Raw genomic sequence first — 517,067 nt, 5'->3', positions numbered from 1 at the left:
ACCATACTATCTAGAAAGCAGGATTGGAAAGGCTGAAAGTAAGTCACTGTCCAGTCATTTTCTCTCTCCTCTCTCATTTGTAAATAATTGCCAAAGATGAATTCCCAGTAGCTATGTAAGTATGAATTCTGTCATTTGTCAATGAGTCACACCTTATATGTTCACCCAAAACTTCGTTAGTTCTGAGACTGTTAATATTGCTTATAGGAGGTTGTTCTTTCTACAGAATGTATGACACATTCTTGTGATAAATATTTATTACTGGAATGATGTCCAGTCTGCTTAGAAGCCTAGTCTTGGCTGAAGGATAAGACAAACTATTCACCATGTAAAGATCATCTATTGTAGGCTCCTAAAGCTTGCAACTACCAAAACAAACTTACTGACAATTACACTGATAAGTAAATTTCTAAAGGTGATTTGCCACTGCGCAGGCTTAAATCCCTTATCTTTAAATCCTTGAAATATCTATATGTTCTACATTCACTTTGACATTGCCTATATTGGTGATTTAATGTAGACTTAGTTTGAATTGAAAAGGCAGTAAATCATGGTACTGCTCTGAAACTTGTTCAATAAAGCATGTCTGTTCTGCTGACATGAGGGGATTTTAAAAGAATTTGAAAAGGAACTTCTTCTCTTCCATGTTTTATTTCATTCAGCTTACCAGAATAGTAGTTAATGGTGTCTTCTTGAAATGGAGAACAGATGGAGATAGACTGCCCATGCCATGCCAGCTGGCCAAAAAAAAATAAAAATAAAAAAAAAATAGTAGGTTCAATTGTAAAAGTAAGTAGTCTCATTTGCCTCTTTTGGTTAAAGTAAGATACTGAACGGGAAGAAAAGGTGAAAGGGGAATGTGAATCTTAAATAAATAATAGGGCATTATGGCACACCCAGTCTGATGTTTGTGCTTAAAAAGAAAAGTCTGAAGTTTGCTGAGAAACCATTTCCTGCTACAGAGATCTTTTGTTCAATATTTCTTAATTTATTTCCTATTTCCTGTGAACTTGCAGCATTTGAAGTTCTCTCTCTTACATGTTTATATTTCATTCCAGTGTCTCAGTTCCATTGGTATTTGCTTGTATGGTTCCCTGCTCCCAGGGTAGTTAATTGCAAATATAAACGGATAACAAAACAATCAAAAAGCAGTTTTATTTTAATGAAGAAGAATTAAGAGTCAGTGAGGGAGAAAGAAAGTAAGAGTCTTTGGTCCATCTGTACCAAGAGCAACAAGTTTCACAAACGGTTCCTTTACTCAATGAAATTAAGTGTAAGAAAGCTAATCAATTTCATCAATACAATGGAAAATAAAACAGGATTTTGAGTGAAAAACAATTAAAAATATAATGTACACACACATACACACAGAAAGAGAAGAGGAGAAGAGAAGAGAAGAGAAGAGAAGAGAAGAGAAGAGAAGAGAAGAGAAGAGAAGAGAAGAGAAGAGAAGAGAAGAGAAGAGAAGAGAAGAGAAGAGAAGAGAAGAGAAGAGAAGAGAAGAGAAGAGAAGAGAAGAGAAGAGAAGAGAAGAGAAAAGAAAAGAAAAGAAAAGAAAAGAAAAGAAAAGAAAAGAAAAGAAAAGAAAAGAAAAGAAAAGAAAAGAAAAGAAAAGAAAAGAAAAGAAAAGAAAAGAAAAGAAAAGAAAAGAAAAGAAAAGAAAAGAAAAGAAAAGAGAAAAGAAAAGAAAAGAAAAGAAAAGAAAAGAAAAGAAAAGAAAAGAAAAGAAAAGAAAAGAAAAGAAAAGAAAAGAAAAGAAAAGAAAAGAAAAGAAAAGAAAAGAAAAGAAAAGAAAAGAAAAGAAAAGAAAAGAAAAGAAAAGAAAAGAAAAGAAAAGAAAAGAAAAGAAAAGAAAAGAAAAGAAAAGAAAAGAAAAAAGAAAAGAAGAAAATAAGCTATTATGTTAGTATTTACAAATTCTGCCCATGATACTAAGGATCTTGCTATTCAGAGTCTAGACACAGATAATTCTAAATGCTCCTCTTTTTGAAGTCTGTTTACTAACTTCCCCTATGTTACTGAAATCACCAATTTAACAGCTTACATTTCTGAAAAGTAACTCAAATAAATGTTTAAATATGGATCTAGGAATCTAGTTCTGACCATCTGTTTTTGAAAATGTTGATTTGAAAGTTTCAGAGTTGTTGATTGGTGTCTAATTGTAGTGGGTTTACATGGCAAGGTTTTGGTAGCAGGGGGCCATAGGGGTGGCTTTTGTGAGAAGGATCTAGAAGCTTCCTTGAGCCCCACGTTGGGCACCAAAAAGGACTGTGTTGGTTTTACTCGGGTGGGCAGCTGAGCTCCACCACAACTGCTCTCTCACTCCCCCCCCCCTCCTCAAAGATGAAGGGGGAGAAATACAACACAAAGAGCTCGAGGTTTGAGATGAGAATGATTTAATTAAAGGGAAAGGGAATGGGGAGAAAAAGAAACAAAAGGAACAATAAGGCTGCACGGAAGCACAGAGAGAAAGAAAAAAAAAAAAGTTATTCTCTACTTCCCATCAACGAGCGATGTTTGGCCACGTCCTGGGAAGCAGGGCCTCAAAACGCATAGCGGTTGTTCAGGAGGATAGCCCCATCCCTCATGAGAGCCCCCCTTTTTATTGCTGAGTGTGACATCAGGTGTTATGGAATATCCCTTTGGTTGGTTTAGGTCAGCTGCCCTGGCGATGTCCCTTCCCCAACACTTGCCCACCCCCAGCCTGCTGGCTCTTGGAGGCTTGGAGGGAGTCCGGATGCTGTACCAGCACTACGCAGCAATAGACACAATACTGGAGTGATACCAGTGCTGTTTCAGCTATGAGTGCAGAGCACAGCACTGTGTGGGCTGCTGCAGGGAAAGGTGACTCCATCCTCGACAGACCCAACACACTAACTCAGAGAGAGATTTATTTGTCAACACAACACACATTCTCTGAACTTCCTGTACAGTTTTCAAACAAGTTTTCAAAATTATCTTTGTAATTGGGCATGTAATTTCCATTAAAATGAATAGGACTAGCATGTCCAAGCCATGGGGCATAAAGCTGTAAGGCACTTCCTTCCTTCATCATCAAACCCAGAGCTTTTATATTCCAGACAACAATATCACACAGTTCTTTCCATCAATATATTAAAAATAGCCTCTCCTCATGCCAGCACAGTGCTATTAGAAATTATATTAAAATCTCAGTTGAAAAATGTTTATGATTTCTGACCTGATAATTTCATATTTGCCTATTTTGTGCTCTGTCCATCTATCTGTAGAGCACTTGTCTGCTGTCCTCATGTGCTTAAATAAAGCATCTACTTAGATATATTTAGACAAATTTTAGACACATTGAAAAGTTTATATCCAAAGCATTGTTTTTAGGGGCCAAATGCTATTTATATTCTGCTTGGTTAGCAATACTTTTGACTCTGGCAGCTGAGATCTTCTGATATTTCCCAGGAAAAAGTAGAGGTGAGAGAAGCCTTTCAAAAAACTATTTCCATTATTTTGATCGACAGAAAACTTGCTTTCCTCTCTAACAATACAATGTCCTCAGATAGTAAAACACAAATCTCTTCATCGGCCATCACTTATACTACTAGTGATTCTGCACATTAGGCAACCTTTGTGTCAATTTTGGGGGTCATTATGAAATCTATAAAACTTTATTATTGAAAACATTAATTTCATTCAAGTAACAATCATTCAGGTCACTAGTGGTATAGGTGATGGCCGATGAAGTGCTTTGTGTTTTACTAGCTGAGGACCATTCACAGTAAATTTGTTTATATGAGTATACAAGGGGGAAGACCGGACTCAAAAAAATCAGAATTAAATGATGTATTTTGCAAGCTTTTTAAAAAACACCTGAAGTTATGGAGTACATCACTTAGTATTCTAATTGCTGTAAGATTACTTATTAAGTATTCTAATTACTTTAAGAAATGAGAATTTTGCAACCATGCAATCTATTAAATTGTCTGTCTGGCCATTGACCTGTCTGGTAAGTATCAAATGCTCTCCGATTCCAACAATATTGCCTAATTTCAAACTTGAAAAAGAGTAGAAATTTCAAAAATAGTTACATTTCTGGAATTTTTGTGAAAATTAGGAGAACACTAGAAGAAAGAGGGAGAGATTGGCTGTGAAGGAAAGGCAGACAGAACTAGAGGTTACCCAAACCCTTTGAAAGTAGCTGTACACCCAGTCATGCATTGACTATTGAGTATTACCCTAGCTGGACTAACCATTTATCTGTAGGTCAGGACTAACCCCACTATGTATGTAAGTCTGGAACTATGTATGCAAGTCTATGTTAGGTGTGAACTAATGCCATTAAAGTCTGTTGTCTAATTGTGGGGTTCATATTCTTATATGAATGGTTCCATATAAACCCCTGCTGGGGTAGGATATATACACATTGGGGATCAGTCTTCTACCAGTTATGAAGCAACACAACAATCCTGGTATGAGGATCCATTAAACATTCCTACCATTGAGCAAGAGCCACCTCCACGAAAAGTTTTCAAATTTCTCAGAAAGCCAATTTCAAAACTGAATAAATGCATAACTGAAAGAAAAGCTGCTCTTTAATTTACAGAACTGACTGGACTAGATGATCAAATGGTACTTCCCAGCCTTAAGTAATCAGATGATAAAGTGGCTGAGTTAACCACTGATGACATCATTAACTAGCAAGAACAAAACAAATGTCTCGAAGTTTCAGGTCATTTCAAACTGTTAATTATTCAGCATCACAGATAGATGCTTATGATGTAGAGATAAGGTTATAAATGGCAGCTGATGAACCCTAATTACCTCCAGAATTTGTCACATACAGACATTTAAATAGTAAGCTTGAGTTTTCCAGTTTCAAGTTTTATCACAGTCATTATTATATAGTTAGGTGAAAGATCCTTTGTATGTGGACATTGAACTATTACAGATGAGCCCAGAAGACTTGCTTACTTAAAACCTTCTTAGAAGCTAATGCCCTGAAAATAGCTTAAAAAAAAATGCCCTAATGATTCCTTTCCATAAAAAAAAAAAAAATATCCTGGGGGAATGTTATGCAACTATGGAATCAATGGCAAGTGAATCTGCATTTTAACAACAAAGTGCCTGATTTAAATTATTCTCTCAAGATATGCTTCATACTATGATGATGATTGAAATCTGTCAATTTTAATTGTTGCCAGAAATCTTGTCAGAAACAGTTACCTGCTTAGACAAATCAAATAAATATTGCTGCCAGTTTACCTTCTGAAAAACAGAGAAACATTTCAAAACACACCTCTATAACTTTATTCCTCAGTTTTCAAGTCATCTCAGATTTCATAGTTTCATCTTCACAGTAAGGGGCAAATTTCCAACAGTGCCTATCATACCTGTCCCTGTTCCCAAAACCTCTTAATATAAGGATAAATAAGCTTATCTAGTTTGAAGTTGGCTCACACTATAACTATTAGGAATATTTGAAATTTGCCCTTTCACACCATTCTATAACATGAGGAAAAGAAAGCAAACTACACTATGTTGAGCTGAGTTATCATTCAGATAAAAACACTACGGAAATTCACCGGAAACATTTGTGTGTGTGGTTATATCACTGACGTCAATTCAGAAGTTCTGTGTATCTCAAGAACAGATGTCAGTTTTCAAATGTTTTGTATTATAAATAAATTGGCTTTTGACCTGAGCGTTGAGATAGCTGTACTTTGGCTGTAAATACAATTGCTTATGGCTAAACAACTGCAAGTTTCCAGATCTGAAACGTTGATTTACAAAAATGCATAATGAGAAATAAAAGGCAAAGAGAAAAATTTTGGCTTAGGGTGTAGAAAGTAGATTATTAAGATTTATAGCAAATATGTCTGGATAACCCATTTTAATAACCAAGAAGTACAAAGATATTCTGAGATATAATAAAATCTTAGTCATTTCTTATTTTAGCTTAATTTTTTTTTTTAGTGTAGTGATAGGACAAGGTGTAATGATTTTAAACAAAAAGAGGGTAGATTTACATTAGACATTAGGAAGAAATTATTTACTCTGTGGTTGGTGAGGCACTGGCACAGGTTGCCCAGAGAAGCTGGGGATGTCCCATTCCTGAAGGTGTTCAAGGCCAGGCTGGATAAGGCTTTGGTCAACTTGGTCTAGTGGGAAGCATCCCTGCCCATAGCGGGGAAGTTGGAACTAGATGATCTTTGATCCCTTCCAACTCAAACCATTGGTTTAAGTGACAATAACACCCCACTACAGACTTGTAGTCTTTCAGAATGGACCAGTTTAATGCTTTCTGTTATTTCTATGTTTTTCTGACATTCCTTATACCACTGAAGATTTGTATACAAGTAAATAAGGCAGAGAGGGTGAATATGCACCCTCCTTCTGAGGTATTGCTTTTCCATGTAGGTTTGGCTTCTGTAAAAAGTTTATCCTGGAAGATGATGAACCTGAAGGCTTTGGGTTGGGTGCTTTGATCTCCTTTTTTTTTTTTTTCTTTCTTTCTTTTTCTTTCTTCACTGGCTTCAAAAGGAACAATTTGAGAAATGAACTAGGCATCTCTTGAGAAAAGAAGATATTCTAAAGAAGTTAGCTATACAGAGGAAATTCCCTAAGTATAATTATATAATTAGTAGAGCTACTACAACTGTTTCGTTGAAAATGCTCTTATTTGAAAATAGTTGTTTCAAGAAGACATGTCCAAGGACCCATCATTTGCTATTCTTTTTTTTCCCAGTTTTCTATTGAAAATCCAAATCAATAAGACTGAAAAACTGAAAACAGGTAAATCACAATTTAAAAACTACTCCTTTAGAACAAAAGAACTCCTTCAGCCTGGAGAAGAGGAGGCTCAGGGGCGACCTTATCGCTCTCTACAGTTACCTTAAAGGAGGCTGTAGAGAGGTGGGGGTTGGTCTGTTCTCCCACGTGCCTGGTGACAGGATGAGGGGGAATGGGCGAAAGTTGCGACAGGGGAGTTTTAGGTTGGATGTTAGGAAGTACTTCTTTACCGAAAGGGTTATTAAGAATTGGAACGGGCTGCCCAGGGAGGTGGTGGAGTCACCATCCCTGGAGGTCTTTAAAAGACGTTTAGATGTAGAGCGTAGCGATATGGTTTAGTGGAGGACTTAGTGTTAGGTCGGAGGTTGGACTCGTTGATCTTGAGGTCTCTTCCAACCTAGAAATCTGTGATACTGTGATACTGTGAACAAACAACTCTTTGTCCCTCTTCTTAAAAAATGGAATCAAAATTTTTCAGTTAAATCTGAACAAATTTTTAGAAAAATAATGCATTTTCAGCAGTGCATTTTTGCTTAAGAATTCTTTTTAAGACCAATTCCAAACTATCTTTCCATTGTGGACTGAAGGCAAGGCTACAGTGGTGGTCATTCAGGAGAGTGAAAGCTGGCTCAGCAAGTCTGTGTTGGCACAGAATTTGAGAGATTTTCTCTCTTTTCTCAGAGACAGTTTCTGTTTGTTTAAGTTCCAATTTTGTAAGAAAGGTAGATATGTAAACAAATTCCTAAACTCAAGTATCAATAGGACTGATAGCCTGAGGATTGCAACAGGCCTGATAATGCTATGATTTGCTAAGACCATCATTTCTTTGTTACTGGACCTCTAAACCCCAATTCACCATTTCCTGATGATTAATTACTATGATTAATCACAGAATCATAGAATAGGCTGGGTTGAAGGGACCCTTAAAAATCGTAGATGTTCCATATCCCCTGACATGGGCAGTGACAACTTTCACTAAATCGGATTGCTCAAAGTCTCATCCAGCCTGACTGTGAATACTTCCAAGATAGGTCATCCACAACTAAACTTATACCAGGAGCTGGTACCATAGAATCATAGAATCACAGAATATCTCGAGTTGGAAGGGACCCACAAGGATCATGGAGTCCAACTCCTGGGTCCCCAAAGGACTACCCAAAAAATCAGACCATGTTTCTGAGAGCATTATCCAAACCCTTTGTGAACTCCAGCAGGCTCAGTGCCATGACCACTGCCATGGGGAGCTTGTTTCAGTGCCTGACAACCATCTCGGTGAAGAACCTTTTCCTGATATCCAGCTTGAACTGCCCCTGTCACAGCTTCAAGCCATTTTCTTGGGTCCTATCACCAGTCCCCAGAGAGCAGAGCTCAGCGCCTGCCCTTCCTCTCCTCTCCTGAGGAAGCTGCAGGCCACCATGAGGCCACCCCTCAGCCTGCTCTTCTCCAGGCTGAACAATCCAAGTGACTCCGGACACTCCTCTCACATCTTCCCCTCCAGACCCTTCACCATCTTTGTAGCCCTCCTTTGAACATTCTCTAACAGTTTTATATCTTTCTGCTACTGTGGCACCCCAGACTGTACACAGTACTCAAGATGAGGCCACAGCACTGCAGAGCAGAGCCAGATGATCCCTTCCTTCAACAGGCTGTGCCATGCCTGATGCACCCCAGAGTATTGTTGGCCGTCCTGGCTGCCAAGGCACACTGCTGCCTCATGTTCAGCTTGCTATCAACCAGAACCCCCAGATCCCTTTCTGTGGGGCTGCTCCCCAGCCTCTCATCCCTCAGACCATCTGTATAACCAGGGTTGCCCCTTCCCAGGTGCAGAATCCAGCACTTGCTCTTGTCAAACTTCATATTGCTGATGATTACCCAGTTCTCTAATTTGTCTAGATCTCTCTGCAAGGTCTCACCAGCCTCAGCAAAGTCAACAGCTCCACCCAATTTGGTATCATCCATGAACCTGCTCATAAAACCTTCAAGTCCAACATTCACATCATTTATGAAAACCTGGTATAGTATTCCGTTTTGATTTAGGATTAGAATATTGCTGATAATACACTGATGTTCTAGTTGTTGCCAAGGAGTGCTTACACTAAGTCAAGGACTTCAACTCCTACTGCCCTGCCAGTGAGGAGGCTGGGGGTGCACAAGATGCTGGGAGGGGACAGAACCAGGACAGGTGACCCAAACTAATCAAAGGGATGTTCCACACCATGTGACATCATGCTGAACAATAAAACTGAGCAATTGCCCAGAGTGGGAAGGGTGGCCACTGCTTACAGATGGGATGGATATTGGTCAGCAAGTGATGCGCAATTGCATTGTGCATCACTTGCTTTGTATATTCATTTATGGTTATTTTTATTATCTTCCCTTCCCTTTCTTTCCAATTAAACTGTCTTTATCTCAACCCACCAGATTTTATCTATTATTATTGTTGTTGTTGTTGTTTGTTGTTGTTGTTGTTGTTGTTATCTCCCCCATTTAACAGTGGGAGATGGGAGGGAGAGAGTGAATGGCTCTGTGGTACTTATCTGCCAGCTAGTTTAAACCACAAAACCATCTATAAACAAAAAGCAGTTTAAACTATGCTGCAGATTCTAGCTCTATACGTGAGTGGAACCACCTTAGTATAAAACTGACTGGAAAAGATACTAATGAAATAGAGTCCAGGGTTTTGTTGCCTCAATGAGTGTTGCATTCAGTTTTGACTTGCTGAGAACTGGCTGTCTCTGTATCATTCTCCTCCACACAGTATGAACTTTCCTACACCCTGTTTATTCCACAGAGGTCCACTAACTTAGAACAGAAAGATTTATAATGTATGAGGCATTTGTCAGCACCTCCATTATCAGTACCTTTTAAAACTGATTTGATAGAGAAGCATGAAGAGAATGTTCAGAGTTCATTTGATTTGTCTGGTATTTTTGGTCACTTTTGCAAATTCTACAGCCCAGTTAATCTTAAGGGTAAAAAAGCTGTAGAGAGCTAAAGGCTTGGACTGCCATCTGGGCCTTACTTCAGGAGAAATGTTATTCCATTTATATTGAGAAGAAATTAATAATGACAATACATAATACATATTAACCCTTAGAAAATCCCTCTGCTGAGTATGCTGAACTGATGTTGATTAAAGCAGGAATCCCACTTGTGTTTTTGTCCTGTTCTAAATTATTCAGGTCCTAGCAAGACAGTGTTTCATGCACATCCAAAAACAAATAAATCTTTGACTAATCAAATTGTTTTGGAATACTGCATTTTGAAGAAGAAAAAGAAAAACTCTATGTCCTTTCACAAAAATTAGTAAAATTAATTTATTGTTTGTTAGGAGAAGATTTGTTCCTTTCTGGAAAATAGGAGGATTTGCCTTGTTATCTTAATAAATTCCAAACCTTTGGAAAGGTCAGATCTATGGAAGTCAGCACTCCTCTATTTTTTTATTATTTTTTTTTTAACCCATCTTAGCTTTCCTGTCTGGACTACCTTTACAGAGTTCAATAATTCATATTTTTAAGCACCCACTCATTTCCACTGAGAAAGGACAAAGATCCTTAGAGACAGACACTAGGTAGACATAAAGCTATTTACCATAAAGCTTGATGGAAGATTAAACTTTGATAACAAAACAGTATAACTATCACTGACCCCTTGCGCACAATACACATCTTTGCTTTTGCCCATTATTTTAATTCTGAGTCATTCTCAGCACTTCACTTTTTCAAGGAGTTTTAAAAAATATTAATGAACCAATGATAGGGCTTTACAAATTACTGCAATCAGTGCAACACTTCATCCAAGTCGGATTGAGGATCCTCTTAATAGAAGACAATCATCTGTCAACCTCCTGTCTAATAGAGGGGGTCAGGCAGAGGGCAGCTGTACAACTGTATGGCAAGTGTATGGTTTAGGTGTGAGGAATGGACATGAAATGATGAGGTGTTTTGCCAAAGATGTGATGGGATATCGTGGTTGAACCAGACATATTGAATGGGATTAGTCCGATTGCATAGTGAAGACTACAGTGTGAAAATATATACCTGTCTTTTATAGTCAGTAGACAAAAATAGTTATTGGTGAGTGCCATTTCAACCTAAAAACATCTAAACACGAGGAACCTAGTTCAACAGCTGATATCTATAATGCAGACGCCCCAAGTTAAGTGAGATGAGTCCTTCTTCATATTTTTGAATTACAAGACTGATCAGCTTTTCTTTGGAACTTCTTTGAAAGAAAGAATGACAGACATGGAGAAGGCTGAGGTAGGTACTCAACAACTTTTTTTGCCTCAGTCTTCACTGACAGTCAGGCTTTCCATGTTTCTCATTTCCCTGAACCTGTAGATGAGGGCTGAGGGAGCCACGTCCCTCCCACTGTAGAGAAGAGCAGGTTCGATACCACCTGATGAAACTGAACAGATACAAGTCTATGGCGCCTGATGACATTCATCCCAGGGTCCTGAGGGAACTGGCTGATGGATTTGCCAAGCCAGTCCCTACGGTCTCCATCATATTTGAAAAGTCATGGCAGTTGGGAGAAGTCCCTGGTGACTGGAAAAAGGGAAACATCATTCCCATTTAAAAAAAAAAAAAGGTAGAAAAGAGGACCTGGGGAACTACAGACCAGTCAGCCCCACCTCTGTGCCTTGAAAGATTATAGAACACATCCTTTTGGAAGCAATGTCAAGGCACATCCAGAACAAGACGGTGATCTGAGACAGCTAGCACAGCTTCACCAAGGGCAAATCATGCCTGACCAACCTGGTGACATTCTGTGACGGAGTAACTGCATCAGTTGACAAGGGAAGACTGACTGATGTCATCTACCTGGACTTCTGTAAGGCCTTTGACACAGTCCCACGTGACATTCTGTGGTAGTTTTACCCAGTTGGGCAGCTAAGGTCCACCACAACCGTTCTCTCACTCCCCCTCCTCAAATGGAAAGGCGAAGAAAACACAATGAAAAAGCAATGAAAAGGGGTCAAGGACTGAGATATGGATAGGGAGATCACTCAACCATTATCGTCACAGGCAAAACAGACTCAGCATAGGGAGATTAATGTAATTTATTTCCTATTGCTAACAAGCTAGAGTAGTGAGAAACTCAAAACAAACTAAAAACACCTCCCCCCCCCCCCCCTTCAAGCTCTTCTACGTCCTCCCCCCAAGTGGCACATGGGAAGGGGGAAAAGGGGGCTGTTGTCAGTCCCTAACACTTCATCTGTGCTGCTCCTTCACGGTCAATCTCTGCCACTGCTCCGCGTGGGGTCCCTCCCATGGGATGCCATCCTTCCCAAACTGATCCCGTGGGGGCTTCCCACAGGCAGCAGCTATTCAAGAACTGCTCCAATAAGGGACTGTACCATGGGGTCCATCTCCCAGGAGCAAACTGCTCCAGCACGCGTCCCCCACTGGTGGCAGCTCCCCCCAGACCCCCTGCTCCTGTGGGGGCTCCTCTCCACGGGCTGCAGCTCCAGCCCGGGGCCTGCTCCTGCGGGGGCTCTCCATGGGCCGCAGCCTCCTCCAGGCCACATCCACCTGCTCCACCGGGGGCTCCTCCACGGGCTGCAGCGTGGAGATCTGCTCCATGGGGGACCCATGGGCTGCAGGGGGACAGCCTGCTCCACCAGGGGCCTCTCCACAGGCCGCAGGGGAACTGCTGCTGCATGCCTGGATCACCTTCTGCCTTCCTGCTGCACTCACCTTGGGGGCTGCAGGGCTCTTTCTCACTGCTTGCTCTCCCATCTGCTGTTGTGCAGCAGTTTTTTCCCCTTTCATAAATCTGCTCTCACAGAGGCGCAAACAACATCACTTATTGGCTTGGCTCTGGCCAGCAATTTGGAGGCGGCTGAAACTGGCCCTTGTCTGACATGGGGCAGCTTCTGGATTCTTCTCACAGAGGCCACTCCCGCAGTCCCCCTCTACGAAAATCTTGCCACATAAACTGAATACACATCCTGAACTCCAAATTGGAGAGAGATGGATTAGAAAGGTGGACCATTCAGTGGATAAGGAATTGGCTTGAAGTCCGCCCCCAAGGGAGTGGTGGTCAATGGCTTCATGTCCAGGTGGAGGCTGGTGAGGAGTGGTGTCCCTCAGGAGTATGTCTTGGGATCTGTACTTTTTAATATCTTTTTCAACGACATAGACAGTAGGATTGAGTGCACCTTCAGCAAGTTTGTAGATGACACCCAGCTGAGTGGTGCAGTTGATAAAACAGAAGGGATGCCATCTGAAGGGACCTGGACAAGCTAGAAAAGTGGGTCCATGTAAACCTAATGAGGTTCAACAAGGTCAAGTGCAATGTGCTGCACCTGGGTCAGGGTGATCCCAGACAGGAGTACAGACTCAGAGAAGAACTCATTGAGAGCAGCTCTGCAGAGAAGGACTTGGGGGTTCTGGTGGATGAAAAGATCAACATGAGCCAGCAGTGCGTGCTTACAGCCCAGAAGGCCAACTGCATACTGGGCTGTATCAAAAGAGGAGTGACCAGCAGATGGAGGGAGGTGATTGTCCCCCTCTGCTCTGCCCTTGTGAGGCCCAACTTCAAGTACTGCATCCAGGTCTCGGGTCCCCAAGACAGGAGGGATGTGGACCTGTTAGAGTGGGTCCAGAGGAGGACCATGAAGATGCTCAGAGGGCTGGAGCACCTCTCCTGTGAAGAAAGGCTGAAAGCTGTGGATGTTCAGCCTGAAGAAAGAAGGCTCCAGGGAGACCTCTTTGCAGCTTTTCAGTACTTAAAGGGGACTTATAAAAAAGATGGAGAGCAACTTTTTGCTGAGGCAGAAAACGATAGAGCAAGAGGGAATTGTTTTCAACTAAAATAGGTGAGATTTAGATTAGAAGTTAAGAGGAAATTCTTTACTCAGAGGGTGGTGAGGCACTGGCATAGGCTGTCCAGAGAAGCTGTGGATGCCCCATCCCTGGAAGTGTTCAAGGCCAGGTTGGATGGGGCTTTGAGCAACCTGGTCTGGTGGGAGGTGTCCCTGCCCATGGCAGGGGGGTTGGAACTGGGTGATCTTTGAGGACCCTTCCAACCCAAACCATTCTATGATTCTATGAAACAGAGTTATTTTAAAGATGAAAAATTGGAAGGACCAAGAAAAGGCAAAAAAAGTCAAGAAAAGAAAAAAAAACATGGGTTGTGTGTCTGTGACTTCTTCATAGGCAGCAAACTATTTGAATGAGATCCAGAACCCTTACTGAACAGTGAAAAGGCAGAAATAGATGCATCAGAAAGGAGTCAAAACAGCTATATGTCATTGGGACCTTTTCCAGAAAGTAGGCGTCTCTTCTCCTTTTTCATATAAAACCAGTGAGGACCACTCTGTTCTTGTAATATATGCAAGATTAGAAAGAGACCACTACATTCTCTGTGCCTCAGTCCCCTACACAAGGCTCAGGCTCTCTCAAATGCTATTTCCTTGTGTTTCCCATGAAAAGTAAGTGTTTTGTTTGTAGTGGCATCAGTCTTCAGCCACACTCAGAATATTTTGCAGGTGTTCAGAAACTGTTTGCATAAAAACTCTGTAGCAATATCACGTCTGCCTTCTGATGAGAAGTCCTTTCTAGGAAAAAAAGGCCCAGATCCTACAAAATACATCTCTGTTACCCTTAACCCTCCCTAGCTCCACAGTTCCTGCTAACAACACAATCTCATTCTACTTCATAAAGCTGCTATTTAGTATTTCTGTTTTCCATCCCTTGTCTGTGAATCAGAAGTTTAAACTAAAGTAGACATCTCGTGACTGCAGGCTGTTGAGGACATGATATTTAATTAAAGTATTACATGATACAAGTGGTGACATTCCAGAATACCCCTTTATAACTGATTTCACAAAACAGAAGTGTTATTACCTGTAACATCTTCATTTTTTAATTTTCATGCATCAAGGAATAGGTCATGAAAACAGCTGGCAGCAAGAAGAAAGGAGCAACATTTTCAAGCACTTCATGCACAACTGGTGCCCCTTGCTGTGTAGAATTATTCTGACATAGGTGTTGTCAGATTGCTGGCGAGAAGGCTCTGCAAAGCATCTCACAGGACTCCTGATCTGCCAGCCAGATAGGCTGTCAGATACACTGAGTAGTGCTTTACTGAATGCTCATGTTAATAGAGGATATGCATTCAGCTTGACAGCGGACAGAAACTGGCCCTACTGGAGTGTAGTCTAACATCTCGGACATGAATCATTATGCTGAAGCTGAGGGATCCTGATCTTACTCTCTGCCATGGATACCTCTCCTTTGCACGTTATTATTTCAAAGAACCTCTGCTTTATGACTCCCACAGTTTTGCTATTTCAAAGGGAGGTTTTTCAAGCACCAAGAAACTGGTCAGTGGGACTGGAGCTTATATTCTTAAAAGCTAATAGCGTCCTTGTGTATTTAGAGATGAGAATCATCAAGCAAGAAGTGATGGTGTCTTTTTGGGGTGTGTGTGTTTGGTTTTGTTTCTTTATTTAATTTCTAAAACAAACTCTCATCTTCATAAAATACACATTTATTTGAAGAGTAGAAATCTCCCAAGGGAACTAAATTCTCATTGCTTGATATTATCTTCTTCTGCAGTTATGTACAAAAACCTGCAGTCCTCTACCCAGCCCACTTTTTGACTAAGTATGTGTATATGACTAAGGAACCTGGGTCTTCGAGTAAAAAAGCAGCTGTAGGCAACCTTCAGCTATATGAACAGTGTAGCTACATGTGAAACCCTAATGACAAAAAAATCAGGATTCTCAAGGTCTTCCTTGATTTAGCTTTTAATTAAGTAATTAATTTGAAGAATAAGCATAAAAAACAACAACAACAACAATAAAAAACATTTTTCCAACAGGTATTCAATTTTGGAAGAGAAAACAGAGAATTTTTTTTCATTTTTTCTTAAATTTACATGGTTCCTGGCAGAGAAATAAGATGCAAAACTAAGCTTTACTCATGACTCAAATCAAACCAAATGCTCAGCTTTTCTAACTTTCAGAAAACTTTGATTAAGTTTCTGTTATATTCCCCAGTTTTGCCAAAGATGTAAATATCTAAATATCTTTGCCTAAAGATATTTATCCAAGGCTACAGAAACCAAGAGTTTGCCCATTTGTCATTGGTAAACATCAGTCAGCTTGCCTTGTTTTTTCAGCTTCATACTGTTTATAGAATAAATGGCTAACATTAGAAAAGGCTGTAAACCAGACTGTGTGAGTGCATCTAAGGACTGGTTTGTTGAATTTACATTTCAAAAACCCACATTGGGTTTGAATAAAACAAATATGCAATAAAGAAATCAAATTATCCTTGTAGTTGTCTTTTTTTTTTTTTTTTTTCCTAAGTCAGAAAACCAATGGCTTAGTGCTAAAACCTAAGATTTTTTTTCTTTATGTATTAATTTCCAGGAGATTATAGGAAGTTTCAGTGGCTTTATAGCCTGGTAATCTGAAATGAGAAAGCCAAACGAGTGCTGAGTTTTTACTTCAAAATCAAATTTATGAATAAGAGTCCTGATACAGCTAACCATGGACTACAATAAGGCTATGAAGCTATAAAGATTTGTACCAACAGAGGCTATCTTCCTGTTAAACTGGATCACTGCCAGATAAGCCGTCAAACCCTTTTTTTCTTTCCTTACCCACATACAATTTTTTCCTCTTATACTCGCTGGCATAAACTCCAGTCCTTGGAGTCTCCAGGGCACTGTTTTGCTACAAAAGATGGTTTGCACTTTCAATGACTCATTCTGCCTCTCTTGATGCAGGTACTGTGCTGGAGGAGTAAAACAGAAACTGTTGGGGGTGGATTTAACTTATTAACAGCCTTTTGGTTTTTACATCAACGGCAAAGTAATTAGAGCAAATGAGATGTTGTTCACAATTTTGTGACTTGCATTCACATCCAAGCTAACTTGCCAAGACACTGGCTTCCAAACCCTGCTTTGTGGCAGCCCACGTCAATAATTTGCAACAATAAAAACCCACTCATGAGACTGCACCCACTGCCTCTAATTACTTTGCTGTTGATGTAGAAGCCAAAAAGCTATTAATATGTCCCCTGCCTGCAAGCAGGATAGTTCCCCCATCTCTGGATCACAGAATGAGTGTGAACACTTCTCATCTATTTGTCTGCTCCTGTATTTTCTATGGCAAACTGCTTTGGCTAAAAGTGTGGAGAGCAGATAGCTTCTACTCAGGCTTGTTAACAGATGAAAATAACACACAGAGTCACAGTCTTCTAATAAATGTACCAATTTGTATGTCAGGTGTATGCTCTTGTTCATTTATATTAAATAAAATATTTAATATAGTCTTCTATACACAGATCTTGTAAACTCACACTAGTTTGCTTGAAGCCAACAATATATCGGTATGGATGTCACACCCCAAGTGGTTGTTCCTACCACATACATCTGAAGTGACTGAGCTGAGCTGCCTACTTAACCTCTTCCCTTCACAGTACCTGGGGGAGGTGAACGGCCTTAGCCCGTGACACAGCCTTTTAATATCATCTCCCAGCTCTTCCTGTTAAGTCTTTTAGACAGACTCTAAGTTCAGCCTCAGGCCCAAACAGTGCTGTTGGAAAGATTTCTGCGAGTGTAGTCTGCAATTGCTGTACATATTGCCAGCTCAAAGCTGGAGTAGGATGCACCATGCCTCCTGTCAGTTCGATGGATGTAGGCAAGCCCTGCGGGCAGGGAGCTCCTAGTCTCATCACTGAGCATGAAACTAGAAAGGGGCTACACTCCTATCCAAAATGTGAGAACATAGAAAAGGAATAATTAACCATTTGAAAATACCAAGAGCTTCTTGGGGAGATACATTTTATCCCAGAAGAACTGTGAATATGAACTAAGAATATGACCCATACTTTTTAAAGCCAGAGGGAATACTATAATCTTTTGGGCCAATCACCTGCATTACATAGGTTGCTCTTGTGCGGTATGGTCAGGTTTATTCACATGGTTGGGTTTTGGCCCATCATTGACAAGGCTTCTCTGTTTTCTTCCTTTAGGCTGATTGTAGTTAGAGAGGGAATCAAAACTGCGAAGTACAGAATTAAATCTAATGTATCCCACATCCAAAGGGTTTTACAATTAACACTGGATGCTGGATCTGTCTGCCAGACTCATTTTTGGATTCATTCTGTCTTTACAAAGTACATAGAGATTGTCTCATCTTAGGGATTTGTCTGGTGCTACAATTCTGGCAGAACAGCTTTATGCATGCAGTCCCACTGTAGAGGTGCTTCTCTAGCCAAGGCCTTAGCCTGTGGTGAGCCACAGCTAATGGCTGGGGGAAAATTGCTTCTAATCTAGGACAATGTTTTTTTCAGTTTCACTGTGTAAGCTTTTTGCCTGTACTAGTCTCACTATTGAATTCCTGTTTCCCATTAACCACAAGTAAGAGAGCAAAATGTTTGTGGTTGTGAGCCCCAGACTAACAGCTTCTGACCTACTGCAGCCCTGCGGTGATTTGGGTTATATTGGGAGAGTGGTGGTGACTCAGACATCCTCTGCAGTGCTACACAGATGGCAGTTCAGTTACAGATAGGATGTAACCCTCAGGTAGGAGAATACTCCCCTCTTCTAATCTGCATAACACAGCCCTCCTCAACATTTCTGGTAGACTCTACAGCAACTGCTCCAATCAAAACTGGCCTTATAATGGTTCTGTTTATGAAGCTATAGCTGTTATTGATGTTATCGACATGAGTAGCAAATAGCAACTTTTCGTTGTTGGTAGTTGCCCATGAGGGCCCAGCCATTCACAAATCTCATACCTATCATTTCTAAGACCTACACCAGTTCTTTGCCACTGCCAAGAACAATTGGCTATACTGTTATAGATTGGAAAAGATGCTAGCAAAGTCATCGACCTGTCAGCATAGGTATAAATCTGGAAGGAGATGAAGACCTTATCCAAAATTGAAGAGAAAAAGTGAGATGATGATTTTTCACAGTTTGGATTAAAAAATTAGTTTTATATTGAAAAAAATAAAATGTTCAAAACCATTGAGCTAGTGCCTGAATTATAAACATTTTTTGGTACATACATACTTGTTCTTTTTCCCCCCTACCAACAGGAGAAATTCTTGGGACAGGACTGGAAGAGAAAGTGAAAGTCGCCCTACATAACACTTCCCTAAGTAGTCTAACAAAAGTAAGGTTTTAAACAATAAAGACAGGAGTTACAAACTGGCCCAGTAAGGGAGGCAAAGGCATCACTAAATCCTATAAGAGTAAATTTGCTTCTACCAGGACCACCATCCAGTAGACTGGCTGTAACTGTTCTTCTGAAAAGATGCCAAGGGAATATATTGACTCATAACTCTGTAGGTACAGTCCTTTGTGGCTTAAATAACAAGATATTAGTGTGGGGGTGGTGTTTTGTAGGTGACCGGTGTTTTTTTCTTTTTCCCCGCTTTTTTTTTTTTTAGCAGGAAACACCTCTTCTTCTCCAATGTACATCAGAGGTAATGAGAAGCAAAGCTTTTCCTGATCTTTGGTGACCTCTGCAAGAAGGAAGAGACACACTGAAGTTCCCATGTTCGGTATGAACCTTTTTACTCAGTTACTTCACCATTAGCAAAATAATCAGCAAATTGGCATTTAAAACACTGCATTTCCAGACAGATGTGGCACTTAGTGCCACATTTTACTGAGAACTGCCATTTAAAGGAAGTGCAAATAGCTACCAAAGGAGTGATGAAGTACAAGTAAGTACCTGAACTTGGAGCAGTTATCTCAGAATTGTACAAAAGAAATGTGAGGATTTTGTTGTTGTTGATGCTTTAATTATAATTATTACCTCAGTGCACAAACTTTTAAGAAAAAGGAATGTTCTGGCCTTAAATCCATTTATTTTATGGTAGAAAACCGATTCCTTAAAGTGAAAGATGCAAATGTACTTTAATGTTATTCCTGTGTAATGCAAGAATTCCTGTTTAGATAATTCAACAGGTCACACAAGCCTTCCACTGAAGTCAGCAGGACAGCTCACACGAGATGCTCGTGTGCTCTAAATTTGCAGGACACTGATCTCATATATTCATTATTTATTTACGTAATGTAATGACATTCTTGTTTATGTCTCATATTTGTATCTTCCTTGCACTTTAAACAAAACCTCTGTCCCATTTATGTCTCTAGTCCGATATAGCAGACAAGATGGGTATTTTTCAGAGTAGACTAGAGGAAGAAAAATCTAACTTTAATCCATTTTCATAGGTCTCACGGTAAGAAAGTCACCAACAGAAAGTCACATATGTATTACATGATCCCACATTCATCTTTCTAGCACTGATTTTAAGTGTTGCTCTGTGCTTATGAAATATTATATATGCATTTATTTAATGGAAAAATGTTCTAAGAAACTTCATGAGTCACCAAACAGCTCACAGTTTCTTGTGAATGGTGAGGTATTTTTGCTACAGGCAGCACACACTACCAAACACAAGTGTTTAAAAAGCAGTGTGAAATGTGCAGGTGCACAAAGTACTACAACAACAACAACAACAAAATGTTCCTTCCCCTCCCCTCCAAAGAAGCAACTTTGCTAATTCTTTTTTATTTGTTTGTTTTTGTTTTTAAACTATGAGGTGTGTCCCTCAATATTCTTTGATTTTAAAAGCCAGAAACTAGGGGCTCAGAAGCTCAGCTTTTTTTTTTTCTTTTTTTTTTTAAAAAAAAAGAAAAGCAAACAAGACAAACAAACAAACAAAAACATTTCTTCATAGAAAAATGGGAATAAATTGGATTTTGAAAGTTCAGAAAACAAGTTACTGAACAAAATAGAATTTCAAACTTACCTTTTTTTTTTTTCCTTAACATTTTACTTTTATTGGACTAGCATACTGAAAATACCATTCAGTGTGAGAATTAATTTAGCCTAGGTAACTAGACCTAGTCATTTGCATTTGCAGATGTCCAAGTTTAATATAAGGTGTTTTTTTTTTTTTTTTTTTTCAGCTGGTTAACTGTCATAAAAGCTATTATGCCTGCTGTTAGTCTGCAGTGATTTTTAGCCAACAGAATCCAATTTATGGCTTGATGCCATAAATTACTTATTTCTGAATCTGAAAGTTTACATTTATCAAGAGCTAAAATTGTCTTCTCTGGAATGAAGGTAGGAGTCAGGCCCACATTTTAAGGCATGACATGGAAAACCTCTCTGATACTGTGATTAATTGGAAACTGATTCAAGAAGATCTCTGATGTTAAACAATAGACTTTCAAGCTCCTACATACCATAGCCTAAGAGAGATGTGACTAGAGGTTATTTTGGTTATTCTGACACATCACCTGAATACATCCTAAATTTTATGGCCTATTAGATTTCTGGGGTATTTACCTTCTTTCTGTATGTATAAAAATAAAACCCAAGCCTTTACGATGGGGTTTTCAACAAAAAGATTTAAAAAAAAAATCAGGAGTGCTGACAGATCAAAATTTTCCTTTTCACCAAGAATCATGCCTCTTTTGTGGGAAGTACAAACTCCTAATACTGAACATAACTAATTTTCTAATGGAAATAGATTTGCCCTCCCCTACAAATATGAATAAACTAGAGATCCACTCACGCAGCAGGGAAATACCCTTAAAAAACACCACTCCTGCAAAACTGGAAAAGAATTATGAGTTGTCAGTGTTGATGCAATATGCTGTAAGCCCCAGGTGCACCATACACTGCCATAATTTCTATTGTCTGAGATACAATAAAGGCTGCAAAGGTTGAGAAGTGGGACTGGCAGCTCCGTTCACTGATGTCCCCACTTACCAATAGAAAGAACAGGCACCGAGTACACACATCCAGACGTCGTCAGAGGACTTATGCAGAGCGGGACAGACCTCTACCTGTGGCTCAGCTTCACAGCTTTTACTGTTTCTCAGACAATAGAAATGTTGAGAACTGAAGTTGTTCAACAGCCCCTTTTCTAAAAACAAACAAACAAACAACAAAAAAAAACATACATACATATATATGTATTTTAAACTATAAGAGTTACTTCACAGCCTTTATCTAGCAAGTCTTAAGCAGGACTTTGGAAAGAGCCCAGCTTCAAAGAGTTGTTGGATACATCATCAGCTTTCCTTACACAACACTCTAATTTCACAAATTATTTATCAGCCTTTGCTTGTGGATTACATCTGACCTTCGTGCTCCATACATACTAAAATGCATTTATTACCTCAAAAATGTCAGAGACAAATGATTTGCTTTGGAAAAAGGCAGAACTAATGGCTGGAGTATTGTCTTTGCAAATTTTGCAATAAGGACATGGAATTATTACAAAGAATAAGGCTCACAACATTTCATCACGCTTAAAATTGTTATTTCATTTCCCTTGGAAGGTTTGATGTATCACCAAGTGTCACATAAGTCTTGAGGTATCATAGTGTTTCAATCAGGAGTTTACTGATAATTTTGCTATTTGTTGAAATAACATCAAAAGTTCTCATAAAGAACATTTATTTATTTATTTGGCATGAGGACAATTACAATAGCTTTTATTTTGAGAGTTTAAATTAACAGTTCTCAAAATAATATTTTTTATCTTCTTTTAAGCATGAATACGCGCAACCACAAAATTACAAAAGATAAAATTAATAGTGATAGCTCAAGCATAAAGTAGTTTTGAAAAGGAGCATAATAGAACACCCACTGTAGGCATCAATATATTAGCTGTTAAATGTTTTTATTCAGTGAGAGTATTTAAGCACATACTTGGCTTTATGCATGTGCAATATTCCCCCCAGCAATATAGTATAGCAAGTGCTAAATTTAAAGCAAGTACTTCAGTTCTTTGGTTTTCAGACAATTTACTACAATGATTATTTGGTGGAGCAACCAGATGGTACTACTAGAAATCTCAGAAAGCTTTTCCATAAATAACATTTCTATTTTAAGAAAAAATGCTTCTCGCATTGCCACAGGCAGAAACCAAGATGAGGCTTGTGTCCTTTAATTGTTATAACCTATAATTATTAACACAAAAGAGGTAGAGAAAGAGCCTGTACACATATGTTCCACCTCTACCCATTATAGCTGATAAGCCAGAAGAACAGTCAGTAGTTAGCTACTCAGTGTAGTATTATCATCATCCACAGTAGTATAATAAAAATACATAAATCCTTCAGCTTTTGTTTTGATTGGAAGAAAAAAAAAATAAAAAAGAAAGAAAGAAAAAAAAGAATAAAGAACATACACTTATCATTTTATTCTAATAGCCATAGTTTATAACTATATAGACTTGTGTTTTACTAATTGAAATTTATAAAAATATGACATTCCGAAAATGTTCTTTCTTCTCAAGCTCTATCATGCTTTCTTAAGGCTAGGTCAACAATAGGGGAACTCAAGATGCAAGATGAATCACCTTTAAAAATATTAATCATGAATCCTAAAAAAAGAACCATGAGACAAAACATCAGTGAAGTCACTTAAAAAATATTCAGATGATTTTATAGTCTGTTTCCCAACAGCTGCATCTGTTTCTATTTCATATAAATGCAAGTTAGACATCTATAACCTCTGGGTTCTTAACAGATGTCATGAAGTTGAGCACTTTTACATAAGCAAAAGCTAAACAAATTAATTTCAGGCCACCCAATATTTCCAAAAGGCAACAGCCTGGCACTGCCAAAGATTGTATTGCTCCTTGCAGAACTATATCCAGACACTCTAGACATTTCAAATTCTATTATTTGTGGTTTTAATTATGAATTTCATTTGTCAGGTTTTCCTCTGACCAGTGGTGAGTAATACCATCAAACACAGAGGCTGAGGCTAGTTCTGGTGTGTGTTTGTGTGCAGAAATGTTTGAAAGATGCCTGCAACTTCTACAAGCAGCACTACCATAGTTGAGCATAGGGGTTGCAGTTTGCTAGCAGCCTGCATAGACTATGAAGGAGGAGGTGTGAGTCGGAGGTGTGAGAACAATTGTCATTCTCATAATGATGAGATGTGGACAGGATGGACCAAGCTCACTGAACACCAACACAAGCCTGAAAAAGCAACTGCTTGCACATTGCATTCTACTCTGGCATCTCATAGCTTTACCTTCTAATATGGCTCAAAGGTTTCAAACCCTTAGCCTAGCAAGAGTAACTATCTCTTCTAACCTAGCTAAGATTCCTCCAGAAAGTGTGTTTTTTTTCTCCTTACTAAAATATGTCTGCTTTTCAGAAGTTGTTAATCCTTGAATCTCCTCTTCCAGCTTCTGCTCTGAGAGGCAAATACTTGGCAGTCTTGAAAATCCAGACTTAAGTACATTATTATAACAATGCCAGAATACTAAAAACAATACAGGAGAATCTGAAGCTTTTAAGTCTAGACAGATAGAGCTTAAAGTTTTAAGTAGACAGTTCATCCATCAGTAGTAATATTGTAGCAAGAAATTGAGTGTCTGCTTATAGTTTAAATATGACCTCACTGATATACTTCTGATCCAACAGCTTTGACCTTCCGACTTGCTCAGAATTAAAATCAGTGATTTTGTTCACCAACTGTGAATTTCATTTTACCAAGAATTAAAGCTGTCTGTTACCCTACAAAACTATAGCTGTTAAATTCCTTATAGTTTTGATAACAAATCCTGTATCTATTAGAAAAACACTATGTCCAGTGTTGCACTCATTCCATGTTCTGCACATATTTATGTTGGTTTTATTTGACTTGATTTTTGATATTGGTTCCTTACAAACATATAATAAATTTTGAAAGAAACACAGAACAAAAGAATACTAAAGTTATGCAACAATGAAAATATTGTGTTTTCTAATGGCAGTCAATTCAGTTGTGTGGCATTTTTTTTCCTTGTTACTTGAAAAAGGATTTATAATCTGTGGGTTTTTCACTTATTTGTTTGAAAAAAAAAATAGAAAAACTATTTCAGTGTTATCATTGTTATCATCTGTACTGTTTTGGAACTTGATTCTAGGATACATTGGACTGGGTAAATCAGCTGAATTATAAGTTGCAGACAAAAGCTTCAGGTACTGTGAAGACAGTCCAGGATCTTAGTTACAGGAGGGTGAATACAGCTGAGCTATAAAGTATAGTATTACACATTATTCTGTAATTTCAAAATGGCATTAAAAAAAAAAAAGTTGTTAAAAAAAAAAAAAAGAAGAAAAAATCCCTCTAGTAACAGAATATCCATTTACATGAGACAACCCCTTCTGGAAACAATAAAGGTGCCTATATGTGCAGTACCCTGGGTAGATTTTCACTCAGATCAAGACCAGTTTCTATTTAAGACATTTCACTCAACTATAGATTCTGGAAAAAAAAAATAAATCACACTGTAGGTTGTCCTTCATGCTCTACAAAAGAGGCCTGGCATGCAGACTGCTTTAAAGCATGGTCTTACTCCTTTCATCTGCCACAGAAAGGCACAGCAGGGGTGTTTGACCTTGGGAGAGCAAAGCACACTGGCAGGTTGTTAAAAGCCCTTAGATAGTATCTAAGTCTTAGAAACATTTATGCCTACATATATACTTCTCCCCAAAAATCTTACCACCTCAAAACTTTAGATTAACATTTCCATTCCCCAAGAAGTGTGGAAGCAATTGAAAACCATTTTTTTTCTTAGTTACCCAATTTTCATGGTTTTCTCAGTGAAATTTTAGGTAGCTGAAAACTCAGGTATGATCTAACTCATTGAATTCCTTGCTGTTAATAGAGGGAGACAGAGAGATGAAGACAGAGAGAGAGAGAGACATCAATTTGTTTCTACTAGGAGTACAGATCTTCCCCAACACTCCCGGAGAATCACCAGGCTGTGCCAATCACCTTAGCCAAGCAGATCCAGCTCATGGAGAGCAGGAGGCACAGCTGTGGTGCCAGGTATGTCCTCTCATCAGATTGCAAAGCGTTTTCCTATTTCCACTTGGCCATGTTACCCTCATGTTTCTGGTTGCAAAGCTAAGTTCAAGGGAAAAAAAAAAAAAAACAACAAACAAACAAACAAAAAAACACTTTCTTAACTGTACCACGAGCTGATAGCTAAAGCAGTATTCATGTGATCCTCCAAATCACTAATGTCAACTTTGTTCTCCCCCATGTTTCTGCCCTAGCTGTAGGATTATGCAAAGTTGGATATAATCACAGCTGGATATAGAATCTTTGGTTGACTCTATTAACAACTTTTTTTTTTTCCATGCAATATATTCATTTACTAAAACCAAAGTTGGAACTCAATCCTACCTCCTAGTACAAAGCTTTAAGCACAACTGTATCCATTATGAGTGAGAGGACTTTTCATTCACTGAAAATTAAGGATGTGTTTTAAAGCTTGACACTGTGTGATTTACAAAATTGGAATCGGACATAAATATAGCCAAACAAACATAAGTCAGGTGCTTAGTGGTATAAATGCAGAATCACAGAATGTTTGAGGTTGGCAGGGACCTCAGGAGGCCATCTGGTCCCAATGCCCTGCTCGAGCAAGGACAACCCAAGCAGCCTGCCCAGGACTATGCACAGGTCTCCAAAGAGGGAGACTCCACAGCCTCACTGGGCAAGCTGTGCCAGTGGTCAGTCACCCACAGAGCAGAGACGTGCTTCCTGATGCTCAGATGGAACCTCCTGTGCTCCAGTTTGTGCCTGTTGCCACTTGTCCTGGCTCTAGGCACCACTTAAAAGATACCAGGCTCAGAAGTGTGCTAGAATCACTGGCTAACTTCAGGATACCAAATAATAACACCTAAGAACTAAAATATGACTTAGAGAAAATGTGGAAAAAACACAGAACAGTGATGCTGAAAATCCAGCATGCAGCTGCCATCTACCTAGGTAGAAATACCTAAGCTTTACAGAACTCTCTAGATCTTAAAGTTCTTCACATAACCATCTCTTAATTTCTTTTGATGGCATAATGAATTGATAATAATTTCTTAACCAAATAATAATACAAGAAAGTTTGAAGTTACATGCTTTTCTAATTACTGTACTGTACTGTATTTATCTATTCTTCAAGAGCCCAAGAGCAAGACCTTTCAGGCTGCCTTCAGGCCAGATTTCATTGCTGCCTCTATTTGTAAGTGTACAGATTCCCTCACCCACAGATAACCCCAGACTAAAGACAGCTTAGAAACAGATTTTACACTTTTCAGACAAGTACTATAAATGGAAGTACATGATGCAAAAGCTGAGTAACACCTCCCTCACCATCACCACTCTCTCCTCCACTTTGGAAGGAATTCAGTGTTGTCCCAGGCCATGTGCTCCAACCACAGCCACCAGAACAAGCTTTTCTCAGGACTTGGAGTTTGGCATCTCTTCTACTTTGTCTGCATAGCAATGGCTGTTAGAGCAGACATAAGTCTGCTTCATTCTCCAGTAGTTAGAGCCTAAATTTCACATCTGTCTTCCTTTATGTGGAATTTACTCAGCAGAGATCTTGGTCTTAGGAATGCATTGGATCCAGAAAAATAGAAGAATCAAGCTTTGAATTCATGTATCACCACTACTTGGTCTGTCTCTGGATCTGGCATCCTCATGCCTCAATTTCAGCAGAAGGGTTGTACATGCAACCGCAACTACTATCAAACCTCTACTGGTTGGTCATCTGAATAGTTCTCCCTGCTCCGCTAACTACACTGAGTGAATCTCCAGTGATCAAACTAGGAGTGTAGACACCTAGTGAAACACCTTGTGGTCACCTAGAGAACCCCACTGCCTGTGCCTTCGTTCCAGGTTCCCAGAGTTTTCACATATGTTATTTTCTATTCTGGGGTTCCAGAAAGGTCAAAAGCAAATCCTGCCGTGATGCCACTATTTATCCTTTGTGCAGATTACAGGATAGGAGAATGCTCCTAATTTCTAGGCCATTTGAAATTAGGTATTAGCATCTTTCCAGTCAGAAATGAACCTCAGTTACCTGCATTTTTCTCATAGAAATAACTGATTGCTGAAAATACAAAAGCTCATCTGGCAAACTGACTAACCCTTACCATAGTGACTATTAACTGCTTGGACTCTCAAAACAGTTAAATAGAATAATATATGTTAACCACACATACCAAAATATAGTGCTAACTATTAGTCATTGTTCCAAGAATGTTAGTTACCCTTTCCAGACTATAGTATGTATACGTGTGTGTGTATTATAATGCACCAAAAATTTATTTTTTAAATAATCAAGCCACAAGGCTGAGATCACAAGAAGGTTCTGGGTTAAAGCAACAAAAGTTAAAATGGAAATTCTGAGAGAGTTTCCATTACAAATTCCATGCATTTTATTTTGTTTATGAAATAACTAATTCAGTGACTGAAAAAATGGAAGATTTTCTTAAAGAGAAAGAGTGAATACCACTGATGTCCTATATTTCATATTGCCTTCACAAAACAGCTGTCAGAAACTAACAGCACTAGGAACCCATTAAAAATAGCATGAAAGTAATGGAAAAACTAGCAGATGCAGCTTCTCCTCAAAGTGAAAATTTCTGTCTTGGAAAAGGCATACTACTAAAACAGTAAAGTTTCTACTAAAGCAGTAGCAACTTCTTTCTTTAAGAATTCACATTTAGATCTTTAAGGGAGATGGTCAAAACCTGGGCAGGACCAGCAGCTTCCATAGCACGCTCCTAAATTCTTTTTACCACAGAATGAACTCATGACTAGTTGTAGACAACTAAAGTTGGATGAGACAAATCACAAACATGCTTACTGTTTCCCCAAGCAGAACACACTAGCAAGATTGAACACCTATTTTACAAAACATGAGATGTAGTCAAGAAAACGCTGGTGGGATCCAAAAGAAAAAAGTTTCAGCCTCCAGGAGAAACAGAGATATGGGTGTTTCATTAAAAGGAAATATTTTATTAAAAGGCTTTTGGGTTTCTGAACAAGGTTTCAGAAGGAATGGTCAGCTTCTGGGAAAGTGATTCTGAATCAGAAAAGCAGAAATATGTATATATATGTATGTATATATATATATATAAACATTTAGAAGAAATACAGTTAGAATCTAGATAAAATCATTTTCCTGAAAATCTCATTTTCCCTCCATTCTCCCCCATACACACTTTGGGAATAAAAGCTTTGAACAGCCTATTGGAAAGGGAGACATTGTTTTCAATGTCTTTGCAACAGGCAGATAAAATGCTGTACCATTTAGGGTGTGCATTTTGTTCAGTCAAGCATTGCAAGGAGCACTGGGCTAATAGATGTGACAGTAAAGGATTTTTATAACATAACTGTTATATAATCTTTTTTTTTTTTTGTAGATGGTTAGCAGCAATAATGCTGCATTGGACAATGTGAAGTCATCTCTCAAAATAATATGATGTGACAGGCAAAGTGTATTCCGGCTTGATTTGCACTGGGGACTAGTATAGAATATTTCACTGCAGTGCAGCCATTCCCAAATTGATCTGCTTGTAAATTCCAGAAATTGGGGGGTGGGAGGAACCACGACACAAAGCCTCTGTTTTCTGAAAGCCTTGGTTCCTGGTGCTTAATGAATAGAGTACTGTAATACAGAATTGAAATTAAACATGTACTGGGAAGGGATTTGGTGGTTTCTTTATTTTTGCATCTCAATGGCACTCAGCATACAGAAAACATGATACAATTAGTTCAGCATGTGGGGGTAATCATGTCGTTACACGGCAGTGTTTAATCTAGTTGAGGCCAGTAATCTCTGGATGTTGATCTGCAGTGTCATGTGCTGCCTTGTAGCATTTCCACATGGGCGATCGAGTACTTTGCAGCATTAGAATCTGCATTTGATTTCTTGCTCTCTTATCTGACTCCCCAGGGATTCCGTAAATTCAGTGTAATTTATGACTGCCATTCTCTTTGGGCTTTGACACATACGCAGCAAAGGATTAAAATCAGGCTTCTGAAGCAGTTACCACTTGCAGCCATCTGCCCTGCCCTTCAGATGGAGATTACCATTGCCACCACACTAAATCTAAAAACCCAGTGAAGTAACTCCTAAACATCTCAAGACTGTTTATAAAGGTACATAGATCCACTTTGAATCTAATGCTTAGCTGAGAACTGCAGCAGTACAGAAGCTGGCTCATAAATCAAGCAGTGATCTTTGTCAGAGGTGGGGCAGCGACTTGGGCAGCCACCATCTGAGACATCTGATTTTGGTCTGCTTCTTCATGTGAATGAACTCTTGGACTTCATCAATGTTTACAAGTTAGTAAATGACAGTCCTTCCAAAAGCAATTGTTTCAGAACAACGGGGCTACTTCGGATGCTTTACAGACTATTATTTTACTGACTGCTTTACAGACTCTCAGTTTTCATTGGTTACATTTTTTTAAACTTTCTGAAATTTTCACAGCCGCAAATGGGGGTTTGCTGCACATTTTCCTTTAATCCCTAGTATGAACTGGTTAAGTCATTCTCTATTCTTTGGAAAATCTCTCTCTTTCAGATTTTTGTGTGCAATTATGTAGCAAATTCAGACATATTATTCAGCTATTTATGCAGCAATTATTTCCAGTTTTTATCACACAGAGTGAAAAATCCAGGTAGTTGTTGATTTTAAATGATAAACTTTTATTCTGAATATACTGTTTTTGCACAAGGATTAACACAACAGTTCTAGGATTATAAACTTTTTATAACATTATTATACAAATTTTTACAAAAATTTATTTTTTCAGGCTTGTCAAGTTCCACAAAAGTGTCAAGAGAACACAATAAAAGGGAGAAAGACCTGCTTGCCTTGTAAAAAGCAATCAAGCCTTTTTTGCAGAAACGCACACTGAGCACTTCAATAAAAGTATCCCAGAAAGCATGATCCAGATATTCCATACAACACAAGAAAAGAAGACAGCTTTGTCAGATCACAATCGCATTTTCATGGCATCTGAACAAGACAGTACCCCTTTAGCCTCAGTGAAATTATTTCTTCAAGATGACATTTTTCTTTTAAACCATAAATGGTACAGATGCAAGCAGCTGGGAAGAGGGTGAGGCTAACTTTTCAAAATGCTTGAATTGTTTTCAGACACTTTGTTTTAATCTTTTTACAGTAGTGTACAATGAGTATTAACAATATTAACATTGTGGTATGGAAGAAAAAAAAAAAAAAAAAAAGAAATCTGGCCTTTTTTAGAGGCTTGGATATCCGGTGAAGCTAGGGTAAAATTTCAGCTAAGGAAAGAGTTATTAAGATTTCACCTTCAGTTGGCATTCTAAAAATATCAGAACATCGAAGTGCCTTGTAGGCATTAATATACTTCTTAATAACCAGTGTGCTAGCATCTGAATTTTTAGGACCAGTGGGATTGAGGTTGTGTTCTGAAATTAAGAGATACTAAGCACGCTTTCTGAGTTTACATGTTAATGAGAAAAAAAAAAGTTCTTAATGTCTCTTCAGTGATACCAAAAAACTCTCAACAGCAAGTAACACTTGGGTTGCAAAGGTCACTTAAAAGGGATACTGCCTATTTGAACCCAGTAAGGCCAGTTTTTAAGTTAGTAAAAGGAATATTACAGGAAAACTTACAAATGGCAGCAACACTGTGTGTTTTTTGTTTATTTTTTTGTTTTGTTTTTGTCAAGTTAAGCAGTAAAGCCTCAAGCATTAGAAACATGAAAAAGATCATACTAAAATTTTAAAGGTACAGGACCTAAAAATCTTGTCAATCAAACCTGCTATGTCATGTTAAAAACCTGTTACAAATATGGACCACAGTCAGTGTTTTGGCAGTAATGCTGGTTGTTTAAATGAAAACTTAAAAAGAAACCTTTCATGTTAAGTCCTCAGATCACATTTTGTAGAGTGCCATGCTATAAGAACTTTAATGATGGGTATTTGTCAGACGTACATTAGGCTGCATGACTTCTGTGTAAACTAAAACAGTTCCAGCAGTTTATCTCTGTCCCTTAGTGCTATTTAAAGGATCTGAGCAAATATCAACATAGCTTATTATCTGACTTAATAAATAAATAAATAAATCTTTTTACAGCATATTGTAACTTGAAAATGCCTCAATTTAAAGCCTAGGATCAAGTTTCTTTTCTTATACAGAAGATGACTATTATACATTATGTGAGAGTAAGGATACTCTTCTGCATAAGAATACGTAGTTATCCATGGAAGTTATTCGTAACTCACTGGTCTTCACATTTTGAGATAGACAGTGTTCACATTGCATTTGCTTTCTGGTGTTTTGTATTTTGTAGATATATAGGCAGTGTATTTTAACAAATCTTTATTATCACTTGGATATCACTTAAATATATTCAGTAATATCACTTCAAAATATATATATATATATATTTCTTATACAAACAGAAGCCAATATTTCATTTTTACCTGTTTAAAGGTAAAGCCAGATCCTGAGTTTAATGGCTGGAAGGCTAGGTGTTTATATTGAGATTTGTTTCTTCAAGTCCTACAGAGGGACAGAGGAGAGGAACAGAAAATATTTTCCTCTTTGGATAGCCCAAGAAGTCTAAGGTGTCTGCATTGCATGGGCTTCTCCCTCCTTTTTTAATTTGAGCCCTCTAAGGGAAGTAGCATGAGAGCAAAAGCCCCAGCTGTTTTCTGTGGCAGCATGGCTTAGTGCCATCTTTCTTTCTGCCTACAGACTCTAATCAAATGTTTATTTGGTAACTTAGAGTATGGCTCACCAGTGTAAGCAAACTATTCTAACATACACATAACGTAACTTTTCCATGAAGGGTTTCTTTTGAGTAGCTTTTGGGTAGATAAGTGAAAAATATATAGTGCTTAATATACTGACAGTCTTTCAAAAAATTAAAAGAGCAAAATGTGAAGTAATGTGAATTTGAAGTAATCTTAAAGTAAAAGCTATAAGCGTACTAAGTATTGGCCTAATCCTACAAAACTTGTTCCTCCATAAGATTTCAATTTACCATGTTCAGGAAAAATACAGGATGCAGTCTCAGCGTTAGAAAGTCTCAAACCAATTTTTTATGAGGTGATAGCTGGTGACAGGGTGAAGAGAAGCGCAGTAATATAATTGGAAGGAAGAGCTCCAAGATTGTCTTCACCCACGGTATCAAAATTACTTTACCTTCCCTGAGGAGGACCTGAAGTCATCCAACACAGTTAATTGCAATTTTAACCCCACGACTTTGCTAAGGATGTTTTTTAAAATGCTAAATTTGATCACTGAAAAGAAGGTCAGCTTTTACTCTTTTCACTCATTGTATTCCCAAATATAAGAAAATACATAGCTGGAGCCAAGGTACGTAAGAAAAACAACAAACCAGCTATGGGTACAACTATAGTAGACGTCTGATCTTTTGAGCCATGCCATGGCTTTGAGTAGCATCTTCAGGTTTCATAGGATATTAATGCATGCCCAATTATTTCTTTAAGCTTTTGACATGATCAAAATTATATCAATCAATTGCCAGCATACACATACCAATGCTTTGCATTTTCTTATTTTTTAAAGAGCTAGTGTATTGTGCCATGGTAATATTTGCATATTGCAGTTGTTAGCAGAATTATACAATATCAGCAGAGTTGCACATTCATTGGTTTAGCTGTCTTGCAATACTGTTTAGATCTGAAAACTAGAAAAAAGCGCAAATCATATTTTGCATCAACACTATGCTACACTGTAATATTGTAATTTACTGCACCAATCTGTATCACCAATGAGGTTGTATAAAAACAACTTCTAAAATTATTATTCACAATCAAGTATCAATGTGCATACATACAGATTCAAGGCTCCCCATTTGTTTAGATTTTTCCCAATCTCAGCAACCAGGTAATTTTGCTGTTAAATTTGCTATTTTCAATAATAAACAGCAATAGCGTCAGTTTTAATATTATGGATGAATTTTATATAAAGCAAACAAAGGGGGAACCTGATATGAACCTTAGTGAACGTATACTTTCAAAAATAAATATGTCAAATCTGATTTTTATATACTTAAAATATCTGTACACAGGTTTTCATGTGAGATTCCTATTCTGTAAAAAATCCAACTCAACCTTTTTGTTATGATAGCTAAATTTACCCTATTTTCTCAGTTTTTTCATTGCACAGTATATTCAGAGAGCTCTGTTTCATAATATAATTTAATATGACTTGATTGCAACACATTGCAATGTTCAGTTTTTCACACAATAAAAGAACCACTCAATTACCTTTTCAATGGACTATACTCTACCATCAAAGAAAACTAACTGAAAAACAGTAACATAGCATCATCATCATGCAAAATACCCTTGGAAACCAACGTTCAAATGTCACAAATACATTTCTTATTCACAAGCATTTTTCTTTGAGCCTTTGAAGGACTTGACCAGCTTTATATATATATATATCTGCATTGTGAAAAGGAGGTGAATATTACATTGAAATTAACATTTTTCGGATAGAAAATGACACCAACTTTAATATGAGAATTGTTTTTTAGTTAAACTCTCAAGCACCTTTATATTTTTAGTTTCCTCCTTTCTCCCTTTTCTTTAAATTAACAAGTTACCAACTTACCAAAATATTTCCAGCTACCCATTCTGATTAACTTTGGAAGAATAAACCACTCATCATAAATCCTTTCAATCATGCTGAGCTTCTGATGAAGACTAGCTAATATCTTCATTTCACTCAAGTAGTCTGGACAAAACTGATGTTCAAAGCAGCCATTGCAGTGCTAGTAATATATACTGGGGAGCACATTTTCTTTTTTTCTTGTATTTTATATAAATAAATGTTCATGTAAAAGAATATAAATCTTCAAGAAATTCAAAGCTTAAAAGAAAATCATGTACATATGCTATTTTCAGGGGAGCCCTTTTACATTAAGTCATCAAGATTACAACAACAAACAAACGAAAAAAACAACCTTAGATTCCCCAATGAAGCACATACAGAATTCTGTTCAGATGGCATAGATGATGCAGCATTCACACACGTTTAAGGATCTGACACTCCAACATGCAGCCACTGCGGGTGCCTTTATGAGTCTCACAACGCGTGATAACCAGACATGAGCATTGCTGTTCTGCTGCTGTCTGAATAGCTGACCCTTTTTAAAATGAAATTGAGGCTATCGTTTTGGCCGGGTCTTGATTAAGTTATGCAGGTTTTGGTTTAGCAAGGTCATAACTGACAGTGTCTGCTGCCAGATAACAGCCAAAGCAGGACCAACTGAATTCCTACCATAGACCACAGTGATGGACTCAGACCAGAGACACCACCGCAGTCGGCTGAATCTTCCTGTTGGCAAGAAAAGAAAAAATAATTTAACATTAATCACATCTAAATTTCCTGAGAAGTTATCTACATTTTAGGCTTTGGCATTTTGAACTAACCTTGAAGTATCATTTTTCATCTTAAGTACATTATTTTGTCAAAAAAAAAAAAAAACAAACAAGAAAAAAAAAAAAACACCATCAACAACAACCAAGCACAATAAAAGAATTCTAGGAAGTTCTAGGAAGCTTCTCTTATTTTTGATACAAGGAATGGCATTACTACATTAACTATAGGCGTGGGAAAATTAAATACTTACAAGGCTTACTGCAGTCATTTATGAACTAGATGGGATGTTTACACAATGAAACAAGAAATGTTATGGAATATACCTGGGGGCCCTGGTAATCCACATCTATGTTACTTAAATTTACATCAGTTTGGAGATTTGGAGTATCATTTTATTGCAAGGAAAGATGGAAAAAAAGATAACTTTTCAAGGTAAGAAATCAAATACCAGACTGTTCATTCCCATTACATCAACACGATCACACATTAAAAAGAATATCCTCTGGAGATGAAGATATGATTAAAAAAAAAAAATACAAATGCTGTATATGATACATATTCTGTTGTCTGTAACATCTTTACACCTTGTTTCTCAAGAGCTACATAAACACAATCTATGTTTAGCTGTCTACAATTCCAGGGAAATGTTTCAGCCATTCCCTGCATGGCTTTGTCCACCAAATCCAAGATTCATGGGTAGTTATAAAGGTTGGAAATATTTCTTCTGCTGCTTGTTTTCACTGTATCCTATACCCATATTATAAAAAGATGCTTTCCCTTTATTCACACCAAGACATCCAAAGTCTCCAAGGACAAGACAACAGTGTAGGTGGGAAGGGACTTTGGTGCCCTCAGGAACTGGGGAAGCTTCTTGAGCAGGAGAAAAGTACAGGAAGGACAGAGTACACCTTAATTCTAACACAGCCCTGCTGCTCATACAGAAATGCCAAAGGTTTCAGAGGAACACTTGAAGCAGAAAGCAGAGAAAAGCCAATGAGCATGGAACAGCTCCTGGTTCAAACTGACATGCCTCTGAGGCAGGCATAACTAATATTTAATGTGCCTCAGAAAAGCCCAGGGGAAAAATAAGCAGTACAAACGGAATGAAAAAGGGTGGCTCATTAAAATGCCTTCAGTTTACCAGCACATCCTTAAGCAAATCTTTCAAGTTCTTCTACACCAATTCTAGGAGCAAAAAATTAAGATGGAATAATGAAGACAAGTCATCAATCAAGCACCCCAAAATAACACATATCACAGAGATGTGGTAGAAGGAGAATAATCAGTAGGACAGATCGTTGTCGGACTACCAGCTTGGTAAGAATGGTGGTGTAGGACATTGAGCAGGATGGTGATATGCAGATGATCATAGAAAGTGTGATAAGCATACTACAGGGAAAGGAAAGCGTGATGGAATCCCTGTGGATATGACATTTCAGAGTCTAATAATAAGAAATTAATACTAGGAATGCATTGCTGACCACCTGATCAAAGTGACAGTATCAATCATGGAACAATACATGAGATTAGAGAGGCCTTATATAGACTGCATCAATGCCTTAACAAAGAGATGTAGAGACCACATTTTTGGATAAATAAATGATAGCCTCTTGGAACAGTCTTTGAATCATCAGTGGTGCATAGGGCCCACTTCAAAATTACTAGTAGCAAGCTGCTCTATACCTCCGTACTATAGGTCTAGTAGCTCTGTAGACCACAATGCAGTTGGACTTAGCGTTGCCATATGAAAGATCAGGCCAAACCAATTCAACACAAAACAGTCAGGAAAGGGAGCTATGTGAAAATTATAAACAATAGTTATAAAGGAAAGACAGGAAGAAAAAAAAAAACAAACAAACAGGAAAAAGCCTAGAAGAAGCAGCCCAAAAAGCAAGACCTTCAACACAAAAGACTGTTTAGAAATATTGCATTGGATAATGATGAGGTAAAACAAATGTCACAATTAAAACAAACAAACAACATCAACAAAAGGAACAACATCAACTACAAAAACAAACAAACAAACAATTCCTAACTCCTGCATGAATCAGTGGGGAGATTAAGCAGGCTGTCATAGGGAAAAGGTCAGCAGCTAAGGAATGAAGATAAAACTTACCCAAATGGGCAAGAACAAGAAAGCACATAAAAATGGCAAATTAGATATAAACAGGAAATTAGGAAAGCTGATAAAGAATTTTAATGACCTCCCCACAACATATACTAAAAATGATGGTAGAAAGTTTTGAATAAAACAAAAGCACACTGCCAAATACAGGATTAGTGCAACTGCTTGGTAACAGAGGTGTAAAGAGGTAATTTGGGGATTACAGGGCATACCAAAGGATTTCAATGAGTTTTCAATGTGTGTCAGTTTTTAGGGGTAAACACTTTCGTGAAATTCTCAGCACAAGCAACATATTTGTTAAAGCAGAGAGGCCAGAGGAACCAGATCAGTTTGGAATAAACATACTGGAAATCAGATCAAGTAGATAAATTAAACTCAGTAAATCACAGTAATTATAACATTCACTTGGATGAAGAAATTTAGATGTTAAAAAAAAAAAGAACAAAACAAAAAAAAACAGCACTGATATTCCTCAGGAAAAAATAAATAAATAATTTAATTCTGTCCTAAAGTAAGTAGCCCACGTTAGCTGCATTTCCAGACATCTCTGCCATCTGTTAGCTTTATAATATAGTTCTGTAATATTGTCTTAATCTTTTGCTAGTTGATTGCACTTTGCAAGTTAAAAACTCCTGTTTCCAGTCAACAAACAAGTCTTAAGTGAACTTCACTATGTAAGTGCAAAAGATTTGGAGTAGGACACTAAGATTTGAAGATACACTGAACTTTCTGGTTTATTTAGTTTGGCTCTACCACTTTTTGCATCTGCATTGTGTCCACTCTGTCCATAGCTTTATTTCTATTAAAAATGCCTAAAAATAACTGTGTTTTTTATTCTTCACAGGGACTACTATCAGAAACAGTAATATCAGTAAAGGTTTCTTCACACGTATTCAGTGAACAGTACTCAGTGTTACCTCTTTGTACTTAAGACTCACCACAGAAATTACTTAGAAGAATCATCTTTGGAGAAATAGTCTAAAGGTAAACATGAAGCTTACAATTTTCCAACAGAAGAGAGATATTTAGAGAACATATAAGAAGCAAACTAAAGGCTTTAAAGCAAATCTGTGCATGATAGGAAGGGAAAAATATCATCAGAGTGAAAATGGCATCCAGATGGATAAAGAGGGATGATGGTTCCACCTATAGCATTATACAGTATTCAGCTTTCATGTCACTCCTGTATTAGACCAAATACTGGGTAATTTATATTGATGAATTAATCCCACCACTATACATACTTGGAAAACAAACAAGCAAACAAAATAAACAAACAACAACATCCTCCACTTTGTTGCCCATTTCTATTTGCTTTTTGAGATGTTTTATTTAAGCCTCACAATTTAAATTTTAAAATTCAACTGTTATACTATGTAGTATTCCTAATGGGTTGAAAAGAAGTATTCTAATATCTCTTGCTCTCACTCTAAGTCTACACAGAACAGTTTTTAAAGGATACATAACTTCACATAATGAAGAATGTCTTGGAAGCCTCACAGAGGAGAGACACTTTCTCATTATGAATGGCAGAGTTAAACTGTACTAGACAAAAGTACACAAGATTTATACACATATTTCAAGGCAGGTAAGATCTCAGCATCATATTGATCGAAGTAAAATTGAATTTCTGAGTTTTGTAGACCAATTGACAGTGGTAAACCAGCAGTTCTGCTAAGAACAATTTCTAAATGTTCTCTCTGGCATGAGTTATTATTATTTTGTGTCCCAATACAAGACAAAAATAATAGTGGCTAGGAAATTACAGTGAATCCTGTCTAAAATACTTTTTCCTCCCCAGCATTGTACACTGTAATTCTCATCTGCTTAAAAATTAAAAGAAATAGTAATAAAAATAGAAAAAAAAATGTTGAGAAAGTCCCATTATATCATATTTACACAAATTCAAAGAATCGGCAGTTTTACTGAAGTAAGTGGAATCCCACCATTAATTTGGATGAGAACAGAACCAGATTCAGCAAAACCTCAGTTCTGAGTGGTCCTCAAAATGTTGTATTTGAGAACACATTCCTCAGTTTTAAGAGAATTTCTCAAGTGTTTCCTGTAAATATTACTTCTAAGCTTTCTTATATTTTTTTATAACAAATTGCACATCAAAATTTTCACTCTTTACCTCTGCCAGTTCAATTAGACACTGAACTACCTTCTAAGTAGTTTCACTGATATTTTCCAACCCATTAGTCACTACTACGTACACTCAGGAGTGCTAAATATGGAACAGATTAGTTGGGGATGCCCTGTGTTTTTTTATCTTCTAAATAATATTCTGTATATTATTTCTCTTTGAGAATTTCTTTCATTGGAAAGAATTCTCTTTAGCCAGCTTCTTTTCATAAAAACTGTATCAGAAATTTCTTGCATTAATAAATCACATGTCAAATTTCCTTCCATGCTCGAGGTGAAGAAACATCAAATCCAAATGTCATCTCCTTCATGTCATGTCTTACTATGATAACTCCTGAGAGGGTTATTTTACAACATTATACACTGTGAAAATGATTCAGTACTTGCAAAATGGAAATGAACGCTTTAACAAAACCATACTTTCATTGCTAAGTATCAAAACCACACATTCATTGCTTTACATCAATATTTCCTGGAAGGCAGTGCCAGTCCAAAATTTTAAAGACAAACATTAAAATACATATACATACACACCTAAGTCTATATACATACTTGTTGCTGCTTTAGAGGTACACTATAACTATTTCATATACCAAAACTTTATCTTGAAACTTTTATCAGGACCCATCATGTTATACCGTGAACAGGATAAAACAAAGGTACTTGCCAAAGAGCTTCTGAGCTGACCTTTGATATCAAATGACTACTTCAAAGTTATACCTATTATAAGCATATATTTATTATAAGCTCCCCATCTTGCATGGAAAACACCTCTGCTTGTACTTACGAGTTATTTCAGGTATCACTGGATGGTCTTTCACAAATTTTCTGTTATCTTCCTTTGTCTGGACTACCACACGACACTGTCAAAGCTATACAGCCACCCACCCACAGACCAAGCATACAGTCAGTCCTATCAATATGTTTACAGTTGTCTGGTGTGCTATTCACCCTCAAAACTCCCACTGACATCCCTGGGAGCTGACAGCAGTAAGGTATTCCCAGAAGGGGTTAAAATCTTGTAGTTTTTCTCTTTATTCTAAGACATGGCAAACAAAACCAGTAAGAGCAGGGTATTCAAGGGGTGATAAAGACTATTCTGTTATGGTTGATGGAAAAAAAAAAAAAAAAGCTGAACCTGATCAGCTATTTTATATCTGTGTTGGCTTCAGTGACTTTAATAAAACTATGCGGATTAATGTCCAGTTTGAACCTGTTACCAAAATCACCAGTTTATTAAAAACAGAATGGATGAACAAAATTACTTTTATATCTTTCTGCTGCCAAAAGTTTATCAGCTAAAATTATGTTTCATGGATCTCCAACTGTAAGTATTTTTGTTTGCCTTCTTGAGCAGAAAGATTGTTATGGTCATAAAGAATTCAGCTCAAGGTGAGTCTCTGCCTTATGTACTTTAGAGAGTAGCTTTTTAATTAAAATAAGGTTACTTGCAGAGCACATTGCAAAAGTAAGCACATAAGATGTTATCTAGATGTGACTGTGAAATATCACTGGCTTGGGGGAAGGGACTTTCACCCTTCCTTACAACCTTCAGCCATCTCTGTGCAAGTTCCTAGGTTTGCTAGAAATGAGATTATTTAAATACAGAATACGAAACTTCAAAATTACTCAACTACAGCTGTTAAAAAGAACTTTAAGCTTTCTTCACTGATGTTCAAGTGATATTAATTGAACCTTCCCCCACGTATAAAAATAATATACATTAATAAAAGAATAAGTTTTTTTAGTTCGTTACAGTTTTTAACATTTTACCACACTAACTCTGAAAACTGGCCTCTAAGGTCTCATTTCTGCTGTCAGCTGGCTTTACTTTGATAGATATGTTAGTATCTCCATCTAGTGGTTTTCTGGGCAATAATATTGATCAGAAACCCTGCCAGTGTACAAGTTCAACATGAATTTTATTCTCATTAGATCAGCACTTCTCACGCATACATATCACTAGCACAGTACTAGAAATTCTCACACCATCAAACACAACACAGTCAAAAATGTCAGGACTTTTGTTATGAAACTGAGAGTCTGCACTAGAAAAGTCTGCTAATTTTTATAAGCCAAGAACAAAACAAAAAATTAGAGAAAGTAACTGACCATCCACACCACATGAAAACTTGCAGAAAAATGAAGATAGGAGCGGACATCATGGCAGAGGCACGACTCGTTGTGCATATAGGCTGATCCTATTAATAACGGGCAAAGTAGCAAGTAGAGGAAAGGAAAGAAAACACAGAAAAAAAAGACATACAAGATGAGATATCATGCAGTTTGCTGGCAGTTAGCAGAGTTAATGTGAAAGCATCCACCCAAGAGCAAGAGATTCACAGCGAATTTTGCAAATAAACTTAACCAAAATAATCCACTGTTACAAAACACATGACTTACACACTGATTAGCACACCAAGCTAGTGAGCAAGACTTGTACTTTCACACACAATAGTATCAGGAGGATTTGGAATACTTACAATGGCCAAAATTTAGCCAGCTTCATGATGGTTTTTCAACTTTGTTTAAAGTTTGTTGGTCGCTAAGATGATTTTCTAAACATTCTGAATTAAATACATTCTCTTTCATAAAGTATGTTGATTGTTTTCTAAATAAATTATGTATGTGGCACAGTTATTTTTTCTTTTAAAACTATAATAATGTATACAATACAGGGAGGACTAAAGCAGCATAGCTTTGCTGATTTCAGAAAAGAAACACAGTTTTGTACTTATTAGGAATCTGACCTAAGGTCAACACACATTTGCAGAATTTCTAAGAGGAACAACATCCTAGAACAGATGGCTTTAACCATTTAACAACACCTTAAATAATATTTGGAAATACTAATAAATAAATGCTAGTTCTAAACCAGGATTATCATCTGTTTGCCAAATCCACAGAAGAACTGAGTTTCACAACACCGCAGGCAGATCATTTTTATGTTAGATGATGTGGTTTTTTTTAGTCAGAATCCTGTGTGAAAGTACAATGGTTACAGGTAAGGCAGATAAGAAAGCAGCTGTAAATTTTATGTAAATCATGGGATACTTGAAGTAGAGTGACTATGGTCTAGAGTGAACAGTATGTTTAGTGATAGAGAGGTTATCAGGCAACAAGGTACATTTAAACATAGCTTTCCCTACTCTTCTAAAACAACTCTACAATTGTTCTTAAAGATAGTTCTAAAGTGTTACAAGTTCAATTTTACCTGTTTAGCTTCATCAAAACAGACATCAGGACCTTTTCTGTATCTAGGCTGTTTGACCATTTCACAAGGATTTGGTCCTTCATCTGTTTTGCTTGTTAAGGAACATGACTTTTTTTTTTTTTTTTTTTGCATCATATATTACCAGGATTAACATTTTGATTTTACTTTTGTGGGACAAGTTTAATGATAATCCAAGACCTATAAGAACTACCTGCTTTATGATAAGTATACAACCCTAAATATCATAGACAAAATCATTCCACTGTAGATTTTGATAGTAAATGATAGAAAACTTAGCTGGATCTTATAAGCAATTCAGTGAAGATGACTAACTACTACAAACTACAACAGCAGAACAGCAGTGTAGAAATGGGATATGCTATTAATTAGCTAACTGTAAATATGAAGTAATGCATTAGTTTATGTGAAACTCATAACTGCTGATATTTAAGCATATATGCTATACCTCACATTAGCTACAGGCTAACAAGGCACAGAAATCATTGCAGCACACTAGAAAAGCTCTAGTACAGTGAACTCTGCAAAACAGTCTTCTGTTTAACCTGTTTATATTACCATTCTGTATGTCACTTTTTTCCCTTTAATCAATTGCATTGTTGGTAGTACACATATTAAAGCTAAGCTAGAGTTTTTTAAAAAACATTGAAAGTTCAACTGCTGAAACTTTTGCCTGTCTTAGTAGCTCTAACTTATACTTGAATCAATCCTATTCATGCATTGCTTTGCTGTGAATATAAAAACCCGATGGAAGGAAAGGAAAGAAGACAGGGAGTTTAGTTCTACAGCTCTGCAATCTATTTCTGTCTTCATTCAGATGTTATCAGACTCACCTCCCCTTTCCTCTGTGGGGTCCCAGGTGAAAAGGAAATAGAAACATAGAAAAACTCTAAAAGACCATGTGTACAAGCAAAGCTGTACCAGCCCGAAGGAAGCAGAGCCTAATAATAACCATCTGAATAGCACCTAAAGGTCATTCTGCCTATCTATGTGATGTTATGCTACACCTGCATTTCACAATGTATCTTAGTTATAGAAAAGAGAGGTTAGCTTAGTACTGCATAGTTGAAATGAAAAATAAAATAGTTCACTTAGTCAATATAAGCCCACCCAGCTGCTCAGACTGCTCTCTGGAAGGTTGGAACCCCACAGGGAAATGCAAGTAATGTGACCATTTCCCATCAAACGTGCTTCATTTTCTGTAGCAAGTCCTCTCCATAAATTCAGACAGTAGCAACAGTTAATCAAACTGTCATGGACTGAAGCCAATTAGAATATTAGGCTGTGTTTACATAGCTCTGTGATGACATGAATATTACTTCCACCCCAATGTAACTTCCTTTTTCAGCCCAAGCGTAGATGGAATTCCCATTTTATTAATGTGGCAATGAACGCATTACTTGTGCTAAAGAAATACAGTCATCTCTACCATCTGCTTTTCTTTCAGGAGATTGTTTTACGTTAGAACAACCTTTCACATGATTTTTATTTTTATGCGTGCGCTGCAAGGACTGTACTTGGCAGGTATACCATCCCATGTCTCCAACCTGAAGCTCTGAACAAATTCTATGCTAGCAGCTGGAAAACTGGAAAGCTGGAAAACAATTTCCACAAGGAGTAAGTAGTTCTCATTGGCAGTAAGCACACACTTAAGTGCCTCAATCGCTTTGCCTGAGTGTTACAGGCATTAGTGTAGCACTCAACTTTTACTGACCAAACCCTTTTTTTTTTATCTTGGTGTTTCCCTCTTTTCTTATTTCTCTAGACAGACATACCTTTGCCTTTTCTTAAGGCTGAACAAACCCAGGTGTCTCAAGCTCCTCTTGTAAGTCCTGCACTTCAGCTGCCAATGACCTTGACGGTCCTTTACTGCACCTCTGGGGTCCCAGCACAAGGACATGGAACTATTTGAATGAGTCCGGAGGCGGCCACGAGGATAATCAAGGGTCTGGAGCACCTCTCCTATGAAGAGAAGCTGAGGAAGTTGGGGTTGTTCAGCCTGGAGAAGGGAAGGCTCTGGAGAGGCCCTACAGAGGCCTTCCAGTACCTAAAGGGGGCCTACAAGAAAGCTGGGGAGGGACTCTGACGGGGTATAGTGATAGGACAAAGGGGAATGGCTTTAAACCAAAAAAGGGTAGGTTTAGATTGCATATTAAGAAGAAATTCTTTACTCTGAGGATGGTGAGGTCCTGGAACAGGTTGCCCATAGAAGCTGTGGATGCCCCATCCCTGAAAGTTTTCCAGGCCAGGTTGGATGGGGCTTTGGACAGCCTGGTCTAGTGGGACGTGTTCCTGCCAATGGCAGGGGAGGTTGGAATTAGATGATCTTTAAGGTCTCTTCCAACCCAAACCATTCTGTGATTCTGTGATTTGTTCCAGTATGTCAGTATGGTACTGGGGAGTCCAAAACCGTTCAAAGCACTCCAGATGCAGTCTCACCAGTGTGGATGAGATGGGAGGGATCATTTCTCCCAGCCTGCTGGCTACACTCCTGCTAACATACCCCATGATGTGACTGGCCCTCTTTATTGCTAGGCATACTGCCAACTGATTTTCAATTTCTTCTCCTCAAGTCCTTTACCGTAAAGCTGTTTCTCATCACTCAGTCCCCAGCTTGTCCAGTTGCATGGCATTCTGTCCTGGAAGACTTTGCACCTGCCTTGTGGAAGCTTCATTAAGTTCCTCTGAGCCCATTCCTGTTTAGGTCCTCACAAAAAACAGCTTTGCTCTCTACCTCTCTGACTGCTGCCTCAGACACTTTGTGGTATCATCCACAAATATCTGCTGCCTCAAGTACTCTGATGGCAAGCATGCTACTAATATATACATGATCAGGTCATTCTTTTCCAAATATATTGCAGTATTCCATAGCTCAAAAAATCAACCTACATAACTAAATAACATGATTTTAAAGGATACCCGGCTTCTCTGCTTGCATCAGTGGTTTTGGATCACAGGAGCGGCACAGCAGTTGGCTGTCACTAATAATGAATACTAGATTGGTGTTTGAAATCTTCTCTGCATGATAAAGTCTGGAAAAAAAGCCACCAAGAAATATGCTTAAATGAAACAAAGAAAACCGTATATGAGAAGGACACACATGATTGGAATAAAAAGTAATCCAAGTTCTAAGAATCAAACTGCCTTCTACTGTTCATCTTTTCTATTAATGAACAGTAAGAAACATTTATAACAAATTTTGTAATCTTTTTGACATTTACATGGTTCCCTCTTTCAACTAGACTTATTAGAGGAAAAAAAATGGAAAAGAGCATATAAGGCCTATAATTGATTTTACAGCTCGGTGCTGCTAAAGCAGTAGCTATACTGAGAAATAAAATCAGTTCAGCACCAATTTTTCTCCTAGCAACACTGAAAAACAAACAGCCAAACAAACAAACAAAAACCAACATACATAAACCTGTCTGTAAGATGGAAAAGAAACATGTTTAGGGTACGTGTTCTGCGTGGGGGTGAAGGAATCACCTTTAGAAAATCCAACTATTTTTTTACTCAAGACAAAATATTTCCAAGCCTTCCAACAATACCTTCAGATTACCCTGATAAATACTGAAGTTAATACACTGTATGACAGCTCTTAAATCATCAGTGCTATGGACTAGAAGGTAAATTTGAAGATAAATTGTGTAATCTTCTTGACCATCATAAATTCCAACACATAACCAGATTAAAGGAAATAATCTGCTTCTGAATATTACAGAATCTCTTAAATTCATGTAATAAATAAATAAAAAAAAGAACAATAGGAACAGAAATACAAGATCTATTTTCACATAGTATATAGACTATTAAACAAAAATTTGAGTAAAATGTTTCTATGATAATTCAACTATTACAATTAAAATTCATTCTAAACAAATACAAAAAGAATGCAATTTATCAGCCTGTATACTTCTCTACTTTGCTTATGTGAGCTTAACGTAATTAATCCAAAATACATTTTTGTTCTTGTAAGGGTGTCATTATCTTTTGTATAAAAAATGAATATTCAAAAGCTATTACTAATATTGAAGAAGACTTACCTTGAACAGTTTATACAGTCTACAATACCAATAAAAGATTTATCATCATTTTCAAAGAAATACTGAGTTTGCTCAGTGATGCAACTTGTTTTAGGCAGGGCAGCAGAGAAATCATCATCTTCCATATCAGCTGCCAGAAAGAGTAAAATAAATAAATAAATAATGACATTTTAAAAGTTGTGAACAGAATGGGGAGATCCAAATATGGCTCCCAGCCTAGATTCTTACCTTCTGTTTCAGTCAAAGTTGACTCTCTAACATTCTCTTGACTTACCTGCCTCAAGGAAACGTGGGAAAGTCAAGCTCAAAAACAGCTGCTGTAAGATAGACCTGAACACAGAAAGACAATATATATTAATTAAAAGTTTTTTTGTCTTCTTTGTGTTTTACTGGGTCCTTAAAAATTACTCAAACAAGAGTAATTAATAGCAGAATTATCACAGATAATTATACTTTTACCAGTTATTAAAGCTGTGTTTTTTTAAATTTTACAGTTTTACTCCTTCCAGTTTCTCTCATGTCTTCTTTCACAATAATCTTTTATTCCACTGTTGAAATTTACTATCATTTACGCCCATAACTCACATAATGGAAACATTATCATGCCATCCATGCCTTCCTTTTATCTCTGTGCAGGAGGCGGAAGAGGCATGGTGGTGTTCCTCCAGCACTCAAACCAACAAGAACTTCTGAACTTCCCACCCCCACCCTACCCTGGGAAAATGCTCCTGAATTAGATACTTTACACTAATTAAGGCTCATTAAATTGCTGAGAAGGAGATGAACACCGGCACATAACAAGTATATTACAAAAATGACTGCAACCATTGACTTTTAAAATCATCTTCATTCATGCTCTTGAGGTATGGAATATATTTTCATCCTAGATGATGCCAAAACACTTAGGTTTAAAAAGCTCTACTTATTTCAAAATTATTTTTCTTCCCTCATGGTAACATTTTTCCAATGTTATTTACTTGAAGCAAGTACTGGCTAGCCAGTTCGCCCTGTTCTCCTCTACTCACCTACCAAAACAGGAATCGAGTTACATTCCTTGTCTCACTGCTTCTACATAAACCTTAAAATTGTAGCTTTCTGTTGTTATGTTTTAGGATTGCTTCTAACTACAAACGTGACCTGATCTTTCCTTATCACATTATTACAATGCCTGTTCTGCAGCAGGAAGGGACTGTATAATTTTATTCAACCTCTAGGATTTTTTTTCCTTTTCTCCTAAGCCACTGTGATCTACGTGTCGCAAAACTGACTCTGCCTGTCATCTTTCCAGTCAAGGTAGCGCTTGAAGGAGCTCTGGGTTCACTTCCACACCTTTCTGCCTTGAATCATCATCAGATGGACAGCGTACCAACTGTCATGGATGGTAAGAGACCTAATACCGTTCAACAGTGATAGAATTTGCTGACTGAAAACAGTAATCCTCATGCAGCCCTTCATAAGGGGGCACAGAATTTACAGGGAATGAGTGAAAAAGGCAGCCTGGAAATATGGCAAAGTCTGAGTTAAAAAACATGAAGGAGAAACAATACATATTGTCTTAACTAAATGCTGATGTATCCCACATACATTTTTGAAAATTATCACTCTTCTATCTCACATTATTGCCTGAAACATTATAGTTTTCTTCAACCTGCTTTCTCTTATTTCTCCAAGTTTCCTTTTGCCAGGTGCCTCACTGAATCCATTTTTGGTCAGCGCTTTTCACTTTGCTTGCTTAATGGCTTTCTCTGCCTGCTCCTGACCTAGATTCCATTAAAAACATGTCCACAGAAAGAACTTTCATGTGGTACTTTCAAGTTAAACATCACACGAAATAAACCTCAGGTCTAAATTGAGTCCAGACCAGCAAGTCTGATCTGAACATTGATACACTAAAGTTTCTCTGTTTGTGAAGAGCTCAAGTTTCTCTTCTGGATTACTGCCCATCTCCAGTTTTTGAGGTTTGCTGTTGTCCAAGAAAACCAAGATTTTAGCTGTTGCTGTTAACAAAATGTAACCAACAATAAAAAACAACATATAATCTTCACAATGCTAGCTGTGAGAAAATGACTATGTTTGTTCAGCTGCTATATATTTTAACTCTTAACTCCACAAAATAGGTAATTTATTCCAGCTTGGTAATTACTCTAAAAAATAAGTATCACGAAACTTTACAAAAATGAAGAGAGAGTCTCCACGAGCGCAATTAACACCAGTGTAAAAATGACATCAGCCCCAGCAGTTTACCCCAGTTTGGTGTGGGGGTAGTAGCTGATAGTGTTGTCTACATGGCTTTTGAAAATGACCAATAATTCTGAATATAATTTCATAAAATTGTTTGGGTTGGAAATGACTTTAAAGATCATCTAATTCCAACCCCCTACCATTGGCAGGGACACATCCCACTCACCAGATTGCCGAAAGCCCCATCCAGCCTGGCATTGAACAGTTCCAGGGATGGGGCATCCACAGCTTCTCTGGGCAACCTGTTCCAGCGCCTCACCAACCTCTTAAACTAATGAATGTCTTCTTAATATCTAATCTAAACCTCCCCTTTTTTAGTTTAAAGCCATTCCCCTTGTCCTATCACTAAACTTCCTGATAAAGTTTCCTTCCCCGTAGGCCCGCTTAGCCTTTCATCTGAACCTTCACAGCTACCAATCAGACTATTAATCCCAGTTTACTTGCTGAAGCTGTCTGTAGAGTCAGAGCACACAGTCACAAAACCTGGCAAGAGCAGTTTTGAATTTGACTGTTAACAGATCACTGAATGTTCAAAGGAGTTTGGAGAAATAAGAATTTTCACCTCAAGTAATGACAAAAACTAAGGATTCAGAGGTTTTGTTTTTGTTTGCGGGGGGGGGGGGGCTGGGGGGGGGGGGAAGACTAATAGTCTTAAACTACTGAAGAATTCCAGTTTTGACATACAGATTTCCTACACACTTGTACTTACCAGGCAGCTGCCGAAGCCCACCATCCTAGATGCAAAATATCTGTTATTGTAGGCTGGGGAAAAAAAATAAAAAAATAAAAAGAACAAAGATTATGTGATTTGTATATACACCTGCATGCTTTTAAAGGAATGCCAGTAACCTCATGAGAGACTACTGACCACGTATGCTGAACGAATTCCAGCTCCTTGCTTTGGTTCTTCTTCAGGATCACAGACCGATTGATAGTCATACGACTTGTTAAAGGCATAGAGGGACATATTAATTAGGTTTCGCATCAGGCCAGGGTCAATTTCACCAAAGAATCTTCCAATCTGATGAAGTAGAATGTATAGAGTTAAATGAAAGTACTTCCAAGTAGTTTTCTTATGAAAAAGTAAACAATTATGTTGTTAAAAACTGTACTTAAAAATAAACATACCTGTTGAGTATATTCATCCCGATTTGACATCAAAAGAAATCCACCATCATCAAGGATAACACAATCCACATGCTATTATAAAAAAGTAAAATAAGTTTTGTAGAATTTGCCAAGAGAAAACTGTGAGAAATTATTTTTTTTATTCAACACTTCAGAAATATCTTCCAATCTATGAGGCTAAATCACAACCCCATAGCCAAGGGCCAATACTATGCTAAAATAAGTAGCATTATCAGTACTATAAAAGTTTGTGGAGATTAAAGGCTTATTTGTGGCTTAATTTCATAAAAGTTGTTTTGTAAATTCTTATTTACTCAATCTTTTGGTAGCTGTAAGAGTGCTATATCCTTATGAAATTGGATGATAACTGAATCTTCACTCATAATAAGGGGCTACAACTTCTGATATGCTTTCAAGCCATGTTTAAAGTCCTTTACAATTTGCAGCTTCCAATGGTAAAGGTCCTAAAGGCAGTCTTGCTATTCATGGTTATTTTCACATTTCTATATGTTTCAAGCTTGCCCGGTGAGTTTCTTCCAGGTGTCAGGTGCAGGACTGGGAAGACCACTGGTTCCCTATGCTTTGTACTTTGTAAAAGATCCTTGTAATCAGAGATTGAGGAGATAGCAGTGAGGCCAAATAGACTCCCAGATTACCATTATTGTTATAACTCCTGCTTTTAACATTCTTCAAACTCCACAAAAAAACTTGCAGAAGACCTGAGCAGAGAAAGCTTTTAAGCACATGGCAGAATCTGATACTGTGATAGCTGCTGAAATTGTACTCTCCTGCGTGCCAGCAGAGCTATGTGATACCCAAATTCTGAACAGTCAGGAAACAGAGGAAGGGAGGATAACTAATGGTTGTTGAAGGGTACATCACGTACTCTGGTACTTTTCACTTTGCATTTACCTTTTTCTAAGGTACTCTTCTAGTTTTCTTTCTTTTTTTTTTTTTAAATTATTCAATTTTTTCAGGATTACCTTGTGCTTTGAAAGTTATCTTTTTCACATTTTTCTACATTTCATTCTCTCTTGGTCTTACTCTGTTGTTTTTCTTTTTCCCTCTAGTTCTCATAATCTTACTCATAATCTTACTGTAATGATTCTTGAAACAAACACTTCACCTGACTTTTATTCCCTCTTTTACTCTCTCTACTTCTAATTTTCACAAATGGCTAAGTTTTCAAAATATTAATCCTCAAATAATAACATGATAGAATAATGGTCTAGATAAATCTAGAGAAAATTAGTCATTTTTTCAATAACAGATATTCATAAACTGAATATATTCTTACCATACTGTTTCTTTCACAGCCACAGATTTCACTGTTGCACTAAAAAACAGAAGTATAGTAATCTTCACAAAAAATGTTTCTTCACAAAAAAAGTGTTTCAAAAGAAACAGTATTTTTCATTGATATTTGTCAATCAAGACATGAACAAATGATGTGATTTTCAATATCTGTATATTAACCTACCTTTGGGGGGGGGGGGAGGGGGAGACTTACCAAGATTTCAGGTATAAAGTAAAAGAGAAAAGACATGTGCATTTGCATGTATTTTGAGTGTATAAAGAAAGCCTAGAAAACATTTACCAAGTATCTTTTTGATTGCAAAGCTTCACCAATCTCAAAGTATGGTAATCATATGTGATAAGGGAAGCCCACCACCTCTATTTAGCTTTGATTATTAGCATGTTTCTCTCTTTTTCTTGCAATATGTGTGAATATACACACATAACTGTTTCCACGCATTATATCCGGAGCAAAATAATTACCATAATGCTGCAGTCATTCATTTCAAATAAATTTCTCTCTTTTTCATTTTTTTCCTTAGCTCTGACATTTTAAGCAATGCATTTACCTAGCTCTAATACCTACAATGACCATAGTTACCAATTCCCTTAATATACAAACAATCAAGCAACACTGCCTTATCCAGTTGTTCCGTAATTGTTTCCATTGTGTGTCTCCCCTTTCCCAACGTACTACATAATGATTTAGTTTTTCCTTTACCTTTACCTTTTTCTTCTTCTCATTTATACCTAAACATAATTCTATGACTATATGTTAGAAGTAAAAGGGCTAAGTGAGTATTTCATTAATTTCTGCTAAAATGCTGTGATGTTGATTGCAGTATAAATCCTTACTAGTCACTGCTTACACACCCTCCATATTAAATAAAAATAAATTCACTTTTTTCATATTTTTTTGAAGAAATTCTTTGTAGATTTTATTCACTACTACAGCATGATCTTAGTAGGCAGCCTACAGGCTACAATATGTCATTTTTTTTGGTCTTTATCCATGTTCTATAATTATGAAAGCAAGACGCGCAAAATGCAGCCTGTTTCAACATAGATTTATTTTGTGCATTTGAATGATTTAAATACCACAACTACTTGGCATCTATGCATCAGTGTGACTCTGGCACAAAAGGCTGTTAGACCTATTTGCATCTGAAGCTTTGAGAAATGAACATAAAGTTCAAAAAAAGACTTGGACAATTGCTTACCAGGCTCTTGATTGTGGTTTTTGTGAAATTTTCCATCCATCTGGTTGCATCAATTTTTATTCCAACAACTAACAAGAAATACATGAAAGTCTTTTTTAGTAAAATGCAAAAGAAAAAAAAGGTAACTGTAGAATCCTAAAAAGGAGGAAAATTATAATAACATCTAAATTATTAAACTGCAAAAGGATAAAATATGAGTTTTGCTCTGTTGTCTGACCACCAACATCCTTCATGAGACTAATAAATTAACTAGTCTTACTCAAACACAGCCAGATTGCTGCCTTGATTTCCACTACTAAGATTAAAAGTCTTAAAGGAAAAAAATATTATATAAACTGAAGCTCCTTTGAAATCTCAATTAAATTTCTCATTCACTGTTTAGCAACAACAAAGTAAGACCTGTATTTAGAGTTTTAGCTCCATTCTATCTTACCTGCAGGTTTCAGAAGTTTCCCGTTAATTGTTATTTCCACAGCCTTGCTTACCATAATACCTGTTTCATAGCTATTGGCACCACTTTCTGAGAGTATAGAAGGAGGGGGAAAAAAAAAAGAAAAAGGGTGAGATAAAAGTCTCTTCCTCTGTAACTGAAATTAATGATTGTTCAAATACCCAGAATCATTCCAAGAATGCTTATTTGAAAACCTAGTTGTACTTCTTTATTTATCACCTGTAATAGCTCAGATCTAACACCTAGATGACTAAGAGAAATAGTTTTGCTTACTTCTCTTCATTCACATTTTGTATGTGGTCTCTTCATAAAGTTACTGTAGCCTTTTTTTCTGCAAACAGGCATGAATAACTTTACACACTGTTAAAACTAGGATCAGAGCCAAAGATTTTATCCTGTTGTTGTCTGTATTTTTCAATACAGAGTATACTAACACCACTCAATAACTGACAATTACTACTTTGACAGACTTCAGCCTGTTTTCAACACTGCTTAGTATGAAAAAGCAAGTTAAAAATACATTCCCTGGAGCTCTTTAAGGAACAACAAAGGCTTCAAAGAATTTATTTAATTACCTTGTTAATATTTTATTGAGAAAAGATGTAATAAATGCATATGAAATAACAGCAATAAAAGATCCCATATGTTTAAGAGGGAACTATGTCATTTGTGGTAGCATCTGCTTTTAGATGAGCTTGGCAAGGTTAATGCTGCTCACATCAGTAACGAGCACTTACTATTGTGCACATACAGGTTTTAAATATCACAGTATTTAATATAAACTGCTTTGGTGAGTAATAGTTATTTGAAATAGAATTCAAAAGCAAAACTTTAAACTAAGCTGCAGTGCAGTGGGTAGAGCTGTGGACCCTTGTACCTGCTCTGCCAAATTAGGTTCACTGCTGAAGAAATACACAGAATTCAGCTCAAATAAGTTTTTTTAAAGTAGTCTTATTCTCTTGAGTGCAATATTCTTTGACTTCCTTTTAAATAATTCTTCCAAAGCGTCTTCAGAAAATACTCTTCCAGTATAATAAACAAGAGCAAATACTTTGCATATCTTCTCAGCTTTGTTAATTATTGACAAACATGGCCAACAAAGTAGATTAAAAATTATTATGTCCTTGGTGCATTCCCAGCTACCTTTCCCTTAACAATAGGTGATGTCCCAATACTTCTTTCCTTTTGAAGTGTCAGACTTGAAACCTTTGTTGGTGAGCTCAACTGGTATTGGAAACTTCCAGAAATATACTTACATTAGGCTAGCTAGCTCCAAAATTTCAAAACAGTGATGACTTACTGTTGTAGTACGGAGCTGTGAAAATGTAGTTGTCATTATCTAAACTCCGTTTATAGAAGCTGACTTCGTAAGTTTCAGCATTTTCCAACCAATCTTCTCCTGCCCTAATCATGAAAAAATAATAAAAAAGATGGTTATCATCTCATGAAAGATATGCTGCACAGGTTTTCTTTTTTGTTTTGGTTTGGTTTAATGTTTTATAGTTGGAAATAATGTGAGATTCACTTATATAATCCTCAGACTTTGTTAGCTTTAGCTGGTTAAGTGCCAGGTGCCATTAGTAAAACAAAACTTTTAGAAAAAAAAAAGTATTCTAGGAACAGCATGGATCTTGTCTCCTCATTTTTAGATATACCGAGATAAATATTACTGCGTTATTTACAACAAAACATAAACAAACCTTACCACATGTTATCTCTTAAGAAAACACTATCCTATTCTCTCATGACATTAATAACATGAAAACAAACAACCAAAAAACAAACAAAACACTGTTTTGGGAAGTAAAAACCACTGGCATTCTCCCATTTTGGGGAAAAAGAATAACCTAAACAATCAGATAAATTTGCCACTTAATATGTCTGTACTGGTACCCTCACTACTCCTGATCACTGAAGGTAGTTTTTAGTTGATTATATGATTCAACTTCAACATTCTCTTTTTGCTCTCTGGTAATGATACATTTTTCTCTTTTAAAGGCCCTGGATCACTTGGTCTGCTCCTACTAGTCTAAAAAAAATCACCTACTACTTTATTGATTTTCTGTCTGCCAGCCTGCCAAACAACCAAATGCTTAGGAGTAATGAGGGATTAACATGGCCCCACCACCAGCACAAAGGCACTCCTTTTACTGCTCCTCTATACTGATTAGAAACCTATATTACACCACCTGCTATGGAAATAATATGTTAAAGATCAGTTTCAAGCAGGAAGATAGATAAAATCAAAGAAAAACAAGACATCCCGTTTGTTTTATAGTTACCAGTGCAGATTTAGACAGTATGTAAAGTTGCTTTTCATTATCATATTACACTATTTTATAATATTCTTACCTTTTGGGAAACACTCTGGTAATTCCACCATCTGTAACAACAAATTGTGCAGCAACTCCATCCCTGTAAACAGGAGTTTTAAAATCAAAACTAACGTAAATCTTAAGTTCCTATGCCAAGGGTTGCCATTTAAGTGCATAATTGTGAATTAAATATCTATCCCATGTAAAGATTAACTGTATATCTGTATATATACACACATATATATTACATTATTACCAAATCATTAAGAAAGTGTTTATTTTTCAGGCTTTGAAATTCATTTAAAACAAACAAACAAACAAAAAAAAAAGCAAGTAACAAAAATACTTACAGATACAGCTTACTCCAATAATTTTGGGCTAGTTCAGTTGTAAATCCTGCATCCAGCAAAACTCTAATGACCATATCAGTATTACCTAGCAAAAGAGTCAAAACACTCATCTGAAACCATATGACATGGGGCTTAAACTGCTAAAATGAAATTCCAATTGTCCAGATTCCAATTGTCCAATTCCAATTGTCCAGATGCTACTACCAGCAAAATTAGGCTATTTTTATTATACATTCTGTCTAACTTCAAGTTACATCAAGTAATCCTTGTTAAACAGACTGTTCTGAAACTCCTGTGTTCACTTCAGTTTTTGCTTTGTTCTATCCTAAAAAACTGTCTTTGCAGCAAAAGATTAAGCAAGTTGTTTAAGGCACCAAGTCTCAACTTTGCAAGGCCCTGTGTTATATTTGGAAATTAACTTAATTTTAAAACACATTTTCATTCAAACATTTTTATGTCAGTTCTAAAGAAGTTCTAAAGAAGTTGCACACAATTAAACGACATTTAAATTTTACTGAGTACTTACTCTTACATGTTACAAAAATTGAGATAATTCAACTACAATATAAATATTTCAATCATTTAAGTCCCAAACTCTCACAAAAACAAACACACACCTATTTGTCTTCTTTTGAATTAGTGGCTTAGATGGGTATGTCATTTTTAAATATCATTGAAAAGGTGACTTGAAGTCAGTGCTTCTCAAGCATCTTTTTCAATACTAAAAATACTTTTTAAAAGTAGCTTCTAGGAATGTTCAACTGAAGCACACACTTTAATACAGACTTTATCACTTTCTTTTTAATGGAAAATTAAACTGGGCTATAGTGTAATTACAAGTGTAGAGGGAAAATCTGGTGCTTGGTTTTTAATGTCACATAGCAAAGTAGTGTTAGAGTTATGACTGGAATCTGCAGCTTTGAATTCTGCAAAACTCTGGCCACTCAGCCTTGTAGAACATACTGAACATTCATTCAGAAAATAAAATATCCATAAAATACTTTTTCTTCGGTTTTGCTCCAGAGACCCATGACAGTCTGAATTTCAGATTCAAGAAAACTTTTTTTTTTTTTTAAATGCCCTAATTCAACCTGTTTTCACAAAACAGATCATTAAGTATTAGGGTATTGAGAAACTCCATAAGCTTTAGCCAAAAGGCTTTTTCCCACTGTGGCCTGAATTTGTAGACATGCTATGCGTAGAGCCAGCAGCTCTGATCTACCAGCAGGAAGCACTCTCTCATATCTTTTTAATACATATTTAATTCTAATTAAATATGTTTACATGGCTTGGCTAGGTAAACCTGCTAAACTGCATCTAATGCCACAGATTCACTTCCTGTATTCACTTGCACACTATCATGGTATACTATGTAATGTAAACAAGGGTACTGCCGTTGGACCCCTTGCTGCATCCACATTTTACTAGAAATTAAATCAAAATGCTATCTGAATACAAATATTAGAATATGTTTCCCCAAGTGATATTAATTTCTCCTAATAGACTCATATTTTTCTGGATGCATTTTTATTTGGGATTCTCATGTACTCCACACATCTCCACAAAGTGACACTTGCTTACATAAGCAGATGTTTCCAACAAGGAGGGTGAATTACTCTTACTGTCCACTTAGTAATGACAGAGGTAGCTGTCTTACTTCCTGGCTAACTTATAACAGGCTCAAGTTGGACAAGATTAGTCAATTAAACTCAGGGTAACTATTAATATATAGAGACATTAAATTTATATATTTTTTTTTCAATTTAGGGATTGTATTAGTTATTGCTTCTGAGAAACATTTCTAGCTGAGGATATTTCCTTCAGTCAACACTGTTTGCTTACTTATACAGAACAGTATTTTTTAAGTATTTTAATTATAAGAAAAAGAAGGAAAATGTGATTTTTATTATCGATTCCAAAATGAAATATACCAATGATTTGGTAACATTTTGGCTTAATTACTTATGTGTATTGTTGTATATCCTGGTGTATACTATAATATCATTAAATATGCCCTCAATATTAGCTTATATAACTAGTGAGCATTAAACTAGAGTTCACTTCTGAGACTGAGTCAAAACACTCAAGTAAAATTTCAGTCAGTGATATAAGTGAATAAGATCACCCTATTTAAGAAGAAAAAAACAACACACACACACACAAACAGCTTTTCAAGGCAGCTTCACTTTGAGAAGATTTCGTATCTAAGGGCACATTCCTTCAGTTACATAGTTCAGCCAAAAGTTCTTATGTATGTTTTTCTAGATGAAAGCTACAAGGACCCCACCTCAAACTGACCAGCTACCCCAGAAAGCAACATGTTATAAAGTCTTGGCTAAAGCAAGAATAAAAAAGTATTTATTCCAATTATTTATAAATATTAATGTTAAGTAAGCAAATCCAAACATTAATTTTTCACAAAAACAAGACTTTAATGCATTCCTGGTGGTTTGTTCAAAATGCCTAACTCCTCATTTATTCTAAATGGAGTTTAAGGCCAAATTTAAATATGAGTACCATCCTAAAGCCCAGTGCTCGCCACTGCAGCAGTTACATCCATCTATGATCTTAAACAATTCAAGCCTAAGAGAAATCTCTTTAACCAATCTGTGAAAGACCTTTCTCATCTTTTATTCTGGTTCTATTTGTTCTCAGAATTTTTTCTTTAGTTATATAAGCTGACAAGAAAACCGACTGATGGTTTCATTACAAGAATTTTAAGTCTTCTTGAGATATACTTTGGCTGATTATCTCAAGAGAAAAAAATATCAATTCAAAATACTTGGAGTGCACAAGAACAAGCCAGTAGTTGGTTGCTGCCAAAACATAAGGTTGAAGGGAAGCATGTAAAACACTGGATGCATTATGCCCTGCAATCATTATCATTCTTAAATGAACCCAGAAAACTCCAGACTACAATCTGTCTTGCGTAGAAAAATTCAACACTAGATGTATTTCTATTTAAAAAATAATAAATAACAGTGAAGATAAAAAACAACGTGTGATTTGGGCGTGAAAGCTTTCATTTTGATTAATTCTCATTTATGAGTAAGTATTTTCCTAAAGGGGGGAAAAAATCAGAGGATTGAGAAGAGTACTTACATGACGGACTGTTTGGAGTATTTCTATCAATAAACTCATTGAAATTTAATAAAAATTCAGTGTTGTTTTCTGATTTCTTTACATCACTACAGTATTCTCTGAAAAACAACAAAACATCAGTCTTCTAAGATGTGTTTCACGTTTCTGAAGCAGACAAATATGAATCAGCAATGTGAAAGTGAAAGCAGTATTGTGCCACTACTGTGAGGTGGTTGACTATGTCACTTACACAGTCAATATGACTTTAACAATAGTCCTGATCATATTCAATATTTCAGGAATATACAGGAAATCAAGGGTTCAAGTGCCTGCCTAGATGTGAATTATGACAAAGCTGCATGCATGAGATTGGGCACAGATTCTCAGAAAAAACACTCTGGACTTGTGTAGGCCATGAAGTTAGGAGACCATAGAGTCTGTAAAATAAATAAGAAAATGCCCAGGGAAATTAGACGCCTGCTGGGTTAAACTGTACTGGAAAGTATTTGGACTGCTGTAGGAGAAATTGTCACTTCATGTTCAACTAAGGCTGGATTTATGGGATAAGATCCTAATTTCTGAGAAGTCTTAAAGGCAATTTTAATAGAGTACACACCCTATACACATATAAATGCTCTTTGTTTTGACATATGCAAAACAGATTAACAGTAAACTATAGTCGTTTATATAATGCAAAGCAGTATATCAGTGGGCAATTCACTGAATAAAAATTCGCACAATAAAAGTCACTGAGCATTTTGAAGGCAAATATTAGATGGCGAGTGGCATTAGACAGCTGTAATTAAAATGTAAAGAATATTCAGCATTAAAGCCAGGAGCTCTCTTTTTAACTGAACTTTATTAAATTAACTTTATGAACAACAGAAATCTGTTTGAATATCATATTAACCTATCTTATAACTCTTTACTTACTTTACCATAATCCTGAAAGACTATAGGCATAATTTGCTGTACTATACCAATGTTCACATTTAAGCAGAGGTCCATATCAGACAGGCCTTTTCCATATAGATCAGTTTAACAACTAGTGACATGTTGGAAACTGCTAGTGGGTACAACTGATCATAAATAACATCAGTCCTTCAGAAAAATTAATTAAACAGTTAATGACGAGAGTACATTTGAAGATAGAAGACTATGTCTTACAGATGAATCAATAGAACTGTCTGAACTTAAAAGGATACAGAAATTTATAAGATAAAAAAGGAATGGACTAATTTTTGACTCATCTTTGTGGTACAGCATTTCTGTTATTTATCATAACTAACTTAAAGGAAATTATTTTTCAGAGCTATTTATCTTACTATATTTCCCTTGCAAACACAATTTTCCAAGGACAACCAGGACCACACAATTTCACATGAAAGAACAGGGAACTAATGAACTGACTTGATCAATTTTTCAATGACTCAGTCAATATGTGTGTTCAGTGAATGAAAAAATAGTTCATTCTTAAGTGATAGAGAGCTTTGAAACTCTTCAACTTAAAAAAAAATAAGATTTCAAGGTAATTACTACATTAGCTATTTTACAGATGAGAAGCTAGGTTACAAGGCAATAAAATCTTGAAAGACAGCTGCAAGAAATGTACAGATGTGTATAGGATTTCCATGAAAGACATCAGTAAAATAGGATATGTCAGATTTTACAGCTCTCTTTGATAAACACAAAAAATGAATCAGAGCCTGATGATGCTATTAACACTCTAGCACAAAGAAAAGAGTTATTTTTGAAAACATGAATTTAGTAATTGCTCTTTTTCATTATTATTATTATTTATTTTTTCCAAAATATTTATTGGTTAAGCCCATATTTTGTAAATGTCATTAACCTGATCAAATTCCTATTTACTGCTGAAATAACACTTACTACTGGGAAATAAACCAACCTTGGTGCTAAAAAAGTATAGCCAACTTCATCAAAATGATCAAGCTTCAGTGTTTCTGAATCTACAAAGATGAAGAGAAAACATTAAATAAGTAAATGATTTATCACCATCATTTCCCTTCTCAAACACTTGACTAGCTTTTGCATGCATCTATGAAAGAAGGAAATGTTCCTTTTGCAACATTCCCCTACTAATATACTTTATATTTCTCAGTATGTTACAGCGTAGGATGAAATTATTTGAATATTATATACAATGCACACCTGACAACAATAATGTATCTAACAACCTAATTAGAGGTGACATTTAATTATCATGTAAATGTATTGGATGCTTTCATTAGAATTACAATCTGATACAAAGAAATATTTGAGACAAAGAGTTGTTAGAACATGAAGGAAAATGTTTCTAGTATTTTCAGCAATAAAGATTAAAAAAAAAAACACAACTCATCTATGTAAACATCACTTTCAATGCTACTGAAAATAATGGCTTTAAAAGCTGTTGTCACTGAACACTAGGACCGGATGAGCAAAGATTAGAGATTCACAACATACTACAATGTGTATGAAAACAGAAAAACACTTTACTTTTTTTATTTTTTCTCCTTTCTATTGGTATGGTACCCAATGAAAATGGGAAAAATCCTGAGATGAGGAATACAGAGGAGAATGTCCAGTAGGAATAGAAATACAAGTGAAAAAATATCAACTGCAGTAAACAGAAGGAAATTGAGCAACAAGAATATACTTGCCCATTTTGTTTGCCACTATCCATCAGAAAGAGAAAGCAGGGAAACAGAAAAAAACAGGGTAAAGCAAAAGGGGTCACAAACCAATATTTTATTCAAACAGCCCCTTGAATAAAAATATTGTGCATAGAAAGATCAAAGGTTCAATTTATGTACAGCTGTAGTCTGGAAAAAGACAAACATCTTTGAACACTGGAGAATATATGTCCTTGTCAATTATTTCTCAAGTACCTTCTATATACTGTGGCTATTTCAAGGGTCTGTTTTGCAGGTTATATTCATGTAAGTGCAAAAACAGATGATCCAATGCATAAAAAGAAACATATTAACTTACTAAAACTTTAACTTTAAACTACTTAAGATTTGACAAAGTTATAAAAATAAATCATGAATTATTAAAAACTTGCTATAATCTTCATACCCAGGAGGTGAAGGTAGAGGACAGCAATTTCATTAGTTTTCTCTAATCTATGCCTGCCAGAGACATTAACAGTGCTTTTCTAACCTTGTATTTAACTGCATATTTGTTCATATTTGGATAAAGAAAGTTAAAAGGAAGTGATGAGTTCTATTCTGTCTACTATCTAGATCTTCTAGTTAGATGTTATATAGATGTAGTAAACAGAAAGCTTTCAATACTCACAAATATCATTCCCAATTACCACTACAAAATCTGTAAATGGCTTGAAAATAGTCTAAGCCAAAAATGCATTACAAACATCCACTAAAACTATTTGTAGAGTGCAAAATAAAAACCTAGCCGCAATCCAAATGAAACAGTGCTGTCACATTTATCTATTTCTACAGGCATTAAAGGTAATTTGCTAAATATAATACTGCACCTACAGCAAAAATAACAAAGTAAGCTTACTACTATAGTCCATATCATAATATTTACATAATAGAATGAAAAAGAATAGTAACCAGACCCTTAAAATTACAGCAACAGAGGATACGCAAAGCAATGATTCTACAGGTACATAGCAAGGTGGAAGGGATTGTCAGTGAAACTGGGGTACCTGCACATATTCTATCTTTATAGAATATTTCTTGTACCTTGGGTGTTGGATTAGAATCATTGCTGCAGATTTTGGGTACATATGGTAACATTAGTGAATTCAACAAAATGTATGAATTTTAAACATTTTTTAAAGTGAATCTGAGACTTGGCAATACTTGACAAAACCAGGGAACCTTCATAGTACTTACATCTGGCTTGAATTAATGGTTCATCTATTTTGGCTTTAATATAATAAAAGCTGTATGATGGTAACACCAATGCCAAACTGCAAGAGAAATAAGACAAGTAAAACAATTATGCCATTTGCAGCAGTTTTCTAATTTCATCTTTTAAGTGTTTTGAAACCATTTAACAAGTTTGGAAATTGGATTATCATAAGATGAGATAGTTATGTAGCGACATACCAGCCACACACTATGTAATAGGTACGAGTAGATTCATATGGGTCTTGAAGTTCCCTGTGTTTCTTTTCATTTTTATTCAAACATTTAGGCATAAATGCACTTTATTAATGATTGAGGAATTTCCAAATAATTTCAAATAATAAAAAGCATGGTTTGTTGTATCTTCCTCTAACACATTTAACATTACAATGTAGCACATGTCAGTGTGGTGACTGACAGTAAAAAACACCATATAGTACTGTACCGATTTGATGCATGATTAACTCATTAAAAAAAAATTATTAAGGAATTTATCTTGCAGTACTTGAATTCACTTTATGTTCAAGATGCAAAATATTTTCCTGAATCATGCAGTCACCATTAATAACCTTTGATCATTGCTGTGCAATAATATCTTAAGATTTGCAATGCATGTTATTTCTGTTATGTTAAATATATATTTTCTGCAAAAAAATATAAGGCTTTTATTGCCACTAATTCAATATACATGTAGGAGAGTTCAGTTTTAAAAAGGTATGTAAAGGACAGGAGGTGCAAATCATCACTGAAGAGGTATCATCACATCCTTAATATTTGTTGTCAGTTTTCATGTCTGCAAAACTGCAGAGGTATCTAATGGATAGCTGCAGAAATTAACCTTAAAAAAAAAAAAAAAAAAGTTGCACAATTGTGCCATAAGTGAGATGACCTTTAATGATACATGTGCCATTTAAACAGAATGTGAGATTGCTGAATATTTACTGATAGCCTTCTACGTATTCTCCTCTAGGGAAATCACTAGCACTTTACCTGTCATTAGCAGCTACTGCCAACAGAAATTGCTAATTAAAATCTATAATTTTATGTTTAACAGGCTTGCTGCAATGTGACTCCATGGATTTATTGCTGCATCTCATGCCAGGGAGCTCTGTATGAATTAAGAACTCATACAAACCAAATATCTTTCTTTACTGATTGCTAGATGGCATATTATGATTAAAAAAAAATCTTTTCCCACTGAGGATAATGAGTATAATGACAAAGGAAATAGAATATAAAAGTAGGATGATGAATAAAAGATAAAGTTCTACACCTACATTCACTTGTTAAAACTGATTTGTTTGGTTTTGCTTACAAATTAATGTTTGCATTCTCATTGGCTGTACACCTGTACAGAAAATAGCAGAAAATAGAACCAATACAATAGCTGAAGGCTATTGTAATTCACCACAATACAAATATTATTTTGGTAAACAGTTGACTCGGTATTTGAACCATCTAGTTTTGAACTTGAACACTTCAACTTTTTTGAAATTTGGTAAACCTTAACTTCTTTTCTAATGTCAGTTTGCTACATTCCTTCCAAAGTTACAGAGCTGTGTGCTTAAATGATTTTGGAATGATATACACACCAATGTTGTATGCAACGGGGGCAAGATTTATACCATACTTCATTTGTTCCTGCTGTCATTGGTATATGATTTTTAGATAATTAGTCACAAATAGATTGAAGATTTCAGAGATAATCGGTAGCGTGGTTCCTGCCCTTAAGATCTGACGCGTAGGTTAGCAATGTTGTGATATAAGCTATAAAAGTGACTGAAAGAGATTTGCACAGAATAATGTGTTACATTGTTTATTGAGATAAAAAAAATATGGCATCTTTCTTTTTAATGTGCATATTAAAAACAAGAACATGGAGACAATGAAAAGAAAAGAGGAGGAATCTAAGAGAAAGTGTACAATTAAAAATCAAAGTACACAGTGATACAGAAAGTAGAAGAAAAATAAGATTCTTTACACCAATCACAAAATCCATTTTTTTCCTGCATAATGAAATGCACTAGTGGTAAATCTCAACAGTTGGATAGAAGACTGAGGTTCTCTTCCTTAGACAAAGTAACAATTCTGAGCTGTAAAGGTTTAAAGGAACCCAGCAAATCCGGTAGGCCCAGACACAAAACGACCTGATCCTGACTTAACTAGTATAGAAAATATAACACTAAAAATACTAACCAAAATAAATTAAAAGGACATTTAACTATGCAGAATTCAGAGAACAGAAATAAGTTACCTGTAATCAGTGCCATTCACAGCAGTCCATGTGTATGTTCTGTTTCCTTTATCAATGTATCTCTACAAAGAAATATTAGTCAAGAAACAAATTACTAATTCCGAAGCTTCAAGTAGTGTTCTCTTTTCTTGAGAAATGAAGTATATAACCAAGTCTGTTGGGACTCTAGTTATTACTTCACTAAGTACAACTTGAGCTGCAACTACTATTCTTAAACAATTTCCAAAGTTATATTATGCAAAAGAATCATCTAAATCTTTTTATTGAACAGTAAAGAAATGCAAATTTAAATAAAACCAGACAGATACTATCTACCATTTTCCCTTTTACTTTCATTAGCCAGGCCTATACAAACTTTTTGTATGTGCTTGGAATTTGATAAAAATGTTATCTCCTTTATGGACTATTTTGCATTAAAATGACAACAACAAAAATCAATTAAAAAAGAAGAATTTGTAAGTAACTCTGTAACAACAACAAAAACACCTGTGCCTGTCCTTTCAGTATTACAGTACCAGTGATTGTAATACAGGTATTACATTGCAGTCATAGGTGCAGCCATATAGTTCTGACTGTACCGCATGCTAAAATTACATGTGTTTCTAATCACATTAAGAAGGTCTTGCATTTGTGAAAAATTTCGAATGGGAGTAAATTCTTCCAATCTTCTATTCTTTACCCAAAATTTATTTAAAGTATTTTAATACATTAGGATAAGCTTTACCATTCACTTTCTTTTGGTATGAAAAAGAAAAAAAGAATGACATGATAGGCACAACCCCACAGTTCCGTATAATCATTAATGCACATACGTCAGCACTGGCTGACAGAGTTTCACTCCATTTTCTACACTGAAAATTAAAAGTTTATTCCAGCTGCAACATACTATTATTTTGCAGATTTGAGATTTGTAAGTATACACACTGCAACATCACATACAGTGATGAAAGGTATCACAGGTTCATTCTTTTACTGTGATAAAACAAAAGTGTGAAAATGGCCATGGTAATGAGAAAGAGACATCTTTTTTTGACATTTATGATTCAAAACCTCCTTATTACTTGGTTCCTTCTTGTCAGTACAGCATGATAATTTAAATCATTTAATAGTCATTTGGGAAAAAAAAAATAAATGCATATATCAGTGGCTAATATCCTAATATATTTTATATTTAAGGTAAAAGGATGGCTGAACACACTCCTTTCCAAGCTTATCTATATTCAATAACGTGCCTATACTGTTACTTCAGCTCAAGAATAATTAGACACTTGAACCTAGCAGTGACAACACCTCAAAATCATGCACAGCACCATGGTTTGCACACCATGTGCAAATGCAAGAGAAAAGTAGGAAGGCAGGAAGAGAACTGGGCTCATATTAAATCCTCTCATCACCAGCGCTGCGAGCATACCTGAAGGCAAACTGGCTGAAACCTCCCTTCAAAGATAACGCAGCACATCACATGTCCTCGTATGTCTGCTCCCATTTACCTTTGCCTACTTTATTCCTGAGCCATCTGAAGCAGTCTCACCCCAGCTGGTCACTGCCGAAGAACCTACATGTTATTGCAGTTCTTGTGACCCTTCAGTTTGCACTACTGCCCACCCCAGCTGCCCAAATGTGGCAATGCTTTTGTTCCTCTGGCATCTTCTCTGTTAGTTGGAAAGCCCCTGAGGCCTTGGGAGACTCCAGCACACCCCACCCACGCTTGCTCTGAGTACAGTCTCTATGCTGTAGTATGAGGTCATCTCCCAGGACACTGCTGGGGCCAGCTGCAATACAAAAAGAAAGCAATGCAAAAACCCAAAAGCAAAACAAAAAGGACATCAATTTCAAGCCTCGAGACTGCAACTGTCAGTTCTGAGCAACTGACCACATCAGCCCTTTTTATAAGAAAATATATGAAGCTATCAAATCCTAAGTGATGCATGGCTCATGCTTGGCCAGTGGTCTGAAGCAGCTTTATTCTGGCTCTAGCAGCCTGAAGCTGGGAGGATGTAATAGCCTGAAGCAGTCACCATTGCCAGCCATCTCTGGCTGCTGCCTTCTCTCTGATGGGTCTGAGCAGAGGAAGAAATCTCAGGCCACGAAGCAAGGTAAGGTGAGGGAAATTAATTTCACTGGGGACTTGAAGCATCTAGGAACAAAAGGCTTGAGATATTTTATTCTATTTGAATAAAATCTTTCAGTTTGTGGTCTGGGCTGTGTATGACTGACACATTCTCATGCACCCAAGGACGTCATATTCCCCCCAGTGCTGTAGCTGACTCCAGCATTTGCCAGCATGAACAATTTCCCTCCCTCACTCTTCTGGCAAACAACTGTAGGGCCAGCTGTTATGGCCTTTTCACAAGGACACCACGCAGCCTGAGAAAAGGAAGCACAGCCTGAGATCTCTTCAAAAACTTTGCCATGAATGCAACTTCTTGTACAACCACAATGGTGTTAAATTTATTTATTTATTTTTTTGGATCCTCTAATCCTCAATTTTCTAGCCACCTACACAGAGCCTTTTTCACCCACAGGCTTGGAAAGACTCTCCTTAAACAAAACAACGCAAGCCTAAAAATGTAATTAACTTGATTGGATTCTGTAGCATATGCCTTGTGAGAAAAAAAATAAAAATGTCACTGGAGCCTTCTGACATTTAAGTACAAACAGCAAAACCACTGGAGGTATCAAAGTTACAGGAGATTGACAGGAGAGAACAGCTAATACTATACATGAATAATTATCTGCACATATCCAAACAATAATCCTTAGTATTACTATGGTGTGCTTATCATAGAATCATAAAATGGTTTGGACCCTAATGGGGTTCAATAAAATTGAAAGGACCCTAAAGATCATCAAGTTCCACCACCGCCTGACATGGGCAGGGATACCTCCTACTAGGTCAGGTTGGCCAAGACCCCATCCAGCCTGACCTTGAACACCTTGAATACAAGGATGAAGCATCTACCGCTTCTCTGGGCAACCTGTGACAGTGTCTCACCACCCTTACAGTGAAGAATTTCCTTCTAATGTCTAATCTAAATCTATCCTCTTTTAGTTTAAGACCATTACCCTCTTGTCCTATCATCATCTATGCAAGTAAAGAGTCCCTCTCCATCCTTTTTTATAAGACTCCTTTAAGTATTGAAAGGCTGCAATAAGGTCTCCCTGAAGCCTGTACTGCCTGCCTGATGTTATATTCTCTGCATTTTCTTCTGATAATCCATTACATTAGCTATCTTCAAGCTGTTTTACATTGATTGCAACAATTTCAAAAAGCTGTTTGTGAACTGTAAGTGTGCAGCACGCTCTTGCCATATCTGCTCCTGTGGCACACCGATCAGGATTTCTTCTTATTTCAAGTCCCCAAGAAGAAACGCATGCATGTAAGGATCCATATCAAATTTCAGGATTTCCTTTTGCTAGGATATATATCTGTTTTGTTAGAGAAACCACTAGTGATCTGTCAGGAGTGAGGATTTTTGACATGAAAATGAAAAAGAACTGAACAAGCACAAGTAAATAATACAACTGAAAGATGACACTGCTTATCCCAAGTTGTCTTCATTTATGGCACGTAAACTTTTTTTTTTTTTTTTTGCTTCTTTATTCCCATTCAAAATATAAACTTTTAATCCTATCTTTGCACACCTCCACAAGCAAATTAAGTACTTTGTTTTAGGATCCATACACAGAAGTAGGCTGGGTCTACTTCCTGGTGAACAGAGTGCAAGACCTCATCAACAACTGCCTGATTAAAGATACACCAAAGAAACCAATTAAAAAAAAAATCCTTTTCATAAATATATAATTTCTTTTACTCTAAGCCAGTAAAACTAGCAAATGTAGGGCCAAAAAATGATATAAACTAACATTAAAAAATAAACATCTTTTCACCATTTCACAGTATTTTTATGCTTTTTGGTTGCTCCTGTAAATCTAATTGTCTATCTTACCTCATCTTGGGACTTGACCAGTGTTTCAAATGTTTTTTCTCCACTTTCTCCATCTATCATTTTCTTTCGAATCTATTGGCAAGAAAAAATAAATAAAAATAAGAACTTGGTATTGCATGTAACATGATTAAAGTTTCCAGTAATTTAAGGCATTTTGTAGAAACACAGAAAATAGTAAGGCATTTGAAAGTCATGGATCTTGAATTTTTTTTAAATGTTTCTATTTTCCGATTTTTCTAATTAGAAGTTGGTTTATCCAAATACATACTGGATTAACAGACTTATGTATTAACATTTCTGGTATACTTTGCACATCAAGACAATCCCATGGATGAGAATGTGTTTTGTCTAGAACTTCTAGTGCTTCCCAGCACATCTGTGATTCAGCTAGTTACAGTGATTCGAAACAAAGATTTATATCAGTCAGAGATAAATTCCTCTCTGAAGCAGCAGTTCTAAGAAACTGAAGGTGGAATTTAACAGATACCAAGAAATGCTGATTATTATCATTATGAAAGAACAATTTCAAATGAAGTGAAAAAAAACTGTTTGAAAACTTTAAAAGTTAAAATAAAATTCCATTTTATGTCACAAAACTAACAAACTATTTAAAAATGATTTATAAATGCACTCCTAAATTAGTAACTCAAAAATATACACAGGAATTCATTTTGTTGTCAACAATTTAAGTAACTTTATTTCTCATTTCCTATTTTTTATTTCTCATTTCCTTACTCACAGCAGTAAGTTTGTACTGATCAAAATCAATGCAGAGAGGGAAAAAAAAAAAAGCTTTAAAATATTTCAGATAATAGATTAATATCCTCTGAGAAGTGTTCTACTGTTCTACTTCTAAAAATTTTACAAATTTTCCCTTCCCATGAATTAGCACTTAATAAAGAAGACTGGAGAAATATTATTTAAATAGCAATTATGGTAACTTTCAAAATGAGAGAAATATAATTCATTGTCTTTGCTTAAGAATAAACTGAGCTTAATTTGTAAAAATCTTTCATTATAATTTCATTGCTCTATAAAGTCAACATCTTGAATTTTTTTAATTGAAATTTTTGAGTGAAATAGGTTCCCATTCAAAATCTAGAACATGTATTGCTTTTCAGTTATTACACAGTAAAATACAAGCACCGGGTACTATGAAAGCAGTCAATCTCACCTCAACTTTAATATCATTTTCCAATTCAGCATCTAGGAAATCCAGCGTAACTGGCTCCTGAGATTTTGGATTCTGGAGCAGAAGATATTAAGTGATCAAAAAATAAAGACAGAGTACTGTAATGTTACAGATAAATTGCTAGAAATCATTCTAATCCCTTCATTTTGAAGTAAGCTACTTACTTACCCATGTAAGTAATGGCACACTTACCCATTTATTTTAATCTCTTATAACATAAATAATTCCTGGCAGCTCTTTGTCATTTATTTTATTTCATTGGATAGAGAGGCTAATTGGGCAAGTGAAAATCAGGTTAACCCTAATGACTAGTGGCTGTTCACAATCTGTCAAGCAGGGGATTCACGTTGGGAGGTTGCTTCCCCTGCTGCTGATATGCCACAGACTGTAAGGTGAGAGAAGAAATGTCAGAGGAAGCATCAGCTATGAATCTCCTATTAGGCATCCTGACTCCAGTAATGGATAGGGAAAGTCAGGAAAGCTTTCCAGCTGGCCAGTAAGATGAAACAATTGTACTACTTTGCAGTTTTGCCAAAAACAAGAGTACAGACTTATTGTTTTGAGATGGGAATGGACTGTGGTTCAAGACTCACAGGGGCAGCGATTGCAATAAAAGATTTATTTCTTATAACAAAATAAAATCATTATTATTGTGGGCAATAAAGGACTTCCCTAAGCACCTGGCAGTTTTGAATGCATTTCCATTGAAATCAGTACTGCTATCTCCGTTTAAGAGATAGAAGCCTACATCACAGAAATGCTGTGACCTGGCACCTTCAAGACCTGTGGATGTCATGATGTCTACCATCCACTACAGATGGTTTGCATCTGCCGCAACCCACATCCCCGAGGAGAGCAGGAGGACCCAGTACTGTGCCGCTGCTGGGCCCAGCTCCGCTGAACTAGCTCCAGCCACCCAGCAGACTCTACTCCCTTCTCAGTTTGCATTTACTTGGACAGAGCTGTCTTCCAAGTGAACTGTCCGGAATCTGACATTTATTTTTTTTTTTTAAGGAATTTTGGCTAATTCCCATTGACTTGATATTGCTGCCAAATAATATCAACTGTCCTTAAATGTGGTATAAAAATCCTTGATCCTCATTGCTCAGAAGTTATTTAATACATCCACCTGATGAAGGACCTTAGGAAAAAGAACTATGGGAATCTATTATTTAACCATTTCAATCTGATACTTTAGAATAGGAAATAAATCCAGTTTTATTAATTTATTTTGAATGATATACATATATCTTTTGTAATAGGATGGTTCACATATTAAAGGATCTCAAGACCTAGTTTTATCAGTAACTGAGTACTGTTTCTCATATGATTAGCAATACAAAATGTGTCATTAGCTGATACTATTATTTCAAGACTAGTGCAATTTCTGGTAATGTCATTTTTAGATTATTTCAGTAATCCAGCTATACTAACGTAGTTGTAAGACACACTAAAGTCCCTTCTTTAAAATGATGATTATATTCCTTTTATGCTAGTAGACAATAGTTGGAATTAGGCAACATAGTATGGCAAAGGTACGTGATGAATGTACATGTGACTTCTATGAAAGAATGCAAGCATGTTTCATCACAATTTAGGTGTGTATTCCCAGTTCATATTGGAAGAAAGTTGTCCTGAATAGCGGATAAAAATGCCTTCATATAATGTAAAAGCATATAAAAGATGACTTCATATAATAATCTGGACACTAGTCCTTATTTTCAAGACTGTAATATAGAATAGTGTTAGAAGATACATTACTATTCCTTCATATTCTTAAGGTACAAATGTACCTGTTTCTAGGTATATGGAATTCATTTTCTTACCAAGTAAGACTTGCTGTCTGCTAAAGGAAAAGTGAAGAAATTTATTCATGCACTGGAAAGATTTCAGACAAAGATTCTGGATTTTTTTTTAATGCCTACTGATAATTTCAAATAAATTTTAATTTTACTATTTATAAAGGATAATAAAACTTGTAACTTAAATATAACACTAAAATATGCTCTATACTAATTCAATACATTCAGTACATTCAGTACAGCCTTTTCTAATGCATTTTCTTTTCTTCCCCAACAAATCCACACTCTTAAAATAAATAGCAAAAGGCTAAAATGTAAAAATAAATAAAAAGTACATTTTCTTACATGCAATGGATAATGAATAGCATGGTCAAACCCAAACAGCATGCATGAAGGCATTACCACGGCAGAAGTTGCATTTATGAAGTTCACATTCCATTCCAACACACAAAGGAACAGAAAAGAAAAGAAAAGGTAAAAAAAAAAAGAAAAAAAAGCCATCACATCAAATCAATAATAATCATTTCAAATGATAACCCGGGCTAGCCATAGTTAAGGAGTCCCAAAGACAAATAGATAACTTTAACAGTCTGGCAAAATTAAAGTACTCATTCACAAGCTTTCCTTGTTCTTTTTATGACATTATATCACCACACATTCTTTATCAGGTATTAATGGCATTTTATGTATGAGGAAACAAAGCATATATAGAAATACATTATGTGATGTGCTTGAGGCACAAAAAAATCTCTTTGAGATTAGAAAATTCTTAGCCCACTACTTTAAAGGGAAGACTGTTTGTTCCCCACCGTGTCTTTTTTCCCCAAGAGTGTGTATTTACCAGTATTTGGGCTCCATAATTTTCTCTTCCTAGGTTGCCATTTTGTAGGGTTTATTTCAAGCCACGAAGAAACAAACTTAATGTTCAGTTTGCTCTTCTCTTTATTCAGTCATGCACGCAACATGACTAGAATAAGCACAACACCACTACATTCACCAGCACAACTTAATAAAACAAAACAGAAGTAAATCACTAGCAATGAAGCATGCAAATGAAGGGAAATGCAATCCATTTTCAGCATGAAAAATAAAGGCTAAGATCTATTACTTCAATGACAAATCAAGAAGGAAACAAAGAAAGAAAGAACTGGTGCAGCAACATAAGAAAAGTAATTAAAATGTCATTGTGTGTATTTGGAGGTCAGTATTCTCACAAATTATGTGGAAGCCTTTCCTTGGTGTGAATTGCAGGAGCCTAGTTCCTGTTCATACCTGGGGTACTGATGAAGATGTGGGCTGTTAGGCTTTAAAACTAATGATGGTAAGGAGGCAGAAAAATCCTGGGCCCCAACGGAAGTCCAGAGAACAGCTTCCAGCATGGGTGGGAGCCCAATGCTTTTCTTGGGAAGATGGCACAGCCAGGAGAACCCAGCCACAGCTAAATTACACCTCAATTCGCTGAGGAGCCAGCTGCACTCTGAAAATTGATATTTGGTATGTGCCAGTGCTGATTTCTCCAGCACATATCAAAAAATCTAGCCCAAGGATGGTCTTCCAGATGTGTAAGAACAGCCACTTGAGACTTGGTGAAATCACTGACTTGAAATAGATCAGGATTTTAAACCATGACTTTACTGGTGTTGCTATGGAACCAACTAGTTTTGCATGATATATTCCCACATGTTTAAGACATTATCAGGATATACTACTGCATCTAATTTTGCTATTTTTCTTGTTATGTAGTTAATCTATTCCTTTAATTCCTTTTTTTTTTTTTTTTTTTTAAGTTTTCATTAGGTGTTTTCTGCTCTGGAGTTACATAAATGTAACTAAATGATTTGGATTTGCTATTCTGATAAACCTTATGTAAATAATAGATAAAACACATGCCCTACTCTGACTTCTCTGGAAAAACAAACAAACAAAAAAACCCTGACCATCTTATTCAAATTCTGTTATGTTATACAGCATATACTGTACAGTGAAACTTGGCAATGAAGTCATAAGAATGCTCTTCTCTTGACTTATGGTTTACGCAAGCAAAGCCAGCACAAGTAGTCTCTTTTTTTTTCCCAGTCTTCAAATTTATTTCAAAATCTGAAGAATAATTTTTACAACACAGCTCTAATTAGCACCTATTAGTAAAGCACCATAATTTAATGGAACGCCCTTCACTACAGCCAATAACATGTTTTTTATTATTTAAACAAGAAAGGATGCAGACTTCATGCTTTGGAAGCTGTTTGTCAAAGTAAACACTTCTTTAGTTAGATTTTTCCTAGTAAGCAGGACAGAAACTTTCTAACATATTTCCAGGTCTATGCACTCTAATGCACTAATCACCTCCATCCAAAGTTACCTGTACATTGGGTCTCCTTTTTCTCAAATTAACTTTTGGTATGCCCACACCAATATGCTGAAGTAACAGAAAAGCAGTAATTTATATTTTTACACTATTAGTAAACAGCCCACTTATAGAAGTGAAATCTTCCCTACACATCTCTATTTTCCAGTGCACACGTACTGGACCCAGGGACTAGGCGTCATTCAGCCCAGGAGTTCCAAGCTCTCTATCAGAGTTACACACAGGTTTTGTCTAGGGAAACAAAATCTAGACATATGTTAAACGATGTGAATTAAGTTAACAGAGAGCTCTCCCTCCCAATGTACTCTGCCAGAATTAAAATGTGGAATACAAAGAGTTTCACCTTTTGTTTACTGTTCTATCTGCTCTTAAATCTATCTTCCTCTACATTTCTTTCAAAATGTAAACCGTAAGGTCAATACCGAACCCTACTGAAAGCACGTGGAGTTTTATAATTACCATTAGCTGTATTTTGATCAGAACCATAATAAAAGTGAAGAACAGGATGCTAATACTTAGAATGGACATCAAAAACTGAATTACTATTTTCAAATCCTATCTAACTAAGACTGATCTTGTTAACACATGCTTAATGCAAACTAACTACTCAATCTAGTGACTATACTTATTTGGTGGGACAGGTACTTGTTTTTCCCAGAAGAATGTGAAAACACACACACATGGGAAGAAAAAATGTAAAAATAAGTATTTGATTAAAAATGTAATATAACTAATTACAGAAAATTGAAAAAAAATAGTTTAAAACCATATTAAAATGAATGTTTAAAAATGTTTCCAATGTTATGCTTTGACGTAGTTTACATGCACAAAAATAAACACAATGGGAAAGTTTTTAACCTGCTTTTGAGTCTGCCTTTTTAAGAATTTTGTCATTTGTACAAACAACTTCACAATTTCAGAGTTTCTAAGTTTTTTTTTTTCTTTTTTTTTTGTGATATGATACTGCAAGACTTTTTCAAAATATTAATTGTGTTGAACCAGTTTTGATTTCAGGTAACAGATTTTCAGAAGGAAAGACATTGAGAAGAAGGCACTACTGGAAGTTTAATACACCCTCACCTCTTCAAAGGTAAAGACGTAGTTATGTTTTAGTTTACATCTACAGAAAAACTGCTGTCAAAGAGGGTTAAGATGTTGTTAGTTAATACGTTAATGGCTACCAGGATGTTCAACTAAAATTAATATGACATGTTAAAGGAAGTCCACGAGTTCTAAATACATCCATCTTTGGAGTGTACCTTAGTTTTAAAACGTAGTTCTTGTTTCAGTCTGTATAGCATGCACTACCCCAAACAAACTGGGAGTGAAAAAGTCTAGTCTGTGTAACTGTTAATAACAATAATAACGCACAGGCTTAATATTACATTTAGATATTATTGTATGACATAAAACACATCACATATAAATCATCCTTTTTTAACATACAGTAAATCAAACATTTGAGCAGTATTTGTAAGCAGCTCCAGACTTCTATATCCTTTAAGTAAAAATATCTATGCAGAGAAATTATGACAATTAGTTTCCTAATAATCTGTCTCAATCTGCCTAGATTTTGTTGGGATGAGATGAGTTTTTCATTCTCTAACAAAGGTTCTTTAGTGTTGTGAGTTTACAATCGCACATGAGATGAACAGAATCCGTATCTACCAGTTTCTCACAAAATGGTGCCTAAATGAGAATGCTACATTGCTTCATTTTATATTCCTTCTGTTAACAAAATGCTAGTATCATTTGCATATAAGGAAAAGGTAAACCACCTGCCATCATCTGAAGTTCTAATTATCTCTACTGAAGAAAAGATTCTAAATAATGATGCAATTATTTGTGTCAGAATATTTCCCCAAGCACAATCATCAAATCAAAACTTTCAGTTTTTAACACATTATGAAAACCAAATGTATATATATAGAAATTGAAATGCTTGCAAATTATGAAAACCTATAAAAAATTACAAAATCCTTCTTTTTCTTCTTGTTTTTCTTTTTAAAAGTGTACTTTCAAAATAAATTAACAGGGATATTCCATCAATAGTTAAAATCAAGTTATTCCTTCTCTTCTCAAAAAACATACATTTCTTTTGCTACACACTTGGCAAAAGATTTCAAATATTTTTATTGCTTCAGGAAATTCATTCACATATTCACAATGCAAATTTCCTCATCTTGAGAATTAAATGAATCACTAAAATATGTAGATGAATTCATCATTTATTTCCCTGCCTTTGACAGTTAAATATGTTGGAGTACTGAAAAATCCCTCTTGTAGCTATTGCAGGACTTTCTGGTGAATAAACAAGAGAGGACAGTTGCACAGCCATGAGGTCAGAGACTTGCTGCTACTCTGCCACGGGAACATGGCTAGGAGGAATAAAGTGATGGATATGCATCCAATTTACCAAACACAGTATTTCCATGCCTAAAGGCAGCAAGTACAGGCTTTAATTACTTAAGAAGTTTCTCTTAAGTGTACTAAGTGCTAAGAAATAAATTATAAATGTGAGTAGGGTGCCACTGAAGTTTAAAAGCCATACTAGCCTCATTTGCTTGTGTATTGAGTTCTTACATTTATCGTGCCCATATATTGCTCAAATCATCTAAATAAGAAACGTTAATATTGACAGCTGAACTACATGGATGTACTCTTTGATCTGCAATACTTACAGTGATTCACAATAATTTCTGAATTGTTATCTGTACGTTATCTATCAGCCTGGAGTTTATTTATTTATTTTTATTAATTCAGTTTTAACTTTGCCTCTTATAGAATGGTGCATTTGTGCACTGTGAACAACTTGAACAAAAATTGCCAGAAGTATGTTTCTAATAGAATTAAATCATTTTGAAATATTCCATTAAACAGAAGACTTGTTGACATGGAGAAACCCTTCACTAAAACAGAGTCTGAAGTTTTGATTTCTTAAAGAAAATAATAAAAAAATCAGCCATTCACCTTGAAATGTCTTACCAAATCCAGGCAATTTCCATAAGGAGATACATTTAATGTAGGGTCAGGATTTAATTGATTGATAAGAAACCAGACTAAAATCTTGGTCTTAAACTTTACTGAACTTTGAGAAAAAATGTGTCCTAATTAGATTTAGATAAATATTCTGTGTCTGAAAGACCTTTCTCAAGTTGAAGTAAAATCTAGCATTCTGGGAAAGAGTGATTTGCTAGATCCACCCCAACTCTGCATCTGAAGTTTGTTTCAGCTCTGGTAAACAGAAAGTAAGCAAAAAAACCACCACCATCATCACCAAAAAAAAAAAAAGTAAAAAAAGTATGTACTGTCCCCTGTTTTCTGTGATTTTCCAAGTATGAAAGTTTCAAATTCTGAAATGAGAAAGCATCATAACACTTATTTCACATCTATAAATGTCTGTGTAAAATATACATCTACCTTTCTTATTTTATTTATAACCAAATTCAACAGAAGCCAATATTAGTCTGTTGACTAAGATGGATTTAGATGAAGCCATACACATTCTGTGGATTTTCCTGACATCCCACAATGGAGAATTCTTTACAGTTGTTCTCTGGGACTTTAGACAGATCTTATATATTTCTGTTATTTCTGACAATGTCCCCGTACTACAAAGAACTAAATTAGAAGGCTTTTCATACCTTTGGTTGGAGATTTGGATGAAGTAGCACATACCCATTAGGATCAATTGCAAAATAATATCCATTTGGACAAAGCTGAAAGAAAGAAGTGAAGTTTGGCATTATAAAGCTTTAAGTAATAGAATTAATCAGTGGTTTTAAAACAATGGCCACATTTAGGAAAATACATTGCCTCAGGCATCATGAAACATGTGAGATATTAATCTCAAGAAGAAAAATTTTGAATGTTTACTCTTTTAGAATAGTGAACTTGGTAGAATAGTTTGGGCTTATGGGACCTCTGGAGGTCACCTGGTCCAATCCTCCACTAAAAGCAGAGATAAATTGAAAATAAGACCCTAATTCAAGCTTAGACATGTTTGCAGAAGGTCTTTGAATACCTCCAAGCATGGAGATTCCACAACCTCTGCAGGCAACCTGCTCATGTTTAACCACCCTCACCGTAATTGTTTTTCCTTATTTCTAGCTGGAAGTTCTCCTCACACAATTACAATGATTGACTCGTCTTTTGCTATATACCTTCAAGAAATGTCTGGGTCAATCTAGGTCCATCCAGAGAGTTGCATTCAATGATTCAGTGACCAGGCAGAGATCAGTGACAAGTGTTGTCCCTATACTGGGACCACTACTGTTTAATATCTTTATTAATGACAGACAGACAGAACAGGAACACCCACAGCAAGCATGTGGATGACAGCAAGCTGAGTGGTGCAGCTGACACGATAGAAGGAAGGGATGCCATCCAGAGGGACCTTGACAGACTTAAGAAGTGGGCCCACATGAACTTCATGAAGTTCAACAAGGCCAAGTACAAGGTGCTGGATAAAGCCAATCCCAAACATCAGTAAAGAGGAATGAATAGATCATGAGAAACCCTGCAGAGAAGGACTTGGGGTTACTGGTGGATGAAAAATTAGACATCAGTGAATGTTTGCAGCCCGGAAAGACAACTGTATCCTGGGCTTCATCAAAAGAAGTGTGGCCAGCAGACCGAGGGAGGGGATTCTCCCACTCTACTCTGTTCTCGTGAGACCCCATCTGGAGCCCTGTGTTCAGCTCTGGGGCCCACACCATAAGACAGACACGGACCTATTAGAGTGGGTCCAGGGGAGGGCCACAAAAATTATAAAAGGGCTGGAGCACCTCTCCTTTGAAGAAAGGATGAGAAAGCTCGGATTGTTCAGCCTGGACAAGAGAAAGCTCTGGGGAGACTTCACTGCAGCCTTTGGATATTTAAAAGAGGCTAATAAGAAAAACAGAGACGTAGTAACAGGACAAGGGGTAATAGTTTTAAACTGAAAGAGGGTAGATTGAGATTAGACATCAAGAAGAAATTCTTCACTATGGGGGTGGTGAGGCACTGTTGGATGCCCCACCCCTGGAAGTGTTCAAGTCCAGGCTGGATGGGGCTTTGGCCAGTCTGATCTAAAGATGTCACTGCCCATGACAAAGGAGGTTGGACTAAATGATCTTTAAAGGTCCCTTCTAACCCAAACTATTCTATAATTCTATGATCTTCTCTATAACTCCTATTAGGTACACGAGAATGAAAAATTAGATCCCCACTTGTTTTTTTCTTCTTCAGTCTGAACAAACCCATCTCCTCATATGCAAAGTACTCCAGCCCCTTGACTAGCTTAGTGGCTCTGCATTGGACTCTGCCCAGCATCTGAATGTATTTCTTGTACTGGGGAAATCAAACTCAGACACTGTACTCCTGACAAGGGATTATGAAGATGTTTACTACACAGATGACCTTTTTTTTTTTTTTACTGTAAGGACATACTGCTGGTTTATGTTCAGCTTGTCCTCCATTATAACTCCATTATAAAGGATCTGTCCTTTTCTGCCTTTTCAGGCAATTGGTAACCAGCTTGTACTGTGGCATGGAATTATTCCATCCTAGACTGAGGACTCTGTATTTGCCTTTGGTGAAATTCATGATGTCCCTTTGCTTCCCAGGATGTTGTTTTCCACAGTACTGGTCATTTTCTTGGAAATTCTCTAACTAGATGTCTAAATATATAAATCAGTCATACTGGGTAGTGTACAGATATGTATATTTAAGAATTTTTCTATAAGAAACTGTCCTATATAAATGCTAAGTATAATTACTACCTTTAGTAATTGTTCATTTTGCACTGTGATAAGAACCAAACACTTGACTGGACAGCAGCCTAAGGCTACAGAATAATAAATACTTGGAATATGCCACCCAATGTAAAACTTGGCTTTTATGGATGCATACTGATGGACAATTCATACAGAAGCACAGAAACGGCTGGAGAGAAAACTGTCAGAAAATCTACAACAATGGAAAAGAATATATGAAAAGAAGCCTGGTGGTATTTTAACTCACATCCAGTCATTGCTGTATGACTTATGAAAGAGCACGCAAAGAAACTGTACATTAATTGTGCATAAAAAAAAAAACACCAACACAAGCAACTCACCGTAAAGCGAGGTGTCAGTTTTTTTATGTCCTCCAGAGAGACATCAACCCCCATTACTCCAAGAATCAGCTGATTCTGGTAAGATTCCAAAATGTTAGGATATGTTTGACATATTTGCAATGCAGAATAACTGCAAGACATTGAATTTTAATTTTGCCTTCATCTCTTGTTTGACAATACTACTTGAAAAGTTGCTTATTCACTTATGTGCCTATTTTAAATACTTCAAATAATAACAAAAGTGATTCAAAATAATACTCAGAAGTTAGTATAGAATAGGAAAATGGTTTATGAAGATGAATACAGATGCTTTTCTGGATGAACGAACAATAAATGCAAGAACAAAAGAGGTGAAATATGCTCTTTGTCCAACTGGTATAAACCATATAGAGCTACTAATACATCCTCAGGTTGGGCAACTAACAATTAACCTCTTTTGGCTATGGTACAATGATGAATAAAACCAAAAGCAAGTAAGTGACTATAACAATCATCAGCATTTGAAATCAAGGACTCTGAGCATACATTTACTTCACTTGTAACTTGTTTTTCTACTACAGAACAGTGAGCAAGTCATTTGCATAGTATCACCTCAATCATTCATGTTTTTTATATAAATTTGAAATATGTGTCGGAAGATGTATTTTGCTGTCTGTCTCTTAACATTCAAGTAGAGACATAAGACAAAGAGATTTTTTTTTCCCTCTAGGTCCCCATCTTCTGTACAAGACCAAGGCTGTTTTACTTCTCAGAAAGACATCTTTTGATAATCGTTAGTCTTTAGCTTTGCAATTAGACTTAGTGATTTCCACACATTATCCTGTAGATAAGACTGTGAAAACTCTTTGTTTGCTTGTTTTTAATTGGAAACTAAGAGTGCTATTATGAAAATAAATGAAAGAAATGGTAGTGATCAAATTTGTATTTATTCATTCAGAATGTATGTAATCTCAGAGAATCTAAACAAAAGAATATATTGGCTAAACCTCTATATATTCTGATCTGAATGAACATAAGTATCATATCAAATGTGTAGTATTTTACCATGTACCAAAAAGCATATTCTAAATCTGATATTTAAAAAGAAGCATTCTGATTTTGGAAAGAGGACATAAACTGATTCCTTATCAGACAGTAATAGGAGTAGGGAAATGTATTTAGTACTTAGATTTTAATATGTATACACAGTCCTATTTTGTATTATCATTACAACCAATTCATTTAAAGTCTCTACATCTTTGCCTTTTACCCTGAAACGTCATAGCTTCACTGATTTGTTATAAATTATCTGGGCTTCCTTTCTTGGCAAGGCCTAAATTATATCATCTTCTATTTTCCAATCTACTGAGCCCTTAGCTCATTTTCACTGCCATCAGGTCACAGAGATAGATCAAGGAATGTCATACCCTGAAACTCAGAACTACAAAAAGGGTCATCTACATTTTCTTGTTCCCAGGAGGTTATCAGGCAACTAGAGATGACACATTAGTTTCTGATGTAGAAGACAATTAAATTGTAGAAAGTTTTGTGGAAATACACATTTTTTTTTTCAATGTATTTAAGCATTAAATTGAATTCAAATAACTGAAATATGTTTGTTTTACTTTAAGAAAAAGCTTACTATTTTCCCATTTTGTTCCTTTGTTAGATTGAAGACAGGCAGAGTTCCTGTAATCACAAGGCCCAGCTCCTATGAAACAATCACATGAAGATGGGAGAAAAAAACTTTTTAATTAAATAACAAATATTGAGCTATAATACATTAGAAAAATCCACAGATTACAGTAGCTAAATTCTAGAATAGAGTCTTGACTTTAAGTTTGAAAAAAAAAAAGAATGGTAGTTACACTCCATTGATTTTATCCATAGAAAGTTGAAATTGCATTTTTTGTGAACATGTATGAATGAAAATAGTACGTTGCTCTTTAAAAATAAATGGTGTGCAACAATTTGGGATGTAATAGTTTAATAAAACCTAAGTGCTATGAAGATGAGTTAATAGCTACAGTTCTCACTATACTAAGATCTTTGGATAGCAGAAAAAAGGAAAAGGAAAAAAGCCAGACGAAACTAAAAGATAGTTAATAGGTAGTCAACAAATACAGTCAGGCAAAAACAACACAGAAAAATCCACCAGGTAATGCTACAAGTTTTCATATCATCACTACTTTCTTGCAATGACTATCATCAGTTCTACAAGATCACGTAGTCTCTTCTGGTACAGAGGCAAATAATTTGCACTTATTTGGGAAGATATAAGAAATTTGCTTTTCCTTTAACAGTCACAATCCATACCAAATACAGGATTCAGAAAATCATACATTTAGATAACCAGAAAGGATTGGTTTTCCATCCTAAATTATTCACAGATAGGTTTCTATCATTTTTGTACTGTTTATTTTTTATTTAAAATTTTATTTTCTTTCTCTGGTACTTCCTCCTTCTGTGTATTTTTAGTGAGGAGTCATGACCTCTCTTTGCTTCATTAGAATAAAATAAGCTAGAACACTTTCTTAACTCACTTTGATGAAATCAACTCTCCATTTGCTCTATCTACTAGAATCTTTTTGAATTGTAATGCATCTTTCATGAATTTAATTTTCTGTATCAAATTGAAAGGTGATGAGATTGGTGTTAGTAAGGTTACAACAAGCAAGGTGAAAAGAAGTAGACTTTTTCAGAGAGTAAGAGAAGGAGAACTAGAGATGAATCAGAGGAAAAGATATGGGGATATTCTTTAGTAGGACCATTGAAGAGATAAATAATAAAACAGGGGAGGTACGTATGGGGGAGGGGAACACCCTCCCCCTTCTCCCAGTGTACAGTAAGAGAGGACAATGACTGTGAATAAATTGTGAATAACTGGAAAATCTAAAAGGATCTGAAAATTCTGTGATTATCTTGCAGAAAGCAAGGGCAGAGCAAAAGTATAGCAGACACAGAAGGGTGAGAAAAGAGGTCCAAATTGCCACAATATGTCAAATTATTAGAGACAGTCTTGAAAGACAGCCTCAAGTTAGAGTACCTCTTTAGGACTTCATGATTTGAATTTAAACCTTACATTAGTATTTTCAAAAAGTATACCACTCCAGCAGGCTGAATTCACATGTGATCTTTGCCCCAAAAAACTGCTGCTGGAATCACCTCTTCTGACACAGTAACAGAAGAAGAATAGCACAAAGTGATGAGATACAAGAAGGACAAGCCCTACAGGAGCTTGCTTCAGGGAACTTAAGATAACGAACCGGTGTTACAAATCAGTTTCAGTTAACATCAATTACTGGGAGGGTGGAAAAAAATGGAGTGGATTAGACACACCTGTGCCCTCATCTGTGATGAGAAAGTCCACAGATTTCAACCTTTACCTCAACAATTTAGCTTGGGTTGGTCTTCACCTAATAAATATATGACTAAAATGTCCTACTTTTTATAAATACATACATATGCAAACACACAAATATACATATAATTATATATATATACAAAGACACTTAGAAAACACACACATGCAGAAAAGCTTGAAGGAAAGGCTGAATGAACACACTGAAAGCATTCAACAACGTGACAGATGTCTGCAGGTATCACTCTTCATTAAACAGATCTCTTTCTATCCCCAGTTACAAATTTAGCTGTGACTTTACAACAGGATGTGTACAGACGTATGAACTTTGGTCATAACATCCTTTATGTTTCCAGTAAGTACCTCAACAGTAACCAAGAAAACATGGTTAATGAACTTCTGGCCATTGAAATTCCAAAGAAAAATGGGTTCCTCAGTGTCACGCTTGGTTCTATGATGTGCTGATAAAAATTTTACAATAATGCTGACGGACAGGAGGAAGTGGACTTTAACATGACATTAAATGACTATGTGAACTTGGATAAATACATGATTCCAGATGACCATTTTACAGTAATTTTTGCCTAGTTAGAGTTACTCAGAAGAAGGTTATCTAGAGCAACAGATTGGATTGCTGCTAATAATACATTGCAGTTTGTAGTTTCCTGAATATGTTTGTTTTACAAGACCAAAATGATAAATTTAGCAGTAAGGAAAGTGCTTCATATATCTTTTTGTTTATTTCCCCATTATATACACTGTCCAATTAAAGAAATCATTACCTTGAGCAAGCAAGCAAGTAATTACACTAACTATAGTGCTTTAAAAATCCAAGGTCAAAATTTGTACAAATACCCAGTAAAACTGACAGGTTTCATTCTGTCTGGAATTCTTAGAAAAATAAAATAATGCTAATAATAATAATAAAAGAGCAACTCCACACCAGTAACACAACTGATGATGTCTAGTGCTGCACAGGTACAACACAGGAAAATTTTTGCTTCTTTTCTTTCGTTAATTTGAGGACAGCCACGACCTGCTCTTAAGGATCTGTGATTAGGATTAATTGTTCTTCTCTGTTAAAGTTGAGGTCAGTCATGAGAATCCAGATGCAAAGACCAGCATGTTGATATAAGCTGTTTAGAAAATTGCTCTATTGAAGTGTTCAGATGCTGGAAATGAATGAATATTATGTTTGAAACTATAGAACATTGAGTCTGAGAAAATTGGGACTGTGGAAAATGGAGCCCTATACTTACTGATTTGCCATGCCTTTCTTCTGAATAGATCAAGATCTTACTTTACTAGAGATAAATAACAGTCATACCAGAGCATCCAGATAGACATTTGTCCATTGGACCTGTTTGGCTTTCTCTCCAGCTAAAACCATTGGTCTTCCCAAAACATCCAGATATTCCTGCCGAAAAAAAGTGTAATAAACTCATCAGAGGGTAGTTATTTGATCAAAGTCCAGAATCAGCAATGAAAAACAAATAACACTATCAAAATAAAAGCTATGGAAAAAAAAAAGATAAAGATTTAAAAAATTCAAAATTCACCACTACTATGGAAATTTGATTTAAGTATTTCTTTGTGATTTACTACCCAACAATTCAGTCTTCAGTTTACAGTATCTACCGCTAATGCAATTCCTGTATTTCAGTGTCTGTTGCTCATTCACATGGACCTTACAGATCCTTATCCACTGCTGTCTTTCTATGAAGTGAAAATTAAAATTATTTCTGTTCAAAAATCAATTGCTAATGCCATAATGAAATTATAAGTAGATCACAGAGCCTTCAGCCCAGAAGAGACAGTGGGCCACAAAGAGAGAGTGGTAACAGCTGGATCCTACAGCAAGAACTTGCATAACTCCTATTGCAACAAAACTTCCGGATTTTTAAACCTGCATAGTCCCTACCTTCCCTTACTTCTGGAGTGCAGATAGAGTTGGTGATCTTATGAGATATAAGACTTCTGGTCTGGCTTGGAAGTGAATGCCATCAAACTCATTTCAGTCTTCAACCTTTCCAATTTGTCTTAACATTTAGGAATATTTCTTGCCAGACAGTATCTGGAAGTGTTTAACAGCATCAAAGGACTCTAATTCAAGCCCCAAAATTACTTTTTTTTTTTTTTTTTCCAAAAAAACGTCATGCCTGGCCTTGGAAGGATAGAGAACTGCTGTGGTAGTTCTTTGCTTTTCTGAACATATGAATACATGAACTTTCAGACAACAGAAATGAATATCTGTTCATCTACACTGACAATTTAGATCATATCATGTAATTCCAGGGTCCTGTGCCCTTAGTTATCTACACTCATGTTTCCTAAGTTGTCCCTGAATTTTGAAAAGTAAATGCTATGGCTGGTTGGACCAACCCAGGAACCTCTTGAATAAGCAGGACTGTATCAGGCCACTGTATCGGCCCAGCTGAGTTCAGACACATTAGCAGGTTTATGCCTTCACATGGTTCCATGGCTTTCTCCAAGCGATACAAACTTGTAGGCTCATGCTGTTATGCCTGGCATGAGGCGGAGTCTTATAGACAAGCTATAAGAAATTGCTATTTTTACAGAACTTTATAAAAAATGCTATCGTGTCTCAGGATCAAAGGGGGACCATGTAAGTACAGAAAGAAAACTTAGCTCAAAGTATAGCCCTTGTGCAGAAAAGGTCTGCAGGCTATAGATCACTTCAAACGCTAGGGTTGTGTGGACATGGCCAGCCAGCTTTAGAGGATGATACCATGACTAGCGTGCTTGCAAGCCACTGTAGGCTAGGTGGACAGGGTAATAGGGATCACATTAGAAATTGGCTCACTGCAAGTACACAAAAGGAAAACATAAATTAGAATACTCTAAAAGATTAATCATGTATAAATGAAAGCCTTATTTTTTTCTCTGTTCTTAATGCATTGTATCTTTATATTTTAGAACAGAAACTACTCCACTTTGTGTTACAACTGTTTCTGCATTTTGCAAACATGCTTACCTGGGTGTTTATTCTTATGGCTCCAATGGATGGAATTTCATAATAATAACCTAAAATTCAGAACAGAAATAACATTACCTTACTATGATACATTTCTAACCCCCCTCACCTTAGGGAATTTAATTTTCCTTGTAATTTGCAATTAAAATTTTATAGAAACTATCATATATGGATGAAATCCTTTTTTTGTCAATGCCACCGCAACACGTAGCCACATATGATGGGTCACCATGCCATGCAGGCCAAGCTAGTTTAACTCTTAGGTAGTGAGAGTGTATTATGTGTTTCTCTTGTCTGTCATCTCTAAAACTGAGATAATATACTGAATTTGTATTCCTGTACTCTGAGTTATTCTGATGTGCCAGCATATTTAATGGTCATTTTAATACACTGTGATAGCAACAGTGAATATGCTGAACGCACACAGGAATGCAAGTAAAACTACAGTCTGTGGCAATAGTGAAGTTCACAACATAAAAATATAAGGCACTCTGTGGAAAGAAAAAAAACCTGTAACTGGTATTTCTTCTAACTAAACATCAGGAATGTCTTTATTCATCATTGATATTATCACCTATTTGTTGGAATTAAAAATATTGCCAATATGCATCAATAAGACTGAAAAGAAAGGCACACTGAGCTCCTGATTCAGAATGTGAAATCCAGTTTCAGACCGCATGAGTTTGTAAATCAAACTGGAGAGAAGGAGCAGGACTGGAGAGGTCAGAGTACCGAGGTTAGACACTTACTTTGCCTTAAATAATGTGTGACTTGATAATAAATTAGAAGTTTTAACTAAGGACAAGTTAAATAAAAATTTACCTCTTTGGATGTGCAAAGAATTGTATCAATTTTGAAAAGATGAGTATGATCATTTTCCCTTGGTAATATGACAGAGGTGGTTATTCTGTAAGCCAGTTGGTTTGTTTTAGCACAATGGAGTTTACATAGTACTTTGAGATATAAAGACATTACTTTAAAAATCCTTGTTCAAAAATCAAATGTTGATCTTCTGCACAGTACAAAATTTTCTCTTGAAGTTGTACTATCTTTTGCATAACTTAAGTCAGCATACAGAGGGATTGGTGAGGTTATGATACACATGCTGTTCACCCTGGCTATAGATTCTTCTGTATCATTTTTTCTACATCTGTATCTTTCTCTTTCTCTTACCTTTGGTTTATCCTATTCTTATAGGATATTCTTCTTACAGGATATTCTTCTTCCGTGGCTGTCTTCATTTTCAAGACCCTCTGAAATGTCTCCTGCCTGTCTCTCACCTCTTGCTTCTCATTGAATTTTTAAACAAATACTTTCACATTTTCAATCAGGCTTGGAAGGTGGTCCATTTAAAATATAAAACAATATTATTTTATAATTTCTCTCTTTTCTATTTATCTGTATTTACCTCTTGTCTCTCATTCCCTAATTATACTGTGAGGTGCTTGAGACACCTCTTTCTCACACTCTTTCTAATTGCTTCTCTCCACTTTTTTTTTTTGTGCAGAAATTCTAGAAGAAAGCATTTTACTTTGTTATATTTACCTTTTTATTTTTGTTTCATTCTACATAAAGGAACTGGTGTAAAAATAAAAAGATGCACTAAGAAGCTAAGAAATTACAACAAAAATAATTCTGAAATTTTCAGAAAAAAAAAAAAAAGATAGGAAAATTAATGCAAGTCAGATGATCCCTTGTAAGTTTTGGAGAAAAAACAAAAAGAACACTAACCAGCCAACCAACCAAACAAAAAATCCCTTTGTCCAAACTCCTAAATATAAAACAGCTTTGCTTAATTTTCTTATCTGTCATCAATTCCATCTTTTTTCATAAACGTCTATTACAATAGGAGTGCTCAAAATTGATCCATAATATCTTATTTTTATTATAAGCAATATTGTATCATATTCTTCTTACAACATACTTTTAAATAGTCAAACATGTAAACATGTTATCTATACACATGTATATATGCATTTATTTCATCAAGTAACTTTTTGTAACTTTGATTAAAAATACAAGAAAGCTAAAAAAAAAATTTATTTTTTTCAAAAATGTTAAAGATATTGCTCTAGCAAAGAACAGTCTCAAAGACACAGTACCTTTATTTTCACAGGCCATCCACTGTATAGGTCCTTTATCATAATTATGCTGACCAACAGAAAATGTGAACACACGTACCTATCCAAATCAAAAAACAACAACAAATATAACTTAAGTATATGTAATTACTTAGCTGTTACTCTCAAGTTAATTATAGCTGGATTTTTGATATATTTGAACAGAAAAAGAAAGCTGTGAAGTTCCAATTTAATATCAATACAATAGATTCACATAGATTAATACATAGATGCATTATGATATTTTACAAATTCCTATTAAATATTTGGGCCCACCAAGTAGAACTCGTGAAGAATGTTTTCATACATCTTTCATGCTTTAAATCTCTTACACTGATTACTGTCCATAAACCATTTGAATTTCATTTATATTTTTCTAGGGCATTAATAATAACTCTTTGGGTTTTATTAAATCAGTTGACATTAGAATTTCCAATTAATTAAAATCAACATATGCATGGGTAGCAGAATTCAAAGCAACGTAGAACAGCATTTTTGTTTTGCTTAAACTTTTAGTCTTTTTCTTGTAAAACCACTAAATTAGTTCAACAGCATTTGATAGATTAAGATCCTGAAATTTCACTTTAAACTCCTGATATTCATTAAAGCTGTGTGTTTTATAATCTCAGTTCTATTCTGTTTAGCCAATGCAATTCCAATTTATCTCTGCAACTCAGGGGAGTCATAGTTCCAGAGAAATACAAAAAATGCTGTCCAAGTTTTGGACAGAAAACAGGGTTTTCAGCTGAGATTATTTTCCATGAAAATTGTGTGATCTGAATGAGAAAAAAAATAAAACAAGCAAACAAACTAACAAAAACTAACATTATTTCTGTACACAGATTAAAAATCCTACAAGACAAAAACTACAAAAACTACTGTAGAAAAACTACAAATACTGTGTCTTTGTTTCCAGCTGAATACTCTGCTCAGAAGATTAAATTTTCTGGAAAAGTAAAGAAAAATATTTTCCCAACAGTTTTAATAAGCTGATCACTATTATTATGTCCATCTGAAGGATTGTCCAAGTACCAGGTGGCCTTTTCCTTTTCAGACATCTCTTTCTTTATAGACCTTTAACTTTACCACAGAACACATCACAATATGAAATCAGAATACAAATTCCTTTCTCTGGGACTGAGTAAAACGGTAATGTTTTCTTTAAATACAGTATTCACAATATGACGTTGCAGATATTCCTTGTAAACTACTCTCTGATTGTTGCTACATTTTAAGTGGTTATTTATACATTTTTTCATCACTTTATTTAGCATGTGCTATTTACTACGTAAATCTTGATTTTCCAATAAGCAACAAAAACAGTGTGACACAATCAGAGCTTACACATTAACTGAGAGATGTAAGAATAGCTCCAAATCATCAGTCAGCAGCTAGCAACTGGCAAAACTTTATTACAGATGACCCCTATGTGGAAGAAGGGCAAACCAAGGATTGTGCTAGATGACATTTTAATTAGCAATGTTTTGATTTTATTTATCTGTACAAACCTTTTGCTTCTAGCAGAACTAAAGCAACTACTCAGACATATATATATATTTTTTTTTTTAAATGCAGACATAATTTGAAGCTCTAATGAAACCACCCTTTACAGAGGCATTTCTCAGTAACTATTCAAGCCAAGTGGAGTTTTAGTTACACAGACAGGTACGGGAACAATTGTACAGGTGATGCTAAAATATTGTTCTCATAGTTCATCCGGATAGAAACAGATGAAAAATACCTTCCATTACCTTGAAAATGACCACACTGCTAGTGAGAACATGACTTCAACTGATATATTTGCAACTACTATTTTTTTTTTATTACTGTATCACATTGTAAAATCAAGTTACATTTACCATCCCCCATTTGTTCTTCACCTCTTTTACAAACTGCCAGCTATAACCCTTCTAATAGACCTTTCTGCTTCTATTTAATTACCACCCATTTTTTTCCAAGCTAAATATCACAATGTTGTTTTCTATCAGTATCTCTCAGCTCACATGGCCCCTGTTTTCTGGTCTTCTTTTGGACTCACAACTGTTCCCAGTTTAGTGTCCACTAAACACTTAATTAAGATTGCAGTCTTAAAAATTATGGTGAAATAAAGACAAAACCCACTAAAGACCACTAGTTAGATAGGCAAGTGACCTGATGTCTCTTTTAGATTAAAAGTAACTAATTAAGTAAGAAAGAGTCATGTGGGTTTGCTTGTGTGTGTATAAAACACGACTCAATTAGACTGCACTGTCTGGCATTTGATCTCAAATATAAAAATGAAACACTGCATTGGACTGAAGTTTCAAAATGATATGTAATTTAGGGAAAAGAAGCAGCATGTCAAATCTGCAACTAATCTATAAAGAATTCAGAATTTAAATTATTGACAACAAGCAGAGGACAATATATCTGATTTACTGTTCCTTGGATAATTAACAGAGATAAAGAACTGCAATGAAAATTGGAGTTTTTAATTGTTACTTGGTTTGGCAAGAGGGTGGAACATTCAAAAGAGTTTTCTTTTTCCTATTGCCTCATCTGGAATTGAGTAGAATGACAGCCCAGCTGGAAAAATGAGTCAGCAAGTCAAATTAAACAAGACAATCTTAGCAAAAAAAAAAAATAAATAAAAAAAATGCTCTGTGCTAACATTTTCTGTGACAGAACCCAGAGTCAGCCAAAGGACTGAGATGAAATCTGCCTATACCTTTTCCTTATAGACATCTCTCCAAAAAAGACAAAAGGTTTCTAAACTAAAAAAGACAGGTTTAATTACTTTAAGTAGGAAACTTACTAATGAGAACTTGGAACAATTATATCAGAAACAATGGATATAAGCACCTCTCCCTTTGCTTGTCCTTCCATCCAAGTTTGGTTTCAACCAACTAAGTGGATTTCTGAGTTGAAGCAAACTGCCAAGTATCTTTGATCCCAATAAGTTTTTTTCCATCTGAAATAACCACTGAGGCCTGATTATTTCTTCTCTGTGCTTCTCTGCAGTCTCTCAGATTCTGTGTACACTACAGGCTCCTGGGTCCTAGGTCTCCTTCCTTCCCCCAAACCTTTCCCTAGGGAAGAGACAATCTTGCCTCCTTACAAGGGAGATCCATTTGTTCTCTTCCTATAGAAACATAACAATCAAATCAATAGAAAAACAATAGAACAATCAGGAAGAAAAAAAAAAGAAAAAAAAAAGCTGTCATACTTTCTGTTTTTCATTGGGACTAGTGAAAATAAAGTTATTCTAGAAAACTCACAGCCTTATGATGGAGAAGAACTAAAGATGGTCCCCATCCTGCTCTGCCAGACAGGTCAGATACTGTCTTGAAACTGTTCTTAAATGTAAGAGCCCTGATTTTCACTAATAAGCGAAAGTCCAGAGCTGTGTTAGTTCTGTCAGGACAATACCGTGTGCTGGTAATGGGTAGCTCAATCTCTGTATTCCGCATTCTCTGGAACTAGTCTTGGGGGAGAAAACACACACACTTTCATTCTTTTTATCATTTATTTACAGTATAAATAGAGTAGAGTAGAGCAATATCCTTATTAAAGTTAAAAAGTTTAGAATGTAAGTTGTAAGGACAGACAGACAGCAAGTGGCAAAGGCTGCCCAGAGAGGCTGTAGTCTGCACCCTTCGAGGTTTTCAAGACCAGACTAGTTAAAGTCCTGAGCAACCCAGTTTGATCTTAGTCCTGACCCTGCTTTGAGAAGGACATTGGATGAGAGACCTCATGAAGGCCTTTGCATCCTGACTTATCCCACAATCCTTTGAAGGATATCAAAGAGAAAAAAAAAACTAAATCCAACTCCTAATCAGAAAAAATAGTAGACAACAGAAAGAATGGTACAGAAAATAGAGGAAGAAGTACTTAAGGAAATATTATATAATAATATATTATAATAATATATAGTCCAGGAGTCGGACTCAATGATCCTTGTGGATCCCTTCCAACTCGGGATATTCTACAATATAGCCTAATTATATAATTACTTTGTTTTTTATTTTGCACTTCTCTCTGTCAGAAAAAGTGTATAAAGATCAAGATGAACAGAAGCATTCTGACTGCTACAGATGAGGGGATAAAGGCACTCAAGAGAGTTGTGAGGAAAACAACTGACAAACTATCCACAAATAGGCTACTCTGTTTACAGATCTCAGTTGCATTTTTTCCTATCTTATTTCTTCATTTTGCTATTGGAATAAAATAAAGCAAGATTAAATTAGACTCTTCCTTTGGATGTGTCATGTTATGAGTACTATAGAAATGTAAACAACCAGAGAGAAGTTAATTCAAAGCAGTTACTAAGCATGAAATCACACTTACTGTTTAGACTGCTACATACACGTGTAGGCAATATGTGTAGTAGGCCTGTAAGACTTTGAGAAACTACAACCCCTCTGCAAGAAGTTCTGAGTGGATGAATATGCATTTATTTTGACAGATAAATTATTTTTCTTAAATTCTGTGCTGCTGTAATGGGAAAGCTACCAATAACCATCTATGTGCATCTCTTCATTATTCTGTTTAGGAGGAAATTAACTGTCTTGGAGATATGTATTTCTCCTTATCAGATATCAAGGGAGCTACCTAGTTACTTTACTTGACTATTAATTAACAAAGTGAATCCCATCATTTTACCACAATCATGTAAAAGTGTGCAAGACTGCATCTTTTTCCACCATTAGTTAAACAAACTTGAGTCAAAAGTTGATCTCATCAGATCATGCAACTTCAGTTTTTATAACGGTATGATTTCAGAATATATTAATCTGTCCTTTATAACCGCAGATAAAAACTCAGATTTTTTTATTTTATTTTTTACTATAGACCAAAAGGAGCTATGGTACAGAGGAGTAAATAATTCAGTAATTCTAAAATCATCCTGGAAATTATTTTTCCCATTACTGTGTTTATATAGATTATCAGATATGATAAAAAACTGTTTGCAGTTAATATTTAATAGGTACACTTCTGAAATGATAACAATATACCAAGCCTATTTTTCTGAATAAAATCATAAAACTGCTTTTCTATATCTCATTATGCACTCTGTCTCCTAAATCCCTTTTAAGCTCAGCTTTTAAACCACTTAATCAATTCGGTACTCTTCTGATCAGGGAATTTTGTGGTTTTCAAGCTGCCACAGTTCAAATTCTCAAAATTCTCACAGTTAAAATTCTTTTTTTTTTTTTTTTTTTACTTTTCTTTTCTTTACATCCATGGACTTACTCCCATAATCAAACAGAAATTTGAAGATGATTTCTCATTTTGCTATGAACTAACTGAGACCAAAAGGCATTTATGAACAATTTGAACCTAGAACAGAAATTTGGAGACATGATCTGAAAATCCTACAGACTAATTTAGAAATTACCTAGGTTAGCAATAGGAAGTGCCAAATACAGAGTTTCACCTAAGTTCTGTTTCATAATCTTTTGTTCAGGACTGGTAGATTCAGAACTTCCAAAGACACAATCATGAAGCATTTGGGTTTTATCTATTAAAGTAAAGCAGATTCATTTTACTAGGAAGGACAAGGAGAAGAGAAAGAGAAGCCTTATGTTTACCGGCAGGAGTAAAGCTCACAATATGCTAGAGGGAAGTTGGTTAGTCTATGTCTATTCAGTAAATAAAATGGGACATAACCCATTTTCTTTCTCAGGCTGAGGAGACAAGCGGCACAGCATGGTTCACATCTCTATGGCTACATTATTTTGCCTTCCTCCCTCCCTGTCCCACCCCCCGCATTGGGTGATCTCATTATAACGTCTTTTGGGAACAGCCATGGTCATGCTAGCCCCTGAACTGAACGCCTTGGATCCTGTTTGAAAGAGCTGACTGCCACAGGCCAAGAACCATGCCATTGGGTCTGTTAGCAATTAGACAGTGTGGATAAATGTGAGCAGTTCTTCAGCCTACATGCTGGATTTGGTTAGTTTGTGGGTATGGACACAGCTGTGTGATTCACTCATACGAGTAAAGCTGGTTTTCTTGTGAAGGACTGAGCAGGGCTTGCTTTTATCAAAATGCCTGTGACAATGATGCTTCTAATCTTTTCAACGGGAGCTTAATACTTAGGCAAAGGAGGTTTGTGTTCATGTTTCTTAGTTTAAGCAAATTCTTAACTTCCATTGCTCTGAATACCAGGCTCAACAAAGTTCAGAAGATGGAGATTTAGGCTTTTGTACTCCTTGGACTGCCTATGCTCCTAACAGTAACTGGGCAAAACACAGAAATGACCTCAGATGCTAAGGTGGTTAAGTTTTAGAGGTCTAAAACTCAAAATGGAGAAGTCAAAATTTTATCTCAAGTTAGAAAATAGCATGATACACCAACAGAAACGTTGGTTTTTGACACCATTGTATTTTTGACACATATGTCCAAATTAGGATCTGCCTCCTGCTTTGGGTACTCTCCAGAAATAGTTGTAGACTTGGGAAAAAAACAAACCAACACGAAAAACAATAAGAATTTACCTCCCGAATACTTAGATGCAAAAGACAATTGCAGGCTTGATATCTTTGAACTTATAGACATGAAGTATGTATTAATGCATTTCATAAAACACCTACTCAAGTCTTTCCACAATTGACCCTCTAGGCTCTGATTCAGCAAAAGTTAGATTAACTTAAATGCCATGCAAATAAACCCCTTGTCATCAAAGGAAAAATGCTTTAATTGAGGCACATGTTTAAAGACTATCAGAGTAGGTTCCTGAAACTATTTTTGTAGACATTTATCCACAATGACTTATTTCTCCCAGACTTTCTATGTAGATCTACAGTCTTCCCTATCATTAATATCTTTCATTCACTTCAATGCTACCTCAAACTTAAAGGTGCTATGCTGATTTATGAACTCCTAGTCTAATTGTAGTCTATGTAATTATAACTTAGCAAAGAAGAGAAATAATGGCACTCTAAAATCAGTTCATATTACAGTCTAATGCTTCTTTGAGCTAAAAAAAAAAAAAAAAAAAGTTTGTAACACATTAGGAGATTATTGGAGAATCTCACCTGTTTTGGATATAGCTCCCTGCTAACATAGGCTCCAAAACATTTAATGGTCCTAATATTTTGGGATAATAGACCCAAGAACGCTGATGTGTGGTGTAGTTATATAAAATTGCTGTACGAAAGGAGCTAACACAAGGATTATACTTGAAGTCTTCAGAACATAAGGACACAATGAAAGCTGTTCAGTGAAGAAGTCTGTCAAGTGAATGCAATAAACATCCAAAATGTGTTTTCAGAATTGCAGTGTTTCGGAAGTGAAAAAAGTGGTTTTGTCCAGATTTTTTGTTGCTTCACAATGAAAACATATCTGCATGAAAATGGGGATATTTTATATTGTAAAACTTGAAAACACTGTTATGAGTATTACAGTGTAAAGTTAGAAAATTTCAGAATTAATACTTCCACAGAACTAAGAAAACGCGAATTCAGTTGTACTGTTCTACATCTTATTAGTGCCACCTTGTGGAACTACAGCAACTCACTCCCAGCTCACTTAGTAGCTAGCAGGGGATGCCCCTTCCGGCTCTGCAGCATGGCTAGAAGTACGAAGGTATAAATATCCTGCTGACACAAACTAATTTTCCTCTGTTAAATTGATTAGCAATGTGATCCTTTAGGTTTTTACGTAGTTAAACCTTTGATGAACCAGACATATCACAGAAGTATAAACTGAATTACTGAATTCTGTATCCTGACAATAACTTAATACAGGGATATTACATGACATTGAGGAGGCAATGTTCTCTGTACTACACTGTCTCCATATATAAGATGAAGCTTCTAATATTAAAAAAAAAAAAATCAGGTGTAGGTATAAATCAACTGTTTTATTAGCTTTTTACAGCATTAGTTTCAAGAACAGTGGTTAGAAAGAGAAAAGCTGTGCTTTCAAAAACAGTAGGATTTCACAATTATGTGCTTGAATGCAGGTTTGAGAATCAATTTGGTTGTGTCTACCCTAACTGAAATTGGGCCATCATCCACTCTCTGGCCTTGAGAGCATCTGTGGTAGCAGAGCTGCCACATCTTCAGAAGCTTGCAGATAACATGTTCATGCAGTTCATGCAGATACATGAACAAAAGCTAAATTATCGCTCCTTCCTTCTTCCCCTTTCCTTGGTGCCCCTGGGAGTGGTCCCAGCACTTTGTCTGGAAGTGCACCAGTTGGCACAGGCTGAAAACCTCCCAGGTCTAACTAAACAGTTAAACCACACAAATGACTGCAAGACAGTGTCCTGTCCCCATGTAATTCAGTAATATAAATGGTGCCTTAAGACATTTAGACTAGCAGGTGATGTTGCTGATAGTGCATTGCAGTTGTATGCGTAGCTCACCCTGCTGAAAGGCACAGATGGACTTCATCTAGAAGAAACCCAAATAGCTCTCAACTAGTTTTCTGTGATGTGGGTATATGGCTGTAGCTTTGGCTCAAAGGGTGCTAACACACTGGCTGCTTCTGTGATTTCCAGAAGTGTACTGACTTAGCCCTCCTGAAGGTACCAATCTCACCCAGCTGTCCCACTCACCTTGGAAATAAATGTAAATAATTCAGTTTGAATTGGGTGATTTTCCAGCCACTTATTTTCCAGCCACTTATTCCATCTCCTACTGATTGCTATCCCTCCCACAGATGAAGAAATTACACTATCAGCTTTTTAATGGTTCAACCTTTCAGTGGTTCAATGTTTTACTTTGGCTACCCAGATTCTATTTACTCAGTTGATTTGTTTCCCTCCTTGGTTATCTTAATAACTGAAACAGAAAACAACTGAATTCCTCCTTTCCCTAAGCTAATTCTCCCTGACACGCAGCATTTAGCATTCTCTGAAGAAAAAAAGTCATTTTTTTCCAAGAGATCCTTGTAAATTTGGTGGCCCATATCGGGAACCAGACAAAGGAGGTGACAAAGTAATTCCTTCTGTACTCTGGATTAAAAGCATTTCAGGCATTTCTTTGATAGTCAAAACAACACTTAGAGGCAGCCGAGCAGCTGGAAATGACCAGACTAATTAGGGGGATATTTACTGTTCATACCGTGACACTAAGCCTTTTTTTTTTCTTTTTTTTTTCTTTTTGGCCTTATAAACTCTGGAGAATTACAGATGTCAGCTAAGGATTTAAAGGAATATTTAATATTCCATTAAACATATTATGTCTAGAAAAGGTGAATATTTCAAACTCAAGCTTTGAACTGGTACTCTGCACTGTCTTTTTAAAATTTATTCAGTGGTATAGTTTTGGAATTAGTGTATTTTCCCCTTTGTATTGTTACGCCCTCCACTATTTACTCCCATTACTCTAATTCTTGTACAGTTTGGTAAACACTGACTAAATGGTTGCAAATGCCAAACAACCATATAAAAGAGGGAAAAGGACAGGGGACAAAGGGAAGGGCTGTCAGAAATTCTTGTTTCAAGCTCAAATCTAATCTTACAATGGTCTGAACTTCACAGGAACATGAGAACTCTAATCAAAACAACTTAGTGGACAATTTAGCATACCAACTAAAGAGGTGAAAAGACTTTTGTCTATGTGCCCTTTCCTGGACCTTGACCTGGGAAAGGAACAATATCTTAGGAAGACCTTAAGAGTGTGAGATTTAAGAGTGAAAACTCTTCAAGTCTGCTTCCCTTTTTTAGGGGAGAAAACAAAACCAAAAAAAATCCAACAAAACAGTTAACCACAATGGAAACTCACTGCTGTCATGTAGGGCTGTGCTTAGGGCAACCTGACCTTGTGTGTGCTTGCAGGTAAAACATCCCATTATTGACAAAAGCAGGCACTGATGATGCCTGCTGTCAGCAACTGGCAAGTGTCCTAGCATATCTGAAAGACCAACTCTTATGCACAACCATGTGTTAGAGAACGTCCTTCACAGCTAGCAATCAATGCAATCACTGTGCATGCTAGCTCATTGTACTTCTTGCCAAACTGCACCTGAAATCTCAGGACTGTCTGTGAGGAACGCTGCATACATACAGATTTATAGATACCATCTATCCTATTTAAAGATCATAAAATTAATCACGACACAGTTCCCTCCTATACTGAATGACACATATTTCATTTCTTTTGTAATAAACTTAACTTTAAGGAAAAAAAAAATCCTGCATGCAATCTACAGGTAAAAAAAACTGGGATGGGGGGTGGGGAGTGGGGGTGTGTCTGTAGCCCTGGTGTGTTCAACAGCTTGTATCAGAGTGGTCTTGTTAGTAAATTTAGTGGCACATTTTGCATTCACTGTGGCTGAAAGAGAAGAGCAGAGACAATGTATTGTACTTAAATGACATTTTAGGTAACAAGATATAAGCCATATTTCAATCTGTGATGCAGGGTAAATTAATTTCAATCCTCTCTCACAAAGTCTGTCTTTTTAATGAAAAAAAGAAAGGAAGCTCTTCAGCCTTATTCAAATATGCTTCTTTCAAGGAAATTTCTTATAGACTAAATACTGCCTTAGAGGTCTGGGGGCTTGTTTTTGAATAAAACAGCCTGTACAAACTAAGACTGCAACAGAAAGCACTGAGGTTACTGTTGCTTTTCCTGTCTATATGTAGGACCAAGAATATAATATAGCCAACATGCATTATTCAATTCATCACCTGCAAAGAGTTGGCTTCATAAAACCAACACAATTCTTTCTTGTTAAAAAGGTTCATTAAAACAGAGTTGGAATTGTTGGAAAAAAGTACATTTGCAGCTTGCAGCCTAGGTACAAAGCACAAATTAAATGTCTTCTGAAGGGGACTCTGAATAATAAAACTCCAACCTAAACCTGTGTAAACACTGAAAATATCACCTTGAATTTTATACAAGGCTAACTTGAATATGACTTCAACTAAATTTACTGACTTAAAATGGAGGCTCAGGATAGAAGGAGAGGAATAGAGACACAAAATAGGTTAAGAATTCTAAGACTGCATATGGGCACTGACACTGTTAGGAAAAATAACACTTTTTTGAAATTTGTTTTCTTTTTTCTCTATTTTTTAAGCAATAAGATCTACAAAAACAATTGTGAAAACCTCAAGAGAAAGTAATTAAGAGATCATTCTTGAATGTTATTTTCATGTCATTTACATGTCATAACCATGTGAATGTAAGATTGCAAAGTCACTTTCTCATTCTTCTATTAAAGACAATCTATTCTGCACACACATCAAATTCTATGCAAAAGAGTAAAGAACATGACTATGATTCTCCTAAGATATGATAAAGCAGGTTTTAGCCTTTTCCTTGGAACTAATCAGGACTTGAATGCAAGTCACTTTACAAGTAGAGTATTTTCTCTTTCTCATCAGATTATTCATCCCTTACTTGAGAGGTGATTTTTTTCTTGCTTTTTGTCATAATTGAAATATATTTGCAAAACACTACACAAATGTCCTTCTTAATAGCATATAATAATTCTTGTTTGATAAGATTTCTCAGACAATGCTCCCCCTAAACCAATGTGGTCTCCTAAAAAGTAACTCTTCCTTACAACATCAGCAGCAATATGTAACAGCTTGCATTTAAGTTGCATGGGGTTTTTACTTGCATAAGCGAAGTTCACAGTACACCTACACTTATGTTTTTTCATTTCCCATTTCATAGAATCACAGAATCATTTAGGTTAGAGAAGACCTCTAAGATCATCAAGTCCAACCATTAACCTAGCACTGCCAAGTCTACCACTAAACCATGTCCCTAAGCACCACATCTACACGACTTTTGAATACCTCCAGGGGTGGTGACTCAACCAGTTCCTAGGCAGCCTGTTCCAATGCCTCAAAACCCTTTCAGTGTAGAAATTTTTTACTTAAACCTCCCCTGGTGCACCTTGAGGCCATTTACTCTTTTTGCTTGGCTTAAGAGACCGTCCCTCACCTTGCTACAACCTCCTTTGAGATAGCTGTAGAGAGGAACAAGATCTCCCCTGAGACTACTTTTTTTTCTCTGGGCTAAATAACCCCAGTTCCCTCAGCTGCTCCTCATAAGACTTGTTCTCTAGACCCTTCACCAGCTTCATAGCCCTTCTCCATACATACTCCAGCACCTCTGGTAGTTCTGGTAGTGAGGGGCCCAAAACTGAACACAATACTTGAGGTGTGGCCTCACCAGAGCCAAGTACAGGGGGACAATCTGTGCCCTAGTCCTGCTGGCCACCATTTCTGTTACAAGCCAGGATGCCATTGGCCTTCTTGGCCACCTGAGCACACTGCTGGCTCATATACATCTGGCTGTCAACCAATACCTCTGAGGTACTTTTCTGCCAGACAACTTTCAGCCACTCTTCCTACAGCCAGTGTTGCATGTTGCTGTGCCCCAAGCACAGGACCCGGCCCTGGGAAATTTTAAGAGGGAAATTTTCATTTCCCTCTTAACCCATCATCTGTTTATGCTGCTGCAGACATGCATCTTTTGCTACCATCTGTTTGTTTCAACTGTTCCCTTATTTTCTTTCATACTACAAAGATTCCCATTCTGTATCTTCTTCCTTTCAGACCCAGTAGAGTCTCCTATATATTTCTGTTTGTTTTTCCACCAGTGCATTGACAAATCTTTTCATTCAAAAATGTCCCATCCTGTCTGAAACTATCCCATTTACTGATGGACTAATGCTCAACTAGTGCTCAATACCCACCTACCAGTTGGCCTAATCACCATTTAGAAATTAAGTTTTCTATCAAGTCACTTAGTAATAGGTGATTCATTTTTTAAAATATATTCAGTTGTACTAGCTGAGTTACGATACATGACTTATTCTACTAATTGGACAAGTTCTGCACCAAGCTTGTAAATTTAACCTTTGGAAATCTCTGGAATCAGTGAAACAGAATCACCGAATCACAGAATTGCAGGGGTTGGAAGGGAACTCAAGAGATCATTGGGTCCAATCCCCCTACCAAAGCAGGTTCCCTAGAGCAGGTTGCCCGGGTAGGTGTCCAAATGGGCCTTGAATATCTCCAGTGAATATACAAGTGTTAGAATCATGAGTATGTAACAGGTAAATTTGAAGAAAAGCATTTGCTATCTTATTAATCATACTTTGTGTGTTTGTGTGTGTGCGCACACGTGCACCTAGTTTAGCTTCTCTATCTGCAGGTCACAATTCTTAAGTTTTGTCCACTCCTACATTTTCAAATGAATGGGATTCGTGACGCTCTTACATGGCTCTTATTGCAATACGACACATATATTAACTGTCTGCAGCTATGCTCATTACAGTCGGTTCTTTGAGATTTAGTCACAGCACTTCCTTCAATAAATACTGGAAGCATAAAAAAATATTTAGACTTTTAATTATATAGGTTCATATAGCATGAACCTATAGCAATATGAGAGGAAACTATTCCTGAATAAAAGGTTAGGAATATTTCTTATTTTAGAAGATGACAAAGAGTTAGTTTTGTTGTTGTTGTTATTTTTTATTTGTTTGTTTGTTTTGCTTTGCTTTGTTTTGTTTTGTTTTCTGAATTAACTGAAAATCTGGAAGGAAGAAGATAATTGGAGTGAAAGACCAGGGAGTGATTTTTATTTTGAGAAAGGGAAGGTGTGGGAGTACTAAAACAAGGGTAACATTTCAAAGACACAGACTTGAGTAAACTCAGAGAGCTAGCTAGTTGGGTATCTTGGGAGGGTAATCTAAAGAATAAAGGATTACCAGAAAGATAGCAATTCATGAAGAGGAATACACTGAACATACAAGTAGAAACTCCCTAATGCAATGTAAGATTAAAAACAGAAAAGAAAGTAAAATGCACAACCCCAAATTGAAGGATACCTGTAAAATGCAGCAGTCTGGGAAAAAAGATTTGCAGCAAAGAAAAAAAATAGAAAATATGGTTCAATAACATAATACAATCCCAAAAGGCAAGTTATATTCTATGATGTATTTATCTAAGTGCTGCACGAAAAAAAAAAAAAATAAAAAAAACCTCTGTTCTCTTCACACCACTCAAGATTCTCTAACTGTTCAAGAGCATGTTTTATGAAAGGTAGAGATAAGAAGGGCAGAGCTAACATGACTTTATACACATCAGAGGACAGAATAAAGAATAAATAGAATTATAGATGTAATTTAAGAAGAATTGAAGGAAATTAGTTTGTTTAGTTGAAAAGACAAAATAATGGGAAGATGAATGAGGGTCACAACATAAAAATGTTTTCCTAAAATGTAAGAGGAAATTATAATAAGAATTAATTGTTCTCTGTAATAATTGTAAAATTAGAAACAAAGGAAAAAAAGAAAAATAAAATAATAATAATAATAATAAAGAACAACAAAGAACAACTCTGAACTTATTTTTCCTTAAGGAAATTTACAAAAAAAAACAAAACAAAACAAAACAAAAAAACAGGTAGTGGTGAAAGAGAATAATGTAAATACATAGAGAAGCTGTGGGATTGGATACTTTTACAGTAGAGTTATATAAACATCCACAAACATGGCCTAGGCATTTAATTGCTTATTGCAGAAAATCCCAGTCCTCCAATTCTTTAGTTACAGAAGTATACAATCAATTCACACTGCATTTCACTGCTATCACAGGTTTCTAAGAATGAACCTAGTTAGTACATGAGAAGACTGAGATGGAACCAACCTTCTGAGCTATAATCAAAACCAGCTATGCCATATGTAGCATTTTGTTTGTATAAATAAGTAAAATGCAGTCCGACTCTCTTGTTTTCATTCCAAAACAAACATAATGTATTTGCAATATTAAGTGATATCCTATCTCTGTTGCCTGGATTAATCATTTTCTGCCATCTGCAGCATTGACCTGTACGTGACACCTTGAATCAATCACTATTAATATAGTGGTTTGAAACCGAAGATCAACAAAAATAGACATATCAAATAGTCCCCTCCATGCCAAATTTGAAGGAAACAGCCTCTCATTTGGGCTTTATGTAACAGATACGTATGACTCTAATATGACTGATAAGATTACTTTTCAACAAAACTACATTAAAACTTTTATAAGCCTTCTGCAGTTCTCAGCACCGCCACGGGGATTTTATCTTGCAAAGCAAATAAAAATGCCATATGGTAACCCAGACAGACTCACACTGATAATGCAACAGCAGCCTAAAGGAAAACTCAGTATCAACGCATTAATAGCCCTGTGGACATAAGCAAAAAAAGGCTTTTCTGCATGCAGATCTTCCTAAAATAAACACTCAGCTGCACTGCTGTACTTTCTGCTGCACTTCCTAAGCCTGCAGCAATCTTGTTCAACAAACTTGTGTACATATATATAACAGTATGGGAGACTTGTCAGTTGAAGGGAAAAGTGGCGGGACAAGAAATAAAATGAATATGACTTCCTTATTGAAGCCTTTAAGAAAAGAGATATATAGTAAAGGTAAAGGCATTAGTGAAAGACAAGGTTAGAAAGGTTATCAGCATTGCCAGGGCATGGACACATGTTAGGGGTACTTCAGCCTAGGAGGATTCCTATGTACATAGGAATGTACATATTCCTCTGTACACTAGGTATGTACATATTTTTGGAAAAGAAAAAAAAAAAAATCATCATATTTCTAAAGATCATTTTACTCTGATTCCCAGTATGGGAAGAGGACTTCACACACTGTCAGGTAACTGACTCAAAATTTGGGCTTATGGGGAAAAATGTATACCTAATGTCACACTGGAGGGAAAAAAAAAAAAAAAAAGTTATTTCCTGGATTGATACACTTTTGACCTTAAATCACTTAGTATTGTGAAACTTGTTAATGTAGTATTTCTGAATAGTGTCACAGAAGGAAGACTGCTGATAGGCAACATTTAAATTCATGAATTAAATGATATTAATCTATGCTAGGAACCCAGAAGCTTGGACAGTGGATATATTGTAAATCCTTCATTAATAAATGGGTCTAAGAAATAGTTAAAAATAGATAATTTGCCCTAAGAGTAAGATATCTATGTAGCAAGCCCTCTTCCACTTTTACTTTATTAAAAAAAAAAAAAAAGAGGAATGGACTACGAAATGTATGGGTATTATGAGTATTGACCCAAATTTTACTCAGAATATTTAAGCTTTACCAGTTCTGAAAGTCACAGTACATGCAATACACTAAAATTAACATCTGGAAGATGACACACCCATTAAACAGAAGTCATTAGGGTAGGAGCCAGAGGGCCAGTTTAACCAGCTAGCTGAAGATTTTTTCTGTTATGGGATTTCCTGTACCATCACGCCATTAAAATTCACAGCACGGGGGTTCTATGACAAGAAGTAAGAAATAACATAGCTTCTGGTTGTCTAAAGATAACAGAAGGCTAATGTAGAGAGGCCCAGACAACAATCTAAAATCAGAACGCGTAAAAACTATCTTAACATTTTTGCCATTTTATCTACCAAACTATGCTACATGCCAGTCAGATATAAACCAGAACTTTGCTCACTTCAATCCTTTATTTCATTACTTTTATGTTACATCCAGTGTCACAAGTCTAGCACACACTCAGAAATGCAAGAGCTTTGGCACTTTGACAGTTGGTAATCCCTATTAGAAGTTGATACCGGTGTTGAGAAAGATGCTGTTTCTATTTTCTGCTTTATGAGTACTCCACAAAGTTACATTTATTCAGTCTGATCAGACACCTGATCAGAATCCTATGGCTACCTCAACAGAAAAGTCATCAGCTTTCTCAGTGGTCATTCGCAGTCAGAACTAACACGTTCAGGCTTCTCTGGAATGACTCATTTACCATTGCCCAGATTAACACCAAATAGTTATCTTTTCAGTTATAATGATATGCAGTTGCACAATGATGGATGCAAGCCAATGAAGGTAACGGTTGCCTCCTTTGGTGATAAGAGCTGGAAGAACTCTGAAATTCTTTTCTAGAATGAAGTTTTGCAAGCGCTTTCTCACAAAGATTTCATTCTATCATTCTATAGACACACTGAATCTGTCCCATTTGGAAAAAGTCACTGCCAGTCATAAATTTCCCACTGGAACTTTCCAAGTTAGAGCTTTTTCACACAGGGCCTCTATCACTGTAGCAGCTGTGTGCCCACTGCATGCAAACATCTTTAATATAACTGAGTTGTTGTTAAAAACTTCTCTGTATACCCTTTCCTCTCAAATGACATTGTCAAAGAAATCTACACAAAAGGAGGTTGTATTAATCATTACAGATAATTCTGCGAGAATGAGATATGAGATCAATCTTATGCTTCTCCTCCTCCTCCTCCTACCTGAAATCAGTCCATCTGACCCCCACAAACCTCTGTCATGCCAGGAGACTTCAGACAACTGAAAGTGCATGATGTATGTTTAAGGTCTTTTCCTACTCGCATAAATTGAGCAATCCTTCATAACACAGATTTCAGGGCACACAATCTGTCCCAAAGAACTGTAGTCCTATTTTTAAGTTGAATTCACAATTCTTAGGGTGGGAAACGCCTACTATGCCTATATTTCAACTGAATTTACATTGCTGTCTTCAGTGAAGCCATCTGTAGTATGAGTGCAAATAAAAAGAAAATTTACCAGCCCCATTACTGATATTCACTGTGTGAGTGGTATTTCACACATTCAGTGTGAGTGCCCCAGATGTCACCATAACGGTAAACTTGCCAATTTTTAAATATCAGTCATAGCATATAATTGCAACCTGTGACAATAAAATCTAGCTTTATAAAGGGAAAAAGGGACGCAAAAGTGAAACACAATTACGATTTTCAGTTTTCAACAGATGAACACCAGGAATGTTCATCTTCAAAGTAATTCTATAAATTTTATAATAATCCTCATATTCATACTTTAATACATTTGTAAAGACAAAAAAATACTTTAAATATACATATACATACATATACATACCACCCAAACAGATGAAACTCACTAATTTAGTTTTCCAGACTCTAGATTCCAGGTTGATCTTCTGATAGTTTTAAATTGCTTATTGTATCCTTTCATTTCTTAACTTGGATGGTTGCATTAAGGGTACTGTACACAAGTGTACTAAGTCATGTCATCTGACAGGACAAAATCTAACTGTCTTTCATACTGAGAAATGACAAAAGTAACTGACATGAATAAGAAGATATGTGGAGAGCTGAAATAATTTTACATCAGGAAGATAAAAACAAGGAGTAACAGGTTTGAGTGAAAGTTCTTTTGTTTTTACAAGAAAAAAGTATAAGTTTATGATACGGGACAGCTAAAGTGATCGACTGTGATATAAGACAACAAAGATGTATTTTTATACACTGTGCACAAAACAGAGAGAAATGTTCAAATAAATGTAGACCAGGCAAGAAAAGATATCAGCTGATATAAACTGATACTATGAAGTGTCACCACAGTAAAACATGGATAACTTTTAAACACCTTACTTAGTGAATAGTCTCTCTACAAACAATAATAATAAAATTGGTCTTCTTACATACAATGGAAGATTATGAAATAAATTATAAATAAACTGCAATAAAGACAACAGAATCTAGATCCACATATCCTTAAATACGTAATCATTTAATATATGAAAGCAGCCTGCTATGCAATCCAACAAAATAACTCTGACTATTCAGAAAATTAGAATTATAGGTGTTTATGTGTACTTTTCACATTAGAACGTGTTTGTCAATTCTTTTATTATCATGCTGTACTCAATTACTACTTGAGAGAAGGAAAAAGAGTGCTATCATTTGGGAATCAAGTGTAGTCTTACAAAAGAAACGTTGACCACAAAGCTATTTTGTATTAGCCTTATTTTCAAAAATACTAGAATGTTGCAAAAGATTGTCATGGGGATTTCATTACTATTTCTAAAAATGAATTTACTGGTTCAATACTATTAGAAGGTTTTCAACCATAAATTTCCCTTCAACAACACAAGGATTGTTCCTGATGGGAAACTATAAGGAGAAAGCAAATGGTTCTTCAAATTATACCTGCAAAGATTGTCTTTGTATTTCTTGTATTTCCAGAGTCACCTTGGAGAAATGCTGCAAGGGATGGCATCTAGCAACCCAGTAACAAAATATAAGTGCTTTCAGATATGGGCTTCTAGATACACATAAATTAATCAAATTTCTAGGAAAGTGGCCTTGCATTGCATCTGCAATGCAGTCAATTATATACAAAAATACACTTAAATAATCAGAAATACAAGTGACCATTACCACCGTTATGCATTTTCCAATAAAAAGCCTAAACACCCATTTGGTAGAGAGAAGAAAGTGAGGGTGTATTATATATAAGAGTATACATCAAAACAACCCAATTCCTGATACTACAAATTTACAATATTAAAGGTTGCAGTAAAACAGACACTTTACATTACATTTCATTTATTATACTTCACAGAATAGTTGATTGCCATGCATCCACAAATCTCCATATTACAAATCTCTTTCTTTGTTCGGGATGGATATTTTGCTGTACTTTCTTACTAAAACAGCAAATTAAAGGTAAAATAATAAGAAATAAATCATACATCTTCCCCCTCATATATGACTTTCCTTTAGCTGATAGTACTTGTAATAAAATAAAAGCTATTGAGTCCACATTTGAAGAGGAATCTCTGCATATATTTTCAGAATACAACCATGTGTGTCACACACTGAGTTGCTACAATTTCAGCTGTTCCTTCTAATTGTCAGTATAAAAACTTTCAGCTCAGACACAAAGATTAACTAAGCCACACCATATCATTCTACGTGAAACACATAAAGCAGATACAGAATGATTATTCAAGGTCACTGAGTGAATCACTGGTGGAGATGGAAATTGTCTTGCATTTCTAGTTCTCCTTTTGAAGGGATTAATTCAAATATATGAGAATTTCCAATGAAATATTTCCACTGCTTTATACATAAGCATCCATGGCAGCTGCTAAAGTGTCTTAGGGAACTGTGATCTAACTTCTAGCTACATCCCCAAGCACTAGATGTAGGTAAGTTCCCAGTTAGAACATGAACCTAGCTCATACTTTTCTTTAGAAAGAGGATTGGAACATAGAAAGGAACATGGTTTACACTGAAATATAGTAAGACAATCACAAAACTGTTTTATTTCACACACAAACACAAACACACATAGAGAGAGTCATATATTTATGCATTTGTCTATCTGTTAGTATGTAAAATCCAATCTAATCTTATCAAGACAACATCCAGTGATTCTTGTGTCAAGGCCATAATTCTGGCTAAATTACAGAACAAGTTTCATCAACATAAAACCCAAATTTGTTCAGATTCAGATTTTAATATTGAGATCCAGTTTTACCTTTGCTTGATGAATAACAAAAACACATTGAAAAAATTCACAGTGAGGAGATATGAATATATATTATATCATTTAACTACCTGTGTTTTTGCTTGATAATACAAGGAATAGAAGAATGCAAGAAAAATACCAATAAAACTTTAATTTTTACAGCTTATTGTACACTTCTGTACCACTTGACAACAATAATCCACAAAGTGTAAAATATTAAATATATTTTATACTCTTTTCATAGAAATACTACAGATTTAGAAAGCTTTAATTGCCCTGAGGTTCAATACTAAGTTTTACAGCATATTTTATGCGCATACCAAAATGTTTTTACTTCCATATTTAAAAATTCCTCTTCATGCTATTGTATATTATATAATAAAATCTTTCATATATCACTTACTTTTTTGTCTTCATTATATTTATGGAAAATCTCTTGTGCTCTTTCTTCACCACCATCCGTAAACAGCATAATAATTTTATTGCAGTTAGCTCTAGAAACACTGTGCTGTAAAAATACAAAAAGAAGCTTACTTTTTATTTCAGGCTATAAGGAATAACAACTGTTCTATTTAATGGCTTTCTCATCAACATGTTTACTTTCATGTTTAACATGGAAGGAAAAATTTTCCAGCATTCTTGGGAGCAATTCTTTACTTCCAAGAATTAATTCATTCAATACCTAAAAAAAAAAAAAAAAAAAAAAGAAAAAAAAAAAGCAAGCCTTTTTTCATTCTATGATAGTAAACTCAACACATTTCAGATCTGGCACAACACAGAGGAACAGCAATCTGGTGGTCCTTCTTACCACCACCAACACAAGGAAAGCTCTTTGCCCCCTTCATGAATTACTTAATACGCAGTTTTTTCTGTTGGACTCCTATTCACAAAGACTCTTCATTATTTCTTGAGAGCAAGCCGGGAATAAAGAGAATTGAGGAGAAGCCCCCTTGACTTCTAATTCAGCAGTCACAGTAACTATTAAAGCCACTGAGAAAAATACAGTGTGCTATGCAAAGGAATAAAAACATAGTTCCAAAGTCAGAACAATGGAGAGATGAACATGAATTTTGGCTCCTTACAAAAGGCGCCAAGGGCTCCTCCTCTGGCATTCATCTTGTCTCCTCATTGCCTGAAAACTTGCATCTAGTCTAAACAAATTTTTCATAAATTTTACAGCCAGCATTCCTTGTCCTCTGTGTTGCTGCAACTGGTTGTAGCTAGGCATGTCCTGGTACTTCTTAGCAGTTGAATGTGAGGGAGTGAAACCCTTAGAGACTGTAAAAAAAATTCAAATTCCCCTTCCACAAGTCCACATTTTTCTACATTAATTCACTATACAGTCAAGGAGAGAAATGGGAGGGTCATCTTTACACAGTACCTAATTCTCCCTTGCTTTAGCCTTTGTGAACAGATGGAATAAATGACTAACTGCCACCTTGCTAGTCAGGTGAGATGATCCCACTCCCCTTTGTGGGATTTTTTTTTGCTAGATTCTTCTCTAACAGAGAGACTACAACTCCAGACCCAAACATCAGCCAATTAATCTCAGTATTGCAGCTCCACAGTTCTACAGTGCTCTCTGCAGATTAAGATCAAAAGCTTTATTTGCTATCACTACACTCACAGATTAATAACAATGCCTCAGAAACGTTTTGTATTGGTAGTTCAATATTCAGTGAATAACTACTTATTTAATCATTTGAAAAAAAAATAAATCCAAGGATTTTCTTACATACAGCAACAAATAAAAAATCTCTTGAAATCAATACATTCTCTCCAACCTCATCAGCACACTGAGGTTCATTTGAAATTAAATAATATATGACCATTTTTTACTTGTGAAATACAATCTACAAGATACTGCTTTGGGCTGCAATTTTTTCAATATTAAAAAAGTAATAAAAGTAGAGTGGGTACTGCATAAATAAAGAAACTCACCTACATTGACAATGATTTAATATATGAGCCAAAATAAAATTAAAGTGAAACCAAAGAGATGACAGAAAAGGGGACCAATGTCTGCTTGTATTATACATTTTTCCTATTGATTTTTAAATGACAGCTATTATGTGTACTGTAAACTGAAACCAGTTGGGTTTACGTAATTAAATTATATTTTTTCTAATGGTTTACTTAGCAATATGCATATACAGTATCAGAAAAAAAAAATCAGTGTTTTCTTCTAGAACTTCCAGAAGAGCTCTTACTTATACTACGCAGTTTAGACACTAAAGTCATGTCATGGAAAAAAAAAAAAACAAAACAAAAACAAAAACATGATTTCATTAGTTAAACGATACTGGAGATCTGAAAGTGAGTAAGCTCAGAGCAAATGATACTTTCCCACCACACACATACATACCAAAAAAAACCAAAACAAAACAAAACAAAAAAAACTCCATATCCTGATGAAAGAACTTAACAGATCAGCCTCCTAAAACTGATGAAAGGGAAGGCAGAAAGGCCTTTACAATGCATCTGTTAGTTTTTGTGGGTTTTTTTTGTTTGTTTGTTTGTTTGTTTTTCCCCATTTGCTCAAAGATAGAGATACTGGCTCAGGGAGTGAATAAATGTGATTTTGTAGAGCTCACACACTAATTCCATTACTGACGAGTGGTGTCCCTCAGGGGTCTGTCCAGGGACCGGTGTTTTTCAATATTTTTATCAATGACAGAGACGAGGGGATTGAGTGCACCCTCAGCAAGTCTGCAGACAACACCAAGCTGAGTGGTGCAGTTGATACAACAGAAGTAAGGGATGCCATCCAAAGGGATATGGACAGGCTGGAGAAGTGGGCCCACGTGAACCACATGGTTCAAGAAAGCCAAGTGAAAAGTGCTGCATCTGGGTCAGGACAATGCCAGACATGAGCACAGCCTGGGAGGAGAACTCACTGAGAGCAGCAACCCTGCAGAGGGAGACTTTGGGGTTGTGGTGGATGAAAGGCTCGGCATGAGCCAGCAGTGAAAAAATATGTGCATTTCTCATTATTAATTTCATGACACTTAAGAAGGAAAGTAAAGTAAAGCAAAAAACCTGCTTGAATCAAGAAGAGATGATTAAAAGATATTTTTTGACATATCATAATTATTATGGTATGGGGGGGAAAAGTCCTGAACTGCTGAAGCTAAAGTATAATAATTTTCAAAGAAACAGCAAATTAATATAACATTAAATAATGGAAAAATACTGCATAGAAATTATGGAATGTGGATTATTTATATGCACATGAATTAACATGTTGAAAAAAATGAAGTATTTATTTTCATCTAGCAATATATTGGACAACAAGTTTTTTCATGACAGAAAGATACTACTTTGGCATAGAGAGGAAAATTGTTTGAACTAACTGCCATTCAGAAACAATATACCAAAATTATTATCAAAATTTGAGCTGCTAAAAATATTCCATTTCCACAGATTTTAAAGCAGCTGGATTGCTTGAAAGCATAAATAAAATTTGAAACTATCCCTAAGCATATTTCTATTAGTTGTTTAAGCCTGTATTATATCAACCTACTATATCATCTTGTCACCAGAGTCTAGCACTGATTCCATCAGCACTTTTACTCTTCCTGCCAAATGGATTTGCCAATATCTGGAGAGGATGACTTTATTTCTATAACCTAGTGCAACCTTTTAATTTCCCTTGATATACACATCCACAATGTTCAGTCATAATTTACAGGATTGCAGAGATTCTGTGAGACTAATTACACCTCTGTCTCCAATAAGGAGAGACAGAGTCCTCCTATGAAACTAATCTCTCGTTATTTTTTTAAGCAATTATTTAGTCCTACAAACAGGTCCATTCTGAGACTTCCCCTGTGTTCAGGTCTTCTTCTTAGTACATCCTGGACACAAAGTACATATCTGGTACTACACCAAATGTAATATATAATGTTAATTGAATATAAATGCTGTGAGGACCCAGCTGTGTTTGGCAACAATTCTTATGTCTTCCTGGTTCCCTCTGCATAAGATGGCAACAGAGAAAAAGAGGAAATGCTATTAAGCCTGGTCCGAAAAAATCTGGTTTATTTTAAAATCCTGCTGGCAGTTTTACATACACATCAGCAGATGGCACACAACCTTTTCCCCACCAAATCTCGTTTAATCAAAACAGTGATCTGCTGAGTAAATACTCTTGAAAACATTATATTTTCTTTATCTTAATTTTTTTAATCAAAATTTCACTAGGTTAGAAAACTTTCAACCAGTTTTAGCCCTAAGATGCATATGCAATGGCAGGAAAGCTCCCTTAAGTCCAAAATCTGACAGAAATGGGGGAAAAAAGAAGTAAAGAGGTCTCTGCTCAGAGACAACATTGAAATAAATTAAAACAAACAAAACAGAACATATATTATTTATTAAGATAGACCTTTAGCTTCTATAAATTGGTATAGCTTTATTTACACTAAGGTTAAGATCCAATACAAAGTTTTTTATGAAGATAAAACAGATCTTTTTCTAAACAAATACACAAATTAGAATTAGAATTCTCTCAAATGCCTAATATCTCTCTATTAATTAATAGCTGTCTGCTCTCCTCTGTCCTGCTCTTGCCACTGTCACCTATTTACGGAATACAATAAATAGAAAATTGTGTGTATGAATGATGTAAAAACAGTATGGCACAGTGAAAAAGAATTCCATTCCCAAGCCTTAGCAACCTATCAAGCTTTAGGGGCATCTGCAAGACAAATTGTTCAATAAATTTACTTGCTAAATGAAGGTATCTTATGATTACCTGTGTTACATAATGGAGGAGCAGGTAAAAGCCTTCTGAACATTCAAGTTCTCCTAATTCACTTTAGAGCACTGAGAGATGACTTTCATACTTACGTTTAGCAGCTGTTCAAAAGCATAGCTAAAGCCTTTTTTGTAATCAGTAATTCCTTTAGCAGAGATTTTATAGACAGCTTCTTTCAGCTTCTTCTTGTTCCTCACATTAGCTTGGACAAGATGATTAAAGCAACTGACGTTTTGAGCATTATTGTTAAACTGTAAAACAAACAGAAATAGCATTAAAGACAGAGATGTACAATTAATTTAATTTTCTTTTCTATGTACTTAAGTAGTAAAGGTTAATGGCCCAAGAGATAAAGTCTGTGACACATGGATATTAATTATGACTGTATCGAGACAGTCCAGCAGTGCCTGCCTGGTGATTTCAAAACTGGGCAATAAGTATAATAAAAAAGGCTGTTGTTGCAATCAAAAAAAAAAAATCTGCTTTCCAGAACAGTGGAAAAACTCCTACAAATTTTGTTTCAGGCTCATAATAAAATGGAACCAAGAAACACAAAATTAGGGAAATCAGAGCAAAAATATGGGAAAATGTTTAATTTCTTAATCACTGAAAAATGTTGGTTAAATTATCAGATTACTTCCGTGTTGCATATATTAATATGTCACTAAACCTGCTGTTTAACAATGAAACTTGCAGGTCATAATAAATTAATATATATACATTGTAGAAAACTAAACAAATTCTTGGGAGATGGGAATTACATGAGGATATAGCTGTAAAAAGGAGGATATTGTTAAGAATAATGCAAATTTGTGTATTGAGAACACACATATTTGAGCTCTCTTACCCACAGATACGTAAAAGACTACAACAAATTCTATCATTAATAGAAGACTATGATATTGCTTAAAAGCATACATAGAAAAAGAATTTATGTGCAAAATTTTGTCTGCACAAGTATAAATGGGTTTTCAATTTCTTTAAAATTTATCTATTTAAATGTACATACCACATATATATATGTAAATATATATATCCCAGTGGAGAGAGGAATGCAGAAATACATTTAACTGTTCAGCTACCTCTGTTTCAATCTGTCTAAAGTCTAAGTTGAGACTTCTCTTAAAAGAATGCTGTAGCATGTAGGATTCTATCTATAGTCTTGAATAAAAGTGCACAGTATTGCATATAATCTGTTTTGAACTCTACTTGATGAAAACCTCTTTTTAACTGCAACGTAGTAATTTTCATTTAAGATACTGTTGACAAATATTATCAAAAATATTGTGTCTAATCTTTAAAACGCTTTTTTAAAATTTCAGTAATATATACAGAGAAGACAATGTGACAAGAAGTAATGGATCTTTATGAAAACTTTATGAAATTACATGAAGAAAGCCATCCATCGTTTTGTATAGTGTCATGACCAACAGCACTGTTGTGAGACTTAAATCTGTCATTCATGGATAGGCTCATATGAAGGTACAAATCACATGCAAGTCATACATAAGGCCAAAAGAATCATCCTGCCTGTGCAGTATCAGAAATCCAGAAAGAACACCTATTAGAAAGAAATAAGCAGTGTCCCCAGAGGGGAAAACAAACAAACAAAAATCAAATCAAATCAAATCAAAACAAAACAAAACAATCTGCCTAGTCATTTGCTTTCATAGCAAAAAAGCAGATATGAAGTTAGCATGGGAGTGACAAGTGATATGGAGATTTAGGGCATTTTCCACTTATTCACATTTTCAAATAGCTACCTAATACTGATGCTAATTAAGAGCATTGTATGGTACATGCCCTCTGCTATCACCAGAAGGTCCATCAGGGATGTACTGGTTTCCCTTACTACAATAGATGTATTTTTCTGTACACTTATAGCACTGCAAAACAGCAGAATCTGTGCCTGGTTTTGACAGTTTTTAGTAGCCCAAAACCATTTACTAATTCTTCATTCTGCCCAGCTTGAATTTACTTCATTGCCGTTGTATTTCACAGAACCCCAGGTAGAAAATTCATCAGCTCAGTGATTAATTAAGCAACACTCACCGTCCCTGAAACTAGATCTAGCTACAGCAAGGATGGGAAGTTCATTGGGCCCAATTTCATTCCATTACAGTTTTATGCTCATATAGCTCATATTTCACTCAAGTTCTACTACTGCAATATATACTGCAAAATATTTTTTAATAATTAAGTAATAGAAGTAAATCAAGCAATTTTTATCAAATGCCCGCTTTAATCAATGCTAATTCCACTACTCAGTTAGTAGGAGCAGATGTGTAACAGCAAATATGGTACAGATTATAGTAGAGAGAACTGGCAGAGAATGGCATAATCCTCAGCAGAAGGTTTGGCCTAATTTTTCCATGTCCTTCTTGAAATTAGCCAGAGATGCATCTGTAGTTTTCTTGGCTGTAAGTGAACAAATCCAGGCAGCATTTGCTACACTGGATTCTTAATTACAGCTGCACATGTAATTTCTTATTCTTGCAAAATGCTAAAGTGCCACATAACTTTAAAGCATTAATTTGTCTTCTTCATCTTCTAATAAAATTATTGTACCACAGAGCATTCCTGCATGCATGTAGAAACTAATCAAGAAAGCCCACTAGTCAGTTTTTGAGCATTAAGTAGTTTAGAACTGATCTAGTATCTTACCATCTCCATATTACATTTATTTTTCCACAGAGTTTATTTTTGCTCATTCCTCATGGCTTAATATTGCCTTTTGCTGAGACACTGATAATGTTTTGTGGTATAGCTGCTGTTTTTCTGAGGAAAGGAGCTGCTAAAAAAACTGTATTGATTCTAGCTATGTAGGGATGAGACAATCCAGGGATGAGACTATGAGACAGTTCATAAGAATTTTAATATACCTTTCAAATTAATAAGGAAAGTTTTTATTCTGTTCTAATTTTATAGCTTTGCTTCCCAGGTCATTAAAATCTGGGGGAGCAAGACTTTCTCAAATGACTTAATGCAAAATTTTATGTCCCCTTTCTATCAATGTTCTGTTCCCTATGCGCCACAAGGGGAAAATTGTTTCTAAAACACACAGAAGCATGAATAAGTGCTTTAACTTTGAAAAATGCAATGCTGTATTTGACCAAGCATTCCACAAAAGAGACCATTATATCAAGTAATGTGATAAAGGTTGGTTATTTATTTTTGTAATATTTTATTTACTGGCGATTTAATTTTCATTATATAATGAATATAAAATATAGTATCATGTATCTAAATTATTTACAGTAACAAAAGTACAAAAACAGGATGAAATGATGAAGTTTTCCAGTTTTCCCAGTGTCACAATGCAAACTAAACCTTTAAAATAAATGAACACTTGGAATTAGATTTCGTAGAACCAAATTTCCAGTTTGAATATTCCTTTAATCTATCCCACATTTCCCAGAAAAGAAGGGTTTTGGTAGGCCCAACCCTCCATAGCAATTTAAATGTAATACTTGCAACTAAAATTTTCATTTGCATGGTTTTAAAGCCCTTATATTTTATAAAGCTATTTTCTCAACTTGAATAAGTTATGGTCGTTCATTTTTCTACTTCCCTTCAATATCTTGTTTTGGTGATACTTATTCACTGTGGTTAAGCAGCACATTTTGCCTACACAGCGAAACAACCAAATGATCATGCAACTGTAATCAATTCACTTTGATGCAAAACACTGACGCACTCAATTGTGTTTCTTATGGAAGTTTTTTACAGAAGTAACCAATAAATCACCCTGTGACTATTAGGTACATTGGCCATGTGGGAATGAAAACATTTTTGTGCTGTGGAAGTATTTTGGCATGCCTTGACCTGCTTTTGTAACTATGATGGGGAAAAGAAGGAAGGGAAGGGAAGGGAAGGGAAGGGAAGGGAAGGGAAGGGAAGGGAAGGGAAGGGAAGGGAAGGGAAGGGAAGGGAAGGGAAGGGAAGGGAAGGGAAGGGAAGGGAAGGGAAGGGAAGGGAAGGGAAGGGAAGGGAAGGGAAGGGAAGGGAAGGGAAGGGAAGGGAAGGGAAGGGAAGGGAAGGGAAGGGAAGGGAAGGGAAGGGAAGGGAAGGGAAGGGAAGGGAAGGGAAGGGAAGGGAAGGGAAGGGAAGGGAAGGGAAGGGAAGGGAAGGGAAAACACCAAGGTCTGAAAATAAATTCTAATTGTGAGATGGGATTACAGTACAAATCTTGTACTTGCAAGGTAGAATAAAAATGCTGTCTGGTAGGTAGCTTTGCTCTCCAAAAGCTGATTTCATCTGAAAAAGATCAGTGAAGACATTCTTCTTCATCAGTGACATTTGATGCAAATTATTTAATGAGCTAATTTCAATATAACCATATATTAAGTATCATGGTCATACCTTGTCTTGGGCTATAGAAAATAGAGGTTAAGGTGTTCCACTGAAGATTTAGTGACAAGTGAAATTTTCTTCCTGAAATGCCACTAATATTAAATTCCAAATCTGAATAGTTTCCTAGCAGTCCTGCAAGATGTATCAAGATAACTGTTTCCATGAAGGTCAGATATCTAGCATATGGATTGGTAATTATGGATACAAAACCAACATTTTAAAAACTGACAGGAATTCTGGCTCAAACTGTTTTAACAGTTAACAAGTAAACTGTACTGTACTTATGCATGATGTAAACTGAACAAAGAAAAAGGGTCAAGGTCAGCAAAGTTGTATCTACGGATAGTCAAATGTTAATGTAAAATGAAAGAAAGAAATAGATCCTTTGTAGAATGGAAAATTAGATCAACCAAAGTCTGCAAATGATTTAATTTAATTAAGAAAATATATGAGTCAGCTGCTTTGAAATAAAACACTTAACATTTATGTTATTGTCAGTCAACATAGTAGATGAGAGTTTTTGATGGAAAAATAATCCTCCAAAATGAATATTTACCTGATTACTAGGAGGTAATGGAATGTCCAAAAGGAGGGAACAAAACTTAGGGCTACATTGAATTAATTTGAAATCCAAAAAAAAAATACTGAAGTAACTGAAAGATTTCTAGTGTAAAAAGCTTTCAGACTGCCCTTAAAATTGGCTTGTCATTCCCACTAAACAGTGCTAAAATAATTTTGCTCTTTAACCAGTTGACCATGTGACAAACACCAGGAGTATTCATAACTTTCAATTAGCCAAACTGAGACAGTTTTCACTAGTTTTAGTTACAGTCATCTGCAATACAGTAGTAACAGTCGCAATAAGTGCAAGGTGCTGCACCTGTGTGGGGGCAATCCCAGACAGGAGCACAGCCTGGGAGGAGAACCCACTGAGAGCAGCCCTGTGGAGAAGGACTTGGGGGTTCTGGCAGGTGAAAAGCTCGACATGAGGGCATCAACAGAGGGCCAGCAGGTGAGGGAGGAGATTGTCCCCCTCCACACTGCCCTTGTGTGACCCTACCTAGAGCCCTACATCCAGGTCTGGGGCCCCAGCACAAGAAGGATGTAGGGCTATTAGAGCAGGTCCAGAGGGCCATGAAGATGCTCGGAGGACAAGAGCACCTCTCCTGTGAAGAAACGCTGAGAGAGCTGGGGCTGCTCAGCCTGGACAAGCGAAGACTCTGGGGAGATCTCTTTGCAGCCTTTTAGTACTTCAAGGGCGCTTATAAAAAAAAATAAAAAAGGAGAGCAACTTTTTACTCGGGCAGATGATAGAACAAGGGTTGCAAACGTAATGGTTGTAAACTAAGTTTTAGATTAGATGTTAGGAGGAAATGCTTTATTCAGAGGTTGGTGAGGCACTGGCAGAGGTTGCCCAGAGAAGCCGTGGATGCCCCATCCCTGGAGGTGTTCAAGGCCAGGTAGGATGGGGCTTTGGGCAACCTGGACTAGTGGGAGGTGTCCCTGCCCATGGCAAGGGGGGGTGGGAACTAGATGATCTTTAAAGTCCCTTCCAACCCAAGCCATTCAGTGATTCTATGATTTTAAGATTAATAATTTTTCACATGTTAAGATAGCAAAAGTTATCTTTGGTTTAATAATCCTTTGACAATTAGTTGTTGCAAACCATTCAATTGTTAAAATCTAAAGACTCCCATACAGCATGTAACCACTAGTGACAGCTTCTACTTTTTGACTACTTAAAAATCTTATTCCTGTATCTAAGCTAAAGTATGTAGGCATGCAACAAAACACTTGAAAACTATGGAAAACGGGATAACCTTATTTTTTTTATTTTCAATTATCAGTATCGTGCAATTGGTCAATAATTATATCACACAGGATAGGATCTAGCTGTATTTTTCAATAGGTTATTTCTCCCCATCCAAATTATTTATATCCTTTTGTGTGGATATCCTGTTGTGTCTGCCTTTGGGATCAGGCCTGAGGAAACAAAAGCCTCCTATTCACAGGTCTGGTGCAGGAATACCCAAGCTGTTACTAGGAATGTTAGAGAATTTTATCTACTTGACCTCAAAGAGTGGGTATAATTTTGGCCATATATCAGGCAACTCAATAACTTGAACAATAAATTAATCAATTAAATTTAACATGAATCTCTGAACAAAGTATTTTGAGTAAAACTACTTGAACCTTGTAATTCTAGAGGAGGTCAGAAAAAGAAATGCTCATCTGACAGTCCTACAACTTTGTTTTTATCCTTCTATTCAGCTAAGGATCAATTTGGAAAACCAATGGATAATTATACAGTGAAGATTATGCAGTGAAATATCTAAGAATGAGAGAGCTTTCCCATCTCTTGGGTAGTTCTGATGAGCAAGGGGCTCCTCCGGGCACAAAGACCTCCATAACCCACAGTGCTCTAAGAGTTACATTGATGAATAAGAGAAAAGGTTGGCATTCTCAAAGCCTCTTCTTCCAGAATAGTTCCTTCTACATTGCTAAAAGCTTTCTTTTTTTTTTTTTTCCTTTTTTTTCTAGAGCCTTAACCTGCTTTTACTAAAAGCACCCTCCTTCAAAATTATTAAAACCCCTATCCCAACACCAAGATATTAGACGATTCGAGGGAAGAGAAGTAGAGATAATGATTTATTTCCTATTCTTCCCACTCTAAGTGCTCTGTGGATAAAACAACAGGTCAAAAAATGAATAACAACAAGAGATTCTGCAGACAGGTGTTTTCATTAAGAGGGCAGAATAAGACTACAGAAGGAGAAAAAAAATCATGGGAAAAAGCTCCAAAAAGAAGAGAAAACAGGATTAGTATTCAGAACTGGAATATACATAGCCTGAAAAACATTTGAGATAAGTAGAAAGATCAAAGCTGTCAAGCCGTCTGGAAGAAAACAGCAAATAAAAGAGAGGAGAATAAAAATGTATATAATTCTATATATTTTTTTTTCTCCTAAAACTGGATTCAGTTGAATATATTTAATTCTGAAAAGACACAAACTATCTTGTCTATTGGGGATTTTTTTTGATAAATCTGCCTTTTGCACATACCAGCTGACCTCTCCCCAGTTTACAAGCTTTATCAAGTAACACATAGCATGTAACTCCCAGGGACATCCACACTTTAGATCACATATATTTTCAAACATTACTGAATATCCTGGACTCCTTGTGAAATAGGAGTTCTCATTTCATTGGTGAGAAAAGTGAAGCAACAGGGAAGAAAACAAACAAATCCGAAGCAAAGATAGGGCTAGAAGCTTTAATCTCAATTCCCCACTATTAGAATATACTATTGCCTTCTCCCTTTCCTTTGTGCAACCAACTCCAAGTATTGCCCTTTTACTTGATATTTCTCATTTTGCCATATGCCATTTAAACCACAAGAGCAAATAAGGCGCAAATTCTTAAAGCATGAATTCTCAACACATAAATGCCTTCAGAATGCACACATAACTAACTCAATTCATTCTGAATACTACAGCAATGCAAGAAAAAAATCTGATTTCACAACGTATAAATTGATGAACATTTCTAATTCTTTTCTACACTTCTGTATCCCTCTCCATATATCTCTCTACATATCCATTACCTGAGAGGTATAAGGCATTTAAATCTGCATTCCAATGTCAATCATTCTTTCTGCAAGTGTAGGCGGATATTCAAATACAAATAAAATATTTTAATTGATTCTCCTTCTTTTATAAGAAGGAATTCCAAAGTATTCCCTTCAGTGCACTGTGCTAGAATTAACATTATATGCAATATTAGCAGAACAAGCAGTCATTGAAAACAGCAGCATTACGAAGAAATTCTAGAGTTAAATAATAATATCTTGTGGCATTCATTTTGATAAGGAAGTGCTTATTACTGTTTCTGATGGTCAAGATTTTTTCTTTCCTAATGTATTTGATATCTTCATACATATGTGTATATAAATAAATATATTTGTGTGCAGGTATGTGCTTTATTGTTTCTATGAAGTGATCAAGAAATCAAATTTCATCTGCCAATATTTATCAGATACAATCTGGACAAAGCACTTATCCATGGAGGAACACTACAATCCTCAGCAATGACAGCAATAATTTATGTGAATGCAAACTGTCAGAAAAAAAGAAATTGGGGAAAGCAGTGCCAGCGCTGCAAATCATTTTGAAAAACACAGAATCAGATTTTGTAAATAATCTCATTCCTGGAAAACGGAGTAACACAAACAAGTCAGAACAAATAAATTAACAGAACTTTTTAAAACATTTTGTTCAGGTTTCAGTCACTAGGTGTCACTACAACAATAACAAAAAAAAAATGGTATTACAAATGTTATCTTGTGGTAGTGCCTTCTCTGCATGGCATAAATTTCTCATTAAAATTACAACAGTTACATGCCCTTGTGTGAAAAATGAGTACAAAAGGAATATTAAAAAACAAATATCAGAAAATATCAGAAAAAAACTTCTACAATCTGAACACAAGTGGTCACAGCTCTAGGAGGATGGAAGTCTTTTTTTTTTTTTTTTTTTCATACAAAGAGTCCATATTGCCAAAAACAAGCATCTCTATTTCCACTATTTCCAACATTTTTACAAACCAGGTTTGCACTACTTAAAATAAAGAGATGTAAAAGTTCACATTTCTCAACCAAGCGCCTTTCTTCATCTTCGAACACTGTAGAATTGATAACATTCTTATTGAAAAATAATATGAAATCTAAGTTAAAAATCAGATTATCCCAATCATCTGTACCTGCTAACTCCTAAAAATATTCTTCACTCATCCCACTTAGCTTACTAACATCTAATGATTTAACATAACATTTAATCAGAATGTTCTGGTGACATTTCTAAACTGAAAAAAAAAAAGGCAAATAAACAAAAAAAAAAAGAAAAACACCTCATGAGATAAAACCACATTAAACTATGTAAATTACATATTTTTGAACATCTAGAAATGCTTCTTTTATAGAAAATAAGGCAATTGGACAAAGCAGTAATTCCTATATTTACACTTGCTACAGTTACAAAACTTATACTTTTAAAACACCAAGATCACGATACCTGAATAAATCAGAAATACCACTCTGGGAATACTGAAAATTGAGAAAAATATAGTGAGCTTGCTGAAGGCCTAATCAGATACTACTGCTGCTGATTTTCAATCTGCTGAGGTTTGTTGCTATGCTACTTCTACCTCATGGCTAAATCAGCTTGGTGACCCAGTTGTATCTATACATATTAAATGAGCAATAGTGAAATAGATCTGATTTTATCAGGCTTTCCTCTTGTAACTAAATCCAGCTTTGCTGCTTTCTTTTCCTTTTATTGCCTGGTGCTGTAGGCTTGGTAATAGGATTTTAGGGTTAATCCCAAGAATAACTGAATCTTGAATAAAGCCAGTTACAAACTATATTTCAGCTACGTGATGATACAAATATTTAGCAGAATCCTTTTAGAGAATAGTAAGAAAGCAATTTGCAAACTTTTATTGCCATGTAGATCTCAGTACACAAAAAAACTTGAGGCAGCTCAAGCAATAACATTTTCTAATTTACATGGCAAAAACAAATACGTGGTGTTAAAATTCAACATTCGTATGTTGCTATAGAATAACTGTTATTTCCTATCCTATGACTTGCATATAGATAGTATTCAGATATACAGTACAACCCTACATATACATTGTAAAGAAAATGTAAAAAAATGTATTCTAGCACTCAGTAGGAGCACTCCTGCATCTCTGAAACAATATTGCGAGTATAGGATGAAATAAAATTAAGATTATATGTCAGTTTACTCTACTGGTGTTTCTTGACATTTGAAATGCATCACACTTCTTTTAACTGTGAAACGTATATATCTGTACATATATATGTGTATCTATATATAAGGTGCAAAAATGTTTAATACTAAGTTTCTGAAAGGATTCTTGAAAGATCAGAGGTAGCAGCAGCATTCAACAACAATCTGTTAGGTCATGAAATACCTGCTGACAAATTATTGTAGCATAGTATGAGACAAAAATTTGGGAAAGGATCAAATACTGGACCAGAATCTGCTCTCAGTTATCTTAGTTAACCTTTCTAATTAGTGGGATTATCTGCACATAAATCAATCCAAATCTCCCATTGAGTGCAGCAGGAATCACACTGAGACCATAAAGTGCAATTCCACGCTGAGAATCTCATGCTTCAACAAAGAATGTCAGGTTTGGCCATAGGTCTTTCAGCAAGGTGAATTCATTTATGGTCATTTCATGATGCTGTGGCTAAGTTAGCATGTACTCTTGGACATTTAACATCACGTGTGTCTGAATTCTTCTGGAAATTTAAGCACCTACTGCAGAAATCTCACTGTTCTCAACTACTGTAGTGCTGTAACATGCATTGTATGCCACATATGTATGCTCCCTACATGTACTGTACAAGAGACCTGTAGTAGGGGACTTTCTATAAAGTGATTTTGGAGGTATATTTTTGTTATTGACTGAGGAAATCTTCATTTGGTCAAATTTGTGCTGTTTAGAACATGAAACACCCTTGGCCAAAATCATGAAATAAAGGCTTGAACATTAAATCATTATCTAAAAATTCACTGGATGCATGAGGTTCGAGCTCTGGGCATCAAAAGCAAGATGAATATTTTGTCAGTGCACCAAATGAAAAGACAGACATACACATCTGTGCCAGGCCATGTAGCTGGGGGAGGGCAGGGGGCTACGATATCACCTTCCCAGGGCTTTACCTAAACTTGCCTGTCACTCTTGCAGGGAAATGCTGTGCCTGGCTGCCCCTGGTGCCTGGGCTTTGCAAGCAGTAAGGAGGCTGTGGTAGCATACTGCTGACAGGCGAGATGCTGCTACTACAGCAGAGAAGCAGAGAAGCAGCATGGAAGTGTGTGAGTCTTCAAAAGTGTGAGACCTGCCAAGTCTGTGAGTATTTCATTCATGTTCTGCCTAAGAGTTCCTTTAGATCCACACCTGGCTAGCATCTTGCTAGTACGACTTAAAGTTTTTACCTCCTAAACAGAGGACTAAGTAGGAAATACTTTAAAAAAAAAAAAGGAGACAGAGAACACATAGCTCCCACCTTGTCCCAAACCTTATGGACAGGCTGTATTTTTCTCGTTTCCTTAAACAAGAGTCATCTCTCCCCAGCAGAATGACAGAATGACTAAAGCCAGCATAGCCTGGCCTCTTCAGAACTGAAAAGGAAAGAGTTTGTTGTTCGAGGGAGCACACAAGCACCCAGCACAGATTTTTAGTTATATTGTCACAGTTCCCCCTAGTCTCTGTCTCCTGGTTGAAAAGACGACTCAGAGATGCACTTTTGGTCCAGTATCTGACATGCCACAGTCTTTAGAGAGTCCTGTACTTTACTAAGTATTAAGAAACCGAAACTAGCCAACAGATTTATTAACCAGTGTGACCATGAGCTATCACCTCATTTTATATACTACTAATGTATTCATTTTATATACTACTAAACTAATGGAGAGTTAGGATTTATTCTGGAAATTGAAGAAGCGTGTGCCATGTTCTGTTGGAAGCCTGACTTTCTAACATTTGACAACTACAAGAGGAGACACTAAAAATCTGTATTGATGCCCAAAGCAATGCCTCAAAGTGGGAATGGAGGTGACTTATCTCGTCATCTGGAATTGTAAGCTACACTGTACAGTAATAAATGTACACTTTCCAGCAACATCCCTGCTCCTGACAACCTAAATTAGAATTTCAGCTTCTAATTTCCATCTCCTTTGGCTCTTTTTCCACTCAAGTACATTATTGCTTAGAATTAACACATTGCGACAAATCTAAAATGAAATGGATCTTGTCTTAAGATTTGCCCTATTCCTTTTCAAAACCATTCACTTTTTTTTCTTGGACATTTTTCTTCCACAACAAACTAAAGTTACAGTTAATATAATAGTAAAAATTTAGCTGATGTTAAAAAAGCAAACACTGACATAAAAGGAAAAAAAGGTTATAATTAAGATCCTAATCTCCTCCTTAAATATTTGCCTGTTTTGTTTTTTGTTTTTTTTTTTACATCCACTGACTCCGTTTTGCATTCTCAGCTCAGTAGAGGTAGTCCGCTCATTTCAGTTATCTTTGCATTGCAGGCGCCATCCAATGCAGCAGCCAGGCTCCCCTACAGGGAGTGGGGACAGACAAGCACCTTCTGGCTATAATTTGTCCTCAACATGCTCAAGACAGTCAGGATGAGCTGTCTTCTGGAGCTGATTTTCATTTCCCTCCATTAACTGTAATTATAATTATAGTTATAACTAGAATTAACCCAATAACTTACAATACAGTAACCTCGATTTCACTCTGAGACAGGTTGCAGTCTAGGGGTGTGGGACCTATTACGGGATGCATTTGGGGATTGCACAGGACTTTCTACAAGATCTTTTAGGAGAAGGAACCAAGGAAAGTAAAGGGATGAATTTAGGTGACTTGGAGATAAATGAGTGTGGGAAAATAGAGGGTAAGGGGAAAGCGGGCTGGTCAGCTTGCTTGCCTAGCCATGCCCTGCATCTCATCAGCACAGTCTGTCCTGCCTTCTTAAACTGCATTTCTAGCTCTTCACCTGGGTGGGGGCTCTACTCTGTGTGCGTCTGCATGCATGGGAGTGTGAGTGCAGCAACCAGAGTCAGACCCCAGGCTGGAGGGCCTGGGCATCTGTGCTGCAGCAGTTGGAGAGACTGGAGTGGGTGGACTTCAGAATTTGCTAGATAGATGCAGCTAAACTGTTATGTAAACAAGGAAAAAACAAAAGTGCTTAGTAAATATTATTCTATTTAGAAAGATAAAGGCTAATGTATTCATATCACACAAGGATGATGAAGTACCTTCCAGTCCATTAGTAACTAAGGTGGATGATAAACAGCTATTTGGGATAAACATTTAAGTCAGCAAGACAAAATGGAAAAAAAAAATCACCACTATCAACAGCAAATGATGTATTCTTGATTTAAATCCAAAAGGGACAGTGAGATACTCTAGTCTGACCTCCTGCACACTCTCTCACCACCCATATATCACTAGCCTTTAGAATTTCCTTGTTTACTCCTGTAATAGACCATAACAATTACATTTAGTGCTAGATGTTTGCTTAAAGTGCATCTTCCAGGAAAGCATTAAATATTGATATGAGGAGGACAAGAATCTTCCCTTGCAATTTGTTGAGGCATATTAACTATTTATGTGCCATTCAAATTTATTGGGCTTCAACTAGAGATTCTTGCAGCGCCTTTATGTGACAGTTTTAAAAAGTCTATGGATGCTAGAGTTTTCCCCAGTGAGAGCACTTCTTAGGTGTTATCAAATCAGTTCTCAGCCTATTTATTTATGAACTTCAAAATTACCCCTAGAAAATTCAAATTCTGTGAGTCCAAGAATACTTTGAAAAGCTGGTCTGAAGTCCAGCTTCTCATATGACTCACTCAGGACTCTGAGAAGATGTCTTCAAGAATCACTTTATGTCCTGAGAGAAGGTACCTACAAACTTTTATTTAGTAAAGTCTGAGCCAAACTCTTTTGTGTTATTGACACTATCCACATTTATATAACATTATTCAGCCAGGACAAAAGAAACACAAATGCAAAATCTCAGTTCAAATAGTCATTGTCTACCTCGTGGGAGAGAAACTGAACCATCAGTCTATACACTGTTTAGATGAAAAGTAGTCTCAAGCCATGCCACTGAAGCTATATAAGCATTTATAGTTCATATTAGATGAAGATTGCAATATGTTTGACTCCTAGCAGTACTTCAGTTTTTTCTTTTCTTGATACAAACTGTATAACTTGCTTTCTTGAGGATCAGGGTCCCACTGAAGTCATACAATCATAGCATTATTTAGGTTGGAATGGACCTCTATGATCATTTAGTTCAACCAAATCAATTAACCTCATTTTAAATGAGCCAAACAATACCTTATCGTACCCTAATCTTCCTCATAACTCCGTCTCCAACTGAAATACTTAAACATAGCATCATCGACTCCTTTCTTGACCTTCTTTTCTTGAGGGGAATCAAAACAAAACTCTTGTGGACAGACAAAAAAATTATGATGTTGTTTATATAATTGCATTTATTGCATCTATTCCTACTCTCATTAATCCATTTATAAAGACAATTCTTTCTAACTTATTAACAATTGCTTGATTTCCATAGTTCCCAAATTTTCTCCAGGTCCCTAAATTGCCCCGATTGTTTTTTGCAAAATACTCTTCATCATGACATTTGCTAAACAGGTCCTCCAGATATATTTCCCACAAATATAATTTCACAGATACATAGGCAAGCTCCTCCTGTAATTATTAGCAATGCAGAATTTAAATACTATTTTGATCATAATTTGTTCAAGCTTTGCATCAGCCCAGCATCAACAGCGCATTGATTGATTGATGCATCAAAATCAATAATACCTTTTTGAAAATATGTAAAACAATTCATTTGCTCTCTGAATAGGGAAAGTTCAAGATAACAACTTTCCATTAAGGAATGCCAATGATTTTCCATTACGAAATGCTACTGTGAAAATGTGTTTCTCTGTAGCTATTATTGTTCTCCTTTGCCTTGAAAGTGAGCCATTAAGTTTAAGAAAAACTGCAAGGTCATGATAGAATTGGATGGCTCATGGTTAAGAGAATCACGAGTGAAGCTCAACACTCAGTTTTAAACATGGCTTTATCTTGTTTTTCACTGAAAAAAATGGAATAATATATATTTGTTTACTGTTCACACAGCTATGACTCAGAGGAGGCTGTATACTTGACTGGAGCTACAGTGATTTATTACCTGAAGTGCTTCAGGATTAAATCAGTAGGAAAGATGCTTATGCAGAGCTGCAGTGGGATCTTGATTATATTTTTAAGTTTGCCAAATAATGAAAAAGATGGCAGGCATTTTTATATTTTCTCCTTAGTATTTTCCACTGTGGAGAAGGGGAAAATAAGGACTGGAGAAATTAGCAAGCTTGCTGGCAAGCCCCTTAATACAGGAGTCCTTTTCTACTCTTCCTTCTAGATCCAACCATGCAACTACTTCAGTGCTAGTATTTCACACTAATATCATTATCATGCTTTATTTCTTCCTCCTCAAAGAGCGATGTTATTTAGAAAAAAATAGCCACTATTGAACTCGTCTGGTCAAAAATCCAAAACACGAGAAGAAAATAGGTGTTTATCTATTGAGTATGTAACTTAATTTAAGGTTCACTAGAGACACTTTAAATGGATGTAAAGTAATAAAGGAAACTGACTTAAAGTATTAACTTTGAATTTAATTTTAAAGAGCTCTCCAAAAGATTTTTATCAATTGAACAGAAGTACACACAAACAAATGAACATGGCTGAACATGAGGTTGAACATGCTGGGTCCTGCACTTTGGTCACAACAACCCCATGCAGCACTACAGGCTTGGGGCAGCGTGGCTCGAAAGCTGTGCAGAGGAAAAGGATCTGGGGGTGCCGATTGCTCACCTGAACATGAGCCAGCAGTGTGCCCAGGTGGCCAAGAAGGCCAATGGCATCCTGGCTTGTATCAGGAATAGTGTAGCCAGCAGGACCAGGGAGGCGATCGTCCCCCTGTACTGGCATGCCTTGCCCTGGTGAGGCCGCACCTCGAGTTCTGTGTTCAGTTTTGGGCCCCTCACTACAGGAAGGACATCGAGGCCCTGGATCATGTCCAGAGAAGAGCTACAAAGCTGGCGAAGGGCCTGGAGCACAAGTCCTGTGAGGAGTGTCTGAGGGCACTGGGGCTGTTTAGTCTGGAGAAGAGGAGGCTTAAGGGAGACCGTATTGCTCTCTACAGCTCCCTGAAAGGAAGCTGTGGGTTGGCCTCTTCTCGTGGATAACTAGTGATAGGACAAGAGGGAATGGCCTTGAGTTGCGCCAGGTGAGGTTCAGGTTCGAGATGAGGAGACATTTCTTCTCAGAAAGAGCAGTCAGGCACTGGAACAGGTTGCCCAGGGAGATGGTGGAGTCACCGTCCCTGGGAGTGTTCAAGGAAAGGTTGGACCTGGTGCCTGGGGACATGGTTTAGTGGGTGACATTGGTGGTAGGGGGATTGTTGGACTAGATGATCTTGGAGGTCTTTTACAACCTTAATGATTCTACGATTCTAAATTTAACAAAGAATGCATAAGCATAACACGTTACATCATTGGAAAATCTAGCATCCTCCTTCCTTCAATAAGATTTCAGGCTATGATCTCCACCCATGTCATGTTTACATAGTTTTTAAATGACCTTAAAGGAAGTATTTCCTAGAAGGAATGAATTTTACCCTGTATCTAAGAGAATACAGATGCAATTTGAAAGGCAGAGTACATGAAGGAACATGCAACAGAAAGAAAAGGGAGCCCTTTGATAAACTGAAAAGCTCTTTACTGAACTTTATTTTTTTCTTATTAGTTTTATAATATCATAATAGATATTTTAATTAATAAAGCTGCGTCAGTTTGGGAGTAAGGTGAGCAAAGTAAAAAAATGAGCAACCAGTGAGTTGACAGAATTACACAAAAAGCTGCTATTAAAAATCAGTGGGAAAAGGTGTATATTCCATAGACTGCTTTGATGATCCCCAACAATAATCTTATAAGGTTTGCGTGTTTTTTTCATTGAAATAATTTAATCCAGAATCTCCTTTCCTCTGATTTTAGTCCCAGTGCAAAACTGCACAAGAGCAGGAGATGAGCTTTCAATTTTCCTACAGCATGATTCTCTTATCCCTAGCACGCTCATAACACTTAATTTCTAGCTCCTAAACAGTACATATTAGTTTGGATTTTTACAACGGCTAAATGATTCTAAACAGTCCTATGGCTCCTGACCTTTAACATGTCTGTTGTTACAAGTTGTGTTTTCCTCTGTGTGATTTTCCCCACCTCTACAGACTTGAAGTTGTAATACATTTCTCCTGCAAACTGCAGCCTACCCACAATCATAAACAAATTACACTCTCTGTGTCAACATTTGAAACCAAGTCAGTAAATCATAGCATGCTGGGATAGAATTACTGCCCCTATCATCTACCACTTACTGCTATCAAAGCATATAACCGGATTAGTGGGAAAACAGCTGTATTACTCATACATTTAAGCTCTTCCTAACAGCAGGTTTTCTTTCTGCAACAAAGCACAGCACTTCAGATAAGAAAAATTCAAATCCCAGAGGAAATCATGACATATTAACCCCTGGCAGTCTTCACATGACTTAACAGTTCATTCAGCCCTTTTTCTCTGGAAATAAATGCAAGAACTACATTAAATCAGTAGAACTAATGTATTTTAGCACATCCACTTTTAAGCTTTTTGTTTCCCAGGATTTCTCCATATACCAGGCATGGTTGATTAAATCATCCTGTCACTTTCTAGAAGTGATTGGCATAAGCTTAAATCCATGTCTCAGTTGTGGGCATGAATCATCACACATATGGGTTTTGTGGGACAACATCTTGGCAGAGGTTAGCCGTAAAACAGCTCTTCAGCTAACTCAAAACCTCATTACATACACTCTATGGTTATTAAATCTAACAGCCCATAAAACAACTGTTGATTTCTTGGCCAAAAGATCCAAAAGGGAAAGAAAAAATGGCAGATAATTTTCAGTATTCATATATCAATTCACTAATATTGTGTTAACTATAAATTATAATCTTTTGCGGGGGCTTTTAATTAGACAATGATGCCATTCTAATACCAGGATGCTTCAAGAGAAACTGTCCTTAAGCAACAGCATGAAACATAATGAACAAATTATATTTCCTTCACCTAGATCAAAACGCTTTAGTTGATCTTTTGGGGTTATGAAGGAACCAACAGGGATAGATTTATTTTAGATATGCCTTATCTATTATGGAATACAATAATGTGTAGAATTCCAGTGTAGAATAATGATGTCTGTTTCTCTATCATAGAATGAGTACTCAGGAAAATGGTGGAGTCCCCATCTCTGGTGGTATTTAAAATACATGTGGATGTGACACTAAGTGACATGGTTTAGTCATGGGACTTGGGATGTCAGGTTGATGGTTGGACTTGTTGATCTTAAAGGTCTTTCCCAACACAGATGATTTTGTGATTCTGTTGTCATTCCTCCATATGATCCTCATATCATTAAATATATATATATATTTAAAAACAGACAAAAATTAATGAACCATCTGACTTTTAACACAGTACAAAAAACCAATAAATCATACAGCTTTTCACTAAAGGTGTACACTTCAATCAAACATGAAAAATAAGACAGCATACATGAAAACAGTATGGCAACTAATACCAACACTGCAATGGATAAATGCTTTATAAAAGTTCTGCACGTGGATATGCTCCTGTGAATAATCTTAAGAACAAATAATACTGAATGTGATAATATATCACCTTCTTAAGCAGTGTCCTCTCGGTACTTAACTTTGGTTTGAGGCTTTGCTCAGACTGTGAAAAAATAGACCAATCTAACCTAAAATCCTAAAAAAGACCAGACTTCAAGGTTTACTTCTCTCACTTGTAATAGTAAAATCTTTTGTTTCTTGTCTATAGCATATGATTCTCCTTCTGTTATAGAAAGAAAATATCAGAACACAATCTCTCCCACAGTTTCAATATGTAAGTCATCTAAATACATGAAACAGGTAATAGAAAAGTAATTATAATACTAAAAAGATTTAATATGGAATTTTAAATCATAGATGCACAACGTCAAATATCACTTTACAGAACAGTTAGAGATGGCATGTTCTATTATGTATACTTCTGTGAGTGTTGGTTTCCCCCGAGGATGAATGCAGCTCAAGAAAAAAGTCCTCTTTGGTTCTGAAGTCAAATATCAACAAGTGGTATTAATTTCATTCAAAGAAAAAAGGTCCTTACATGTTGCAAATTAAAAACCACTTGGAAAATGTACTGCAGAAAATTTTCAAAAATTTCTAGTCCTTTTTTGAAACAAATCCCAACCTTGGGACCTCATTGTAATATCACTGAAACTTACTTCATAAAATACCCTAATTCTAAGACTTACTATCTCAGCATTAAGATACACTATTTCTGGCCAGCTTAGAGTAAATGAAAGAAAGAGTTGTTAAAACTGCATGAATCAGGAGGCAGTGTGGGTCCACATCTTCAAATGACAAAAGCTGGCATAGTTGCATTGATTACAGTAACCAATTTCTATCAGTTTATGATTAGAGTCTTCTTTTAAAAACAAACAAATAAATAAAACAGTGAACAGAGTTCAGCTGTCTAATGCCATTGCAAAAAGCTTATTTTCTTTTAATAATAAAAAAGTTTTTTTTTTTCACTGCAATTTAGACTAAAGAAAACCATCTAATTCACTATTAAAAACTTGAAAAAAGGAAATGTCGTTGCAAATAAAATCTTCTCTCTACTACTTGGAGAAAGGTCTAGCTAGACTGACAGCAAAAGATGAAGCAATAAGTGGTGTTCAAAGAAATTTCTGATAGTGATATTTCAGGTCTTTCTCCCTGCAGGCTGGCTACAACACATCTGTAGAAGTTGAAAATTGCCTTCAAAATCATTGTAGAGTTACTCACCATGCAGGCTGTCTCTTGTCATTAAGAGTAAGCCAGTGCTCCTATCCTAAATCCTTAGAATCAAAGTATTACAATTCAACAACTTCATTAAAAAAAAAAAAAGAAAGCCTTGCCTGAGGCTAGACCATGGCATTCAAGGTATGAGCCTGAAAACTGAAAGTAGCCCATAACAACCTCCCTCTCCCCAAAACAATTTTATTTTGCCTTCAGCCTTTTTTAGAAAACCAGGAATTTGCACTTTAATTTCCATGCAAGTATTAAGAAGACTGAAATGCCACTCCACAATAAATAAATAAATTAATTAATTAAAGAACTATTTAAAAAATCTTTTTTAGAGAAACTGAAGTTTTAAGGCTAGTAGTCAAGTGTAGTAACCACACATAGCACTGAAGTTTCAGATTATGTTCTGAAAGATCTTAGCTGCTGAAAATCCAGCCCCGAAAATGCCGGCATCTCCTTCATTTGATAATCCTTACAATCCTACCTTCCTTGCACCAGTCCTTTGACCTTCATATCATGTATGCTGTCTCTGTGAATAAATTTTGTATATTCTTAAGTCCCTACATGTATCCCCCCCTCTATTATATTGTTGTGGTTTAGCCCTGGCAGGCAGCTGAGTACCACCCAGCCACTCGCTCACTCTTCCCATGTGGGATGTGAGGGAGAATTGGAAAGGTAAAACTGTGAAAACTCACGGGTTGAGATAAAGACAGGTCACTAGATAAGCCAAAGCCGTGCATGCAAGCAAAGCAAACCAGGAATTCATTCACTACTCCCTGTCGGCAGGCAAGTGTTCAGTCACTTTCAGGAAAGCAGGACTCATCACGCATAATGGTTTCTTGGGAAGACAAACTCCATCACTCTGAATATCCTCCTCTTCCTCCTTCTTTACCCCAGCTTTTATTGGTGATCGTGATGCCATATGGTGTGGAATATCCCTTTGGCCAGTGGGGTCAGCTGTCCTGACTGTGTCCCCTCCCAGCTCCTTGTGCTCCCCTAGCCTCCTTGCTGGCAGAACAGCACGAGAAGCAGAAAATCATTGGCTCTGTGTAAGTTCTGCTCAGCAATGACTAAAACATTGGTGTGTTATCACCACTATTTTCATCAAAAATCGAAAATGCAGCATTGCATGAGCTTCTGTGAAGAAAACTGACTCTATCCCAGCCAAAACCATGACACTGTATTATGAGAAACATTGCTTTGCTACCATCAAATTACTAACTGTAGAACTTCTCAGGAACACCTCTTTGGCAGGTTGGATGTACAAACTGTACATCTCTGCATCAGTTAAAACAGGCCTCTCAACTGCCAGCAGCCTGGAAGAAAGAACTCCCCCCTACCTCCTCTGCAGCATTGTACCTACAAAAACAGACTCCTGAAACACAACATAATACCAGGAGACCACCAACTATTTCAAGAGGATTTGCATGTACCAGTCGAGTAGATCTATTAAACGGACCAGAATTATATATCAGAAAGGACAATTCGGCCACACAGAAATTTGTTTAAATTACTTTTGCTTTAACAGCTTCCTTTTCTGCTGCAGCTTCATTAGCCCTTCATTCAAATGTATACATATTGATGAATCTATTATTTCTATGGCTCCCATTATACTTTACAAGAAAATAGTTAGCCAAATGTGATATTTTGTAATATTTTTTTCTTAAGTCTCTTAGCAGGTTCTCAAAACTGGCATTGAAGACAGGTTGCTTACAGCTTTGTTGACAGTGCAAATTTTGTTGAAGAAACAGATACTCACTGAAACTACATTCACAAAGTCATCGTCAGACAATGTCTCTAACATCTCAATGACCGAGGTGCGGATCAGCTTCAATGTCAATCCACTGACACTTCCACTCCTAACAGAAATCCACAGGATAAGAGAAAAGATCACTTTAAGAAAAAAATTTTAAATATGCAAAGAAAATACAGAGCACCGAACAGCATTCTCAGCAACTTTCACACTTGAATTTTCAATTATTCTCCTGAAGTCTCCAACACATCATTAATATTATAGCATTAATAGCATTATACAACTAAAAAAAAAAAAAAAGTCCAAAACTGGCATTCCAAGCCAGAATCCTGTGGCTATGATTAAGTCATAATGATACATCATTTGCTCATTTTCTTTTCAGCAAATCTGAGCCAGTTAACCACACTCAACCAATGCATTATCTGAACATTTCATACTCCTACACATAGATTTCCAGCTTTAAATTTTCAGATACCCAAATGGCAGCTTTTTTGATTCAAGGTAAAACCTAAATTGAAGTGCAGAAATAAAAAATGTTGATAAACCTCACTCCTGAACTGAAAGCACTTCACCACATTCAAAATCATTAAATGCAAATTCTCTCTGAACATTTCTATCCGTATAAAGCAATCTGTTTGACACATCAAGTTCAGTGCTTCCTTTAGTCCTTTGACATTAGTCTAAACAAAAGAAGCCTTGCCAAGGCAAAGAGAGAGGTTTTTTGTTATCAATTTCTTTGCTCAATTTCTACACTGCATCGAATAAATAACTCAGTATAAACACCAAACATCGGATGATTTTTTATATATGAAATCAGAAAAGGTAGCTGCAAATTTCTCATATTCTGCAATAGCATTATTCTTTTGTGTCCTTACTGAATAACCTGTCAATAAGGACAAATGAATAGGGCTATACTGGAAAAATGCAACACACACACAAAATATTTATTTTCATTTTATTTTGCATTTCTTTCAAAGGGAAATTTATCTATGAAAATAATTTAAATTGCTTGCAAATTAATGATTTATAGAAACTGAGCTTTAAATATGTACAGTAAAACTTGAAGTCTGCACAAATTCTCATCCTTCAAGCTCATGAAATTATGATTAAATCCACTTTTCTGTTTCTAGTAATTTGTTTCTGCTTTTGTGTTTTACAGGAAATCTTAGCATGCACAGGAGAAATTTTCATCTGATTATTAATTATTAAGAAACTGAAAGCAGAATAATATTAAAGGAATACAAAAACACTTCCTTCTACATAGTTCAAATAACTTGAAGGTTTGGTTTGGGCTTTTTGGAAATATATTTTCCTGTGTATTTATTTTGTTGAAAACCAATTTTTGATCCCTCCATATAAGGACTTCTTAATCATCTCTTCCCTTTTCAGCATATGGAGATATGTTCAATCTAAGAACTTTTATCTCTCTAATGTCAACATTCAAACATTAAACACTTACGCATCAACTAAAATAAGCATATCTTTGGGAGATGCAGCTCCTTGGATATACCTGAAATAAACAGAGAATATGAATGACTCATGTTTGAAAACACATTTGCTGTATGTTTTCAACACTCTGCAATCTTTAAATTTATCCATCTGAACAACAAAAAAAAATCCTCTTATTGTAACTAGTAGAAAACCATGTGACATCATTTTCTCTCTTGCTGTGTCTCCTTCTAAGTAAACCAAACTGCAATTGCAAACCCTGAAAATAGGCTATACTTATTAAAATTCACTATTTTCATATGTTGATAACTGAAATGTGTGTACACTATTTCAGAGCTAAAGGTCTTGATGACAGATTAATTATTGCATCAGTCAGGTTTAGGGAAAAATACTTTGTCCTTTGAGAGAGTATATTCAACTAGTACTGATCCAATTATCAGTATGCATTACGCCTTGAGAGGCTTAAAGAAAAATATCATGAGAAACAATCCCACTGTTCTCTGTCTTTTACTTGTCTAGTGATTCCTTAGCTAGTCTAAACCACTGAGAAATATTTGTAAGCATTTGCAGAAAGTTTGGAAAAAGTGACTCAGTCTGCTAATCTGACTTACATCTGATTTTGGCACAAAATCCACATTTTATATGAACACTTATTAGATAGTTATCTACCTATGAAATGATTCTTGTAAGGCAACAGTATGACATAGTACAGTGGATGCTGCATAACAAGTAGTATAATTTTAACATTGACTGTTCAGAAGAATTAACTGAGTTTATATGAAGAAAACAGTAGTATCTAAAAGTAAGAAATATTACATATTAATAATCTAAAAATTTTGTCTTTGAAGTCATATCTAGGAGGCAAGAGATTTATATACATCAGTCCTTTAAGGAAAGCTTACCATGGTCTTCTGCGAACATCATACAGATCTATTTTGTTTGGAGTTCGACTTTTATCTACCCATGGGGAAGCTACGAAAAAAAATATTGTTGTATAAAGTAAATTTATCTTAAGTATTTTTAAACACTTAAAATATAATGAATAAATATCACAGACTTTATAAACAAACATTCAATATTGATAAAAAAATCCGTATTTTTGCAACGTGTTTTTGAACTATATACATATACCACTATATATACAAGCATATAACATAATGTAGTAAAAATATATGTAGATAAAGGTTTTAAAGGGCCAAATTGTGTTGAAGGAATAGTTACTGACTATAACTGATCACCGACTTCAACGGAACCAGAATTTCAACTGAAGCATTTTAGAATACGAAATAATTATTTTTGGACAAGAATGTACTTTATTTCAAAACCACTTATTACTTAATTAATTTTGGATGTAATAATACTGTGCTCATCTATGCTCTCAGTTATGTATCTAAAAAATTACCCGTTGGCTCAAAAGAGCTCTACCTAAATAGGCAATTTAGAAAAGTAATATGAATGTAACATCTTTTCTGAAAATAAAGTGAGATGGAAATATCCATGTCTGTAAAGAAAATGCTAAGATTAATAATGCTTTGTAAGCATTTAATCTAAGCTTTATCATAATTTTCAGCAGGGTAGGCATCTTTTTCTTACTGAAAAAGAAAATGAGCCTTTCAAAACCATTTAACCACTTAACAAACAAACAAAAAAAAAGTGAAAAGTTACATTAAATGAAACGTTTTGCAATTTGCTTTCTCACTGTATGCCATCGACATTGGGAAAGCTGTTTCCTGATGTTAATCATCTTTCTGTCTAGGAAATAAAGGGAGCTATGGGCAGTTCTAGGATGCTTTGTTAAAATAAAATAAAAAATAATAAAAAAACCCACCTATATAAGACAAATGGGAAGAAGTATGATATCTCCATCCATGAATATAAAAAAAGACACCAGCTTAGAGTAGCTGCCTATTTTTGATTTTACTAAATGAACCCTTCATTAAGTGACCATGAATTGACCATGACTTTAGTTGGCAAATCAGTTCCCAGAACGTTTAAAAAGAGCATAACCCACAAGGCATTTATCAGTATAATAACCTCTTTTGTGCACCAGAAGAACCTTGCACCTTACACCAGTATTGTGTATGAATCAACACAAGACCACCTGTCAGGTCCTGTGCAATCTGAAGGGAGAAAGGTCTTTGACATTTCCAGAAATGAGAGAATAGAATTTTCAGGACTGGTATATATCGATTTTTTTTTAGTAATTTAGGTATCATTACTTTGGTATATACAATTTAAATTCACTGTATTCATTTTACATTGTATTAGGACTACTTTAGGTAAAATAAGAAATGTAAATCAAGATACTGACCAACACAGCTATATCTTTGGCCAAATTTTTAGGCTTTCAACAAACATGCAATAAAAGGCTATGCTCTATCAAATCTGGCCTTCTTAATCAACCCATATCTAGGAAAGTCTTTTTGAATAGAGAATTATTTGAATGCATCCATCTGGAATTATTCAAAACAACAGATAAAATACAATTTACACTGTTAGTGTGGCAATAACTCTTAACAATCTCTACTAACAAGTGAATTAAAACTTTTATATATATATGTATATAAAAATATAAAGGGTAAGTCTTACTCCTTACTGCATTCTCCAGAGCAAATAAATTCAATGAGAATTTGGATGCAGGAGCTGAAGGAGAGTGCTTCTAAAAATCAACATATTCTGCTTTAACAATGGATGTTGGCATAGATATTCAAAGGCTCGTGGAGTAAAAGATTGGCTTTGTAGATAAAAATTTACACATACTATTTTGAGCTATAATCAAACTTCTCCAAATTTTGAACTAGAATTTGACTGCATTTCATTTGTGTAACAGAAGACAATATGCGAAATAATCCGGTTACATTTTTCTGCAAAATCTGAAAGCTACAAAAGTATGCTGACATAATAACACCTGACATGTGAGCACATAATTTCCTTGAGGTTAACACCAATTGCCTTGACAGAATATGCTCCGTAATCAGGCCCTTCAGACCAATTATAATGTGACAAATCTTTCAGAAAAACGAAGTGGCAAACTTGAACTTGCAAAGAACCACCAAGCAACAAAACTTGCCATGCCTGAATTTTTTCCTTTTATTTCTAAAAGTAGTAAAATGTCTTTATAACAATATTATTCCCTTCCCTTCCCTTCCCTTCCCTTCCCTTCCCTTCCCTTCCCTTCCCTTCCCTTCCCTTCCCTTCCCTTCCCTTCCCTTCCCTTCCCTTCCCTTCCCTTCCCTTCCCTTCCCTTCCCTTCCCTTCCCTTCCCTTCCCTTCCCTTCCCTTCCCTTCCCTTCCCTTCCCTTCCCTTCCCTTCCCTTCCCTTCCCTTCCCTTCCCTTCCCTTCCCTTCCCTTCCCCTCCTCTTTGGAGAGAACACTCAAAACTTCTGCTTGAGACAGAGTAAAATGAAGTCTCAAGACTCTACTAAGTCTTACACTCAGTTCTACGTTGTTTTTCGGTAGCTTTTTGGATTGCCACAAAATTCAAACTGACCCTTTCTGGCTCTATCTATATTAGTATGTTGAATAGCACAATGGCAGGGCAGACATTCACCCAGACTCTGCCATTCCTTCTGGAGATTCCTGTGAGTGATCACATTTACAGTTTTTCATTTGGAATGACAGAATGAGTGATGAACACAATAGCTAAATTTTGCTGCTTCTTTTTAATTTGCTTGGCTCTTTCAGTCTGAACAGTCTTGGAAAGACAGTCAACAGTCACAGAGGTTTAGAGAACGTCTTTAAAAGCATTATTTCTTACTATGCCATTAAAACAGCTTTTCCTGTGCCACGTATCAATATTTTTTTTCCCCACTTAATATATTACCTTCTTTTGAGATAAATTTAACAAGTACCTACAAGCTTAAGTTTCCATTTGAGGGAAATTTACTGGATTTATTCTGTGGCTGCATAATTTTTCATCACATTATTAGTGGTTACTGCATCGTGCAAACACAAATTAGGAAATATAACGTTTACCAGGGAAAGCAGCTCTACTAATTTTATGATGTTTTCTACAAATGCAATCCAGTAGTAAGTCTCTGCATGGCTAAACATAAATAAGGACTCAGCTCTTAGTGTCTAAAATTTCATTCACACCAAGGAAGTGCTGAAATCCCACTTCAACCTCAAGAATTAACACAACTAAATTATTCACTCATCCTAACCTCTCTCTGGATTAACACTTTTAATTTTAGATGGCTTTGAATGGGCTCACATCTATTCACTGGTTTTGGTGATGTTCTGAGTATTTAAGGATCTTATTGAAATTGCTATTACTAGGAAACTGAAATCCCCTTAAGACACTTGATCTCCCACAATCTATTTTTAATTTACTCCAATTTCATTTTTTATCAATTTTAAGAGATGATAAAGTCTCTCTATGCAAAAAATAAGTAATTATGGATTTATAATTATATCAAAAATAATTAGAAGGGATGTTGACAACTCAAAAAATAAAAATAAATTAAAAAAAAAAACAAACATGCATTGCCTTGGTCCATGTACAGAACACCCTACAAAACCATTTGGGGAAACTGGCTTGGGTCTTACTGCCTAAAGCCTCATGTATAAAAGTGAAAGAAAACATGAAATACACAAAAAGTTTATTAGACATTTTCCTAAAAAAAATTAAGATCAGTGATCTTCAGATTTACATGTTGATCTATATAGCCTATTGTTTAAAACGTGCATTTTAAACAGATGCCTTGGACTCTGGCTCAGAGAACATCTTGATGAGATCACCTTTGGTGTACTTCATTGTTGCATAGTAATATTTTTGAACTACATCAACACTACCTGATTCTCTGGTGCACACATTAGTCTTTATTCATCCTTTGATGATTTTCTTGTTTGGCATATGGTTAATTTGATATTTTATAAATTATTCATTGGATTTGATATCCTTCCTATTTCTGCTGTTTGCATTATGGATGTTGTAGGTCTGGCTATATTTCAAGCATGAGTAAGGCATGTTTTTCTGTTATTTCCGCACACATAGTGGAAATCCTCAGTTTTGTTGATTATATACAAAACCAATTCATGCAGTACAGAAGTTGTCCTGGGGTGAAGCATAAATGAAAGTATTGCTCAAGGGAGATCCTGACTGCATCTGCCCATTTCTAACTCATTTGATGATTATGGCATACGTGGGGAAAACAAAGAGGCATGGGAGAGTGTTATGGACTTTCTCTAAGGCCTTAATGAATGAGACCTCAGTTACATCCGCCCTGCTCCACTGTTCAGGTATGCATGCACAAGAAGCAAAGAAGCACAGATGAATTATTAACAGCTTTGCATCCCTGAAACATATTTGGAGAAAAAGGCTAAAAATTTACAGTAATACAGGTAACAAATGCCAATTATCAAATCCCAGACAGCATTATATTATTCTGATTCAAACTTTATATTCCTTTCCACCTCAATGGGTACTAGGTAGTAAACGTTAATACTGCTTTTACTGGGTTAGGCAAACAAGTATTTGTTAAAGGTGAATTTTACAAAGCTGTCTCTCAGGAAAACATTCATATGGATATTCAAAACATCCATGAATACAGACCACTCAGTTCCCTGTGCCAGGTTCAGTGAAGATTTCCAATGATGGAACAAAGTTTGCTGTGTAACCTACAGCTCTTAGCTTCGTTTCATATTCCCTCTCATCTTTTGGTGAGTTCATGTGAACAAAAGTGCATTCAGGTAGGTGATAGCCCACACTGGCTGGGAAATGTGGTATTCCTTAGCTTACTACTCAGAAAAATGTCGTGTGAATTTTGGTGTGGCAGCAGCAGCCTTGCAGAATTACTCTGTTATTTTTCAGTAAAATGTGAAAAGTTATGCAACATGGTAGCTAAAAGTAAAATGTAGCCATAAGTTTAATAATCCCTAACATTAATCATCGCAAAGTGCTTGCACCAGTATACTTAAGACTCAAGATACTTCTACCAGAATGATTACTCGAAAGAATAACTGATTAGTACTATTCCCCCCCAAAACAGATCCTTCCTCACCAATTCCACACTAGAACAGAAGATGTTCAGACAAGACTGAACACAGTTACTTACTTCTTAACTATTTTATTCAGACAGTGACTTAAAATTGCCAAGAGCTAAAATTGTTTTCAGGTAAAACCTACCTAACAAAGAAAGCTCTGTGCAATGTCCTCTGCAACTTTTATAGTACCATCACCATACAGAAAAAAAAAGAGAATAATCATCTCACAGAGGTTTTTCAGAATGTATTGACCATATGTTTATGAACAATACTGGGCTGTGTTTCATTCCCAATCAGTCCAGCAGTGAGTTTCACATGGGAACAGGTCATATGTAACCAAATCCATGGTTTTATTCATCCCAAGATGCCAAAAACAAACAAATAAAAAAAACACTAAACTGATCTGAACCTATGAAACATGAGTACTTCAGTCTGCAACTTAAAATTAGCTCCTCAGGTGTCTGTGTTATCTCAGTTTGCAGGCAATTATTTCTGCCCTTGAATATATAGACTGAATTTCATCCCCCATAAACGTATTGCTCACCCCAAGGGAGCTGAAGCATCCTTAAAGCTTGAGAAGATTTACAGAAGCACCAAGATAGCATTTTTCTAGGGCAAATTCTGGAGATTTCAATTTGTATTATAAAAACAGAGATGGCATGAACTTCAGCATGAAGTTATGGTGGACTGCTGGCTTCAATGTTGATTAATTCCCCAGAAATAACACATTAGCCTGTAACTGGGTGGATTTGCTCACACGACCACAATATTCAGCGCTTCAGTTTTGAAAAATAACCATCTTGCAAGATTTTCCATATCAAGAGTACAGCTAGAACAAAATTATGCCAGCCCATGTCTTCTCCTCCTAGATGTCAAGAAAAAAGGAAGCGAATACTGCTCAAAGATGCTTTTTACAGTGCAAAAAGCAGAATTATCCAACCTTCACATTAAATGTGCTAATTGATTATTTATAAGCTGCATTACTGGGAAAGCTGGTTTTTTTTTTTTTGGTGGTGGTGGGTTTTTGTTTGTTTTTTAAAAACTCTGAAGGCTCCTTTAAATGTTGAATTGTTAACAGGAACTGTCAGCTATAAAATATGAAGCCTTTTGAAAAAAAAAAAAGTGAAGTTCTTAGTTTTTCGAGGGTTTTTATTCATTTTGTATGGATTTTTTAGGCTTTCTAGTCTCTTAGTATCTGCTTCAGTAATGACTTTCTTTGGAGAATTCAATATCATAGCTGCAACACTATTGCTTGCCGTTAATGGTTAACACAAGAGCAGCTGTGCACAGCAAGTCCTTCATTTGGAGAGATACCACTTTATTTTATTAGAAATTGATTTTCAAACCTGTTCCATTATTAATTTGTCTAAGAAGGGAAAGCTTCAGCAGCAGTGAGACCTGCTTCGTTAACATCTGGAGATTTTTTTTATTTTATTTTTTATTAAGAGGAAAAGACAATGCTAGCTCTCCTCTATCCATATATTTAATCCAAGAATTTTATGACTTTAGGAGCAAAAATATTTTTTTTTCTGGAAAATCAACAACACCATTCTCTTTCTTTATCTGTAAAATTTCTCCATTCGATATCTAGAAAGCCCTAATTAGATAGGAAATCAAAATATCATAGTAAACACTGGCATTAGCAATGTAAACAGACTTTTCTCTACCTAATTAAAGTTCTTAACATATCATACTAATTAGATAGATAAACAAAGTAAGACTAAAACCAAGGCTAATCTGTGATAAAAAGGGAGAGAACTGTACAGTTCTGATCACTGTACTCTCCAGCAGTGATATAAAGATCGTGACATGACTAACACACCTGCCAATGTTTAGACAATGCTATGAGTTTAAATACGAGTTGATGAATATAATAGTACACTGAGTCTAAAAAGAACTTGGCTTCTATATCTGGTTTGATTTCCTAACCTTCAGAGAATCACTGAGAAAGCCATGTTATCTCTCTATGCCTATTTCTTTTATATGCAAAATGAGAACAATGATATTTTTATTACTTTTAGACCATGCTTTGAGACCTGAGAAAGATGAAAAGAAATGCTATAGAAAAGCTAGGTTTTGCTAAACTAGTATAGCATTTAAATAAGCTGTAATGGGCTATCAACTTGAGAAGAACAAGTGAAAACAGCTTAAAAATAAAGATGTTTTGGCATGCAGTTAATAGAGAATGAAGGATTTAGTATACAGTGATAAATAAAATAGAGGTGACAACTATTTGCTTTTTCACCATACAAATTATTTTGAGGAGGGAGAAGTTTAAAATATCTGAAGCAAGTTGAAGGTTGTGTTGTTGCCCATCAGATGTTGTTTTGAGGATGAAAATTAGTATGCAGTATAGCACAGGAAAATCTAGAGGGGTTTCAGAACATAAAGCCACCCAGAATAGGATAGAAGAACTATGTACTATAGATGAAAGAAAACATGGTGCCGTCCACCCAAAGAGACTGTCAGCATGAGCTGTTCCTTCAGTCATGCTGTGGAGTTGTCTGAAAGAACACAAATAAAACTCTCACTTGTCTGTTTACCAGTACAGATATAACTTTAAAGCTGGGGGAGCAGGTGAGCTTAAGAAACATCTGTATACACGATTAAGACATGCTCAGATATCTTTAAGAATTGGCACACTCAGTGCCAAAATTGCAATCTCATTATCTATTCTTTTAGCTAGGGATTTGAACTCTACTAATGCTTCCCAACTTGAATTTAATACTTTTCAGGGAAATAGAGTGCTATCTCCACACAAGACAGGACTACCAACATCTCAAAATGCTGATGCATGTCTAGTTCACCTGGAAGTATGGAAAAGAGTTGGTCTCCTTAGGAAATACTATTTTTCTTCATGAGTATGAAGCTCCTAACATTCACTTGAGAAGTTGATGTTGTAGCTCTTTTTACTACTGGCTTTCCTGTAGTTATATGAACCTGGGCAAAGTAAAAACAAAACCCTCTTCTGTCCATTTCCTTACCTCTCCCTCCTTCCTTCTATAACATGGGCAATGTCAAACAAGGATGAAAAATATATGTCTGGGATTTGTGATAAAAGAAAGGCCACAGAGCTGCAGGCTGGAGGCTGCTTTCTCCTCTTTGAAAAACAAACAAACAAACAAACAAACAAGTCACAGAGCTATGCAGCATTTGAGGACAGTGGATGTTGCCAGATGTACTGTTTGGGGAGCAAGTTTTAAATTTAAGTTCCCATAGCCCCCCATGTTAAATTTCAAGATGGAAGAGGGAAGATCTGGAACATTTGGTAACAGAACAGTACCTCTTTTTCAGTTTTATTTTTGCTACCAATTGTCTCAACTGTTCTGATCTCATCTTGACCACCTATGGCACGCGGCCATCTTCACTGCACTGCAGACCAAATACTGCCACAATGAGTCTAGATCCAACAATTCTTCTTAAAGGATACTGAATCTATTTACAGATTGTCATGGAAGTGTTATTGGTAAATAAAACCCACTAGCTGGAATCTGAGACTACTCATTTCATTAATAACCTCTCTAGTATTACACTGTGGCAAATACTACTTACTATACTTCCCTGAGAGAGCTGAGTTGGCATTACTGACACAGCAGTTTTTCATTACTAAACATTCATCAAAATTGAGAGTGTGTTTTTATTCTAGTTACATTTTGCAGTCAAACTTTCTTAAGTATATTTATTGCTATAACTATAAAGCCTCTTATGTCATATTTAGCTGCCAATAAATGTCTGCTGTCCGCAGTCCAAAACAAAATACATCCTTTATTAAGGATCTTCGTCTTACAAAACAAAATAAATAGAGAGAGGTGAGGTAGTGATTAATAGTAGTGTTTTTTAAAATTTGCTTAATTAGTAATTACTGCAGTGAAAATAATATGCTTCCCATTGCAGTATTTTAATGAAACATTGATTAACAATTATAATCCCCATTAGCTCTATCATTAAGAAGAATTTCAAGATTAAAAGAGGAAGTGATTGGTTTGCACCTACATCTCCAAGAAGCTTGCCAAAAAATTGATAGTAAATTGTTCTTTTGGAAATCTGCTTTCTAAAACTTAGCAATAAAATTAACTGGATAGATGCCTGAGAAAATTTAAGGAACTTAATATCTGTAAAACCATATTAAACTACTTTAATTAAATTAATTTATTTTTGTGTAACAGACTTGTCCACAGCTCTGTGCTTAATTATAAATTAAATCTGCAGTCTGATCTATATTAAAGGACCTTCCTGTCTACATGAAGTCAATGAAGTTCTACATGTGCAAGCCCACAGGGAATGGTTTCAAGATAAAAAAGTTATTTTTTTTCATGAGCTATTGCCACTGAAGAAAAATCAATTATAAAAAAAAAAAAAAAAAGGCATATATTACGTCCTGCTTTGCTTGAGCAGGAGGCTTGGAACAGATGACCTCCAGAGGCCCCTTCCGACCTCACAGCCTCAACTTTTCTGTGATTCTGTGAATATTCTCACTTAGCTTTACTCTTTAAAAAGTTCTACTACATTCTGTATTAGAAGGTCCATATCTGTTGAATGAGATTTATCCTTCCAAAATATTCATCAATTTCATCTATTTTATGCAGGTGCATGCAATATCTTATCATCTGGGATTACTTTATTTCATCTGTTTTTTAAAGCATTCTAGAAATGGAGGTTTTGGATTTGGAAATACCGTATTGTGATGCCTCCAATTTTATGTCTTTGCAAGTTCCATTTGGAGTGAAATGAATTAGTAATTTCAATGATCGTGTTAAAATGCTGCCAGATTACTGCATTTCTCTTCATAAATACATTGCCACTGAAACTAATGAAAACGATGATACTAAGTACCCTCATTATTCTTTAAATATTTTTAAGGCAAGACACAGTTTGTCAAATAATTTCAAGAAGGAGAAGCTTAGTATGAGGAAACTCCATTAAACTGACTAAAGGCCTGACTGATAGAGGTGAAAAATTAAGTTTGAGGCCCATAGAGGTATCCTGAATCTGTGGCTCTTCTCTACAATTTCTGTCTTGGTTTTCAAGAATGAGAGCTGAACTAAGGATATTCTAGGGAAAATGTTAGTAAACAAAATGAAGCAAGTAATCTGTTAATCTCTAAACACACAAGTCTACCTCTATGTAGTCTCTAATATTTCTGTTGGCATATCTTGTGAGGTAAAGACAGGAAGTTGCTGCACAGTTAGTTTCCTTTTACACCCAGCACTGGCTCTGCTATCATTGCAAATGTCATCATATATTTGTTTTTATACAATCTTCGTAATACTTACACCTTTCTTCTAGTTCTTCTAATCTTTGGACTGATTACATCATAATATTAGAGGAGGTGAATACTTTGGTACCATTACTTCCTTGATCTGCTTCTGTTAGCTATTTTACATAACATGGAGATCCCTATTCTACTGTATCTAATTACCGTTGTATCTAAACCTAATACCACTGATTATAAAGAAGAAGGTCTGAAAAAAGGAATTGGTCTAAATGTTGTGTGTCTCAGCCTAGGTCACAGACAGAAGGAAAATGATTTGACACCTTGATTGAGAGAAATATTCTGAAGAGTCAGACAAAGCACAGCTGAAAATTATACAAGATCATGTATGGGATGCTAGAGGAGTCTATAATAGTACCAACAATGGAATACAGGTAGGAAACAACAGGATACATGCAACAAAAAAAATTTTTTATTGTATTTATAAAGTATTTCACACACTATCCAACCATGAATATGATCCCTTAATGCTGCTGCTTACTATGGTGACAAGGACTGCCTCAGAGCCTACTGAGGGCAGAAGTGAGGTGCCATCTAGCCCATTACTCAAGGAAATGGGATACTATCAGATAAAAACATTAGCTCAAAAAACCTGTGATTGAGGAATTGCTCTACAGCTTAGAGGTACCAAAGATTGTCTGTTTTTAGGAGAAAAAGGACTGCACAGATATACCCCAGCTAATAATAAGCAGATTTAGCTATGCATTTTAATTTTGTTTTTTGATAATTCCAAATTCTTTCACAAATATCATTGCTATGGAGAAACTCATCTCTTTGCAGAAGGCTTACCTAAGACCAACATAATGAAGCAATGTTTGACAATTTGTTATATATAATTTTCAAAAATCTAATCTGAAAGGCATCCCTTCCAATATATGAAGTGTGATTCCATTTTTCAGAACATTTATGTGTGTTAGATAGGTCTCTGCAAACTGAGTTCACAAAAAGAGAGAGATGGGCACATTTGCAACTGATTAAAAATATAAAAAACAAAGAGCTTACCAATTTGAGTTATAAATGGAAGGAAATGGGAAGAAGGTGCACAGAATAACACATGTACAATTTACAGACTGCCAGATTGCTCCAGATTACTCTGTGTGTGTGTAAAATTTAGGGATAAGGGAATTTCCAGGGATTTATGAATTTATCTTCTGACAGGACTAGACAGCTAATAAATACATAGGCATATGGCTAAGGACTAGGCAGGAGGTGCAAGGTTCTGAGTTTTATACTTAATATAAATCTGTGTTTAATGGAGTATATACAAATACCACATCCACCTGCAAAATAAGGAAAACAAGTTTGTCCCATCTTATAGAGGTGCTCTAAGAAATATTATATAAAGATTCTGAGTCTCCTGTGAAGAATCTGAAGTGGACAGGTTAGCTAGACATAAGAATATATTTTTCTATACATAATATAATTTTGCACTTGAAAATGGATTTCCCAGAGGTTGCCACAGAGATGTATTTAAGAAACATTTCTTTTTCAGCACTTGGAAAACACCATTATATGATAAGTGGTGATAAATGACGATCCCAAACACACTACTAATAGATCTGAAAAGCACTGAAACAGAACCCTTGGAAATAAAGAAATATGAAATTAGCATTTTCAATATTATCTTTTCTTCAACGTCTCACTGTATTTATTTCATCAGTATCTAGCATGACAAAACAAACAGGATTCAAGTGCTGTGATACATTCCTTCCTGCAAAATAGCCTGAGGCAGTTTCTCTGCCAATGCTAGCAGTTGTGCTAATGATACAGTAACAGCTTCACTCTCAGAAGCAGCAACAATCCTGTTTAACAGAAGAGAAAGGATCTCAAAGTTCTTCCTTAACCAGTTGTAGGCAAAAGAATTAAGACACTATACACAATTATCTTATGTGTAGTGTACACAGTATTCTGTCATTGGCAACAGCATCTACAAAGAACAGTAGTAGCACAGTAAGCCTTGCCATAAAACAAGGTTTTCCATTATCTAGTACATCAAATATCAAATTAAGGCTACAGATTATATAAATTTGGTAGAATATACACCTATTTATATTAATTTCTGTTATCCACTAATGGGATTCTTTGACAGGTGAAACAGATGCTAGTTGAAATAACCAAGTTGTATTCATTGGCCTTAGCTCCAAAAGTAAAAACATAACCGTCAGAGATCATGGACTCTGCAGGACATAAGAATGGTGCAGTTGTACTTTCACTGACTTTAACCATAGGATTATCTGTATTGTCAGTCACTTTTAAAAACAAGACAGGTACAAATCTCATTGGCAAATGTATAACAGATTCTTTACACACCACACAGAAAGCAATAAAAAAAAAAAAAAAAAACATAATTGAACTGTTCTGTTTTTCAAGGGACACCATCTTCTGTTCCTCTTCCTGTGAAAAATACAATTATTTACATATTTCATCCACAGTTTCCTCCCCCTCATACCAGCTTTATGCCAGAATAAGGTCACAGTCATTGAGTTATTTCTAATATACAGAAAACCCACCTGTGTAATAAAGTCATCTTTAGCTACCTTTTATCTCTTCTAAACAATTCAGATATTTTTTTAAGGCAGCATGTGAGATAGTACAGTTCTTTAGGAGAGTTCAGTTACCTGGGTAATACCTAGCGAGGCCAGTTGCACTACCAAAGACCTGCCATAGTAAAGTGGGGTCTTCTTCCCTGTTCCGCTTGAACACATCATCCAACGCAGCAGTCCAGTTGAGTTCATTTAACACGATTGTTGCTGTCAAAGATAAAACGTATTTGGAGTTACAAAGTTACATCTTAACACAAGTTCCAATGACTGCAAAAAGCAAACTAAACTATTATGGAAAGTAACAACATTTCATTTAACTAATCAACAATTTATATGTAAAGAAACACATTGCTCTTCCTTGGGAATTTTCTTTAAGTTCGTCACATTCTCTTCTTCCCATTGCATTATCTGTATGCAGTAACTGTTGATTTATTCATACAATCAGTATCTTCTAAAAATACTTGGTTTCTGAGATGTTACTCTAGATGCACTTCCCAGTTATAGAAATGTAAATGCAGGCATATAAAGTTGATGTTTTTATTAATCACAGCACAGTATAATATGAAAGACTAGAATGATGTCAACAAAACTAGGTGAGTATTTTAGAAAAGCTAACAAAGATTTCCCTTTCCAAATTGATGCCCTAGGGGGATTCTACAGGAAAAAGACAACAATGAGTATATGAGTTAAAATATTAAGGTGGGACCCACATGCACTCATTACTGCATGCTAACATGATCTTCATGTTTATAGATGTGATCATTTACAGAATGATCAGCAGTGTGAACATTAATATTTATAAGGTGGGTCAGTTCCACAATGAATTTAAAATACAAGGAAATTCACATTTTTAAGCATAATCAGCTAAACGCTAAGCGGTTACACAGAAATTTATATTCACAAAGTTGTCCTGTACTGATGTTTGTTTTAATGAAAAAAATATATATTTCTATTTCTATTTCTAATATATTAATGTTCTACACCTTTGTGATAAATGCTGGGAGACACTCTAAAATGGTATTATATGATATAGATAAATAATCTCTTTCACCATCATTTAATCAGCTCTAAATATCTCATTATTTTCTCCCCCAAATATTTTATTCATGTTATGCAATAGCTGACATTCATTTTTTTAGAAAGAGCATGGTGTTTTTTCAGCTGGGGCTCTATTTCCTTCCTCTGTGATGCTTAATGGCATCTAAGTAACACCTAGATTAGCAAGCCAAGAATGTAAAGAGAACTAGATGGGAAAATAAAGCAAACAAACAAACAAAAACAACCAACCAACCAACCAACATAACAAACAGAAACATTTGAAAACAACTGAAGATGTAGATATAAATCCTGAGAAAGGCAAGACTATAATTTAGATCCTACTTACACTATGGTATTGCACACAAGAAAGAAATTTTACGTTCTCTTGCAAATGGGCAAGTCAAGTTGAAAGAAAAATAGTTCACATTTAAGACAGATGAGTGGTATCACAGTACAAATTTCTATATGTGGGTTTATATTCTAACCCATTAATACCATGAAAATAGAAACAATAAAAATAAGGACAGGTTAAAAGTTAACAGTTGACAGTTTGAAACAGTTTGAAAATTAGGTTGTTACAGGTACTACAGAAATGAGATTATAACATTAAATTTTATAGGCTTGTTTTTAAAGGTTAAGGAGGAAATTGCTACACCATGTGTTTTGCAGAAAGGTTTATGTGTTTTTGAGAGGATTTTTAAAGTAATATTACTATTTCAAAGTACAGCTTCTTATAGAAATATCAAATTAAACGTCCAACCCTTGACGTTCCCTGTAAAGAATAAATTTTATAGTGTGTACCTGTCTCTTTGTAAAGTAGGTAATTATAAAAATATATGCTTATTTGAGAAAGAGGAATAATTCCTTGCAGTACCACAAGAAGTTCATTTTCATTTTAAAATGTGTACTGTTCCATCACCTGTTTTAGAACCAGTTTGATCTACTGCCTAATTAACCATTATATGCACTCTTTCTAAGTTCCTTCTAAGCTTGACTTTGTTTCAGATCTTACTTCCAGAAGCAGCTCCATGAAGTCATTAGAAGCTCTGCCATTTATTTACTCGGACAAGAATTTCCTTTCACACTTGATGTTTGTGTTCTTCATGTTACAATTTTCTCATTTGATTTACAGAGTACTTGGCCCAGTGGAAGCCTATGCCAATGGTTCCTAGCGGCATTCAGGGCATTGGAACATAGGGCACTTACTTTAGGCACATCAGAGATGATAACTCTTATTTCATCTCTGTCTGACAAAGCATTTAGATTTCAGTGTCCTCCACAGATTCCCCAGACCCACAATAACATTAACCAATGCGTGCACCCTCAGTAAGTTTGGAGATGACACCAAGTTGGGGGGAAGTGTTGATCTTCTAGAGGGTAGGAAGGCCCTGAAGAGAGACCTGGACAGAATGTGTCGATGGGCAGAGGCCAATGGATGAGGTTCAACATGGCCAAGTTCTGCGTCCTGCACTTTGGTCACAACAACCCCATGCAGCACTACAGGCTTGGGGCAGAGTGGCTCGAAAGCTGTGCAGAGGAAAAGGATCTGGGGTTGCTGATTGATGCTCACCTAACCATGAGCCAGCAGTGTGCCCAGGTGGCCAAGAAGGCCAACGGCATCCTGGCTTGTATCAGGAATAGTGTAGCCAGCAGGACCAGGGAGGTGATCGTCCCCCTGTACTCAGCTCTTGTGAGGCCGCACCTCGAGTTCTGTGTTCAGTTTTGGGCCCCTCACTACAGAAATGACATGGAGGCCCTGGATCACATCCAGAGAAGAGCTACGAAGCTGGTGAAGTGCCCGGAACACAGGTCCTGTGAGAAGCGGCTGTGAGAACTGGGGTTGCTCAGTCTGGAGAAGAGAAGGCTCAGGGGAGACCTTATCGTTCTCTACAACTACCTGAAGGAAGCTGTGGGGAGCTGGGGGTTGGCCTCTTCTCACAGATAACTAGTGATAGGATTAGAGGAAATGGCCTTGAGTTGCACCAGGGGAGGTTTAGGTTAGAAAACAGGAGACATTTCTTCTCAGAAATAGTCGTTGGGCATTGGAATGGGTTGCCCAGGGAGGTGGTGGAGTCACCGTCCCAGGGAGTGTTCAAGGAAAGGTTGGATGTGGTGCTTAGGGACATGGTTTAGTGGGTGACATTGGTGGTAGGGGGATGGTTGGACCGGATGATCTTGAAGGCCTTTTCCAGACTAAACAATTCAATGATTCTGTTCTATGATTCTAACTGTAAATTGCTGCAGCCTTTATCCTCAAATCTGTCAGCCACTTTACCACCCTGATCAGGCCACTGATACCAATATTCAGTAAAACATCTGGTCAGAAATAATATTAAATTATTCACTCTCATAATTGCTCTCCTCAGTCAGTGGCTATGCCTCCTCACGTACAAAAATGAATACAATATTTAAAAGAAAAGATTTCCTTCAGACAGCAACCTTACAAACAAATGAACTGTATTCAATATTAAGATATATTAGCCATATTACTATATATTTACAAATATAATTGCAAAGAGTATCTAGCGTCATACAAACATATGTTGCAAAGTTTTATATATATGAACATGTAAGTACATCACACCTGCGTATACACACTCATGTGTATATAAATATATTTCTAAAATACATGCATATACAAAACTGGAGAAACTAAGAAGACAATCTACAAATAGTAAAATACCTAAGTACTGAAGTACCGAATAGATATACTGGAACAAATAATTTCAGCACTTTATTAAATTTGTGGAGATTAAGCAAGAAGTATGGCTTTCTGGATCTTATCTGTAATACTGGTGGTGAAGTGATGCCCCACAATCAGAGTCACGATTTTAATAATCTTATTTACTTCCCACTTTTCCCTCCCCCCTCCTCCTTCTAGACAATTTTCTCCCAGAGAAAAACACATCCTAAAAAAATCCAAGAACTTGCATCTGTAGAAAAAAAAAATCACATCAAGTTGGAAATAAAATAATAATGTGGATTGAATGTGAGCAACAAGAGCAGAACATTCAAACAGAAGTAAAAAAAAAGAAATAAATATGGGAAAAGGCTACTAATAGTATGAAAGAAACAGTTTATTTGGTGGGACTGTTATATAAATAGATAATTGTTTGATAATTGAAAAAAATATTCGTGGAGCATTTGCTATTTGTAATTCAAACTTGCTCCCTTTATTCAGTTTTTTGTTTGTTTTTTTTCATTAGCACTTTTGTATCTAGAATGCACCCATATTTGCATTAACTAACCCAGTGAACAGCAAATAAGGAAAAGGGTGTTGAGAATTTCAGCTTTAATCATTTATTTTTCTATGTGTTTTTCCACAACATACTTTACCTTTTTGCTTCTGCTAAAGAACACACCCTGGATTGCAAAAGGTAAGATGTAAATCAGTTACCTTGCTTCTTTTAATGCAATACCTCTGGTAATAGGCAATTTCAAAACAATATCTCTAAATTCTGGTTTAAGCCTACAGCAATGGATTTGAAACTTGTCAACCAAAGAAAAGAAAGCAAAAACCTCATAAACAGCAACAAAACTATTCTTCAGATGGCTCCCACTAAAACATCATGATTCTCAATTTGCACATAAAAATCAATGCAGTGCTACTTTGACTAGCTCACAGTAGAGACCACACCACTTGTTAGAATACCCTAATTTGGAAAGACATGGGTTTATACTGGCCTCATGAATATAAGTGAGAATTTCACTTCTTTTTCTGTTATTAAAAAGCATATTTGACTAAAACAAAATGTTTACAGGTTTTATAGCCACACCTATTGAGATGATGCATGTCCTACGAACACTTATGTTTCCTTTGGAGTTAACATTCTGTAGAGGAAAGAGCTTTTGACTGATAATTGACAGAAAATCTACTTTGAGACAACTCTTCAATAAGCTTATTTCCAATTCTGCTAAAAGAAGTCTTTGAAGATTACTTCTTCAAAGTACTTCAGCTGCTACGTTTCACTTGATATAGGCAGGATGAAGAAATAAAATTCATCATCACACAATACAAAGCATCATTCTTCCTGGCTAATTCCAATGAACTCCATCCATCTTTTCCTTTCTCCTTCTTTATGACATGAGGTTTAGGGGCCTTGACAAGGAATGGATTCAATTTTCCTCTGCAAATGCAATCAATAAAAAGGAACTGGAATGCACTTCTGATGATTTATTAAACGTATAGGCCCCGGACTGCGTACAAGGCAGAGTGTAACTTTATTTGAAAAGCCGGAGAGCTATTTACTATATCAGAAAATGTGTCAGCTACTGTTCCCTGATGAGGCAGCTGCACGTACACTGGGGAGAACAGAAGGGACTGCCTCTGCAGACCATTAATTGTCTTCTAGCGTATGGCAAGTATTACAGCTCCATATCCTGTTTAATGAAGTTGACTCACTGATTTCTTTGAAGATAACACTGACTAATTATTTTTATGAATGAAATATATATTTGCAGCCCAACATTATGGTATTTAAAAGTAGGCACAAAGGAAGAATATACATGCAAGTGCTTATTTTTTATATACCTGAGTGGACACAGAGGTTTCTGTCTGTGGCCATACTAATTGGATATTACAGAAATTCTACTAAATATATAAGTTGCCTTTTTTATGACATGTTTTTATCACGGTTTTGGCTGGGATAAAGTTGATTTTCTTCACAGAGGCTCATATGATGCTGTGTTATGGATTTTTGATGAAAATAGTGGTGACAGCACATCACTAATTTTTTTTCAAAATTACATTCCTTCCAGCTTATGTTAAATTAAATAGAATGTTACACACAGATATTGTTGGAAAATTTCACTCCTATTTCATTATATGTTGGACCAAGAAGGGGTTTTTATTATTATTTTTTACTTTGAAGGTATTTTTATTAGATGTTTACACTGACTCAAATAAATATTTCCTAGATAATTCTCAAATATAGCAACTTGAAAAACTATTCTGGTAGCAAATTAAGCCTCAACCCTTCAAATCTAGGTGCATGCTATTTCTCTCATGTAAAGTTCAGCATGAACAAAAGGCCAGGAAAGATTATAGTGACTCCAGATTGAATACTGTCTCCTAGGTAACTGGTCCTCTCAGTGGAATAGGAAATCTGAGTTTAGACACTTAAGCTTTCAACAGAATACCACGGGAAAGTGTTTAACTTAGAATGGTGTTCCAAGAGAAATAACAATAATAATATTTAAAAAAAAAATCACAGCTGTTTAGAAACCAGTTCAAAGAGAATATAAATAATAATTTATATATATATATATGTATATATATAAGAACTGTGGAGTATTTTATCCCACCTCTCCATGGAGGCTGAGCAAATAAATCATAGCTCCAAAGGATGCACTGCCATCCGCTCACACTGGTAGACCATACTACTAGATATATACACGCATCATAGGAATATGTGTTTAGAAACCGTACACTTTAAATAAGGTTTTTACACATACTCCAAGTTTTTTACACATACACCAAGTTTATCAAATTAGTTGTAAACATTTTAATAACTTGTATTTAGTCTTGAAAACATCTACCAGATGATTTGAAAGTGTTCTATTGTGTGTTGGCTAACTATATTAGGAATTAATTACATATTTTGAAAGGTAAAAAATTAAAAATGGGAAAAAATTACAAACTGAATAAAATGGTGTATTTGTTATGCTATTTTTTTGTTGTTTTTTTGTTTGTTTAATAATCAAAACAAGCATTTAAGAAAATGAAAAGACATTTTTTCTTTTCCTTTGAAGTATGGGAGGAAATTTTTTTTTAAAAAGAGGAGGGGCCGTCTAAAAATTGAACATGCAATAGCTATTACACAGTGGAATTTCCAACTGGATAGGTCATTAGGTCATTATTTCAGGTGTTGCCTTGTTTGATATTTTATATACAGGTCAGTTAGAAATTCTTGCCTTGAAAGTAACATTTGTATTTCCTATCATAATTTAATTTAAAATTACTGGATAATCAGATTTTTTTCAGAGTATACATTCTATGGTGCTCAAGAAATAAAGTATTAAAATGCAATTTTTAACACGGCAAACATCAACAAAATCAAATAGTTTTAACATCTAAGATTGCTGAAAGAAAATTTTTTAGAGTAGTTATTTTACACTTTTAATTAAAAGCATAAATGATAAAATGTCATGTACTTTTTTCTTCAAATGAACAATTTCTCTACTACCCATTAGACATCTGACATTATGTCCCAGACACTTCTATAAATAATTCTTTGAAGAAGTTACTGAAGTCTAGCATACTGTTGTGTCTGTGTCAAATCAAGTAAATTAATTGGCAATGCCATATGATGTGCGCTGACTGGCTTAGCCACCACATGCTGATAGCTAGAACAGCACACTGAACACTCATTAAAAGAAATGCCCAGGAGAAGGAAATGAGAATAAAAATGTCAAGAAAATATGATAGAATTAAGCTTCCATTATAGCTCAACAAAAAAAGAGTTAATACAACATAAAGTCATAAAATCTTCAGTACAAACTCATAGTTTTTAAACAATTTCTTTATGTCACTATAAAACAGAAAAGACACCCTCATTAGTATACAGCAACATATTGCTGATAACAGCATCTTACAAATTGGGAAGGATGAACATCAGTTTTTAGCTTGCATCCTCTAATATCAAAAAATTCCAGCATGTGTTTGAGCATGGAGACATACCCAATGCCATACAGTACTTTTATTTTATTTTATTTTATTTTATTTTATTTTATTTTATTTTATTTTATTTTATTTTATTTTATTTTATTTTATTTTATGAGAAAAGGGTAAGAAGACAAACCATATGAAAGGTATCACTGATTAAAGGTGAGCTGGAGAGCTTTAAGATTTTTTAGAGCAAAGCACAATGTAAGAGACTAAGTAACATGAAAAACAGGATGAACTTACTGCAGTAATTACAGCAAGCCCTGAATTATTTACTATTTATTATTAGTTTTTACAAGTGACTTCAAATTAGGCCCTCTAACTGGAAATAACTCTTTCTTTTAAAAATCAGGTGACATTTTTAAATGAGGATGTTTTATTTTTATGGAAATATCATGGATTAAATATCAACAGAGCATCCACTTAGAAAGTAAAGATAGCTATAGTATAGGTATTAACTCCAATCTTTCTTCACTTTTCTCTAACTTTTGGTTAGCATTTCAAAGGATATCATATTGACACCCAAATTAAACTAGCTATAGAGGTATGCTTGATCTTTAATGCAGACTTCTCTCTATAAAATTGTTAATTAGGTGTTAACAAAAACAAAAAATCAAAAGACCGTCTAGAAAATGTTCTTCTGGAATAATTTAGTTCTGTCTTTGGTCTGACAAGGTACCTACCACCCCTTCAGTACCTTTACCTTTCAGTCACTAGAGTATTTTGTAAGATCAGTAAGTCCTAAGCAGGAGCTGGGGAAAGTGAGAAGGAAAAAAAATAAATAATTTTTAAAAAGCCAACTCGTACAAAAACTCTCTTACTTTACGCAACATATTTTAACTATTTTCCTCATTCCCATTATAATTTATAGTATTTGTGGTCTGAAAACTATTAATTCAGAAATGGATGTTATTGTGTGTTTGGTTTATGCAGATTACCTATTACAAAGTTCTCACAATTTTTCTTACAACATAGATACTGCCCGTCACCAGCAATTCTTCCTGTCCTGTCCCCAGTCATGGTAAATTGGAAAGACAACAAAAAGGAAGAGGATAATACAGCCGTATAAAGATTGCTTGACACATGGTCTGGTAAACTTGTGTGTTTCTTCTGTTCAATATGCCAAAGGGATGAATATAAGTGGATAAAGTGCTACAACTGGCTACCAAGATAACTGGTGAAGAACAGAAAACCTGTCTTCTGAAAGGAAACAGAGTTTGAGTAATTTAATCCAGAAAAATGAGGCAGAGTCAGAAAACAAGCCCAACCCTGAAAAGAATATAAGTGTAAGGATGGCACAGACACAGAAAAAATGTGTATAAGCAAGCTAATAACTTAAAGTAGGAAATTAGGAGGCCTCTTTTAGAGCAGAAAGTCTGAGAATGGCCAATAGAAGACACGAACAAGGAGACAAGATCATTTAATACACATTTAAATCAGTTTATGTAAAGAACAACCTGGACTAGATTAAGAATTTAGATTAAGAACTACTAGTTAAGTATATTTATTATTAAGCATTAAGAACTAGATTATTATTTAACAGCTGAAAAGCCATTTCCTGCCCTGTTCCTAGGCTTTGTTACAAATAAAGAAAAGGTTATTTTAAAAGCTGTACTTTAGTAACCACAAGGAATGCAGTTTTATACAGACTTACCAAAGTACGAGAATTGGAAGATAAACTGTTTTTCTTATTTATTTTTAATAAATGAATATTAAATGGTTTGCAAACCACATAGGGATATATATTTTACCATCTTAATACACACCTATACCTATAGTACATAGATATGCATGTTCTACATATATAATAAAACTTATATTGTTAACAATTATATAGTACATTGAAAATATATATTATATCCATTAAAATATAGTATATGTTATATATATTATATGTTATTATATATGGAAGTTTTCTATATAACAGACGATCTATTTTCTGAATTTTAGTGAATTTTTACAAATATTAAAATAATACAGTGGATTTGGCTAATGGATTCTAATCTAATCCCCATATAAATGAAATATTAATGAATAGCAGGCTGGTTTCATCTATCTAAATGTATCTCTGGCAACAGAAATCCAAGACACACTGAGTGTGAGGGGAATACAATGCACAAGTGAGAAACGTGAGAAAAATGATGATGAGTCAAAGTCTGTTTCATCACCTGAGCTGGTACAGATGTGACAGCCCCTGCTCCTTGTCAATATTCTAACCATCTCACAGACAACTTTTGCAGGTTAAATATAACAAAATTTCAACAAGGGTTGTTTTTTGCTGTTGTTTTTTATGGCAAAAGGTTGCACTACAGTTTTCACTCTGGAGAAATTTACTATGTCAGAAATGTGACAAGGATGGATATTTTCTAAAATTCAGCCACCCAAAGATGCCCCCTCTCTTCAACAGATGAACCATCTGTCCCAAAGGCAACTGCCTTATGGCCTTCTTGGATGCAGAACATGAAAAAATAAAATAAAAATTTTCATTTTGTAGTATGACATCATTATAGGTATTATATCTTGATTGTTAATTAAGCTTGTTTTTTGTGTTATTTTCTAGGTTACATAGATTAACTCTTCCCTCTTAAAGAGAAGTCTATAGCATACTGGAAAGGTCTAAGCTAAAAGCTAGCTGCTTGTACAAACAGAGGCCCTTCTCTCTCTGAAGACTGCTATTTTCCTTTGCTTGCTTCCTACAAACACTTTGCCTGCACCTCATCTTTACAAGAAAAAAAAAACAACAAACTGTTTGTATTTAATCTACATCATTATATTGATGAGGAGCAAAGCACACATTCTTAGTCCCAAACTTCCATGATGTTAGGCTGAATTCTACTCTGGGTGAATCCTGGCCTCCCTGAAGTTAATGACAAAACTCCTGCATAGCACAGGGAAGTGATTTCATCCCCTGCCTCCAGAAAACTGTAACCCAGCAGTGTTCATCTGCTCTCTGCATCCATAGTACATTGTCAGCCTAATGCAATAAGCAGATCACTGTATCAGGAGCCAAGACTTATTACTACAGGTTTTGCAAGCAAAAAAGAGAGAGAGAGAAAAAATAACCTGACAAATCATTTCATATGACTCAAAATGCCTTAGAAATAATAAAGGAATCAAAGGGATCTTTGGGAATGCAGTAAAATTAAGTTCTTTTGCAACTTTTTTGTCTAATTCCATATGCCATGAGTACTCAGGATTCATCTGAGTTTTCTGTATACACTGCTTTATTCACCCTTTATGGCAGTTCTTCAAGTGTTCTACAGTGTTTGAATAGAAACACATTTTTATATTCATGTGCTTGATGAAGGTCTTCTTGTTTTTAGTTTACTTAGTTTGTGATTATATAAAACCAAAGGAAGAGGCACTAAAGCTGCAAAAAAAAACCAACAGCTGGAATGGGATGAACAAAGAAATCTTATTGCCTCGTATATACCTACCCTATTTTTGAATGGTTTAAACTGCACTAATTTTTAGCTACTTCAGCTTCACATATTTGAATCTGAGGACCATAATCCTTCCTGAATTAGTAAGAACTGCAAAACAGATCTTTTAAAATCAGAGGAGATGCTGAGATTGTGGTTTCTAAATGCTTCTATATAGATCTTCCCAAATCATAGGGAGAGACCAACGTCTTAAGGAAATACAGACACAGATGGAACAACTGCTATGAGGAAAAAATGTATCTGCCACCAAAATGGTTAAGAATACATTATAGTGACCTCTGAAGTCATGTAGTATTTTTAAACAGCTACCTTCAGCCAAAGACAGGGAGTGAAGACATGGAGTACTACATTTCCTAGAATAAGGAGGATGATAAAAAATACACATATTAGCCTTTATCAAGGAGTCATATCACAAAGTGAAATACAATAAACTTCAGCTCCAAATTTACAGGCAATTCTACCGATTTTTCATTTTCATATTTGATAAAAGAAGGAAGCAAAACTGAATGCCAGGAGCTTTGCACCAGCTACATCCCTTGAGTCAGATTCTCAGCTCTGACTATCTGCACCAGTTCAGGAGGTAGTCCAGCAAAATAAGGGTCTGACTTGGCTAACAAGTCCTTTTAACAATTGTTTCCAAAAAGGAAAAGCAAAGACCTAGTGTTTTCAGCATTTTCTTAAAAGTGCACTTCTGATACTAATGTAGACAGATCCAGCTCCAGTATAACCCTAGTCTCATGAAACAATAACGAAGGGTCAAATAAATTAGATAGCTGAGAATGAGAAAACCTTCCAGTGATAAAGCATTTCATAATCAGCAGGCAGTACCTTGCTACATACTCAAGTATGTCATTCTATCTAGAGCACAAGGTCACCTTGCTATTTCATTTCCTCATTCATCTTTAGCAGCAAATGTGTTTGGATCCAGCTATAGCTATGCTGTAACTGAAAGGAGAAGACACAGATAACAGAAATGTGTCTGAGCATGATAAATATATACATGTATACACATATAAACAATGTAACAATATGATAACACTAAAAAGGCTAAGAAAGTTGGCTAAGAAGGCTCTGGGGAGACCTTAGAGCAGCCTTGCAGTACTTAAAGGGGGCCTACAAGAAAGACGGGGAAAGACCCTTTATCAGGGACTGTAATGATAGGACAAGGGGTAATGGTTTTAAACAAAATAAGGGTAAATTTAGATTTGATATAGGGAAGAGATTATTCATGATGAGGACAATATGGCACTGGCAGACGTTGCCCAGAGAAGCTGTGGATGCGCCATCCCTGGAAGTGTTCAAGGCCAGGCTGGATGGGGCTTTGGGCAGCCTGGGCTGGTGGGAGGTGTCCCTGCCCATGGCAGGGGGTTTGGAACTGGGTGATCTTTAAGGTCCCTTCCAACCCAAACCATTCTATGTTTCTACGAATAGAGTTTCTCATCTAAAAAGAATTGTTTTCTTGGTACAAACATTCTGTAGAGTAATGGCCAGATTCCCAGCTGTTGCAGGTGAATGTACTTTCACTAAAGCCATTGATATAGTTTTCCAGTGTATACCAGCTGAAAATCTGGCCACAATTTTATAAATACTTCCTTCACCTATAAAGCATGCGACCCAAAAGCAAAGTTAAGGAATTTTGGTGCATTAAGGATATGACAACACGCAATCTATACTGGAGATGTGTTTTACTCCAGTCAGTTCCTCTAAAAGCTTTATGCCTGTAACAATGGTTCAGAACATGAGACATCAGCCACTGGTAGCAAACCTGAGCTGTGACTCCAGATTATGTAAACGGAAAAAAAAAAAAAAGAATGTGTTGATGTTAAATTGATTTGATGTACATGCTTTTAACCTTGATTTTAGTAATGACTTTCAAGAAAATCTTTAGCATATCAAAACCTTACTAAGCATCTTTCTCAGCTATCAAACAGGAACAATTTACTTATTCTTAACATCACTTTCAGATGACAAACTTCAGGAGTCTTTAATGTCTTGAAGGTATTTTGCGTGATTTCTTGACATAATCTGGCAACTTGGCACAAAAGTAGCTTTATGATATATGTGGTTTCTGTATTGCTTAAGAGTCAACATCTGGCTAGCATTTTGCAGTTTTAAACTAACATCAGACAAGTCATAAGTAAATAGACTGCTTCGTGAATTTTTTTTTCAGAACATCAATCCAACAATTGGAACATCGATTGATGCTCTTGCAGAGCTGTCAAAAAAGAAAAACAAACAAAAAAAGACTTTCATGTCAATGTTAAGAGAAGTATTTATTTCCTATCAGCAGGTTTTTTTTTTTTGGTTTTGTTTTGTTTAACTAAAATACTAAAAATACTAAGCTTTAAAGAATTCCTCTTTTGTTTTAATAAGACCCATTTATTCTAGCAGAAACTAGAAAGTATTTGTTCCTTTAGTTATCTACAAGATAGAACCAAAAAACATGCAGAGTACAAAGTTATGGATGACAGTCTCCTACAAACTTAACTTAGGCAAAAAAGTAAGGATAACATTTAAAGAAGCATTATAGGACTAACCAAAGATACACTTTTTTTTCTCACAAAACTAGATTTGGGGCGTATGACCTAGTGGGCATTCATTGGGTACATCTCCCCTTCCCCCTACTTGACACTTTACACAACAGCAAAGCATAAAAGACTGTTAAAGGCATTCAGTTCTCACTTCATGCCTGTGTACGATGAACTGAAAAAGCAGACAAGCTATCCATCATCTGCTCTGAAGACCATAACCCCCAAGGCAGAGGAACGGAAAAAAGAAATGATGTAGTTAAGTCATTTTTCATCATTAATTAGTTATTTACTAATGTATAATGATTTCATTTTGCTAAGTACTGTCCAATCATATAAGCAGGAATCTTGCGCACCTTGAAGACCATAAAATGAGAATTAAAGCCTGATGGCCTGATTGACAAGTAGGGGATTGAGGGAAGAGCTGTACCAGCAGCAGAACAGGAACAGAGGGTGACTTGCTGAGCTGGGCCATACTCTTTGGTTACCTACTGTCCTCCTTGATTTTGCAAAATAAAAGCAACTGCTAATGTCCCTTTGCCTCTAACCTCCCATTCCCTTTTACCTGTGACAGAGAGGCTTGATCAAATTACGGAACAATTTGAAACTGGAAGGAGATTTTACTGACTAGAAATGGAAGAACTAGAAAGAAATTGAAGGAGGAAAAGTGGTCCAAGAGTACACCTGGTGTAGGAATGGACAGACAGTGTTCTGCGTTGGGTGGTTAGATGCAAAAAATGAGAAAACAAACATCTTTCAAAAATAGGCCGGGGGGGGGGGGAGATCAATAATTGGAAGTCATGAATGAGACATTTCAAGGCAGAAAGTATTTCATGAAATGAGTTTAAAAATTAGTACCGATTATTTAGAAGGGAAACAAGTAATAAAACATTAACCCCACGACCACCTACAGTGAAATTGCAGAAATGCACAAAGATCTTTGACAAATCATGTGTTTTGTGACGTCTTCTGTGATAAACCACAAAATGCATAAAAAACTATTTAAAAAGCATATATACAATAATAAGTACCATTTGCAGATACATTCATGTACACGTGGTAAAATCTAAAACTGCAACTTCTTCTGGATTAAAAAGAAGTAAAGGTATACTGAGATTAAAAAAGAAAAAAGAAAAAAAAAAGTATTCAAATTGTCGTGATGCCATGTGGATCTACCACTTAGTAAAAAAGAAAAATCAGCAGTTGTCCATTTAGAGACATATATTCAAGCTTGCAGCAGACTGTCAAAATGATAAATTGTTTGGATTACTGTATAATACCTTTAGCTCTTGTATAATAGGAAGTGCCATTCCCAAACAACTTATTAGTTTATATAAAGACAAGAAGACTTCACATAACAATAAATAATGCAAACTCATTTTTAATATTTAAACAACATTCAGAAACATTGAATATCCTCTTTCTTCTTATTTTCAACATTTTATTCTTGTTTGAGCTCATTTTGGTAATATAAAACTATTAATTATGCACCTTCTTTTATTCCACCCAGCTCAAATGATGCTAAGGATTAAAATGCAAGTAGCACCCACATCATTCACATTAACACCCCATTCCAGTGTTAAAAATTATCTGAGAAGTAAAGATGTAACCATTACATATAAACAGAGCATGTATTATTGATAATTTTTGTAAAAACAACTGATTTTTTATTTAGGATCGGACAGTTGGTATTAGTCCTGTACACCATAGAGCTTGGAAAGCTTTAACTGCTCAAGACAAAGATTAATTTTGCAAAGATCAGATTTATAGTTTAGTTCTAGGATGTGTGGATTCAAATAGAACAAGCAGATTAAAATAATCGTGATTCTTTACTCATGTGGTGAGGCACTGGCACAAGTTGTCCAGAGAAGCTGTGGATGCCCCACCCCTGGAGGTGTTCAATGCCAGGTTGGATGGGGCTTTGGGCAACCTGGACTAGTGGGAGGTGTCCCTGCCCATGGCAGGGGGGTAGGAGTTATATGATCTTTAAGGTTCCTTCCAACCCAAACCATTCTTTGATTCTATGATTCCATGATTCTATTCTATCTTATACGTGTAAAATGTATTTCAGTAATTTACAGAAATGTTTGAAGTTTAGAAACTATTCCTCCCTAAATATGTTGATCTCCACCAGAAATGTGATCTGTGTTCCAGTATTAACCTAGGAGTAACAGAGCAGGCCACAAACAAAACATATGAACAAATACATAGCATCTCCTTGACTCACAAACATTATATAGATTATATGCATAATATATATGTTAATATATATATAACATATAATACAGTTATATACATATATATATACACACATAACATGTATATACAGTTCTATATATATACATATATAAAAGCAGTGAGCTATCAGTTCAAGTTTAAGACAAAAAGGGCAGTTTTCACACTAGAGTAGGAAGAAGCTGAGATGAACAGTTATTTCATTTTCCCTCAGGTTGCATTTTACTTCAGTTCTACTCTAGGCTTCCACTAGCCATTCCAGCAATTTACATTTTGCTCATGATCTTGCTTTGTATAGCTGGAGCTGTCAAGATGCTGTCAGATTAAAAAAAAAAAAAATCTAAAAAAAAACACCATAAGAAATAAAAAATTAACTGCAATATTTGAGCTTGTTTTCTCTGTGAAAATGACAACAAATTACAGGACCTCCCATTACATTCTTTAGAAAGCTTTAACTGAATATTGGAATGTAGCACTAGCATCTCAAAAAATAACCTTGCCAAAAGCAAGTGGATAACCTGTAGAAGAACGTTGTTTGGATCTGTGTATCAATATTAAGAAGATGAACCTGTGCATAAATGGAGTGCATTTGTTAAGAAATAATTTGATAACTCAACTACAAGAGAAAATGCTGAACTAATGACAACTTTGCTATCACCATGTTAATACAAACTCCTAAAATGGAAATATGTAGCTAAATTTGTTTCATTTATGTGATGGTCTGTATCATCTTTCTATATGATTACTAAAGACGAAAATATGATGCTGGCTTCTCAATACAGAAGACCAAGCCTCATACTGTTTGAATATATGGTGCCTTTTCTTCCCTGAGGTTTGAGCTACATACACACATTAAAACATGCCTTAAGCTTCATTTTAGTCTGATCTTCCATTGACATACACATGCATATGACACAGGGAAAGAAAATGAATCAAGTCTTAAAAATGTATACTTGAGGATTAGCTATGGCTTCACTAAACCCACACAAACAAACAAACAACATCCTATGGCTACTACACTCAAACTTGTAATTCTTTCTCATTCAAACATGTTGATTTTGAGAGCTTCCCTGGGTATGAAATCAGGACATAATTCACCATTTCATACTGTAACTCTATTCACTGATTTAATTAGCATTACATTATCTTAAATATTGCAAATAATTCAGTGGAATCTCCATGTAAAAAACTGAAGCAACAGATGCATCAGTAACATAAGCATACAAATTTGCTGAGGAGAGCAGTCTCACTGATTTGAATACATATTTGTATGGCAGATTGAGAGTTTTTTTCCTCAAATATGAATATTAAAAGTGAGTACCAACACTGCCAGCAATTATGTCAACACACATTGTCAGATTTTTAGTGATTATTTTTGAGGTCTGTTACACACCAGTGTAAATCTGAAAGAAAAACAAAGTTATCATGTGGGAACTCTGACTTGCTCTTCTTTAGACCACTACATGGTCTAATGACACTGGTCATCTGTCTCATGGTTCAGTTCAGGGACTTCAAGATGACACCAAGCACTGAAATTAAAAACTCAAAGTAATATTTCTACCTTTGAAACGTTTAACTACCAGAATGCATGAAAAATGCGAATGGCTAATTCATGAAAGATCATAAATCAAGTAACTTATCTGAGGAAGTTTTAAAGGAGTCTCAGTGTTATTATAATTGTAATCTTAAGAGATATAAAATAAATTTAGTTCAGTGACAATTGGCCCTTCATTGAAAGTTCAACAGAGCTTACTATAGTACCCTTTTCATTTCTTTCCCATATCTGCATATGTTGATGGTATTTGAAGTACTTTTCATTTGTCTATACTAGTGTTAAGTCAAACTAACTTTCAAGGAAGTGAGCTTTGAGTAGTAAATAAACTATATTTCAGAGCAAAAATGCAAAACTGAAGTACATTTCCTGAATACAGCTGCAACTAAAGCAATCACTCCAAAAACTCCAAACAACCACCCTTGTGCCCCACAACACACAGTTATGTTGTATCTGTTAACAAGCAATTTTCTAGAACATCTTTACAAAAACCTTGAGGTGTGGGAAAGCAAGACAGAAACTTTCATTTTAGTGAATATGGTCTTGTGACTCTAATGGCATGGAACATTTTCATCTCTTCATCTCTACTGGAACACAAGGATTATAAAGCTTTATCCTGTATTTCTTGCTCTCCTTCCAGTACTATCAAACAGTGTATGCTTGCAACACAAGAGACTGAATTATTTATAAACATGACAACCCAGAGAACTGTCTAGAAGAGATTTTAACCATGAAGTCAAAAATAGTTATGGAGGGACAGCTTCACGTCTCTGGAGATACTCACAACCCAGCTGGACATGGCTCTGAGCAGTCTGCTCTAGCTGACCCTGATCTGACAAGGGGCTTGGACTCACAATCTCCACAGGCCCCTTCCAGCCTCATTCATTCAGTGATTCTGCGATGCTACCGTTACACAATGGATTACGTTCCATGCTGTTACCACACAAGCATTGGTTGACTAACAATCTGAAGTTCACATTTGCACCATAAGGTTGTCTGTTTCCTTTTTGTAGCCCTTAGGAACTGACTTTCAGAAGAGAGCAAAAACATTTATCTCCCTCTCAGATTCTGTTGGCCTGCTGTATTTGCCATTATTCAGGAGGAGGAAGAGTAAGAAAAGAAGCTCTTCAGAATGCCATACATATGCAAATATAACTCCAGGTGAAAAAGAATGAGAGAGGGAAAAATGATCACAGAAAAACTGCCAAAGATGCACAATGGAATCTAACATCTACAACAAGCAGAGACATTAGACTTTGAGTTTAGTGAAGAACCTCTTGGACATGGGAGCTGGGCTTTCTGCAGAAGCCACAAAAAGAAGGTACAAGCCACTGAAGAGAGATGATGTAAAGTATATGACTTTGAATCTACCCTTTCCAAACATGCAGACAATATTCTTAAAAACCCTGTACCAAAATATTTTCACTTGCCTTTACTTCCTTAGCATCTTCCTGTGATTTGCAGTAATTTTCAAAAGCTATTAAAGAAAGTAACCTGGCCACAAGGTACACTAATAACATATCTGAATGAGTAACTTAAAAAAGCAGAAGATAACTTATAGTAATATTGTTCAGATATATTATCATATGCCCTGATCTTTCTGATGAAATGATCTATGTTTTCCTATTAAAAATATTCTTATATTAATCTTATTACTGCAAGAACCTTATTATTGCTATTTTGTGTAAGTTTGCATTGCGTTTGTTCATACATCGATCTCATGTAAGTAGCAATCTTTCACTTACCCATCAGATTCTATTCCTGCCTATTTTATATTCATCTTATTCAAGAAGAGAGCTTTCACTTCTCCTGTCAGCTTCTATTGAATTTTTTGTATTGATCTTTCCAAAGGAACAGCTTTACACTTCCTTATCATATGTATCATGTTCATTTTTATATTGAAGTCATAATTTTGATTCTCCACTGCCTTTCTCCTAACATTTTTGTTAACTGCTTAGGATAATCCTAAAACTCAGTGATGACTTTGGTCAGAGTCTTTTACAGTTCTAAATGCTCAGCAAACTTCTATCCTTAAATGAAAAAATGCCACTCTTTGAATCATCTCACTGACTGTGATGAGAGTAAAAATAAACAAAAACTTCACAGTTGTGTAACCTCATCACACACACACACAAAGGCACACTTCTGTGTTTTTGTGGCCTGTCATATTAAAACAAGCCAAAGACCAAAAAAATTGTGTGTATTTACTGAAAGGTCCATCTTTAATCAAATATATATAAATATATAAATTGTCCAACAGCAAAAAAATGATAATAAATTGTTTTTTAACTCACAGAGGATCTCAAGGTCTGCTTACTGATTATTTACTTATTTATTATTTTGATACATAATTATTCAGATCTCTTAGGTAACAGTAAGAATAGCAGATCACAAATGTAAAGTTAGTAGAAGTAAATTAAAATAAACGAAAGACTGATAAAATTGGAATACTGAAGGAACAAACAGAGAACTCATTCTGGTTATGTGAAAATTCAGAACAGCAGAGCACTAAGGAGAAATTCATTTTCAAGAAAAGAACACATTTCTGTTCTGCAGACTGTTTTGCAAGGCACTCATTATCTTGCTGATGGTTCACAATGCCTTCCTTTAACCAGAAGTTGTCTATACAAATAAAATCAATCCAACAATAAAACTTGACAATTATTGCAGTCAATATTTCCTCTACCTAATGTATGTGAAGACAGTAGAAAGTAATTAATCACAGTGAAACAATGTTAATAACAACTTACTGGGCTACACTACATTTACTAGAAAATAGGGCACAGCTATACCTACAATGACTTAAGAGCCACAAAATAAATATATATTTTTTTCTCAAAACATTCTTATCCGTACTAATATGTTATACAATGAGATAAGCCAAACATTTTCAGTGTTAATTTGACAGCAAAGTTAACATTGCTGTCAAAACACTGACAAAGATTGGTCCAAATCCTCCAGAGTATCCATCTCTGTAGCTCTCAGGCTACACACGGCACCTTAAATTGCCATCATTCTGTAACTTAGGGGTCAGGTGGAGGTATACAGATTCTAAATCCTGCACATGCACAGAAATATCAGGAACAATTTCATTTTTTTTTTTCCAGTGGATCCTAAAAGTGAAACCATTTCAATCACTATTCTTTCAGAATAAACTCAGAGATTTATCAAAACAACAAAAAAGGAACAAAGACCAAAAAAAAAAAAAAGAAGCAGACTTGACAATAACATTCTTGACCAAGATGTAGTCAAATGGGATCAAGATGATGATGCTTTGCTGCCCTAAAAAAATAGAAAAGTGCTAAATAGACTACTGTAAGAACATTCAGATGCTTTTATTCTAAATGGAACACCATTATTTTGTTTGAAGGTGCACTTCACAGATGTGACATGTTAGCAAGCATTCGTTAAGGTACATCTGATCCATCTATAGTGAAACCTGAAAGCATTCATTTCTTTACTGAAGCCAGCACCAGAAGGCTATTTGGACCAAATTTCCACTTAGTCTCAGGGAACAAAGTATGTTATTTATTATAAAGTGGCATTACTGTTGCATATGCCATAAAGAATAAAAGGTAGTTTCTGTTCTTTGATAAAGTTAAATTGCTGTTGCATCTTTCCAGTTACTCTAAGTGGAATTTTCTTTCTTTATAAATGATCTGTGTACATCACTGTAGAGAAAGGAAAGCAGGGCATCACCTCTTGAAACAACTGCATACCTTCACAGCAGACATCATAAGACAGTCCAATGGAAATTACAAGTGTTTCAACCACAGAAAACTCAAAAATAAATGGTTTGTGTGGGAATTTGTAAAGATACTGGAGTTCTCTTCTGTGCTTTTTTTCTGTAATTTTTCCCCTCTTGTCCACATTGAAACAGTTTTACAGGACATGTAATATATAACAGAAACAATGAAGAGACCTGAGTAGGAACTTTGCAATATTCATCCTTCTGAAATTTGTTTCTGATAGAAATTACATCTGTGTTACCTGTATGTACATATATGCGCAGAAAATAGCCTGTGAGAACTGCTCGTTGAGAAAACCTGATGACTGGAAATTTCTGTAAGAACAACAGTTGTCAGGCTGGAATCTGAGAGTGTAATGGAAGGAAGGAAGAATGACTCTGGACATAAAACTGCTTGTACCAGAGCAGCTAAATCAAAGACCTGAGTGATGCATGGGCAATCAGTGGCAGAAGGCAACTGCAAAAACAAGACAGAGAAAGACTAGCTAGTGAAAAAGCTACAGTATGAATTGCTGTCTTCGAAGATACAAAGGAAAAATAAGCCATGGCAAATGATGGAAACAAAAGGGAAACAGGCAGCCAATTCAAAAGGTACAGTTGATACTATAATTCCTCAGAGACTGCCTAAGACAATATTTCTTTCAATATTTGAGAGAGAGATGTCAGAATGATGCACATTTAGTTGAAAGAGTGGGAGACAGAACACCAGAAAATCATAGTAGCACAACTAGAAGCCTTTAGGAAAACAGTACTAAGGAAAACAGACAGGCTTATTATATGTAAAGTTCCAGAATCAGAAATATTGTCTCCTGGGAATCAAAATATACAGTGTTGAAGAATATCCCAATAACAGCAAGGGAGAGGCTACTGACTATTTTTCATGCTGATATAAATAATTCAGCTTGAACATCCTTCGTGTAGAACAAAAGAAACTGTCAGGTAACTAAAGATGTTCAAAGAACTGGAGGTTCAAGTAATCCTCAAATGGTATCTTCTGGTCTATAGTGGGGAAAAAAAAAAAAAGGCCCAGAAACTTTACAGTTTTGTGATGTCTGACTACTATAAGCATAAAAAGTGTGTACATATGTGTGTGTGTGTGTGTGTGTGTGTGTAAGTAAAGCTTTCAGGACATTCCAAAGAATTAGTGAAGAAAGTATGGTCAAAGATGGCATAAATTTTCAGCTAAAAGCCACTTGTACTTTATGCAAAAACACAGTGGAAGAAGTGAGAGAAATGCAGCAATGTTCAAAACAAACATCTTAGAGTACCAAAAAGAACAGTAGCATCTGTCTATCAATTATGCCATATCCATAAAAGTTTTCCTTTGCCTACAAGGGATGAAAATTTCAATCCGTGTCCTAATTACAGTATTTTGGACAAATCCCAGAAGAAGCAGAGCTCCCAGTGGAAAAGATGGAATTGAACACTGTGCAGATCAAACACAACAGAACAGTTATGACTGGACCAGAAGAATGTAAAGCTGTATTGTGGTAGTGTTGTATATTTTGGGGCAAAAATATTTATATCAGGATATTTTTTTTGCAATCTGCTGGATGAAAATATTTTTAGATGGTCCATAAAAAAAGCCTCAGAATGAAACTGCTGGGGTCTGTTAAAGGCACTTAAGATTATGTTTCTATATGGAGTGTAAACTCCATATAAAAGAAACAGGAATCTGGAAATCCCACTTTCATGAGACAGACACATCCCATGTCCCTATCCCAAGAAATCCACAACTACTAAGAATATTCAGATATTTTCAATCAGAAGACAGAATTATTTGCCAAGTGGACATTAACAAAAGACGTGATTTTAGGCTTACGTGACAATCTGTTTCATTACAGTTACTAGGTACCGTATCATCTGTTAAACATGGTGTAGCTGGAAAGCAGGGAGAAAGCTGCCTCCTAAAAGCTGCAACTGAGCTCAGAAAAATTGCTTCTTATAGGAATGATACGGGGGGACAATGATCATAAAATAATTCATTTTATGTTAAAACCTCAAAAGAACCAAAAAGAAACAAAATAAGGACATTAAGGAAAATATTTGATTTGAAGTAAATTTAAGACTAGATAGGAAATAATCAATCAGCTTCCCTAAAAATCATAAATACTATTTAGAATTTCAAAAGAACAAGAAAATAACGGTGACAAGAAAATAAAGGTGACAAGAAAATAAAGGTGACAGAGAGATAAACCTGCACGTTAAAGAGGATACCAGGAATGGGCATGAGGATGAGGGAGAAACTGATCAGTGAGGAGAATTATGTCTTTAGAGATATTGGAAAAAGTTGGCATGGTATTTCTTTTGTATCCTTTGCTTTTCTACTTTTATTTGAGTCATTCCAAAGGAAATAAATAAATAAATAAATAAAAGCATGAGATGTGAGTTTTACAATTATTTTCACATAATGAAGAATTGATTCAATAAGGATTCCTACAGCCTATGGGAAAAGCATTAAACCCCCCTGGACAGTACTTCGAAGATGGCTACAGCAGAATGACTGGTGTTCTGGAAAATGTAAACACAAAACAAACACTTACTGTCACTTTCAATAGAAGAACTGTGGGAACAAAAAAAAAAAAAAAAAGAGGAGATAATTCTTAATACCTAATCTTTTGCCTCACTATTTTGTAGAGACTGAAATAATATGGCTTCCAAACCTTACCCATACAGGAAAAAAATAAAAATAAAATAATAAAAAAAAAACTGCTGAAGAATATAAAATACAAAGACATTAACATCAGGAAGCCCCTCAGCCACAAATTTCAGCAGACTAGGACTGTATTAAGGGTACACAGTTGCCCTTTGATCTCTTTCCTGGAAGTCTGCCAGCAGCTACTGGTACTAAAGAGATTTTTAAATAAACTGGCAAAATTTTCCATTTCACATTTTTACTTAGCAAATACACTGCCAGTGTAGGAATAAAATGCACTCAACCTCTCCTGCACTTTTTTATGTGATACGCTTTAGGTCTGGCATTGATATTCTATTTAGTTCTTAAATTTACTACAGGTAGAAAGCAGCTAGAAAGTTCTTTGTGACCCCTGTCTTGCAATGCCAAAGGAGTAGATGATTTGCAGGATGTGGACTTCTGAACTAGACATCTACTGCCCTTGGTCAGATCAGGGTGGGTGACATACAGCTATGACTGCAGGAAACTGAACTTGATTGTGCGTACTGTCTCCTTGGTTCTGTGCAAAGCACATCTACTATTTCTATGCACATCAATCATTTTTATAGAACGTTTAAGCATTTTTTTTTTCAAAATGGGAAATCTAGACTGAGATAGCTGAGAACAGCTATAATATCACATTTTAAATATATCAAAATCCTGTAATCTTTAAAAATTGTGTGCTTGCTTCTACTTTCCTAGAAATACTACTGAAATAAAAAAAGAACATCTCTCCGTTATCAATTTGTTCCTTCATTCATAATAGCACTCGACAATTATGCTGTTTGACTAAGTAATCAATAATTATAGACCTAACAGCAATAAAAAGATCAGACTGACTGTGACGTAGAAATAACAGGAACAAATTTATCAGTATAAATTGGTAGACATGCAAGGCTATTTAAACAGTAGCTTCAAATGAGGCTCTTCTGCTGTGTACTTAAACCAATGCAGTAAAACCGATTTTAAGTGGACAGTGAATTATGCTGCCCCCAGGAAACTTCAAGGTTCTCTTGTTTCTAAATTGCAGAAAAATGTATCTCATCCAAGTGGAATATAAAAAATACTAAATACATGCTTGCTAAATAACTCTTATTTTTAGTTATACTCTTTATACATTGTGGAATTCAGCCCCGTGATCCTATGCCTGAGCAAAATTATATCCCAGAGCAAGAACTAGGCTTTTAACAGTGGCTCCTGATAAACATACTAATCCAGTTAATGAAAGATTCTTCCTCTGCTTAATGGCAAACAGAAGTGTATTTTTCCTCCTCAGAAGAATCCCAATAAGTTGCCCATTAATGATCATCAGTCTTTTGATTCATATATTTTATTAGTATGATGTATTGTTTTGTTTCATGAAGCTTAATATCACAGCTAATCTAAAAAACACCCATCCTACATGCCACCTAAAAACCAGTTGACTTTCTGTTTCGTTTTTTAAAAACAAACAAAGGGAGGCAATAATATATATATATATATATATATGTATAGTGGAGGTTGTGTATAATGCCCTACTGGTTATGAAAGCACAGCAAGTAGAAAAAATAAAGGCATTGACAAGTTAAGTACACATGCAATTTTATATGATAGCAAATAATCTATTACAGTTTAGAAATGTACACTGATAAACCACTCCTCTGTGGGTAAACTCATGCTTTAAGACAATACGTACTTAGAGCATGAGCATGAGAAGTTATCGGAAAGAAAGCTGCAATATAAAGCTAACTCTAAATACTCCGTCTGTATTTTTTTCCATGGTCAAAGCAATGGTGCTTAATACTCTCAGCAAAGATAAATTACCTCGTATTTATAGCGGAGTGCATGTGTTCAGACAGTGTTCTGTCTGAACACATAAACACATATTCTGTGTTTTATATTCTGACCACAGTTTACCTCCTTCTAATGTGTTTGCATGGTCATACCTTTGTTTTATTCATACAGATGGCCTCTCACAAAAAGGAGAACAAACAATGTAATTACTCAGCATAGAGAAGAAAAGATTTAAACAAGACTTTTGTGTCAAAGGCTATGAAGTAAAATTAAAAATGAAAGCAGACAAACAGACTATAACTGAGCTTTTTCTTTCTCCCAATAACCATGTTTCCAATGGCAACCTTTCCCCCTGGAAATCCATGGATAAAGGTTCTCAACTACTGTAAATGAGCAAGAAGAAACAGAAATGGAAGCAAAAACTTGATGAATACAAACTGAGGGAATGGGTAATCTGTCAGCAAATTCTGAAAGAACTGGTCTTTGAAGTTATTGTATTTGTAACAGTAGTACCATATTACTATGTGAATTTAGGATTTACATTTAAGAAGAAACAGGAGGAAGAAGTTATTCAAGTAATCAGAGACCTATAATGTATGGCTTTAGCACAAATAAACAATGAGAAAAAGCATAGAAAGAAAAATAAACTGTAAATCAAAATATGGTTACCAAAGTAATAAGTTAACTGTGATAATTTATTTCTTTGATAGTTGAAGGACATGGGGGAAGAATGTACTTCAAATAATCTTTCTGGATGTCAGCAGAACATTTAATGTTATGTACACAGATCAACCATTAGTGAACATAAAGAGTGTGATGATGGATACGATAAATGTAGACCAGTTAATGACTGATCAGAAAGCTGCAGTGGTAAAGGAAGTATGGGGCTAAGATGATGTTACTACTGAAGCTTGTTAAAAAGCAGTTTTAAGTACTACCTCAGTATGTTTAGTGGTTTATACCAATGACATAACATCAAAAAGCCCTGCCAATAAAGAGCAAGGTCTGAAAGACACATGGATAGAAACAGATAACCTCAAGTACACTGGCAATAGAAACAGTAGTAAAAACAATATCTGACTTTAGGAAGTGTTTTAGTATAAGGATCAGGTCAGAAATTCTGTTAGAAGCTGAACTTTCTGAATTTGAAAATTCAAAACCAAAAATGTCTAGATGCCAATGTATAAGTGCCACTGCATGTGAGACTGGCAAGCTAATACAGCTCTTTTTTTTTTCCTTCATCTTCAAAAACAATGCTCATACCAGAATTAGAATTGGTGAGTACCTATACAAGGATTATCAAAAAAAAAAAAAACAAAAAACAAAAGGAGAGTATACCAAGACGCATTGGAGGAGGGGAGAAGACTTCTGCACTCATAAGTATACCAGGATAAGGGAAATTGCTTATTGCACTGCACTGGCTTATAGCCTGGACATTATTTCCTTTGAAATATTTGTAGTCACACTTAAATGTATTTCATTCATCTCTATATGTTAATTATAGTTTAACTAGAATATTTATTGAAGCTTTTCTGCAACAGATGCTGTCACATAATGCAATTTACCAGCTGTGTTGACACTATAGTTTCTACAGTCCAATATGCAAATCCTTAAAATCCTTCCTGTTTCCCTTCAAAGCCAATGGCAGAAAGCATTTTTCAACACAAAAAAAAACAATATATCCTGTGTGTTAGAAAAAACACCATAATATGTTTTCCTAAAAGTACTATTTTACAGTGACCACATAGTGGAGGTATGACCCGAAGGAAACATTTACATTTTAAATTACATTTTATTCTTGGCAAAAGGAGTACAAATACATCAAACTGTCACAGTTGTGACACACACTTTATTTGCAAGAGAAAATCTTGATGTTTTAAAGTCTGACATGGAAAAATAAGTTCAATATACACCACGGAAGCAATAGGCATTCATAAAGTCAGAAATTAAGTGGTTTAGGATACATGCAGAGCATCAGGCCACTGCAACTAACTGTGTCTCACCCTGAGTTACTCGTTGGAGTAAGTGAACCATTCTGCTTGAACAAAGCAGCTGCACTAAGCAATCAAACAAATATCTAGAAACCCATTCCAGTATCCTAAACTTTAGAAGATATAAAAATAAATCTTACTAAATTCCCTCCAGTTAAGGGGCTTCAGAGAAGCTGTTTGTTTTTCTGGAACTAATAGAATCCCAAATTGTAACATAGTATTTTGTTTGAAAATGTTTGCCATGACAATATATAAAAATGTATACATAATCTTTTTTTTTTTTTTTTTTAAATTTGGCACAGCTTTGCTCCTCATATTACTTGTATCATGAACAGGTTTTGGATTTTATTGTTGTTGGGCTTTTGGCATAATAACCCTAAGCATCATCTCTAGAGGCCTGAAAATGAAGTCATTGAGTCCAATCATCCTCCCAATGACATATACACTCTCATTCAGTTTCTGGCAAAAGGAAAAGAAATATGATACAAACTGTTTTTGATCAAAATTAAGCTTTTTCTAATCCAATGAAATGGCGTAATTTAAGAGCAACCTCTTCCTTCCCTTTGAGAAATTACACCTCCCTATTACTAAGGAGCACTTCATATAAATTGACTTTTTCAAAATCACAATACTAATGACCAGTAACTGATAACAGAACGAAACTGAACTAATGAGCACCCTGTAATCATCAGGCAAGAGAAAAATTACTCTATGGGACTGGAGAACTAAACTTTCTCTCAAATACATAAACCCAGAGATTTTTTAAATGTGTGTTTAACACCCACACTCCAACCCCCAGAATACAAAAACAGTATTCATTCAAGCGATTTGGGAAGAAAATATACCTGAATCTTCTCTTCATGATGAATACTCCATAACTGACATACAGGACTATGCACAGTATTATATTACTAGGGTAAGATACATGTAGACTGATAGTCTTTTTTAATTACTGCTGTATGACATCAGACTTAAAACAGTTCTGGATCAAGAACTTTCTTTTTTTTCTTTTTTCTTTTTTTTTTCCCCATTTTCCTTTTTTTTAATATGAATACAGATATTGCTGGGGGGAAATTCTAACTCTGTGCTATAAGTTTGCTGCCTTAAAAAGATTGTTCAAGTTTTGTATCAATATTTAATGAGTTCTCTATGATAATTCAAAAGAATGTCTAGAAAGAGACCATTACAGAAGCAGTCTCTCTTTTATGGATGACATGAAAGGGATATGGATAGTTAAATTAACAGTTAATCAGGGCATCTGAGAGAATTTGACTAATGCATTTAACATTAACTTTACAAACATGCTCTTGCAAATCAAGGAGGGCTTTTTTTTCCCCCTTTCTCTTTTAAAATAATATTTTAGTGGTATTTTTCATTCATCAAAGCAAAAAACTGGTGATACTCGATGAGAACCCTTATACTGTGAAAAAAGAAGCAAGTACTTGAGCCTTTTCTTTTCTGAGTGAGGAAAAATCTTATTTTTGCCTATTTGTTTTTATGCAATTTGAACAGTATATTGTGGCAGCTAAATGAAAAAAAAAAATGTTTTGCATCTTCCTAGTTATAACCTATGAGTACATTTGGAGATACTCAGCAACGATACCATAGAAATAATGAATGCAGAAGTGAAAAGAACGTTCTTTATTCATCTCACTTCCTAATGGATTTTATAAACTAGCTAAAACCAGATTTCAGCTCTTCTCCTGTCTTTCCTGGGAATCTCTATGCAACGTCTCAGATAACTATCTAGATCAAAAGGGGTTTTGTCAGGCCAGGTATCAAAAAGCCACTAGGAGAGAAATCCTTCAGAACCTGCCACATAATGAAAACAAACAGACTTCTGATACTTCAAATCCCATTACTAATTTACAAAGCAGAGACAAATCCATACTCTGAAGTCCATTTGAAGAATGCATTGCTAAGTGACTGGAAGATTGATTGTGTGCTTTCATTCTGAAAGATGCAATTTCCCCACTATTTTTGTGGGTGTACATTTTCTCCTTTTCAAACTTCTTGATAGTAGCCATAAATCCCCCCAACTTAAAAAAGATAAAAAGTGGGCTTTGGTTCAAAATTAAAAAAAAAAAAAAAAAAAAAAGAACCCCCTCAAAAAAGGACTTATATTTGTCTTATTCATTTAAGTGCTACACAAAAATATAAAATTACTTTTACCTTTACTAACATATAAAAATGCATATTACTGCATTTCCTGTAAATCTGAATAAATAGACGTAAACTAGTGCTTTAAAAAGAGCATCAACAAGTTTGATTTGTGCACTGAATAGAATATAAATGCTCAGGTTATCATTAATTTATACATTTTCACAAGATTTCATGGTGTTCCATAAAAATGCATTATGAAAATATATTCAAGAAATGGAATCAAGGAATGATTAGAACAGAAAATCCTAAAAGTGAAATGTTCTTTCTTCGCTGAGTAGACATGAATAAAATTCCAAAATCCAGCATAAAAGGTAAATGTCCCCAAAGTTGTGGGTTTTCTTAAATACTCTCTCTCTCCCTCTCTCTCTCTATATATATCAAAGAAACTGCTGTTTCATTAGACCATTTCTCATAAAACATTTTGCATTGCCCTCAGTATAAAGTCCTGTCTCTCTGCTCTCATTATAATGTTTAAATAAACCGTTAGCCTTTCAGAGCTCTGTAGTAACTTAGCCTAAAGGGCTCTACCTGTACAATGAGTGGGTAAAAAATGATGTCTCCTGTTTTTCAAGATTAGATAAATTACAAGTTAATGAAAATAGGTTGTCTTAAGTTACACTGTCTTCAGAATTAGCAGAAAAAAAATCTTTTACTTTTCTCTTAGTTTATGTAGGAACCCTGCTCTTAGAGCTACATGCGATAAATTAATCAGATATATAAAATAAATATTATAAAAGGAAGAAAAGTAATCTTATAGTATATAAACTAAAGCAAACGTGTCTTGCTATAGCACACAACAAAATTTTTACTAATAATAAAGGTATGGGATGAGGTGTACTGGAAAAGACAAATGGAAACAGATCAATTTTCTTAATTTTCTTATCATTTCCAGAGTGTGCATATTCCCTATATGTTGAAGGGGAAAAAAAAAAAAAAAAAGGAAAGACACCCCCACCAACAATATTAATTATGATTTCACGTTTCCTCTAACTGTGGTATATATTTTAGATAATAGGTCTGGTTTTTTGAACCAAACAGATTTTAGTTATGTGAAGCTGATGGAGCATATAACTCATTCTGAACACACCAGGCTGCTTCAAGGAGCAGAGAATGCTAACTTCTATGTCAGTAATTTGCAGTAATAAAAAGCTGTTACTAAATCAATGTCTCACTTGGAAAATAAATGTTTCCCTTTCACCTTGCAGTTAAGGTGGTGGCAAGAGGCCACTATCTCATGACCTCCTATTAAGATCAGCCCAATCTCAGACATTATGTACAGCAAACGCTGCTCAAAAGACTAACTACCGTTTTCTGAACTCATCCTCAAAAACAAAAAACAAACAACAACAACAAAAATGCAGAGAGACAGCCTGGTAATCTATAGATAACCCAATATTCAACTTGTTCTAGGCAATCTGGACACTAAGTATTCTCCAGATTCTTAACCAAGTAATTAGTAATTTCTGTATTAAAATTACTCAAACTATGAACAGACGTTAGCTGGTTGTCAGATAACTTTTCAGCTTCATGGCAGGCCTTCACAACATATGGCCAACCACTATTATTTTAAAGGTACACAAGAGACAGGAGCAATACCAACATCAACCCCTCAACAATATGCAGCTTGTTGATAGCAGACATGAAATTAAGATTCACATTTCTCAAGAACTTTTAGGAAGGACAAAGTTAAACAAACAAACAAAAACCACATAGAAATAACTCCAATAAACTATTTAAAAAAAAAAAAAGTTCCCCACTTCCACTCCCAAATATTTTCATTTTTCCCATTTATTTTTCCCTTTTTCAAAATCAGAATACAGAGAACAAGCTAAAGCAAATAAAGTAGTATAGAATTGGAGTCAACCTTTTAATTGCTGTATGATGCTACCAGAGAAACCATTAATTTGACAGAAAATGATGCTTATTTTTTCAAGTGATTAAGAATTCAATAAAAATTTAATGGATAATGTTCCATGACTGTTGGGAGTCTCCTGTTGGGAGACTGAGTCCTAAGATCCCTGGAAGTTGAGGTTTCAGGTTTCCATAAGGGAGATAGCTATGAGGTAGGAAGACCCATGTGGCTGAGCTCTAGGCTCTACAGGAAAACAATATTCTAGACACCAAGCTGTTCTAGTGCTCAAAGTCACAAAATCACAAAATAGCTGAGGTTGGATGGGAAGTCTTGAGATCATCTAGTCCAAATTCACTGCTCAAGCAGGGTCGGCTAGGGCAGCTTGTCCAGGATCATGTCCAGCTGGGTTTTGAATATATCCAAGCATGGCGAGTCCAAAACCTCTCTGGGTAACCTGTACTAATGGCCACTCACCCGCACAGTAAATGAGGGTTTTTTGTGTGTGTTGGGAGAGAATGTCATGTGTTTCAATTTTTTGTCCATTGGATCTTGTCTTATCACTAGACACTACCAAGAGTCTGTCTCCGCCTTCATCATTCTCTCTGATCAGGTATTTATTTATACACATGGATAAGATCTTCCCCCTGAGCCTTCTCTTCTCCAGACTGGACAGTCCCAGCTCAGTCTCTCCTCATCTGAATTATGCTCAAGACCTTTAATAATCTTTATGGTCCTGTGCTGGGCTCATTCTGCTAAGTCTGTATTTTTCTTGTACTGCGGAGCCCAGAACTGGACACAGTACTTTGTCTGTGGCCTCACCAGTGCTGAAGACCCCCAGGTCCTTCTCAGCAAGCTTCTTTCCAGTCAGGCAGCCCCTCACATTTACTGGTGCCTGGCGTTACTCCTCCCAAGATGCAGAATTTTGCATTTCCCTTTTCTGAACTTCAAGAGGTTCATTTCAGACCATTCCTCCAGCCTGTCCATGTCTCTCTGAACAGTGACACAACCATCTGGTGTATCAGCCACTCCTCAGGTATCCAGGGAAGTCCAGTACATTGTGACTTTCAGACACATGAAGAATTTCCCTGTTGATCTACATGAGCTTGCACCTTACCACATAATCACAGGTGTAATGCTCTTCAAACAAATGCTTCTTTACTGTTTTAAAGAGATAAGGAATTCACTTGGAATTAAGTGAAATTGAATTCTGTGACCTACACAGTCACTTGCACCTCTTACCTTTTCTACATTCTTGACTCTTAGTCTTATACAAGTCACAGCAGTAAGCCCTGTTGCAAAATACTACAATTTATCACAAACTTTAAATGAAACTCTGCCCACTTTCAAAATCAATGCATTCCATTTATTGCAAATAACTATTCTATGTAGATTTTTATTTTATTTTTGTAGAAGTACAGTCTGCATGCTGTAATCTTCCTACCATACAGCAAAAGGCAAGACACCATGCAAAATTCTACTACTCTCAGGCAACAGATCATCAATATAAAGACTTGTTTTACTTACATCATACACTTGGGTTTATGCAATAATTACCATATACTAAAATTTATGATCTTAACCATAGCTGTTTAAAAATAACATTTTCTTTTCTTTTTTTTTTTTTCCCCCCCCACTTCTAAAATTAGGACCCATAAAATGACTGAGTGCTGCAGTCTGACAAGGCAGATCCTTCACACACACCAGTCAGCACTAATTCTGTACGTATGTTATCTATGTATATATGGAGAGTAAGACAAAAAAAATACATTGTTTGATAAAACAATAACAACAAATAAGCATTTTTATGTGCAATTTTATCAAATGTCACAACTTCAAGTTAAAAATTAAAAGAGTCTTAAGTTACTAAATGAAATAAAAAATAAAAATAAATAAAAATCCCATCAGAAACAAGAGCACCAATTCATCAAAATTGACGTTATAAAAATCAAGTGATGTTTATCATATCTTTTTCCACTGGCAAACATATTTACCCAAGTGTGTGGGCTAGCACTATTTCATCATCTAGCATTATACCATTTCTTCTGTGGATGAACTGAAAGGTATTTATCATTTCAGAAAAAAATCAGTGTGATAAAAACCAAGTCAACAGCCATCAACCTCTGTTGACCTAACAATAAATGTTGCCACTATCTAGCCTATGTGTCAAAACATGGTTTTCATACTATGATTTTCAAAGCAAGGAATAGTTTCCTGGTTAGGAAATGTAAATTTCTTATGCTGGTGAGAACTGAAAGAAATGAAATTTTAAGTTAATAAAAGAATTTAACAGCAACATTCTCTCTCTTTGCCTATCTCTCCTAAATACAGAGCAGACATCCTTCAATGAATTTTCATTTATTCACCGTCCAGGCTATTACATTCAAGCTGGAAGTAATGGAATTTGCAGAACACAATTCCTTCTCATTTATAAGTTGTCAGCAGGAAATCATTTAATTTTTCTTTCATTTAACAATCACAAAGCATCCAACAATTTAACCATAATGTGCTACTCTTACTACTTTTTTTTAATTTTCCTTTTCTGTTACATTTCTAACTATAAATGTGACCATCCTAACGTTTTCAGTATATCAAATATTCATAGGAAAAGTAGGTTAGATGTTAGGATGAAAACAGTAGCGTGATTTTTTTTATTTTTTATTTTTAGATGCTTCAGGGGAAATCCTAGTCTGACTCAAGTCAGTATACTGACCTCAACAAGATAAAGGGAATCTGAGCTTATTAATATTTTCAATGTATCTATACCTTTAGGTTTCCTTATAAAATCAGTTTTAGTGTTATATGCAATATCAGAACATGTTAAGATAAACTATTCACTTGATCTGCAGGTACTCCTGAGCAAAATACAGCCAAAATGCAAACAGAAAAGCAGTTTTCAACAAAATCACAAGGTCAGTTGCACATAAAATCACATGAAAAACAGTTATTTGAAATATCTCACAGAATGTATGTTACTGCAACTGATCTAAATGAACAATTCACTAACCGAAAGGCAACAGTATTCAACAAAATGTGGACTACCTACCTTAAATATACAAGAGCCAAACAACACCGTGCAGTTAAGATTCATGGGAGCAATATTTAGATCAAGCCACGAATACTGTGTAGAAAGGCTAGGAAGCATGGGAAGCATGTCACTGGGTTAAGAAACTAACAAATCAATCACGATATGAAAAAGACTTGAAAAATATGCAACAATCTGAGAGATTTAGTATGACATAGTGGCAAAATAAGATTGTCAGGTGAGCTTTATGCTGCTTGTTCTATCTACTTCATCTTCCATGAATGTATTATTCTAAAATGTACAGGTAATCTGTACTTCCAAATTTTAACAAAAACTGTCATTTAAGTGTTTATTCACTAAGATTCATTACATTTATTAGATAAAAAAATAAATATCCATGAATTTGTACATAAATCTAGTGTACATAAATATAACTACCAATGATATGTATAACCTTCTAATGTGTTGATACTGCAATTTCATAACTCAGTCATCACATAGTGATGTGAGAGACTTTCACAGGTAGTACCACACAATATTTCTTTGTATATTTATTAAATGTAAAAAACTGGGTCACAAAGAAATTCTGTCAGACATATCTGGTACCAAGACTGTTGATGGTAGGATATTATATATTATTTATATCTGAAGAAGTGATTGTCTCTTTTTCTGAAAAAATAATGATGTCAAAAAATCCCTGTAGAATTGTATTTCAGTTTTATAGTATCAGAAATGGTTGTAAAGCCAGTTTAACCTACCTAAATTAGCAATAATTCCAAACCCATAATTGATATATAGATATGCATCCAACTTTAATATCAATTTTAACTTTAGCTGCTGCTCTTGAAAATATTAAAACTAGAAGTCATATATGTATCCTCCTCCAACTTCATGTCTTTAGCCTACATAATAACAAAATTCTAGAAATCATTAAAGTGGGAAAGTCAAACAATTCCAAATAGTTCTAAGGGAAATTGTGATAGGTTTGTAAAGCAGAGAGAACTATAGGGCAGAGAAGGGAAGGACACAAACTATCAGAGTCACAGGGACTAACTACTGTACTGTATTTCCTGTATTTTAACTGTTCATCCTGAAGTAATTTCTATGTTATATGTGTGCAATTCAGACCAGTAATTCTGAAGCACCTTCAAGTAGAGGAGCAGAAGGTAAAACTGAGGTCCTTTGAACTACAGAGCGTAAAACTGAGAGCCAAATGTAGACATGCTCTCATTTGGAGTCTTGGCAAATTTACAGCAAAACTGATATGTACCTGATACTTGATATTCAGCTTGTTGTCCAATGCACTGACCACTCCTATTTGGATTCAATGACATGACACTGAAGCAATGCACAAAATACATATTTGGTCTGTCCAGGTTTAGCAAAAACTTGAATCAGATACACAGTAAGATGTTCCTTCCTAAAATGTCTATGTCAGACAAAGCAAAATAACAGCCTCTACAAGTAAGCCTCTCCTCATCCTCAGAAGAAAAATGACTAGGAAAATCTAAATGAACATCTGGCATTCCAACAGCTCTGTAGCCCCAATGGTACTTCTTTCTTGTAACATTCATTTTCCCCTGTCCCAAGAAAGGGTTTGGACTGTGAATGAAGTTCATATAATCCTATTTGGTCACTTCTAACAAGGAATATCAATATTGTTCTTCCATAAAAAAATATAATCACAGGAATATATTTAATTTCCAAACATCTGTTACTGCTATAGTGTTGCTACAAATTTTCTTTTTCATCCTGCTGGGTGCAGAACAAGACACCAAGACACCAACTCATGCTACACTGTCTTTGGTCCTTCACACAGATAACTAGCATAAATTAAGAAAAGACTACTATGCATCCCTGGAAACATTTATGTAGTGAAGTAACAGTCTAAAGATTACTTGCCTTTTCACATTCCCAATCCTTATTTCTTCTTCCCTTTTGCCAAACTCTCTGTGACTTTTTCTTTCCTTTTTTTTTTTTTTTTTTTTTTTTAATATATTTTGAGCAGTTCTGTCAGCATGTTTTGGAACTTTTTCTAATCTAAGATTTCATTATCTTCTTTCCTTCATCTTTGAATGGTCTGTCACTTGCAATACCCATCACAATGAGCTACCTGAGTGCATCTTTGATTTTCAACTGCCAACTGAGACTGCCAAGGTCCAATCTTTTTTCCCCCTTCCCACTCATTTTCCAATAGTCAGCAACTACCTTTTTTTTTTTTTAATTTATTTTCACATAGCAAAGGTGCTGACCCTGAATGGACCTGAGTGCTTTTAGAGATAAAAGACACTCAAGGACACTCAGTTGTTCACATGAACAAGAAAAAAAGTTTGAAAATGTAAATAACTTATGACTCCTACAGAACGAACATTGATACAGATAACTGTTATAAAGTCATGCCCCTAAATTAATAAAACAAAACCTTTTAAATAAACAACTTGTAAACTAAAAATTAACTGGCAATGAGATTAATGTACTTGTTTATTAGAGGTAACTAACATCATAATATTGATTGATAGAAAAGCCCAGGTCTCATTCTGAAACAGATGCTTAGGTTAATTGTTTTTGTACAGGGGAAAAAAATGTGCTTTTACTTGAAGGAGGGCTGCCAGACAGGAAATGGCTCCAGAATAATGGGCAGGTGATTGTATCACTAAAATGTTCCATCTGAGCTAGGAAGTCCTCCTAAAAAACAGGTACTTCAAGCACAAATGCGTAACTGCATTCAACTAACTCAGAGGTCAGTGTAAGTCCATCTACACATATCCACTAGTTAATTCTCATTTTTTTTCCCACAATTGTTTCATTAAAAATTATCCTTAGGAGACAAAACAGATGAATATTTGTATATAAAAGGACAGAAAGGAACATTATTTAAAAATTGTTGATATATATTTTTAAGGTTTATATCCTGGAAAATAACCAATTATTAGAGAAAACCAAACGACAAGCCAAAGAGGTGCCAGGAGGAGGAGAGTTTGGGAAGTCTGTAAGCTGTCATTCTTTAAAGTAAAATGGAGAAAAAGGGGGAAAAAGGGGAGGAAGGGAAAAAAGGGGAAAAGAAAATAACTGGTTAATGAGGCAGTATGAGAGGAGACTCCAGGGCAGTAGGACACACCAAAGATGACAGGACACCAAGACTGCAAAATGTCCATCATCCTGAAGAGAAGTATAACAAAAGCCTTTTATATATGAAATATTACCCAGTGGGGATATGAAAAATGACTAGAGATGCACTTAGAGAAAACACTGAAATCTTAAAGCTGGTAAGACAGAGGACAGATAACTGAAGGTACACAGGTGTTTTCTGAACAGGAGGATAAGAAAATTAAGTTCTGAATAAGATGCCTAAGAGCTAATTTATTCATTTTTTTAATAAAATGTGAGGGAAAGACAGAAGGACATACTGATTCACAAGAGTGTGAGAAGACCATGAAGATAAATGTGTATTTTATGGATACGTTTTGAGAGATGCATTTTGGGATCTTCTATTTATGAGGGAAATACATTAGAAGTAAAAATTGCATTTTACTCTGTGGTAGACATCATTTTAAAATAGATGCTTGTACCACTGTAAAAGAGCTGAATACTTTCTAAGGATGAATTTCCTACAAAAGAAGAGGGAAATTAGGAAGAAAAAAAAAAAAACAAAACATAAAAGAATGAAAAGATCCATGAAAGGCAAGATGTAAAAAAACTAAAACCAATGCGTTGTTATTGATAGAAACAGTAATCTGAAAGGATCCAGTGTCAGGCAAAAAAAAATTAACCATATCTAATTTGTTGTAAAACAAACTGAAACCGAGAAACAACTACACATCTGCACACTATACAAAACAATAAGAAGCTATTTAACCTGAATTTCAAATTGATTGATGCAAAATATCTTCATGATGTACAGAAGAAAGTGTAATTTATTCTCCAATGAATACATATGAATAAAGTACAAATAGAAAATTACTAGTTGAGTAGTATTAACTATTTAAATATTCTTTTAATAAATAAATAGAAATGCCAACATTTAAATTACACTGTCCAAACTTCAAGAAATATCCCCCAATAGTGGGAAAAATTCTGTGATTTATACTTTGCTAGAGAAATGCCTTATGATAAAATTATGCATTATTCCTTCTTAGTAATTATGATTGAAAATGAATTTATACAGCAGAAAGAATGAAGACAAGTAAAGCTGAATAAAAGGATAGTAACCACATCCTTAAGTTATATTCTCTGTGTTGTTATAAGCTCTACAGGCTTTGAATATTGGACATACACACAAAAAGCCATTTCCTCCAAGGATATTCAAATCCACACATCTACATGAAAACTGTTCCTTGTCTTTCCCTTTGATTATCTATCTTCCTGACTTCAAAACTAAAACCAAAACATATCACTTGTGAAGGTGATGCTCCTTTCAAAATATTAATAATAAGTACAATGCTGGATAACATGCTAACATAGATGCTACAGTTACAGTATGCATTCATTCACCCACTTTTTTTTTTTTTTTTTTGGTAAACTACCCACCTGCATTTGTCAAGAGGTTTAAACCTTACCCATATTTATTAGTTATTTTCTTCCACTTATTTTTTAATATTTAATCTAATGCAATGTATATATTTTTTTTTCAGAATAAAATATCTTGTATCTTAATTTTTATTTTCTGTATATTTATCTATAATTTAACAACTTTCATTCTTTTTTTTTTTCTGAAGTCCAATAACCCCGGGATGTAATTTTTAGTCAATGGAAAAGCAAAAAAGTCATAATTCATAGCTGGACTGCCATTAACAGAGTAAAATTCGCAGCTGTGTTACAAGCAAGAAATTCAACATTTCTGAAATGTGAGGAAAAATTATTTAATAATGGGTTTTACAATTCTCAAATTCTTCTTTTAATTTCAAAGCTGAAAAACAGATTTCCTTTCCAATGGGAAATCTTTCAACACTCAGATCATAGTAAGTCTATTAAACCTATTTGCTATTAAAAACAAGATAAACCACCAAGACATTTGAGAAAAGAGAAAAAAAAAATAGAGAAAAAAAAAATTCATTACTGTATTGGTCTCACATGACAAAGTTTTCATAGCTGGGGGGCTTCAGGGAGGGTCCCGTGTTACATCAGGGCCATCCCCATCTGGCTCCAAAACGGACCTGCCACTGGCCAGAGCCAAGCCAGTGAGCGACAGTGGTTGTGCCTCTCTCTGAAAGAGAAGACTTAAGAAAGGCGGGGGGGGGGGGGGAGGAATGCTGCACCACAGCAGCTGGGAGAGAGGAATGAGAAATGGGAGAGAACCAGCCCTGCAGACCCCAAGGTGAGTGCAGAAGGAGGGCAGGAGGTGCTCCAGGCATGCAGCAGCAGTTCCCCTGCGGCCTGTGGAGAGGCCCCCGGTGGAGCAGGCTGTCCCCCTGCAGCCCATGGGTCCCACACGGAGCAGATCTCCACGCTGCAGCCCGTGGAGGAGCCCCCGGTGGAGCAGGTGGATGTGGCCTGGAGGAGGCTGCGGCCCATGGAGAGCCCCCGCAGGAGCAGGCCCCGGGCCGGAGCTGCAGCCCGTGGAGAGGAGCCCACGCAGGAGCAGGGGGTCTGGGGGGAGCTGCCACCTGTGGGGGACCCAAGTTGGAGCAGTTTGCTCCTGATGGATGGACCCTGTGGTACAAACCCATATTGGAGCAGTTCTTGAAGAGCTGCTGTCTGTGGGAAGCCCCCACAGGCTCACTTCGGGCAGGACGGCATCCTGTGGGAGGGACCCCACGTGGAGCAGGGGCAGAGAGTGACCATGAACCATGAAGGAGCAGCAGAGACAAAGCATTAGGGACTGACCACAGCCCCCATTACCCACTCCCTTGTACCGCTCAAAGAGAGGAGGTACAAGAGAGTGGATTCGGGGGGAGGGTGGTTTTAGAGGAAATTCTGTACTGGAAAGGAAAACAAAACCTTGACAGACTTTCAAGGTAACTAAAAATCAATCCTCTCATGCTTCCATTTAAATTAGGTTTTAAGGTCCTTTAGACAAACACCTTTCATTTTTTCCCGTCAAGTGCCTAGCATGAATCAGTATCTTTTTTCTAGACATTAATTATTTCAAGCAATTCAGCATGTTTTCCACACAGTAGTCATACTTCACATCTACTTATTTGGCAAAGACTGAATCTCATTTAAACATTTAGTTTTATTTTGAGCTAACAAATATTTCCTTCCACACTCCCTTACAGTTCTCTGGACACAGTTTTGAAAAAAAATGATTATACAAAGATTCTGGTGAATCCTAAAGGACTTGCATGTGCTGTGAATTTACACTCACAAAAAGCCAGAGTAACCTCCTGATGGTCATTCTTCACTGTATATAGCAGGTTCAAGAACAAAACTGCCATCCCTCACGTCCTCACAGCCATCTATCAGGTAATGTAGATGAAAAAAAAAGGTTTTCCCTTCAAGGAGGACAAATACAAAGCTGAGACAACAAATACACTCCATATCAACCTATTTTGCAAAGCTAAACCAGACTTATGACATCATGAATCCTTGCACTGGTTTCTGCATTGGGAGAATTCCACACACCAGAATCGATTGCAATCTTTTTAAAAATTGTCTTTTTTAAAAAATGTTTCCAATAATGTCCTGGTTTCAGTTAGGACAGAGGGAGGGGGGAGGGGGAGCAAACAGCTGTGTGGTGTTTAGCTGCCGGCCGGGTTAAACCACAACAAATAATAAAGGCGTACTGAAATTCAGAGTGTTCTGGTTTGCAGTCTGTATTTTAAAATGCAATTTTCTCTGTTAGCTATTACTACCAGAAGAACATGGCCAACCTTACTGCAGAGCCAAACTTCCCATCTTGGTACAAGAGGATTCAATACTAATTGTTATTCCAAGCTGTATATAAGAGGGGAAATATTGCAGAAGCAATGGAAAGAGATCGGAGGAGCAGCAGTAATCATCTGGCTCCCAAAATAGATTTTGGCAATATATAGAGCTTAAACATGTATTACTCCGTCAAGCAGCCTAACAAATACTGGAAACCCTGGACTTGCTATTATGTCCAAGATAATTCTGGATACATATCATATTTGATGGTCAAGAAATACGCAATGAAATGCAGCCACACAGAATGATGATGATACTCCACATTCTATTCACCAGAAAATTATTTTTCACACATTTATTACACACATTTTATTACAAACATCACAATTTAATCTTACACAGTTAAAAAAAAATAGGAATGCAATGATGTTGTGCACCCTTCTACCGTTCTACCTAAAATCCTGAGTTTTCAAAATTAAAGAACTTTGGAGAGAAAAGGACTGAAAAATCTCTTCATTGTAGGGATTTCTATTTTGTTGAAACGAAAACCATAATAACCAGTTTTCATGGGGCTGACTTCTGGTATGGCTCCTCACATCTAACTCATCATGATGTTAAAAATATCAACCCAGTAGTAAATTATATCCTTTGAGTATCTAAAAATACTGTCTCATGCCAAAGACCCGTGCAGATGAACTCCTAGTTAAAAGAACAGGAATGACATAATATAGAAAGGTTGGTAGCTGAGTGTTCCCAATGGGTTCACTGTGAAATAACCCACAGCAAACAGTTAGGGTCACAGCTAAGGCCCACAAATTCAGAATGTTTGGCTTTGCTTATTTTTAAAAAGAACACAAACAAACAAACAAAACAAATAAATTTACCTTTCTCTGGATTTAAGATAAGTGAGAAAGAAAAATAGACTCCTCTTTAACCTCCATTCCTTCTTCCATATATGAGTTACAGCACTCACCTAAACTTGAAAGTTAAATCAAAATTGTGATCTATAATTATAAATAAAAAAGAAACATATTTGGCTGTTCATACTGACATTTAGAAAGTAAAACTTCTCTGTCTACCATATACTGGTAGATTATGACTCTGCCAAGTCATAATAGTGTGAGGCAACACCTAGAAACATTTACAATTCAAGCTAATAACCAGCCTTACTACAGATTTCAAATAAGCAAGAGCACAGGAAAAAAAAATGAAATAATGGCTGTGGTATCACTGTCAGGGGGCATCTAGAACAGATGTTCTCCAAGAGGAACAAGAGTTGGTTACAGTTCTTATGATACGGATGATTTCTGGTTTGGCCTCCTCAGTAATCACCTGATGCATCAACATCACAATAGTTTATGAAGCCACTAAATGAGGGACACCCTCCTGCCTTTTCTGTTCTTTGGTCCCACCACTCATGCACCCCTCACAGTTCTCAGCTTCAACAGAAAAGCAAACACATACAGTACAGAAACATCAAAATGTTCTACCACCATCTATCTGTAGATTTATACAAGATGTACTGATATCAATTTTTTGTTTAAGCAAAGATGACAGTTTAGCAGCATTGTGTCTATCTGTAATAACTCAGGAACAGGCACAATCTTCCAAAATAATCTAGGATGATATAAAAATACTATATGTTTTTGTATTGTTTTTTTGTCATCTATAGCTGGTATACAAGATTGGTTTCTTTTGACAAAATTAGGTTTTTCAAGAAGTAATAAATTAAGGTTGGTTACAAAACCATCTTTCTTTATCCTACCTTGTCATCTGAAACTTTGAAAATTTAAGACAGAAATCATGGTAAACTTGATGTCATGCAAATATGCTAGATCATCCAATAAAACTAATGTAATCCAAGTACCAAAATGCCTCATGAGGGAGGGTAGCGTTCAAGTTGTTCAACCTTCTGAATTCTGAGAGAAGGAAGCACTTTCATCAAGTTAAAAAAAGCTATTTTTTGCTGCTTATGTAAAAACATTTTCATTCAGGAAGCTTTAGTAAGCTATTTGGATAAAAATAATAATTTAAATCGTAATTGTGAGAACATAAAAAGCTATACTGACCCTAGAGCTCTTTGTTTAGGCTTATGCATCAGTATTTTCCTTCCAGGTTTAATATTCAACCAGCCAGGCAGGAATACTTAGGGATTTAGCTGTAACTAACATTTGCTTAACACTTACCCCAAGCCATAGTGTTTGGTATTTAAAACAGGCTAAGACTGAAAATTCATTTAAAGGTCCACTTCACTCTGCATTTTTTCACAAATATCTCACTGATTAAAATGATTGAAAATATTATAAATAAACAAATAAAACAGAATGGACAGTAATCCCCTTATGTTCATTACAAGCTTGTGGCCTGAGGTACCCCACATTTTCAGAAATTGTTCAAAACTATAGAAATTCCTGTCAAAGATGATAATAAAAGTCAGTCATCAAAACAGAAAATGTAAGTTATTTCTAAAGGTTTTGATTGCCTCCCCACACTAAGCACTATTATGTCAAAACATTTTATCAACAACTGAATATTCACAAATATGATGCACCACTACAAAACTGATTCCCACTATCAAACCCATTATTAAAAAACAACACACATCCTAGGAGATTTTAAGGAGCAGCAAAATTTTGACTGCTCTCCCAATAAAAGAATGATATGAACAAACAGTATTTATATTTTAAGATCATTAAGCTATGGAATCCATCTTTTAATTGTAACTCTGTTTATGACAGTTTTAATAGACTCTGAGCAGGGGAAGTCTTTCTTATGCTGGTAGCTGTCCAAACATATTCAAAATGAAGTCATCGTGTTCAAGACATATTATTCTCCACATGTAAGCATCGTCAATCTGACACTTTAATCAAACTCTTCAGTGATAATCAAACAGTGACATGTGGAAGTAACATTTAAATTTCTGACTTAGGGGAAATGAAGCAGGAGTAACCACACCAAAAAAAGCAGCCCTTGTTCTTGTGCTTTGCCCAGCACCCTTTCTAAACCTGTAACAAAAGCACTGACCTCTACCTAGAGCAACCACTGTAGCACTATGCATCTGTACGTTATCCATCTCAGGCAAGGAGGACAATTTACGGTGGTATCCACCAGGCAGATTAGCCTGACTTGCCTTGTGTTTTGGATTTCCTCTGGCCTGCAGTTCCCATATTCTGCTTAGGGATAAGCAGGGTACAGTTTCACTGGGGATTTGGAAATGAAACTTCTGTTATTTTTAACAGGAGATGCATGACTAATTCTCAGTGCATGTATTAGAAAGCTGTCCTGAGGGTCTGTTTGTTTTAAGTAGCACATTGATTTTATTTCAAGACCTAAACAGAACTCTTGAAAAATACTGAACTAAAAGCCCAATTTGGGTCCATTTTACTGGAGTTGATCTCTCTTGCAGTGGGACTATAATCCTCAGATACAAGCAAATGAACAAATTCCCTAGACTTTTCCCTCTTTCCACCAAGGCTTTGGCACCAGAAACAGAGAAGAGAAAAGAAAAATAGGTTTCATGATATTTCTTTCTGCAGTCAAATAAGTGACAAAGTAATAACCTCGATGTAGTGAGTGGATGTAGTTTTATGATTTATATTTCTATGGTGAAATAAAAGGGGCATCGCTGTATTCACAGAATCATAGAATCATCTAGGTTGGAAAAGACCTCCAGGATCACCTAGTCCAACCTCTGACCTAACACTAACAAGTCCTCCACTAAACCATATCACTAAGCCCAACATCTAAACGTCTCTTAAAGACCTCTGGGGATGGTGACTCAACCACTTCCCTGGGCAGCCCATTCCAATGCCTAACAACCCTTTCAGTAAAGAAGTTCTTCCAACCTAAACCTCCCCTGTCGCAACTTTCGCCCATTCCCCCTCGTCCTGTCACCAGGCACGTGGGAGAATAGACCAACCCCCACCTCTCTACAGCCTCCTTTAAGGTACCTATAGAGAGCGATAAGGTCGCCCCTGAGCCTCCTCTTCTCCAGGCTGAACAAGCCCAGCTCCCTCAGCCGCTCCTCGCAAGACTTGTTCTCCAGACCCCTCACCAGCTTTGTTGCCCTTCTCTGGACTCCCTCAAGCACCTCCATGTCCTTCTTGTAGTGAGCGGCCCAAAACTGAACACAGTACTCGAGGTGTGGCCTCACCAGAGCTGAGTACAGGGGGACAATCACTTCCCTAGACCTGCTGGCCCTGCTGTTTCTTATACAAGCCAGGATGCTGATGGCCTTCAAAATAAGCAAATCACAGTATATGTAGCTAACCAAAGAACGTTATTTTATACCACATACTAGTTTATTAGGTTTCAATAGGTGGCACACCATTTGAGAGTTACTGGCTAAAACAGTTCCCCAGCTTTAAAGGGCCAAGCAGAGGATGGATCCACACATTCATAATTTCACAGGAGAAATTACAAACTATTTTCAAAATGTACAACTGTTCCTACTGTAGTAGCCACTGAAATCTCTATCAAAAAATGACAGTTTACTTAATGTGAACAGGAAGGAAAATTACAAAAGTGTTCAAGACAGGTTATCACTCTCTTGGGTCATAAACATTTCTTGCAGATGATATTGCTTGAGAAAATTAAACTCTAGTTTTAGAAATCTATTGTTGGATAACTACATTCCAATTGCTCCCTGTGTTTCAGATGATATATGAATTTTGACACTATAAAATAAACCTGGTGACAATTTTGTGTTTATTGATATGAAATCCACATTTTTTTGTAGGTGGTATCAACTTGTTATCTCTGAAAACACCATCTGTAGCTGTGTGAGCAGAAGTTAGCCAGTTACTACCCTATCCAAGGCTTTGGCTGACACAGAATTACTGACGATACTTTCTTAGGCTTCCCATTCTTTGAATCAAACTCACTAGTTACTTAGCATGTTAGGCATTTAACTACCACATCTTTGGTAGTTAACATGATAGCTAGACCCAAACAATCATGAATTTCTCGTGATCCATATATATTGCACATGCAAATACCTCTCTCAAGAAATTCACATTTCCATGTTTGATTATCATTTCATTAGATACTAAAGTTGCACCTCTCCTATGGAAGTCATAGTCCGTCTTCATTTTTAGGTTAAGGGGTCTGTATAGTAACACTGCTTTATATTTTTTTATTTTTTATTTTTTTATAGTAGCTTTATTTTTTATAACTTTATAACTTTATTTTTATATATTTATATATAAAAATATATATATTTATGATTGAAAATATATAATATATATTATTATTATTATATATATATTATATATATATATAGTAACTTTATTTTTTTTTATAGTAGCACTGCTTTAAGGGACATAAGTGTTCTTAAGAATACTACCTACAGTGTTAAATTGGACAGAACAACAAAATATTTTACGTAGTGTTATGATGACAATCATATTAAAGTTTACATGGTGCTAAAAAAATCCTTATGATTACAGACAAGATTTTGTAACAGTTTAACAGCAAAGTATCAATACTCTGAAAAATAAAATAAAATAAAAAAGCAAAGGAAATGGCTTGTCTCTTCCCTGTAATCCTGCAATTAAGGTGCACTTTACCATTTATTAAAGCCAGAATCCCAGAGTAATCCTCTAGGTCTGTCATTCAAGCACACCATATAAGAATACCAGCTACTATGATTCTTTACCCCATCACACTGACATTTCCATTTTCATCCCTGTGTCATTTATGTAAGCCACAAGGAATGGTGGCCATGAATTTTAAAGAGCTCAGGTCACATCAGGGTCTCTTTCTTCTTGATGAGATTTTGAAAGAGGAGAAAGGCTGCATAGTTGAAATTAGCACCCTAAACAATGAACTTAAAAAATGTGGATCCTATTCCATTTTTCCTCCCTTCTTTTTAAAATTATGCAGCCATTTTGAATGCTGAAATGTCTTCTTAATGGATAAAGATTTTTTTCTATACAATGAACCCAGAAAAAAAGAAATTACTTTCATTCTGAAAGATAACTTAAATACCAAATTATGAAATACTGTTACAATTACAGACTCCTTTGCAATATATGTGTGTAAATAGATTTTATTTTAACACTATTTAGAAAGAGTTTATTCAAATTTTATGCTAAACTGTTACTACAATTCTGGAAATGTACTGCATACAATGTAAGTACTACCATCTTGCACAGCATGTTATTTGCTTGAACCGTATATGCTTTTGGGACACTTAAAAATGATTTCAGTACTCATCTCTGCCTGAGGTCAAAACCATGTAAAGAACTGTCAAGAATTATTTATATTAAGTAAGAACACAGCACAGAGAAGGAATGGATATGAAAATCAAAATATGTAAGAATTTTCTTTCACCTCCAGTTCAATTTTGGAAATTCAGATCCTTCTCTAATAGTTCTCTTTAATTATGGCTCCACCTAACTCATAAGATGAATCATATGCCTAATAGAGCATATATCTGAAGCATCATTAAAGGAAGGAAAAAAGACAGTCTCAACATCTGTACTAAAAACAGAAATGAAAAATTGGTGTGGAAGTTATTTTCTTTGAAGAATGGGACACAAATAATAAGTTTAATATTATAGTAAAATCACTTTGTTCACATGCTACTTACAGCCTTCATAAATATCTGTTGGTATGTGGACTGCTGCATGTTGGTAAGACGTTTGCCGTCGGAAAACAGGATCTTCTTCAAATACTGGTCTGATTCTCTGGCTGCCAGATTCAGTGTCATTCTTTTCAGGCTTTTTAAAGAAAGACATATGAAGTACAAAATATTACAAGGTATGCTAAAAACAATTCCTCTTTTTACATGACAGACTCATAGACTTTCGCTTATAGCTAAAATTTTGCATTTCTGTATAAACGTATTTATTTGCTTCAGGTCCAGAAATGCTTGTGTATAATTCATTATGAATTACAAGTCATCCAATGGAACTCGGTGAAATGAAAAGCTGCAAAAGGAAAATGAGAGCCTAACACCTTACAAACCTAATTTCATAAGCGCATGGAATTTTTACACCCATAACGAAAGGCAACTACATTATCCTTTATTACTTGTAATAATTTGTACTGAATCTTAAATTTAAATAGTGAATATCTCAATTTTATTTCTTTAGATTATATATTTAAATTACAAATCTAAAACAATACCAGTAATGTATATTTCATAAATATATTTTTGAGAAACAGTGATGCACACACAAGACAGAGACAGGAAATGAAGACTTTTCATAAGTTCTGATTTTCACACGTTTTATTAATTGGTTTATGTTACTAATAAGTCCTGAGGAAATGTCATGTACTCTTCTGGCTACAGCTGCCTGGGTGGAAAGGCTCCCAAACACTCAGGTGCTCAGCACTACCTGCCTGTCTCAGGTTTCCATCCTCCCTCACCTGTCTGCACCACTGTTTCTTGATTCCTTACAATCCACTCAGTCATTTGGACTAGGTTTAAAAAAAATTGCGAAACAGACTTTTTTATTTTTTTTTTAAACTCAGCTAAAAATTTTGTATGAAGTATGGAAACCAAAGAGGTAGTGAAGATCAATGAGGAGGGGGTAATATCTTCATCTGGCTCAGCTGCAGTTTGAACAGGACTCTCCATGGCATGAGCAGACTGCCGCTTAAATCAATAATGAGTCAGTTATGATACCAAATGATTACTTAGGCCAGCAATTGCAGGCAGTTATACAGATCTTTTTAATACTACAAAGTCATCATTTTTTAAAAAATTAATATACTTGAAAAATAGTGCTGACAAAGAAGCATCTATCTGATGAGCCAGGCACACATACATGGGCTGAGGCTATTCTTTATATACTTTCACTGTGTCTATTACCCTCTATCAATATAGACAGCTGAATTTCAATTTACCCACAAAATATCCTAATTAAACAGCAGTTTCCTCATTTGCTTCATCACAGGACCATGGAAAAATGTTATTGTAAGTATAGGTTCAAATGCTGCCTGAAGTAAGCAGCAGTATCAGATGGGTTTCAGAGGTGGTTTCCTTTGGAAACACGAAGGGCAGAACTCATCCAAACAGTGGCATCCACTGATTTCAACAACACAGCAGTCTACATGTGAGTTAATCACCCCAGGCTGCCTTCGCAGTCAATGAAGAAAAATGGACACTTTTAGAGTACAATTCATCACATCTTAATTAGATACCTATTTTCCTATGACATGACTCGTGTCTTCGAAGTGCCTCCTTCTTTCCATCAACAATAAAGGTAGCCCTAGGGCAATTACCCTAGATGTAAGTGCCTGTAACATAGCTGTCTAGAATTAGGTGAGCTACATATCACAATGCAAGTCTATTAAACTTCCGGAAGAAAAGAAAGTGGGCACTAATTCTGACTACTTTTTTTTTTTTTTTTTTTAAATGCAGCATAGCTACCATATCTTATGCTAGGAAGTTAAGCTTGTTACTTATCACTTAACCCAGCTCTGATGGATGAGACAGAAGGGAAGCCACAAGTCTGAATACTCAAAGTAAGGGATGATCTTTCTAATTCATGTGTATTATGACATTAAATAATCTAAATTGATACAATGCACTAATTACTTAACAACATCATTCTCCTTGGAAAACCTAAGGCAAGATGATGCCTTTTACTTTCCTGCAGGCTATTTTCATTCATAATTCTAGTAGACACATCTACTTGGTGTTTGGAGGTTTGGAGGCTGCCAGAGGACTTCTGAATAGAACAATTCTGTGTGTAGATGGTTCTAAGAAAGTAGTGTTTTAGCTTTGGGATGTGGAAAAACAGGAAATGCTTGTACCATGCAACGTGGAATGTCTTGATCCAGTATGCCACTTGCTTAACTTTACCAGAAGGTAACACCATTACAGCTTACTTTGAAGTTTGTAAACTGGAGCCAGGATCAGTAATAGTTGGTATGTGCTATAATTTGAAATGACACAGCATTATGATAACTTTAGGCAATGCAATTTGGGTCATTTTTTACTTTATTATTATTATTATTCCTACAATATTAGACACTATTGGTTGATTGATTGATTTCCCAGAACTGGAATGCTGTGCAACATTAAGCAAATTCTGGAGTTCTTTTCACACGTTATCTTTTGGCTTCATGCTGCTCAAGGTAATGAGTTTGTCTAATTCTGCAAATGCAGTCTCAACAATCAATCATTCGTGTAAGAAAATTTCTCTCCTGCCTGCAAACCAATTGATTAAAGAAAACATAACACACTATTTTTGAAATTAGTACCAACAACTGCAATCTCCTGTTACTTTCACAAAACACTTCAGGAAAAAAAAAATGGGGGCCATCACACCATATTATTACAATGAAATACCACAATCAGTTGGTGTCATAAGATTTTTTTCCAATTAATTTTCCACAATGAATGCTTAGAGGGAGGGGGAACAGAAAGAGAAAGGGGATAAACCATAAGGTCCATACTATAAGGTCTTGGACAGAGGTTTTGATACTCCAGTACATTTAATTTTTTTATTTAAATTTCTGAAGCATCTGAACATTAAACTTTCATCAGTGCTTGGACTTTCACTCTGAGTAATAGGTACTAGCCTTCAGTCTTTTCTGTAACTCATGTGCTATGGAAGAAGCTTCAAGTCTGCTACCAACATTTGACTAACTTCGGTGAAACTGAAAGAACTTAAGTAATCCACCTGAACACCTTAAATTTTCAAATACAAAGTCTATTTCCCACATTTACAACAGCGCACATACCAAGTCCCCCCAAAACAATGCCTAGTATAAAGACTGAGATTCTATTCTTCATACCAATATACCACAACACCGAAACAAGAACATGCATCTAAAAACTCTCCAATTATTATTATTATTTCAATTTAAGTGACTCACCTGCATTTTATAACTAGCTCTGCGACCATGGTGCAGGGCAGACAATCTACCAGAACTACCTATAATAACCCAGAACCTTTTACATCCCTGTTGTTGACCTTGTGGGAGTAGTTTGTGATATACAACTATGAAACCATGTATATGTCTGCCCCACAAACCCAGAAATGTGAAATCCTCTAAAAGCTCTGTAGTTCCCTTCACACGGCATTATTTTTGCTATTAAATCTAAAGGTGTCTGAAAGAGATCTACACACAACAGGCAAGTATCAGAAACACTGAAGGCAAATCAGCATTGCACTCAGTAAACACCTCTTGGCCAGCAACACTAATGCTGTGCAAGGCCTTACACATTCCATGTTTGTAGTGGATCCTTCTATATATAGTAAAAACTATTTAGTTTTCAGCTGCCAAATATATGAATTATAAGTAAACTACTTTTGTATTAGAAAAAGAAGGATTAGGAAAGATGAAAAAGAAAAACCCCAATGTTAATAATTGTTTACATCTGGTATTTCTATCAAAAGCCTGACTAGATTGCTGCACTGGTTATTACAATTTTAATAACGATTGAAACTTTGTTTTCAGGAAAGTAGCAAAACACCTGTTCTGAAGGAAAGTAATCTGGCATGTGAACGTAATTAAAATCCAACTCCAAACAACTTCTCTCTCAAGTCAGAAACTGAAATGTAATCAATATTGGCACAGGAAAATCCCACATGAGATCGTGACTGAAGATTAATTTTCTGTCTATTCAAACCTGGTCTTCATTTATTGAATTACGTTGTTACCTACCACTGACAGTCAGCAAAATAGTTTATTCATTTCTCTGAAATGAATCTCCAGAACCATTTCTCTGTTCCTTGTAAAGCTGTTAAAAGCCATTTCTCCTTTAAGTTCACATTTGTGCAATTTAAATGCTTTCTTTTTCTTTTTTTTTTTAATCTTTTTTTTTTTTTCCATGTGTCTGCTGTTCTCTCTCAGAATAAAGGGAAAATGATATTGCAGCTAAGATTCATGTAAAGTGGATTTTTCTGTAGACATTCGTTGTGATCTTGGCTAAATCACTTATGGCATGATCTAACATAAAATGGAGGTTATCTTCCAATCAGTGATTCCAACCGTGATTTTATAAGCCAAATACATACTTGAAATAATGCAACGGCTCTCTCAAGGGCTTTGTGAACATAAACTAATTTATGTTCATATGGCAACTGGAAGCTTTATGCCAAGAAGTATCACAGAAAGATGTGCATAGCAAAGCAAACTACCATTAAATGAAAATGAAACAAAACCAGTTCTAGGAATTTAGACATAGTTTAGCTACCCATTTCGCTGCACCTAAACGTATCCCGATTCTGTTTCACAGCATTCAGTTACTTTTTTATCATCACAGAATCACAGAATGGCTTGGGTTGGAAGGGGCCTTGAAGATCAGCCAGTTCCAACGCCCCTGCCATGGGCAAAGACACCTCCCACCAGACCAGGTTGCTCCAAGCCCCATATAACCATCATAGCAATATGAAAATAAGTGGACTTTGTATCTATACTAGTACATTTTCATTTAGTAGAAAAGCACTGTTTTACTGTATAAATTAGAAGTATTTTCTCTATAAATACAAAACACTTTTTTTTCTGCTTCTTATAGGTGCTTAAAACTGAAGATCAGAAAACAGCTTTCATTCATTAATACCACCAGTGAAACAAACAAACAAACAAAAAGCTAAATGAAGCCTTCAGTTTTTTTCTGAAGGCAGACTGTTTTCAGAAATGAGGTACAAGTTGCTGAAAGCATCAAAGCGGTTTTAGCAGCAGAACAACAGAACAGGAAGTAGATTTCCTTTTGATAATTGCTGAACAGACATCCAGCAAGAAACAAAGGCATCTACTTTTCATGCTTATGTAAAATAGAAAGGAATTCTTTGCTAGTATTTTGGACTGCCCTAGCATCTAGGGAATGTGCTTTGCATAAACCTCAGTCTCTACTTTACGATGACATTTTAGAGAATGAATGCACAGATGGAATTAGAATTATTATGGGTCCAGAGAAGCCAGAATTCTTCCTTCGTCATTCCCTTTTATCTTTCCTTGCAGATTTCCAAGGTTTTTTTTTTTTTTTTTATCTCTAGGATTTTGATCCTTCTTGATTTCCGAATATCTGTTTAAATTTCTAGAAGTAAAAATTTTAAACAGTAGAGTCTCACTGTCTACGCTACTTTTTGTCCACTCATAGATCTATGCTTTAGAAATAAATGCTCTCATATTCTCTGTTCATTCAGCTATTACTCCCCTTACTCAAAATTGGTTTTGGTGGCTTGTTTTTATATTCCCCCAATAACATAATCCAATAGAACTATATATGCAGTCCCTGTAATGTTGCTTTAAAAAGACCCATTAAAAAGTTGCAGCTGGGGCTGATGGGGAGAGTAAAATATGAAGTTGCTTGAAGCACAATGCCAACTGCAGAAAGGAAAGGATGGGAAACGCCTTTCTAAGGATATGACACTGAAATTCATTTTAAAAAGGCAGCTAGAATACATTTCCAACAGCTACAAAATTCCCAATAGCATTTTAGGGAATTTAATAACTGCACTGCTTTCTGAAAACTTTTTTTTTTTCATTTATTTCCTTTCAATATATGTGATTTTCCAGAAGTGGGAAAATTGCCAAATGGAATTTAGGTGGTTGTGACAGAACTGCAAACAGTTTCCTTCATTTTTGTTTGTGTGTCAGTGGGTGACTGCAGTCTTTATGCAGCTACATTAAGATTTTAAATAAACTGTCATCCTTCTGTCTACTCTAGGCTCCTAATGACACAACTCTACCAAGAGTTATAGTAAGAAAACATTTGGCTTCAAATTTAAAGATTCTTACTCTTTCTGTTAGACAACAGAGGTGTTAAACCTAATATATAGGGCCTGGGTGGCATAAGATACAGGGAAATATTTTCATTTGGAAATGCTAGCATGTCACGATCAAGGATAATTTATTTAGAATGTATACAGTGCTTTAAATGTTTCCATATTCTTTGAAATCAGCAGTTGGTTATTGGATATCAGTAAGAAAATTAATGGAACTCTGGACTGAGTGCTTACCTCTTTAAAAAAAATGTATTTATTTTATAGCAGTCACTTTATTTTCAGCATTCTGCCAACTGAATAATTTAGCATGTACCAAACTCAGAGTCAAACTAATTAAAAAGCATTTATTTGCCTCTTTAGTTATTTCTCTGAATGCAAACTATCTTTTGTTGATAATCATTTCTATATATCTTCTCCATAGACTTGTCCCTGTATACTCTTCTAAAAAAGAACAATGTTCTTTTTTTATGGACGGTTCAAAACCTGCTTTATGCATTCCCTTATCAGACATTCATGGTTTGCAGCTTCTGATGAGAATTTTTAGGTACACAAAATATTATATATCCCAATCATTGTAGTGTTTCCCTTTTCTTTGTATCTCAACCTACTCACCAAACTCATTGCATCATGAAATATATGGTTTCTTGAATAAATGAATCCTTGATGTAATTCACTTATCAAACATAAGGACGTGGAAATTCTGGCCTGCAGTAGCAGAACTGTGAATCCCACTATAAAGGATCAAATGAAAAGGATTGTGTGTTTTGTTTTTTTTGTTTGTTTGTTTGTTTTTTTCCCTAATTTCTTCATTTGGAGAGAGTTCCAAAACAAAGTTTTTCAAATCGACTGCCTGAAAGAGCTAATATTCAATCTATGAGTGTGCCTTAAATAACCGTGACTCAGGGAATTCTAGTTTCTTAACAATAATAAAACTATTTTCTTGATTTCTGATTACATGGAACATTTTCAAGACATAATAAATCATTTGGCAATAAGCTAAAAAAATCTTAGAATGAAAAAAAAATTATAAAGGAGTTAATGAAAATTATAACAGCAGTTGCTAATGATTATACCTGCATTTTATCACCCCTGTTGTCAAGATAAACTTTAAAAGGACTGATACCACTATTTTATTTAAAATCATATCCATAGGACTTATCCTTGTGCAAATCATTAAACAAAACTTCTCTAAAATTTTGCAAGGAGGAAAATGTCAGCCTGTTTTCAACACGATGAACAACTACCCAAGCATGCCACCGTACACGTGCTTGTGATTTAAAAAGACAGACTCTATTTTGCAAGTGCCCTAACAAGTTGAGGCTAGGGAGAGTAGATCAGGCATCAGGATGGGGGACTGAAAATCTGAAGTCACCAGAGTATATTAGCAACTAACGGAATTTATTTTAAAGAGACCTATGCAGTCAGCTTTTCTTTCCTAAAACTGACACAATTTTTAATGTTGAAATCTTGATTTCTTGTTTAATAATCAAACCACAATTGAAAGTTATGTTGTTTTCTCATTGTTACAGATTATAGCTGACCTTCACCTCAAAGTAAAGACTGCTTTTGTAACATCAATATGTAAAAATTAATTTATTCCATCTCCAATATTCTCTTTAACTACAAGGGCAGGCAAAATTAAATACATATTTTAAACATTTAGGCACATAAGACATTTATCTTCCTAAAGATGTGTGACTTTTTTTTTTTTTTCCTCCAGTCATCAGGAACCTCTCCCAGTGTTTCGAGGATGATGGAGAGCTGCCTCATAATGACATCAGCACCCTTGGATCAATCCCATCTGATCCTGTGGACCATCCCAGCTGAACTTTGACCTTGCTAATTCTATCCCTGCAGGCTCAGGCAACATCTCCGTCCCTCTCCTGGGTAGCACATCCTGGTCACGAGCTCAGGGGTCATGATGTGTAAACCCATCTGAAACTCTCAAATTCACCTGGTTCTCTTCTATATTGGGTGATGCTCTAAGAAAACTCAGGGATTTAGGACCAGGGTGGTCACTAGGAGTGATTTTCCTGCCATCCCCTAAGGTATCGTGTATTGGGTAAGCTAACTGCTTCAGCCCTAGACTGGTCTGACTTTGGCTGTGGCTTGACTGGACAAGATGATGTCATTAGACACCATAAGGAATATAAATATATATGTACAGTCATGTTAGTATAAAAGCACATCTTAACTTAACTGATTTAAATGTTACAAACAGTTCAGAAAAGACCCAGCAAATTGTTGTTGCTTTTTTTTTTAATCCATAGCCTCCTTCAAATCATTGTACTCACATCCCATTAAAGTACTAACAATAATAAAAGAAGAAAATATAATAAATAAAAATAAACAACGCATATTGGTTGTAGCCAAAAGTCCTGCAGAATACCCGATCATCTACAGTTCCAAGACCAAAATGCATTCTGGATAATTTAGATTTTTTATACAACGCCCAAACTAGGCACTATTCTACTTTTATTGGAATAAATTGCACCATCTTTCACCACCCCCACATCTGATTAAAGATAATATCCCTTGAGAATAAGAACTGTTAAATCATCTTAATGCTTCATCAGGAATTAGTCATAATACCCACTGACTGTGAACATTTAATTAATCTGATTTTTTCATCTGATGCAGTTGTCTTTGCCATGCTTTGCTAAGCCATCGACTGATCCTGTTTCACAGCACATTCTTATCTTCGTCATACTGGTTGGAGTCCAGATTTTGTACATCTCACAGCATACCAACTGGCTGTTGCTCTTTCTTCTTAATTTGTCAGTCTTCTGTGTCAATAACAACATTAACAACAGTAAAGCCCTCTTTGAGAAGGAGGTTGGACTACATGACCTCCAGAAATCCTCCTTATCTAATTTTTTCTGTGATTCTCTGAGTTAAGACTAATGGGGCTCTAAACGCTATACAAACATCACTCACTAATTCATGCTCACATAAATATAATGCAGCTTTTCACTAATTAAATGCCAGCTGTATCTAGGTAGATAAAAAGCATTAGGTAACACAAAGCCACACACTGACCTCTGAGTTACACATGGACCATAGACTTTCCCTGCAGACTCAATAAAGTATCATAATTTGAGTTAACTGCCATAATACAGTTATATCTGCAAGTATATATGGTTTTAAAAAATGTTAGTATGGTGAAAACTTAAAAATGCAACAAATTAGAAGAATGACATTCACAGAGACTGAGGGGAATTTTAGAAGGGCATTCTGTCCAAGAAGAGAAGCACATCAGAAAAAGAAAATGAAAGGAGAAAAAGAAAAAAAAAAGGAAGAAGAAACAGGTCAGCTTTCAGATATTGCAAGAACTCACAGAAACTGTCAGCAAAAGAAAATACCTTTGTAAAAGGTCAGCTGAAGCCAAATTCAAAAGTTTTAATGTCTGGACAACTGTGATTCCTCACTGGATTAAAATAAAGTTACCAGCAATGCACACTGTAAAGAGAGCTGCAGGATTAGCTGTAATTCACTTTTTCACACACCAACACTCAGGAAGTCTAGAAGGCAGAAGACAACTGAAGAAGCAGAAGCAGAGGTGGCCCTTTTCAGCCAGGTGGGCAAGAAGTGTTTCTGAACCTAAACCCCAGATTATTTCCTATTCAGCCCAAGTCTCGAAAGACATGATGCAGGTGCAGAATTGCAGTGTAAATGACTTTGCATAAAACAAGAGGCTTCGAGTCTGAAATGCTCGTCTGTAGCTGCTTAGCCATATTTATGGCAAGTAAAGGAAACTAGGGGTTTTAATGTAGAGAACTGCAGAAAAGATTAACGCTGGATACAATAAGAAAACCTTACACTTCGCGGAATAGACTGATCATCAGTTTATACATATCTAAAAATGAAATGCTTTATACGAGATATAGTTACATGCTTCAATCTACTACGCTTTCATCCATTCTCCAGAGATAACGGGGACAGAGCATGTTGTGTGTGGAAACGCCAGGGAATGTGATCTGGCCTTCTGCAGACAGTATTGACTAGCTCAGAAATACTCTCTTTTGCAGACTCAGGGGCAAAGCAGAAACAGCTGAGGAACCGCACTGCAGATAACTCAAACCACAGAGAACTCTCTGAAGACCCCACAACAGTGCAATGCATGTATTATTTCCTGTATTGGGATATATTCGGGATGATAAACTACCCTGAAGGCATCTCCAAGTAAGCCAATACGGTATTATATCTCCAAGTAATGTAGCATTTCAGGACTTCTGAGGAAAGTAAGGTTACATGTTAATCTCCTGATCAACTAATAATAACTGTGTATTTCCAGAATGGAGAATTTAGTGTGTCTCCTTTGTCCCATATACAAAATGAATATTAAAGACAATTTTGCAATAATAATATCTACCTGTTATCTCAGCCATACAAATGATGAAGAGCTCATTTGGCCATTCGTTTCATTTGACATTATGAGTAAGCAGTAGACCAGCAGAAGCCACAGACGACGCAGATATCGGCACATTTTATTTTTCCTTTTTTACACTTCTCAAATTTGTAAACATGACTTAAAGTTTTTGTGATTTAGTTATCTTGATTCTTAATACTTACTAAAATACTGTAAGTGCTCTATTACAGGTTTCTTGATATGACTTGCAGCTTTCAAATCCTGTTTCCGCCTTCAGTCGACCATATGAAAATGTCAGATTAAGGCTTTTTTTTTTTGTTTTGTACCACTTAAAAAAAACAATGTGACCAGCACATTTAAAGGTGACATGTCAAAATGTTCACACAGCATTGTTATCTAGAACTAGGCAACACAGAGCTCACTAGAAATCACTACTTATAATTATAAACACTCCATAACAAATTCAGATTTTTGAGTTACTTTTATTTACCAATAAACAATTATACTGCATTCACTGTAATTGTTAGCAGTCATGCATTTGATATTAGTACGAAATATCCTCAAGGAAGCAATTTTCCATTAAACTGATGAATCACTGCCTTTAGGGCTGAATTTTGATCTGTGATGTGACAAACTTAGCCTCCATGGGGAGACTTCAAGCACTGCTCTTTTGTGCAAATCTGCCTTCAAGGCAGGATTCTCTGCATTAAGAACTTCCTCATCTTTTTAGGACATTGACAACTACAGTTATCACTCTTGCTATTATTATTTCATAACTCTGTTTCACAAGTAGGAGGTAGCTTTGGGGCAGTCATATATTTCATTATCATGTATTTTTCTTTCCAGCCTTGAAAATGTACTCATTTGGGAGAAGGGTAGACTTGTGCAAATTTGAATCAAGGAATATAAACCTGACACCTAGTTTTTTTAACCAGAATACAGAAAGAAAGAGAAAGAAAGAGAAAGAAAGAGAAAGAAAGAGAAAGAAAGAGAAAGAAAGAGAAAGAAAGAGAAAGAGAAAGAAAGAGAAAGAAAGAGAAAGAAAGAAAGAGAAAGAAAGAGAAAGAAAGAGAAAGAAAGAGAAAGAAAGAGAAAGAAAGAGAAAGAAAGAGAAAGAAAGAGAAAGAAAGAGAAAGAAAGAGAAAGAAAGAGAAAGAAAGAGAAAGAAAGAAACTCTTCCTCCCTGTGGAAACAGATCATTATAATTTCAACAGGAAGCTCAAAGGGATGCCTTCTCTCCCTGTGGGCTGGACTCAAGCTTTCCTGTAATACCTTGAAATGGAGTAACCCAACATCTCTCTCAATGACACTTGGTAAAAGGCACATATTCCTCAGTGAAAAGTCCAAAACCTTTTGGTACTAAAGCAGCTAATGTCGGTCAGGCACTCACTGTCAGTTCAAATGCTCATTTTCCAAAATATGGCATTCACATCACAACGTTAGAAATGCTAGTGCCAGATTCCAAATATGAAAGTACACAACAAAAACAGCGGTGTATGTATTTTCCTAAAAGACTCAGAAGTCAAGTTACCACGAAATTACTAGAAATAGGAATAGTAAGACCTATTACATAAACGTGAAGAACAGCAGATGTAAGGCCAAAGAACATCAACCTATGGTTTGCCTGCTTACTCCTCCTCCCCATAGGCTATACGGAAGATGCTTAGTGCTATATTATAACAGGATTTTTCCACATATTCACCATAGCAAGAGGAGTATATTTTAATCATAAACATTATCTTTGTTATAGACTGCAGTGCGAGAGATACAGCACCCCCAAAACACAATTATTTGATTGCATAAAAAAGATAAAACATGAATCCAACTTTTTATATCAGTTCTTTTTTTCAAATATATTAATTCCAGTGGAAATTATATCCCTTTTGTATCAAAGTAAGTATATTCTATGATCATAGAATCATAGAATCATTAAGGTTGGAGAAGACCTCCAAGATCACCTGGTCAACCATCCCCCTACCACCAATGTCACCCGCTAAACCATGTCCCTAAGCACCAGGTCCAACCTTTCTGTGAACAACCCCAGGGATGGTGACACCACCACCTCCCTGGGCAACCCGTTCCAGTGCCTGACTTCTCCTTCTGAGAAGAAATGTCTCCTCATTTCCAACCTGCACCTGCCCTAGCGCAACTTGAGGTCATTCCCTCTAGTATATCCAGTATATCATAGGTATCTATAATATATAGAATATAACGAAAGAATAACATCTCATAAATGAGAACAATGACTCCTGCATCTTCCTCTATATTCGCAGGGGAGTTTTTTCTATTCGGTGTCACTTTTCAGTCCAGCAACTGACAGTTGGACTTGCAGAAACCCAGCATCACCCTCCTTGTCTCAAGAAAAGTTTCTCTACAGCTGTTACCTCCGAGACTTGATCCCTGGACTGCCCAATCTGCCCTGCTCCAGCTCAAGACCCTTCTGCCAACTGAGTGTCTTCAGGAGCCTCAAGGGCTCCACCTGACCCAATCTGCAGCTCCTGGCATGCTGGCTTACAGAGGAACCCCTTCTTTTCTGCTGCCCAGCTAAAAAAACATGTTACATGCTCAATAAATCAAATTACTCTACCTTTTTTCAGTGTATGTTATAAAGCGAAATGCCTGCAAATTCCTGAGTTCTGCTGTTAGAAGCTAAAAATTCTGGCCTTTTTGGTCTGAGCTCAGTAAGAACGAATGTGTGGGGATGTTTGAGTAAGGCAACTGCTCAACTTGATGTGCTAATAGGGTTTTCAGAAGACACTGCTTTCTATTTTTCATTAAAAATGTGAAAAAAAAATATAAAGAAAATGGTTAACGTTTGGAATGAATGTTCTCTACTCTCATTTGATTGAACTGTCTACATCCCAGCTGTATTGCATCTGGCTGGAACGGAGGTAATTTTCTTCAGAGCAGCCACTATAGTGCTGTGCAGTGGATTTGTTGCTAAAATACTGCTGATAACACACCAAAGTTTTCACTGTCGCTGAACAGTGTTTGAAGAAGGTCAAAGCTCTTTCTCTTTCTTCTTCATGCTCCCCGGTGAATAGGCTGGGGCAGGCAGGTGGCTGGGAGGGGACAGAGCTGGGAGACCCAACCCAAACTGACCCAAGAGATATCCCATACTGCATGACATTGTGCTCAACAACAAAAGCTCATGAAAGGAGGAGGAACATTCATGGTTATGGCATTTCCATGATTATGGTACCTTCCTCAGTAATCTTTATAGTGCTGAGGCTCTGCTTTCTAGGAAATGACCAGATACCATGGGAAGTAGTCAATACGTTGTTTTTTTCTTGTTTTTTTCCCTTTGCTTGTGTCATCAGCCTTGTTTTCCCTATTAGATTGTCATTACCATGATCCATGACTCTTCTCACCTTCCTTCTATTTCCTCCTCAACCCATAGCAAAGGTGAGCAAAAGATGGGCTCTCCGTGGGTGTTTGGTTGTTAACCAGGGTCAACTCACTGTACCAGGTGCCTGAGCAGTGAACAACCATGCTGCACTATACCATATCTAATCTAAATCAGTCCAAATTTAAATTTACTCCTGCTCACTAATACCAGAAAACTATAAATCACCAGGTATCAAATCCAAAGTAGGTTCAGAGTTGGTTTCAAGTAAACCTGGCAGTCTCACTATCTGATTCCTTTTTAATAAATTAATCATAAGTGCAAATCAGAGTTAATTTTGCATTACTGGATGCCATAAATTAGAAGAAAATAAAAATATTTGTATAAGGATATATGGAAAGAGTCAATAAATTTCCAAAAACATTGACAGCATGCCTCTAAATGACCAGTGCCTCTTCTACTGAACAGGCAGACCAAGGTAAGTTGTGTCTCTAGATAATAATTCTATTCTCTGCTTACTTCTGCCCAATATTTTCTTTGACTATAAATACACTTAATAAAATAAATAAATAAATAAATAAATAAAGGCTTGGGGAGTTATAAGATGTATACTCTCTCAAGCAAGTAGGGTGAAGAATCCTGATAATTTTTTTTTCATGTCTCAGCTCTCCATTTTAAAATGCAGACATTTGTTGGATGGAAAGAGAACAGATTACAGCTGACCTGCATTTCCCAATGAGGATTAGGGTTTTCTAAAAAGATACTTAGAAATAAGAGGAAAAAAGATTATTAAAATAACTTTCTATGTTCTCCAAGTGATGCATTCCAATTTATATGCCCAAAATTGTGGTATGTGAAATCCACCAGAATTTTCTGGAGATTATTATTCAAACATAATCATCCTTTCCTAGTTTTACAGTAGTTCTCAACTTGATGTAGATATATATATATATTTTTTTTCCCATCTTTACTATTTGGAAGCACTTGATAGCTGTGTTTATGCTGCAGTTTTGATCTCAAGGAGAGCTAATGTTTCAAATGTTATTCAAAAATAACAAGGTGTCACTAATGTACAAATGCTGTCTAAACCATTAGGCAAAGTCAGCATACCATTTTTAAAGGATTTTTCCCTGCATTACATAAAGTAATAAAAAAAAGTTTTTCATATTTAAAATAGCCACATACATGCTCCACTTTACTCCAGAACCCACACGTTGGCCCTAATCACAGCGTTAATCCACATTTTGTGCACGTACTTATGGTCCAGAGAGAACTGTAATTCCAGAGCTTTCGTGTTAATTCCATAACATAAAAATAAAAAGTGCTACTACTACTTATTAATACATGATCAATGCACAAGGAGTACTGCTGTTAATCATGACTGCAATCTAACATGGGACTGTACTACAGAAATCTCTAATAAATCAATGGTGCTAAGTAGGCACACAACTCTTGCCAGGAGATACATCTGTCAGCTCTCAATTAAAGCCTAATGAGTAAGACCTAGGTGCAGTAAACTTCCAATGAAGCATGACTGCTTTAATGTTAAAGAAACATTTGTTTGTTTATTTGTAATACTTAGTTCTTTCAGTTAAATCACTGGGAAAAAAAAAAAAAAAAAGGAAGAAAGAAAGAAAGAAAAAAAGTCTGTTTTTCCTTAGGCTGTTTTATCTTGTACAGGAAGGAGTTTATAAAAATATGACAAGAAAATTCACTGAAAAGGTAGAAAAGGAAAAAGATGCAAAGAGAAGATCAGAGAGAAGTTCTTTCATCAAGGAAGGATGAAAATTAAGCAGCTGAGCATTTCAATGCATAGTGGATAGGTGAACAAATGAAAACAGGCAAATTCAATTTAGATAGGTTCTATAAAGAAGATACAAAATCACTCATAATAAAATAGAGACCGGTATGAAAAAGAGGAGAGGAGTAAACAGTGAAGATAAATGTAACTAGGGTGGAGCACAAAAGACAAGAAGGGAAAATAGGAGAAACAGGCAAAGCAATATTAAAATTTACAGAGAAGGGCATCCTAATGTGGATTGGACTCAGTTATCCAATACATGCACCGCATCACTTGTACAAAGAGTTAGATGACACAAGTAGTTGACACCTGCAAATTAAAGTGCATGACACAGACTGCAATATATCAAACTGAAAGGGTTCTGGGGAATAGGACAGTGAGTGAAAACCTGAGAGGCCTATATTAAATTACAAGTTTTGCCATTATCTTCCAATGTGATATGAAAAATGGGAATATAATACCTCTTACCTTGTTGTGAGGATAAAACCCATTAATTATCATGAAGTGCTCACGTATTACAGCACTGTGGGGGGAAATGAGCAAGTAGAATCTAATTGCTGTTGTAGGATAAAGAGCACAAAGGTATATTACTGATTGATGGACTAAGAGGTTACAAATTGACTGTTTTATCTGAGAGTCTGAGAAATCCAAAGGCCAAAGAATGATTGGTCTTCACATGCTTATTTTTCTTTAAAGTCCAAGCAAATGCAGTCATTAGGTTCAAAAAGGCTCATCTCGACTGCAGATGAAAAATGAGAGAGAAGGATCTTCTGAATGTGGTACATAAACAAGAAGAAAGGAAGCAAAATTCACTGAAGAATATTAACAATTCACATTAGAGGACTGTTCTGGTAAAGCTACGATTTTAAAGGATGAGTGGAGACAAATGAAGGCTAGGAGCCAGGACCTGCAAGATGAATTTCTTCTAATTCTCCAGCATCAAAGACTTAAGATTTAAAAGGCTCCATTACAGTAACCTGGTCAAAAGAGAGAAACACACATCTAGAAGCAATTCAGCTGAGCTTTAGGTGTTGGACACCTAACTCAGAATAAACCGAATAGAGGTAAACACAGTGACTAGTTTAAGCTTAGATACATAATCCTAGTAAGTAAATTACTGCTACTAGTTATTCCTACTTTTACTTATAGAAAAAGACACTATCATGTCTTGTGATTAAATAAAGGCTCACAGCATAAAAGAACAGAAAGTATGAATTTATTAGAGACTAAAAATGGATGGCAGCAGCAGTTTTACTAGCCAGTGTTTCAGAGATGACTCTAGTAAAATCTATCTCTAAAAAAATGTCCCACCTAAGTTGCCTCACCCATTTCAGAAAAACTAATTAAAAATCTTCCATAATTAAAAGATCTGGTACAATTTAAGAGAAAGTATACATAAGGTAATATATGTATAGACTGTAAGGGCTAGTAGGGCTTGTGAGTACCTTCAGAGTTCCAACACAGTGCTACTTAATCATCCTGTTGACAGTTTAACCCAGATGGAAGCTGTTAGAGACCCTGATGTGGGCTTACCATTAGCTACAGGAGGACTAATCTTCCCCTCCCCTCTCTCTTTATTTGGCTGATGGAGGTGGGCTACTCTAAAGGGCAATCTAGAGCAAAGGCATCATTTTGTGTGCTATATACCAACCCTTCTGTTGACTACAGACTAAAGAGATAGGCTTTCTAGGATGAAATCAGTCTTTACGAATATCTTCCTTACCCACAAGTGCCCAACAGCCTGTCCATTTTAAGCTATATTAGTGGGACGTTTTATTTTCTTGTTGTCGTCAGAACACCGGGGAACTGAACGTTCAGAAATGTCGATGTAGCTCTCTTTTTATATGGGGGACTAGAAGGGTTTTACAAGAATTGGCATCAATTTTCAATAAAACTTGCCAGATTCTGAAGAAACTAGAAATATAACCCCAATGTCCACAGAAAAATCTACAGGAAATGTATCAATACAACTGAGAACTTGCTTAAGGGACTGCAGGCACATAGCAAGTGCGCTGATATTAAATCTTGTTGCATATGAACCAGAAATTATTCTTAACACTATTAACCAAAAAATAGTGTGGAAATATATGTAAAGCCTTAAAAATTATGCAGAAAGAAAGTAACATGTCTGTGAAAGCAGACCATTCGGATTATACAAAATCCAACAGAATCCTTCTGTAGTAGGATTAATCAATTAAAGTAAACCAGAGTAAATGGGTTTCACCCACGAAAGACAAGTTCCTCTGCAGGAGTAAGGACCGAGAAAGTGAAGAGAGACACTAGAGGTTTCCACATAAAAGAAAAAAAGAAAAAAAAAGTGGTCCAAATCAGCTCTAATGCAGGAGTGAAACTAAAATCAAGGTTTATGTTCAATCACTCATCCCTGTGAGCATAATCCTCTCTTTCTGTGAAACTAAGTTTTAAAAGATTTCTTCTGCCTTCCAACGTACTTGCATTTTTCTCTGTAGAAGACGTTTTTGATAAACCAACAAAAGCTATGAAAGCAGTGTTGTGTAATCACACAATTTTACTTTAAAGTCATGGAAGATAAGAAGTTTGAAGAAAAGGACCTGAAAATAGAAGCCAAGTGGTTGTTCAGGCATGAACAAGGAAGAACATTAACACATAGGTTAGACTCAGATGCAGACTGTTTTCTAAGCAAAAACTCAGCAATAGATTACTGACCATCTCATTCTTATTGCTTCTCCTTTGGAATTATATTACTCATCACAGCAATAGCACAGATACAAATACACCTAATTTAACTCTCAAAGTGTTTTATCAGAAAGTACTTAGGGGATTATTACCACCATAATGAGATGCAAATCATCAGTAAGCAAACCTTCACTCTACTTGCAAGGAAGTGCCACAACTAAAATACACACACACAAAAAAATACAACTAAAATACAAACTTCTTGGATTTTCCTATTCTTCAATTACATGGTCAGCCTCAACTTTACTTTAAAGATTGTTTAGGAGGTGCATGTTACTGTTTACTGAAATATTTATTGGGACTTTTAAAGAGATCCAAATCTACATGTGTGAATTACATCTGTAAAACAATTGTTCTTTTTCTATAACATAGATGATTTACTTTTTTTTATTAAGAATTGCCACCTATATTGAAGCTTAATGAGGCTAACTTTTAGCATCATTAAAAAATGTTCACCTTTACTAAACAGCAAGAAAAAGAATTACAATATGTTTTTCTGGGATTAATAAGTCTGACGCTCAGCAGAAATGCTGAACCAACAAGTTATTAGTTATTACATATGTGCCTCATTTTCATGGTGTAACTAGAACTTGTGGGAAGCTTTTTAATGGTATTTAGCTAATTCAAAACATGTTTTCAGTGCAGCTAAAAAACATCTGATCAGAAAACCAATAAAGCTTAAATGGTACAGTACTACTTGTTTATTGACAGGTTGGCCCTGACTAACAACGAACTATTTTTAACTCAACAATAATGAGTATTATAATCTTCATTCCAAGAGTTTAAAAAAATAAAATAAAATAAAATAAAATAAAATAAAATAAAATAAAATAAAATAAAACAAAACTCACACAGAAATACAAACAAGACTTCTGATGGAATAAAATTGTGTTTCTCTGGGGAAATAAAAGGTCTGGAGCAAAGTCAAAGAAAATGAGCAAAATCTAAAGCAGTGTTTCCTTTCCTGCCTTGCCTAACAAATTTGAATTCCTATCGTAGAAGCAGTCTCAAGACTTTTCCCAATACCATTTGCATCACAACAGACATAGCAGGCTCTTTTACTTCATACCATAACCCACCATTGTTATACTATACAGTACATTTACACTCAAAAGCTAATATTTAAGCTTCGTAAAATAAATCCTGTTTCAGAAGTGATTTGCACGTGAAATCTCAGTGAATTCAATCGAACAAACATCTTTTAAATCTTTCAGATTAAGGTTAGTTGAATCGAATTTTACTTAAAGCATGCACATTAAAAAACCTGGGACAATTGATTTGTTTGTGGTATCTGAATTCCAGTACTCATAATTCTGTATAAGCATATCAAATAGTTTTGCTTGACATGATATATGCACCTTCTTTAATTGCCTTATAGCAGAAGCATCAATTACAATAGCGATGCCATCAATCTCTAAAGAATATTTGATTAAAAAGTGCAAATGAAGCATGCTGGCACTTCTGGTTAAAACATTTACAACATCTTTTCTATGGTTTTATACATTAAATCTATAATGAAGACAAGCAGTTGTATTATCTCAAGTGAAGGTGAAGATAACTTGCCTTCTCCCAGGAAGACATTAAGGTTTTTAATTGCTAAAGCCAGATAGAAAACTTCAAACCACTTAAAGTAAGAGTTTTAGTAGACCGAGGCATTGAAATAACACACATTTTCTCTAAAACTTGAGACTGGATTTTCAGTTGTTCCCAATCTTATTTCACTCATATGAGTGATCACAAAATGCATGAAATTTGTTATTCATTAGCATTTTACATCTGCTTTCATCTCACATGAAGAATAATTCTTATAGAGAATACAGAACAAGATAATATGAATTTGGAATATAGGGTCAGAAAATGGTTCCTTCAGAGTAAAGTAAATTATTTACATTTGTCATTTTGATTCTCTTATCCTATAATTAGGATTATATTACATTTCAAAAGGTGAATGATTCTGCTGTCAGAATCTTTTTTTTCTTCCAATACATACCCTGATCAGTAACTCAGAATACTGTATGATGGAAGCCAGACCTTTAGAACTGAAACATAAAATATTATCTGTCTCTCAAGGAAATTTTAAAGAAGCTTCTAAGTTTCTTGGTTTCTTACTGCTGCAAAATATCTATATGTTGATTTTCATGTTTTATTAATCTTTTAAATCCCTTAATTTTCTGAGATTATAGGCAATGAAAAAAAGAAACATACTACTTACATCATTCTGATCATCTTTTGCATTGTAATAGATTATATCATTATTCTGTAAAAGAAGAAAAGGAAAAGTAAATCTGTTAGTTTAGAAAGAAGTGCATTAAATTCACTAGAAACATTTTGTACTAAAATATATTTTAAGCTAAACTTGCAATTCTGTATGGATTCTCTTTGAAACATGACAGAATCAGACTTTGCATTTCCCATTCATATGTTTAACTTCATTCATTTGATATTTCTTCCCTTAGAAGTTACATGAGTCATACAAACAGCTAGAAGAGTACACATGGTGTTGGATAAAATCCAGAGCTTATAAAAGACTACTGTAAACTGTTTCATTTACAGACATATAAAGATTTCACTATGCAATTAGGTGGTTTACGCACAAAAAAAAAAATCTAGCAGGCAACAGATTCAACACATGGGTATTGAGTGGGTTAAGTATTTGTTGCACACCTTTTTATTGTTTTGTTCACCCCCCAAAGCACAATCAAAATTTGGGAAAACATATCACAGGAGAGTCTGTAGTGTACAATAGAACGTAGGAACTCTGTGGAAACACGGTACCATATAATTCAAACAAATTTATTTTCAAATCAGTAAGATTATTATCAAATAAAGCAGCAAATCTATTCAGCATATCTACTGAAGTTCGAAAATTCTGGTATTTCCTATGTTTTTGTTTTCTCTTGGAATATTTCTGAACCATTTAAAAACCTTAAAGATTTATATTCAATGTAATAGTTTTCCAATAAATATAAGTGCTATAGTATGCCCTGTAGTTTTTGTTATACTTTTTTGAATGAAAGTAATTGTCATGTTCATTTTTTATGAAAGATATATGTGTACTTTTTTTTTTTTTTTTTAAGACCCATTAATTGTAAATAAAGAAGCAGCACCTACTTTCCTTCATGCCAAGCAGCTTGTTTAAAATAGGCAATGGCTAGTAACCTCTAAAAATAGCCTTAATTTATATTTTCAGTTCTGTTGGTGATAAGCAATACTTTTAGACTGTTTGTATGTAAACAAAAAGTTCACCACAAATTTCTATTTTCTTGTATAAATACCAACAGGAAACATGATTTCAGTAATCATTTTTCTGGGCAAGCCAATGATAATTATTACTTGCACTAAAAAGTTTTGTGGCATGCAATTTAATGCATTTCACCTTTATAAATGATTTTTCTTCTCACTTCATAATTAATGATATCATTCATTCTCCTTTGTGACCTTTTTGAGATGCAAACATGAAATATATCATAGATGAGCTAAATGTCAATACGAGGTAAATGCTGTTAACATAAACTTATCTTCCTTCCTTTTTCCTCAAAATGCCCTTTTCCACCAAAACACTGTTCTATTCTCAGTTATAATACAATGGGTTTCATATCAGTATCTGGGTAACTAAGCCAGAACTCATAATGTGTTACAGACATAGGAGGAAATTCCTTCCATCTTTGGCATGACCTGTAACCATCACCACTTGTTACTTGATTGTTATAAAGAGAAGACCATGAAAAGCTTGTGCAAGCCTTCAAGTAAGTTGAAAGAGGCAGAAGATTAAATCTCCTTGGAATCCTCTTTACTTTATACACGGTTGTATAAAACAACAACAACTCTATAAATACTACTATCTGTTCAAAAATCTCTATGATTAATTTCCACAAAAAAAACAATTTGAACTGCTGAAGAACCAACACTGAGCGGTACTAACTGGAAATGATAGCACGTGTGTTTTGATCACACAATGATCTGTTAAATTAAAATAATAATAATAATAATAATAATAATAATTAATAAAGATCTTTCAGTGTTTCAATTCAGAAGACAAAGAAAAAGGCATATTCCTCTCACCATGCCTCCTTATGTCATTACAGCCATTCTGCAAGTATTTCCCTAGAAAATTTTGTTCACGAAAGATAATATCAGGAAAAAGTATTACAGACATATTTATCTGGCTATTAAATATATTAGTGCTTGCATTTTAAAAAATTTGTGCATTTTCCTATAAGTACAATTCTATTAGGTTCTCTCTTTTACTTACAATGAAGACAGCAATTTACTTCCCCACTCCATTCCCATTGCTCATGTTCACAGTACACATTCTCACAGAATCACTGAATGCATAGGATTTTTAACACTGTGTACAATTATGTTTACCTACTTATATAAAACAATTCTCTATTGTCGCAATTATATTCCCCCCTTTTATATTTTTATGTGCTTACTTGGATTTAAGGTGGCATGGCATTGCTATCTACTTCAACTGGACTAAACAAAAATTTTAAAATATCTATTAAAAAATTATGCTTCAGTTGCATGATACATTTACGAGTTAATTAAAATACCCCCCAATATGATTAGATACTTTGTTACACTACATGTCTTGTAGTTCATTGTCCTGCAAGAAGATATTACCTATACAATGCATAAACTAAAACTGTCATTGGTCATATCTCACTGCTTTTACTAGAAAAAAAAAACAAAACACACAGCACTACAACACCCTGAGGGCTGTACAGTTCACAAATTAGATTCATGGATCAATTATACCTTTAGTGGACAAGTTTTCATAACTTAACCACTTAAGGATGGCAAGAACAAATTGCTCTGCTGCTGGTTCTCAAGGAAGTAGTTTAGTTATTTATTAACTCCTTGACACATATAATTTGAATTTTCCTGTTATTAAACACTTCTGCACCACTCTGCCATCAGGTAATACTGCAAACTTTTTCAACAAGCCTAAAACAGAATGTAAATATCCTAGGTTGGTTTGGTTGGTTTTGTTGTTATTGTTGTTTTCCCCTTTATGTCATATTTCCTAATGCTGCGAGAAAGGTGTAAATACTCACTATTGCTTCTGTTCATGAAAGAAGAAAATTAGAAATATAGTCCTTAAGCTCAGTTTTTGGAAGAAGGACTTTTGGAATAAGGACTTAGATTATATTGTAAATATACAGTATTGCAAAATTATCAGTGCACATTTAAAAATGCAAAACTGAGGATGAATACAATCATTTTAATTGCTTTAAAACAACATTTTCCCCATAATCTCTAGGTATTTAATACAGAATGTGCTAAAGCAACCCAAACCAGACAGTGTATAAAACACCTTGGTATTGCAGTTAACCTGCTAGTATAGCGATGATACCTACAAGGATTTTTCTGTTCTGCAGGTAAGACATAAAAAGCAAGAAAAATCAAACCATGTATCAAACATATTTCTGATTTCCTTCAGATTGATGTTATCCAATGTATAGGCTTGTTTTGGATGCATAAATACAGGTACTGCTTAGAGGTGGACACTGCCTTGTAAATATGCACAATGCAAAAGTAGATGCTGGCGTCTGCATGCGGAGTTGGGTAGTTACAGCTCAGCACTAAGCCCAACTATTTCTAAAGATTGTTTATTTGGTTGCAGCTTCATTAGCTTTTCTCCTTCAAGCAGAATGACATGCAGTCTTTTTACTTTTGACTATTTATTTTTAAATTACATGTTGAAAATTACAGATACAAATTTGGAGAACATTTTAAAATTACAATTTAGTCTCAAATACTTTGAAAAGACACAGAGCACCAGGGAAAGAACTAGGAGTCTTACTGCTGAGTATGCAGCAATAAAAATACCAATAATATTGTTGTATTTTCTCTTCCACAGACACACTGATCAGCTGAACACTTGGAGGATGAAATTAGTATAAATGCCTACAACGCTAAAAAATATTTCCTTAAGTGCTGGTAAAATCCATTTGCTTTAACTTTCTTGTATCCCCTTGCATAAAGCTGTGTAAAAACAATAAAGCTCACTCTAATACCTTTAGGATAATTAAGATTTAAAACCAGCCTAATAAATCCTCAACAAATAATCCATCTAGTTTTAGTTTAATCCCTTATACAGTCTGACATGCAGTTTAAGACACAATTAGCCTCTTCAGAAAAGAAAGCTCATGTAGCCTATCACAAATAAAAAAAGTACTTTTGTTTCCAAATGGAGTAACGTTAGAGAATAAAACCCTACAAATGGGGGAAAAAAGAAAGAATGGTGACTACTACAACCTCTAATTACAGCTTCATAACTTTACATAAGATAAAAAGGCACATGAAAAATAAAGAGGTTACCAGCTAATAACTTTCTTTTTTTCCTTCTCTTTCTATGAACAGGAATATCAACTTACCTCCTGTCTTTAGACTGAGCATGAAATCCAGCAATATAGTAAATTTCAGACAACTACTATGTCTGAAAATTGGATGTAAGAAATGGATTGGAAATTGTATTTAAACCAGGACTTATAAACAAGAACTTTAAAAAAAAAAATCAAACTACTTTTTAATAAAGATTTGACAAATGTAAAACAGTTCAACAACATCCCAGTCCCCCTATACAATATTTCTCTCTACCACTCATAATTTTGGCAAATGACTCACTTGGCTTAGACATTTTTCCCAGAAATATCATTTGATTTAAGAACAAGTTTCTCACAATATTAAATTCCATACACTAATTAAAAACTTCCAGGTCTGCACTGTAATTTATGATAAGCCTTTTCCATCTGGATTTGTGTAAATGGCTTTTCTCAAGATTCTACTGGGACTAATAATTGGAATAAGGAAATGAAGGTGAAGATTACAGGAGATAACATAAAGGAGGATTAAAGGTACTGCAAGCTCTTTGTCATAGAATACTCTTTATTTTTAAAGATGAGAAGATCAATTCATTCAGCATTCATTTGCTTTTTTCCTTCACTGAGATTATCAGTCTGGGAACCTTCCAATTTATAGACAGTTTACATGAGATGGACTCATTCTGTCCATCCAAGGATACATCAGAACAATTGATCTATTTATTAATAATCTGCATGCTAGATTGAGTGTGATTAAAACATACAACCCTAACATAGAGGGATAATTTATCAGGTAAAAGTAATCTACAAACACAGATTATAAATAAAATATATAATGTAATATACAGTAAAAAAAAAAAAAAATGCACTTACAAGACCTTGACACCAATTCTGAAGGACTTTAACTCGAGCCGAGACCCAAACATTGCAGTGTGGATGGTGAACAGAGTTTAGGCACCTCATTTAAATGCTAATGATAAATTAATTAATTAATGCTATGATAAATAAATTCATTGATGTCTAAACTTGGAAGAATCCAAAATTCTGGAACTACCTGAGTTTTCACCTTTACTATTCTCTAGATTCCTTAATAGTCTGTTTCCATACAGACCTTTGAAGAACCACAGGCTTTGCACGTCTGCAAAGTTTGCAGAGGTGCCCTACCAATAACAGAACCCATAAAATGAACCCTCTCACCCCTACAACTTGAGACACTTGAGCCACAATGGTGTAGTGAAATCAAATTTTCAAGTCTACTGATTGTGCTACACAGAAAATGCAAGAGCACCAATTGCTTTCCTGGTTTTAGGTTCCTCATTTATGTTCCACTGGTCCCCTCTGGGTTCCATCTGGAAGTAGAGGCTGGATTTTTCATTTTTAATGCATCATACTGATCATATGCAAGACCTAAGTTCGATTTCCTTTTCCTCTGGAATATATTTAAATCAAACTTTCCCATCTCCTATCAAACATCAAATATATTGAATCAGTCAAGCAAAAGGAGTGGACTCCATCTCGGTTCTCACTTCCTCTTCCCTTCTCCTTCCTTTGTCCTGGCCATGTGAACAGTATAGTTATAAGGCTTGTGGACTAAAATTCTTTCTCATTTAGAAAAAAATATTACATTATTTTTTGCATAATAATGCAATAATATTGCAGTATTTTCAGCTCTGAGTTCTTAGTGAACTAGAAGATACCATATCACAAAGCCAATATTTGTTTTCTCACAATAATTACCAATACATTTTGTGAAATATATTTAATGTAAATGGTTCAACTAAACTTCAAAAACTTACACTGTGAAGATAAAACTGTACTTATACAGTGAAGATAAAACCAAATCAGAAAATTTTGTGAATACAGTAAGACAGAATATATTTAAGAAATGCAAAATATATTTGAATAGTTTTCCTGCAGATATTGGACTGTAGTTGAGAGATGTTATTTTGCCAGATCATGGTATTTTTAATACCATACGGCTGGGAAAATATTAACATACTTCTACCAGTAAATACTTGTTACAGATAGATCATATTTTATGTTATTACAATTTTTGATACTTACAGGTCACAGGAGCATCATGACCTTGCCTGGATCAAGAACTGAAAACCGAGTACAGTGAGAGCCACAGCGAACAGCACAAAGCTAATGGGCTGTGTGTGGTGAGCCATAACGCACGTGGCACCACAGACAACGGCAGTAATGCGCCTTGGTACAGGCTATGCATCAGTGGATGACACGAGAACACAGGAAATGCTGGTGAACTATGATAACAGACCGATTTGACTGGCAGCCCGTGACAACGCCTGTCTGTAGAGCAACCAGTAATACAGACCATATGGAAACATCGCCAAGCTGATGTCTGACACACCGGGAAAGCCAAGCACTGAAGTGGAACCAGCTCCTTCGGTTCTGAGCCACTGCCTAGAGCAAGCACCCTGCATCTGCATCACCCAGCCTGGCCTTGAACAGCTCCAGGCATCCACAGCTTCTCTGGGTAGCCTGTTCCAGGGCCTCACCACCCTCACAGTGAAGAATTTCCTCCTAATGTCTTTGCAGCTATTGTCCTGTGTTCCTTTTCTCACTGTTACAGTATCCGATTACATGTTGATTTTAAACATGCTTGATTTAATTTGTCTTGTACAAATTATGATCAGTAAAGCTGAGTAAGAAGTTGGTTTATATACAGCATGTTCACACACAGCCTCATATATGCATAGTCATGCATATCAAGTTGCGTGCAAAATCTCAAAAAGCAGCATAAAATGCACTAAAATGACTACTCCTGTCTTCAGATCTGAAGAATGTATTACATAAACTCTGCCAGTAAAGAATAACAACAACTTTTCCATGTCAAATAAAACTCCTCAACCTTTAGATATTTTTCACCATAACAGTTTTTATAAGAAGCTGTCATTGGACTACTAAGGCTATCAGGATAATACATCCTGAAAACATTAAGAATTCATTTAAAATACTAATTTCAATTTGGCTTTAGGATTGAAGGACAAAATTGGTTGAATGTGTCAGGTTAAATGGAATACCACCCCTATGTTAATGAGAAAATGTCAGAGAAACAAACACCCAAATCAGACTCTATACAGGAGTTGCCCATTCTTCTGAAATAACACAACATACTCCATGAATAATTTCTGCATAAGGTCATCATAGAGCTCAATGGCCTGCAATCAGAAAACAATTCTGCTGGACATGAAGGTAACTGGTAGTATAACATTAGTAAGGATAGCTTTATCTTTATGAATTGTTTCTAACATTGGGGATTTTCACCAGTTGCAGTAAAAAAAATATGGACTAAACCGACAAAGCATGGCAACCAGTGGCTTGGTTTTTATTTTGAAACATCAAAGGCCAAATACTTCATGAATATTTAATGACTGAAGATTCAATGACATAAAATCATATTGCTACTACCCTCAGACATAGTCGATTATGTCACAGAATGGCTGTTGTTTTAGTTAATCAAACTGAAAACATCTCTTCAAGAAGATTTTGATCTACACCAAAGCCATGAACATTACTATGCAAACATATTTCCAAACATTAACCACTCTACAGTTCCAATTCAGCACATCACAGGGATTGTATATGGGGGAAAAGCCGAAACCACATAATTTTACAGTTTTATCCTTTCAGAATTCTGTTGCAACACTCCTACAACAGAAGATTTTTTTTCTTTTATAGGTAAGAAGAAATTCAACTTTTTTTTTCTATTTCTTAATCACCTTCTTTTGGTACCAGATTTGGTGAGTATGTATGTATGTACCTACAAAATGGAAAAAAATAACTCTGTAGCTGACACATAGTGGCAGTGTCTTCAACACTTCCAGCACTAATTCAAACTGTAGACTTTCCTTTTTCTTAAGAACAGAATTCTTACAGAGTACTTTTCTCTTTCCAATAAACACTGGACATGTAAATATAAACTTATTTGTACCTAAAACTACCAAATTTCCTTTCCTCAGCTGTCTATGCAACCTCGTACCTGCTTTTACTGCTCATTTTCATATTGAACTGAAACCCTTATGCAGCAGATACTGACAGCAGCAGGCTACTGAAAAGAGCTGTACCTTAATTACACTTACACAGCTTAGACAATAAAGTAAATATTTCCATAAAGAATTGTTTTATTTACTTTTTCAGAGAGCAGGTAAGTTTAGTAAGCACCACAAATCAACAATAACTTGGGGAAGTATAGCATGGGCATCACTTGGCAGCAGGACTTAAAAGTTGCATAGTTATTTCTTTGTAATTGTTTATTTATGTATTTTCAGCAGATCAAAGTGAGGAAATTTACCTGTATTCTGAAAATTGAATTTCCCTCATAGACTTTAATGGGAGAGGTGAAACAGAGCAAGAGGCTTTGTATTGGGAAAGTCAGTTGTTTTTCTAGCAGCAATCTGTTTGTGTCTTGTTGGTTTTCTCTTAAGTAAAAAGCAGCAATTAATTTTAGAAACAAAATGCATTACTTGCTTACTTTCATCATGTATGTACTCAATAGCCAAACTACCAGCCAGAAGGGCCATATCTAAGGTAAGATTCTAGGAAAAAAATATTAAAAATCCTTGGGATGGATAGTTATTTCCCCCTCCAAAAGGAGGTATTCAGAAAAACAGCTATGTATGACAAAAATAAGGCTACAGACATTAATAAAGCTCCAGTTCTTCACACTAAGGATTCAAAGAACCAGTGGTAGGATTCCCTGATGCAAACCTTATTAACCAACAGGGCAGGATAAGGGACTCTTACTCTTATATCATCTACATTATTTTAAGAGTTTATTATGGTATTTTCTAATCATGCAACCATTTGAAAACAGCTTTGAAATGGCTTCAATCCCCTTCACTGAATTTTTAAAATGGTTGTTCCATATATATATATAAAAGAAAATTATGATATAGAGGCAGCATAGCAAATACCATCAAATTTTCACACTATTCTCTTCAGTCCATGTCCAAGGACTTTTTCAAACCATTTTACTTCAATCTGAACTTAAATTCACTGAACACCCTCTAGAACAGGTTCAGTACGAACATATTTTTCATTATATATTAATGGGAAGTTATGAATAATGCTACTGTACTCCCAGTGCATACAACCTCCAAAAAATCCACTCCTCTTTGGGAAGAAAGATTTATAATATCCCTCTGACCTACCCGGGTAGATGAATAACAAAAGTTCACAATTTAGAACATCATTTTCTCCCTCTCCTTCTACCAGTCAAACCTTCCTCAGTATTCTTACCATCTCCCCAAAGAATGACAAAAAGAAATAGAAGGTTATGTACATGCATGTGTACATAACGAAGAGGAGTTTAGTAGTTACTGAGTTTAAAAGAACTAGTTACGTATATATAAAGACATACAATAACTATCTTGTATTTTTCGCTCCATTCCTGTAAGTCAAAAGCAGGATGGCTAGATGTGATTGTAAGAGACAAAAATCTTTCAAATACATTCTGGTTTTCGGTAAATATATTCTTCCAAAATGTTCAGGAAACTTCTAATCTTCTCATCATAGTAACTTCCCCAAAGCATAAGCAACTGAGAATGACTTCTTTTTATAACGCAAAATGCAATTGATTACAAAGAAGATTTCCAGGTGGGAAAATGAAATGAATTTGTTAGCAGCTAATTAACCTCTGTATCACACTATCTAATCTGTTTAATTAAAACAGCAAAGTACGTTTATTTTAATTTATTCACCATTACTTTCGTTAGTTGATGAAAGAACTTAAGAATAAAAAAAGTAGAAATTGTCAAAACTGATTTTAGATTTTATCTAGATTGTAAATACTGGGACCAGTACAGTACAGGAGCCTAGTTAAGCAATTTTTTTGGACATCAGCTTTACAGGACATTGGCATTGTTATTCTGAATTCATACTTAAGTAGGTGCTACAATGGAATGAACTAGGCTACATTATTTACATCTCTTGCTCTAAAATAACTAAAATACAAAAAATACAGACAATATACCAGCTCTCCAATGCCAGCAAATCTGCAAAAGAACCTTAGAGGAAACTACATATTTTATTTATACATATATATGTGTGTGTATCTATTATATATATGTATTCTATACATACATATATGTTTTTTAAACCATGCACTGGGCAAACTTGAAGACATGAGATTTTGAAATGAGTTTAATAGCTTCTCTTTTTATCTTATCATAAAAAAAATAGTATATGGCAAGGACTGTATTACACAAAGTCATTAGGATTAAATTCCAAGCAAAACCACACATAACATTAATCTCTTTTAAGAATCTCATTGTAATAGAAAAAAAAGCTCATATTTTGGATAGTTGCATAAATAGCAGTGGCTGAGGGGTATTTGCATCCCTTTCTTTCCTCTTTTTTTACATATGTAAAAAAAACTAAACTACAATGAAATTATAATATTGCATTTCTACTTGGAAAATAAACACATAGGTTTTTTTGGCATAGTATTACAATACTGTGTAACACAGGAGTTTTCATCTAAATTATCAAAGTCTGATCCAAATTGTGGACCACATCATACATACCTGATACTGACTTGTGAAGTAAATAATATATCTTAAATAAATTGTTTAAAATAATTTGATTTCATTCTCTGCCTGCATAAATTCTTTACCTGGTTAATTCAATAACCTAAAGTCTGTCCACAAAAAGCCACAGAGATTTAAAATATACAAATAAAAGGTTATGCTGTATCTAAATCACAGCAATAACTTATCTCAGACAGCTTGTATGAGGACTAAGAAAAAAAAAAAAGCCAAATCTCTCCATTTCCTTCTAAGTGCAGAAAGTACCTTTACAAAAGGTAATAAAGTTGAAAGCATTTTGTGGCATCTTTTCAGACTGCTTTGGTTCTCAGGCATAACAAATGTGTCTGCCATATTGACTTTTAATTATATTAATGGTGCTTTTACCAAGACAAATCTTACCCTCTTCATTAAGATTTTACTTTGAATGATTTTGCTAGATCTCTAATGTCTTAGAAGGAAAACAAATGTGGACAGCAGTTACCAGGCTTAAGAAATATCCCATGCTCACCTAATTAATAAAGAACAGAAGGAATCATAATTTAATTACTCAGCTTTGACATCTATTTTGTGCATGTCTTGCACTGAGTCACTGCAATAAAGCAAAGATCCATGAGTACACCTTATTTCAGAAGCAGTTTAGTAGCATGAGACAACCCAGCAGCTGTAAAATGTCATTCATTTTGCTATTTAACATAAAATGATGAAGACTTTTCTAGTTAATCACTACAAGAAAAAGGACTACATCACAAAACATAATTACTTTTCTTCCTAATTATTGGATACATTACACTGGCATGCTAGAATTCATGCAGAAGAACTCTGTGATTTAAGAGTTGTATCAATGTCTTGCTGTTATAGTTCTTGTTCTGTGTCTTAACAACTGCATGAAATTAAAAGTTATCTCTGTTTTCGTCCATGGACCACAACAGGGTTTTTTACTTGCCATTAATTTGATGCTTATGCCAACAAACTGAAAAGAACTAAGGAGACAAACAAACTTCTGAATGAGCTAGAAGCCCTCCATGCCCCCTGATATAGCTGCTGACTGCATGCCTGTTCCCCTTACTTCCACCTCTGTATAAACTTTAGAAACTGATGTCTAATGATATCAGATATTATTTGTCAGTTATTTAAGTGCACTCATTTCTATAAAAATGCAGCCATACCCTCAGAGCCAGGCTAGGTACAGGCACAGCAGCCAGCTATATAACTCATTAGACTGCAAGGACCGCAAAATGTACTCAAAGCCCACTTTGCCTGCACCAAATCCTAGGAAAACCAGACTGATGGCTGTCAGTAGGACGGAGAGAACCCCAATCTCTCCTTGGAAACATTCCCTCCCTTAAAACCAGTTTCAGCCCAAGGCTGCACATACCCTCCAGGCAGCATGAGCAGCAGGCCTGGATCTTCATTGACAACTTCTGATTTAATGTTCCAGTTTTCTCCATTTCCTCTAGCTCTTCCCAACTCTGCCCAGAGAACAGACCTTGGTTTTAACAACTCAGAGGAGAAGGAAATGGCTAGTTCTAAATCTGCATACCTCCGGGCACTGGGACAGGCTCCCCAGGGCAGTGGGCACAGCACCAAGCCTGCTGAAGTTCAAGAAGCATTTGGATAATGCTCTCAGGCATAGGGTCTGGGTTTTGGGTGGTCAAAAGGAGGTGGACTCAGCGATCCTTGTGGGACCTTTCCAACTCAGGATATTCTATGTTTCTATGAGTCTTGAGGACTACTTCATCTCAGCTCTCAATAGCACCATTAAGGAGAATTACGGAAGTGTGAACTGAGATTTCAGAAAGCCAGAGGAAAGAAATACAATTGCTGAAATAAGAATAATTGTTGAATTAAGTTTCCTATGTCCCATGCTCCCCTATAATAAGGAAAGTATATTCTTTTCAAAGTCAGCTGCCAGTGGACAAATTGGAAACAAACCATCAGCAGTGGAACAGGTTGCCCGGAGTAGTTGTCTCCTCCCTGGAATTCTTCAAAGTCAGGATGGATGGGGCTTTGGGCAACCTGATCTGGCGAAAGACATCCCTGTCCATGGCAGGGGAGTTGGAACTAGATGATCTTTAAGGACCCTTCCAACCCAAACTATTCTGTGATTCGATGATCATTTGCAATTAACAAATGTTTAGATGATGTACTCAAAAAGTCTTAGTCCAGACTGTGTTTTCTTCACTTGGTATCCTTCAACAAAAGAAAGTAACACCCTTTGCAGACATAACACAGCCCTGCTGAAAAATGACAGCCTATACAAGTTAAATAAAACAAAAATGTTCTATCTGAGTGGTGAAGTGCTATAGCAAGACTATATTTTGGTCTTACTGCAAGACTACTAGTTCTGCAATGCATATTTTATAGTATTTGAAGTCTAGAAGTCAGGTAAATTACTACACCTAGAATAGAACAGAACAGTTCAGCTCGAAGGGACCTACAAAGATCATCTAGTCCAACTGTCTGACCACTTCAGGGCTAAACAAAAGTTAAGGCATACAATTAAGGGCATTGTCCAAACGCATCTTGAACATTGACAGTCATGTGGCATCAACCACCCCTCTAGGAAGCCTGTTCTAGTGTTTGGCGGCCCTCGCAACAAAGAAATTTTTCCTAATGTCCAGTTTGAACTTTCTCCCATACAGCTTTGTGCCATTCCATGTCTCCTGTCCTCTGTTACAAGAGAGAAGAGACCGGAACCTCCCTCTGTACTTGCCCTCCTCAAGAAGTTGTAGAGTGACTGCACTGGGTGAAGTTGTTAGCAAGAGTAAATTGGGTGAAATTAAACTTGCTTATAGAAGATCATTCAGTCTGGTAGAAAACTTTGGCTGGAAGTTTTCTTTCACTTTTTAAGTGAAAAAAAATAATATATCACTCACACAGCATAAAAAGTTTTATCAGGAAAAAATACCAGAATTATATGCAGACACTGAAAAATATCAATAGAGCCAGGCTCCTTAGTTTTACTGTTCCCATGTGTAACTCTTAAGAAATGTAAAATTGAAGTTCCTCTCTAGAGAAGCAGCAAATCTCACAGGACTAAGAAGAGAATCCTAGCTGAATAAATTATTCATCAGGGGTTATTCATCCATGTTTAAAAGCAAAGATCTGCTCTAGATTAGAATAGTCATATCTTTATACTTATGTTTCATATTTTCAAGGCAGTTAAAATACACAGTAGTTCATTGCAAGTATAGTTTGGGACTACCAAATGGGAAAATGAAAATAGTGTGATAGCATTTTCCATGAAGACATAAATTACAGGCAGTTACAGAGTTGGCCAAAAGCTGTCAAGATTTCCTAAAACCTAATGTCCCTCCACCAAGACCTACAGTTGTTTGTGTATGTATTTATGCAGTCCTGATTTGCTCATAGCTGATAGCAAAAGTGAACTGGAGAAAAGTAAACACATACTTCGCACAGACCACATTTCTGGTCAAATCAGGCAGAATTTTATTAGTGCTTCATTGAATGATGTAGAATAATGTTGCTCATTTTGAAGAGTCTCTCTGCTCCATGTTATGTGCATCTCCTGCTCTGTGGCAAGCCCTCAGAAATACCTGCCATTACTTGTACTACTACTCATTATTTTCAGGACATAGAAGAGCCAGAATTTCACCTTTTGTTTAAATTTTATGAAAAATCAGAAGTACACTATGCACAGGGGATAGAAGGATAAGAATTCCCAAATCCCTTGAGCAAAATACATCTCTTAAAAATAGGATTGACTATTACTCTCAGCGTATTTTAAATCAATTCAGAATGAAGCTCATATTAACACTTATACCAACTGCAAAAATAATATAGACATCAAAACATTTCTGTTTCCAACTACTGCACAAGCCGCTGTTCTTAAAACATCAACTCTTGGTATACTTTAGGTACATAATGTCTGGAAAATGCTTTTACAAACTTTTAAATACCCAAGCCTTCCAAGTACAACTTTAGCTCCTTTTGCTCTTTCTAAAGATGAGTTGTGACAAAGACAGCCTGAATTTTCATCTAGTATCTTAAAAGAATCCTGTGGCAAAAGAACAAAATAAGCTATCAAAGCCTGAGGTTTTGTCATTTGAAAAACAGAAGGCAATGGAATGAAGTCAAACACAAATACTTATACTCACGAAAAAAATCCAGCCCACCTATCACAGAATTTCAGAAAAGCGTTATTTCTAATATAAAATAATATGCACATTCCCAAGCCCATATCTGTATGCTTTTATCCCTTTTTGACATTAAACACTTTGAAGTATTTTGGGTGTAATTTTCTTTAAACAAATTAGGAAATCAGAAGGAATAACTGCCAAAGTTTCCTATTATGATTTGCATTCTGTCTCTGAAGTAAGAATCTAAACTTTGTAATATCTTCTGAATTTCTAAATATTTTAGAAATCTGCCTCCATTATGGAAAATCATATTTGAATGTTAGTGTCTTGCTCCATTAATTCTTTGTGCATGTTCTGTTATACCATTTTTTCTATCATAAAAAAAAAAAACTTTATCCTCCAATTAGTAATTCAAAATTAGCAGAATTAAGTTCATACTCCTTTTCCCACAAACATTAACACATTTCTTAAATCAGCATTAAAAAAAAAAAAAAAAAAAAAAGACCAGGACTACATGAATGTAGTGGGGAATGAGGGGAACTGACATACAGAAGAGCCCAGTTATACTGGCAAGGATAGATCAAGAAGAAAAACACCATTGTTTTTGAAGTGATGATATTTGGTAAAAAAGCTTAAAGACAAAGAAAACAGCATCCTTTTAAAATAAATCTTATTATTTTATTTTACCGATTCACCTAGGATAGTAAAGCAATGGTAAGAATTATTTATTACAAATTTAAATTAGCAACTGAATTTGAAGGTGAAATATAGAATCATAAAACTAATTAGCTTCATCTGTGTTACAAATTCAACGAAGACTCTTAGAAAATATGCACAACAGCAGCCTGCAGAAAGCTCTTCTTAACATATTGTACCTCTCTATTGTAAACTAAAGAACCTTCAGGGTGTTAATAAATTGAGTACAATAGCATATCCTGCTTTTAATAAGATTTTTGTTTGGAAAGTGCATTAAAGAATCATTCAAAAAGAAGGCATTAATGCACATACAGGGTGCCTTAATAATGAGAAATCACACCTTTTTTTTTTTTTTTTCCCCTTTCCTCCAGTTCCTTCCCTCCACCCCTTTTTCAGAAGCTGATTTTTTTTTTATTATTTTTTTTTTAAATGAGCTGCCTGGTAAATAAAGCGTATTAGATGTCTTTTACCATATTTGATTTTTCAGATAAAATATAGTGCTTGAAAGATTCCGCAGTGATTGAAGGTGTTTCATCTCTTTTTTCTAAGAGCCTTTTTGGCTAGTTCCCTACCAGTGAAGTACTCTGCGGCCCACATGAGATTCTTTCAAAGCTTTGTATTACAAAATTATATACACCTATACTCAACATAACCATATTAAGAGATGATAAATAACCAAAAGATATAGCAGAAAAGCTCTCTACTATAGTTACACATTTAAGAACTCTGCCTACATATAATCTTAATTCTGATTGTAAAGCTACTATTTGCCACCTTTTTTATCAAGGTCCTAATTGATTTAAGATTCCTATTGTGTGGGGAAAAAGCGAAAATAAAGACAAAAGCCGTAAGTGTTCAAATGATTAATCATGCTAACCCAAAAGACAGATCCTTTACAGGGAAACAAATGCATGGAAGAACTCTTCTGTTGCAACCCAGATTTTATAAGAAGCCTATGATTTGGTGGATGAAAAATTATATATGAGCCCACTGTGCATGCTTGCAGCCCAGAAAGCCAGCTGTATCCTGGGCTGCATCAAAAGCAGCGTGGCCAGCAGGGCAAGGGAAGGGATTGTCCCCCTCTGCTCTGCCCTCGTCACACCCCACTTGGAGCCCTGCATTCAGCTCTGGCATTCAGTTCTGGGGCCCCCAACAGAAGAGGGACATGGAGCAGGCCCAGAGGATGGCCACAAAGATCAGAGGGCTGGAGCACCCCTCCTGTAAGAAATGGCTGAGAGAGTTGAGGTTGTTCAGTAGAAGGCTCCAGGGAGACCTTTGCAGCCTTTCAGTACTTCAAAGGGGGCTTATAAGAAAGATGGGGAGAGATTTTTTAAAAGGCACATAAAAAGAAGGACAAGAGGTAACGGTTTTAAAGTGAAAGAGGGTAGATTTAGATTAGATATAAGGAAGAAAATTCTTCACTTGAAGAATTTCAAGTGTTCAGTGGAATAAGTTGCCCAGAGAAGCCGTGAATGCCGCATCCCTAGCAGTGCCCAAGGCCAGGCTGGATGGGGCTTTGGGCAACCTGGGCTGGTGGGAGGTGTCCCTGCCCATGGCAGGGGGGTTGGAACTGGGTGATCTTCAAGGCCCCTTGCAACCTCAACTATTCTATGATTCTATGATTTTTAGACTCAGAATCAGCTGAGGGAATACAGGAAGCTATAAAAGGAAAACTCCAGGCAAGCTAGCGAGAGGCTTTACCCTTAAAGGTTGTTTTTGTCCTTTTTTTTTTTTTTTTTCCTTTTGGACATGTTTCTATACCCAACTACTGTCTCCCAGAAATTTGTAAACCAGAGGGCACCAGTGAGACCTTGTGAAAATGATCCGAACATTAGTGGCATGATGCTGGGTACAGACAAGGGGACAGTGGGATCCTGTTCCCAGTATGGAATGCTGGAAAAAATCTGCACTCATCTGATGAAACCTAGAAACCTCCAGAAAGGCTTCAGGACAGGCGTGTTCACACTGAACTTGTACATTAAGATGAATGTCTCCTTACTAATTCCAGCAATCCTAGGAAAGTGAGGTCAGTTCTTCAAATACTATAACTGCTGTATTTCCTACCCAGTTTTGAGAAAGTACTGTTGAAAACTTGCTGAAATGCTTGTTCCTGCAAAATTTGCCCCGCGTTTTTACAAATCAAAAAGGTGTGAGCAGTAAGTATCAGATAAACATCAGAAAAAAACCTGAAACCACACAGTTTCAGTAAGTGATTCATTCTTATTTCCCTCTGCACCTCACCATGCACACACATAGCTCTGTCCCCTGAGTGGAAAGATGTCAGAGTCCAAACAATCACTGACAGAAGAAAGGTATTTCATTCCTTTCAGTGAGATATGGCACATTTAATTTAAATTATGCACAAATCAAAGCTATATGTCACATAAGTGAAGGTGGCACACAGCCCTTCGGAGAAGAAAATATCATCTTCCCTAAGACCTTTACCATCTGCCTGTCAATTGAAATCAATCATACAGCATATTTTTTTCCAAGTCACATATGGTTTAGACGTGTGAGGCCTCATCCAAAATTAATCAAAATCAATGGAAGATTTATTTCACAGTGTTTTGGATCAGAACATTGTGTAAAGATACAGACAGCTTTGACACTTTGCCCATCGTTAGTGTTGTTCAAACTTTCACAGAATTGTTAAGTACTGATTACTGGGAAAGGATTCCACACCTACTTTTTGCACCTGTGAGAACTGGTTCTACACCACAGTTCTGGAGCCAAATCTGAACATTTTAATTCCCCACGAATGCCCTTTGTGCTGAAGAGGACTTTGAGAGGTACAAACCATAAGAGAGCTATATCCTCTCTTTAATGCTATTAGAGAAAAAAATACTATAGTTTGTTACCTTCTCTGAATGTCTCTCTTTTAAAAGACAATCTTTAATAAACTGCCTCCCTAGAATGAAGCAGTACTAACACTTTAAAAATTGGTTATTTTGTTTGTTTCCCGGTTGAAGCTTTTAAGATGCAATGATGCTTTACTGCAAAGCATCAAAACATTCGATGCAAAAAGCATCAAAGCATTTGATGCAAAGATGCTTTGTTGTAATCTTCATGATAAGTTACAGACAGTCCTGAAATCTAAAATCTTCGATCTGCAGGAAAGGTCATGAGCTGTCTACTACTGCCCTGTTCCTGCAGGTCACCTCTTGGGTCACCTCTACATATCAACTCTTGTTATGGAAGACTTGTTTATGTATCATTTATCCTTCTTATCTTTCATTTCTTTGTTGAGCAACTTTTCACTACAGTTTTACACAACCAATGTTGATTTAAAAAAGTCATAATCCCAAAGTACTATTTCTACGACCTCCTGTCTCACTTTTAAGGCCATATACACAAGCTTACACATTAAATTCACAGCAAATGCTGTCTTGGAAATATCAGGGTTCAGGAAATCATCATTTACACAGAAGAACGTAAAACTATATTGTTTAAAAGATAAGGCATATTGAAAGGATTTTTCATGTGGCATTTTAATGTGATAATTAATTCCTAAAAGTCTGAGTTTCAGTCTTCATATAAGTAAGTGGATGCTAATAGGCCATGCATAAAGACTCCTCGCTAAAATACAAATGAGAAATCCCTTATGTTTATACATGTGTAAGTACAATTAATATTGCAACCCAACTGGAAACAAAATTGCTTTAGTTAACCAACCATTGCAATGCAATCAAATGTGGTATCAAATGTAATTGTAGAAGATCCATTTGGGGAATAACAGCAATTATTTCATAAAGAATTCTCCCCTCCTCCTTCCAATTCACATGCACACAATTTTTTTCATGCATCTCTGCACCAGCAAAGTAATTGGACCATCACAAGTGTCAAAAATACCACCATTTCATTCTGCAATACACAGGAAAATTCAAACTGACAAGGCTGTTTCTTTTAGCAATATTGGGTTGTACCTCTGATTTGTAACTGCATTAATCTAAAAACGTTTAAGTAGTTTTTATTTCTCCAGCTGTACATGCAGCTAGGGAATTGTGCAATGCTTATGGAGTAGGAAGCAAAGAATGGCATTTCTTTGTCTGCCTGAAGCTAAGTACTTTGGATTTGCCTTCACACAACTATTCTCTAAAGACTTAATACTTCTCTAATGTAAGTATTCTTCTAGGGCTGTTGAGGGAAACCTCAGTTCAGATATTTTAATTGACCTTGTGTTTAATCAGAAAACAACGCATATTGCAATCCAATATTAATAATTTTTTTCCTTTTTTTTTTACTCAGAAGACATTCAATATTCTTCATTAGTATTCTTAATTAATATTCCTTTGAATTGTTTTGTACTTTTTAGTAATTTAATTAGTAATTACTAAAATTATTTTGACATTTAATTATCAACGCAAACCACTGAAAGCCATTATGATCTTTATATCTGTCAGCCACCTAAAAATACTTATGTCAGCTGCAATGTGACTGTCAAGGACATTGATGATCGTGTACTCATTAGAACTAGAGACTGTCCCAAAGAGTTTCTTTCTATAGTGACTTATATGCAGTGCTGCTTGAAAGGCTTTCATCACCCTAAAACAAGTCCTGAAAAAGGAAATAAACCTCATACAGCATGATGCAGACCATTCATAATGCTATGAGAAGTATCAGAAGAAAGGCTATCAGTAAGAACCCTCATCTGCAGGAAGTTTTCCAGTATATCTTCCATATTCCATCACAGCCATTAGGAGAATGAATTTTCCAGTGAAAATTAAGTTTATCAGAAAGATCTGTGTGCAAACTAATTTGAACAGGCATTTTCTAAAAAGTAGGCCAGAAGAGAAGAGAAGAAAGATTACTTCTGGCAAAAATGGAGCAAATTAAATTATAAGAACCCTAATACATTTATTTGAAATTTAATTGCGTAACCTAATGTCAAGGTTATTATATAGTCCACAGTGTTTTCTGCCAATTTCAAAACAGTAAAGCACAAGCTTGGTTTGCAGTTACTTTATTATAAATCCAAATGCCTTTTTTTTTTTTTTTAACCACAGTCTTTTTCTTGAGCCACAACATTAATAAAAAAAAAAATCACATTTCAAAATTACTTTGAGCTCTCTCCTTGGCAATGAATTCTGACGAGACCAGAAGCTTCTCTGGTATAAATGACTCCTACTGAAATTAAAGGGTAAAAATAAAAACAAAGTTGAAACAGTGTTGTTGATGTGATGCCAGTGTACCCAGTAAGAAGCGATATGATTAGAAGGGGCATCTGACCTTATTCATACTCTTCTGCACAGAGTCCATGAAACCTGCAGGTTTTGTTTCCTATTGAAAGCAGGAAAGGTTCCTGTAGCATTCTCATTATTGCATCCCTATGAAACAGGCATTCTGTATTTTACCACATATTAGAAATTGTGCCTGAGCAGACAGCACACTTAAAAGCATTCATGCTGTATCCAAGACCCTCTGCATTCCTGAAAGCCAGTCACTTTTATCTGATTTTGGCCTAACCTTGGAGTTTGGGGCTGGTGGGGTTTTTTTGTTTGTTTGTTGCTTTTTTTTTTGGGGGGGGGGGGGGGGGGGGGTGCAGAACTGTATGTTTAAGTGTCTGACGAACACTGGAACAGAAAGGACACTTTAGGAAAGCATTGTGCATTTAACTGTGTGCCTGTATGATGCAAGTGGATGTGCAAACAGTCTAGGTTGGTAGCAAAATCACATAAAAGCACCATCTGCTTTTATTTCTGAAGGAACAAGTAATAATGGCATAATAAATGACTTTGACACTCAGCAGGGAACTGTAGCCTAAAATTAATAGGCTTATAATCATGCAGAACAATATTAATTTGGCTTGAATAATAATAAAGAACTAGTGTTGTGCATTTTACAATCGTCTCACTTGTTTTTCAGTAAAATCTGAAATGATTGAAGAAGATAATTTAGCATTTGACCAGGGTCTCTTTCATGAGTACCAGAATATTGAAGAGAAGAAGAAATTAAAGTATAGAGAAGGATTCTTAAAGAAGTCAATGACTCAATATATACTAGTACATAGACAACAAAATCCTCCTCTATTAAACTTCTGCCTACCAAATAAAAACAACTAAAAAAATAAAATCATTTGTATGATTCTGTGTTTCAGTGCTTGGAGTAGCACACACTTTACTGACAGGAGCTATCACTCAGAGATGTCTTCTCCATAATTATTCCTTGTCCAATGAGACAAAGAGATGTTTTGTGTATAACTCAGAACTACATTATGGGCCTGTGAAACTCCCTCTGAGTTTATGAAGGGTAAAGTCCATTTTATTCTCTAGAGATCTGTACTTAGGCACTGGCTACTGCATAAAATGTCCATTTGTAGGCAAAGATTCCTTCTGTGGTAGATGTATAAACGGCATGTTTGTAAGAATATAATTAACATTAGAACGAAGAAAATTCTGAGAAGGTTAAAAGGAGAAAAACTTACCCCAAACTCATCCCTCCACTGATGAGATGCTTGATACTTCTCTGCTTCTTTAGCGAGGCGCTGAAGAACAAAAAAAAGACATACATTTTAGTCTTCACTGATTCTTCACATAGTAAAGCCTTTCTTTTCTATTTTCTTTATATGCATGTTTTCTCTATATAATTCTCTATATATCTATGCTTTTGCACTTACTTGAAATTTATGTATACTTGAGTAAAGATGTACAGTCTTTTCAAGAATGCCATTTTCTATATTATATACTAATTTATATTACATACTAATTTAAGCACTGCAATCATGCATTAGAAAGCTTAACCCTAATTCCAATGTTATTTAAGATGTTCTAGGTAAGTCTGAAATCCATCAATACCGAAAATACTTTCTCCCTACACACCTTACCTCATACATATGAGTTTAATCTACCATCCAATTAGAAGTATTTATTAGAATCTTAAAACACGTAACAAATATTTTATTAGAATCTTATTGCCCCATCAAATTATCTAGCTTCAGTTATACAAAGTACTGACATACCCTGTCATGATTAGGGATCCATAAAAACTCAGTAATTTGTACAAGCTGTAGTCTGGTCCCATGTACTGAATGAACTTTAGCCACCAGAGAACATCAGTAATGCTCCTAGATGGCATTCTTCCAGTTTAAATTAATTTGAAAGAAATCCACTTAGCCCCACAGGAAGCAAAGGACAGTGCACAGGAACGATCAGATGAGCCTCTTTCAAATCAGTCTCTTGTATAGATATCCACTGTGTTGGTTACAAGTTCCTCCTCAAACAAAATTATAATCCTTTGAAAAATAACTGTTTGCACATGCATATGAGAAGTTTACTACAATTCTGAATATAGAAGTCGCCAAGCATAATGCTTGTTCTCCAGTTTCGCTCACACAGCTTCCCCAGTGCCTGCAGCCCTGGAGGCAGGCACCCATCCTCACAGAAGGCAAGCAGCAGAGCTACCTGATGTGAACACAGCTCACAGGGACTCAGCCACATCCTAATTTTTGAGTGAGTGACTTTGAGAACTACGTTATTTTATAATTAATAACAGTTTCTGGATAGTCATGGTCCTTTTCTAACAGAACTGCTGTATCCACAAGCTAACTAGGGATAAAAATTCTTTACTTGTGAAGGTGTGTGCACAATATGCCCAACGATCCTTTCAATATTCAGATCAGTTCCTACCTAAATGAACTGGTGGTCTTAAGTCACGTTTTCAGTTGAGTTGACTGTCAGTTCTTGCTAACAACCAAAAAGAGTATGACTGGAAAGTTCATGGAAGCTGGAATTGCAGGGATGGTGCTATCAGAATCTCGTCTCAGCCCCAGTACAGGATGGCAACCACCATGGTATCTGATCCCACAAGGACACTCCATCTCCCCCCCAACAACTATCAGGCTGATAAATTTCACCAAGCAAAACTTAAGACCTTTTCCTTTCTTTTTCATTTGAAATCATCCCGTTAAAAAATATAATTGTGTGCTCCGATGTCTGAAAATAAGCGTCCCTCTTATGTGTTTTATCATCCATTCAAATGATTTTTAGCTCACAAAGTTACTAGTATCCTGCAGGCATTTCCAACAGAGCTGCCCTCCACAGTAGCCAAGTACCACATTTACAAAAGCAAAACTGTAATATAACTTGATGCATTACACTGGCAAAATTTAGCCTAACTTCCCTTTGACCTCAATGGACAAATCCATTACCTTAGATACGTATAGTATTTCCAGTTTTCTGGTAATACACTAGCATAATTTTGTATCAGTACAAAGCAAGATATGATGCTTACTGACACCTACTACACAAGTAAATAGTTGCAGATAACATTGCCCTCATTTCTCTCTCTGTCTGCTTCATAACCTTAAGGTACCCAGTGATCTGCAATTCTTCTCTGCAAAATATGTTAGAACTGAAATTTACAAACTCATAAATGGATTATGAACAGAGATCTATAGTAAGTATTAACATTACTAGGAATTTCACATTGGAAGAACTGCAGCCACACCTGATATTCCTCAATTTCGTGAAAAACTAGCAAATTCTCAGCAAATCTGAGCTATAAATTAAAAATGCTAAACGCAAATTAAAAAAGTAAAGCTCCTTAGCAACTCCCCACCCCTGGATTTCTACAGCTCCTTGTGTCCTAAAAGAGCTTCCAAACTGAGAAGTTGCCGTTTGCTGTATGCTTACAGCGCTTTGCTCATAGGAAAGCACAAGCAACTGGTGACGGAGAAGCAATAATGACCAATGAAAAAAGGACTGTGTTCTTTGACTCAAATAAACAAACTAACACCATTTTAATGAAACTGCATGTTGCCCCCATGCCTGTTTACGATAGGTACAGCAAGAGGCTGATTCAGCCTCGTAATGTCTTGCTCATTGCGTACATGAAGAATCTCTGCATTTTTCTCTGTTTTGCAAGAATCAATTTAACTTTTGTGCCAGTTACTAGACCAATCTTCCAGAATATATCTAAAACTTTAGCTGGAGTGAGAGCAGAATGTAGGCCTAATTTTCTTCCCAGTATTGTATGTCAGAGACAGAATTACAACCTAGCCAACTTGATATCAGTCCAGTATTGGTTTCCTTGAAACAGATCATCTTTTCCATCAACAATTCCCATAAATGCTATATGAATTATTAATAGTCAGTAAAATGTCTCTTAGCCAGGACTAGAAGAAATCTGTAAAATGAGTGTTCACATGAGTAAATCATTTAATCTCTCAAAGTGTGGATGAATATTGTAGTTGCACCTTATACCCCTGCAACTGAACACTCCTGTAATTCTATAGCTGTGTAAGTTACATATGCAAAAAACACATAGGATCATTTCCCAAAGATCAGTATACTACAGTACTCTGATTTCCCAGCTTGCCTTCAGCAGACAACTATAAATGTTCATGTGCAGGATATCACAGGGACAGATCATGCAAGGATTTCATGATCAAAAAGGTGGCTTTTGTTTTGTTTCTAGTGTCTGTTTTTTTGTGTTTTTTGTTTTAAAAGATAACAGAGCTGATAAGAGAGTTGTGTATTAAAAAAAAAAAGAATTGTTCTCTCCTATGTAACATCTTCGATATTTTTAGGAAAGACAAGGAAAGAGTATTAGAAACAAAATAGTAAAAAAAGTATTTCATAAAGCTAAGATGTTCTCAGAAGTTCTTCATTTCTATGGAAGGAGAAACTGCTACAGATACATGGACTCTAATGACTGAGACATTCATTCATCTTTCCACAAGGCGAGTGCTTTGTTAAGGCAGAGTAAGAAGTCAAGACTCTATGTCAACAATAGCTAGATTGTGAAGCCAACTCAAATTACCTACGCCCCTTACTGCAACACAAGGAGAGACTAATTTTTCATCTCTCTCAAAGAAATCATGCCTGCTTGCTTTTGAGGTATGCAAATGTCAGGGCTTGCCTTCCCTGTTTTGATGGAGTCTCTGGAGAACAACAACAGAAGAGTAACACAGCAGTGTGCTGACACTCCCCATTTTCGGTCTCATTACAGCACAGGTTTAATAAGGTCACACCGTCTTTAACTCCATGGCCCACTGCAGTTCCCTATAGGTTTCTCTAGCAAATACTAAAATTTTTGAGGTGGTTATTTTTATGTGTCAGAAGACGTGTTAGAAGAGGTTCTAAAACAACATGCAAAACAGTAATTCTGCACATTAGGCTTCAATCATTTCTCACTCTGTGCCTTTGTATGAATGCTGTGAACATGACAGCTGTAAAATGTATTCAGGCCTTGAATGAACCCCTATTTAATACCATCTTTTTAGTTGGAGAGGATGAGAAACCAAACACTATTAAAAAAGGGGGGGTGGAACAAAACTAATATGCAACAAACATTCTGGATTACTTCAAGGTACAACAACAACAACAACAAAAAAAAACAACCCACTCTTTACAGTCTGCTGGAGAACAAGGATTCTAGGATTATGGCAGTGATACTCAAATTACTCTGAAATACTACACAAATTGAGAAACCTTGCCCATGAAGAACTGGCTGCAAATACGAACAAAATGTTGTAGCACCTATTCCTGTGCTTTTGGAGGATGCCTGGCTGCCTCCATCATGGTTTGAAGTGCTTCCTGGTGCTTCCATCTATGGGTTGAAGAGAGCTGATGCTAGGTTTATGAAATGTGATTGACACGGTCAATCAAAGTCAAGGTGCTTGAAAACACCATAATTAAACAAATTAATAAATGTCCCATAAGAAATGAAACAGTTATTTCTATTTAATTAATTAATTAATTCCATGAAAACTTCTCACTGCCTTGCTATTTTTTTAAATATCAGTTGTTCAGAATCTGTTATCTTCAGGAATATTCAGGATACTTAGATCATTAATAAGAGAACAATGATCCCTTGAAAGTCAGCCACTGCCCATAAATAAGCAGTTTTTTAAAACAAACATTGAAAGAAGTCAGGAGTTACCTGCTTCTAGGGTTTCCTTAGATCTTTCAAAGAGAATTGTTGCCTTTAAAGCAAAACTACTTGTGAAAGATGCAAATGTGATTTACTGCATCAGCCTATGAACTTTTCTTTAACTTCTAAATGGATTACAAGATTATCAGAAAAACTACCCCAAAAGCCAGCTGCCTGTCAAATCTCCAAACTGACCATTTTCAAAGGCCTTGTCCCTAGATTCCAAGTGTACGTTTCGAACTCTGAAAGACAGCCTTTCACATAGCGCAGATGGGAAGAAAGAGCCCTGAAGAATCTTTATCTGATCTGGAAAGATCAGCTCCCTAGAAGGCCTATTCATCTCCCAGCCTTCACTTGCATGTGTCATATCTTTATCTCCTCCTAACCAGCAACGAATTCTGCCAGCTAATGGCCCAATTACAATTATATTCAGTACAATGAAATCAATCTTTTTTTGTGCTTCCAACTCTCCACTAAGTATTTTATCTTGAAAATAGTATTTGACTACCCCTTGATATCCTAAGCTATTAGAAAAATGTGTAAGCATAGAGTTGTTAGACATCAATAGCTTGACAAAGCTTTCTAAAGCACCGAATCCATGATATTTAAAAGCTTATTTTAATAAGAGAAATATCCAGGGAGAATACAGAAATACCAGGCTTGAACAGAACAATATAGAAACATGCAACAAACTTCAAATCCTGATTTAAAATATGATCCAAGTACTCGATTCAGTTCTTGCATAAACAAGATAAAAGCCACAAGTGGTATCTGTAACAGCAGCGTTAAACATAGTTTTCACATCTGCATCTGAAACACAAATATTGTTCTTCTGCAGATGATTATAAATTGCAGGTCACTTACAGGAGAGAAAAATGGGGAAAAAAGCATCAGACTGGGATACGGTGTCTGACGTGCCAGTGGAAATTTCACCACAGCTTTAATGCAGATTGACAGAAATTTAAAGATTTGTATTTTCATCTCAGTTGGCTGTTACACTCAGTATTAGGCTAAACTAGAACTCTTTTCTGTCCCCTTGACTTGATTCTACTGTCTTTACTTGCATGGAGCAGGTTTCTTTTCTTTTTTTTTTTAATAATAAATTAGTCAAATACTCATGGATTATGTTATTCATGAGTTTTCCATTACTCTACTGTATAAAAAGATCACCCAATTTGGCCCAAAGGAGTGTGATTTCAACAAGAAACACATGCAAATTGGAAGGTCAGTAGCCCAAAAGTGAGCTTGGGAGTGCTAATGATAGCAAGGTCATTACCCCCATATAAATGACACATGAGTTTATTTTTCTTTGTCTTTGTTTCTATAGCCCCAGTGGGACTGGGAGGGGTTAATAGGGAACAATTACCTTTTTACTTGTAACTCTCATTAATGTATTTGGTATATGACCTCCCTGACAAGTGGGCATTCGTAATTATTGCCAGTACAAAAGCTGATCTAGATTTGACAGAGCTGCAACACTTTAGTTTTGCTAAGATTATCCCCAACCATAAAATGTTTTAGATTGTGCCAAACACGTATGTAATTCTGCTGATTTAAAATGTAACCACAAGGTTTAAGATCCACTCTTCCTGATTTTTCTTCTTTAAAAATATTTTGGTTGCTAATGCAGTACCACAAAAGTTTCCAGGATAATTCATATTTCCCTACTCCAAATAAAGACTGTTGACTTATGTACCGTTGTATTCCTTTATATAAATGTCATAATCCTCAGTGTAAGCTTAATCAGAATTTCAGTACTTGCACAGATCATTAAACCATACACCCCAATTCAGGCACTTCCTCTAAGAACTGCAGAAATAAAAGCACAATTTAAAAGTAAAAGTGCAACAGTGTAAGAAATCCTAACAGTGCAGATTAATACACAGTTGTGGTTTATACAGCCTTTGCCACTAAAGTAACTGTTCACAGAAGAAATTGTTTTTAATTTTCTACAGGGAGGACTTTTGGTTAACTACGCTAACATACAAACAGACTTAGAATAACAATTCATACTTTTGTCAGAGAGAGGCACTGCTAGGTCAAGAGTAAATTATTGACAAGAATCAGTTACGGATCTCCATCTGGCCCTGTCTTGTTTCAGCCATATCTAAAATAAATGATTCTAGTACAAATCAGAAACCATCACCAGTTTAGAACCGGAGGGCCTCAGTTATGAATTCTTACACTAACAAGACACAAAGGAACAGTAGCATAAAGAAATACGTTGTGGTCACTTCCTGAAATTTCCAAGAGATTTTGTATTAATGCAGTATCCCCCTTCAGCTGCCTATGTACAACTCCCATTCTTTGTAGAGTTCCGAGTCTTAGAAATAAGAAATGTAACTGGATCGCCAGTTTTCTTTCTCTTCCTTTCCTTTCTTTTTCTCCTTTCTTTTTCTCCTTTCTTCCTTCCTCTCTTCCTTAATTTATGATTGCTCGCTATTACTACTTATTACTTCATCTTTGGTATTACCTTAGAAGCCCATCTTACTCTAGGAAGTTCGGTGTGATACCAGTGAACAGTAAGGGGTGTTTCTCTTCCCAAACTGGATTCAAAGATTAAGATGCACCAAACTTTACTTACTGTTCTTGCTTACAGAATGATTGCTTTATACAAGTCCTTCTTTAACTACCATAATGAACTGTGAATGCCAATAATATTTATTTCTCCTTTGTCTTCAACTTGCTGCTATCATCCCCACAGTTTGTACAAATTATGACTATTTATTTTAGGATACAGCACAAATATCCAAGCACTGATTTTATAGGTAGGATAGTCGTAACTTGTAACATATATAAAATAAGACACAGCAAACTCGAAATGCATACAGAAGTGTAAAAAAAACCAAAAAACTGTTTACAAACTCTGAGATAATTTTCCTATAATACGGAACACACACGTACATGGTATGATGTTAGTTTGATCCTATAGCTGAATTCCCTCTGGTGTTTCAAATAGCTAACATTCCAGGAAGCAGCAAAATTGAAACACAACACAAGAAATAAAAACAAGAGTCTGTGAATGAACCTATATTACAGGTACCTGTATTTAAATCCAGGCAAGAACACCAGACAAAATCAAGAGAGGGCAAGAGCAAAGTGCTCTTTTTAACACAAATCTACTGTATATATAATTTATGTCTCCTTTAAAACATTTTTATCTCTATGACAGAGAAATAACATATTGAGAAAATGAGCACACAGTAATACAAGTGGTATTTGCATCATATTTTCTAGACTTCATCTGATTAAATGTGAGGTAAGTCATAAAGTGTTCTACGCAGCATGTCAGCAGCTGTATTATGTTTGAAAGTAGTTATGCACAAATACATTTGCTGAAGTAATCCTGCAGCAACTGTTCGAGAAATTAGTTGATAGGATTTTTTTTTATTATTATTTTTACACTACAGCATCAAAGACAATACATTTACTCAGAGCATGGCAAAATCTCCCTTTTCTGCATACCTGATTTTTAAAGGTTTTTATATGGTGACTGGCAGTAGGTGTTTGTTTTGTGCTGATCTCCAGCACGGTTTTATTTCATGTATTTACACTGCAGAGTCACGGCCTCTCTCTCACTCTGGCATCTGCTGTGCCACACGATGACAGGCTGATCTATGGTCTGTTAATGAGAACATCTGAAGCAGATAAGGTCACAGACAAAGGATGTTTATAATTGATCTCCTGTATTCAGCATAAACCTTGTATGAAATATTCCCCAGCCATTGTCTGGAGCCAGTTTTACTTCTGTCATCGGAAGCAGCAGATGAGTCATATTCATAAAGAAAAAGGGCATATGAGAGGTCTGCTGACATTGTGAGCTTTACCAAAGTACTCTTCATACAGATTACTGACAAAAATTTATACATAATCTAACACATAATCTAATCAACAGTTCACAACATTTTTGAAAAAGATGATGTTATACTCTGGACCATAATTCAAAATAATGCCGTAAATTTTGTCTTCGATTATTAACTATTACTAACAACCAAAAGTGCTAGAATTTTCTGTAGTTTAGGTTAGAAAAAAATTTATAAAAAGATCGCCTCGTATCTAACACAAGGTTGCCACGTCAGCTGAAAAGAAATCCAACGGAAAGAATTTATTATCTTCCATATATTTAGAAGATAGGGCTTTAAAGGATTTATGTATCTTTTAGCAACTATAGTGAAAAAAATGTTGTTTATAATTCAAGCCAATCTTTATTCATATTGTTTAATTAGATGAGTGAAGAGTGATTCTCCACAGAGAAGTTTTACCCTTCTAGCAGATACGCAATTCCGAAGCAAGCAGTAGACCCCAAATAAATTAAACCACTGGTCTGAATAAGGTCAGAAATCAGCAAGAAGCCAAATCTGACCTAGAATGTTTAAGATTACAATATTGCAGATGAAGTTAATACATTCTGACATGAATAATCATATTGATTTTAATAGCAAATACTGGAATAGGAAGACCTAATCAAGTATGTCTCACATAGGGGTTTGACATCTAAGGTAATGCACAATCATCTGTCCCTGAAAAAAACTTGAAGATATGAAAAGTCAAAAAGGATAAAAGCAAAAGGCCATTTGTCACAGTAACATTTCTCCACTACATAAAAGCCACCCTTCTCTAAAATATGAAATAGAGCTCTTCTCTCCTACTTCTTCTTTTCTCTTATGCAGATTTAAGAATTTAGTTAGTGGTATCAAATGATCCAACAGAGACAGCAAATGTGACATAATGCCAGTACTTCTACTGCTTAAAGGGTGCTGAAAGACACTTACATATACTATAGTAGAATTCTTAGTAAGATTTAGTAAGAATCTAAAAATCTTCAGTAGTAGTCAGAGGTACAGTTAAGGTCAAACAGTCATTGATTCTGTCCTGAAAACAAAACTCTGCTCCCAGGGCAGAAGCCAAAATAAAATAAAATAAAATTGCTAACAGGCACACGTTTAAACTCCCAGGAAAGCAGTATGGATGGGTACACACCTAGGTAAGTGGACAACTGGTGAATGTTGCAGGGGGGAATCTGTCCCATACCATTCAGTAGCTGTCTGGAAATTTACTGGTTTCCACCTCAGCTTGATCTCTGATGTTCACAAACCTAACTAGTAAGAAAAACGGTACTAGGTGAAAGGAAACCATACATGAGCCAGCAGTGTCATAGACGAATAAGGTGCAAAAACATTTCTGAAGGGCACCTTTCTGAGAACCAGAGGACAGGATAAAACAAACGCAGCCACAACAACAGACAGAGGTCTGTAAATTTGTTCACCATGACTGGGAGGAAATTTGACTTAGGAAATAGCATACCAATTTAATATGCTGCAGAATGAGTGTACAAAACATTTCTGTTCATCTATTGCTAAATAGCAACAAGGAACCTTGGAAATTCTCATCAGAGTAGTTTGTTAATTCCATACTTTCCACATTTATGGGAAGAGGAAGGGAGGAAGGAGGTTCAGTTTGCAAGTCTGAGTATATTTCTAGGATGTGTAGAATTAGGAGATTTGAGAAGCTTGCAAGATCATGACAGCTTGATACTGCCAAAATATTTCAGTAGACGGGGGAGGAAGAGAGAGAACTGTAGAAAAAAGCATGAAGAAAACTATCAGAAAAGGAGAGTAAGAAACAGTCTGTCAAATTCACCCTGACATCTAGCAGTGAAATTTTGTTAGTGGTTTATAGAATCAGTAAAAGATTGCTTCTTTTAACATACAATTTATCCTTCTCATTCACTGATGTTTCAAACCCTTAGAGGTTTTTATTACATTTTCACTCTAATAATTCATCTGCCTTAAATGCAAGCCACATTAGCGTTATATTTTTAAACAAGCTTGAAGTGAAGGACACATGCTGAAACCATTAGACTGAAATTGCCAACTGCTCTGACAAATCACAAACTGCATAACACCATCAGCTACAGTTCACTGCCTGCCTTAGGAAACTTTCAAGCTTCACAGTTGAGCTGGTAACTTCACAGCCATGATTAGAAGATGACACATACACTGAGTAGGCATGCCTTGTTACCCCGCTTTTTCAACTGTAGTATATGTATAGTTTTTAGCCACACAGGGAGAAATCAGGACTTCATATATTTATTTTAGAAACAGCTAAACTAACCGACTCCAAAACAAGTGTTCTTAAAAGTCACCTATGTAATTTTCCTCTATCTTAAAGAAAAAAAAATGAAATAAATGAACATAGATGCAGTTCAGCTTGTTTCACAGCTCCTTTAACAATTCATTGGGTTTCTAGTTAAAAAACAAAACAGCAAAAAAAAACTAACAACAACAAAAACTGAACTGCTTAAAATGTATACGTGCTTCTAGTGCCACTAAAATCTGAATATGATCCAAATGGTGAACAGACACAACTGAAATACACATCCAACTGCCTAATTTCAAAGAAAAAAGGAAGAAAACAAATAAATCAAGTAAACACAACCTTACTAAAGGCAAGGAGAAGAACACATCAATATAGTCCTGCATCACTTATGCAAGAAAAACTCTGCAAAGTCAGTTACGTTTAAACAAATAGAGGATGCAACAAGAGTTGCATTTTGGCTAATTATAATAGAATTGAAAAAAAAAATAAAAAATGTTGTATGTAAGTTATACCAATTAATTATAGAAGTTTAGTTATAATATATCACGACTTCATTCCAATAGGTGTTTATCTTTTTTGTTTGTTTTTTTTGTAGCATTCTGTTAGTTAATGCAATTCACAGAAGTAGAGTACAACCAGGTACAAAACACTGCATTTCAAGATGCATCGCGAGTTCTGGATTTACTCATGCTTTGTGTGCTGAAAAACACATATAGATATCATGTTGTTACAATCCCAAAAGAAGATCAGAAAATTGGCAACTTAGAATATGTGTTGAAGAGACAAGTCTCTTTTGGCCATATCAGAAACAGCTTTAAACTCTCTCAGAATTGGATAGGCATTTACATTAAAAGGAATAAAATCCTGAATTTCAACAAATAGCAAGAGGGAGCAGACGTTATTACCACCTCTTCCTCTGTGGAATAGGAGGAATTTATTTTATTTATGACACATACATAACCTAAAACAGCATGATAAGTTTCAAAGTAATTAATGATTTATAATAAAACTGAGAAAATAGCACTAAATCTGCATTAGCATTTCCAGAAATGGGCCTAGGAAATATGCAACCTTATTCACAATATAATCCAGAGCTTAAATAGTATAACCACAATGTGAACTTAAAAAAAAGGAAACAAAACACAACTATCCTCTTGGATTTGCAGATGTATAAACTAGCATCAGTCCGAATTTGCTGGATTAAAAGTTTGTTTAAAAGAATGAATCCAATTCTCAAAAAGAAGAAACACACACACACACAAAAAAAAGCTGAATAACAAATATGGCTTTTACAAGGCAAGACAGTATATCAACAGTTTTGCATGTCAAGGAAAAAATGGAGCAGGTGGTAGGCTAGAGCTGCTGAATAATCAACTTGATCTGATCAACAGTTGGTGGGCAAAAGCCAAAGAAAATGTGTTACTGTTGGCAACAGCAGAAACAAATTGTACATTTAAACTGCATGCTATTTTCAGGCAATATTTCTCTAATGGAAGAATTCTAGCCAAAAGAAATAAAAAGAGCTTAAACAGAGTCCTGTGTAAAACTCAGGAAATGAACTGTGGAAAGGAAAGTGATCTTCTATAAGCAAATGGCAAAACAAACAAACATTTTTTTTTTTTCCCCCATAGAGGCAATAAATACATCTGCTGTAACAACCACACTGGAAACACACCAAAACATCAACCAGTTCTACACCTAGCTTTGCACTGGTTGGAAATCATGCCATTACTGTTGGAAATGGATATCCTAAAGCTATCCTAAATAGTCTGCGGCTGTGCAGGAATTATAAGAAAGTAATACTTAACTATAAAACCTACTGATGTGCAGAATTTGTGTTGTCAACCTTCCTCCTCAAAATGAACTTGCAAGGAGCCAGAGGGTGCTGTTGATAGGTATGGGAGTGAAGCATTCTAATGGGACATAAAAATCATTAGTTTCCCCCACATCCCTTTTAAAATAACATTAAAAAAAAACATGTAGCTTTAAAACTCATTATCTGTAAACTCAGCTATAAATATATCTAGGACATCACTAAGATTCCTCGGTCTATCTTTTCCAAGTCCATATAATGCTTCATGTATTCCTTGTAGCACACTGGAATAATTAACCATGAAGCATTCAGAAGTAAATATATGAAAATTGGCTTTAGCCCCAACTTCTTGAAAAGATTTAAATTAAAAAAAAAAAAATACTCAATACCCTTCTCCTGCTCTTAAATTACTACCTAACTTATCTTGTGCTCTTTCTCTCCAAACATATACCTAGAGAAATAGGTGTGTATACTCCTTGGAGTCTCTTTCCTTTGCTTCAGCTCTTTATTATTTGTTTTACAGCTTTCACCCTCTAGTCAGCTCTTCCAATTACCTCATCACTTTTCCTGGTCAAATAATAAAATCTGATCATTCAACAGTTTCTGTCAGTAGTGACCTTCCAAACTTATTTGAAGCGTTTTTCCTTCATAAATCCCAAAATTCTGTTGCCTAACGTCTCTTCCTATTTTTTTCTTTCAGTATCTGTCACGAGCAACCAAAACTGTCCCAGTTCAGGGAATTATGCTTCATTTGTTTTATTGACAATGCAACCTTCTGATTACTGATTGTTGTATTGAGAAATCTGACAATGAAACGCTTCAGAAACACACTTCAGCTTCACTCAGGATGCCCCTCCATAAAGCCTCCCATCCACCTGCCGCCCTTAGGCCCCATGATGAAGGTGCCACAGAAGACTGTGGTCAGGTTGTAACATGTTCCTTTTCTACTGCTGCTCCTGGCCTCTCACTCAACAGCTCCTCCACAGGTAGCCCCGCGGGCCGCAGCCCCTCAGGAGACCGCACTGTACAGACCTGGGGTCTCCTCGCCCCCCTCTGCCCTTCTCTTTTGCCTCCCTTGCACACTGCAGAGCCCCTTCCCTGCCTGGGCACCTCCCAGCCTGGCCCAGCAGCCACCACCTGCTCTACAACACCTTCTGGCAGAGGCATCCTGGCCTCCTCTGACTAGTTCCAGTTGAGGCACGTGGGCAACAGCCATTTTATCTGTTGCTGAGCCAGCTGGAACCGACAGCAGGTGGCACAGGGCAGCCCTGAGCTCCTAATCTAACAACACAGGGATCCAGGTTTTTCTCTTCCCTTCTCTTTTACAGTGCTGCCTCTCTACCTCTTTCTCCTCTACCTGTACCAATCATATTGCATAACCATTTTAATGTGTAATGTCCTATAAATCCTTCACCCTTCTGACGAACTATGCTTTTTCTTCCTGTGAGAAACAAAGTTGTGTTTTTGCAACAGCTCCTTTATCATTTCACCTACAAGATAATCCAGATCTCCTTCACTTCTTTCTTATTACAATAATTCTTCTAAACTTTCCCAAACATTTTTAAAAGAGGCATTGCACTCCCAGCCTTCTCTATACCTACAGGTTCAAGTTTTTACTTTCAAGCATTGCCATGTGATACTTTTAAAAACAATTCATGTCCTTGGTCAATTTAATTCCTCTTCTAGAGAGGTCTACATGGGATTTACTATTTTCTTACCCTCCAACAGCAAACTTTCAGATTCTAAAGTAAAAAACACTTGTAAGAGGTGAACTCTTAAAATGGTGCCCTCTAGCTTTCTTCAGTCTATTTAGCCTCTGTAGTATCCTCCCATTTGCTTTGAATGCAGAAGAAACTCAGCTCTTTTATGCTCCCAACCATTTCCATTCCATCAAATAAAAATCTTCTCTTAATATAGCTGCAAGGCTGTAAAGCAAAAATTGCTGAACCTATAACATGAGAAGTTTTTAGTGGATGTTACAAATTCTCATCCAGCTCTAGGCGAACATAAGGTATATAAATATTAAGTATATGTGCATAGGGATAGCTATTAAAAGATCTATATTAGTATATTAAGCATTTCAGCAAATGTGCAAATATCTCTCGGGGTCGCCAAGTTCCATAAAAACTTTTCTTTTAGGATGAAATGCTGACCCTATTGCAGTTCATGTAAGGACTTGCACTGTCTTCTCCGAGATTTCCCTCCTACTGTCTCAAGCCCTGTGTATGTGAGATGATGAAATTTATAACCAGAGCTACTCTTCTTCTGTATTCAGTGATCACCAATAGCCATGAATTGCTTCAGCCATTATTTCTCTTTAGCATTTCTTGTCATGTCTCTGTCATATGTCAGATTAATAAATAAATAAATAAATAAATTCTTTCCTTCTAGGCAGTACAGGGCATTTCTGGGTATTCTTGTGATTATAAAGAAAATGTAAGGTGGTTCAGGGATACCATTAACATGTTAAATAAGAGAATTCATTCTGTAAGATCTTAAAAATGGTCTTGTATGTGAAAAAGTATTATTTTTCAATTCAAAACCTACAGATTAAATACTAATGTTGCATATTGTCATGGCTACAGAAGTATTCAATATCCTTTCACAGCCATTGTGAAGTAAGTTTTGTTAAGGGTATTTCCCTTATAAAGGAAAATAAAGCAGAGAGGTTAAATAATTTGACCAAAATCACACAAAACTGTGTCAGGTGCTCATATAGCCTAAATCTGTATGATTTCTCTTCTGGGTGAATCCATCCCATTTTCCTTCTAGTTATTCCCCACCCCCACCCCCCCACCCCACCCCTTTTTTATGATTCTGTACATGATCTATAGCTATGCTTAAAATCTATTTGATTGATTGGCTTAGTGACTAATGACAGGTTATAATGTTCACTCTTGAATCAACACTCAAATCACAATTTCCTTCCAATTTAAAAAAAATATAAAAAAAAATAAAAAAAAAAAATAAAAATAAAGAGACACTTTTCTAGTGTTACCCTCACAGGTGACGCATTTGAGAGCTACTACAAGCAGTTTGGGTTGATCAATGATGACTTCCACCAAAAGGTGTTTAATTAGGATGTCTCACACTTTTCTGTGTATGAAAATCTAATTGCCACCTTCTAGCTCAAAGAACACAATCAAAAAGCATTATCCCATCTCAAAATTGCCTGAGCATTTTCTTCATGTCACTTGCACATCTGGTGTTACTTCATTTTTTTTAGTCTTGTACGCTTCTTCTCTATAAAGAAAATAAACTATACCAACAAATTTAGCACCCCGTCAGTATGTTTTCTTTTATTTCATCTAGACCTACCTACTGAAAATCATCATCTGAATTAAATTGTGAACAGCAAAAAGAAACACAAGAAAGCTAAAACATAATTATATATATATTAAAAAAAAAAAAAAGCCAAAACCAGATTAACATGTCAAGAATGTCATAGTGCAAGTATACCTTAAAGCAAAAGATGGCAGTACCTCAGCAGACTGGAAGTTTGAGGCAGCCAACTCAGTCTTGTGCCTTTGACTGCAATTGACCTGAGTTGCACTTAACAAAACCTCATGGATCCTGCCCACAGGGAAGAATTTCTTCCGCAGCCCTGTTTAACTGGCATGTTACATGGCAGAGATGATATTCAGAAGTCAATCTGAATCTTAAATTAAGAGACCTGAAACATGAAGGACTCTGGTAGATTGTTAAAGGTTTAGAATTTTCTTGAAATCTATAGAATGCTCATTTTAAGGTTATTTATTTATTTATTTATATCTTGTTAGGCTTATATTCTCAAGAAATACTGGAAAACAGATTAATTGGTTTTGGTAAGTGGAAAAGCAGGTTCTTTTGTACTTTGCCCTGTTATGTAGAACCCTAAGATTGGAGAAGTCAGACACATTGTGCTCTTATTTGGGAAACTGGCAACACTGAAATGTTGGTCTTCTACTTCTGGAGTTAGGAAGTGGTTCTTAATGATAAGGATGAAAGTATCTTATTCTCTTGCATAAAATGTAGTGTAATGTGGGTTGGTTTGGTTTCATTTTGTCTCATTTGGTTTGGTGATTTGGCTGGTGGTTTGCTCATCTGACTGATTAGTTTACAGCATTTTTAATTTCTGTGATTATAGCCTCAAATAACATAGAACAAAGAGAAAAAAAAAAAGCACAATAAAATTTTCAAAGGTAAAACTACTGCTTTTTTAAAAAATAAAGGAGTAGAAAGAAAGCTTCATTTTCTGTGGAATTGTCAAGAATTCTTAACAATTTCAAACAGTATCATCCTAAATGCATTATGCTCATCCTCGTCATGCCTGATACTAGACCAAAAGTTTCCTGAAATAAAAACACACCTTAAAGAAATATTAGGTACTGCATGAAACTGTAATAGTGCCTAATATCTTTGGATGAAGGTTAAAGGAATTTCTTTGGATGAAGCAGAGGCTTGACCCAGACACCTCATTAACAAGGTCATATCTCAACCTTTTTCTACCTTTCATATCTGCACGGATCCAGTAATACCAAAGCTGTCCTTCTCCTGCTAACCTTACAAAGTATTACCCAAAATGGAAGGAAAGTATCTTTTCTTTGCCTCTTCAAAAGTGACTGAACTAGATTTGCTCAGATATGACAAAAATATTCAGATGTAGGCACAACTGTATCTGGGAAGCACTGATGCAAATCACAGAAGAAAAAAGGAGAGCCTTAAGAAGAAATTTGTATGCACCACTAAGATACAATTTTCTCAGCTTTCTCACACAATGTCTCATATGTGACATTGCCTGAAGTGTAAGGGAATTTCTAAATTCAGGTGTCTGAAGGTTTTTCCTCAACATGTAAGGAGTCAAAAAATTTGATGTAGCTATAATAAGTCATTATAAAATTTTGACAATATTAGCTATAATGGTTACAGTCAGCTTACCTGGAGAAAACTCCAACTATCCATCTAATCTGTAATAGTAGGCTATGGACTACGCATAAAATTACTTAAGCAAGAAAATCACAAAAGAGAATGCCCAATGATTCAGGAGATTAAAAGATAACTGCTCTTAGAAGCAAATCATATTTTGAAAGTAGGAAGGACTCTGAAATCAGAATGATCAATTTAAGCAGTCTACAAATTTCCTTACTTTAGGTAAAGAAAGGTGTTATGTTTGTTATTCACTTATTATTTAATTTCATTTGCTTCCTAACAGTTCTAGTCAATCTAGAATAGTGAATATTGCCAAACATACATTTTACTTCAATTTAAATATTTCACAGTGTTTAAATAAAATGAAATTCTTCTTAAACTGAATGGTTTTCCAGGCTGACAGTTTAAAAATATTTAAGCTTATTTCAGCGGATGGACATCTCTTCAGACTAATCATCTGATACATTTCATTTGCAACCAGAAAAAAAAATACTTTGGATAGGCATATATGTACTTGCTTTTATACAGAAAGCACTATTTATACTTTTCTTAGGCAATAATACTTAAATTAGCTTAGGAGCTGAATCTTAAATATGTATTTGAATCTTTATATTTTAATTTATATGTTAGTGTTATCTTCTATCTTATCATAGACCTAGTCAAAAGTCTCATAAAGAAAATATTTTCCAATATGGAATAGGAGGTTATATTTGCTAATTCTTGGTACGTTTACTTTTCAAAAATGCTCTTTCTAGGTATAGCACATTTGACACTGTCACAGAAATACTGCTCGTTCTGCTTTTTAAACAATCAAGTTGTCAGTTTTGTTTTACATAGGTTCAACACAACACTGCACCAAAATCCTCTCAGTCTTAACACAGAAATTAGCTTATTGAACAGGTTTGGGTTTCTTTATTTTTGCTGTTGTTGGTTTTTGGTTTTAATTTTTCATGGAAATAGCACTGATTGGATGATATAATGAATCCTAAGCAAATTATGTTACTGGTGCAAAACCTGAGTACACAGTCTGGGGAGGGAAGGAAGGTAAATCTAGGAAGCTGCAGTAACAAGATGGTCATGCCACACCTCCTCCTAATGATCCAGGTATATTCTAAAATCAGTGGGATTTATTAGAACTATACTGCATATATAGACAATTGATTTCTAGCCCAAACATATTATTTCTCACAGATTTGAGATCTCACAGGACAACAAATAGAGAAAGAAGTACACTTGCTGTGTATTGACCAGGGAAAGCTTTGCATGTAAACTTTTCCTACTACCTTGAAACAGAGGAGATAAACCCAGATCCAGTGTCCACTGGAACTTAGATCTTTTAAGAGACCAACCTGAGGAAGCCTGTAGCAGAAGAAAAGCCCAGAAAGTTATTTACTGCAGAGCCATTCCTCACTCTATGTAATTATGTACAAAAGACATTGTTCTGCATTATAGGCCTTCTAGGAAATGTACTCTCTTGTATGACACAAAGCATCTGAAATTATGGCCAGAAAATAAATATAAGATTCTCAAATAGCATAATTCTACTGTTCAATGCAAAATACTGAATTACTGTTTTAGGGGTAAGTCCACATCATCTAAAAACTTACTGTAAAGGTCAAGGTGTATGGAAATTTCAGTACAATCTCATCTACACTATCATTATTCAGTTTTTCTCCCTTGTCAACTGCAATTTCACATTCTGCATTTAAAACTGTATCATCTCTAGGCATATACGGATTTCAAGTTTGTCACAGATATTCAATAAACAATATATGTTCATGTGTATACAATGATGTTTCTATGCCAGACAACGTAAGTGTGCTAACATATCTAGGTCTGAGAGATTAATAGCACTCCAAACTACCTAAATTTTGTACTTAAAGTAGTTTTTTTGAAATTTAGTGTTATGGTTGTCTTACAAACAAGTACTTCTATGGATACGTAAAATAATCCTTACCAATGTATGTTAGCAAACAGCTCCATACTGTAAAGAATCCTATTATTTGTTGCTATAGCACATGTGCTCAGTCTCATTATCATCCATGGGACCCATTTCTGCATATACACCACAGAATTTACTGCAGAACTGGAATGTAGAAATACAAACCAAACTTTTTTGCAGAAGAAGCCCTCACATACCAGAACAGAACAGAACAAATCCCTAAAGAATAAGTGTTCAAACAGTATTATAGCACATCCTGAATTGTAGTTTATATAATAGCCCAAACTTAGCTGATTTGATTTTCCTCAGTTATTTAAATCTCATTACGTATGCCCTATTTAATTCCCTTTCCATTTAAATTGATATAAAACATGAAAAATCCTGTAAATAATTGTGTGAAAAAATATACAAGCTAATTAAAAGCTAAAACTGGAAACTCAAACACATTGTAAACACTTCTTTTCTTTTAAGAAAGAGAGAACTATGTTGTTTTTTATTATTATTATTATTATTATTTTATTTTTGAAGCTGTCCTTTGTTTTGTTTTGAAGAACCAATGAGATTTTGTAGTATACTTTTCCAGAGTAAAAGCCGCCTACAAAGAAACCTTTAGGTTTCAATTCCTTTGATTTCATATTACCAACAAGGGTTTGGTGGATTTTTTTTTGGTTTATTTTTAATGCTGTTTAAATTATAATTAAATTAATAAAACCTACATGTTGTATTCTCTACCGTGCAATGTAATTTTCCATAATTACAAATTAAAAATGTCATCATGATTATTAATTGCTCTCTTTCATTGTATCTTGAGCATTTAAATGCCACCTTACAAGATATTAGTGAGGTCAGACTTTGCTGGCAGATGTCAGTGGGAGGAGTGGAGGGGATAGGAGAAAGAGGGTACATTAATGCAGCAGCACTTTCCAACAGCAGATCCATGTGCCTCAGACATGTAGAAGGCAATAATTAAAAATAAAAAAATCCATTCCTTTAATTCATGAGTTGCACTGCTGTATACTTCACTTTTATGCCCAACAGATCTTAAAACAGATATTCATACATTAAGCTGTTCTTGCTCTTCAACAATTTTCAGGTAAAGATCTTCCTGAAAACATAGTAAGTGTAACATCTAATTAACATTTTACATTCATCTGTATTATCTACTTTCAAAATGATGAGAATTATCCAAATAAGATTTATGACCTTATGTTAATCTGACTGAAACTGTATCATGTTCTTTTGTTTCTTCCCACTTTTTTTTCAGGAATTTCAAAGTACCTTTTTCATCCCTGAAGAGACCTGTTTTCAAACACACATTAAGACACATACTGTTCACATTCCTGTTTCCTGCCATCTATGGAGATCTGCAAATATTCAAAACACAGTTCCAAAGGTTTTCAGTTCTATTCCTGCTCTTTGACAATTTTATTCCTATTCTTTAATTGTTCAGTCATTAAAAGTATTAATGAAAAATCTGTTTTTGAAATATGAAAAATTAGTCATAGTTTCTGGTAAAATAAAACTGTGATTATTATTTCAAAGAAATAAATAAAAGCTTAAGTAACATGATTCCAAATATCATTATTCTTACTTAGCTTCCTCATTAGTAAGATTATCCTGGAGACAAAGCTCTTCTTGAACCCATTATCATCTATTATCCAAACTGTTCTCTGACTCTTTCTCTCACACATATACACACAAATCGTCTAGCCTATAAATCCAGTTGTATAGGACCTGGCAACACCCTGACTTTACATTGTCAATTTGAGCCTTAGATCTGAAATGCGAGAAGAGACACCTGCAATTTTTTATTTAGAGAAGAGTTGCTTTGTAGCTTAATTAAAGCAGTGTCTGACAGTTCAGAAGATGAGAATTTGGTTCTCCTGCAAGGTCTGACAGCATCCTCAGCTTAAATGTGATAATGCAACTTATGCAAGAAACAGTGAAATGTAACATTAAACCTTAGCCCCCAGCTTTACAGAATTCAGACTTTAATAGCCTTATCTTTCTTTTATTTCCACTAATTTATGTTATAGAAATACATGACTCCCAACTTAGTAAGGCTCTTTTAACTAGAAGTTTAAAGATATATAAATATATCTACATAAATTTATATATAAGCATAAATTTATATTATATAAATATATCTTTAAATTTTTATATATATACAAGTATGTAAATATATTTTTTAAGAATGCCTGTAATGAGCTTAGTAAGTAGCATCAAAAATGAAGAGAATTACTTTCATATATTAATCTACTGTACTTCAGATTAAATAGGGAGTCGGTACACATTTACAATTAAATATCAACACAGTAGTAATTCAACTATAATCCAAGCAGATCATATTTTTTTCAACAGTTTTGTGTGTGCATATTTTGATTTGGTTTGTTGTAATTTAAAAACAGCAATTTTTCTGAATGAAGAACTTCTATTGAAACTGCACCAGTGTTGTCAAGAAATGGTTCCTCGGGTCCATAGAATTATTGGTTCAAATAAAAATTGTACCAAAGAAAAGGAAAAAGGAAAAAAAAGATAGGAAACAGGAGAAGGAAAAATAAAGAGAGAAGAAATAGAAAGGAAAAGAAAGAAAAAGGGAAAGTAAGTACATGTTTAAGATGAAGTGATCTGTGGATCAAACTTCAGATCAAAGACAAGAACTCAGACGCCAGTTCTCCCCAGTTCTTAAAATCTCAGTTAAAAGGCCAGCTAAAAAAAAAAAAAAAAGATTTCAGTAGATTCATAATAAAGAAAAAGTTGTAAGTATGCATATGATAATAAGACTGACCTAGATCTGAAAGTGATTTTGTGTTTTGGTCAGGCTAAGCAACACAATGTATTTTACATGCATTCTTGTATCACACCTTTCAGGGTAATGCTGCAGTGAAAAGCAGCAGTTTCTTCCCTCTGGCATGTATTGCAGAAAAAAAAAATATGAACCTCCATTCATGTTGCTTTATATGAAATGAGAAGAGACATTTTTCACTATCTGCTATTGCAAAGAATGTGTTTGCCTAAAATGTTAATCCTTCCAGGTGTGGCTAAGAATATCTTAGGGATACACTCTGGCAGAAATAGTGTCAATTACTACCAATTGACTAAAAAGGATGCTGCAAAGCAACTATCCTACATAATTAATTTTACTCCTTTTCTTTTCTCTTTTCCTCCGGCTATCTGACACACTGGAACACTAAAAAAAAATAAAAAATAAAAATAAAAAACACGCTTTTTCTGTTCTATCTGTTCTTAAAATGTTTTATTTTTATTTTTTTTTCCCCAAATTCTGTTATTTTCTAGACTACACCTGTGTTCACTTTGAACTTGGTGGCTGTTACAGGATGACTCCTGAAATTCTTGCAAGCAAAAAGCGCACCACTTTCGTTCCAGCAACAACAAATGAAAATAATGGTGCAGATAAATCCTTTTGGGTATCTGCAACCCCCGTAACTTACGGAACTACTGTGTCTTCTGTCATGTTTCAAGAGTCAATCTGAGGTCTATACCAAGTGCTAAAACACCTGGCAAACTCTACCAATGTGTGAAAGGTGAAGGTATCACTAGAACTACATTTTATCACGTCGCTAACACAGTTTGTCATGGCACTGACATAGTGAATGAGGGCTTGACTCTGCTTATTCCCTTCCCTTCTACACTTCCTTTAGAAAATAATTGGTAGCAAGTTGTCAGACTGCTATGCACTGCAATTCTGGCCAGTTCCAAGCTGTCAGCACAAGAAAGCAAAGAGTCCATCTTCTTTACTCTCTACTTCTGCACAGCTTCATGAGCAATAGAAATTACCCTTGCTCTAAATGCCAGGCAGCATACAGACACACATGGCTGTCAGTAGAAATACACATTCAAATACTACTGATTTTCTGCACAAGGTCCTCTTTTCTTAACATGCATAAATGGAGAAAGAAGACAGATTTAAAGTGAGATTAAATTATAATAAATTCACCATAATTGTTTTTTTAATGAGGTATTTTGTTTATCAGGAAAGCAACTAAAGATAAAAATCATAATGAATCTCCATCTCCTCCTGCATACAGTTTCTTGGTAGGAAAGCATCCAATGAATATGAGAGAGAGAAGCTGCTCAACAATGCTGAAGGCATGCTCTCTTGCTTCTTTTTATTCAGCCAAAGCTGTCAAAAATCCACATCCTCTGATGTACTTGCATTTAGCATAGGGGCTTGTCGATTATTTATCGCAGAGAGTTCTGTCAGACTAGGATTAAGATGTCCTAAAATTCCCAAGAGGGCAATTCATCATAACACAATATAGTGTGTGAATAATGGACACCCACAGAAGCCTCAGCTGACATGATGGCAGTGAATGATAGGTGAATTGAGGTCATAGGCTTGATGTGAACACATTGGACAATGTATACCGAGGCTGTCAGTCAAGCCATTAAAAAGGAGAAAGTGCATGAATATGAAATAGCAAATAAAAAGATCAGCTTTTGTTTCCTTGTTCCTAACAGCTTAAAGCAAATAGATACTAGAGCTAATGAACACGTGTGCTCTGTGTGCCAGCATACTTCACACAGTGGCCATTACTGCTCTCAGGCAAAGAGAAATATCCTGAAAGTGTTCAGTTATGGATTAATAAGACCAAGAGTGGGCTTTTCTTTTGCCAGTGCTAACGTTGTTTATTTCTGTCTTTTCCACTCCTGGCATACTTATGAGAACTATGTGTCAGTAAAAACCTACATTTTAAAGTATAGTAAATTCATGTTACTTGTTTGTGTTTTGTTTTTTTTTTTTTTTTTTATGCGTTTGGCTACCACAAACCCATAACTCTAGAAATGCCATTGATCGTAAACTATTTCTCCAAACAGGACTAAGTAAATAAAGTTTACTTTATTTTAATAGCACCTTGAAAAAAAAAAAAAAAGAGTGATTAAGAGGAAACCTCCTCTGAGTTCAACCAAGCCGACAAAATTCTTGGTGTTCCAGTGAGAAGGGGGTCGGTCCACTCAGAACCTCATGATACAATGGGAGAGTCTCCCCGACATGTCTTGACTTACCCTGCCCTCTGTGCGGTTAATACTCAGGTGTACCTTGCCATCTCGAATCTTATTAAGTCATTGTCTTATTTACAATTAAGCTTTGTTAGATCACTACATTGTATCAATAAATATATTGCTGCTTCTCTCTTAGGAGTGAAGTATATGATTTCACCCATGACAAGGAAATTTCATAGATGTCACTTCCTATGGAAGGACTGTTTATATCTGCTCCCAATTCTATTTCATGACTGTTTCCACTCAGTGGGTTCCTTCTCTCTTTCAGTTAATTTTTTACAGTAACAACAATGTTCTTTATCTTGCTTGCTCTTTACTACCAACAAAGACAGAAGGAAAGAAAATGTGCAAATACTACATACAAAATAGTTTACAGGATCTGTCTGATGTGCTATCCATGTCACCTCACTTCATGCATTTATGCATTTTAATGATTTAATCTTTTGCATTAATAATATATTTAAATGTATATTTCATTCATACAAAAAATAACCTTCTGCTAGCATACAGAATAAGAAGCTTTCTTGGACTGGCTTCTCAAAATGCCTTTTTTTCCCCCACTATTGCACATGTCAGTAGACCAACCAACTGGCTAGTTATGTCAGTGTGTTTCTCCCATCTTCCAAGTTACTGCAAATTCAATATAATCCAGTAGCAATCACAACAGGTCCCAGCTTTGGCTTCTGCAGCTACCTTCCCTTCAGTTAATCCTACCTATCAGACTTAAATCACAGCCTGCCTCCCCAGTCCTCTTGTCTAAAGACAGTAGTCTCCACAGCTTCCACTCCCTCCTACTTAAGCAGGCCATAAAAATATATTTTTCCAATTATAGAGCCACACTTTGCAAACTATATCTTTATGAACAAAATATCATGTGTATATAGGTAGTCAAGCAGAAAAAATAACTTAATAAATGTATTTTCACCTATAAACTCCCATTTTTCAGTACTGTATTAAATATTCTTACAATCTGTGTCATTTTCAAATTCATTCACTAGGCTGATCAAACTACTTTCAAATATCACTGACCATTTACTTCTTCTGCTCAGTAATCCAGTTCTCCTAAAACTAAAATGATATTCTAGATTTTTCAGAAATCTCAACTAGAAGTTACTTGGTTTAACATAAGCAACTACCTAAGTAAAACCAAGCTAACAATCAAAGATATGAATAGCAAAATGTGGAATGGGTTGCTTAAAAAAGGGCAGTATATTATTTCCTATACCAGTAGCAGATTTAATATATATTTCATCATCTACCATTCTGAAGGTGATGTTTCTATACGTCATCTGCTTTTAGCAAAAAAGGAGTGATAAATATTAAAAAAATGTATATGAAAATATAAAACCTAGCACAGTTCATTTTTAAGAATATTCTGTATTATTTTGCTGTCAGTTCTATACATCTGAGTTCTTAATAATTTATATTTTTGAAATGTAATTGAAGCAGTCACTTCCAACTGATGAATGGCAAGCTTACATTTCAGCATATAAGTAGTTGCAGGTTGGAACATAAGCCAGAAAATGAAAAAAAAAGAAACATATATATGCCTGACATATATGTTTCAATGTTCCTGTAAGAGAAGAAATGAAATTTTAATGCAGATGAGCCTAACTACATCCTTTATAAAAAGACACGTTTATAATAGCAGTGGCTGCACAAACATGAAGTGAAAAATCCTATAAACTCATATGAAAGAACAGTTTGTATATTTATTTTACAAAGATACTGATGCTGTGTTCACATAAAAGTATAAAGAACAAGAATAAGACAAGCACTCTGAAAAAAAAAAAAAAATCTGCATCTACTCAGATGAGATATTGAATGGCATTGAATACATCACCATAGACAAAATAAGTGATATTCAAGAACCACTCAAGTCATGTAATGTATGGATTAAGTTTACATTTCCAGGACTCTTTTTCATGTGCTGCAATGTTAGTAAGAGAGGGCAAGAGAACTTAGAAGAAACCATCCTGAATCAGAGCACCAATACCTGGTTCAATCTGAGCCCAAACCATGGGAATGAGTCGAGATTGAAAGTATTTCTGTTTTGTGGCAACCTGATATAATGACCTGATCAGGTGTAAGAGTGTGGTGGTTTCACACTGATGGATAGCTGAGCACCACTACACCACTTTCTCACTCCCCCTCATCAGGGCAAGAAAATATGATGGGGGAAAAAAAAAAAAAAAAGCGTTGGATAAGGACAGGGAGACCAATTACCAATTACCATTATGAGTGAAACAAACTCAGAACAGGGGGCTTATTGCCTACATTAATTTATTGCCTACTACTAATGGACTAGAGAACTGAGAAACTAAAAGCAAACTTAATAACACCTCCCCAACCCCCATACACCCTCTTCTACCTTCTTGCCCCAAGCAGCACAGGGGAATGGGGAACGGGGGCTGCGGTCAGTCCCAAACACTTTGTCTCCGCTGCTCCTTCACAGTCACTCTCTGCCCCTGCTCCACGTGGGGTCCCTCCCATGGGATGCCGTCCTTTCCAAGCTGATCCTGCATGGGCTTCCCACAGGCAGCAGCTCTTCTAGAACTGCTCCCACAAGGCTTCGTACCACGGGAGCAAACTGCTCCAGCACGGGTCCCCCACGGGCGGCAGCTCCCCCCAGACCCCCTGCTCCTGCGTGGGCTCCTCTCCACGGGCTGCAGCTCCAGCCCGGGGCCTGCTCCTGTGGGGCCTCTCCAGGGGCCGCAGCCTCCTCCAGGCCACATCCACCTGCTCCACCGGGGGCTCCTCCACGGGCTGCAGCGTGGAGATCTGCTCCGTGTGGGACCCATGGGCTGCAGGGGGACAGCCTGCTCCACCAGGGGCCTCTCCACAGGCCGCAGGGGAACTTCTGCACCGTGCCTGGAGCACCTCCTGCCCTCCTTCTGCATCAAAAGCAGCGTGGTCAGCAGGTCAGCAGGTGATTCTCTCCCTCTACTCCGCCCTCGTGAGACCCCACCTGGAGTACTGCGTTCATTTCTGGGGCCTCCAATAAAAGACAGACATGGCCTGTTGGAGCAAGTCCATAGGAGGGTCACAAAGATTATCAAGGGGGCTGCAGCACTTCTGTGAAGACAGGCTGAGGGAGTTTGTGTTTTTCAGCCTGGAGAAGAGAAGGCTCTGGGGAGACCTTATGGCAGCCTTCTAGTACCTAAAGGGGGCTACAGGAAAGCTGTGGAAGGACTCTTTGTCAGTGAGTGTAGTGACAGGACAAGGGGGAATGGCTTTAAACTAAAAACAGGTAGATTTAAATTAAACACTAGGAAGAAATTATTTACTCTGAGGTTGGTTGAGGCACTGAAACAGGCTGCCCAGAGAAGCTGTGGATGCCCCATCTCTGGAAGTGTTCAAGGCCAGGTTGGATGGGGCTTTGGGCAACCTGGTCTAGTGGAAGCTGTCCCAGCCCATAGTAGGGGGTTGGAATTAGATGGTCTTTAAGGTCCCTTGAACCCAAACTATTGTATGATTCTCCTTTTGCACTGACCTTGGTGTCTGCAGGGCTGTTTCTCTCACATTTTCTCACTGCTCTCTCCCAGCTGCTGTTGCACAGCAGTTTGTTTCCTTTTCTTAAATCTGCTTTCCCAGAGGCACAACGAACATCATACACTGGCACAGCTCTGGCCGGCGGCTGGTCCCTTTTGGAGCCGTCTGGAGCTGGCTCTGATCTGATATGGGGCAGCTGCTGGGCTCTGTTCACAGAGGCCACCCCTGCAGCCCCCCTGCTTCCGAAACCTTGCCATGTAAGCCTAATGCATACTCCGGCATTCGTGTGTAGAATTGCTCAAAAATAAGTAATCTTTACTGGCCCTTTTTGTAACATATATTATATGTTATATTACATAATATATTACAGATTTACACAGGGATAATAACAAGCACATTCAAATGTCAAACCTTCCCTACAGTACAAGTTTCTATTCTAAAAGCAGGGAAGAAAAAAAAATAAAAAAAAAAAAATCAAAGACAAATTCTCAACTGTTTCTAACCTGAAGTTAAAAAATAAAAATAAAAAATAAGATTTCATGTTTTCCAACTTTGTTCCTGGAAATGACTAAACAACTTTTGTTGAAATGTTTAAAAACCTGCAGCCTGACTCATCCATAAGGAAGGATTTCAGAGAAAACAGTTAAAATTTCTCAATGTTAGAAGTAACCAAAACCAGATTTAGGTCTTGAAATTATGCATGCCTTACTGTAGAATTACAACTATACACTTATTCTGAATCGCTATTTTACAATGGCCAATTATGATGAAAAAAGAAGCATATGCAACAAATATCTACAAATATGTTTTTGTCACATTTACCATCAAAATCTTTACAGTTCATTTTCTTTTCTGAATACTACTTTTGTGACATTTTAACACAAACAACTGAGTTACATCAATTAATGTCAATTTAAATTTGAAAAATTACCATTCTCAAAGAAATACATGTTAATTCTCTTTTCTTTATTCTTAATTCTTTTCTTAATTCTTCCTTGCTACCATCTGCCTCCAATAAGGAAAACTGGACTCTTTTTCTTCTTGAGTTACCAAGATAAATCCTAAGTAGATTTATTATTATTTTAAATGTTCATAGTCATCTTTGCACTTGTCTTATAAATATCCTTAAAAGACTTTTAAAGTTTTGTTGTTGTTGTCATTTCTATTTTAAACACACATTAATTGCATACATACCTTTGTTAAATCAACAAAATATTAGTTGATGGAAATTATGAAGGTTTATACCGTCTAGAGCAAAAGTTGTTGTAGCCTAGAAGCCTGTCTCTGACAGAAATGAACTTCTTCATCTATAGTATCTGCATCACAGTATATAATAGCCTTGGATAAACTGCTTTTTAATCCATTTATAATTTGACATCCACAAAAACCTACAATTTAACTGTGTTCTGTGAAGAAATACTGAAGTATCTTTAGTGCTTTTTAACAAAGCCAACTCAATAACTTCATTTGGTGCTTCCTCATTCTTGATATTAATATATATATATATCAAATCATTTCAATTTCATCTTCTCCATGTCATTCATGAATTTATATATTTCAGTTAGCCTCCCAGCACAACCTCCACAACCTCAGTCCTTTTATTTGCAAGCTGAAGAGTGCAAGACTCTGTAAATTGACTCTTGTACTTAACAATTTTATCTTCTTAATATGCTGTAAATGGCCATAAAAATCATTGGAAAGCTTTGTCACTCCCAGTCTGCCATCTTTGTATCTGATAGTTCCCTACTTCAAATCCTTCACTGTTTTGAAATTACTTTTTTGTTTTGTTTTGTTTTTCAGAATAACATACTATTCAAGTGGAAGGTCAGTATTTAACCTTCAGCTGGAAGGGCAAGAAGCTCTAGGTGGCCCTGCTTGAGCAGGGAGTTTGGACCAGATGATCTCCAGAAGTCTTTTCCAACCTCCACTATTCTATGATTCTACAATTTAGCTTCAGATTGAGACATCATGTTTTAGGTGTTTAAGTTCAAGTATTAGTAGAGATATAATCAGAGCAGTCATTGGATTCTAGACACGACTTCAACTGAATGAAGCTGTCCACTTGAAATTGAGCACAATTCCCTAAAAGTGTGAATTTAGATATCTGTAACTGAAGCTGGATCTCTCCCAGATAACAGTTCTAGATCCAAGCCTAGAAATATGAAACACCATTCTGCAAGAATGCATTGGGATTACTTAAGTCCCATTTATATTATATATGTAGATACCTAGATTTGTTCTTTAAAAGGATGAATATCAATCCATAGAGTGCTATTGTGTAGCTAGGAAGAATAAGAACATTAATTCTAGTGGATTTGTTTTAACATTACAGCTCTAGGGAAGCATTGCAGTATTTTTGTCTTCCCTTGTGATTTTTTTTTTTTTTTGTATTTTGAGAGATTTTGGTCTTCTGACATATTTCATTCTACATTTCCTGCTCTGTGAGTCTAAGAGGTAATATTGATCTGTGCCTTCAAAATTTACTTTCCAAAATAACCTTTGATATTTGTTATTAACTGACCATTTGTCACTTTCATTAAAATGAGTCATCCTCTTAATATTTCCTTTGTTGTTTTTAAGGTCTAATATAACTATTGATTTATTGTCAACACTTCATATCTTCTCTGTTAATAGAATCTATAGACTTTATCCTTCCTTATTCTTTTCTTTAATTGCCATCTGTGGATGTTACAGACACTCTATATTGTGCTCAATTCTGAAAGGCAAAGAGGACTGTTGTGATAACAATGACATTTATTTATTTCCTCACTCTTGTCTTTGTGTCTCGACATCTTTTCCCTCACAATGGATAATGGTTCCTTTCAAGAGTTAGAAGGCTTTGTTCTAAAGATGCTACTTAGTTGGAATATAACATAATTTTTGATATGCAGAGAGCAGCATTACTGTCAATCAATTCTAGACTACTTTCAGGAATAAAAAAAAATTTAGCTTGGAAGGAACCTATGCTGGTCAGCTGCTTCAGTGCCCACTCCAACCAGTTTCAACTTCAAAGTTAAATCACGTGACTGAGGATTATATCCAATTGTTTTTTGATTTATCTCCAGGATGGAGATTCCAAAGTATGTCTGGGCAACCTGTTCCAGTGTTGACCATTCTCCTTAAAATTATTATTTCTAATATACAATCACAATTTCTCATCATGCAATTTTCATTCATTACCTCTTATCCTTTCTTTATGAAAAAATTCAACTGTACACTGAGAATGAATGAATCAGCATGTCAAACATTCCCAATTTGTTCAAAATTCACATTAAGAAAAATGCATCAAGGAAAGCATGCTTGCCACTTTGTGTGTATTGGTACCTTCTATAATATTATTTTAAGAAATGGCCTCCTTCTCCTCATCATTCTCAAAATACCCTATTTTATTCAATTAAGATTCTTCAATTCTGTACCCTTTCAGAAGACACGTTCATTTCATTAGCTACCAAATAACTACCAATGTTGAAAGAGAAAATGCAGGTTTCATTAGATTTACTAATAAGTTTCAGTTAGTTATAATATGTTTCTTTTTAGAATTTCAACAAAATTAAACTAAGTTTGAAATGTCAAAAACAGAATAATCAGGAGGAAACGGAATTTTTCAAAGACAGAGGTTTTCAGAGCATCTCTGTGATTATCTCTCCATTGTAAAGAGAGACATACATCTACTGTTTATCCCTATTAAAATTTTATGGAAAGTCTTGAACTTTCTGAGGATTTGTACTCCTAATTTATTTTATTTTTTTAAATCTTACAGTTTATGTATCTGATACAACACTCACTGAAGTCCACCATGTGAATTTGTATGAGTTTGAGATCAAGCATATGTACAGAGTACTCTAAGTAAACAGAAGTTATATGTAAAGTCATAGTAACTGTGACTGCTATGGAAAATATTGCATACTCATTTTTATCGAGAGCAACATTTTCAAAGACTCATTTCATAGAAAAATTAATCTAATTTAATTCTTCTCTCCCTTATTCACTGCAGAGTCAAAGTAGAAAATCTTTAAAAAGTCACTTAATGATACAACATAGGACCTTTCCATGGGAATTGACAGTGAAGATTTAGCATCATTTAATTTCGAAATCATAATGAATAATACCTATGTACCTTGGATAAATGAGTACTTTCATTAGAACTTTGGCTCTAACAACACACCAAAGGGAATTAGGCATTGTAACACTTTAGCAATTACGCACTTTTTAACAGGCTCATCTCTTTTAAAACAAAGAATTTAAAAAGTGACTGAACAAATTTTTCTGGAAAATTATTTTCTGAGTATGTAACTCTTCTTATTTAATACTATTGCTGTTTTACGTGATACAGTAAATGGTGATGCATAAATATCTATATATTAATAAAACTCTAAGCAATAAAAATATTCTTATTACCTTTCAGATATACAATTGTATCTTTAAGAGATTACTCAGAACTTACTGGATATAATACATGACTAATCTTTTTGTCTGCTCCATCTTTTTTCCTATAAGAAAAATAATTTAATTACTGTTCTTATCTTACAAGTAGGTTACTTGTAATGCACATAGAAGTGCAGGCCAGGACTAGAGCTGGAGAGGGGGGCAGCTGCTCTCTTTATGCATCCAAACTTCTTAGTATTTCAAAAGGTTACCACTTCCTCCTGTTTTTTCCTCAAAGAATCCCCCTTCTCACATCCCGAGGCTTACATCTACCTATGATTTTGAAAACCGAGTAGCAAAATATTCTCAGGGAGATGGGATAATATCATGATATCAAGGAATAGTGATTCAATACCTCAATTCCCCAGCCTGCCTGACAGTCATGAGTATTTTACTCTCAGATCATAACATAACTGGCAACAGGGCAGAAAAAGAAGAAAATACTTCTTCTACAGGCAACGTATTCCATAACTAACCATGACAGGATTCATATTCTAAATCATTACATTAAACATCTTATTAAAAGAAAAAAAACTCTAAAAATAAATGAAGAAATTACAAATTCCAATCCATATTTCATACTGTGAAAACAGAATCTCAACAGATGCATATTTTATGAGAACAGCAATAAAAGTACAGCCAGTTTTCCATATTCATGAAAAGTGGTGCTGAAAATTATTCATAGTATTCATCTACAGGAAAATGTAAATTCTCCCTATCACATTGTGTAACATTCTATAAAGAGAGAAAAATAAAGGCTTTTCTTTACATGACAGTTTGTTCATCTAGTTTGTCTTATCTGGGCAATCCAGTCCTTCTCCTCTTCAACTTACGGTGTTAGGCTATTTTGCCTTTACAGCCTGCTCTCAGCTTTGTGTCTGCAGCTACTGACTGGCAGCAGTACCCTTTCAAGCAGACACTCAGTGGAGTTATCTGAAGCATTTAATGACAGTAACTTCTCCTAAGTTTTACCTAATAATTGACCTCAAGGGTACAGTTAAACATTTTTTTTAACTTTGCCTTGAGACTCCTAGCTGCCCAGCATGCTCAATTATTGCCTCTAATCGGTGCTTCACTATTAATATGTTAAAGTGTTCGACACTTTAAAAGGACAGTGATTGAAATTGTTTCTTGCTATGTGGCAGCTCTCCCAGGCACACGGGGCACCTCCAAGCTATGGTTCTTTCCATCTTCTGTACATGGAGAGCCAAATACATCACCCTGAGGAGCCTAACCTTCATTTCTGGGTGCTGCTTGCAGGTTGAACTGCCGAAGTGGTCTCCTGGTGCCATGCTATGGCACTTGAATGCCCAAGGAGAAACATTCCTGCATTTCTGCTCTCTCTTTTCCGACCTAAATGCAACAACAGGGCAGCTCTAGTTATATGCCTGTGGTTGCATACAGAATAAGAGAGTTTGGCTGGTCAGACAACATAGTTGTCCTCGGTGTCCTCTAGCAGTAAGGAAGGAGTCTGGATGGGAAGCACGCAGTAGGGCAGACCTGACCTTTTGGCTCCCAGCTGCACCATGTGTGTCTCTACAGCATTCAGAAAAGGAAACCATGATTCTCTTCTGAATTCTGTCATTGGTTTGCCACAAGACCTCAGACACATCACGTTACATTAGCTGAACATTCAAGATTCACTGAACTGTGGATTCAAAGCCCTGCTACTTTTGAAGTAGCAGACATGAAAAGGAATAACTTTCAAATATAGGTATTACAGTGGAGAAACTTCTGCTTTTAGGGAGACATCAGTTTTCCAGTGGATTTCAGGGACATGTGCAAGCCTTCTAATGACAGAATAATTTAGCTTTTTAAACATTCTCCGGCTCATGACATGAGCCAGCTGCAAACCGATGTTTAGCAGAAATTCCTGTGCCATCTGAGTATCCCATAACTGCCCATGAGCTTTCTTCTGAAAAAGCTGTTACCAGCCACTGTCAGAATCAGGATACTACAACAAATAATCAATGGACTCACTCAAGATTGCCAAATCCTACGTTATGTTTTAGGGATGTCTTAGCCTGGCACTCTGTCTCCTCTACAGCTGCTATGTTAGGATAAATGGCACGATTCACCGAAGCAAAGCAGTATTTGTTTCCTTGAAGAACAACAAAATGTTGTTATGCACGGTGGAACACCTTTCCCTTAAAAGTTGTACACATTGCCAACATAATCTTACTTCTACCAGACTGGTTATTCAAAAAAGCTTGGTGTTTTCTTTTGTTGTTTTGTTTTATTTTCATGTGCCTCTAATAGGCCAGCACAGCTGCTGAAGCTGCCGGTTAGAGCCCTAATTAATTGTGTTTCTGTATCCCTCACTTGACAGCACGCAAAGTGGAAATACCAGTGCATCAGCCAGAGCTCTTGTAACCCAGTCACCAGCCCGTCAGATATAGAAGTGTGCTGCTCCTATTCAGTCTTTCCATGTCTAAATTCCCTAAATGAGCCTCCGTGGCACAGTCAGCTGCCATCCACAGAACGACAGATTTTAAAGACGGAAAGGTCTTGCTTCAAGCAGACCAAGAGAACACAGTTGACATCTCTGCATACCGCTGTATTCACAAGGCTTTTCATTCATGGCACTCTCGAATGATGCAAATTATCTGATGCTGGAATGCATCTAGAATATAAAGTTCCCCTCTAGATCTTCACAAACATTTCATAGAAGAAATATCTCTGCTCTGCACTATTTCACTATAGGTTAATTGCACTACTAATTCTTCAAATAATGGAAGCTGTGGCTTCTTTGAAAGAAAAAAAAGATATCAAGGCAATCTGATTCCTGCCAAATATTCATCATACTAAAAATCTTCCCGTTAGCAATCAGATCAAAACAGATTTCATGAACCTGGATTTTGAAAGAAAATATTTCCATTCTAAATGGTAATATAGTGAGGAAAAAAAAAATAAGACCCAGGTTCTTGGAATCCAGAGCTTCCTGTAATTATTTGTATGGAAGAAAAGTATTTTTAACACAAGAATCTCTCTTAGAGAGAGGAAAAAAAAAAAAAATACCGAGTTAACTGTCATTTGCCAGTGCTTGCAACACTGTTGAAAGCCGAGTTTATCTTCATTTCAAAGATGAATAATTATTATAACTGTACATGCTTCTTTATTTATCAGTATTATAAATTATAGTTTCAAACATCATTTTTATTGTTTCTCTTCCTCAAGTTTTTCACACACAAAAATAAGAATTATTTTTCAACACTACTTAAATTAACAACAATGCCGTTATGTGCACCTACTAATTGTTGGTTTAACATAGTCTGGTTCTTTACCATGGTCTATTCTTATTCTGTCATTGTTTATTCATAGAACAGCATTTATAAGGATCTGGTTTGGATGTTAAAAATAAAATGTTTTTTTGTTTGTTTTTTAAAGAGTATATAACAAATTGACGGTTAATTTATTTCAAACAGAAAATAAACTATTATAGGACTATAGCCTGCCAAATGAGCAAGTGCTGTGTGGACACTGCATTTATCCTGTTCTTCTCAATCTTCTTTACAATGAACATGCATACTATACATACTAAAAGTATTTCGGGAAATTAATCATCATCATAGGGCCTCAGACAGCAGTTTCCACATACAAACCAGAATCAACTCACACTACCCAGTGACCCAGTTCTATTAAATACTTCCCTGTATTCAAAAGAATTGTGTTCAGTTTTTAACTGAGCCTGCATCTGAGCCTAATTGTAACCTGTTTATTCTGTTGGAACATATTGATCCCATAACTTTTGGCAATAAACTTCAAATTCCATTACAAGCAGCTATTAGGTGAATAATAAATCAGTGTCTTGACAACAGTATCATATATACATGACAATAAAAGCAGCTGCAGATGACTTTTGGAGTCTGCCAACATGTCCACGACTTATTTGAAGCAGACAACAATACCAACTCATGCAGCTGTAGTGGACTGACCTCTGCCAGGCCAGTCTCAGGGCTGCAGCCTTTACAGAAAGAATGCTAACGGAGTGTAACAGAACTTAGTCTCTTTCTAACTCAGGCAATAAGTAAATAATGCTTCTAAAATGGATGGGAGGAGGAGGGACAAGAGGGGACGTCGCCTTCCTGAGCCTTAGCAGCTGTCTGAATTCCAACCCAGACCAGTCTGCGTATGATCAGCTCCCAAGGCTGGCAGGCAACGACAGTGTGGGGATAATGACAGCCCACTAACCTCTAAATTTTATACTTCAGTCTGGAAGATCCTTTGCCAAATTCTGCAGGATATAAATTTTTTTGTTTGTTTGTTTGTTTTTGTTTTGTTTTTTCCCTTTTAACCTCTCCCAGTTCAGCAGAATATGCTTCTGACTCCCCAGTTGGAGTCAACAGTGTATAAGGACACACATAAACATAACCCCATGCTTCCTAAGAGATAGATCTTGAAATCAGGAGGAGATTCAACACAAAGCCCTAAATTGTCAGTTCTTTGGGAAAGCAGAGGTATGTTTGTTCTCCATTTACAGAGCCCATAGCACATGCTGGATTTCTGATTGCTGGGAATTCAACAGTAAAGCTTTATCATCATAAAGAACAATCCCACATGTCCAGTGACCATGTGATATAATTTATTGTCCTATCTTGCTTGATCCAGCTACCGCATACAGTGAGTGCTTACTCTAATCAGGAACAGTTTAATCCACTCTATTGTGTTGTGTTGCTCATGTCTTCTTTGATCCTGCCACATTCTGACTGGCACTATTGCTACTTTCTGTTTCTTTGGGTTAAGGAAATGTTTTTCTCCTTTAGCTGGAAATTGATGTCAGTGTAATGAATTACACTGCATGTGCTTAATACGGTAATGCTGGTAAGTCACTGCTGTATCTTGCACATCTCAGGGAAAAAAAGTTTTAAAATCACCACAGAGAGAGGGAAAAAACACATCACAATCTCCCATTATAAGATTCAAAGAAAATCAGCAAACCTTATTTGTGTCTAAAGAATGTCCCATCAGTCCTTAGTGATTTTCTATTCACAGCAGGTACTATGTATTAAGCATCCAGTTTGAAGCATCTGTCAATACCTCGGGCTGCAACAAAGCGGCTGCTATATATTGGCTAGCCCTGGTGGTAAGAGTTCTCTAGGGAAGCTCAGATATTACAGACTCATGTTAAAACTGCTACTGGAACAAATATATTTTTGCTTGGCTGCAATATTAAAAAGTGATGCCTGACCAGTAATTAAATAAGCTGCCAGATAACACAAAATGTGTTGGGCTAGTTAATGTATGCAGATGTCACTACAGAGAGTGATCTAGTAAACAAAACAGGAAACAAAGCACTAGCTCAACGAATTAACCTTTATGGGTTAAGCAGGATGTGAGCAATGAACAGGAATAGGATATTTTTTTTTTTAATTAAGTTACAAAAAGATCTCACTACTTTTGTCAAACAAGGTGAACCTGAGTGTGTCACTCAGGTTTCTGACCCCCAGTTACCCCATGGCCAATGTACACCAGCCATTATCCTCATCTTTCTACTTAAGGACTAACAGTCTGTTGTGCTTGATGCTGTGCAAACCTAGTGTAATTAGTTTGGGTCCATCAGCATTTTTATTAAATGTCATATTATGCAAAAAATGCTGACAAACATGGACAATCAGCCCTGCCTTTGCATAAAACACCTGCCAGTATGTTTCTCTGCTTAGCTAGTCAATGTGCCTGGAATGCCTCCTGGATTAAAAAATAAATGAATGAATCCATGTAAAAGGATATTATTGCTGTATCTAGACAGGCAGCCAGCCTTCAGCCTTCAACACAGGGTGGATGAATCATAGAAAAACGGAGGGATCTTTGGTACCATGAAATGGGCGGTTTGGATTAGGATGTGAAAGAACTTCTGTTTTCCTAGACATAAATCTAGGGTCTGGTGTGCCAAAAAGTGGGGATTAATACCTCTCACGATTTTAAGCTGGAAAGTTTCCATGTGTTTCTGTTTCTGCATATATACTAATATTAGGCTACTATTTGCCTTCCACGTGCTTCAGCTGAATTCCTTAGGTTAATTACACATGGTATCTATGAACAATCTGTGAACAGTTGTATGAAATAAATAAGTCTGATGTAAGTCATTCCTAGGTGCTTTTTCAAGAGACAGACTTTTTTCATTACCATCTGCCTTGTCAACTCTCTTCAACTCATGCATTATTTACCTGCTAAGCCATGGTGACAGTGGTGGAGCAATAATGCTCTGTTTTGAACCTCCAGCTGCCATCTATGCAAAATAGGTTGAATGCCAAAGAAAGATGAAATATTCATGCTTTCCCCTTTTTCTGTAGCTGACAACATCCTAATGCACAGAGGACTTTAAAGGCTCGGTATGTTGGTCATGCATTTACCTCTTTCATTCAAAATATCAAAAAGTGTGAAGGGCAGAGTAGGTAGTACTTCTTTCCTAGTATTACTTCTTGCTATGGCGATTAGTCTTTAATTTATGGATTAATTTAATTTATTCTTATTATCCTCATTATTCATTTAGTCTTTAATTTATGGATTTCCCAGAACAAGTCAGCTTTCGGCTTTTAGACAGAATGACGTAACATTTGCTTCTGACCTGACAGATACAAAATTCAAAATTTCTGAGAGGTGTGCAGATTTCATCATGATGAGCAGGAGTTTTGTTGGTTTTAGTATTTACTTTATCAGCCATGTCTTATGGCGTATTGAGCAGTCAAAACCATTCCCATTTTTCCTCAAATGCTGGTGAGATGTTTCCCTGGTGAGATGTTTCTAGGTGGAATTCATTGTGTCATGGAGAGCTTTTGAGAAATAGCAAAAGATGGCAGATGTGTATGAAGTTGCAGATGTACATACATTTGTACCATGAAGGTAGTTTTATCTTTCAGGACATCCCCCTCATCTTGAAACTTTTTCCCTCCATGAATAAAAAAAAATACATGCAGCTTTCAGTTGCAATGAAAAGGTAGATGACATTGCTTCACCTTACCACATTGCCACTGAAAGCAATGTAGTAGTCTCAAACAAAAGGCATCCTCTGTAACAGAGAAATACACAGTCTACATTTAGTCTTTGCTTCCTAGGTGTTGGACATAACAATATTATGGACTTGTAATATTCTCATGATTGTCTTATACAACACTGTAAAACCTTTGAAGAGGCATCATGCTCTATTCTGAATTTAGTGAAGTTTTTTGAGTATGTTGATATAAAAGTTTTCATCTTCTAGGAAAGCCATGCAATTCCCTGTTTGGACATAGACATAATAGGGTAAACTGTATAAGAAAAACATCATATATAGAGTGAGTTTAAATTTGTAAATGCACTCTATGATATTTTTATAGAAACACTGCAAGTTTTATTTTACTCTTTCATAAGCAGAAAAGGATCATATAATTTCCAGTTACTACCAACCTCAATGTCACAAATGTCAGACAGATTTACTGAAACACTCTGATTTCATTTAGCCCCAGACGTCCCATTTTAAACTGTCATACAAAATTTCCCAAGCTGCTCTCACGATGTTGGTACAAAATACTCTTAAAGGAGCTGTCAAGGTTTACAAATGTCAAACACAAGCCTGTAATGAAATATTCTCCTTGGAGGTACTTTGTAAATGATACCTTACTAGTCTCCATTAAGCCAAAGGCATTTTTGAAACAAATGTAATGGTTGATGATCAACTAAGAGTATATTATACTATATTTACTTAAATTGCTTAGGTTCATTATACTGTGAATAGTCCCACTAAAGTGCCTGAAGGAGTGGGTCATGACAGTCCTTTTCCCCCATATTCCTTCTATGATAAGAAAATGTCACCAGAAGTATAAGTAACTGACGAGAGGTCTTTTTACTTCCTTGGACCTCAAAATGACAACAGAATTTCTGAAAGAGAGAAGAAAAGAAAGGTGAAGTGAAGAAGATAGTGAGGAAGCTCATTATGCCAAAAGAGTATAAGAACAGAATTTCCACAGTAAAAGCTGAAGTACTGAGGTAACAAGAGAAAGCTCACGAAGGTCAGGTCAGTAGATGATAGATATAATTCAACACTGCAGACTAAAAAGCAGGAAAGCTTAAAAAAAATCAGTGATAAAGTGAAGGTGGGAAGAAGGAAGGTTTGCATCTAAAATACTCTGCTGGCAGTTTTCAGTATATAATAATTTTATATCTAGTGGAAAAGTCAATGATATATTTCCCAGTCAATACATTCAGAAATACAGAAAGTAAATAAATAAAACTTAGTTGTTCTAAGATCTGATTTCAATCAATAAAATGACTGCAGCTATCTGCAGAAATATAATATTGCAGATCCAATATTCACATACCAATTAGCATGCCGCTAAGAACTTAAACCTGTCTCTGCAATAACCACAGTGCATCTTAATTTATATCAGCAAGCATTTCAGAAAAATGCATAAGGCAGAAGTCTGATAACAAATTCACACAGAAAGTTTAAACACTCAGCAGTAAAGGGCTATTGAGTACATTTAAACTCGCCGAGTGAAATCCCCTGTGTATAACCTACTGTGGCTCCATTGATTTCACTTAGGAGTTTATAGAGTCTGGCATTCACTGAAGTCAATAGAGTTGAACCATTTGGTATCATCTGCAGATCTTGCCCTATATGCATAAAAATAAGGGTCAGACTTTGCCTGCTCAGGTTCTATACTGTTGAAACTATCAGCTTCTTTGGACTTTCTTGACTTACCCTAGTGGTCCTAAAATCACAATCAGATTTACACTGCCATGCAAAAAAGACAGTTGCTCAAAAATACTGTATTTTCAAGAAGACACTGGAAAGAAAATGTGAGGGGAAAAAAATGGAGGAAGCTTGAATCTCTTAACCTCTTGCAGTCTCCAGAGCAAGCCTCAACATCCCCAAACTAAATAAGCTTCTACACTCATCTCACAAATTCTCTTCTCCAGCTGCCTCAACATAACAAACCTCAGAAGCACTCAGAAGAACTCATTCCAGTGTTCTGAGCATTTGTTTTGTGCCTTAACATGCTTTCACAAAACACGGTGAGGCAGAGCCTCTAGAGAGGAAGGAGACTTCTCCTGCCCTTTGGATCAGCTGAGCAGGCTCAAGGGGAGAGATGCTCGGAGTGAGCAGTGTTCGATGGCAGACCACCAGCTGAGGCAGGCAAGAGAGAGCGCATTAAATAGCAGTTGCAAAAACTCCAAAAAAAGGCTGAGAAAGTTCATTGAGGAGCAAATAGCAGACTGTCAGGCCTCAGAGACAGAACAAACTTGTTGAGAACCAGAAGGGACTAACAGAGCATCTGTCTTGCAGCTCAAGGAGACACCGAGGCAATTGCAACCAAGCATGGAAGCAAGGACTTCTCTCCAGGGGCACACTAGTCAGGGTAAGAGCTGTTTGAAAACCTTTTCCTAAAAAAAAAGTTTATTATTATTATTATTATTAACTATTATTATTACTATTGACATATGAAGTTTGACTTTTTTAAGCTTAGAAGTCTTAGAGTTCTTTGGGGAACGTACTATGGCAATTAAAGATTAAAGTTGTAGGTAACTGTTCAGACTCGCACCACGCAGTTGCAAGCAACTTTAAATATAAATGGGGCAGGTTGAAAAATCTTCAGTAAACTGATACTGCTTTTATATTTTCATACCTCTCCCCTTTAGAAAAGGACCCCTGCTTGAACAGAAGTTTCTTTTGTCACTACTGAGTCAGTCTGAAAGTCCCTATCTGTGATCTGAATCCTGAATAGGCAAAGGATACGGCATTAAGGAAACATTCAACATTCATAGTGACTAATTGGTCTTAAACATTTTTTTTTTTCTTGTGTCACATTTAATGTGACTTTGGCCCTCTTGGGGCCATTCATGGACTATAATTAAATGGTTATAGTTTCAAAAGTCTCCTACCAGACCAATTAGTATGGAGTTGCCCTTATTTTTCACTGACATTTAATTACATTCTTGCAAAACAAATATACATTTATTATATATAACAGACTTTTTTTTTGTTTTACTGAATTTTCTTTCACACTCTGCACTGAGATAGGCGCAGCAAATCACGAGTGTTATGCCACACTGGTAAGTCACACACTTCTGTAGACTATTGTAGATGATCTGGGAAAGGAGAGCAAGAAATAAGGACAACCTGATAAAGTACTGCTGCAGGCTTATTTCTCTCATTGAAGCAGTGTCAGGTGTAAACTGTAACTTTGACCTGGAATGTACCAAGATCCTATCACATCTTTAAAATTCTTTTAATAAAGTGCTTTTATCCACTCAATGGATCTTATAACAACTGCTGAACTGGTCAACAGTTCAAGACGGAAACTCTCATTTCATTCAGTCATACTTTTTTTTAAAAAAAAAAAGTCTGCTGTTTGAATGGTAGCAGCTACATTGAGAACCTAAATTTATTTAACTCTGATTTTTGATTTGTTCTTATATAGAGAGATTTTGACACTGAAGAAAAAATGACCAAGTTGCTAATGAAGTAAATATAGTACTGGTACGCTAATTCATAAAATTGTTAGTAATACAGATGTTTTTCACTATGTATGTCTACTTACAGTTTGGGAGGGAATAACAAATTATAAAAGATAATAAAATAGCCTTTCCTTTATTATATGAACTTCCTAATGTGTAACTTTATAACATTGTCCTTGGACTTGATGTTCTGATGCATTATTTAGACAATGAGATTTCCCTAGTAACTCTGAAAGTTATTAATAAATGATGTCATTATTTAATCATTTCATACTTCAAAATACAATCATCCTTTTATTTCTCATTATATCACAATCAGAAGAGCAACTGATAATAAAAAAAAAAGGAAAAACAGATTTGAGTTCAAAGCTTTGTTGATTTTCTTAATTGCTAGTAATTTTAAATGTGTGTAGCAGTTCTCCAAACAATACGGATGAACTAATTTTTAAACAAAAAATCTAAACGAAGTTGAAAGAAACTTTAAAACACTTACACAATAATAACAAGGAACACTGGCATAATAAGTAAACACCCAGAAATACACAGGACGATAAAGATTTATAACTCCTACCTTTGCAACAAATCACTTCCTCATTTACATCTCATATTAAACTGTACATCTGAACACAGACCTGGCTCATTGGGAAATAAATGAATTTACCTAAGTGTTAAAAGACTAACACCATCTTCCTTAATCTGTTACCACCTGATGATGAACTACATATCCAATTAACAGAACAGTGTTCAAAAAGGGTAATCACTTGAAAAAATGTGTTATTTATCCATATCTCTATTCCACATTCATCACCTCTACTCTCTGGGAGGGGAGGACTGGACCAGATGTCTTCCTGCCTTTCCTTCCACACTAAACTATTCTATGTTTCTAAACCAAGCAAAGGTGTATATAACTAACTCAACTTTAAAAATCTAAAGCTTTAAAGTATGACCAAAGTTTAAAAATAATGAATAAGTAAAGTATTGCTTTCTCTCCATATCATCAGAGGCTGAATTTCTATCTGAATTATGCGTGTTACAAAAGCAATGAAGTATTCTCTCTGGGTTATATAAAATAGTAACATTTGTCAAATTTATGTAAACACTGAAGCCTGTGTAACACCACAGCCAAGAAACTCTTTCTTATTCCAGCTCTCAGCCCGAATAAATATTGGTGCTTCACACATTAAAAGGGAAGCAATGTAAAGCAATGGAAAACGGCACATGCAATTTTCAGTTTTTCATACTTTTTGTTTTGAACGTTTCTTTTTCTGCAGAGAAATGATGTTGAGGTTAATGTTTATAAAAGGAGGAAGAATACATGTATCAAGAAAGCTAGAATAAATTTTACAAACTCATTTCAAATCCATATATTTTTAATACAAAATCTGTAAGTGCTATTAAGCATTTACTTGGTAGAGCCAAATTTTAATTTTTTACAACAGCTGTTCACCTGATGGTTAAATGAAAATTATATAACTTTGAAAAAAAAAAAAAAAAGCTTAACTTCCAATTTTATGGCAATGGCAATTTTATTTTCTATCATTTATTTTAGATAAGGGCAATACTATTATCATCCAGTACTCCAGGTGAAACCCTACATAAAGCAGCAGTATTTTTTCTTTCTCATTCATATGATCCTTTCCCTTACCGTAGGCTCACATGGTGAATTCTACAGAGTGGTGCATCAAGTCCTGACAGGAAAGCAATAACTTCTGAATTTGCCTTTTAGTACCTACTGTCCCATTTTCAAGTGCAACAACTGACCCCAAAATCATTGTTTTTCAGTGTGTGTTCAATACTCTGTTGCTTTCCACATTTCTGTTTTCCACACAAACTAGAACAGGCTAGGGGACGCAGGAGCAGAAAACACATGCTAGGCATGCAGATGGTTTGACACACAGATATTTTCATTAGTCAGCTACTCAAATCCAGACCTTGGCAATGCACAGGAGAATAATTACAAAAGTGACAGTGTGCAAGTGCTACAGGAATGTGTGGCAAGGTTTATGATGCATGAAAGACCAAACTGAGATACTAGGGGAGGAAATTAGCCAAGGTAATTAATGACATTGTTCCAGAACTCAAGAAGCGGGGAGATGAAGTAGCTTTCAGCATAAACCTCGTTTACCACCATGTAGCCTTCCCATGCGTGTTTTATATGTAGCTGGTTCCAATGGCAGTACGCCAGTTTTGGAAACAGCAAATGGAACTGTTGCTTTAACAACACGTTTTATGACAAAATTATTTTTTAGGATAATTGCTCCCCAGTAATATTGGATAGGAGAGAAACTCGCAGTACTTTTTTTTTTTTTTTTTTTTTCTCCTACTGGTGAATTCTATGTATTCCTTTAATTTTATAAATACCTAGGTAACAAACTTGTTGGTGGAGGAATTAGCTAAGAGGTAGGGAAGCTGTCTTTTCTTCCTGTATTTTCTTCTCACACTTTAAAGAAAATTACCATGTTTTTCCTGGACATCTAGGACAGTATCAAACTATCCATCTACAAGACTGACTGACAGCAGAATAGCAGGGTCCCTTGTTTCAAACCCTGCCCTTGCTAAGATACTACGAGGGGTGACATTGCTCGGCCTTCAGGCTATGTGATCAGGTAAGGAACACGAGGGGCTGATCCTGTACCTGCACAGTCACTGTAAGATAGAGTACCTCCGCTTCCGTAATTTCACACTCTAGTTTACTTTTATGTTTTCATCAATACAAGACAAGAACCTAATAAAAGGCCCCTTTCTGATGAAGAAGCTTTTCTCAAGGTGTAAATTGGTGACTTTAGTCTGTGTTCAGATTATCACCACAACCATAAAGCAGCTGCTCTGAAGCATCTCTGCTGAAGAACCTGGTTTGGAGTTTTCTGAGAATTTTGTTTATTCAGCTTTTATGGACTTTGAGAACAAAGAGAGACTTTAATGTTGACTTCTGCCCATCCAAAAAGAACTGGAGTAAGATTAAAAACCACCTTGTACAAAATAAGTATTTTGACTGGTAGTCAGGAATGAGAGATTTCAAATATGTAGTTAACAAATTATTTTATGAATTGATAATCCTTTTCATAAAGAACAGTCATTCTGCTCAGGTCTCACAATATTCTTTTTCAATACTCTTCTATAAAGACACCAATCAAATGCTCCAGTGTTGACAGATGTTAAGAAATACTTAATATGATCTTAATAACACTGTTTTCAAAAAACTTACGTGGTTGTCATACTTCAATTGCCTACGGTATCTCTTTAACAACAACAATGGACTATCACAGGAATGTAAACTACCACCAAATTCTGCCTGCCTGTGACAATTATCACACCAGGTGAGCACCAGGGGCTTCAGTTTGCCCATTAAAAAGAAAGTTTGGGGTTCAGTTGTGTTTATGCACAACTACGAAGGTTAAAGGGACAATGAATCCGTGACTATCATAGGAAAAAATCCAAATACAGGCTCCCACAGGGGAAAAAAAAAACAAACACTAATTTTAATTATTCTTCAGTAACTGATTTGCATAATGGGAAAGAAGTGTCTTTTTACTTTCTTTTTCTTTTTCAGCTTCATGTTGGCCAGAGTTAAGTTTCATTTATCATAATGAGATGGACTAATTTGACATATTTTTATGACATAATAGGATCATTTATAACAAGTTATGCTACTTTTATGATGCTGAGCTCTATTTATGATGATGAAATATTATTTTTTGTCTTAAGGTTTGGGTTTTTTTTTTTAATTCTTTAATACCGTTGAGTTATTCTGATTAAAAATGCATATATTAGTTTGCCAACATTACTTATCAAATGAAACAAATCTCATGACAAATGAGGATAGAATAGTCTCAATTCAGAGGCAAAAATAACCCTGCAGATGTATTAAGCCTCATGAAATAGGCTTAATAAAGGTTTAATCAGACACTCATTAAATATTATGCAAACAGATCTGAGCATAAATTGATATTGTGGCTTTGGAACTAAAGTACCTATTATAAATAAAATTCCCTGTCACCACATCATTTTTATTCAGCTGTGATAAAACCAGAAAATACTACTTATCCACAATAATTAAAAATGAAAAGAAAAATGCTTAATTTTCTAAAAAAAATCTAACATTCCTTGTTCATACTGTCTCCAAGCTATTGAACTTCTATTTCTTTATTACACCATTTAAAAATTCCAGTTTCTTCCCAATTATTTCTAGGCACTTGATGCTATTCACAGCCTGTCATAAGGGGATACATTGTTCATTCACTTTATGTACCAAATACAAGATTTCTTATGTTGTTTCTTTTATGACCAAGGTACATGAACATAAGAAATTTATCCAGTGTTAGATATAATTATCACTGATTAAATAAGGAAAAACATATGTAGGCTTTTATTTAGGCTTCCTACTCTTCATTCTTTTACAACTGTTTATTAATAAACTGGACAGCAAAATCTTACCTGAAAAGCTAGAATTTAATTTTATTTTCAGTGAGATTGGGTAATGTGTGGCTGATAAAACGCTGCAAACAAAATCAGTAAATAACATATGTTCATAGAGAGAAGAAATTGCCTACTAACTCTAAATGAAAGATTGTATCAATTTAATTTTCCCATACTTCTTGACAATGATGCAAAGCTAAAACATTACATGCTCCTCAGGTGTTCTGCAGTGCTCACACAGTGAATTTCTTCTGAGTGTAACAGCTTCTTGTTTTCACAGAATACTTCTTTTGCTTCCAAGAAGATGACTGTACTGCATACAATGCATCCAACTCCTCCAAAGCCATATGGTCAGCCTTAGATTACAGTGTCATCAGCAGCACCATAGGAGGACAGAATACGAACCTCAGACAGAGCTAGGCTTATTTCCACCTCCAGAGACATGCTCCGAGCTGGGTCGGCTTGTTTGTTTTCATCTGCCTTTGGTCTACCCCATCTTAAAATGTAAAATAGCCCCAAAACATATGAACCTTAGGCTGTGGCATGTATTGTGGTGATCAGTATGGGTATTCGATCTTAATCACGGATGCTGTTAGCACAAATACCTGGCATATTTTTAGCACCGGTTCTACTGTTCAGGTTTAGTATCCCCTTTGTAAAGAGTACGTTATAGTAAGGTTTTAAATGCAGAGTAAGGAAAAGAACATGTTGCAAACACTGATAAAGCTGTAGTAAACTGTACAAAAATCAACAGAATTCGTATGCTTTTGGTCCTACATTGAGCTATGTCCTGAAGCACTAAACATAACCCTGTTGAAGCTTCACTCTTCGCATGGTTGTGATGTGATCTGAGGGTTAGGGTTAGGGTTAATATTTTAGTTGTATCCCCACTAAATTAAATATATATATATATATATTCTAGAGATTTTCTTTGGAAACCTTGTACCACTTCTTTTTAGTTTCACTTCTTATTCCTCACTTCTTTATTTGCAGAGTTGCTCATTGCTAGCAATGTCATCCACCTTATGCAGAGCATCACTTTACAACAGATGAAGAATCCTCGACTATCGACTATAATAGACATCAGGAAGAGCTTCTTCACTGAGACAGTGGTTGCACACTGGAACAGGCTCCCCAGTGAAGCAGTCACTGCACCAAGTCTGTCTGAATTTAAGAAGCGTTTGCACTGTGCACTTAGTGACGTGGTCTAAAATTTTGGGTAGACCTGTGTGGTGCCGGGAGTTGGACTTGATGATCCTTATGGGTCCCTTCCAACTCGGGATACTCTGTGATTCTATGACACTGTGATTCTGTGATAATTCAGCCTATGAATTAGTAGTCATGCTGAGTGAGATGCTATCTGGGAACCTGGCTTTTTTAGTAATTTTCTTTTGCAGATCTACCTAATTCCCCCCCAAAACACTCTATCGTTAAAGCATCTAAGCATCTAGAAAATAATCTCTCAGATCTAGTTATAATAGATATTTATTATTGAAAGATATATATATATATTTTTAATATTGATTCCATAGCTCATTCTAGGATTTAATTTTAAAGTGATTTACAATATTTTTTTCAGACAAAAAGTAATAGATGATAAAGACATACACCAGAAGTCTGGTTTCAAATTAAAAGCAGACATTGCCTGACACTTCAGTGAGCTTTAGAAACATCACTGTGTAAGCTATGCTTATGAACAGACACAAGCCAAAGTTCAAGTCAGCAACTGTAAACTATCACGTTACATAATTTTAAAGATACTGTTCAAAAATTAAATTTATTATGCATTATTATCAACTTGGAAAACACCCCAGAAGAACATAGGATAGCAGCCTACAAAAACATAACTGACACAGATGAATGGAGACTGCTTGATCTTTGTCTGTTCCAATACAAGCTAAAGGCAGGACGTTTCAAAAAAAAAAAAAAAAAGAGAAGGAGATGCTTCTTCACACAACACCCAGGCTGCAGAAGAAGATCTGCTTATCACAGATTACTGAGAGAGCTAAGCGTTTGCATATGTTTAGAACAGACTGACATATTCATGGAAAGGAAGTCTACCAAGGGTTATTAATACAATTAAAGCCATCTGCGACTGGGGAATTCCTGGATTGCAAACTCTTGGAGAGCACTTCGAGGAAGTACCACTGTGAGCGTCCTGTGTTCGTCCTGTTCTTACACCCTCTCCTGGCCATCTGCTTTTGCCTCTGTTGGAGACAGGCTACCGAGTGACAAGACTGCGGGTCCACTCCTGATGCCCTTGTGGTGTCGAGCAAAGCAAGCACCTGCACGTTCTGGATGCCAGCCCTTCATGGGGGCATCAAGCAGTAAACCAGTTCTGAGAAAACGTGGTATGTACCAAAAAGTAGTATCTTCATGGCCTCAAAAGGTTTCCCTCAAAGGTTTCCCAAACCTCCCCCACCTCATCCCCCCCCCCCCCCCCCCAAAAAAAAAAAAAAAAAAAAAACAGGTAAAACATATTCCACATCTGAAATCCTTAGCTAGGAACATGTGGGGTACTTCTGTTTTTTCTGTCTTACAGTGGAGAACAAAGGTTCTGGTCAGTTCCTTCTCAGCAGGACTTTGTTTTATCTTCTGTGCTTCCAGGCAGGAATGGGGAAAATAAATATGCTGACAGTACGTCAAAACCCGTGTCATGTCTCTTTGCCGCTTTTCTAGGGACACGCTAACCAGCAATATATAAGTATGTTAACACACAAAAAATAAATAGATTCAGACCTCAACATTCATAAATCATTGCCACAAGCTTGATGACTAATTGGGGAGGGGTGGGGGGTGGAGGATGGGGGAGATACTAGTATTGAAAAATTTTTGACACAGATTAAAAAGAAGATGAATTTAAATCAAAACCAATGGTTTGAAGTTAGGACAACCAAATTAAGTCAGACCCTCCCAGCCAAGCACTGGATAGTTGATATTCTGAATTTAATTTTTTGGTGTTTGCTCTGAGGCTTCTTCTTGCTTTTGTGAGGGATTTTATCAGAGGTTCTGAAAAGAAAATAAATGACCAATAACGTCACAGTGGGAACATGATACTCTGCTACATGGTGATGTTTACTTTGGGACCAAGGAAATTCTGCATATTATGTATCACTTTTCTAAATAATGGATACCTTAGCTTTTCACAGACTAAGGTGATTACTTTAACCAGCAACCCTATAGTCTGTTCTCAAGTGCAAATGCCTTTTAAATAAAGTGCAGATTCCTGCTGCTTTCTGGCATGAGAGCTGCTCACACCAATTCTCAGATACCTGAAAGACACAGGTCAGCAGGTATGCAGGGAGGCATTTCTCCAACAGTTACGGATTTGTGAACCTCAAAAAAGGTCAATGACTTAAGGCTAGATTGTGGCAACGGGGCTCTGCTTGTGTAGAAAATTCCATTGGGCTTTTTAACAGGCAAGGTATAAATTGCCTATCTTTACTAGCAAGATCACCACGGTGAGCCAAGTAAATGGTTATTTCAGAGCTGCACTGAAGTCCGCAGCCACCTCAGAGTCACGGCATTGCAGAGTGGCAAGGAAACGTGAATACCCATAGAGGATATTCATTTGTACTTCAGCCAGCCAGTTTGCATTTTCCATTAATTCTCAGCATGCTCAATATTCTGTATAATACTCCTGGTGGCCTCTGGACCCTGAGCGCTGAATAACAGCCTGTCTGTTAACTCCTCTCTTAGGACTCCTATTTTCTTGCGGTTTAAGGCTGTCTGCCAAGGCTTGTCTTGATTACATATATTATTTCCTATGAACAGAGGGGCTGCTGTGGCCTATCAGATTCATACACAGTGTTTTATCAATGATATTTTATATCCACCTAAATAGACGTTTGCCTCAAACCACAATGTGTCTCTGTTAATTAATAGGGATTTCATAAATTTATATTGAAGACGTAAGTGGTTGTTTGTTTTTGTAAATCATGAGATTAGCTAACAGATAGCAGATGCTGATCTTACCCTTCCTGCCATTTGTCACTTCACATATTGTTTCTTTATAAGACCAATCTTTGATTCATCTGCAGAATACTGTCTAGTTTTTAATATTAAATTTGCAAGATATCAATGGTAAAAATATCTCAAATACAAATTAAGATCTGTTCAAGTTATTTGAACAAACTCCTATCCAAAGCATGCTTCACAAGTAATTATTAATGAAATGTTTCTGACTCATCTCATTAAAATATAAAACCCTTCACTCCTAGCTCTTCAGCAGTTTCCCAGGAAAAGGCTTATTTTTCAGAGACACTGAGTCTCTGCTTTTCAACTTCCCTGAAAATTTTTAGATGGCAAGTTGAGAGAAGGTTCACAATGAAGGCCAAACACCTCTTATTACATGAGCCATAAAATAAATGAATTCCAGAATTTTACAATCATTCCATGGCCATAGCTTACATGTAATGAAACGTATGTGGATGATAAATATTACGGAAAAAATCCAGAATTCAAAGTATCTTGGTATTTTGTTAAATGGTAACAATTATTCTGGAGCACATGCCCAGCATACAGCAAATATTCCTATTTTTCAGATGCAAGAAAATAAATTGCTCAGTATTATTCTCTTTATTTTCAAGTTGCCGGCAAAGAAAACAATAAATTTATAGTTTCTGAAGAGTTTCTTCTTCACAGCTTTTTCTCCTTTTTATACCTTCAAATCAAAACGCTGTTTTCAGAAACTTCTTTCCCAGGTAGGCTCACACCTTAAAATACATACTTGTACCTAAAGAATAAGATCAAAGCGCCGAGGCAGAAATGACTCTCACTCTGGAGGACAAAGCTGGAGTCGACAAAGAGTCGTCTCACCAGCGGAGAGGCGCGACCTCACAACAGAGCGGCTCCCAGCCCGGCTGTCTCACAGCGCTATCATGTGTCAGTCTCTTCGGGGTCACTGGCTGGCGATAACGTCCTAAGGATTCTCTGGTTTCCTAACTGTCTCTGACACTTATGAATAAATATCTCCTTGTCTAACCTTGCCACATTTTAGCAAGAATGCGGGCTGCAGGAAGATGCATTAGAGGCTCTGAACTCTCAGTTTTAAACATGAAGCAAAACCTCTTGCATGAGCTAAGTACAGTTCATTAATTAGATGACTGGCCATCTGTAATCGGATTTGCCCCTTTGCAATATGCTAACAATAAAACCATTCACTTTCCTAATAACCTCTTATTAGCCAACCTCAAGAATCCATGTGCTCAGACTTCATCTTTCAAACACATCACTTCCAGCACAAAGCTTATCCTGATAACATTTTTTTCTGTTTCTCTGATACCACCCTTACCTAGTTGTCCTCCCACTGCTTTGATCTCTACTACACCAAGGTTAGCAGAACCTTGTCATTTTCCTGCAGAAGCTTTATACAGGGCTTTGACTACAGTCTTTTTAGTTTTATTGGTCCCTTTAACATCTTATCTCCAGGTTACATTTATCCATAGCTGCGAGTTCCACTACCACTCACTAACTGCTGCGTTGACGATTCCCAGCCTCATTTGTTCATTGCAGCCCTGCAATTTCTCCAAACTAAAATCTTTCTGTGGGTGACTGACGACCTGCACAATCCCAGGGGGCTAAAACAGCGCTCAAACTTTCTTCTTTAGTAAAACAAAGGGGAAAAAATGATAAAAGCCAGACAACTTCCATCCATGCCACTGACTTATCGATCCCTTCTATATCATCCACTATCATTTTTTCTTGGGCAATTGGGGCGAGCATCTTCATTTTTAACTCTCTGGGTGTGCAGCTCCTGCATCTATGTGCTTGATGGTGCCAGTGACAACAGACACAGCAATCAACAGCTGGGTTTTAGCTGGCCACCACTATTCTGGAGCTAGCAAAGGCCAGACTGGGCACTGGGCATGCACACAGTGTCCTCAGAAGGGCTACGAAGCTGGTGAAGGGCCTGGAACACAAGTCCTGTGAGGAGCGGCTGAGGGAACTGGGGGTGTTTAGTCTGGAGGAGGCTCAGGGGAGACCTTATTGCTCTCTGCAACTACCTGAAAGGAAGGCGTGGGAGCTGGGGGTCGGCCTCTTCTTGCAGGTAATTAGTGATAGGACAAGAGGGGATGGCCTCAAGTTGCTCCAGGGGAGGTTTAGGTTGGAAATTAGGAGACATTTCTTCTCAGAAAGAGCAGTCGGGCATTGGGACGGGTTGCCCAGGGAGGTGGTGGGGTCACCGTCCCTGGGGGTGTTCAAGGAAAGGTTGGACCTGGTGCTTGGGGACATGGCTTAGTGGGTGACATTGGTGGTAGGGGGATGGTTGGACTAGATTAATTTTTACAAAATTAATGACTGTATGATTCTATGATTCCACCTCGAGCATTTAGCAAGACTCCCATAGACATCTATCTCCAAGGCCTAAAAAAAAAAAAAAAAGAGATATTTTTATTTCTAAGCTTTAGTGACCCGTCGGACGTGCCGGGGCCGCACCCCGAAGCCGCCCCGGCCGCTCTCCACAGCGGTGCCCGGCGGCTCCGCGGCGGGTGCCCGGGGCTGGGCCGCGCTCCTGCAGCGCCACCTGCGGGCGCTTCGGCCTGGCCGCGCCGCTCCGCCGGGGCCCAGCCGCCCCCACGCAGGGCCCTGCGGAGCCTCAGCGCCCCGCCGCCGCCTTGTGCCGCGGCCCCACGGGTCGCAACGTGTCACAGGCCCCGAGCTGCAGGCCCTGGCCCTGGCCGCAGCCAGCAGAGGGCCCCCGACGGCACCATAGGGCCTGCGGCAGGCCCTGTAGGGCCTCGAGCACGGCAGCAACAGGGCTCGTTCGGGGGGGTGGCATCCATCAGGTGCCACTTGCAGTCAGACTATAAACTGCCCAGTGCAGCCTGACGGCTCCTCGGTTGTAAAGCCTGTATTCATTACCCTTACCTACGTGCTACAGGTGCTTGTTACAAGCCCTTCATATAAATGGTGCTCGTTTCAGCTTCCCACCCGAGCGGAATAAAGTGGCTGTAATGCCGTTATCTTGGAAAGTAAGATGTAAGTGTCAGTGTAATGTATTTAGTTGCATTTTAGAGTGTTAGGAAAGATTACTTATTTAAAAACGCAGCGCAATCCTTAAGTACCCATCCCACTGAGCAGCAACAGGAGCACCCTACAAATCCTGAGATTATTTTCAATTTTATTACTCTTATCTTTTGCAAATTTTTCTCTGCTCTAGGAGGCTTCATTACTACCAGAGTGTCAGTACAGATTTTATTGAAACCCATTTTTAGGTAAGTACGCCAGCATTTATGCCTGATTTCCCTGTATCAAAAGAGGCCCTGATTTGTGCAGTGTGAATGAGCACCAGTAGCACTTTGTGTTTATCACTCCTGTAACAAGTGTATACCAGAGACAGAGTAACACTTACCAGTCATCCCTCTCATTGCCCAGTAGTAATTGCAGCATTTATTTTAGCATGTTAAACTCACCAAACACTGCATCACCCAAAACCACAGGTCCCATTGGGATTTAAGAACATAACAGGAATTCTGAACATCATTAGTGTATTACAGCATGAATTATATTCTTACTGCTGTTAAGTGTATAGTACTTTTAATCATCACTGCAAGCACCAAAGAGCATGTGCATTTTAAGCAGCAGCACTGAGAACACCGTGAGTTTAATGTTCCACGTGGGGGCTGATTTTTACCACAGTGCATAAGCCTGCAGCAGCGCAGCACCTTGGGCAGCACCATTTCTGTGCGTGATTTCGCTTATTTCCCAGGCCTCGGCTGAAGCACTGTCCACGGCGCCTTTGGCCAAGGTGTTTTCCCTCTCACCCAGCACTGAACTGGGCACTCAATAATCAGCTGCAGCCAGTCCCTTCTGCCTGTTCCTGCAATTGGAGGGATGCGTTACTTGTCCTTCAAGACATACAACCAGTACAAATAGCCATCTCGCCATTGCCTGCACTAGTGTTAGCTCAATTAATGCTAACTGGAAGTTTGGCTGTCAGTACGTTCATGCAAGCTGGGGTAGGTAGCTGCTTTTATAATTCTCTTTTTAAATCAGGTTTTGTGTGACACTGCAGTGATGTGCATAAAGTTGCAGCACACCTGCAACAGTAGGATGACTTCCAGATACATACCTATATTATCTGTCTCTAAAGGGGTCACTGTACTATAAAAAATAATCAGTAAAAAATACAGGACCTTGTAAGCTAGTAGCATCAGGCAGAATTTAAGCAATACCTCTATTAGCTAACACCTTTCATTTCCGTTGCACAAGTGTATGCTATAAAATCTTAATATGCAAAAGCACCGTCAGGATTTTGGAAGTAACACAACACTGTCTGGTTTACAAAACAGATTACATTACTGGCAGATTACTTTGTCATTTGTATTACACCTTGGTCAGTGAATAAAACAGAGGAACTAAATATTCTACCCAAGGCCAATCAGCAACTTTGCACACCATAGGACAGTTTTAAAATATTTTCTGAGTTTTCATTTGCGGTATTCAAAATTTGTGCAAAATAATTAATCTTAATATTTAAAAAAAAATATTTAAAATTTGCTATGATCTTTGTGTGAATTGTAAGGCATAAAAGTACAGTAACTGCAGGTAAAATTTTAAGAATTGTAATCAAGTTATAAGTGTTTTATCCAAAGAAAATGTTTAGAACAAAACCATATGTTAATTGTATGCTAAAACTTCTCTTAATTAATAATTAAGCCAATGCAAATAAAAATGCACTTCACAACAACTGATAGTACATCATCTAAAATTAGCTGATTATATAGCTTCTAATAGCAGTGAGGCTGCTCCACTGATCTAAATCTGAATGCTGAACTGCTGAACCCATTTTCTGGGATAAATTTAGCTGTTCTTTCGTGTTCCACTTTCCTTTGGTACTTGGATCAGTTATGTAGTGTATAATTATACTAGTGCAGTTATATAGTGCTTTCCATCTGAATGTCTCAACACGCTTTTCAGACTTAATTAATATGGACTTGGAAATCCTTCATGACGTAGACACTATTAGTCAGATTTAACAGAGGAAGAAACAGAGTCATGGAAGAGGGGAGCACCCAGAAAAGGACTGGAGTGAAGCCCCATCTCCTGAAGTCTGCTTCTTGTTGCCACCTTGCTTTGGAGACACAGGAAATTGATGTGCTGTTCAAGCTTAACCCCTGGACAATGCAGGAAATACCTTGGCTTGTACCACAGGAAGTAGCTTGACACTTACCTTACATATACCTAAGTAAAATCCAAACACTAAATAATGCTTCACTATCCTCTCAAGTCCTTTCTACCTATATCCATTCTCACAAGCCTAGCACGTATCGTGAGGGGCAGCACTGTCCTTCATGCTCCTTCAGAGCACCGTGCACCTTTGTGCACCCAGGTCAGGAGAACAAGCCCAATTTCAGCAGGAGGGGTTTCAGACTCACATCTTGTACTCCACAGAGAGTGCCTTCTCACTTCATTTTGTGTGAAAGACACCTTTCCCCACCTAGATATTTTTTAGCAGAAAATTGACAAATTACTGATTTTTTTCTGAAATAAATCTAGGAACCTACCTTGAGCAGTGGTTTTCGGCTGGAGATGCCAAATGAGCTACTTCAGTAGTAAAGAGCATTTAGATATACCTATATTCTCAAAATATTTTACCAAGTAAATTAAGATAACCTGAGAGACTGTGAAACCTCATTTTTTGCCAAAATTTCCTTACCAGCTGATTATCTGGGGGGCTTGTACAGGAAGGCAAAGAAACCCCACGTTCTCATTTTCACAGGCAGCTTTTTTATCACGTTTTTCTTCCCAGAGGATTCCTTAAGCGCAGCAGAGGGAGGTCACACCCGGGGGAGCCCTGCCTGCTCTGTACACAGGAGTGCTGAAGCAGCTCGGAACAACGCCTCATCGGGAGGGAGGAGCTCACATTAGAGTGTCACAGGAAGCCTTGATGCTGGCTTGTCAGGGTCAGGATACTGGTTTTGTTTCCCATCTGTCTTTCTGGGCTGTGGGACACATCTCCGATGCAGAATAGCTGTCCAGTAACAGCCATGCTCAAGCCACGTGAAGAAATGAACACAGGAACAGCTATTAATGTTCCACTCTGCTTGTGTGAACAAGCCTAGCTGAAAGACGGGCCTTATTAGTTGGAATATAGAGTCATGAAAAGAAGGGATACCTGCACAGCAATGTACTGTGTTAAATGATGAAGCAGTCATGCAGAAAGAGAGCAGAGAAATAAAATCCTTATTAGAATTCCCCAGCCATATCTTGCTTATCTAGGTCATTGTAAAGTACTCTCTACTTCTTTGTCTGCCAAAGATCCTTCTATAATGTGTAGAAAAGCACAATGAAGTAAAATCATTGCTCACATGAGTGGCATCATGAGTTGTTCATGTGTACCTGTGTAGTTACGTAGTATTTACAAAGAAATACATGCCATAATGAATGCAGCATACACCCTTCTCACCCTAACCTGTATGTGCCTCGTTACACCACTGCACTTTTTGCAAGCAGTGTGGGCAACACCAATGCAGAATTCACCGGGGCCATAAGACTGGGAGGATTCAGTAGCACAGAAGAAGCAAATCGCAAGGCGAAGGTCTCCGTGGGAGCTGAAGGAGACTCCTGAAAATAATGTGTGTAGGTCAACTTGGAAAGAGCAAGCTGTCGTTTGAAGGCTGACACAATAGTGAAGTGGGGTAGGAGAGGAAACCCTGCACTGAAGGACTGCCATGGTGCAAGAAGGCCAATATCTTAATCTGGGGTGCCTTCAGCATCTGTTTCCACACAGCAGGGACTCTAAATCCTCCTCCTTAGATAGAACCATACGAGGACATAACCTGTTTATGGATCAATTATATTCCAGTGTTCTTGGGAAAGCCCACTCAGCTATTTCCTCCAAATCACAGTCCTTGTTAAGAGTTAAGGATAGCTCTGATGCCTGGATAGAAAAGGCATTGATTCCTTAAGGATGTTGTTACAGATGTGTCAAAATAAGCCATCTCAGAGCCTTGTAGCAAATATATAGACACAGTTCCATGTCTGGTCTGCTCTTTGCTATTACTGCTTATATCAAGTGGAGGTGGTTAACTACAAATCATTGAGATCCCTGGATTAGCATTTAAATGCCTGAATTTAACAGCATCACAGGAATACAAGAGGTATAAGAAAACTGGGTGTACTTATATATTCCCTTAATTTAGTGCTCCACAGCTTAGCCTTTGACTTCCACTGGGCATTTATCCATGTAATGTTCCTCCCTCATAGCGATACCAGTGATTGTTAGTGACAAAGATTAATCTGATTACTGGCCTAGTGATAGGATGGAGAAGCACTGGCAGATACACAGAATGTTTAATGACGCACATGGCATGCCAGAGAAGCTATGCAATTTACTGGGAGAGACGCTTGGGAAAAAGTGCTCTGCTTCTCTTCATTCCTAAAGGAATAGAAAGAACAAGTTTGTTTATTTCCTTGCCCATGCTTCTTTCCCCAGCTAGGAATTCTGCTATAGCAAAATTTATGTTGCTTTAAAATGTGTGCTTTAATGGTGAGGGTCATACTTAAAACATAGTAAGCTTCAGTTCTTTTGGTATTCTGGCATCGCACATTTGAGACTAATGTACAATTTGCTATAAGTATAGCTCATGGATGAAATGTTGTTAGTAGCAGTCTGAGCAAATTATGCATGTTTTAGGACCGGTGAATGTTGTCCATAAACCAGATTTGAGGTAGATATGATATATCTCAAATTGTTCACACACTTCTGAGTGCAAAGGATACTCATGAGCACAAAAAGTACATTCAATATTAAATAGCGTGGTGGTAGAAACAAAAAACAGTCCGTCTCAACCTTGTTTGAAAACTGGAATGGAAATAGCTGCAGAGACCACAGTGGAAGGCAACCAATAACACAGCCTTCCTGCAGGACTCTGCCCATAGACTCTACAAAATGAGCTACAGAACCCAAGGGAAGGTGCAGAGCATCATTCAAGCCTGTCCAATTAGACCAGTCTTCAAGGACTTTAACAAAGTGTCTCATCGTTTAAAGGAGCGAACAGAACCTTAGGTAGTATAAATTACTCTTGTCACTTCAATTCCACCACCTATTTAAACCAATTTACACCATTTGCCTTGGTGAGCAAAGCAGAAATTGACCTGAGAACAGATATTACACTGCATTTGCAGATTAAAACCTCTTATTTTCAGGGAAAAAATTGTGCCTGCAATGCGCAACCCATTTTGTCACTGATCTAGATTAGATAGCCTGCAACAGCTGTATTTTTAAAATATATAATAGCACTAATCACCATGAAAACCAAAACTGTAGAAGCAACCATCAAGGAGCTAGGAGACAGCAGATATTTTCTATTCTAAGTAACGGTTTTGTTTAAATACAATATCAAGCTGGCCAAATGAAAATCTTTTTGAATTCAACCCGAAGTGATTTTGGGTTTTGTATTTACAAACAGAGCAAATGGATAATTTCCATTGCAGAGATGTCATGCCTTCTAATGTCCAATAAAAACGTAATACTATTTTTGATAGTATCCGTTACAGATCTACTGAAGTGCTAAGTCTTGCTCGCTAATGTAGGTGTGATGAGGTATTATGGGGTCAAAAGAGCATCATCTAATTTCAGGAATATTACCTTCCCAGAGCTTAAGCTATTTGTTTTTAAAGAAAAAAAGTCAAATGAATGTTAATTGAAAAGGCAGTGAAGGTGTTTCTAAATGCTCTGTTTTGAATGAAAATTCTTGACTATTTCAGTATGAAATAAATACATTAATGCTGTAGAACAGGTTAGTATATACTGTGGACATACCATAATGTGAATTGTTTGGAATGTTTTGTTCTGCCTATTAGATGTACACACTTTCTTTTTCTGATAGTCTCGATGAGCTTTTTGTAGACATATTTTTCTCCATGTGCTGCTCTCATCATCACTATCACCTCACAACTGGCATATGGAGTAACTGGTAGACAGACTGTTTTAAAGAGTCCATTGTCATGTTAGATTTCTCTTCACAATTGACCTCAAGCATAGCTTCTGTGCTGAACTGCCTTGTGCATCTGCAGTTACAGCTAGGTGGTTAGCAATGCTGATAAAATGACTACTTGTATAAACAAAAGGCAGACCATGTGGCGCAGAGTAGTAATACTGATGACAATCCTTTCCTTCAAACTACTGAGTTGAAGCCAGAAGAGACCGCCTTAGTTGGAACAAAGGAACACAAAGGGGAACAAGTATGGAGACGAGAGAAAGAGCTTACACCTGGATGTGGAGAAGTTCTGCCAACACAATCCCAGAGCTGGCATGCTCAGAAAACTCCTGCAGGAGACTGGGAAAAGGCAGCGGCAGTGCTAAGGAAGAGCAGCACACGGATGCTGCAGTGCTCTCATTGCCCAGCCTGACACACAGGTACCATTTCAATGTCCAGGAACAGCAGCTTGCCACATACCCAGTGAGCATGGAGCACAGCCTCCCTGTGCATTAGGCTCAGGAAGGAGGGGAAAGCCTATTAGAAGCTGGAAAGCAGAAGCATGTGCAGAGTACTCCTTAACATCCCAGACAGAGAAGCTGTACATCCTACCTATTCATCACTTCCTGCACTCTAAAATATCTGCCACAACTTTTTTTTATTTTTTATTTTTTTAAAAAATTCAAACCATTCCAGTGCATATGCCACCATTTTAACATACAAGGTAAGACATTCCTATTCCACATAAACATGTTGCCTGAATTTCACTAGTATTTCTTGCAGTATATACACAAGCATAGTATACTGTACTAAACTGGAAGGTGTTATCTAACTGCCTTCACCTCTACATCCTTTGTAGACCCAATGCTTTTTTGAACACAGCTCCTCCTCTCCAATTCACTTAATAACCTTTTTCTGGAGTAACACATTGATATTGGGGCACATCACTCTGAAGAGCCACAGTCTGAAGTGAAACCTCTAAATTGCAGATACTATCAATGCAGGTCATCAGCCAGCTCTAATGCACTTCTACCTAAGGCAGACCTAACCTTCAGCAACTTGCAGGTAAGTATCATAGAAAAGCATGGGTTGGGAGTGACCTCTGGAGGTCATCTGGTCCAACATTTGTTTGAAAGCAAGGCATTAGGTTATCCAGGGCTGTGACAAGTCTCCCTCCAGGGAGGGAGAGAAATTTCACCACTTCTCTGGGTGACTTAATCCAGTGCTTTAATTGTTTAAATAATAAAGATTTTTTTTTCTTATATTCAGAAAGAATTTTCCCTGAAGCAGCTTGTGCCTACTGCCTCTTGCCTTGTCGCCATCTATCCTTGTGAAGAGGGAATCTCTACCTTCTCTATAATTGGATCTTAGGTATTGGAAGAGTGTTATTAGATCCCCCTAAGCTGCCTTTGTGTTGAACAAACCCAATTCCTTCAACCTTTTTTCATACGTAGACTTTGCACGCAAGATCATGATCTCCATTTCTGGATGACTGGTGAACTACCATCAGGTTTATCGAGTCATTTTGTTCACTTTTATGAATTGTGAAAATACCTTAGTGCTCTTCCAGACTCCTACAATCTCTCCATTATTTAAAAATGAATACCACTGGACCACACAGTATCTCAGCCTAAGGTGATTCTTATGGTTCCTTAAAATGTATGCATGTATATTGTATATATATATATATATAATATATGTATATATATATATTATATTTTTATAAATATTTTTATATTTTTATGCTTTATATTGTTGTTCATCTGTTTAGTTTATTCATTAATTAGTGTTTTATTGCTTTACTATCAGAGGTGTACATACAGCAGCTATTTTGGTTGGTTAGCATTGATAGGTTAATTTCTGTTGCCAGTATTCTGAAGACTTGGACTCAACCTACAGAGTTGCTAAAGCTTAGTCAGTGAGCAGCCAACAATTCAAGAATCATGCATCTAGGAATAAACTGGGCAGGAAGGAAACTGAATCTATAGCCTAAGGCACCTTTGGCAAGAGCAACTCGCATTTATACAGTCAGCTAAGCTGAGACAGGGAAGAGAGAACAGGCACAAAATGTGCAGTCTCTAAGCCTGTACACAGTTTGTTTTTCTTCCCGAAATTTTGGAACATGCAGTGTGAAAGGACTGTTACGAAGAGCAGGTGGGAGTCTCTTGGACCACTCTCCTGGAATCAGGCTCTAAAATTTTGCCTAGCAAAGCCTGCAGCACATACACTTTGCTGAAGGTCTGCTATGCACCTTGTTATCTTTTACATCTGTAGTCATGGATTTTCAGGTCTTCTGTATCCATATTGTACATGTTTTTCCTGGCATCTTTCACCCGTTATTTTTCTTTTGGTTTATAAACAAACAAACAAAAAAACAACCACAGCCTTTCTATGTCTTGTATTCCAAAGTTGCTGATGCAAGGTTCCTGCTAGCAGGCAACAAGCCTTTTTGCATCCATGTTGCAGTGTTATCTGGAGATGCCAAAACAGTTTCAGTCTAAAGCAGAACAAATACATGGCAAACAACACTGGCTACTGTGAGCTTACTATCTCAAAAAGGATAGGAAAATATACATATAATTACCCTATTTTTCAGTAGCGTAAAGTGATTAAGTTGGTCAGCTTAATCATGAAACACAAGGTGTCTGGCAGAAAAGCAACTTAAACCTGATCTCCAAAGGTCTTCACCAAAAGACTCTTGTTACTCCACACAGAGACTTTAGTCACTGATATTCAGATTTCTGTTATTTCCAGTGTTGTATTGAAGCTAGCTTTTTTGAGTGAGAACAGTGAATCTATTACTGTATTTCAAAAATAATCCTTCCTTCTGCTGGTACCACACATTGCTGAGGCTCAGTTGTCGAGTGCCTTTACAAATAATTGTCTCCAGAATTCTCGTTCCTGGAACAGTAATTACACTATTTTAAAGTGCAGCTTTGAGAGGTTGGAAAACAATTTCATAGATTTTAAGGATCACATTGTGGCAAAAAAATAAAAGTAATTTTATTTTTAAAACCTAGCTGATAGTGAGTAATAGCTGCAGCTGTGATCTGCCAATTTATTCCAGCTATCTGAAGTACGAATTGTATCTTTAAATCACATCACTCCTTCCTAGATATGTTCACCATAATTAAACCACATCAGGCAGACAAATTAAAAAGACTCACTAAATTCACTGCAAGAGTTGATGAGGTTATCACCAAACAGAAGACACTAATGAAGAAATATTTCCTGCAAAAATCTTCATAGTCCTAAAATTGCTCTGTGAAAAAAACAAATACTGATGGTTTTCTTCTGAAGCATTTGTTACTAATATCAATATAATTGAAAACTATATGTATATATATATTTTTTTTCCTGCTCCACTCCAATAAAAGTGGTTAGTCAAAAGGAAGAGCCAAACGGGACACTGCAAGGGCATCCTTCAGCCAAAAGAGTTTTTCAGTGCAGCTACTTTGAGGTAACTGCTTCATACAGGGTACAAGGTAGTAACATCACCAGATCCTCAACACTAGAAAAGAGGATGGAAAAAATACAGCACTTATTATTTGGGGCCGATGCAATAAATACAAATAGCCTTACTTTCACTTCAAATTGCAAGAAAAGCCTTTGATCACATCTCTTTACAGCTCAAGGCGTTTTCACTGTCCTCTCTCATAGGGAAGTGGGGTGCAGATCCATCCCCTGCCAGCAGCAATGGAGCTGAGAGCTCAGCAGCAGTGTCAAGCAACATCCTTAACACCACACCAGGTAAACGGAGACAATTGCACTAGCCTATCTCACAGTGGTTCGGGAAGACAGATATAACAGTGAGGCTAAAATACAAAGAAATAATAAAACCCAACTGTCCTTGGGGAAATTATTTCCCAGATGAAAAGGTTTTACTTCCAAGATATCTTATGCTCAGTTTGAACATTCACTGTTGTAATCCCATTCCCATTATTCTAGTCACACCCTATGGCATTACCCTCAATACATTTCTGCAGTTTCCAGATGTGCACTGCAATATTCTCCCACATCTTAATTCCTCTTTGAAAATACCATTTAGCTCAGGTACTTTTAGATTTTATAGACTTTTTCAAACTCTGCTCTGAAATTGACCTCTTCTCATTTAATTTTATTGGTGTCTTCGTATGTATTTTCTTTGATTTGTTTTCATTTTCTCAATATTGTTGTATGCCCAGAAATCTACACAATGTGTGTCCCTGTTTAAAGAAGTGTATCAGTGATGTGATCCCACTAAAGAGTATAAATTTGATTTGTTGCCTGCTTTTTTCATTATAAAAAAAGACTTTGTCAGCTTTACCTGGACTTCTCCTCCCTACACTGCAATTCATAATATTAATCATCACCTTCATCAACCTACATTTTGCTGAGCTGACTCTTTTATTATTATTATTATTATTTTTGTATTTATTGTTTTTGTTCTGTCAAGCTTCTTTCTGCCCCTCTGTGGTTTTGTGCCATCAATGGTATTTGAAACCAAGCTTTGTATCACATGCAAATTTAATGAACATGCTGACAGCATTCTTCTTCCAGATCATTAATGATGATGTTAATCCAGGCCAAACTTAAAATCTCCCCAGTGATAGTTCATTAGACACCTCTCCACAGCCTAACATACCTGGACAAATTTACTCTTGGTGTAACAACAAAGGATAATTTCAGCGAATTTTAAAAGCTTGCACCAATGTACCTAAGCAATGAATCTGACCCGTTACCTTTCATTATTAGCTTTTGTTCGTAGTCATAAACTCATTTTACAGTGTCATGAAAATGAGTAAAGCCAGTTGTAATTAATTTTTCGACTAAGGCTTCATGTGATAGTATCTGGCATATCAGTAAATCAAGTGTACTACTGTTGCTGCTTACTATCCTATCAGTCTCATTAGAAAGAAAAAAAAACAGTCATAAGAGATTTTCATTTCTGTTAGGAATTTTAAGTCTTTGTTATACTTATCTCATTCCAAGCATAGCAAACTGCAAACCTGCTGTAATCACTCGAAATCTATTGTGTTAGATGGTCACTTTGATTACGGCTGTGTAAGTCTACAGCATTTCTGTTGACTTTAGGTGACATGACATTCTCCATAGTTACAAAATCATGTTTTTAAAAAAGGAACAAAAGAAACAGCCAGCTAACCCAGTCCCCTATGTATCTGACGTGCACTACTGCAATAGGGAAGTACTATTGTGCCCATACCAATGATGGGAAAGCGAAGCCACACAGAGGACAGACAGAAGAACACAGGACATTTTGTAGTCCAAAGGAAGAACTGTAGAAAAGTATCACACAAATAAGCTCCCACATGGGAGGCACTTAAGCATTTCGTAACAGATCTGTGTACTAGAAGGAAAGGGGGTCCCTTCCAACTCGGGCTGTTCTATGATTCTACGATTCTGTGAAAGCTGTCATGGGATGACCAGGTTCATTCTTTGCTTTCCAGGCTCAGCTATTACCGGTGCCACTGCCATTTGGAGTAGCTGGCTGAGTACCTCTTCATGCAGTGTCCCAAGTCCTGGACCTCCTAAAGAGACTCAGAGTCACCTCCCTGCCTGACGAGTGCCCTAAGCAATTAGCTAAAGGTGGTTCGGTGTCAGAGAGGAGTGAAGGAGTGAGACTGAAGGCATATTGTATTCTCGTCCTTCAAGAGTTTCCAGTTTGTAGAAAACAATTTAATTTATGTTGTGGCCAAGGAAGCGATGAAGAGTGAGCGAATGCATTCCTGAAGCCTAATAAGCAGGGAGCTCAGCTGAGGGGCTGGAGACCTTCCTGCTTTGTATATATTGTTCATATGTCCACTTAATGTACAATATAGCCATGACTCATGCAAACTTGAACAGACACACGATTGTACAGAGTCTAACTGATTTAATATTTTCTCTCCTACAGCAACCAAATGAGACTATCCAGAGAATATAAAATAAGGCAAGCCAACAATGATACTTTTTCAGCCTTCAGTAATTTGTCATTCAAATATTCCCAGAGCCCCACATTGTGCTTTCCTATTTAAGAGCCTTGATTTTTTTTTTTCCTAATAAACCTGTTTGCCACCCTTGAATATAACCTTAAGGCATTCACAAAGACCTGCAGATAGGAGCTCCAACCCAGCTGCCTGGTGGGCCCCACCTCCTTCCTCCAGTTCAGCCTGATAACTTCATATGATGGCTACTACTTCTGCTTCTTAAGGCTGGTCTTGCCATATTTACACAGTTTACACAGATGATGGCTGAATGCACCCCCTCAAGGAAGCAGTTGGAAGGGTTCTGCTGCCTTGGAATTAGCATGTACTGCAAAGACCAAGTGAGGTATAAAATTTAGTGGAAGAAGATGTTAACATATTTTAAGTAGTGTAAAAAAGAAAGGACTGTGATCTTGTCCAGTTATCAGTTTAACAGGAGAACAAATGACTCTACAGACCAAATATCTGGTAAAGTTGGAAATACCTTTAAACTGTCAATCTAAAAAGTATAGTTCTGCTTTATAATCTTTTCCCTCAGCTCTGTCAAAAATCTCTGCTTTTGATTTTGCATGTTCTATTGACTCTAAAAGATCTAGCCTAGGCAAAATCCCAAAGACCAGCAGTGCCCAGAAGATAAAAGAATTTGTTTTTAAGTCCTTTTTTTTTTTTCCTTCCTTAAAGAAAAGCATTTTACCCATTATCAACAGGATAATGCACCAAATATTTTGAGGCTGTAAGTGGAGTTTTCAAAGAAACAAAGGATAATTTGTTCATGTTGTTGATAGCAAGGAAAATAGTTACTCAATATGAAGTGAAATTCAGAATGGATTTGCAGGTAAAAGAACTGGCTGCAATTCTGAGCAGTCACAGTATCTCAGTTTCAATTAAAAGAGGGTAAGTTTTGAAGCGCATAGTTTTACTAACCACCAGTTAGATAGTCTGCCAGAGGGTAAAGGAAAATGAGTAATGAAACATAAAGCATTGCCCATACCCTTTGTTATACAGAGATATTCATTTCTTGTACAATGAAAGGATATCCGTCTCAGGACAAAGCCACTTTCTAGCCATTTGTAATTATTTAGTGTTTTTTGTTTGTTTGTTTGTTTTGCTAAATATAAAAAAGGAATATAAATCTTGCCCCCCCCCCCAAAAAAAAAAAAAAAAGTATTTCTTACCCCCTTTCACAAAGTCCATAGGTTGTATACACCATGGAAACTATAATTAAGTAATTTCCTTTTGTTAACCCATTTCACAGTTTCACACATGGGTTCGCAAATCAGTTATTTGACTGCTCTGTCAGTAACACAACAATCCTTATTTCACCCCATCAGTTACACAATGGAGACAATGCAGACAGAGATATAGACTCTTCTTTATATTACCAATCTGTCTCATTTATAGTATTTTTCAGAATTTTTGTCCTCTATGTTAATGAGTGCAGTGTTGGTCCCTAAATACTCAGCCTTGTTTTTCGCATTCAGATTAACTGCCAATTAGTGATAATTGGACCTAGCAAGATTTCTGTTGATGGACACATATGTATCGTGAGACAGAATAAGAGCACTAATTAATTTTGGATAGGTCACTCCTGACTGTCAATTTTTCTTTAAACTCTAGGTGTGCACACATAACTCTTACTTCAAATGAAATTGGTTGGAAGGTATTCACTCTCAAGTGTAAAATTGGGAAGTACAATTAAAGCTGCTATATCTAAATCTGAACAAATATTGACTTTTCTACATGTAGATGGGTCCAGTTGCCAGTTGGGAACCTTATTTTTGTTCATTTACTGTGAGAGTCACTGTTAAGGATGAAACTCTCCTAGTTTGCTTGCAGTTCCTTTCATTTCTCAGTTCATCTGCAGGCTGCTGCAGCATTTGAACTGCAAAGACTTCAGGGGAATGCTGAAATCAAAAGATGTAGTGAGAAGGGAAAAGGCTTTAATTAATAGTTTGATGGGTTCTGTACAAATATTTCTAGTAGAATTTGGCTTTGAAAGGCCAAACAAACCTAAAATTTAACAGCCTGTTAACAGTTATTGCACTTATGCTTAATACAAGTGTAAGAACTAATATGCCAGACTTCTGAGACTCCATAATAATTTTAAATAAAGTATAAGATGTAGCCAGTCACCCTTCACTGAGGTGTAAATTGTAAAAGATGTTTTAAGAGGAGGCACCTCTAGTTTTCTAGAGTTCTTGCTGTTAGTTCATTTTAGATGTGTTTCTCCCATGTGAAATTATCCCTGTCTAGTTAAATTTTAAATCAGGAGGCCTTTCCTCTCTTGCTGTATTTTTTTCTTCCAGTAAAACATTGAAGTATTTTTAGGACAATTGCAATTAACCAGCCATTCAAACCTTCCCAGTAATATAAATCAAGACTGTTTCCATTTTTTTAACCAGAATGGCTATCAACAAAGGTCATAGAAGAATCCTTGCCAAAAATAAATAAATAGATAAAAATCTGTAGAACAATACTTTATGCCCAAAAAGGCATTACACACTTTAATTGTGTTAGCTTGAAGAAAGCTGAAGTTACACTATTAACTGTCACAGAAATTAAAACAGTAAGGGCAATAAAATGCAATTTTAAATGTTATCATATACATCTTATAATTTTTTGGAGGGTGTACCTTCTCCTATTCAGCCATGTCAGTAGGTAAATTGACTTCTTTCTGGAACCTAATATCCTAAATATGAGAAATCTGATGACTATTATCGTACTTAAATATGCTCTAGTGTGAAAGAAAAAAAAAATCTCATATTTGTAAGCCAAAGAGCAGGTTTTAACTCTGTGCTTATCTATTCTAATTCTGCTTTTAGATTCAATAGATGCTATATGTTCAAGCCCTTGATTTTCTCTCCAGTGAACACTACTGCACTGCTTCAGAGTTCTAAGCAAACAGTCTTGATCAATATGGTCTAGAATCAAGATGTTTTCCAGTGAAAAAAATAATTTTATGGTTGATAAAAACTCTTTTTGTGTGTGTGTGTGTGTGTTGATTTTGATCTAGTTTAAATAGAAAAATCTCAAAGTGATTCATTTCACTTGTCTTGCCTTCTTTCAGTGCTGTATTTTATTTTTTTTATTTTGGCATCAAAAATATATTGAAGGTTCTGAAACTTCTAATTTTAATTCACTTGATTTTTTTAAAGATTCAGATAACCTTGAATGAAATACACATAGAAAAATCTTGATTTCTGATCAGCTCCAACCATACAGACCATAGACAGACAAAACATATTCCATAGAGCTACTAAACCTTACAATTTTCTCCCAGTAAAAATGAAGCTGTATTTTGCTGTTCATTCAGTACAGATACCAAGCTGACAATGCAGTCTGATTTGTTTAAGATCATGTATCAACGGGGATGAGTCACACACCCTACAGAATTTATAGTGTAAACTGATGCACATGCATCACAGAATATGATATGAAGCACAGCAAACAGTAGTTGATTGATGAATATGTAATCTAAGTTTAATTTATTTAAAGGTTTTTTTGTCTAGTCCCCGACTCTTTCTGCAGCAAATGAAAGTAAAAAGACCACAAATTTTCTTTTTTTCTTTTTTTCCCCAAGAAATTTTTCCTGGTTTATGGTTCAATTTGTATGTGTTTTAATGTACACAACTAAATCAGTTAAACTTGACTCAGCAATAAAGGTAAACCAGCATGTATCTATATTATCTATATCGGTGCATAAAACTCCTGGATGGAATCCAGCCCACTCGAGTTTAGGCTCTGCTTCACTGTAACTAAATAAATCAAGACTATTAGGGTGGGACAAGAGACCCAGATCATTTCACATTTCTGCAAGAGGTCATTCCACAAAGAAAAAGAGATAGGCAACTAAATACCTTTTAAAGGAATTCCAGTTTATGATGTAATTTCATTTACTTGCTTCACTGGCTGCACCACCATCTTTAGGGAGCTGAACACTTTGCCTATATGAACTGTTCTCACTTGCAATGAGAGTTTGCCTCCCTGCTCATATGGGATCCTGCTTGCCAAGTACCCTTGTAAGAACATGGGACAGTGGGGGAGTGAGCCCACATATCCCATGACTATGCTCCACCACACTGGCTATGGTGTTCCCCCAATCTCTCTTGTGGATGAGAACAGTTGCAGCCATACATTCAAAAGACATGTAAGGTAGCCCAAGCAAAAGCAGGCAAAACAAAACAAAACAAAACAAAACATAGTTTTAACCTAAAACGTTTGTTACACATCCAGGTGGGAAGAGAAATCTTGGGATCAAAAAGCATTCTGTATTTTATTTTTATTTTTTTGGTTTATCACTTAACCTTTTAAGAGACATTGAACCTCTTCAGAAGTCTTTCAGAACTTGCTTTTGTTGGCAACAAACATCCATGACTGTTGAAAACATGCACCCATGCCCAGAGAGGTTGTGGAGTTTTCCTCCCTTGAGATCTTCAAAAGCCATCTGGGCATGGTCCTGGGCGACCTGCTCTGGGTGTCCCTGCTTGACAGAGGGTTGGACCAAATGATCTCCCAAGGTCCCTTTTAACTTTACCTATTCTGTGAAACACCCCTGGACACAGATGTCCTTGTACACTAATGGATTGATAATATTTAACTGTGAGAGAGAGACAAAGCTTTGTTCACCAAAGCCAAACTCCTTAACACGGCTATTTCATCTTAAATGCTACTTAATAAGTTTAGTCCATAGGACATAATAAAAATCATACTAAATATGCTATGCAGTGCAGTGTACAATAATAATTATTATTTCCTTCTCCATTCCATTTTGCAGGGTATTTTATATAATCACAGAATGGTTTGGGTTGGAAGGGACCTTAAAGATCACCCAGTTCTAACCACTCTGCCCTGGGCAGGGACACCTCCCACCAGACCAGGTTGCTCAAAGCCCCATCCAGCCTGGCCTTGAACACCTCCAGGGACGGGGCATCAACAGCTTCTCTGGGCAACCTGTTCCAGGGCCTCACCACCCTCAGAGTAAATAATCTCTTCCTTATACATAATGTAAACCTATCCTCTTAGTTTAAAACCATTACCTCTTGTCATGTCAGTACACTCCCTGATAAAGAGTACCTCCTAAATAGTCTCTCCGCAACCCATAGGAATTAAGGGATTGGTGATTGTAGTTTTCTGTCACCATCAACTAAATGGTAATACAATTTGAAAGCCTTCACCAATTCAGTGTTGAATTAACAGAGAATGCTGGAAATCAAGAGTCTTCTCCATCCCCCCCCACCGTGGAAGGGTGATCTTGTTAGGCATCTCACAGAATTTGGCTCTTGCAACCACATCACTACTCTCCTGTGCATCAGGTTCATATATGCTCACAGCTTGTATCAGATGGTGACCACCTGATGTTTCTGCTTGAAACATAACACTGCTTTGCTTATTTGAATGCAGATTATTTTTCAGTCTCATGTATACACATTCCCTTGCAGAAACTGCAGCATTTTGCATGTCTTCTGCTTACAGCTTGTTGACCCCTGTGTAGAAGTCTGTTTTTTTCGATGAAACCAAAGTCCCTGACAATTCACAATACCTGCAAGCCCTGACTGTTCAAACGAAATTCATTAATATCTTGCAGCAAAAGTAGTTTTCTGTATTCCATTCCTCTTGGGATATGAAGAAACACCTAATACATTACATAACCTGAATAATAAAAGATAGCTACCAGGAATAAACCAGTAAGTTAGACAAAAGGTTACTAAAATAGGTAAAACATGTTTCTATTATCTAGGTAGGTTATTTTTTTTCTCCCAAACTTAACATACACAGCAAGAACCTCTTGCTGTAAATGATTCGACTCAATAGCCTGGGTGAGTTCCCTATATATAAGCTCCAGATGCCTTCAGGTAGCGCAGGAAAACCTTGGGAAATAAAAAGTTTATCTCCTAGGCAAAAGCTCTGTAGAAATGAAATGCTTAGTGAAAGACAATAACATGTTACTTTACTAGCACTTTTCATTCTGAACAATCACAAAGGCTTTAAAAACTGTTGAAGAGAAGTGTATGAAAACAAAACACAGCAAAACATGTCACAGCAAAATCAAGGTTCCACAGGAAAATACACAGAAGTCCTAAAATGCAAAGCTAAGTTGAAATGTGTCACTTTACAACTACCCCCACTGAAATCCATATGATGCGTAATACATTTTCACTCAACACATAATTAGCTGTTGGAACTCACTGCACCAAATTAACATTGAACTTAGACCTTGGCATAATTCCAAAAGGTATCGGGCATTCCTCTGCAGGTATTTACGAGGCCCTGTTCAGAAGAAATGTCCTAAGAACCCATGCTGGGAGGCAGGGAAGTATTATTCTGCCATCTGATGAAAATCTAAGTTGCTTGCCCAAAGTCAAATAGGAAACCAGAAGGTATTCTCAAATCTTCTGAGTGGCACCAAAGAAATACAAAACTTTCCATCACCATGCATCGGCATCCTTTTTTTTAACCTTATCCTTTGAAACCACTGTCACCTATGATGCAGGGACACTCATTACGTGGCACAGAGGACACTGCCATGTGGGAGGAGCATTTAGGTGTGCAAAGGAGGTGGTTGCATCTGGGCATCATGCACTGACTGCATGGCCATTCACCCCAGGAGCCACCCACATGGTCTCTGATCTCGACCTCATATTTGTCTCTGCGATGCGCAAATCTTCATATGCACAGATTTGGGGAACACGCAGGGAAAAGGTTTTCTCTGAAGTGCGTAATACCAGTGCTCAGCACCAGCACTGCTGTGGCACAGATTTAATAGCTTGTGATGAACTCAACCTTTCCTTTTTTAAAATTAAATACTTACTGTGATCAATATAAATTAAATTGAGGATGGGTTCTGCTGCTTTGCTGAGTAGGGAACAGAGAGCTGTGGTGGGGCAGCCCACTGAAGTCTGCGTCAACAAGCAACGGCATGTCCCTACAGAGACATCTGTGTTGTCACTCCGAAGCTGTTTCAAGATTCATTCTGGAACCTAAAAGCTAGGCTTACAGGGTTATAACCAATTCTGTAATAAACATTTTTTCTACTCATCAAAAAATGTTTATTTCTAAATGGAAAATTTTCAATTTCAGGCATTTGGAAATCAAAACAGATCTCAACATTTTGATTAGCTTTATTTTGTAGCTGATTCACTGATTATTTTTATGTAAAGTGCTCCCTAGTTACAGAATGATCTATCAGCATTTTGCAGAGATAACTAATGCAAGTACTAATGCCATTAGACAGACGTTGACTCTCAGCCTTTCACATTTCAGTTGTGAGTGCTATGGATCTTATAACATCTACATCCCTTTTCTATTTTCTAGAATAAATATGCAACGTTTCCCCTCAGAAATAATAGCTTTCTTTTTATAGAAAGACAGAAAAAAAGGCATAAGGAACATAGTCTCATTTACAATGGAATATCGATCATTATTAAGATTGGTATCAGCATGAAAACTATGGTGGGATTTTGGGGTTCTCTAACAAAAACTGAATCAAAAAGCCAATGTATAAAAGATATCATAAAGCCAATGTATAAAAGATATCCCCTCTCCCGCTCCACTCACAGTGGCCAGAGCTGGATGTAGCAGCAGCATGGACAAGGACCACAGAGGAAGGCAATAAAGATTTTGCTGTCCCACCACCTGATAGGAAATGCTCCACATAAAGGGAAAATAACCCAAGGCATAATTTCCTCATTGCCCCATCTCCCTATAAACATACTTCTGCTCTGTTTGTGAAGAAAGTAATAGGCAAGCAGCTGCCACAGACATTCGCAACCAGAAGGAACCTGAGAAGGGTACCCAGGGATGATTTCACTCTTCTTTCCTCAATTAGGATGGGTGAGTTAAGGACAAATGAGGCCAAAAGGAAGACAAAAAATAAAGCAGCAACTCACCTGGCCCAAAGCGAGACTGATTTCCATGTCACGCTGGCACACAGCGTCAGCATGGTTCAGAAGTTATTTTGTGTCACTACATTTGGTGTCTCGCTTCTGCAGCTACAACTGAGAAAATATGCAGTTGAACTGCAGAACATGCTAGGTTCCCAGCAAGGTTTGGCACTGTGCACAAGACAGCATGCTGGCACAGCGCCGACAGCAGACTATGTTTAACAACTAATGATATACATTACCATAGCCTTGACACTAAAAACACATATCTAGTGCCAGTCATTCTGTTGCCATTTAAATTCATATATGTCTTGGGATGGTTTCCATCCACGCTGGCAGCCAAAATGTAATGAATAAGGAGGCTCCACTTTGTAGATAAATAAAAGCAAATGTGGGATGTACCTAAATGGATTTGACAGATTGTAGGCATCGTTTAAAAATATAAGAGTACAACACAGAAATGCTGGCATTATCCATAAAGAGGACAAGAATTCGCAAATTACATGCTATTTGCTAGAGCAGGAAAAAAAAAAGAAAAAAAAGAAATCAGAAAGAGTACCATAGATGTTCAAATCTTTCAATTTACACAGTAATAAAATAACAAACCTGTCATGCTTAGCATTAATGTAGTGCCTTATAATTTCTAAAGCCCTAAGCTTTCCACACACACACACAGAATGATTCCGTGCATGAAGAACAGGGCATTTCTTCTCACCCACAAAACCTGAACATTACTAGGAGGAGAGATGGCAAAAGATGTAGGCCACATTCCAAACTGTGGAAGAGCTGTGAAACTCATCTCCCTGTAGTTCTCCCCCAAGACTCCTAGCATTGCATGCTATTAAGCAGCACTAAAACACCTTTCCTATTATCCACTACTAATCTTCCACTTGTTAACAACATGGTTAATAAACATACCATAAAAGTCAAAGTCTAGAAAGGAGGAACTATCTCATGAAAAGATAAATTGGAAGGACTTTTATAACAGAAACAATTTTGCTTTCTTACTGGCTACCGTGCCATATCTAAAGGACTACTAGTTTGGACGACAAACTTCATTTACAGAGCTTGGTAACAAAACTAGAAAGATACTAGAATAGGAGGGATAGCAAATAATCTACGTAGATTTAAATTTTTGTTCAAAACCAGAACACCTTGAACAATAGTGCCAAAATTATCTATTCTTAGACTCTCCTACTGTTTTTCCCTCATACTTTTTCCTCCTGTAAAACTGATCCTTTGCATCTTTCTGTGCTGTGCTTATACAGTGCATTGTAAAATTATAGAAGTGCAGCTCTTATTTGAAAAAGAAATAATCAAAATCTCCACCAGTAAGGTCTACCACTTCAAAAGTCTGTCTTGAAGTTGAAATATCTGTTGCATTCTGTATATGGAGGTTGTCTCCTTTGATGACTAAGGAGAATAGAAAATCATCAGTAAAGAAAAATAATTTAGAAGAAAGCAGAATTTAAGGAAACAAAAAAATGCATAAAGAGGAAAAAACATAAATATATATATATATATATTTTAAAGTCCTTGGAACTTTATAGAAAATACTGTTTTCAAGCAGTGTCTCTTGTCATGTGCCAGACTTGTACAGAGGAATGAATGTGGTCTGTGCTCTTTTACATTAATCGTATTTATTATAACTATGTTCAGTTAGCTTTTTCTTTAAAAAGTGTTGTACAGTTTGGCACTTTGAGAACATAAATGTAAAATCTTGGAAAAGAAAACTGTTAAGAAAGGTGCAAATCAAACATCCTGTATGCTTGTATCATGACCCAATAATTTTACAGGTAGAAATATTATTTTCATACCATACAAACAAAATAATATGTTGTTTAAACTGTAAATATTAATATGCAAATTGACTGTATAAATTATAATTAGAGAGGCAAATACATGTAATAATATATGTAATTAAGCTATATCAAAGCCATGTGGTTGGAAAAAAGTCTAATTACTATGGCAGGATTGACCCCAAGGAGGTAACTTTATCATTCGTGTAGAAGAGTAGGGAAATGTAAGCATCAAGCTTATGCATGGGAACTGTGAAGATACTTAATACACTAAAATTTCATCTGATATTAGTGCACCCAAAGATGACTGCAGTATTTAGCTCGTGTTAGTACTAAATAACACGTAAATAGAAGAGGTTCCAGTTAGTATTTTTATTTTTTTAACATTGCATTTTAACTTTTTAATTAATTTATTTATTTATTTTCCACAGAATATCTTTTTGGGGGATACCCAGCGTGATACCCTTCATGGAGGTATTTGCTTGTCAGTGGGGTTGCTCAGCTTTTTTTTTGAAAATCAGACTTCTTTAATAGTATTACATGTTGGACATCCAAAAATCATAAACATTTCAAAGCATGAGCCTATGTTGAAAATGTTGATTAGCTAGAAATAGTAACAGCTTGTGAATACTCAGGGAACCTCTCCCAGATGAAAAGAGGCAACACCTGAGCAGGTAGTGACCTTTTAGGAGTTTACTGTGGCAAGTATTCATTAATATAGAATAAAGCATTAAATACCGTGGGAGCATTCACTATAGACTGTGAGCATGCAAGTGAAGACAATTGGAAATTATTTCAGTTGTGCATACTAAGCTTGAATTGAAACTATTTCTATTAATGTGATGATATACCTGTGTTCTAAATGTAGAAGATAACACTAACTCTCAACAGGCATGGGCTTGAAACATGTAAGCCCCCCAGCACACTACGGACTTGTTTTCCTTCATGCAAAGAGGGGAAAAAACAGACTACATGGAGTGTTCAGAAAATCTTTATTTTTGCATTCTGTGTGTGGTGGGGAAAAAATTAAAAAATCTTTATCTGTTCCTAGCTATTTACGCACTTATGCCAATATAACAACAAAAGTACATCTGAGATTGATAATACAGCGTTTTATGTTTGCCCTGGTTTCAGCTGGGATAGAGTTAATTTTCTTCCTAGTAGCTGGTATGGTGCTGTGCTTTGGATTTGGGATGAGAATAATGCTGGCAACACATTGATGTTTGAGTTGTTGCATAGCAATGCTCACACAGAGCCAAGGACTTTTCAGCTTCTCATGCTTCCCTGTCAGTGAGGAGGCTGGGGGTGCGCAAGGAGCTGGGAGGGGACAGAACCAGAACAGGTGACCCAGACTGGCCAAAGGGATGTTCTATACCATGTGGTGTCGTGCTGGACAATAAAACTGGGGGATTGGCTGTTGCTACTTGGGGTCTGGCTGGACATCAGTCAGCAGGTGGTGAGCAATTTTATTGCACATCACTTGTTTTGTTTATTATTTTGTCATTATTATTTTCCATTTCTTTTCTGTCCTATTAAACTGTCTTTATCATGAGTTTTTACCCATTTCTTTTTTCTGATTCTCTCCCCCATCCCACTGTGGGGTGGTAGAGTGAGCAAATGGCTGTGCGGTGCTGAGCTGCCTGCTGGGTTAAATCACAATAAGGTTGTGTTTATTGTGACTTAATGAGGAATTTAAAATCCCCTGGGGAAAAAAAAAAAAAAAACAACAGTGGGGTTTTGTGTCTTCTGGTCAGACTGCACACACAAGTAAATACACATTCATACACATTTAAAGAAAAACAAGAAAGAAAGGAAAAAATAATAATAAAGAAAAGAAACCTGGCTTACAAGCACTGAAGTGATGCATTAATCAAATACCATATCTTCAAGATGATTATGTGCAACACTCCATTTCCATCCTGGCTCTGAACACAGCTGGCAGTTGTACTGTTCACTTCCTTACTGAAGTCCATAGCAGTGGACTGCTACTACGTGACAGGATGACCAAAATGAATATCTAACATCCCAATAAAAGCACCCTGTGTAAAGGACCCTGACTCCTCCCTATGTTCTTTTAAAACCATATGTGTGATGATTATTATATTAATGATGCCTCCCTCAATAGGCTCAGAGCATGAAAACACACTTCAGAAGAATTCAGACACATGGAAAGCTATTAGGAGATAAGTTTAAGAGGAAAACAACCATCCTTGCTCCCTTTCTATCATTTCATTGTACATCCAAATCCAGTAAATCTATTATTACAGCCACAAGCACCTCTAATACTATGTAGGGACTGCTAGCTTCATTAATTCAAATGACCTGAAGTCACCAGAGATCACAAGAAAAACCATGATTTATCACACTGTAAAGACCAAGCTTTGAAAGGACCAAATATCAGCACCTGCACCTGAAAACAAGAGGCCACCGTTAAAGAAACGGTTTCAATGGCATGAATGTGTATTTCTCAAAACGTCTTCAGATAAAGACATTCATTAAGACATTATTCATTAAGACAAAATAGCAGGTAAGTTAAATGGCTTATCTTCATTTGTCTTGGATCTCATTTATTAGAGGAATAGATCTTAGCTATGTAGAATATGTCCTCGGTACCAAAGTATAAAGGCTTTGTATGTTATTTTTAGACACACTCCTTATAATATTAGTAGAATACTATGTATATTACTGCTATTAAATGAGCTCCCACTGATTTTAAATTTTATTAGGCTCATAAACTCCTCCAGTTGGCAGAGAAATTACATTTTCTGATTTCCAAAGCTGCATAATAAGTCTTGACCTATTCCTTCCTTTTGTCTCCTCAAAATACCCTTCTGTTGGCTAATCTTCACCATATTTGCAATTTTCCCACAACACCAATATGGGTATTTGTACACTCACACACATTGGTAATATCACAAAGCATTCTTTTTTATTATCTTATTCTTATTCTTATTCTTATTCTTATTCTTATTCTTATTCTTATTCTTATTCTTATTCTTTTCTTATTTGTTGTTGTTATTATTATTATTATTATTATTATTTCCAAAGCTTAAAACACTTTATCTAGGCTTCCATGCAGTCACTGTGTGTGAAACCAACAGAGGAAAAAGCAGTTTCATGTCACACATCTGTCTTTGACTAATCTGCAAGCCACCCATTTTAATGACTTCTCATAAATAATTCAATTTCTAATTATGCTATAAGCCCCCTAACCTGGAGAATAAAAAGAAAGGTAGAAAGGCAGGGGACAGGGAGGAAAAAAGTGCATATGCGAGTAATGCCTGCAGAACTGAGCTGCTCTTACTAAGCTATTCTGCTCGTGACAGTTGCACCTGCTTCCTAAACCTTGAAATGTTTCTCTAATAAATAGGACAAGATTATATGTAAAGTCAGAGCTGGCAACAATGCTTCTCAAATCCACTTATTTCTCACCCACTTTCCCTGTTACAGAAGCTGCAGCTTTGCCTGACCTGCCCATGCTAACCACCTTCATGTTGCCCTGACCACGATGATGGGGTTAAGCCAGCCCCTACAGAACCTCTACTTTTGATTCTTGCTCCTCATTTCTCCTCTTTGAACTCCCTGGTAAGGGCTGGGAAATCAAATATTTGAAACTCCTCTCTTTCCCAACAACCCATTGCCAGAAGAGGTGAGACAGGAGTTGTCCCTCTGCCCTCCTGTTCCCTGCCCCACAGAGGAGCAAGCACTTCGGTAGGAAGCACTAGCTATTGTCACATGAATGACACCTGACTTCTTCCAGAACAGAAGTACCCGTGGCACCCATGTCTCACTTTTCTACTGCACAAAACATTGCTGCCAAATCAGCCGCTATCTACAGATTATTCCCTCCACCTTTTTTGTTGTTGTTCTAATCAAAATGCATCCGACATACAAAAAGCTGGTCAAGGTACAATTCACAGCACACAGGCAGCTGAATGATCTCCACCTACCTACAACTATTTTTTAATTGCAAGGAGGTCTCTCAATACACAGTTGAGCATCTGCTCATTAGCACTACAGCACTATTTCTCCTACTGACACTTCCTACCCCTCCTCCTCTCCAATCTTTAACAACTATTCCTAAAGCACTTGCAAATTGCAAACTCTCTGTGACCTATGGGGTTAGATTTATATTGTGCATATTAATACATTTCTTTCTAAAAAATCCTTTAAAAAAATGAGCAATCCAAACTCACTATGGCTTTTGTCCAAAATCCCTGAAATATATTTTGAATGACAGCTATTTGGTTTGCCTTTATTTCTTCCTGAAATATTGTTATATATTGATACTGTGTATAGAGCTTGGGGGTTTCCACATTTCCAATTTTAGAATTCAATATATAGAACTCAGCCCACACTGTTACATAGGCCAAAGCTCACTGTGTCAAAGCTGCTGCAATGGTATTTTATGCAAAATAATGATAAATTGCCGCAATTTTATTATTTAGTTACTAATCAGAAGGGAATGGAAATTGCCTGCATCACAGAATGCGTGCTTCTGATTTAAGAAACACAGTTCATCTGAGATCGCATATTTTGACTTCTTTTGTTTATCTTACATCCAAATGCTGCAGTAGCTAAAGAAAAGCCAGAAAAAAATACAGGTTGGTTTTCTTTAATCTTTCTGAATCTTGTGATATATATGGCCTATCACCATAGTAATTGAAGCTGTATCTAAGCTGTTGACAAGGAACATTTCCAAATGCTTTGATGTAGGCACATATCCCAACCTGCACCGGGTCCAGACCTAGATGTATGTTGCTGTTCATCACCTACACGTTCTTATGTGTCTGTGGGAAGGGAACAGGAGACACAAGTTAAAAACACGTCATACCACATACATGTGCTCAGCCTGGGTGTGGCCAGCATCACCGAACCTTGAATGCACTGATTTTCACCAAAGCCTTGCAAAATAACACAAAGAGCGTTTTCTCTTCAGAGGTCAGCTAGTGCAAGATGGAAGTCATAGAATCACAGAATGGTTTGGGTTGGAAGAGACCCTTAAGGATCACCTAGTCCAATGCTCCTGCCATAAGATATCTTGTGCTAGGTTGCTCAAGGCCCTGTCCTACCTGACTTTGAAATGTCTATAACTACTTGACATGGCTTGTCCCAGGAATATCCCAAAGCTGATATTCAGCCAGAGATCGAGTCACCTTTAAATCACATCTCTGGGATTTCTAAGCAAGGAACATTACCAATGCAGCCCATAAAATTGGTAAGAAAATAGCCAGACAAGGCTCAGTGTACATGAATTACATGTGTGCCATACCAGTGGTCCCAGTACTCCACCTGTGATCACTTCCGAAAATAAGGCACAAGACCGGTAGGATGTGTTCTAAGACTTCATTTATCTTCACTTCCAGGATAGTTGTAATGAATCAGGCAGAAAATACCATGGATGAGGCATCTAACTTCAGCTGCTTAAATATTAGGTTTCCTGTCTGAACCAGTTATCTATGCTCCTTCTATGGAAAGAGAGGGCACTTTCAGATATTCCCTAGAGATCTCTCTCTATTCTATTTCTGAAGAGGAAAGGAGGTGCAACGGATTTATAGGAACATCTTAGACAACTTTAAGTCAGTTGAACATTAACCTGTAAGTAATTAGATTGAAATCACACATGAAAACTGCAGCTACAAAAAAAAAAAAAAAAGCCAATATATAAGCATGTGCTTCTTTTTTTTTCTAGAGCCCAAATGAAAGACAACAACAAAGTGGTTTTAAAATTATAAATATTTATTTTTTAATTCCATAGAATATGTTAAAGAATATCATGGTTACAAATATAATGCACATCAGATGGTTTCTACTGGTCTATATTCTTCACATATACACATACTAAATGCTCCAAAGCATTCAGAGGCTGTGTTCTTGCAGAAGAACTAAATGAATGCATTCCCACTATCATGTTTTGAGCACTGGCAATGCCCCAAACCAGTAAGTATATCTGATTCAGAGTTTATACAGCTTTCATGCAGTCTTAAAGACTGAGATATAGATCTCAATCTGCCAAAAGATGTAAAGACTTGGCAAACACCTTCCCCTTACAAAAAATGTACCTTCTTTATCCTAAATTTCAGACAGAATTGAATGATGCTGAGGGTATCTGATATTGTTCTTTCATTGTATGGTATTTTCTGTACAAATCTCATTTTATCAGAATACATACAGATCTGTTCTGGATTGGGAGAGAACTGTTATGGTAAATATAAATTTCAGATCTCCAGTCCCTCAATTTCCCTTGCTTACAAAGAATAATCTTACAGTAGAGCATGTTATTTATTTTAATGCAAATGTGTAGGTTTGATCTCACGGAATAAGTCAGAGGAAATTTTTCAAGAAAAGCCCCACCAGATGAACTTCCTGGGTCTTTGTGAGCTGGTGTAGTGTGTCAGTTCTGGAAGTTCACTACAAACATCACTCCTATATTGCTGTACAAGTAAACATGAACTTTGCACGCTGGAAGCCCATCTACAAATCTCAGAGGCTAAAGCAGAACATAAATAACATGTGGCTGGAAAATTGTGCTTTCCCATAGAAGTTCCTCTTATCTCATTATTTAAAATACTAGAATGCTAAGGACTACTGTGTAGATTAATGCTAGATAAAGAGAATATAGTGAACTCCATGTTTACCTTCTTCTATGTAAACTTTCATTGCAGGCTTCATAGCTGGTGGTTGCATTTGGCTGATTTTCCACATGGGTCTAGGTTACACAGTGCTGAAATCTCACCATCTGTTCAGGAGATACCAGCTTTAAATGGCAAAAGATTTACTTCAGCTTTTCAGATGGTGAGGGAGAGTGCAATACCCTGTAGTCATGTATCTAAATCAAATCCCCTCTGTTTCAAAAATCCCTTTCAGATCTAAGGTGAAACCAAAATATTAAAGACGGATCCAGAGCTTGTTTACACAGACACACTAAGGAAACTTGACCCCAGGTAACTTTTAAAGCAGGGAAGTTACATTATGCTTCACTTCCATCTGGAGAGAATTAAAGCAAGCATAGTTAACGTAGCTTTAATTTGATTTTATTTATTATTAGTATTATTATTAATTATTATTATTATTATTATTAGAGTCTTTTAAGGCAACAAACCCTACAGAATGTAAACCGAGAAAAAGAGTATATTCCCCCTACTAGCAAGAGCACATGGCTTCCTGGCCATCACCTCAGCAGCCCCCCTCAGTGTTTACTGAGGATGGAGCTGCACTGGAGACCAAAGCAAGCCCACAAACCACTGGCCATAAAACCACTTTGCTGCTGTGAAAGCCTCACATCAAGGCTTCCAGGTTCTGAAACAGCTAGAGGGTGAAAATATAACTAAGAGCTTATCTCATGGTCATTTCAATTTCTCCAAACAGCACAGGAAAGCATCAATATTTTCTTAGAATATTTGCCTTAAAAAAATATAGGAGCATTTTGCTAATACGCTTACTGAAAATGGATGAAAGATAAAGTGCATCAAAGAAGGAATAAAGAAACCAGAACTAAGCAACTGAATTTAAAAATGTTTTAATAACTTCCTTTATGTAATGGAAACAAAATAAACACTAAAACCATAAAACAGACTCTACAAGTGCTAGTTTGGTTTCTTGGCCCTTCTTTATAAAGTTAGCAGCCACAATAAAAAACTAACACATCAGAAAGTTCATTCATGCATTATCTGGTGAGTCCAGTGCCATCAGATTCAGAGCCTTTCTGGCGAGTTCACCAAGCATCAGCATTCGGAAGAAAACCAAGTTTCTTCTCCTTCACTCATCTAATTGGTGTATAAATGGTTCAGGCTGCAAACTGAAAGGCTTAAACAAGCTGAGCACACGGATGCCTTCCTTTGCCTGCTAGGATGGCCTTCCTATTTCCTGACATCTCAGATTTCATACAGTGACCAGATGCCTCATAAAACTGTCTCCTGCTTTATGCTCTTGCCCATTTTCACAGTGAAATGCAGTTACTTTTCTCACAACAATAACCTAGGAATATTAATTCCCCCTAGCAAACACATCCCTCTGCTGCTGCCTTCCGCATCAGGCATATTTTGACCAGTGTCTGCAGCAATATGCAGAACACAGTCCTGACATACAAAGCACTGCCCTTGCCATGTTATTCATTACATCACTGGTGAAGAATGTACTTGAAAAATCTGTAATTCAGGCACGAATCCTTTAATCAGACCCCTGAGTTCACTCCAGAATTAAGGGACTCAGTGTGTTTTAGAAAAATAATGTATTTTTTTAGATTTCTAGAAAAGTTAACATGCTTTTCCTCTCCTCAATCTATTCCTTCAGTGAGTAAACACTTCACAAGACCTTATTTTCTTGAACTTACGTAGTCCCCATTAACATTTGGAATGATAAAAATGTATATATTATACAAAAATATGCCAAATTTTAAAATGAATTCACTGGATCAATTTCTTTTAAAATATCAATATTAATGACATTTGAATTAAATGTAACAAATTCAATTTAATTATTCCTCATTCATTTTAATTGAACTCCAGAAGTTCTAGTTTTATTCTTATGCTTATTCTTTTGGCATAATCCTACAACATACCCTGCAGCTAGGAGGTGTTCTGCAAGGATGCTCTGGGCCTCTAGCTGTGAACTTTATTTGAGAAATATTAATGGAGACCCTGAAACTTCTGCTATGAGCTGGGGTGGGACCACACAGTCATAAGGGTCCCATTTAGACTCAAAATCTGTGAATTTTGTCCCTCAAAGGTGAAATCAAATATAAAATCTATTTTTACTTACCTTTTGGAAGAGCTGACAAATTCAATTCTGTACTCAAAGAAAAAGGAAATATTGGGCCGAGCTCACAAATTAGTCTGTGAGATACTGTATTCTTTGTTTTGAAAGCTGTATTTCCTCCTGCTGCAGCCTGGCTAGCTCTCATATGCCACAGACAGGAAGGCAGTTGAGTCAGGTGCAAAATAAAAGCTTTCTTGTTAACTTAATATTTAATAATCTCATTCATTAATAATTTTGGTGAAGCTGAAGTAAGAGCATTTGTATTTTGTTATTAAGTTCCAAGCTATATATCCACAGTGACACCTTGAGAATGAGCACAGAGCATTTTCATACCTTTGTGATTCAAAGCTGTTTTTGCATTCTTAGATGGAACAAAATGCTTTATCAATAATTCAAATAACAAAGTCTGCTGAGTATTAACTTACAACTGAAAGAGTAAACAAGCATTGTAACTCAGTAAAATTGATTGACACTACATTAGCAACAGGATCCCATTCTACTTCATTACTATTGCTTTATTTTGAGTGTAAGATACCATTATCATCTGTGATGAGGGGAACTGCAGGTCCCAGAAATGTAACAGCACTAAAGTATACATCTAGCAGTCTCTGTGGAAGGTTGTCAAATCACCACTCCCTGCAAGCACAGGCCAGTATTGAAACAAGAGTAACTCTGTTCCCATCCAACACTTCATGAGAGCAATGACAACAACAACAAAACACAGAATTTGTCCTAATGTGCTCTCCAGTGTGAGCAGTCTTGCACAGCAGCAAATTTCCTTAATGCTTGAGGAACGTGGCACTCTGAATGACTAAACTTTATTAACAAAACTAAAAAGCACAAAATCAAAACCAGTTATCTCAGAAACTGAGTCAAGGACCAAAAGTTTTGTAAATCACACCAAATATATATATATATATATATATATTTCTTCACTATATACATATATATAGTGAATAAGAGAAATGCATTCTTCATGGAAGTAGAGTGGAGAAATTTTGGAATCTAAAGGGTAAGTACTGAAATCAAAAGTGGAGAATCATTGGGATGCAGGGATAAAGAAGTTAACACTAACCTAGTCTGTTTTTACAAGATCAGGGAAAGAAGGCAAGTTTTTTTTCCTTGCCAGGGTTGCTCTTTGGCTGAGTGGTATCACCAAGAATTATGGAACAACGATGACCACTACGAAATTTGTAAGTAAGTGAACATGAATCAAGGAGGCCAAGCAGTACCCATTTTCTTTCTATGTATTCCCACTTATCTGTTGAAATTCAGTGTAAGTCATGCCCCTTTAAGGTATTTATTTTCTTAACCATTCTGCCAAAAAACAACTGTCACTGAACAAGATTTTTGCAGTGCTACAAGCATCTTGATCACCTGTGGAAATGAAGCAGATGTTACCTTGAAAAATGTCTCCCAAATCAATGAAAAAATAATAAATCTTGTGCTTATAAGCTCCTTGAAAAACAAAAAACAAAAAAAAAAAAACAAAAAAAAAAACAAAAAAAAACAAAAACAACAACAACAACAACAAAAACTTGACCATTCCTTACTCTTCTTACTAGCAGTTGAAAGACACAATTTAGGACTCTGCTTCCTGTCTCTCAAAACGTCTCTTAATAACTTCTATGGATTTTACTTCCCTTCTCCCTGGGGATTTTGAACTTTTTCCTTCCTAAAAATCAAAAAATCAGAGTGAAGAAAAGAAGCGGAGTTGTATTGTATTGCTGGACTGCCAAGCTGAAAGGGAGCAATCAATGGCTTGCCATCTAATTGGTGGCTGGTAACAAGCAGAGCATGCAAGGGGTCAATGATGACGTCAATATTATTCAATATCTTCATTGACAACCTGGATGATGAGATGGAGTACATCCTCAGCAAATTTAAAGGTGATACTAAATTAGGCAGAGTGCTTGACATGCTGAATGTCAGGGCTTCAACCTGAAGAGACCTTGAAAAACTCGAGAACTAAGTCAAAAAGAAGCATCTTCTGGATCAACAAGGACCAGGACAAAGTTCTACACCTACAATGGGATAATCCCATGAATCAACACCAGTTGGGAACTGACTGACTAGGAACACCCTGCAGAAAAGGACTTGGGACAGAGGCCACACCAAAAATGAGCCGATACTTGACTCTCATTGCAAAAAAGGCAGACCACCCACTATCTGCACCATGAGCAATGTGGCCAGTAGATGGAGTGAAATTCTTATTCTCTGAACAGCTGCAGTGAGGCTGCATCTGAAATATTGTTTTCACCTCCACTTCTCCCAGGGATGTTGGAATGTTAGAAATTATGTATATATAACTTAACAACATATAGGGATGTTGAGAAATTAAAGGGGGTTCAAGAAGAGGGCTACCAGGATGGTCATAGACCCAGAACATACGACCTAGAAGGAGAAAGTGAGGATATTCAGTCCAGCAAAGTAGAAGCTAAGAGCTGATTTAGTAGAAACCTACAAGTGGAAACAAATAAAACCTAAAACCCTTGTTTTATTGTCTGTCAATATTGCAAACTGTAAAAGCTGTAAAGTTGCAACAGTGACCGCAAATTGTAGTTTTAACAGTTCGTGTTGTACATTCAAGGGGAAAAGCTCACAGAGAGCACAGCGCAACTCTGAATCAGGTCACCCAAAGAAGCTCTTGAATCTCCATCCTTGAAGGTTTTCAAGACTTGGCTAGGTAATGCCACAGCTGACCTGGTTCTAGTGCTGGTGACAGTCCCACCTGAAGCAGTAGCCTGGATTAGGTGATCTCCAGAGCTTTCTTTCTACCAACATTTCCATGACTTGGTAGTCACTGTGACATAGATGCATATGGCATATGGCAGAAATATTTAGTCTATAAATTACTCAGTCTCAAGAAGAGCCCCAAAGGTTTATATTTCTAAGCAGCATTTTGAGAAACGTAGCATTCTCACTCTTTACAGTCTGGGAGTGGCACAGAGAAGAAAGGAGGACTGAAGGGGCAATGGTACTAAGGGAGGAAAGATTCAGACTCTTTGGGCTGAAAGGACAGAAATCTCTAGGACAAGAAATAAAGGATCTAACAGAAAGCTGGGAGAAAGGTAGGAGATGAGAAGAGAAGCCAGACAGAAGAGTTGGAACTGCTGACGGAAGCAGGTGGAGGGAAAACTCTGGAGGTTCTTCCTGTTCATGAAGACTCAGGCTAGGATGAGCAACATAAAAGAGAAAGGCGGGACTTTCCCTGCTGGAAAACAAGAACGCAATGAGGAGGCAGGCTAAGAGGGAGAGAGGGAAAAATAAGGGCAAGCGGAGCAGAAACAGAAGTCATAATTATATTTGGAGGTAATTAGGCAAAAGACTCTCTGCTGAAAAGATTAGATTTTTCTATATAACCTTAAGCAAAGCTCAGGATTCCTAATTTTCACTAATTTGCTCTGAGCAAGATTTGTATGAAGTTAAATAAAACTCTGAGAGTTACAACCTGTGACTGACTTCCAGATGACTGACTGGTTTAAGTGACTGGCATAAAGAGAAACTTTCTGTGCCAAGACACAGATGGAAGATGTTGCTTAAAGATGGGATTTGTCTGTTCACCTTAAATGTTACAGTGGTCACGATCAATGAAACAGTGGCTTTTAAAAAAGACAAAAACAAAAAGGCAAGAAGAAACCAACACATGATTAATGTGTCAAAAGGAGATACTGAAAATCAATTTTTACATTTTGTCCATAAAGTAAATCAAGACACTGATGCAGAATTAATTAAGAGCTAATGCTGCCTGCTAAATTACTTCTTCCTAAACAACTAATTGATTGGTTAAAATTTCTGAGTAAGTTAATCAAAGAGAGTTTATACTGGCTATTAAATTCATGTGTGTAGGAAAGACCATAGGTTCCTAGTATTTCCCAATGAATGTTTTGCATGTGAGACAGCCCGATTTAACTCAGCAATAAAGATTTTAGGGTGCATATTCTACCTAAATCTATGTAGAAGACTCATTTTTTTTTTTCAAACTTAAAAGAAAGCTGACTTCTAAATCAATATGAAAAAAAAAAAAAGTAGCTTTTTAGTGTTATTTTACTAAATAAAAATTTTGGATTGTACCCTTCAAGGGAGAGTAAGATTTGCAGAAAATCTGCATCATTTTTTTTCATTAGGGAACCTAGTCACCTAGCAAGTCAACAAACTTCAGCTTTTCAAATTGCATTTGACAAGCAAGATTTAAGTACTATTGAGAAATTTAACACAAAATGTCCCTAAAAGTGCTTCTGCTGTTTTTAGAGGCACAGTGCCATGCGCTAATTTATTATAAAGTTCTTTGACAATACAGTCCTGGAGCTCTCCTTTTCCTTTCTTCTTTCTTTTTTTTTTTTTTTCATTCCTTTGTTGTGTTGAAATAAAATCTACAAATTTGACTTCCGTTTTTCTTTCAGTTTGATTCATCTGGCTTCATAGGAATTCCAGTGGCAGAGCATCATGTCTGCAACTTTCTCTTCATTGTGCAGTGTCTTTGCTAGCTCTTGTGTCCATAAACTTATGTGGCAGACTAAAACCTATAACAGCTACAGAAGAGGCGAGCGATACAAAGGCTTGAATTAACATTAGATGATCTCCCATGTGTCCAGTGATTTTCAGTGTGTTCTAATTCTGTATTAAAGAATCTGGTTTTTTTGTTTGTTTGTTTGTTTTTCAGAATGTCTCTACATCAGAGCAGTGATTTTGCCACTGTTCCTCTTGTTCAACAAGAAGATGTAGCTAGTACCAGATTTACAATTTGAGGTTTCTTCATTAACTCAGATCTCAGATTAAGAAATGTTAGCATTTTGCTAATTTAAGAACTCATTTAATCTTAAAATTTCAACCCAAAATGACAATAACTGCACACAATCATATGTTTACATAGAAGTTTTGAAAACTGGGAGCACACATCTTGCAAAACAGCTGCTCTTGTGAGCTGCAGCACGCATCCAAATGAGACTCAGGACCACATATTCCCTGTAATCTTGGCTCCAGCCCAAAAGTACATCTACAGAAACAGATCCTGGTACTGGAGGATCAAATATGAATTCAACCAAAAAATGCTAAGATAATTAGATTCAGGGGTTGAGTTGAGCTGACATTAAGTATGGATCATAATATAAATGACATTTACTCTTTTCTGAATACAAATGTTTCATTGTCAATTCAAACCAATTAGCACTGTCTGGCTCTAAATGCTGCCCTTTCTCTCCTCTCCCTTCATCATACACACTTTCATTATTTCAGGCTGATCTAACAGCTCATCAATTGAAAAAAACTAACTAAACACTTTAACAAAAGAGTAAGGTAGATATATATACATATTATTATTGCCTAGTTTTATTATCCTGATATGCAGTCTTGTGCATTTGTCCATAATGAACGTTTCTCTAATACATCCTTCACAACAAACATAAATGAAATAGATAATATTAGAAAACAAAGAGGGAAACAAAGTCTTCTGCAGCAGAACCACAGTTACGTAGCACAAATGACTTTGCATCTGTTATTATTTTTAGATCCACTTTCTTGTGCCTTCCAATGTCTGGTACAAAGAACCAGAAACAGTGGCAGCACATTATTATCTCTTTTTGGGGTTGTTCCAATGCAGGTTGGCATATGACAGGGAACTTTTATTATCTCTCTTAGAGACTGTAAAGAGAACATCTGTCTTCCACACACAAAACCCATCAGTGTTCCCTGCCTGAATAGAGAGTCTGTGAAAATTGACAACTTGTCGAACTAATCAGATTTCTTGTGATTTTGCTGCCATCTGATGTATTCTCGCAAAGGGAACTTCTCATCTGTTTCTCCAGAAGCAAAAAGTCTTTCGCCAGCATTCGTATCAGAAATGTGCAACCAATTCATCTTGGCAACGACTCTCCTGATTCCATTTCTCAGTTTTTTTCTTGTCCCTCCTGCATTTTAACAGTCTTTGAAAAAATGCTAATCATTGGCTCCCAAATTCTCTGTTTGTGTACTTGCAATATCTTTACTGATTCCTCTTTTTTATTCGTGTACTCTCTTTTGTATTCATGTATGCTTTCTGAAAGCAAACAGAGCAAATGTGGCAAACGCAAAGTTTTCAACCCTACTCCACAGCCTCCAGTCATAAAATGTAAGAAACAATGAAAACATAAAATGAAGTTTCCTCTTAAATTCGAAAATGGAGTATCTGCAGCTTTTTTGATTTCATGATCCAGTTCCTAATGAGGTTAATAGTAGTAGTAATAATAATAATAATAATAATAAAGACCTTCATGCTACTTTGAAAATATAAGTCCTCTGTACTTGCCCTCTGATATTCCCTATAATTTATGGCCACAACAGTAAAGACTGATTACTTTCATTTGAACTTATCCTGATATTCGTCAGCTGAAGATTTGGCTCAGTAACTGTATCCCTGTAGAGTGTGATCATGGGAACAATAACCAATCAGGCTTTAATAAAGGCATATATTCAAACACAAGCACCACACACTGTTTTAGCCACCAAGCAGACATCTCTCAAAGGGAATGCCAATTAAAAGGCAATGTAAACCTTACTGCTTTAATTAAACATGAGAACTTACAAAGGACCTCCAGCAAGAGACTTGAATCTCTCAGAGCGGCTTTCTGAAAAGAGTAGTGGAGAATGCAATACATTTGGATACTTTCCAGAATGTCTCCAGGTCAACAAATCCCCTTTTCATCAGAGTTATTTGGAATGGAAAGATCCCCCCCAAAAAAAAGAGGAGTCGGCAAAGGCTGTCTGTCTGTTGTTCAATACTTCCTTCAGCTCTTTTCCTCTGCCACTTTTCTGGAAAGGATAGCACAGCCAGTCACATAAGGTAAAAGAGCACTTCCTCATCAGGTTCCTATCCAGATCCATCATTCCTGCAAGGAGCTGTATCATTATCCCAGGAAGGGGCCCTTCTGCAGAGAACCCATGGCCTGTGTGTGCTTTTTGTACTCGCTCCAGTGAGAAAAGTACCATCTAGCTGGGTTTAACACTCCTATTTTCGTTGAGAACCTGTAATTATCTTCCAAAGGCGACACTTCAGTCTGTTTAACTGATGAAAGGCCAAAGACTCTCAATGGCACAAAGTGACAAATCACAGCCAGCTAGGGGAATATCTCGTCAGAGCTGATTCACATAAAGACACAGCATTTAATGGCGTTTGCACAGTACTGCACTTTAAAGTCCTTCTGCGACTCAAGCTTCGTATAAGTATTACACTTATTTAATCAGCTCTACTCTATTCACTCCTTTAATATACAGCTAAATGTCCAAGGCAAGTCTGATTATTTCTTCATAACACTGTAGTAACCTTTGCCGCTCTGGACTCACTGGACTGCTCTAATGATCAGCAGTAGGAACTGTAGAGGAGAGTTGAAGTCTGTATAGGGCAATTAATATTTATTGGGATCATCTTTACTAACAGACAACTGCAATACTAATTCCAGGAGCATACAACAGTATATTCTTTGTCTTATGATTGGAAATAAATCACATCAGGCTTATAAAGGTCCTTCCCTTTGAAGACAGAAAACGTTTTTACAGACTACTGAAGTACAGGCACTTCCTCCAGCAGAATGTTTTGAACTGCAATGCTCTACCATGGTACGCTAAGATGCTATAGTTTAGGGTAGAGTAAGAAAAGGTGAAAGGGTGAAAGACACTTTTTTTCATCCATAACTGCAGTAATGATTTGAATAGTTAAGCATTGTCCAATTTCATAAAACACAATTTGTCTTTGTTGGCTACATAAGTTACTGAAGTGTCCTGGTCTCACAAAAGGTGCTCTGGCATCTTTAATGGTAATGAGAAGAAAAGGCTTCCTGTTTTGATTTGTAAAACAAAGCAATCAAAAAACAACAACAACAACAAAAAGTTTATCCAGCAGTCCACTTCTTCACTTCTTTGTTCCATGTCATAAGAAAGGTTTTTGTTTGTTTTTGTTTTTCTGTAAAACTACTATTGCTTCAGCAGGGACATAATATTTTACACACTGATAATTTCCTCAGGTGGCATCTAATCAGACTGCAAACAAGGAACAAAGCAACACAATAGGTTTGGAAGATACAAAATGAGAATTTGCTTAGCATAGCACCGCTTAAACAACTCAAACAGAATTTACTTTTTATCGGTGTCACTTTGCCAAGACTCCCTACTCCAACACCTGCAGCATCAGGTCCCAGATTTCACCCTTGATAAGAGTATGCATGATAATAACCAGTACTGACTGCATTACAAACTAATACCCAGCAGTCAAGGCAAGTCTCCATAAGCCTAAACAAATCAAAGAAGGTTTTCTAGTTCTGATGATCACCCATGTCTCCAAAACACTCATGAAGGGTCCTACCACTGAAAGATGGTTCTACTTGCTGGCTCATCTGCCCTGTTCCTATAACCTCCCTACTGTGTACACAAAGGGAATTAGTAGAAACTAGTCTGTTCCTAAACTTTTAGCCTACAGTAGTGCCCCTTCAATACTTTTCCCTTTTTCTTGACTTACAGTCTGTTAGTAGAGGGCAGAGGTTGATACAGAGGGGAACAAATGACAAATAAGAAAAGTGAGAGATTCATCTGACCAAGGGCCTACACCAGAGGCAGTCTAGACTTTCTCTCTCTCATCTACAGGTAGGTGTCTAAATTGGACAAATTAATTATGCTCTAGAAATATCTGTTTCTCTCTACTACTTGCAAAGTTTGCTTAGACACCTAGCTCATGTGCAGACATCTCTACCACAGAAACACGAATTTCTTTACATGGAAATGTGATCAAACTGTCCTCATCTTCTCAGGAAATTAGGCTTTAAATTGTTATACACGCTCTAGACTCTCAACCTGTGCAAGAAGGGTTATTCAGCTAACCATTTATAAGCAAAAGGCTGAAGCACAAATCCTGCTATGTAGGCATTAAACATATTAAACAGAAACTACAGAACACATTCATGTTCATAGCCACTAAATTTTAGAATCAGAGAGTCACAGAATGGTTTGGGTTGGAAGGGACGTTAAAGAGCATCTAGTTCCAACCCCCCTACCATGGTCAGGGACACCTCCCACTAGACCAGGTTGCCACAAGCCCCATCCAACCTGGCCTTGAACACCTCCAGGGATGGGGTATCCACAACTTCTCTGGACAACCTTTGCCAGCGCCTCACCACCCTCAAAGTAAAGAATTTCTTCCTAATATCTAATCTAAATCTACCCTCTTTTAGTTTAAAACCATTACTCCTTGTCCTATCACTACAGACCCTATAAAAATTCCCTGATCAGTAAAAAAAATTAGATCAAGGTAAGTAAGCCCCACTGATCTGTAAGCACAAATAGCTCAGTATGATGTGACATGACTTTCATAATATTCCAGAAAACCTGAAATCATTGTGCAAACACTAAACATAAACTGGACATAAGCCTCACTGCAGTCTTCATTGACAAATTTGGATGGCTTATGTCTCCAGAATATTGTTAATATTTTTTTGTGTTTCTAGGTTTTAAAATTTCCAACAGATTTTTAAGTTCAGCTCTGAACCAAGCAAGACCTTTTGTTTTCCTAAATACAGGAAGGAAGTGAATGCAAGAAACAAGCCTGAGTAATTATGTCTGCCTACAGTATGGTCTCCCTTGAGGGACCAATATGCCCGCTGTTATGAAATATCAAATCATAGTAACATTTATCTGTAGGAACTGAAGTCTTATAGCATCAGTCCTTGCTTCAGAAATCAATAAAAGACTATGATGTTTAATATTTTACAGCTTCTTCTAGTACTGTCTTTCTCAGCTTTTAGTGAGTTACTAGCTTTTAGTAAGTCAAAGAATCCAGATAAGCCAAGACAGGTTTTAAAACAATATTTTAGTCTCTGCACTTCAGTTACTGCAGCCTTGTTATAACCTGTAGTAGAGAGGAGTTTATCGAGGGTCCTGCCTAGTAGGTGGTAAATTAGGCTTGCAGTCCTTATCTCTTCAAAATATGATTCCTCTTCAAAATATGTTTATTGAAAGAAAGAGCTTGCTGGATGTCTGATGACTGTTGTTAAAGGGGTCAAAAACTAATTAATGTGCTAGAGGCTCTCTTACTGCTGAAGGTAATGAGATTTACTGTTTGAACAATTAAGTACTGCCATGTCACCTATTTTGTCTCTTCATGACAGATTTAGGTTTTGGTCTGTGTTCAGAATATATTCAGTTAGATTTAGTGTTTTTCCTTATCAAATTATGGTGGCCTAAACAAAAAATCCATAACTTACAGGCAATGCATAAAACTGAGTTTCTTTCCAATTCCTAACAGAGAGACACCAATATGGAGAATCTCTGCTCTATGCTGACACAAAGGAATCATTTCCTCCTCTACCATGGATCCATCAGCCAAGTAAATCAGCATGTTTGTTATGTGCCCCTTTTCCTTTGTGATGTGGAAAAAGTAGTTTGTTAGTGTGCCAGTTTGCCAATGCCATGTTTTCAGCTGTTCACTTCTGCTGTTCACCCTTTCTGTTCTGCAATCGTCATTAAGTCCCTTGGTTACTAATCCTGCAGCCTTCTCCCCCACACTACAACAGAAATTACTTTGCATTTTGTTGTCACCCTTCTTCTGACTCGAGCTAACCTCTCTAAGATTTATGGACACAGCCCTGGGTCTGTTTCCTTTTCAAACCCCAAATCCCAAGCCTAATCATAAAAGTTTTATACCTGTAATGAAAAGTTAATAAAGAATCATTTACTGATCAATTATAAAAGACAGAAGATGAGAATCAAGAGCACTGAAAATGGACACAATAATCAATTTCTACTACATTTTCTTCTTTTTCTTTCATCTTTTTGGATTGATCTTGCCTATTTTAAGTCTCATCTTGCTCCTTGCACACAAATTAACTCTTGCTTCTGCCTTAATCCACCTCTGCTGTTTATATGTTCTTAGGGTTTCTTCTTTGTTTTCAGCCTGTGTTTCTGGCCTCTCATTTGTATATCTTCTCTCCCTTTACAGCAGTTTGCAAACTCATGAGACAAATTTTAATTATACTTAAATTGGCATTGATATATAAAATCACTGTTGTGCAAGGAATGCTGGTTTTCCATTGTCTTGCCAAGCGATTCTTTGTTTACTGAGATCCAATCTTAACAAACCAAACTTATTGTGCAACTTTTATTAAAAAAAAAAAAGACTGCAGATTAAATTCCTCTATAGAACAAAAGGACACAGTATATTTTCCTGCAATTTCTTTAATTAGCATCTTACTGTTGTTTCAATTATCTGTATGTACTTCATCCTTTTAATGGTAATGCTGATCCTTGACTCCCATGAAGAGAAGGTAAACAAATTACCTGAAGGTCTCTACTATTGTTATAAAGGCTTCTTCATTCCCAGAACCAAGATTTTTGCTTCAATTATGCAACATTCAAGGTTTTCACTTTTATATAAGATTGTGAAAAGTAAATGTGATTTGTTGCAGTGATAGCAACCTTGATTTTTTATTTTTATTTTTTTCTTAATCAATTAGAAGCTTGTGGCATTAAGGGCTTTCAGAAACCACAGAAATAATTCAATGCCATTTTCACTGGAGTGAAAAGTATTGTTCTGCCTCGACAACACATCATTTGATAAGCTCATACTAGATACTAGGAAAAAAAATGTGCCCACATTTAGAGGAACATGACATTTCTCTTGATTCCTAAAATAAAAAGAAATGTCCAAATGACAATATTTTCTTCATTTTTTCCCCCATATCTGCTCTGGAAAGTTATTTTGAGCAATGTGAAAAACACAAATGGTGTAGGACGGAAATGCAGTCCTCAGGCTGGAGAATATCCATTTCTGTGTGTATTTGGTGAAACCACCACCGTGTGTTATCAGAGCCAGGAAAGAAACAAAAGAGAAAAAAAAATCAAAACAGAGAAAAGCGATAATAAAAATAATAATAATAATAATAATAATAATAAAAAGCTAGCAATATTAGCATTTATTTCTACATGGAGCTTGCAAACCCTTCTTCCAAACCAGAATGATGACATGCTGCGTGCCCCCCCCTCCCCCCCCCAGGCTAATTTGGGGCAATCTTACCAATCTATGGGTGTCACAGCACAGCACTGCAAGTCCAGCTCACAGGAAAAAAACAAAACAACAACAAAAAAAACAAACAGGGAGATAGGAGTCATAGCTTGGCTAACCAGGAGAAGGACAAAAAGATCAAAATGTCAGCTGATTTACAAGTAATCTACCACTCATTAAGCTTGTCCTTTTTTTTTTTATTTATTTTTTTATTTTTTACTTTTCACTAAAATACCACCTTCATCTGAGGACATTCACAATTAGCATGGATGCAATTTCTTTTCTGGTTTTCAGAACATGGCCTGGAGAGCAACTCCCCATGGCCTGCCGTGGAAGTCAATTAGTGTATTGTGGTTCAGCCTCCTCTTATTTCCTTCCTCCCTACCATTGCTAGATGGCCATGGCACATTTAAAGAGCTTGATTTGCTATTAGCTAAGTTCCTTTCATGCAGGCAGATCCAGAACAAATTTACTTGTGCCCCCCCCCCCTTTTTTTTTTATGTGATGCATTTGTTGCTGTTGTTTCCCTCCCTCAGTGGATGTTTCCATCCCTTCCAATTCAAATAGCGAAATCCCCACTGAACAGTACTTGCTTGTGTTTGTGTGTGTGTTTTGCTGTCTGTTTCCCTTTTCAGACCAAAACATCTGTTCAATATGTTTCACTGCACTGCCCACACAGTGAAACAAATAAATGTTAGAGAAGGACTGAAAATCAAAATCCTCAGCAGGAGCTAGACCTGCTTCTCAAATGATAACATGCCACAGGTAGTACCAGTGGTTTACAATACATCCAATTGCTCCATGCACTTACTCAATTAGCATGCAATTGCAAATTGCTACACATTGTTAATGTTTCTGATATGGGAATAAACTCCCCATACCTCTGGACAAGAATTGCTTACTAGGAGGCAGTTTAGGTCAGATTTCCAACATCTATGGCTCTGAAGATGAAGCGTCTTGTACTAAATATACAAGAATATGAAGAGCTTGGATGCCATCCTCCAATTGAAAATGAGTGCATTAGGGATCTAATTTTCTTATATGTTTTAGAACTCTGATTCTCTGACTTCTTATATATCTAACTGCCTAAGTCTTGGTAAATGGCTTTTGGCCCTTCCTTTCAATCTCTGCATGTGAGCCCTCTTATGTGAAATTTGCTGAAAATGATATGTAAGTGATGTCTGAATAACCCCCTATTTTATGGAATCAGCCTCCATATTCCTCATCATTCCTCAACACTTTGGTCACTTTCAGGGAGGATGACCAGATCTGAGTTATCTTTTTCAGTCCTAAGTTCACCTGAAGTGGTTCATTTCATATAAATAAATTAATTAATTAAATCCAAGGAAGTCCAAAGATGTCATCATAAAAGTGTCTTGAGCTAGACCTACACATAAGCAGCAAGTTCAGGATGAGCCAAAAACTGCTGAAAATCTGAGTCATAGTAATTGCCAACATATTTTTCACTCAGCAAAGAAAGATATGAGAGAATGTTTCCTTTTTTTTTTTTTTTTTGCCAGTGACAAAATTGACACTCAACAGATATTGTTTTACAGCTTTGGTTCTAAATTGATAGGGAAAAATATAATTCTGGAAAACCTGTTAAGTCTTGAGAGGTTACACAGATTTAAAAGATACCTGCTACCTATCAAGACACTAATGAAAACTAACACCATGTTTTGCAGCATGGTGACACAGAAGCCTGTTATTTCTTTTTGTTCCACTTTAAAAATCATCGTCAAGTTGGAAAATCTGTCAAGTGCATGGATGAATTTGTATTTACACTTGAACATAACAGAGATCTAGGTTTTCAAAGAGAATAAGGGTTTGAGGGCAGTGCAGTGGGCAAAAAGGTTGCAGGTCACTGATGGCATGGAAAGAATGATCCACAAACTTATAGGCAAGAAACAACTAAATCACGAAGAAATTTTAAAGGTTTATGTTCTTCTCTGCTGCAGAAGAGGGAATTGCACTGAAGGACCTGAAAGAGCTCGACATGAATCCTCCACTCCACCTTGGCAGTGTATATTTTACAGCAGACACAGAGGAAATCTACATTCCTAGCTTAGACTGAACAAAGTTTTTATAAAGCTTAATTTAACCAAAATGAATCATATGACATGCTTTTTCATTTTGTATTCACCGTTTAACAGGTAGTATAAACAAAGTGTCCTTAAGGACTGCTATAAAAATTAACCCATTAGTGGCATGTCTTGTGTCAGGGAATTACACTTTCTTGCAGGCAGCTACAATATATACTGCAGAGGCAATATATATATATGTGACCCACAGTCACTTGGACTCCATGATAAAACAATGGTTCAGCAGGAGCACAAGTACTCACAAAGTTGGCATATCGGTCTTCATTCTGAAAACCTATGAAATATTGAAGAGTATCTGTAATCTTCCTGTCTTTGTTGGCTTATCTAAGACCCCTACCTTTAATACGCCCTGGGCTTCTGTGAAACAATTCTTCACAGAACTGCTAGTGGGGCTAAAAAAACAGATCCAGACAGTTTTTAAGCAACCACCAAGCTGTTGCTTATGGAATTTATTTTCTGGTCACAGCCATTTCCCTTTGGCTTTTGCTGTAGTGCTCCATTTTTATCACAGCCATTACAACTGCAGATAAAAAAAATTGCCTAGGAAGATATCAGCTTAGACTTTTATTCCATTATTGTGAAGCTTAGATATTGCAACAATTCTCACTGTGTATTGAAAAAGTGTAACTGCAATACATTTTAGTCTTTATGTTTCTATGCCTACTCTTTTAATTTAGACAGCAGTGTTTTCCTATTTATTAAGCTACTTACAAGGTTAGCTAGATCACGATTAAAGTTTTTAAATAATGACAGTAAACTTTCACAGATGCAGAAATTGCTCTAGTCCATGTTGATAGAAACATTATTCCATTAAAATACCCTGCTTCCAGGAACCAAAAGAAAGCTTCCATGAATATTTATCACCTGCCCCACCCACTTGCCTGTTCCTCACTCAAACGCAGCAAAAAGATACCAGAATCCTTTGCTGAGTTTAGATGCAATTCGAAAAGATGCTATTTTATTTTGAAGTAGTAGGAGAGCTTTTCATTATACAGCTACTAACTGTCATTAATTTAATTCTATATAACAGAATGGAATTCTGTCATTTCTAGGCTGAGAAATGGTAGACAGTAAAGAAGCAATTAACAATATAATGTTTGTGTGAACATACTGAGTACTGAAGAGTACTGAAGGAAGTATAAACTGTTCTTCTGTAGGTATTGAAGCCAATGCATTCTGTTGAAAACACGCAGTAGTAACATGCTAACAGGAATGATGTCCAAGTCACTGCATCTGACACACAGAGATCTCAATGGAACTGCAGGAAGAAAAGCTCCCCTGCTGAACCGAACATAACTCACAGCTAAATAATAAATCAGAGCATGTAGTCAAGCAACCTGCAAAAGCACATCTCGTTCTTACAGCTCTGCCACTTCATGTCCCTCCTACACATTCTAATCCATGTCCAATAGATGACCCAGCTGTAGTTATGACTGGGACCTCACTGAAGAAGTCTTAACAGAAGCATTTTATTTAAAGAGCACAACCCAGAATTTTACTACTAATAAATGAGAATATACAGAGTAAAACTAAGTATTGAGCAAAAGGAAAGAAAAAAAATAGCACAGTTATGTGTTGTGATGTGGCTAAGACTAAGAGGAAAGCTGAGCTAATGAGCATATTCTAGCAACTCTTGCAAACCTCCAGAGCTCAGTGTTTTATATATTTATAGATAGATACATAAATATATAGATACTTCTACTGCAAAATTCAAATCTGAACCACTATTCAGATCAGGCCTAGACAGATATGGCAAGATTAAAGTAGTGCTAGTTCCATCCCATCTGAACTTTAATAGCGCTGTAGAAAGCCTGATTTCTGCTACAGCAAGGACATGTGCCATTTATGCCATCCCCCAACATCCTGAGAGTATTCCCTCACCACCTCAGCCTAATAGTGATTGAAGACTTAAACTATTCACAGAATCACAGAATCATCTAGGTTGGAAGAGACCTCCAAGATCACCTAGTCCAACCTCTGACTTTCAGTGCAATTGCAACATATCAGGCAGACTCCAATGTCCATACCCCAAACCAGGAAACTATCACCCTGAAAATCTGTACTTATGGGTTAAGTCTGTACTTAAGACTTAACTAATGAAGAAGAAGAGAAGAGAAGAGAAGAGAAGAACTAATGGAATTTTTATTTAATAGAAAATACAATTTTGAATAGCACCAATATTTGTATGGGAATTTTCCTTACCTTCTTTCAGGATTCACTGAGTTGAAAAAGTCAAATCCTTAAAACTAAGACCAATGGAGTCTCCTACATGAAGAGTCTCTGAAGTAGTTTAATTCACATTTCATAACTTTAGCTTAAAAAGTTGAATGTGCACAGAGTACTTGTAAGCAAAAATTATTCAAATTCCACAGAGACGTACACAGTTAGAAATATTGTGCTAATTTAATGTAATATTTCAGTAAGAAACTAGCAGAAGTCTAGGGCAAACCAGACAACCTATCATAATTTTGCACCACATTAATATAATTCTGTTCAATGCTTCCATGATTTTTATTAATATATTCTCTGTTACAACTTTTTTTTTTTTTAATTCCAAATCATTCTTTAGACTTTGATTTAAGTGAAAAAAAAATGTCAGCAACACTATTTACATGCTTAACACTAAATCCATGCTTAATTCTGCACAAAATCAGGAACAGCCAGAAACCTGCAGCCATAAGCTTTGCCTGCAATACAACAATGATTACCTGTGCAAATAAGTAACATATGAATCACCTGCATATACAGAAAACACTTTTATGAAATATTAGAACAGTTGGAAGCATAACATCCTTCACTACAAGTTTAAAATCATGAAACCAAAAAGTTTAAGCACCTTATAATAGTACCTATGCTTCACTCTTCCTGCTGTAGCCAGCTATTGGCTGTAGCTTGGCTTTAGAAAATAATGTAAAAATAAGATTCATAACAAAAATTAGAGTTAAAGTTGTAATACACAGTCTACAAAGAAAAATCAGAAGGCATAAAAAAGGACAGATGACAGCAAAATGACACCATTTGGATTTGTACTTTGTGGGGAAAAAAAAATCTAATATATTCTTAATGAAAACTTTTTCAGATTATAGCCTTAAATTTAAAGTTACTACTGTGTACTTCCAGTACATAAACACATCTGTACATGACATTTTCAAAGTTTTAGGACACATACCGCTGCCATCTTCTTCAAAGCCCACAAAATCTTTCATTAGATGAGAAAGTTGTAGAATTGCAAAATGTCATGGACTGGTCCTTTGGTTTCATTGCTTATCTTAAGAAACAGCCTTAAGATGCTCTTCAGTGACTATTTCTCCTGGTATACAGTTCATTACAACGTATAGAAGCTTGGAAGAGAAAAAATCAAAAAGGATACTTAGGAGCCAGGAGGGAAAGACTCTGCTCACCTGGTGGGAAGTCTGGCATGCCACTGAAGCTGTGACGAGAACACAGTTTGGAAATGCTGAGCAAGTGTGTTTTGGGACCACATGGTTAACACACATCACCATCTTCTGTATTACTAAAGACTGATTTTGTTTGAAACTTACCTGAAAATATTCACCCCTAGGATTTCAACTCAATCTGCTTTTATCACCTTAGGAGCAGGTAAACATGCTCCTCTAGCATTTTCTGTTCATTCACATTATATTTTTAAAGACCTGTTTAAACATAAATACATTGTGACGACTCCAGAATACATGCAAACCTTTCTTTTTTTTTTTTTCTTTTTCTTTTTTTAAAGGAAAAAGAAAAAAAAACAAAAACAAAGCAAACGTCAAGGGGGATTGCTCACTGCCTGCTCAGCAGCAAGAGCATTACAGCCGCCCACTCCTGCAGCATCCTCCCAAAACACATCCAGCAAAAACAAAATTATTGCTCCACAGTGTTCTGACTCAGACAGGGTACTTGGGGAATAGCTATTGAATTTATCAGCAGAGACTGTCTGTTGCGAACTTTACACTGGACTGAGCATTAATGAGTCACTGCTGCTATAGCACAAACCAACTTGGAGACAGTACAAAGAGCAAAGGAGAAGAAGCCCAGCCACAGCCAGTGTGCAAGCAAAGATTGAAACTGAAGGGTTATGTAAGGTTCTTCTATACAGCAGGGCAAGACATAAAACATCATCAATTATTTTTTTGTATTTGGTAAACTTTCTCTACTAGTTCCTTGGAGGGGAAAAAATCCCCTTCATAATGAAGCTGCAACCTGATGAGATATGTAACAGGTCACACCAATGAAATATTTGAGGAAATACTCTCAAAAACATAACTGCTGATGAATTTCAGGTTTGCTAACTATAAATTAAAAAAATACACATTTTTCCTTAGCAATGTCAGAGGCAGAGGTGATGAAGATGTTAATGGAGGCATTTAGAGGGAAAGACAACTGCTTCTCCTTCATATGACCCATCCATTGTTGTGCTGTCGACATTACTAGGAAATGGGAACCCCGCTCCTTTCACCCACCTTAATGCTGCCTACTGTAATAAGTCCACAACATCTCAAAATCCTTTTCCCCTGTACTAATTCAGTATAGCACAAATCAACAACTTTTTGTCTTTGGTCTTGAGCTATTTTCAGAATGCGTTACATCAAGAGAGTGTTTTATGGACCCAGGCTCAAGGAAGAGAATGAATTCTTCTGTTTTGTTCTACTCTTTAAATGGGAAAATAAATCTTATTACTTCATCATCTATTTGAACACCCAACTTATCACCATATGGAAACTAGCAATATATGAACAATTAGGTTTGCCATAATCATACCTGTCATATTTGCATAGAACAAAATTTATTGTCTAGGGGCAGTTTTAATCACAATCAAGTGGCGGGTGATTGAAGTTTTAATAAGAAATACCACACTGGAAGTACATTAAATCCCTAAACAATTCTATTAAAAAAAAAAAAAAAAAAAAAAAAAAAAGCAATCTCTGTCTCATGTACTGAACCTTAAGACTGGCACAACTTCTCTTATTATTAAAAAATGAAAAACTTGAACTAGGTTAATTATGTCACTGTTAACTAAACATAGGTAAGGTGTTAAAAATTCACTTAATGCATTTCTTTCAGCTTCTAAGGAATGAATTGGATACTGGCCTGGAGAAAAAAAAAAAAAAAAAAAAACAGCTAGAAATGAAATTCAAACTGTTATCTACAAACTACATTTTCCCACAGCTAAACTAGATATCCTCCCCTTTGCCTTTGTCTGACTGTTTATATTCAATACTCACCTGTAACAGTGGGTTCAAAAGGATTTCTATTTGTGAGACCACTTACAAATCAATGCTGTTATTTTTTTTAACAATTCTGAAAATTAATATTAATATTAAAGTGAATTTACAATCCTCTGACAACTGCATTAAGAGTCTAGAGCACATCTAAGGAAAAAATTTACTCACTAAACTTGCCGACATCAAACATTCAGATAATCTCCTCTTCGGAGCAGAGGTTTCCCTGGGTAACTCTAAATCTTTCTTAGGGGCATTAGCTGAACTGCAAGAGCAGCTATTTAAAGTCCAAATACCCACCTACAACACTTAATTCCGAGATACCCTGCCCAGAACATGTTCTGACCACCTGCCGTACTTTATAGAAATGTCTTGCAGAGCAAAAAAGATGATGTTGATGTTTAAATTTATACAAAGACCAATGGGAAAAATATTTACTCTCATCTATCTGAGTGCTATGGAAACTAAGATCCATGCCCTCCTGTATTATCCTTTCTCCTGGTTCCATAGTTCTCCATTTCTCACACAGTGGCTCAGCACTGATTGGATAGGGGAATAACCAAGGAAGAATAATGTATTTCCAAGTCTAGCTTGTAATTAAGTGATCAGAACACTTTTGGTTCACAGATGTAAAACATCTTAGATTGAAGATAAATTTGATCTCAGATCCTTAATTTCCTGGACTGACATTTGAAATACAGAATCTTCTTCCAATCATATTAAAAAAGAATAACTTGTAAAAAAGAAATTAAAGAAAGAAAGAAAGAAAGAAAGATTTGATAGCTACAGAGATGTTTAGATATTTTAAGCCGAAGATTTCAGTCTCTGATTCCGAGGAAATCAAGGTGTCATCTTGCAACGTTGACCCAAATAGCAATGCTCCAGACAGAGGATTTCAGATACACCAGTGTAAGTCATGACCCCTGCATGTAGATACCTGCCCTCTGGCTGTGCTTGTCTCACACCAGGTGACTCCTTGTTTCTGATTCCACCCGGTCAGATGTGTTCAACACAGGCATACGTTGGAGACTTATCAGTCTCTGCAGCAAATGCAGTCAGTGTCCCTCTCTCTGAACACTAGGAATGGACATGTAAATATGTTTGCAGAGAGACCACTGGGGAGCACTTTCACCCCCAAGTGAGCTCATAAATCAGTATATACATATATACAGTAAACCTGGGCCCTTTAGGCATCCAGCTGAAAAGTATCAATTTGTAATCTCTAAGCAGATGCACCAAACAGAGTGAAAAATGTTTCTGGACAGACTTTGGACTTTGAAGAAACCATAGCTTCATCATATTGACACATCACAAAATTATTGTTTCTTGAAGCTTCCCAATCAAAGGGAATCTTATAATTTATCAATTGGATTAACTTTAAAAAAAATGGTGAATTACCTCAGCTGCTACTGATTTTTACAGGATTTTTACAGCTTCTGCTCTTTAGAGGGGACATTTACATTTGTTTATCGGCAAACTCACAACTGGATCACTTAGAGTTAGGAAGTGCCATTTAGACCTTCAGGAAATAGCACAAAACAGTTTGTTATGCCGCTTTCCTTCAGCAAATCCTGCTTTCCAAGCTTTTCCACAAAGACTTATAGTGCGAGGAAATTGCTGGGTTCCTGGGGAATTTTGCCTTTTGTACTAACAAGTGCAGCAAAGGTCAACGTTGCAAAGAAAGTTGACAGGAGCTGCCCTTAAGGAATGTGTTAACATAGAAATTCCACTACAAAGCCCAAAAGGTGAGATGAAGGTAGCAGGTGGACACCTTAGACTGATAAAGGAGAAAAAAACTATCAAAGATGCCAGGTGAACATGCTACCTGAGTCTGTATCATACTTCCATGAAGTCAGAAATATAGTATTCTTAACTAGCTCTGCAGCAAGATGTTTCCAACAATTTGAGGCCCTTATGATCTGACTCCTTTAAAGTTTACTTGGAAAAGCCCCAAATCTACCTGCATTCTTTCCCAAGGCTCCCAATCAGCTGCACTCCTGAAATACTGGCACAAAACATGCTACCAAAATGCTGGAGAAAAAAAGCAAATATTCCCAGAAACAATCTGTTTCTCTGTGGAACCCATATTTTATCCAGTCCTACAGTGCATTTAAGGATACTGCTGGTATAGAATAAGCTGTATAGTCATAGAATCATTCAGATTGGAAAAGACCTCTAAGATCATCTGTTCCAACCTTTAACCTCATCCTGACACATCCACCACTAAACCACGCTATGAGGTTGTACACTACACATTTCTTCAATACCTCCAGGGATGGTGACTCAACCACTTCCCTGGGCAGCCAATTCAAATGCCTCACAAACCTTTCAGTGAAGAAATTTTTCTCAATATCCAGCCTAGACCTCCCCTGGCACAACTCGAGGCCATTTCCTCTTATCACTTGGTGCTTGGGAGAAGAGCCTGATCCACATCTTGCTACAACCTCTTTTAAGGTAACTGTAAAGTACAATAAGGTCTCCCCTGGGCCTCCTTTTCTCCAGGCTGAACAACACCAGCTCCCTCAGCCGATCCTCGTAAGACTTGTTCTCTAGACCCTTCACCAGCTTCATTGCCCAACAGTCATGTTGGCTCAGAAAACAAAATACTGAACTGAAAAGGAAAAATATATGACTGTTCGAAAGGAAAGATTATTCAACTGCTCATTGTTGATGTTAGATTATAAAATTACATGACCAGCAACCAACCCAAATGTCTGAAACTCTGTCTTTTACTTGTGCAAAGAACAAAGCTCTACAATGGGCTTAAAATCAGAATCTGATGCCTCTTCTGCAATTTAATAGGTCCTCACTGCAGCAAGAGTTCTGCTGAAGTTGAAAGCTACTCTGACGCATGCACATATTGCATTAGTCAAATCAGATATTTTTAAATTTAATCCTATTTGGGCTCCATAGTGACAATTTATTGCATTTAATTTTATTTGGCCAAGAAATCTAATTTGACCAAGAAAAAAATGTAAAAACATCTGGAGAAAACAGATAGTTTCACTCTAGCAAAGTATCTTAATTTCTCATTAGGAAAGGGAAAAAATAATAATAATAATAATAATAAAAAAGCTTTAACTCTTTTTCTTCCAAAATTAAATATATATATATATAAGTTTGGACTAGATGATCTTAGAAGTATTTTCCAACCTAAATGATTCTATGGCGTAATAAAAACTTTTATTTTTGATAATATTTATTTAGGTCTTAATTATTTCATTTGTCTGACTGGTAGTGATTTTATTTTATTGAATTTTCTTGTTGAGAAATGCTTGCTTGAAAACCTAAAATTATGCACACAGTTGCAGCATCTGAGCCTTTTGCAATGATCTTGCCTGCCAAAGAACTATGTCTGAAGTCAGAAGAGAAACAAGGGAAACAAAGTGCTGGAAGATGAATAGCCCCTTACTGGTCATATTCTAGAAGATGACCTGGAGCACGATGCAGCCAGCTAAGACATGGTAGAAGCTCCTCCTGCACTGTACCTAACTCTCTCCTGTTCCAAATACCTCTAAAAAAATGATTAAATGGGATGGAAGTAACTGCTATAGAACAGTTATGCATTCTCTGTAAGATAGCCTATCAAGGAGAGACTAGAAGAGCTAGGACTCCTTTTGGTAGGCACAAAGGCTGACAGCAGATATGGCTGACATTGTATACTAAATGCCAAAATTGTTATATAACAACAGATCTAGAAATACTGGACCAGGCAGCACTCACTGAGACCAGAGATCAATTTAGAGCAGAGAGGAGAAAACACTTTTTTACCCAACAAATAGTGAGGTCTGGTCTGTAGCTAGTGAGCTACAGGGTGCTGTGGAGGCAGATAATACAGGCAGATTAGGGACTAGGTAAATTAATGAATAAATTTACTAACAGATACTGAAGGGAACAGGCAGAGATGTGTTCTTTAAAACTTCTAATCCAAAGATTGTGAATACTGGGGGATTACACGCGTAATGGACCACGAACCACACCAGGCTTGTGTGCTCTCCCTACGCAATGTTTCCCCAAATCAATGGCAGGACAGAAGACAGACTACATAAGCAACCTTGACTGAGAAGGACATTTCATATGCTCTTACCCATAAGCTAACCACTGACTTCAGTTGTTACTCCCAATAGAAAACTGAAGTCTTAGTATTTTGCTAGAAGGGGAATTTTTTTTTGCGTGCCTTCAAACTGGCAATAAATGTAACTTGCAGCTTTAAACAGCAGGAGACCAGTATGGCTACACTTTAATGAATATAACGTCATTAACAACACAAGGTGTTCTGTCATACACTTAAACAGCACCACATATCACCAACCCCATTCAATGCAGAAGAAAGCCCTGATAAATCTGTGGTTTCTCCCTTCCACTACCTACTAGCAAGGAAGGAAAGAACAGGAGCAATAAGAAAGAAAAACGTGAAAACACAGAAAACAGAGGGCATGCCAGAAACTTCTGTCGTTCCCTGATAAAATCTCTGTCTTGCCCAAAAGGTCTTTTACTTCCAACATCACACACTGATTAGCAGACTTAACATTGTCATGAGAACAGAATAAGGAAACGCTGTGCCTGGAGACCCAAAGTCCTTGGTGATTTTGCATACAACCATTAGGGAGGGTTCCATTTTAAATAATCTAGCTTTTAATTTCATTTGTGTTTTAATTCTGCCTTCTGAAATGCAAATAAAACTGAGTTACACACAAATGTTTTGAGAATTTATTAAAATTCTAAAATTCCTTCCACCAAGAAAATGGTGTAATTTGTAAGAGATGTCATATATAGATTTATTTTTTTAAAGAATAAATAAATAAAAATTCCAAACTACATTCATCTTGTCATTTGATTTATTATTATTACTATTTTTAATGTTATTTCTATTACTAATGCATTCTGTCCACTACAACAAAGGTATGACATTTTGGCAAGCAGTCTGTTACACTGACCTTTAATTGGTTGGTACTATGCAAAGAAACATTTCCTAGAAGCCATCTATTGGTTAAAGAAACCTGTGGAAACACTACATGTCAGCTACACTACGACATGAAGACTTACTTTGTAGAAACCCTCCTTCTCATTTATTGTACAACCGTCACACAAAGTACTCCAGGTTGAAATGAGCTCAAACACGATGCATTCTTACACTGTTTAATGCATTATTAGAAATAGATAGAGGAATATACAGATTTCACAGCATACTCAGAAAAGAAGGACTGATTCTTTGAACACAGTTACCCTGGGAAGCATTTACAAGATAAAGTGAGTGAATAATTAAATATGAGTTAATTAAATATGATGATGTAGCAAATCAGTCTAGGTTGAACCTCTAATATGAGAAAAAATAAGGAGTGTACAAAAAGTACATTGAGATAAATATTGGAATTGTTCATACAGCCGGGTATCAATGTTCTCAAAGAAAAGATAGTGAAAGACAAGAGCAAATGCAGAGAAGAGCCCCAGAATTATTCAAGGCCTGGAAATAAAGGCCTCACAAAGGCAGAGTTGAGGCTCAGAGGCCGGTACAGCACACAACTACCGTACAGTTTATGTGTAGCTTTTGTGTGCAAATCTGGACCACTAGAGTCACACTTATATTTGGCTCTTCTCAGTTATGTTTAGTAGAGCTTCCAGAAAGTAAGTGGAGCTTTCATTTCACAGAGGATTTTAAAATAGTAAAATTCATTTTTGGTTGTGACTGAAAATGCAAACTTAATGACTGGGAGAAAAATTAGGAGCATTGAGAAGGCTGGCCAAATAGCATCAGAGTACAGCAGCCAACAAAATGCCCAAGAACACTTACATTCATGTTCAGTCTTTTTAGTCAGACAGCCTTACAAACCAGATCAATTTGAGCAAAATAAATTACTAGCATGATATATTGCGATTTTGAAAAATGTGTTTTATCATGGAAAACTATTCTTTTTTAACATTTCCAACTAGCCAGGCTGGAAAACGGTCTTACACTGGTAAATTTGTCAATATATTTCTTGCTTTTTGGAGAGATGATCTGAATAAAAGTCCTTAGGTCAAAAAATAAGCAAAGGATGTTCTCTTTGCCCATCAGGCAGAAGCACATACAACAAGGAAAACAAATATATCTGCAGGAGAAGAAACTGCCTGAGGGTAAGCCTCAGCTAAGCAGTGTAGCAAAGCCCTGGAGACAAAAGCTGGGAGAAATCCAAATAGAGAAACAACAGAGGGTTTGTGTTGCATTGTTTTGTTTTAAATCTGAGCTTCTGAATCTGAAAAAGTACCATCATAATGAAAGGACACCGAAAGAACTCTTTGGACAAAATTTCACCTTTCACAGCTGCTACATCAACCCCCCAGCTTAAGCTAACACTCACTGTGATGAGGCTATGCACCTGCAGAACATCTTTCACAAATTAAAATTGAGTATCCATAAACCGAGACTAAGAAACACGCTTGTAACACACACACAAAGAATCCCCAACAGAGAGTTTAAACAACAGCAACAACAGAATCTCTGGAAAATTAGCCATGGACAGTTATTTTGCAAGGGAATTTGCTCCAATGAATAAACAAAACCGTCTGAATAGAAAAGAAATGCTACAACAATCTTCGCTCCTGATTTCTCTACATACCAAATGGGAAAGCAACAAAGAAGCTACGGTATCAGAGACAATCTGCTGTGTAGGGAAAAGGAAAAGTTAAACTGTGAAGCTGATCATCCAATAATATGATTAGCTGCAAGCTCTTTTTAGCTTTTATCATCTCCGTCACACTTAGAAACCCTAAATGCAATACACTGCTAGCAGGACAGAGATTCAGCAGGTGTCTCTCTAAGCTAGCATACTAGATGCTATTTCAGCATTGTATACAGTTCAGGTCTACAAAAATCAAAACGATGACTCATGGCTATCTATGAGAATATAGGAAGTGGGAGGAATGACCCCCTCTTTATATGTCAAGAAGAATACAAGATCTGCAGGAGCCAGATCAACTAAGCCATGGAAAGTAAAAACACTGAAACAGGTGATATCTGTACGAACTTTCATTGCAAGCCCTCTTGATTTATTTTTCCAGACTTTTATGATGCCTTGCAAGGTACGTGAGTTAAGTGAATTTATCCTCTGAGGCATATTGCTGCATCTATAGAACCTGTATTTCAGTTAATAAAACAAGACTCCAGGCAAGACAAATAAAAACAAATTCAAATATCTGACAAGCGGACAAGTTGACAAATGTTTGACTTCATAAGTGTCACATATCACTAGCTATCATTCCAAACCACATTTTTTGTTTGTTTGCTTGTGTTTTTTTTGTTTGTTTGTTTTTTCTTCTTCAGCAGCTACAACCGACTATCAAAACAGACTATACGAACATCTGGAGATTTAAGCAAAGTTCATACAGGCTAACTAACTCAGTATTATAGTATAAAAAAGCCTTTTTCCTAGTGTGAAAACTTGCCAGTGAAGCCAGTTTTAAAAGAATTGCAGTACTGATCTTGAACTCACCTGCAAAGTTTCTGCTGCAACTGAAGTAGCTATTTCTATTATTTGGGCCAGCTCTAGTCATGGACTGAAATATAAATCTAACACTGCAAAAAGGAGATGACAATGTCTATTCTGAACACTCGCATGAAGTATCCAGAAATAAAATTTAGACATTTCCCATCTTGGTGAATTAGTCAGAATATACAGAATTGATGGAGATATAAAAAGTAAACACATAAATAGAGCTGGAGTCCTAACTGTGAAATTCTACCAAATAAATACATAATGGAAAAACTTAAAGAACCATGACATACTATCATGTAAAAACATAGCATGCGTGATCTTACAGTGCTTAAACAGACAACCCTTCATTTTTTTTTGCATTTTACCAACACATCAGTTTAACTCCTGTAGGATTTCATCAGAACTTAAATCATTCCTTTTGTAATGCTGCTAACACAGTGAATATTTTCATTAAATACCTTCCATATAGCTCAAGAGTCACTCCCAGGTTGAGATAGAAAGCTAAAATAAAGGAATAAAATATTTTGAAAGATTAAACAGAAAAAAACTGCTATAACCTAACAATTCCAATGTTAGAGTGAAAACCACCAAAAAACCTTTGTATAGGTATATGCATGCACTGCCCAAAACCAAGTATAGACAAAACTCTGTTCATCTGTTTAACCACTAATTTACTTTTGTTAGTTTGCCCTTTTCTATCCATGTACATTTTCTCTTCCTACTAAGTCAGACCTGAAATTATTTTGGTGACCAACCCAGCACACAAAACATTGACTGTTCTGCATGATGACCAGCTTCTCGTGTATCAGGAAAATACAAATAAAGTGTTGGAAAGTGTTACTTGCTATGAGACAAACCACAATACAAGCTATTTTCCTTATCTGAATCTCTCCAGATTGAGCCCTTTCCAATACAATGGTCCAGCAGTGCCTGTAACTGGCAAGTGAGTCAAAATGGTAGAAACGCTTGAAAATTAAAAAAAAAAAAAAAAAAGGAAAAAAAAAGAAAAAAAAAGGTCAAAATGTAAGTGTTGGTTTTTAACATATTTACTGAAATTAGTTTTGAAATGAGTTTTCAACAAGGTTTAAGTCCTTAAAATCAGCTAGGAAAGGAGAAGGGAAAGACTATGCTGTGATGAACACTCCGAAGCCATCACAGCACACCAGAAAAACTGGGGCCCCTCCCTTTCTCTGTTGATTCTATAGGATGTTGCATTGGTGTGTGAAAGAAGAAAAAGGAAATACCAAGTTCCTCCATCAACTCAAGACCTAATTCATCAGTGTCTCCTAATGACAAAATCACAGTGTTTACCATGTCATCTTTTGCAAAATATTGAGGGAAGTCAGGATTGCAGATACTTTAGGAGTATCCAAATTACACCTCTTGAAAATAACATAATTTTCAGGTTGTAGGGCAAATACTCTGGTCTCAGTCTGAGAGCAAGAATAAATTAACATTTTGAGGGGGATGATAATGACAGCAGAGGGCAGTTGTTAGCATTAAATTGTTTCAGAAAGTGATTTGTGCACAGCTTATGTTATGGATTGGAGGACTTGAGCCTTGCGATCAGAGTGCTTAAATGGGAAAGAAGAGAACCAAGCTGCAGATCCTCCGCCCTGGTCAGATGTCTTGTTTATTTATCCTTTAGATTAAAAGATAGTTGTGTGCGTACATATATATGTGTACAGTATCTGTACTGGAATATCATTCAGATGCAACTTCAACACACCTGTACAAGTGTGTCCAGATTCACATGTGTATCCACATGTTTACACAGATATTTTTATCTCACAAACCTGCCCCAAGCCTTCATGGAGTGGTTAATCTTTAGATGTTAGGTGTGAGAATTCAGGCTTCTTTGACATTTCTGCAGCAGCTCAGGAGTCCAGTGGTTGAGCTACAGCAGAGCACTAAGCAAGAGATGCTGCCCAGTGCAGGTTCCACTAAACATGAGCAGTCAATCAAAATTTATCTATCATGTATTTTAAAAGAATAGAAAGAGATCTTGTTAGTATAAGCAATTTATCATTCACAGACAAGAAAGTAGGTGTCTCAGAATGCTATCTAGGATGCTAGGTGTGTTTTAGGGATCCAAAACAAAACTCATGTTAGAGCTTCGGAACCCTTCTCCCCCAAAATATCATCAAGCACACCTACAAAATTTATTTCAGTCGTATATATCTTTCAGACTACAGAAAAATTCCCAATCTTATTTAAAGTGGAGGGCTTCTCTGCCCAGGAATCTTGAAATACATTATAACATCTTTATTTAAGTTTTCCAGTTGCATTATGAGATACTGAAGCCTTATTCTACATGAGCAGGAAAATATGAGGGGATCTGGACAGACTTGCACAGCTGTGTTGAAACTGTATCTAAACTAACAGATAAACACTCTGAGCTCCTCATTCCCAGCCACAATGGTGCACCTTGGACACTTCCCAACATCACATACAGGCAACCTGCCTCCTAGCACACAATCTGTGCCTCAGTTTCCATGGAAACTCACTTTCCTCAGTTTTCAGAAGAACCCAAGGCATAAAGGCTAGAATGAAGATATAATGTCTCTAGTTGAGATGTCTGAAGAAATCTGGACAATAATGTGCAAAATTGCATGTAACTCTACAGCCCCAAGAAAACAAGTAAAAGCAAATAACCCAACACAAAGCAATGCAAAGAAACATTAGGCAAGAATTTGACAGTGAAAATATGAATCTCTCACATTCTCTGGTGAAAGGTATTTTAGTGGAACTTGAGTCTTTGTTTTATACAAATAGTTATGCTGTTTCCTTTCAATATGGGCAGTAATGGAACAAAAGTTTATTAAATAATGCACTCGGTATGCATTACAGTGTTGACAACAAAGTACTGACACTGATGCAAGGCCTTCCAGAACAAGAGATTTCATTGTGGGAAAGGACGTTTACAGGGTAATATGCATACATCTGAATTTGGATAGGAGAACAAGTACAATTCATCTCAAAATATTATACAAACAAGGAACTAACATGTAAATAACTTGAGAATGTGGAAAATGACTTTACTGAAGCAGGAAATAGGATATTTTGATGTTGTTTCCAACATTTTCTGCAGGCTGTGCTTGAAAAGACTGTTAGTAGGTGTTCTTTAGTCATCATTTTCTCTCAACTTTAATTTTCTGTTACCTAAAAGATCTAAACTCTCTTCAGCTCAAAAAAAAAAAAAAAAAAAAAAGTGCAAGAAGGTAAAACTCCAGATTTTCCTGAGATGGAACATTAGAGATGCTCCCCAATACCTAATGAGTAATGGGCTGCTCAGGTGGACAGATGAAGGCTGAGGACTGCACAACTTATGACTCCACACTGCAGAAGAATGAGGCTGCACCTTGGGTTTAGTGTGCAGCACTGGATCAGAAACTACTTTAAGGTAAGTCAAACTTCATTTCCCTCACAACATGATGGATAACTGAAAAACAAAATCCCAAAAGCCTTTTGCAAACCACTGATTTTTTAAAATATGCTTTTCTAAAAAACACTATTCACAATTTTTAAAGTGTGACAACAAAAATTGGGATCTTTGCAAAGCTTAAGCTTACTACAGTGTTTTACATGAGTAATAAAGAAATATATCATCAGATCACCTCACATATTTATGAGTTTAAAAGGTTTTAAATTTACACAGTCTGTGGGAAAATATTCGTAACTCCTCTAACCACATTGTATAAATATATTACAATGTCATGTACTTTTCAGTATTTCTAGTGATACTCATAAAATAGTATTTTCCAAATGCAAGTATCTTCACTTTCTTGTATATAGAAAAGTTTTTATTTATATTATTTTTGCTTCCAGCAGAACTGAAAGCTTTTGATCTGCTAGCGTTATCTACGTATCTCCAGACAGCTATTGCACTGATGAATGGGGAGTACCTGAAAAGCATACAAGAACCTTTGTGAGTTTTGCCCTTAGTTACTGCAGGATACATTTTCAACAAAGCCTCCACCATCACAAACATGCAAATGCTACGTTGGTAGCACAGCTAGCCTATATACCACCTTTTAGCAGGATACATAGAGACAGAATATGAACTTGCACGTAATATCATATAAGTATGGAAATCCCACTATACTGAAGTGGTGTATGCTTGGTAACAGTTAGGACAGGCAAGTATGCAATAGTAATCAACAGTAAAGCAAAAAACGTGATGTTCACTGCTTAAACAGCAGGCTCTGTCACATGACATTCTTTGCCATCCTTAACCATGAGGCTGGTGCTTGTCTCCCTCCTTACAGCTGATACGACCCTCCTTCTCCATTGCAATTTCCTAGAAAAGTCTCCGTGTTCTTTTCATCTTTGCTTTTTCTGCTATGGTTCCCATTTTCTGGAAAAAACCATCTAGCAAATCCCTCTGAGTTCAGATCAGGGCTTTCCCTTTTCCCCTTGTCCAGCTATACACCTATTTCAACCACCTTTAAAGCTGCTCACAAACATTTTTTCATATTAGCATGAATTCATACACATTGAAAAACAACAGTGGAATTTCTTTCCTTAGAGTGGAACAAGTCACCTTTTTCCAAATTTTCCTTAAAATCATTTCATATATAAACCAGAAATGAAATCACAATGCTTTTCCAAATTACTCAAGCTTTTACTGTGTAATGCACAAAAATAAGTAATTTTATCTTTCCTAATTAGATAGTTTTCTGGCATAAAGGTGCATGAAAACATAAATATAATTTAGTATACAAGTGTTATTTTTCATTTAAATGTGCTCTTGCAGCTCAAGGGATGCCAACATAGTATTAGAAAAGTCATCACTAATACTTATTATAACCTTGCCCAGAGATCGTCTGTGTAGCATGCCTAGGAAAAATCATAGCCATCTCTGTAGGATGCTAGTGTTTGAACAATGAACATATTGATAACCTTCACTGGCACCTTCCTCATGGCATTACTGGAGGATGTATAATCCTCTTCCATCAAATTATTTTCATGATTCAGGTCTTAATTAACACTTTGAGTCACATAAGCCCTAACAGTAAAACCCTCTGTGCGGACATTTGTAACAGTTGGATCCAACTCCACTTCTAATTTCAGAGAAAATATGACCCCGTAGATATAAAATGACTTAAACTTCAGATAAATAATTCAGCTTCACTACATAAAGTTCACAAAACGCAAACATAAAGGTAGTCTATGAAAAAAGAAGAAGCAACCATATGGAAGGTGAAGAAATTATCTTAGTAGAAAGTATCAGCTCAGATTCAGGAGATAACAAGCAAGTGTTTCATGTGTAAAAAACCTTCCTAAAAATAGGAACATTTAAAAACAGGAGTCACTGAAAGCTCTGATATAAATCCAGGATAACTGCAAATAGAAAAGACAGTACAAATATCTGAGCCATTAGGAGCTCTTGAGGTGATGGTATCAGGGAAAACAACATGAAGTGATCTAGAATTAATAATGATGTAAAATATGAGTCAGCAAAGAGATCTGACTAGGTCTTAAATTAATAAAAGGGTATTTCTCCCCTTAGGTAATGTTTTTTAGGTCCTCCCCCCCTCTTTATTTTTGTTATTTTTAAATCAGACTAGACCTCTGTGTACATAAGAAACAAATATTTTTAAAGAACCAGTAAGAGAACTTCCCAGAACAGCTAACCTTGGTAATAGTTGAGAAAGATGTCTGAATCAGAAATCAGAAGATAAAACAAACAATGAAAATCACATTAAAAGCTTAATCACCATTGACTTGGGTTTACTAATTTGAGAGGTAATACTCATTTTTGAATGTATGGCTTTGGCTGTGTCTGGTATTTGATACAAAAGGAAAAGTACATTTTCTCAGGAACCATCTATTGACTGATCATACCCAGAAACATCTTCTGAAAAAAAAATGTTTTTGACAAATTTTTAAAATGTATGTACATACTTAAGTTAAAAACAAACAAACTAGGAGTGACTAAGAAAGCACAATAGATTACCATAGATATATAAAAATTAGGACAAGAAAAAAGTGCACAAAATTCACAGAAATTTTTCACAAGACAAACATTAAGAATCTGACAACCTCTGCAAGTCAGAACCGCAAAATCACAGATTCCCAGAATGGCCGAGGTTGGAAGGGACCTCTGAAGATCATCTAGTCCAACCCCCTTGCCGAGAATATCTCCTAGAGCACATTGCGCAGGATGGCATCCAGGTGGGTTTTGAATATCTCCAGAGAAGGAGACTGCACAACCTCTCTGTGCAACCTGTCCCAGTGCTCTGTCACCCTCACAGTAAAGAAATGCCACCTCATATTGAGCCGGAACCTCCTGTGCTTCAGTTTGTGCCCGTTGCTTCTCGTCCTGTTGCTGGGCACAACTGAAAAGAGACCAGCTCCATTCTCTTGAGACCCTTCCCTCAGATATTTATTTATGTAAGTCAGCTCAGTACTTCTTGAACAAGAGTAGAAGCAAGTTTCAAAAGGTCATTTCAATCAGTTTACCACGAAAAAAAAAAAAAAGGATCTTACATTTGTGTTACATTTGTACATGTAGTTAATGTTTGTAAATTCTTGCGATTCCCAGGCAATTAAAAAAAAAAAAAGTCACATAGAAAACTTTAGAGGTGTTCCAACACTAAAAAGAAGCAGCATTGATTAGTATTTAAAGGATGGAAAATCAAATTCAGTTGTGGGAAGAAGGGGGGAACTAAATTATTGCCATCTGTTTGAGGGTGAATTAAACTGCATGAAGTAGTGAGATTGATACAGAGGTCATGCAGAAATCTTGCTGGTATGCAGAGAACCACTGTGTACATCCTAAAATGATAGCATGCAGCTAAAAATAATAAGTATTGTACATTCACTGCAGCACTGTCAGTAATGCCAACCTCAAGCACTAAAGACATCATGAGTCACATCCTCCAAACTAATAAAACTGATTTTAAAGTCATAGGTCTTAAGCCACTAATACATTTGGGGGACTTTATTTGCCTTATTGACTTGAACATTTAAAATTATCTGAGAATTTCTGAAAAATATTTTTTTTTGAGAGAGGCTGCACTGAAAGAATATTTTTTCACTAATTTAATCTTCTTTTACTTCAGGGAACTGAATCATATTACCCTTCTGAAAGAGTGATCAAGGGCCCGCCTAAAATGAGATGGGACACCCTTCTTCCTCCATGTTCACAGAAAAACTGTTCTGGAATCTTTTCTAAAGTAAGCATGAGACACTTATTTCATTTTCTTAAGGTTTTATGATAAAAACACCATACACATGCAAAAATCTCTACAAGAATCTTGAGTCTAGGGAAAATAATAAAATTTGGCTTTGATAACTTACACATATCAGACTTACACGAGTTCATGGGAAATTGATGGAAAAAATGGTGTATTCACAAAGGTCTATAAATGACTCATAATATTTTGCGGTAATAATACAAAGTCCACAGAAAGCTACATAAACACATGCCCACTGAGTCACAAAAGGAAAGCAAACAAACTATTTTCCACCCATTTGACTGAAGCACGGAGATTTTTTTCCCGGAAAACACTGATTTACATTACATGTTAGGGAAGCTATGGAAACTGGAAGAGTGAACTCCTGCTAAGCAGAAGAAGCAGGAAAATGCATACCTCCTGTAGTACCTATGCATGGACAACTGACTAAGCAAATGACTTCCCTAGTTTCCTCTCATCTCCTACATGGAAGTTAGTCCTCAGCATAGCATGCAGATTGATTCTTCAGCTAAGTCAACCTGTGCTGATAGAAGGACTGCTGGAGTGGAACTCATTTCCCCCAGCTTTACACACCAACAGCATAGATATATACATCTAGGCACCTCTGATAAAGAAGAGAGAAGTCCATACTCTTGGCTGTAGCTCATCCCATTTTATAGTCTTAGAACATTTCAGGTCAGTCCTGACTGAGAAGTACCTGCTTTGATCCACTGAACAAAAAGGGGCTTTAGGACAACCAGCAGAGTTTTAACGTCTACACAATCTACACAGTAGGTGTGTAAAGTTTGGTGAATTAATCCTTCTTACTTGCACTTCAAATGACACATCCAAGCTCATCTGCAAGTCAAAGCGGATATGCAATTGCTCAGGGAATCCCAACCTGCTGTTCTGTCCTTTAAGTCTATTTCTAATAGCTCTACTCTATAAATGTATGTTTATGAATTCATCCAGGTGCCCCTTGTGCGTATTTGGTCACTATCATCTGAAAGGCAAACTACATTATAGGATTCATATTTTTGCAAGTAGGAGTCATAAAAAGCAATTATCCAGGTTTGGCCTTTCATAAGACGGAACAGAAAGGGACTGCTGACAAAAAAACATTTTCAAAAAATAGCTGCTGTTTATTTAAACCATAAAGAATCGTGAGATCATCATGCAGCACAATTTTCACACTAGTAGCTCAGGATTAACTTTGCTGATACAAAACATGATTGAAATACAGATTAAATTATCAAGTCAGAAATAGAATAGGTCTAGAAATAAATGTGATTCACACATGGCTACATCTGTTGAAAGAGAAGAATTAGTTGTTACCATAAAGAAAGACTGAGGAACTGAAAAGATGAAGAAAACAAATATCAACAGAATTATTTAGCAGTAATACCAAAATTAACATCATAACTTCAAAGACACCATTATTTTTAAATCACTTTTTAAGAAAAATCTTCAATTCCTGTTTCCCCAAGATCATGACTGTAGAGTACAGTGATCTTCAAGTCATAAACATTCATGTGCATCACGTAGAGGGCTATTTTCTGATCTATTTATAATTTGATGTGTTACTTGGCCATGTTTCCTAATCTATCCATCAATATTATAAGCATCTGCCCTATGCCAACTAAACTAATGAGTTCATTTTCTACCATGAAGTTGTGAGCTGCCTTTCTACATGTCATGTTCTGTACACATCAGGCTGACACTACCTGTAAGTGTATAGGCAGCAAAAATAACAATAAAATCAATAAAATCATGCTTCAATAGTAGATACACATTTTTAAAAATACTAAATAGAAAACCTAACCAATTAGTACTCACCACCAAGGCCTTGGACCTGTTACTCAGTAGTTTTTCAATGTCTCTGGCTGCAATTTCCACTAGCTGACGAGGGTTGTTGGCTTCTACAGTATACAAATCTCTGTATTTCAAATATATCTGCAAGAGGAAAAAATGGAAATAAATTAAGATGGCAACTGACATTCAAAATAAGCAGTGACTTGACAGAACAAACATCAGTAAATCCTCTGTTCTTACTGGAGATCTACAGAAAGATTGTTGTTAGGATTATCCCAATGTGCTTCATGAAAGAAATACTTCACATTTTTGTTTGATATGTAAAAGGTACCGCTAAAAATCATTTAGTAAATCTTCAAAACTGACTGATTCTAGTGACTGAACATTCAACTTCTAAATTTTCAAGGAATCAGGGTCTCATAGAGGGCTAAGAAAAAAGTAAGAGGGATCTTTTAAAATGACCGAAGCTGAAACCAAATAATTACTGCTGAATTTAATTTTTCCTTGAATACTGAACAACAAACATGCTTTTGAAGTAAATAATTTAAATTACGCTAATGCAATTGATTTAGTCCCTTATCTATTTATTCATTTTATAGTATAAGTATTCATGAGGAAAGAAAAGAGGAAGAGGAAGGAAAAATAAATAAGAGAAAAAAGGCAAAACAAAAAAAAAAAAAGGGAAATGTTAAAAAAATAAAAGGGAAGGGGTAAAAAAGAGGAAGGGGGTAAGGGATGTTTCTTCTCTGTCATGAATAAAGGTCGTTTTTGGTGAGGAACCATTGTTGTTTACAAAGCAGAGCACATATAAATGAGATAATTTGATTTGTTAAACAAAGCCGCTACAATGAGCAGCGTACAACCACGAGAAGTAAAGAAGAAAAAACAGAAAAAAATCATTTGCCTGTCTGTCCTGGATAGAACTGTACAAAGAAAGAAAAATATATTGTTTGGCAAAAGAAAACTAAAAGTGGATACCTTATGGCTAGATGGGCAAATGGGGAGAACTAATTTATGCAACCAACAGATGGCCTGAGTTTACTCAAGTACTCTGCCTCTCCGAAAGGCTGCCTGATGGGGCTGTGCTGTCTCCCGGGAAGTAATTCCAGGCACACACAGGAACAGGTCCAGCACTAATGTGCTGGCTACAAGCCAGCACAAGAACTGAGAAACTGCAGACCAGGCTGAGTCTACCAGCCCTGCCAGGTTTTTCAGGTTAAAGCCATGGAGACCTTAAAGAGACTCACCAAATCTGTCTTCCTCTGATGCTTGTAGCTGATGGGTGTTATTGCAAGTAAATTTCTGACAACTACAGTTATATCTGCAAATTTTTATCAGGCACGTCTCATAAGTTGTCAAAGGTTTCCATCACTTTTGAATTTCAGAACACTGATTTATTTACTTATTTATTTATTTTCCTACAGAAATGCTGTCCTTCCATCAGTAATTAAGTAACTGGAATATGCTCTAATTCTTGGTATAGTAGCAACAGTTTTAAAAATTCAGTGCATCAAAAGTAGAAAAGCACTACAAAGAAAGATAGTTTATAACAACCACTGATTATAGTTTGGATGTTTTTGAGGTGCTTGATTTTCAAAATTGTCACAGAGAAATTTTATCTCAGGAACACAACAAAATCTCTTTTTGCTGTTGTTGATAATGAAAGAGTTTAATAGTATAGCTGAAAATTACCCCCAAAAAAACAGTAATAAATTTTACGTTACAACCAATCACTACAGAATTTCTTAGATTTTTCCCTGAAAAACATCAAATTTGCACAGGATTCTGAGTTAAATTGAATCTGGAATTAACCTTTGAGTACAGAGCAAAGTTATAGTAAGCCATACTTGTAAGGGTTCAAGAACCTGGAAGAAAAATATACGTTTTCATCCCTATGTGTAATCCATTTTTACAGCAAACTTGACCCTGTAAACCCCCATCTGAAAACATTCCAGTTTTTCACACACCCCACTGCTATAGGGAATTTGTTCCCAAACCTCCCATCCTGGGTGACTTGAAAGCTGTGGACTATCAAAGTGTGGTCGAGTGGGAGCACACTTAATAATAAGAACAATAAAAAAGAATATTTTCTTTTTATCAGCTATAAAAATAGCGCAAAAGTCCAAGCCATTTAACAGAGATAGCAGCCACAAATGACAGCAGTCCTGTTCATGCTTCAACTTAAAACCTTCATAACCTGCATTATTGGTCCTGCCACTGAGAAAGCCCAACTACAAGGTAGGCTTCAGAAATGACTGCATGTCTTTAATTTAAAAAAATGAAAATCAACACCTCTTCCCCTCCCACTCCACTCTAAAAAACACCCACCCCCCCCCCAAAAAAAAAAAAAAAAAAGACTGAGTCTTGCACAAGATCTCCAATACAGTTGAGTTGCTGACTCTTCTCCTCCTCCTCTATGTTACCCTACTCCAGGGCTCGTAGCACCTATCTCCCCTGTTAGTATCACTGGTGGAAGATTTATCCCACAACATCTTAAACAAAAGGCATCAGAAGTAACTCAGAACTTGACACACTCCTTTATTTTCCTGAACCATGAGAACCACCAAGGAACAGCGTAAGAAATATTCACTAATTATTTAAGAGGGGTGTACATAATTTATTTGTTGCCTGCTCCCCTTTTCTCTACCTCAGTTCTAACACTGAAGCAGTTCAGTGTAGCAGCACATGGGGAAATGATAGACGCCTCAGAATTTGGCTCTCTGTAACAAACTTTTCATTCTCAAAGCCTCCCACCTCACAGTCAAACACAATTATCAAAAGCTCATCTCAAATAGCCATAAAGGGCCTTATCAGCAAAGGTGTGCTCATTTGCTTTTCAAAATGCAATTTGGCAGGCTCCATGGCTTGTTAAGAAGAGCTAATTTGAATACAATTTATGAAATTGCTTTGACCAAGTGAATGTAAGTTTCTGCTGGCTTTTACATCTAAAATCATTTTTAGTACTTTAATCACTAATGTTCCGCTAAAAGCTCTCCAAATTGTCAGTAAAACCCTAGCATTTTTCAGAGAATAAAGCCTCATTGCATGACTAAGTAAAATCCGTAAGGTCATAGCACAAAAAATGCTTTAATTTTTCTCTGAAGTCAATAGCCATGGACTTTTGAATTTAGGAAAGAATGTATTAAAATGGCTTTCTAAATGCTAAATATTTATTCTGGTATAATAAATTGCAAGGTTTTAGAGAAGAAATATGATGGGGGGGTATCATATGAATATGAAACAACACAAGATCAAGGACAACAGCTGAATGTGGTAAAGATGAAAAAAACTGCCTGTTCCTCAGCTGAACATGCCCCTCTTCATTCAGTCTTCAAGGACATATTTATAAATCCCCTACAAAGAGACATTCTTCTTGCTTTCTACCAGACTTGCCAGGGAAAGTCAAACATTTCTGTACAAATTGAGAGAATGAAAGATGCACATTCATTGCATGACTCTTTCTACATTGTGGCAGGCGTTGGCCTGGGCTTGTAAGGCTGCAGTTTTATTTCAATGGCCCTCATGCTCTATCACAGTTAGAAAATCTAGCTTCTCATACAAGTTCCTGAGAGTAATAAATTATCTGTTTTGGATAGCCAGCAGTCTTGGCATTATTTCCAAAGATTACCCAAATAACAAAGAATAATAATTCAAGTTGAGTCATTCTAAACTACAGCAGAATTCCGTTCCCCTTTTTTTTTTTATTTATTATATTAACTGTCCGTTTCCCAATTTACGAAAAAAAGGAGCCATTTCTTCAAACAGTGCTAACCTAGCTGAGGTTCCAACACAGGTCTCGGACGCGTACACACCAATCTCAGTTCCACCACCAAGTACTTATATGGACGTAAGGTGTCATATGAGATGAGGTCCTAAGAAGTTGAAACTCAGAATTTCAACTGTTAAACAATAATAATATGTCTTTTCCTACCTTAAAATGTGCTTTGGAATAGAGGAACAAAATACCTCAACCTTACTTGTCTGTACAAAGGTAAATCTATTATGCTTGTGCTACTTTGATACTACTTCCAATATCAGATAGCCCAGCTAGGCTGGTGTGACATGTTGGTGAACAATCAATATTTATAATCAGTCTAGACCAGCTGAAGATTATTATGAAGGTAAAACTACTGTTCAAAGACACTACTGTGCTTCAGACCACAAATCGACAAAAACTTTGAGATACTTTGAGTGTTCTTGAAATCTGGAGTTGGTTTTACAAGCTTATATACTAAAGCAGTTAACTTTTTGAATAAAATTTGAATTGAGCACAAATTAATTAACAGTTTTTCTATTAATCTGTTCTTGCCTTCCCCCTACTTTTGGAGAGGACATCCCTTGGCCAGTTCCTTCTAGGTCCTACCAAAAAGTCTCTAGCCTTCTGTTGTGATGGGGGCCTGCTTATGAACCTGCTTTCTGGTCTTTTTATAGGTCTCCCATCAGTTTTTATTTCTGTTACGTGCCTGTGGGTGAGCATGTATCTCTGCTGACCTGTGTCAAGGTCCTGAGTGCGCTAGTGGGAATTAATGACCATGACCTGCCTCACAGGGATCCTCTGCCTGCACCCCTGTGCATGGGCTCCATTTCAGCCTAGTCCTGGGCTGCTACTCTGTAGGTATGACTGTTTCCAGCCCTACCTCCTGAATGGACCTTGGATCTATGCCATAGGTAGTTGGTCTCCTAGATGGACATCTCAGATGTTTGTTATAGCTTTTTTCCAGTCCTATCTCTTGGATTAACTTTGGACCCACGTTGTAGCCTTGTCTCCAGCCTGTCCCTAGCCCCATCTCCTTTTGCTCCTAACTGGAGGCCCTGGATGAATCCTGGACCTGGTTCATTGCTTCTCAGGTCTGAAGCTGCTGATAGACTGTTACCAGCATCCAGCTCCCTTACAACAGCGTAGTACTAAAATCTCCCCTCCTTCCCTGACTCAGGTGGAAGCTATACAAAGGAAACATTACCTCAGCATTATCCGCCTGGAACTAGGAGAACTGGGGAACACTTGTCACAGATATTTGCACATTTCTTTATGAGGCCATCCCAGATTTACTACCTGTGGCTGAGAAAGAGCTAATCTGACACCACTTTCAGAGCCAGCACCTCTCCAATACACAACTCATGCACCAGCAACTCCAGAGCACTTTACTTATTAGCTGCTGCAGAGTATGTCACAAAAGCAAAGAAATAGCTTAGGTACAGAGCTGTCCTCAAACTAAAAGAACGTTCAGAGACTTCAGTGCTGGGGGGCTAGATGCAGAAACACCCTAGCGTCTGGAGGTCACTGCTGGGGTCCAGCCCAGCTGACAGGTTCAAGTTAAGTTCTGTACTCCCAACCAGGGAGTGCTGCTTTGGGCACCACTCAACACCAAAGCTGGTTCTGTGCATTGGATAATTCTCTGCTGAAACCAGCAAGAACTGATGAGCAATGTCTGCTCTTTGCTAACACTTAGTTTGAGATTTATGTAGCTCTGAAATTTCTAAACCTAAGGCTAAGCAAGCATCCCAAGTCACATTTATAGCTACTGAAAGAAACAGGCATGTCCAGAGGTTTTATTCTCAGAGTATTTGTCTGCCTCTTATCTAGACAATAGAGTTGACTTACTGTTCTTGAATGAAGCAAAATCCTTGCTTAATGAACCATATCAGAGTATCAAATAAAAATGTAGCTAACGGGATAACTTAAAAAGTTTTTCTAATCTGTAAATCTACTTTAACTCAGTCCAGAATTGTTGTTGAGTTCATTCATTGCCCTCCATTTCCCCTCTCCCCCTCTGTAACAAAATGATATAGATTGACCCAAAAAATTATTCCTGGAGAGAAAGGAATCATCTTGCTTGAAATTAAAAAAAAAAAAAAAAAGTACATTTCTTACTGAAATTTCAGGTAAAGTTTTGAAAACAAATATTCTGACAAAATTATACTGATTTATCAGAAAAAAATCAACAAATTATTCATTTTTGGCTTCATGAGAGCTATGAAGTTACATGTCATGATCTCACGTATGTGAGAAAAGCAAAGAAGGGGTGACTGTTTGAGAGACATCTAAATATATGAAGAGATCTTGGAAGCAGGAAAGAAGACAAAATCACTCCAATCAAAGAGTCATTATTACTGCTAACTTTTTATTGCTGTGGGTATTTTCCTTTAACTCAAATTTTGAACAGTCACAGACAACTATGTAATCTACCCAAAGGGAACAAATTCTGTCTTCTCACTATCATATCCTATTTTCAAAGTTACAATTTGTATTTCTAATACGTCAGAGATTTTTTTTTTTTCTGACAAGATGTTTCTTTTCTTTGAATCACAAGTGATCCATTGCAGAACACATTGAAAAATGTTCCTTCTCAAGTTCTGTACACAAAGAAATCAGACTGAGTACTTTAAATGTGTCTTACTCTCTGCTTTATATGATGTATAAATAAGATTACAGTTGCTCCCTAGCAACCTGCTGATGCCTTCATTCTTGAAATTCATGACAATAACACAAAGGAAAAAACAATAGTTGACTGTATCTGTTGCTTTTCAGAACCACTTGCCTGATCACTGACTGCTGTTAAGATCTGAGATGACATGTGACATGGCAGCTGCCACTTTGAAAGCCATGCCATATCATAGCAGTGATGTACACATTAGGAACAAAATTATCACAGAGAGTTCATTCCTAGGTAATATGTGCAGGCTGAATTCAATTCTGCACCATTTTGGAAACACTTATGTCTCAGTTAACATTAGAAAGAATCTAAGTAGTACCAGAGTCAATTGGCTCACTCAGGTGCCTACTCAAAGGAAAGCAGATAATCAGGGATACTTTGCAGGATGGAATCATCAGACACTTTCAACAGCTTATAATTAAGAAAGTAGTCTAGAGGACTTTAAAATTAAGAAGTAATTTTTGTAATTGTTATTTTGCATTCAAATCTTCATAAAACATGAGTACCTCTGCTTTTGTACCAACATCAAAGACGGATCTGAAAATCCCCTTTAATTAAAAAATGTAGTTAAGGCATGTGATTTTGTTTCACAGTGATGGCAGTATAGTACTAAGCAACAAGACTACATCATTTAATGCTTTCACAGCATTTTCAGATTTTAGCTCAAACTTTTAGCTGATACTGGATGAGAACCCTTGAATCCCAACCCATGCAGTGAGTAGAATGTTTACAAGTGATTTGTTTTTTTTCTTGTAACAGAAGAAAAGTAGAAAGAAAGCGTTTTATATTTCTTCTGCTTTTCTGGCATATTTTGAGGTGGGCACTTGTGTCATTTGTCAAACTCATTTACTTTTAGGAAATTTTATCCTGCCTCAGCTGCTGTTAATGCCATTTAACACCTACTGACTCTCCCCAAATGTTATTTTTATTCATAGGGTATTAGCAAATTCTATTTTGATGTTTTACTAACCAGAAAACTTGGAAATTGATTAGCTTTCTTGATTAGTTACAACCATTATCTATATATGACCATAAAGTGAGGCAAGAATAGGACAGTTTTTCTTAGTGTTAGGACAATTTTTATTAGTGTTAAAACCAGTGGAAAGCTGTAAATGAACCAAGAACATTTTTTTCACAAAGATTATCCAGATCATCAAATAGTAATTAAAACTACAGTAATATTAGGCTACCCCTTCCTTCCCTTGAGCCTGAACAAGCTTTGTTAATGCAGCCACCTATTCTTAATGACTTACAGCTGATTTTGCCTGCTGGAAGAAGGAACTCTTCAAAATGCCATTTTATTGCTAAGGGAGCAGAGGGAGAGCATCATCTGCAAATAATAAATGAGGCTCCCTGTGTTTTGACAATCTCTTAATTTCCATTTGGATTACAAAGAGAACTTGCAGATGTGTCTTGAAATTTTCCAGTCTGCATTTTTAAAAGTGATTTAATTTTACTGACCTCTTGACATTGGTTAGCAATGTGTAAACTCAACAGAATTTAGTTTGAAGGATTCTATTTTTAACGTTTCCAGCTTTAGTATTTGGTTGTAGAGCATGGTAGTGGCAGTGGTATACCACTCAAATGAGACATACCTTTGTAAATACTGTATTATAAAAATCAAGTTTCTGTATTTTGGTAATCTCTAACCAGTCTAACCCATTTCATATATTATTTTAAATCTTGTAAATGGACTCCAACTTCTCAATGATTACATGAAATGCCTAGGTTTCACTGTAACAACCCATTCATAACAATGTTCAAGAGATTCCATTCTAAAAGTAATCTTGGACTCATTTCCCATCACCACACCCCATTCCAACAGCAAACTGTTGTCCTCGCCTTAGGGATGAGGCAAAAGACACAAATGTAAATGGTGTACAATAGCTAATTTATGCTTACAATTCAGGCGTTTCAGAGCACTAGCCTCATACTCAGCCCACTTACCTATTCCAAATTTCTGATAAACGATCTATAACATTACAAATTACTGAGGGCATAAGAAAATTTAGAGTTGGTTCCATGTTTTCAGATTTTTCTCCTTCTGCTCCTGAGAAAAACGGTGTAAGAAAATGCACATTCACAGAAAACTGCAGTTATAGACCTGCTAGAATCACCCATAGAAATGGCGTGAACTCAAGAAATTTTCATCTAATATAAAACCAGTAATCCAATGAAGTTCCAAGAAATGCTTCAATAATTTCAAAACACCTGTGATTTTTGTTTTGTTAGTTTTGTTTTTAATTTTCTTTTCCAAATGACACTTTAAAATTTAGTTGCGTTTAGGTTTTATGACTTAAAATTCCTCTTTATTTTACTTGAGGTTAAAAAATATTTTAGACTTTTGTTCTCTTAAAGAAAATAAAAAGAAACAAAAGGAGAACAGAAAGGATACAATACTTTCTGACTTTTGAGACCAGCCATTATGACTCCGACTCTGTGCCACAATCTATTGCCTGCTTATGAAAGACTCCTTGATTCCCATATTCAACTTCTTTAACCACTTGCTCTCCTTTCCTACAGCACTAGACAATACACCCAGGGCATGCAGTGAACAGCTTCATGGTTATCCTGGCATTAGTTATTTTATTTTTTTCCGGTTTCAGGGGTGATGAAGGATGGAGACTTCACACATTCACATCAATATATTTCTGTTTGATCAGAAGTCATAAGTGTCTAAAAATTCAGGGTTAAAATAGTGACAAATTAATCAGAATCTATAACAATCAGAACAACCAAATGAAATTCAGACTTGCAAAATCCATAGAAAAGGCCTTCAGAGAAATGCAAACTAATTGCATTTGGGATGTTATTCTTCAAATCAAACCTACTTAAAAAAATCAAGACCTCACATTTCTCTTTTATACCTTCCTTAGTCATAAAACTCTCCATTACTTCAACCTTAACAAGGATGAATGTAGTATATTCTGGAATGTGGCCATATATCCCCTAGGTCCATCTGGTAGTTCATCAGAAAACAGCATGAGGTACAAAACTCTTTGCCTTTGGCTAAACCATATTCAAGCTGAATCCAACCTGATAAATACAGTAAAGAAGAAAAGAAAAAAAAAAAAAAGAGTACAGCTAGTAAAAATACATGGAAATTTAAATTCTCTGTATCGGCTTAATTGTTTGAATTAATAATTCCAAATTTATATAAAGTGTTCACTAATTCATTCCGTTACCTTTATGATTTTTAATGAAGAGCAACATCATGCAGATCACAGAGAAAAATAGTAAGAATTAAAACATTTACTGTCAACTTTTCTGTCAAGCCACCTTTCACACCAGGAATTTCAGACCACCTATGATGACAGTAGGGAAGACACATGCAAATAGAAATTTTACATTCATCTCAAGAAAGCTGCTAAAGCCTCCCCTTGCACAGATCTCTATACAGTTAATGAAGAGATCAAGGAAAGCTCTATATGACAGGTTCTCTAGATAAAAATTTAGTGGCATATGACAGCTTCTACAGATGAAAAGTTAGTGGCATGCCTCTATCTGTGGAGCTTCTAGAACATAACAGTGTTTTTGCTGAAATTTGTAATAATTCCAACAGAAAATTACCATTAGGTTATAATTCCTTCTGGCAGAAGGAAACCTTCCTGAACATTCATGCTCCAGGGCAGCTCAGAGACCAGTGTCTTAAAAGTCACTCGTCTCAGCTAAACTCTATGGACTGATCCAAGGATCTGAAAATCTGAAAGCACGGACTGGGAATCTGCTGCCAATCTGAGTGCCTCAGCAGACTCCCACCATCTGTGTGTTAAGCACATAGACCTCACACTGAGCAATGGCTGAAATGTGCTCACGCAGAACCGTGGCTGCGTGTTCGGCAAGAAAGAGCTAATTATTCTAAAATAGTATTCAAGAGAGAAAATAAATAAAAAATATCTAACAGTTGCTGGTAGACTGACTCTGTGAATGGAACTTGTTGCCACATAACAAACACCCGTGTGTAGCTCTGTTTCATTTTGGATTCATAGAATCATAGAATCATAGAATATCCCGAGTTGGAAGGGACCCATAAGGACCATCAAGTCCAACTCCTGGCACCGCACAGGTCTACCCAAAATTTTAGACCATGTCACTAGGTGCACAGTCCAATCACTTCTTAAATTCAGACCGGCTTGGTGCAGTGACTACTTCCCTGGGGAGCCTGTTCCAGTGTGCAACCACCCTCTTGGTGAAGAACCTCTTCCTGATGTCCAGCCTAAACTTCCCCTGCCTCAGCTTAACACCGTTCCCGTGGGTCCTGTCACTGGTGAAAATGGAGAATAGGTCACCTGCCTCTCCACCCCCCCTCGCAAGGAAGTTGTAGACTGCAATGAGGTCCCCCCTCAGCCTCCTCTTCTCCAGGCTGAACAGGCCCAGTGACCTCAGCCGCCCCTCATATCTCTTCCCCTCTAGGCTCTTCACCATCTTCGTCGCCCTCCTCTGAACACTCTAAAACAGTTTAATGTCCTTTTTGTACTGTGGTGCCCAGAACTGCACACAGTGCTCGAGGTGAGGCCGCACCAGCGCAGAGTAGAGCAGGACAATCACTTCCCTCGACCGACTAGCAATGCCGTGCTTGATGCATCCCAGGATATGGTTGGCCCTCCTGGCTGCCAGGGCACACTGCTGGCTCATATTCAACTTGCTGTGAACCACATCCCTTTCTGCAGGGCTGCTCTCCAGCGGCTCATCGCCCAGTCTGTACATATAGCCAGGGTTGCCCTGTCTCAGGTGCAGGACCTGGCACTTGCTCTTGTTAAACTTCATGCGGTTGGTGATCACCCAGCTCTCCAATCTGTCCAGATCTCTCTGCAAGGCCTTTCCACCCTCCTCCGAGTCCACAACTCCAAGTTTGGTGTCATTGGCAAATTTGCTCAGAACACCTTCTAGTCCTACATCCAAATCACTTATAAAAACATTGAAGAGGACTGGCCCTAAAATGGAGCCTTGAGGGACCCCACTAGTGTCCATCCGCCATCATACTTCATCTCAGCATGAATATCATTTAAAGGCCAAGTCAGTCTATATGGGTTCACTCTACAGCTCCTGGGACTGTAATAATAGCATGCCTTATGAACATCATGCATGGATTGTTTTTACAGCAATGTACCAAAAAGGAAACAGATTCAGAGACTAGATTTCCTTGGAACAGCATCTCTAACTGCTGTTTTGTTCGATTATGCCATTGCTTGAAAAGGTTACACTGTACAAGATGGCATTTCTTTGCCATAGTAGTTACAGTGAAGCTCCTGTGTGTTTGTCACGTCAAAGCTCTTAACAGACCCACATTTTTAATGCAGTGTTTATGTAAAATAGGATTCTCTTCAATCAGTTTGGAACAGACAGGCTTGTGCATAGCTATAAGGCATATTCTCTACTCTGAGGTCTTCCTCTCTGTGTACTGCAAGGATCCCTCCCTCTTCTCTCTTGTCCCTAGAGGTATTTTAGGAGTTGGAAATCAAACGCATACTTGTTGTAGTTTATTAGATTAAAAGAGCTGTCAATTAGCTTAGTCATGGGCCTTTGCTGTGAAATGTCTATGTGAAAATAGAAGTTGAGCATACTTCCATCAAAATGTGACTACTTATTTACTTAATCTTGTAGTTCAATAGGATCTCTACCTATTTTTTTCAGCATGCTGAGGTAACTCTTCATAGGTAAAGAACTTGACTTTGAACTTTGTGTGCAATTTTTTCTTTACTAAGATAGAACATCTACAGATAAATGAAGCTAGTGAGATAAGATACATGCTCAATATTTATTTTGCTGCATGGATTTTAAATGTTTTTAAAGTGCTGCCTATACCTTCTTTATTTTTTTCCCTGAAAGTCTATTTGCTCTGTAGAGACTGCTATCATTCTTACCAGAGCAGCTTCATAATGCCTGACAGCACAGAGAGTTCACAAATAGGACAAAGTTACATGAACCCTTTTAAGTTGAAATGACAATTACATCACTATTTTATATTTTAAAACACATCATTTATACCATTAAAGGGCATATACTAAGCTGTGCCTTTTTCGAAAGATATTTAAAGAAGCATGTTAGACATCTTTTACCTCCTTAAAGATTTTACAGTGTATCATGTAATCTTGCTTTCAAGTCTCAATTTGTTGTACATACAAAACCACCTTATGAACATTCCCTTTGCTCTTCTAGGGGAAAAAAAGTCTATTAAATCATGGAAAGTACCAAAAAATACCCTTTTCATCTCAGCAACTACAACAGCAGTAATATCAAGCTATGTCCTCTCTTTTTTACATTATGTAAAAATGGTTAAAATTTGTTTTGTTTTGTTTTCTTCTCAAAAATAGTTTTTACCTGCTTGAATTGTAAATCAAATGTTAGGCATAATTCTTAGCTAATGTAAATCGGAGTAATCCACTGAAGTCAGTGGAGCTCTGCCAGTTTTCAACCAGCTGACTATTTTGGCATCTTGAATCCTGACTTCCTTACTTGTTGAACCAATCTTCACATTACTGTGATGAAGATATTACGTACGTATTAAATCCAAGTTGGAATTCTCCCAGATCTTGCTCTAATTCCCAATTAATGTCCAAAAAAAAGCAGTATTTAAAAATGTACTTAAGAACTATTTTTGGAAGACTCTTTTGAGACCATTCCCAGACAGTATAAGTAAGACTTGAGAGATACAAGGAGCGACTGCATTTTAAACACAATCAGTCTTACTGATAAAGAACTCACATTTATGTGGCACTAGTATTTGTGTTGATATGTACTGCCAAACTAACAATCTACCACAACAAATTCATAGGAGGAATGATCTTTTATTAAAGCTCTAAATAAGGAAATGAAAATCTGAGCCCAGTATCTGGTTGGATCAGGATTCTCTGCATGGTCCTTACTCACTAATTTAGCAAAGGAGTAAATGAGCATCGATATATTAAAGAACGTTTTCTCTGTGCACTTTAAAAAAACACTCAACTCTCACCTGCCTCTCCATCTCTTACACACAATCATTTTCTCTGTTCCTTCTACTCCTGTTATACTGGTAGTTTTGTTTAAGGCTATGGATAAGAGCAGTTTAGAACTTCTCATTCACTGGAATCCAAGCTTTTTTGGCAGCTTTGCTTACCACAGGTATTGCTGTCATCACTGCTAACAAGAGTTGATGAAATATCCATTGGCATAAACATATTCATGTTTTCAGAAACAGTCACTATTGAAGTAATTCACTAAATAAAATCCCAAATAATTTCTCCTTTTTAACACTATGTGGAATATTTATGATTATATAATCATTTATGCATACCGTAAAGATGTTTTCAGAAGTTGTTATTAATGCAATGGTTTACAATGGCTCTATTATCTGTCCAAAAGCAAGAGGAATGTTGTTAGTCACCAGGACGATATTGTGATTCCAAGTAACTTTAAGAAATCTTTCAGAGAAAAAAAGAAAAGGGAACCCTCCTCTGAGGGGATTCATTTCCTAAATGTGAGTCCATTAAATTCAGTACATGATGAATATAAACACCTTAAAGATAAAAAAAGTTCTCTCACTGGATGTCTGCATCCACTGACTTTTATGGAGACACTAAACAGTCACATAACAGTTTTCTCACTTAATTTTGAAGGTGTTTTATTCTGAATTTCTTTATTCGTATGGAAGTAGATGTTACATTTTGAGTTTTACATTCTTTCTCCCCCAGTCTAAAATCACATATATCAAGAGTTCTGTCAATGCTTATGCCTCTCCTATGCCTCTCCACTGTGGCCAGAAGATAGTATTTCACAGTTCTCCAGAACAGACCATTGTGTAGTATAATTTCCAGCTGTATAAACAGACACAAACATCAAACTTACGTACAAGTATGTATAACACCAGTCAACCCCAAGACATCTCAATAAGTTTGGAAACACCATAAACCTGCATGGTACAGCAGCTAACTGAAAAATCCTTGGCTTTTGAAGAAGTAATTCACTCCAGCTGAGAAAGCAGTGAATGTGCTACCTTGAGAGCTATCTTAGTCACCTCAGGGTTCTTTGCAGAAGACCCAGCTGTATGAAGAAGGCACAAAGTTTACCTGAATCAGTGGGACTTCCTCCACTGAGTCCAAGTTCAGCAGGCTAAAATGGTTAGAAGCTGTGAAATGTCTTTTTTATGAGTTTTAACATCATCACTTGGCCAAATCAAAACTGACTTTTTCAAGAATAAGGAAAGACATTTCTCCTTCTGGATATGTGCCTGACCAAAGAATAACTTTCCACAACTACATACTCTAGTACTACAGCTGTTCACAGAAAGTCAAGTCTACTGTTCTATAGCAGAAGCACTGTGCTCCTTGTTTTTGAATTGATCACTCTGCTTTGGGGTAGGAGGGTAAAAAAGCAAAAAAAAAAAAAATTTTTTTTTTGAAGTTTTCCAAAAGTACGAAGACTACAGGCTTGGTCCAAAGAATTCTGGAAGTAGTCAAAATAATGAGCTAGAATCAAAGCTGAAAATTCAGTCGAACTGTTAAGCATTTTTAAAGCTTAAGCAACTGAGGATAAGTTCTGTGAATAGAAGTGACAGGCGTGCAAGCAAGCTGTTTTTAATGTCTTGTAATCTCCATTTTTGCGAGATTGTGGTTCATTTCAGAGGAGATCTGACTAAACATTAATAGGCAGTAAGCAGAAAAGAAATGATGTTGCTCAAAAATGTGAAAGTGAGAATTACCTGCAAACAGAAGAAAAGAGGGAGAGACTGTTTTCCCTTGAAGAGAAGAGAGCTAATTAAAAACAACTGGTGGTAGTGAAAGACATCATGCAATTTAGGTCAAACAAATGGCTTTGATACAGAGGGATATTTTACACTGAAACGTCCCCCTTTCTTGCTTCTAATCCTAAAATTACATGCAAATATTGACCATCTTGTGAATATCCTCAGGGATAACTTATGATTTGCTTCAACTGTGGTATAAATTCTAACTTTGGAAAAGAAACTTACCTACAGTATTCAAAGATAATGTTTTTTTTTTCAGCATGAATGTCACTATTGTATACTATAACTATAGCCAGTGGCATTGCATATTACTATGCTTATCCAGCAGTTCTTATTAGAAGATTATTTTAGCAGCTTGTAAGTTTTACAAATTTTAGCTATACAAACTAACATTTTCCTTAGGGGAAAAAAAAAAAAAAAAGAGTGAGAGGGTCAATCTCTTGGCTTCTCATTACTTATTTTACTATACTTTGTTTGCGTGGAAATGCCAGGCAAAATGGTTAAGACATTATCTCATTGTTTTGCTCAATTAGAAATCCTCTGTAAACCATTTCTCTTTGAAATATCCTATTGCCCCATCACTGTAGACTAAAAACATAAAATGTTCTTTCAAAGATAGATCTTTTACTCCTTCCTGTTTATTGAATTTTAGCCTGAAAAACAACTGCATGTCACTGCAGAAATTTTTCAGCTACATCCCCAAGATCCTACCTGCAGACATATTCCAACCCAGACAGTTTCACTCCCATCATGCTTCCTCCACTACTAAAACTCAGACTTACTCTGGTCCCTCCAGTGATCTCCAGATCACACCTATGGTCTAATCAGTGCAAGAAAGAATAGATGACAAGTAAATGAGGAACAAAGGATAAATGATTGGGATACAGAGGTAGGAGACAACAGACTGGAAAATGGCAGGCAAAGAATAAGGAGAGAAGAGACTGGAGAGGAAAGGAGAAATAAAACAGGAGAAAACTACATGTCTGAGACTGAGAACTAGCAATGGAGAGAAAGGTAAGAAGGGTGAAGAAAAATACCTGTCAGTAGAAACTGGGACAGAAACACAGAATGTATTGAGGAGGAATGAAAGATAGCCCAACCAGCATAGCAGTAACGTGGAATGGAAAGGCCAATTTTGGATCAGACATATGACGCTGAACAAGGGGATGGTGGGGTATACTGGGTTCACATAGCAAGGTTTTGGTTGCAGTGGGGAGGCTGCACGGGTGGCCCCTGTGAGAAGAGTCCAGCAGCTGCCCCCTGTTAAATCAGAGCCTGCTCCAGTCGGCTCCAAAAGGAATCCACTACTGGTCTGTGTGATGCTCATTGCACCTTTGTGAGAGAGCATATAAGAAACAACAACAAAAAAGAACCAACCATGCAACAGCAGCTGAAAGAGAGGAGTTAGAAAACACGAAAGAAACACCTGTGCACCAAGGTGAGTGTAGAAGGAGGGCAGGAGGTGCTCCAGGCACACAGCACCAGTTCCCCTGCGGCCTTTGGAGAGGCCCCTGGTGGAGCAGGCTGTCCCCGTGCAGCCCGTGGGTCCCACATGGAGCAGATCTCCACGCTGCAGCCCGTGGAGGAGCCCCCGGTGGAGCAGGTGGATGTGGCCTGGAGGAGGCTGCGGCCCATGGAGAGCCCCCGCAGGAGCAGGCCCCGGGCCGGAGCTGCAGCCCGTGGAGAGGAGCCCACGCAGGAGCAGGGGGTCTGGGGGGAGCTGCCGCCCGTTTGCTGCCGCAGTTTGCTCCTGACGGATGGACTCCATGGTACGGACACGTGTTGGAGCAGTTTTTAAAGAGCTGCTGCCTGTGGGCAGCCCCTGCAGGATCAGTTCGGGAAGGACGGCATCCCGTGGGAGGGTCCCCATGTGGAGCAGGGGCAGAGAGTGACTTGTGAAGGAGTGGTGGAGGCAAAGCGTTAGGGACTGACCACAGCCCCCACTTCCCCGTGCCACTCAGGGGAAGGAGGAAGAAGAGGGTGGATGCAGGGGGAAGGTGTTTTTAGTTTGCTTTTAGTTTCTCACTGTTCTAGTCTGTTAGTGATAGGCAATAAATTATATTAATCTCTCAACACTGATTCTGTTTTGCCTGGGACAGTAATTGGTGAGTGGTCTCCCTATCCTTATCTCAATCCACAAATGTGTTTTTTTCCATCATATTTTCTCCCCTTGTCCTTTGGGGGGGTGGGAAATGAGGGCAGCATGGTGAAGCTGAGCTACCTAGCATTGTGAAACCACCCCATGGGGAAAAAGAGACACCACAAGTACGGAGGAGAATGGATCACACAGAGAACAGATGAGCAAAAGGGACCTTGCATCCACTTAGCAGAAACTCCTCACCAAAACCTGCAGAGAGAGATATGATTTGCAAGCCTTCTTGTCCTCTGTCAGCAGATATGTGTGAAATCCACCTACAAAAAATCCCATCAGCTTTCCATGCTGGAATAACCTTAAGTTCTTCAGGAAGCTTAAGTGATAGACATTTCTGCGTTGTTGAGATCCTATTGTGGAAACCCACATGTGTATCAATCTAATGCTTTGTTGCTAGGATTTCAATATTTTGGTTTCGGTCAGTATTTTCTGTTTGTTTGGGGATTTCCAAGATTAAAAACTGCATTTAAAGCATCTGTTTTAATACTCATTTATTCATTTTGCAATATCAAGTACTCAAATGTTAGGAAAGGCCACAACTAAAATAATCTCTGCAAACTGTATTTATGTTCCTCATGTACATGCAGTGCCACAGTCCTTCCTTCAGCAGGATGGGCAGGGATAGGGAAAGGGAAATATATGAACATGTGGTTGCATACTGGGTGACAATATATAAACAAAGTTGTTTAGGTAGCCTAATCCTGACATTTTCTGAATTGTGACTACATTGTTCTGCCATCTCAGAATGTGTTTTTAGTCTCCGTGAATGAAATATAGCATTATAGCATAGAAAAATGTCTTCTCAATGAAACAATAATTTCTTTCCTACAACAATAAGTTCATTCCTAAAACACACTTTGTATTAAATTAAAATAGCTGAATATAACTAATTTTCATTCTCATCTGTTTCTTGTAGCCAACGGCTGCCTCACAGCTGTGAATATATGTCAAAAAATGGTCTCCCTTGTTAATATAGAGCAGAATGTTCCACTGCTGTGAATGGTTGCTTCCTGAATACTTTATCTGACAAACATATAACATAAAAGCACTTGTTTCAGGTGGGAGTGTTGCAGTAATGGTAAGCCTTATGTCCAATGCTGCATAGCTGATTAAATATTAGCAACGAGCAAGTGCTGCAACACAAAAAGAGAGAATTGAATGATGCCTATGTTATTCATTTCTCTTTCAGTAAGCACTGTAGAAGAGAAACACTACAGAGTTTAATTTCCCAGAGTCTTTTTACTATGTTACAATTAAATGATCATAATACCTAGATGATGCACACCATTCATTTCACTCTTCCTGTTATTGCACTCTAAGGCATGTCTTCCAACTCACCGCAGCAAGCTGGTCCACTCCACTTGCAGTTCGTGCCAAAGTTACGAGGTCTTCTTGCATCTTATCTACCCATGATTTTATCCTAAAGAAACCAAAAAGAAGAGAGAAAGAGAAGTCCAGTCAAATCAATGGCAAATACCTATGACAATCTCAAATACAAATAAAGGCTGGCAGATAATAAGTATTATTATCTCACATAATAGGTTGACACTGAAGTCCACCTGATACAGCTGTGAATCTGCTTTAGATATGTTCTCTGTTTTCCTTTTCTCCCTCTCTTATGCATGAACTTACTTTTTCAATAATCATGTGAGGATCTTGCATTTAATTATATATTACAGGAAAAGGACAAAAAAAGCAGAATATGTTGATATTATTGAATATAAAATATACGTGAGTTTTCTTTGCTAAAAAATAATCATCTTGTAATAGACCAAAATAATCTACATCCTAACAGTGTTCTCTTTCACTGTCTAAAATCTAAGCCATGTGTTTTTTTCTTCTACTTTTCAGCAGGTGGAGTATGCCTGGTGCTCTCCAGACACTGTCCCTACCATATCACTACAGGAGACTCTTGCTGACAGCTACTGAGGTCTATTTCCAAATGTGATAGAGCCTAATTTACCGTCTTTTTCCTTTTTTTTTTTTTTTTATTATTTATTTCCTCTAGCAGAGCTTCTACCAAACTTTGACGACCTACACAGGATGAATGTTCTCATACAGTTTTCTGGTGTGGCCCCCACACTTAGTCTGTTGTAAACCAAACATGCCATCATATCTATTACTAGCTGTAGCAAAGACCACCAGAACAGAGCCTGTGCACTGCCCACCAGGACAACCTGCCTGGCCTACAGCTCATTCACAGCAACAGCTTTCTGGATGGGCTTGAGGTCCCTCTGCCAACAGATAGAACAAGCAGAGAAAAACAGCAACTGGAAGCAGGCTGACAAAACAGAGTAAATCTGGCCTGCAGCCCCTCTCTGGACACTCCAAGGAAGAAGAAGTAGGACAGGCAGCCACAGGTATAGGTGGCATGAGTTGTTCTGGCCAGGGGCACCTGCTCCTGGCTGCTGTTGCTGCGCACACTTGGCTCCCTAAGCGCAGTAAACATGAATCTTTGGAAAAGTATTGGATCCAATACAGTTTTTATGTTTACATGCAATGTCACATTTTGTAGCAGGAAACGAGTTATGGCACAAGTGTATTCCAGTGAGATCTATGCTTATTCCAGTAACAGAAGAAAGTGGTGTAGCTTGCCTAGCCAGAAAATTTCGTCTCCAACTCCTCTATCATATCTTTCCTGTCATTATTACTGCTCTCAGCTCTGAAACCTGGAACAGATATTTATATTTATCCTAGCCATTTCCTAGTCTTAATGTGATACATTGGGAATGGCTGCTTAAAAGATTATACATGAAATCAGGAAAGAGAAAAATAAGAGAGACTATTTTTGCTGCAACTTGGAAAATTTGGAAGAATAAGAAAGATTATGGAGGATTGGTTTTAGTCCTTCTTTCCACCATTATTAATATATTTTGTGTTAAACAACAATCAATATCTTGAAAGGTCACAGACTGTATCATGGAGTTGTGACTTGGGACTTTTATTAAATGATCCTTCATCATGCTTTAGAATAAAAAGATTAGTCATCCAAATGCAAAAGAAGATTCTTGGCTGACTTCTATCATGAAGGACCTTCTGGCAGCTCAGAATAATCTGTGCGCAGGTAGGAATGGGAACCACCTAACAGAAGGGTACTGAGATTATCAAAAATGCCAGATATAAGATGCCAGATATAAGACAAATCCTTCTCCAGTCAATATTGGGTGGCTCCCCAATCAATACAGTCGTTCGTGAATCCTATTTTGAGACACCACAAGCAAAATACTCTAACAAAATAAACAAGAACTTTTTGAAGGTTTAGTTCAAAATGTCTTCAAGGTATTTACAAAAAATCTATATCAGAAAATGAACACTGGTTTCATGCAACCTAGGAGAGAGCCTTATAATTATGACTCAGCATTCCTTACAAAAAATGCTTAAGCAATTGGCAAATTGTAACCATGGTTTCTCATTAACCATGGCTTTTGCCTGTGATACGGCTGTTTTCATCTTCTGTCTCCAGCCTTTCACTTGGCTTGTTTGACGCTTATCTATTGTGTCATATCTTTTATTTTTCCCTTCCAAATCTTTGGATAAAGAACAGTGATTTTAAGCTGTCTGTACAGCACTCCCATTGTTTTCTAACTGGATGCTAGGAGTATCAGATGCATAAAAATTACATCTTAAAAAAAAAAAAAAGAGAAAAAAAGTCATAATCAAAATTATTTCACTAATGTAGTTCATCACTAAGCAATTTTAATTGATTTAGTTCCTAGATGCTAGAAACTGTTCAGAAGACTGTCTGTTCTTCAAAATCTTGTCACTGCACCAGACATTTTCAGTGTTGTAACTAAGAATACTCCAAAACTTTTTTTTTTGCCAGTTATAGCTGCTAATGATAATCTCATCCATTCGCAGCTCATAGTGTGAGAATTGAAGTCTTTTTGCTGGCAGTGTACAAAACAGAACAAAAGAGCAACATTTTGATTAATATCTCCCTGCTTAAGCTACCCACATTACTTCAACCCTTAGACTGCCACTATAACACTTTATATTAGCATGATATTTGCTATATACAATACTTTTGTACACACAGTATCTCATCCTTGTGTTTAATGCTTCATTCCATGGTCCCTGACAAGTGTCAGAGCATCACTCCACATTTACAGATGACAAAAACCACCCATCACAAAGCCAGACATTTGCCTTTCTGCTCCCTTAGCTGAAAGTGGAGTAATTGCTATGTCCTGCAAATGGTGGACTGACTTCTTGCCCAGATGGCTTAATGTCAAGTTATAATTCTGAAATTTGGGGAAAAATATTATATACATTAAACCACTACATATACCAAATCAGTAGTGCAAGAGGAGACCTCATTTAGGTTGTAATTATCTAGATTTGCATGAATGTGTTTTTTAGCTTGCAGGTATTTTTCTAATTTGGGACTACTTTTAAAAGACTTCTAAAAAAAAAGATTTTAAAATGAATGCTTCTAAGTAAAATAGTGCTAAAGTCTCACAGGAAGCTTTCCACTGTATAAAATATTTAATTATCCATGAGGAAAAAAGATATGCACAGAATTATGAGCATTGTAATGAAAATGTGTAACATGGAATTAAAAAAAATTACTAGGACAAGTCCACTGGCACTTAAAAAGGACTGATAGGTACTAGAACAACTGTTAAGAATTCATTCATCTCCTAGTTGACTAGTAACAATAAACTGCTAATAAATGAGCAAGAGAAGTAGCAATAGAGCCTTTTCAAGGGAAACTATAGAGAGTGTACTAGAAGAGCTTAAACAAGTGTCTTGCATGAAAATCTTACTGACTGTCATTACCATATCATGGCATGAAAAGAGGGTTTGCTTCAAACTGCTTCTTAGCTCTGTGCTTCCCCCAGTCTCTTTGCAGATCTTCAGAAATTCAAGGAGCACTAGCAGAATGCATAAAAAGACTGGAGACTCCCAAAAGTGAGATTGTTCTTAGGTGCGAGCTCCAGTGCCCCACCAGAACTCTGCTGCAGGGCTTCAACAAGACCAAGTATGCTAACAGAAAAACCTGCAGATGGAGAGGATATTTTAAAAGGTGCCTAAAGGCTCCCTTCATCCACAGTAATAGAACAGATTTTTAAACGGCTTTTTCTCTTATTTATTTATTTATTTATTTATTATTATTATTATTATTTGATGTTCCTTATTATTTGTGGGGCTATCAAGGTTTAAGAACATGGTAGCAAAATGTCCATGTCTGAACCCACCCTCAGAGTTGTTATGTGCTAGCGAAACATGCCACTGACAAGAATGAGAAATTTTAAAACGAGAGCTAGCCTAGACACAACTCGCAGACATAACAACCTGCTTCAGACATGGAGTACTTATTTTTTCCTACCTACCTTTTACACCAGTGATTTGACCAATCTCTAGGCTATTTTCCCTTTCTTTGGTGAACGTCTGCTGTACCATTTAGTCAGTTTGCTACCTATCTCCAACCCAGATAATGAGAATACCCCGCCAATTTAATGCTGATGCTTTTCTGTGTAGGTTCAACAAAGGCTACAGGTGCAACGAGTCAACAGTCTGTAGTTGTTTTTCCCCTTGCATCGTATCACCAAGAATACTCTTCCTGTCTTATTTCTTTACTTATTCACATCCTACCTCTCTAACATGGTAACATGAAAGTGATATATATCAGGATTTAGGGACTGATTACATTTTCATTGACTGTTATAACTGATTCCATCATTGTGCTAATATTCCTAAATCTTATTTTCCATACTTTTCTTTCCAGAGTACGATATAAAATAAATTAATTTCCTGGTTGAAATCTCATAAAGACCTTATATGATATAAACATTTAGTTTTGGATAAAATAGAAATCAGTTTTGTTATCAGTATGTTAATAGAAATCATCTTTTATGGTGCATTTTGTTTAGCACAGTTTTAAGCCCATCACATATATCTGTAGAACAGTATCAACTCATAAACACAAGATTAATAATAATAATAATAATAATAATAAAAATATATCTACCATTTTTGTATGTTTTCTGTTTTTCTGTGTGAAAGAATGAGGTATACAAAAGGTGAAAAAGTGAAACACATTACCCAAAAACATTTTCAAAAGCATAAAATAAATAATTGAACACACTGAGATTTTTTATGATCCATTTCAGTTATAAAAATTCTGGGTGTTATTTCTAAGAAGGGTCGATAGAAAAAATCAGGGAGGATTGATTTTTAAATTGACTTTTTTCATTTCCCATTGCTTTGTTTTTTACTGGATATTTTCCCCTCTGTCCCTGAAGAAAACTCAAATGGTGAGAAAATACATTAATTAGTTAGTTAACCTTGAGTTACTGGTGGAAGTTACTTTTCAAAACATGAATTACTTATTATTACTTAATATTTCTATTACTTGAAAATGAAATATGGAATGTTTTCCTCTTTCATTATATATATATATGCAGATATATATATATAAAATGCAAATATATATTTTATTTTTCAATAAAATCTTATATATCCTGTAGACTTCCTGCTTCCACAGTTAGCTCAGGATTCATCCTGTTTAGAAGTTAGCTGCCTAGACTGGTGTTACTTTTCTCCCTTTTTTATTTTTCTTTTGTTTTGAACAAGGTTTCTGCTACAGTCAATGAAGAAAGGCACCTCCAGAGCTGCCCCATTGCCCCTGTTAGAACTCCAGACAACTTAGATTCCTGGTCCAGGACCCCCAGTACAGCTAGGCTACAAGCTTGACTTTTAGGAAGGTTACATTAGATAGCATCAGTTTAGATGGAATAGGAAGAAGTCCACCTTCATTCCAATTTAATAGCAATTTCTCTCCCCATCTATAACTTGAACACAAATAAGAACACTTCTTCCAATCCTGACTGTGCATTTACCTTAAAAGACTTTTTTATTATATATTTATCTTCATCTAGTGGACTTTTTGTAGTGGAAATTGTCTTTTTCTTACTTGCCTGGACAACAGCAGGGTCCAACATAAAGATTAATAACTTAGGAAGGATTTTTCTAGACTACTGTCAGAAATACAAATAGTCAAATGGCATTCTAACTTTCTGAGAAAGCTTTATATCATTACCCTCTCCTTCCAACAAGAACTTAAGTAACATTATAAGTACTACCTTAGGGTCTAACATCTGCATCTCATTTCTCCCACCTCACCACCAGACAAAAGTGTCTTTGCAGCATACATTTTAGACAGTCCATGTTCCTGAACTGGAAACAATCCCAAACAATCCCAAAACTTTAATGGGAAAATTTAGAAGAACATTTAAAATAAAACTTTTTTTTTTTTTTTTGTTTAAGGGAATCATATTATCTCATTGCATTTTAAAACACTTCCTTTTTTTTAAAAAAAAAGAAAAAAAAAGAAAAAATGTAACAAGCGCCTCTAGGCACTGAAATGCTTGTCTGGTACTCCTTTTAACTGAAGCCTGTAGTGCAATATCTGCCTGACAGCTGCTCATGGTCAGAGTTTATTTAACAATTGGAAAGCTGTCACAGCAAACATGAGGTCTCATGACTTAAAGAAGCAGCAGTCATTTTTCTGCAAAGAGTAACAACAGAAAGCCTGTACAAAAGGTTAGTTTGTTCCTATCACTATTGGTTTGGCATGAACGTTGCAATGGATGTTCCACTGAAAGGTGATTACAATTTTCAGAACAATTGATTTTAACGCCATTCTCCTACACACAGGTTTTCCCCATATCAGGCAATGACAGGACAACAGGAGAGCCCACATGCCTTTCCACCAAAGCTTCTAAGTGATGTGAATAATTAAGGGAATAATCTGATTAAAGACAAACAGATACGGGTCATTTACTGCGGAATTAGGAGGTACCCTGCTGCTGCTGCCTGGGCTGTGATCAGATTGATGAAGAAACAGCCAGAACACTACAGAGCCATCCATCCACGTTACAGTATTATCCAACCTAGCATAACAGCTATTTTGACAACACAGAAATCCTTTCTTCCTCTTTATATATATATATATATATATATATATATTTTTTTTTTCAGTAAAGTCAAAGGATTTTTGCTGGTGCCCCTCACTCATGCTCCAAGTAAAACTTAATATGGCAGGTGCCAACTTAAGAAATCTTTCTTTTAACTTCATTAAAAATCTATTTTATGTTAAACTTGTATGCCAAACTTGCAGAACAGAGCACTGCTCAATTACAAGACTACAAGAAAACAAGAGAGGTACATGTAGAACAGCCGGGCTAACACCTCTTCCTCCTGAAGCTGATGCAATTCCTTTCTGCTGACTTCAAGGAAAGTAGATTCATTTAATTACATACCATAGCTCTGTAGACTATTCACCCTAATTTAAGGCCTATTAGCTGACTTCTGCTTGGATACTCTCTTACAATCTAAAGGGGCATGTGCAGACCTTAACTCTGCCAGTTTAAGTCATGTGATATGTTGGAGATCTGCATCCAGCTCTCCTCAGTTAAGCTTACATTTTGTTCAAGTTTCTGAAGAGCTCTTGCATGCAAAAGTAACAACAATTAGAATAATGAAAGGTTTAAGTGGCAAGAGGAAGATTATTTTTTTCCACAGTAGTTCAGTATTTCGTAGTTTATATAAAAAAGTACCACTATTGGAAAAGTAATGCTTGAAAAATGAAGATAGATGAGATTAGACTCAGAAAGAGTGAGACAGCAAGCCTTGCTATATTTTTACAAGCAACTCCACACTTTATTTTCTTGCTCAGAAAATCCTTCATTTTCAGAATCAGAAGCTTTTTAGAAGATTTCCTGACAGTGAAGGAGAGGGGAAAGTCTACAAAATTATCATAAAAGCAGTATTTTCAACCATTCTTTGCCCCTCTTAGGCAACACTAAAGGGCAAACAAACTCTTATCATAATTGATAGAAGGCATGTGAAAGAAGAAACTGTGCTATGATGGAATTACTAACCTTCTACACAGAAATTACCCATGTTGCTGCATTTATACCTCCTACTGCAAAACTACTGAGTTTTAATACCACTATATATTTTGAAGACCTATTAAGCTGACAGTACAGCATTTCAGATATGTGGGTGGAAGGATAGATTTACAGAGAACCAGACTCTGGAAAGAGTAATAATGGCAAGTTTTATGAAATACTAGAAAAAATGAAATAGTGTCCTAAAATCCCATTGATTCTAAGTCAAGGAAAGAAGAGGTTAGATATGCAGAGACTGATGCAAAGATCACTCAAATCCCATGGTTATCAGATTAAGCTCTTGATAAAGTGATGGTACTCAAATCCCCACTGAGTAGCCAGAAATAAATAAAAGAGCGTTATATAATTTAGATGTGATACAAAAGCAAATTAAGGCAAAGTAGTCAGTATAAGAATATGTGAATCTTCTAGATTTTACTACAGGATTTGTAACAATCCAATTAGATCCACAGAGTGGAGGCGATTTAAATTCATCATTCAGAGATATTCTCACCTCATTGTATAACCTCTACAGCTGTTGTGAACCCCTCCGGTTGTGTACATTCCTCCAACAATCTTCTTTCTGTTGCTTGGAAATATGCTAATAGACTATGTGATAGAATGATACCATAGAATTATGATATAAATACTATACATAATGTATAGCAACTCACAAAGAAGTTAAGAGTTCACAAATTTAAGGGGCTTGTGCTGCAAGTGTTGCAGATCCCACTTTATTTTATTATAATGATGATACAGGCATATATATCCACCGTCAGCTATGTGTTGAAAAATATATCACAAAATATTGTATAAATGTTTGGAAGAACTTTTCCATAATAAAAACAAAGTACAGATTAAGTCATGACATTTAACTACTGTGCAGAGCAGGGAAAGTGGGGAAGATATGCTCTGTCTTTACATACAAATGGATGCACAAAATGCATCATCTACTCCATAGGCAAAAATATTTCCTTCATTGGCAAGAAGAAAAAATAGTACTTTGTTCCTTTGCCCTCTTTGACTGTTTTACCAGCCCAAATGTGACGAGCGTCTGTCCATGCAGTTTGGAAAGCCTTTCCAGATAGGAAACAGCCCCTATAGCCAAGGCCTAAGAGACCCTCTTGTTCTTTCTTCATTTCAAGATGTAAAAATTTTGCTTGAAATAATTATCTTACATTTCTCAAACTGAAACATTTGGGGAATGAGACATAATATCTGTGTCATAATGTAGACAGAGTCAATGTAGACAGCAAACTCTTCACTCTATATTTGAGTTTTAGTAGCAGAAGTCTTAATATTTAGACTTGGGATTTTTAAGCTCTTATTCCATGTTTAAGCCATCCATGTCACAGAAGCTATACAAAATTTCCATTTTTTTCCAAACACTTTCTCATACATAAACATGGTTCCTCTCCATCATAGACTTCATAGAACAAGCACTCAGGTGTACTCACTAAACCGCTGTCCTTCCAAGGAACACCCCTAATAAATGGGGCACTAAGAACCTACTGAAGCAGCATCTATACAGACAGAAGCAGAAGGAGCAGCCCCCTGATTTAGCCCCAGCTCAGCAGATCTAAGTTCCACCACTCACTTCTAGGACGATGCTCATGGCAAGCAAAGGACAGATATCGCGTCTCAGTGACCGCCTATGTCCTAAGCAATGGTTTTCTTCTTTCATGTTCAAACCCAGTGGCAGGTTCAGGGATGGAAATGGTCAACTATGAGTGGCACATGGATCTGCCTGGTGTTTGCCCAAGTGCCAAGAAAAGTAGAATCCCCTCTCATTTTTATAAGTGGGTGGTAGAATGCATTTCCCATTTAATAAGTGGGTTGTAGAAACCCCAAAGCACACAGATGTTAAATGGGAATGACCAAGTAATTCCATAAATGAGGTTCTCATTTTAAAGAGCCATCATCAGGGCATGGTCATATTATTTTGTAAGCTGGTTCAGCCTAAACCAAGTGTCTGACAGGTGTTTAGCCACTCATGGTCATAATTACAGCTTCTGCTCCACAAATATTTCTCTTTACTTTGCCAAAAGTGTTCTTTTGGAGTCTAAAGCTTCCTAGCAAATAACATGAAAAATATCCTCTAACGGAAATTACTGTTGCACAAAATATCATTTAATAATTTAAACTCAATCTTTAATGTTAAGCCTGACAAGTACAATCAGCTGCAAAATTACTGTAAGCTGTAAAAATAAAAAATAAATAAAAACTCCTTAAAATGATTATGTTTTAATTATCAAAGATTATAGTGCTAAAACAGTTTAACAGAGAAGACATTCATTTATAACTTAAATAACTATCATTAGTCCTCAGATGTATTTCATTAAAGGCTTTTACAATCAGATATACCATTTATTGCTTAGCATTAAAAACATAAACACTCTAAATCTAGTTACCATTTCTGTAGCTCAGAAACATACATTCAAAATGAAGAATCCCTAATTTGTTTCTAATCTGTGCTAGATGAAACGCAAACATTTTGTTTTAAATTCCAAAGCTCTACATATGGCCTAACCATGTACATCTCCTGGAGATCAGTATCAGAGAAGCTGCCATCAGAGAGAAACAGGTGTATCTGCCCTCACTGGAGTTCCCCCAGAACAACACCAAAGATGACTCTCATCCTATCTTTGCTTCAGCTCTGGTACCTAGTATTTAAAGAGCATACAGTTCAGCCCAGACTAAGTTTATCACTCTACTACAAACACGGATACTCCCTTAAAATCAATCACCCTTTAGTAAAAAGGAGACCAAAACTGAATTTCATGTTATTCCAATATTGTATCAATGGAACCTGGATTAGAACCTGCTCCCTAAGCAAAGTAATACATAAATGTTGGTGTTTTTTCAGTGTTTTATATTATACATTAACCCTAATAATGGTATAATACCTATAAATGTGGAATAAAAAAAGCATGTCTTGAAAACCATGATTGAAAAATAAACCTCAGTGTAATGGAACTTTACAGAGTGCTAACTGCACAATTTTTCCAAAGCGTTTCAGGCAAAAAAATGATTTTATCAGTTGTGCTTAACATATCACAGTCACACTTTAACCGTATTAAAATGATTTTTTTTTCCCCAAACTAATAAGCATTACATTTTAGCCCTGGAAAAAGAAAAAAAAAAAAAGCATAAGTAAATTGCAATATGGCAGATTGGATAACAGTATAGAAGAGATTAAAGGAAAAAAGAAAGAGGTTCATACAAATCAGGAATGTGTTCAGGAACTTACTTATGCCTGTGCATCTGCAGATACATGCACCAACTCCAACTCAGTGAGAATTTCATCTGAAAATATCATCACCTGTGCACTACCATAGCAATAGCTAGCTTTCATGCATCTACAGTGCAGAAGCTACACATATGGACTGGAAGTGTGAATAAACAGCAGAGACAACCACAATAACAATAGCACACACATTTATCCCCTTAAAACATGCAATTAGTTTGAATAGCTGTTTGTGGTAACAAATTTACCTTCACATAATATACCTGAAAAAAACCATAGTATCTAGGTATAACTATGTGAAAACAGAGACTACATAATGTCTGCATAATGCAGCAGCATCATACTGCTGTACAAGGAGGTGACCCGACAAGGCTGAATTCGAAGCCTGCCCCAAACTGACAAAGAGCTGCAGGATCAGACCTGAGACTGAAACAAACTTTCTAAAACAATTTGAAATATATACAATAACTCAGATAAAAAATAAAACGGTTTAGCTTTTTTTTTTTTTTTTCTTCCAGCTTATCTATCATTGAATGCATACAGAATAACTTTTTTTTGTTTAGGTTTGAATTGAATATGTGAATAGATATACATGCAGCATTGAACAAACATATTTAACAGAAATGCTAGTTAGTATAAGTGTTCACAGAAATGACCAAATATCCATCTCATTTTGTCCACAGTGGTACGTCTGAAGTAGCGAACAACAAAACTTCTCTTGATTTCAGCAGCACATGAACAAGTTCTTAAAACTGTATCTCCCTGTCTTTCAGGGAACTTAATGTAAATCAGGACCTTTTTTTTTTTGGGGGGGGAGGGGGGGCGGTGGGGTGGAAAGGGTATTTAAATACTTCATCTCCCATACAATGCACTAGATAACTGCAGCTAAGCCAATGACATTGTATCAGCTCAGCTCTATATCTTTATCTGAGTGTCTAATGTGAGTTTTGCTTGTAGCAGCATGAAGTCTAGTACACAGGACTGACACCAGCACCAGCAAATCAGATGTTACAGATGCTGCAGCAAGGTACATGAGTAGATGAATAATTCCTCCTATGCAAGTGGCAGTAGTCACATAATTTAAGTACCCAGCTGAACTGCACTCAGATCCTGCACAGCAAGTCTGCCTTTTTTTGGTTTTGCCACTTGCCTAAATGCAAAAGTTAAACACAAAAATAGAGGGATGCTTAAAGAATATGCAAGTTTTTATGTTCTCTGGAAGATGGGGCTTGATTGTATAGGGAGAATCTTTCTAATAACTCTGTATGAAATTATGATTATTAAAATTGTATGTTTTTATAATGCTCATTTAATATGAAACTTTAAAAATATTCCATGATCACTTAAGCACTAAAAAGCAACAAACATTGGCAACAAAAATGCAGGTTTTGTACTATACAGTTATAAGCTGTTCAATACCAAGCTTCAAATTTTATAGCCTCCTTTAAAATGCAGTTTTCAGTGATGTTGATCTCTCGTTTAATAATGACAAGGATTCATAAATAAAACATCTATTATATCAGATGGCAGAATGCCACCTTTTGATGAACCCATGTAGTCTAACTTACACACACACAAAAAAAAACTGACTCCAACTGTACTACTTCAATGGAATGCTACACTTCTTGTAATGATGTTTTTTTCAAATTATTACATACTTTAAGAAATCTTTGTTGCAAAATGTACTCCAAAGAATTTTACTTGAAAGCAGCACATCCAAATTAATCAGCTGTTTCATTTGCAAATATATTCTTCCTTTCAAAGCCTGACTTCCAATGTGCAAAGCTGTCACCTCCCTAACATGCCACTACTGTAGCATGTATAGTAACAGCATTTACAGTAATAAAGAGGCATTGTTTTGGAAGGACCTAAATAGACTCCATCTTCTGAAAGATAACCACTATCTGCGTTTAGTGCTGCCATTTAAAACAAAAAGTAAAATATCATGACAAAAGATGCAAAAGAGGCAAAGCAGAGATTATTGTATAAGCAAAAGACTGTGTCATAGAATATTAAGTTTCTACAGAAATTAGCATCAAAATTAGCAATAGCCATGCATGCAGCCTTTAAATTCTTTCCATTTCACAAAGTCGCTCTGAATTACACTGAGTTTTTGCTAAAGGCGCAGCTGGCATATTGTGGTTCCTGGGATGCAAATGGCTATTCGAAAAGGATAATAGTTTATGAGAAAATAATCAATGCATTCTTTTCATCCTGTTCAGGAGGTTATCAGTCTGTTCCCAGACACACAGCAGTCTTCTGTCTTGAAAACAGTTTTGAAAACTGTCCATTACAATATGAGATCCAAATCCGTAAACTCTTTGTATGTTAATCAGCCTAGGGGAGGTGAGGTCTCCTGTTTGGATCAGGGCAGCATCTGTACAAGCTGGTGCAGATGAACCTTAGATATAATAAAACCATGACTAAGTTTTTCCAGGGTGTTGGACAGACCAATTGTATATCAGAATTGCTAGTTGTAAACTACTGGGAAAATAAATAAATAAATGCAATAGCTCCATAAAGAACCAGAAGCAACTAAAACCATATTTCAGTCTTTCGCATTACAAAATTAACCTTTTGAAATGGCTAGTGTCAGGCTTCACAGGCTAGTTCAGTCATGCACAGCTTTGCAGATCTCATATTTTTGTTGTAATCCTCCAGTAGTGATAGATAGTATTTTTCTTAAATCTGCAGAAGCTGGAGATTGAAAGATAATACTAAATGTCATTATTGGAGTGATATGAAAGTCTCAGTTTCATTCCTTAACAGAAAAAGAATTCTTACAAATAACAAATAACTCATATGAACCTTAGAAGCAAAAGAGTACGTGCTCACAATGTTTGGGCTTCACTTTTGAAAGCCTGGGTGATGTGTTTGATTCAGAAAGCTCAGGCACAGAAATGGCTTCCAACTGTGTGCACGGGGCCAAAGGGCTGTAAGGGTCAGTTCACAGCAAAGCTGAACAAGAATGACATTAAATGTAATTCAGCTTTAAAACAATGCCTTCTCAAAGAGGCTTTGCTTTCCTTTCTCAGGCTGGGGTAAATGCTCTAAGGTCAGGAGGCCACAGTACTTGTCAGTGTATTCAATGCACATTAGGAAGACAGGCTATTACGGAAGAGTGTCTGACATTTACTCAGAAGCCAACCCTCCCTCTTCCACTTGTCCCCTTCCCCAATTTCAACACATTCTCTAATTAAGCATCAATACAGCACAATATAATTGAACAGATGTAGTAGTCATTACCAGGAATTACCCATTCTCCTATCAAATCAGAGTGCACAGAAAGGACTGTGTTTGAAACGGGTGAACTTAATTGCCCGATGGTCCCCAAGAGAGATGTACAAATAGATCAAGACATCACACACGGGCAACTGATCTCAACTCTGACACAAGCTTTTTGTCATTCCCTCATCCATCTTTGCTTACTAGGGTTAATGGTGGCTGCAATCGACACTGGACAATTTAATAAATAAGAGCATTGGATGTGTTTCAAATGAAGCATACCAGAATGCAGGCTTTAGTGACATTTTGATTAAAGGTCCATACATAGCGAAGACTTTTTATGAGGCAGCTGCTTAAAAGACAATCTATTTGAGTAAAAACAGAGCAGAGTAGCTGGTATCCCTTGGCAATTTACTGTGAAACATTTGTTTGCTTCACAACGATCTGATTCACAATCATTGCACTTGCATGGTTGGTTGATTAAATCAGTATCTTTAGCAGTCATTACAGTGAGCAAAGAAAAAAAGTCAATTGCTAAAGTAATGCCTCTGCGTTACGCAAAACAGATAAATCACAAGAGTGCATTCCATTTTGTTTTCCAGCAACGTTCTCCATTTCCATTTCCCAGTATAATGTACTGAGTTTTTAAGTCACAATCATAAATAGTAATTATTTTTTAAAATTATTAATCCAGATCAGTGTTGATAACTGTTCTGAAGGGAGTGCACTGCCAACAGTTTAACATAAAATTGCAGATTCACTGAGAGTGATCTAAGAAAGGATTGATTTCCTTAAACAGAGAGAGAGAGAGAAAGGTATTCAAACAGAAGCAGCAATGGTAATTTGAATCTGACCATGCAAACAAGGTCAGCCTCTCCCCACCTCAGGCTACCTCCCTGCACCCTGGATCCAGCCTGGGCTAGCAGAGGTGACTAACGACATTTAAAAGGCACAGATATGACACATTCAGGCAACAAAAAAAGAGGGAAATAAGAAAGAGCCTGGCAAGCAGGGAAAATGTCAACTCTGGAAGATCATGCTGCATTTATTTAGGCCTGGATGAGTGTTAATAGTAGAAGAGAGCAATACTTAGCAGGGGCTGAAATTGGGAATGAAGAGACTGGTCTCACAGTGAAAGAATGTAAACTAAAATAGATGAATTGCTTAGTTTAGACAAATCTCCATTAATGAAAATATTTCATATTTTTTTTTCTTTAATTTTATTTACAAAATGCTACCCTACAGAATTTCCGGATTGCTCAGTAGAAAGGCCATCAATATCATTGAGAAAAGATGAAAGAGCCTTTTAAATTGGGTGCAGTTTCTGCATTTCTCTTCATTGTCATGACTGTAATACAATTTTGCTGTGACAACATACCAGATTCCAAGGTTACACTGCATGCCTTGACATCTCTGAATATGTAACATTCCCCAGACAGAAGGGAAGGCAAAAACATTAGCACAACTGTGTTCTCATGTTCACCATTAAGATAGCTCTGAAATAGTAGAGCCATACTCACTGTATCGTAATCTGTACAATTTTATATTTCATAAGCATAACTTTCATAATTTTCTCTTATTTTTGTCTGATTCCAACATATTAAAACACTACAGGAAAAGCTCTGTGCTCAGATTGCAAACCGCTTTGCGTATGTATGCTGTTTGTACTTCAGACCTAACACTCATCAGACAACTCTCTCTTCCCCAGTACATCTACACTAGGACTGTCTTAAACGGTCCCATTTAGTCCCATTTAATGCAATGAGTCCACTGCTGACTGGGAGCCACAACAAGGAAAGATTTTTTGGTCAATGTAATTGCTGCCAAAAAGAGAAAAAAAAAAAAAAGAAAAAAAAAAAGAAAAAAAAGAAGAATGAGTAGGAAAAGAAATAGAGAAATAGTTCTCTTTTTTCCTATTCTTCTGCATACATGCTAAAATAAACTTCACAGCACGATAAGGTGTGTTCCATTTGCTTATTGCAAAATAGTCCCTCACAGAGAGGTATTTCTATTGAAGTAGTAGTAAATGAAGCACCTTACACAACACATGAAAGTCAAATAAAATTGGCTTCAACCAGCACTAACCCACTAGACAAATTTTGTGAAAGATTCTAGTTAGATTACACTGAATAAAGGTCACAGTCTACTCCAAACACAAACTGATTTGTTATGCTGCAAATATGAAAACCTTTAAAACCAGTGCCTGTCCCATTGTCATGTCTTACATCCTAGGTGTTGATTAACACTTCAGAGGTACATTGGAAGGTCCTAGATTTTCTTTCTGTTTGGATTACAGGCATTATTTTAGATGAACATAGCAGATGGGATGCAAACAGGACTGGATGCTCAAGGGTGATTTGAAATGGATCACAACCTGATCAAGACCCTGCGAGCCATCTCCGTGTGCCAGTTCCGTTGAGTTCAGTCTTCTATGAATATAAATAGTCTTTTCCTCCCTCAATCATTTCCACAAATCTCTCTTTGATTTAAGAGGCATCTAAAGGAAATAATGGATCAGGCCTCTTATACAAGAATGTGGTTTAAAATGTATTTATGCTTAAATGTAATATTCAGAATCATTTTAATTTACCTTGGTTTTATTTGGGTTATTTGAGAGAGCTGGCAACAGACATGAAGTTCAGCTTCAGGAAACAGTGACAGCAACAAACCCCTTCATTGATTTTGTTGCCTGAAAGTTAAGCAGCAGTAACAGGCAGGTGCTTTGTCTGCAGACAGGCAGAGTATGTTTATCTGGCACTAATTATGAGTAGCTTGTTTAACTTGTACACCTTTAGTGTTCTGCTACATGATTAACTCTACAGATAGAGACTATATCCTTACCATAGCTTTACACAGTGCTTAGTGCTTGGGAGTATAAATGAAGTCCCTGAATGTTTTCCTAATACAAGGATGAGTACAAAGCCTGACTTAGGGGTTCTGAGCTGTACCAAGGACTATAACATGGGGTAAATAGTACAGGAGCTTTCACAAGTGTCTAAATGCCCATTTTTGTTTTGGGAAAAAAAATAATAATAAAAAGCATTCCTGAAACAAATTGTCAAACTAGATCTCTCAACAAAATCCCCCTCATATCTTATATTCAAGTGAGAGTTAGAGTACAGGCCAGTCTGTCACATTTACAAGCACCTGATCTGTGTGGGAACAGAAGAAGCTAAACAAAGACAGAGATGTCTGACCACCACGCATTTGCAGAATTAGCATAACCTTTTTTTTCTACAAGCTATCATGACTGTTGAATGGCTATCTGGAAAGTATTCTGAGATCAAGTGATGTTTAAAAGGCCTTTAGCACACAACAAAGTAGCACAATCAAAATTTGATCCACTTATACCCCTTTCTAAGTCTGTCTCTGAAACATAATCTCTTTTCATGTACGATACGAGAGTGCACTGCTATGTGAGATGTGCTGCATGCAGTACAACTGATGATACTTTGGATAAGAAGGATGAGATAGCTTTCAGTAGTCTTACCAAGGTAACAGAGCACTTTAATGAAAGTTTAGAATTTGTGTTTAATATTTAATCAACTTAACACTTTGATTTATGTAGACTACTGTACATCCTCCAAGGGCAAGAGGAGAGTACTTTCAAGGAAGAGCATTTGTGGAGAAAAATGTTGACATTCCTACTCCAATTAAACTCCTAATTGTGCATAAATCTTTTCTATTTCTTCTCTTTCTCTGAATACATTACCTTCACATTGCAAACATGAAATCAGACATTTCTAAACCGTAGTTTATGATAAGCACTCATCATAAAACGCTTGCTTCTCCTCATTTCCAGTACAGAAAAAAAAAAAAAAAAAAGACTAACATCAGACATCAGAAGAATGCATGCACGCACAATACAGACATTTATTTTCATGATATCCATCTCTGTAGATATCCTTTTTTTGAGTCAGCTAAAACTAGTTGTTGATGCAGTAGAACAAAATGGATGTAAAATAATGATGTACAATGGAAAAGCCAAAGAAGACGACAGTAGCAGATTTATGCACAAAAGCCAGGAAATTCTTAACGGCAATGTCAAACTTGAATATCTACATTCTAAGTTCATAGTGTTAGGTGAGATGAAAAGTCTATGCTTATAAGCTTTAATATAAAAATACAAAAATACAATATAAAAATACAATTCTTCCATACACGCTTTCTTTTTATAGTATACAATATAATGAAATACTGAGAATGTGTACCAATATGTACTGTAGAAGAAATCAATGGATATTGGCTTTCCTATACCAGCAAGGTACAGGTAGCTCAGCTACCATATCCTTGGAGCCTGTTAAATACAGTATAATCAAGTGTCATGTGCTGTGCAAGTTAGCTGTAAAACCCATTGCTATTTGCTGTCATGGTAAGATTGGAAAATTCTCTCTTCTCCACTTTTGATGGGATGCTTTTGAATCGTCTTTTGCTCCAGCTAAAATTGTATTTCTCTTAGCCAGTGCACATTTACTGCATAGACTTTTGACTTTTACCATGTCTTTTCAAATGCCAATCCAGAAAGTGTGTCAGCATAAGAAGAGTCACATCATCATTCACACAGTCCATTTGTAGTGGTTTTGGGGAGGGAGAGTGGGTAGATACCTTTTGTTCCTACAAGAAGAAAGTAAGTGACCTATGAAATCTGAAACTGACCTTTTATTTGTTATCAGTCATCTGGACAAGTAAAAGGGACCACCCTCTTTGTTATGTTTATTGAGCAATTGTCAATAATACATGCTCAAAACTGGTACTTCCTGAAAGGCTAAATGAATTACAAGGGACCTGCCAAAATCATAAAGGAAATCATGGCAGAACCATGAAAAGAATCATCATCCTTGTCATTGGTTCAACAGACGTTTGGGCAAGGAAGTGTGAGCAGAAATAGCTTAGTGCTGCAAGCCCCTAACCTCTCCACCCTGCTAATTTGCACAAAGAAGGAATGAGCAAAACCACCCAGAGCAGTTGTAGCTCTCCACTTCCACTCAGCTGACTTAGCACTCACTCATGCAGTGAAATAGGAATTTCTTTTTACGTTGCTTTGGACTCTTTTGTTTGTTTGTTTGCTTGTTTGTGTGTGTGCTGGTGTAAGTCTTGGTTTAAGCAGCTTCCAGAGTAAGAGCGACATGACTGCACAGAAACAAAGTCCTACTAATTTTCCATTGTGAAAAGCTGATAGTGATCAACCGGGCATTTAAAATTTCAAAAGAAAAGCCAACGTGTTTGTATATGCCTAGTCAAATGCTAAGCCTTTATTTCTTTCTAAAGCTGCCTGACAATGGTCTAAGAGATGCTACCTGCTCCTTTCCATGCTTTCCTCTCCCACAGGCTCTGGCAGCTCTTCACATGAGACAAGTGCTCAGGGACCTCCCCAGGTGTCACACTACCTTTAGCCATTCAGGCCAGAGGGTTTTGTGCACTGATTTCTCCTGAGTTGTGTCTACTCACACCTATCCTAGGGACATACTATTCACCTTGCACAGATGTAAATTTAATACTGGATTTCTCACAAGAGGCTTTTTTATTCCCAGCACTATGCTAGCAAGCCTAACAATTGGCAAAGTGGTGAGGTCAGCTGTCTTGTAGCTTGAATCCAAAGAATCCAAACTATGGCTCTACTTTATATACATTAACCAAGTTCCTCATGCATTAGCTCATGCATTCTTCCAGTAGTTCTCATGTCCTATCATATTTTTTCCATTCAGTTTATTGTCTTAGCCATATGCCAAAGACGCTCTCAAGCTCCAGTCACTAGCAAAGAGCATGTGTTTTATTTGTGCTATGTACTTTCAACTGCCATATTTGGATGTCTCTTGCTCTGCACATCCCTTACTACAAGAGGTCTGTGTAGACTACTGTAAGTCCTTTGATAGTCACTTCTGTGACTATACACAGCCTACTCAATAGTTTAGTGTTTAACTGCTTAATCAGCCATACACTCAAGCTTCCATTACTTAAGAGGCATGCATACAATAAACTCTGTATTTTTTTCAGAGTCGTGTAACACTGTTTTAGCCCTGAGCAACGAAAAAATGGATGCTAATGGCATGTTCCTCTCAGCCAAATTCTATTAATCCAGAAAAACTCTTACTGTAAATAATCTCACTGTTTAAGGACTTAAATAATATGACTGTTTACTGAACTCAATGAAGCCTATCTAAACACGGAAAAATTAAGGGAGTTACCAGTAGGTATTTCAATAAGTTATTTATATTCTTTTTTTACAAAAGTCAATCTGAAAAGGTTAAAGCAAGCTTACACGTGCCCCAGGCAAAAACTGACCATTTTCATTCTACATAAAAATCTGTTTTAAACAAAGTGAGAACAGGAAGAATAACAAAAATCTGGTAGTAGAGAAAGACAAAGCTGTTGTTGCTTGCTATCTGAAAGAAAGCACATAGTTTCTGTGTTGTCTTCAGTGTAATACTTTTTTTTTTCTTTTTTTTTTCCATATAGCTGTTTCCAAAAAATACTGAGCAGCTATAAAATATTTTCACTGACTCTCCACTTTTAGTGGGTACCTACCATCTTCATGATTGCAAATACTTCCATGACTCTATAAAATCAATTAGTTTACATAAAAAGCCACTCTAACTCGTGACAAAAACACATTAAAATTACATCACTTAATAGGAGATAACCAAGGAAAATCACAGTAAATACCTAAAATGTTCAACACAGTCTTTGAATGTCAGAACCAAACAAAATTTCTTGCACCTGAATGAATGCTTTACAACACAGAGTAATGGCATCTGCAAATATAAAGCATGACATGGTGAAAGCATCTAAACAACACTAGTTGCAGCTTCTATCTGAAATTCTTTCAAGGAATCTTATGAGCTCCAATTTCAGTACTATAATGAAAAAAATATATTTTAAGAATGGACAAGGGAATGGAGTAATGCAGTAATGCAAGAGAAGATTTCTGTGGACTTGCTTTTTCCCCTCTTTACTGTGGGTCTGTTTCTCTACAAAGAGCAAGTGTTTACTATAAAATGATAAATCTCTTCAAATCGTACCAACTTCAAGGAAATACAAAGTAGAGGAGTGGAGGGAGAAAAAGTTATGAAATTTTGCTGGATTTGTCATCACTTTCAAAAGGTTCGCCATTGTCAGTAAGGTCAAGATTTTCCCAAGGAAAACTTTGTGCAATCACAGACTGTCCTGAATAACATCACTGAAACAGAACCTCTGTTCATATTAGCAAGCACTGTGGCACAATAGGAGCAAATCTGGGGTGCAAAACAGTTACACTGAGGACTAAATGTCCAGACCAGGTGCAATGGGGGCATTTGACTTTGGACTAACTGTAGTCTAGTCCTGTGGACTGAATGCCTGTGAGCAGTTAGAGGATGTTGGTCATGTTCGGGAAGCACATCTTCCAATTTAAATTCGTCTGCACCAAAGTCACTCTGCAGTGGGAATCCAATGTGCACATTCCTATGTTAACCATGTCAGAATCTCCATCTAAACTTAGTAAGTTTGTGCAATGATATTTATATTTCTTTTCCCACAGTCATGACAATTTCAAACACCATTCCTTCTGTATTTATAAAGAATATATATATATATTTAAACCGAGAACACTGTAGACTAGTTTTCAACAGAAATAATTGGTTTCTGTGCTCATTTTATCCCTTTATCATTCGTTTTCATCATAATGGCCTTCACTGCAATCATTCCCTCAAATCATAAATAAATAAAAATGCATTCAACTGTTGGTAAGAAAACAAATGGTCAGGAAGATTTGTCTCAAGTGCTGGAACTGCTGTGTAGCCTTGAGGTACTGATACAATAGCCAGAGATGAGGGTGCATTGCTTAATTTGTCAGTACATCAAGCACTACATAAACAATTTTACAACTCAAATTCTTCATGCTTATCATCAATCCAAAAGGGAAAGTTAGCTTAGATATGTACCTATATAAACACCTAATTTGTTCTTTTTGTCAGCCTCTACATGTAAAAAAAAAATAAATAAATAAAAGTTATCTTTAGATTAGACAGATTTTTTGTCCTCAGAAAATATATATGCAAAATTTATTTCCATTATTACCACAGAATGGAAAGAATGTTTGTAGGAATGGATCTAGGGAAGACATCTCATTTAACCTCCTGCTGAGAGTGAGACTGTCACCAGGCTAGACCAGGTCATCTGTGGCTTCACCTGGGCAACACCTGAAAACCAAGGACAGAGATGTCAGGGCTTCTCTGGGTGTGCAGATCCAGAGCTGTGCTACTCTCTCTCTCTCTCTCTTTTTTTTTTTCCCATAGTGTTCAACCTGAACTTTCCTAGGAGTGATATGGGGCCATTTCCCCCCTCTCTGCCAATAATGGGAAGGCTTTGGTTTTGTCCTTTATATTCCCTTCAAAATATATAGGCTACTACTAGATCACCCCTTAGTCTCCCATTTGCTGGACTAAAGGAACTTGGCTTCCTCAACCTCTCCTTGTAAATCATGTACTCATGATAGTCTTGCTGGCCCTCCTGCGTACCCTTCCCAGATTCTCAATATCCTCCTTGAACTGGGAGGCCTGAAATGGGCACTGTACTCCAACTGCAGGCTCTCCACTACTGAGACCATGTGTAAGAGTGATAAAGCTCACAGTAAGGGTGGGATACATGATGACCTTCAAATCAGCTCCCTGAGTTACAGCTGCAATGTGTGTGGGCATCAGGGCTGTGCCTGTGTGCACTTGGCACGTTTATTCCCTGGGTGGGCCAGGAATTCCTGCACAGATGAGATCATTGACTGAACTGAGTCAAAGGACAGGCTTCAGCCAAGATGACTGACTTAAGCCCAAGCAAGTCACTAAATGATGCAGGAGCTTTCCAGGTAGGAATTTCTGTCAGTCTGGAAGGTCCCCTAGAACAACATCCTTGGGAGTGAATATAGCCAGCCTCTCAGGTGGTTCCTGCTAAAGAATTAACTATACTGTGTATTGATAAGGTATTTACAGACATTCAGCAGAAAATTGACTTGCAGGTGAAGACACAGTCACGGTCTTGTACATAGTTAAGACAGTCAGGGGACGTTTTGTATGCACTTCAAAATAATTTGTAATGCTGGTTCACACATACACTGCAGTAGTCACAGAGATACAAGCCAGCTGCATATAAGAATTCAGCAGGAGACCAGCTCATTAAAAACATATAAAAACATATAAAATACTATTTACAATATTACTTACAGTTTAAAATACTTACAGTATTTTAAATCATTGTAACTATATGCAATAAATAAATAAATGAATAAATGAAATACTTTGAATTCTAACTTTCAGCAGAAAAAAAAAATCCAAATGTCAATTTCACAGTAGTTTTAAACACTTAACTGTTCAAATGTGTTTATGTATATATATGTAAATATGTGTATACATACAAAAACATCTTTACACGGAAGTCTTTTGCGATGATATGTGAATATATCAAATGATTAACTTCTTCAAATACATTTTAACAGCAACAGAAATAAATGTAATTATTTACACAGCTCAAATTCCTTGTTATCTTAGAAATTCTTTGGAAATAAATACTAGTCAATGTTAATTATTTCTCACTTTCTAACTGCTTTTAATTGAACAATATTTATGGAATTAAAGTCTTTATTTCTTTTTAATGTGTGTCACACAACTGCTCTAAACAAACCCATGCGAAGATATGTGGGGAAGGATTTACACAGACATACTTTTTGAAACACAAACTCAGAGAATAAGGTTCTGATTTTTTTTTGTTTGTTTTACAATATTAAAATGGAATATTTCTCTGTTTTAAACTTAGTCCTTAATCCTACAAACTTTTCTGCACATGAAGATTCATGACCCTGCATGAAAACCACAAAATGTAACAAGAAAAATTAAGTTGCACTTTCCTACGTGGAACTGATTACAGAACTGCTGATTTAATCTACAAATAACATAGCAAAGAAGATCAAGTATGGCAGCATCAGCTTCCCTGCACAAGCTAATAAAAATGGCCAAATTTCTACTATTCCTCTCTGCAGTGTGTATCATTTATCTACTCATCAGCTTACCACTGCATATTTCTCACTCATCCCCTACAAAATTTCTACTGAAGGCATTAGGAATCCAGTGCAAAAAACAGTGTAGCAGGCATTAGAGATCTGCAGTGCAGACTGGAGAATAAATTTTTACTACTGCTTCACTCTGTGGTTTCTTATACTAATCTGAATAATCTGAATCCACAATGGTGTCGTCTTGGAGCATAGTTCAAGCTGTGATCTACAAGCTTAGTGGAGAAAAGGGAAGATCTGTTTAAAAGGACTAGCTGTACAAAGCTGTTGAAGCACACATCAAATTACTTGTGCTATATAAAATATCGTTAATGCAATCGCTAACACACTATTATAAAATTGATATCTATTTGAGAAATTAGAGTGAAGCTCCAAAAAGCCTGAATAGGTTCAATTTGTATTATAGCTAATAAAGTTTTTCCAGATAGAAAAGAACCTAAAAGCTATAATTTATTATGATTTTCTTAGTTTGCTTCCTTAAAAGAAAAAGGATATTCCATGACCAGAAGGGTTCTTTAAATCAACACAGGGACTTTAAACATTATCAGCACCTCCCACATCCAGTAGTGAGGAGAATCTTTAGCTGACTTTCATGTTTCAAATATGAAGAACTTAAGAACATGAAGAACTTAACCTCCAAGTACACCTCCTACAAAGTACTGAGAGAAACACTGAAATTGTATAATATTATCAAATTCAGATAATGAATGAAATAATGTGTGGAAAACCAGCTATTTATATGAACAGGGGCCAGAATATTAGAGCGTTTCAGGATAAACAGAAGATATAAATAGGAGACAAGCTTGGGGAAGGAAGCTTGGATGCACACACTGGTAGCAATATGCAGCTTGCTGGGTTGGAATGAGGTTGCTCAGGAGTTGTGCAACATGCTACAGCACCAAGTACTATATTTTGCTGTCAATATTTTTCTCCTTCTACAGTAACATGTGGGAAGCCATGAACCATACTCTGGCTATAAAAACAGGGAGTACAAATGATGCTCCTTGCAACAACAAATCATCAGTAGAAGTGTGTATCTTCTTGAGAAATTGTGTGTTCTATGCCTGCATCCAGCTGGCTGGAGAAGAGCCATTTCCACCCTAAAATCTGTGTTAGCACGGCATGATGCCCTGGCTGCTACAGCCTTCCTCCCCACACGCCCTATTATCCAGCGCAGCTGACACGGCTGCATAGGTCCTGGCTGCTAGATCACTTCATATTCAAACAAAGTGAGCTTGTATTTGCCAACATACGTAGTCACAGCCTAAAAACATCTCAATCATACTCAAAACTCTTAGGTTTTCACCAGCTTTTTACACTTCTGCAAAACAACATTGCCATGTGTCAAGCATGTGGCATTCAATCCATATTGACAGACTGTATCCTTATAGGTGAACACCTGAATGACTCTTTGCAACACGATTGGATCATGTTATCTCACCCTCTAAGCAGAGGTAGTGAGGTAGACATGAAGCAGTTAGGAAAAAAATCAAATACCGAGTGCAAATGCTTACTAAGAATTAGCTAAGAGCAGAGGTTGGCCTTAAGGCTTATACCTTATTTAAGTCCTATAAGCATTATCCATCTTGAGAAGTGATGTCTGGTTTAGTGATGATATTTTATCCACTCGTGATGTTAAATGGAAACGCAGCATTTTTTTTGGTTACTAGGCCAGACTACAAAGAGGAAAAAAAAAAGAAAGATAAAAGAAAGTATCCTGCCAGAAACCTGCACCTCAAATTGAGATAACCATTCTGCTAACAAATTACTCCATTGAAATCTCACCATATGTTAAAAAAAAAAAAAAAATAGTATCGCGCCAAACCTGCATCTCAAAGCAAGATAACTATTCTACTAAGAAATTACTCCACTGGAATCTCACCGTATGTCACTTGCACTGAGCCTGTTAATATTTAGGTTTCAGGCAGCAACAGAGGAGATTTAGAGAATCTCAATGCTGCAGCACAAGTGTAAAGCTTTTCTTTAAACACTGTATTTAAGAAGCTGACTTTCAGAGGGACATTCAAACTGCAATACTACTCACTCCTTGGTCTAATGGGAGTATCATACTTTTCTCCCCAGGTTTGGTGGTATCCACTCTGGTCTGGGACAGGCAGAGTTAAAGTAGATCTAATTGTCACTACATCTGGGTGAAGTCAAGCAGGGATTTACCTCAAGAGCTAAGGTGGTTGTGGTTCTCAGAGGGAATATACCTCTGTGCCATATGATACGGCCAAATTTTCCATCCTCATCACATTCAGAAGAGTAGTAGCTCTCTGCTACGTAAAGGGAACCACTCAGAACTCCTCCACTTTCAATCAGTGACGTATATAATATGTATTTTTTCTTTTAGCTAAGAAAAGAAACCTGAAAGCTGAAATGGGAAGAACAGTTGGAGGGATAGGTATAGATAAAGAGAACACCAAAATTTTTTGCACAACAAAGTATTTTTTTTTCTTTTCTATTTACTATTACACAACTGTGCCAGTTCCTATAAAAGATACCAGTTTCATTACACAACAATACATTGTAAGACACATTGCTTCTACTTAGTTACACTCTATAATTCCAAATTATGACATGGAAATTATTATTCGTCTTTATGGCTGGAAAGGTTTCAGTTATTACCATGACTTCTAGTTCCCAGAATTAACAGCTCTTTCCTTTAGGTGTCAAATGCATAGAACTTTGTGTCATACATTTTTAATGCATCCCTCCTAAAGAGCCCTATGATCAAAGTCAGGACATATTCACAAGCTAGACATTTCTGAATCCTAGGAAACTGCAAACTTATATCATCTTTTTGAAAAAGACATAGTTAAGTTAATGTAAAAAGACATAGTTAAGTTAATGTAAGACTGAGTGATAGACAAAAGAAAACATGTTAATAAAATACAGACAGGAATAAAAGAGGGGATAAATAGGGACACTGTGGTGCTCAGGCTCCAAGTCTGTAAAACAGTCAGGAAAGATTATTGGCCTCTCCCCTTCAGCCTCTTCAACACAAGGCTGGCCTGAAAAAACGTTCTTATTTAATGACAATGAATGGAAATAAAATGCATGCTACATGTAGCTAATCACTGCTCTCTTCATCCTTTGAGTCTGAGCCCTTATTGAATTCTGTCCTTAATGTCAACTGGACAGGAAATTCTATAATTATATGTAATCCTATATCCTGAGGAGAGGTCATGTGCTGACTGCAGAAATTACAGTGTGAGGTTTCGCATTAACCAGAAGGTCAATCTAGGTGATCACATTAATCTGTGGTCTAGGTCACCATACTACCTGCCACTAGTCTTAATAGCATATAGATAGTCATATTTTAAGTTCTTTATCATTTTTTCCAGGAAAGGAGAAAAGTAAGGTCGTATGGTTATCAACTCTAGGGCATACAACTCCTGCATACAGACTATAATCTTCCACATTTCACCATCCCATCATAAAACTGATCATGAATAAATTTCATCCCATCCTCCAAGAAAGTTATTATAGTCATTGTGATGATAATATAGTCTCTGTTACAAAATATATGTAACACAAACTTTCACCTACAATTGCCTTTTACCCTGTCAAGTGCACATGGAAGACATGTCACAAGTAGAATATAGTCAGCTTCACTATAGCAGGTCTCAAGCACATGGACAAACGGGGGAGAAAACATTGTCAGAAATTTTAAAATTTGGCTGATGGCCATAATCATCATGGACTAAACAGAAGTAGAAACTGTCTTTCCAGGAGAACAAACAAGCAAAGGAGGAAGTACCAGCTATAACATTTTGTTTTAACACGGATAAACTAACAGAATTCCACATTTGCAGTTTTTCCTCCCTTCTGCAAAGACTCCTTTAAATTCAGACCTTCCCCAAATGGAGTCCAAATAAAAAAAGAGTCAAAACTCTGGTATTTAGTCCTCTGCAGACTGCTGTGGCCAGAGAAGAGCTAAAAGCAATCTATTCATCTTTGAGGCTTCTGTTATTAAACTGCGATTGAACTCAAAACGCTATGAAATGCTGATGCCTCCTAACAGCACAAGAGCCTTGAATTCTCTCCTGAGAACAAGCAGTAGATGTACTGTTGTACTCCTAAATAACATACACCAGGGACCTCTGCCTTGCTCTGACAGCAAGTGTCTGCAGACTGCATCCATGTACCCAGTTCTCTTTCTCTTCCCAAAGTAGGAACGACTTCCAAAAGCAGTGACAACTTCCAGCCTGTTCACTGAGAGCTTAACATTTTGAGGTCCTCAGAAGCAGTCCTGGGCATTATCTGGGAGCTAACTTGCACCAGGGCCATGCCTGGCATCACTTAAACAGCATAAATGATCACAGGCCAGTTCAAAAGTCTGTGCTCTAGCAACTTTTCATTTAATCATTCAGTTTATGTCCATTCAATCCCTTCCATTTTTGTAACAGCCCAATACCAAGGAAAGAAAGGAAAGGTGGTTGTTTTTTTGTTTGTTTGTTTGTTACATTTTGTGAAATACTTTAGAAATTTTGTGATAATCTTTTTCTTCCCCAACACACTTTTATAGGTTGAAAAGGACAACAGCTTAGTCCCCAACACCTCCTTCTGCATAAAACAGGCTTAGTGACCTGAGAGTTCAAGGCATTACCACTCCACTCAGCAAAATGAGACATAGGGAATGTGTGATAGATACAAACACAAAGAAGGCCCTGGTTGAGCTGTACAGACAGGTAACATGCTTTCACCTGGTCATCTGCTGATACCATGTGAAGTAGGCATTGTAACAAGGCACCTGTCTAGAGTTCTTAAGATGCATTACCAAAGATGACCAGAAACTTTTGTACTTTGCAGACTTGGGATAAATAAAATACAGATGCAACAATAAAGGTGATGATGGTTGATGGAATTTATTTCTCATAAATCATGTAAGTCTTAACAAATTATTCTTGCCAGTGGTTGTCTAATCCATTCTCTGTTTGCTCTTGCAATCTAGAACCATTTTTTGTAAATATTTACTCAAGTTTCTCTTCCTTCCATGCTCCTTAGTTTAAACCATTCATTTTTACCACATTTTTTTTGGAACTCTGTAAGCTTCTTCCCCCATTTATATCATTACCTTGAAGATACATATAGACCATGACTATAAGACGAGAGTATTCTCTCTTCTGAATTTTATACAATTAGCTGTTTTAACCTCTTCCAGACTTATACTCCAAATTTTCAGATCTTTAAAGAAATCCTTTGGATTTTCTCCAGTTCTTTCACAGTTAAATCCCTCCTAAGAATTTGCAGACAGAAATCACATAGAACACATGGGAAAGATCACAGAAAGTCTACATTTAATGTCTTAAATTTGCAGGTTATATGATCAAGGCTTTTGTAAATGTCTAATTAGTCTGCACTTTATGCAACATACCATAAAGAAGACCAATTTCCCAAACTTGCTGAACGGCCCCTTTTACAAAACCCTGACCTCAAATATGGAAGCATGGGCTTTTATCAAGGATCTGGACAAAGGAATAGGACACACTCTCAGTAAATTTGCAGATGACACCAAGTTGGGCGCAAGTGTTGATCTGCTTGAGGGTAGGAGGGCTCTGCGGAGGGATCTCGATAGACTGGATTGGTGGGCTGAGGCCAACTGTGTGAGGTTCAACAAGGCCAAGGGCTGGGTCCTGCACTCGGGGCACAACAGCCCCATGCAACACTATAATCTGGGGGGAGTGGCTGGAAAGCTGCCCAGTGGAAAGGGACCTGGAGGTATTGGTCAATAGCCATCTGAATATGAGCCAGCAGTGTGCTCAGGTGGCCAAGAAGACCAAGAGCATCCTGGCTTGTATCAGAAAGAGCATGGCAAGCAGGACCAGGGAAGTGATTGTTTCACTGTACTTGGCTATGGTGAGGCTGCAACTCTAATACTGTGTTCAGTTTTGGGCCCCTCACTACAATAAGGACATCGAGGTGCTAGATCACGTCCAAAGAAGGGCAACGAAGCTGGTGAAGGGTCTACATAACAAGTCTTATGAGGAGTGGCTGAGGAATCTGGGGTTGTTTAGCCTGGAGAAAAAGAGGCTCAAAGGAGACCTTAACACCCTCTATAACTACCCCAAAGGAAGTTGTAGTGAGTTGGGGGGTCAGTCTCTTCTCCCTAGCAACAAGCAATAGGACAAAACAAAATGGCCTCAAGCTGCTCCAGGGGAGGTTTAGGTTGAATATTAGGAAAAATTTCTCCACTGAAAGGGTTGTGAAGCATTGGAACAGGCTGCCCAGGGATGTGGTTGAGTCACCATCCCTGGAGGTCTTCAAAACATGTAGATTTCATGCTTAGGGATAGAGCTTAGTGGTAGACTTGGCAGTGCTAGATTAATGGTTGGACTAGACGATCTTAGAGGTCTTTTCCAACCTAAATGTTTCTATGATTCTATATGTATATATATTTTTTTCATTTAAGAGAGAAAAATTCTCTTCTTTCAGAGAGTGAGGGTCATTTCCTATAATGTGGCTACTCTTCTGCTTCATATCTGATGCCCTTTATTTGCCTCAATAGTTTCCAAATAGCTCTTCTCCCAAAGCATTTTTATACATTCTTTTATCTTATCTCCTTGAAGTGATTTCTTTTTTAGTGAAATAACAATGAGAACATTGCACTGATCTCTTTCTAGACTTTCCAAGACACTGTGCAGCTAGGTCAGGTTTGTTCACGTGCTACTTTTCTGAATGCTCATGGAACCACAATGTTGCTTAAATGGATGGGTTTAGACTTTTATTATGCATCTTTATATCAATTCCCTTTTCAAATTTCTTTTGCTAAAACCAAGATGTTATGAAAAATATTTGTTTAACAGTATTTCTGGTAAATTCTGTAATTCCAACTGAAATATTTAGTAATAATTCCTGACACTGCATATTTTTCCAGCACAGACTAATTGGTTAGTATCTCCCTAGGTCAGCTTCTGTTCTACTTTTTTTTTTTTCCTCAGATATCAAATATTTCTTCTGATGCATAAGATTTAGAGTAGATAATTTTCACAGATTCTAAAGCTGTCCCTTTAGAGCTCTAAAGTATATGCTGTCTGGACCTGCACATTTACAAACTGTATAAGTCTAGCTAACTAATTCTTGGTTTTACTTCCTTTGGGATATGCAAAGGTGACAGTTTGACAACTGCTTGAGGATAACGAAGTTCAAATGTTCTGAGGTTGGGGACATGGATTTTGGCTGATGAAAACAGAGTAGTCATCTTTTCCATTAACCCACAGTCTTAAAGATGTACCTCACAACATTAAAATGAATAGAGTTGGAATTTGCATTTAGTTTTGCTGCATAAGTCTTTTTTAAGTTTTGTGACTGTAGGCCCTTTACTCACCTCTTTTTTTTTTTTTTTTTTAATATCATTTTACCATTAGGTTCTGAGTACAGAATCAGAATCCTTTTGTATTCCACCACTTCCTTTCTTCCTCCCTTTCTTCCATTTGTTATAATTCTTTCTATACTGTCATTTTAGACAATCAACTTTCACATGTGCAATTTTAATCTTAACAATTTTTAAAGTCTTATTGACAATTTAAATATGTGTGCTAGAGCTGTCCCTTAGTATAAAATTATAAATACAGACAAGGAAAATGCATATAAAAAATAAAAATCAACTTGCTTTTATGACTCAGTCATTCAAGATACATGATTCCTATAATAAATTATACAATAACAGCATGTTCTTATAAGAAGCCTCTTGAATTCTGTACTACAAAAATCTAAATGCTTCTGTAAATTCCACCATAGTAGTGTACAGCAGGATCTAACTGTTAAGTCCTCAATTAGTCTACTGAGCTGCTCAGAGGTAGGATTGTAGTCTGACAAAGCTCCTGCTACTTTTGCATGGGATTTTGCTTTCATGAGAAATTTTTTGATATGTAAATTAATTACTATAACTAGGCTCAAACTTCAAGCGTATCAAATAAGCTGCCATCTTAATAGTTTGCCACTAATCTCATTATACTTACTGCATTTTATTAAAATCAGCCCCCACATTCTCTTGACTGGATTTCACAGCCACCTATCGGTCTTGATCCATGAAAAACTGTCATCACTTTACCAGCAGTAGCACAGTCCAAGAAGAATTGCTTGGACCACGACATGTTTGGGGAAGGTGACAAGCTGAGTGAAGAAATCCAGAACCAGGAACCAGAACACTAGTTTAGTGATCAACTGTCTTCCAGTATAAATGGAGCAGAGTGCCGCTCCTTGCTTTTATTTATCTGTGGAGAAAAGGTGTTTAATCTTTCCAGTTGATGAAAGACAAGGAGAGGTTTCAGAGTCTGTGGCAGCTTGCATGGGAATCTCTGTACTTGTGCCACCTGAAGCTCTGTTCCTGTTAGAGTGGCTAATTTTTTCCCCACTAGAAAAAAGGAAAGCCTATACTGTATAGAAAGGGGTTGTATATGAGGGGTTAAAAATAAGCAACCAACAGATACCAGTCTATGAAATGTATTTGCACATTGCCTACTACTTTAAAAAAGTGTTTTATGATTGGAAGTTAATTCAGCATCCCTGTGTGGTAATAGGTGACAACTCCTTACAGATAGGATAGGACGAGGGACTCAAAGAAACCAAGTGACAGTCAGAGGCTCCAGAGGAAGTGCGTGATTCTTGGAACTCTACAGACTTAGGCTGTTGCCATTACTCCTTCTTCACAGACAGAAAGGAAAAATATGTTCTGACAACACAACAGAGCGTGTCGGCTTTTTGTCATGCTGCCCGATGTCAGAGCAAGGAAAGCTCACAGATCTGACTTTATACGTCACATACTAGCTCAGGAACGAATCCTGTCTGTCAGCTTCCTTTACCGGCTAAGTTGTACTGAAAATTCAGTGAGGGTACAGCCAGGGTTTGTCCCACCTCACGCCTCTGCCTGTTGCTTGTGCAGGAGCAGGGTGCAGTGCTGAGAGGAACGTACAACCTCCTGCTGCTGCAGAAACGCCATCTGACTGGGCAGAGTTAGATCATATCTACAGAAGGAGACAGGCTGCATTAAAAAGAATGAGAAGGAGAGGGACAGACAGGTAGTGACATCCTACAGCAAGTGTTTCAGAAAGCCTCCAGCCATTCCTCAAACATGGCCACGTGCACATCAGGCACTGTGATCTCCTCTCAGCTGCGCTGTGATTGCTCTCCAGCAGCACCAACACCACTTCACCACGTCCAGGACTGACACTCTGGTCTTGAAGGACCAAGAATTGCAGTGGGGCTGGGGGGCCCTAAAATTAACAGTTTTATCGATGCCAGAAAGTCTTGACAGAAATGGCTAAGTATGTTAGCGCAAGTGCTGCCCTTGCTGCTGTTCTTCGTTCTGTATTTCAGTCCCTCTAGTCATCAGGCTGACACTTTGACAAGTGGTAAACGTCTCCTGATGAAAACCATTAAAAATGTGGTGACTGTATACAAAGTGCAGTGTTTTGGCATGTAGCCCTGAGCAACATTATATCAACACTGCTCTAGAAAAGCTCCTCCTTGGGGCTTATGCTGGAACTAGGAAAAGAAAAAAAAATAATCTCTGACTTCTCTTTAAAAAGTTGAATGCTTACACATGAAGTGCGGTAAACACAAAGTCATGCTGTCTTGCCACCCTTTATCTGCTGTCCTTTGGGAGGACCATGGTTCTGCATTGCAAGAGCTGCAGACTTAGGCAGTCTTTACATGGGCTGTAAAATTGGGAGAAATACCTTCTCCCTCTGTTGGCTGCTGCAACATAATCACACACAGGCATAGCAATCTACCACAAAGGCACGCATAAGAAGCAGCATGTATGCTGCTGTGCGATTATTGCTAAGAACCTAACTTCTCTGTGTGAAACAATCATATAAATAATAAAAATACAGAGACTACTTTTATTTTTACCATTAGATTCCTAGCAATTCAAGAAAACCAGATTACATTCCTTAATAAAGAAAACAACCCAAGATTCATTTGAGCATGAGTGATTCATAAGATATTAGCAAACTCTATTTACAAAAACTAATTTCAAAACTAGAACCTGCAAGCTGCTGTGCTGCCAGGTGGCAAAACTCTCCTAGAAAGCATCATTTTAATACTCCCCATCCCAGTCTTCCAGTTATTTAGTCCCCACCACAAGGCATGTGAACAAAATGCTTGTGTTTGGACAAGCCACAGGTGGGACATTGGGACATTAAGTACCCCTAAGCACTTTGCAGAGCAACATCTATGGTATATATACTTTTCTCTTAAGAGGATCGTGCAACTTGAGGATTTGTGACTCCTGTGCTTCAGCCACCTGGGGATTAATTCCTGAACTAGACACTGATTACTGCGGTCAGGGAAGGTTTGCGAGCAGGATTATACAGAGAGATGGTTTACCGTGCATGGCTTCTCAGGCCAAAGAGCACCTTCATGTAAGGTTCTGTTTCCTTTCACACATGGAAACAGAGCCCTTAATGTTCATACACATCTATTTCAGTGTGTTCTGCATCTCTATCTATAGCTGACTGCTTTACAGCTGCCCTGTTATTGACACTTCAGTCTAAGACATCATACGCTATACATGCTGGTTTGCAGCGGACACGAGCAAGCAGGTGTCAGTTACAAGCAATGCCCGCATTTCTGGTAAGGTTTTCCCAGCGAAACTGGCAAGGTGGTCTTTCCTGGAAAGTTTTCCTTGGGGAGACCAGGGTTGAAGCTGCACTTGCGATCTTATGGCCTACCTGAAGGAGAACTCACAGGAGAAAACTATAAATCAATAGCAGGCTTTTACTGTGCCTTTTGCAATAAGTGCCTTCCGTCTCACTGAAATCTTCTGTTCTGGAGCAGCTGTTGGATCAGGACTGGCTCTCCAACAGCTGGAGAGCTGGGTGGCACAGCTGTGGCCACTTTTTGCCACAGTAAGGTACCCTTTGGTAGATTCTGGTCTCTAAACATCATTTGGTGAACAATGCTGTGCAAATGTTTATCACTGTGACAGGATTAGGCTTCATGTTCTGAATAAATTTGGAGAGGAGTATTCAGAGCTCAGGGCCTACATAGTGTTTGCAAAATGCATACATATACAGACTATATGCACCCTACTATTTGCTGTTTTCTATTAATAGGGAATTTGTACAACCCGTTTTCCTGGAGTACTGACTCCTTCATTTAGTTAGTAGAAGTACCTGAGTTTCAGCCTGGAATGGAGAACGTTTTCATGGAGAGTATAATGTAATAGCAATAGCTTTACAAGGAGAAAAACAGGTATCAGAAGAGATATGGAGTAGTTTTTTTTCATTAAAGAGTACTTGCTAGAACTTCTAATGTAGTCTCAATCATCCACACAGAAACATTTAGAAATATGCATCTTGAAAAATTATTTTTTCCTTAAGGAAAGAAAAACAGGAGGCATATGTCTGACCTACAGGCTCTGAGATCCAGTAAATCCTAAGCCAGAACTGACAGAAAAGATGATACTATGCAACTGCCACAGCGTAGGTTTGCGCTCAGACATGAGGATCACAGTTCCTCCTTGCCTCCTAAAACCGCCATCCTGCCCATCTGTTTTCTGAACCTTTTACTTTGACAGCACTGAATTTGGCCTGTTCCATGTAACTCTTACCATGGAGAATCCTATTTTACAGGATACCAAAACATCACTGCTCTGACAGTACTGGAGTAACGTCTGAAAAGAGAATTTTCTTCACCTTTAAAAGAACTGACTAGAGTTCAAACATGAGGACATATATTACTTTTACTCTAACAAATAAAATATTTGATGTCCACCAAAAGTTTTCCAATTGCTTAACAGTATTACTTTTCTAGAATTTGCGTTTGAGTCAGAATAAATAAAAGCTTTTAATAACTATCCAGCCCTTTGTAAAGTAAATACTTGGTTTGCTTAAGGGACTACCAGTACATCTTGAGAGGATAATTCTTATGTATCACATAAGATACAAGATCTCCATTATTTATACAGCTAGCTGTTAGTCACAAGTCTGTTTTGAAAACAGTGAAGGGCTCCTTCTCTTTGTGGGAAAACTGTAACTGACTGTGCTTTTTTCAAGATTTATACCTCCTATCTAACTTTGTTGTCTGAAGATGGCTGAGCTTTGTACATCATCCAGGCTGATCGCTCCTGGTCTTTAATGATGGGCAAGGAGAAGAGAGACAAACCTACCTAATTCCCAAAACATGTGCACACAAAGATGTATTCAGAAACTATTTCAGCATAAGAGATTACAAACTCAGCTTCTGGATTCCTCCCTGTTATTTGGATAAATATATTTGTACCACTATCAGCACTGCAAACCTCACCTATCTAATGCTACAGATCATCGGTGATTCCTTTTGTTCCACATATTTTCACTTCAAGCACATTACTACCAAGCATGTAACATGATCAGTGGTTCTATTTTTACTAACAAACTTAGTCATTCTGCTCACAAAGTACCCTTAGATCCTTTCATTAACCTTCTTACTTCCTTAATCCAATTACGGGCACTATTTCTCATTCTCAACTTCAACCCAGTAAATAGATAGATAGCCTGACAATAGACAGTATGGATAGGTAAACAGATAGATGGATAGATAAAGAAGCAAAGGTTTTTATAAAAAAAAGGTAATTTCCCAATTCTTGAAACATAATTGCATTTTTTCTCAATTTTTGCTAGGAGCTGTCTTAGCACAGATTTTTCCTGAACGAAAACTATTTTTTGCTTCATGTAACTTTATGATGTGAGTTACAGTAATGGAAATATTTTCACATAATCCTAATACGCACCTGATCTAATGCCCATGGAGGTTGATGGAAAACACATGTGACACAAATCTTTATTCTATTTATAAAATGTACCTTGGCCGTGAAAACACAAAGGAGAAAGTAGAGTATACGGATTCTGTCCCGGATAAAGGGTCAAGAAAAACATAAAGGCAGGCAGACAGACACAGCACTGCTCCCATATGTCGTGAGTGAAGGGCAATGCTAGTGAGAGTAGACTACAAACTCTTCCAATACAAGCTAGCCTGGTAAGAAAAAAATCAACAGAAAAGTTATTCCCAGTGTATTAATCAAAGGATATGCCAAAGACAGTCAGAATCTAGGTCTTCTAGTTGGCTTGAAACCTGGCTATATTGCTGCAGTAAAAACTGGGGGCAGGGGGAGTGAGGTGAAAATACACTTCTAACTGTTAGATTCACTTCTGCCTTTTCTGCCATCCAGCCTGGTGGTTCACACCCTGGCAGAGATATGTTTGCCTATCATAGCAGCCATTGCTGTATATGCATTACCAGCTTATGCTAGGTCTGTTTTACTCCACTGGTGAGTTCACACCCAAGAACATCCTTTGAACCCAGAAACTCAAGTTTATAACCAAACCTACCAGACTTTTTTAGCTTCCAAGCTGAAGGTGCGTTAGAAGCAGCTTGGATTTTTAGGTATAAAGCTGAAGACTATCTGTATGAAGAAAGTTAGAGCTATCCCAGTATCTCTTGCCCCATCCCTGAGAAAGTATCCTTTTCTTGCAAACATCTTCTACCTGAAGTCTTTTTTTCATTTTCCCAGGATCAGTCCTGCTATTTTTATCTCTTACTCCATTCTGGAGGTTTGAATCACCCCCCATGAACCACTAGCAGATGTACCATAAGCAGATGTTCCAGACCTGGCACCTGCCTGCAATAAGATTTTACCTGCAATAAATTACAATAATTTTAAAAGAGGCTAAAAAGGAAACAGAAGAACAGGTGGTTTCTTATGGCTGGGTATAAGGAGAAAAGGTTACCAAAAATAAAATCTTACATAATCATAATAAAACCATGCTATATTTTGCTACAGAATCTTCCAGAGAGACCACACAAAAGTACGAAAATAATCAAGAAAAAAGTACTGCTGTGGTACTGACCCACTAAAAGGCGCTGCCTTTACCTATGTTTCTGTGTTTAACACGTTTAATATCTTAGAGATGTGCTGCAATCCTAAAACATAAAAATCAAGCCAAATCAGGATCAAAAAGGTTCTTCATCACATGCAACTTACTTGCCACAATTCAATTCTGAATTTTAGGATCTCCTTCTCTTCTCTGTAGACTAAAAAATGTCTCTGAATGCTAGTGATGACTGGGGACATGAAAAAGAATGAGTGAGACTCCTGCATACAGACTAACACCAAATTTGCAAGTTGTCTTTAATGTAGTGATGCAGTTTTTTTTTTTCTTTTTTTTTTTTTCAAATATCCTAATTAGAACTGTTTGCAACGATAATATAATAAACTTGGCCAATTAATTTTCAAGAATCAGTATTGTGCTGACTTCAGCAGAACTATAAGCAAATGTACATCGTCAAATATATTCCTGTGTGTTAAAAAATCTGTTATTAAACACTATAGGCATTCAGTATCAGGGCGACTGCTTTTCCCACCAGCCACCTAATTTCTGTGTGTAGCAAAGTAAACCCCAACTAATCAGTAGGCCTGCAGTTAAGTCTCTCCTCCTAAGGAAAAATTCATAAAAAGTATATACATTTACCTATTTCTGAAATCGTGTTCCTTCATCTAAAAACTGGAGCCTGTGCCTGTATCCAGTGCCAATGTTTTCCCCAGTGAGAGATGTCCCAGTAACTAAACTGCTTAAATATAGGAGAGCTTTAAAAAATATTTCCTCTCCCTTCCATCACAAGAGCCATTCCTGACAACTGTCATTCCCAAGACATTTTTGCTTATGGTATTCTTCATACTTTAGGATAACCTGGTTGATCTTAAGGAAAGCTTGCAATTGAATAAATTTATAGACCTTTAAAAGAAACACCCTTCTGGAGCTTAGCTGGTTAAGAGAATTGCTAAATCTGTGCTTGCTGATTGCTGAAGCCAACTGACGGGTGGCTTCTATATTTAGGATCCTCCTTACACCTGTCAAGAGACAGAGAGAGACAGCCAGTGAAAAAGAAAGTGTGTGCAACAGAGCAGGCAATCCAGAGACCCATCTCTTGTAGCAGAGAGTTAAAAATAAAAGCAACAAGAGAAATAAAGAAAACGGAGCAAAATCTTATTATTTATATTACCCCACTGTTCTGTGACATGCTGTCAGCAAGCTGACAGTGCGGACCAGTGCGGACCTCATTAGTGATCAGCGATCCCAGCTTCCCACGGGAAGCCACAACAATGCTCAAAGCTGGATGGCATCCAAATGGGTCAAACCTGGGCTCCTCAGGTGGATCCATCTCCCTGCTGCTGTCCAGCTGAAGGCACGAGGCCTTTGTGGCAGCTTTTTTGTTCCAAACTGAAATCCAGCAAATACCCAAGCCCGTGCTGAGCCACTGGCCAGGGGCACTCCAGCTTTGATTGATCCCTGTCTAAGCCCAGGCTACTCCCAGGATGTCAATGTCAGCACTTCTTCTTATGCTAATATTTCATAGGTCTGTGTACAAATGTAATAAAAGGAAAATCACGTTGTTTTTCTTTAAATAGAACTACAAAATCGATTAACAAAACAATCCTATTGTAAAGGTGTCAGATCCTTTTCCTAGTTTTAAACAAAATAAAAGAATAATTTCAAAAGAAAAAAACTTCCAGGAATAGCAGCTTTCTTCCAAGATATGGACACTACCTCCCTCCCACCTGAGTTGCCTACTCCTTTACATTTTTTGATCTCCCAGTAAGCAGAAATATTTGGTTATATACAGATTAAGAACAAAGAAAAAAATACTGCTAGGGAAGTGGGAAGAATGATGCTATTTAAATTTACACACACACCCCTTTCTAAGTGCTATGTGTCAATTCCTAAACAAAGAAACCTGAAATTTCTTCCACCTTCCCTGACTCATATCACAATAACCCTGGTAACTTTTTAACCAATATCTTATTCAACACCAGTTTCCCAGCATTCTTTTTCAGAACAGGAAACCAAATGGCCTGTAAGCATTCTCTAGTGTTCAAGAAGCTATATCTATTACTGACCAAACTTAAGTTTCACCAACTATTATTTTCTCAGAAAGTAAACAACAACAACAAAGCCTTTCTTGCCATCAATAGCAGATGAACAGCATATTTACTTGTTAAAAATTCATGATGTGCACGCATGGTTGAGAGAAAGTGCTTAGTCCTCATGAAAGATGTTGAACACCCCTAACGGTGGATATTTCATTTTCTATGCACGGTATAGGTGGCAACTGAACAAATACCTCAGAATCTGCTCAAAAGTAACCCTCATTATTTACCTTACAATTAATTTTAACCACTAGTGAGTAGTTATATGTAGCTCATCTGCTAAGTGGACATAAATGGTGTTTATGTAGTTATTCACTTTAATTATACAGAGGCAAAGGTAAAAGATATAAAACATGCAGAGGGTAGTGAACTTACATTCAGCTCAATGAAGAGCTGAAGGCACACAGAGTGAACCTATATACGAGGGACACATGCAAATAGTAGTTCCATGTGCCTTAATGTCACAGAAATAACTTTTAAATGTATGGGGCAAGCATCTAGCTTTACTGAAGGCAACGTGAATTTTGCAATCAACATCCCATGTAGTCATCCCATGGTTTAACAGATGGATGAGAAAATGGTTCAATACCTGCTGGAAATCAGTTCCTGAGCAAGTCTCTGGGGCTGGCTTTGGGCAGGGTGTGAATGATGTGCTTAGTGCAGGTCAGAAGCCACAGCAAAAGGTCACCAGCAAATGGTGTGATATGCCTGAGGTCACACAGCTATTAGGAGTTTCTGAAAAGACTTTACAAATCTACATTTGAAGCATGGTTTAGTATGTTTTTGAAATGTATAGTGCTTTTTACTTTGGATGTCGTGTAGATTAATATTTAATACATCGTAATTCTGCAGTTACAGAATATCCTTCCAGTTATTACCATACATAGTAAAGGGAAAATGTTGTACTTCTTTATAGTACCAATAATAATGCTACCACATAGAAATATGGCAAAGCAAACACAGTTAAAATATATCACAAACTACTCCCATCCCAACATACTCATACAAAGGATGTTGGTCTGAACAAGTGCTAAAAATTTACTGAAGCTGAGAAGAAATTTTAGCCTCTTCAGACAACCATGGTCTGAAAACTAAAAGGGACTACACTAGATGTAGTGTGATAAATTAATGCACCAAGCTCCTATATAATAAACTAGCAGTGTACAGCCCTACAAATAAATTTTTGACTATCTGTAGCACAACTGGCCTGTTCACAAGTAGAAATCATTTGCAAGACTAGAACATTAAGAAAAATTTGCCAAGTATTGTGAAGTCCCAAAGGGTGAACACATTTATTTAGAAAACACTAAAAGCCTTGTGCTAAGTACTGGCTTAGCTACTGTTCTGTCCTTACTATTACTAATGGTGTCATCTATAGTAGAGGTTATACCCTTCTGTTGGATATTAAACTATATAGCTATGTAATACCTGCCTGCATTACAAGTATGTCCCTCTTATGTTGACAACAGCAATGAACACATAGGAGAAAAAATTATAGGAAGTGATATGGCACACAAATTAGTATTCATAATATTACCCCTGCCATTATTTGTTCCCCAACAGGTATTATCAGTAAGCAGAGAAAACCCTCAGGAGACATGAACTATATTGCTTTATCATTCCTAGGCATCCTGTTTCCATGCCAAACTTTCTGTATAAGGATCTCTGTCTCATAAGCTTCTGTCATACAGAATTCATAATAATATGGGTATTGTTCCTTGACTGGAGCTTCTAAGTACTATGCTAATAAGAGCAGGGAAACATGTATATGGTGCATGCATTGTTGCTGTTTGAGGATATAAGCAAACTCATCTCCTGGTCTGAGATACTGCATAATTTAACATGTTAAATTAAATAATGTTTGATAAATTCAGCTATAGTATAAATTATATTCAGAAATGTAGGTGAGAGAAAAAGTAAAAGTTGCAATAGATTCCCTTCTATACCTAATTTTTGTGTGTGTGAGAGAGCTTTTTTTTTTGTTTTGTTTTGTTTCAATTCTTTACAAACACAAATAATCTGGGATGACAGACTGTTTCTATGCAGGTTGTATTTTTTGTTTGTTTGTTTGTTTGTTTTACCATAGCATGATAACAAAAAAGACCAAAAATTATTTCCTTAAAAGGTGTGTCCTAAAACAAAAGTGGACCTAAGACATGATCATGGTACTTCTTTGGGGTAGGTTGGCAATTAAGATGTTATATATATGGAAGCATTTACAATTATCCACAGATCTACTGAAATAAATCTTTGAAAATAAAGTAAGAAAATCTGTTGTATCAGAATCATTAGCAATAATTCCTTCAGATGAACTAGAAGTACTTGATGTAAAAAATGAAATTGTCTACAATAGAAATGTTTTATTGAGAACCATTTTTGACACAATTCCATACTTATACCTTGTAAACGTACTTAAATATATTTTTAAATAAAATAACAGCTGCAGGACAAACAAACAAACAAAAAAACACAAACAAAAAAAAAACCAATAAAGCAATCAAAAATGTACTGTCTAGTTCCCATATAATGCAGGAGTGAGCTTTTTGATTTTTCTCTTCAGTACTGACTTTTCTTCAGATTTCTCTTCAATGCACAGTTAGAAGTTCAGTGATTTAAAAGTACCACAAACACTTACAGGATGAATCCATAACCCACCTACTTGTACTGTCAATACATTTTGTGTATTTAATCTGAATTTTCCTTATCTGAATTTGTAGGTTGAAATCTGCAAAGCAGGTGAAAGCCTGAATAGGCATGCATCTTTTTGTATTTCTAATAGCACTTGGTATTCAAATCTTTCTTCTACTCTGACATGTAATACCAAAAATCAGCATTTACACAGCATATTACATTTTGAATGCATTGTCCAAACAATTCTCTGCCCTTTTGAAGAACTCACATATGGAAGAGAAAACTGGATAAGACCAGAAAAAAAACAGACCCTGAAATTCCTGTTTTATTCTTTGTACGTATAGATTTGAGAAGCTTTAATGCAACAATTCCCAATTTACAACTTTCAAGCTACATGAATCCCAATCAAGTCCAGTATCAAGATACATAGAATAAGGTATTATTCTAGAAAAAGTAAGTGTAGTAATGATAAGACATTAAATTTGTATAAACACAAATAGATGTGAATGACTTAAGCGAGAAAAAGGTCGTGTGGTCATTAAACAGACTGAATTTAAAGCTCCAGAGAATTTTTTTACTGCATCATTTCAGCTTCATTTCAGACTCTCAGAGAACTACACAAACAATGTAAAATAACAATACTTCACTTAAATTGCACTTATTTTTGCATTGATTTTGTTTAGATAAGACATCGAGTGCTAAAAAGACTCCATAATTGCTCCATTCTGAAAACAGACAGTATTATCAGGCAAGAAATCCTTCATTAGTTCATTATCCAATTTTCTCAGGTGAAAGAAATGTCACATGGATGGTGTGTGTCCATGTCAAATCACACAATAACAAATCACAGACTGGAATCTATCTAAATTACTCTTGAATTAGAAACTCCATTCCACAACAACAATTAAACTGTGTGCCTCCTACAGTTTATATTTGTCTATCATATATTTATGTAAAGATTTTGTACTAAACCCCACTCCTGATGTGGCAAGTTTAAAAGGAAACAAACTTGTTTTATTACTTTGTGGATACTGTAGGGATGTTTCCCTGTAGGAAATACGAACAACTTTATTTTAATCAATCTTTGAATGAATGAGTTTGCACATCTCCAGTTTGCAGGTTGCCTATTTGGCCATTAAGAAATCCTTGACTAAATTCTACCCACACATATGCCATTAAGTATTAATGTATGACCAGCTGGATCTGGAACACCAGAAATATAAAAATTCAGGTACTTGTGAAATCTCTTGAATTTGGCCATGGTTGCTCCCAAAATAATCCAAAGATCAAATGTAGAGCTAAACACTCACACAAGAAGCATGAGTTTCCTGTGCCATTAGGTAACCAAAAATGCTAAGGGCATTTTAGTGGTATACTGGTAACATTTCCTGTTAATTTGCAGGAAAAATCCCAGCTATGACATAATTCCTGCCTAGTGACAGGACTAACCCATTACTGAAGTCACACAACATAAAAAACACAGGATTAGCCAGATAGTTCTCTTCCTGCAATGAAACAATGTTCTAGCAACACAAAACATCTAAATATATCTCAAAAACATCTCTTTGCTTAGGGTATCTTTACCCTAGCTTTTGGGTTCAAAACATAGCTTTTGTTTAATACCTGACTTCCCGTTCTGAGGTAGATGCTTCTGCAAGCTCTCCATGCAGTGGAAGCTATTACTAGCTTTTTGTTGCCAGAGACAAGGTATATCCTTTGCAGCTTTACCAAAATTATCACTGAAATCCACCTGTCTCGTTTGTCTTATGTAGGAGTTACATTTTGAATAATTAGGTACAGGAAAAAAAAAAAAAAAAAAGCACCTCTTATTAAGTCAAAATCATAAAAGCTGTGAAGTCGGGTATAATAAGAAAAATAAGTATACATCTCCATTTTAATATGTAAGCATATTTCTGTCATTGTGAGTCTATTTCATATGCTCAATAAAATGAGTTTCCAGTTGAAAAAATAATGGTTGATTCTGTAACTGAAGAGTGGATCACAATGAAGATGTAGAAGGAAGACAAATTAAGGCCAATTTCAATATCGTACATTTCCTAATTATCAAGTGTTTAGCTTTACAATCAAATAACTTACTTTTAAAATAGATTTAAAAAAAAAAAAAGAAGAAAGAAAAAATGATTAGCATTTCTATCTATAAACAGATTCATCCCATGGAGAATAATGGGACAATTGTGGAGTAGAATCTATTCACTAGAAAGAAGTAGAGCCCCAGGTAATTAGATACGTAGAACCAAATATTTAATCACTGATGTTTAACCTGTGCTTGCCAAGCTGAAAGCATCATAATTCAATACATAATGTCTTTGTTGAAGCATGGAAATCTATAAGAATAACTGAGCATTTTCATGCAAAACTACCTTGCAGGCCATAGAATTATCTTGTTCTATGAATAAACGGAGTTATGCAAAGCAAAATCACTAGCAGCAAAATATCTGCAGTCTAAGTATTATTCTATACATCTACTATGATATTATTTATGACCATTTGTTAACTATGTCTCTCACCATCTAAGCAAGAAAGTGACGGGTGCTTTTAATCTCAGTTTTGCAGACTAGGAGAGTGCATCTAGATTAGTAACACTTACATAGCAGAGGAGTAAAGATACCGAGTACTGTTAATAAGAAAGAAGATAACACATCAGAATTGGGGTCTCATGGTCCTGTAAAGAGACAGCATCACTTTTCAGATTAAACCAAGCTTCACTGAGAAAAAGAAAAAAAAAAGGGGGGGGGGGGGGGCAGGGAGGGAGGTTTCTTTAGGTTTCTTACTGATTTTAAAGCTAATTACCTGAAAATCAAGATTTCATACCTGAAGGTGAACAAATTATTCAGTTGTGAGGGGTTAAAATAAATTACTTCTCTCATTCCTACCATTTTAAATTGTAGTTCCAATTTCTAGAACCGATTCCTTAAGAAAAAAAAAAAAAATCTGTGAAAGCTACTTACAGGTATCCTGCACATTACTAGATGCTGCAGTATTTTTAAGAAGAAAGTATTTCCTCCTTACAATTCCATATGTATATAAAATTGTGTTTGTTCCTAATCTCTGAGAACATTTTTCAGTGCCTTCTGGCACACTAAGTTCTTTTTTATATGGACACTTGCTCAGTGGGGCACAGACAATGAAGTGCTGTCAGAGCTTATCATTTAAAAGGAAGACAAATGACCACATCTGATATCACGCATGGTTTCTTTGCGATATCTTACTATTCCCCTCTGTATAGCCTAATATGATCATGTATTACATTTTATTTTATATAATTTTTACAATCAGGCCTTGACAGTGATGACTCATTCTGTGGGCATGAAACCTGTATGTGTTTAATCAGAAACTATTTTATGTGGGTTCATCCCTGCACCTAGGATTTAAATGATACAGGACTGATACACATTTTGCTGAAATTACACTGGCGCAAGGAAAGACGAAATTGGGTACCTAACCATTTCCAAAGACATTTAGAGTATATCCTGAGACATACTCTTAGTCATGCAACAAACCAATTAATCCTTTGTGTATTTCTAATCAGTCGGAAGTGACTACAAGGACCAGATCTTGCTTTCAGTTACCTCAAAGCTTTTCCCCATGTTTATTGTATAGTGAAATCTCCTCAAGACATGTTCCGGCTTGTATTAGCAATCCTCTCTATTAGCTTATATATCTACCTGCAAAATCTAAAATATCTTCAGAAAAGATGAAAGTCTAATCCAGAAGGTAGGAAAGGTAGTCAAGGTAGGAAAGGTAGCTTTTGAAATAAAAAAATAAAAAAAAAATAAAATAAAATAGTAAGGACTGCACTTCTGTTATAACTATTACTTCTGTTGTAACTGTTACTAGGCCAATCAAAACAATTGCTATGAAAACTATGTTACTCCTACTTGAAATCTGAGCAGCCTCCGTCATTATCAGGTAATTAGCCATCATTAATGACTATCTTAGGCGTGCTACTAGTCCATAAATGGAAATAAGTTGATGCCAGACCCCCTAAACAGCACTACTTATATACTTCTGTGACCATCCTTCTCACAGAAGCAGGACAACTTATGATACGCAACACGCTTGTTCAAGCAGGATGGCAATGGGGTACCATTCCCATTTCAGAAATGGGAACAGAAGGAACAAAAACAGCAGCAAACAGTGCTTGAAAAGAAGTGGGATCAGGTTAATGAACTCAAGTGACACAAGTTATTTTGGCTGTTATTGTAATCACCTATTCCTTCTATTTTAACTAGAAAATATGAAATATTCACAGTCCACATTTCAGATAACCTATAGCTCCAAATGATTTCAACATCAAGAACAATGCTGTGCAATGTGGCACAGGAGTGCAGCTAACACACAGCATTGGCATGACTCAGATGTGCTGGCTTTTTTTCACGATACTGTCTGCAGATTTTTGCTGACTCTTGGTAGTTTCTAAAAATGCTGGTAAGCTTATGTTTTACAATCTGTGTGCATCCAAGAAGTAGAGATTGTGGGGATTAACTTCTTCTAACTCTCCAGATTTCAAGTTCCACACAGGAAAGATATGGTCATGCAAGTATCTGAGGCAAGGTGGGAATAAAGCAAAAAAAAAATAACATCCTTAATAAACAAGCCTTAACAACTTAACACTTTTCAACTACAGAGGGCTTTGGAGGCATTAGCTAACAAATTAATCTTGACAATAAACCCTTGCCTGACTAAATGGTAAGATGCCTCAGCCTCTTATTTTACTGATGAGAGAAATCAGCATGGAAGAAACTAAGGTCCAAAACGCAAGGCAGATAATGAGAGGCAGATAGTAATGGAAATAATGGAGAGAGGACTATAATAATAATATCCTCAGCCAGGATACATACAATTCAGGATGTACATCACAGAAAAAGTAAATTAAAAAGCCTATTACCTCCTCTATAACTTTATTTCTATTATATTTATATATATATAACAAATACATACAATATGCATATATACAATAGGCACCACTGAATTTAGTTATGACAAAGGGCTCAGCTCAAGTAATACTTGCTGCATTACAGAATACACAAACTGCTGCATGCATCCTAAAGGAGAATTTCCCACAGAAGATCATGGTGCAACAAAACTTTTTGCTCAATACACTCGATTTCCACCTTCTTTTGCCAGGCATTATTGTATGTATTCTCTTTAAGCTGTCTTTGAAAAAAATCTGATGAACTTGTTGCATCCATACGTAAAAAGCAATGAAACTACATATAAGGCTAACACCAAATATGAACATTCAATAACATCTGAAGGAGTATTCTAAGCAATTGTTGAAAAAAATATACTATGTATTATATTTTATTCTAATTCAATATATGAAAAGAAATAAACCATATTCTGCAAAAAGCAATATCTACATTGACATCTGCACAGGAAGTTAGTGCATACCTTGGCTAAACTCACAGAACACTGTACCAACATATCTCATAGGGCAGAGCACTCACCAACTTAAGAGCATTTTCTTTGAAGTTAAAGCTGCATTTAGGATCCAAACAACATATCAGCTAAATGGACTATTCAAATACACACTGGGGGAAATGATTACTGTGAGGGTACATTCAACCATTTACAAAATAAACCATTTTTCCACTAGTCCACAGCAGAATACCATAAATCAAAACCTGTGTTTTAATGGAATGTTGAACTTACTCCCCAACAATCCGAAAAGTTTAATGGGATATTGGATCTATATGTGCAAGAGTAAATTGTTACCCATAAGACCAGGTTAAAAATAGTAAAAGCCTTAACTGAGCTGATATAAATAGTTACGTGTTTCTGCAAACTGCCATATCATGGCTGTTAGAGAATTTTGAATAAGAAAGAAACATCCAAACAAGGTTGATACCTTGGAGCCTGCCACTTGTGCCATATTTGTAGATCTGGTTGTGCCTAAAAGCACAGTCAGACCTCTGAAATACTGTAATTCATACTTCTGGTCATCTTCACTTTATGACTCTACTCCTTCTTGCAATATCAAAAATATGATTCTTCCAGCTGAGAGTGCAAACTGTTTCACTTCACCATCTTCAGCAAAACATACCCTATGACTCACTTTTCTCCTATGGAAGAGGTGTCATTATCAAGAGTCAGTACAAGCCAGGTGTAGCTTTTTTTTTCCTCATTCCAAGAACGAAGAAAACTTCCCTTCACTAGTTTGTTTATGGCTGCCTTAGCGCAGAAAGAAAAATGTGTCATGATATCAAAAGTGACACTGAGATAAATGGCATGCCTTCATTTAGGCCTTAGTCCTGCAACCCTACCCAGAGAACTTTTATAACTTTATTTATATGCCTACTTGAAAGAAGATTTAGTCCATGCTTTGCAAAATAATTTAAAAATCCCAGCAGAGATAAGAGAGGGAGAGACTATATGGCTGGGGAACGTTTTTAAGCCTTTAGACCAGCCTAGTGGTGATCTGCACAAAGGCACAGGAGACAGAAACACCTGAGGTACAAAATTCTTTGGATGAACTGAGTTCTGCTTTTCTCCTTTAAATATAACAAAATTTATCATTTGATCACTACAAAAAAATAAATTCTGGACTCAGCAACACATTCATGTTATTATCTGCTTCACAATTCAATATGGAAGAGGGCTGAAAGAAAGATCCCTGATCAAATATATACCTCTATGCTAAAGAAAATGATTGCTATGCAAGATTATTACCTCGGATGATCTATAAGACATATCATTAAAAAAAAAAAAAGTTTTTGCTGAATGCCTGGTTCCATATTCATGGCTCTACAGAAACAGAGGAAATTTCAAAAAATGCTTAAATCACTATGTAGAATATCTGTTACAAAGTCAGACTATAGCTCTTTGTCAGACAAACACTCAAATGAGGATTGAGAATGTAATTTAAAAAGAGGCTGAAAAATCCAATAAAACATTTTTTTTAATAGTCAGCAATATTATAACTCCACATTCATATTCTATGGGTATTTCAGGCCTGCCTCAGATAAAAAAAAAAAAAAAAGTCTGATTTTGAATTACTGTAATTAACTGCAAAAGCTTGCTGATTTGTTGATGCAAAATAATGTCAATCTCTTTCATAAACTTGTTAGAATCTTTGTAAATAAATAGCAGAAATTATACAAGGAGGAAAGATTCAGCTTCCTGTCTTTGTCATCTATTTACTGTTGGTACACAGAGAAAGGTATCGTGGGGAGGGACAGATGAGAACGAAGGCAGTCTTTTCCCTAACACCCCTGGTGTAACATAACCCAACAGTGAGCCGCCCTCTTCTCACAGGGTGCTGGTGAAAGCGCAAGCGTATTTTACATTCCAGGCTGAAAACTTACTAAGGCTGGGAGGAACGAGGGTCTGAACAGTTGAGTTTGCTGAAAAGAAGAGTAGGTCAATAAATAGTTTGGGAAGCACTGGAGGTGGATGAGACAAATCCCTCCTGAGCTGCACGGCTGCAGGCATGCATCGTTAATTTTTAGCTATTAAAAAGTGCTGAGGCATATTCTGATAATCTTCATTCTTACAATGATTTTTGTCTAAGACTATCAATGTCACTTTTTAATTTTAGCAGGATAGCCTGGCCCTAAATGAGAATATCCAGCACATAAGCAACACTGAGCAATAAACTGAGCTGAGTGGTACTCTTTTCACTACCAGTGTTGCATATTTACACCTTACGTGTGAGCCATTCCTGAATCACTACTTGTTGTATTATGCCGTACTGCTTGGTATAAAAGTCATATCCTTCAAACAATATTGGCTTCAGTTCTCTTTTATTACTGTAAATCCAGAGTGAAAGAAGAATCATGCCACTATATAATGGCAATGACCAGTTTGCTATAGCAAGCAATGGCATGACTGCTGCGAAATGCAGCTCTTGGTCTGGTCCTAAAAACACAGCATTAATCAATATACTTTGAGAAAAGTGAACAGGATCAGGCTATTTAATAGATGCAACAAGAAAAATAAATCAGAGCTGCAACCTCAAATGTGAATCATTTCAGTATTCATTAATACCTATCTTTCAACAGCTGGAGATGGAAGGGAAAATCTCATGCAGGAGCAGGGTAAGAGTGACAACAGCAAAGCTTAGGGGTTGGGAGAGAAATACAGTTACTATTTTGTAGTTGATTTAAAAAAAAAAAAAAAGTCCTGTGCATTTTCAAGATGCTAGATATGTTCTACCTGAATGCTGAGAACACTGAGTTTTCTTTCTTTCTAACAAGAAGCCTGATTCAGCATTTACAAAAGTATGACATCCACCTTCACCAAATTATAGTTATGGTCCAACAATTTTATTCCAGTGTTATGTTCTGGTAAATCTTTCCTTCTGCTAAGGCACATGTTTTAACAAAGCACTAGAAAACAACATTTTCTGTAGTCCATAATACTAACATTTGCCACTACCATCTTTATAAACACTCTAGGCACAACATGTATCCCAAGCATACAGGGATCAAAAGCTCTTGTATTGCTGCGAAAAAGGTACAAAACAGTCTGGGGCCCAATTCTGCTTCTACTACGTTCAACAACAAAGAGAATGAGCCGTTTTTCTCTTAAACTACTAAAATGCTCCTAAACTGCAACCCCTATCTAACAGAGGTTTAAGTCAAACATCGGTTTGGAAGATAATACTACCTTGGGTAAAGGATTCTCAAAGAAGGGAAGAATAAAGAATAAAAGCATAAGCATGTCAGATCACAGTTATCAGTGGACAACCACAGACTATTTTGTTTCTTTGTTACAAAAGATTAAAGTAATAATAACTTGACCATGCTTCCATCAATTTAAAATGCTCTGCTAGATAAATATTTTTTAAGATCTGTACAACAGGCCTTCTATTTAACAATGAATACATTTCAGACTAATGTGCTGCCAAGCTCCAGCTCTCTTTCTAGCAGCTGAATTCTTGGATAAAATCATTTTGCAGGGTATGAGCAATACAGTTCTGAAAATAGCATCACTGCAAAATGAAAGATGGCAAGAACCTCTACAATGCTGATTTATTTCAATGAAATTTCATCTCTTATGATCAGTGTCTATTTTGATGTTTTCAGCTGAATTTTCATACCTAATAAAATGCAAATGTATAGAATATGCCTGTTTTAAGGCCCCAGCATAAATGTCTAGGAGGAAAACAGAAAGAATCTAGCATACAAACAAACAAACAAACAAAAAGAATAATAAAAAAATACCCATTCACAATTTACATCATAAAATATGTGAAACAGAAAAAATGCTTTGTGGATCCAAATAATTTGCATTTATCACCACCACATGTGCAGACACTCACAAAAATAAAACAACACCAATCAACAAGCTGTTCTGCACTGATCTTTAAGTATGCTTCTACTAGAAGAACGGACTGGAGTGATACTGTTAAAAATATCTGTGGTTTTATGCATCTTGTGTAATGCTCAGCATTCAGACGTGCTGCTGAGAAAATACTAAGAGGTGATACTGCACTTCCCTGGCTCTAAGTAGATACATCTTTTGGCTTTCTTTCCAATTCACTGATATGAAGATATACTTCAGAGGATTTTTTTTTTCTAATAATTAAGATTTTTAAATAGACTGGAAAATACAGTTTTCAAATACAAGGGAGCCTGATATTGTACAATCTATTAATGCAACTGCCTTTCCTAATTAACATCACCAGTAAATTTTCACAGGTTTTATGCTAAAAAATGAGATTGTATGTATGTAAGAGGTGTCAAAATCCCTAAGTATTGCAGGAGAAACAGATGAAAAGAACACTGATTCAGTCACTGATTTTATATAGAAAGAGATGCTACGTACCAAGCCCAGCAACATTCTCACCAAGACCGACACTTGTTAGGTCCATGTGCACAAACCAAAAATATGAACGTCCCAGTTGTGCAAGCTCTAATTCATGTGAGTCATACAGACTTCCCCGAGTTGTCCTAATGACACCGAAACAGTAAGGATGATTCATGCAAATAAGAAAAGGGAATACACAACTTCTTTTCTAAAATTGTCTCTGGTTTTCATGCCTGCATACGTACATATATGTATGTTTGTATGTATATTATTTCATCCTCTGCATATTATTTTTATCCTTAGATGTTTGACACCAATTAATCTAAGTAGCTGTTCTGTCTTGAATATAATGTATAATTTATTCTCTACTCAAATATCCAAACATATGGAAAAAGATGAGTGAGAGGGAAGAAGTGTAGAAGATACAGGAAAGAGAAAAAAATGAGTAGGGGATGAAAATCAGAGAAGATAAAATAAAAAGAGACATTAAGAATGATATAATTGCAAAAATACTACTATTTATATTGAAAGGTTTCAGCCCTGGGTTTGTCAAAATCAAAATACCTGGATTTAATTTTATTTATTTATTTATTTTATCAGAATAGCCAGACTTATCTGGAAGCAGTAGGTACATCTCTATATCATAAGTTGCTCTTTATCATTAGAAAGATCAACACTGGTAAGACATACTATGTCAAAAGTCTACTTAAGAATTACAACATTTTTAAACCATTTTTTAAACTCATGACTATCTGTTTTCATGCAGGAGAGAACAATAATAAAGAGAGCCCTATGCTACCTTTACCAGGCAATGTACAAAACTACATTTACATATTTCCTTAAATCTGCATAAATATGGATGATAAAGAAATAGATAAGGTTAGAAAAGAAGAAAGAAGTGCATTGTGTACGGTGTTAGCATTAGCATGGCTATATGGACAGGAGAACCGTATACAACAGTATTTCATATAAGTTCAAAATATCTGCAGTACTGCACGTATAATTAAAGTATTTGGACTTTCTACCTTAAAAGTAAGAGCTTGATATTCTCTGCTAAGATATAATATATCCCTAATACATAATACAATGAAAATCTTACTTTTTAATAAAACCTCTTATATATATTGATCAGTAGATAAGCCTTACATCTAAAGATCAAGACATAATTGCCACTATACCTAAAATGTTAATTAAGGGAAGTCGCCAATATTTGCAGTGAAGTATTCAAACACAGGAAGCAACAAATGTGCTTATGCCACCTGCTCAGATTTTCAGTGAGAATTAAGGCTCCCATTTCATACAGCACACACCTTCACTCAAAATTCTGTGTACATTGCTGGGTAAATATATCAAAGCCTTTTTGCCGTGTCAGTGAAGTAAGATGAATCAAATGCCTGAGATTCTATCAAACTGGCACTGCTTAAACCTTCAGCATTTTTTGCTAAAAATATGTCATACTTGTGCACTGCTGTATTGGTGATAAACACTTACGAATGTTTCAGTAAAAGCACATGTTAAAAATATTTACTGATGCAGAAGGAACAGATGACTGAAGGAAAAGTGATTGTACGGTAATGAGTTGCTGATGAGATCACAAACTATACAGCCTTGAATATGCACATTTTTCATACAACAGCTGGGCAAAGCTGTTTCCTCAGAGCAACTTTTCAATAAAAAGAAAAATAGACTGAAAATAATGGGAAAAGGCAGGTCACTCAGAACACAGTGTCAGCTAATCTTCAGTTCTTCAATTATTAATATATTTTCTTTCCTTCATTCTCTTCTGTTTTTTTTTTTTTCTCCTATTTTCAATATTCTTAGAATATAAAATATTTCAAATTAAGAGCATTCCTATTTCTGCCACATCTCTTTGTTCTTCTCCATTTGTAATCTGTAGCAGGAAACAAAACACCACTAACTGAGAAGTCTTAAAAGAGATTCCAAAAATTTTCTCTTTCACCTGTTACATCATTACATTTTGCAAAGCAGCTCTCCCTCCATCGACCTGTTGTGCTGTCTCCTAAACAAGCCAAGCCCTATTTGCACGTGGATTTAATTTCAAAGGAGAAACGTTACAATGAGGGATGGACAAGCACTGCAGATCATTTCTGCAACATTTCAATGGAATAATAATGAGAAAAAAAGAAAGTTAACAGTAAGTAGATTGTGAAGGACATGGAAATGCTATTGTCCATATTCTGAGTTACTTATTCATAGGTATAGCTTATAATTAAAGTTCCATTATATAGTATGTTTCCCTGTTAACAATTTCTGTTATCATGAGTGGCAGTAAAGGTAAATTCTAAGGGAAGTGGCAAACATGGACAGAAGTGAAAATAATTTTAAAGAAATATCACGTAACGTTATACTAAAAAGTGATCTAGACTTCTATTCGAAATTATACCACCTTTTAATACAGTCTTCTTTTTACTTCCCTAGGTTCCATATTTCTCTCTCTTAAAATTAAGTAAATCTAAGTAGAAGATAAAGTGTGATTAGTTGTGTTTGATATAGTTCATCAGTTCAAAAAGAAACAGTTAAACACAGGAGCTAAAGCACAAGGAAAGCACTGATTTAAAAAGCCCAAGCTTTGTATTTTGTCACTCTTGCTTTTACATGGTACGCCTTTAAAACTGCAACACAAGAATTTTTTTTAAAGATAATTTTCCTTTCAATGAGAGGCAATATGCATTCAACTTAGAAGATATTAAGTGGTTATTTTACACTTATCTTTGTATTCCTTTTTTTTTTCATTTAACAGTGTGAGGAGCATCTCTTTGAGTCTTTCATAATGGAACCGATACTCAGAACTGAATCCAATTATAACAACCTACCAGCAGTACTAATTGGTGAAAATGCATTGCTGGTAATTGCTGTAAACTCATCCTTCTGCACAGAATGAACGAGGGCAATAAATTCCACCCAGTGTTAAACAATAGGGAAGAGTATCATCAGCACTATTTTTCTTAGGTAAAATGCATTAAAGTGAGTCATCCACTTAAAAGTTACCTACTGATAGCTTTAACCCAGATTCAGGGACTAAGTGCTTAAAAATGAATAAATAAATAAGGGGAGAAAGAAAGGGGGAAAGGAAGAAAACACGGTAATTAGTCCATAGTGTTTGTATATATTTATATATTCAGTCTGTACCGAATCTCAAATATGATGCATTGGATTAATTTTTGCCCTTTCTTTTACTGCTCGCCCTCCTTGCGTGATCCTTGCACTGCTCTGGGCAACTGTTTCACGCTGGTGTGTATGCGGTGGCTTAAAGATTTCTATCTCACAGCCATGCGGAAACAAAGCCGCCTGCCCCGAGTACCCACCGGCTCTCTCCAAGGTGATTTTTAGCAAGCAACCCCTTGTAAGGCCGACGCTCGAGGACGCGTAGGAAAACACTTCTTTACTTGCTTTCAGCTCGCTAAAAAAGCTCGCCTTTTGCACATGCGTGCGCACACACGAAAGCACCCGAACAAACACATAGATAAAACAAACCCCGGAGCTGTCAAAATAGTCGCGGTGCGCCCTGGCACCCATCCCGCTGGGAGCGAGCTTCGCCTGCGCCCACACCTCGGGCACCGCCGTCCTGACTCAGGACGGCACGAAAACCCCTCCCTGCCTCTAAAGTGAATGAAATCGCTCAAGTGATGGCTATTATTATTTTTTTTTCCGATATTCCTGCCAGAAATAAGCCCTTTCGGGAGGAGAGGGGCGAGCTGCCCGGGAGTGGAAACTTTCCTGCGGGCGCAGCTCGCCGCCGGGGCCATGCGCACCGGGAGGGGGGCTCGGGGGATCCGCTCTCGCCGGGGCACCGTCCCCTCCTTTCGGCCCCTCTTGCCCATGCCACGGCAGCCGAAACCTCCCCGTTTCACCCCTCCGCCGCTCCCCAGCCACACTTACTTTTATTGCCCGGGGAGCGCCTTTTGTGCTCTCGCCCCAGCCGCGCTCTCCCCCGGCTCCCGGGGAGCCCCAGCCGCTGCCCCTCGCCCCTCTCGCCCCTCTCGCCCACCCGTCGGGGACTTACGTGGTGGGCGAAGGGAAGGGTCCCTCCGAGGAGTGGTTCATCACCAGGGACTGGAAAAGTGTCAGGCTAAAGACCAGCAGCCAGCCAGCAGCCATCTTCCTGATCGAAGATCGATCCCCCCCACACACACTCCCCAACCTCCTCCTCCTCCTTTTCCCCAAGTCGGCGAGACGGTAATAATAATAAATTCAATTATTGTGCGTGCGGCGTGGGGGGGCTGTTGTTTTTTAAAGCCTCCTCCGCTCCCCCCCCCCCCCTTCCCCCCCCCCGCCCCCTGGCAGGAGGCGCAGAAGAAGCGGGTGGGAAAGGAGGAGGAGAAACGATGGAGAGCTGTGGGTGGAGAGGGGGAAGAGGAGAAATAGAGGAGCGAGAGAGGGAGATACTCTACTCTCCGCTACTCCAGCAGCAGCTCCAGCTTCCTCTGATCCGCCGCCATCAGGGCTACTTTTGTAACGGAGCCCCGCTCGCTCCCTGCGTGCGCGCCTGTGCCCGGCCCTGATTTATCCCCGATCGCAGAGCAGCAGCAGCAGAAGGAGGAGGAGGAGAGGAGGGGGAAGGCGGGGTGGGGGCTCCCGGAGAAGGGAGAGGAGGAAAAACGGGGAAAGAGTTGGCGGCGGGCGGCTTCCTCCCGGCTCCTGCCTTCGCTGCCTGCCGCGGGGGAGCGGGGGCGGGCGGCGGGCCTTGGGGGGCCGCGCTCCTTGCAAGGCAGCCGAGGAACTCCGGGCCGGGCCGGGGCTGCGTGCCGCACCTCCCCCAGGCTATTTTTAAAACCGCTTCGTGCCTTATTTTAATCCCCTCTCCCCTCCTCCGGCTAGAGCATTGGCCGCGCGCAGCCCCGCAGCACGCCCAGCCGGGGTGTGCTCGTCTATATGGGGATGTATATATGTGTCTGTACGTATATAAGAGCCGCTTTTTTCCCCGTATGGCAGTGGGAGCGCTCCGAGGAGCCTCCGGGGGGTCCTGGCCCCGGCGCGTCCCCGCAGCACCCCCGGGAGCGGGTCCCCCCCCGGCGCACCTCTCACCGAGCAGTTTTATCTCCAGAGCCCTCTGACAGTTTTCATAGCACCGGTTTCCTCTGCCCTCCTTTATTTCACCCGTGCTTGGGTACACCAGTCTCTGTGGCAACTCTACACACTCCGTGTAAATGGAGAAACCCGGGGAAATATTTCTTTTAGTAAAGCAATTGAAAGTTCAGTGACCGTTTTGATTTTTGTTACAGTCTTCTTTCTTTTTGCACTTTTGGTAATTAGTTCAACAGGTGGAAATGAAAGAGCAGACCCGGTATTCGTGTTGTTTTCACATCCATTGTATCTCAGGGTAGCAAAATCTCGAATGTTTTAATTCACAACAATCTCTATAAAACAGAAAAGTGCTTATCTTTAGTTTAAAAGTGGCAGAAGTACTAAAGCTGCCATCCACGAATGGAGAATTGAGTGTTCGCAGTGCCCAGGCTCCAGGCCAGCACGATATTTCAGTTGCAATCTGTAAACCATACAGTCACTCATCTACTTTGTTTCTGGATTGGAGCTGGCACTTTAGAGCTGGTGGGAAGAGCTCCCAGTTGTCTTCACCTATCCACCTACCTGTAGGTACGTAGGATTTAGGGTTTGGATGCAAGTCCAAAATAGCAATTTCTAAAACAGTACTGCCACCTACAAACTCAAAACAGCCTGAAGGATATCTATAGTCCAGCTTTATATGTCTTTACACGCCTTACAGCTTTGCACTATACATGGCAACGCTTCAGACACAGACACAGCTGCCCAGCTGAGCACCTCTGCTTTCCAGCGGGGTGTAGAAGCACTGATAGCCTCTGTTCCCAAGTGCAGCGGGCACCTGCAGAGCCACGGGCATGTGGTGGTTTATGTGGCACAGAGGTAGGTACCACTTCACATAGGATGTATTGAGAGGAGATCCAGGGTGGGGGAAAGTCTTTGGCGAGTGGAGTAAATGACTGGAGAAATGCACAGGGGAAAGAGGCTTGAAATGTGGAGTAGTTCAGGTTATACAAGACAATGGCAAATTTACTTCTATGAGTGTAATTTGAGTCATCTCCTCACTCTTGGGGCCCCACATTGCTTAAGGCTAGCATTAGCTAGTATATAAAAGACATCAATTCAGTTCTGGATATGAATATTGCCCAGAAAACATGGTTTCTGCTCCTTGCTAGGATTCTCAAGGTCAGCATGAGTTAATGCCTGAACTTTGTTGGGACCCCAACTTAGACACTATTCTCTTAGTTAGGCCCCCAAACACCTACAGTCTACTCAGTGACGAATTAACACTCCAGCCTCAGCCGATCAGAAGAAGGGGTGGAAATGCCCCAAATGGCCCCTTCCCTAACTGAAGGATACAGCATTCACCCACATCATCTGTGCTCGACAAGAAAGTGCTCATGTTCAATTTGCAGCTGAGCTTCCCCCATCAGCCCATACACTGCTCACCAAGCCATGGTCACTGAGCTGGGAAAGAGGTACTCTGTAGTCCGTCCGCTTAAGTGGGCGTGCAGAAAAGGGTGCACACTTGGTCAGGGCTGAGAGGGTGCAAATGGCTGTGCAAGACCACATAGGAAAGCCACTCTCACTCAGACATACTGTTTCAACATAAAATACAGGAGACAAATATCAAAGAACGATAACATAATAAACATAAATGCATAGGGTTACACAGGAATATTTTTTTTCATCACTGGTATAATTTTGTATAAGCCCACTTGTGTTGCTGCATCCATCACTTGCAGAGCTACTTAAAGCAATAATTATTGCAACTCACTCACAATTCTAACAATAACACGTGGCTAGCAATGCAACAGTGCAATGCATGGGTGGGTTGGCACCCCAAGTAGCACAGTAAGGTCTGCATTGTGTCTGTTTCAGCAGTACTAATACATTGTAATGATAGATCAAATGTGGAAAAGATGCAGTGCTAGGGAAAATAGAGCTATTTTTAATATATCAGTATTTGAGGCATCAAATCTACTGTGCTATTTGCGACTGTATAACAAGACTCCCTGCAAGGTGCTAACCCTGCAATGAACTCCACTTAGGTGCAAGTGAATGCCTCAGGGGAGCTCACTGAAACTCAGGGATGAAGAAGAAGAGAAAGGGTGTCTATGTGCAGTTGCAACATGGAGGAGAAATATCCAGACCAACTCCAAATGAGTTAGCTGAGGTATGAGGAGCAGCCAGAGCTGGAACATGTAGCTGAGCAAGGGCTACCTCTGTGGCATTCATGGGAAGACAGATCTGTGATACACAACTCAAGTTCAGCCTGCAAGCTTTACAGGATTTACAAGCAAGCTTGGACTGGAGCCCAGTTTTGAGAAAAGCTGGAGTCAAATGACAGTTTTCCTTCAAAATTAAGTGAGGCTTGAAGCTGGCTTTTGAATTTTTGCCTTTATTTGAGTCTGAAAATCAGGCAGCCAATGCTGAAGTACAAGAAAAAAGAAGTGCTCCAAGAGTAATATATTATTTACTATTTTCTCACCCTTTTGTTCCACATTATAATTAAAATGCTTAAAATGCATTTATCTGCCAGGTATTTAATAAAGATGCAGAATGTTTAGAAATGTTGACTTCATCCTAAAAACGCGTGGATATAAGTGCATGGATTGTGCTCAAATCAATTCCCTCAAGCTTTGACAGGAAGGTGTGATTGACTTATTACATAATACTAGCAGAATTAAGGTTCTTAGTATTTCTTCATACTTCCATAATCCAGGGGAAAAAAAATAATAATAATTTCATCATGAAACTTCTAAAAGCCTTTAAAATATCCTAAGTGATCAATTTCTTAAAATTTGATGATTAGACTATTTCCATATGCTGACACGTTTCAAGCAATATTTAAACATGTGGTTTCTACTTCACAATAATGTTGCACTGCAATTATTCTCAGAATTCATCTGTGTTGAGGTTCCTAAAGATCTATTATGGCTGACAAGTCTTTTTTTTTTTTTTTAAGAACTTAAATATGGACTTGAATGAAAAACCACAAAATTAAATCTTTCTTCGTTCTTACTTCATCTCATTTTAAATTTATTACCTGTCATATCTGACCGAGACCTTTCTTTGAAGGCACATAGGGATGACCGGGATTAATATAATGACAGGGATCTTAGAAAAAGGTTGCTTTGCACCTACTGAAATTACTGGGAATCTTTGAATTGACCTTGGTTGTCCATATGTCAGAAATAAAAATTCCTATTGCAAAAATACAAAATTCATTTTGCGTCAGTCTTCTTTTCAGTTCAGTATAACAGTAACAAAAATTAAATTATGATTAAGATTTTGTCTTTAATTTCAGTTTCTGGATCTATTGTTTACATTTTCATAAATGATTTACACTGTCATAAATCCAGCATAAGACAAAAGAAGCAGGCCTTCTGTCTGTTAACAATTTTTTTAAGAAACAGATTTTATGTTAGAACCAGATTCAGCATTTTACTAATCAGTGTTGTAATGAAACTTTGGGAAAAAGGTGGTGTTTAACTTAACATATATAGTGGTTATAGCACTTTTGTGAATAGATAGCACACAATGACCAAGTGTCCTTTATTTATTTATTTATTTATTTATTTATTTGTTTTAATTTCTTATTTAGATCAACCAATCAGTAGTGGCTGTTATTCTCCATGAGCAGTGTTGTAAATGCACTTCACAACTGTGGTTGGGACAGGTACTTTGCTAGATGGGACCCTAGGTCTCACTCAGTTCATCCAAGATGTGCTTCCTAAAATACTTTAAAAATGTTGAGAGGGTCTTAATCAATGCCACAGAAATGCCAGAATACCATTTTATTCCTGGCAAGTCTTTATGTGTGCATGTTATACAGGGCAGGAAGGGGCAATCTTGCTGAATAATTCTTATTGTTTGGTTGTGCAGGGCTGAGAAGACAGTGCAGGCTGCCTGATCATAAATTGTAATTTCAGGAAAGAAACCTCCTATGTAAATCTGCACCAGATGGAAAGGCAGGATCATTGCAAGTGAGCAGAATTGTTTTCTATACTTGAATTGGATAGCATTTTGTATTAGAAAAACTTTGTGAGCTACATCAAGTTGCAAGGTAGTCAATACTGTTTTGTTCTCAATGTTATTTTGTTCTCACCCTTGATTTTAATCATGCTTAAGTAAGTTTGTTGAATTTAGTAGTAAAACTTTCCCTATCTTGTTATTGTTGTGAGATTATTTTCAGATCTGCAGAATATGTTCATCCTCATTCTAGTCACAAGAGCAGGATCACATGCATTTTCACATTGTGAAATTTTTTTTTTTTGTGTGTGTTTTCTTTGTTTTTGTTTGTTATGTTTTTTTGTTTGTTTTTGTTTTATTTATTTATTTACTTGACATTGCTGTTAAAATAGCAACAAGGGATAGTTTGGGATAGCTTAGTATTGAAACTTGTAGCCCACCATCAGAAATATTCTCTTTCTGAATACTGAAGAAAACTATCTTAAAGCAATGTGCCAGGCATGTAAAACATCATCCGTTTAAGGAGGAAGCATAACATAAAATTCATTCAATTGTCATTGATCCTAGTACATCTACACGAGGAACTGCAGTACTATGTGGAGATAGCAGTTTGATTTTGACCTGTTCATCCTGATGTTATAATGCCTTCGAGTCTGGAAGGAAAAATGAATTTTTTGTTCAAGCATCACTGTACGGTATTTCACTGTGTAATGTAGAAATGCTCGTTGTAAATCTCATACTGATGTTGTGACACTATTCACAGAAAACCAGTCTTGTTGGAGGAAACCCTCAATTATAAATGTTAAAGCATGGTATGTTCTGAGCTTGTAAAGAAATATAACTTCTAAGAACAGTCTTATACAAGTAACATATATGCCTTGTATAAGGAAGTGATTGAGTGACACAATATTTTTGTACAACCTTGTCTATCTTCCTCCCTGCCCCTCATTTATTTTAACTTAGTTTATTCTGTTCTTTCCATTGTCTTTAGGCTGATACTTTTTTTTTTTAGTTATTTGTTTGTTTGTTTGCTCATTTGTTTGTTTAATATATATATATATATGCATTTATTCTTTCACCTCCAAAAGCAGACCAGTCTCTCCCAAATTTACTCACAACCAAGTTTTCGCCCTGTGAGTGTCATCTTTATTCCAGCAGGTTTTCTACATGTAAGAATGCTACTGTCCTGAAATCTGGGATCTTGCAACTTCATAGGAATAAAAAAGGGTACATTGTCCCTTTGGAGTGAGGGTAGGACAGCTGTCCCCTGAGGTGGCAATCAGAATAATCATACCAAGCCACTTTCAGCCAAATGCTGTGAATCCACCTCAGTGTCTCATAGCTGGTTAACCTCTGTAACCTAATTAACCAGGTGGTTATGAAAGCTCCATTCTGAAGTTATTGCTGAGATTATAACTAGCAATATTCCTGCAAAAGAAAACTGTTCATCATGTCCTGCAGAACACTTAGACTGGCTTTCCTAGCAAATGTCCTTGTACTGTATACTCGTCTTTCATTTGTAACTAATCTGTTTAATGTAATAGCAGAAATAGGGATACACTGTCATTTCATAAATGTTAAATCATGAGCTTTCATTTTAAATGTTTTTCTAAATTGCAAGTAATTGTATTAAACACAACCTTGCTGTACATTTGTACATGGCTATTTTCTACCAATTGCAAATACTTAACCGAACACTACTATTGGTTTTTACAATTGCGTGCTTCTACAAGATGCTGAGTTAAGGAGAAAATTCAAGCCGATGTAACACAATATTATGGAAGATTTAAGTCCTAGGCAAAAATTCTTATAAGGAGCCTGTGACAGAGAAAACAATTGAAATCAATCTCCAGAAATCTGGGAGAACACCTGGAACCCATTCATTTCATTTATTTATTTATTTGTTTGTTTGTTTGTTTGTTTGTTTTTATAGTAATTTCTCCACAGCTCTGACAACCAGGTGGACCAAACTTGCCCTCAGTGATGTGCTCTCATGCAGTCCAGGAACAGATGCAGCTTTTGGAAGTCAAAAATGAGAGCCAAGTCTTAGTAGGAAAGTTGTATCTGATTCCCTGCTTTTCGCATCATAGTTTTCACTGTTCATATTCTGCACTTGGTTACAGAATGGACCTCCTACAAGGAAGAAAAGTTTCTTTTGTCTTATCCAATAATTAACAACAGTAAATACTGTGCTTTTAGTTAAATAACTCTTAAGTGATTTGTGCTCAAAGCTGAGAATGACAGCCTGAGAGCACATGAGCATGGGTATCTTTGGACAAGAAATTGTGTACGAACAAAGAACAGCATTTCTCAGACAATTGCCTCCAAGAACCTTTTACAGAGTGATGCTCACATTCAGTGTGGACCAACCTTTTGATGTTTTTGAGTTTAACAGCTAGTCAAAACTAGGGGTCTCAGCTCCATTTGTAGTCGACAAGCACATTGACAAGCACCTCCAGTGAATGATACATCCCATCTTAAAACAGGTGGTTTGAGATGGTATCAGTCTCCTGCTTGATCCAGTTTATAAAATATTAACGATACAAAAATAATTCAGAAGCCATATGAGGCAGGGAAGAAATGGAAAAAAAAAAGTGGGAATGGAAGATAATAGTGAAAAAGTAAGAGTTAAAAACAGGAAAGTATAAATTGTGAAGGAAAGGTATGTATGTGGAAATAAAGACAAAACAGTAAATTCATATATTTTAAAAGGAAGACAAAAAAAAAGGAAAGAGTGAAGTGGGGAGAAGTAGAGTGAAACAAGGAAACAGAAGAAAATGAGAAGGGAAAAAACAATAGGAAGATGAGATATTAAAAGGAAGGAAAATAGTGATTAAGTGGAAGAGATACAGGTAAGTGAGAAGGATAATAAAGAAGTGGAAGGGGAATGCTGATAGAGGTTTGGACTACCCATACTGTTGTGCAAATTTCTCTTCATTTTAATAAAAAAAAAATTACAAATTAGAAGTCTTAAAAGGGTTAAAAACACACACACACACACACACACAAACACATATATTCAGCAAGTCTTTGAGTATGTCAGGAGAGACTGCCATGACTTTGCCATGACTATGCTGTGATTGATGAGAGGCCAGGTGGCCCTGTTATCTGGGAGTGGGCACAATCTAATATGCTTTGTCACTAAATAGAGACTAGAAGCTCAGATAACGGGGCCCATGTTGCTTTGGGTTTCGGAGCACAAGGCTCACTACTTGTGCTGAGGGTGAGGGCAGGACTCATTTACTGCTGTTTCCAATGCAACATACCTCAGTCTGATAATAGTGTCTGCCACACATTTTACACTAACTGCAAGACCAGTTTAAGGTAAACTTGCACCACTTGTACTACGTAAGTACACATAGTTCCTAATGAGAGTTGCTGGTGGGATAGATTGGAGATGTTATGCCAAGTACCCTTAAGAAATAATAAAATAATAAATAAATATTTATAATATTCCTAAGCCTGAGAGCAGAGAGGTTCTCTCATCCTTTTTAATGATTTATTTACAATCTTTAATTGGAAGTTCTTAAAAAATCCAATTCAGTTTTAAAGTGAAAAGGCAAAAGATAAAAGAAACTGTAGGTAAACTTGCACATCTAGTCAACCCCAGTCTACAACTAAAATTAAGGGATTGATTTAAAAGTTACATTTAAGCTTCTGCTTTCATTTTAGCAGTGAGTTTTTTTATGTTGTCTGAAAATGTAAAGTAAAATTCTTGTATGTGCCCTTGATATCCCTGCAAGTCTAATTCTTTCCAGAATCATACCCCATTAAACTAAGAAATAATGATGTCGGTTATTTATATGGGTTGATACCCCTTCTATTGCCCACACTATTTTACAAGCCATAATATATCAGTATGGCAATGTTAAGCTCCTGTGTTATAATTGGCTCTGTAGAGTCTGTGGCTCTATGCAAAGCAAAAAGGGCAGCTCTGTACAATCCACTCTGAATGCTGGGATTAATTATATTGTAGAGTTCATATTGCACTTGCAGATGTTATTAATTACTGCCACTCCCATTTTAATAGCTGTTTCCATAGTAACTATGAGAATTTAAAGAAGGTGAGAGGGGAAGTGAGTTGAGTAGTTTTATTCTAAAAGGAGGAGGACAAAGGCAATCTGACCAAAAAATTAAATAAATCCCCAAATCCAAAGCAGTGCAAGATCAACAAAAAGTAATAACAAAGAGGAATGTGGAAGTTTTCAGATGATACCAATGAATTTAAATAATCAGTTAAGTTAGCAATCTGTTTCGACTTGATCCTTTGAAGTTTAATCCTAGACTTTTTGGTACAGTCTAGAAAGTCCTGTGAAGTTACAGTGCATGCAGTACAAGTACCTATGTCTGTCTCCAGCATCACTGGTTTACTAGATACAAGCACACTACCACTGATCCTGGTTTAGAACTAAAAGTTTTAGAGACATAGGTCTGCATGCTCCAAAGAATTAAGACTATTAATCATAAAAGTTAATAACTTTTGTGAATTCTAAATTAACCAAGTGACTGTGTCTCCTAAAATTGAAATACAGCTCTTTACATTGACTATTCAGTATATCTACAAGAACACTAGCAAAGTGCATCAGCTAACGTACTGAGCATCTATTGTTATCTTCAAATCATCTTGAAATTCTGTCTTTAGACAATTGCTGTTGGTTAAAAAGTATTCTGAAAATGTCTAGATAGAACCTGCTGGTAAATAGAGATAGTGATAGCTTATATCTTCTCATATAAAAGTGAGAATAAAAGCAATTATTGATAAATTGCAAAGTATTGCGTCTCAAATATATTGTGTGAAAAAAAAATAAATATTTTGATATTTCAAAACAATATGATGAAATAACAGTTTGAAATATTCCCTTTTCAAAAGGCTTTTCAGGTATATATTAGCATTTCTACTGTTGGTTCTTAAAATAATTAAAACTAAAAGGAAACAGAGAAACTATGTTTATTGATAAAATCCATATTTTCATAAAAAAGAACCTCCTTTGCTTTTGGAAACTGCTAGCACTTTGCCTGTAAATAATGTAAATTTATCAAACTATAATTCTCAAATTTTCTTCTGAAAAGTGGGCTGTATGCATTCCATCAATGGCTGTGACAGACAAATGTCCAATTCTACCTCCCTAGCGTACAGAAATTCTTTCCCTTTTAAATGCAGATGACTTTTTACTACGAAGAGAATCCCAGTGTTCCACATGCACCCATCTGTGTTCAGTGAATAAAATAAAACCTTCCAAAGGAGATAAGCATTTGTCCTGTGCACTGCATAAGTGCTGTTGAAATCTGTTTTCAGAGTTTGAATAGGTCAGAAATGGTGCCCAGTTTGTGACTAATCTTCTCCAGAAGGGTACATAGCACCTCAACTGTTTGTATGTATTAATAGTCCAGTATTTAAAATTGTCATCACGATATCTAGATGGATGGTAGATACCTAAAGCACATGGTAAGTATTAATAATCCAGGTCATAATATAATAATTAAAAATATAAAAATAGAAGCTGTAAAAAAGGGTTCAATATTTAAGAGGATAAATCTGGACAGAGAGTTTTCCTTTTATAACACAGATCAACATTTTTGCAGTGAGCTGGGAAATTCCTTTTGGACCAAAGCATGTTCTGCCTCCCACGCTGCACCTTGCAGTAGAAATCCTCTTTGAGGAGATAAAGTTCCTCTCCACAAGAAGCTGCTGCTATTTTTTCATCTGCCACCTTTTACTGGTTGCACATACACACTACCTTTAGGCCAGCTGAACCAAATCTTGCATTAGGTCACACCGAAAAATCACCTTGTAGCCTCCCTGGAGGTTGCCTGAGAGCACACTGAGGTACCTGCTGAGAAAAAAGAGCACCTTTGGTAGATGGGATCATTGTTCATTCCTCCCTGGAAATAGAGTTCCTTTGTTTCATTTTGACCTTGGAAACAATTTCTGCCCTTATCTAGGCTTTTTCTTCTGGCCAGTCTCCCGAGGTCTGCTTTCTAGGCATAAAAAGATATGAGAGGGAGATCATTTCTGAAAACATGAAAAGTCTGAGGAAAACATTGAAAGGAGGATATAACCTTGAGAGTACCCGGGTAGAGAAGGCAGAAAACCTAATGCAGGGTCAGAAAAATGGAAGGAAAAGGATTAATTAAAATGCACTATAAGAGTTTTGAAGATGAAAAAGGCATATAAGTACTAAGTATTTTTCTTTGTAACAGAAGCTCTGCTCAAAATCAATGGGGAAAGCATGGCTTTTATTTGAGTGTCAATTTGCATATTAATATTGTGATAGCATTATGCAATGGTATATAAGACAGATTGGGTAAATAAAGGCTGTGACCAAACATTTCAGCTTTTCCCCCACGTCTATTCAAAATAAAACTGGCAGAATGTCACACTGTAGGCTTGTCCTTGATTTGTTTCCAGTAGAACATTAATTGATGTGTTACCATGTTTTGATATGTGATTTACAAGCTCTATAACTCAAGGGGTGATTACAGCCAGGCTAGCAATCTGTATGCCAAGCCTCATTTCAGTGAACTGTCCTGGGTATTTCACTCAAGAAATCATGGCTTTCTAAATGTGTGGGAGACAATATTAAGCAGTGGCAATCAGCAGCACAGTTTTCTGTTGGTGCAGCGGGAGGGAGTGTTTTGAAATAGCTAGTGCATCTGCTTGGTAGCTATTTTTTTCTCAAGCTGGAAAAATCTCCAATGTTTCAATACCCACATGTACCCAATGTTTCAATACCCAAAAATGTAGAATTCTTCACAAAAAAAAAAAAAAAAAAAAAAAGCATTTTTAAAATCTGCTTTCTGAAAGCAACTAAAAAGAATGGAAGAAGAATATGTAAAACCAGAAAAACAATCCATTTTCTTCTTCCCCAGTACTTCAAAAATTGCTTTGCAAAACTCTTGGTAATGAAGAAATTTTTGAGTTATAGTTTCATTCCTATGCAATCTACAGTGGCTCAACTATTACCCTTAAATACCAAAGCTGGTAAAAAAAATCTAGCCTATTATTACATTATTGCACTACCCTCTGTTAAAATAATACCATCTATCTATTTCATGTTTCATCTTGTTTTCTAGTATTATTTCATTTGCTGAAAGATGCTTAACAGGACAAATTTTTAGAAGCCCTTTTTTATTATTTTTATCTTTTTAATAATTCTGCTTTGTTAAAGGAATTGTAGAGAGTTTATATATCAAAGAAAAAGCAATATGTTGGTAAGTTTGTTCAATTGAAGACTACCTCCAGTACAACAGCTTTACAGGTTAATTTCCCTTCATTATAGATCATTTTAACTCACACGTAAAAATTAAATAAGAGATGGTATTAGTACTGAGCAGAGTACTAGAAGCTGGGTAAGCCAGATTACTCTAACGTTGCAGAGTGAAAACGGGCATGTGTTGGCCACAACACTGTGGAGCAGTGGAGCTTCATTTTAAGTGAAGCAACTGGCAGCAGTAAATTTTTGATAGCAAAATATGTTGTATATATAAAACACCAACTAGTTCATTATGTCATACAAAGACAGTACATTCAGCCTGCTCTCTGAAAACTATGGCTACAACGTTTCAGATCTTGGTTTATCCAAATTAAGGGGAACACCATTGCCCTCTTTCTATCAATGGGGCATGTTGTCATTTCACTGAGATCCTGTCCCATTGTAGTCCTTTGTTTAGCATCATTTCAGGACTTGTTGCAGTTACTGGTTATGGTGACATTGCTTCACTAATGCCTTTTGCAGTATGCACAATTCCATATGTACAGGAGCTGAGTCTATTGTGTTTTGTACAAACTCATATATAGTGCCAAGCCATTCTCCATCATTGCCAAGCCACTCTACATTAGACTTGAAAAGTCCTGGCAGTCGGGTGAAGTCCCTGGTGACTGGAAAAAAGGGAAACATCACTCCCATTTTTAAAAAGTGTAGAAAGGAAGGCCTGGGGAACTACAGACTGGTGAACCTCACCTCTGTGCCTGGAAATATCATGGAACAGATCCTCCTGGAGGCAATGTTAATGCATGTGCAGGACAAGGAGGTGATCTGAGACAGCCAGCACAGCTTCACCAAAGGCAAACTGTGCCTGACCAATCTGGTGGCCTTCTATGATGGAGTGACTGCATCAGTTGACAAGAGAAGACTGATCAATATCCTCTACTTGGACTTCTGTAGGGCCTTTGATATGGCCCCACACAACATCCTTGCCTAGAGAGATATAGATTTGAAGGGTGGACCATTTAGTGGATAAGGAACTGGCTTGAAGGCCACACCCAGGGAGCTTTGGTCAATGGCTCCATGTCCAGGTGGAGGCTGGTGATGAGTGGTGTCCCTCAGGGGTCTGTCTTGGGACCAGTACTGTTTAATATCTTTATCGATGTCATAGTCAGTGGAATTGAGTGCACCCTCGGAAAGTTTGCAGACAACAGCAAGCTGAGTGGTGCAGTCAATACAACAGAAGGAAGGGATGTCATCCAAACAGACCTGGACAGGCTGGAGAAATGTGCCCATGTGAACCACGTGGTTCAAGGAGGCCAAGTGCAAGGTGCTGCATCTGGGTCGGGATGATCCCAGACAGGAGTACAGACTGGGAGAAGAATTCATTGAGAGCAGCTCTGAGGAGAGGACTTGGGGTGCTGGTGGATGAAAAGTTTGACATGAGCTAGCAGTGTGTGCTCGCAGCCCAGAAAGTCAACTGCATCCTGAGCTGCATCAAAAGAGGCATGACCAGCAGGTCGAGGGAAGTGACTGTCCTCCTCTGCTCTGCCCTTGTGAGGCACCTCTTGGAGTCCTGCATCCAGGTTTGGGGCCTCCAGTGCGAGAAAGATATGGACCTGTCAGAGTGGGTCCAGAGGAGGGCCACAAAGATTATCAGAGGCCTGAAGCACCTCTCCTATGAAGAAAGGCTGAGAGAGATGGGGCTGCTCAGCCTGCAGAAGAGAAGGTTCTGGGGAGACCTTATTGCAATCTGTCAGTACTTAAAGGAGACATAAAAAAGATGGAGAACAATTTTTATTATGGCAGATAATGATAGGAAAAGGGAAAGTTTGTTTTAAACTAAAGGAGGGGAGATTTAGATTAGAAGTTAGGAGGAAAATTCTTCACTCAGAGGGTGGTGAGGCCCTGGCACAGACTGTCCAGGGAAGCTGTGGATGCCCCATCCCTGGACATGTTCAAGGCCAGGCTGGATGGGGCTTTGGGCAACCTGGTCTACTGGGTGGTATTCCTGCCTATGGCAGGGGGGTTGAAACTGGATGATCTTTAAGGTCCTTTCCAACCCAAACCATTCTAAGACTCTATGAAATTAAGCACTAGAAGTTTGACCTCAAGAGAAGCAGAGGCATTATGCAATTAGGTTAAGGAAAAATATGACATGCCTTTCTTTGACTATGTTATTATAGCTATGACATAGCCTTTAAATCTAAACAAATTATTTCATGTTTTACAAAATGCTTCAGAAGAGAGTGTGAAAGTAATTAAAGGTATAGAAAAAATGTGATAAAATACAACATGGATTTGCCAATGACTTGATCATATTGGATTAAGCTGATATTTTTCTTTGATTTTTTGGACAAGGGAAATGAAATGCATCTAATCTATCTGGACTTTAACAAAGCACCTAATACAACTCCTCAAGGAAAATTATTAGCTAAGATAGAGAAGTCAGGGATTACTACAAGCACTTTAAAGTGGATAAAGAATAGACTTCAAAGGGAAAAAGTGAAATGTTGAGGTAAAATGTTGGTTAGACAATTACCTTAATTATTAGATTAGAGACTTGCTCCATATACAGTTTCAATTAGTAATCTTGGCTCATGATTGTCCTGTTAAAATTGGCTGATGACACAAAGGATTTGCCAGTGTAGGGGAAGGTCAACCATCACAGAGGATGAAAAGATGACTCTGATGATGGTAGCAATAGAGTACGACAGAAGGAATGAAGTTAAGGAATACTATGAAAAATACATATATGCTGGACATATTATCTGATTACAGGATGACTATGAGTCATTAACGTTAAGTAGATTCCAAATAATCAAATATAACCTTGTAATCTGGTTGTGCTTCTCTATATTATTTCTAAAAAGCACTTGAATTCAGTCAGAGTTCACAGTGTGAAAAATCAGGAGCTTGAGCCCTGTTTTTTATGTTACCATGAAGACAAGAAACCCCATCCTGACTATGGAATATACTTCTGGCCAACCATGTTATAGAATAGAATAGAATAGAATAGAATAGAATAGAATAGAATAGAATAGAATAGAATAGAATAGAATAGAATAGAATAGAATAGAATAGAATAGAATAGAATAGAATAGAATAGAATAGAATAGAATAGAATAGAATAGAATAGAATAGAATAGAATAGAATAGAATAGAATAGAATAGAATAGAATAGAATAGAATAGAATAGAATAGAATAGAATAGAAATCTCAGTTGGAAGGGGCCTACAAAGATCACCAAGTCCAACTATCTGACCACTTCAGAGCTAAACAAAAGTTAAATTATATTATTAAGGGTATTATTGAAATGCTTTTTGAACACTGACAGACATGGAACTTCAACCACCTTGTTAGGAAGCCTGTTTCAGTGTTTGACAACCCTCACAGTAAAGAAATTTTTCCTAATAATCCAATCTGAATCTCACCTTCACAGCATGGTAGTGTTTCCACGCATCCTATCATCCTATGATCAGAAGAGACCAGCACCTCCCTCTCCATTTTGTCTCCTCAGGAAGTTGTGGAGAGCAATGAGGTCACCTCTCAGCCTCCTTTTCCCTCCAAACTAGACAACCTAAGTGTCCTCAACCTCTCTTCATAGGACTTGCCTTCCATCCCTCTCTTCATAGGACTTGCCTTCCATCCCTTTTACGAGCTTCACTGCCCTCCTCTGGACTCAATTACCTTATTATCCTTTTATATTATGGAGTCCAGAACTGCCCACAATATTCAAGGTGAGGCCACTCCAACACTAAATACACCGGGAGAATCTCCTCTTTTGCCCAGCTGCCTATGCTGTGTTTAACACACCCCAAAATGCCATCTGGCCTCTTGGCTGCCAGGGCACGCTGCTGGCTCATGTTGAGCCTGCTGTCACCAGCACCCCCAGGTCCCTTTTTGCCGAGCTGCTTTCCAGCCACTCATCTCCCAGTCTGTCCCTCTGTTCTGCATTACTCCGTCCCAGGTGCAGAACCCAGCGTTTCCTTTGTTGAACTTCACACCGTTGATGATTGTCCAACGCTCCAATCTATCTAGATCCCTCTGCAAGACCTCTCATCCTTCCAGAGGGTCAACAGCACCTTCCAGTTTAGTATCATCAGTGAACTTTTTAAGGATGCACTCCAATCCTGCATCCAGATCATTGATAAAAATGTTGAACAGGACCGGCCCTAGAACTGAGCCCTGTGGAACACTGCCAGTGACCAGCTGCCAGCCAGATGTAGCCACATTCACTCTCACCCTTTGAGTTCTGCTGTTCAGCCAGTTCATCCCCCAGCGCAATGTGAACCTGGTCACCTTGCAATTGGACAATCTATCCAGAAGGATGATATGAGAGAGAGTAAAGAAAAATTCAAACTGGAGCAAGGGCTCAGGTTTTCTGTGATTAAATGTAAATTGCTCTTACAAGCTGAGGGCCAATAAGGCATGGTTACCCTCTGAAAATGTAAGTGCAGGCAGAAAAGAGAGAAGAACCATTTTAACTAATGAGTAATGCTGGCACGAGCAGATTAGTCAGGAATAGGTTTGAAGAGGAAATCAAGACCATTGGAGCAGTGAGAGTCTATGAGGGTAAAAAAGAGAAAGTGTCTTTCCAGTTAATGAAATAAAACCAGCAGTGCAATTGCCCCTTTGCCCAAATCTTCTCACTTCATTTTTATTTCCACTGTGAGTACATATTTCCCTTAACATGAATAACACTATTCTTCACTAACATGTTACTTTGCTAGGCCTTTCCAGACAGTGGAAATTAAGTATAATTTCTCTTTTAATAGAGACTTCACATTTGCTGTTACCAGTCTACCTTCCAGTGTTGATGACCTTTTTCATTATGCTAGTTCACCCTCTGTGTTTTCTTTGTCTTCTTTATATACCTTTCTCCATGTTCTGTATCATATTGTTAGCCTTCTTGATCTCATTCATTTGCTTCTTTACTTTTACTTTTTACTTTTTACCTTTTACTTTTTTTTTAATTTACTCTCGGGTGAGAGACTTCACTAAGAAAGTCAAGCGCCTGGTACGGCTCACTGACTACTACCCGCTACTGGTCTTTCAGGCTGGTAATGACGAGGTAGCAACGAGAAGTCCGAGAGCAATCAAAAGGGACTTTAGGGCTTTGGGGCGACTACTTAAAGGATCAGGGGCACAGGTTGTGTTTGCCTCTGTCCTTCCGATAGGGGGGATCGATGCTGACAAACAGACTCATCACATTAACACGTGGCTTCAGGACTGGTGCAACCGGCAGAATTTCGGGTTTCTCGATCACGGGAAGGTCTACGCGACACTGGGCCCGCTGGCACCAGATAGGATGTGCCTCTCTCAGAGAGGGGTAAGGATTTTTGCTCAGGAGTTGGCAGGGCTGATAGATAGGGCTTTAAACTAGAGTCGAAGGGGGAAGGGGATAAAACCAGGCACGCTGGTGATGAGCTAAGGGATGGTGTGCTAGAATCAGAGGGACTGTGTGCTAGCGAGGCCCTTTGGTTGGCTACACAAGGTGCTGCGTGTAGGGACGTGCATTTGAAGTGCTTCTACACAAACACACACAGTATGAGGAATAAAATGGATGAGCTAGAAGTCTTGGCCCAGTCCCACAGCTATGACATCTTCGGCATAAGCGAAACCTGGTGGGATGAGTCCTGTGGCTGGTGTGTCGCAATAGATGGTTACAGGCTCTTCAAGAGGAACAGGCAGGGTAGGCGAGGTGGCGGGTTGGCAATGTATGTGAAACATGGGCTGGACTGTGTGGAACTTCAAGTTGGCGGTGGCAAAGTTGAGAGCCTCTGGGAAAGGATTAAGGGAAGAACAAATAAAGGGGATGTCGTCGTGGGAGTCTATTACAGACCACCTGGCCAGGACGACAACGCCGATGAATTATTCTTTGCAGAACTAAGAGATGCCTCAAGATCAACTCCCCTTGTCCTAATGGGGGATTTCAACTTGCCAGATGTCAACTGGGATCACCACACGGCTGACACGAGCAAGTCCAGGAGGTTCATACAGCACCTAGCTGATAACATCTTGGTGCAGGTGCTAAGAGAGCCAGCTAGGAAAGGTGCCCTCCTAGATCTGTTGCTGGAGAACAGAGAGGGTCTTGTGGGAGACATGGCCATTGGCAGCCATCTCGGTCATAGTGACCATGAAGTGGTTGAGTTTAGAATTTATGGTGACAGAAGGAAAACTGTCACGAAAACTTCATATGGGATAAAAACTGGATATGGGCAAGGCAGACTTCAGGCTGCTCAAGGAACTGGTCAGCAAGGTCCCCTGGGAAACTGCTTTTGAAGGCATTGGCGTCCATCAGTGCTGGTCAATCTTTAAGCACTGCCTCCTAAAAGCACAAGATCAGGCGATTCCAAAATATCGGAAGTCAGGCAAGCGGGGCAGAAGGCCGGCCTGGCTGACCAGGGAACTTCTACTGGAGCTTAGGCGAAAAAAGAAAGTGTACAGCTGCTGGAAGGAGGGTCAGGTGACGAGGAAGGAATACAGGGATGCTGTTTGTGTTTGTAGGGAGAAAATTCGTGTGGCCAAAGCCCAACTAGAGTTGAAGCTGGCCATGTCTGTGGGAGACAATAAAAATGTTTTTTTTAGATATGTGAACAGGAAAAGGAGAACCAAAGAAAACATAGGTCCGCTACTAGATGGGGAGGGTCTCCTCACAGACAATGCCATAGGCAAAGCAGAGACGTTTAATGCCTTCTTCGCCTCTGTCTTCAACACTGATGATGGGCTTCGGGACCCAGGGTACCCTGAGCTGGAGGACCATGATGGTAGGAATGACAAACTCCCAACCGACCCTGGATGTGTGCGGGATTTGCTGCTCCACCTGGATCCATACAAGTCCATGGGTCCGGATAGAATTCATCCCAGGGTGCTTAAATAGCTGGCTGACATCATCGCGGGACCTCTCTCAATTATTTTTCAACGATTTTGGGAATCTGGAGAGGTCCCAGTGGACTGGAAGCTGGCAAATGTTGTGCCAATTTTCAAGAAGGGTAAGAAAGAAGACCCTAGCAATTACAGGCCTGTCAGTCTCATGTCAGTGCCTGGTAAAATTATGGAGAAGATGATCCTTGAAGTTATTGAAGTGCACCAGGGCGACAATGCAGTCATTGGTCCCAGCCAACATGGGCTCATGAGGGGTAGGTCCTGCCTAACAAATTTGATTTCTTGTTATGATAAGATCACCCATCTAGTCGATCAAGGGAAACCAGCTGATGTGATCTTTTTGGACTTCAGCAAAGCTTTTGACACGGTTTCCCATAGGATCCTACTGGACAAAATGTCCGGCATACAGCTAAACAAAAACATCATACGATGGGTGAGCAATTGGCTGACGGGCAGGGCTCAAAGGGCTGTGGTAAATGGGGCCACATCCGGCTGGCGGATGGTCACTAGTGGGGTCCCTCAAGGCTCCATTTTAGGGCCAGTCCTCTTCAATGTTTTTATAAATGATTTGGAAGTAGGACTAGAAGGTGTTTTGAGCAAATTTGCCGATGACACCAAACTTGGAGGAGTTGTGGACTCGGAGGAGGGTGGAAAGGCCTTGCAGAGAGATCTGGACAGATTGGAGAGCTGGGCGATCACCAACCACATGAAGTTTAACAAAAGTAAGTGTCGGGTCCTGCACCTGGGACAGGGCAACCCTGGCTATATGTACAGACTGGGCGACGAGATGCTGGAGAGCAGCCCCGCAGAGAGGGATCTGGGGGTTGTGGTTGACAGCAAGTTGAAAATGAGCCAGCAGTGTGCCTTGGCAGCCAGGAGGGCCAAACATATCCTGGGGTGCATCAAGCACAGCATTGCTAGTCGGTCGAGGGAAGTGATTGTCCCGCTCTACTCTGTGCTGGTGCGGCCTCACCTCGAGCACTGTGTGCAGTTCTGGGCACCACAGTACAAAAAGGACATTAAACTGTTTTAGAGTGTCCAGAGGAGGGCAACGAAGATGGTGAAGGGCCTAGAGGGGAAGAGATATGAGGGGCGGCTGAGGTCACTGGGCCTGTTCAGCTTGGAGAAGAGGAGGCTGAGGGGGGACCTCATCGCAGTCTACAACTTCCTTGCGAGGGGGAGTGGAGAGGCAGGTGACCTATTCTCCGTTATCACCAGTGATAGGACCCAAGGGAAAGGTGTTAAGCTGAGGCAGGGGAAGTTTAGGCTGGACATCAGGAAGAGGTTCTTCACCAAGAGGGTGGTTGCACACTGGAACAGGCTCCCCAGGGAAGTAGTCACTTCACTAAGCCAGTCTGAATTTAAGAAGCGATTGGACTGTGCACTTAGTGACATGGTCTAAACTTTCAGGCAGACCTGTGCGGTGCCAGAGTTGGACTTGATGATCCTTATGGGTCCCTTCCAACTCGGGATATTCTGTGATTCTACTTTTTTTTTTCTTTCTTTGTTTTTTAGCACTGCTTTGTACCAAAGCAGATCAAATATCATTTCTTGCTCAATGCTAGCAAAAGCAAGTCTCTTGCAGGCTCTGTCATGGTCATAAAATTTACTTAGGTCAACGTATAACTTCTTGGATCGATACAAGCATAAATTGTTTTAGATTCTTTTTCTCTGCTACCCCTATTAACTAATTGTATCACTGATTTACTATTCAGTTTTATTATCTGCCAGAAACACTCTGAGATGTTTCACTCTGCTTGGTTAAGTGTCAGCCCATATGCAGCTGCCAAAACCCAGAAGTCCTCTGACCCCCTTACAACAAATATGGAACAGCCAAAACTTCATTTGCTCTCAGTATTTTCTGATATTTGCTTAGAAATAGATAAAGCTTTTGTCCATCACCTTCTCCAACTGATATACTTACCAGGAGTGGAGATAAGCCAAGGAAAATATGGGTGCTTTTTTTGTTTGTTTCTTTGTTTCTTTGTTTTCTACTGACCCTAGACAGGACAAAATCCTCTAGAACATTAGCTAGTTAGCACTTCTATCCTGATTTTGTCTAGCAAATCATTGCGGTAGTTTCACCCTGATGGACAGTTAAAGCACACCACTCTCTCACTCCCTCTCCCCCCCAAAAAAAAATGGGGGAAAAAAACGATGCAAAGAGCTCAAGGGTTGAGATAAGGATAGGGGCATCACTCAGCAGTTACACTCATGGGCAAAACAGACTCAGCATAGGGAGATTAATATAATTTATTCCCTATCACTAACAGACTAGAGCAGTAAGAAACTGAAAGCAAATGAAAAACATCTTCCCCTCCATCCTGCTTCTCCCTCCTCTGCCTGAGGAGCACAGGGGAATGGGGGCTGTGGTCAATAACACTTCATCTCCACCACTCCTTCACGGTCACTCCCTGCCCCTGCTCCACATGGGGTCCCTCCCACGGGATGCCGTCCTTCCCAAACTGATTCTGCAGGGACTGCGCACAGTCAGCATCTCTTCAAGAACTGCTCCCACATGGCTCTGTACCACGGGGTCCATCTGTCAGGAGCAAACTGCTCCAGGACGGGTCACCCACGGGCAGCAGCTCCCCCGAGACCTCCTGCTCCTGCAGGGGCTCTCCATGGGCCGCAGCCTCCTCCAGGCCACATCCACCTGCCCTACCAGGGGCTCCTCCACGGGCTGCAGCGTGGAGATCTGCTCCGTGTGGGACCCATGGGCTGCAGGGGGACAGCCAGCTCCACTGAACTCAGCTTCTGGACTGCATAAGCACAGGTCACTAAGATTCAGTTACAAATTTTGTTTTTCTTTGAGACTGAAGTCAGAAAGTTAAAATCACTAATATTAGACATGAGCTCTGCTTCATTTTAAAACTAATACATTAAGTTATTCAAACCCAGATAAAGATGACAAATTATCTGTTCTTCAGAGGGATTAGATGGTCAGGGAGGAATTACATGCTTACACTGCTTACCAAAGTTAGATAAATACATCACGAGATACATACTGTTCATAACTGGCCACTGCCAGTGCAGGGTCTTCTCTGAGGAGAGCAGTGGCGACTTGGACATTTCCCTTCAGAAAGAGTTTTCATATCTGCTTTTGTTCCGGGTAAGTCTGAAATCCTGATACTTCATAATGTTCCACATAAATAAAACCATAAGTTAAACATGCATTTGATTTTACATTTAAAAAGTTAACACTGCTGAAAAATGTAAATGCAATACTGAAGCAGTTATCACAATTGGATTGCATTAGCTATTTTTTTTTGGAATTTTTGCTGAAAAGAAAAAAAGGATCAGTAGATTTCTGAATGTGTAACTTTTAATTTCAATACTCCAATACAAAGTCACATAGGCTATTTTTATAGCAGCTGAAATAAAATTAAAATGATTTAATTGCAGACTTATGCAATGACCAAATTAATATATATACATATATATATATTATTTATGTGGAAAAGTTAAAAAACATCTTAATTTGAACACATAGCTTGAGCATTTTTCAGTTCAACCCCACCCATCTAATTGTTTCTCTGTCAGCCAGCAAATCCTCAGAATATTCACTTACCTCTTCCCCTTGAGTGATCTTTCACAGTGATGTATGGCAGAATTAGAAAAGGAGATACCTCTAGCCTTTTGTAGGCAGAAGAAAACCTCAATAAACTCAAGATCCTGTAGTGAAAGGAAGAATAAAGAGGGGTAAAAATGCAACAAGAAAACAGATTTTTAAATATGTTGTGCTGCCTAAAAAAATGTTATTTTTCAGGCAATAACTTTTTTGTTTTAATTGTTTATTTTTTATTTTTTTTTTTTTATGACGGAAAGTCTTCAGGGCAGGGCACCTATAAGAACAGTGCATGTGATGTCCATGCATTGGCCTGGCTGGGGCTGCCTGTGGGCAGGAAACAAGCTATGCAGGGCTCACTTCTGCCCCTGTCCTGCATCCAGCTCCCAGAGTTCATAATGTTTAGCTCACTTTGCAGGAATCAAGGAGAAAGTTCAGAAATGTAACTGTGTTTCTTGCCAAGCTCAGGGCCAAAATAGGAAAGTTGACCAAGGAGGAATGAAATATAATCTGTGATTTGCATACCTGTAGTGCTGCAAAGGCAGGTGGGTGGCTAATACTTTGCTTTTCTTTATTTCTTTCTCTTTCTTCATTGCTTTCTCTCTCTCTCTCTCTTTTTTTTTTTCTGCTTTATTTTCCTTATTTGCTTCTGTATTCATTTCTATATTCATTTTTTTGACAGCTTGAGTCACTTGCTCAAGGGAAAACTACAGAATAAAACTGGGTAAAATTTGGAAAGGAATAATCATAGATATATGTTTTCTCATAGCAAAATGCATTTTATTTTGTGGGAATCCCATACAACATTCATCAGTTTTGGAGCTTATTTTATAAGCTGTTATATGTTAACTTTACAATGGTAAAAAACTCTATCATTTTTGAAATTTTATTATGATATTTTATTGTGATGCCTAGCAATCATAGGATAATATAATGATATTGATAGCAAGCATCTTATCATATTATTTAACAGGGATACAGTAGGAAAGACTATAGTCATAAAATGCTATTTGTTTCATGAAAAAAAGTGTTGGAATAGTTGTCGCTCTCTTTCATTTAGATACTTTTTTATTATTTTGTAAACAGGGCTGCTTTGCATTTTTCTGTATTTGTAAAACATCTATCCTAATGGTCACCATGTAAAGCTGATAGGTGCTAGCCCATAAATAATGTATCATAATAAAAACTGTAATATATAACAGATGTCTATAAAATGGTAGAAAAGAAGGTTGATAGATGCAAGTAAAAACTCATTATGATCACTATAGAGAGCTGTATTTACATTTTCACATTTAACTATACATTTATTGTTAATAACAATGTCAATTATCTGCTTTTACAATCCTAAAGAAAATGAGTGCATAATTCCTAAATCCCTTAGTTATAGACTGGAGGAAGTCAAAATTCCTCTCAATAAAAACTAACGTCCTAAGATCTAAATTTCAAACCCCTGTTCTTTCAGAATGATGACGCCATGCTGGTACAAACCAGAAGAAAAGGTAGTTTAGACAGGTATCCCGTTAGCAAAGTCTCTTGAAAAAAAGCTTTGATATATAACCATTAACATGTCCCCTCTTTTGCCTGTTGGGTTTTGCAGTTGTTGGGGGGGGGCGGGGGGGGTGTTGTTTTGTTACAAAATTATTGTGACAAAATATTTCTGCCTGTAAGTTATTCTCAGCCAACACTTATGAGGATTAATGGGCTAAACATGACTTAAGGCTGTTTGGTTACCACAGTGACTGAACTTATTTCTAAACACAGAACGTGGCATGGCGTAATAGCTCAGCAGTGTCCATTCAGCCACAGTTCTACCCCAGCAAAGTTTGTCAGATATGAGATTTGGCCCAAGAACATCACAGAAATGCAACTGGTATAAAACTCCAGACATAAAGCCCAAAGAAATGCAGCCCCAAATGAGGAATCCATGCAAGTATTGGTACAATGCTGATTTCGTGACTTTTTATTGCTACTTTCATCAGCACTTGTGGCTTTTGTTAAGAGGATTCCCGTTCAAACACTGATTGTGATAGCAAAGGTTTAACAACAGAAGTTTGTTAACACAGATACTAGAGAGAACCTGATCTGATGACCAGGCCTTTCCCAGAGGATGAAGTGAAATCATCACCAGATAATTTCTAGCTTGTTTACTTGCTTTTAGTAGAGCTTCCTGATAGCAGCAAATATAAGACAACTTTTGTAATGATGCTAGTCATGGCAAAAATACAGTTTGACTGCAGGATACCTGTGCTTATTTTAGTAGAATCTGGTCAGTAGAGAGGCTTATGTTCTCAACGGATTTTGGATTATTTTAGTTGGAGGTCAGGCAATTTTTCCCTTGTTTGTGCCTTTAAAGAAGCGATTCTCTAGGTTCAAAGGTGAATGGCAAGTTATCTCTTCTGTGTCCATGTAGCAAGTGTTACTCTCTCCATTGCCAGAGACAGAATGCACTTGTAACATGGCTACCTTATCGAGACATCTACAATAATGTTGCATTAGACTCAGTCAAAAAGAGAGGGATTCATTCTGAGCAGTTGGTAGTAAATACACCCAGGGACCCTATATTAAATCATGAACATAAAATAAATGGTGAACAAATAGTTCCTGCATGAGATCTTCCATACAGTGTACATAACTGTCCAAAAGCCCTTGTTTCACTCTTTTGATGATGTGAACACAATTTGCTATAAGGCATGTATGGTGTAAAAGGATGAGGGAGAGTCATGTGAAGATGGAGAAAACACACAATGGGGACTGAATTAAGGTTGCAGAGGTAGCTTTTGAATGCTTGACTCTGTAACCTTTGTAACCTTAATAATGTCATTTGAATGCATACTGTATTTTATTTGTTTAATGCCTCAGAGCAGCTACACTTGCAATGAACTCCATCACCTGCACTGAAGGAAGCAACTCAATAGGTCCTGACCCAGGATGGCCTGTTCTGATCAGCCTGTGTAAGGTCATATGCATCACCCTTAGCCCTAAGAGCTGATGACAGGGTGCAGAAAAATTCTGTCCTCTGTTTCATGAAAGCCTAATTGCTCACTTTGTCATGCTGATCTTGTAACATGTCTCCTGTTCCTACTGCTTCTCAGTAATTTTCTGCACAGAAATACCCTCTGTGCACTGTCACCATTCACTCTGTGACACGGTAAAAGTACTGTACAGGCTATTTCTGTTAGATTTCGCTAGGGAATATTATTTCTCCCTGGAGCTGCCTCCATCAGCTTCATGCTATTTCTGTCTCCAAAGAAACAATTCTAAGCAGCACCCTTTCCACTGATATCAATCCTTCTCCCTCCTCTCTCTCAGAGCAGGCAGTCATAATTGACCATGTGCCAAATTAAAATTCAAGAGGGTTACTATCCAAAGTGTTTGATATATGCTAATGTTTCAGGATCCTTTCACTGTAATGTCATCTTAGACTTCAGCAATGTATCACCCTGCTCCTGAATTCCCCCAAATTCAACATGTCCATAATCCTGAAGCAATGCATGTGTGTTAGGGCAGCTCTGTCAATTATAATATCAGTCTGTAGCATACTATTATGACTTTATGGTCTTACATGTCCTGAGAGAGTACAGCCATGGTTTAACAAGCTGCCTCTTTTTCTGCAGTCCTGTGGGCCATTTGCTTGAATGTAGAGAGTGGAAGGGGGATGCTAGGGGAATGAGAAAAACAACCCATTAACCTTCTCCATGCCTTGGTTAGTGCTGGACTCTGAGCACAGAGCCATGACTCCAGTCTGAATCTAAAGAAAGAGCAACTTTTGAGATCTCCTCACCATTGCTTTGAAGGCCATTTTACTTAATTAGAAAAATGCACCCAAATTATATCCAGATCACTGACATCATATGTTACCCCCAGTTGCCCCATAGAAAAGGGAAACATCATTAAGCATAAACTCTCTTCACAAATGCTATCCTGTCATCAGTTATTTCATGCAATGTTATCTTTCTTTCCTCCCTATTTACCTAATGACTTGGCATTGTTATTTATACTACTTCTATGTTGATTTATCCTACCACCATATGTTCACTCACGTTAGATTTGATGATAATGATCTTTTGTGGTATATGCACTTTCATGCATTAATTATTGCCAAGATTCAGATGTTTGGCTTTCAGAAATAAAAAAGCAAGTTCTTTGTACTTTTTTATCATTCAGAAGCACAGACTCCTTTTGCAAAAGGAGGAGAAAAAAAAAAGTTTTTGTTTCTGAGAATTAATCTTTAAATGAGCATAAAACTACAGAAGAAATGAGAAGTGTAAAGAAAAAAAAATCTGTTAAGCGTTCCCCATATCTAAAAATTTGCTTTTGTATTTCTGACTGCTAACTGTCACTGTCATATAATTTCAGAGGATATTTGAATAGATAGATTACAGAACCTATGATGGGAAGAAAACATCCAGACAGATCTGTATATACTTAACACCAAAAAGCAACATTCTTCACTGATGCTAACTGCTATAACTCTTATATATGGTGTATTACTCTATACTAATATTTTAGGAATCATACGCCAGCTGTCTGATAAAATGGTCAAAGTGTTCTTTTGTTGGATGGAAATTCATAACTGATGATATTCAAGGGTTTTCTGTATTCTGTGTCCATTGCCTTTTGCAGGATGGAATGCCAGAAATGAAGATTTTGGTTCTAGAGATGAGGATGCTCTTAGCATTAATTCACTTTTGGGGGACAAAGAAAAGCTTTTGACCAATGTTTGTTTTAATAATCCCATCAATCCTGTTCTTTAGCAGAACACATCTGAAATGAAAGCTGTAGAAAACCACTTATTTTCTGACTTTCCCTTGGAACGAGCAAGAACTCTTTGTTTTGGCTGGTCACACATTTCTGAAGAATTTGATTTGTATTGATAAGTTTGGCTCCTTATGATATTACCTGGGATTGCTCTGAATTAGAATTACTCTGAAGCAGTCATCAGAACTGCTTGTCCTGCAATATCCTTGATGAGTCTCTTTCCCTTCACTGAGCTAGCATTAAACAAGCTGTCTTTTGTATAGAAGACTGCAGGCTGCATCAGAATATATACATTAGCATCCTGATGCTGGAAACTGTACCCTCAGAATAGAGAGGAATCAAAGCTGCAAGGATTAATTGAGCAACTGAAACATCTGCCTCATTTTTATCTATAGAGGAAGTTTAGAGAGGAAAGAGTCTGTCAGTCAAATCCCAAGTTTAATTGTGAAGCAGTTTAGATAATCTAGTTTTGATCCACTAGCTGAAAACATGAGGAAATATTTTGATTTCACCTAACTGAAATAAAAATATTTTACTTTACAAAAATAGGGCATTTCAAACACCAACAAGAAAATGCTAACATTTTATCTTTTGTTTGATTTCAAAGTATAAAATTAGCCATGGAAATGGAATCAGGTTTTAAAGGGTTTAATTTTGCAAATCTTAAAAAGGAAGTGTTAGAAAAAATAAAAATTTAAATTTGCATATGAGGGCTGAAGGTGTTCAAAAATTCAGTGAAAGTATCTATTGCTATTTGGCCTGTCTGAAGCCGCAATTTTTGAGAAATATTTATCTATCTATTTATTTATTTATATTCAGAGCTACCCATACGATAAATTTTATAAGGACTGGAAACTTCACTACAAATACAAATGTGGAGTAATTTTTTTTTTTTTTTTTTTAAGAGGGATAAAAGATAGAATCTCTCTTTGATCATCAAATAAAAAAAAAAAAAAACCACCATATTCTAAGGATACTATGTGCATCCATTCTTTCAGTTATGGCCTGTGATCCTGTGTTTTGTGCACTTAAATTACCATTGTAACTAACAGTAAGCATGATCTACTAAACTTTTAGTATAATATAATTGCACCTATCTTATACCAAATGTTTAAGTGCATACAATCGGTGTGTTTAATCTTTCTGATTTTATCATTTTTAACTTGTCTACTGGCAGGAATGGGAAATTCTGTGTTTTGTGTGTGTGTTGGGTGCACTTGACAAGGGTTTGGTAGCAGTGGGGCTCCAGGGGTGGCCTCTGTGAGCAGAGCCCAGCAGCTGCTCCATGTCAGATCAGAGCCAGCTCCAGATGGCTCCAAAAGGGACCTGCCGCTGGCCAGAGCCGAGCCAGTAAGCAACATTGGTTGTGTTTTTAGGAAAAAAAAAAAAAAAAAAGTGAAAAAAAACTGCTGGACAACAGCAGCTGGGAGAGTGAGGAGTGACAAAGTGCCCTGCAGACACTTGCAGGACGACAGGAAGTGCTCCAGGGACACAGCAGCAGTTCCCCTGCGGCCTGTGGAGAGGCCCCTGGTGGAGCAGGCTGTCCCCCTGCAGCCCATGGGTCCCACACGGAGCAGATCTCCACGCTGCAGCCCGTGGAGGAGCCCCTGGTAGGGCAGGTGGATGTGGCCTGGAGGAGGCTGCGGCCCATGGAGAGCCCCCGCCCCTGGGCCGGAGCTGCAGCCCGTGGAGAGGAGCCCCTGCAAGAGCAGGGGGTCTGGGGGGAGCTGCTGCCCGTGGGGGACCCGTCCTGGAGCAGTTTGCTCCTGACAGATGGACCCCATGGTATAGACCCATGTTGGAGCAGTTCTTGAAGAGCTGCTGACTGTGGGCAGTCCCTGCAGGATCAGTTCGGGAAGGACGGCATTCCGTGGGAGGGACCCCATGTGGAGCAGGGGCAGGGAGTGACCGTGAAGGAGTGGTGGAGATGAAGTGTTATGGACCACAGCCCCCATTCCCCTGTGCTCCTCGGGCAGAGGAGGGAGAAGCAGGTTGAGGGGAAGGTGTTCTTAGTTTCCTTTTAGTTTCTCACTGCTCTAGGCTGCTAGTGATAGGCAATAAATTATGTTAATCTCCCTATGCTGAGTCTGTTTTGCCCATGAGGGTAACTGGTGAGTGATTTCCTTGTCTTTATCTCAACCCTTTAGCTCCTTGCATCCTATTTTCTCCACTTTTTTCTTTGAGGAAGGGCAGTAAGAGAGTGTTTGTGGTGCAATTCAGCTCCCCAGCAGGGTAAAAACACCTCAGGATGAGATGAGAGTTCAACTTCAGAACTGCTAAAAAGCCCATACAATGTGTGTCTCTGAAAGGGAAGGGGGGAATCATCAACGTCTGTTGTTGGGATCACTATCAGGAATCCCCACCCAGATCCGTCCAAAAGAGAAGAGTTTCTCAACAATCTGAGAAAATGTATGTGCTGCATATTTTACTGCACAGAAACACGGGTCTGACAGCCTGCAGGATGGTAATGTTCAGATGTGGAGCTGTACCTCAAGTCTTCCGTCTTCATCAATAAAATCAAACTGCTGCAGAGCTGGAGGGCCCTGTGGAGCTATTTTCTCCCTCCAAAGCAGCTCACATGCAGTATGGCCTATAAGCTAGGTAGGCTTGAACTGGAAAGACATGCCCACACCAAAATGGCCTTGAGGAAATGATTTCATCACTGAAAAATACATGAATTCAAGCCTTTTGCTAGATTCAAAGGAAAGTTGTTTTCAAATATATTTGGAGTTTTGGAGGCTGGAAGATCTAGTATTTGAAGAGCCATTTGCAATAACACTTTTGGAACTGGCTTCTGGATGACTCTTTTATTCCGCAAAACCTGCAGGAGAGTTCCTCTGTCTATTATAGGGACAGGAAGTATGGAAAAAAAGACCCTCAAGTATGATAACCAGGACACACATAAGCATGAATGTTCTTAAAACAAATTTTAATGTGCACAATATTTTACAGATATTTTAAATCAGGGGTGACATTTTTACTTTTGTGCTATTGGTATCATTTGTCAGATTTTTTTTTCCCCTCTTCATTTAACCAATGCAGAGAGGTGTTGAAAGCTTTTTATAAAAGAAGTGTGTGTCATATCACTTGGACGATGATCCTGATTTTCTTTCAGAATCTAATCAAACAACTGCAGTTATAGCTCTGTTCATTACCTGAATAGATAACAAGCATGCCCTTCAGCCATTGCTGCACTTGCATATTTGAAACATATATATTGACGATTGTAAGATATCTTAAAATACCCATAAAGAACAAAAAGCCTGATCAAAAAAGTGGGTGGTACCCTATTCAGTGAGGCGTTACACGCACTTAATCAATAGGGCATGGAGGAGGGAGGTCATTTTTATTTCCTAAATTATCTTGTTAATTTATATGTGAATCAGACATTCATTAGCATTTAAATACTTTTTGACATTTAAGACACTCCCCTATTTCCATGAGGTTTTGACACAGTTTCATTGAATATCTTTTTATAACCTGAATCTAGAAATTTGTTTTAACCATTTCTACATATTCTGTCAGCTGTGGGCGAACTGTCAAAAATTTAGAGACTTGTTTTTATTTAAGCACTCAAATGTACACATTTATAAGGATCATATGCCCTGGTTTGGACCTGAACAAGGCATTTGCAGTTACATTTTTAAGAGGCAGCTAACGAACACTCTGGAGTGGATGGTGTGAAAACGTCTGCAATAATGGCTGCTGCAAGCAACTTCCAAACCCAAGCAGGCAAGCAGAAAAAGGATGGAAAAAATACAATACTGTGTCTGCCTTAAAGGCTAGAAACTGAAGAAGGAAAGTTTTGGGTCCCCAGAGATCAGGGAGGAAGCCTGCACTAGACTACTTGAATGTTAAAACTTCTATTTCTAGATGTCTCATCCCAGGTGTGAAAGCACTCTTTATGCTGATTTGAATTTTACTGGGAGAGCTGAAACTCATAATAGAAAGCAAGTAAAGTCATAGATAGGAAAATGACAGGCTCAGTCTTTTTATCTGGATTCAATTTCATATTTTGGACCTGATTTCTATTTCAAGGCTATTTATTAAATAAATCAACTTTTCTGGATCTCCTACTAGAAGCTGAACAGAAGTACTGTTCTACCAGTTGCCCTGTTAATATCTGGGTTTCTGAAGGAGTGCGAAATGTCCAGCTGTTTTAAAGATCATGTGGGATTTCTTCATGTTATTTCAGTCTGTGGAACTACTTCGTATAAACATCAGTATCTACTTAAAGCTGTATCTAAATACATGTGAAGGCTTCTGTCACAGTTAGTGCATGACATCTAGTACTTGGTTTAAAAGAGTGGAGCCCAAGGTCTGCTACCACATCCCTGCGTTCAGCATCATATGGGTAGTTTGCAGGAGGAACAAAAAGAAACAAAAGGAGCATATTCCTTTGTTTTATAGGGAAGGACAAAGAAAACAGCTATGGCATAATAGACCTTGAAGTACATCAGCTGCAGCATCTCTTGAGAAAGACTTCAGCATGTTTCCTCCCATCAGCTACCCAGCTGTCCCGCTCTGCCTTGCTACAGCTGCATGAATAAAGGATTTTTTTTTCTTTTTCTATCCTGAAAAGTTCTGAAAATGCAAAAAACCAAAACACCTTTTGAGGTCAAGCCAAGATTAATTTTAGCTTGATGGTTAACGAAGAGAGTTTGTTTATTTTTTTAAACAACAACAACAACAAAAAAAACCACTTAAGCTTAAGCAGAACATTACTTTTGACTGGGAGTAAAACATTTGGTTTTCAAACTTTCTCCTCTTTAGAAGTGTTGTTATGAAAAATATTTTGAATAGTGAAAAAAATGAATGAAGATTTCTATTTTATTTTTTTTCTCCTAAGTATATTTCCAGTCTCAGACCTATATGAAGTTTTTCAGCTGTGTTTTAATGCAGTTGTGAATAAATCACTGCATGTTTGTGAAATCTTGCAAGTGTTCCCACAATTATGTTTTTCTTTGAAAATAATCCAACATATCAGCCACATGTTGAATTTATTCCTGGTTCACTTATCTGTGCTGTGTTTCTGACTAACCCAGTAACTGAAATTTTCTGCCAAAAACAATCCCTCCACCCCCTTTTTTTTGAGTGGGAAAAAAAATAAAAAAATAAAAATCACCAAATCCTTCAGCTTTCAGGATCTCAGAATAAAACCATTCATCCTCTGTATTCAGTCAGTAATAGGCAACTTTTGGTCCAGCCCTTGACCTTTTCCCTTCTGTAACTGAACGTTTTTGGTCCTGAAATTTCTGCAATGCCTTGGTGGTCTTCTGCCCTGTGACTTTCTCATCTCTCGAGTCCTAAAACTGGCTGCCTAACGAAAGGGTGAGATTATCAAAGCGGGTAACTGAATTTCCTTAAATAATTTTTAAATTCCCAGTATAAGAACACGGATGTAACTCAGACACTGTAAGACAGCATTAAAGATTTTATTGTTTTTTTGAAAATGCTTTAAAGCTTAAAAACAAAACAAAACAAAAACTTATTAAAATAGACTAAGGAGCTGAATCTTCCCGGATTCTCCATAAAGGAGCATTACCCAGGATTTGCTTCGAATCCCACTACCGGACTTTTGTTGTTTTCTGCAGTTCAGATAAAGCCTGCCTTGCCCATTTTCTTCAGGTGAGGAGCTGTGCATGCCAGTGTTGGCTTTTCTATCATCCTTATTAGTCTTATATGAAGCAGCTGTTACCTCTTTCTGAGTAGCAAGCAGGTTGCCAGACAGCCTGAGGGGCTAACCATCTGACATCCATATTTTGTTCTCAATAGGTCCATGACTCATGCTTTCAGGGGAATACAGTCGTAGATAGGTTTTGCCTCCTTTTGTGTGGATGATAGATGCAGTTTCATTTCCTACCACAGCTGGACAACCAGGATGGTTGTATTTAGTTTTCAGACAAAACTCAAACAAAACTATTTTGCTGCACTTTCATTTGTTCGTAACATGTGCTTAAGGAATATTACACAAATAGCATTGCTCTTTAGATCCTTAAAATGAAATCAATTTCTTAAAGCCAGTTCAGCTTAGGAATAAGAAAAAATGAATAAGAAGGAGATTCCTAGTGAAGGCTTTAAGTAGGTTTTTAACATCATGGTTTATGGTAGGACCCTACTGGCTGGGGAGAAAAGGACATTATTTTTTGTATTGTAGTGGTACCCATGTGCCTCAACATGTGGATGCTGCAAATTCCTTGTTCTGTAGGACAGCCTACTGTCTTGGCAAGAAAAGTGTTGTGTGTGGGAAGCAGACTAGAAGGGTGAAGTGATGTGCTCTGGGGTAGTCTGCAAAGCCAAGTGTAAGCAACCACCTTTTAGTTCACTTGCGTCAGGTTGACTGCCTAGAAAAATATTTTTCAAAGAAAAGTTGAAAAAATTAAAGCCCTGACAATCCTAACAAAAAGATAATTGGAATCTGTAGAGGAATCAGCAGAAAGGACCTTTTTGCTTTTGGCATTTTCTGGCTTTTTTTTTTTTTTTTTCTCTCAGTTTCATGCAAGCTCCTCGATTCTTGTCGATACTTCAGATCCATATCTCTATCTCTTAGTTATTCTTCTCAAAAATCATATTTACATCAAGGCAACTAAAATCACCCCCTCCTTTACCGATTTTTTCTCCTCTACTAAATCCCTTCCCGTGTTTTCGCTTTCTCTCCTATACACTATGTACATTCCTTGACCTTGAAACATTCCTTTGTGCTCTGAATTATAGAGTCTATGTATTGTTACAAATTGGCATAAGCAGTGTATAAAAGGTAAATTCCATTGATGAATTGATTCTGAACGTACCCTCTTTGACTTGTGAGCTATGCACATTAAAGCAGAGACAAGGAATGTTTTTGACTTTCAGTGCACCCAACTCTGTTCATGTGACTGAACTACTCTGAATCACAGCCAGCTGTGGGATGGCAAGTTCAACACTGATATATTGAAAATGAAAGAATGAAGCAGCCTCAATAGTTCATCTGTAGTTTAAATTAGCAAAAGAGAAATAAATCACCGTAAAAAAATCACTGTAAATAATAAGATAATTTAAAGCATTGTCGGGTCCATTTGATTATTTTAAAATTGTATTAATTAGGAAATGAAAACTTAATAATGACTGCTATTTTAATACAGGTTCACATTTACACTTCCACCCTGCTTCTGTGTATCTCCCACTTTCCCACTGTGTCAGAAGAATGAGTGGGCTTATTTGGAGTTTTAGGTTAGAAAAATAACAATTTCTCTTCTTTACTCCACATCCCAGCTGTACATTTGCACTTGGAATAGTTTTTCTGAGCTCCAGCGAAGCAGATACTTAGAAAATAGATACTTCACTCCCTATATCATCTTATTCCCTGAGCAGACACCCATTCTCAGACCTTTTTTTGAGTTATGATTAATGCATTTGTTTAAAAATATTGAGTGCCTCTTCTTTCAGCCTCTCAGCTGTAATTTAGAACCCTCTTCTTCACTTCAGACAATGATATTTAATGTGAAGTAGATACAACATTGTGTAAAATGGCAAAGTTTTAAAAGATGAATAGCTTTTTGCACCAAAAATCCCGAGTTCTTGGGATGTTCTGATCAAAACCATCACTTCATTTTCAGTCCAACCATAGTGCAGCCAAAGCATAACATAGCATTGATGCTAGATAGCTCTCTTTTGAATTATATGATTTCCTAGAGAATGCTTTTATGGTTAGTGTTCAATGAACTCTGTCCAGTGCCTGCATAAACAGTTTCTTTGGTATGAACGTGGGTATGTAAATGGAATAGGATTGCAATGAGACTGATAGTGTCTGCTTAGGAAAAGAGGATTAAAGGTTCTCTGCTGGGACTAGCTCCTAGAGAAAAAAGCTTCCTTAATGACAAGCTCAAGGGGCTGATAAATCCATAACATAGCTATGGGCTATTAGTTGACAATTATGTTTCACCATCCACAAGTTAAGTGTGGAAGATTCTGATTCAAAGATTGTGGACAGGTCCATTGATTTTAGTACAATTTGCATGCATCTCAAGATAACTGGGTCTCCAGAACTCCAGTAAATAACACTGAAACAAACTATTTAAAATAGAGGGAAAAAAAAGTGTTTACAAGAGTGAACTATAAAAGAAAGGAAAATGCACACAAGTGCAAGTGATCCAGTAATCAAAAGTTTGAGCCCAATTTCTTGATACTTCATGCTATTTACCTATTTACCATAACCTATTGATGTGGTCTCTGCATCAGAAGTCTGTTTACAGTATTAAGTCTAGAAAGTAACTGAAGATTCTCATTTTGATTTATGTCACAAATGGATTGCATAAAAATAAGTCAAAACTTTGGAGTTCACTGTTCAGATTTGCTTTCCTGATTTTTATTTCTTCCCCTCATTCTTTCGAACTACAGTTGATGTGAATTTACTGCAGCAAAGTCACAAAAAGAAAAACAAAACAAAACAAAATCACTCACATGACCCTATATGATTTTTTTTTGGATTTCTTTCTTGCTCTTTAATTTTATGGGATGATTTTTCATTCTGTCATAGTGGAGATCACAGGAAGATCCAATGAGTCCAACTTTTGTCATTCTGATCTCTGTTGTACATGAGAACACTGTCAGTCTGCAATATATGTTACTTGGTTGGTATTTTTTGAGAGAATGCTTTATACTTTCCTAGCATCCTCTGTTATTAAACTCTCTATAACATTTACAGTAGTTCAGCTGCTGAAAGAAAATGCATGTCTTGTAATACCCTGGAAACGAATAAAATTGAGAACTGAAAAAGACAAAAGCAGCAGCTGTGAGCTGTGGTCTGCGGGTTGCTGTGGACTCCCCAAAGCATGACATGCAGACATGCCAGAAAAGGCTCTTGTTCTTCTGGATAGTTGACATGTATTCTGCACTGAAAAATTGATGCAGGGAGACTGAGCTGAGATGCAACTTGTTACCCTGTGGTGTGTCCAGCTAACGCAGTGGGTGAACAGCTTCTGACTGAACAGCAAGGTTTTGCTTGGGTACGTTCTGTAGTTGTGAAGAAGTCTGTGATGCATGTTCTAGTAGCCATTGTATTTGTTGTATTTCTCTATCATTTGTGTAACTGCCTTTCTCAGCCCCCCAAACTAATAAGAGGAATGAAATTCTGGGATCCAGACAAAGACTCTTAATATTTTTCATCCATGATAGCTGTACATAAAGAGGGGTTTTGTATTATGCTAATAGATGAGGCTAAAAACATACTACCTGGCAGGACCATATTATTTTCACTGCTCAGCACAATGCTCAGCACTATAAATTGAGCGATTAGCACATCAGTGAGAAAAAAGATAACAGTAAATGCAAATGTCCTTACAGCTCAAGTGGCAACAACTGTGGGTTAGTGCCTTTTTCTTTCCTTATGAGAAGCACCTTCTGAGTATATTCATTGGCATGTAAATACATTCATGACATTATTATAATGACATTCTGTGACAGTTTGTTTGTCTGGAAGCGCTGAATACAGTATTTTAAATACTCATTAAAGAGATGATATGACAGCTCTCCCCCTTGCCTGGTAGTTAGAGCACTGTTCTTGCTCTGGGAAACCTTGGTTTGAGCAAGGAAGGTAGACATTCATTATGAATTTCTGAGACAGGTTCTCTCTTCCCTTCATCAGGCTGTGCAGTAGAGCAAAACAGGTCTCTTTTAAGTACCCCTTAGTATAAAGTACAGAAATATTTACTGACAAAGAGTAAGGGAAAAAGACCTCATAGTCTTTGACAATGAACATGAGAAAAAAGGTTTTCTGGAGTTCCATTCCCTTTGCCAATTTATATTTCTACAGCTGGAGCTCCCTACCCTGCTCTGAATGCTAGCACAATTACACAGAGGCTGTGGATTTAAGTCGTCTTGTTCAGACAGAGGAACTGAATCTGAATTTCTTCAGTGAATACCTTAACTACTGGCCTTTTCAATAAAATAGGATGCTTCCTCTTGGTCTTTTTAATTTCTTTTAAAAGTACTCAACAATGTTATTTATTTATTTATTCATTTATTTATTTATTTAAATTCAGTCAAAGGAAATGTTTAACTTGACAAAACTGTTTCGATTTGTTTCTTTTGAGAAGATTGCTCTTTATTCCTCTATCTCCCACATCTCACGTCACACTGAACTTAAATTCTTCCAATTTCTCTTAATGAAACTGAGGTTTTGAACAAAGTGAAGTGTTCATTTCTGCTCCCTAAGACTGATCTTGGACCTCATTTCTCATCTGAGAAAATGTGGTAAAGACTGTGTTAAATTGGCAACGTCAATAATAATCATTAAAATCAAGTACATGTTTGTAGCAATCCCCAGCAATGTGAGCAACCTGATTCAGAAAGGAGCAGATTTGAAGTGCTTGTGTTGTGCCTCAGAAATGACAGTGCTGAAGCCATTGGCTACTGCATACAGAAATCACAAATCCCTGTTCATGAGATCTGCTGGCCCAGGTGGAACCATTCTTTGCACCTCTGTGTTTATCTGAAGTTACCTGCTTTGCTTCAGTGTGTAATGGTGATTTGCATGTCTCATCTTTGCTTCTTTGGTTTCCTTGATTGTAGGCAAGCAGGTTGCATGGACACATATAGATTGTGAAACAACTGTGCATTTGCTCAGTAAGCTCTCTGCTCTGGGTTTGTTAATGAATCACATTTCATGATTTGTGACAATGCTTTGTTTTGGGGAAGCTATATCCCTCTTCCTGGTGTGAATTACCAACTCTATCTTCCCTTTGATGGAAAGAGAAACAGCAGCACTTAGAGCTACTCTGATCTTCCATGGACTCTGTACTATCAGATATGGTTTAGGGAGGTTCTTTATGTTCTCTTCATTCTTTCCCAGATACATAAAAAAGATTAGGGAGTCCTAAATTTGTCATAGGATTAATTCCAAAGGAAGATTTCTCAACATAAATACCAATATCAACCAGCATTATTCTTTCTCTGAAGAGAACAATGTCTGTAAAAGCAAAATAGAAACATGAGCTTCCTTATTTTTGAGGGATCCCAGGGAGAGATTTAGTTGATCTAACTGTAAGCTGTATCTAAATCTTTCTCCAGTGGCTGCAGAAGAAGGTAGGCACGTACTACTTTATTACATGCCTAAAATTTCCCACACATTTCACACCCGACTTAAACACATAAAATAGATGTGAATAACACCAAAAAGTGGCAACTGTGTAACTTGAACACTGTCTTGTTTAGCAATCAAGACTTCTTAAAACAGCTTCTTGAATACATGCACACTGTGAGCTGTTTTGTTACATTGTACATATGGTGTATTCCATGTTAATATTTCTTCCAATTCCTTTTATAATTCTTTATTATTTAATGCTGTATATGTGATATAATATTGTGTGCTATATGACATTGATAATATTCAATATAATTAACAAAAGAAAAACTACACTGAAAAGGAAGAGAGATTTAGTCATTGTCAATGTAATAGTTATATTACTTGAAATAACGCCAAGACATTTCTAACCAATTGAAGTGTAAGCTGACATTCTGGAGAGAGAAATCCTTTCACACTGAAAGACAATAGAAACCTGATGTGCATCTTGGTATAAACCTCAGACAAAAAAAAAAAAAAAAAAAAGACAAGCAAACAAAACGCTTCATATCTGCAAAAGATTTGTTATCATTTCATTAGAATTTGTGAATAAAGCATAAATGAACAGTGATTCCAAAAAATATATGTTGATTAGATGGCTGGATTCTCAGATTGGTGTTACTTCTGAAATTAATGCAAAAATCATTGTGATTGTTAATTACACATCAATATTTGATTAGTCTAAAAATTCTGAAATCATTTTTCCTCCTCATTTATGCTAATAGAGTATTTGTGAGCCCTTTGGCTTTGATGTCTATATTCATTCATGTAGATACAGGGCCAGATACAAACCCATCAATGCTGGATGTTAAATTTTTGCCTAATTTTTATGAATCTAACAGAATGCTCTTTCAAATAAATATTTAATACAAACATATAAATTAATATATATATATATATATAAGTTAGGATTCTACAAATACTACACAAAGATCTAGTATATCTAAGTTGCCTGGCTTATGTGAATAGGGTCTTCCCCTGGAAGCCTCCAAAGACACCTATTTCTCTCCTTCACCTTTACAGAGAAGGTAGACACTTAAGTTAGGAGTTTAGGACTAACTGGACAACTAGACAACTAGAGAGTCAGTAATGGTTAGGAGCTACATTGGTGGTCTCTGATATACTTTGGAAGTTATTTCCTTCTATAATAAAAACAAGTGTCAATATTAGTCCTGTGACAATAATTAGTAAATGCCACTATTTTGAATAGTGACAAAAATACAATTTGGGTGCCATTCCATCTTGTGGAAATGTGATGGGAAGAAGCCACCAGGAAATTGTCATTATTTGGTCAGGGCAGATGTTCATAGATTTCACAGAGTTTAAAGCCAGAAAGGGCTGGAAGACATGTCTTCTGAGAGGCTGAGTACTCTTTGTCTAGTTTGAAAAGGAGGCTGAGAGGTGACCTCATTGCTCTCCACAGCATCCAGAGGAGGGGAAAATGTGAGAGAGGTGCCAGTCTCTGCTCCGTGGTAACCAGTGATAAGACGCATGGGACTAGCACAAGGCTGCACCAGGGCAGGTTCATACTGGACATTAAGAAAACATTCTTTACTGTGAGGGTGGTCACACACCTCTTCCTAGAGAGGTGGTTGATGCCCCATGCCTGTCAGTGTTTGCAGAGAAGCATTTGTATAATAATCCAGTTATCCAATATACCCTTAATAATATGCTTTAGTTTTTGTTTAGCCCTGAAATGATCAGGCAGCTGGACTTCATGGTTTTTGTAGGTCCCTTCCAACTGAACTATTCTATTCTATAATTGGATACTTCAGATGAATCTTCTGCATGTTGAATACCATTTAATTTCACTTTTACCTCTCTCTTTCTCCCAGTGACATACACTTGCTTAAACCATATGTTTATCTTTCCATTCTTGCTGTAAATTAACAGAGTCAGAGGATATTGACATCAATGTATGTGTCTGTACGTGGCTTTTTTTCTCTACTAGCCTTTCTAACATACCTTGCCTTGAGAATACACCTGAGAAAGACACGTAAAGTTTTTGTAACCAGAATTCCTGAAAGGAGGATTTATTCATTGTCCTAGACTGCTAAAAAATTAAGCTTTGTGTAAAGCTGTTATTTTGCGGTAATGAAACTATGTATGAACATTTCTTATCCAATTGTAAAGTAGAGGAAAGACTAAATTGGGATATTCAAGACAGCTTGCTTTTCCTTACTTGAGAAGATATGACTAAATCACATCTTTCCGGAGACTGTTAAATTCCCAGGGGATACTGTAGGGTAGAGTTTTGATCTCTTCTCTCACATTGCCTCACCTCGTAAAAGACATACAGTAATTTGTACAAGTCTGATCAGACTCTAAATTTCAAGCTTGCTCAGGTTATCTCTGGAATAAGGATGCTCACTAGTGGTTGGAAAGAAAGGTAGAGAGACAAGAACATAGATACCTAACTTCCAAGATGTGATAATAGAACTCTGTACAATAATGTAAACAATAAATATGTATTTCATGCAAAACAGATTGGCCTTGAGAACTGGACACAAAAGAATATGCTCAATGAGGTGATGGTGAAGTATATGGTGAAGTATTTTCAGGGGAGATGTTTCAGTGGCTTCTACATAAAATAATTGATTGAATCTGGAATATTTGTGTGTTAGGTAAGAACATACGGGGTGTGCGTACTTTTCTAATTATCACATCACACTAGACTTAACAATTTTTCTCCACTTTTCTCTGCCTGATATTCTGCAGGCAACCCATCTACAGCCCTGGAACTAAAAGGTGAAGGAAGGTGGGTGCTGTTCCTTTCTACCAGGAGAGTTTGACCAGGACACAGAGATTCCCCTGTGCATACAGAAAGGTCTGCTTTTATACATGCATGGCTTCTATGGTAATGTGATTTCTGTGCTAACATGCAGGCTTCCTTAGGCACTGCCTTACTGATATAACACGTACCCTTGATAGAATGATGAGCTCACAGGCTGTTATTAATTGAATGTAATTAAAAGTAACTTGTTCTGAAATGGTGATACAACCAATACTAGACAATAAGCTTCTTTGGGGCTAGAAGTAGTGGTTTTTGATAGGGTGAATAGCTAGAGTTTATTTTTTACATTCAGCATATATAGAACTTATACATACCCTGACAGTAGTCCTCAAAACAATTTTACTTCATTTTCTCATGTTAACTACTTGCTGTTGAAGATACATTTTCAATACTGAGACTGAAAGAGTCTGGGACAAAATTCAAAGAAATAGACTATTGGTAAAGTAAAGAGTAAATCTGACTATTAAAATAAAAAGTAAAGAAAAAAAGGGGGGGAGGGGGGTGGAGAGAGATGCTTTATTACTATGGATATGACCAGCAGCTGAAAATGTCTACTGTGATTTTATTATTTTAAAATAAAGAAAAAAAAAGAAAAAGAAAAAAAAGTCTCACTAAATAAAAAGAATTGTTTGTGGTTCTGACAAAGCTTGCATTTAGTCGGTATCTCTGGAAGCATCTGGTCATGGGTACTTACACGGCTCCCCTATCACCACAATCTGTGTGTACCTTGCAAACACTAATGAGCACTGAATTTATTCTCTCTAATTTACAGGGTCTCTGAACTGTCTGCAGCATTTTTGTCGCTACCTTCATCCTGACATAATTTGCTGGTTAAAAGTTTCTGAACCTACATTTTATTTTATTTTATTTTATTTTATTTTATTTTATTTTATTTTATTTTATTTTATTTTATTTTATTTTATTTTATTTTATTTTATTTTATTTTATTTTATTTTATTTTATTTTATTTTATTATTTTTCTCTACCCCAATAACTGATCTTGAGTCCTCGTTCAAGATTTCTTTAATTAATCTGGGATTCAAAATACAATGTCTGTTCTAGTCCCCTCACAAACTGACCTCACAAAATGCTAAATCAGAAGTGAACTCATTAGCATTCAGAACCACCACAGATGAACAAAGGAGGAACATTACAGAAAATAAGAGGAAAGATATTAAAAGAAGAGCATTGTGGGGAGGAGGACAAGGAAAATAATTTCTTAAGTGGACTGGAGGGAAGAAATAGGTGAAGGAGGCTACTCTGTATCAGAACATCTTTGTAACAATCCATCATTTGGCAGGCAGAATGAGATTGCCTGTAATTTCTATTTATTTATTTATTTATTTAGCTTGAATGCAAGGAGTCATTGAGAAGCATATTCAAACAGGATGAAAAGCATACACAGCAATGCACGTAGCTGATGTCATCATCTTAATGGACATGTAATGAACCGGCAGGGTTTTCTTCAGCATAAAATTGCCAATGTTTTGAACCTTTTTTACTTTTACCTAATGGTATTTTTCTCCTTCTTCCTAAACTAAACAGCTTAGCAGCCTTTCGCTTCAGTGACATGTTATAACAGTCCCCATCATTAAAACAGTTTGGTAGCGCTACTTATTATAGCACCTGTGATGTTCTAAGGAATGTCTAGGACCACACAGTCTTGAACTCAGTTATTTGGCTGGGAAAGAAAAGAAAGTGAGAAGAGAATCAACATAATTAATACCTCATGTTATTAAATGAGTAATTTGATTAATGACTAAAGACTAATTTTAGTTGTTTGGGCAAGAGAACATTGCAGGAGTACATTGTACACAAAGTATTCTACATAGCTAAGTTAGGGAGTGGAGTTGTTTTAAAAATAAAACAGCCTAGTTGCTAAGATATTCATCAAGGAGGTGACAGGAAGTCTGAATTCCAGATTCCTGTTCCCAGAATTATTTTTACTTTTACCCAATGATTTACTAATATGAAATGCATAAACAGTGTTGGGAACAGTTACCAGAGTTCAGGACTTCCCTGCTGAGGTCAATGACCTAAAGACAACATTAGGTTATCTGTAGAGGGTGTAGGTTTTTTTGATATATGTACATATTTTTTTGCCTTTTTCCTCCTTTCCATTTTGTTCCTATGCATCTTACTTTGTTAGTAGGTCCAATTTCAGCAAGAGGGGTGGAAGGTGACACACTGAAGCCATATGGTTGATAAGGCCTTTTAAGGGATGCAAATTATATGCATTTGGATCTCTTAAACTGAAGATAGATAGGAGTCTAAGGCACTGATGTCTGATACCTAATACAGATAGCTGGCACCACTGATTCATCTTGCCCTGATTTGAATGAAGGGGCTTCTGGCTACTAAAACTTGTATTTTATTTAATATTATCATAATATGCCCTGTTTAACTAAATTAATTTCTCTTTATGACATAATTACTCATCTGTTTGACCAAAGGAAACCAGTCGATGTAATTTTTGGATTTCAGCAAAGCTTTTAATATTGTTTATCACAGTATCCTTCTAGAAAAAAAATGTCCAGCACACAGCTAGACAAATACACAATATGACGAGTGAACAATTGGCTGACAAATCTAGCTCAAAGGGTTACAGTAAATGGGTTACATCAGGCTGGCAACCAGTCACTAGTGGGGTTCCCCAGGGCTCCATTTTAGGGCCGGTTCTCTTCAATGTTTTTGTAAATTATCTAGACACAGGGCTCAAATGCATACTAAGTGAGTTTGCAGTAGACACTAAATTAGGAGAAGCTGTTGACTTTGTCGAGGGTAGAGAGGCCTTGCAGAGAGATGTTGACAAATTGGTGTGTTGGGCAATCCCCAACCTCATGAAATTTAACAAGAGCAGGTGCTGGATTCTGCACATGGGACAGGAAAACCCTGGCTATATGCACAGACTGGGAGATGAGAGGCTAGAGATCAGCCCCACAGAAAGGGATTTGTGGGTTCTGGTTGATGGTAAGTTGAGTATGAGTCAGCAGAGTGCTGACAGCAGAGAGCCAAGAGGGCAAACCGTACCCTGGGGTGCATCAGGCACAGCATTGCTAGCCGGTCAAGCTGGTGCAGCCTCACTTTGAGTAGTATGTGCAGTCTTAGGTGACACAGTATAAAAATGATATAAAACTATTAGAGAGTGTCCAAAGAAGGACTTAACAAATGGTGAAAGGTCTAGAGGGGCTGAGGTCCCTTGGTTTGTTCAGCCCAGAGAAGAGGAGGCTGAGAGGAGGCCTCATGGTGGCCTGCAGCTTCCTCACGAGGTGAGCAGAGAGTCAGGTACTGATCTTTTCTCTCTGGTGACCAGTTATAGGACTCAAGGGAACAGCATGAAGCTGCATTAGGGAAGATTCAGGCTGGGTGTTAGGAAAAGGTTCTGCACCAAGAGGGTGGTCGAGCACTGGAACAGGCTGCCCAGGAGAGTGATCACAGCACTGAGCCTGATGGAGTTCAATAAGTGTTAGGACAATGCTCTCGGATAGATGATCTGATTTTTGGGTGGTCCTGTATGGAGCCAGGAGTTGGACTTGATCCTTGTGGGTGCCTTCCAACTCAGGATGTTCTATGATTCTGTTACAAATCAAACAGACTTATGTCTACACAGCTAACTTCCCTTCCTCTCCTAGACCATGGTAATTTCATCCACACTACTTGCAAGAAACACTGCAAGGGTTATGCCATTGACTGCACTGTGCCTATACAGAGGGCATTTTTAGAAACTAAACACAATGGCTTAATGCATACCCAAAGCCTGCCTCTATTGCTTTAATAATAAAGATGTCTCAGGTGGTGTGCATTGTCATCATTCAAAGATGTCTATTAGGTCTGACCCTTTAGAGAACTGAAAGGTTGTTTCACCTATATTTTAGCTTCAGGTATGTTTTAGATGGGATCTATTTGTCTGGCTGTTTGTTGCACAGATCTGGTTACGTACTGAAGATAAAGATGCAGATGCAGATACTAACTTTCCTGGGAAACCTCCTCTAGGTGTCCCTACTTGAGCAGAGGGTTTGGACCAGATGACTTCCAGAGGGCCCTTCCAACCTCAACCATGATCCTGTGATTCTGTGAAATCATTCAGTCAAATTAAAGTAGTCAGTTTTGACTCTTATATATTAGGAAGACAATGAGTACTAGGTTGGTTTTCTTTTGTTTTCTTTTGTAGATAGGAATTTGGGGTTTAGATGTTTAAACTGGTGCAAGTTTTATTTCCCTGTCTGAGGCCTTTTTCATGTCTGGCCTGTGGACATATACAGTCCTAAAACTGTATTCTCATGGTAACTCTGTCTTAGCTGTCTTAGCTGTCTTAGATGATTTCATGCTCTTGTTAGAAAGTTATTAATATATTGTTTTCTGTGAAGCCACAAGTAGTTGTTGGGTAGAGGGAAAAGAAAGGATCAGATTGCCTGAAACTCTAACTGAAATAAGCCAAAATATCCCTGTCATTCAGTAGTGTGGTTAGTTTTTCTTTATATTATTTATTTCCAAGCATCCATACCTTTTCATAAAACTGAATTGGGAAAGATTTAGGCTGGACTTGGAATATATAAAGTGAACCTCTCTGGGTGGATGTTTTTGTTATTCCCAGAGGAAAATGCTCAAGCCACATTTTGGAATTTCTCTCTCGGGGCCAATTATGTAAAGGGCATCTATTCTGTGTTTCAGAGGCTACAAAATTATCAGTTTCCAAGTTTGCTTAAATGTTCAAAGGAGGCTCTGCACATGTGTTTGTGTTAATTTTCAGTGTTCATGAGTACATTAATTCAAAGAAGGGCTGAGTCACTTTTAAAGTTATATTCCTTGACCTTCATGTACAGCAGACTGGCTTTGCAATTCTCTAACAGGCATTTTAAGTCTCCTCAGAGAGCAAAGCACATGATATACATTAATAAATGTCTGTGGTAGTCTGACACACTCAAAAAGGATACAGGAAAAAGGACCAGCATGAAAAGGAGTCCAAGAAAAAAAGACCCAACAGTGTTCTGTACTGATTTGGTCTCCTTGGAGTGACTATAGCTATCATCATCTCTCCTGTAGAAAACAAGCATTAAAAAAGCCAGCTGGCAATTATTTCTTAGAATCTTATTTATAGTACAAAGGGATTTTCTTTCTAAAGCACTGTTACACTTTTTTCAAAACATTTTGTTACATTTGTGCATTAGTTTTTGAAAAATCATAGGAAAGCACCATAATTACTAATTAGAAAGCTGTTAAAGAGACATTAATGAAACTCCTACTTTTTTTTTTTTTTTTAAATGCAGAGAATTGATGAGATTTTTTCCTAAGTAGACATAGTTCTCAGACAGATTCATTAGCCGGTCTCTAACATGCACAATACAGTTAATGAGCAGAACATACATACCATTTATTCAGCTATATCAAGTGATATTTACTCATTTGGGCAAAAGAATACGTGTTAAATATAGTTATATGAACAGAGTAAGTTCTATTTTTAGTAGAGTTGGAAGTTAAACTTTGGAAGAGATTGTCAGCTTGTTTCATAAATTCACCATCATTTTATAAATTCTTTATCACTTGACTTTTTTTCAAAATAAAGACTAAATAAATCTTTATTGTGCTTAAATTCAAGTTCAATATACCAGATATTTGGGAAAAATCATACTGTTTCCTGTTGAAAAATCATACTGTTTCCTGTTGACTATGCAGAACGTCAAATTGCATGATCATAACTGTGCCTTCAGCCCTTTACATTTTCAAGTAAACTCTAAATAGTTAGGTGAATAATACTATACAACTAACAAATCTTGAGTATATGGTGACATACGCAACATATATGTTATATGCAATTTTATGTCAAATGTTGGCATGGTGAGTCAAACCTTAAATGTTGTAAATGATAACAGCTGTAAATATTAAACTAAATTTCACTAGCCAGGATATTGCCTCTACTTTTTTTTTTTAAAGTTTATTTGTAGTTATGCTGTGATAAATTTTCATCATAGGTGCAAATAAATCAGATATATTGTGCAGATTTATGATTAGTAGTCAACCCATGCATTGTATTTTGTGTAACAAACCTATAAGTATATATTGTTTTAATATATGGTATTGGGCTGTGCGGCTTTACAGTAGGCTATTTGCAGTTGTGTTTGTTCCAAAAAGGGATTCAGACAGGAGGAAGATGGTTCCAATAAAGTATATCACAACATTACTACAGCACTAGTCTGTGGTGTGTCCATGAAGAGCATTCTTTTGATCTTTACTTCTAGAGGTATAGCTGTTTTGCAAAGTAAATGAGAAGAGATTAAAGGTAATGTAAAGCTTTTTAGAGCTGTGTGCTGGAAAAAGGATGAAGAGGGGTTAAAGGAGAGTGTTCAGACTTTCAAGACAAGATGAAGAGCAAGTAAGAAATCAAATTGTTAGACTTCTGTGAAACTGGTACACTGATGGATGGGAGGCTGCTGTGGCTCTGTGGCTCTTGGTCCAGCTAGTAGAGAGGCTGAACTTGTATTCCTGAGGGACACACTCATTCACAGCACACAGTGCCTTACAAGCACACATAGAAACACACACAGCACCTATACAAATGTGAACATTGGGGACTGCCTGAAGGACTGTATCTATGTGCAAGGAAAATTTAACTGCAGGAATGGAGAGTGGCTTACCTACATGATTTTTCTTTCTTTTTTATGCTTTGCACTTCAGACCAAAGAGAAATTTAACTTCAGAGAAGCTATTCCACTTTGCATAGTATAATTATTATTATGAAGATAACTATTCATTGGAACAGAGAATAAGAATATTAGCGCATTTACCTTGGAGACCCAGATTGTAATCTCTCTTTCACTGAGTACATAGTTATGTGTAAAAAGCAAGATTCAGAGTAGCAACTTCAGGACCAGTGCTCATGTCATTCTTCAAGATGGTAGAAATCAAATAAACCAACAATTTGTTCCCGTATTCCTTGGTAGGCTTTGTTTGGTCAAACTGCTGCACCTCTAAGTACAAATGGTGCACTGCTATCATCTTGCTCTCTGTTGTACAAGGTGAATGTGAATCGTTGATGCTTCTCTGGTGTATGCTTGGAGGAGATAGTTTTAGCTTGTAAATTCTACTGGAAGTTTCACAATAGCTCTTGAGACTGTCAGGACTGTCAATACTTCAGTGGATCAGTGGATGGCCAAGGGGAGAAACGAAAATACCAGCAAGCACTTTAACTTTCTTGAAGTAGTACCTGAATGTTTGGGGGTAGACAAAGCATAGGTCTTAAAGTTCTCCCAGCCCATACAATCCTAGAATCAGCTCATCATGTCTCTCCATTGAGAATGACCTACCATTTTAATGTTCTGGTGGGACTACGAACACCAAAAGCTGTTAGCACTCTAGTAAATAGTGTTCATGAATAAACAAAAACTGAAAGCATTACTTAAGCAAAAGTCTGTGAAAAAAAGCAGCTATTTTTATATCAGTGCCATAGTGACACCTAGCAATATTAATCCAAAAATTAATGCAATATAGAATATAAGCAGCTGAGTTATCTTTAAAATCTCACTTTGGTTCCAGCAGCTGTCTAAATATCTTAGACTTCTTCCTGTGAAGTCTTGACCTATGGAGCATAAAATATGAATGTTGTGCAAAAAGTTTTATCTTCCATACAACCTGAGTTATCTGTGTTTCCACTTGAAGTCACGGTAGCACACATATGCATGTTCCTTTTTTTTTTTTTTTTTTGGTTGATCAAATGAGGTCTGAACAATTCATAACTCCGTACAAATCAAGGGAAGCTAAAAATACCACTAGTCCTGAAAGCACACACGTTTGATTCTGAAAGGTGTGACTTCAAAGTATGGGGTGAATCAACACAGTTCTTAAGGTTACTGAACTCTGTTAGCTCTATTCCTGAGTATTAAAGTAAAAAGTGCAAAAAATTAAGTTGATAAGAACGGGGTTTTGATGGGTTCAAACTTTCACCCATGGATTCCTGTTGCTCACAGAAATGGGTTAACATTTTCAACAGTAACTGCTAACTTCAAATGTTGCAAATTTTGATTGCCTAATTTTTGAGACTGTTTAATGATGCTTATTCTTTACAGAATGCACTGGAGACTTGCTTTCTAATGATCTGGCTACTTTAGAGATGATGTGTTAACATTTTTTTGAATGTTATTTTCTTTCCCATTACTAACATTTCCATGTGGAGGTAAAGTTGCCATAACTTTTGTGGTTTGATCTGCACAGTTGTAATGGATGTGTGTACTATTAGATATGTCTATTAGATGTTCAGATCTCTCTTCTAATACAAGCTAATGGCCAGATAGTACCATTGATTACGAAGAAGAATTGCCCATTGATTTTGCTCGACTGTCTGTTGGAAAATCAATAAAATAATGTGGCCTAACGTTCACTGAAAAAAAAAAAATCTACAGCACATTTTATTTGGAACATAACTGACCCTGTAGGGCAGACTCCTTGGTGTTCTCTGCGTTGGGGTATTTTACGTGCCTGTTCATTCTGAAGTGACTAAATGTGAAATCCATTAGCACTTGAGTATGGAAAATAATGCAACACACACAGGGGGTCTAGTTCACTCTCTCCTGCCTTGTGTCACCAGTTATGCTGGTGTAAAGTGGGTATGAAAAACTACTACTGTGTTTTGTTTTTTTCTTTATTATCACTGGTATAAATGGATTCACCATGTGTGTTACACATCGCGAAAGCATTTTTAAAGCTTTATGCTATTTCTAAGCTTGTTTTATAGAGGAGATAGCATTTCTGTAATATACTCCTGCTGTATCATTCCTGTTAGCAGTTATGAGACCAAAGATCAGCTCCAAAGCATCTGCCTTTTATTACATGATCTTGACATTATTCCACACTTAAAGAGAAAACATGGCCCAACACTGAGGGGATTGGCCCTCTCATTTGCATAGCCAAGTTCAGTTTCCTATTTTTGTGTAATTTGTGCAATGCCACTAACACCATACAAAGCAATTTTCTATAGAAGCGCTATGCCAGCTCAATCTAAGCTGATTTTTTGAAGCCTGCAGAGATGTGAATTTGAACCCTGGAAGCTGTGTGACTTCTTTTTAGTCTGTATGTAATAATTACCCATGGATCTTGACATCCTTGAATGTCACTGCACAGTCAAACACCATCTCAGCTGTCTGAGCTTCACTTTCTCTTTTGTGGAATGGACTTAATAATATTTCCTATCTGACAGTGGTACTGGGAGGAAAAATGCATTTAAGACTGTAAAATGCCAAGCTAATAAATGTGTTGAAAATCCTTGGAATACTTATTTATAGTAATTCGTTGTATTGATTTGATATATCACTATGATTCACTACAAAATAGAGAACATCCTCAATAGTTTTCTACACAGTTTAATAGGGTTCCATGATGTAATGAAGACATTTAATTGCTCTTCTCGTTTTGCTGATGAATAAATGTCCTACTGGTATTGTTTTCAAGGCCTGAACTGCATGCATCTGCCAACAATTTATTGTTTTGCCAGGCTGCCCTAGCTTTTACAATCCAGACTTGGGCTCTATCCCAATGGCTGCTGACCTTTTTTTTTTTTATTTATTTATTTTTAATTTTACTGAAATAATGCTACTTTCTTGCAACTAGAAGATGTTGCCATGGCAGGTGTAGCGGTCAACTGAGTCTTCTTTCTGCATCCCAGTGATAGTTGGCAGAATTTAGTGGACTGAAGGCCTAGAGACAAACTGACAGACAAATTTTTACCTGCCAAAATACAAAAAAAAAGAAGTGTGATCTGCCTCCTCCAGGCTGTGCTTTCTTCTCTCCCAGGTATAAAGTTCAGCAGGGCTTAAGAGGCCAAGAAGAGGAAGAGAGGATACATTGTTAGTTTAACACAAGAACACTGCAAATCTCACAGCCTGCTAGGAATTATAACCATGGAGTCATTCCCATTTTTCAGACATGCTGAAGCACTCACTATTGATTATTTGTTTTGTTTTGTTTTGTTTGACCCTAAATTCTTATTGATTTATTCTTGCCTTACCAGAAATAGTTGGCACAGCAGAGAAGTCAAACACAGCATTCCAAGATAAAATAGCTTACAAAAAAAGTAAAGGTAAACAGAGGCAGGGAGAATAGTAATAATTTTAAAAAATAGAGTGGAAGTGAGATTAGGCAATGACAGAAAGGAAGAGGTGTCTGGAGTAGAGAGAATGGTGCCAGAAATTGTATATACATTTCCTTTTTTGTAGGAGAAATTCCATGTGCTGCCAAGGGCTCAGGGTGGAGTGGGATAACCTTTTATTGTGTTCAGCAGAGTGAGAGGAGACAACCATTCAACCACTTGGACTTGGGCAGTCTGCAGACTACATCTGCTATGGTACTTCTGCACAGAATTTCAATCTGTTTTGAACTGTCCTTTGCCTTCACTCAAAAAGTAGTCAACAGCAACTCGGCACTGAAGATACTGTGACAGCAAATGATGAGAGTTATTTGTGGCAGGAGGTAAATACCAAAGGTGATACACAGTTCCAAACTTTGATGCTACTAATTAGTCAGTTACTTATTTAAAAATTAGCCTCTAGCAAAATATTTAAAATGTCTGTAGCAATGTCGGAGACTTCTTTAGATTCAGACTCAGACAATGAATAAGTAAACTTAGCCTTAAGCTCAGAAAAGAAATGTATTTGCTTAATTTTATAGTCATTGCTGGATGAAAATTTCTTTGTACAATCCTGGAAGAGTAGGATTTGTTATGCTTCCATCCGGGCCACAATATTTTAATCATCTTGTTAGACTTCTGTGTTAGGATAGGTGTCCATAAACGCATGCTTACAGCATACCTGTTCTACCAGTATAACGCTTCTGTTAATACTGGAACTGCTCCTTCAGTTCATTGAGGTAAAGGAAGTTGAACTCAGGAGCATGCAACATCTTTCTAGTCTGGACACTTTGGATAAAGAGCTTCCTAGTCTACATAAAATGCCTACATAATGACTTTCAAACTGAAAACATGACATTTTTTTTCCCAGTCCTTGAGTATTTTAAGGATTCTCATGAGAAACTGTATATATAAATATATCTTTTTTTTCTTGATTGCAAAAGTAACAGCAGAGATCATTGAATTGTCCTCAAAAATGTTGATGCGTTTGGTAAAACCTGGAAAAAAAAAACCCTTGAAAATAAGAAAATTTCTATTGAAAAATAGTTTTTTCAGAGATGGGGATTGTTTGCTAAGAATGAAATTAGGCTTCTCTGTTAAAAATATGTGAAATTTCTTTGTCATAGATACCAATGCCAATCAATAAAACTTCTTTTTAATTGTGAGGTAAGATTCAGAAAACAAGTGATACTCAGCAAAGCTTTGCAAATATGTATGTGTGACATTTACAATGGTTGGCTCACCTTGTAGTTCCTTTTACTAGTTTTAATCTTGCATTTACTATTGTTTTTGAAGATCTCTTCTGTCCTTTCTAATATGAAGCCATATGTCTATTGCTTTCTTTGCTATGAATTGACCCCGTAAAGGTAGATTTGTATTTTTGATGTTTCTAAATAGGGACAAAATCAAGCTTTTGATCAAGAACTTTCTTTTAATACAGCATCTTAAGTGAGTTCATAAGTGAAGACATTGCATCTAGTAAAATAGACAATAGCCATTAAAAAAAATGTCCTCTTTTTCTCTTTATGGAAGATCAGGAACTCCCAACAGGGCATTCAACACTGAAGATGATATCAAACATTAACTATATATGGACACAGTGCTGGCTATATCCTGTATGACTCTTTTTCACCTTTCAACAAGTCAGTGCAAGAGAAAGATGCAAGCTCACTTTTTTTTTTTTTTTTTCCTGCTGTCATGGTTGTTTTCAAATGCATCCTTAGATCACGCATTCCTCAGGGAAAGTCCTTTTGTCAACTAGCACAAAGCTGATCGCTTTGCTGCTGTCCTTTTGATTTAGAGAGAAAAATCCCATGTCTGATGTAAATCTTTGATTTCCTGCTAATTAAAATTGCAGTGTGGGAGCTCATCACTCCTCCTCCACTCCACCCTGCTGAGGTTCAAGGCTACCTTTGGAACATTTCCACCCCCTGACATGTTAAGACTGAAGAGAAGTCCTTATTGCTATTTACACAGTTACCCCAAATTTATGAAATGCTTTGTGTATCTAGTAGTAGGTGAGATACTTTAAAGCATGAACTATGGTTAAATAGAATACATATTTGTACTGTCTGGGTACTGGGTTAGTCTATCACCTTTACATGGAAAGTAAGGGATCTGACTTTGCTGTTTTTCAAGACCCTTTTTTTTCTGTCTTTCAAAAGGACATTGCCATGGGAACTTCTAGCACTACAAAGATCAACAGCAAATTTTCACTTATACGTTAGTTTTGGAGAAGTGAACTATAATAGGTCTTCTGCAGCATTATTGTCACTGAGCAGAAATCTAAGTCACAGGAACTTTTCCACTGGCAAAGAGACCTACATGTATTGCACAGATATAGGAATAGAAATCAGAATATAAAGTGAAATGATTCTCTGAAATGATCTTTGTGGCTTGAAACAAGATTAAAAATCCTCTCCTTTTTCTATTTTATTTATTTATTTTAGTAAAAAAGTCCTATAAATCCACCATTTTGGTAAAACTAAAAGTAATCTTTTCATCCTGTGTCTTCCCATAAAAGCTCTTGGCAGTTTTGCTTTCACACATCATGCCAAAACCAAAATTGACATTAGTTTAGAAATAGGCTGCCAAACATTATTTGCCTTCCCATCTTCCCTTTTCTGCCTCCCCAGGGTGACTGAGCCAGGACGGCTGTAGGTCAAACATTAAGCCAAAGCATTCAAGTCATACACTTTCTCTCCAGGACTGGGTACTGGAGAAGCAGGGACTTGTGATGCTTAGCTAGAAGTAGTAGAAGTATCCTACTTGGACACCTGTTCACAGTTTCACTTTTTGTCTGTAGACAAATTGGGAAAAAAAAATATGACAAGCAAAAAAAAACAAACAAAAAAACCATGCCATCCATCCAGGTGCCATCCATTTCTTCAAAATACCACTCTAATAGAAAATTATGAGAAAAAGACTCTAGCATTCCTATTAGTATGATGTATGAACCAATATTCATTGTTAAGCAGAAGTTTACCCTAAAACAAAACACTGATTTGAAAGATTTATGTAGTGTTGCCTGCGTTGTACACATGCTTCTCTGCTTCTCAGTGTGGAGCAGCCACATCATCATGCCTCGGGGAGGCAAATAAAAGCACTGAAGTTTATTACTCACTCATTTTCTACAGTGTATCAGCACTGAGTTATTTAGCACAGTCACTTCTCTTATTTTGACACATTTGGGAAAATTCACAGTGCTTAATTGGCTTTCAAACTCCCACTTCTACCTATGTGGCTTGTTAATCTGTCATTAGTACACATGGGACGTAAAAGAAAACATGTAGCACAGGAATATTGACTGACTCAAAAGCTGCTAAAAGGTTTCATCTTGCACTCTAGTGCCTTTTACAACCTGGTGGGTTTTTGGTGTTGTTATTGTTTGTTTGTTTCATTTACAAAATAGAAAATAGTGTTCTGAGTCTTTAGCTTGGCTGCCATACATAGACATCATCTTACTGAAGTACTGTGGTTTGACATTTTCTTTTTTTACAATGAAAAAAAATGAAAATTCTTTTTTTCCTCCCAGCAACAGCCATATAGCTGTCTTTTGTTGATGTGATCGAGTGTACTAAGGATGAGTACACAGCTTGGATACTAATCTGACTGTGGATCCTGAACATAGGATGTATGTGGTTTCCTGGATGCCTGTACCTGTCCAGAAAGACACAAAAAGTATTCTACTAATTACAGAGCAGAATCACAGCAGACACTCCAGAAATTTATTTTTAATTTTAAATTTTCCAATTTTGTGTGCAGAGTAGATTTCAGTTTCTTCTTATCTGACTAGTTCTGTAGTCACAGGACAAAAATACTTCCAGGTAAAGAAGTTTAGTGGAATGTTTGTTATAGGACATATGTTGGATATATAGAAATGAAATAACTAAATTTTGCATTGATTTAGACTTCCGACAGTTCAGGTGAATTCAATGGAATTGCCCATTTAAGGGTGGTATTCAGAATATTATTTCTGTTGTTGTTGCTGTTCAGTAATTGTGTCAAAAAAAAATTAAAAAAAGACTTAAATTTCAATCTTTCAGAGAAAAAGTGTATACACAAAACTAACAGTAAATTTATCAACAATAATCCCAAAATTGGTTGTATAAAATTCTGGAGAGCAGTACTGCAGCCTTAGCAATGTCATAAACCAGGTGAACATAAGTGAAGATAGTATAGGGCAATACTCAGATCCATGTAGTATGTCATAACAGAGACTTAGGTACCATATTCTGAATTCTTTTTTACCCTGCGTTGTACATTTTTGAGTGTCTCATCTCAGGTTCTCATATATTTGAACAAATGAATTCTTTCTTTTTGTTTTGTTTTGGTTTGGTTTTTGTTTGGTTGTTTGTTTCTGAGCAATTCTCTTTCCCAGCTTTGTTGTGAACCATACCAGGAATTCCTACAGGAGACCTAAGTTTTTAGGTGTGCAGAATGCTCTTTCAGTGCTGACACTATCACACTTAGCACAAAATGCAGAATCAATGAACACATTCTTAAAAATAACAAAATTCTCCTGGGGACTGAAGCCAGTTCTATTTCTGACAAGTGATTAGAGCTCCCTGCACAGAGCTGGAGCCCTGCTTTCAATTATCTCTACAGGCAGTTCAGCTTCCAGTCCCAATTGCCAAGGTATACTGCTCGAAAAGACAGGGAGATGTAGTAACACCTATCCTACTATCCAGGACCTTGTTTCAGGCTGTTTACACAATTTACACTGGATAGGTGTTGTATAAAATGCACATTTTAAGTGCCACTTATGTTTCCCTTTCAAAGAGCAGGGATTTGTCTGACAGTCAGTTGTGCTGGGCACACTCTTGTATGATTCCTGCACTGAAATATGTTATATGAAATATCTTGTGTGTTTCTAGGTGAAACAGCATTTTGTTTAAAAAATAAAATAAAATAAAATAAAATAAAATAAAATAAAATAATAATAATAATTTTAAAGGTCTCTAACATGTTAAATTATGCATTCCCTGAATGTGAATGATAGGAATTAGATTCTTATAAGATTAAGGAGGTTACTGAATTAGCTGTCTTGTTGCCTTGTCACTGTTATGATACTGCTAGGTGGATGATGGGCAGCAACACCACTGTGGCTGAAATAACCACAGAGACCTCATTAGCATCACAGAGCATCAGTCTTTATGTAAAGACTTGCTGTCTGGAATGTCAGATGGGCAGAAGTGATTAATCTGATGCCACAAGTGTAGCATAAATGTCAAATTTTTACTGAAATTCACATTCCTAATAACCACAGAAAGGATAGTCAGTGCTTTCTGCTAGGTAGCTCCAGAACATTTCCTTGGAAGGGTGAAAAAGCACCAAATAACCTTCTGGATATGACCAATTTCCATGTACCTTTCAGGGAAGAAGGATATTCAGGATTCAGACGTCCTGAATTGCTTTTTGAAGATGAAGATGTCTGTCCATTGGTTATATACAAAACACAGGAGCTCAGCTTGGGGTCTCAAAGAGTCTGCCAGGATAACATGCCAGCTTTTTCAGGTATTATTGTTTTTAAATTGAGTGTCCAGTGTAACCACTCTGAACCTTTCCCAGTTCAGCAGTGAAGAACACAGAAGACAGCTGTTATAGCTGTAGCCCAAGTGTTCACAGAGATCTTCTCTACTATTTTGGAAGCACAAATTGGATTACTGCGCGCTGGGACACTTGATAACATGTTCACACCTCAAGGAGGAACCAACTTAAATGTCATGCTCTTAATTAATTTTCATACTTTGCAGCTATTTTGTATGGCCAGTAATGAGTTGTTTTAGGAAGTTAAGCTGTCATAGATCAATAATAAGAAATGCAATGTTCTGGGTAGGGTTAATTAGTATATCTTTAATTTCTGACAAAATATTGTCTATTTCCTAGTTCTATAACTACTATCTAAACACTGTGGCTGCTTTAGTGAAAATTCCCATACAATGTCTTTTCAAGACATTATAACAAAAAGAAAAAAATAATTGCTTAAATCTCTAAACTTTAGAATCTTGTATTTTGTATAGGAGACACAAATATCCAACCCACCTGTACAGGTCGTTAAACCTTCTTGGTCTACATACCTTACTGGAAGATTACTGACATATATTAAATTATCTCACTTTTATATATTTGTATTAAGACGTGCATAAAAGCAATAATAATCAATTATAACAATCACCAAGGAGAAGAGATTGCTAATATTTAAGTAAAAATTTAAAATGCAATAATGTAAGTGAGATCAAATTATCTAATTAACAGTTTAGCCCCAATAATTGGAATGGTGCTTAAGCAAAAATAATTTATACCAAAAATAATGTGTGAGTGCTGAAAAGAATGATCCTGACTTGATTATAAACTAAATTAAATTACTTTTCTCAAGTTAATCAGGCATTTTACCTAAATGATTTAAATTCTATTACTGAAGCCATACTGAAGCAATTATCTTAATAACTAAATTGCAACTTAGAACCAATGATGATCCTTCTATCTTAGACTTTTGTTTTTACCTAGCAGCTCTTCCTCTACATCCATGAAATGAGATACAGAATTTATAGAAGAATATTCTCAATAAACAGCCAAGTTTACTTGTTGTTATCTGTCAAAAATTACAGATGTTAATCTCAAATATCTTTTACAGAATGCATTTTTGTGTGTATTTTATTGAAACTGCTGAAATCAGCTAACATTTCTTTCATATCCCTTTCCTGCAGAGGCTCTTAAAGATGCAGTTACAGAGCCAGGTGCACAGCCATATTTTCACACCTTAAAATAAAAAAGCTGACACTTCTTTTAATTAGCAACAAAAGAGAAAAGCCTGATAAATAAAATATTGGGTATTTGTGATGTTTTCAAGATGATTGCATCTGTTATGGTTTCTCTGATTTTGAATAAAAACTTCAGTGCAAACAGAAAAATGAAGTTTTCTTCCTTATGGGTCCCTTTCAGGGCTGGAAAATATTGGTGGAATTCCAGAATGGAAGTATTGAGTCTGATTAATTCTATTCATTTTCCTTTCTGGAGACTGGAGATTCTGGGGTAAAGATTGTTGGTTTACCTGAAGAGAGGCACCTTCTTGGTCTGCTTTATTTTTACAGATCACAGATACCAATTTAATCATTTCATTACATCTTTCTGCAAGATGTGAGGTTCTCCAAATGACATTAATTAGTGCTGTGTGTATTGATTGAGTCAATGTTAGTGAGCAACAATTTTAAATGGTTTTATATGAATTATTAAAGTGACAAAAATATTTTATAATATCAGGTTGCATGAGGTGATTTTTTGAGGACAGTCAAAATGGTTTAATGCATGTTCAAGATCTTAAGGTTGAACTGTCACTGGTCTATGAAGTTAGAATAAAATAAAGATAGTTGATGGGGAAGGGAATTTAATGACAACTGACTCTTCTGCATTTGCTCGCTAGAAAAAATAAAATAGGTTTAAGTTATTGACAGATTTATCCATTTTTTTTTTAAATCTTTTATCTAAAAAGAAAACAGTTTGAGATGGAATCTGTACACCAAGCTTGTTTTCTGAAGTCTTTTGAAATAAGCAACAGATCAGTTCCATTGTTTTCCCTGTTTATATCAATAGAAAAGAGATTTTATTCTTATTCTTGCCTTGTCAGTTAAGAATCAGGTGGTCACTGTACAGTGAAAGCGTTCCCCATTTGGAATCATAAGCTTTTTTTTTTTCTGTTTATGAATGACATTATCTACAGAAATCCATAAACATGCTCATAATCTGTGTAAACACAATGACAAATCAAAGAAATTCTGTGAAATTCTCTTATAAGAAAAGAGTTTACAACACTTCTTTAAAAAAAAGTTATTATGGTAAAGTACATAAGATTATAATAGCTTGTGAGAACAAATCTGCAATTTTCATTCAAGCTTGTTGAACTTTGTGAAACTATGAAGAACAAGAGGTTATGTGTGTTTAAGTTATTCAAAATGAGACAGAATTTTAATTGCATATGGTTTAACAGAAAGTGTATAATACTAATATATAGACAAAATGTTTAAAAAGATGGGTTGGTTCATCCAAATAATCAAAATGTAGAGTGTCACTTTGCCAATGGCCAAATTACTGTGACATGCAAAATGGCTGAAGTCATATATTACTTATGTTGACTTATGGATGTGAAATAAGAAAAGATTATTATTAGCAAAGATTCAAATAGCTGAGAGACATAAAATGGACGGCTTGTCATATTGATGGAGCCTAATGTGTTTATTGTTGAATAAGATAAAGATTATAACGAGAGGAAAACTTTGAGTACATAAAGCTATGCAGTAACAAGAAAGATAATGACTGCTGTAAGAATATATGGGCTTGAAACATAGATTGTCCATTTCCACTTTGCAGACCATCTGCTGACAAAGCAGTCTGACCTTAAAAGAAGCTTTTGCTCATATTCTAATGTATTAGAGCTTGGAGTAGAGACAATTCAATTATGAACTTTTTTTTTTTCTTGAGACAGTTTTTGTTTTTGAAAACCTAGAAATATAATGGGGTTACTGCAACAGAGTGAATTAAGTTGAGTTGCAGTAATTGAGTGATTGAGCACCTATCCCACTACAAATGAAATGTCAGATGCTATGTTAAATTACTTCCATGGCAGAAAGTGTACAAGTAGTTAATGCAGCAAGGTTATAAGGTACTTCTGTAGGCTGTATGTGCATGTGATTATCTTTCCTAATCATCGTCGTTGCCATATATCATAATGTTATCATGTTTTTATTTTTTTTTTTTCCATAAGTTTTCATTTTCTAGACTTACTTGTTGCTTGCATAAGGATGTATTACGTTCTGCTGAGTAAGGGGAACAAGCAGAATTTAGCAGCAGTATTTTAAGATAACCTATTTTAAAGGATGAGGGAATGTTAAAATTAAGCTCTAGGTATCACATGGCACAAAAAGTGTTTCTCATCTAGATATAACTACAGAAGGAGAAGACAATCTAAAATATCATATCTTAAGCTTGAAATGCCCAAAAATCTTTAATGAAAAACATCTTGGCCACGTCAAGCTACATCAGCTGTAAGTATCTTTCTTAGACACAAAGACTGATGTTATATCACCAGTAAATATCTGAGCTGAATAGAAAGGCTTCTTATAAAGTGAAATTAAGCACTCTTAAACTTTCTACCTTTTAGGGTACTTTGCTGCATTGTCAGATGCATCCTCAGATGTAATCAAATTTCCTGACTCCCACGTCTGCATGTAAAATTCTTCATTCTCTTTCTTTGCAGAGGACTTTCCAGAGGATATATTTAAGTCTGTGGTAGAGGTTATGGAATTAACCGTCAAAATGAAGAGCAACAATCTGCTTGGAGAATGCAATGTTTATTTAGAGGTTCCAAAGGAACCCAGAGATGAGGCATCAGAATTACTAATACTGATATTTAACATTTAATTTAAAACTGCTTTACTAACTGAAGACTGTGGGGGGGTTTCAAGCATGATACCAATTTAAAGAAATAATCTGGAGGACATGAGAGTTACTGGCTGGTAAACCTGGTGTCTATAGTGGGCAAATAAGGAGAAACTATTATTAAGAACAGAATTAGCATACATGTGGGTAGATGTACTATACCTTGGAAACATCAGCATGGTTTTGCAAAGGGAAGTACTGTCTTGAAAGTTTATTGGAGATCTTTGAAAGGGTCAGCAGGCATGTGGGTAAAGCTGATTTGAGTGATATGATCTATTTGGATTTAGATATTAAGCAACCATGCATAAGAGATAGAAAGGTCATAACTTGGATAAATAATTGGTTACAAGACAGGCAGCAGAGAGTGGGAGTAAATAGTCATTTCTCCCAGTGAAGGGAGGTCAGCAGTAGAATTCCACAGGGATATGTGATTTTTCTGCTTAGTACAGTCATCAGTAAGCTGCATAATGGGGTGAGCAGTTGATGTAAGAAAGTTGGATGACGATACTAAATTATTCAGGGTAGTATGAGACCTGACTGCAAAAAATCACAGAAGAGTTCTATGAGGTAAGTGAAAGAGCACAAAAAATGGCAGAAGGAATTCAGCAGAGCAGAATGTAAAATATTAAGGAGAAGAAAAAACAATCCTACTTTCATATAGAAATGATGTGCACTGAACTGACAACTGTGTGCCATTCAGAAGCAAGTTTTTGTGGCCAAGGAAGACATTTCCATTGAAATGTCAGTTAGTGTTTGGTAGCTGTCATAAAACAAATGTTAGGAATTATTGAAAAAGTAATAGGGGGTAAAATAGAGATAACTGTTCCACTATATAAATTCATTGGTTCACCCATATCCTATATTATACATAGCCCTGGTCCTCACCTCTCAAATGCATGAAGCAGAGCTAGAAAAAGTGCAGAGGAAGCTGGCAAGTGATCAAAGGTCTGTAACAACTTTCATGCAGGGAACCTGTGAGTAAGCTAGGAATCTTCTGTATGGAAAAGAGATGACATGGGGGAAGGACATGCCAGAAATGTACAGAGTTATTATCTACATGATGAGAGTAGGTGGAGATTAAATTGTTCACGGTCTCTTCCACTTGAAGAACAAGAGAGTCAAATAAAACTCACACAAGTCATCTCTTTGCTTGTTTTCAAGACAAGTGTAAGGTCATCATAGAAGACAAGTGTAAGGTCATCATAGAAGACAGAAGACATGAACAAGTTCTTACTGTAGCCTATTTTGCATGCTAAAAATGTCCATGGACTCAAGGGGAGACCGGACATCTGGCTCAGCCAATGTCTGAAATGGAAATAGCTGAAGGACAGGAGAGCGTTAAGGAGAAATATTATATAGTTACCCTTCTAGTTTGCATTTTGTCCTCCATAATTGTGCCCATTTTTAGAAGTGGGTGACAGGAGTAAACCCTAGTGGTTTTACCTAATATGGGCATTCTTACATTTCTATATTCTCTTTCATCCAAGTTTCCTTCTCAGGACAACAATTAGTGCATTCCAAAGCTGAATTTCAATGCATGACAAAATGTAGGCAGTGGGGTGGATGTAGGAGCTAGGACTTAAGCATTTTGAAGCATAAAGAATAAACTAGCATTCTAATATGTGCACCCAGTGTCATGCCCATTGAAGCTGGGTCAAGTGCATACAGAAATTTAGAATATCTTTGTATTTCATCCCACACTTCTGTTCACCAATTTATAAAAGCTTGGTATGGGCTTAGAAAAGGACAAACATGCAGTTGAAGAGACAGACTGCAGACAGAGTCAGGATGATTAGTGGTATGCAGCAAGAGTAAAACTATGTAGACACATATACAAAGAATTATCCATCTGCCTTTTTGGCTCTTGGTAAACCCCAAGCACTTGTGACTAGGCAGTTATTATGAGCCATGATGATGACAACTACATATGTACTTTGGAGATCATGAATATAAAGCTTCATTGCAACTATATTTTCCATGGGCTTTTGCATTTTAGACTCTTTTTCTCATCATTACAGTCCACCAAGTAAAAATAAAAGCCTCTGAATATATATGGCTTTAATCTTAAAACATAAAATGAATGTTGTATAGCTGGTATGTTTCACAGATCGGCATGTGTTTTTGTTTCTGTCCATGAGCAGTTTAAACTAAGTTGTATTATCTAAACAGTGATATTCTAGAAAACTTGCCTGATTCATACTCTGATTTTTTTTATCAGAGATTATTACCGATCTCGGATATTGTCCTACTGTCCTTTCTGGAACATGCTCATGTGCCTACATACGCACCATATATATGGTAGCTTCTAATACAAGCTGCACAGTGACATTCATTTAGAGAACTATTGTAACATTAATTATTAGAGACTATGAGAATAGTCTTGAAATTAAAGAATGGGACATAAGACACAAGTAGTTAGGGAATTTATTGCTGGCTCTGCCACTGACATTGTAATTATGAAGTTTATTCCATTTTTCTTTTTATGTTGCAACAAAGAAATTTTCTAAACCAAAGCAACATAAGAAAATGTAGTTAATACATTTTTGTAAAGTGCTTGGAAATTCTTCAGTGGTTGGACATATCTTCAACAAATTTCTTGATGAATGGTGTATATTTTTCCATTATAATTCACCTGCATATTTTCAGCTAAATGTCTAAAACTCTGGAGGACAGGAGAGGTTGCAGTTTGCAGCTAAAATTTTCAAATGTCATCACTATAATACTTTTGTGTATGGAGCTAGTTCCTGCTAGTAGATTAACTGGGGGCAAAGTGCACGATCTACACAGTGGGGTTATTTTAAGAGTACGTACTTGGAGCAAATGTTTTCATCCATCTAGTGATGCAAGGAAGCACTTAAAAACAACTAAAAAGAAAACAAGTAAAGAAGAAAGTGCTTCTGACTTACCAATAAAGTGCACTGAGTACTTACCTAGAGACTACCCAAGAAAAAGACTCAAAGACCGTCTGTGTTTGAAAAGAGTTATGCAGCTTATGCTTACAATAGCCATAACACACCAGGATGATTGAAGTGTTTTCTGTTCAAATTTATTTTTAAAAATAGCCAATGAATCAAACAGTAATGTAAAGAAAGAAGAGTCCACTTCAGTTAACTGTACAGCAAGAACATGTATGCTGAGATGTCTAAGTATCTGTAATATTTTTTGACCTTTGAACAGTAAAGTAGGGCTCCTGTGTTTTAACTATGGACTAGTGATGGAGCCACTTAAAAAAGATCCTTAAAAAAAAAGATCCTTAAAAAAGTCCTTAAAAAGGACAAATCTTCTCTCCTTTAAGGTCTATGGCATTCTGTACTTGGTGGTAACACAGATCCTTAGTAATGTCCATGTATTTACTGTAAATACAAGAAAGAAAATTTATAAAGGAAAACACGTGTATATATATATACACACATACATACATATCTACAAACAGATATATACATACACACACACACACACATACATATTACATTTTTGTATTTAGGACACATTCCAAAGCTCCCTGATGCCACTTGGAAAAAGTCCATGTAAATATTTATATGTTTGTATTCACATATATATTTGTTTACTGATTAACAAAGAAATGGTGTTGATGGAGAAGGAAAACTAAAAAAGCTTGGGAAAGAGAGGAGGGAAAGGATAAAATATATTCAACAATAACAGCTAGGAATAAGATGGTTCAGTAGCTCTTGATTTAATACTTCTGGACAACTCCCCACTGGAAACCAAGAATTAGAAATCAGTGATATGTGCTTTGTTCATCTCCTCATCAATGTGCTGAGCATGAAAAAAGGATCTAATTTAATGAAACAAACTGCTCACCCTATGAGCTGATTACATGATGTGCACGCAGAGTACTTATTCTTATATTAACATAAAAGACTGAATATGAAAACAATAAAAACACATCTGCTACTGAACCTTGGCTTTTTTCAGTATGATTTTTTCCTCCCTATGGATTTCTGCCTTGTATTTGAAATTTCATGGTCACGGCACACATTTCCACTCAGTCCACAGCAGTAGATAATAGTTCACTGCAATTTTCTCTAGTTCCATCATTCCAATCCCAACAGAGTTAGCTCCACTAAAGAATGAGTTTTTTGGGGGTTAGTTTTTAAAAGAAGCAGGAAAAAAAAAAGATTTTTTTTTTTCTGATATGACAGAAGCATTACATGTTGGAATGTATTTTGAGACTGGATTCCTCAGACAGTAAAATTTGCTAATAAGATAATAAAGACTAAGGTCACTTGGCCAGATAAATTGCTTTAATTGTCCAGAAAGAAAGAGCCAAGTGGCCTTGTGAATGAAAATCTCTTAAATCTTGTTAAATAGTTTATAATTTTTTATTAGAAACAATTATTTTTGGAGAGAGATTTGATGAAAACTCTGAATGAAATGTCAGACGCATGGCTGCATGTGTCTTGTTTATCTGCCCAGTACTGAAGTCAGGGCTTTCTGATCCATCGTCATTAGTGATTCCCTTACATACTTCCTCTTCACATTAAAAAAATCAGAGAAATAAATAAATAATATATTTTACATAACTCTGCTGTATTTTTAGCCAATCAAGGCATTAAGTTATTGCTTAAATTTACATTGGCATCCTCTGAAGGGCAATGACAAAGAAAAATGAGTAAGAAGATATCTATAATCAACTTTCTGACATGCTCTCATTATTACTTGGTCCTGTCTTCCTTCTTTTTTTCTGCTTCAGGCTACAGTACAGTAGATGAAGTTCAATCTATTCATCTGGCATGTGATATCTTTTTCTCAGGAGGGGAGTGAAGGGGCAGGCGCTGATCTCTTGTAGGACCCGAGGGAAGAGCATGAGGCTGCATCAGGAGGGGTTCAGGCTGGATGTCAGGAAAAGGTTCATCACCAAGAAGGTGGTTGGGCAATGGAACAGGCTCCCCAGGGAAGTGCTCACAGCACCGAGCCTGCCAGAGTTCAAGAAGCATTTGGACAATGCTCTCAGATAGATGGTCTGATTTTGGGGTGGTCCTCTGTGGAGCCAGGAGTTGGGCTTGATGTTCCCCTCACTACCAGAAGGACATGAAGGTGCTGGAGCATGTCCAAAGAAGGGCAATAAAGTTGGTGAAGGGGCTATACAACAAGTCTTATGATGAGTGGCTGAGGGAACTGGGGTTGTTTAGCCTTGAGAAAAGGAGGCTCGGAAGAGACCTTATCACTGTCTACAACTACCCCAAAGGAAGTTGTAGTGAGGTGGGGGTTGGTCTCTTCTCCCAAGCAACAAGCAATAGGACAAGAAGAAATGGCCTTGAGTTGCGCCAGGGGAGATTTAGGTTGGATACTGGAAAAATTTCTTCACTGAAAGGGTTGTGAAGTATTGGAACAGGCTGCCCAGGGACGTGGTTAAGTCACTATCCCTGGAGGTCTTCAACAGATGTGTAGGTATGGTGCTTAGATTCATTCTTTAGTGGTAGACTTGGCTGTGCTAAGTTAATGGCTGGAGTTGGTCTTAGAGTTTTTTTCCAACCCAATGATTCTGTTGGGTTTATGTGGCAAGGGTTTGGTAGCAGGGGGGCGCTGCAAGTGTGGCCTCTGAGAAGAGCCTAGAAGCTATCATCTGTTAGAGAAAAGACAGTTTTAGCTGGCTCCAAAAGGGACCTGCCACTGGCCAGAGCCGAGCCAGTGAGTGACACTGGTTGTGCCTCTGTGAGAGAAGATTTAAGAAAAGGGGAAAACTGCTGTGCCACAGCAGCAGTGAGACAGGAGTGAGAACAAGCCCTGCAGACACCAAGGTGAGTGGAGAGGGAGGGCAAGAGGTGCCCCAAGGATGGAGCAGAAGTTCCCCTGCCGCCTGTGGAGAGGCCCCAGTGGAGCAGGCTGTTGGAAGGGATCCTTGTGGGTCCCTTCCAACTAGCGATTTTCTATGATTCTATGAATCTGCATTCTTGTTATCCTATACTGACTGCAGTATATTTTGGACATCTTCAGAAGCTCATCAGTGCCACTTTAAGCGTGATCAATTAACCATGCTGGATCTGGCCTACAGATTATATAGTAGACTATTTACTGAGATTGCACACCACCAGATTGATCCAATATAATACACTTATTTACAAATGATGTGACATATACTGCAATACTGAGTCTAGGTTGCTTAAGATGAAGACATTCTATGATTAGATAATAAGAGTGTGTGTTTCTGTGTCCTGGATCTATATGGGATTGAGTTATTTTTCTTTCTTGTAGCTAGTATGGTGCTGTATTTTGGATTTAGGATAATAATATTGATAACACACTGATGTTTAAGTTGTTGCTGAGCAATAATTACACTAAGTCATGGACTTTAGTTCTGGCTATTTATATGTTGACAAAATAATCTCTGTTTTATAGATGCAACAACTACATCTATAACATAGAGTCAAACAACAGCAAGACTACATTCTTGAAGGTCTTCACTGTGAAGAAAAGATAGTTCAGCTGGTTTAAAAATAGGTAGGAAACAAAGAAACAAACAAAAAACAGGAAAAGGGAAAGAGTATTATAGCATGTGTGGGTACATTGCTAACACCATAGAGAAATCACTCCCCAGTTTGATATGTTTATTGTTATGCTCTTCAGATGACAAGTTCTCACATGGTCTTGTTGCTGTTCTCGAAAACACCACAGTAATTAAAAAAGAAAAACAAACAAAACTTTCCCATTCCCCACTCTCCCCAGAATCCTTAAAATACTAAGAAAAAAAAAAAAAGCATGGAGGGGAGAACTGAAATGGTATGTCATTCCTAGAATAAACCTCCTCTTCATTAGTGAGCCAAGAAATTCACATACACTTTCTTCTGATCATTGCTGATCACTGTTGCTTCTAAATAAAGAGCAGTGGTATAAAGTTCTAGTGCCATTACAGTCAATTTACAATAGACTATTTATACCAGCTGAGGAACTGGCTTATGATGTTACTTAAATATGATGACAGCCCAGAAATTTTTTTGATGAATGAGTCACCTAGTTGTGGAACCAGAATTTATTCCTGACCCACTATGGCTACTACATTTATATTATAAAGAAGGTCATGGTTGTTTTTATGTTGAATATGGTACCCTGAGGATTTAATTAAATGGGATTTAAAATTATGAATACCAAAGCCAGACAGGTCATATTGGATAATCCAGTTTTATTTTACAGTAATTGGTTACACAAGTTATTATTATATTATTTAGAACATCCTGATTCTCAGTGGAAGTTCTTGTGCATTTAATTAACCATGAGTACAAAATGACTTTAACAAACTGAAACCATTAAACCCTCCTTATATATTCTTTTCAAATGGAAATTGACAACAACATTTTCATTTAAATTCTTAGAATTTTGTAGTTTTTAAATGAGGAAGCAAGGTAAATAATGCTAGTTTAATTAATGTTTCAGTTATTCATTTTATTTACTAGTTTTAGGCAGATATTTCATATTTGGATTTTCATCTGATTTTTTTTTGTTTGTTTGTTTTCACCATTGAAGTTTTGCATGCTTTGTCTTTATGGATAGCTTGACCTTCACTTTGCTAAAGTTTGCAGAACTTAGAGTTTCTAATCACAAGAACTGCTAGCTACTGTTACTATACCTTTGCTGAGGTCTACAGATTTTGATGCATTTATAAAAAAGGTGAAAGACTGCGGTGATGTTAAATTTTAAAGGACAAGAGGAGATTTAATCTTTACTTAACTGAAAGACCAGAAGACTACCTTATTACTGTGGACCTCAGCATGATATTCAGTCACAATCAAGTACTCAGTAAATTCCTCCAGACCAAACCAATTTTTTTAGTTGTTTTTTAGATTTTTGTTGTTTAGATTTTTAAGGTGCTGTTAACTGCAGTATTCAGTACCACTCTGGGGAAAATGGGATATTCTGACTCTAGTATCAAGGGAGCCAGCCCTAGCCCACAGAGACTCATCCTAGAATACAGGATGTATTGGTGACAAACCTACGGCAAAAGCTCACTTCCCTGCTGGTCTATGAGCCATATGGACATAGACAGCTGATAGCCAAATCAGCAAGGGATTTCTTTTCAGTAATTCATTTCACTAGCTGTGTTCTGCTTCTGCCTCTTTGGTTGTGCAAAATGATTCACCCTGGTTACCATCAAGAACACGGTATGATGGAAGTGCTCTCTGGCACATTGAAACGTGCAATATTAAACAGAGTTTACTCACATGTTTGTTCATATCACAGGTCTGGGCAATTCTGAAATATAAGTGTAGTCAAACTAAATTCATTAGGGACCATAAGACAGGTTGCTGCATGTACTGTTTAGTTAATTGTTCTATATGACTGAGAAATAGATGAGAATTTACTGGAGTCTTTTGATATTCAGTGTTGCTGTGTCACAGCACATTGAGAATAATGAACAAGACATTCACTTAGGAGCAAAGAACATTAGTTTTCTTACCCAGGACACAGGGAAGCCAGCTGGAGAGTAGAAAATTGCCAGGTAGATTGTCAACATAAAGGCAAAGTTAACATGCTGATAATAACCAGGGGAAATATGAAGATAATAACAGAGGATGATAACAACCCAGCTGAGGAGAAGAAGGGTGTCTGGAAGATCAAGTGATCCCAAGCTGTGCACAGCTATTATGCAGATGGAGGGGCACCTCTGCTCAGGCAGAAGCAAGCTGGTTTATTTCTCATGCAGCACAACATGTGAACTCCAGTCTTGTGCTAAATAAGATTAGGCCTTGCTTTCTCCCTATTATTAGGAGTATGTATTTCTTGACAGATTTCCACACTGCTGCCTTGTTATTGCAGATGTATCATTATTTATCCCACTTTGTCCTCCTTTCCCCTTCCCCTTGGCTGTATGGCTCTGCAAGTTGCAGACGAGCGTCATGTCAGGTATATGTGAATCTGTCAAACGCACAATGAGGGAAGATGGAGTGATCACTTCTCGCTGCAGTGTTTATTCTGTTTTCTGTCTTCAGCTGGCCTGTTCACAGCAAGAAGCTTTCCAGAGCGCTTCCTGTCAAGGACCACAGGAGGAGCGAGGGTAGCTGAGGTAGCGGTGCTGTTGCCCAGCAATAACAAAGATCTTGGATGATCTCCCTGCCTCCAGCAGCTCATCCTGGAGTACCCTTCCTCTCTAACGTACTTACTCCTCCCAGATTGTCCCAGCTCCTCATAGCCATCTGCCACCCCTGGCAGGTGAGGAGCGAGGAAGAGGAGCCGAGTGGGGACAGAAGGTCAGGGTGGTGGGTAGTGGGGAATAGCTTCCAGCTGTGGCAAGAGGGACAGGGCACATTTTGTCCCGACCAGGAAAGCAGCTTGCTTTTGACAAATGTTCTTTTCTATTTTTCTAATCTTCTAGCAGCAGTGACTACACTTTTTTTGTCCATTTCTTTTCCAAGAAAAAGTAATTTATGAATAGTCTCGAAACTGGAAATTTCCCAAACTCCAAACTGTATTTCTTCTTAATCTCCTTTTCCTTCGTCTACTTCTTTTCTTCATCTCCTCTCCATTTGTTTGTTTGTTTGTTTGCTTTTTAATAACCTCACTTGGACCAGGATTTGCACTCTACGTGTTTTCTGAGCTAGGCTTAGATCAGTGTCCTAACTTGAACTTGAGTGACTCATAACCTCTTGTGTCTTATTAATGCTTGCCTTTGGAGAGAAGAAATGATGTTCTTTAAAATGTGATAAGTCATTAGACGTTATACTGCATATTTATGAATGACTCATACAATATCGTTAATCTCAGAAACAGCAAGTGTATCATAGGATGTAAAAGATGAAATAATAACACAAGCACTTTTATTAATTTCTGTGCTAAGAAGGTATACTTGATGTCGGACCAGTGTCTTGCTTATGTATGCACTATAAAGCTCTGCTTTTGCCAGCACCTATTCAGTTTCTTTTCTTTTTTTTTTTTTTTCTTTCAAGCTGTAAAACAGACTCCTTCTCCTAGACAAAATTTGCATTGAAGCAATGATACAAGTATTTTCCCAGATCAATTTTCCATTGTTGGTTTCTCACTGGTGGAGTTGTAGGAAAGAACTGTGCTTAGCTAGCCAAAGATTTTCATAAAAAACATATTCTGTCTTTACAAAGAAGTCCTTGGAAAATTTGGGTCATTGACTTTGTAATGATAAGTCTGTCTCCTCCTGCACAACTCATGACTGTCAGAAAGTATGATTCAGGAGTGGTAGGCTCTGCTCTGAACCCCTGATGTACTGAGAAAAATAACCAGAGTGGGAGCAGTACGGGAATGGTCACAGATCACAGACAATGTAAACATTTTTGAACTGAACTCCAATTCATTGCTTTTCCTTTCCTTTTATAGTAGCTTAGCCACAGAAATTAAGGTAATGCCATATTTTTCTGATTAATATGATGGATCTTTTAGCTCAGGTAATGCCAGTGCTTAATATTTAATGTAGAGTTCTATCCACAGTTCTCCCTACCAGCCCTTGTTTTTTATTTAACCTGGTTATAGAAATTCTGTCAGCACCATGCCTTTCTGTCATGTTAAGCTCTCTGTAATAGTGGGAGCTTATTAACTTGTGTTTTGCTAGATTCTGTGCCTTTACAACCAACTCATTAGACACAACCATTATCCTAGTCTCCTTTTGTTTCTGTTTTAAGATCCAGCTTCACCACGATACCCATGCTTAATGAGAGTGCTTAAGTAGACAGGCTGCAAGTGATTCATTTTCATCTCTTGTCCACTTGTTTTATAGAAGAAAAAAAAATCTTTAAAGCTTCCAGTTGAATGCTCAGCCAATAGTTTTTTCAGTTTTGTGTTCCAATTAGTTGCCCTCAGGTTCAGCATCTTTCTTCCACACTGCTTTCTGCAAGCCCCGATTTGTATTGCTGTTGTCTAGATTGCAGTGATTTTGAGGCAAGGAATGTTTCCTGTTTATGTTCCTACAATAACCAGCACAGTGAGGGCTCTGAACTAATTGGGGCCTCTGGCTGCTACTTGCTTTATTCTAATATAGATTATATATACATCCAAACAGATGGGAGAGGTTAGTGATGAAATTTTGGTTTTGTATTGTTCCTCATTTTTGTACTACTGCATATCTGTTTTATACTACCTTCATTAACAGGCAAGTTCAATGCTCGGTTCAGGTTTAATATGTAACAAGTAGTTACTTTTATAGGAGACCTCCACATCTAGACTACTTCAGAAATTTTACTTAGAAAAGGTCACAGGAGTGAAACTCTATATATACACTGAAAATTTCTTTAGTAAAATTAATAAAAGGACTTCCTGGAAAAATGATTATTATTAGTATTTTTCATTTTTAGAATTAGAAGTAAGAATTTCAACATATTTTTGTTAATACTGATCTTTTTCTGGTATCACACTGAAAAAGTTCATTAACTTGAGTAGTTTTGCAAGGATTGTATTCTGATATGAGTAAAGAGAGTCAGACTGGCTTAAAAATAGTTCTTGAATTGTTCTTACTCCATTTCTATTCCATCTGGCAGCCTTCACTGAGCTTCTTCAACTTAGTCTGGCAGGTTAGACTACACCAATAAAACCATCTCAGAGAACAAGTGGAAAAAAGGTCTAACATATGTGTAACAGCATGGTTTTATGCTGTTGATTTTGTGCACTCAGTCTTGGTTAAGAAATCCATGACCGTAGCAATGCTCCTGGAAATTAGTGAAATCTATTGGTACATGAAATCCTACTTTAGAAGTTGTGCCTTACAGATATTAAAAATGAATCTGTCATAGAACCATAAGTAGAGCTTTTTGCAAAGCATTTGTTTGATGTATAGTTGCTCCCTAGAGAGAGGAATATCCAAGAATGAGCTCTGAGTAAATGAGAGCATTTGGCACATCCTAGAATAATGTCAAAGCTTCACTGGCTCTAAGGGGAGTTTTGCTTTAACAAACCTAGTTCCACTGCCTTTTGCTTACAATAAATTCAGGGAATTTGGAAATATGAAAAGAATATATCAGTGCAATGATACCTACAATGAACAGATAGCATTCATTAGCAGGCAGTGTAAAAGAACAAACAAGCAGTTCTTACAGTTTCCTAAGAAATTTGCTTTGTTTTTCACCTGAATGTATCTTTACATCGATCTCTCCAGCAAACAAAGAAAAATACTCCAGTTGAACTCCATCAATATGAAATGATCCTGAAGTTTATTTTCAGAGGAAACTATGCCATTATTTATATTAGCTGTGTAGAGGCAGGATGCTCTGCCTAAGGTACATTTGTGATGGGGAGAGACGGGTCTGACAGCTCGGTTTCAAGTCCTGCAGCATCTGATAGCAAACAGTCCATATTTTGCTCTGAGATACCTTCCACTCTTCCAGTAAGTCAACCACAGCAACACTACCCAAGAGATGTATTTCCATCTCATTGAAATATTAAATGAGGATAATTGGTGGGTGGATTGTTTAATGCTGGCATAATCAATTGGTGGGAGTGACACGTGGCTGAGCCTTGTTGTGCAGGAGCTGATTGTTAATTAAGCTGCCAGGCCAGGGGCTTCAGGCAGATGTGCATGTGTAACTGACCTGCTTGGGGATTTATTTATCTGGAGCTGCCTGGCAATGTGACGCAGGTGCCTGTGCTCCCATGGCACTCCCAGCCTCCCCATACTTCACAAGAGGCCACTAGAAAAAACAGATGTTTCCAGGATCCACACAGACCTATGGAGATAAGAAACAACAAATAGCCACGGGTAGACTGAGCCACGGGTATCACAGCTCTTGGATGTATGGAAGTCCTTTGTATGGGCATAAGGTGCAAGTCCCAGTTGGTTCTGCTGCATAAAAATGTGCAGATTAAAATTCCACTTATGAAGCGTAACACAAAGTGCCAAATGACTTCTGTCCTTAGTAACTTCTCTTCCCCAACAAATGCAGCCAAAAGTGAGCATCTACCAGGAGCTTCTACGAAAAGCTTTCCTAAAAGACACCACAGACATGTAACACACCATAACTGCACTGAAATGAGATCTTCAAAGCTGCTCAGCTCCTGCCTGTGATGAGGAGTTGACTCATTTTCTGATGTGAGAGCTCTCTTATTACCAGAACTCCTGTAGCCTGAACAGATTAGATCCAGAACTAGAATCCAAACATTAGGAAAGTGCAAGTAATGTTTCTCGAGAAATTTGGTCCCCTAAGTAAAGGTGATAGTTTACTCCTAGAATTAGTTACTTATTATTATTTTTTAAATAACTAGTTCTTCGTATAAAAATAAGTACATTATCCCTGAAGAAAGAAGCTCAGTTTTCTTCACTTAAATGTGTTCTAGCTCTTCTATTGTTTACAGGATGTGGGGACTACTGCAGGATCCAGTGGCTTTAATTTAGAAGACCATTTCCTCCAAGGGGTTTTTGTCTCTGCTCTGGAGGAAGCTTTGAGAGTGGGTGGAAAAAAGCTGTCACTGCAGCCTTGTTTCCCCACCCCTGAGGTGCAGAAAGGGGCAGACATTAACAGGCACACAGCCACAGTTTGCTACCTACCTTTCAGCTAGATTTTTTGTTGTTGTTTTTGTGAGCAGAAATTCTGAAATACCTTTTCAGATGCTTACATTGGACAAAAGTTACATGCTGCAGTGAGCACATTACAGTCCTGAAGTTTTCACAGTTCTTTAGTAAAGCTAGTTTAAATGGCAGTTACTTCCATCCTGGTGGATTTGTGAAGCACTGGGGAATTCAAGGTTCAGTTGAGCATCTGGATATTGCAGTACATCTCATATTCATGGAATTTGTGTTCATAGAAAGATTGCACAGAAACAGAACTATCACAGAGGATTTGCTTATGCTGCATCTAAGAGTACAGTGATGGGATTCCAAACATAGCTGTAGCTAAGGCAGTCATAATATATTCTTCTAGTGTTTGATCATAGTGAACATTTCTATGGCTTTTTCTGCACTATAAAATATATCTACAATTATTTTTATTGCCATGGTGCTTGGAGAATAGAACATATGCATTTTTTGTTTACTTTCTTGCAGTTAAATGAACTACTCAAGCAAATTAAAACCATTGAAAAGAGTAGTTGATTTCTGTCACCCAAAGATGAGTCTCAAGTTAACTATTCAGAAGTGCATCATATACAAAGATGTAACACCTATAGCTTGACTTCCTGCAGTATTTTCTTTTGCAAAAATATTTTGTTTGCAAAATGTACATAAACAATATTTATAGATATTGTTGGAGAGTGAAATAGTATTCAAAAGTTCATCTGATTCAAGAATAAGAACTTGGGTAGCAAGAGTCTGTTTGCCTTAGGGGAGTAAAACAGACCTTGTAAGATATCTTTTAGAAGAAAGTTATTTTTCTAAGATTCAAGAATGATGGAACAGGAATCTGCTATCAACCATAAACACTAGATTGTAATGACAGATTAGTCCAAATGTGAAATTCTAAAATTTGGTCCTGTTTCTTAGCTACTTAATTTTGTACTCTGTGGACCTCTTAGTTTTCTTATTCTGAATTTTCTTGTATGCTCAGAATTAAACAGTTGCATGAAAATACGCACTTAAAACTGAAAACTCCAGCTGGGAAGTGTTCTGATACAGGATAAATCAGAAAAAAATGTATCAAATATATCTAAGTTGTAATAGAAATTTTCCTTTCTGCATGTTGTATTTACCCATAAAACAACAATTTAACAATACAACACTATTTGTCTGATACTGTGTCTACCATTGAATGGGCACTTTTCCATTCTAACCTGTATGAAAACATGAGCTTGCAAATGCAAATTTTAAAGGTATTTTTAATAGCATACACAGATAATGTCATGTGACATTCATTTATTCCTGAAACATATCCAGTCAAAAAGAATATGCAGATATTTTCATCCCATCTCATCCTTATTAAGCTGAATAATTTTTTTTACAGCTGGGTGAAGAAACAGTAACATGATACCAAAATAAGTTTTTCTTCACTTCTGAAGAGAAATGTTCGTTTGTAAATTAAATGTCTGCACGTATTACTTACAGACTTGAATGCTGCTGTGAAGCACTGCGTGCCTTGTTCAGATTTGTGCTTCCTTGATTCATTTTACTTGAGCCTGTTCTAAAGCCTGATGAAGTCAGTGTTAGTCTTACCAATGATTCTGACTTTGGATCAGGTTCTTTTTTCTTTTGCTGTTTACTCCTAAAAATTTAACAAGCATGAACTCTTTCTCACCAGTCTCCCCAAGCTGAGCAGGTGCTGAAATGTTCTACTCCTGGAACTGCTGCTGTTGTTTCTGTTAATTAGGCCACAGCAAAATGTATTCCTTTTTTTCTTAACAAGAATGGAGCAGAATGATGCATTTGTTCTCAAGGGATATGTCCATTTTCTATGCATGAATGCACTATCCAAAGCTTTGCCTAGCACATGTCAAACACATTTGTCTTCTCCACTAGAATAATTAAATCACAGCAACTTGTATTGTAGAAAAATTAATGTTTTTTTTTCTAGATCAATTAAGTTCTTTCCTTGAAAGAAAAGATTACTAAAATTGTATATATATAGAAGAAATTCTTATATACAGAAGAAATCTAGCATACCTTATCATTAATATATATATATATTGGTTTGAATTTACTTAGAGTATATACCTAACGGGCATCAAAGCCTTCAGATTTTTACCGGACATAAAACTTGAGATTTCCTGAAGATACTCCCTACACGTGTAAGTTCAAGTATTAATCAAATACCTACTTAAGTCAGTTTTTAACTTCAGTTCATGCTCAGAGCTGTTTGAATGTATTCATGAAAGTGTTATAAAGAAACATATTTACAGAAGTATTTGCAGGGTCAAGCCATTAGGGTATACAGTGTTTTGGCCTGTGACAATTTGAAAATAGAGTAGATCGTTTCTGAAAGCATTGAAAATACCACTATTCAATCAATTTTTAATTTTTTTTCATATTCTTCAATAGTGAAGTTCATTATCATTTTTTTTTCTGTGCCATTTCCATCTTGAAATGTAGTCTTTGCTGATAAATAGACCCACTCACACACCATTTTGACAAAATTTTCTGTCAGTGGAGAAGCATAAGAGCAAACTATGCTTCCTGCATGGTGTTAGTGATCACTGCTGTTTGAATTGCTTGGTGTTAATGACCACTGCAGTATTCTGCTGGGTCGATTTGGATGGAAGTCTGATGTTTGGGAGAAAATAGGTAAGAGTGCCCAGAAAAGTTAGATGTAAATAATAATGCCATTGCATAAAATTCCTGTTTTATTACAAGTCTGAGCTGCTAACAGAAAGAAGCATGAAGTTGTCTGCTAATTTAATTCTGCTAGTGCTAGAAAAATAGATATACATAACTTGACACATTTGTAGGTAGCACAGAGATTTTACTGTAATGTAGCTTCAGGGAATAGATATATATAAACACTGCATGATGCATTCATATTTTCTACTGAAAATCAGACTGCTGACATCAGTAGTTGTAGGAACTGAAACTTAGACAGTAAAAACTGCTGTGCAGCAGTGCAAAAGTGCTGCAACAGTGAGAAGGAGGGATGAAATCAAGAAAACACAAATCACTCATTTTGATACCTGCCCCTAAAACTAGTCAAAAGACTTCCACTTATCACAATGGAGTGCTGGATCAGGTACTGAAAAAAAGATTTGGGAATAAAGAGAGAAGGGAAAAAGAGAGAGAGCACATACCAAGTCACTCCGGTGAGGGCATGAGCTCAGACCTTCCCCTGTCTCCAGTGGCTTGCTTATATGTGTTTTGGTATGTGTATGTGGTTTTTGTAATTTGTATGTAATTTTTGATTCAAATCTATCTGTCTATCTATCTGTTTAGATTTCATTTTTCCATTTTCAGTTTAGAGTAAAATTAACAAGGTCCAAGTTTTCAGCTTCTGGTTATATTAGGTGAGTGACAGCTACTTATCTATCAATGAACCTTAAGTAAAGTAAAAACTCTGGTTTCTAAGCCCAGGTTAGGGATAGCTGCTAAGTGGGATAGATTATCTTTGCTGTAGGGGAGACAGGCTAGTAAAGAATGTAATTCTGGGAGCTGTGTGAATTATCTATGTTCTCCAGAAAGTTTTAAACAGTTACTGATGTAGATGACAATTTTAAGTCTACATGGAGACGTGGTTTTATTGTAGATGGCTCCTTATTTTGTTAAACAGTCTATGATACTACCTACTTAAGCAGGAGAGAGCTGTGAGATGGTCTTTGGTGTGTTTGCATCTGAGAGGCAGTGGAAGATTGGAATAATGTACATGCAAGGCTAGAGCTATTTCCACATCTCGACGTTTCCACATGAATTGAGCCCAAGAAAGCTTTGGTATTGTAGAAACTAGGAAAGAGGATTATTTCCTAAAGACTTAAGAATACCTAAATTCCTCATCTGATCCACTGAAGAGTTAATATGTAGTTTGGACTTCAGTGGCATAGCCTTAATTTTTTGCTAGGTGTTATGTAGAAAATGCTGTATTCTGGGTGAAAATGAAAAGACACCAAGAACACCCTTGAGCCTACAAGCAAAAGTTTGAGAAATGTAGCTGTAAATGTCTCAAAGTAATTTAGAAACAAACTATGAAAAATGAAAAAAAAAAATAGGAAAATACTAGTTTTTTTTCAAAAAACAGACAAACCAACAAACCCCTGAAGTACTTAACTTTTTTATTTTCATTTATTTATTTATTTATTTTCCCCTGGGAAACACTTCCTGGGAAATATTTCGATGCAATCCAATATATTTTAAGTTTGAGACAATATATGTCAGGTATGCATTTTTCTAAAGAAAAATTACAATAATTTGTGAAAGCTGTTTCTCACAGCTATGACAATAAAATGGAAATCTCACAGATCTTTATTAAAAAGTGGTCTGATTGAAATGTTTTACATATTCTATGCCCTTGTTTAATAAGAATAAAAAAAAAACTAAAACTGATTGCATTTCTATTTGTAATGGATTTTTATCTTTCTCCACAGCTGCCTGGCATTCTGGTTTCAGTTTCACTCTGTTTTGTTTGGCTGCCTAGATGACACAGCTGATGAGACACAAAAATAGTTAGTTTGACTTGAAAATAATACTGAGTTCACTGCTCACTGGAAGCTTTACACCCACCACACATCGAGAAAATATTTCCTTGTCTCTTTAGTTTACTGCATTTTACCACATACTTCTGTGCTGGTTGCAATAGGTGAACCATTAGCATTGTTTTGATATAGGAGAGACCTCCAAGATACGTTAAAGTGTTGATGAACAACTGAGAGACTGGAAAGGGCCTTGCTGCTTATTCTTTCAGAAAAAATGCTCACTTCGCATCATGTCTTTTTCTAAGTCTTAAAAGGTTGTTATAGACACTGTAACAAGGATGCCTACTGGGGATGATCATTTGAAGATAAGTTGAGCCTTCATCTTTATTAATACAGTTAGTAATACAGAATGATTGCAATTACTCTTTCTGAAATGGTTTTATTTGGTTAATGAAATCCAGGAATAGAGGTCCTTAACAATGATATAGGTCTAGTTTGAAAGGATAGTTGTGCCTTAAATGCATTATTATTAAAGAAAAATTATCTTAATGTTTTTTGTTGTATATTTGGTGTAAATTAAGTACCTGCTGAATAAATTGCAGCTGCTTTTTCCTAATATGTTTAATTAAAAACCTGAATTTTAATAAACAGTAGAGTGCTTGAAAAAAAATAAAGGACACATTTTCTTAATAGGAAATTTTCTACTTTTTGATAATGCTTTGCCATTAGCAGATCTAAAATTCCTTAAAAAAAAAAAAAAAAAAAAAAAAAGTTTGTTTCTTCGAAAGAGAAGACAAAAAGTTCACCAGAAACTTCAGTGTGGTGTTTGCCAAAACTAATATTTGAACTACTGGACTACTAAATAAAGGATAACATGGAAGGCCTACTGACTATCAACCTGTAGCAGACTGGAAAGGTGAGCGTGATCTAGAAGTGCCAGCTTAGAGAAACACTGAAAAAGACTGTTCTGTGTACTGGGTCTAGGTGTTAGTGTTCAGCTTCTCAGCATACTCTGTAATAAAGACACTGCTGAATAGGTATGTTGGCTGATAAAAATATACGAAGCTAGAGCATTCAGGTGCCTCCCACATTAAGGGTCAGCCATATAGAGACTTCATTTAAGATATCTTTATCTGCAGCCAGGTAGTGGTTGGATGTCCGAAAGGGATGGGAGTGAAACAGAATAGGAAATTTTCTGATTAGTAGTGTGCTTATGGAATGAAGGAAGTCTTAGGTTTAAAATCTGAGTGTTACAGTCCTTTGTTATCCTTTACGGTGAAAAGTGAGGCAAGAGGGCTGAGAAGTAACAGAACAAGGAGCATCTCCTCCAAAGCAGGAGTTACATAGTGCAAACTGTAATCTCTGCTCATGCTGGCATGCCAGAAGTGGGCAGAATAATAGCAATTCTTATCTCACAGGGGAACTGGGAGAGCATATAAAAAGATTACAAAGAGCTCTGATACTGAGTTAAAAACATTAATTTAAAACTGCCTACAATTACAGTTGTGTCATTTGGCAGATATCAACTGTTTAGATGATTGATGGAGTGGCACTACCTATCATACTCAGTGCCTAGTACATATAGGTAAATATAATGCTATGACTAGAATTAAGCATTTTATTTATTGAAGTGTAAACATCTGTGGTTAGCTTAAAAATCATCCGAGTGGCTCTCTTCTAAAATTCCTCATCTGGTCCTTCCATTACTGACCATAATGCCTGTGTATATTTGGTCTTAGTTTGATTATTTTTTTTTACTATGGTTACATTTTCTTTTTCGGAGAACATGTGGTCGTGAAAGGGAAAACAGAGTTGATGTAGAAGGAAGAACTGAAGTTCAAAGGCAAAGAAGTGGGTAAGACTGACAAATGATCCTACTGTGAAATGATAGCTGTTTCTTGTTTGTATAGCAATAGTGCTAACCAAGTACACACAGAGACACAGTGTGCTTATATATACATGTCTACCAGACGCTGTAAACATGAGCTCATTGAAGATCCACTTTTGAACTGGTTTAAATCAACCTGGTCTAGAAACTGCATTACCTTATTAGTGGTGTTACGAACACCAAGAACAC

At 36.7% G+C, this 517,067-nt stretch overlaps 1 protein-coding gene across 14 annotated transcripts; it reads right to left on the bottom strand.

Moving 5' to 3' along the window:
- Window positions 1-30,244: 30,244 nt before the first annotated feature.
- On the bottom strand, window positions 30,245-437,326 carry CACNA2D1 (calcium voltage-gated channel auxiliary subunit alpha2delta 1). Of its 14 annotated transcripts, none has more exons than XM_080597555.1 (39): window positions 436,221-437,322; window positions 379,815-379,896; window positions 361,193-361,309; window positions 241,034-241,093; window positions 219,149-219,193; window positions 198,606-198,735; window positions 150,602-150,733; window positions 137,628-137,697; window positions 136,736-136,786; window positions 135,283-135,382; window positions 113,689-113,847; window positions 109,244-109,348; window positions 88,577-88,655; window positions 86,475-86,524; window positions 84,807-84,896; window positions 81,761-81,829; window positions 80,140-80,214; window positions 77,687-77,761; window positions 74,037-74,093; window positions 69,858-69,929; window positions 68,684-68,755; window positions 64,734-64,795; window positions 62,450-62,541; window positions 60,505-60,565; window positions 58,617-58,714; window positions 55,515-55,599; window positions 55,202-55,264; window positions 54,150-54,253; window positions 52,832-52,918; window positions 52,399-52,466; window positions 51,180-51,218; window positions 49,883-49,954; window positions 49,623-49,775; window positions 49,464-49,516; window positions 46,788-46,843; window positions 46,514-46,643; window positions 45,390-45,502; window positions 42,453-42,535; window positions 34,931-41,439 (listed from the first exon to the last, which is right to left on the bottom strand). In XM_080597555.1, exons 1-39 carry the CDS (start codon window positions 436,313-436,315, stop codon window positions 41,287-41,289), a joined length of 3,357 nt encoding a protein of 1,118 aa, XP_080453681.1. In that variant the 5' UTR covers window positions 436,316-437,322; the 3' UTR covers window positions 34,931-41,286. The 14 variants fall into 14 exon arrangements, 13 of the variants coding, with proteins under 13 accessions (XP_080453678.1, XP_080453684.1, XP_080453683.1 ...); XM_080597556.1 differs by having other exon boundaries at window positions 62,465-62,541; window positions 436,221-437,318; XM_080597552.1 differs by lacking the exons at window positions 34,931-41,439; window positions 74,037-74,093 and adding an exon at window positions 30,245-34,923 and having other exon boundaries at window positions 436,221-437,313.
- Window positions 437,327-517,067: the final 79,741 nt, after the last annotated feature.

The sequence above is a fragment of the Anser brachyrhynchus genome (assembly GCF_964034855.1).
Source record: "Anser brachyrhynchus genome assembly, chromosome: 1".
In the NCBI taxonomy this organism is placed as follows: domain Eukaryota; kingdom Metazoa; phylum Chordata; class Aves; order Anseriformes; family Anatidae; genus Anser; species Anser brachyrhynchus.
The sequence above is the reverse complement of the archived record's forward strand: the minus strand, read 5'-3'. Positions and strand labels throughout refer to the sequence as shown.

What these genes read in the sequence shown, in the direction of transcription:
- CACNA2D1 (XM_080597555.1), bottom strand. Translation starts at nt 436,315, where the DNA reads ATGGCTGCTGGCTGGCTGCTGGTCTTTAGCCTGACACTTTTCCAGTCC. An exon ending in ACTTTGTGAATGTAGTTTCA is followed by an intron (nt 113,848 to 135,282) that starts GTGAGTATCTGT and finishes TTTGTTTTACAG; the next exon opens with TTTAACAATAATGCTCAAAA. An exon ending in ATGTCTATCTGGATGCTCTG is followed by an intron (nt 81,830 to 84,806) that starts GTATGACTGTTA and finishes ATTGTTTCATAG; the next exon opens with GAGCTGGGCCTTGTGATTAC.